The 497711-nt window shown below is 41.0% G+C and overlaps 21 protein-coding genes, 2 long non-coding RNA genes and 6 other non-coding genes across 40 annotated transcripts; 4 read left to right on the plus strand and 25 right to left on the minus strand.

The window, feature by feature from the left end:
• Nucleotides 1–52459: 52459 nt before the first annotated feature.
• On the minus strand, nt 52460–66632 carry dmrta2 (DMRT-like family A2). The gene is made up of 5 exons (XM_051077074.1): nt 65066–66632; nt 64785–64854; nt 64597–64694; nt 54701–55189; nt 52460–54270 (listed from the first exon to the last, which is right to left on the minus strand). The coding sequence occupies exons 4-5, from the start codon at nt 55158–55160 to the stop codon at nt 53360–53362; spliced, it is 1371 nt and encodes a 456-aa protein (XP_050933031.1). The 5' UTR covers nt 55161–55189; nt 64597–64694; nt 64785–64854; nt 65066–66632; the 3' UTR covers nt 52460–53359.
• Nucleotides 66633–66823: 191 nt separating this feature from the next.
• Nucleotides 66824–124871, minus strand: faf1 (Fas (TNFRSF6) associated factor 1). The gene is made up of 19 exons (XM_018673345.2): nt 124547–124871; nt 121634–121702; nt 119384–119430; nt 116672–116937; nt 116449–116540; nt 115739–115830; nt 108998–109103; nt 103938–104024; nt 95122–95217; nt 94834–94957; nt 94653–94716; nt 94431–94512; nt 88455–88609; nt 83748–83884; nt 83528–83616; nt 79607–79687; nt 78825–78902; nt 74961–75176; nt 66824–67883 (listed from the first exon to the last, which is right to left on the minus strand). Exons 1-19 carry the CDS (start codon nt 124604–124606, stop codon nt 67800–67802), a joined length of 2025 nt encoding a protein of 674 aa, XP_018528861.1. The 5' UTR covers nt 124607–124871; the 3' UTR covers nt 66824–67799.
• Nucleotides 124872–126218: 1347 nt separating this feature from the next.
• Nucleotides 126219–134326, plus strand: cdkn2c (cyclin-dependent kinase inhibitor 2C (p18, inhibits CDK4)). 2 transcript variants are annotated; one of them, XM_018673342.2, is made up of 5 exons: nt 126219–126672; nt 126960–127045; nt 127853–127985; nt 129212–129569; nt 132547–134326. In XM_018673342.2, the coding sequence occupies exons 3-5, from the start codon at nt 127854–127856 to the stop codon at nt 132549–132551; spliced, it is 495 nt and encodes a 164-aa protein (XP_018528858.1). In that variant the 5' UTR covers nt 126219–126672; nt 126960–127045; nt 127853; the 3' UTR covers nt 132552–134326. The 2 variants fall into 2 exon arrangements, with proteins under 2 accessions (XP_018528858.1, XP_018528860.1); XM_018673344.2 differs by lacking the exons at nt 126219–126672; nt 126960–127045 and having other exon boundaries at nt 127656–127985.
• Nucleotides 134327–135244: 918 nt separating this feature from the next.
• rnf11b (ring finger protein 11b) lies at nt 135245–151521 on the minus strand. The gene is made up of 3 exons (XM_018673341.2): nt 150928–151521; nt 139294–139463; nt 135245–138537 (listed from the first exon to the last, which is right to left on the minus strand). The coding sequence occupies exons 1-3, from the start codon at nt 151048–151050 to the stop codon at nt 138366–138368; spliced, it is 465 nt and encodes a 154-aa protein (XP_018528857.1). The 5' UTR covers nt 151051–151521; the 3' UTR covers nt 135245–138365.
• Nucleotides 151522–152040: 519 nt separating this feature from the next.
• On the minus strand, nt 152041–176757 carry ttc39a (tetratricopeptide repeat domain 39A). Of its 2 annotated transcripts, XM_018673338.2 has the most exons (21): nt 176469–176757; nt 175147–175197; nt 174897–174947; nt 174393–174446; nt 167521–167625; nt 161687–161818; nt 160921–160961; nt 160583–160650; nt 160392–160456; nt 160134–160233; nt 159520–159585; nt 158567–158675; nt 158315–158382; nt 158157–158216; nt 157411–157572; nt 156646–156737; nt 156113–156233; nt 155076–155187; nt 154709–154823; nt 154354–154470; nt 152041–154137 (listed from the first exon to the last, which is right to left on the minus strand). In XM_018673338.2, the coding sequence occupies exons 1-21, from the start codon at nt 176519–176521 to the stop codon at nt 154023–154025; spliced, it is 1857 nt and encodes a 618-aa protein (XP_018528854.1). In that variant the 5' UTR covers nt 176522–176757; the 3' UTR covers nt 152041–154022. The 2 variants fall into 2 exon arrangements, with proteins under 2 accessions (XP_018528854.1, XP_018528855.1); XM_018673339.2 differs by lacking the exons at nt 174393–174446; nt 174897–174947; nt 175147–175197; nt 176469–176757 and adding an exon at nt 171380–171735.
• Nucleotides 176758–177863: 1106 nt separating this feature from the next.
• On the minus strand, nt 177864–202327 carry eps15 (epidermal growth factor receptor pathway substrate 15). Its single transcript, XM_018673337.2, is given in 28 exon segments — nt 177864–180562; nt 184335–184540; nt 184692–184827; nt 185444–185514; nt 185646–185715; nt 186116–186202; nt 186204–186308; nt 186310–186396; nt 186398–186516; nt 186670–186714; nt 187011–187173; nt 187550–187624; nt 187886–188290; nt 188403–188600; nt 188783–188944; nt 190559–190631; nt 193605–193687; nt 194816–194972; nt 195789–195934; nt 196214–196444; nt 196848–196907; nt 197396–197521; nt 197972–198034; nt 198196–198291; nt 198400–198447; nt 198543–198632; nt 199405–199446; nt 202213–202327. Coding segments are annotated over 28 exon segments (3339 nt in total). The 5' UTR covers nt 202267–202327; the 3' UTR covers nt 177864–180421.
• A 735-nt stretch (nt 202328–203062) lies between these two features.
• calr (calreticulin) lies at nt 203063–208771 on the minus strand. The gene is made up of 9 exons (XM_018673336.2): nt 208489–208771; nt 207766–207867; nt 206965–207168; nt 206733–206827; nt 206315–206524; nt 206081–206194; nt 205445–205588; nt 204974–205066; nt 203063–204825 (listed from the first exon to the last, which is right to left on the minus strand). Exons 1-9 carry the CDS (start codon nt 208580–208582, stop codon nt 204601–204603), a joined length of 1281 nt encoding a protein of 426 aa, XP_018528852.1. The 5' UTR covers nt 208583–208771; the 3' UTR covers nt 203063–204600.
• Nucleotides 208772–209793: 1022 nt separating this feature from the next.
• On the minus strand, nt 209794–215279 carry tor3a (torsin family 3, member A). 2 transcript variants are annotated; one of them, XM_051077238.1, is made up of 7 exons: nt 214760–215279; nt 214460–214582; nt 213003–213268; nt 212162–212221; nt 212046–212125; nt 211405–211529; nt 209794–211133 (listed from the first exon to the last, which is right to left on the minus strand). In XM_051077238.1, the coding sequence occupies exons 1-7, from the start codon at nt 214923–214925 to the stop codon at nt 210886–210888; spliced, it is 1068 nt and encodes a 355-aa protein (XP_050933195.1). In that variant the 5' UTR covers nt 214926–215279; the 3' UTR covers nt 209794–210885. The 2 variants fall into 2 exon arrangements, with proteins under 2 accessions (XP_050933195.1, XP_018528851.1); XM_018673335.2 differs by having other exon boundaries at nt 212046–212221; nt 214760–215260.
• Nucleotides 215280–215972: 693 nt separating this feature from the next.
• On the minus strand, nt 215973–216047 carry LOC127143509 (small nucleolar RNA SNORD47). The gene has a single exon (XR_007814986.1). It is a non-coding gene; the product is annotated as a small nucleolar RNA SNORD47 (small nucleolar RNA).
• A 1110-nt stretch (nt 216048–217157) lies between these two features.
• Nucleotides 217158–217238, minus strand: LOC127143511 (small nucleolar RNA snR60/Z15/Z230/Z193/J17). The gene has a single exon (XR_007814988.1). It is a non-coding gene; the product is annotated as a small nucleolar RNA snR60/Z15/Z230/Z193/J17 (small nucleolar RNA).
• A 161-nt stretch (nt 217239–217399) lies between these two features.
• On the minus strand, nt 217400–217480 carry LOC127143512 (small nucleolar RNA snR60/Z15/Z230/Z193/J17). The gene has a single exon (XR_007814989.1). It is a non-coding gene; the product is annotated as a small nucleolar RNA snR60/Z15/Z230/Z193/J17 (small nucleolar RNA).
• A 162-nt stretch (nt 217481–217642) lies between these two features.
• Nucleotides 217643–217725, minus strand: LOC127143517 (small nucleolar RNA SNORD79). Its single transcript, XR_007814994.1, has one exon. It is a non-coding gene; the product is annotated as a small nucleolar RNA SNORD79 (small nucleolar RNA).
• Nucleotides 217726–218303: 578 nt separating this feature from the next.
• Nucleotides 218304–218372, minus strand: LOC127143514 (small nucleolar RNA SNORD75). The gene has a single exon (XR_007814991.1). It is a non-coding gene; the product is annotated as a small nucleolar RNA SNORD75 (small nucleolar RNA).
• Nucleotides 218373–218769: 397 nt separating this feature from the next.
• Nucleotides 218770–218851, minus strand: LOC127143510 (small nucleolar RNA SNORD74). Its single transcript, XR_007814987.1, has one exon. It is a non-coding gene; the product is annotated as a small nucleolar RNA SNORD74 (small nucleolar RNA).
• A 1412-nt stretch (nt 218852–220263) lies between these two features.
• Nucleotides 220264–254132, minus strand: osbpl9 (oxysterol binding protein-like 9). 5 transcript variants are annotated; one of them, XM_018673329.2, is made up of 24 exons: nt 253986–254132; nt 252273–252323; nt 247932–248010; nt 239191–239267; nt 235097–235192; nt 234447–234494; nt 233179–233208; nt 233037–233087; nt 232456–232494; nt 228920–229013; nt 227911–228015; nt 226705–226864; nt 226316–226428; nt 226073–226191; nt 225828–225913; nt 225524–225704; nt 224891–224975; nt 224496–224606; nt 224339–224402; nt 224082–224222; nt 223891–223969; nt 223542–223633; nt 223306–223441; nt 220264–222491 (listed from the first exon to the last, which is right to left on the minus strand). In XM_018673329.2, the coding sequence occupies exons 1-24, from the start codon at nt 254094–254096 to the stop codon at nt 222417–222419; spliced, it is 2223 nt and encodes a 740-aa protein (XP_018528845.1). In that variant the 5' UTR covers nt 254097–254132; the 3' UTR covers nt 220264–222416. The 5 variants fall into 5 exon arrangements, with proteins under 5 accessions (XP_018528845.1, XP_018528846.1, XP_018528850.1 ...); XM_018673330.2 differs by lacking the exon at nt 232456–232494; XM_018673334.2 differs by lacking the exons at nt 239191–239267; nt 247932–248010; nt 252273–252323; nt 253986–254132 and adding an exon at nt 237656–238522.
• Nucleotides 254133–255269: 1137 nt separating this feature from the next.
• abl2 (c-abl oncogene 2, non-receptor tyrosine kinase) lies at nt 255270–281156 on the minus strand. Of its 5 annotated transcripts, XM_051076959.1 has the most exons (12): nt 268581–269728; nt 268477–268515; nt 268155–268319; nt 265115–265410; nt 264692–264964; nt 264311–264395; nt 263972–264149; nt 263667–263851; nt 263413–263565; nt 262974–263063; nt 262650–262832; nt 255270–260426 (listed from the first exon to the last, which is right to left on the minus strand). In XM_051076959.1, the coding sequence occupies exons 1-12, from the start codon at nt 268690–268692 to the stop codon at nt 258589–258591; spliced, it is 3597 nt and encodes a 1198-aa protein (XP_050932916.1). In that variant the 5' UTR covers nt 268693–269728; the 3' UTR covers nt 255270–258588. The 5 variants fall into 5 exon arrangements, with proteins under 5 accessions (XP_050932916.1, XP_018528839.1, XP_018528838.1 ...); XM_018673323.2 differs by lacking the exons at nt 268477–268515; nt 268581–269728 and adding an exon at nt 280449–281156 and having other exon boundaries at nt 268155–268316; XM_018673322.2 differs by lacking the exons at nt 268477–268515; nt 268581–269728 and adding an exon at nt 280449–281156.
• A 529-nt stretch (nt 281157–281685) lies between these two features.
• On the minus strand, nt 281686–289450 carry soat1 (sterol O-acyltransferase 1). The gene is made up of 16 exons (XM_018673321.2): nt 289286–289450; nt 288623–288774; nt 287437–287495; nt 286531–286679; nt 286290–286349; nt 286039–286146; nt 285565–285850; nt 285401–285479; nt 285168–285252; nt 285006–285051; nt 284773–284902; nt 284576–284673; nt 284379–284477; nt 284033–284168; nt 283762–283907; nt 281686–283597 (listed from the first exon to the last, which is right to left on the minus strand). Exons 2-16 carry the CDS (start codon nt 288771–288773, stop codon nt 283520–283522), a joined length of 1710 nt encoding a protein of 569 aa, XP_018528837.1. The 5' UTR covers nt 288774; nt 289286–289450; the 3' UTR covers nt 281686–283519.
• A 739-nt stretch (nt 289451–290189) lies between these two features.
• Nucleotides 290190–293292, minus strand: LOC127143496 (collagen alpha-3(V) chain). The gene is made up of 6 exons (XM_051077389.1): nt 293115–293292; nt 292854–292989; nt 292671–292777; nt 292159–292239; nt 291855–292067; nt 290190–291693 (listed from the first exon to the last, which is right to left on the minus strand). Exons 3-6 carry the CDS (start codon nt 292764–292766, stop codon nt 291541–291543), a joined length of 543 nt encoding a protein of 180 aa, XP_050933346.1. The 5' UTR covers nt 292767–292777; nt 292854–292989; nt 293115–293292; the 3' UTR covers nt 290190–291540.
• Nucleotides 293293–293422: 130 nt separating this feature from the next.
• LOC127143464 (collagen alpha-1(I) chain) lies at nt 293423–295004 on the minus strand. The gene is made up of 10 exons (XM_051077240.1): nt 294921–295004; nt 294784–294837; nt 294617–294670; nt 294422–294475; nt 294280–294333; nt 294078–294131; nt 293901–293954; nt 293770–293823; nt 293670–293687; nt 293423–293509 (listed from the first exon to the last, which is right to left on the minus strand). The coding sequence occupies exons 1-10, from the start codon at nt 295002–295004 to the stop codon at nt 293423–293425; spliced, it is 567 nt and encodes a 188-aa protein (XP_050933197.1).
• On the minus strand, nt 294968–298077 carry LOC127143465 (collagen alpha-1(I) chain). Its single transcript, XM_051077241.1, has 12 exons — nt 298060–298077; nt 297933–297986; nt 297613–297720; nt 297274–297327; nt 296995–297102; nt 296751–296801; nt 296381–296434; nt 296222–296275; nt 296051–296104; nt 295801–295908; nt 295560–295613; nt 294968–295269 (listed from the first exon to the last, which is right to left on the minus strand). The coding sequence occupies exons 1-12, from the start codon at nt 298075–298077 to the stop codon at nt 295060–295062; spliced, it is 927 nt and encodes a 308-aa protein (XP_050933198.1). The 3' UTR covers nt 294968–295059.
• A 23-nt stretch (nt 298078–298100) lies between these two features.
• On the minus strand, nt 298101–301297 carry LOC127143497 (collagen alpha-1(X) chain). Its single transcript, XM_051077390.1, has 8 exons — nt 301242–301297; nt 300946–300999; nt 300765–300818; nt 300536–300580; nt 300327–300371; nt 299372–299479; nt 298309–298362; nt 298101–298190 (listed from the first exon to the last, which is right to left on the minus strand). Exons 2-8 carry the CDS (start codon nt 300976–300978, stop codon nt 298128–298130), a joined length of 402 nt encoding a protein of 133 aa, XP_050933347.1. The 5' UTR covers nt 300979–300999; nt 301242–301297; the 3' UTR covers nt 298101–298127.
• Nucleotides 301298–301364: 67 nt separating this feature from the next.
• Nucleotides 301365–303555, minus strand: LOC127143466 (pulmonary surfactant-associated protein D). Its single transcript, XM_051077242.1, has 9 exons — nt 303496–303555; nt 303308–303415; nt 303154–303207; nt 302982–303035; nt 302646–302690; nt 302502–302555; nt 302182–302226; nt 301859–301912; nt 301365–301430 (listed from the first exon to the last, which is right to left on the minus strand). The coding sequence occupies exons 3-9, from the start codon at nt 303190–303192 to the stop codon at nt 301365–301367; spliced, it is 357 nt and encodes a 118-aa protein (XP_050933199.1). The 5' UTR covers nt 303193–303207; nt 303308–303415; nt 303496–303555.
• A 252-nt stretch (nt 303556–303807) lies between these two features.
• On the minus strand, nt 303808–304781 carry LOC127143506 (uncharacterized). The gene is made up of 5 exons (XR_007814982.1): nt 304736–304781; nt 304443–304620; nt 304281–304334; nt 303977–304186; nt 303808–303845 (listed from the first exon to the last, which is right to left on the minus strand). It is a non-coding gene; the product is annotated as an uncharacterized LOC127143506 (long non-coding RNA).
• A 90-nt stretch (nt 304782–304871) lies between these two features.
• Nucleotides 304872–305299, minus strand: LOC127143479 (uncharacterized). Its single transcript, XR_007814929.1, has 3 exons — nt 305245–305299; nt 305109–305153; nt 304872–304926 (listed from the first exon to the last, which is right to left on the minus strand). It is a non-coding gene; the product is annotated as an uncharacterized LOC127143479 (long non-coding RNA).
• Nucleotides 305300–306450: 1151 nt separating this feature from the next.
• Nucleotides 306451–315164, minus strand: si:dkey-21p1.3 (collagen alpha-1(XV) chain). Its single transcript, XM_018673320.2, has 9 exons — nt 315025–315164; nt 313837–314032; nt 311408–311509; nt 309530–310765; nt 308713–308766; nt 307594–307713; nt 307046–307084; nt 306684–306737; nt 306451–306549 (listed from the first exon to the last, which is right to left on the minus strand). Exons 1-9 carry the CDS (start codon nt 315162–315164, stop codon nt 306451–306453), a joined length of 2040 nt encoding a protein of 679 aa, XP_018528836.2.
• Nucleotides 315165–317818: 2654 nt separating this feature from the next.
• Nucleotides 317819–412887, minus strand: LOC108881362 (voltage-dependent R-type calcium channel subunit alpha-1E). Its single transcript, XM_051077268.1, is given in 49 exon segments — nt 317819–320653; nt 320792–320973; nt 321664–321742; nt 321744–321812; nt 322132–322260; nt 322486–322657; nt 322862–322968; nt 323259–323359; nt 323498–323605; nt 323967–324072; nt 326208–326304; nt 326900–327027; nt 327268–327427; nt 328282–328373; nt 328536–328721; nt 328815–328895; nt 328977–329087; nt 329919–330083; nt 330196–330397; nt 331192–331329; nt 331694–331854; nt 333256–333352; nt 333557–333568; nt 333795–333901; nt 334463–334522; nt 335088–335217; nt 335422–335533; nt 336068–336312; nt 337021–337938; nt 340911–341002; nt 341215–341282; nt 342314–342431; nt 342618–342687; nt 343348–343479; nt 343818–343930; nt 344162–344274; nt 344462–344671; nt 344824–344919; nt 347509–347562; nt 347832–347947; nt 349254–349357; nt 352684–352874; nt 355085–355243; nt 355688–355791; nt 371791–371930; nt 372202–372307; nt 379531–379797; nt 401642–402204; nt 412779–412887. Coding segments are annotated over 48 exon segments (7572 nt in total). The 5' UTR covers nt 402172–402204; nt 412779–412887; the 3' UTR covers nt 317819–320119.
• A 909-nt stretch (nt 412888–413796) lies between these two features.
• On the plus strand, nt 413797–446674 carry cep350 (centrosomal protein 350). The gene is given in 41 exon segments (XM_018673317.2): nt 413797–414158; nt 416442–416518; nt 416670–416713; nt 416889–416997; nt 417105–417267; nt 417961–418604; nt 418762–418875; nt 419714–419842; nt 421346–421465; nt 422748–423490; nt 423651–423769; nt 424569–425599; nt 425899–426040; nt 426292–426461; nt 426607–426793; nt 428633–428823; nt 429019–429182; nt 429728–429838; nt 429951–430091; nt 430276–430415; nt 430686–430793; nt 431166–431383; nt 431519–431742; nt 431886–432164; nt 432269–432418; nt 432561–432721; nt 434452–434574; nt 436257–436498; nt 436648–436844; nt 437186–437339; nt 437924–438084; nt 438246–438379; nt 438480–438541; nt 438649–438995; nt 438997–439330; nt 439333–439466; nt 439468–440535; nt 440996–441541; nt 442035–442181; nt 442461–442583; nt 442881–446674. Coding segments are annotated over 40 exon segments (9606 nt in total). The 5' UTR covers nt 413797–414158; nt 416442–416454; the 3' UTR covers nt 443049–446674.
• A 1410-nt stretch (nt 446675–448084) lies between these two features.
• Nucleotides 448085–474483, plus strand: qsox1 (quiescin Q6 sulfhydryl oxidase 1). Its single transcript, XM_018673316.2, is given in 15 exon segments — nt 448085–448508; nt 449432–449532; nt 451027–451075; nt 451411–451513; nt 452583–452673; nt 452962–453107; nt 456520–456654; nt 456747–456861; nt 456863–456877; nt 463379–463501; nt 465196–465334; nt 466744–466920; nt 471973–471995; nt 471997–472135; nt 472426–474483. Coding segments are annotated over 15 exon segments (2460 nt in total). The 5' UTR covers nt 448085–448228; the 3' UTR covers nt 473250–474483.
• A 9133-nt stretch (nt 474484–483616) lies between these two features.
• lhx4 (LIM homeobox 4) lies at nt 483617–494514 on the plus strand. The gene is made up of 6 exons (XM_018673315.2): nt 483617–483756; nt 487730–487901; nt 489685–489887; nt 490388–490542; nt 491071–491242; nt 492098–494514. Exons 1-6 carry the CDS (start codon nt 483678–483680, stop codon nt 492487–492489), a joined length of 1173 nt encoding a protein of 390 aa, XP_018528831.1. The 5' UTR covers nt 483617–483677; the 3' UTR covers nt 492490–494514.
• Nucleotides 494515–497711: the final 3197 nt, after the last annotated feature.

Below are 497711 nucleotides of genomic sequence, written 5' to 3' on the forward strand. Positions count from 1 at the left end.
CTCATCAGTGTGATGCTATATTGAGATGCTCGGCTATGGCCGACCACAGTGGGATCCACATGCAGAATGCATGGAAGCAGACCAATATGAGAAAAGGACTGGAACTCTATCTTCTGATCAATACCCTGTTTGTGATAACAAATGCCTAAATAGATATCCTCTTCTAAATTTTTCTGTACACAGGCCTCAGCTGTACATAGCAGAAGAGAGCAACTTGGTCTTGGCCTTGCTCTCAACTCAAGCACCGAGGAGGAGCTGCAGCAGCGGGGGGGCTTACCAAGCTTTAAGCTGGGAAAGAGTGTTAGTGTCAATGCAGAGAAAGCACTCATACTGTGGCCTATCCTGCTGTAAAGCATCAGAGAAAAGGTCAGGTAAAGTTCAAGATTTATGTTATTATTTATTTTAAGTGTTTAGTGATCTCTGACTTTACATCACTCTGATATATTGTGATGTTTAGGTGAGAAAGATCTGTGAAATAACAGTTTCATAATGTGTGAATAACCATGATGTAAGATGTTCATTACAGTATAGGTTATTTACTTAGCTGCTGTTCTTACTAATGTGTCAATTAGTGCTGTTACATGGTCAGTTTGTTTTAACTGTTACCCTTGTCTTGCAATATTACATTTGGAGAAATTCTCAGTGTTATTATATTATTTACTGAGACATATTCATGCCTTAACTATTGAAATTGAACTCATGATGCTGAATTAAACATACTGTGCCTTAAAGCTCCGTCATTCTGCTTGTTATTTACAGTGACAGTTACCTCTAAAGATAAGTAGGAGCAGAGAGCTGAAAAGGATATCTAAAGGAAATGCTACTTTCTAGTGGTGAATCAGTTCACACACACATTATATCAACAAACTATTATATCGCTAATTTTAAACATTAAGTTGCAGTTTGTTGGCCCATTGTAGTTTAAGGTACTAAGAATTAGGATTTGAAGGCTAGAATACCAGTGTTAAAGACAAGTGCTCTGATATTCCTGACCATCCTGACTTAACCTCCTCGTTTGCGTTCTCAAAACGGTAACGTCAAATTAACTAAGCTGTTTTGTACATTATGCAGCAGAGACAAACAGGACAGGACTTCATCCGCTGATGGCTGGACCAGCAGATGGTGTGTAAATAATGTACGAGGTCTCGTGGGAACATCCAAGTCTGACTCAGTTTGGTTTGATGCACTAACCTGTTCTCCCTCACAAAACATGACCCCTGTGACGGTAAAGATCGAGCTATAGTGTTCATTTTACTTAAGGACTGATTTATAGGATAGCATAATTTCCAAAGGAATAGTAAATATTTAGTGCCCAAAGTTTTTTTTTTTTTTTTTTACCCTGCACACTCACACAAACACTGAGAACAACTCACATCTATTGTTATTTACCTCTGTTAATTTTGCATGCAGGGAGCATTTCTGTTTTAGTCTTTCTAACACTGTTTTTATTTGTATTTCAGCTTTCCATTGTTTGTGTTGTTTTATTTACATGAAAACACTTGGTAGAAAAATTCCCTTTTCACTTGCCTGGCTCCAAAGTGAAGTCAGGGAACAGACTCACAGTTGCACAACAGCACTCCTGCTGCCTTGAGCTGGTGGGGATTCAATGTCTTTCTCAAGGGCACTTCATCTGGGTAGATTCTTGTCATTACGAGGGCATTCTTGAGTCACAGCATGGTTTCCCAATAAAGCAAACTGCTGGGACAGATCCTGGAAGTAGTAATGACATCCTCAACTCCATCCTACCCATGTTCTCACTCTTTCCCCTCCCCAGTAACTAGACACCGCTGGCTCACTACAGACCATAGCTTCAGTAACAGGGGCTCTCATTTTTGACTGTATGTTTTGGCCGTGGCAAAGGCTCATGTGGATGTGAAGACCTTGAAGTTGGCAAGCCCAGCATCCTTTCAACAGCCTCAGCGGCGACAATGACAGCAAGCTTCTGCTGCTTAGATGTCTGTTGGAGCAAAAATTACAACAGATTCCATTTCAGTAATGATGATTGCAGTTGCTGGCTGTGTGCAAATACAAAGGTATTGTTTATGGGGAGTTGGTTGATTGTTCTGGCGAAGGCAGTGTTGTTTTTGCCGTAACGATGATGGCTGTGATAATGGTGGCGATGGCAGTGGCTGCAAAGATTAGATGATGACACATTGGCCACTTTTCTGAGGCAAGGGGAGCCATATTGTCTTCAGCAGAGACGGTGATTGGCAAACAGGCTAAAATTACACTTGATAGCAGGCTTACTGACTGTAAAGTAGACAGAAGAGTATAAAGAGCAAGAGTGCAATAAGAAGGAACAACCGGGTACAATTGATATTTTGATTTATGTATATTTTCCTGAAAACAGGGTGCACAGAAAATAGCGTGTCTATGTTGGCTCAAGTCGCTGCTCTTTTCCGATCTTTGGCTTGAAGTGCCTCCTCGTAGCAATTAATGAACAATTCATATCATAATTAATACTAGTTTTATTGCTGTTGCTGCTGCTGGTACTGTTGTTTTTCCTATAATGTGAAGCTGTGTACCTGTGAAGCTCCCTTTCACTGTCTCCTTTCATTTCTTTCTGCGACTGAGTTCAGGGAGAACTCTGTTCTACAACATTTTTCTTTGTGTACACACTGTACGATGTACTCCATCATTGTGCAGGTGATTCACTCAGCAGTCATAATCAGTTTGCATATTTATTTAAAACTGAGGTGATGTCGTGCTGTACTATCTATTAACTATTCTCAATCAGGTGATTGTGTACACTACAGTAAAAAGTACTTGAGTAACAGTCGAACTCAGTTCCTGTGAAGCAGTTCCTGTGTATTCATGGGATATTGTGTAGAGGGCAGTCTCAAAGGAGATCACTGTTCACTTCCTCTTTTGTTCCATTTCCCGACCCAGTGGCTAACTTTGGTTTCTTTTAATTCCAAAACATTACCTTTCTCCAATCAAATCATTTTTGTGTAAGCCAAACCAAATCTTAACCCCACGATTTTGTGCTTTTTTTATATGTCTGGAGAGCACTTATGTCATTTCATTTGGCAGACTTGCTGGAAAATCCTGAATTCAACTGGCATTGCCTACTTCTGTGGAGGAGTTCACTGAGGTAGTTGTCGGCAGAGACAAAGCACCACTAGAAAATGAGATTCACCCTGAGATGCTTGAGGATGTGGACTGTTGAGTTATCTTGGCTTTTGCAAGTCAAGGATAGTGCCCATTTACTGGCAGACATAAGTTTTTCGCTCCCGTTAAAAAAAAAAAAAAAAAATCAATAATTCGAGGACCAGATTCAGTAAGAACAATGTGGATTCCATCGTGATTGTGAGCTGGTGGATGAGCAGCTCTTTTCCCTTCCAAAAAAACAGGAGGGGTCACAGGAATTTGTCTATCCAATCCAAATGTACTTTTTGTGTCTACTGGAAATTACATTTATACACTCATAATCTGCAAGAGAAAATATGTTTTAAAAGAAACTAACACTGCCTGGATTATGTTTTTAACATAATAAGGAAATATTTTAAAAGAATGTGTCTGCATCTTGTAAAAAGGTCAACCAGCATGTTTCCAAAGCTAGTTTGACCCACATGTGGCATGAAAGGCACAGAGGTACGGTGGGAACTTGGTGTGTTGGGGCAACTGCTCTAAGCTAGACCTTGCATAACCAAAGGAAGAGCTGTGTCTGTATTCTTTTAAAGAGGCTTTTTGTAAGTTTTCTCTGTTGCCAAATGTGGTTTCTTGCCGGGAGCGGGTGGCGGTGATGGTTGCTTGTCAAGAGCTTCAGTCATTGTTGTGTTTACAAAGAAGAGCTTAGGGTATGCCCTCTGAGCTACGCTACTTCTTCAGTGCAGTCTAGATGCTACAGTCGCTGTTGGAAAGTGACGAGACAGGCCAGCTGAGACGGGGCAAGCTGGTTAGCATGGTAACTTCAGTAGAAGACAAGAATTGATAGAACTAGAGGCAAAACATTGATGTTGCTTTCCACCGCTGGAGAAAGTCATTGGTGGGTAAAGGAAAGTTTGATGCTAAATGTGTAACATTTCTTCTAGACTGGTTAGTAAATGGTAACGTTGGTTGTGTAGTAATAGCAAAGCTCACAAAAAGCTCCTTTAAGTCAAGCATGTTCTCATGATTGATACTACCGCACCTTGTCATTAAGTCGGTTTGTGATTTTTAATGAAATCATTTCTTGAGCTTCTCTTTTGTATTTTAAATTGAGGCATCGCCCCTCACAATGTCTGTGCACAATATCTGCCCCAATATGTATGCAGTATACATGTATTGCCACTCATGATTAGACATGCCTGTGGTCGCTCTGTCTCTGACTCTTTCACCAGCGTCTGCCTGGATGTTTGGTTTTGGCAGTGGCAATGGTGCGCACTTCTATGGCAAGCGCAGTGGTGTTATTTGTTGCTACGCCGCTGATGGCTGTGATGATGGTGGCGGTGACAGTGAGAGCAGTATTGGCTAGCAGACGCAGCAGGCACCAGATCCCCTCCTGTTTGTTCAGAGACACACACAGCAAAGCTTTACTGTGTTCAACCCAAGGCTGCAAACCCCCAGTAAAACCAAAACACTGGCACTGGTTAGAACACATATTGTTTTCATGCCATTTTCCAAATTCATGCCCGTCTGCCTGAGTGTTTGTCCATGCATCTGTCTTACTGTCAGACTGTGTGTCTATTTATTTGTCTGTCTCATTGAGTGTCATTATTCCCTGCTTATGTATTTGAAAGCTTTTGTAAATACACAATGGCTCTGATTGGCTCGTTTGCTGTTATTACAAAGATATGTATATAGATAAAGACTACAAACTCTCTTTGTATGTACATGTATACATGTATGCTGGTGCATGTGTCGACATTTTTCATGCCTTCCTGAATGTGTATGCAGGCTTGTGCGAGCCCACATATGTGAGAGTGGGTGATTTCAGCTCTGCAAGCCCAGCACCCAACCATCTGTCACAAAGGGGCCACCGTGTTCTGAAGCCAATCATCTCCTTCCAACAGCTTCTAGGATCCTCGCTCTGCTTTCCAATGATGGTCCGGCACGCCAAATACACATTCACACACAAACAATGACAACGTCTGCCACATGCTCCTATCAGCAGACACACACACTCATGCACACACAAACTTGACAATCACACAGACGCTTGCCTTGAAAACTGTTAAGGCCCTTTCCCTCATTGGAGAAAATCTGGCTTTCATCACAGTCCCAGATAATCGCTTGTTTGCTAGTTCAGAGTCTCTCTGATTGGTTACTGCCATCAGCCGAATAGTTTTGAAGCAGAGCTAACAGATTACATGTATTTCATGCTAAGTAATCTATACACTGTATTTATCAACATCAAAAATCTGGCTGCTGATACATCTAAAGCTCATTAATTAACACATAATCTCTCACTCTTGTAATCTGTGTCACGTAATGGCCAAACACTATCTTTGGACAGAGACACAAGTTAGCTTGTTTCCACCTGCTTCCAGTCTTTATGCTAAGCTAATGTAACCAGCTGCTGGTTGGAGCTTCATATTTAAACAGACAACAATGACAATGACTTCTCATCTAACTCTGGGTGTTATTTCCATAGCATCATTTTTATCAGTTAGCATTGTACTCACTAGAGTTAGTGCTGAACACTGCAAGTCTATTGAGTGTCAAAAAGTAAAAGTTTTTTTCGGGGGAGTTTTTCCTTCTCTCAATTAAGAATATATGAATAGAGGATGGTGTGTGGTGCACAGATTGTAATGCCCTTAGAAACAAACTGGTGACTTTGGGCAATAGCTTCGACTTGCTGAGATCTTGAAACACAGCTGCATCTCAAAAAATTGTCACAACAGGCCAACAAACATTAGCGGTCAAAGTTACCAATTCTGAGGTTAGCAAAACTTATTTTGGAACTTTGACCTAACATATTTGCCCCTAATTGTATGCACTCACAATTTCCCTGTACAATGGCAAGTGAGTACAACATTTTTATAATCCAAGGAACCGAATGCTGGAGTTACCATACAAAAATGAAACCCAAGTTGTAATAAACCATAGTTTTCTTTTAAAATAGTAATGCACTTACTCTTATTCTCCACAACCAATTATACTCTTACCATTGGATTACATATTTAGAAGCTTGTTTTTATATTTCAGTTATGAGCTTAGCTTCAGTTTCTACTGAATATACGTCTCATGAGGATAAGAAATATTCACCTCTTTTATTTTATCTTACAGTTCACTTGAGAGTATCCAGAGTTCAGTATATACCAGACTGTCAAAACAAACAGCCACAGAATGGAACAGCAGCAGCTTGTGATATGGATAGAGCTGACCAGAAATGGCAGCAGCTGACAAAAACTGCTGGAGGAAAGGAAAACCACCTACAACCTCAGATGAAACAAAATGTTGACAGTGCCTCTCATGTATTCACACAATACATATACAGTACAAGAGCTCACTCTTTTATCTAGAATTCAAGTAAACATTAAGTGAGCTCAGATCCACCATAGATTTTATATTTGCTCAACACGTTTTATGTCAAGCTATTTTTATTGCCATGCATGCAACGTTGGCTCTGCTTACAAATCACTTCAGAGACAGAATTGTGCGGGTGGTACGTTATTTTGTCAACATCCTTGCTGGTATCTCATTGGGGAAAATTATGTGTTGGGAGTGTTTGAAATAATTTGTGAATTGCTTTCTTGAGCCAGGATCCACCATCAGCTCCTCACAAATCATTTCAGAACTTAAATCATGATAGTCAGCCCATTCATCAAAAATTTATGCTGATCACTTGGTTAGCAGGAGCAAAGCTGTTCATGTTCTTGTAAGGCCTTCGCCTTCATGAAGACCTCATCCACTCACTTACATAGCCTTCAACTTTCAGTGTTGCCAGTCCTCACCTCATATTCTTCAACATTTTCCCCCCGTTGTAAGCACAGCATTCTCTTAAATAATGTATCCCTTTCTCCTCAGAGCATTAAGCTGTTTAGAAAGATGTGTGTGTTACATGCTGTGCCTCTGAGGTCTTACATATCTTAATCTGACTTCTTTAAGACTGACCTGCCCATGCTGTCAAATCCTTGACTCATTGTCTTCATACAGGTGGTGAAGAAACAGAAAGCTGTATACATCCACAAGTGACTACATGCCAGTTTTTTCACAGTTACAAAGTGTTGCATTCTTTCACAAAACCAGAAAAATGACTGCAAAGACAGAAAAGGGCTGAGTGTTCCTATAGCTTCTCCATAGCAAGTGAAGTAATAACAGGCAGCATCCTAGCCTAAGCTGATCACACTTAAGGAGAAAACCAGCAAAGGGAAAGCACTAAATTCACCACAGTGAATCACTGTGGCGCACAGGTAAGGGACGAAGGTGGATGAAAATTCTACTCCCTGCAGTATTTCCTTTGAGGAGAAATAAACAGTCCTCTACCATGTACATATTTCTTTCAAGGGAGAACTGCCTGTCCACTCTCCACTCCCCTTGGCGGTTTTTTTCCCAAGGAGAGCAGGCAGGGTTACTCCTGTCACTGTTTCTATTTAAGGGACGCTGAATAGTCCAGGATGGGACACAGAATAGGGGTGACATGACAGTGTGATCCAGGTAACTCTCACAGATCATAAATTTGATCCCTACAGTACAGTAGCTGATGTGTCCTTTCATATCGTCCTTAAGTGTGAAATGTAAAACATCATTGCAAATTCCTCTGGGTAAGTGTCCGCTAAATGCCTTAGATGTACTGTAAAGGAAAAAAAAAAAAACTACTGAAAATTAAAGGTAATATGTACTAAGAGTCGGTGCATGTACACTGCTATTTCCACAAATATAATTCAGCAGATAACATCATGGTAGGGGTCATTTATAAAAACTAAAAAAGTGGTTCATTAGTTTGAAAATTTGACCGGGGCTCAAATCACAGACCACTGTGACTTTGACAGACAGCTGAGTCAGCGGAGTTACAGTAAGACAAACTGCTGAAGTTGCTCGTGTTTCATGAATAACAGAAGCTGTGCTGAGGCTGAAGTTAGTATAGATATGTGACAGAAGGACATAATTCAAGGAGCGCATGTTGTTAAGTGGTTGGAAATGTCGTTATGACTACTCAGGCCAAGATGCATTTTTGAAAGCATCAGCAAACAATTTTTGCAAGAGTCTCCCTCCTCAAGACATGATCTAATAGTAAGAGAAGTGAGCCTGTTACATAATAAAAATGACCCCGCCCAGGAGTTCAGTAAAGAGTCTTGTCCTCAGAGATTGGAAACAGGTACTGCAGATGGCACAACTTTCTGATTGGATATTTTCATATCTTTAGACTTAAAGCATTTTGGAGATTGTTAGCAAAGGAGTAAGTGAATGTAGGTTTTCAGTCCATTTACAGGTGTGAAGCGCTTCAAAATGTCTGAAAGCCCTGGCATTGCTCTAAACTGACAGATATATGAAAATGTAAAATGGGAAGGAAAATGAGCAATGACATTAATCCTTAACAGGAAATTGGTGTACATATTAGTGATTAGTGATTGGTAGTGATATGTAACTCCTGTTGGGGAGATCACCTTAATAATGTGTAGCTTGTGACAGTGAGGCACTATTATTGCTCAACCTTGAAGTGAGTTTGTGATTTAAGAGCATCATTTTCCTTGTGTGTGATGCAACCTGGTTTCATAATCTGTAAAAATGTAATCTGAGCCAAACCTTGTTCGCCTGCTTTGAAAACCACTGTTGTTTGTTAAGAGTTCTTAACTTGGTAGGAAATATGACCAAACATATGGAAACCACACATAAGTTAAGTGAAAAGCAATAACTTCTTTATAAACTTCAGTGTTCTTTGGCAACTGATGTGGCCCGACACCGCAGACTGTGGCCTTCTGAGCAACAATAGAGGAAAAAGTTCTGTGGTCATCCTTCACTCTGTTCTCAACAAGCAGAAAATTGGGGTAGGGTGCATTTTCCTCACATGGTTTATGCCCACTGCTCTGCTTAAAGGACAAAAAAAGATGTGACTAAATACAAAACCAATTGGAGTGGTCACAGCGCTCCAATCTGCAGGGCATGCTCACTGAATGATGAGCATCAACATCCCAAGAGTTTTGAAGGTCCAGACACTTTGTAATCTACAGAGGCATACTAAATCTAAGGCAGTGAACTCTGGTAGAACCCTCTCATCTTATATAGTGACATTGTATAAAGTTTACAAATCACTTTTGCTGCGATGTACAATTTTTTATCTTAGCATTTTACATTTACATTGGAAAAAGAAAAATTTAAGGAGATAGGATTAGCTAAATTAGCAGATTTCTTTACTAATAGAAATTCCTGAAACCCTACAAATTCTAAAACAATCACAGAAAACTGAGTCCAAGTAACCAATAGGAGTCATTAGTGCAGCAACAAAGACATGATCTCTCACCCGATTCCCACTCACAGCCACTGCCATGATATTTAATGGGGTTTTCCAGCCAGCAATGCCTGACCAATATTTCAATATCAGCTTTCAGTGGGACCTTTCCATGATGACATGAATGTACTGTATTTTTTTTTTTTTACAGTATTTTTACTGTATTTCTTAACTATCAACATAATTTTCTTTAGAGCTTCAAGCATTGTTGGGTTTACTGTTCCATTCATTGAGGTTAGAATATGCCCTCTGAATAGCGCTACTTCGTCCTCTCATGTTGGACTGAGGACAGACTGGATGCTACAGTGACTCTCTGTCGCCTCTTGAGGTATAAAGTGGTATTACAAGACAGGACAGGACAGGAGGATAGGATGTTGAGGATAGCACTCCTCAAAAATATCTATAATGTCAAATTATCATTTTTTAAAAATGCTTTTCTAATTGGCATTTGTGTAGCAAGGTATTTGGTTCTGTGAATGCTTTTCAAATGTTATTTGTCCTAGTATGTCATTGTGTTGGAACTATAGATTGCTATTTATATCTACCCATTTTCTATGTATGTTTGTAAATATGTTGTAAGCATCTTTTAAATTCTGATTTCACCCTGTAAAAGTATTTGTTTATGAATGATCTGGACATCTGTGAGTAAAAATAACAGTGTAATATAGTTTCCCCCACTGGCAGATTTGACAATTAGTGGTTATTTCTTTTCACTGGGAGAGGTCTAGCTTGTCCACTCCTTTTACAGCAGGTCAATTAGAATCCAACTGAGTAGTGCACTTCACTGATGGAGCACACTAAAATCTTTGACCCTCCTGATTGCACTGTGTGTCCACTAACAGTATAATGGGCTAAGAGTGCTGAACTACTCATCTACTATAAGTGCCAGCCATTAAAAGTTAGAGGGACCATATCTAAGTCAATATGATCTATGAGAGACTTAATAGCCACTCAAAATTTAGATTCATTCACAGCATGGCTCTTGGGTAGATGTAGTGGTAATTGATTTTTACAAATTGTAGTGCGGCAAAAATGTGCAGGATTTACTGTAGGTATCATTTTGCTTGGATATTGTAATCTATCAAATGTGAGCTGTTCAGGTTTTTCATGAACGCTGTATACATCCTACAAGATCAGCAAAATGCTGCAGACATTACAGCACATACTGTGGATATATAGAAGCACAGACGGTATGCAGGTGTAATTTGTTTTATGTAAAAACCCAGTGGAAAACAGCAGACTTTTAAGAAAAACAGCTCTTCTTCTGCATTGTCAATACATATCTACTCAGCAACAAAGTTCCTCCTCCCCAACAGATGAAATGGACGTGTTGCCATTTTCAGGAGTCAGCTCTTCTGTCTGCTCTCAGCATGGTCAAATTCCTTTAACACATTCGCAAAGACAAGGCTTCCTCAGCAATCCGCTTGGATAGCAGACCAGCTCAGCTCCTGCCCTCCAAGTTGTGCCGCTATATTGAACCGGTATCTGATTCACTGACCTTCTCGCTGCCTCATGCCTTGCTAATGTAATCTAGTGCTGCTGCTGTTGCTGCTGGCTCATGTCTCTATGCCTGCATCTCTCTCTCTCTCTCTCTCTCTCTCTCTCTCTCTCACACACACACTGTTGTGCACACACACTTGCCGACGTTCAGCTGTTCTCAGATTGTGTTTGTGTATCTGCCTTTTTGGTTTGTCGCTTTAACCTTAAACTTCTTACCACCACTTGGGCTGGCTGTTATTGGAATATTTTCTAGTAGAAACTAGGGCTAAAATTTGTAATTGATTGATTGATAGACAGAGTAATGATCAACAGTTTTGGTATAATGTGCCATTGTAAACTACAGCTACTCCCTGAAGAACAGGACCTTTATGTTGATGCCCATCTGAGCATAAACTAGTTCCTAACAATATTTTCAATGAGAGTACTTACTGCTTTTCTGCATTTTATACAATTGTAAACTGAATATCTCATTCACTCTGGACTGTCAGCTGGATACAACAAAATATTTATAGGCATCACACCTTGGAATCTAGAGAACTGTGGTGGGCATTTTTCAGCAATGCAGTGGCATTACAATACCACAGATTTGTACTGATACAAACAAGGATAGCATTTTCAATACCTATCCTTTACAATAGTTGTTTGTTTTGACTGTGAAAATGGAAATTATATACAAATTAGGTTAATGTAATTTGCATGTACATACACTAACCTGGTCTGCTTTTGTTGTTTGATACTTGCTTAGGTTTCTTTTCTCCTCTTACTCTGTTTCTTAATGATAAACAAAAGATTTACAGAGAGGTCTCCAGTGTTTGAGAAAATCCTACTTGAAATAAGACGTCCCATCTGCTTTATATTTAAGTGGGTGACCAGCTGGTTTGTGGTTTTAATGCTGAATCTCTCACTCTCCTGCTCTCTCGCTCTCTCTCTCACTTGCTCTCATTCCTGATTCATTGTGCTATCCGGGGAACATGTATCACCATTTTGCCTCCAGCTATCCAGCCGCCCAATCTATAAGTCAGGCTAGGGTACGTACTTGGTCCCAAAAAGCAGAGCTCCAAACCATGGAGGCCAGAAAGCATTTGCTGCTGCCCAACCACAAAGCATCAAGCCCAGTCTCTCAGCAGCTCTGGCTGACTTCCCTGGAGAGCAATGCTGGATGTGGACTTTGTAGGAATGAGGGAAGTGAATGAGTGGGGTCAAAATAACAGGAAATGGAAGATAGGGGATGAGGGTTTAAGTAGGTAAGGAGGAAGAAAAACACAATTGAGAGAAAATGGTCATATGGCCAAACAAAAATTCCCCTTTTTCCTCCAGACATACCAGAGCATCCATGCGGTCGAAGAGGAGAGAACACACAGAAACAGTGTTTGTGTGTTTGTTCAAAAACACGCATACAGACATACCCTCATACAGAATATATAGATGCGCGCACACACACACTCACACACACACACCTAAGCAGGTGGAATTTTGCATGCATGGCTGTGCTTCCCTTAGCTGTGGCCACGGTTGCTAGGCTACGGGTGATTCCAGCCTTTGGAGGGGACCTGACATTAGGGAGAGCAAACTGACCACAGGGGCTTTTAATCTGCTGTGAAGCAGCAGCTGGAGCACGCACATGCGCACACGCATGCACACACACGTGCCGGTGGTACTGTATTTCAGCATTTACTCTCCCTGACAGTAAACACATTTAATATGTACTACTACCCATAATTCTTTACATCTATACCTCCTCCCTTCTCCTTCCTTCACACTCATATACACTGTTAGCTAACAACTAGCATCCTCCTTGGACTAGCAGCCAGACTGTAATAGGACACACCATTTTCTTTAGACTCAATTGGGAAGAGTCTGTTGGGACAACAGCGTTTACAGTACCTTGTTAGTGTGTGTGCATGTGTATGAGGGTAAATCTGAGTCTGTAGGTGTGGTGATACTCTATATTTTTCCTTATCGTCAACCAGCCTCATTCTTTGAGTGTATAGCATAGAGTACACAACACTCGACTGAACTGCTCTGGTGCTGTATCAATCTCCTTACAGATCTTAAAGTGAATCTAATTAAAATGGATGAAATGTCATAAAAGTTGCAGGGCTCTATTCTGCTCCTGCTCCAGACAAGACACACCTCTTTGGTAATCTCTTTAACGTATTCTTGCTCAAACTCCTAAATTTGTTGCAATTACCATGTATTTGACCATTTTCTCTATGCCTACATTATCTAAAAATCTCTTAAATGAACCTGTAATGCTATCTGATTTAATTGCCAGTGCAGATGATTCTCCTTTATGAGCAATAACCCATTCACCCCAGGGGTATATCAATCCTAATGCATCTATTAAAGTCTGCCTATGACATTATTATGATTAGTCACTTTGTTTTTCCTGGACGGGAACAGTACAAAATCTGAATATGAATAGAGAAATATTGACATGATTATCTACTGTCACCGCACATTAATCACCACTAATCTCCATGACTGTGATATTAAATGTATTCATGTGTCCTTTTTGGACGTTCTCACCTTGTTTTTGAGAAACAGATGGTATCAAGCCCCATTAAATAATTATTCCTGAGAGGATGTCACAGTTGTTTCTTTGATGCAAAAGCCTAATCTACATAAACTGATGTCATTTGGCTTTCATGTCTGGGGATTTGCTGTAACAAAACAATTGAACAGGGACAGTCAGTGTGTTGGCTGTGGCCCACCTTCGGAGACTCCACCCAGTGTTGGAGAACCGGGATCGTGTGGTTACAATATGTTTCACATTTCTACCTAAATGACAGTTTATCTTCTTTAACTACAACCATTTAATAATCACAAATCTGGACAACTACTCTCCAAAAATCCCATATTGCCCTTTCACCTGCCACAGAATAGCTGGACTAACAACCCCACCAAGTGGTCAGGTGTGTCATATCCGTATCCAGACATCTGCCTCCGTGCCTCATTTACTCTCAAAATAAATCTGCAACAAATATTAGTGATTAATAATGTGGATAAAGCCCAGGAAACTAGGAAGCAGACCGAATCAGTTATTGTTATTCATCAGTCTATAATAGGCACTGATGGATAGCTAACCAGCAGAAAGTTTTGGTACTAAATCCGACATCTAGGCTTACATTTTGAGCAGAGTCATATCATCTCATATCAGTTTACTCTTACTAAAGTCTTTAGTGCCACAAAATAGTAGAAAGGCATGGTGCGCAGTATGGTGGAGTTAAAAACTAAACTCCCTCTACACCTGGCAGATCTCTTACAAAGTTTGTGAACTAGCCTAAAAGTATTATACCTACAATATGCATGACAGAGACATCATATTTCCAGTCCCTGGGGAAAGGAAGAACATTTTCACCACTATCACATTCCCATTTTAATCTCTCACATCTCCTCCTACAAAGAGTAATAGGGTTTGATGTGTTCTCATGAATTATTCATTCAGGTGGTTATTCTGCTCACTTATATTTTTGTGATTTACTTTAGATGCTCATCTTACAAGGGATCTGCACTCCCAGCAGACTGAGGCACAGCCTTGCTCTCTACAGGTGATTTACTGTACCAGTGCAAAATTGATGGATCTGTCTGTCTGTGCCATCATGAAGGCAAAGGGAAATTATTGGTTGTCCTGAATTACAGAATATTGAATGACATTATACTCAAATGTGGACAAATGTACATGTGTAGAAATAGTGTAAATTGGTGACACGGATCATTGCATTACCCAGAATTTCTATTGCAAAAGGTGTCTTAAACATTAGATATTTAAGGCTGCAGACAGCTATTACAATGTAAGGGGTTGTCTTGGGATTATCTCTGGTTCATCAGGGATACACCAGAGGTTAAAAATGTCTCAAAAGCTTCAAAAAGTTGAAATCAAATGAGAACATTTAATTTGGAAATCTCACAGCTGCACTCTTGTGAGCTTAACACCACATCTGGCTGACATTAACCTCACCAATTGCATACTGAGCTCTACACACCAAACCAGGGGCATCTTAAAGACTCCCTCAAGCACCTTAACACATAACTGTTTATGAGCTGGCACACAGGTGCACTTAAAAATAGTATTTCAGTTCCATAAAACTGGGGGACACACAAGAGACTCATATTTAAAAAGAGCGGTCAAAATCAAAATAGCCGTGGATAACTTAGCCCACTTTTAGCATGAAACTAAATTCTGGAGTAACTAATAGCATCTTTTCACTGGAATAGTCACTGCCTGGCAAACATCCACAGTTCCAGTTTGTCATGCAGGTTTTTTTTTTTTAATCTTTATTGTTGTTGCTATTGGAAAGATGCTGTCTCCAAGCCCAAATCGAAACAATTCTGACATAATCAGCAGTTATTTTTGCAGACTCTGGGAAATCTTGCTTCACTACCACAGAAAAAATAAACAGCTGTATTCACTGGCAGAATAGTACTCCCTGTGACAAGTAAACCGATCTTTATGTTAAAAACTTTACCTTAAACACATGTACTGTATAGTACAGAGTAGGTATGCTCTGCTTTGGGAGTGAGCAATGCCATTCCCAATGATTTATAGAGAGAATATATGTGGCTCACAGTTGAATTAGTAAAGAATAAAAACATTTACGTATTTATTAATAGAAAACTAGGCTGTTTTAGAGGACTCATTTTGACTCATTTCACTTTCAGTCCTTTATTGCTTTTTCATACGCAGAACTATCAGAAGTGTTCATAAATTAGTATAGTGTTATCAGCCACTGTCTCTTCTCTCAAGAGGCACAGTGATTGATTGATCCATTATTATCCTCAATGTGGAATCAAAATGTAAAAAAAGGAAAAAATATGCTTTCAATATTTTTCATAAAACTTGATTGCATTTTATCAAGAAGTTGTGTAGTTATATTCATGGCTGCTCACAGGCCTGGACACACATGCGAACACAAGATTTACAAAAATGTAAAACGATAAATTAATAAAATTTAAATTATACCTACAATGACAGATGACATCATGTACCACAGCACCACACACTGTGGCTTTACATAGGAAATGTATATGAATACTACTGTAAAAAGATTTACTTTGTGCCATATAGTTACTGTGTATAGCATATACAAGATAACTTAGTTACTCCATACAGAAGAGATTACTCTGTGTATTAAGTACAGTGGTTCTCACATCACAGAAATAAGCCCATGTTAACTGCCACTGTCTATTCACACTACACACAATTTGTCAGATGATACAATTGTCGAACTGTGGCTAATGTTAGCACTAATGTGAAATTGTAATGACAGAAGTTCTCCTGTCCTCTGCAGCTCACCACTGCTTCAGCACCTTCAACAGTGCTACTCCACTCAGCGTCTCAATGCATGTAACAGACTGTCAAAGAGCAATCATACCAACCACTGAGCACCAGACTACAACAAGATGACGTGACAGTGTAAACAGCAGTTTATGAAGAGACTGTCACATAGAAGGGATGAGTGGATAACAGAAATGATGTTCATCATAAGTATCGCAAGCTGTGCAAACAGACCGAAGAGAAAACGCTGCCAGTATGATAAGTGTGCAGTCACCAAAACTGTATCACACTGCACAGAGTGAGCACAGGTTTTACCCTCCTCCTTGACCCTCTCTGTGAGTGTGTGTACATACTCAAGAGACAATCAGAATTAAGGTGTAGTATGAGTCTGGGATACAGTTGTAGACTCTTTGCATAACAGGTAATGTTATGCTAATTTTGTCCCTCACCATATAGAGTTGATGTTGATGTAGATGACCAACGAAGCAGCTAACTTTTCTTTACGCAGACAGAACTGCATTATCTCCATAGACAGCTAAACCTTAGAGTATAGTAATATGTACAAAAATACCTCAGCTTACGGACACTGTGTATGACCAGAAACACACCATAACCATAATGTGATCATGTATTGATTAGCATTGTATTGATTAGATGTGTGTGTCACATCTCCCTGTGATATTGCTCAAATCCCAGTATGCAGGCTGCTGTGGACAAGAGATGCTGCAGGTTATTGACCCTCCTCCCTGTGGGTTCAGTCCACATCCTCTAGCACGATCTCTTCTGCTGGTTCCTCCATCTGAATGAGACCAGCATCTTCATGACCTTAACGCAGCCAGAGAGATGAAACAGTTTGTGTTTGTTTTGTGACCATATGGCCCCATTAGTGGGGTAACGACCCCACAGTCCCTCCAGGACATACACTTGTTTCTGAATTTCTGTGTCTGTGCGTGTGTCTGTCTGTCCGTCTGTCCGTCTGTGTATGTGTAATGACCTTGGAGACTCTCCAGGAGACTTAACACTGCCCCCAGTGCCCACTTACACAGATGAAGCTTCTACATGCACCATTTGGACTTCTTGGATTGTGAAGATCTCACCACATGCGCATAGGCACACGCACACACACTTTCACACAGTTCTGCACAAAGCATCATGCTGGTCATTTTCTCTCTGTGCACTCACATACAGTATACTTGTACAAACACAAAGAATTGTAAAGTCTGACAAAGGTCAAAATGAAAAGGATTTTTCCAGCATGCTAATAACAATAATAATAATAATAATAATAACGATCTGTGAGGCCAGGTCAGCAGAAAACAAACCATCAGTTGTGGAGATATTACTGCCTGTCCAACAAATCATTCTGAGCTGTAAACATAGAGGCAGAGCTCGACCTGCCACTAGCACTTCATGCTGTTGTTACCCATCAGTCAAGCTCATTTATCCTTAGATAAGCTTAGAAAAAAGTTGTCCTACATTTGCATCACATGACTGTGTGTATATAGTGTATTCACCCAAGGTTCAACCTATGCTACAATAAATGCAGAAATCACATGAAATGTAAGAAAATGAATAGTACTGGTTCACTCCTGATGGGTGCAATTGCTAGTTACCTTTCAGAGGAACTTCAAGTCAGGTGTAGATTATTAGAAATTCTGAGAATAATTTTTCCAGCTCTGTTGTCTTGTCTCCTATCATATCGTCTGTTCAGTTACCATCAACTGTATATATCAGTTGGTTTTCTCATAGTGTCTTTTATTGCCTTTCTAAACAGCTGAAAATGTTCCTGATGAGCATAAAGGTTCACTCTTGACCTTTGAAATAGTAACGTAATAATAATGACAGAAAAAAAATCTTAACCTAAGATCTGTTTTCTAGCTTTGTCTTGTATTTATTTCTTATTTAATTCAGCACATTCATCTATTACCCTGCATTAAAATATCAACAACATGACATCACATGCATCTCAGCCTCTGCTATGCTGAGGACAACAGTCTACACTCCTACAACAGTCTATCCTGATAGCTCCCATATCAGTGTTGTTGCTTGAAAGGCTTCCAGCACCACTGAGAGCAATGCCCCCTGAGCGAGGAAGTAATTGAGAGCCATCTTGGACTGTACTGCGGCTGTATTGAGTTTAATGGGATTCACCAGCACACCATCAGTATAAATTCTGTTGTAAGTACATTTCACAAGGCTGACATCCACATGTATTCTCTTCAACTGTGACTGAAAAGTTCAACTTCCTCCTAAGGGGGAAATTCCAGCTATCTTGTCAGTGAAAACAGCGGGACAGGAGCAACCGCTGAAGGTTGATTGCCAGCAACAGGTGCTGTCGTCGGTCGCTGAAGTTACGATGTCACCGTGTAGAGGCAAAGAAAAGCGCCCCCTGCTGATCAACGAGGAAAAATCATGCCGTGATACTGTCCTCTCTGTTTGAATGACAAGCTCTCCCACAGGAGCACATTGTGGGAACACCACAGCAATATCTAATTATCACCAAGACTGTCGCAAAATTAATTAACAATGAATTTGTGAGTTATCACTTTGATGAATGCATTTAAATAAAAAGAAGTTCAACAGACCACCAGACAAAAACACATCCTGTGATTTCATGACAGCTGTCAGCAGCAAAAAGGCCTCTGTTGTTGTCTTTATACCTCAGGGGCACCAAGTAATACTTCACAGGGCAATTCACGTGTTTGCTCACTTCATTAATTTCATTTTGTCCATTTTTCATTCAGTAAAATTCTACATTAAATTGGAAGTGTTTCGCTCTGTGCTTTGGAGGTAAATAGTTGACCAGCTGGTCTGCGTTTTTGATGTTCATTTCCTCTTTCATACCAGTCTCTATCTTTCTCCATCTCTATCTTTCTCTCTCTCTCTCTCTCCATCAAACCCTTCTGGGTACCAATTAGGGCTCAAAGCTGCTGCAGTGTGTGTGCATAGGTGTGTGTGTGTGTGTTTTTTTTTGCGTGCGTCTCGCTGCATGTGTGATACCGCCAGCTCAGACAACAAGCTATAGGCTACCTGTCAACAGGCACTTCAATGCTCACCATCTGCTCACAGTGCAAAAATGCTCTTCATTTACCCACTGCTCACAACAAACACTACGCTGTACAGGAAAAAAAGGGGGAAAAAAAGCATGGTGCTGCTTTAAAAAATAAAAAAATGTTATAGTTGCGTGGTGATACTCAGTGAGGTTGAGAAGAATCTTTTGTAAGACCATAATCACCATCACTGTGTGCCTGCATGTGTGCGTACGTGTGTGAGGTAGGGAGGGAGGCAGAGGTTTATGTGCATAGTGAGGGTGCTTTCTTTCATATCATTGTATGGTTGTGTGCTGCAGCTGTGTGCAATGGTACTGCTAAACAATAGCTTGTTATATATTGCCTTCTGATATCCTCATGCTAAATTGTTAATTTATTGGCAACAGCACACATTAACCAACAGTGACACCTTGAAAACATGTGTGTAAATGTGCTAGGGTTGGCTCAACAGCTAATTTGCACCTGCAGTCCAAAAACGTGTTGTAATCAATGATCAATACTCCTCCAAAGGAAATTTTGATCTCATGTCAATGTGAGGTTTTTAATTAGAAATTGACCAAATTGACAAGAACCTGTGAAACAAATTCAATCTGCCTGGAGTGTTATTGTTGGAAGGTCACGGTGTGTGTGTGTGTGTGTGTGTGTGTGTGTGTGTGTGTGTGTGTGTACATTTTACCTTTTTGTGTATCAGCTGAATTTAGAATAGTTTATGATGGAAAAATGAAGCAAAAGCAAAATATGACAAAATATGCACCATACAAAACTGAACTATATTCCCCTTGAGCAAAAATGTAAAAAATGCTGAAAATGTTTCTCCTCATTCTACTTTTCTCCCTCACATACACACACACACTTTCTCCCTCCCTTCCTCTCTTTCTGTATAATGTCATGCAGACATACATTGCCGCCAGCCCTTCAGGCCATGGGGATTCAATACAGCCTATATTTATAGAGGGGGCGATCTGTTCAAACATATGTTCCCCTTAACAAAGTCATCAATGTCAAACCCTGCTCTCTAGGGCTCCGCTAATGCCACATTTAGCTTTGCATGCATAACATTAAAAGGCAGCTGGACACAAAGTCTTGGAGTTGGAGTGAAAGCTAATAAGCTACGCTGTTGACCTTCCCAGGTCCTAATAATTACTTCAATTATAGGTGAAGTATACTTTGGAGAATGTCTGTTTGTGTTGATGTGGTGAACTGGGACAGAACGCAGCCCAAAGATTGAAACAACTATTAGCCTGGACAAAATATTATTACCCCAGGGCGCACTACATGGTTTCATTTTGATGTTGGTATGCTGTGTATACACATGCACAGAAAACTTGTGTGTTCATTTTAAGATTCTGTGTTTGTTATCGCTTCAGTACATCACAGTTTGCTGAGGTTAAACAAGGTAAATATCTGACAAATAAACTAATATCAAATGTAGTCCAGCACAAAGAGCAATGACAACAGAAAAATGTCAGTTCTGGGTCTTGAAACATGGTGTTCAAGGATGTGCCATTGTCGACTTTGCAATAAAGTAAAATATATATGATTTTTAGCATAGACTTTAGAGTTGGTTTATGGCAAAACCAACTGTCAGTGCCCTGAAATGACCTGGAAGGAGGAGAAACTTACTGCTCTGTGAGAAGAACAGCCTTGAGACGAAGGCTCTGCTCAAGGCAGAGGAGTTGGAGAAACTCTTAATCCTTATGGAAAAACTGGAAAACTCTCTTAAGTCCCAAAAGGTGCAGAGGAAATTTCCCAGATGGCTCAGCAGAAGGGGTAGATTGCTGAAAAGAGCAGGATCAAGGCTGCCCTGAGCCACACTGAACAGCAGATGAGCAGAGAGGCCTTCCACAGTAGTGCTAGGAGGAAGGGTTTCTCCTCAGGGCCGTATCTGGCACGAAAGGGTCCCACTCTGGTCTGGCAACACCTTCAGCGGGTCAAACTCGTCCACAGAGAGACATGAGAGAGGTGGGAAACTCTGCTGAGCCAGTGGACATACGAGTCACGTGATACCCTCCAGTACCAGATAAACTGTTAACCACGCAAAGGTGGATGCAGAGGTTGAAGACAAAGAGAGGAAGAAAAAAAAAGAGAGAGAAAAGTAGATCCAGATCTAATGATGTAGAAATGGAAATAAGACATGAGTCACAGTTGCAGAGAAAACAGAGGTAGACAGAGACAGATAAACAGATGGAGACAGACTCATTAAAAAAAGGTAGACATGCACAGAGTGTGTGGGACCCCCTCTGCACACACTTCCTAATGGAACACCTGACAGTGTCTCCTTTTTTTCAGATGTTTTTATTGGACGACACCAGGAAGCCGCACATGCTGGGCAGAATCATCACAGTCCTGTCACGGCCCTGACAAGGAATCATACGGAGAAGGTGCAAAGGAGGATGATGGTGTCCAAGTCCAACTGTGATTCAAACTGTTCCTTAAATGTCTAGCAGCAAAGAAACTGAGCATGTTACCACCTGCCCCCATCTGTAATCCACCACCCAGAATGATAAAATTCTTCCAAAACCTTTTACAAGTCATCTGAACTACACAAATACCCACATTTTTGTGCCATAACATTAACAAAATGATACTTCCGGGACATTAAATATCTTTAAATACTTACTTGTAAGTGGCACTGTGGGAGTCTGAGGATTATGCTAAGTGCTGCAGAAGTGCATCACCCATAGGGTTGGATTTTAACTTAAACTAAGATGAAGATATTTTATGAAGTCATGTTTATTCTTTCCATTTGTATAACAGGTTGCTTTTCATATCATGCAATGACAGGTGAAGTTGATGGGAAAATCTCTACTCAGGTGCACAGTTTTTACCAGCACGTACCTTATTTCCTGCTAATAGCACTCTCACTCTCTCGTCTCTTATAGTTCAAGCACTTAAGTGAAATTATTTACATATTCCCATGGGAGGACTCCTCTGTTAAAGAGCTGATGCTTTCATTCTGTCTATCCATTTCTCCTTTTTTGGTCCGTTGCTCCATTTTCCCCCACATTAATATGACTCCTCTCGATATTGTATGAAAAAGTATGAAGTAAATCATTCCTGCACACTTTGCAGTCAGCACCTGCAGTTTCCACAGCAGAGTACAGCTGTGTAGAGCAAGCACAGGCAGCGACTGAACAAGCTGCCACTTTAAAAAAAAAGAAGAAAAAAAAAGAAGAAGCAGATTTAAAGGAAGTTTTTGGCAATGGAGTTTCTATTACATCCTCTTTTATCTTTCTCTGAGGCCACACAGAGAATTAATATAAAACCTCACAGCTCTGAAAGCTCTGTATATCAATATGACATCCACAGCCCACAGGCCTTGCTCAAACTCATGTAACGGCACCCCAACACCTGATGACCAGATTTTCTCCAAGGACTCTAGCTCAGAATCTTACTCTTTCTTCTGATCCTCAGTTCAGCTATCTGAGGCAGGATCACGCTGTGTGTGTGTGTGTGTGGGGGGGGTCCACTTTCTGCCTCACGTGCCTCGCTATGCATTATGTACGCATCTCTCTGTGGATAATGTGCACCCAAAAAAAAAAAAGCCCCCTGCCTGACCTTGTTATTGGAAACCCTCTCACAATGAATAATGACAGACATCAGGGTGCCAAATGTCCCGTGCAGGACACCGTAGGCATTTCTCAGTTAACAGGAGGGGAACAACATCTGTTTGGCTGCTGAATGCAACGCTGATTCATCAGTCTCAAAAAAAAAAACAAAAAAAACCCCACACCTAATCTTCAAGTCACAGTCAGCCATTTCAGAACTGCACTGAGAGGTGAGTTTAATACAATGTCAATCAAATGCCATAAACACTACCACTAATGGCTAATCCAATTATAAACAGTCATAAATAACTGAAAAGGTATGATGGTAAATGACAGGGGGAAAAGATCTTGTTGCAATCACGCTGCTCGATTGATGACTATACCTTTAATCATGATTTGGCTCTGAAGCAGGGAGCTGGTCTATAACTACTCTGAAGGACACTCAGCCTGATGCAAATTCCCCATGAGGGGAGAAAATTGCAGACATTTCATTTTAATGCCTTAACATTCATCAAACTTAAAACTTGCTCAAAGTTCGCAGTGGTGCTGAGAGTAGAGGTGGAGAGGGTGCATGTGACCCTCAGCAGATGAACGGAAGCAAGACGCTGGTGCTGCCTCCGTGGTTTCATTGCCAACCCCTTTTTGTCATCTTGAAGGGGCCTCAAGGATTAATATCAGCCTCTTTAGCCTGTAACCTCCTTTGCCCCCTTTCATATTGTTTACCCTGTCATCTGACAGGTCAGGTCATATCACATGTGTTGGAGAGAGGAGCTAAGTCGACTGTACAGTCTGCATGTTAACAGACTCCGTACCCTGACACCTCCTCAGTGGAAGTCGTTTTCACAAGCCTCATTTTGAATGAAGGCGTTTAATACAAGTCAAAAGTGCGAGAGGATTTCATTTCGTATTCCTGAATAAATCTGCGGGGGAAGGATTGTGGAGGGAGGAACTGACATATGAATGGAGAGGAGAAAATGTATGCCTTGAGGAAGTAGACTGGAGAGAGAGAGAGAGTGAGAACAGAGAAGGAGACAGAGGAATGGAGGGATATGAGGTTGCAAATAAGCATAAGTCATTCGGAGTAGCCTTCCCTGTTTCAAAGGAACAATCTCCTCCATCTGACAGGTAATGATAGTACTGCTTTCAGCATAGTTTCCCTCTCCCCAGAAACACCCTTACTTTCTACTTTTTTCTTGTGTCTAACCAAGGTTTGCTACAATGGAAACCAATAAAGCTTTTGTGTGAGGTCAGACAACAATGTAGCTACTAAATAAGGGAAAGAAAAGGAACTTTTCAAGTTATCGACCTGCCAGACTCTAAAAACAATGAAAAAGGATCCACCAGCAACTAATAAGACAGGAAGCCAGATTTACTAACAACATGGTGCCATTCAAATGTGCACAATTCCAGAGGCATTTCTGGTCACATTTAGGCCCTGCTGATTTTTAGATAAGTTCAAGTTCTTAAGCCTGGTTTTTAGAGGTGGAGAATTTGCAAATATGCAAAACTGACTGTTGCAAATTATGTGACTTTAGTAAACCTCATGGAATATATAATTAACCTCTGTTAATATGTCTCTTATTTCCGTACCCTGTGGATTTTTTTTCCTTTCTGTAAAAAAAATACATTTTAAATTACATTTAAATGCAGTGTTTCTCACCAAAATAGACCGTGTATATCCTTGAAGGCTGACAACTGTACTGAGTGCATAATCTTCATCAGCCAATTGGTAAAAATTATTTAACCAATATTATTGTTTACATCCACGTTTGCTAGTTTGCAGTCTTCTTCTTCACTGACCTTGCAGGGGCATGAGTACAATGGTTGGTGTATTACTGCCACCATCAGTGGATCAGTGGGATAGCATGAAATCAATGGCAGGATGGAAACCACACCATTTCACCACTAGTGGTGAAAATAGAGAAATGCGCCTCGCCAAAACAGTTACTAAGATGGCACACAAACTCTTCATTTGCTCAGTAAATATTGGCAGAATACATCCAACCTAGGCCTTAAAACAGGTGCAAAAGCCTTAGTAAATGAATCCTCCTTAGATTCAACTGATACTTGCACAAGTAGCCTATGTTCCTTGGTCCACTTACAAACAACACAGCTGTGTACCAGCACGGGCAGGTACAACAGGGAGTTCCCATCTATTTTCTCCAACAGCCAGGAGACTCTGTCCGAGCTATGTCCTAGTTGGAATCCAGACGAGATAAAGCAAATATCCACAATGACTATGGATAACAGAAATTTCACCACAGATAACTATAAATCTGTCATTATGAAATCAATGGAAAAGATAATGGTTCAAAACTACAACCCAGCAACAGGAAACACGTTTTTCAATTTACCAACAACCAAGGTCACAGTGTGGAAGATGCAGTTGTCACGCTTGTGCATCTCATCTGCAAGCACCTCAACAGACGTAAAATTTATGCCAAAGCTCTTTTCCTAGACTTTTCATCTTCATCTCATTTAATACAATTTAGCCTGATTTAGCCATGTCAAAAGTGCTTCAGACACAGTTCAGTTCGAACCTTATTTACGGGTACAACTCCATTCTCACAAACAGAACACATTTAAGATAACTCCAATCACAACTAATTTTGGAGCACCTCAGGGATGTATTGGCTTATCTCTGTCATTTATATTGTACACTGCTGATTGCACCACCAGTATGCCCAACCAGTTTCTTTTACAAATCTGATGTGATGTTGACTTCAGACTCTATGAGTGTAATCAACCAATTAACTAACTGAATGGTGTGACAAAAGTACTGGCAGATTCCTCATATAGAATTTATTTGTAAGAAGATACAGCAATGCATTTATTTTCTTCATACGTTGAGATCTTTTGGAGCCAGTAGCCAGATCATTCCTCTGCTCTTTAAATTGGTGATTCAGAGTATCATGCTGTATTGCAGTACAGCCTGGTTCAGCAGCCTGTCTGTGAAACTTAAAACTTAACTATGTAATCAAGTCTGAATGTGTTCAAGGACAACTGGCCAACCTTTGAAACACTCTTTTCAAGCAGCACATAACAAGAGTATGCTCAGACTTGCAAGAAGAATCTCTTGTATGTCTTAAATGAAGAACCTCTGCCCTCTAACAGGCAATCTCGAGTAAAATATAACAAGCCGAAGAAGAGCTGCTTGGTGTACTTAGTGTGTTGCTGATTCAAAACTAGGCTTAAGAAAGTGTCAACCTCATCAACAGAACTGCCTTAGAATGGCAGTATCACAATCATAAATGAAGTCTTGATAGGTTGTTGGAGCGACATCTAAACAGTGCTGGCTGCAGTTGGATAAGTGCTTGGGCAGTAAAAAGTACATTTGTGAGACAGAAATTTGGAGCTAGTGGGATTCAGGTTCCCACTCCTGATGCTTAACTATTATGGCTAATTAGGGATGGCATGTTTGGCAGCTTGATGATGCCATCATTTAAACATCTACATATCTACAAGCTCTTTACTGTATCCACGATGTGTCACATCACTCATTGGAGCTCACAATAAAAGAAAAAATAAACAAGCACTGAAATTTGGTCAAGATCTTCTAAAAGTGTCTGGTGTGTCTGTACCCCAATTTACCTTAATCGCTTTGCTACAGCGCCAAGTTACTTGGCTTAACAACTATGGCTCTTTTTGCTCAAAACACAAAGATGTGGCTCAGCTAATGAGTTTATCTCAGCCTCTGGAGGTAGCTCTACTTCTGAGAAATATTTTTATGAAAGGCTACTGCTGCCTCATTTAATCCCAGCAAACACTTTGACAACAGATAGATGTGGAGAACAAGATCAGCACCAAATTGGAAATCCTGTACAACTCCATTGTTTTTTTTCCCTCATTTCTCTTTTTGTCTCCATCTCTTTCAATCAGAAAGTCATGATGCTCTGTCTCTCTTCTCTCTGTCTCCCTCCATCTCTGCTTCTGTCTGTCCACCCCACCCCACCCCACCCCCAAGCCCCAGGCCAAGATGCCTCTGTCCAGGGAACAGGCTGTTTATGAGCATCCCCACTGGAAACCCACTGATAAATGTCACTGTCTGCAGCGAAATTAAACATTTAGTGAGAGTCCTTGGAAAGGGCTCAGGGAGAACAGTAAACCAGCATATCCTCGGGTTCTCTGCTTTCTTGTTGTCTTTTCATGTTTTTTAATTAAGACAGGGTTTAACAGAGCATCAGCGTCCACCAGTGCTGGCTTGCATTTCCTCGTCCTCCTCCTGAGTTTTGCCGTGTTCAAGGAGAGTGCAAGGAAGAGACCGGCTGGAGAGGGACTACGAGCCAACTGCTTCCTACTTTTGAACAAAACTCATTAACGGCGCTGTGTTAGTTTTTTCAGTTTTGTGCTTTTTTTCCCCACACACACACACTCTCACACACACACACACACACACACACACACACACACTCATCCCGGAAATGGCTTTTGTTGAGTATCTCTCACCCACGCCCTTTCATTTACTGCATTTGCATCACAAAGAATAAAACACATTATCATTGGCGGCTCCTTTCCCGTTGTCTACAGATTTGAGTGTTAGACTAATGGTGTAGGAATGCTCCTTGCTCTGAGCTGCAGATGCATCCCAGCACCCACAGCAGCCATTTAATGGCTCAGTCTGCGCCTGGCTTTTATGGCCACGAATCTTAAAGAGGCCCTTTTCCAGAATTACTGCACATTGAGGTGTGGCAGAGAGGCAGGATGAGAGCTCTCGGGCGTTTTAGGGGGACAGGTGTTTTATGTTCTTTGTGTGTGTGTGTGTGTGTGTGTGAGGGTGCACACGCGCAAGTTTGTCGAGGGGTGTGTACTCGTGTCCGCCTGTTTGTGTGTGTCTCTTGCGTGGTCTGTTGAAGGCCTGACAGAGGTAATCACTCAGTGAGATGGAGGGACGAAGCAGCTTTAAACGCAGACTCTGTTTTAGGCTTCACTGCATAACCAAATAACGCTCTGTGTGTCGCAGAGGCTAATAAGGCGTATTCCTTTTCCGAGCAGCTCAAGGGGAAAATAGCCTTCCTGCTTTGAAAAAAATAAAAAAAATACTTTTATGAGATACAGACTTTTTTTTTTCTTCTTCTAAGCTGACAAATAAATTGCATGCAATTTTAATGGTTTTTTCTTCCTTTGCGTGCTGTTGGGAGTGGAAATGACACATTTCACTGCCCCTGCAATGTCTTCATATGGGTATTTATCAGCCCCAGTGACTCCTGGCTGTGTTAATAATCCCATAGCACTAGTGTAATGGATTCAGCCAAACCCCTGCTTTATCCCAGGTATCCTCCCTTTCTCTCACTAAATCCACAGATTATTACAGAAAATACTTTTTCTCTCTTATACTTGTTCTGTCAAATTAGCTCTTTTAGCATCCCGGCCCTTTGGAGGAATTACAGGACTTATTTGGTTTTTGCTGAATGCAGGATAATCACCGGTTCACTGTGGGGTTTTAGACTTGGGGTTTTAGAAACGAAGCTCAATCTATCTCCCTTCTTCTCTTGTTCTGTCTATCTCACTGAGCTTAAAGACTCACATTTTTACAGATAGATCGTACGACTAAAGGCTATACAGTTAAATTGTTCAACTTCTCATGGCTAAAAAAAGGATGTCTTTATGAGTTCACGGTTTCTGCATGTATATTGCTGTAAATTATTTAGTAAGGAACCTTACTGTTATATGCATGACGTAGTAGTATGATGAGCAGCAGTATATAATGTCTGGAACACAGAGATGGAAATTATGAAGAGTGTGTGTGTGTGTGTTAAACAATCCATATTGGACCAACAAAAGTTAAGAGCATCTTGATGTTATTAAAGACCAGTTATATAAACTCACTTTACTATATTGTTTCATTTATTGTGCTATTTTATTTTTTTCTTTCTGATGTTGTCCCTTTACTGGTCTAACCTGCTTGTTACAGTTTTTTTCTATTATATTTACTTACTATATTTTATATACAACACTTTACAAACTTTTTACATTGTCATATTGTTATGTTTACTTACTTTTTCTCCAGATACTGTAAATAGGGCAATCTGTCTGTCTGCTGTTTGTCTGTCCATATATCTTTCTACTCACTTTCAAACTTGCTCATTCTTTTCCGGCCCCTTTCTATCTTTTCCTCCCCTATCTATCCATCAATGCATTCATTTATCTCCGTATAGCCAGTTCTGATGACTAGCATCCAGCACAATGCCTTGCTCAGGCAGGCAAGGTCTATGGATGCGTGATGGAGTGCTCTGCTCAGCAACCTGGCAGCGACGTGAACAAATTGATTTTCTGACAGATTAAAAAAGATTAAACCAGCCATAAAAACAAGCAGGAAAGTGCTTAATGGACCATATGTGCACAATAAGCTTTCATATGTATTCTTTTCCCGCTTCTCCTCAGGCCATCCATCTTCTTTACACTGACAGGTCACAGGCCATGCTAACGTGACTGTCATGACAGCTGGACTATGTCCTTCATGATATTTTGTTAAAGATTTTTTTAAAAACGGGCATATTCTCTAATACCAACACTGCATAAAGTTGCATGTGAATGCATATATCATGTTCCTTATACACCCAGTGAGTTCAGGTGTATTAATGTACCAGGTTTAAATGAATCAATCTGACCAGTCAACAGCATATTTAACACTGCTGGGCCTGTAAAGCACAACCAAGCTGCTATGCCAGTTCTTTCATAAACAAGGTTCTACTCTTATTTACAGTGTATAGGCTATAGGTAGTCAGTAAATTTTAACAAACAAATCTTTTACACCAACTCTTCAAACTGAACCGACTATACTTAGTACACCAGTCATTGGAGCTTTTAGCAGTGGAGCTCCACTTACTGGTGACTGAGAGCACCACTGTCAGCTCAGCTATGATGCACATTATGTTATTTCCTCGTTAAGAGTGTATTAACAAAGACTGCTGTTTGGGCCACAGAAACACTGGCACAAATGGTTGCTGAGCCATTAACTACATAGTGTGTGTGTGGTGTTTAGGCCTAGTTTTGTAAAGAGCTGAATGCAACAGCTGGCTCTGGCAGCAGACTGAACATACTGTACTACTGAACTGAAAACCGTCTGAATAAGCAGTGATAGCAGTGATGCATTCACTTACTGTGGTATGTACTGAACAATATGATACAGCAGAAAAGTAATTTGGATTTTACATTCCAAAGCAGACCTCCAAGGACCACTCCGAGAGACCTTTTGAGTCTGGTAGACTATATTGGTTTAACAACAATTACTGGCTAATGTTATGTTCACAAATTGATCATATCTGAAAAATCTGATAAACCCTTGATACATTTTCTAGAATCGACAACAAAAAGAGCTCTGATTGCATAGACTCTGTCATAGTTTTCATGTCCAAAACCATGCACTGCTAGCAAGCAAAAATGCTGAAGATCCACTTAGCATGACATATTGTTAATCATAAGTTTATACACAGAAGCAAAATTATAAAAATACTTTTTCACCCCAGTTCTCCCTGACAAAAAAGATGCCATCCTCTTTGAAATTTAATATCACTTGTTCCAATGGCCTCTTTAAAAGGTCTCTAACATACAAGTCACACTGTTACTGCAGTCCAGTTAATTAATCTGCAACTCACCAACAACGTCAGGAGTAAACAAACTGAATAAATAAATAAAGCAACAGTAAACAAGAATGCAAATCACCAGAATGCAAATCTGAACTGATGAAAAACATATTAATGTCTCATATGGATCTATCTAACAGATAGAACAGATCACTAATAACTATTGCTGCTTTTTCCCCAAACATATCCAAATTTAGATGTTGGTTAGTTGTTATTGCAGTTAGTATCAGTTATTTGTTTGAAGTGAATGAGACAGCACTTCCTGTCAGTGCTTCAAAATAAGAGCTGTCCAGTGTTCTGCTGGCATAATGTTTTTCCATGTGAAGCAGTGGCAAAGAAGTACTCAGTTTAACAGCAGCTTCATATATGAACATGTGTTTTTACAGCTTTGATTGCACGGCAAAAGACAGGGATTAGAAAACTTTAAAGCTGCTATCTGTTGCATGAAAGTTTATGAATAGAGAGTCTTGCTCTTGTGTTCAGGCCAAATAGATATTAATATAGTTGAGGTACTAAGTGACTATTTGATGATATTTTAGGATGTGATAATCACTGACATAAAAATACACCAAACAACAGTTCAACTCAAATCAACTTAAACTCCTTTGATGAAGTTTAACAAAGTAGCCAAGTTGTGGCTGGGTTCAATTCCTGTCAGCAAAGATGAGCTAATTTTAATATTTGGCTCTGGCTCTGATTATGACCTGTGTCTGAAGATCTAATTAACCAGTAATTAGCCGGGCCCCTGAGTCTGAATCCTTCATGAATGAGTTCACATTAAGTTTACGCAAGTCAAAGGGATTCTGGAGTTCAGCTTGAATACGCTCATATTTGGGGTCAGAAGAGAAATTAAAGAATAACATATCCTTTTCAAACAAATGTCTTTAAATTCCCAAGTTTCCTTGGCACTACTGGTCAAATGCATTAGACAGAAAGACAGCACATGATTAAGCCAAAGCTTTGGAAATTTATGTTTCATATTCAGCAATCTCTTCAACCTCTGAGCTTATTTGGACTCAAAGACAGAACGGACACAAATATCAGCAGGAAGTGTTAAACTTCACAATTTATGCACTATTATCAGTGGCTGTTTAATCTCTGGATTTACTCTGAAACACACTGGATAAACAGCTCCTCTTGGCTATTTACTGTAATTGGGCCATCAAACATCAGCGCTACAACAACACAGCAGACACATGAAGCAGTGTCTTTGACAAAGTAAACTGAGCAGTACAATGTGTGACTGTTGGCTTCTAAGCTGAGGCTTATGAGCACTTTGGGAGAAAGTGCCTCCTCCTGTGTTGTGTATCAAGTGATTTTCCAGTAAATGCACAAAGATGAACAAAATGAAGAAGCTTTGGGAACATGGGATTTCTGTCAAACCACTGCACCTTTATAAGCAAAAGCCAAGACAACATCTGCACTCAGTCAATAAACACCAATGCTGCACTATGCTAACACTTCAGCACACAGTATATAGTTGAGTGACAGCAACCAGCTCCTCAAAAGTGTAAACTTAAAAACATGTAGCAGCTCTACACATAATCTGCAATAAAACATCTTCTCAATTATAAGTTATCTGGAGCTTACAGTGCACTCCATCTGAAGTCTTTTGAGCATGAAACACTCACCCACAGCAGACTTGAAAAGATGACCTGAAGTTGGACTTCACCACGTTGATAAAGAGGAGCTGGGGGGGGGGGGGGAGTTTCAGAGGGATGTTTTACTGTACCATTTGAAAATGGTGTGTACATACACTGTCAGTTATAATTTGTCAACATAGTACCAGCAACTGTATTTAATTAGGGTTTTAGGCTACCCTGTCTTAGAGACAGTAAAATGATGAGCATGTGTCAGACTTATTTTGTCTCTATCTGTAGATTTTACAAGACTACATGAGAATGTCTAGTCAAAGATGTTTTGTTGCTTTTTTAGGTGTAATGCATATTTTATGTTCTTGTATTTTATGTTGAAACAGTTATGAAGGAAGTCATAGCTGTAGCAAACAAAATGTAGACCCAAATGCAGATTCACAGTCAGAGCAGTAGAGTTATAGGTCAGTGAAAACTTACAGTTCATCAAGGGGTCTTCTGTCAGAACAGGCAAACAAATCCAAAGTGAGACTGAAGCAGGCAGCAGGTCATGAACAAGATTAACTGATAACAATTTTCAAAACAAAGTTCCAGATTTAAAGTACTAAAAAAACAAGCAGCACAGCCAACTTTGGCTCCAAACACAGGAAACTGGGACTTTGCATGTCCTGGGTTAATAACCAATTGAGAGCAGGTGTGCAGGCAAGTGTTTGATCAGGTGACAGAGGAGGAGGGAAAACAGTGAGGGCAACTAGTGGAGAGGTGAGGTATAACAGGAACCGGAAAGCTGCAAGACATGTTGAGACTGAGACAGGGAAGTGAGGCTGAAGAGGGGATGGTATAAGGTGGCATAACTTGTGCCACCATACTGTCTCTGAAATTATTTAATGACTGGTAGAACAGATAGTATCCTGTGTTGTAAGGCTGCAGTTTGTACTAATGGCCAATGCAAGGACCTCTAGTGAACAGGATTTGGGCATTTGTAATTGATCAAATGGGAGGGATCCTCCTGATGTTATGTGAATGAAAATGGATTTTTCAAAAATATTCCTCAATATGTATCTTTGTTTTATGACTGAAATGTAATTTGTTATTCTTCTTTTTTTCAAAACATCACAACTACAAACTTTATCTTTAGTCCACCCTGCCTTCAGTGGGTGGGTCATTCTGTTGAAATGAGCTATGGATTACATCCCAATCTACAAAAGCTTCCACAAAGAATGAGATAGGCGTGTATCTACCTATTCAGATCCTACCACATCGGCTTAGAGCAGCACTGCTGACTAGATAGGAGGCAAAAAAAAGATTAGAGGACCTGAATTTAGGGTACAGACTGGGCCTGTAGCCACAGGATGATCTTTCAGCCAGTCTTCCTCTTTGAAATTTTGGCTTTCACAGTCTTTTGCCTTTTCTACCCCCCCACTATGTCTCACTCTCCCTCTCTCTCTCTCCATCCTTCTTTCTCTACTCTCTGGGACCTTCTTCCTGACACAAGCCCCAGCAGCTGCAGCCGTCCGAGCAGCCCGGCCCGCTTCTCGATTCAGTCGCATCTCCACAGATGCCTCCCTGGAACGCTGCAAACGGCTATTACATAAAAGCTGAGTGACTTACAGGCAAATCCTCTCTACCCCAAAACTGCCAGAGCATACTGCCAAACCACAGAGAGAGAGAGTGAGGGAGAGAGAGAGAGAATGAGAGAGAGAGTGTGGTGTATTTTTGGGCGTTGAGAACTGCAGAATGTCAGCATTTAATCCCTCCCCAGCTCCCCATTTTTTCCTTTTACTTCTTTCTTTCTTTTTCACTCTTCAGTCCTCAATCCCCCCTCCACACCCACAGTAACTCCCAGTTACACACACACACACACACACACACACACACACAAACAAACAGAGGAGCACATATACTTATGCAACCTAAACACACATCTTTGTTCCTTGTTGTTGCCTTTACACAATGCTGGAAAAAGCTCTCGAACTGCTTCATCCCTTCACTTGAACTAAGGATGTAAACACATCATAAAAGGTATGTGCTCTTGTATGTGTGTGTGTGGTGTGTGTGTGTGTGCACGCTTATGTGTAGTGGCGATTGGCCTGTTTTGAAATCTGGCTTCCCCACAGACACCAAATCTGTGTTTGTTGCTTCGGCTTCTGTGTTTCTCTGGATCTCTCTCCAATTCTCACCAGTTCTGGGGAAACAGCTGAAAGTGCCGCATTTAAGTATGAAGTTGTGTTTGAGCTGCTTTAGATGTGTGTGTGTGTGTGTGTGTGTGTGTTTCCTGTGGAGTTATACTGGAAAAAGAACACAAAAATTCACAAGGATGAAAATATCAGTGACAACACATGCACTTGTTTAAACACAGAAAAATACATTTAGAGCAAGGCCAGTGAAGCGCACACACACATGCACATACTGTATGTACACACACACATACACACACATAAAAACACCTAACCACAGAGGAGTACACACTGATGCACACAAATGCATATTCACACAAACCCATGTAGACATAAACTTCACTGCCACACACACACACACACATTTATTTTGTATATACATCTACTATGTGCACAAAAAGTAGCCTGAGAGAGCGCGTTCACACACACACACCCACACTGTGTCAGTGATCCCACAGCATCTCTGGCTGGGCTACAGTGTCATCACAGTGTGTGAGCGCCACACTCTGTCACTCTGCTTTGCTGGCAACCAGCCTATCAGAACGCAGCAGCCCACACTTCCTTGTGTGATGGAATTGAGCCTGTTTCTCTCTCTCTCCCTCCCTCTCTCTCTTTTTCTAACTTTCCAGCAGTTGTTGTCAGGAATAGTCACACCTTTTTTTTTTCTTCTTCTTCTTTTTTCTTTTTTTTTTTTTTTTTTTTACAGAAGATGCTAATATTCCTAAACACCTTGGTGGCTATTGACTCAGATGGATTAAAAGTCATTAGAACATGTGGGCTTTTGTGTGTTGAGCTCATTTCTGGCAGCCACACATCAAAACAATGTAATAGGATTTTGTGACAGTGAAATGCAAATTTTAAATCTTTTCCCTTTGAAGTGTTAATTAGTAGAGGTAAATAGAATCCATATCACCTACAGTACATGAAGCTATACAATTATAAACATTCAGCCATGCTCTGCCATTCAGTCTGGTATTTCAGCACTACCATCAAATGACTATTTGATAAGGAATTCCTGACCTTTAATGCATTGAAACCAAATTTGTGGTTAATAGACTTAACCCGTGAATCAGTCATCTGGGTCAAAGAAAATCCGCTGGTTGCAGGTTTGTCCTGTTTGGACAAAGGATGAACAGTCTCCTTGAACAGGTCATTTACCAGCCCACCTACGGTAAGGCACTCTAGATAATAACATCAGCTGCAGTGCCTAAAATATAAAACACAATTTGTCTCTGATGATTTCATTAATTTCTCATCGCTGGAGATTAAATTGAATTAGGTTCCTGGACTCCAGATAAAAACAGGTGCTGGTTTTTACGCTAAGTGGTCCCCAAAGGTAACAATGCCATTACCGGCTAATTCTGTTGGGACAAAATGGTGTTTGCCTTCATCCTGGCTTGGCCCATAAGACCAAAATAAAAAAAAATTTAAAAAAACGCTGATGTCCCAGTCCTTCATTCTTAAATTCTATCACTCCCAGGCGCCTCCAGCTTGTCTGGGAACTTCATCAAAGACAATTAACAGTGTAGTTGTGAAGACACTGAGAGATCATTTTCTTGTCACTGCATTAGCGATTCCTGCTGGTTGGTCAGGGCACCCGTACAAAGAGAGGTGGAATCTGGAGGAGGAGCTCCATCTGTACTTGTACTGCACCTTCAGTAAAGCCTTCAGTGTTGAGTAAAGACAGGCAGACATGTATGACACGTATCAGATGAGACATGCGGCTGCACCACCAGTAGGCACTGGTGGAGACAAGGACCAGAATGTATGGCTGTTCCAAGCCTTCCTTCAAGGAATCCTGAGCAAATCAGAAACACATGGTTTACATAATCTGGTCATCTAGGGCCACCTCTTTTTATCTGAAATGTAAGCTGCCTTTCAAACATCGTTAAAACCCACCTATTCCAGGTTTAATCATCTGACAGAATTCAAAAATTTGATTGGATAATCATTTCAACCATCATGTTACATCTCAAATCAACCATTTGAGATGTAACATATGGATGCATTTTGGTTTGGATGCCATAGAAATAGAAATTTCATGAATAAAGGTAAGGATATTTGTCTCTTAAAAAGCAGTCTGCAGGGACATTACATGACACCAAAACTGAAGTCCCTGCATGTTGCTCAGTGAGACAGCAGAGGCACCTTGATTTAACAAAACATCAATTTTAAAATGTGTTTCATGACTAGATCATATGAGTAATTCACATGTATTATGCCACATTTCTCTGACTAGAAATTATACACTTTTTAAATATTTACCTATGATGATGATCCTCCTATAAAACCACAGGAATAATTACATAAATACTGATAATGGATGTAATCTGTTTTTTTTTTATTCCAACTGGGGGAAAACAAGACTAATTAAGAAAAAGACACAGTACAAATCGCCATCAATTGGTTGCCAGCAGTCAAAGATAGGTTACAATACAAAGAGGCCCATAGCAACGTGTGTAAGTTGCACTCTAAACAATTCATACTATACTATACTGTATACACAGGCACACATTCAGATGCATTTATTGACACACACATACACGCACACACAAAAACAGTTACCGGCATACATTCCCAAACACACAAACACCAACGCTCTCTTTGTCAAACACACACACACACACACACGCACGCACCAGGCGTTCAGCAGTCATGCCTTTCTGTAGGATTCTCCTCTGGGTGCTGCGTCCAAGGTGAGTGCACTGGCTGGCAGCTCCTGAGGAGTTGGTAGGAAGAGATAGCTGAGCGAAGCTATTAAAATACGGGCAGGAATTTCCCTTATCTCTCCCACCGAGGCAGCTCGCGCCGCTTTGTGCTATTATGGAGATAAAATGCACAGAGGCTTGGAATGAAGGAGGGAAGGAGGGAGGACGAGGAGGGGAGGGCGAGGGTTGGGAAGGGAAGGCGTAAGAACGTCAGATTTATGGAGCTAGGGAAGCTTAAGGTTATTAAATCGGAAGATTACTCGACTGCGAAATTGTTGAAGTTTTTACGAGAAGTTGAGGGATTTAGGCCGGTATTAAACAGCAAAGCATTAGGAGGCCAGCAATATACATTATTCACAATTTATTTTTACCCCTTTTCTTCTTTTCTGTTCACCCTTTTCTTTATTCCTCCCAGTCTTTCTTGTCCCTCTTTTCATCAAGCTCACAGACAATATCGAACTCCTCCTAAATTCTTATTCAGAGGAGCATCTGCACCTCCCATTTCTCCCCTCTCTCCCTCTGAGGCAGCAGTGTGTAGACAAAGGAGGAAGAGAGAGGAAAAAAGAACAAGATTCAAAGAGAAAGAAAGAGATAGAGCAAAATCAGAGAAGGAGGGAGACAAAGATGCTTCGACTGAGAGGATAGGCTTGTCATCCTGCGTTTCGGAAATTGACACCACTCACGGTGTGAGGCTACACATACTTCTATCAAGGACATTCATCACTGCCAACTTTTTAGAGATGGAGAGCGAGGGAGAGGTGACGATCAAAGCAGTGGATGGAAAAAAAGCCTGATATTTTACATAAGAATTTGAATAGCATTAGTTGAACCTCACCTACACCTACATGTTTGCGGAGTCTAAGGAGTCTCTAATGCATTGCACAACACAAGCAAATTGCTTTCATGGTGATGTGAACATTAACTGTTGTGACATTAGGTGTATCAGGGGCAGATAAATAGCAATGCTTCTCCAGCAATTTGTTGCGGTTGCTGTGAAGGGCAGCAACCAGAGAGTTTTTATTCTATTGGAGAATGTCAAATATTCATCAAAGATCAACAAAAGGGACGCCCACTCCTTCAAATATGTTTTTACACTTGTACAACATAATACATCTTAATACGTCCAGCTATGTTTGTTGTTTACTGTTGACTCTTAAATGATAGCAGGGTCAGAAATATTAACCAGAGTCCTTGGTTTACAAAACAAAATCATTTTTACTGAAGGGATCATCTATATTTTTAGGGATGTTGAATGATGAACTACAGGGTTCCCCCCCCCCAAAAAAAATGGATGCACTGAGTTTTGCATCAGGACTCTGCACAGTGTGCACACTATGTGTTTGTGAGGGAGTGTTTCCCTTCAGTTTTTCCTGAAAAGAAAAAAAGCATTTGTCTTTTACAGAGGGGCAGTTACAACAGGGTGTCTTTCATTTAACATATGCCACAGCACACATCAAACAAGTGTGAAAAATTCATCTCATCTCTGCCCCCACACACATACAAACACACACACTTGCCACAGCCCTACAGCCTACCCTCTCCACCCATCCTCTGCACGCACTTAAAAGGGATGTGTCACTTCACATCCTCAACAACAGTTTTACACACACACACACACACATACACCTTGCCTCCACCTTGGCTGGTGGAGTCACACACACAAATCCTCACTTCTTCCATGTTGTCTATCATTATGTGCTCGGCTTCAAATTTTTACCATGCCTCTCTCTCTTCCTGCTCGTCTCATTCAGGTCAGGCTTGTTGTCTCACAATAAACAGAAAAAAAAAACAGTTTCTCAGAAAGGAACATCAGGAGGGGAAAAGTGAACTAGAAAAAGTATTTCCTGAAGAAAATGCAGTAAGAATGCTGAGAGCTGAAGGAATTGCCGAAGTAATGCTGAAAATTGTAGAAAAAACAGCTAAATGCAGAGGCAAAACTTGGAAGCCGAAAGCTGGAAACAATAGCTGAAGCATTAATTTCAATGGCAAATTTTCAACAACAATTCAATGTAAGGTAATAATAATAATAATAATAAATAAAGATGTGAAGAACAAACATACATAACAATGATTGTATATAGGCTAACAATTGTTGTTGTACTAGGTTACACCATCTGTATGTTTCGATTCAGTGTTCAATAAAGGGTCTGGTTATTTTTACTGATCAGGTTGTAAAATTTCAGTGGGCTTTGCTTTTACTATACAATGGCTTTTCTTTTTCAAGATCTGGGTATGCCTTTACGAAATGACCAGCCCCCAGCATAAGAAATACTCCAACACAAACTTCACACAAGAACAAAAAACAGACAACTTGATCTCATGAAGCTTGTTGGGCCTAACGTGAATCGAACTTCACTACAAACCTGTCCCAATCCACTCCAGATGTCCTGAAACATGCTCCTAAACAACTTAGACATATTTGGACCTGACCCTAAGCCCTAACTACTCACACTAATAAAACATTTCTTTCACAACTCAAACTCTTTGGATACCATGTACATTTCCATATACTAATACATACACATAAACATCCCTGGAAGAGCATCCTCCCTCTTGCCGTGTCTCTCCTCACATTCCTGATTTTTTTTTTTTCCTATGGAAATGATATGATTTCCATATACATTTAAAGCAAAATTCTATCCATTTTAAATGGAAGACGGCAGAGAGATTTCCTGAGCGATTATCTAAGGGCTTTGCATGTGTGAAAAAGTCTGAGTGTGTGTGTGTGTGTGTGTTGTTGATTCTGATAGGTTGGTAAACACACAGCTGGTTGTGCTCTTTGATACACCAGGAGGCCTTGAAGATATTTCACACTACTTCTATACTTGTATTCTGCAGCAAACTTTCTCATCCTCATCTTCTCCTCACCTAATTTGCACAATTTCCCTCCATCCTTCAGTGACTGCAGTGACTTGGGGAGAATCTACACACCCCCAACTGTGATCTGAGGGATGAGGAACATTTTTATAAGCCGGCCTGCTAAGTTATTTGTCTGCATTTATGGGTATTTTTGCGCTTGTTCATGTATGAGTGTATATCCTGGTGAAATTCTTTCATGGATGTTTTGTATATATGAGTACATGTACGTGCACACATGTTCCTTCTCGTTTCCTGTGCTCATTTGCTTGTGTGGTGAGACTGATGTAATTTTCGCCAAATACTGGTGAGACGGCAGCATAATACAGCTAAATATGGCTGGCTACGTCTTGTCATTTATGGAGGACTCCCCCACTGTTTGTTGACACTCAGAAAGAGAGCCAGCCATCTCCCGCTTCACTAGATAATTCTCCTCTGTGGCGTAGCGGAGAGAAACTTCATTAACCCCACTGCCACACAGCCCAGTCCTAGAGATGTGCATGTGTAATGTGGCTGAAAGCAGCCTTTTAACGCTGTAAACACTAACTTGCTAAACGTCAGGATGTATTACACACTCCAGCTAAATCGTGAAGAGCTGGTCTACCAGCTTGTGTTTCATGGGCTGTGAATAAGTGCAAAATTTATGTAATAAATATTATATGAATACAGATGTGTAGTTTCAGCAACAATGCACTCACATTACACGGTGCCATGAAACATTTGTATGTTGAATTTATGTTGACCTGACACTGCATCCAGCGCCTAGGTGAACGTTAAGGCCATATCCATAGTTTCTTGTATACCTGGGACTGTCTTTCTCTTCTCCGCTTGAGTCTGTCTCTAAACCTGTTTTGGGCCACTTGTGGGCAGCAGAATCAAGCTGCAAAGGGTGGCTTCTTTACACACACAGCATTAGCATTCAATGTTAGCATTCATTTGGAGTCGCATTTCTCACCTTGTGAATATAAATTTAGTATTAGCTGAGTAATAGCTCTGTTTTGGGCACCACCAACTCCTATCACTATGATTGACCCCTTTCACATTACATTTAGAGATTAGAGTTATTGTCAGTGCAAAAATCTTGAATATAGCAGCTTTAAATGGGCTATATGTAAGTATTAGTAGTTTTAAAAATTAAAAAAAAAAATTAAGGAAAATCTCAACAGAATGTGACTAAAAAATAGTTTTGACATTATGTCAAAGACCAAATAGATTGTCTATAGATTGTGCTGTAGAGATATCTTGTGACGTTAGCGTGGTCACAGCTAGCCCCGTCCCATCTCGTACCACTTTGCACCTCAAGAGGCAAGAGTGAGTCACTGCAGTGTCCAGTCTCCCCTGAGTCCAAGCTCAAGAATTTCCTGTACACGTGACGCCATGTTGCAAAAACTTGTGCTTGTCTTAGAGATAAAGTATGTGTTGTAATTAAAACGTCTTACACAAAAATAGATATGTGCACGTGTAGTTCCTAATTTAGCAGTTTTCCTTCCGGCTGTTAGTGGCTAAATAAAGCCTCCAGGGGCAAGTTGAGCCACTCCATCCTGCATCCATCCAGTCGTCCCACTCCTGGAAGCCCACAGAGATGCCTTCTCCTAGGACACTACTCCCACTCTGCCTGCAGGCTGGAGCACATATGGAAGTGGTGTACCTGGAATATTCAGGAAAAAGAACAAAGATGAGGAGAAGTTCAAATCAGAGTTAGTATACAAAATGATGTATTTTGTGTTTGTGAGCACTCTGGTAATTATTGGAAGATGTATACAGTCGTTTAAAGTTAAATAATGACTTTAGGAGGACACACAGTCAGGAACTGCCATCAGTGATGGCACCCAGTGTAAACTCTGAGCTGGGCAGCTGTCTGCATGTCGTTTATTTCCTCCATTATCTGCCTCCAGCACACTCACGCGTACCAGCCAACAGCCTCCTTCTGTTCCTTTATCACGCACACTGATATTCACACATAGGAGTGCAAAGGGAGTAAATGAGCACACATACATACACACACACACACACACACACATACACCCACACAAATGCACACAGAGAAGATGAAAGGTACAGCGAGAGAGAAGGGGGAAAAAAAATAAGAGAGACAGTGGAGATTGCAGCTTAACCTCTTGGCTTCACTGTAAAGCAGCACTCACTCTCTGGAGCCTTGCTGATAGCCATCTGTCTGGCAAGGAGAGACAGCTTCACCTTCCACAACACATCAGCACACTCACAAACACTCATCCCACAAACACGAGGGCAGGCACTCACACGCAGCCAGAACTCACACTCAAAAGTGATACATAGACAATGTAAAAAAAAAAAAAAAAAAAAGATAGAGAGAGATTTTGAGTGTGACTTTGTTGCTGTGGTTTTCATTTATCCAACAGAGATGAAAGCTTAGGTGATTCTTTATCTGCTAAATGAATCCTGTGACCCCTTAAATTCAAACTGCATGTCCCCGAGTTTCAACATAAAGCTTTTCTTCATTCATAAAAAGTTTTCTTATTATATATGCAGTGTGTGCACCCACTGCAATGATTAACGTCTACTTGAAGTGAGCCTGGGACATTCATTGACAAAGAATGAGCTATAACTTGGAAATCCTGAAGAGAATCCAAAACACTTTAGATTTTGGCTATAAATCTGGAGCTTAGTCAATAGCCCTCTTTTTCGGTGATGGCCGAGGTAAAGAAAACTTTTGCCGTAACCACATCCACACACACACACCCCTTCTCCCCCTCCTCTATTCCTCCTCTCCACATCCCGCCATCTTTTAGCCCCACTCTTAAAACATAAATTCCTTGAAATCCTTCCCACTTCTCTACCTCGCCTCCCCTCCGCAGCCTGCTCTCCGCACCTCAGTGTCCTCTCCACCCCTCGATCCATCTCTGTCCCCCTGATCAATAATCAATCTGCAGGGGCCGAGGCCAGGGGCCCCGCACCATCTGTCTCCATCGGCAAACCCGAGAGAGAGAGAGAGAGAGAGAGGGCAGAACGTGCAAGAGAGGGGGGGAGAAAGCGAGGGAAGAGGGAGGAGATAGAGTTCAATCTATCTCCATCCGTGGTCAGGTGCACTCTGCCGGTATAGATCATAATTTGGAGAGGTGTAATTGCTGGTCAGAGACTGGGGGTGGACGCTAGAGTCGGGAGGGGGGAGGAGGGGAGGAAGGGTGGTGTCAATAATGTTTCTACAGTCCAGTCCTCCCCTCTGCTCCACCTCCCCACTCTTCTGCCTGACCCAGTTTCCCTCTTCTTCTCCTCTTCATCTCTTCCTCTCTGTCTCTGTCCTCTTCTCACTTCTCCTTCCAGCTTCACTTTTCTCAACTCAATTTACAAAGATCCACAGACCAAAACAACATTACTCTTCTTCTGCTCTGTCTGTCTATTTATATGTATGTAGCTCTGTGTAGCGTGTGTGTGTGCGCGTGTGCATGATGTTTGTTTTCCACCCTAATCCTGGAGGACAAGCAGCAACAACGCCTACCCTCAGCGTCTGTGCTGCACTTGACATCCGTTTGAGCATTTAATGCGTCAGAGGAGGATGTCGCCACTTTGATAATGGTCTACCTAGTAACACCTGCCTCGGAAAAATAACTCTTGGCTCGGTAAATGAATTGTCAAAGACACTTCACAATGTTGCATCAAGCTCGCCAAGACCCTGAGGAGATTTAACGCCCTAATTTGATCACACTATTACCTACAAATACGAGCCATGTGATAGCAGCTGTGAAAGAAGCCTCTCCAGCCGTACAGTGTGCTCTGCTCATCATGTTTGTTTAAACCCAGCGTAAAACTGTTTTGTCTTTTCTTTGATCCCTGTGGTAATTATGAGGAGAAAAAAAATCCATACATTTCATTTCATTTTTGCCAATTTGGCAGAAAGCAAGTTACCTCATTTGTAACTCAAGGATATTTTCACTGAGCCAGAAGCAGGTTTTTCTGTGATAAATGTCATGACTCATATACGCTAACAAGACCAAGAGGCTGCAGCAATGCTAGCAGTTCTGTAATGCTGCAAAGCAACATATTAACATGCTCACAATGACAGTGCTAAAATTAGATGGTTAAGAAGGTGTAACATTTACCATGTTCAGCATCTTTAGCATGTTAGCATGCTATCATTCGCTCATTAGCAGTACAGCTGAATCTTATGAGAATGTCATCTTTTCTGGAGGTTTTAGGTCATAAATCAAAGTATTAGACAAAGTTATTACAGTTCATTGAGAGGGACGTGAATGTTTGTTACAAAATCAACGGCAATCTATCCAGTAGTTATGGAGACATTTCATTAGATTTCATTTAATTAGAAACCTTTGTAGTTCACGTTTTCGCCCACTTGAGGGATGTATCCACCACATAATGCATCCTACAGCACTGCAATCAGTTAATTAGTAACTGACAGTGACAAATAGTAAACTTGCTTTAAAAGCCTCACCTGCGGTCCTGATTATCCAGATGAACCATTTAGAGTGTGTGTCACAATTCGATTTTCCTTGAGGTGCATAATCATGTGTCAAAAACTGGGGTCTCAGATATAAATCAATGTAAATCCCCAGTGCAAGCCTCAAGGTTCAGTTGGGTCCTCCAGGTCTGACACTAAGTGGGTGTTGCAGGTAAAAAGTAATGCATGCTATCACTTCTTAGTCCCCTCTGAGCTGCACAACATGAATTCTTTCACCTGCTGGAGAGCGAACTCTCTCCTCCTGCTTCACCAAGCTGTGTTAACAATGCTTTTAACCCATCCCATCTCCCATCCTCAATTAAAACACCAGTAAGAAAGAATGTGCTAATTTGAGACTCAGTGACTCATCAGTGTGTGTGTGTGTGTGTGTATGTGTGTGTGTGGCTCATTTTGCAGAGAGGACATTTACAGTCTTTTTCCATTTCACTCCTGCATGCTATCATCAGTTAAAACTAGGGCTGCTGCACGACACAAATACAGGGACTATTTAAGTGTGTGTGTGTCTGTGTGTGTGTGTGTGTCTGTGTGTGCATGTGAGCAAGAGCGAGAAGAGTCAGCCCATCACTTGAGAGACAACATTCTTACTCTTTGTCACAGCTCAGCCAAGAAGGGTGTGTCATAAGAGACAAACACATATTCTCAACACTTGCACACACACACACACACAGATGCGTGGGCATCGGCTGAGCTCCTGTGAGTCAGAGTAACTGGTCTGTGAAGGATAACCCAAAGGGGAAACAAAGAGCCAATGAAACTTTAATGAGCTGGTCACGTATCAGCTGAAGCCTGCTGCAGCTGCACCTCTGCACTGCTCTCTGTCTGCAACACAAACTTCTCTCCACAGTCAAACCGATAAGGAAAGCTCTAAACCTCTCAACCAAGATCACTGAAAGAAAACACACCCAAAGATGAAAACATATTTAACTTTCAGCACTTCAACTTCTGCGCTTGTCTTCCTAACAGCTCTCAAGAGGCCTAGCATTTGTTGTGCAAAGCCAAGGACATCTGAATGACAATGCACACTTTAGAAAATAGTTTAATCACAGACAAGGTGCTATTCTAAGTATGCAGAGCTGGACAAAGTAGCTTGGAAACAATTTTACATAATTAGCTTTAACCTTCTTACTAATACTTAGATTGGTGGCTGACAAATCAGTGCCAGAAAGTGTCTTCAACTGCATTAAACTATGTGTATTTTATGCTAATACATTTATTATATGCTCTATGTATCTGCATTTAACAGTTAAATGGTGCTGTTGTAGTATGCCAAACTCTACTGTATCTAACTGGGATTTCATGCAGCTTTAAAAAGGCTTAACATGCACATATAGTATTTGACCTGTAGGTCACACTGTATAGCTAACCAAACCATTCATCCCCTTCCCCTCCATATGTAATATACATACAGTGTACTATATGTGATATGCTAATAAATTCTGAACACACATTAAAATGATGCCAGCATCTCCCAAAGCCCCCATTCTCGCTGTTCCTCATCAATGCTTTCTGCTGAAACGTACGATTTGCAATATGCAGTTAATGAGTTGTTGAAGGCTGAGAATGAATCCCATTCTAGCCGTAATTGTGTAAGGTTTCCCGAGGGGGTGAGCGTGTGTGCGCATGAAAGTTTTTGCATGTGTGCCTCAGCATGTATGTGTCTCTCTCTTTCTCTTTCTGTGTATCCATGCCTGGCACCTGACTGTGTGTGTGTTCCTATCTGTGTGTGCATGTAAGTGTAGGTGTCAGTGTGTGTGTGCTTGTCAGTGGAAACAGAGGCGTCTTTAATCTTCATTTGATGACTCTCACTCAGAGCAGGGGGCCTGAAAACATGGACAGAAAGAAAGAAAGAAAGAAAGAAAGAAAGAAAGAAAGAAAGAACAGATAACACATTCAGGGGGCCAGAGTGAGAGACGTACAGAGAGAAGAGGAAGAGGAGTGGAAAAGCTCTCCACGATTGTGAGGATGAAGATGTTGAGGAGGAGATCTCACCAGGAACAGAGCCAGGAGAGGGAAGAGCTCTTTTCACACAGACCTACTTCTGTCAGTCAGTCGGATGTCGCCGAAAATTTAGCGAGGAGCTGCTGAGACGCACACATGCTCCACTAATACTTGGCAAACAACAACAAATATAAGAAGAAAGAAAAACATTCAAATTGTGAGCTTTGCGTGTAGGAGTGGGGGATCAGACAATTCCTGGAGAAAGTCTCTAAATTTAGTGTTTTACATTTTAACAATGACGTACTGTGTGACAGTTTTGCTTGTGTGTGTGTGTGTGTGTGTGTGTGTGTGTGTGTGTGTGTGTGTTTTGAGGTTTATATGACAGTGAAGGGTTGGGAGCTCATCATGCTTGACAAGAAAGACATGCTACATCTCCTGTAGGATTTTATGCACACACACACACACACACACACACACACACACACACACACACACACAAAGCAAAACATATGTACGCACAACATGCAAACAGAAATTATAGACAACCAAATGCACACACACACACACACACACACACACACTTTCACATTCCAGCACACCTTATCTGCCCCAGCAGTGTTGACTGACACTCTCCACTTGAGGAGATTAAGTGTGCTCATGCTGTGTCGGCACAGCTTGACGTCCATTTATCCTTAAAACTCATATGAAGCGTCTCTGTGAGCTCCACGCAAACACTGTATACGCACTCCCCACCATGTGCACATACACACACACACACACACACACCAGTTTTCACTGTACACACCTGCTACTTTATTTTCACCATTGTCACTGGAGAAAATAAAACTGGTGTAGCTGTGGTTTTGCTTTTCCTCCCACTTGGATCAGATGTTTACATGGTCACTTGTGTGCTGAGTTGATTTTGAGGCCACTGGGACTGTGAAACTAGGTGAAAAAAAACCAAACCCTGTTGTAGATTTTCACATTTCTTTTGCTCTTAAAAGCATTTTGTAGGTATGTGTTTTTCATCCAGCATCAGCTTTATGCTGTTTAATTGACTCACAGAAGAGAGGAAGCCTGTGGCGTTTGCGGTTCCAACAGCAGCAGATTTAACCAACACACTATAAATACACACAGGCCATCTGGGTACTTGCAGGGTACAGATAACTCGCTGGCAACTGCTGCTGCTCTCTCTTTATGCCTGTTAACGTTAGTATATTATTAATTTTACCCATTTTACACTGTGATGAAGTGATGATAGGGCTGAGGTAGGCCATAAGACAGGATCATATGGGACAAATTGGACATGTAAGGGCCGAGTTATTGTTATTATTACATATAACAACTTCTGTTTTGTACTAATAGGCTACAGGTTGGGTTGATGCAGCTGAGTCCTTGCCCACTTTTATGTGTTCTGGCATCAGAGGACCAAATGTTGCCCAGGTGGCATTCCCACCGGGTCATAGAGGCCAACTTTCTGGGGTCCACTGTCTGTCATTTGATTTTTAGTGACTTGCTAATTTGTTTGGGAATTTCCACAACTCTAGTACAATATCAGCTGGGTCTGGCTTTATTATGTAATCTTGCTGCCCTGTGTTGTGAAGGGATCTGTGTCAAGATGTCTCTTAAATCTTAATAATTCTAGTTTACATCAAGCTCAGAAATGAACTCATATTATCCCTGGGGCCAGGTTGGTAAGATTACAGGTTGGTGTCTGGATCTACAGGAAAAATATAATGAAGCTGCCGTCTATAGTGTACTGTACCTAACGGGAACGTGGAGGCAACTTGGGCACAACAGCAAAGTTTTCCCCAAGGCCCCAAAACAAGTTAATCCAAGCATAGAACTGGCCAATATATGGCCATCATGCTTCACTGGGATTAAGACATGCTAACTTGGGCCAATTTGAGCTAAGCATGAGCTCCAGTGAGCAGAAATTGTGTTGTGTGTTATGCTGAACATATTTTGCCACCTAGGATTTCTTTACATTTGCCAACTGCGTTCTCATTTACCTTCAAAACTGTGGTCAGGTTTCCCTCCTCCTCTGCCTCATTGACACATCACATGATGTAGAGTGACGTTGCGTCATGTCAGTTCCAGACTCTGAGGGCAAAACATAAAATGTGTTTAGCTTAAAACATTTACATGAGTTTTTACTTTGACTTGGTGTGTCATGACTCGTGTTCCTCCAGATTATAAGTAGTGCTGATTAGATAACCTGTGTCATCCATTCACACCAAAACTAAAACACAGTTTTTTCCTAAGTACTTGTTTTGGTGTGATAGGAAAGAAAATCTGAATGAAATATATTTGAAAGAACGAGGTAGAGGGGGCAGATATGTGATGGTTAAAAAGTGGGTTGGGGGTAGGGAGGTAGTAAAGGGCACTCCCAGGGCAGGATGATGAAGTTACCCTTCAAAGCACCGATGGGAATGAGATTCCTGAATCAATACCATCCAAGGGTATTTTGCTATTAACGTATAAAAAGAGAAGCCCGTGTTCGATATTCCTCACCTGACTGCTCAGACACAAGAACCCTCACATACACACACACACACACACTTTTTCCTGTGCTTTCATCTCCCTTTTCTCTCTTGGTCACACTTCCTCACACTTCTCTTTGACAGTGGGACGCACACTTATCAATACTGTTCACTGGGAGTGAAGTGCAAAGATGGAGACTGCCCAGGACCCCACACCTCCAGGAGGCCCCAAAAGCTTCAGATTAATTAGCAAGTTTGCTTGTGTGCATATATTAACAAAGTCATCTGTTTGGAATATGTGCTATTTAGCAGCTGCAGTGATAGGGGTCTTAAAAAAGGCCTCAAGTTTTGATTTCTACTGTTGTGAAGAGAGACCTCACAGTTAACAGACCCTCTTCTTATCAGTTTATCCTGAGTCCACAGGGTGCATGTTGCCAAGAGAAATCCATGATCTATCAAAATACCATGTGATGTCAACCATGTTATTCATTTATAGTCACAGACCTACAATTTGGGCTCAAATTTATCTCACAGTGGTGGATTATGGTTTAACCTGTGGAATAAAACTAAAGTATTCATGTGTTTTCTTAAGATATGGATCAGTGGCTGTTAGTGTAGATACAAACAAGGTTTCTTGTGGATATACTTTTTTTTTTTAATTGAGACAACTCTATTGTTGTTGAATCAGCACAGCTGTAAAACATTTGTGTGCGTGCTGTAGCCCCAAAAGACTTCATCTTTTTATTATGTTCATTTATTTGTCTGTTTCACTGTGACTTTACTGAGCTGTAAGAGTCAAGACTCTAAATTCAGTCCAGAATGTGCTCAATTGTTTTAGTCTCAATGTTGGTTTGTTTTGCTGTTATCTATTTGTTATTCTGACAGTAAACCAAACAGCAGCTCCGAAAATGAAAATGGGTTTTATGTATGGAGTAATAACCTAAATGGATTTCTCTCTCTTTCTCTCTCTCTCACTGTCTCTCTCTCTCTTTCTCTGCACCGCTCTAGGAGCCTGTGGCTATTTATCTGCCTGTGTCTAATTATTCATTAGTGAACACAGAGAAAGGAGCATGGAAAACATACTGTAGTTGTGCATTCACTGTAGCAGACAAGCATTCCTCTACAAACTGATGCTCCTGCATACTCATTTCCATATTTCTCAGACTCTGTGACTTCATTTTCAGCTGAATTTTACACACTGTGGCCACGGAGGTCAAAGATCAAACATCTGTAATAATACTCTATGCTATGGATACAGTATGTCTAAAACACAGAATGCAAACAAGGGTGTTTACCTTTTGGTGTTGCTGTCTGCTGCTGAAAACCTAGTGTTGACCACACACACACACACATGCAAGTCAGGGGTAACTGAGCAGAAGAGACAACACTGTTGAATCTGTGTAATTAGGCTGCAACAAGGCTAATCTTGTTCAGGTTTGGCAGAGGGGCTGTGACGCTCTCACTCAGTGCTTTGCACACAAGTGGCCAGCAGAGGACACTGTAGGCACTGCAGCATGCAAAACAAAACACAAGGCAGCACCTGAAGCGTGTTACCTATACATACAACAATAAAATGTAGCACTGTTTATCAGGCTTTTGTCAAAATGTATTTTAGTACAAAAAGAAAACACATGAAAATAGCTGGTACAGTACATGATGTATTTTAAATTAAGTAAATGTCAGATGTTGCTTTAGATTAGGAATTCAGATTGTGTTTAATGCGTCAGACTTTGCAAGAACTGGCCATTAATCTATGTATCATGTGCACTGGGTCTTATAAATGTGTGTCATGTATTATATTTTACAGCAGTACTGTGGATGGCATTTGTTAGACAAGACTGTCATCTAGTGGTGCTGTCTGTGTTACACACAACATCCTGAATATGCACAGGAGACAGTATGTGCTCTGTGAAATCATGACAGGGGTCTTTGGATGTCTAGGGAGTACTTGACCCCTCCAGTCCGATGACCCCTCAAAAGATACAAAGAAACCAGGGAATCACCTGCAGTTCTCCGTAATGTACAATTGTATTTTAGTGCTCCTGCTGTATATTACATCACAGACAGATTTTATAAATACATGAGGGAAACCCATGAATTTAAGGGATGTAATATTAAAAACAAGCCTCGTGTGACTTAAGTGCTCACACAGATATTGTTGCAAGAGTCGTATTTGATAAAAACAGAGCCCACAAGAAAATGTAGGCAGAGAAAAAATATTCTCTGTGTGAATGTGTGTTCACTATGTAGATCTTCTGCATGTGGTTAAATTTAAATTGACAGGATGGCAGGTATTAATATAAATGATGATATTTTGTAAAAGCTATGAGTGAAACGTTTAATTATTATTCACTGATTTAATTAATAATCTGTTAGGTGTACTCAGTCTTCAACTTCCCTGTTTCTACAGTTGAACACCTGGTTCAATAAAGGGCTACAGACTTTAATGTTGGCCTTGTTCTTATCTGCTTCTACCGCTCAACCAATCACCATTAAACATCTATCTGGCTCTGGGCTGTTTAGTAAAACTGAATGGTACTGACACGGGTTGACCGGAAGGTGGAGCCATTGATCTATAAATGCTCAGCTCTCTATGGCGGCAGTGAAATCCCTGAGTGGGTGGAGAAAGTGTCGACAGAGGTTCAGCCTCTGTGTACCAGTGTAACCAGCGGCAAAGTCCAGTCCAGTCGGAAATCAGTCTTTACAGAATAATGTTATTTTAAAATGTGACTTTGGTGGGGGGGGGACTCATTCAGGATTTAGCTTTAATTCTCTCAAAAAATGCTCATTTTCTTCTCCACCATAACCCTGCAAAGTCTGAATATTTGCAGTCCGCGCAGTTTTTCCACATTTTATAATCAATAATATTTACGATCGTTTTAAACGAAAAATAAGTCTGATTTTGAATTCCTTCACCAATCTCATTTTCTTACACGGATGTGAAAATCGACTTCACACCCTTTTACTTAGGTGTTATTTGATTTGAAGCAGTGTAATCAGCTACTTTATAAACATGCTGGTTTATCTGGAGTTCATCTAATAACTGTATCTAAAGAAAAACAAAATGGATGTACAGACTAATAAAAGCTTTTGGATGTCCATCAGCTGGAGCAGGCCTGTGGCTGGTTATAAAAGCTCCAGATAAAAACGAAATATTTTATTACTCCTTCTCAGCTATGCCTGTCACGGTTTTCTGTGTGTTTACTATAACGTCAGGCATGTTACTGAAGAGAAAGAAGGAGACAAAAAGCATATTGTCCCTTTGTGTCTGTCCAGTCTTAAAAAGACATTGGGGAAAAAAAAAAAAACATCAGCTCCATTCCGGAGCCAAATCCCACGTGCACAGATCTTTTATGAAAGGGTTTAGTGCCAAAACAAACACACTTTATGAAATGTGTGTAATGTGGCGCCTCGCTGCAGGTTCATATCGCGCGCGTGTATGTGTGTGTGTGTGTGAACTAGTTTAATTATACGATATTACAAAAAAAGTCTAAATATATCAGTATGTTTTGTATAAATAGCCTCTTTACTTTATTTAGATTTTGAGAATGCAGATTCTATCTATCTATCTATCTATCTATCTATCTATCTATCTATCTATCTATCTATCTATCTGTTCTCTTTTATCATCTCCTCTATCAAACGCATGGTACCATCTCCATGCTCCGTCAGTGAACACCTGCAGCAGCAGCAGGCCTCACGGGGCTGGATTTACTGTCAAAGGAGATTCTAGTGTTTTGTCCAGGAAGTGTTCAGGTGCAAAAACAGAGCTTTAAATATCTGACACACGTGGAAGGAGTTCATCAATGCGGTTACAGCACGCCTCCAGTTTTTGAAATGCCCTTTACAAATGAACAGTCGTACACGTGAATTGTATTTTCTTATTCCAGCTCCAACAGTAAATAATTCTACTTTTCCACTTTCTTTAAAATAACATTTATTTCCAGCATATTCATACAATGTGACAGCACAGCTTGTAACATTTGAAGAGGAAACTGACTTGATCCAGCACTTTGTCACAAAATATTTGAGCTGACTAACAGATAAATGAAAAGTCAAATATAGCATAGCATTTCATATTACCAAATGCAATATATAATACAGGCAGTTGGAAACGAACTAAAAAAAAAGAGGATAAGTGAAATAATACATAAGAAAAAAAGGGATGGCATTTACACATAATTAGTTCAACTTTTACAACAGGAAATAGGGTTAACATCCGTAAGCTACATGTTTTAATAACTTAATTTTTGCCCCGGTTATTATTCGATGTGTGTGAGAGAGAAATGGATATTTAAAGTTTGATTTTGGAAATTATATTTTAACCCCAGTTTCATCAACCAGCTGAAAAATGCTGTGGGCTTTTTTTTTTTAATTAAAAAAACAGTCATAACTCTCTAATAAATCATTTCTCCGTAACTTTATTTTAACTGGCATAAATCAGCGATTAAAAAAAAACATGTCATTTTAGTCTTTTGTGCAGCTGGGTTTACTTTTCTCCTCCCCGGCTTGGTCGTGATTTATTTTGGATTCTATAAATATCTTTTCAGTTTCGCTTTATTTTATTGGTGGAATAATCAGGTTTATAAATTGGGAATGTCATCCAAACTTTTGTAGTCTAACATATAAAATTATTTTTGAAAATTACACATAAGTGAGTTTAGTTTTCCCCCCTCTCAGACCATTTGCCTACAAGCCAGATAATCCTATTATGTACAGTAGCCTGTAGCCAAAACACATCACAGATTTTCGCCAGAACATTCAACACTTGTGGCTAGAAATAACAACGGAATGTGTCTCTGTGGTCGGTCCACCGCGCCTCACTGTTTGTCCGGCGTGTTGTTGACCAAAGGCCCGTACAGGCCGCTGGCGTAGCTTTGCTCTTTGTGTAACATTGTCCTGTCCCTTATCAGGTCGCTAAAGGCGTAGTCCATCGGGGGTCTGAAGCCCAGGGTGGGCATCAACCCGGTGGTGGAGTAGGGCGTCATGAAAGCCAGTCCCCGGCTGTGCGCGGAGTAGGCCAGCCGCAGCGGGTTCAGTCCCAGGTGGGTGCCCAGAGGGTAGGTGCTCGGGTCGGCGCCGAAGTGCGGGGCGTTCGGCTGGAGGGGAGAAAACGCAGAGCGGTTGCTCAGCGTCATGGCTCCCGGTAACATGGGCCTCGTCGGGGCGGTGGTGGAAGACCCGGAGGACGGCGGCTGCTGTTGTTGTTGTTGCTGCTGCTGCTGCGCGTTTTGGAGCATCCTCTCCGCCGTCCACGTCTCCTCTGGACCGGCCTTGTTGGGGCCCTGAGCGCCGCTGTTGTTGAGGATCTGCTCGATAGCCTGCACCACGTCTTTGCCGCAGCCCTGCAGGACGAGCTCCAGGACGCTTCGCTTGTGGCTGGGGAACACTCGGGTCAGGATGTCGATGGCGTTCATGTGCCGGGAGGCCGCGGAGGAGGGGGAGGGCTCCTGCTCGTCTTTGTCGGTCTCGGAACCGGAATCGGAACCGAGAGAGCTGACGGATCCAGGAGTGTCCTCTCCGTCTTTAAGAGGCTTGGAGACGGGCGAGCTGATGAAAGACTCGCTGTCTCCGTTCTCTGACCCCGAGCCTCCGTGCCGGCCGTCTGGGGAGGAGATGCCCGGGGCCGAGTCACTCTCGGTGGACGCCGGTTTTCCCACAGACTGCTGAGGGGTGGCGGACGCGGAGAGCTGGTTCTTTGGAAACAACTCGTACTTCTGGATACTTGAATCTGTTGACACAGGCAGAACATCACAGTTTAGGCCCATACGATTTTTAAAACGACATGTGAATGTTACATCAAGCTAAAAACTGAATCACAGAGGCGTTTAAAGAGTCAGAAGTTAACACGTGTCTGTTAAACACAGACAAAGGGACCCTGACTGTGGTAAGAACAGCTGTCACGATGTAAAATATTATATAGATGCACCAAATTTTAATATTAATAAGCCACGACAACCAAAAACCACTGTTCTGATCAGCCTACAGACAGGTGTGACGCTTGGCAACCACACTACAATGTCACCATGATGTGCACTCTTAAAATCTTCAGAATGATACATGACATTAAGGCCTTTAATATCGACGTAGCTCTGTGACTTAACTGCTTTTGACTCTTTGACTATTGAACCTCTTCACCCCTGTATTAATGTGTCCCTCACCTGAGTTGCTCTCGCTGCTCACGGAGCCGAACACCTCGTAATTCGGACGCGGGGGGATGATGCCGTTGGCTGCAGCCAGGGCGAGTCCCTCCGCCGTGCCGTAGAGCAGCTGCAGCTCCCGGGCTTCGTTCTCCTCCTGCGCCTGCTGCCGCCTCAGCGCCACCTGCGCCGCCATCACCCGCTGCCTCTCCGCGATCAAGGTGCACTTGGCGCACATACAGTCCTTCCAGCGGCAGTAGCGCTTGTGGCCCTTGAGCGCAGAGACCACGCCGTGATTCCTGCAGCGGGCGCACTTCGGGGTGCGCGGGTACTTGTCCGCGGCGCGCAGGAGGAGCGGAGGGCCGCGCAGCAGGTTGCCGGCCATGGACACCGGGATAGAGGCTGCTGCGGCAGCCGCAGCCGCCCCCGGGTGGACTTGAGATGCAGAGGAGACTGTGGGGAGCTCCGGTCTCAGATCCATGCCCGCTGATCCTCACTGGTGCGACTAAACTATACACAAGAAAACGAGGTTGCTCTGAACTGATGTGCGTTGGTTGAACTAATGTTGAGCCGATCACATCTGCTCAGCGGTTCTCAACATCTCTGGGCAACAGGTGAAGTCAAGGACTTGTCTGTCTATCACGCGAAGAAAGAGAAAGAAAATCTCTGATCGAAATTTTAACGGAAACTGTCCGAGAGTCTGTCAAAATAAGAGTGGACTCGGTCGACTTTAAATCCGAAAAGAGCAGGAGCCGAGAGGAGCGATCATTCCTCCCCCGATATAAAGTTAAAACTGTCCAGGAGGAGCTGGAGGTTGTTACTCGCCGCAGCCTGAGACACTAACTTCCTCCTGAGATTGTCAGTGGATACAGATCCCTCTCTCCCCTCTCTATTGTTGCTCCTACGTTTTCATTAGACAAATTTGACAACAATGTGGCGTCTGTCATTGGCCAAAGGGGGAAGGAGCAATCTGATTGGCTTGCCTCTTTTTTCAACTGTGTCCACCTGAGTTCTTTTTTTCCCCAAATATCAAGTGTTAAGAATCTGAAGGGAGTTCCCGGAAAGCTCAAATCGATGCAGTGTATTTCCAAAAAAGAATTTTTATAGATTTTAAACAAGAGCCCGTGTTATTCCACTTACTGGGGGTAAATAGGCTTTATCGTGGCATGGCGTGTAGCCAGAAAAAAAAGCCCTAAAATGAAGGAAAACTGTCATCCCTTCCAAGCTGCCTGCTTTCTGTATATTTCTTTGGTAATATTCTGTATCATTTGGCGACATGATTGTTAGGATGTGACACCGCCATCTTTGGCGTCCAGATGTGTTTATGCTATTAATTACAGACTCATTTAAGACTCATATTTTTCCCCCAAAAAAATAAAGCTGATGCGTGACTGTAATATCGTCAGCCTGGAAGGTAAGTATCATTTATTTTATTGATTCAAGAAGAGGCAAAATGTCAGAGAAAAAGTCTATATTTACAGCAGGTTATTGACTGCAGAGAGTAAAGCTATCGATGATGCTGAACGGTTAACTTGCACGGAGTGTTTAACCCTGTCCAAATGATTTACGATCTCGTCTCGCGGTCGCTTCACTACACGTGACGAAATCTATTTAATTTTTTTAATTGATGCAGCAGTTTAAACATTTGTTTCATTCAGTCCGTTGAAGAGAAAAATTGTAACGATACAACCCCACGCTTCGAAGTGATGTGTTCGTTGTATGGAGTCATGGATTAAATGCGCAGGAAAAACCACCAGGTTTTCTGTCTTTATTTTGTTTTTCTTTATCGTCATATAAAGCCTGAAACTGTGACATGAATATGCTTCAGAGCAAAATGATTTTTAACAACGATCACTCACTTCATATTTTTTGCTGCTGTAAAAAGAGTTGTTGCCCTGTATTTAATTTCTCTCACGGTGAGAAAACAACATTTAATAAATTGATTTGAACTGCTTCTGTGCAAAATTATAGCCGAAATTTATCATTAATTCAATTCATTACAGCGTTTTTAAATTTCATTTCGCATTCATTAGTTTTTGATTCCTCGAAATAATGTTTATTATTGCGATGGGTTAAATTGTTCACATTATTGCATATTATTTATTTTCAGATAAACATTTAGTTTTATTTATTCTCAGCTCAGCCTGTCTTCTTTATTTCCCATTAATGCACACAGCATAAATAAATATACAGAATCTTTTAATTAAATAGTCCAGGCCGATAACTCATGGATAAGTCATGGAATGTGACGCAGAAAATACATAATAATAATAATAATAATAATAATAATAATAATAATGTGTGGCAGAAATCAGATACGCAGAGCCGAATTAATTAAAATTAAGCTGTCAGCATTAATCGCCAGTAACACAATATATAAATAAAATGTATAATAATTGTATTTAAAATGTTGGAAAGGTTCGTGTACAAGTAAAACCAGAAGAAAGGGTTTCTTTCTGCCTGAACTCCGATGTCTTATCTTCACTCTTAATTCAACATCCATCTAACTTTATCAGGGTGAAAAAAAAAACAGGATTTAAGAATATTTTTCCACAATCTTGTTTAAAAAAAAAAAAAACTATGACGAACGTTTTGCACTGAGCAGTGACTCGTCCTCCCATCGCCCCCCATTAACTGACTGACGGTAATACTGTAATGCTTCCTGAGATTTAAGAGGTCCACGGCGCACAGAGCTATAAAAGGGCAACGCGCGCAAACCACCTGCTCCCTCACCTGCTCACTCAGGAGATGACTCGCGCAGCTATTTGAATTCAGATTAAAAAGTTATAGATGTTTTTCAAATCAAAAAAAAAGTGCCAGTCCCTTAGAGGACGACGACAACAACAACACCCTTAGTGAACAACAACTACTACTACTACCAGACTATACTTGAGGCTTGCTAAAGAAAGAAATGGCTGCTCGATGTGCAGCAGTGTGTGTGTGTGTGTGTGTGTGTGTGCAGCCCCTGCCTCTCTCTCCCCTCCCAGGCTCATTGTTTACTTTCTGAATCACTGTAAGCAAATGCCATCTGTTTCCCTCGCCGCTGTCATCTGCACCTTAATTACCTAGCCAACAGGCTAATAGAGACGATATTAAAACTACATCTTTTTGACATTCAAAGTAATTATCTGCATGGGCGACGATCTCGCTCGGATGAAAATTGCCTGCGTCCTGCACGGTAAAGTGATAGTTGCAAACTGCGGAGGAGGCCCGGCGCTCACTGGAGAGATTAGAGGCGTATACAGGCAATACTGTCACCTGCAGCATGAGTGCTTAAAAAAAGACAGTCCTGGGCTTCTCATTAGTTTGGTTGCTTCGTGTGTTGTTGTATTGGACAATAGGCTTCAAAGGCGGAAAGAGAACAGTTTAAGACAATTCAAGTTCCCCAGTCGTCTCCTCTCATTACGCACAATTTCCACTCCTGATAAGAGCTGATTTTAAGTGACAATTACTTGGATTTGACGCGTGTTTATTGAGCTATATTTGTCCACAGAGAGCGGATAAGGCTCCTGTGCTATTTAATGTTATCACGAGTGAATTAATTCTGAAGGTCCACTTGGACTCTGGTTAATTTATCAGTGATTTCATCCAAGGCGCGCAAATTTCTCTGGTTCCGGGGTTAAGTATTTATCACTTTTAGTTTGGCCAAGCCTAACGGAAAGTTCATTTTTTTCTCCAAAGATATGCATTATGATAGGGATTAAGTTCACTATTATTCGTCCTGGCCCAATTAAAAATGCCCCCCGCGCAATTAAAAGTGACTGTGAGCACTTAGAAAATCCAACATTCTTTTAACCACTTCATTAGGCCTATGCATCAAAAAAAACCACGCGATGCTTTCATTTCTTTCAGGAAGGCTACAGACGAGTGGGTTTTTAACACCCTTTTAAGATCACAACAAAGGCCATGCTTGACCCAACATATGTAGCAGCATGTTTCCGCTGCCCCTGCACCCCGGTGCGGCTTTCTAGCCGGCCTCTCCCACTGCCGCTGCCCCGCCTGCGGACTCGGCAGGGCCCGGATCCCCTCCCCGCGCTCTCCCGCTGCAACAGCGCGGCTCTGTCACACAGAGGCAGAGGTTAGAGTAGCAGTTAGACAAGAGGGCCGCGGAGAAAAGAAACGCACGTTTTCTCTCTCTCTCTCTCTCTCTCTCTCTCTCCACACATAAGTATTTACACGCTTGACGGGCACACACCGAGTAGGGCCCGGGCTTATAGACAAGAGGCTGTTAACCTGCCACTTCACACCAGCTCCACTGCGCCGGGGAAATGGATCAGGCTTAATGCATTCCTTTAAAGGCAGAGTCAGGGGAGCAGTGAGGGCTGGAGACACATTAAACACATTGTTGGACGAGTTTATAACCTGCTTTTTAAGGCTGACATATAACAGTAGCATGTACATTTAAAATATAGATTTGTTTAATATTGATGGCCTAATGAGAACTTCATGGGCTAAAGCTTTGCAAAAATAAAAAAATAAAAAACATATTTGGTGATGACTGATGATATGAGGTCTGTAAATAATCATTATAGACGTTAAAACTAATCCTGAGGGTGAAAATAACAGTGGTGGAACAACTATTCAAAGTACAAAGAAAGAAAGAAAGAGAGAGAGAGAGAGAGAGAGAGAGAGAGAGAGAGAGAGTCCACTCTACTACAAATAAATGTCCTACATTTTAAATATTGCTATTGTAAAATTAACGAAGCAAAATGTACTTAAAAGTATCAAGAAACAGCATTTTCATTATGGATTTGCTTGACACTGAACTAAACTTTATATACTGTTGGCTGAGCCTGATTTTCAATAATCCGTCATCTTATATAAAGTTCAGTAAAGTAACAGATGTTGAACACAAATGAAGTGGAGCTGTAGCATAAAAAGGAATCACTCAGGTCAAGTGCTTCAGTAAATATTCTTAATTACATTCCACCACTGGAGAATAAAGTCAAAAGGCACTCTAGCTAAAGTGTGACTCGTTGGTCTCCTAAAGGTCCCAAAGACAAACATTATGAGGCTAATTTCAGCAGGGTCGGCTGAGGAGGGCCATGTGCTGAAGAGGCAGAGAGGATCTCTCGAGCATCACTCTTCACCCGCTAGAATAACACTTATTTGTAAATGGGGGATAACCCTGCCATGGCGTATGAATATTTCAAAGAGCTGAAGGGTCCCTTCTCTGCCAGAGCTGTTGGCCAGGGCTCAGGCAATCTCTCTCTCTCTCTCTCTCTCTCTCTCTCTCACACACACACACACACAGACGAGACAGAGACAGAGAGAGAGAGAGAGAGAGAGAGAGAGAGAGAGAGAGAGAGAGAGAGAGAGAGAGAGAGAGAGAGAGAGAGAGAGTACCGTTTTTGTGCCCCCGAGGTAGGTTGGCAGGGATTATCTTTGTTTAATGAATGGGCTACAAGTATTCATCAACACGGCGAGATTATTGGGCTCTCTCGCTCTCCCTTCTGCAAGGCCTATAGTGGCATATAACTCCAGTGTGTGTGTGTGTGTGAGAGAGAGAGAGAGAGAGAGAGAGAGAGAAAGAGAAAAAAAAGACAGAGACAGACCTACACACTGCAGCCAATTAAAATGCACTCTCCCCTGCTCTATCCCTCCACATCTGCCTCCTTTTCTCCACCAACGAATGGCGCAGAAAAGAAGGAAGCTCATGAATAGGGCGCTCATTGAGATCACAGATGGAGTATGGCTTTCTTTTTGCTAGAAATTTGAGAAACACCATTGTCCCCAATCAAAACTCAATGTGTTCGCCTACAATGGTGCCGGCTTTGAGCTCCGCCGCTTCAATTGGCCTTGTTTTTGAAACTTGAAGTGTTCGGCACAAAGACTTGGCCCTCCTAGATGTCACCACCGCCTCGCTTCAGTAGGCCCGTGTGTGTGTGTGTGTGTGTGTGTGTGTGTGTGTGTACGTGCTCAGAAAGAGAGAGAGAGAGAGAGAGAGAGAGGGAAAAAACACAATTAATATGAAGCTGTAATTACTCCCCTTCACGCCACTGCACCCATTCAGGACCCCACTGGCCCATTTATTGCTTTATCCCATGTGGCTGATAATCCGAATACCACAGGTTTTTATAAGGCCTCTATGGCGTTTTAAGGAGACAGATCTGGAGGAACATGACTATAAATAAACTGAGCAACGAGCCGACAGAGGCCCAGGGCTGCAGCGATAACAGTTTTAGACAAGAGAACTTAAACCAATTCACTGATAGATTAGGACTTTTTCTCTGCCTCTTTTGTTTTAATCGGTAGTCTGATTAATAGTTCCGGACTTTTTCGACGCAATCATTTTCAGTAACCTGGTCACAGCCGTGCGGGTATTTTACTGTAATTTTCTGTCAACTTTGTAGTTCACCCATTAATTAAAGTTAATAAGCTTTGATTAATATGTTAACTTATATTAAATTAGCCTTTACCAATATATTAACAAAATAAATATTTGCTGTTTTCACATTCAGAATTGAAAAATGAAAATAATTCTCACCAAACAATTGATACATTGTTAAATAGGTCAATAGGCGAATCGATTTTTATTTTTATTTATTTATTTATTTATTTTGGCTTATTTTATGGCTACTAGAGAATTTAGCTTTTACCTCATATCAGTTTTATTGTTACATTTTGCCTCTCAAACTTTATTTTCCTGGAGCTTATGTAAAACTGCCTGGGCCACATTTAAACACATCTTGAATGAGAACAGGTGCCCGCAGACATGCGCTTATCCTCCATCACTGCTGTATGAAAAGCGCCCCCTGGTTCACTCAGCACCAGTTTCGTTATTTTAGAATTACTGAATGAATTCCACAACTGAATATAACCAATAAACCTTCTTCACGATGAATATCTCATTCAGCATCGCAAATGAACGGTGCTGATAGTTGGTATATAAATGCCTTTACCCACACACTCTCCACTGTAAACAGATATTCTCATTTATGTGGGGGAAAAAAACGTTTTTTTGTTTTTGTCCTGCTTTTTAAATAATAATAATAATAATAATAATATGTGGCGATTTTCATATAAATTTGTTGAAAAATACAAATACATTGAGGCAGAATTTTGGCGTAACCTACGAAAACGTGATTTTAGGTTTGTGGCTTCACTAAAACGACGTTTCATGGATTCAGGGGAAACGTGGCAGCACGTGGTCAAAGTTGTCAGACTGACCGTGGGGTGAGTTATTTTTTCTTTGCTTTGCTGGTTTGTTTGAAGGAACGACAACACCGGCAGCAGACAGCACGAGGGAGAACCCACAGCTCTGCTCGGCATATAACGTTGAGCACGTCTCTTATTAAAAGAGTTAACCCAATAAAAGCGGGTAATCTGTGCTGACCCTCAGAGCTCATGTCAGACAGCACAAAGACACAAGGTGAAACTCGGCTCTGCTCAAACGGACAGAGGCCTGTTCTGGGGGTTAAATGTGAAAAGAAAAAAAAAATTTTAGTAATTAGAAAGTAATTAGAACAGAATTACTAGGTTGATTTAATCAATTTATATTTTTTATGTGCTGTTTTTCCTCCAATTTATTTGTTGATTGATTGATTAAATTAGAAATATATATTTTTGCAGTTTTATCAAACAGCCCCTGAGTGATAGGAATTTAATTTGGCACTGCACCCAGGCTTGTTTAGAGGAAACGTGCTCTACTGAAATAAGTGTACATGTGAAAGCTCTGAAAAAGAATCCAGGCCTCCACATTTTAGCCTTTTAAGAATTTAGACTTAGATTAAAAAAAAAATCTGATTGGTTACATGGCTGCAGGGAAAATGTGTTTTGTTTTTTTCAAGATACAAACCAAAGTCTTTCCATGTCTATTGTGTCACTAACAAACAGTACTGTGAACAGAGAGAGACAGAGAGGGAGAGAGATGACCCTCCTTTTGTGCCCATCCAACAGTTTAAGCTGCATAGATTCTGTTTCTTTGGGCAGGGCCGGCGTCTCTGAGAAAGTAAACTCGGGGGTGACCCTCCAGGTTAGGCCAGTCTGGGATAGGAGCGGGGATCCTGTGATTCGGGGAGCCGCTGTGCTCTGAGATCTCAGTGGGTCCCCACTTCAAAAGGAGGGAGGAGAAGATCACTTGTGTCAGGAATTTTGTTCCCTCGCCAGTGGGCTGCATTCTTGACCCCGGCGGAGCTGGTTAAACATCATGGACGCTTTTCCTCTTTTGTCGTCAAGAGAATCAAGACAGCAACCTGATGTTGCCACCACTGAATCTGTGGCAGGGAAGCCGTCAGAGTAAGCTCATTACCACGCAAACACTTTCTCAGCCTCCACCCTCCCCACCCCCCAACCCTGTGGCAGATTTAAGGGGTGACACTCAGGAGGCAGACACTGATTAAGACATCCAACTAAAGTTTGACTGTCAGAGAACAGCTGATATTAAACACACTGACGTCTTCTTCAATATAGAGTCAAAAAATTATTTGTTTTGTTTTTTTAGCTGTAACTGACAAGTATTTTCATAATAGATTAATTAGCCTCATCAATTATTTTCACGATTAACTGTTTTATCTATAAAATGTTTTTCAAAAAGTGAAAAAAATGCCACTGACAGTCTCTCCAAGCCCACGGTTCTGTCTTTAATGTGCTTATTTTGTCTAAATGAGAATCCAAAAACTAAAGATATTCAATTTAGTGTCATACACAACAAAAAAAAGGAGTGAATCCTCACATTCGAGGAGCTGAAAAATGACGGAAACCATTCGCAGATTCTCAAAATAGTCACTGGTTGACTCTCGGTAGATCAACTAATCAACGAACTAATCATTGCAGCTAAATGTCTAAGGTGGGTAGTGGTGAACATATTTGAGAGGAGGTTTCATGCACTCCAATCTCTAAAACAATCATGGAAGAGTCTGTGGGACACTTTCAAATCAGTTTCACTCACATGACTCACTTCTTTATGTCAAGGGGCCTACAGAGGTTCTTATCTTTCCAAAAATAAATCAGGTTGTTTCCATCATGAGAAAAGAAATTAGAAAAAATATTTTATACTTTATATTTTAGTTAATTTCTTTGTTTGAATTCCATTAGTAAATAAAGTGTTAATTGGTCTTGTTAACTGAATTTGACTATTCACAAAACTCTTATTCAACTTGTCAAACTTCCTCCCTCACACAGTTAAAAACCTGATGACTTTTCCCCAGTGAAACAAAAACAACTAATGACAAGTTTGGTCAGGTATAAGAGAGGAATATCATTATGTCTCATTGGCATTTCCGACCCTATCACCATCAACAGCTGCAGTCGTACAAAGGGACGTGCCTGTGCACATTAAATTCAAAAAGCTTGCCTGATAGAAACTGTAATCTCACACTTGAGAGGAGCTGCACTATGCGCGCCATTCCCCCCGAGGAAAACGCACTTTGACAGTCGAGCAGAGATGCACCTGTCCGCGCGCAGTTTTTCACGCTTGCTGAGCTCTCGGCCCTGCCCCGACCTCACCCTCGCCCTGAGCTGCACGTGTCTGCGCGGCCAACCCCATGATATCCAAGTAACACAAATGTCATCCATAGACATTTAACATTTGACCCTCAGGGCTTCGACAAAGTTCAACATGAATGGAACAATTAGTACTCAACTGGTTTTACCTCTCTCACTGGTCAAATTCAAGGACTCACTGATTTTCAAGGTCAACTCTGGTCAAATTAAGGGACCACTTACTAACATTCATCAAGTGAAGACATCAAGGCCAAATAACGCCAACTTAGAGGCATAAACGCTGCATTTAAAGTTAGGATGGAGTTGAACTTGGTAAAAAAGTTCTTTCTCGACGAATCGTATGAAGCTTTTAGCACAAGTTCAGGCAGGATTATTTATGTAATGTCCCCATGAGTTCACCAGGTTACTCAGTGTTTGCAGACTTGCCAAAACTGTGGCTGAAATTTTACTGAGGGGCATTTGAGTTGCGTTACCTGTTACGTCTTCTTGCTGTGAGTGCAGTTTCATCCCTCCGTCGCTCCACAGAGTCAAAGTCACGTCTATGGTTTACCACAGGTGATCTCTCAAAAGGCTGCAATTTCCCACAATACACAGGTGTCATGGACTGAGTCAATGGCAAAGAACTTTAAAATATTTTTTTAAAAATCAGCATTTTGCTTACTTGTGGTGTCTTTCTTAGGACTGTCACAGCCTCATATGAATTTTAAGGTCTTTTCAAGGCTCATGGAAACCTACATTTCATCAAGAAATAAAGGTTTAGGTTTGATACAGCAGATGGTTTCTCTTCACTTTTCATATAAACATATCTGAAATCTAGTAACAAATATCAATAGCTTAGATTTTAGTCACAAGCTGATCTGTTAAACATTACTAGCTGAATAGTTTTGACTTAACAGGGACACAAAAAGTCAGAGGATTTGTCCTGTGGTGTTTCTTCCTCACCCTCTGTCTTTCATAGTGCCTTCAGCAACATCTCCTGTCTGGTCCAACCTGGGGAAGTGTGGCTGGCTGAGCGCGTTAGGTCGACTCATTCCTTGCGTGAGAAACAAGACAGCCACGGAGAAACTGACAGACGCACACTCACTCTCTAGGATGTTTGTGTAATACACTCGCTGTGTGTATCACACAAGTGGTGCAAAAGTTTTTAAAGCACAAGTCTAACTCTCATTACCAGAGCTGACAAGCTAACATGATTCTGGATGATCTTAAATAGCATTTCAAGACTTCGATGAACACAACAGGACTGTCTGGCAATACTCGAAGTTAAGATTTATGAGATAACTGTCTACAAGGGTTTAACCTGTTTCTCCACAGTTCAGTTTTGCGGTCAGGAAAAATGTTCTACGCACTAATACAAGTTTATAAGCACTGAATTATATTATAGTTTTACAGTGATTTTGCAAAGTCACACTGATTAGTTTGAATGTAACAGCGGCTTATGCTCTATTCCAATATTTACCTGAAAATCCTTTATACTTTGTGACATTAACTTTGTTCTGTAAGTTGCTATTTTTGATTGTTAGAAAACTTTCCTCTACATAGCCTTGATTTTGTTAATTAGGAGCTTCATTGATTAGAAATAACTGGCCTCAGAGGAAACCAAAAATATGTAATTATTCTAAGGTTAACACTTTGATTACCTGTGTGACAGTTCCCAGCATTAAGGCACATTTTCCCTGTACAATCTAGCAAACACTTAGGAAAACAGGAGAAATTTCCACTAAAGCCTAAACCCTGACTGTCTTATCGTTAACACTTAAGGTGTAAATGTTTGTGTGCCCACTGTCACCTGTTAAAAAAAAGAAGAAAAAAAAAGACATAAATATTATCTATGAAAGAGCATTTTCTTACCACTGAGGTCCTATCCGAGGGAATTCTTATTCCACCTCTCTGTATATGGGTCAGCTGTGATCTGCCTCCTTCCTGTTTATTGATGAGGGAGTAGCTGTTTATGGTGCTTCACTCTGCTGGGGTTCTCAAACTTTGCCTGTAGCTGACAGAAGAGCCCTGCTACAGATGGAGGGCTAAGCCTGCGTGATCTCTCCTCGCTGAAGGCAGGAAATTAGCTGCGGTGGGACTGATATTACCAGGTGGCATGCGGGACGAGAATATTAAAACATTTGTTAAGGAAACTATGCAAAAGGTCCGCCAGCGGCAAGAGAGATGTGGTTATGCATATCTAAAGTCTTGATATTTGTAAAAACTGAAACTGGACAGCAGGGAGAAAGATGGGCACCGTGCTCAGGTTACCTCAACTGTACTCAGACTGTGATGTGTGAACCTCTTGTTTCATCATCCACAGCTCAGACAAACGCTGGACATAGTGATCTTTATGATCTCTGGCAGCCGGTGTCACTTTGGTGTCTCTCCAGTTTAAAGCAAACAACTCCCAAAGTTTATTTTTAAAAAAAACCTATATAGACCAAAAAAATCTAAAATATGTTGTTTTTTTTTTCACTTTGCAAGATTTTCCAGTGGAACCCATAAACTGACCTTAATGCCACAGAGGGGTGTAATGATATAGATACTGATTTAAAAGTTTGGACCCCCATAATAGAGATATATATGGCCTTCATAATAAATCTTTACACAACTTGGGAATCTAAGCAAACTAGATGGCATGTTTAAATCATCTGAAAAGAGAAAAGACTTTTGTGTGCGTGCCGTTACGTATTTCAACAGATTTCTGGTCAAGACAAATTGATGTTCATATTCATATATTTTATATAATGTATATCAAACTAAAACTAATACAGCATCAAACTTAAAAAGGATCAAGAGAAAAAGAAAAAAGAAAAAAAACCCTGAAAACTGAGCGATCCATTGGCTTGTGGAGCAGTGGATGTTAAAACCAGGGGGAGCGGAGACTGAGGGGGCATAGAAGAAGCTGTGGGGTGTCCCGTCGCATCCCGTTTCCTGCAGCTGACAACGGATGGAGCGGTGTTCGGGGGTGGGGGGCAAAGGTAGGGCAGGGAAGGAGGGGTGGGAAGTGGAGTTGAGGGAAGGTTAAGGGGTGGAGATGAGACAGCCCAGACTTCTGTAGGGCAACATCTCTTCTTGCTGTTTTTCATTTTTTCATTTTTTTTTTAGCATTTTTTAAATTTCAAACACAAAAAAACATGTTCTAAAAAAAGCAGCCTTGGTGTGTTGAATGTGGAAACAAGGGGGGACCAAGTCTTTGTTTTTTTTCTCCTGTGACAAAGATTTGTCTGCTCAGTCTCTCAATGCTGCTATCGTACTGTGTTTGCATTTGTGTTGTGAGAGAAAACCATGACAGCAGTTGGGAACATGAATCTGTGAAGTGTGTGAGCCGAGCTGAGAGAGAGAGTTTAGGTGAGGTGAATGTTTGGCTGTGTGCTTGTGATACTGTCTTTGCTCCTCTGTGCAACACGTGTACACTAGGCATTCATGTATCACGACCAGGCCGAGGGCAGAGAAGCTTACTTGCACTTTTGTGTCACTGGATGTGCATGCCAGTGTATTCATGTACATCTGAGAGTGAGAGGACTGTGTACTGGTGTGTGTGTGTATATGTGTGTGCGTGTGCGTGTGTGTGTACTGTAGGCCCAGACTGAAGGGTGGTATGGGGGGCCCATGCTCGGTGACTAGTGTGTGTCCAGCCAGTTCAGTCAGTAAGTCAATCAGTCGGTCCTCTCAGCTGTCAGAGGGCTGGTTCCTATTCTTTAGCCTCCAGGAAGAGCGTCTCCTGTGGAAACAACTTGGCCTCCAGCAGAGTTGACCCTGGATCCAACTGGGTGATCTGAGAAGAGAGAAGGTGGGAGGAAGTATAGGGAGAACATTAGACTGTCACTGACCAAGTGGTTAACCAGGCATTTATTTATTTCTAATTAACTGATGTATTGTTGATATTATCATAATGAAGAATATCCATCACAATATCCCAGATCGCACAATGTCATCGTCAACTTGCTTGTTGAGTCCAGCCAACACTCCGACAAACAAATATATGAAATTTACAATGATATTAAACAGAGACAAGAGCAATATTCTCACATTTTTGCTTGATAAAGGTCTTGAACAATGAATTAATTTTTACATTCGACAATATCCTGCCAATTGACTAATCAATTAAATCTACAAATTAGCATTTCAGACCATTTAATGCATTGTTCCCCTCTGTTTTAGCAATGTATCTGAGCTGCCATTTATGACACCCAGAATAGATTTTAACTCTCAGCAAAGCAGATAGATTTGAAAACCAGTCCAGCAGCCAGACATGTTTTAAAGTCAGTTTAAACCATATTATCTAAACTATTTCAGATCTATTCATATTAGTGTTAACATGGCTGTGCAATCCAGGCTTTACTTCAGTGAATGTGTGTGTGTTTGTCAGGGAGTGTGTATGGTGTGTATTATTCTAGCATCGTGTTTTAAAAAAACGTCTCGGCAGTAATCTGAGCAGCTAGAGCTTTGTTTCCCTAAGAGGACCGTCAGGTTTGTTTTCTTGAAAAGGCTCCAATCCAGAACAAACTGATGAAGGTTACAGGACAGGAAAGAGAGTGTGTGTTAGAAAAGCTCTGAGGTGTGTGTGTGTGTGTGTGAAAGTCAGATCAGCAGGGATTGGAGGAACTGTGTGTGTTTTTGATGGCTGATGACTAATTTCAGCTGTGACAAAGGTCAAACACAGGAACATAGCTGATTGTGTAGAGGAGAGAAACATTTATCTGTTCAATACTCGCCACAACAGCTTTTGTCTAAAAGCAGAGGAATAATTCAGTACCACCCACAACGGAGCTGATCGAGTTAGTCGACATGAAGAGGTCTGACCTGTGAGTGAGTGTGTGTGTGTTTTTTTTTTTTTTTTTTTTTAAACAGGACAATCCGACTCTCTCTGACACCCACCCACCACCCCTGTGGGCCTCTTAGCTTATGTGAGCTAATCACCGGAGGGGTTGTGTTACATCGGGCCAATCTAACACCTGGGCTGAATGGGTGAGGTGGTGTGACACCGAGATGTGTCCAGGGCTTATCTGATGACTGCTGCGTCAGCCCCTCTGATTAGGGCTCCCATTCTAACCTCACGGTGGGATAATTAACCAGCTCGCTGTACCTGCTGTAGAAGGTCGGAGGCCAAACCGAGCACGGTAAAGGTCAACCTCACAATAAGAAGAGTGATAGGTCCGAGACAGACTATTGCAGGGAGAGAAACGTGAACATGAACCACCAGCTTCACCTACACTCTGTAGAATATTAGTCTTACTAGTAACATCAAGTACTTCAAAAAGTGCAAATCCTGCTCTATACACAAATCAAAAACATGAACATATCACTACAATTAAAGAAGGGCTGTTTAACTTTGAATTTGGTCATTTTTATTCTGTAACCTCTAAAGAAAAATGAAAGAAATCTTTCAGTCCTCTGTACTTTGAACAATAGCTACATGGTAATAATAAACACTGAGTCTGTTAGCTCCAGAAAAACTGTTATTCTGGAGACTGAAAACTGTGTTATGAGTAATCACTCAAAATAATTCAAACAATCTACACATTTAGACTTGTGTTAACTACAAAATCTGTCAAACTAGAGGGTGCTCAATGACTCTGAGAAAAGGGTGAGAAAATTCAAAAAAAAAAAAAACCCAAAACAAAACAAGAAGGCAAGTAAATTAGGGAAAGGTGAGGAAGACATATCAGCATCAGACAACCAATCCATCTCCCAAGGGTGTTTGGAAATGTCACACCATGTGCACGTCGGCGGTCTTTGACTCCATGTCTTTCATCTCCTTGTCCTCATTTCAACGTGTCATTTAGACTCTTGACTTCTCAGCAGGGTCCTGAAGAGCCCCAGTGCGGGCAGGGAGGGGCTGCCACATCAACCTTATGCCCATCACCTAGTCGACTGCCTCATAGCACAGCAGGGAGCGCGACGCCATGAAGAGAGGTAAAACAGTGTGTGCGTTTTTATGAGTGTATGTGTGTGTGTGTGTGTGTGTTTGCCGCAAACATATTCCATCCCAATGGCTGGGGAAAAAAACGACCAACAGGGCTGCTGCGTTCCTTTTCCCACCTCAGGAGCAGCGCGTCGCAAATGGCTGCCATGCTAATGAACCCGACAGGCTGTTATGACACCACAGCATCAGGTAGGAGTAAATGAGGCTTTGGGGTGGAGCAGGTGTGTGTATGTGCGTGTGTGTGTATGTGTGCGCGCACAGTCATGTGTCTGTGGACTACATATAAGCGTGTGTGGTTGTGTGGTTAGTGAAACCAGGATGAGAGTTTGTGCTCGTGGTGCACCAGGGAGAGACAACAGGGGGAGAGCAGCATCTGACTCTGAAAAAGAAAGTAGGGAAACAAGATGCCACACTGACACAGGAGACGGGCGCCATCGGTGATTGTTTACATTGTTATCCAATTAACAGACCATAAGCATGGAGGCATCTGTCAACAAACAAAGCTGTTGTTTTTCCTCTGCTCTGTCTAAGCCATATTCTCTCCTCCTGTGCCTACACAGCCATGCATACATACATACATACATACATAAGACAGACACAATCTAGCTCTCTGCTTGCAGTTTGTTTTTAACCTTGAGTCAATATAATTTTCATCAGCCAATTTAGATCAAATCAATTGGCTGAATTAGGGAACTGTCTGACTAATTTAAAAGATGAAATTAATTTCTAAAGATTTTCATCTGACTAAACAGCATTTGTGGAAAAGAAAAGGTTTTCCAGTTGTTAATTAAAAATACATAAATTAACAAAATAAAAACTCAACTGAACTCTGCCTGAGGAAAAATCTAAAGAGATAATACAATAACTGGGAGCTCAGCATTGAAAAGCCTAATTTTAAAACTGGAACCAAACAAAAAGACAGATGGTGCTTCTCGGCAATCTTTGATATTTTATCTTTCTTTCCTTATGAAAAATTGTATGACATAAAATAATCAGCTAATATCAACCCCATGTATTTGGCATTACTAAACAGCAGATTTCTCCACGGTTAAAACCACATAATTAGCACTTAATGTGAAGTTTAAAATAAATACCACAATTGTAAGTCACTTGATTCAAATGAATAAAACACACTGATAACAGAGGAGGCGACACTAAGCAACGCTCCGGCCGTGAAAGAAAAGAAAGGGAAAATAAACACAGGCCCTCGAGATGTCCGTTTCCAATATAATCAAACGTGCAGCTGAAATAACGCATTTTTAATGAAGCCATTACAGGCCCTACTATGTTAATTAAAACCAAATAACTTGTCTGTTTTAAACTAGTGTTGTCAAGTGTTTATTTGGCCAATTACAAAAGCAGTGGGAGATCATTATCTGCTGCCAGGAGCGTTGACAGCACGTAGTGCCGGGGCGCGAACAGAAAAGAACAGACCAGAATACGGTACTTCAAAGGGGAGAAATGCACTGCACAGAGTAGAAGGGGTGGGGGGTGGGCAGAAAAATGGGGACTGGAGAAGAGGAGTAAATGAGAGAGCAAGTGAAGTGAGAGAAAATAAAGACAGACTAGTTTATGCTTTAAAAAATATATTTAAAAGGGTGTTTTTTAAGGGAAAAAAGGATTTGGGGGAATAAATGAGAATGCACAGGGGGAAGGATACAAAGACTGAAGAGCAAAACAAGAGTATAATTGCGAGGGATGGGGGCTGTGTAGTCAGGGAAGAACAGAGGCAGGAGAAGGAAAGAGGAGGGAAAAAGGAGACAGAAGGAGGGAAAGCTGGAAGGAAGAGGAGAAGGAGAGGACTGAAGGTGAGGAGGGGGCTGGGATCCTCAGGGTAAAAGTCAAAGATGCAGCTTTTAACATTAAAGATTCCCTCTGGACACATTTTAAGGCATTTAATGATACTCTGCTTCAATTAATAATTTGTGTCTCATTTGGTTTTTACTCAAAATAGTTCAATAACTCAACAAAATCACATCTGCTCATTCTCCCTCACTGATGGGTAAATATTTTTCAATTAAAAACTTTAAGTACCAGACACAAGATGTCTCCTACTTCAATGAGAAGTCCACCCCCAGAGTGTGTGCAGGGGAGGTTTCACATTGCCACTCCTTGTGTAAGCTTCAAGAATGAACTCTGCACATACATCAAGTAACAATTAGCAAAGCACAGAGCAGGAAGACTTTAGGAGATCTGGGAGATACTGGCCTGCCTAAAATAAAGCCACACATCATGTCCTGCCTCAGAGTTACACAGCAGCTCTATGAAGCAGCAGGTTTGAGTGACGTAGAGAATTTTATGAGAACAGTCCTCAGGAACCTCTGAGTGAAACTACTTTTAAAATAAACCACCTTCCTTCTTCCTGAGAACAAAACTCTTTCAGATAGTGGGAGAGGAAAAGCAAAACACGCCAGTATAACAGATGTAAAATCTATTTCAGCTTCTTCTGTGCCACTGTTTATTTTTGCTGCATCTCAGGTTTTGTCTAAGAATCATCTGGGCACAGTCGCTCACAGAGCTGGAAGAAGGATTAAGAGGAGGTGAAATAGAGTACAGTATCAGTGTGAGAAAAATAATACACCAGTTTGACAGCACTTTGGTGTCTACAAGCGGCCGGGCAGGAAGAGCTGACTGTCGATTATTATACCGGCAGTCTAAACATGTTCACCGTGAGCTGAGGGAAGAAGACCTCAGGCCTTTCAGCAGCGGTTTGCTGCTCAACAAGTATCAAAGGAAAAGGAGGAAATTCTTGAATGAAAAGCTGAAAACTGAAACACTAAAAGTCCCCCCCTCCCCTCCTCTTCTGCCTCCTCCCCCTCAAACTCGACAGTCATAGAAACGGAGAAAGGGTTAGTTCCCTGAGCACGGCTAAGCCTAGTACAAATGATGCCAGTGTAAGGCCTGCTGTAGTGCTGAAGAGATAAGCCACTGATACCAAATGTTGAGGAAAAGACTGAGTCCAAAAATTGGAGACTAATAGACACTTATTGGCTACGCTACAGGAAGGTGGTGAAAGCATGAATCAAAGACATCTGAGCTGGTTCTGACGTTTTATCTCAAAGCATCAAAAGCTGATTAACAAATGAGAAGGAACTTGTGTGTCCAGATTTACAGATTCACAATATAGCCCTTTTCTCCTGGTCAATGACGTTGTTAAGGCCAAAATATTTGATAAAACTTCACCTGATGTTCTCAAGTTGGATTGCGTAGATCCGCTAATTTGTGTTACAGCTGAACGAATGGAAATGAAATAAAGCAGTCAGACAAGGATGGAAATATCAAAAGAAAGAGTGACACTGCACAAAGCCGCAGAAAACTCGAAAAGGGAAAGAAGGTTTCAACAGTTGTGCAGTATTACAAATGCAATAGTGGTCTATCCTCTATCCTCTGATCCTGGCAGAGCAACAGTGAGAGCGTCTGGACGGGTTGGAGGCTTTCTATGCTCCCTCTCATTTAATTACAACACAGAGCTGGAGGATTAGACAGGGGCCTGTGTTCACAGCCTCATACTGGCACGACCACTGAGCTGCTTCCCTCCTCTCTTTTCCCAAATCTCTTGCCTTTCTGTTTTCTGGAATTATCTCCCATCTTCTTCTTTTTAATATCTTCTCCACTTGTCTTCTCTATCCTTTTCTCTTTCAGACTGTTTCTCTGATTAAATCTTTTCTTTGTTTAAGCTTTTGTCTTCTCTGTTCTCTTTTCCACTAGTTCTGCAGTCACCATCCTCTCCTCGCTTCCCTACCCCTCTAATCCTCCCATCCTGTTTTTGCCGGAATTTCATCTGCGATGCAGACACATCTTTATCTCTGTCTCAAACACATGTTTACTCTTGATTATAAAGAGACAACTGTGAATCCTTTAAGTGACAAAGTTGTGAGCGGGGCATGTGTTTGCTTGAAAATATTTGTGCATGTGTTGAAGTGTGTGATTGTGACGAAATGAAGAGTGTGAGCTACGCGTTAATGTGTGTGTTAGTTTGAGGTGTTTGTGCCCCAGCGGTCTCTGCAGACTATGATGGCACACTGCCTGGGCAAGCCTACACACACACACACACACACACACACACACACACACACACACACACCTCTATACAATCATCACCACCCACCCCTCCACATGCACTGTTCTCTTGATTAATGGAAATCCCATTTTTGTTTCCAGCAGCATGGCTAATTAAACTGGTAGTTAAAACAGTGCTCATTAGCTTGCTACCACAGAGCGCGGCGACCAAGCCCTCTAATGACTGGTTGTAGCTGACTGTGTGCTGCCGGGCGTCAGCAAAAGAGCCATAGAGAATACTACTGTTAGTGCTGACAACTGTATCCTAACACAGTCATTGTGTATTGTATTCACAACGGACTGATACTAATTAATATTCACTGAATAACACGTGTGCACAGGTGGATGGATAAACAGTCGGCTTAACTTGCTCCATCACAGGTACAAGTAAACAAAGTCAGTGACGCACCGGTGCCGCTGCAGCATGCAGACGCCACAAACAATATTGATAAAAGCAAGAAAAACTAAATCATCAGTCAGCCACAACAGATTGTCTTAACTATTGTCCCTGCTGCTCTCCACTCACAGCTGCCACCTGAGTTTCAGCCCGGGCCCAAACGGAAAAGCCAATTACAGCTGTGGATCTCTCCAGCAGAGATGTTAGCTGTGGCCATGAACACTTCATAACCTGCTGATACTCTTCTGCTCTAAGGATGAATTTAGCGTTTGTTTGTGTGGGCAGGGAGCTGTTATGAAGCAGAGCATGAAAACTGCTATCAGACAACAGGATAATTCTTTACTCCTCCACTTGAGCATTTAACAGATTACATTTGCTGGTCTTTACAGCCTTACAACAAAAGAGGACAATTTTAAGGCATGTGTGTGTGTATGTGTGTGTGTATGTGTGTGTTAGGATATACCACTCACATTTCTACGAGGGAAGGTGGTTAGGAGCTTAAACTCTTCAAAGGGGTATCCCTTGGAGGCCACAAAGTCGAAGAGGACCTGGAGCTTACAGCTGCCCAGGAAACGCCTTTCCAGAAACTCGCCACTTGGCGTGCGGATTCGCAGTTTGCTGATTTGCTCCCCAGACTCCTCCACGGGCTCTGGCGGTAGGGCCTGCTCCAATGACAAGCGGATTGCCTGAAAGAAGTGGTGGGAGATACACAGTATTGACAATTTTGGAGACACTTCATAATCACTAGATAGTTGGCTGGATATCTGTTGAGCTAATAGGCTACCTGTTTATAGATGGATTCCCTAAAAACAGAGGTAATCGGCAGAAATCCCACTGTGTACGTGTTAATAAAGTTATAAATATCCTCTGAGGATTCCTCTGACTGACAAAATATGACAGTGTTTCTTCACCTCATATACTCTATCCACTGTGCACTATTACACAAATATTAATCAAAGATAAAAAATTCCTGAAATGAAGGACTAATGTACAGAATGACTACTTACTCTATACATTGCATCAGTGTTGACTGAAGGCAGAGATGTTTACATACAGGTGCCAGTGAGGAGCAGCTGTCATCACTGGTGCTGCAGTTCTTTTGTTCAAGTCTATTAGCATAACAAAGTTACTTATCTTTTTTTTTCTTTTACAGTTAGTTCACAGTAGACTCAGTATGAATGATAGTGTGATAGGTAGCCAAATATAGTAAGTTAATAATTGGATTAATTCAGTGACGATCTAAAATTAGCAAAATTAGTGAGGACAATGTCCTTCCAGATTAACACGTTTTTCCTGATTTAGCTTGTTTGTTTCCTCATTTGAAACACCACTGGAATACAGACACAATAATGAAACTAAATGGATAAGTGCAGGAGTGTAAGGACGCCAGGGCACTTCTACAGAGTCCTCACCAATAATTATAAAAATGTAACCCTGTAGCTCTGTTTATAGAAAATTTCAACCAAAAACTTAACAGTAACACTGGCAGATATGAAGATGATGACACACCATCTAAACTAGTATGAAAGACAAGCATAGAAGTTGCTCCCAGAGTCTGACTGCAGCATTGTTGCCTCACATCAATTACAGAATGTTTTTGTCCTGAGAATGTTATTAAATTAGTTGTCCTGTGTCTCACCCTGTTCCCTAAAGCCTGGTGTAGCACATATGGTTACCATGTAGCATTTCAATACATTAAAAACAGCCAAGTGTACTCCTCTTTCATGCTGTGTTACTGTTGCTCAGCCACCCTGTTAGCGGAATCTGAAACTGAGCCTGTTGATTACCTCAGAGTCTCCCACACATAGTTTAAAGTCTTTTATCATAAGAGTCAATATCTTATTTTAAAGACACTACATTTGGTAATACTGTCTACAACACAGAGTCAAGGTGGCGTATCTAGTACAAAGACAAACCATCAACTGTCATCTTGCACAGCAGAGCTAATCAACCCTCCTGTGTTCTAAAAACCGCGCTTCAGCCGCTCCCTCGAGCCTTCCTCCTCTTTCTGCTCCTGCCCCTCACCTCCTCCACCCCCCCAGCTTGTTGTTCCTGTTTGGCCAGCCGGGGAGCATATGCTGTGACAACACGCCCCGGCTTTATTTACACACCATAATGCAATTATATTTCATAAGAGTGTACAACAGTAGCTCATTAGCAGCTTCTGGTGTTGGGTGGGCAGGGTAGGGCGCGTGCCGCTCCGCCATCAGCTCCCTCAGGTATAAGAACTGATGCTGACTGAGTTAAAGGGGCCCCCGGGGACAAACTAACACACACACACACACACACACACACACACACACACAGAAAAATAACTGATTGGAGTGTGTGTGTGTGTGTGCTCAGTGGTGGACATATAAATGCAGACAGTCAACCACAGACACAAGCATAAACACCTGCACAAGTCAGAGGTAGTGTCCCTAAAGAAACCACCGGACACATGTCTGATTGAGCCTCAGGGCCTCGCTGCTCCACACAAACAATCAGAAGCATCTTTCTATCCATTTATCTGCCTCTACAGCTCCAGTCTGCTGACCACAGAGAGCAAACAGATGATGAGTAGTGGTGGTGATGGGAAGGGCTGACAGCCACACAACTGTATGCTAAGACCCCCTGAAAGAGGTAAATAGTAATGTCAACCCACACAGGCACATAGAACACATACCCCCCACACACCCACCCCGAGAAAGCATTCCCTCTAGCATTGTCCTCTCTCTGGTGGCAACTGATGTTTTTGTTGTGTCTGCACTTTGTCATATACACTACTGGGTTACTGCCTCACAAGACTCAACTGAAAGCTGTAAACAACAAAAAGGAAAAACAGCTACATTGACCTTTTCAGCTTTGGAGTTAGAGTCTAGGAACACTGCAATGTTTGGATACGAAAACATTTGTTACTGTTGGCAGCAAATGTATCTATCTGGCAGTGAAGGTTGAGCTGCACCTGCAATCTGTCCACAGTAACTCCTTGTGGACACACATCAGCAACAAGAATGAAAGTAGTAAGGGAGGAATGGTTAAAGAAGCAGTAGCCTCAGTGAACTGCGTAGATAAAGAGCTGCATTTGTATGGAACACATAATGATAGCCAGAGTCAAGCATAAAGATTCCTCCAGTTTTTCAGTTTTCTGTATAGATTATAATATTTGTATTTTGACATAAACATTGACAAAAACAATAAACAACTAATTAAAGAATTTAATTGGTAAGATAAATAACCGATAAGTTGAAATTGTTAATTGTTCAATTTCTATGTATTTATATTTATATATTTATATTCAGTGTCTCCGTGGATCCAGGCTAATTAGAAATAAAAGTACAGCACACATGAGAAATACATGTGTTCACAAGGGAAGTTACACCCATGTCCCAGCTCAAGTCATGGTTAACAAGAGTTTAAAAAACTCAAGTTGCCATTGTAACATGTTTATGAATATCTAGCACAAGCACAGCACTAGCGTGTTAGCACAGGAGACACCATAGGAACCATGGTGCTTGGGCAGAGAAAATTAATTTAAGTAGGAAATACAAGGCCACGGTGGCCATTGTTGGTTAAAATACACAAACGTGCACACAGTTTGGTTAGTGGACTACAGTGATATAATTAAGAAGGCCAAGCCCGAGACTCTTTTGTTGTTGTCTGTTTAACTTCAGTGACAAATCACCTGAGCAAGCCTGGTTACCCTATACCTCTCAGTGCCCTGAGGCACTCTACTGTTGAGTAAACAACAATCAGCGCGGACTACACTGTATTACTATAGACTGTATTACAACATTGGTGCTTTCCTCACAGGCAATTATTGTTTTTCCTGCATGCGTGACAGTGTGTCTACCTGTGTATGTGTGTGTGTGTGTTCACATACAATTATTGCTTTTTAGTGAATATCTGTGTTTGCTTGGGTTGTGTGTGTTTGTGCACAAGCCTGTGTACATGAATTGCCTCAGTCTTTTGTTCAGTTAGATTTCAATATGGGGCTGTGTGCTGTACCAATGTAAAGCAGTTAAACAGAACAATAACTGTGTGTATGTAAGGTGATGTTGACGGGAACGGGCCTCACTGTAATTAGGATATTTCATTCTTCTAAAATGACTGTTGTATGCATGTTCATCCACGCTACACACGCTTCACGGACCGGCAGGCTTCACCAAAACCACAATCTAATTGACTCATTATTGTGAAGTGAGAGGAAGACAGATAAAAAATGACAATACAGTACAATGTCACTGTGCGCTCTCAAAACATATCACTCTTTATCCTTGCACTGATGATGATGGAATATTAATTTGACAAATCTGCATAATGTGAGTATGATGTTTATATGGCCGTCTTCTCACCTCCTTCTCCTCCTCCTGTTCCTTTCTCATCTGTTCCAGGCGAACTTGCTCGGCCTCTTCTCTCTCTTGGGCTTCTCTCTAAAAATAACAGAAAGTAATTGAATCAAATGAGATGTTACAGCAGCGCTAAAATCAAAGCAAGTGACATGCAATGAAGACTGCATTACCCACAGGTTGTCACTTCACTTTGATGACTCATTTGGTCATTATATCAGTGAGCAACCTGAATTTCTGGGCACTGAAGTGTTTTATTCTAGTCCAATCTAAACAATGCAACTTAAGTGAAGTATACTTACCTGCTCACTTGCTGATTCAAACTGACTCTCCATTTTGATTGTGTCGGGACAACCATGATGTAATGCTAAAATACGCTGCTTTTTAGGTGCACTGAATAAAGGTTACTGTATTTCAACAATACGTTTTTGGCATTCAGTGGCATTAAATCCAAAAGCATTATAAAAGCAGGCAACCACTCTTATGCAGAGCTGGATGCTTAAATATGGTGACAGGCTTATTAAGAAAACAGTAAGAAAACAGAGGTGATGCTCATTTAAAATAAACGCACATAGGATTATGGTAAAAGTGGTACTTAGCTTTTGCTTTTTTGACTAAACCCTAAATATAGACAATGTACATGTACTGTCTAATATACCCCAACTATGTTTCAGTCTTTTGGTTTAACTTTAAAAACATCATCAGGAGCTGCTAGAGATGTTAGGAAATAAAACTAATAATGAACACCAGTGATATAAGAAGACAGTTTGTTTTATTTTTCTAAATACCTTCTTACGGTCAGCCTCTAAAGACACGCGGTAGGCCTCGTCCTGCTCTCTCTTCACCATCTCTCTTGCCTCGCGTTCATCCTAGATGGAGGGAGGGAAAAAAGAAAGTGGGGCCCATTAACTAACAAGATAATAAAGGATACACAGGGACAAAAACATCTAAGCAGAGGTGGCGGGTGTGGGAGCCAAAAAAGAACCGAGCAAAGGAAAATGCAGCATGTCAAGTGTGGTTACGTACAAACACCAGGTATGAAAGAGTAGCACCAGAGGGGAATTCATTGTGATGGGCCTGTCATTTACCAGACCCTGAGCCTCTTTTATGTTTCCTCATCTCAGTTTCACCGTCCCTTTCTCTTTCATTCACTCTGGCTCTCTCTTCCTGTTTGTACAGAGGGAAGGGGACAGGCGGCCTTTCTCTCTCTACCTGCTGTGGCTACAAAGTGTTTTATAAAGACTGGGGACCAAATACGAGTGCCCATTGTGTTAGCAGTGCACAGCCATTAGTTTTCTATTTTCTGAGGGCTCATGCTGTGTGCCAGCCCGGATATGGCAAAGTAAGCTTATTGTGATGATCAGAGGACTACTGTGCAGCTAAGCAGTGGCTGAGCAAAAGGACAGTGTGTATTGTTGCATTCAATCAGAAAATGCAAAGGATACATTTGTGCTTTTGGCCCCGCATAATAGACGGACATTGAAAGGAAACTGTAAAAGAATGGTAGACGGGGACAAAAGCATCAAAAGTGGCAACCTTCAATAGACTAGCCCTGAGTCACGCAAACAGGTTGCACAGTAGTTCATGTTTGATACTCATTTTGTACCGTTGAAAAATGTTTTCAAATGCACCATCTGCTTTGAATGCCCTATGTGCACCAGCGGCATGAAGCGAAATGTTAATCGACCGTGTATCTGCTCAAACACAGTGTGCAATTTTAAAGACCTTATCTTTGGAGGAAAAAAGAAACAGATTTTCCATGTCTATATCTTGGCTACTGATCAAGTTGGCGAGGCATGTGTTGTCTTCTAGTGGTAATGATGCGAGGTCAGAAGTCAGAAACACAAGCTGTCGCACATTTAATGTAGGCACTAACGGGCTTAGAGCTATTTCAACTGGGGCAAATTTTATGTACATATATATGTGTGTGTGTGTGTGTGTGTGTGTGTGTGTGTGTGTGTGTGTGTGTATGTATATATGTGTGTGTGTATAATTAATGTCCAGAATTAAATCAGTGTTCCTTTCTTAAAACTATTCTGTTTCTCATATACAGTAATTTGCTCAAACCAGCTATTCCCAGAAATGAAGAGTGGTTAGTTTCTGGCAGATCTTCACATGAAATGCATGTCTAATGATGTGAGAACGGCCCATGATGCTGACAGATGCAGACCACAAAATCAGCAGTGAGTAGTCAGTCGGTTACTAAGTACTAAGCTAAAACACAGACAACCATAGGAATGACTGGCGAGTCAGTAAGGTTTGGTTGAAGTCACAATGCGGCTGTCCAGCTGCTCCGTTTCCAGACAGACACAAAAGTCACTGTCAAAGTGGAATGTCTGGTTTGGGTGGGTGTCTGTGTTCATGTCTGAGTTTGCCTTTGGAGAGGGAGAGAGAAGAAAAAGGGAAGGGAACTTGGGAAGAAGGAAATTCACCAATGCCTGAGAGCTGCTTCAGTGAGGATGGGATTAGTGCAGAGTCAAGCTTGAGTTCAAACTGGAGATGAAATAGGTCCTGTCAGATACAGGAGATACTAAAATCCTGTGGTAATTGGTACTAATCATGAATAATCACATCATGAACATTATGCTTTCATCACTTATACTCTCTACGTTGTCTTTTTGAGACATTTTTGCGAGCTTTTTCTTTCTGGCCAGGTGACGCCTGGGTAATTATCACACTTTAATACCATTTCAGAACAGCTTTACTGTGCTCCTATGCCAAATCTGATTTCTCATCTCTCTAACAGATCTCAAGCCAATTGTTGCAACCATTATAAACGGAGTGATACTACTGTAAAGCACATTGTGATTGCTTTGTCTTTAAAAGCGCTAAACAAATAAACTTTACTTACTTACTTACTAATACACTGACAAAATATGATTATTCTGTGCAGAGGCCATTAAAAGAAAAACAAAAATCTGTCGGATGCTTAAGCACAAAAAACAAGTTAGCTGACAATCATTTTTCAACTACAGTAGGTTAATATACATTGCAAGGTAGAGAACCAAATCAGTCCAGTGTGAAGAGAGCTGGGTATTGAATGTCAGCACTTCTGGTATCAAGTGAAATGTGTCCATAGCAGACTTCAGAACTGTCATATAGTGTAAGCTGGCATAAAATGCTAGAATTCAGTCCCTTATTTAAATCTAAATGTTGCCAGTTTTAGACTGTTTAACTTAGGCAACGTTCTCACATGGCAGCTGGTCTTTAGACAACATCAAACATTTGACAACTTATTTGTTAAATGGAAAAAAAGAGACGTTGTAGAAAAACTAGCTTATATCTGAGGTATCAGAAAAGTATCGGTTTGATATCTGTACCAAAAATCAGGTATTGTTTTGGAACCAGTTAAAAAAAAAGCCTTAAGTATGAACCTACAGTCACCTTCATGTTTCACAGTGCGATCTGACACATGCACATACTCTGAATGCCTCTAGTCATTGATGATTATTTGAAGTGTGACAGGAGTAATAAATCCAAAACAATGCTAGAGAATTGTTGCAATAATAACAACACAGAGAGAATAGCTGTCACTTAACAGTCACCCACTTGAGTCTAACCCTCAGGGTGTGTGTGTGACAAGATTCCTTACTTAACCAGCGTTCCCATAACTGAAATGCTATGACTCTCACATTAGCATTGTTAGAGAGGCTGTTCAGTTGACTGATTTTAAAACTCTTAATATGGTGTGACATCTGTCATTTATAGATACAGTAGTCAAAAAAGGAGGCACAACAATGTCAGAGACAGTGTGGGAATACAAGAGACTATGACAAAGGATTTCATAACTGACACACTGTACAGACCAAAACATTGGTATGTGTGATATAAGGGAGGGAAGAATAGTTTTATTAATGATCACAAATCTAACTTAACTATGTAAATCTTTATGTTCCTGATTAAATTTAAAACCTGATTCTTTGTATAGACTATATATTATATGCTGTGGCAAATTCCTAAATCTCATATCTCTCACCCATAATTTATTAAACTGAAAGAGAATAAAAGAGAGCTTGGGAGGATTATGTGAAAACAGATATCAGACCTGCCTGGACAAAAACGCATGGTGTGTCATTCATTCTCTTGTTTGATGTCACTGAGTAAACATATCAGTGAGTGGTTAAGAGGGTCAGGTGAAAGTCTTTAACAGTGAGGGGAACCCTCCCTGTCATACTGTCCCAGATTCCTGTCTATGACATGAAAGGCCATTACCACTCTTCCCTCATTTTATTGTATGGAGCGTATCCCTCAGTGGTGTTTGTCCACTTTCTATTGGAGTAAAAGAGGCAGTCGACAGACACAGAGCAGTGCAGTGTTACCTACACAGTGCAGTGAATAGGAGACACGTCCTGTACCTATTCAAAGAACCAAAACTGTAGCCGGCACAGTGAACTACAACTAAATGGGAATGAGGTTGAAATGGTTGAGTATTCTCTGCTTGTCAAGTGTGCCACAGTTTAACAATGCAATCTGATCTGTCCCAACATGTCGTGAATTTATCTCTTAACTCTGACTCAACTAAGGTCACTGAATGTAGCTACAGTCATAAAGTTAGAGGGTTTGAGTTGTTACTAGAGGTCTTCATGTGTCCAAAACAAAACATATTCCTTCTAAGAGACTCAATTTCAGAGATTTAATCCAATCTAAAGCATGACATCACGTTTGGCTGCAGTTCAGTTACAGGCTGCCTGATCGTGTTCGAACTTTACCTCATCTTTGATGTCCTCTTGTTGTTGTGCCGTAAAGATCTCCATTGCTCCCATTAACCTCATCATCAGCTCGTCCACTGTCGTATTGCCTGAAGGATAAAAAAACACTCACGCAATCGTAATCTACAGTATTCAATTTAATCCTTTTCACACTAATTACAGGTAATTACATCTATAAATATTATGGTTAGTCATACTATTAATAGTAAGTAAGAATTACCTTGAATAACATTTAGAACTTCGTTGGACGTGCGTTTGCCCATGACTATAAGGAGCAGGGGGAACTGGTCTGTCTTGTATGTCCGTATAGTTTGTGTCACCACACTGCCAAAGTGCCTCGTACACATGGTGAGTAGTCTGGAAGACAAAGAAGTAAATCCAATTATTTAAAAAAAAAAAAAATTCTACTGAATTCACTTGATCGTCTTTCTTGGAAGTGACCAAATATTTCAAAATTCAATATTTAATTTTAAAAAAATAAATATATATACACATATGTGTCCACACATGCAATAACACACCCAAACATCTTTACAACATATGGAAATGAGGGTGTGTACTCCAGCTTCTCAGACTGCAGAAAAGAGAAATACACTCAACTCGTGGCATTAAGGACTTTAAAACCAATTCTGCATTTTCTTATTCCATCAGAGTGACATGCTATCTCAATTGGAACCATAGATGAATTAGTATTCCTCACCAGACATCCAGAATTGATAGGGCAAGAGAGGATTTCTTATTCCATTACAAAGACAGAACTTTTTAAATTAACATTTCAGAGAGGGAAAAGGGTAGCAGGCAGCCGGGGCCCCGCCAAGCTCCCTGTAAATGTCATAATATTAATGAATTGCTATAGACTGAATGCAAATATAGATTAGCTTTTTCTCCCGCCTTTTAATAAGATCTACTTTAATAACTGGCTGGTAAAATAGAGAAGTAATGGAATGGATGAAGGGACAGCAGGTCAGAGGAAGAAGATAGACAGAAGGGATGCTGTCTGAGAGGGGGTGTAACTCCTTAAAACATGAAGCTAAAGCTGCAGGAGCTACTTGCAGACTTTTCAAACTGTGAAATTGAGTATTTGAGCTCACTGTGGTACTTTATAAAGTAACAATCATACCAGTACACACTAAAAAATATAATGGTGGACTGAGAGATTGGTGAAAAATGGGAGAGCTAATTTCAAAGTAGAACAGAATTTAAGATGATGTTGGAATATGAGTCAAACAAAACTCAAAAAAGTTGAACTTTGGGTGACCCATGTCTTGCAATGAAAAAGTTGGGTACCCTAAATCCTACTGATCATTCTGTCCTGACATTTGTCCCTGTACAGACCTCAACCCAGGCAGACCATAACAATAGCCCACAGGGAAACTCTAACCTGTAATGAAAGGCCAGGGAACAATGGACACTAACTTGAAGGGTAACCCAATCTTAAATCTCCCGTTAAGCACAAGCCAACCCGCTTTGGTTTCTATCTCAAGACTAAGGAAGTCAGTCCACCACAGTAAAAATCATCACCACAACATAAAAAGTACTCAGTCTGGAAACTCAGCTGGGAACTACTAGGCATCCACTGTCACTCAGAATGAGAGAAATGTTGTAATCAGGATATGAAACACTTATGAATCCACCTATGAAACAAATATGGGCACGATATGGAGGGCAGGAGGAAGTCAAGCTACTCCAGGAGCTGGGGTGAACAGTTCATCATGGTCTCATCCAGCCATAACATAACATGGTAAAGAATGTAGCCTTGTCTATACCAGACCTGTGGCCTTTAAAAACCGTCAGAGGAAACACCTGCTTGGAACTTGCAATTAATGTGAGTTTAAGACTCTGCTTCGATGGTTAATGTGATTGACAGCTTCTAATTTGTCACCCATCCCATCTCCATCACTCACTCAACATACATCATCCAGACAGCTAAAATAGTTAATGTTTCCCCGGACTGTCACGTCACATTTCTTCACATCAAGGCAGTGCGTGAAGATGTGAGTAGACTGGTTAGACATGACAGCTGCTTGACTGAGCAGCTGATGAGTTCAGCTAGTACAGTAACACTGCAGGGAGTATTTTTACCAGCCACCTGTATGGGAGTTAAGTATGGGAACCGGATGCTCTGATAGCTCACTGTGTCATACACACTTTGTTTCACAGCGAACATGGACATGTTTTGATTTGAAAATGACATTTTGTTCCCTCTATAAACCAGTTATGTTTTCAGTTGGGAGGATGTCAGGAGGAGAAGTCAAGTGTACAGAATGGGTTGGCACGAAGGTTTGTCCCTTCTCTTAGAGGCCAGTTTACACTTAAAGGTCATTAAGAATAACATGAATACCTGCACTGCAGGGCTACTGTACAGGTGTTAATTTTACTGTCACGCCTTTGTATACTGTTGACTGTTAAAATCCATACAAAAGAATCAGCAGAAAAATAAAGACACTTCAGTGCCCATACAGATTTGTTGCATGGAATAGCGTGGAATAAAATGTGTAATAGATTTGAGGAAGTACGACACACTGATAAAATGATCTACTTTCAGTGCGTTTATCTACCAATTGTTTCAATATTTGCCATGTGCAACACCAGTACAGTGCCTGTACCATATATCAGATTCATTTCCCATGGGTGACAATTACACTGGCATCCAATCAGCAAAACTGCATTTATGCATAATTAATCATTTAACTGGGAGGCCTGTGAGAATACCGAGAGCAAAGCAACAGGCACATTCCAATATCAGCAGGTTCATCAAACACACACAGTTAGGATACCTTTCCAACAGCCTGTGATTGATGCCAATCACCAGTCACTTTGGATCAACCAGAGAGCGTGAGAATGCAGGGAAGCAGTGTATGTGTGAGCGAGCGAGCGTGCACATGTGCATGCATGCGTTAGCAGCAAAGCTGTGACTAGCTGTGTGTGATGAAAAGCTCCAGATGTTGCCCGCCTTTTAATGTGCAATAAAAAGGCTCAGCTGGGGCAAAAAGCAAAAGAAGGCCAATGGGAGAGAAAGGAGAGTGGAATGAAGGAAGGAGGGAATTCCCTTAAAAGAAATAATGGAGGGGTGAGGTCAAGGTGTGATAAATGGCTCCTACCAGAGGGCAGGCTTAACTCTGGAGGTTCTGTGGAGAGGGAGAAAGTTGAGGTAGTGGGATAAAAGGGGGGGGGGGGGTGTTATAAAGGAAAATTGGGAAATAGATGAGGAGAATGAAAAGATGTAGCAGAAAAATGAGAGGAAGTAGGAGAGAACTGAGCTTGCCAGGGGCACAGTGTAATGAGCAAACCCACCTCTCAACCCACAGAGAATCTGAAAGTCTGTAACACATCTTTACATTTCATTTCCCATATTTTCAACAAAATTTACAATCCATCCTAGTAGCAGGACCTGTGTAATAAACACATGTTGCACAGACCTGTCAGCTACCAAATCAGACTGGTGGAGCTACACTCAGACCTTTGAGCATAAATGGAGAGATAGAGATGTTTGGACTCCAAGGGAGTCCTTCATCTCCCACTGACCCTCTATTCAGACAGCTTAGTCAAGATAGCCCAATCAGGGGCCTCACCATGCAAACACAACGCCTTTTGTTAGCATGCAACCTCCAAGTTTCAAAAAGAGAATGAAGTTGAAGAGAGAATGAGAAGACTGAGATACAGGGTGTGAGCAGTGGAGTAAGAGTTGAATGCCAGCAATTAAGGACACGTTAACGTGAGTAGATGTGAAAATGCTGTTTATGTGTCAAATGGGCTTCTGTCCACACTAGCAATTTTACATTATTTGCTAAAAGCTTCCTGTACACTTAAATTGCAAAACAAAGATCTCATTTTCAGTCTTTGAAGTCAGAAATTTTCTGACTTTAAAACAGAAAAAACAATGCCAAGTGTACGCAGCAGCATGGGGCAAGGTACTATTGAATACTACATTAACCTTCTCTAAGAGAGCTGTTAAAACCAACGACACTGGGACAAGACGGTAACATGTTCCAGGCAGCTTCCCTAACGGGGTATTCTGGGCAAAACCCTCTGCATACAACTGAGCTGCTCTTCTACTGAAATACATTTAATATCCTCTTTATGAGATACACCTCAGTATTTATGCAAACAGTCTACTCCTGCAGACAATAAGTCACATATAAATAAAACATAAGGATTAAGCATGCAGTCAGGGCTTAGCGGTTCAGTTATTGCTCTACTAAACTTTACAGCTGGGAAAATGCAATACTAAACAGGATGATTCTGGCGCCAGGATCTCTGAGAGGGCCAGAGAATTAATTCAATGTTTAAAGGGCAATTCAATTTTTTAAACAACCTGGGTCTTTTGGTTTTGACCATAATTCCAACTGATTATCAAAATAGTTCTCTCACTTGCTTCATTATGAGACTCAGAGAGCAGAGAATACCTCAAGACTCAGCTTTACAACAGAGCAGAATACAGGTGTTATTGCAATTTGAGATATGATCAATCATTTAAATGTTCATCTATGTTTTTACAACTTTACTAAACAAGTTTAAAACCTTTCTGATCGCTCCTATAGCAATATTTCACAGACTATAGCTTAAAATTGTATCTAGTGTTTGTATTGTCAGCAAAATGGAAAACTACCTGGTACTACAGTTGTAGTATTAATACTGACAATACTACAAGGCAGTCTAATATGAGAGCACCAATTACATCTTTAAAATATTACCTTTTTACTGTACTATTATCTGTATATTATACATGTGCTCCTATGACTGTGTTCCCCTCATGTAGTACTGAACCAAGCTGTGTTTTAATTTATACCACTGCTGCAATACTGAGAAACACACGTCAGGGAACAAAATACAACATGACATAAAGGCAGCTGGAGGGAAAAACAATAAATAAGAAGAATAAAGATTTTAAAACAAACAAACCCAAAAACCCCAAAAATTCCTCTACCTGGCTTTGTTAGCTTCTTTAGTGACGTCCCAGGCCCATGTGATGAAGTTCTGGCTCAGGTAAGAGACAATAGAGTCAGCACACATCATTTGAGAGCAGAAGACATTGCTGAGGACACTGTCGTCATTGTGGAGGTAGATGGCCAGCAGCTTTCTCTGTGGAGAGGAACAGAACAAAATAAACAAAAAGTTGTGAGTGTGAACATACCAGCAACTTTCTCTGGACATTTTTCATACCTGAAAGTGATTTCATTTGGAGGTGATTTAGTGTTCAAGCAAATAATAAAATAAATGGTATAGTTGGCTGTTAACAGATGGGTGCACAGTTTTTTCCCAAGCTTGTTGAAAAACAACTTTTTTAGCTCTATCTCCCAGGAACTACAGATTACAAGTCTGATGACTAGCTAAAAACACAAACATCCCCAGAAAATGATGAATCATTCAAAAATCTTTGCTTGAACTGAAAACATGCATTCCTCTCAGATGCGTCTTGATCTGTAGTGCGAGATCTTGCAGCCTCGTGTCGGTGCGTGTCTCATCACCAGAGAGATATTACATTATATGTAAAATGAAACGGGAAACCACCGGGTGCAGAGCCAGCATGACTTCTACAGACCACAGCAAGGCCGCAACTGGCAAAAAAGCAAATACCAAGCAAAATCAAATGCAGAGCGGTGTAAATAAAACTTCTCTTGGAGGCGACGAAGATATGGAGAAAACAAAACAGACAAATCACTCTATTTATTTTACACCAAATGCCAGCAGCCTGTTCAGGTTAGTAGCGGCAGGGCCAGACAATATTGACGAAGCTCCAAATCCAAGGATATTGACACCATCATATAAGCCTGGCAGATTCTCCCTACTGACAATCTAATTAAAAAGCAAACACACCCACAAACATTAAAGGTTCCAGGGGACAATGTTGGAAATAATGCTCTCTAAATTACATGTCACTTCTCTCGCTATAAAAGAACAAATAAAAAAAACTCTCTTAGTCTCTGCCTAGTTCATTTTTTAACCATGGCTGTGATGGGGGAGTGAAGGGGTCTGTTTCTCAGGGGCAGTAATCTAGGCTACGTACGCCAAAAAGCAAAAAATCTACACAGGGCGTAAAACGTGAAGGGAAGTGAAAAGAAGAAGTTGTGCTATACTGTGGCCTGTGTAGAATAGGAATGGGAGAGCACTGCTGTGTTTGCTCAGCGATTAGTGCTTTAGAATAATCTCCAGGGCTACTAGAGAGAAGGAGCCGGGGACTCATTCATTGGCCCGATTCAACGGCCTGAAAAGATTAAACACTCATGCTGAGAAGACAAGCAAATTCAGTCTTGAGAGAGGAATGAGTGTGAGGGGAGGGAGAGTTTTAACATGAAAAAAAAAACAAACCTGATATATACTCAAATGCTGACGTCCCGACACACATGCACATATACACAAACTTAACCGTGTGGGACCCACAAGTGAAGGACTCACTCTCACACACATGCATGCTCAATTAGAGCAAGTGTAAAGACTAATCAAAGTGGGCATTTTGGCCAACTGAACTCCTTCATCTTAGTTAAACTGTCCATACCCCTCCATTCCCTCTCCACTTTCAAGTCGGATCTTTTGTGTTGCCTGTCTTAGCAGGGAGGAGCAAATCCCTCAGTTCAGCTAAATTACTAGGTCCAACCTGCACTAGATAGTGACCCCATAGCCTTTCCTCACACCTGTTCACGTAAATATGAGCTCGCTTTGTGTGTGTGTGTGTGTGTGTGTGTGTGTAAAAGAATAAAGATCACACAGCAGATCAGTGTGTACACTGAGTGACTGTATAATCAATGCTGCTTCTACACTGTAAAGAGAGACGCCTTACAATAGTATGAGTCACCACCACAATTTTTTTAATTATAATTTTTTCAAGCCAGACTCATAAATATTATTAATGAAAATAATAACTGCTATTAAATTTTCCTTACCCAGAGGAGATGAGGAGATACTTAAGTAAAAATTTCCTGCTGAGACAGCAGAGTTGTAATAACACTTTTTCCTTTCTTCAAGTATGACTTAAAACGGCAACATTAACAGATAAAGCATGCAAAATGTTACTTGTATATGTCGTATGGGATGATCCACGACAAGCCATACAATTAATGAAAAATACTGCAGAACACTGAGGCCGTTAACCCCCTGTACTTTCAACTGTATTGTTCAGGGAAATTCTCTCTTTAAACAGAGGCTTTGTCCTGTGGTACATTTTTCAATATTATAATAAACTTAATCTATACAGTTACCAATAGTTAATTATAATAAGAAATGATTTCTCCAATAATCTGATGAAGTCATAAGCCTTTTAAAAGCTATTTTATTTTTTCAAATTTGGACTATTAACTTTGAACTGTGATGATACCATCATCAATCATAAATATTCTCCATGGCCAAAAATGAAAAATATATTCATTTTTCTATGATACCCCCCGCCCAAAACAAACAAACAAAAAAACATTTCTGTGCACTGCTGGTGGATTAATGCAGCAGAAAAGATGTATTTGAGGCTGCATCTGAAATCACTCCAGACTTCGTACCCAGTGTACTTTATTTACTTTTGCCGACTTATTTAAGCATTTAAATCCGAGCTGTAAAATATGTAAATTATAGTTCCTTCAACATTTTTTTAAAACAGGATAAAAAAAAATACTGTGTCCATAGCACAAACACTACTTATTGCTAAAAATCCCACAATGCAACCAAACTAATCCCTCCCCACCAGCCTTCAACTACAAAGTGTCACTCCACGTGAAGTCACTCTCAGAGCTGTGAAGGGGACTCTGCATTAAATGGAAAGCTGACATCAATATAAACAAAATCCCAGATGATATCCATTCTCATACCACAATACTTAAAGTACAACTGATACATCCAGGGCCTATGGTACCTTTTGTTAAGTTGTGCCATCTTTGCTATACCTGTGCACCAGCAGGAATATGAAGCACTGGTACAAACAGATGAATTTTGTTTAATATATACTGTATGTGACACTTTTTTTTAAGTCTCTTTGGGGGACTTTGAAGAGTAACTCTACGGGGTGAGTGATATTTTTTTCAGTTATTAGTTTAATCAATGGTCCATTTTCAGGGGATGACATTTGTGCCGCATCAGGAAGGTGCTTTTAATCACATGTAGAGTGTGTAAAAAGGCCCCAACAACACCACTGAATAAGATACAGACAAACACAATAAGGTCCAGAGTGAAGGAGGGACAGAGAGGTCCAGATAGTGACTGTTGTACAGATGGCAGGCTCAGTCTGGAAAAGCAAATACTTCAAAATGAAGAGCTCAAATGACTGATCCAATGACCCTGCACACAAAGTGGGAAAACACATTTAAATCGATGACCAGCCACACATGATGTTGTTCACACGCTGCTGAAAACACATTAACTCTTTATGACAGAAACAACATCCCATTTTAGACTTTTTCCAAGGTGTGATTAAACTAATCAAATCACATGTCAGCTTTGAATTACATGCTTAAAGCTAAGTAGGTATCTTATGCTACCCTCATGATCATCTACTTATAGTTGGTAAGGTAAGATACATTCACACCTTACTGTAATTTTCTGTATTTTTACTTCCACTCTGCATTGATTTAACTCCTAGTCCATTTATTTATGCATGAGAACAATCATTTCAGGCGTCAATAACTTATGAGAATGTTGCTTGTGATTTACAGCCATAGATCTGACAGATATACGTACATCGATATGCCGTTTGCCATTCTGATTTACCGCTGCTCTTTTCTCTTGACTCTGCGAAGCTATTGCTGGGTTTTAAAGCGGATACTTGGCAGTGATAAATCCCTGAACTCCCCTCTCAACAAGGCTATGAATTTTGATGTGTCTTTGTGTGTGGCAGACAGGAGAGAGGAGTCGAGAGCGGAGGAGAGTGGGGTTAGAGTGATTAACCACTGCGTTGATGGGGATTTAGTGAGGATCGTGGTTAGTGATGGGTGGCCTATCTCTCTGTACGCTCTGACTAACCACTGATCCCCAAGAGGGTTCAGCTCAGCTCAGCTCAGCTCTGCAGCCCAAAGCATTTTCATTAAGGATGGATTGAGTCAATCTCAACAGCTCCCCCCCAAACACACACCTTCAGAAACACTTCATCAAATGTAGTGTTTTGCTTAGTGATTACCCTCTCCCAGGCTTTGAGAGAGTGAGACTGATTCCTCTGTTTATAAACCCAGAGAGTAGTCCCCCTTCAGTCAAATCTGCCCTGTTCCAATATCCCCTTAATGAAGTAGGCTTTTTCTACGATGAGGACACAAAAACAAGATTCCTTTTCAAATGGAAGCAAAGAGCAAAGTATGGGATGGCTAGATAGATGCAAGGAGGGACAGTGTAATCGCGCACATATGCTACTGTGTAATGAAACCATCAAAAGCAGCATGTTTTGGCCTGTCGTCTCGGAAGCTCGCGACAAAAACAGGACAAACACGGAACAGATCAAATAGCTTCTGTTTTCATGCAAAATTCTCTGCACATATTCAGCTTCCCTAAAGCCACTATAACCACAGCACAGTTGGCAGGCTAAATCAAGCTCACCCAGAATAAAACAAAATACAGTGAAAATGAATACTATTTCGCCCTCTGCGCTGTGTAGAGCTCAGCGGTACAGTACAAAGTGTGTGAACACCAGGGAGACATCGGCCATATTGCACTGGCTTAGGAGAGGAGATCAGCTGGGAAGCAGGCGAGACGCCAAAGCTTCTCTTTAGGTTTTTTTTTCTCCCATCTTTGTTTATTTCACACTGTCTACATCCCTTACCCTTATCCTGCAACCTCTCCCACTTTTATTTCTCTCTTTCTTCTCACTCAGTATCTTCCTCCAACTTCTTCTTTTTGCACCCTATTCTCCTTTCAGGCCATGTTATCTGTATTGTGCCCTTACTGTCATCCATCCATCCATCCCACCCTCCCTCCCTCTCTCTCTCTCTCTCTCTCTCTGCGCCTGGTGATCTGAACCCCCCTAACATCTTGCTGTGTCCTCACAGTCTAATAAGGCTGTAATCCACACAAGCTGTCAGTTGATACAAGCATCCTTAAAAGGACAAAAGCCGAAAAACAAGGAGAGGGGGGGGGGTGGACAGCTAAAAATAAAGCCTCAGCTGTCAGGGTGGAAATTTGATGAGGGTTTTGATGAAATGATATCAATGTGGCTATAAAGCCATCTCCACACAGTGAGACACAGGGGGTAGACAAATTACAGTAAACAACGTATGAAAAAGGATTTCTACTTTGAATCAACTAAACCATCAGTGCCAACATACCACAACTGAAACTCATTACAACTTCTACTTGTTTTAGAGGAAGTTCATTTAAGGTTGCACAAAAAGCATCAATTAATCCACTGTTAGTATCAATCATGTGTCTGTTGGTTAAATTTGCTTCATGCCTCTTTGCCTGTTTGGCATATGGTGCTGTGATTTTTCAGACTCCAAAAATCACTGACAAGGTACCACAATCTTATTTATAGTTGTGTCTGTGTTTATGCAGAGCTTTTGCTAAATTAACATAATGGACTAGATAACATATTGATCTCACTGGTCCCCAGGACAAATAAGAACCACTCTACAATGTATTGCAGCCTGGAAAATGGCAGATGATGAGTACAGAGAAATTTGTTGACCATTGCATTTTAAATTCCCACCATCTCAGTAATGAAAAAGAAGATATGAGAAATGTAGTATCTCCCTTGATAGATAGAGAATGAATAATATCCTGCTCAGTCTGTGTTCCCTTTCCCTGTTGTCTTAAGCAAAAGAAAACTGCTAAAAAAAAAAGCAATGGCTAGACTACACAAGGCAGGAATGACATCAGTGTTTAAGGACAAGCCAACACTGGTAAAACCAGTACCTCGTATCTTACACATGGTCAAAATTAAAACTGTTTGAAATATAAATAAATATTTCTGAGGCCCTAAACAGTCAAATAGCTTACTTACATCTCTGGCTTTGCCATAGAAGGCCTCTTGAGACGCTGCCTCCAAAGACCCAATGAAGAACATTGGGTGGGTTTCTCCATACCTACAAATACAGTTATAGCAAGGGACACACAAACAACAGTCAAACACAAACGGCACATAAAATCATTGTTACATTCTTCAGCTTTGTCTGATTTCAAAGACCTTAGAATCAATATGAGAAGTATCTGACCCATGGCTCACCTTGAAGAAAATTCGGCAGTAAAGTGCAGTAAGGCATCAGCTTCGTTTTCACTATTCTCTGGCACTGTAAGGACACAAAATATATAACACTGTCAAGTTCTGGACGTGTTTCTAGAATTTCATACTATAGCTGGCATTACATTTAAATCTGACACTGTTTAAGCTGCTCTGCTGTACATACTCATAGGTGATTTCCGACAGCTCGAGGAGCCCATTCCAAACATCTCTGAATCGTCCACACCAAACTCTGACGCATCTTCAAAATCATCACCCTCGCTGTCGCTGATCATATGGACATCTGCGCACTGAAAACATAAATTATTCATTAATATCCAGACTTATTTCAACAGAAGTAATTAACAGAAGCATTTCGTTACCATGTTTTATGAATCAGCGTGTATACACAGAGAGCCCAGGGGGAAAAGTAATGCACGACACAGATCCTGAGAGAAAGAGTGTGTGTATATACCTCTTCTGTGGGCTCCTGGGCATTGGCTGGTGAGGACCTCCGACAAACACTGAGGTGATGGCAAGGATAGCTGATTCCAGAAACAGCTAGCGTCATCTAAAAACAGGAAGCACAATAAGAGTGTTATTAAGCCCAAATGCGAGTGGCCTAATATTAGCCTCCTCGAAGCTGACATCAAGTTAAACTGTGTGCTTTCTGTTTGTTGAGGGAGTGATTGATTTTTAATGTCACCCGTGACCCGTAGCAAAGACTGAACTCTAATCGGACAAAGAAAAACTCACAGCTCATTCTCAAGTCTTCTATTTCACAGTATCACCCCCAACACTTAAGTTTGCATATTTAGGACTGGGCTGCTGCAGCAGCACAGCCTGTACCATGAAATACTTTATGACTTTTGAACAAAGGCTTGCTCATCTCTCTAATAAGGGGGGACCTTGATGAGGTACCTGCACACCTGCAGTAGCAGTTGGTGTGACAGTGGTTTGTAGTAAGAGAACACCTGACTTAATGAGCTCCCCAAATCCATAACCAAGACTGAAAATGTCAGCGTTCAGCAGGGACTCATTACAGCTTGTGTCTCCTAGCTCAGACCCACAGGGACATCAACAATAGAGGAAAGGCTGTTGCAGGATGTAGAGTGAAACTAAAGATACCTCACATTTAAAAAGTGCTGTGCCAGATTTTAGATTGATTCCTATCATGCAACAGTGGGAAACCACTTTATAACACCACTTTCACAACACAATGACAACTTTGTGAGCAGTAAAAGCAGAACTGGTAAATATATAACCATGACTTATAGCCTGAATACACTGATACTTGTCACGGTAATGCAACAATATATTCATTCACGTTCTGATTGTTAAAAGCAAAGCAGAAAGCTCAGATGCAAATACTTTTCTGGGAGAGTGAACTTCTTAACAACAGGAGAGAGGCAGGGAAGGCAGGCAGGGTGCGATAAGAGGCAGAGAAGCTGCTCGTCCCCCTGCAGAGGTCCTGTGATCTGCTCTATTGTCAGGTGCTACGACACACAAAGAGCAGCTGGACGTGGATGAATCAGGAGACGATTACATGCAACGCCAATTGAGTTTGAAAAGGGCTACGCAGACCGCAGGGAGTTTCTCTCTCTCTCTGTCTCTCTTAATATGGAGTGGTTCCTCATGCTGGCCTCAGCTTCTATAGCAGGAGAGAACAGTGTAACCACTAGACCTTGTCAGCAACGTGGACTTACTTGTAAGTGCTGCAGTCTCCCTGGCACTGATAGGAACCAAAATATCGGACAACATACCTTATCTATTATATTCCATCTTGTCATAAGACCTTATCTTTTCAGTGTTTTCATGTAAGTTTAGTGGCAGCCAAAGACCTAGATATTTGCATAAAAAACATTTGCACAATAGTGGCTAAGCTGAATGCAACTACTCCTGTTGGATAGAACGATATGTACCATGAGATATCTACCATCTGAGATTCTATTATACTGTTTATACCATGGTATCTATCCCTTTAATAACTGTGTGTGTATTACACCACTATGGACAATGTTGCAAATCAATCAGCAGGACTGCTTTATGATTATATTGAATGTTTATGATTTTTGCATCAACAGTTTCTTAATCGATTTCCCAGAAAAAATATATACATGTCATACTATAAAATTCTATATACTGCAATAGAGGAATCCTATCCTAGATTGCATTCCTTAGCCATTAATATATACAGTAAAGCTCAGATTTGAAACTCCCTGGGAGAGGAACACACATTTTACAATTTATTGCAGCCTGAAAAAGTTCACTGGAAATATACTGAAACTGGTTATAATACTGACCACAGTGTCTTAAATTCCCACCAGTTCAGTAACCAAGGAGAAGAGATATAAGAAAAGCAGTATCTCCCCTGAAAGTTCAAGAATGAATAATATCCTGATGAGTGTTCCTCTTCCATGTTGTCTTAAGCAAAGAAAACTCCCCAGAAAAGCAGTGGCTAGACTGACATGCTTGAAATTACACAAACCAAGAATGACATCACCACTAAAGGGACAGGCCAACGGCACCTCACATCTTACTCATTGTAGAGGCATCAAAGGTCTTGGAAATAAAAACAGAAAAAGAAAAATATGGCTTTTGTTTCCCACTGAATTAAAACCTTTCCTATGAGTCTGCCTTGAGCAGTTAAGTACCACCAAAGACAGTGAGGTTCACACACAGAAACAGATAGTGTTTCTTGTGTTATTACCAATTAGTAGCAACTGTGCACTTGACCATGAGAATTATGTAAGTGTCGCAGCAAAGGCAGCTCAGTATCCCAGGAACACCTACGAAGAACACTTAACTAAATTGCTTTCTCTCTGCTCGTGTAACTTAACTCTAACTAATTTAGTCCTCTGGTCCTGTGTTATTCATATCTCCCCAGAAAATTAGTAAAGTAATGGAACAAAAACACCATTCTGCCAACAGCAAAAATAAAAAAAAGTTAGAGGTAGTTATTTGACAATGACAAAAAACCAACAGTGACTTAAATAAAAGCTACGGTCATTTAAAACATGATGGGTTCCAGGCCTGTAGGTTGAATTAGCACTGAGAGAAAAAGTTGTAAGTATGAGCCGGACAAAGACATACATAGTCTGAGCCTTAAACATGTGAAGGAATGGCCCCCATGTAAATTCTGCCTATTCCCAAATCGAGTGGCAATCAAACGTGAGAATCTTAACGGCAGCGGCAGAGAGGATCCCTATAAACTCTTTAACCCCACTACGCACAATGACAGGCTTTTATCTGAGGGCCTAATAAGTGTATAAATAAAGTTGATCACTTCCCTCGTCAAAGACAGCCTGGAGGGTTTGGGCTGACATGGATTCAAGGAGGGGAGGTGAAAAGGGGAAAAAAAAAAAAAGAGTTGAGTGGCTCTCAATCCTCTTCCTCACTTTGACCCGATGGCTTCTCCCGATGTTGAGGTACACGAGTGCAGCTTGGCGGCTCAGCGGTAAAACGTGGAAACAAGGCTGAAGCGCCGCAGGGCACGGGGGTTGGGGGAATGAGGTTAACTCCCCCAAATGACCCTCTCCCACATCTCCACACAAAGGAACTGGCTCTTCTTTTTTGGATTCTTTTAATTAACACTTGCATTGAGGCTCTAAGCATTCAGGGGCCGATACAGGGGAAAGAATTTTCTCTCTCCCTTAACCCCCCTCCCTCCTTTGCCTCTACCCTTCAACCCTTTCTTCCCTTCTCCCTTCCCTTCTTTTTCTCCCTTTCTCTCTTTTCATTCTTTCTGTGTTTCATTTTTTTTCTTTTCTAGTGTAGGCAGTGTTTGGATTAGGTGTCTGGCTGTGAGTGTGAGATAATTACTACTGACAGCTGCACTGACGGCAATCACAACCACAGTACAACCTTACTCTGCTTTCTCTTTGATGGAGCAAGGGAAGAACAATGAGAGAAGAGTGGGAGAGGAGGAAAAAAGAAGACAGTGCAGGGAAAAGAGATGAATAGAGCACGACGTATGGGTGAGAAATAGTGCAAAAATGAGACAAATTAAGACTTGATAGTGAGAATGATGACAAAAAAAAGAAGACGGGCTAAGCACATCCCACCCTGAACACCTGTTGGTTTTCTTTTTCAGGCTGCTTTGAGGCTTCCTGCAGATATGACTCTCATGATTAATACCTGGGGTCTTGAACAGTGTGTGCCAGCTAAGGAAATGTACATACACACACACATACACACATCCAAATGCAAATACAGTGCTAGAAGCTAAGGAAGGCATAAATAAGTGACGGTTGGATCAGTGTGATGCTAAACAGTGGGAGTTGTGGTGTTATCTCCTCCATCTAACATGGTGCTGAGCCTCTGTGCTCATACGCAGTGGGGAGGGGATATAAAAGGTGACTGAGCTAATGAGGAAAAACATCCTTCTCCTCAAGTAAAGGCAAACACCTTAGCGAGATGGGAGCTTCACAGAACAGCATAAAAAACTGTTAGAAAATGAGAGAGACAGACTAACTCAGTGCTGAACGTCACCTGAAGGCAGCCAGTCATACAAGGGGGGGGCCTCTGCCTGAGCTTACCGCTGAGCCCTGTTGCTACGGAAACCACCCCCTCAATAAACCCTCAGTTCCATCAGCCCCTATCAGGTAGAGAAGGATTCCATTAATGCCGGCTGGGAAATGGAGGGAGGTGCTGGCCTACGAGGCAAGGCACATCTCCGAGGCTCCACAGCATTAATACATTAGCAAACACCATGAAACACTGCATAAATGTCAGCAATTACTGGCTAGAAGGAAGGGTGGGTGGGTGTTGGTGGTGGTGGTGGGTGAGGAGATGAGGGGATGTAATAAGGATGTCCCACTGGCTGTCAATCACTCCGACAGGTGTGGAGGATGGACCGCCAATCACAACAGCTCCAATGAGATGAGGCCTGTTTGGAAACTCTCCATGCTGCGTTGTTTAGACTGAAGGAGTAGAAGAAGAGAAGAAGACATTGGAGGCAGGGGAAGGAGCTCAATCAGCGTATTTCAAACAGCACAGGAAGTGAACGTCCCGCCGGCCCCACAAACCAACAGTTGCCAAGACCTCTGTCATCATCTTCAGCACTGCTCAGAACAGCTTTGCCAAAGCCACAAGAATCAGGGGGAATTTGAAGGCAGAGCTAGATCATGGTATTTGAAAATAATGCCAGAGTATTTGTTTTAATCTACTTGGAGCAAAATGAATTCCATCAAGTTTTAACTATAGCAAAGTCCAATGAGTGTACTTTTCTCTGACGGAGGACTTTTCCAGTACCATCAAGACTGTTGTGATGCTGTAAACCCCGACAAAAATTAAAAGAAATGCCAAAATAAACACATACCAAAAAAAAGACAGTGTGCTTCCCCACATGATCCTCTACTTGGCTACTCTGGTAAATAGTACAAACTGTCTTCTAATTAATCTGTGAGGAACATTGGAATTACAGCACCTAAAAACAAGCACAAGAAAAATTCTAATTGCTGACAAATGAGACAGGTGTCCTTTGATAAGTCAGGTCTGCACTAGGCACCAGCATATTAAGAAAGGAAGAAAAGGAAAAAAATCAAACTGGTCTGCTCATAAGAGAAAGGTGTTCACATTAGCAGCCACAATGAGGCTCACAAGATTAAAACAATGTGTTGAAACAGAGATAAAGTATTGTTGTAATTAATGATTTCACTGTTGTGATTTATCTACTCCACAAAGAACAAAGAAAGAAATATCAAATTACAACTTGACCCAGGTCAGCACCATCTCCCTGCTAGAAATGAGCAACACCTTCCCGCTGCTGCTGCTTCAGCTACACTTTGTGCCACTTCTTTTTACATTCAGCTACCTTGGTCCAACACCACATACAATAACACAGTGCTCTGAATAAACTGATGTGTTGTTCACTGCTACTTGAGCATTATCCATCCCGATCCAATTTCAACTCTCCATAAAGCCTTGAATAATTCAGAGCACAATAAACAATGAAACACACTGAGTGGACTGTATCAGGGAAGGTGACGCAACACATAACTACTAGTTTCTCCCGAAAGGTGAGAATGTCTTTCTAACAAACTAATTTAAAAATCTATGAATCAAACAAAGCTCTAACAATACATGACATAATTACACTGAAAATACAACAACTCAAATAACTTTCTCAGGGCACAGCAACAAATGAGAGAATTGTGCCTACAGAAAAAATGACTAGAAGCTATACTGTCACAGTAAAGTTTTGTGGAGAAAATCTTTCTAACTAATACAATACCAGGGTTTCTGCACTAATATCAACATTACCGATTTAATTTAATTGATTTCTTTGGAAAAAAAAATATGTATTTTTCCAGTGAAATTCCCAAAAAACTGAATAGTATTACCGAAACAAAGTATTGAGATTTGATACCCAGCCATAAACACAGTGTGTAGAGTAAGAAAGGCACATTTGCAAAGACGCAATACAAATAAACACATACACACAACACACATAAATGTAAATGCAAGCAGGCAAACACAGTTATATCACACACTTATAAGCAAAGCAGAGTTAAGTAGTAATCGATTCCACTGCAAGCGGGCTAGTGTGCACAGCTAAACGTAATCTGGGGCCTCTGGCTGCCATGTTTATTGGCCCAAACCCCGGGAGATGAGACTGGGCTAATGAGCTAGACACTAACACTGGCTCCCTACCCGCCTGCTAGGCCAGCCAAGCCCTGGGCTTTCTCTGTTAATACCTTCAGACGTTTCAATAAGAGAGTGGTGGCTAGAGCAGAGGCCATTATTACACTTCTATCTCTGTGCTTTTTAATATCTCCTCATCCAGGAAACGCAGACACTGCAGATGTGTGTTAGCCAGGTGCCGACCGGGCCTATGATGCCACAATGAGCTGCAACCTATTCATGATCCCTGGGCATAACATCCATAGCTATCTATGGGGACAGGCTGAGGTTTACTGATATCAGATCACAAAAAGAAAAAAGAAAAAAACAGAATGGTTGTATTTATCCTTACTAATCTTAAAATTAAGTTGAGATGTAGGATGCTTGAGATGAAATTCATTAAAAAACATACATTATTAAGTAATGCATCAAAATGCCTTCACGCCACTTATAAACCAAATATAAAATCTGTGAATCTATTTTACAAATGTTTATTTTTATTTATTTATTTTTTTTTGTGGGCAACATATACACTCACCAACCACTTTATTAGGAACACCAAACTAATATTGAGCAGGGCCTCTCCTTGCTCTCAAACTGAAAAAGATTGCATCACATCAGTTCTGCAGATTCATCCTGCCAATCTCCTGCTCCACCACATCCCAAAGGTGTTCTACTGGATTCAGATGTGGTGACTGGGGAGGCCACTGAAGTAACTGAACTCTGTCATGTTCTTGAAACTAGTTTGAGACTACTTTTGCTTTGTGACATAGTGCATCATCATGCTGGAAGTAGACATTAGAAGATGGCCATAAGGGAATGCATGTGGTCAGCAACAATAATCAGGTAGGTGTGTTTGTGTTTGTTGTGAACATTAACTGAAGCTTCTGCTCTGCATGTGCTTGATTTTATGCACTTCACTGCTGCAACATGATTGGCTGGTTGAATTATTACATGAATAAGCTGGTATGCATGTGTTCCTAATAAAGCATTTGGTGAGTATATAACTTTTTAAAATATTAATTCCTTAAATTATTTCGGAAATTCAAAGTGGAATGATTTTATCAATATTTTAAGGCTTAATGTTTCCATTCATCAGTGTCACATTAGGACAAATAAGTCCAAAGGTATTCAGTTAAGGGAAACTCGTGTAATCAAATATTCACAAAAAGTCATTAATTTGATAATTCCTTCCCTTTGTATTCTCACAGAAGAATCAAAAATTAATTCGGTTTACTGCATCTGGACAAAGCAGCAGACACATTTTTTTTCCCAATTCTGTGGTTAGCTCTCCCCCTCTGTTAGTGTTAACAGGAAAGTCATAAATTGCAAGCTCCATGTTGTGGTTGCAAGCTTTAAAAGTAATTTGTTTGTTGCCATAACACATGAGCATGTTCACTCAAAACTGAGGTCACGCATTGTGCAACATGCCCACAATGTGCAGTGCAGATTTGAACAAAGATTTCTGTTGCAATCCCAGGCTGTTTACTGATCACATAACTGGATGCCTACAAGGTTAATGCTAACAATGATAAATCTGCATCGTAGCAGTATGGTTTGTTGGTGGTTACTGGGTTTACAATTGCCTGCTGTGAGATGTAATGGGACAAAATAAAGCAAACAATGTCCATAGTGAAAAGATGTAGAACCTTTTATCCTTTGCCCTTTCAAGTGCATTAATGGTACAATATAGTTGCTTTCTCTTTTTCAGCTTTGCTGTAAGTCATAAAAAACAGGTACAGTTAGTGTTCATTCATTTTGAGTTTTTGGAAAATGATTCATGGCTGACACACAGAATAGACTGTAGAAAATGGGCCATCATTATTAACCACAAATGTGCACTGACAATTAAAAACATAAACTCTGTAATATGGTTGCTACAGTAGAGCCACTTGCGACATTGGACACATATGACAACACTTGGGGGGGAAAAAAGAAACAAAGTCAATACCAATACTCCAAACCAAACAGTAATCACGTAGATCTAAAAGGAAAACGTTAGCCAGGGGTTAACACAAGAATGTGTGCACAACAGCTCCTCAATGTAGCATGATAAACCATCCCATACAATTAGCATGGGAACACATATGCTGTCAAAGAAGGGGTGAGACAAAAGGGGTCAGAGGTTCCTCAAGGTTCTGTATGAGGGCTGCTTCTGATCAGCTTGACTGTGCGTGAGGTGAATGGCTGGGAAGAGCGACCCTGGGACGAGAGAGGTCAGTAGGACTCAATGATGTGAGCTTTAATGTCCACAGATAGAGGACACAGGACGGGAACCGTCTTTGACATCTTAATTAGCTTCAACATCTTACTCTCAAGCTTCTGACAGATGGTTCTGGCATGAATTACAGAGACACAGACACAGGGTGGGGAACAGTTTCCACTGCACTTTGAAATTATTATTAAATTAATAATCTCTAAATCATGGACTTTAATCTGTGCTTGGCTTCTAAATATCTTAAAGACCACAGTCTTGGATCCAAGAACCGGAGAGGGCAACATACAGGCATAAATTTAGAGCAGACAACAAAGTGAAGACAGGTGGGATTTTTCCAGTAGAAATGTCATAGTAAGTCTGGGTAACAGGTCTTAATTGTTGTTTGTTTGTTTGTTTGTGTGTGTGTGTGTGTGTGTGTGTGTGTGTGTGTGTGTGTGTGTGCCTCTTACCGAGTCATCAGACGCTGACGCAGGCCATCCCTCCCACTGTTGATGCCGGACTGGGATGTTCGTCAAGTCTGAAATGTTCCTCTTTACCTGCAAACACAGGAGAATTTAAGATTATTACAATATATTCTAAATATAAAAATCTGAATTTGCACAATATAAGTGAGGAAGTGTTTAAAAAAAAAACACCACAAATAGCTCAACTATGACTCTCATTTAGGAATTTTACAATTCTCTTTACAATCCTGTCTGTAAAAGTAATGCTCTTAGAATCATAATAATTGGAAAATATTATTTTTAAATCATAGTAGTCTCCATTCAGCAGAATAAGGAAAAAGGATGGAGGCAAAGAACTAAGAAGGAGATGAGTCTAAAGGAGGGAGGAGGAGAGAAAAATAAAAAAGACAGCCAGTGTTATCTGCATTCTTCAGATACCACAGCTAATGCCCAGCAACAACAGCCCCACGCTCTGAAATGAACAGTATTTCTCTTCTCCCATTCATGCGCGGACGCTGTATCTGCATCACTTAATAACATTCCGTGCTTTTAAACAGTTAGCAGCCAGCAGCGCCTGTCCCACTGAGCGCCGTGTTACACCGTCCAGTGGGTTGTTGGTTTAAAGCCCTAACGCCAGCCTGATGTGCGCCAGCCGAAGCTGATCAAAGCCCCGTCGGTGTCTGAGAGCTGGCGGCCGTGGATTCTGCTGCATTTGTTCGGCAGGATTCTGCCCTTCAGGCCTGCCGGGCTGGACACTGATGCTGAGAAAACTGTCTATTGTGGAGCAAAGATCCCTCCACACACGGGTCAAATCCTGTCTTTGTAAAAAGCACTGAGGAGCGATGGATCCTTGAGCATATGCAGGGCTGCTGATCACGGAGGTGGAAACTTAAAGAACGCTACAAACACAAAGTCAAAGTCAATGTCAGGCAAAGCAGGAAAGCAGCTGCAAAACACTGAACTATGAAGACTGCGGGGGCAGACTTTGTTTGGACCATAACACTCTAATATTCTAACAATTTGCATCTGTATATGTGCTTGTGTGGGTGTCTAAGAGTACAGACACACAAAGGGCTGTTTGAAGAAATGATTATATTTAAATCTTAATTTATCCCTTTCTCATGGCAACAGTACATATGATATCCAAGTTATTTATTTCCCAAAGAAATTATATTTTATATCTGCTGAGCCTGGCACAGCAAAGCAATCTGCAGTACAAACAAGCTGAGAAAAAAAATAAAAGAACAATAATAAATGAGTGGCACAGTCCATCCTTCGTCTTTCTATCGTAAATCCCACACCACACTGCTCGGTGCCTATCCTTATGAAGAGAAGCTCTGGCCAGGATAGCAGGCTGGGGTCAGAGCGGGTGGCCAGTGTTATTACAGAGTGTAATATCTATGTTTGACCAGCCGGACTACAGGGATTTGACTGACCGGCTGGCCGGCCGATGAATAGAGGGGAAAAGGGAGGAAAGGAAAGGCATAAACACTAGTAATGAAGAGGCTGCAGTCAGAGGTTAAAGCAGCATCAGAGAAACAACAAACTAACGCCCACCACAGAGAGAGCTGAGGTGAGAGGTGGAGGAGGAGAAGGAGGAGGAGGAGAGTGGGGATGGACGGTAAAAGGCACCCGGCAGAGGACAACCTGATCTCACCACAGAAAGAAAACATGGCTACACAGCAGGCCTGCCCACCTGAAACTATACCACCAGAATCTGCAGCTAGGAATTTGCACTGGTCTTATCTGACCAGTATGAAAAAGGATGGTGCCGTTAAGAGAATATGATGCAACCATATAAAAGAAAAACAAAGTCAGAATATATAGCATGTGAACCACAGGGTGACAAGATGCCTTGCCCTAGCTTCTCCAGGTAGCTGAAGTTTTTGCTGTAGTCCCCAGCTATAAAGCAAAGCATGTGTTGGCCACAGCAGCAATCACAGAGGTAGCAATACTGTCTAATGCTGCCCTCTGTCTGCCAACACAGCCATCTCACTGACAAGTTAGGCTGCAACAAATTAAAACAATTGTATTGAATCCTTCACTCCGAGTAACAAATTTTACATAGTCAGTTCCTCTTTACAATTACTAGCTGAAACTCATTTGACCTAAAACAACAGAGTACTGCTGAAATGTCAATATATGATACTGGGCTGTGGATTTTAATAAGAGGAACTTGATACTGATGATGTAAGACTGTAGCGGTTCAACATATCCATCGACCTGACTTGTAGATAAAGAAGCTAAAATGTAAGGGAAATGACTTTAACAGAGCAGAAGAGGATTTAAATCAAAGTCTAAATAACAAATACAGCACCACTGATTTGAGTGCTGCTGTTCATGTTGAGATGAAGCAGGCGTGTATGAGCCAGTTATACACAACATTAGCTAGACTGGCTGTGGTGCTGAGCTGCTGGGCAATACGCCTCACGGCAAAATTAATGATCCAATCATTGTAAATGCCAATTGCCTGTAATCCCTGGCTGGAATCAAATCAAAGAGAAGAGAAAGGTTTCCGTTAAACAGTCACAAGCTCTCTCTCTCTCTCTCTCTCGCTCTCTTTCTTCATCTCCCCTAGGCACCAGATGCCTTATTTTCATTCTTTTTCGATCCAGCCTTCTTTTTCTCAGCTCTGTAGCTCTGTCTGCATTTGGTTCCTATATGTCTCCCAGCTGCGGAGCAGGGATGGGGCCCAGGCCCAGTCCTGGGGGGGGCAGTAGAGGAGGGAAATCCCCAGGACAACTGGTCTGGTCACGGACAGCTCAGGACCCAGCAGCCATCCCTATTCTACCCTCTACTTCCCTGGCAAACATTTGCTCTCCAGCTTAGCTCAGAAGCTAGCCAGCAACTTACCCCCACACTCTTGTCTGGCAATGCCAATCAGAGTCTACACAGCCCTGTGCTCTAGAGATGGAGAAGAAAGAAGGTAGAGATGGGACACTGGGAGAGAGAGATGGAGAATGGACGGATAGAAAGGGAGGGGCAAGGGCAGTTCCCTGAGAGCCACAAGGCAAAGCCAGAGCCTTTGGCAAAGACAAACAAGAAGACAGGACTCTATCCCTATTGATATGCACAAGCAGGGACCATCGGCTAGTCTTCATCTAAGACAAAAGGGAGAATGGAGAGAGAAAGGTGCTCTGTAGTGGAGTCCATATGTGTCTGTGAGTGGACACAGTATGAGGAGAAAAGGGAGTCAGGCAGGCTGAATATGGTGTTACTTCTTTGTTGCATTCTTAAGTCTTATGATGACAGAAATACACTACTCCTGTTTGTGTCTTATTGCTGTTTTTATCTCAGATTTATCTCAGAAGTTATTCCAAAGTGACATGACCCACGAGCTGACTGCCTTTAATGATGATACTTGCACCTGTAGCTCTACAAACTGGCTACTGAACCATTTGAATCTATAGTCTATACACATGGTTTAATTATATATTATTTCACAACACATTACAGAAATAAAGACAGGAAGAAGCCTGTCCCCTAGCTAAAGAGTAAATATATAAAGAGCATGGTCAACATGGGGCAAATCCAGATCTATGCAGGTTAAAGTTTTGGGCCTCATTTTCACCACAGGGGGTCTTGAGATGCCTAAAGACAAGCATGCGTAAGGAAAAGACCGCGACATGGAGGCCTGTTTAAGCCCACATTGTCCCTTCTCTATCCCCTATGGCCTCTTACAGCACCCCCACCAAGCCAGCAGTCCTTTGCCTCCTTTCTGTGTCCATGGTTCCCCCCTCCCACACCACAGGGACCCCTCCCCAGTGTTTGTAATCCCAGCAGAAACACTTAAGGTTCACAGTGGGTGCTCATCAAAACCATCTGCCTGAGAGGAGAGTGAGAGAGAAAGAAGGAGACAGCAGAGGGAGGAGAAAAAGGAGAGAGTGAGCGAGAAGAGGGAGAAAAACCAAGGAGGGAAACTGCCTCCTCCAGTTCAGATGTTGGTCGTACTAATCTGTTCAATTAGCACCATTACAAGCCCTGCTAGTAGCCTGATTATTATTAGTGTAATCTTCACCTACACTGAGGAGCCAAGCCAGAGCCACAGTGGTTGCAATGAGCAAAAGAGCAGGAACATCTTTCACTGCTGCTTAAGAGTAAATTAACTCAATGTATAACAGGAAATCAAAATTACGCACAGCCACCACAGGGATGAAAACAACCCAAGACTAATATTTCACAATCCCATATACAATATATATTGAAAATAACGACTACTTCATTTACATGTGAGGTAAAAAAAGAGTGGCTCTTCTGTATCCTAGCTGATCAGTCTTCAGGGAGCTTGTTTCCTCTCACCTGTGACAGCAAGCTACCCACTGTGAATAATAAATGATGCCTGCTCAGGTCTCCCTCTGCATGGTGGGGGGGCAGTTAAAGCAGGACAGCACAGGCCAGTTAAACCCATATGTGAGTGTATAGGGGAGTGCTGATATGAACTGATGTGAGCCCAAACATCCACACTTGATCTACATAGGCAAGCCAATATACACATATATTTTCATGCTATTTAGCCTTTAATCTATTTGCAGCTGTGATTGCAATAACCAATGGACAGAGGGGTGTACAGCCCTCACACAGGGTCCAGTATGAGTAACTATAAATATTTCATAGGCTGCCAAATCTACTGTTTAGTTTCAGATGAAGAAAATGAATGGACTCTGTCTCTTTCCATTGCTCCCGCATGCCTAGATCAAACAATGTTCAGTCATTTAAACTGGCTCCTAGACTGCTGAGACTGCTGAGAGAGAGGGAGAAAGACGCAGTGTGGGGGGGGAGTAGGGAGAAAAAGAGGGGGTTGTACCAGACCGCAGCTGTGAGAGTAATTATGTGCTCGGAAATGTGATCATTTGTGATGAATAATGAATCGATGGCTGAGATAGACTAGCAATGTTTGGCAAATGGAATGAAAGCTGTATTATGGGAAACCAGAATCAGGTACAATAATATTATGTATGTGAGAGTCTGTGGGTGAGTTACTGAGAGCTTTTGTGTGCGTTTGTGCGTATGAATTGACTTTGTGATGCCCTGTATGGTCTGTGTCTGCATGCATGCCAGTACCATACCTCCTGTATGGTTCTGGAGCCAGGGAAGTTGAGGCTGTAGTCTCTCTGGGCCTCGCGGTGGCTGATGACCAGCAGGAAGTTCTGATTTAACGACTCTTGGAGCGCACTAAGTGAGGAGAAAGGGAAAAAGTTTAAATCGTAAGAAACCGAGATGAGCACAGTAAGATAACTGAAAAACAAGAAAGAGGACATGTTAAAGAGGGGAGGCCAAAGTAATGACGCAACATGAAGAAAAGAAAGGGGGTGAGAGGGGAGAAAAACAAACATTATCACTACAAGCGACTGAGTCAAGTAAAGGGCAAGCTGAAACTTGTCAACTAGTGGCAGCCTGCTGGCCCACAGGGAGGTGGGTGCCTCCTCAGGGGGCTAGCCGCCCACTTCACTGGTTGTGTCTTAACAAGCCTGGCCGGAGCTGCGCTCAGCACAGCAGGCGACCACAGCTATGACCACCTGCACAGTAACAGCATGGTGTCCTCCACTCTGTCTTATTGCTAATAAACGAAGACCTTACTGTGACATACGATACGGTACGATACAGTAGCGCCAACTGACCACATCTGCCAGGGTTTGATGGGGTTGTTGACCTTTACCAGCGACTACACTGTTACTTTGTCAGTCAGATTTCTGGCTTTCAAAACCTGTTTGTTATGGGAAACAGTACCAAGTCCATATCAGTTTATAGTTGTTTAAAGAGAGTGGACAACGCTGCAAATGAGGGGCCAGCTCTTCAACTATTTACAATCTCAAGCCAAAAAAAGCAAATAACACAGAGACATTATTGTGCATAGTGATACACTACCTTTTCAGCAGATGCTGCTGGATTTAGCTACTTCACAGTCTCTGTCTGTCCTCTGTAACTGATGTCGTAATAATGATTGTATAGTCATTACAGGCAGATCAATTATAATTCATATCCATTCATATATATTGCAGGCTATTAAAAGCTATGACAGAGACCTGTTGATGAACGTATGACTGGTGACTATGTAATCCTCCTAAACTATCTCAATCTGCATCATTTTTAACATGATGAAAGAGTGTTGCGAAGTTGAAATCATTAAAACAATCAATCAAAAATGATTAGAAGACTGATTCTGTTACAAATGTGTCGATAAAACCAATAACTCAAACGTGACATAATTTCTCACTTCAAACTGAATGAATAAATGGATCATTAAACAATATATAAATCACTCTATTCAATCATAACAACCTGTTAAAAATGGTGATAATTACTATTTTTTTCAATTAAAGTATGAGCAACTCTGCACACACATGCAACACTGGAGGGCCAAAAAAGACAGATCAGCCACTGGTCTGAGATGTCAATGGTCTCTCAGTGGATGTATGTACTGCTTTCACTGCGAGTGACCCGACACCAGAGACACGACATGTCGAAGAGGCCTAAAAGAGCAGAGAGTTCCTGGACTTTTACATCAGTAACAGAGACGCTGTCTGTGAACGATGCTAACGTAGACACTTTGTGTGCTTCACGTAGAGAGGAGGAGACGGGGGAATCAACTTTTGGAAGCTTCATTTACAATAAGCTGCGAGGTTAAGTAGCGTTTTGAGCAAACGCTGGGTCTGTGAGGCTGAATATCAATGGGAGGCTTAAGGGCCGAAGCAGCCACTTAATCAGGGCTCAGAACCCAAGGAGAGGAGGAAGAGTTGAGAGAAAAAGAGGGATGGGGGAATTAATATGTAGCGCACACATTAATTATGCAATCACACCCTTAATCTGTGCAGATCTGGACGAGCTTATGTTAACAGAAGCTCAAATTTACTGTAATGACAGCATATTTACATTGACTAAAACTACGAAATCAATATGTAAATGTAATGTTTGTTGTAGCTAACTGGGGAAGATTGGAAATGTGTGGAGTGGGAAGGATGGATGCATATGTAATGGGGCTGAGCAGAAGGATGAGAGAGACGTGTGTACATGTGTGTGTGAGAGCAAGAGAAAGAGAGTGAGAGAGAGAGGAGAAATGGAAGGGGTAGGGACACATAAATAAGGATCTAGCTAATATCATGATTATGTTTGGACACAGTCCCGAGCTACTGCTGGCAGGCAGCTAGACTCCTAAATAGACAGAGATAGAGGGTAAACTGAGTGGAAGTGTTACTCTGTCCTTCCAAGCAAAGAAGGAACATCTTATCAGTCATTTATGGCAGACTGATGAGCCATTTGGTGTGTGTGTGGGTGGAGTTCTGTTCAAGATTTACTTTGAAAAATCTGATCACTTATTGTGCTGTATAGTACAAATTTAGCAACTCAAAATATCAAATGCATGCAGGAGGTAGGGGGGGGGGGGCACTGCCATTCATAGTGAGTCATTTCCTCATCATTTCCCATCTGTCTGTAGAGGCATGCTGGTTCATATATAAACAAAACACCCATGTTTCAAGTCTAATATCCCTCTGTCTGGACTGCTCTCACCACTCATGTTGTCAAAGCTGCTGTCTTCTGATAAAAGCAGGCCCCTCAAGCAGCACAGGGTTGAAATGTGGATGTCTTTGTGTTTGCTTCTGCCTTGAGAGGTCTCTTTCTCACTCAACACACACACTCTGTGACATCCAGGTCGGCCTGCAACATCTCTGGAGGTACTTGACGTGGCATAAGGGTGCCGGGAGGAAAATGTCATTTAACTTTATGGACAGAGAAAATGGAGCGTTTTGCAGGGGAGAAGAGCAGGCTAAACAGATTGGTTTCATTCTGAGGTAAGCCCATCGCCTAAGCTGTGAGTCCCCGCGGCACAGAGCAGACTCTAGACCTTATTAAACTAGCACTGCCAGACACAGAGATGCACACATGCGCACGCACACACACACACACAATGACATGTGCCTGTAAAACACAAATACCCATACACACACACACACTGTCAAATACACATTCTTCCCAACCTCTCACACACTCATGTATACTCCCCACCATGATGTGTGTTTCAACTGGATAGAGATACACTTGAAACACTTAAGAACATACTGACCAGTAGAGCATATGCTGACTGATCGTCTTGCATCTAATCCCCTACAGAGGAGGTCATGAAACACACACAGGGTCTTCTTACCTCCTCCACATTTTGCATCCACAGCAAAGCAGGAGGACGCGAAACCGTTCTGGCTCTGCTCGGTTTTGGTCTGCCATCTTGTCCCAAAGTTAATCAGCATGCTAACCGCTAGATACCTATCATCAGGGTTGCTTTAGCTAACCAGTTAGCTATCTCCCTGAAGCATCTGTGTGTCTGCTACTGGATAGCTGACATACAGAGGGAGATGTGGGAGGGGGGGGCAGGAGACCCCAGTAAAAACACACAAAACCTAATGAATCATTTTTGCAATTTGAGATTTCTTTGAGAGTTCAAATTAAAATAACCTTACATTGGCAAACATGCTTGCCGAGAGCTGAAGCGGAGAATAAATGAGGAAGGAAACAGGTTCCATTGAAATATTCATCAGGCCTTCATCATTTATGCAGGAGATTAGCTCCTCCTCACCACCCTCTTGTATTCACAGTCAGTCATCAACATAGCCACAGAGAAAAATCTTCTTTAGACCGGGCTTTAACACTGCAGTACTAACGGCACATCACATCGCTAGCTAAATAACTACCTGAGATGGATTGGTGCTCAAAGTAAAACCTCCCAAAGCCTCAAGATTTATTTCTAATCAAACAAGAAAACTAAGAGGAGTTTACTCAGCGGGATCATAATGACAGTGCAGCACTATTTAATCAGTCGGTTTGGTTTAGGTGTGTGTACTACAAAGAGCCAAACTCTACAAAGTAATTGCCAGGGATATTACCATTTATGGGACATTTGCATTTTTACTCAGCAACAATTCGAAGCAAATAAACATTGTGAAATTAAATTTAGGTGAATAACTGTCTTTTCAGACTACAACTACAAACTAGCGAATTCAGTTTAGGAGACAGCAATAGTTTCATTGACCTCATTCAAAATTTATAATATATATTATCTGAGAATGTTGGTTAAATTCTCAAACAATAGCATTGGTTAGCACATGATTTTTTTTACTGAGAACATATTAAGTAAATACATTTTGCTACTGTCTTAGATGTTAATTTTGGTTTCATAACACAGAATTATAGTCATGGTCATGGCATTTCATCCCTAAATACTCAACTACACTATAACCTGTGCACTGTTAAATATGTAGATTAATTATAAATAGTCTTAAAGCAACACTATGTCTCTGTGAGAATCATGTAAGGCAAGCTGTCTACTAATATCAACTCTAGGAGTGACGCAAGTTTTGAATTAATAAATTCAAACAAGCAAAACAAGTCTGGTGTAAAGTTTTTTACACACTTTGTTTTTTGTTGTTGTTGTTTCTAACAGGAAGAGACAACAGATCAAGACAATGAGCATAAAGACTCAACTTTGAGCAACAGCAGGAGTGTGAAAGGTTAAAAACCTGTAAAAAAGAAATAACTGCGGTTTGTAGGAGGCAACCTATTACTGTGATTACTATTGTGGCTGTAATATTAAGCAAGATAATTTGGTTCATCAATAACTGTGCAGACGTAGGTAGTGGTAGCAGATCATCATAGCACATTAGTACCTTGAGTTGCTATGGCGGTGATAATGTGTTCTTCCCTACCTGCAAACTTAAGGCTAAGGCCTTTATTGGCACTGAGCTCTGTCTACTGCAACAAATTTGCACACACTGCACGGTAAATTGCATGTACTGTGGATGTACGGTGTGACCACAGTTTATTTTTACAGCAAGCTAACAGCTTGTCTGGTCCCGCTACAGGGGACTGCCCCTCCCCCCTTATATTCTGTGATCTGTCACCTATCCTCTCCCACTATGACAGCAGGGTCACCATACACACACACATTTATACACAAATGCATGTGCATACACACTGGAGGCCACCCACTCCATTCAGCCCCAACTGTCCTCCACCAAAATAGCTGACACAGAATAATGAGCTCCTGACACCCAAAATGATATCGATAACACTTGGAGAAATGGCAACGGTGCTGCTAAAAAGACACAGCAGTAAGTGGGGAAGTGAGAAGACAAGGAAAAGACGAGGGGAGGCAGAGAAGAGAGAGCAAGGGGGGGAAGACCAGGGAGATGAGGGCCATTAGCTGCCAATACAATATAACTATCACTTAGCCTAACTAGCAGACAAAGCGGCAAACGGCCAAATGACTTCTTTTGTAAGTGTGCCTGGGACATGTGGACGCTTGTTTGGCTGCTAACGTGAGAAAATGTGGGGAGAGCTACAGTGCAATTTTTATTTCAAATCTATTGTCAACAAATATATATATATATACATACATACATACATATATGACAGCTGACCATTAATACAGTAAAGAAGACCTTTGAGATTTTCTTAAAAAATATATTTTTTAAAGGTCAATGATACCCATAATGCTTTGCTTGAGAAGTAAACCTGAGGTTCTAGTTATCTAGTTAGTTTGTTCTTCTCTTTAATGCAGTTGAACTGGATTTGAAACATCATCTCTCAAAAGTCTCATGGAACATTATTTTCAATAATATTTATTAATATTAAGAGTACATAATTCAGCTGTTTAACAGCATTGCTTGTGATTTTTTTTAAAATGTTTTTTATCTGTTAATTTGACCTTTTTTTTTTGTTCATAGATATTATTGGCATCAGAGTGAGGCTGATTAATGATGAAAGGCTTCTAAAAATATGAGCCAATACTTTAATAATTACAGTACGAGGGGCATGGTGCAGCCTCATCTTCCTCATTTGGCCTCAAATGTCTGTAATCCACACATACAGTGACACCCAGCGCAAGGACACATCCAGACACACACACACACACACACACACACACACACACACACACACACACACACACACACAGGCACAACAACCTCAAGATCCCCAACCATACATACACTGCAAGACCATATGTGCACATATATTTATTTTTACTAATCCTAAGCCTGTATAATCAAATCAAAAATAAAAAGGTTCCTGGTCACCTGACAATAAGAAGGTGAAATGAAGAGAAAGATATGACTTCTGTGGACGATGTTTATCTGACACTGACGAAAGGACAATCACATGCTCAGCTGCCACCTACGATTGTATTACTGCTATGACTTGAAACAGAGCTGCCTGACATTTTACAAGGAGAGGCTGCTAATACTGCCACGTATTCACCGAGATGAACAGAACAACCTCTGGATGGTGAACACTGGCTTAATTAAGCTTTCTCAGCAAATCTCTATTGTCACTGGGTACGATCACTTAATGAGACAGACTTGTAGGTTTTGGAAAAAGGAACCAATAATGATATGAAGTGTGGATATCATATACACAAACTCTCTGGGAAATAAGATGCAAAACACATTCCAGCAGGTAACAATGTCAGGCTTTAAGATACAAAAATGGGAAAGAAAATTATTATTTACACAACACACAGATTGTGGTGATAGACATTCTCCTCAAAATGTCACAATGGATGCAAGAAAATGAATGTGCAGCGGCAGGTCAAATGTCCCTTAATATACCAATGAAAATGGCATTTACTGGCTGGATTCAGTAGGCAACTGCTCCATAACTGGATACAGATCGCCACCTGGTGTTCACTATTGCATACTACGCTCACACCAGTACCAGCAGTATCTCACAGTGTGTGTATGTACACCAGGATCGAGAGCAGATGAGGATTTATTATGAGATTGCACATAAAGAGAAAAATAAGAGAGTGCTGAACTGAATACCTGTTTTTGCTGGTGCTGGCAGTAGGAGCGATGTCTGGGGTCAGGACATACAGGCTGTTGTTCTTGGGCAGGTGTAAACTTCTCAGAACAGTCTGGTTACACACACAGATGCACACAAACACACACACACACACACACACACCACACACACACACACACACACACACACACACATACAACTTAAAAACTTCTAGTGGATACTTGTCCAGCTCTAAATACATAAGCATCTCCTAATAATTATTTGATGAGAGCTTCTCACTCTGCGTTTCTTAATTTTCCTGAGGGAGTCATCCAAAAGGGATCGATAAAGTCTAGTCTAAGTCTAAGTCTTGGTTAGAATTGGAAATATTGTTTCCAGGAACATCAAATAGCTTTACTGACTGCGGGACAGGCACCAGGCCTGGGTGTGAGACAGCTTGGTAAATACACTCATGCTTTTATAGGATGTTTTGGAACAGTGTTAAAAGTAATTCATGTATGCTATGTTCAGATGGTACAAAGAATGTGATCTATATCTGAAAAATGGAAATAAACTATAATAATCACATTTATTTAGATTAAGACACAGAGCACTGTGGGAAAAACAAAATAAAGAAAAGATAACTACAGGTTTAGCACATATAATCAGTGCTGTTTTTCTTTCCTTGATGGTCCATTGTCTTCTTTCATTTTCATGTTTGTGACAATATTTCTAAGGTCTATTAACTCACACTATCAGATACATCTCCACTCTTCCATCCCTTCAGCTGCATTTTGGACACTGGAACCCCCAGCTCTGTCTCGAGGATTTGTTTGATTTCTCCTGTAAATTAGATTTATGCAGGCCAATGCAAAGGAAACATTTTATTTAACATCTATGCACAAAAAGAAGTATATTATGATGAGTATTATACACAGTATGTCTACCAGCATGTATGTGTGTGTGGGGCTCACCAACTGTGCTGCCTTCTTCCAGTACCAGCTCTACAGAGCGCTGCCGGTACTCCACCCTGAAGTTGAGCATCCGGGGCTGGCGCTCAACAATGTGTCGGGTGGTGGGGTTGATGGGGCAAAAAGCTGAAGTCGAGGACGATGGGGGAGAGGAGGACGAAGACGAAGAGGAGGGAGGAGGAACTGCACCTCCTGCTGCTGCGTCAGCTGCTTCTGATTGGCTAGGAGGTCCATACATGTTGGCCTGGCTCGCCTCGCTGGTAAAGTTACTGCACAGAAGTGAAAGGGTTAGCGATGGTGTTCATGCGATGTCTTAAAAGTTTCAGGGTGCCTCACTGAAGATTATTAAGGACAGAAAGAAGTGGACAGTTAGAAGAAGCACCCAAAACATAAAAGATGCTCAAGACAGAAACATTATTATTTTCTCTTTGCTGCTTGCTCAGTGTATGGCCCGTGTCTCACACAACACAGTAAATAATGTCTTTTTTCTCTCAGCCATGAACAAAGTGTGCCCTTTGTTCCTTGAAGTTGTAAGCAGCAACTGTCTTGCAAGAAGTGGGTGCCAGACTCAGGCTTTTTTTTAACAAAGGCTGTATTTTATTTGGCCCACCACATTAGAGCCACTGTCCTGAGGCGTAGGTCGACTGTCAACAGCCACAAAACCTCGACATACAAACTGGGCCAGCAGGGTGGGAAATTAACCCAACCAAATGGTAGCACATTGTAACTGTCTCCTCTACCAGCCACTTCAGTAACAAACACAAGTTAAACAGTCAACCAATATTAAGGGGATTCAATTCTTTCCTAAAATTATAATTGGACAAGTAGAAAAGTTTCTGAAACAAAGAAAAAAAGAGCCAATATTTAATAATTACATATTGAAGCAATTATATTATCATTATATTGACCAGATCTGAGATAATGAAAAACATAAAATGCAAATATGCAAAAACATATTAATCCCTCCTTGTGACACAAAAGCATCTAAACAAACACATGAAAAAAGAAGTAAGGCATACCATGAGTGCATGTAAATATATTTAATGGACATGGTATTATATTGCAAATGGATATTGAGATAGCATTCAGCACAAAATAAAACTACCACCAAGGTGAACCAGACTGAGAACTACAACCATGTCACAAATGTATTGTGAGAAGATAGGGAAAAGGCACAACATTCAAATGAGACAGCTGAAGTAGCAGCAGGTATAAAGGAAAAACATGAATGATCTTGCCAAGAGGATTCTTACAATTCTTGAAAGCATGTGAGGGGAAAAAAAAACTAGTTTAAAGCAAGAGCTCTCACAAACAAGTAAAAGGGATCCTGAGTGCACTTTCACCTAAACTTGGCACAGTAACACTGAAGGCCGTTAAATTGTCCGTTGTTGCTGTTTGTGGGCCTAGTTCCATGCTGCCCTACATCTAGATGGCACTGTTCTCCTGTGCAGTCCAGGAGGTGTCCTAAAGCAGACAAAACTGCTGAGCCCTTCGCCCACGGACAAACTGTCTATATCAGAGAGTTCAACAGAGGATTCAACTTTTTTTAAAGTCCTATCAGATAATAATTTGTGTTGGCCTGAAGGATATTGGTTACTGATCAACAAGGCAAGCCTCTTCTAATATTCAACCTTCCTGCTAAAGAGGACCCAGGGGAGGAGGGAAATGCATTTTAGACAAGAGCACTGGCGTAGCCTCCAACTGGCCCCAGCTCAGGTCACGTCATCAGAGTCTGTTTACTGGGCAACGCCAGCCTACTCATACCAGTGCCAGCCACTTAGTAAATGTGTTGGCTGCTGGTCACACTGCCAGCCAGCCTCCATTCATAGCAATGTGTGCCCTTGAGAAAGACCAGCAATATTCTCATGGCCCAAGGGCCTGAACCAAACTAAAGCACATGCATGCATGCGCACACATACACACAAGTGTGTACACAAAATAAAGCGGTTTAACAGAACGTCTCCAGTTTGAGTGGGTTCAGATCAGCTCGCTGCATTCATGAGTGTCAACTAACCGTTGAAGGAAAGTGGAGGGCACAAAGCCTCTCAAAGAAACCTTTTCTATTCAGAAACTGTGTACAACTCCACACTTGGCAGAAAGTTCCCTTGCAGTTGCAGTGTCTTTATATTGTTCCTCTATTAAAACAGCAGCACAGAAACTATAGCAGGAGCAATAACCCCCAACCAAGTAGCATCTAAGCTAGTGTTATTTGCTGACTATGCATAAATTAACATGCATTAACATGTTCCTACTAAACAACACTTACTTTGAAGCTTAACATCAAAATGTAATTTCATTATGGAAGCAGGTGATACACAAAATGTTTTCTAATCAGTCCTGTCCTATTCAAGTGGTGTCCAAACTGCACCCACTATTAAATACATGTAAGTGTAAGTTGGGTACAAGTTAATGGAAACATTAAAATAGACACTGAACCTGTAAGTTCACATTGCTCTGTACTCACTGAGGTGAAGGGTGCAACTTCCTGCGAATACAATCAGACTTTGGTTTCACATTTCCTGAATTCTTTGAAAGTTGCTTTACATGCTGATTAAGTTTGCAAATGATGCACACCAGTGTCTCTCATACCTTCTCTCATACTTTTTTTTCTGATCATTTGACAACAGAAAGAACAACAGTGAACTAAATACTCATAATAATCAGATAATCAAATAATATGCATGATCTCTTAAGACATGGCAACATGATCATTACCTTTGAAGAATCCCATTCTCCTGTGGAATCACTCCATTGATGGCTGCCTGTAATAAAAATAGAAATATTAATAATTATACAACACATTACTGTATAACAACATTTTTTGTTTGTTTGTTTGTTTTAGTTGCTGCATTCCATCAATATCCAACTCTTTGCTACTGGCATTAGTTGACTCTGTTCTAGAAAGTTCAAACTATCCCATCTTTAATTATGAAAAATGTCAAAACAGTAATAATTACTGTTTTGTGTCAAAGAAACTGAGAGCTCAACTGATCATAGCATAATTTGTTAATAAGGATATTTTGATGACAACTAAGAGAATAAAAAGCGTATGTACAAAAAGATCTCTATAAACTGCATGTTTACATTACGAAGCAACATAATATGTATTTGTATATAAAGGTATAAAGATAAATGCTAATGAGTTGTTCATGTCCTATGACCAAGACAGGAATTACAACATGTTTTAAATTTACTACATAATTTGTCAATAAGAACTATGCTATTTTATCAGGTACATTTCACCCTAATCAATAAGCAATCAAAAAATACTTAAACAAATAACTTCAAAATTTGTCTTTTTTTCACCCAGTTGACAGTGCCTTACCCCCAGTCCAAACCTAATCTGCCTCTGTTATATTTTTTTTGTTTACTTAGCAATAGGGACATCTAAATTGTGGCTGATTACCTGCTAATGTGACTGGTTAGACAAACTAGCTAGCTTTACCAGTAATATTTTGGTTGATTCTGTAACATTGTGTTTGTCAGACTGAAAAAGACTGTGTATGATATTTGCTGGCTTCAGACTAAACCTGTCGAAATGCAACAGAAAAGGATGGAATATTTAAATAGGTTAGCTGATCAGAACAAACAGAGCTCAAAGGACAAACATGACAGTGACCACTGTCAGCTTTACACTGAGCTTTTGTTTGAATGGACAATTGATTCTCTCGAACACTCACTGTTCTACACTGAATAACAAGCAAAGTAAATGTGTGCTGCTTTAGTCATGCACTGGATTGAAGAAATATGTAATGGCAAAAAACAAATGTGAGGGTCTAACTAACATTCACTGGCACTGAAAAAACAAGCAAATTGATGTTTATACTGTATCCAATGAAATACTGAACAAATACCATCAACACGATAATGCTACTTGTCATTCTGCAAAAATTTTTCAAGGATTCAAGAAACATAATTTTGCAATGAAATTTATAACAATCACATCAGCCCCACTAAACATCTTAGGGCTGACTTCCAACGCAGCATCTAGTCATTATCTTTAGCCACTTATGTGCAACACTCACTTCTGCAGGGTCAGTTTACCAGGAAATCACATATCTTTTGGTTGAATGCCACAAACTGTGGTGATGGTGATTATCAGGACAAAACTTAGTCCAGTAAAATACTGAACAAGAGTGTGGTAACTGAGGATTCCACATTTCTATTTAGTTGTGTCTTGTTTCTTTTCTAATGTTTGTTTTGATCTAAGAATGTCATTGTGTGTCTCAATTCACTTGCACAATCCTGATCAGTGCAGTGCATTTAGCCTAAACATAGACCACACAGATAGGCAGTGGATTATACTGCAAGAATGGTTTAAGAAGTTCTTTAGATGTTTTGTAAGTTTTATTTTGCATATTTTTATAAAAGCAGTATTTCACGCAGTAAATGTGATAATACCACCAATAAACAGCAAACACATGCACAAACAAGAAGATGTGTTTTTGTCAATCTTTACAAAAACTACCAGCTACTGCAGAGGAACTGCAAGTCATCAGATTTACAGGTGCAGTGAGTCCAGGCCCCACTGTCTGTCCTGCCACTGCTTGGACTACTGCTGCTGCTGTGGCTGCTGCTGCTGCTGCCTGCTTTGAACTCCTGCCAGCATCAGTCTAAATATAGACTGACCCTCCTCCAGTATGCACTTCGTGGTAAAGAGCTCCTAGTTTTTCAGACTCATCAGGACTTAATACAAACCTGGCAGAAGTCATTCTTTCTCACAGTGTCTCTTAAACCAACATTCACCCAACCACACATTTCAGAACACACTCACTCCAGACAGTCTGGTCCAGATTCTTAACAAAACATGCTGGGTAAAATGAAGAAATAATTTGGCCATTACAAAATCACACAGTGTGTGTTATTGGATGTTAACTGCCCTCTTGAACTTGCACTCCAAATGGACTAAGCCTGTCTGTCAGAGAGCAAAAGTCTACAGATAATGCCTACAGATAATGAACTTACCACTAAATCCCAGTTATTAAGCTCTAACAGAGTGATTGCCTCTGCAATGTTGTCAATTCCAGTGCAAGCCTGCGAGAGGAAAAAACACAAAGGAAAAGGAATTACAAGAGAAATGTGCTGTATGAGATACTGCTGCAGTTTGTTATATAAAACAATGTAATCTGCCTCTATGTAAAAAAAATAAATTTGCAACACAACACAGGAAGAAGAATGAAAACAATTGGATTTTAACTACTATGCTACTACCCATAACAACAACATTTAAGGTGGTGGCAGCCCTCAAAAGGATGACAGCCACTGAGTGTTGTTTTAATCAAAAGAAAGCAACCAATTTTCTCAGATTTCTGCTTTGACTTGAGTTGTTAGGAGAGAGGGAAATTCATGTTATTTTTGAGGTTTATGAAAAGACATCACAGAAACAAGCAGATCATGTACAAAATGATATCTCTTGCAAATCAGACTCAACAAAGAATGTTCATCATAGTATAAAAAAATTACAAAACTAAAAATTGAGCCAGGATACATAAATTCCAACTGTAGCATCAGTGATGTCTTAGAGTAAGCTCTTTGTAATCTTTAAGTGTAAAACAGAGTAGAGGATCCAAAGCCAAAGGCATCATGTCCTTTGTTGAACCGATCCTTCCGTCACAGAATCAAAACATATGATCTCAGGTACCAAAACACTCTGTGACAAAGTGACAGTGTGCATGATAATAAACTGGATCTGTGACACCAGCAGTGTTAAAAAGCTGTTATCCCTCGTGCAGGTGCGAGAACGTCCAGAACCAAATAAACTTTCAGGGAAAGAGTTTAAATCTTGCTCAGAGCAACTGAGCACCGTCCTCTGCTATGTGGTTCCTACTTTGTGGAAATACTACCTATTTGTACCTGTGCCAAAGACAAGAACATCTAAATGCTTGAACGATTTTAGAGCAGTAACCCTTACTTCTTTAATCATGAAATCATTTGAGGAGCTGAGCAAATGGCCCAATTAGACAATTCGTAGTTTGGTTAGGGCGCAGGTTTAGGAGTTGATGATGCAACTGTTTTGCTAATATTATAAGTTGTATTGTGGACAGTTTGTAGGAAGAACACAGAGTGTCTTGCTCCTGTTCCACTAGTTTTACTGAATTCTAAATACCAGCAGAGAGGCAGGCATATCCTGAGGTATGCGGATGATATGGTTGACCTAGGTTTACTTTAAGGGCAGGGAACAAGACTATTAACTGGCTAAAGATGACCATATTAGCTCTTGTAACAGATATTCAGTAAATCTTAACACCAGGAGCAGATGCAATGTTACACTTCTGTCAAACACAATTAAAGGTCAAAAGACAGACACATCAGACAACTTCAAGTATTTAAGCACCATTAACGATCTGTAAAAAGGACAGACACAGACTTAACTTCATGCAAAGAATAAATGTTTAAATTCAAAATAATACAATTGTTATGTTTTACAAGTCTATAGAATCTGTGCTCTTGATGTCCTTAATCTGTTTGTTTAGAAGTTTACAACACCTTGTAAATCAGAGTAGTAAAACCCAGCTGCTGTTTGTTTATAAACACACAGTGATGAATGTTCCTTCTATTTTGTATATACATGCATGTCTATCTATTCCAATACATGTACTGTATATAGTTTTGTTGGTCAGTAGTCTTAAGTTTGCGTTTGTTTCTGTTTGTCTTTGGCTTATTAGCTAATGGTGTCTGCCGGCATATGTTTTTGTATGTTCTATATATTTACATAGTGCATGTTTCTGTTGTTTATTAATAACTGCTACAAAGTCACAAAATAAAACTTGGATGGCTTAAGGAAAAATGTATCAATTGGGTGGCTCACTTGAAAGTTTAAAAGTTTAAAGGGCACGTACAGCTACAGCTATGATTTTTTAAATTATTTTATTTTTTACAAGAAATCACTGTTTGTTTAGTTTTAATTGAGTTTCAGTTACATGCACATAATCTGTAATCACATGACACTTCAGGACACCTTAGATATTTGATTTCATGTGTCTGAAACACAATTTCATGAAGATACAACAGTCACTGCAAAGGCAGAGCACAGGATTAACTCAACCATTAGGTAATGATAAGTATCTTGATGTTTGAGCACTGAAGCACTGTATGGGACCCATATATATATATATATATATATATATACATACATATGTAGGACAAAACTTTAAAAGTGTAGTGCCTCGTCTCCAATGAGGTGTAAACAGACAGACTGAAACTGATTAAGTTTGAGCCCAAATAACTGGCTTTGCAAAGTAGAGGTGTCAATGGCCTAATCAGACAACACATCTATCTTGGCCTGATCTCATCTGAAAGAGTGACACAACCACTCGTTCCCCTTTCATCCAATGCAACTATGCAGGACGATAAAATCACGGCCAGTTTGTAGGGAAGCATTCTTGGTAACCTGTATTTTCTCGCTATCGTAATACACTTTCCAGCGTGAAAACTGGGCTAAAAATCTGGACACCCAGTTTCTGACGAGGATTAGAAAACCTGACACAACAACTGACGATGTGTAAACATGTTGACAGTTAACGTGAGTGCCGTAGCTCTCCTTTTAGCCAACTATATCACCGTTATCTGTCAGGCAAGCACACTTGAAACCAGCGGAAAAACACCGATTATTCCACTGTTTAGATGGACAGCTTTGGACTGCGGTTATCTAGTTAGCGAGCTCTCGGCTAATAACTGCCTCGAGACTCAGTTAGCAAGCTGTCAGTTTGTTAGCTCGGTGGGCTAGCCACAGAGAGCTCAGCTCAGCTCAGGTCTGCTGTTTACGACGGCGGTCAGGTCGTGTGAACTGTTGTTGACACCAACCCAGGGTACTTCAACAACAGCAGGCAGATTGCTAACTACTTAATACAATATTTAGCACATACAAAAGAGACACACCTGAAAGTCGGCCAGAATCATTTCTCTATCCATGTTGCTATCGCCGCTTTCGGAGGCCATGGCAATGACTGGCTAAAAGCAATTCTTCTTCCACTGGCTCTCGTCGCTTTCTCGCCTCACAGAGGGACACTGACTATAAATGAAACACTTTGCTTAGACGTGGCGACGAGTGAGAAGTTGGCAAATTGTAAATATTAAACTTTGTCGGGATTTAACAGCTTCAGACGGATAAAAATCTGTAAAGTAACGTTACACTGTGCAGTTATCTCATATCATTATTGTCAGCTAGTCCATCGCTTTACGGCTGCCGTAAAGCGGCAGCAGATGTTGTAAAAAGTCGTGACGTGTATGGCACTCGGTTGACTTCCCTACAGCGCTATAAACACTATAAAAACATGCTAAGCTTAAACACATTGTTTCACTTAGTGCTTGAATACCTCGCGCCTCTTCAGTTTGAATATTCAAGTTTTCTTAGATATTGTGCTCAGAAATGTGAACTCCTGGTTTAGTATTTAATCTTCTGTAAAATAGTTTCTACATGCTTCCAGCACAAGGTCCTAGACTTAAAGTGATTTTGTCCCAAAGGAGTTCATAAGACTCTGTGGGTCAGAGTGGATCATATAATCAAAGTTAGAAAAATCCTTCTGCTATCCTCTGGTTCATTAAATGAAACTATTAAGCCTCACCATATTTGCCCCTGACTCTGCTGCAGCAGGCCACAAGACAGAGGACAGTCTCATGTAAACGCAGAAAAATCCAGGGTGTGAGCACAAAAGCAGATACAATATAACTATTAATAAAGGATTCTGATTCTGATTATTGCAATGGCGTCTGCTGTTTGTTTGTTTGTTTGTTTGTTTGTTTGTTTGTTTTGGGGTGGGGGGGTGGGGGGTTAACAAACTCTCCACCCAGTTAGGGAAGAGATTGTCAAGCTTGTGCTTATGATGATAGGCATCACAGCAGAGAGAGAGAGAGAGAGAGATTAGCGGGGTCCATGGTCTTTAAAAGACTGGGATGAGGGTGCATGCTATAGCCTATACATCTGCAATAAACCGATATAAATCTCATCATGTCTTTTGGGGGGCTGACTGTTTTCACCCCTTTAAGACAGACACAAGAGGCCTACGGGTAATCTGAAGTGTAAAAAAAAAGATACATTTCCCCTTGGTACAGACGACAAGATAATGCTCTAAACTTTCAGGCGATAGAGCAAGACAAAATACCTTTTCACGCAATTATGAAAGCATATAGTGACATAATGCGCGTTTGTGTGTGCCTGCACAAAACCCAGTAGGTGCAAAAAACAGCCTTCCCAGAAAAAAAAAACCAGCGTATTTACGCACAACCATGTTGCTTATCAACCTACTGACTCATCACCTGGGAGCTCCAGGTATGTAACCCGATTTGACCTTATTCTTCACCTTTCCGCATTGTCATAAGGTACATCACGCAAAATCTGCTTAATTAAAGTGTGTGTGATTGCTGTATAAATCATGTAAAGCGTCGGTGCAGAATTTAACGCGTGATTTTTCCACGAGTATACAGTGCATACACCTGACAGCGTCAAAACCCAAATACCAAACAGAGACTGGTGTCTGTCACTAGAGGGCAGTAGGCAATGGAGAATGAAAACCGTAAGATGGCACTCACATACCCGGCGATGACACTGTGAAAAAAAAAATCCCCTCTTGCTCTTTCACTGGAAATCATGAACTAAATATAGATTAAGTTGTACACGGTGATTATATCGATGAGCTACAATTTCACTGCGTCCTCAGGAATAAAATCTCTGTATCGCTGGAATGACCCTTTATCACTGTTGCGGTGTAACAGCATCATGGTTTCTTTTCCAAACCCTCGCGCCCCGCCTATTTAATTTTATCCAATCACGATATCTCATCTTTTGGGTAAGTATTTCAAATTATTGATACAGCTAAACTGTGGGGGCAAACACTCTGTTTCTTACTGCTCAATCTGTTTTTTTTAAACGAACCATCCGGGATGTCAGTGAGGACATTTCAAACAGGACCTTTCCTCTGTTTGGACATTTAGCCCAGACCAAACTTTGCAAGAAATTCAATCGGACATCTCTGTGACAGTGCTTTCATGGCGGATCATCCAATTCGGTAAGAGCATATGTTAGAAAATGGAAGAAACTCGTGATCTGTGGGATCGATCGGATCTCCTCTCTCGATCTCTCCCCCTGTCTTTCAATGCTGATATTATTACTTGGTGACCGAATGCAGAAACGCACTTTTTAAATTTTGGCAAATTATTTTGAAAATGAGCGGGAAGTGACTGTGAATGACATCACACCTTATGATAATATGCGCAGATATAACCATCTATTCGCTCATTTGTTTATTTACTCACGTATTGTGCTGCTGGTGTTATTCTTGCGTTGTTTTTTCAGCGTTCGACTCGGTAGGAGAAAAGGATGGCACCTATTGAACTACTGCACGGAGGAAGGCTTGTGTTGTGGTTTTAATCTCATTTAGAGTAAGTTTGATGTTATTGTTGTTGTTTGTTCGTTTCTTTTTTGCTTGTTTTGTCAGTATGTTTTACAAATATAAGTCCTACAAATTTAAGCTCAGGTTAGTAAAATTATTATAGCTGCAGGTATGTTATATCCTATGTATAGAAAAATATTTAGACCTATTGTAAATATGTATTGCCTCTCTGGGTTTCATATAAATAGACATCTGGGAAAAGGTACATAAATATATACAACTATCTACTCAGTGCGTTCGATTAAATTCAGCATCTGTCCCTGATCAACCGCTAAACATGACCACAAGACAGTAAAGGCTGCGTGATAAAGCTCTAACACGTGGGAGAAAAAATAAATTGTTGTTTTTGTTTCCACATAGGCCATTTATGACCTTCAGTGACACCTGCAATGTTAAAAACAGATATGGTGTAAAATGCATTTCTGCACATTCTTGGATGGAGCTGGGTAAAAATTAGAGTAAAGTAAAAGTAATCCATGTAATGATATATGATGCTTATAAGCATCTATGATGCTTATAAGCATCATATATCATTTTTTAGTCTGTTCAAACACATATATCAAACCCCAAAAATCATTTGCACTGGGTCAATTTAATGTATTTTATAAAACATTTGAAATAATTTTTTACAGTACCAGAATAAGAACAGTGTAGGTCAAGCCCATGTGTGATGTAAGTTTGGGAGGGAGGTGCCTGTAAGATATACTTGACCACCACCTACCATTTTGGATTATAGGATTTTTCCACACAGCCTGATAAAAACGCTTGCTTCTGTCTCTGTATATTTTTTTACAAGAATGGATGACAAGTCACTTACTGACAAGCTCTGCAATGCCTCTGCCAGTGGAAAGTTATCTGAGGTATTGGCTTTGCTGCAAAATGGAGCAGATGTCAATGGATTTAATACATACAAGAGAACTGCACTGCAGGTTGGTACAGACCTCCTTCAGATTCGTTTTCGTCGAAGTGAATTTAGCAAAATGTTGGTTTTCATGAAGCTGGTTCATGGTAATTTAATTGTAGACTGCAGTGGGACAAGCAGCCTGTTTGACTTCCTCATTTTATTGTGCTGCTGCACAGGATAAAGGCTTCATCATATTTTTTCTTCAGATATTCAGTAGGCTTTGTTCATTTTTATATGAGACTAAATCGTCTAAATAGATGTTAAAAGTTTTCAAATGAAGAAATCTATAGACAGGTTACAGAGAGGAGATTAGATTGTGTAGCATATCTGATCTAAATACCTTACCTAATAGCTAAATAGCTTACCTAAAGATGTTTTGAAATCTATAGTTTTGCTGTAATTAATTATTTCATATCATGTTATCATAGATATTTAGATTAATATGTATAAATCTGTGTTTTTTTAATGGAATAATAAGGTGTTCTTTTTTACCACTACCACTTTCATAATAAAAGTGGTTCCAGAGTAGATTTTACACTTAATCCTGAGAAAGTTACCTAGATGTAATAAAGAATGAGCCCATTTTGATATTATAGTGATAAAGGAAATGCATGCAGCTAAAGCAAAATTACATTTGGGGGCTGTTGGTGGAGTGTGAGAAAGGAACAACAAAATGGTGGTGATGAAGGAAATGGTGACTGCTGAGGCCAAGTTTGAGTTGCACAATATACCTGCTCCTGCTAGGATGTTTTTTACAGGCTGCACTGTAGTCTTATACAGGCACAAGTCAGTAAAACTAATTCTAATGTTACCATTACTACTACCATTACTACTATACTAATACTATACTACTACTACTAACAATAATAATAATAACACTAATATTAATAATGATAGTATTAATAATAATAATGGTATCTTAAGCTTATCACTGCAGTGGTGTCGTTTTAGTCTCGTCAAATAAACCAGATTTAGTATGAAGTACATTTAACATGCAGCGCTAATTTAGTTTAACTGTTTAAAAAGCTACATCATCCTTTGGTGTATTTTTAATATAAGTTAAACTGTTAATAAACCATCATTATCATAGTACTAATCCATTAATGTTGATACTCTGGTAGCCTGGTGATGCATAATAGCCTAAAGTTCAGAGCCCTTACCTACTAGGCCGTACTCCGTAATTGTCTATATGTTTAGACAAATAGTTACAATCAAATACTCTGTTTTTTTTTTTCATCTTTCTTCGTGTAGGTGGTGATGTTGGGGAGCACCCTCGTGGCCGAGGCTCTTCTTGACGCGGGTGCCAACCCCAACTTACGCGACCCGACCTGCGGTCTCACCGTGACCCACGACGCCGCGCGCGAAGGATTTGTGGATACTGTGCGCGTGCTGATAAGCCACGGGGCTGACGTAAACCTCGTGGATAAGCAGGGTAACATGCCGCTGCACCTGGCCGCCAGGGAAGGCCACCTGCAGGTGGTCCAGGTCCTAATTGGACCCACGGCGGACCCTCAGAGGGCCAACGGCCAGGGATATACCGCCGAGCAGCTCGCGCTCCACTTCGGGAGGATGGACATTGCCAGATATATCGACGACCATTTGAACTCCCGTGAGTAGCCTATATTCTAGACTGTAAGATTTATTTTTTCAAAAATGTCATGTCATAGCATCCTTAAAAGATGCTAAATTGCTGATTCATAACCTATGAGGCCTATTCAGCAGAAATAGAGCCGTGTATTGCGCATGCTGTTAAGATAATAAATGTTTATGAATAAAGAATGTGAATGTTACTCCACGACAACAAAAACAAAATGCCGCAGGAAAAAAATGTATACACTGTATGAGAGCGTTTATTTGTTGCTGACACAAACCTCTTTTAATCGGCTCTTATGAAGACAAAGAAAAACTGTTATTTGTTGCTAGTTGTAAAACAAAACGATTATAATCCGAGATTATTATTATTATTTTTACTCAATATTCATGGCCACGGACAATTGGATGGGCCAGGAAGTAGCCACTCCATCATACGACTGAGAATTCTGGTAGTTGTAGTAAAAGCAGTAAAGGCTGAATATGAGTTTAAATCAAAAACCTAATGAAGAAAACAGCTCAGTATCGTGTGTAACAAAGAACAGGCTCTGATGAATTTAAAGTAACAATAACTTTATTAAGTTTACATAGCCTACTTTAAACCTGAAGCGGCAGCAGATAGCTACAGTCTGAGCATTAAACGCATTATCATGATTTCTATGTTTGGGTTGTTTCCTTACAGACATACTCTCAAGGCAAATTTGAAAATATTATTGTTTATCCCGTAATAAATAAATATGGTTTGGGTTGGTTTGGTTTTAAACTAAACTTAATAATGAGCTTTTAATGCCTTGTAATATCTCCTACTATGATGCCCACCGACTTTTCAGTTTGACTTTACTACTGTAATATCACACTGTGTTGTCTGAGAGCCTTATTTATGTTAGCCGTGGTCTTATGATGAAAAGGTATCATTACATGAAATGAATCATTTCTACCGTCAATTTGAACGTGTGGTTATGGCCACGCTTTCATGTTTCCATTTCTGTTTAATAAAGATTTAGCGTTTTGATTACGCTGGTTTCGAAAAATAGTCACAGCAAGTCGCACATACTCTCTCTCTCTCACACACACAGTCTGCAGCAAAAGGCCTCCGATTGCTGCCAAACGAAAGTGAAAGTCACTTCTCAACTCAGATCTGCATCTTTCTGTCTCTGTATAACCATTAAAACGGCAAAGACTGGTTTAAAGTTATGGCCAGTACAGTTTAAAATGGTCACGTGGGATTCCTGCAAAACTTCAGGGAATTAATATTTATTCAATGACCTACTGTAAGTGACAAAATCAAGTGTGTGTATGTGTATGTGTATGTGTATGTGTGAGAGAGAGAGACTGTTAGTAGTTATCTGCAGTTAGGCTGCAGCTGCAGACCCGTTTGTTATCATTGATATTACAGTGATTTTGAGCATACATTTACTTTACCCAGATGAAAAACGTGACCCCCCTCCTGTCACCTGTCAGGATTTTTTTTCCTTTTTAATATTGGCTTCCAATGTGACCATACGGCTTATGAAAGTAATGGAGAACATGAATGAACATGCAACAAAATACACACGTCAATGAAAGTAAAAAAACAAGTTCATCAACAACTTTATATTTTGCACACCCACTACACCTATTTAGTTACAACCTGACCATTTTAAATCTATCTTAGTATTTTAATTAGGATTAAATCAATCTCAATGAAAGAATATTTTTACTGCTCTGTTTGAATCGGATGGTGTTTGATAAAGTGTGTTCATTTAACGCTCTAATTAGCTAAATCTTTTTGTAAGCCAATTTCGTCGATTAAGGCTTAAAATGTCGACTTATACGGTTCAGCTCTGGGTCTACATGATTCTTACAAATGCATTCATATTAATTGGCGCACATCAGACAGACAGAGTTATATATATATATATATATATATATATATATATATATATATATATATATATAAAACTCTGTCTGATTCAGGTATTTGAGCGTGTGCTCACGCGCATCTTCCCCCGTCACACCAGTGTGTGAGGAGCCTTATTGTCAGTGCACTGCTTACAAATATAGGAAGCACTGTAGCATGATATTAAGGCACAATGATAACACACTCAGCATCAACAAAGAGAGTGAAGGTCTTTTCAACGGGCTCATGGGTAACTGCTACGGAGCCCGCTGTAGGCCGTGGTTTCATTTTCAGTTTTAACAAATCTGTCACCACTGTCACCCACACTTACTGTTGTGGTTGGAACAATTTTCATCACCCTCTCCAGCTGCATATAAAAAATAAACGATAAGTTCTAATCTCGCGGCTTTATTCCTCCTCCCTCCCGTGTCTGTGACCTGACGTTTTCTACTACACAACCACCAGAAACCTTCACAGCTTTGCCCAGGTGACACCTAGAGACTTTAGACTCTAGTCTAAATGTTTTTTACGAACCAAATGCGGCGGTTAAATCATTATCAGGTCCTTGTGTGATTTCTGGAGTGTGCAGGCCTCTAATCGAGGCTGGGCGAAGAGGTGGGCAGGGTTGTTTTTTTTTCTTTTTCTTTTTTTTCTTGTATTTGATTAACAAGGGGGAAAAAAACAAAAAGAAGCAGGAGGAGTCAACCCATATATGGGCTTCAGCCCGGGTGTCTCAACTGTATATAGAGTTTGGATTGGTTGGACAGTGTGAGGAGGAGGAGGACATAACAGGACCTGAGCCACTAAGCAACAGGCTGGTCCAACCCCTAACACGTTAAAAATTAAATCGAAAGAATTTCTATTCTTGGTTTCATGCTGAAGGTGGGGATGTATGGAGCTTCATTTCTTGCTAAAGGCTCATCAGGTTTATTTTTTCCTTTGACCCCATGGATCTGTGTGTAATAGTCAAATATACATACCATTATAATCTTTATTTTTCATATTGTATGCCTTTATAATTGCACTTATATGCAACATATGCATTGTTGCCTCTCAGTGTTTATATTTGCGAAGGATAAATATGTGAATCAAACTCATTCATGTTTTTCTTTCATAGGCTAGAGGAGGAGGAAGAGGAGGATGAAGATACAGACTTTTCAAACTCTCGATTGGCTGAAATCCTTTTATGCTTCTGCTATTTTGCTTATGCCTTTTTAATATACTAATACTTTAACATTTCATTTGGTTTTATATTTTCTCAAGTGGCCTAATAATGAGACAGTTTGCTCACTGTTATTTACACACTTATCTACATGTTAATGCTGTTTGGAGAGAACAGGGGAGACCAAGCACACATTAATCAGTGATTTGGAGTAGTAAAAATACAGTATCCAACACAGTGATAGTATGGTTAACATACACCCTTTGGCCACTTAATTTGGCACACTGATACACTGTAGTACAGTTCAGCACCAAAGCTGTATGTACATATTCTACTTTTACAAAGCAATGGTCAGTTTTTGTTCTAACTTTCCGGGAAGCAAGTGAGTGACGCTTTATTTATATATGGCACGGTAAGAGAGTGCATCACACATGCATTAAAAATATAAACAAATAACCTAAGAATAAATTACAATATAAAACAAAGCACAGTGAGCGACAGAACAAATTAAAACAAACAAAAACATAAGACAGGGATGTAGGCTTGCCTGTACAGATGATTTTAAACAGTCCAAAGATTCAGCAAATAAATAGATTGGGGAAGATGATCGCGGAAGAGGTGAAGTGGAATAAGGAAGAAGGAGATCAGAAATGTAACTGGGGGCAAGGTCATGCAGTGTCTTATGTGTAATCAACTGGATCTTTTGAATTTTACAGGAAGCCAGTGAAAGGATGTAAGAAGAGGAGTTATGTAAGTGTGAAAAATGTTAATTCAGAAGTTTATTGTTGAGGCCATAGTGGTGGACTGGACTGCATTATACTGAAATGTGTGTCTAATTGTCTTCCCTACTGGCCAAACCTTGGACACAGCTCTCAGTATAATGTCTGAGAGATCTGGGTCAACACCTCTGCATACTGCAACCTTACTAATAAACACAGTTGTATTAACACTGCGAATAACAATTGAACATTTGTTATCTTTGTAAAGATAGATTCTATTGCTGAGCTGCTGATTGCATTAGATTTTACAGGTGTACCTAATAAAGTGGCCACTGAGTGTATATTCTATCAGTATTTGACAGCCACCTAAATATATTATCTTGTTTCTTCACAAAGCTCTGTAAACTCATAATGTGATGAGTATAGAGTACAGATAAAGCCACAGAGACTACATGTACACTCAAATAGAGATACTCTGTTTTAAAAGCAGAGAGGTTTAGGAAGTCTCACTACTGCTGCTACATGTCATTAAGAGTCACAACTGGTACCATTTGGGAACACTGAGTGTCAAAATGAATGAGATGATGTAGAGACTTCAGAGGAGGCCTGACTTATGTACAAAATAAGACACTGTTTCCCCTATAAGCTGTGTTTTAATTTGTTCTATTCATTTACAATGAGGAAATGCGTACAATCATATACTGTGAGAGTGGCTCTGCCATTTAGTTACTAGTTACACCTATACAATGTGAGATAAAATACAACAGCACTACAGTAAGTGTGAAGTTTACAAAGTGTTTCACACATTATTTCAATTCATACCGTACTTTGTAAGGATGCTGCATTTGAGAGGTGTCTGGTCATCCCTAATGAGAAACCCGAGAAGGACAAAATAATAAATAATAATATCATATAAATGTAATAAATAAACTCTCCCGTTGCGCTCTCTCTCTTTTTCTCTGCTGCTTGATTAATGTGAATGTAAAAACTGTGACATAATAAAAGATTACAATTAATCCCTGCTTGTTCCTATTTTTATTAGTGTGTCCAGTATAGCTTATTTGAACAATATGTGGATGAAAAAAAATCACAATGACTTTCCCTAAATATTTACAATCATGCATTTGAGAGAATGAAACATAAACTAATTAGGATCATTTTATCACCAAGTATTTCATTTATATTCCAGGCTACACCAGCACTGTGCAGTCAAAAGGCAAAGCTGTCTCAGGCCATAGTGTAATAAAATAATACAAACTTTTGTCTCCAAACATGTTAGATCAGATATTTCTGTATTTTGTTGTTCTGACATGCAGCTCATATACTCTTAGAGAATGCTTATTTCAGTTTTACAAAATCAAGTGCTTATACACTTGGTCTTTATGAGCTCTTGGTGGAGAAGAGCAGAAGGAAGATGGTGATGAAGAGTGACATTTAAAGAGGATTCTAATTTTTAAACTATATAAATAACTTCAGTTACGTTTAGAAGTATTTATATAATCAAAAGGCTGATTTGGTGCAGAGGTGAGGCAGGTATTTTTGCCTACAATGCCAATGCAGTATCTGCCTTTTGTAAATATCATAGTACCATCTGAAATTTAACCCAGGCCAACAGTAATTAAGAGATTAATTAACAGGTTAAATAATGAAGTCCTTGCAGAAAACAAAAAATAGGTCAAGTTGTCAGAAAAGCATTAGCAATCAGGCTAACTACCATTAACTACTGCTGTCATGAGATGATAAATTATTATATTTAATAAATTGATGCCATATTAACATGTTCTCAATAAAAATGTCATGGATGTCATATTTAATTCCATAAATATTAGTCGTGGATGCCATGGCTATGGTACAAAAATAAAACAAAAACAGAGAAAAAAATGAAATCTTTATTCTTCTCTTTCTTGTGTCCAAACAGGAAATAAATCACACAATTATGTTCTGTTGCAATGTCTATTTATTACTTGCCTGTAGTACATAGCATATGCATATTTATGCTTACAAAAGCATCCATACACAAACATACAACACACATACCCCATTCATATATGAGCAAACCTTGTTATTCAATCTTGTACTTAAAGAAAAAAAAGAAAGAAAAGGGGAAAAAAAAAGAAAATCCAACCTAAAAGAGAGCTCACTTATCATTGCTTGATATTTTAAATAAATAAGGCTGGCCCACGATTGGGCAACATTTTGTGCAGCTGTTTCATTGTTTTGCTGACAAACAGTGTGTCATTTTCCGGGGTGTGATCACATTTTTTCTCACTAAGAGCTGTTCGCACATGACAGGAAATCTTTTTTGGTAAAACAGGTCAAACATCTCACAAGTTCTCTTCCCACAGAGGGTCGATGAAGCAGCTCCACAAAGTGTCCCACTGATAAATGTACATGTAGCTTTGGGAGAGAGCCAGTCTTCACTGGGATCAGGATATGTAAGTATTTATTCTTTTCTTTTTTTTCTGATTCCTTAAATATTTCTTGAGGAACGATGGCAGATACAAACACACATACACAATGACATGACAGGGTTTAACTTTGTTTATCCCCACAATCCCATCATGCATTGCTAGTCCCACACTGCCTTGATTAGGTCCAGACAGAGATCAAAACCTTGCCCTCTCAGCAGAAAGGCATTTGTATCCAAAGATGTCATCTGCTGTACCGCAGGACTGTTGCTGAGTGTGGATGAAAGCGGTGGGAATCAGCTATGCAATCCTACAGGAGGCCTCAGGAAGAGAGCCAGGTGATGTGACAGAAATCCGATCCAAACACCACAGTACACTTACAGTTTATTAGTTTAGTGACAATGTAGGACAATTTTCTTGACACACCTTTTATACTCTTCACCACACATACAACGACTGCCAGCTCGGCAGCAGCATTTTCAGTCTGAACTGTTTGTATATCACCCACCCCCCCTCCTGTTTTCTTGAAGTTAACCAGACTCTGCTCCACATTTTAGCAGCTGATACTCACATGTAACCTAAGGCCATGAGGCTCCACCTTACTGATGGCGGACAATTTACAACATAAAGAGTTGAGTCGATTTAAGTACTGTGCAAAAACTAAGGTGCTGACCCCCACCCCCCACCACTTCACACAGACACACACACACACACACACACCATGGTCTCTCTCGAACATAAACACAAAGGCCATAAAGGCTTGTACAAACACACACACACATCACTAAAAGGCATGTTATCAAACTGTGTTGGATCTGTATCATGCCGCTAAGCAGGGGGAGCTCAAATGATTGAACATTTCCTGCATAATTCAAAGTCTCACCAACTCACCTACACGCCAGAGTCGGCAGGGAGAAGGAAAATAAAAATCAAACATTTGTATTTCTTTGTGCTTTCATCAACTTGGGTGACCTAGGTGATAGACATTTTCAAATGTGGCAAGCAGATTGTTTAGTTCGAGGCCTTAGGTTGATGAGAAGGAAATGAAGACCAGAAAAATTTAAAGAAATATAACCTTCAGTCAGTTCACTGTGTAACTGCTGATTCTGACCACATCCGGTAAACATCTTCAGTTGTGCACTCTCCATGGTCACTGTACTGATGGTGACAGGTGACACCTTTAACCGTTTCCCCAGTGAGTGTTTGCTCTAGGACTGGTTTTATGAATGTGTTTTTCACAGAACAGGATGAAGCGATACTTTATATATACGTGCAAACACATTAAATTATGTTTTGTATGCTTTTAATTTTGTCCTTCACTTGCCCTTAAAATTACATGATTCGGACAGTAATGGGGCACCAACCTTAGAATTAGTTCAGTAGTTTGGTTAATGTCACCAGTAATAAATTATGCACCCACTCCTGATTCACAGAGACAGTGGCTTTGATTACAAATCATTGCAATGATAATGAAAATATAGGTCAAACAAATCACATACTTCACTTTGACATAATTACTAAATGCATATGGTCAACTCTTGTCACAAGTCTGATTAAGAAGTGCAAATATCTCTGATTTGTATTAATGGTTTGTTAACTGGTCTACTTGTGCTTTGGCCAATAATCTGAGATCTCACTGTGACTGAAAGTCACAAGAGGTCAAAAGCTCAACAGCAACAGTCTATCAGCTATGCATCACATTAATGACTAAAGCACATACTGTATTTTCCTTTGCCATGTCTGTGTTGTTAGTAAACACTGGTTCAACTGAGCCCTTATGCTGACTGACAAAACAAACACAGAACAGATTTCACAAAGCCACGAGACAATCGGTCAGTCCACTGACCAATCGTATTTCTTCTCATGAGAGATCTGTACAGACGGACGACTGGAGGCCCAGCTGCTGTGGACAAGTGGAGGCCTGTGGTATGTCTGCAGAATACATCTGATGGTCATAGTATTTGATGTCCATATCTAGCAGTCTTTAAATCACATGTCTTCATCTGTAGCGATTTCTGCAGCAGATATGTCTCTGCAACAGGCGCCTGGCAGGTCGTGCAGTGTCTTGTCTTGCAGTCTGACATTATGTTAATCAGGCTTCAGCAGTCCAAGAAATGCAATCTGCAGCCTGATGGCGGCAGTCAGCTGTCCCTCCTCCTGCACTCTGTCACAGTCCATTTCAGTGATAGGGAGTAATAAAGGAAGTGTGTGACTGGGTACGCCTGTGTGAGTATTCACGTGTATAAAAGCGGATCTTGGAAAGGTTTCTTAATCATACCACTTAACTGTCTTCCATTCCCCATGACTTCCCTTTACACATGTTTTATCACACTCCCCCACTGTCAGCTCTCATCCTTTACTCCTCTCCTTGATCCAGCTCATTCTTGCTCCTCCTTAAAACCAAAACCCTGTTCATTCCTCCAGTTCTTTCCCAGATGCAATCCTGTCCAGCAGGCCAACTGAGGAGCTTGTCCTTGCGCACAAACACACATACATGCACGCAAACATGAGAGATCACCATAACTGTTTTACATAGTCACTGCTCTGATATCACCACCTTACTAATCCATGATACTGTATGTGTATGTGTGCGCTCAGTCTGGTCCACAGGTGTCTGTGGGCACATGTGTGTGTGTGTGTGTGTGTGTCAGTTGGTCTCATAGGAGGAAAGCAGCGCGGCATCCACAGGCTCCATGCAGGAGGGGCAGGTGAAGGATCTCATCAGCCAGTCATCTATACAGTCCATGTGGTAGATGTGCATGCAGGGCAGGAACCGAATGGGGTCTCCATACACAAAGTCCATCATACAGATGACACACCTGCAGAGGAGAACACAGAATATTTCAAATCAACTCAGAGCACTATACTTTGAGAAGGACTAGATATGAACAGCACACAAATGCCAAAAATAATCAAAGAAAAATAAAAAATCTTTTCACTTAATGCTGTATGTCTTTAATCCACTTGCAGTGCATTGTTCATTTTAAAATATAAAGACAGCATTAGTCCACCAGCACATCGGTGAGTTTAACCTCTTCAAAGTCATTCAGTGATGGGAAAAAATAGAAATCTTCTGACATGTAATAAACATGCATCATACAATGTAGTGAATATATGCAAACATTATTTATACAATACTACTCTAAAATGCCACAATATGTCATTACAATTGTCATAAAAATATCCAGTATGTACAACTCTCTCCGTACTACAGGAGTGCATGCACACTGATAATGTCAAAGGAAGTTCTCATATGTATATGACAACATCAAGTTTTGTGGAAGTTTAAGTTGTTAAATTCGTAGGTGGTTACATTTCCTCACCACTCAACAAAGAGCAAATGTGCTTTGAATGAAATAGTTTCAGAAACTATGTGAAGGGTTAAGTTCTGATCTTGTTTTCAGACTGTGAATTGAGATAATTCTACCTAAAGCGTTCTAAAGGCCTACGAAAAAACCCCTGCTTAAACACAGAGCAGTGAAGTGGAGCAGTATCTCTCCTCATTGTGTTACACTGTTGCTCTAAAAAAAGACAACTTCCTCTGCTGAGCCTGACCACCAACGGTTCCTACTCACTCTCTGATCTTCTTCTCAGAGCCATCCCGCCCCAGGTCATACACGCCCTTCGGGAGATGCTGGATGAGCCCGATACGCTGGGCAATGCGAACCTGCTCTTCCTCCGTCAGCTGAGTGGCCAGTCGGGCCTGGCTGGGGGTGGGGTGGTAGACAGGCACATGGATCTGTTCCTAAAGAAAGAGAGAGCAAGGAGAACATATTTTTAAGAAAAAGTTAGACTAAACAATTGTCTTGTGAATCTAGGCCTGAGAGGGGAGGATTTACAGAGACACACAGTGCAGCACAGAAAAAAAAAACATGATTACTCATCACTTGATGCAATCACTTCACTAGCAAACTTATCTCTGTTTATCCAGACCATTTGCTGCTCTGACACCACAGTTCCAGGACAGTATATCAAGTGTACACTTTTGAATAATAAGTGGAGGTCAGGTTTGTGGCAGAAAATATGTTTAGGGGAATTTGATGATATGCTACAATAACACTAATATTCTGGTTTCATAAGACCTGTTTACCAAATCTCTTGCCTTACTTTTACAAAAGCAGAAGATGTTGTTCTTGTTATCACTTTCGGTGGAAGTCAAGCCGGGTCTAGCAAATGAGCCACAAGCTTATGAAACTTTCTTTTGGCTTTCTATGGCACAAACATGCACTGTCAACTGGGATATAAGTGTTTATTTTAATACTTAAAGTGATTGAATAATGTCACCACCTGACAATACAATACTGCCAGGCATTACTGTGTAAATCCCACAGCCTGAAGGGTGGATTTCACCACACAATTAAGTCACTGTTAAGAGTTACACAATCCAACACATATACTTTGTTTTCATAAGCCATTATCCCTCTGAAAAAGGAGGTCTGCAGGCCTGAAATGCTCACAGTAACTAGATGGTGTAATAAATGATTAATTACGTTAACAACATTCCTGGCTATGTTGTAGGATTATGATCTCAGGCAGTAGGTGGTAGTGTTTCCCCACACCTTGTTCCAACAGTCCGGTGCAGCGGTGAGGTATGCGGTCTCTTCTACCTGATGTGGCTGAAAACAAGTCAAACCAGGCTGAGGCCAAGTCAGATAATGTATGACACTGTTGGTGTCATACAGATTAGATCACCACAGCACAAAAGTGTACACTTAGAAATGTTTTGCACGATAATCTCTCTGTCAAAGTACCTTGTGGGTGCTGACATGCCACTATCAACATAAGGGTGAAGTCACTACAACACAAACATCTCAGTAATCTTTCAACTTTCCTGTGAATCTCCTCAAAAACAAGTGTTTTATACAGTCCAGCCTAAAAATTCCACCATTCAAAGTGTGGAAAGTTGATGCTGGGCTGTACCAAACTTCAAAGCAGCTTCAAAGTCTCCCCGTCTGTCTACGCTTTGATCACCAGGAATCCACCTCTGGTTTGAACCAAGAGTCTGTCTATGCTTTGGTCACCAGGAATCCACCTTTGGTTTGAAGCAACGAAAACTCAATGTGAAAAGTGACAAGGGCGAATGTCTTTCATTATGTCTGTCACAAAACCACAGAAGTAGAAGTTTAAACTGTGATGAAAGTAACATCAAATCAAAGTGAGTAACATGGTTTCAGTATCAGACTGTGATGAATCAAACAAACAAAACAAAAAAGTCACAATACTATCACATGTCAAAACTATACCGGAACCTGTAAATCTGTATAATATTGTATATTACACTATTCAAAGTATTTTGCCATGTGAAACGTTACTGGTAATATCAGCATCATACGTACATGGCAAACTGACATAATAAAAATAGAGCTCAAACAGAATTACCAAGTATTTTAAATATCGTGTAATTGTAATTTTTTTGGAGCAAGAACAGCAAATATTTACTAATTCCAGAAGAAGAGCTCCTTTGATTGATCTACTTGGTTTCATCTGTTTTACAGTAGCGCCATCCCACTTTAAATCTTTGTATTAGGTGAATAAGATTTATTCTAAATATTAACCTACAGTATAGCAAACAGTGTACATAAATACAGGGAAAAACAGCAGCACATAATCTTTGGTTCTTTGTCTTGTGTAATATCATACTCCTCAATAAATACAACTTTCTATTCACTCAGCCTCTAACACTTTGTGGTCTACGACTAGGTCTCAGCCTCATCCACTTCCTTCCTGCTGTTTCTCCCTCTATCCTCATACATTCTTATACACTTCCTACAGTGGTGGTGTGCGCACTTGTCTCTTTTCCTCATCCCCGAGCCCATGCCTCAGTCCGCTGACACACTTCGCGCACTCGTTCTGCGTGCCAACCCTTCATGTCAGGCAAGTGAAAGGATCCATCAGCCAGGTCATGGATTAGGCTAAGTCCACCGTAATGCCGTTAAGTGAGCTCTTTCATTAACCACCTGTGTATCCTCACTCTGGGGACAGCACTAAAGCACCACACACTTGAACGAAGCTGGAGATCAGACTGGCGTTAGCAGGAGAGACACCTAAATGAACCTCCTAATAAAGATTTAGCAGATAATTTTCTGTTTACTAGCAGCCCTGTCTGATCTGTCTGCACAAAATAGGAGTTACTGAACTGTAGTGTTAGGCTTAGCGGTAGACATCAAACTCACATCACTCTCCATTTCCTTCTTCCTTTTGGCTAAATGGTAGTAGGCTGGGCTTAAGAGGTAATTCAGAAACAAGTGACATGCATATGAGGAAGGATTATAGTTTTGTGCCTAGCTTGACAGGTATTATGTAAGTCTGAATACTTGAAAAACTTGTGTAAAAATATGTATTGTGTTTAGTACTATGAGAGCATACAAACTAAACCACAGTTGACATGCCTGAGTAAAAAAACGTTTTTATGCATTTTTTAGACAATTTCATTTTCAATCTGCATTCCACTGATTTTACACATCAAAGTCAGTTTATCATGAGGAGCCCTACCACGGAGAAAACAACTGTATGTCCTCTGGGTCTGGAGGAGATTTCCTAAGTCTGAAAAAATAACCCTGATGATGTCAGTAGGGTCATCACTTTTAATTTTTAACACATTGTTTGTGTTACAAACTAGATGTGAGTGTTGTCTGACATGAAGGATGCTACTGAGTTGCATTATGGGAAAAGTAGGATACAGCTTTGCAGTATAGCTCATACTAGGGACTAAAAGTCAGGATACCTAAGCTTCAGCAGCACAAATTTTTCTGTCTATTGCAAGGCCCCTTCTTTATGGAAATGTAATACTAATTTACTGGAGTAAAGTGGAGGAAGACATGTAGTCTGTTTAATTTATCAACTATAAATGCAGAAATTTCTGTCTGTCTGTATTTTGATTTTCTCCACAACCATTCATCTGATCCACTTCAAACTTCACCAGTGTATTGCTGATGACCAAAGGAAGTGCAGTATTGACTTTGTTTTTGTTTTTTTTTTTTGGACAAGTGGTTCTTGAGAGAGCTTCAAACATTGCTTTTCTACATGTTACTTGACATGAAGAAAAAGGCAGAACTACCCTTCAAGGGTATTGCTGCATCTGGACAATTTACAGCATGCACATGGCCAGGATTTTAAGATAGGCAGAACTCAACTGCAATGGCATTTTCAACACCATCACCCAGACGCGGAGCAAAGCAGCTGACTCCGGCAGTGTATCGCTCAGTTGTTTGGATGCTGCTCTAAAGAAAGCTGCAAGCTAGATTAATGCTGGCCAAGCAATCAGCCCCTACTGTACCTACCCTACATTTTGAACAAGCACTGCTCTCATAAAATTTAAGCCACAATGTCCAGCACCTGACAGAGCATCCAATATCTCTATTCAGAGGTTGTTTTACCATTACTTTTGTAATGGTGAATATGACTATGTTATCTTTCCAAATAAATAATGAAAGCTAAAAGATGAAGTTAAGGGAGACAACACTGGTATAGTCAGGCGGACAATGTGTCCTCAGTGTCCCTTTATTGGCGTGATAATCATAGAAATAGCCTCATTTTAAGTCTTAAAAAGCCATCTTTTGAAGTTGAATGGTTTTCATGGGGAAAATGCAGAGCAACAATGACCAAGTTAGCTAGCAATCAGCCTCTCAGCACCACAACATTTTAAGCCATGAGTCAGCATAACTTTAGTAGTTGAGGCAGTCTGCTCTCTCCTGACAGCCGTTCCTTTTACCCATGTCAAAAAGAGACGGCAGCAGGAATAAAAGCTACAGGCAGGGCCTCAGAGGGGGGCAGCAGCTGTGTGTTAGGATGGTGGTCAACTGTGCAGTGGTCAGCAATGTAATTGTTGTCATATGCCTCTCCCTTCTCTCATAGATGGCATGTCAGCTGGGCTGTGACAAATGTTCATTATGTGACCTCAGACTGACCACAAGGACAACAGTCAGAGAGATGGAGAATAAGACAGTGAAAGAAGGTGAGGGTGAAAGGGCGACTAAAGTGGGGGTGAGTGGGAGGTGGAGGGTGCAGGGCGGTGGCTGGCTGAGCCAAAGTACAGACCTTGGTTTCCTCTGCCAAGCATGCTGTAGGCTGCTGAGCCAGCCACAGCAGCAGCAGAAACTGTCAGACTGCCAGGCCAGGGCTGCTAATGGTGAGCAGGAAGGGAGGAGAAGATTACAGCCAGGAGTGAGACACACACAGAGAAAATGGAAGAAAGATAAATAGTGTGGGGAGGCATTCACCCTCTGTCTTCCATCATCCATTGCTAATAGAAAGAAATTCAGAAGAAAGAGGAGTGGGAAAATGAAAGACGGAGGCACTCTCCGCCCACAAGTTCAATAAGCTTTAGCGTCATGAGCTCACACACATATGATAGGAGATAACAACAACACTCATCAGCCTGGATTCTCCCCAGAGCCAGATGTGCGTTATTTATTTTGCGTACATATGTGGCCTTGTGAAGGAAGGGAAAATGGGTTGGACCCACACAAGCCCCTTTCACTCCCAACATTACCAGTTCAATTACCTAGGCACAGCATTTTTGGTATTCACACACAAATCTCCTAAAATGACATATCCAGTATTATTCCTGTATTAAATGATAATGGTGAGCTTTTATACTCAAGGGAGAACAGCAACAAGCTAGAAAATGACAACAGAGTTAGGGTCCTAAATACTCACACCAAGTGCCTAATTTATTAATTTTTAAGCTTGTTTTACAGTTAAATGACTGGGCCGCCAACATGGTGAAGCATGGTGGCTAGGTTTCACAACAAGAGAAAAATATCACACCCTGCATAGAAACTCATACCACACCCACAACGCTGACCACAATTTAAGCTAATCACAGCCTCTGTTCCCTATGAATGAGGAAACTTCTCACATGTAACTGATACTTTTTGGGCCAACAGGAGATTTGTATTTGATACTACAAAAAGGACAAATTTCAGTGGAATATCACCAGGGGTATAACATAAATGCCTTCAAAAGAAAAAATAGAGCATTTCATATTGACACTTTCTCCAGTGCTTTTCAGAGATTCAGGTCACCTTGGTGTATGTAAAACTGTTGCATACTTTGCATCCTCAGAATACTACTATTTTATTCCCACCTGAACCCTGATGTAAAATTCATAAAATTAGCCCTGAGTTTGCAGACTAGTGAAACAGGAAAACAATTTCAGCCACAGCTCTTGTCTGTGCCGACTTGACGCCGACATACCAGAGCAGCCAGAGCATTTAAGGTCTAATGTGTATGTGGTAAAGGGGCTGCAGACAGGCAGCATGATGACTGGGCATAATTCCTCTCTTGAACCCATGCTGTAAGAGCAGCACAGTGACATTACAAAAATGCATTTTTGTGATGTCAAATGTCATTTTTGTAATGTCTTGTCAAACCTCAACCATACCCAGTGCAGGAAATACCTACTTGCCAAATGAGGCTGTATCCTGTGTGCAAACTAAGCAGTGTCAATGTGCACTTAAGGGGAAGCAACACCAGAAACATGAAGCGTTTGCAGGCTCTGAAATCTTAGCTCTCTGTCTAGGGAGCGGTCTTTGGGCACGACCTGTGGACACCTGCACACAATATGGGCAGGCATGCACACAGGCAACAAAGACAATGATGGGAGGAGGAGAAGGATGCACATTAGCATCACAGGATGTGTTGGTTGATGTGATAACAGGACAAGCTGATGGTATGACGATATCGGTGTGTATATTCTTTACTTCATCAGCCTGATAACGCAGGAAGTTGGGGTATTGTGTACACAATTTTATAAACTCTGGTATTAGACATAACACATGACGAAGCGCACACAAAGCCTTTCCTGTAGCCACATAAAAACTACGGATGATGAACATAATGTGAAAATGGAAAAGGTCAAACTTTGGGGGAAACAAAGCAGCATCAGCCACTAAAACAAGTCTGCCAGTCTGTATGACATCGTAGAAAACCTTACCAGCCTTTCACTTAATTATGTCACTGTAACATAATGACCAAAACCATCCTGACCCTTCTGATCATATGAAGCAAGGATGACAACTGTCAGTCGGCGAAAGATAGGAACTTAACAGTGAGAAGCAGTCGTGAGGGGAACAAAAGAACAAAGTGGTGGTTATTTAAGCCCTGGCCCTTGTGGTGCTCTCAGGAACAGCAACCTCTGTCAGGTTGTATGTCAGCCAAAGCCCACAGACTATGTCACTGACCTGAAGTACAATGGCTTGTTTGTCAGCCCCCCCTTTAATATCTCTGTTACCATATTAGGACAAGACTGTTGGTACTCTACCTCAAAGGGCTCTCTGATGCAGTATATCACTGCCTTACAAGGCTAAAACCCAACACCATATCTGATTTAAGTGACTTCGTCACACCTGTGGTGAGGTCAGAAGCACTTTTGTTGAACTCATCTGTCAGACACATTACTGTTATCTCAACACAATGAGGAGGAGAGCACTGTCTTTTCCTGCATTCCCAGCAACTACAAGAGTGACCATTTGGCTTAAAGAACCCACAGATGTTCTGCCTGTTTTATTTCTTTTTACAGATGTTGCTACAAATGTACATTCCTTGTTTCAGTCTACACTCGTAGATGCATTGAAAGAAGCCCGCAGCTGAAACTGTAGCCACAACTGCGCAGAAAACCATTAGTTTGTAATTTCTTTTTCTGTCTTCATCTCCTATGCCCCTATGCTCTTCTTCATCTCTGCTCCAGGTTTGACAGGTAATTAGGAACCACCTCCAAAGTAAACTTACTTCCCCATTTCCTTTGAGCAATGCTGGCTGAGCTAGAAGCAAACCGCTGACTGCAAGCCCTCTCAACTTGACAGCAATGCAGCTGGTTGACAGACTCTGTGCTCTTCAGCTGTTTGTGTATCTGCTGGTACACCCCCTCCCCACACACACACCCCACCACCTCCAACCCCCCACGAGCCTACTACACCTTCTCCGAGGAGATCTGGCCCTGTCTTGAACCAGAGCAGCAGGTGCTTCTTTGACATATTTCAGATCATTTTTTACCCTCTAGGCTTCATGTTCACACAAATGTGACAGGAGCCGTGAAGAGGACTGAAAATGGATGTGTTCTAAAGAAGATCAAGTTGAGCTACATGCAAACACACACACTGTGAATCTTTTAAAGTCTGCAAGGTGTCCCAGCCAATAAACTTTGGTTATAAGGGTAGCTGACAGCAGCATAAAGGCCTTTGTGTCCAACTGAATGTGATCAATGAAAACTCCTGCCACTGCTCCCATCTCTGAGGCTTAACAGGGAGACAGGGGCATTACAGGCCATATCAGGGGGGCAGATGCGCGCGCGCACACACACACACACACACACACACACACACACACACACACACACACACACACACACAAACAGTCTCCCTCTCAAATGCAAACACACAGGGGTGCCTTATCTCCCGTAGCCCAGTCCCACATCGATGAGTCAGCACTCGTCTCACCAGCTGCTTTCCAAATCACCACGTTGACACACAGCGCGCTGTGAGCAACACATAACACACACGTCTGCACACAAAACACACAGGCACAGGCTCACCCACTGCAGCCTTCACAATGTCAGGACCAAAAAAACAAAACTCCCTTTGCTTTGCAGCCTCCCCAAATGATATGAAACAAACACTCACACACATTCACTCACTTTGAAATCATTTTGACAAGACATTAAATGGTCCACTAGCCTAAGTGGTTGGCTCAGTGGACTGATCTCATCCACTCAGCTTTCAACATCAAACCACCTACCCTTCCACCATCCTATGTCTGGACTGCAATATTCTGATAGTAAGCTAATTTAAGCTATTTTCTGATCAGCGTTCTTGCTGTGTACATGTAACAGTATGAAGAGTATTCCAGTTTCTGTCGTGCTAAAGGGGGATTTTAGACGTGCACTATGCAAAATGAACGAGAGTTTTAAGGCATGTTGCAACAAACACAGGAGAATTATTGATGCACACATCTATCATCTTTTGTCAGGCTAGCTGTAGACAATGGCTACCACATTAATTACAATTACATTATATATTAAAAACACATGATTTTGCATTAAGTACCTCGTTTTAAAGCCTGTTTTATTGCACGCATCATGATAATGATACAAATGTAGAATGCATAGCAGAGAATTTAAAGTGTCCCCCTGATGCCTATAGCCACTTACAGCAACGAAGACAGTTCTGAGGTGTTGTTCCAACCCTACTCTCCTGTATGACTCACATAGATTACTTTTAATATGAGTAAAAGAGGCCTTTGACTAAATTATGAAGATCTTAATCAAAATACCGTCTTAGAGTAACGCAGCATTTAAATTGAAACTGTTAAACTGTAGTCTAACAGTTTGAGTTTGAGTGGACAGTGTCCATATACTGTCCTTTCTTTCTTCAGCCTATGACTTAAGTTGGCTTTGATCCCTGCAGATGCCAGTCCATGCTCTGCCTCTTCTCAACAGTACTTAAGCAGCATGAATCTATCTCCAGATGCTGGAATTCACTCTCCTCTGATTCACCACTGACCGTGGATTTCCAGGAAACACGGTCTGATTGGTTTCAATGTGACAGACAGACTCAATGATGGGCAGACATTTATAAGCCTCAGGGCGAGTGTCTGAAGAGTGGCATGCAGATAAATTGCTTTACGTGGGTTGTACATGTGTTTCAACGGTACTCATAGTTTCCAGATTGGATACAAGTTTATGACCTCCTAAACTACTGTTACCAGACAGTGCTTTTATATCTCCATTTTTAGGTGTTAAAATTAGGTGTTGAAACTAAATGTGGCATGTTCTGACAAGTAATTTAGAGTTTGTGACTCAAAGAAGCGTTCCACAATGCACCATCTCATACAGTTAGTCAGTGATGTGATTAGCTGTACGTTCCTCCTATGGGCCTGGGGCACATGTTGCCAGTGCACAAGTCACATAATTTACAGCTACTAATGATTGTGATACAAAGACGAGTCAATTCCAGGCAACTTGTGAAGTAATTCACCTTCCTGGATGCTCAACAATTGACCTTATTGTTGTTTCTTTCAACTCAGAAGTTTTCACTGGAAACACAACAGACACCCACTATTATCATATGTTTGAATCATGACATGTATATAAAATACAGTAGACCCAAGAATTCATCACTGCAAATATATTTTTTATCAAACAAATGACATTCAGTTTATAATTCTGTGACTTTATTTGTGACTGTATTTCCAAAGTCATGGATTGCTTTTCAAATACCCATTCACTCTCATTTGTTACCAGACAACTAGACATAAGTAATGTTTGCTTCCTGTCCCGTCTGTTTTTTTTTCTTGGCTGTTAAAACAATACCACGGTTGGTTCTAAACCACCGCCCTTCATCTGTATTCATTTTCTGTGCTCAGACTGTCTTTGTTTTGGATTTCACTGTTTTGATTTCCGGCATCATTTTTTTCACCATGACCCTCTGGTATGAAGGACAGATATTGGCATTTGCACCCAGGGCCGTACTCAACAGCTTTTACGAATGTGGAAAACTCAATTTCAATTTAAGTATAGAGGAGCCTTTAGTCCTTCTTCTAACACACACAGTGCTTCCAAAGTGTGTAAAGCCGAACTGCAAGCACACAAAAAATGTGTGCTGTGTTCTCAGACTGGGTTCAGATGGTGAAGGTGCTGATTACTTTGGTCACCAGGGAGAAAAGCGCTGGCAGTTCTGAAAGAGTCCTTTATAAGTAGGTTTTAACTAGTTAGTTAGCCCTCTTGTGAAACTGTCGGTTTAAAAAACTGCAAACAGACTTTCTCAATACTACTGAAAGCTTAGTCAGAGCTGCAAAGAAACTAAGCAATATTTGTGTCATTTATTACACCATCTCTTCTTTGTGAGACGAGAGCTGGCTGCTTTGGCCTAATTACACACAGCTGTATGCCAGACATGACATACTTGTAGCAACCTGGACATAATTCATGTCAAAGACTCCTTGCTCTGTTCAGATCTAATCTTTGAGTGACAATCCACTGACAAATACTCTGAATAAGAAATTGAAACAGTCTTGTCTCTATGATGTTTCTGGGAAGTTTTATGTTTTCATGAACTTATCCAGTATCTGTCTGCAAAGGGGAAACCAATCATCTGTATATAACATTAAAAAAAATCTATCTTGACAGCCATTTCTCTTCATATCTATCTCATAAAATCTTGCATTTTAAAATCTAGTTACGCAATTATCAATCTCAAATTGTGCTTTTCAAATGGTAGACAACAAGCATCTTTACCCTTTATGTTTCCATCTTTGCTGCATTTGGTTACAGTATATTAAGTATGTAGCTCTCTGTAATAAGAGCTCTCATGCTGTACTGGCCTGGGATCACCTTCAGTTTCCCATTCGCTTAAAAACACTGATCTTAAATCTACAGATAAGACCTTAGCTTGACCTAGTAACAGACAAACTCTCTACTAAGGCCTTACATAACACATGCCAGCTGCCACGTAACATAGAAAAACACATAAGAGGAGGGTAACACCATACATTATATTTACAGTTCCAACATGGTCTGGTCTGCTTGTGGATGGTCTAATTAAGGAAATAAGGACACCAGACAAACAAAGTTGTAGCCCTGGAGGAGCTCAGTGAGGGAAGCAGCTGAGAAAGCTCTGAGAGTCAGTGTACAAAACTCCCTTGTTATTGGAGAACTGGGGTCTGTTTCGTGTCCATTCAAATTACAGTTAATGCTGCTGAAGTGAACTACAGGACATAATAGATGGTATGTGTGTCTTAGTGCATCTCCACTGAATGAGACCAAAAATTACATGGCTCTGTGTGTTTGAATGAAGACTACGGCGAGTTATGATATAGTGCTGCTATCATATCAGTGAAGGATGAATCATAATATGACTTAAGGGAAATGGTAGACACAGTCTGGATCTTCGGATATAACAAAGAGGATTAGTGTCAAAGCCATGAAGGGACAGGGTCAATGGGCTGGACTGCTGGCCAAGGGTGATGCTGGATCTGTAAACAGCTGAATCTGTAAACAGCTGATCTACACTCACATATTGTTGGTCTAACACCAGCTTTTTGGTTGTTGTCACTGCCAAAAATGCATATATGTGTCCTGTATATTGGACCAGACGTGCCACACATTGAGTGACATCATCCAAACTTAAGGTTTTTAATGACTCTGGTTAACCTTATGAAGAAAACACAATGGATGTTTCATATATTGATCTAAAGTAGTTGGTCAAAGTTACCTGATAGGGGGGCGGTGGCTCCTGGTCAGGGTCAGCACCGTCTCCGTAGCTGGCCCGGTCTGACTGAGATTCATGTAGCAAAGAAATATCATCCGAGGTCGGAGATTTCAGACAGTTTCCCATCTCCTTCCTCTTCGGTCAAACTCTTCCTCCTCTCTCTATCTTTGTGATTTTGCCTTACTAACAGCGGATTTCACGGGCCACTTTCGCAGGCAATGTCAGTTGACGATAAGGCGTCGAGGAGGCGCTTTTTCCATACACAGCTGATGAATCTCCTCTCCCAGACGACGGGAGGGCTGCTCGGTTCAACAACAACAAAACATCCCTCAGCTAGCAGCTAGCCACACAAAGAGCTAGCCTGCTAACATACGCTAGCACTCGCAGGGGAGCATCTAGCATTCGCTTAGCTAAAAAAAAAAAAAAATTAAATCACGACTGAAACAACCTCACAGAATTTTTACATACGCCGAGGCAACGAAGAACATAAGCGTTAACATCCGTAATTTAAAATGACAAAGCTAGCCGCTGTTTTCCTGACTGAAACCTCCCCGGCTGTCAGGGACTTTCCAGTTTGCAGCTGCCCACCGACGACAAAAGGTGGTGATGTAGCAACACGAAGCACCGCCCCGTCAGACAACTACCCAATGAGGTTCCACCTACGCGCAGGAATCTCAAACCCACAGCCAATCAGATTCGTGATCACATTGTCCTTCGCTAAAAACATAAACACAAGGCAAAAACCGTCAAATGAGTCTTTGTAATTGCATGTCAGGGCAGTTTTACCTTTAACAGCGCTGGCCTCAAAACATTACTTGATCACCCACTCTTTTACTGTTTTCTTGATGGTCAATTTTAAGTCCCTTTTGTGTATTTGCAATTTCATATAAATTCTTTACTGTTCTAATACCCCTTGTCTTTTTATCCCGGGCTGCCATTGCTTTGCATATCAATAAGATGAGATGACTTTACTGTATCTAATTAGGTCACATGTATGAGAACAACGGGTACAAGCACTGCCTCTTATGTTCAGTAAATAATATCACTTGAACTGTAAACACTGTACATCCTACTTCTGTTTGAGGTGCACAAATGTCAAAAAAAGACAACACAAAATAGGATGTGTTTTTTAGTTGCTTATCATCATTTCTTCTTAAATTACAGTAGAAACATTCAGTATGTACAGGAATGTCATTCTGCTCAGTGGTAGCCGTGCCCAGTATAATATGCTGATTGTCAACATCACAATGCCACTAAATTTGGTTAGAGTTTTTCTTTCAGCTACATAAGTAAAACAAAGGGGAAAAAACAAGCTTGATTAATTATTATGAAATAAGATATGATTTGTTATTGGAATATTACAGAGAGTGACTGCTGTTAAATCAGTAATAAGAATACATTTCCCCCACCATTAAAAATATTGAAACTGACTCCTAGTCATCATCTTGAATCCCAAACCTTGCTCTAATCATGAATAAATCAGCAGTGCTCTAATTCCAACACTTGAGACACCATCTGAGCTTCTAGGTTTTGGACACCGTTGCTGGGACACAGCCCTTCAAATCACCTGACCACAATTAGAGGTGACCCCTTTCTGTCTTATCATTTCAATCATTACAAGTATTTGTTCATGTACAGATTATTATTTTACACAGGATTGTGGTTACGATGGTCAAGTCTTTCTAATAGGTGGTTGTAGTCAAGCATGGCTGATACATGAGCAGCAGAGGATGTTCACAAAGCAGGAAGACTGTGGTGGTTGCCATTCAGAGCTTCTTCACCCACTAAAGATGCAACAGGCAGACAAGCACGCAGTCCTTTGCTGCTTGGCGTGAATGGCCTGTTTGTTCAAGCTCAAGTACTGTTGGAGCCCGTCCCACACACCAGGAGGAGAAAAGGAGGGAGTCTGCCTTTCTAAAAGACACATTCATCTGTCCTCTTAAAACGGGACAATTTGTGTAAAAGGTGCCATTTACAATGTATAAATGTAAAGAACAACTCTCACTGCAAGTCTGATAGGCTTTTTTTTTGACTATGGAGAGTTTGCATGGTGGGCTGATTTACAAAGCTTTGTGCAAGAGCCATTACACATAAATATAAATACAACAGGACTGTGGATTTGATCAGTTTGTCAGGAGGAGGCTGAAAGAAAATAGTCCACGCGAATATGTTTTTGTCTTTCAGTGTTTCAGCAGGTTTCAAGGAAAGGAAGAAAACTTGAAATAAACAATATGATGTTCTCTCGCTCTGAGAAACACTATGAACCTAGTATAGTGTCGAAAATAGTGGACCCAGCATTCAGAATCTAATTTGGTCATAGTGGTGAACAAAAATCTGAGCAAAGGTGAAATCGGTCAACAAAAATTTATCAGATGTTTCAGTACAAACAGTCTCATAGTTCTCATGGAATATGTGGTGAGTTGCATGATAGGATATATAACAGGTGTCAAACACATAATGATGTGTCATCTCTACTCATTTTTATCAATAATCAGTAACATTAAATTAAAAGAAGTGGGAGTACTTTGTGACAACCAAAGCCAAATGGTGCTGCTGGCCGAGTGGAGTTAGTGTTGGTAATTTATAGTGGACTGTTTGGTTCTCTGGCTCCATGAGGTCCAACCCCAGTGCCCTAAACTGGGCACATTTTTATCCTGGGGTAGTAGTGGAGGCCCTCTGCGGTATGTACTATATAAATGTTGTCTTGTTTTCTACCCTAGTGCGCCCCTTATGGGTGGCCAAGGTGCTAGACAAATAAGCCTGCTAGAAGCAATGTTTCTTAAATATAGGCACATTTTCTGAACTGGTCTCTATTTCAAATCACATGAGGAAATGAATTTCATCATAATATATCTTTGGAGGAGGGCGTGGTACACCCGCCTAAGCCTGTCAGGGCCACATAGAGCTGCAGTTGCCCATGAAAGTGGCACACACAAGAAAAATAAGCATCTCTCTTCCTCTGTCCACTTGATGAAAAAAAAAAAAACACAAACCACCCGCCTGAATGGGCGGGGCGGGGCAGGGCGGGGCTGAGCGTTGCATTGTGGGACTGCAGAAACAGAGAGCTGTCTCTGCTCTAGTGTGCCCTCCTCTGTCTGCTACGGGCTGGAGGGAACATGGATGCCGTTCTCCCCAGTGCCCTTGGCCTTGTGCAGAGCAGCCTGAATACGGAAGTGAGTCCGTGATTCCATTGAGTAGTTTTTGTAATTTTGCCTGAAAAAGAGCGAGAGGAGTCATTTACAATCACATCGATATTAAATTTCAACCTTAATCAAGTTCTTATTTCACACATGGCGCTGTAATAAACTCATAAACCACAAAGATGGTTTACAACAGAAAACACTTCTTGTAAAAGTAACTGAAAACCACAAACACATGTGGGTGTGACACACAGACTCTCTGACTTATGTTGTGTTTAAAAAAACTCACTTTGCTGCTTCTAGGAGTTTGATAGCTTCATCTTTTCTGCCTTGCTCCAGACACAGCAGACCGTGCTCCAGCAGGGCATTAGGAACCAGGTAGTGGTCATACTTGATCTGAGTCTCACTGGAGATAATGTCAAAACACAGTGGTTACAGTGTTCATGGAGGTAAAGTCAGTATGAACAATTTGACTCTTGTACTGTGTGTTTTTCAAAACAGAACTGCCTTTATTCATCGGAGGATGCACAACAAATACAATTGGGCTAATTGGTGATGACACGTTGCATGAAAACAGAGCATATCTGTTTCTTGGGTTGGATTATGTCTGTACATGTCTGTGTGTGTAACTGAGAGAGGCTTACTTGCAGAGGACGAGGGTAAAGTAGTGTTCGGCCTCCTCTTGGTGCCCCAGGTGTTTGAGGCACAGTCCCTTCAGTAGGCTCAGCAGACACTGATCATCTGTGGAAAACTCCGTCCCTGACAAACACAAAAGGACAGTTAAGAAGCTAACAAGCAGCTCTCCAACCTGCACAAAACTGGTACATCAGCACTGGACAAACATCCCCAATAACTATATCTACAAACAATACAATTCTCTGAGATGTTTGGATTAAATATAGCATCAGTATAGCATCTAAAATAAATACAGCCTACCTTAATATCAAAAGAAGAGAAAATGAGAATTCAAATCCAAAGATCTTTGAGAATGTGCTAAATAATTTTGCATACTTGCGCTGCTCTCAAGTTTAGCCTGTGCTTCATCCAATGTTTTCAGCATGCCCTCCGTCAGGTCTCTGTGTTTGCCGATGACTGTATAGCCGTTCCATATGTACATCATCTCCTAGACAACACACAAATACACACACATCACACAAAACCAACAGTGACTGAATTTGTATTGATACACATGAACATGAAATGCGTTTTACCTCAGCCCTTTATGGCTTGACTCTAAAAGTGGTTACCCTTGTAACACTAGTTCTATGAGCACAGATTAAGATCTCTCCAAACTGCACAGTTCAGCCGATCAAGACAGAGCTACCAACCCCTGCAAGTACATATTGTATAAATGCCCACAGTGCCATAACCCAGTTGCCATGATGTCAGCAACACAAATGGTGGCAGAATGACAAGGTTAGAGGGCTCTACCTCGAGTCTCAGCACATGGTCTCAGGGATCAAGTGTCCTACCCAGAGAAAAAGGTTCTCTGAGTCACTCACTTTCTGAGTCAGTCCAGCTGGATGATAGACTTGTGAAATGAAGCCAACAAACATAACCAATAAGCATTGTTCTCTGTTAGCCCTCTGACGCTTTTGCTACAGGATGAATCAGAACAGAGTTATTCATCATAACCCTGATTCAGCAAGCACAGGGTTACCTCTGCAAACTAATCACACAGCTGCTTTTATTCAAGATTCAAGATTCAAGAAATCTTTGTTGTCATTATGCATACACGTAACAAAATTTTGTTTGGTAGCTCACGGCTGATTTTATGGACAGGTTAGACTACAACAGGTATTTATACAGCCTAAACCACAAGGGGTTAGTGGGTCCAACCTAATTGGCCATTTCAGCACCTGGTCAGCACCACCCCATTGGGTTAATGGGGGAGGCCTACAGAGGTTCTTATAGGCCAAAGTGTGTGTGAAAGAAAACTACAGAATTTCTGTGACATTTTAAATCAGATACTTAGAAGAAAGAATGCAACATAATGTAAAAACTGTAAAAATCCAGTCATGCTGAAACAGGCCTTATCCAGTACTGACCAGTGGAGGAGCAGGAAGAGGAATTGGGTTTTCTGCGAGGTAGCGTCGGGCTTTTCTGATAGCAAACTTCTCAGTGGGTAAAGACTTGCCAGCTATTTTCTGCTTCAGCGCTGGGACCTGCCTGAAATATAAAACAATATCTGATTAAATTCAGACACATGAATGTCAGTAATAAAGAGACAATATGTGACACACTATTTTTGTGGATGACATACCTCACAGACAGTTTAAACATGCCAAAGGTCTGATCAAATTTTGAATTACTAGAGTATTTGTGCAGCTGGTGTGCAGCCCGTTTATCTCTGTGTCAGCAAAAAATGTAGAATCAAAAACTACTATTACATTATTCCTCTGTTTAATATAAATTACATTCCTCCTTCTTATATGACTTCATATTCCCTCTAAAAGACATTCTCTCCCAGAAAAAGTGATCATGCTATTATAGATATACAGTAACTGTCACACTGAATCATCTCTGTTTCACTGTGGTTGCTGTGAGTAGTTTCGGTAACGTCCAAGCTCTTAGCTCGTACCTGAACAGAGTGAGCTCAGTCTCCCCGAAGGTTAGGCAATCATCCTTAGTCAGCATGCTGAGGTAGGCTGCTTTCATATACGCATAGGTGGCCTGAGGGACGGGAAAAAGTGGTTACTACTGCAATCCCATTTTTCCTTTCATAATGAGATGAGGAGAGAGAGAGAGAGAAATAAAAGCTATGATTGTGTGGAGTTCAAGGAGTCAGACCAGGGCACCAGAACTCAAATACACTCTTGGTCTTGAGTTTGGTTTCATGACATTAAAAGCCATTAAAAGCTGCTGACTGCGCTTTCTGTGTTTCTAAAGAGCATAAAGTGTACTTAATTTTCTTTTTCATTTTCATCATCATCAAACATTTAATAGAATCTTCTTGGTGCTCTGTTGCTGCCAGGTGAGAGAGAGAGAGAGCGGGGGACTGACTTGCAAAATAAGGTGCCAGGCTGGAATTGAACTAGGGAGCAATTTCTGCACAAGCTATGGATCATAACCATTAAGTCACCAACACAACTAAACTGGTGGTGATTTTATGCTAGAACGATTACATATTATGTTTTCCTATGAGCTGAGAGAGGTCTGTGACATTTCTGTCGATGAAAACTACTTAGAAAACGACTTCAAAATAAGGCTGATGAGGTTATTTTGATGAAAAGTTATTTGACACTAATGGTCATTTAACAACAGATGGACTTGCCTAATTTCACATTTGAAATTTACAAATTAGCCTGAACATATTCAAATCCCAGGCTACGACTATGATGCTCACCTTGGACCACGAGTTCTCCTTGCTGAGCAGGTCCGCGTAGAAGTAAGCCATCTTCCAGTGCCTCTTGTACGTGAAACACCACATCAGCTCCCAGTAGCACATGTGGTGGAACTGCTTCCACTGCTGCTGAGCCTCACAGCACTCCTCGAAACGCTTGATAGCCTGGAAGCATACACACAAACCCTGAATACCTCTCCTTCTTACACACATTCAAACTCACTCAATACAAATCATGTTTGAGTGAGTCATTGATTCAAGCAAATAGATGGGCAACCTGAATTCAGAGTTTACAGACCAACATGTCTTCATTTCATGCTAAAATTTTGTCTACTGCTGATGCCATGTTTTAGAAATAAATGCAAACATATAGTATGAGTAAGCAGCAATTACTTCTCTTCAATTTGGTAATTACATTATAAGACCATCTAACTACAACAAGTTACAGAATTAAACCACTGCTAAGTAAGTGAAGTCATCCACACAAAATTAATTACTTTTAATATACATATGCAATCAAGTAGAAAGGTTGTGGTAGCAAAAGTGTTTCTATTAAGTGTGAATTATGTGTGAACAATTATGAAGACCAAATTCAGGCTGACAGACACATGGACACATAAGACACTTAGAAACATCAAGAAAACTGTAATGCTATGATGCTTAATAATTAAAAGTTTACACATGAAAAGTGCAGCGGTATGTTTGTATGTATGTATGTATGTATGCTCTGCTTTTTCATGCATACTCACAGCATCCAGGTTGCCTTTGATCTCTTCTATTCGACCAGCGAAGAACAAGAAGATGGATCCCTGTGAGAGAGGAAATCAGCAGTGAGTAAAGAAATGTGACACTTGAAACGTGAAAATAAAAATTAAGTCAATAAATAAAGTGTTTAATTCTGGCAAACCTTGGGGTATTTTTTGAGATATGGCTGCAGCAGTTTCTCAGCATCTTCAACGTCTCCCTCTCCGGTGCCTGTGAGAGAAATACAATACCAAAACAACTGAGTTGCTTGTCTGTCTTTGTGGTTGGCTGCAGCCGCATGCATGCTACAAATGTGTGTGTGTGTGTGTGTGTGTGTGTGTGTGTGTGTGTGTGTGTGTGTGTGTGTTTATGTGTGTGTGTGTGTGTGTGTGTGTGTGTGTGTGTGGTTGCTTACCTAGTATGAAGCTCATGAAGGTATGGTAACAGAGAAGCAGCATGTTACAAAGGAAGGACCTGAATGTGCTTTCTGCAGAGCCCTCCTGAAGCTGCTGGAGACCAAACTCCTGCACAAACACACACATACACACACACACACAATCACACACACAGTCACAGGCGTAGACAGCTTGAATTAAATCTTGTTTCAAGGAAGATCTTTTGGTAAATTAGCAGTAAAAGCAACACAAAGAGTGCATCCTAATGCATTTGGCAGAATTTTTCTGTGTTTTTTGAGTGTGTGCTGGAGGTTGTGTGGCGTCTGCTTGTCTACCAGAGTACATTTAGCCATTCAGTCTGAACAGAAAAAGGTCACAGGTAGGCCTGCGTGCAAAATGTGGAAGTGCCTTATGTAAGATAAGCAGGATGGTGTTAAGATCATATTAGCAGACCTCTAGAGACCGTATGATGTGTAGTTTTTGCAACCAGAAGATAAGGCAGTTACAGAATAATATCCAAAGTAATATCAGGATTATTTTGTATGGTGATTACAGCAGCTTAAATTACTCTTTTAGCACAACAGATACTGGGAAGTTATGATCCAGAGAGATTGTACAGTCATTAGTCATTATGATCAAAGCAAATTTTCAGTCATTCACACATAAAGCTCTACAGCTGTAAAAGTTTCATGTCACGCTTTTACTAAAAGTGTCAGGTTGTCCATTGTCAACTCAGTAGTGAATATAGGAGTTTGACCATAAATCACAGGGAGGTTTCCTGTGAATCAAGGAGCTACTGAGAGTGAAATCACAGAAACAGTTTATGAATGATCCACAAAGTTTTCAGAAAGGATGTGGTGCTTCACACAGAGCAGAACAATCCACCCTCATATTCAACATTCATAACGAGAGCTGCTACATCCTCAGTCCTACTGCCGGCTGTAACTGGCTCCCGCTCATCAGCAGAACTTACCTTATTGCCAGAGAAACCAACAAACTCGAGCAGCTTGAGCGTCCGCGTGGGCAACATGGAAATCATCTGCAGGAAGTAGACAAGCAGTGTAATGGATGAAAGGCAGTATGGTGGTAGGATTACAGGATCCTTTCTTTAAAATTACATCACGAGTGGGTTCTAAGGAAATGATCTTGAATTTCCTGAACATACTGTACAAAGGCTTCCACTGCAAATAATTCTGCAGGTGAACAATCACAGGAAGATGTGCAAATGTCTAGTAACCCTAGATAATTACTTGTTCATTACCTTTTCACTATACTTGTTTCTTAATGACTATCCTGCACTTATACTTAAAAGCTGATGGTAACATTTTTTAATCTTTTGCAATAAAAATATGTATAGAAATATGTATATTTTTGATAGTTTAGATGCTCATGAATAAACAATTAAGCAGAAGAGGCTGATGAAAGTGGTTGTAATCAAACATTCATCAATCAGTGCAACATGAGGAGCATTAAGCTAAAAACACACTGATTAATAAGCAAGTGGTTTTCATTATTGTTCACTTTGAGTTAGGCTTAAGTCCATTAATCCCTCAATGCTACAAGTAATGCATTATGCTTTCTACTTACTAGATTAAAGGCTCCTACACCTAATTTAACACCACCCTCAAAATGGCCATGGTTGTCGCCATGAGTGTATCCAGCAGACTGCAGGACTGTGTGAAGCTCTCTGTAAGGTGAAGATAATTAGAGAAGGTTAAGAGCGAGAGAATGCAGGGTTTTACAAATTAATGAGGAACATGGAAAAAACATGTAAGATCTAATAGGAAACTGGGAATAATTAACACAATCTTGACAAGGCCAAACAAGGACATTCAGGACACGCACTTGTACGTCTGATAGCTGTTCCTCACTTTGATTCCCCCTTTAATGAAACTGATCATATTTTCATCCTGCATGGGGAAGAGGCAAGAGACCAGGAGAGATATGAAAAGGGGGGGAAAGCTGAGTGAGTTTATATCAAAGTGAGTTTCAATATAACATAAATTTATCAATGGCAGCTCACTCTTGCTTCTGACCTGTAGGAAGGTGAGTGCTGCCCTCTGCAGGAGACACTCGGCGTAGCAGACTTCAGCATGGAGTTCCTCTGAGGTAAAAATGATTACGCTACAGTTATCCTATCAGTCTGACAGAGCCTGAAAGCTCAGGAGAGCCCAGGTGCTGCAGCGTAATGCCCAAACACACATACAGATATAAACATACATACATACACATGCACATATAGTACTTTAACAAGAGTGCACATACACTCAACTGAAAGATTCAAATTAGTTGTCACTGCTTTTAACACATTTTACACATGTTCACATAGACTCTCATGTAAAGCATCATCCTGTCAGTTCAGGGCTTCACTGACCTTCTGTGAAGTTTTTGGAGAAGCTCGACTTCTTGCGGTGTCTGCAAGCACAAAACACAAAACTGCCATCAGTCATCAATCATTCTGTGTTCCACCGAAAAAATTCATAGATTGTTTTTCAGCAGTGTTGCACTGTCCTGCATTTCTATGCTTATCTTGTTTCCTATGCAAATCAGTGACTCAGCCGCTTTCCAGTAAAGACAAGATGCTGAGCTGCTGCAGGATGAAGTTACCACAAGGTGCTGACAGTGCACTAAATTTTCTAGTCACAACATAAAAAAAAAAGGACTGCAGCTCTGACTTCAGATCAGTCGCAGCCTGAAGGAGAGTGTGTGTTTATCAGGTTGGGCTAATTAGATCTACTGTTAGTCCAGTTCTGAGTCATGACAGAGACTCTCACAGTGTCTCAGGACAAACTGCGACAGGCAGTTGTGACATTCTTTAGGTCAGTGAGTCGGGATGATCTCAGCATGTTCTCTGGTTTGGGTCAGATGTTACATATACGTTCAAAAGATACAGTATCATGTGCTGTGTGTCTGAGTCAGAAGGATGAATGCTGATCAAACTCCCCTTCTTCACCTTTTATAACCTAAAAGAAAATGTAGTTTTCTAAAATCAAACTTTGTGTTTAAGGCTGATTGGCTTTTAGGTGACAAAATTCACTTCTGCAGCTGATTAGAGGAACTTCAAAACAAAATCCCCTGTCACAGTTTATCGGCTTGTTATCTATGTATTATTTCTTCATGGTGTTGTAAAGAAGTCTCACCTCTGACAGATAGCCTGGGCCTCCTTCATGGTGTTTCCTGCAGCCAGGATGTGTTGAGGGTCAAAGGTCATCATGGCCTGCATCTCTAGGATAGTGGCGTAGGTCAGAGCGTGGTACATGCTGTCTTTGGTTCTGTAAAAAAAAGAACAAAAAAGGCCATGCACAATATTGGTTTTCGGTTATGCCACACTGTCCTGAAAAATGAAAGAGGATGTAATATTAATGATGTTAAACCTCACACAGTGTTGATTCAGATAGGTGATGCCCTCTTCCAGGAGGAAGAAGAAGGCCTTTTATTTAACTAAGAGAAATGTTAAAGATTGACACTGTTGTCACTTAGCCAGGCCGTACAGATGAGATGTGGAACAGCGTGGCCTCAGAACATGAAAAAAGCTGTAGTCTGATAATCATTTCTTGCTAACGACAGTGAGGTGACTGAATACTTGGAAATACAAAACTGCATAGAAAAAAAAAAAACAACTGAGGTCTATTTATACCTGTGGTTACCAGTGTGTCACATCACACCCTATGTTTAACAAGAACAGCAGGTTTTAAAGTGATAAAGTAAAAGTGTTTGATGTCACACACATTTTTTCCAGTAGATGTACTTGTGGTTCCTGTTGTTCCAGTTCTTAAGTAATTATTAGCACTAATTCTTAAACATAAACAATAAAAACATTGATGTTTATATGCTGCCCTCCTGCAGTCATAGTTAATGGTTTAAATAGCTTTAGACATTTTATGTATTCTATATTTACTGTAAACACACTCATGAAGACATGAGAGGATCATTTCGGTCTAACATACAGGCGGAGGTGTGTAGACAGGAATGCTGTTGGTCTGCATGACTGACATATCTTTGTTGTTCACTACAGATTGACTCATGTGACTTGCCTCTTTGTTGTTGTTCTGAGCTCAAACCAGTCATCTTTCATGGACACATAAACTATTTTCCAATCCAAGGACACGAAGTGCAAAGACAGGCCATCGACTCTTAATTGTGCTCAACTTTACTTTTATCATAAGATGTATTTAGACTTAATGGATTTCTTTTTCTCTATAATGTATCCATATCCAGAAATAAAAGCGGTGTTATAAATGTGACTTTTAGCCTGTTAAAGTCATGAAATTGCAGCAATACATCCGGGTTCCTGGTAGCAGACAGACAGAGTTTACTGAGCTTCAGGTCCCCGCCTAAAATAATTAATGTAATTAATTCTAATTCAGTGACCAACTGGTAAACAAGAACCAACTTGGCAACAACCAGGAAGCAACAGCCGACTGTCAGAGGAGGCGGAGGTGCAGAGAGATTTGCCTGCCTTACATTTCCATTGCGTCAGGTTTACTTATGTAAGACGACAGACCAAACTCACTCAAGCTGAGAAACCTTTTCAGACGGAGCTGTGAGGTAAATTGAGTTGCTCATAGTTGTGTTTAAAGTGGTTGGGAATTCCAAATATTTTGCAGCAGCACGCAGATATTTTTCAGTCAGCATCATTTCAGGGATACAAAGACCTTCATCCTGAAGCTGGATCTCCCACATATTTGCATCTCAGTGCTCTGTGATGCCAGGGAGGAGCTGTGTTGTGCTTTCTGTAAAAATGCACACGCCTTGTATTCAGTTCTGCACGTGTTAGTAACAACAAGGAAGTGCAGCAATGACCAGAGCGTTGCTACATGCAAAGCAATTATTTCTGTCAAAATAAGTCATTGTTCCCTAAAGGTTTTGATTGTAATAAGAGGTGACACAGTGCGAAAGCTAAAGAAGTTAGCAGCTAGGTTTTGAGACATAGCATGTCACGAGTCACAAAATATTCACATGAGCACAGCCTAAAGAGGAACAACGTTACATTATCTTAGCAAGAAACCGCTCCATCAGTTTCTGTATTAAATGTCATACAGCTACACATTTACTGTACACCTCCTGCACTCACTCCCTGCTACAGCTGCAGGGACTCAGGGCAAGAGAGCTTTATGGGAAAATAAGACTGCAGTGTTTTGGCTGTACTTGGTCTGGTGGCATGTTTGAACAGAGAGCTGGCAAATAAAACTAAGCCTGCTGTTGGAAACATGAGGGATTTAAGGGCTGATCAAGAAAAAAAAAAAAAAACTCTGATAAACACTTGACTGGTTACTTAGCAAGCATGTTTCTACAATGTTGTGAATGAGTCTGCAGTGGTTCTTTGACTATGACTCAGAGGAGGAGAAACATATAGCCTGAGTCTCAAATACCTGAATCCTGTAATATATCACCTTAAAGAGTTTACAGGTTTATATAACATGGTATGATTTGATCACTGACGTTGACATTGATGCACAGACAGTAGCTCAGACTACAGAACCTCTGGTCAACAATATCAAAATAAGCTGGTATCTTATTGAACTGTCGTGTGATCCATCTGTAAGACCTGAGCTTATATATATATATATATATATATATATATATATATACATTGAAAGCAACTTGTGGTTCAGTCAAGTCTGAGTCTTGCTCAAGAACACAAATCTACCAACCTTACCCTAAATGGCTGACAAGTCACTGCCTGAGCTAAAGCTGCCGATCAGCTTCCTCTCCCCAAGTTAACGTCCCTCAGTATCTATTCTGATATATGTAGTTCACATCAGGAATATTGTCCACATTAGTAATGAGTAATGCTTAAGTTTTTCGGTGAAAAACAGACAATTCAATTCAGTGTTCAATTCCCAATCCCACACCTACCAATGAGAAATGTGTGTGCTGTGTGTCTCTTCCCACAGTCACAAAACATGACACCATGTGGATTTTAACTTTTTTAAATTGGTCATTAGTGTGAGAGCTTTAACCCTGTAGTGACTGACCCTGTTTTCCTGTTGTCCTGTTTTCCATGCTCCAGCTCCTTTGGCCAATTTAAAAAAGTTAAAATCCACATGGTGACTGTGGGAAGAGACACACAGCACACACATTTCTCATTAGTAGGTGTGTGGGTGTGTTTGTTTTATTATATTTGTGGGGTCTGAGAACCAGGAGCCCATTATACTTGTGGGATCCAGCTGAGTTTTAGAGTCAAGGTTACAATTAGGTTTAGCTTAACGTTAGGACTAGGCATTCAGTTATGATGGTTAAGAGTTAAGGGTTAAGTTTAGGGGGAAAGCACTGCTACAGAATGCATTATGTCTATGATGGGACCCCACAAAGATAGGTGTACAAGGATATGTGTATGTGTTTGTGTGTCTGTGTGTTGCAGAGATTGTCCCACTTGACTGCGTCAGCATCTAGCTTTAGGTAGGGGAGAGGAAACACAGACTGGAGAAGGAGAGAGCCAGAGAGCACACATGGACTAAAGCAGAGGACAGATGAACACTTAGGAGGACAGGGAAAGCCTCAGCTGGTGCTTCACATCCTCAGGGCTGCTCGTTTCCCACAGATTAGTCTCTCAATGTTTCACTCTCTCGCTCTTTCCCTCTCTCTCTCGATGCAGCAGATGTTTACACACCTTACATAATATTGTACATTAGAAAGTTTGATGCCTCTGGCCATCAGCTTCCTCACAAAACCCATTTTTTGAGCAGCAAACAGGAGAATTCGGAGGAGGGTTGTGGGTGTTATCAGGTTTTGTACAAACCAAACAAAATAAAGCCACATCTCAATTAGATTAGAGTGCTGCATTCAAATGTAAAGCGACACTTTGACTGCATCCATACTGTCGACTGAATTCTTTTGTTAAAACTGGGGAGAGTCTGAACTGAAGGACTCAACGTTTGTTCAGAAACTTGCACTGAATATAATTAATTTAACTCTTGAACTACTTTCACAAACCTAAATAAGACATTCAACTGATAAAACACTACAATAACGTACCTGGCCAGATATCCTGGACAGAATTACCTAACACCTGGTTTTAATCTGCACTGATTTCTGACACTGTTCCATTGTATGTGTCAAATCCAACCACCTGGGCTCAAAACAGCTACAAACATGTACATATTTGCACCTAGTGTTTGTTCAGGTGCACTTCAGAGACTGAAAGAGGAAGACATAGCCCACAGAGAGCTGTGGTTGGAATATGGAGACAGAAATCAGGCCCTGCTGGCCTAACAGACGGCTAAGGATCAGGTGGCAGCAGCTAGAGGTAGTGCCAAGGTGGATTAAGGCAGATTTTCCTTCAGGTCGGAATATTTCACAAATCCTGATTTAAATACTGAAGCATATTATGTTTATGACACCAGGATAGTCACTGAGCAACAAAATATTTATGTAATGTTGCAACAAAAGTCTGCATAATTAAGCCTGAGCTAAGAAATCAAACAAATTACGCCGATCAGCTCTTTTTTGATACAGAGGTAAAAACACCAGAGTGACAACAACACCAAGCTATCAGTGTGTCTCCATCTAGCCTTAGTACAACATCACAAAAAGAAAGTACAGGCTGACAGGAAGCGGTTCTCATGTCTCATCATAAGCCAGTTCTGAAAAGAAGAAACTGGGGCTAAGGAGTGGCCCACAGCCCCAGAGAGAAGAGACAGTGGGTGGAGGACAATAGCCATGGTGTGATAAAGGTTGTGATAATAGTTGAGAGAATGAACAGTGAACAATAGAGTAACTTGATGACACAGTGGAATACAAAACTAGAGGTAATGGTGTGAGTCTGGAGAGGGAGTTTGTGTTTGTGAATCAAAGCTGCGTGTCAATCAAGTAAAACTTATGGCAATAAAACATTAAAGTTCACTCCTCAGTCACCTGTATCGTACTTCTGTCTCTGGCCCATTACTGGATATTTAAACCTTAAACTTATTGCTTGTGTACTTCCTTTGGCAGAAACATTATTTTAAAGCGTCAAAATATACTGGTCATTGTGATTCTCAAAACTTTACAATGACAACTCAGTTTTTCATTTTCACTGAGCAAATACACTGATCTAATTTCTTTTAGGAGGGCAGCAATTTGCCTGCAAACATTAAAGGATTACTCCGGTATTTTTGAACCTGGGCTGTATTCTCCCACAATTTTGCCAGGTGCCTCCTAGATTGCATTACAGCAGCTGTTCACAATGGCCAGGTGCACTGTTCTAGCTCAAAATGGCAAAACGGTCCTTGTCAATCATTTACACCCCCCCCCAAAAAAAGGGAATATAAGGCACAGATACAAAAATACTGGAGTTATCGATTTAATATTTAACCTTGTAAAGGTATATTAAATCAAATGAGGTAATACAGTAAAGACTGCTGCTTACTCATCATCATAACAGAGGCAACAAAATAATACACATCTCTGCCACCCAATCCGAACTGACTTTCAACTGCAGAGTGAGATGAGGCTGTACCAGCAGGCACTGAGCTCAAGTCAACATCAGCGTGCTAACATGCTCACAACAACAATGCTAGCATGCTGATGTTTAGCAGGTATAATGTTTATTATCATAGTTTAGCATGTTAGCATGCTAACATTTGCTAATTAGCACTAAACCAAAATGATATCATCCAAAGGCCTTTTTCCAAAGCAGACATGAACACACAGAGGGAAAAACTTGCTAATGATATTAACAACGACTGCTTTATTCAGGTGTTCCAGTGAACCATGACAGCGTGGCAGTGAGCCAGCATGAACAATACTAGGACCCTGAAACTGAAGCAGCTAAATGGAACTCGCTACTATTCATTTTATTATTTGTGTGTGTGTGTAACTGCAACTGAGAGCCCAGAGCACTAAAAATACAGTTGCTTGCATGCATAAAGTCAGCTGTTTGTCTCTCATCCATTATACTTGTCCATGAAAGCACAAAGCCAGGTGGATCTGAGCTCCGCTACAGGTGAGAACAGCAACTATATTAGAATAGCTGGCTCAAATTACATCTTACCTGCATCTGAGCTGGGTCTGCGCCTCCTCAAAGTCATTTCTGAGAAACAGGTCCAAGGCGGCCATACAGTCTTCCAGTGCCAGGGACAGGTCTGACCGCGAGCACCTGAATAACAAAAACAAACACACAATGTGGATGAGGAGGGTGAAAGCTGGTCAGGCTGGGAGTCTAATGAATTTTTAGTTTAGTGAGAATTTTCTATCTCTACATAAAAATCACTCTGAGCAAATGATACACAAATGAGTTGATCTGTTTTATTATAACTGATAAACTGTATGTACAAAAACACATGTAAATCAAATCATATTTTCATAGACTGGGAATCCAAACAGTCTCTAAAAACACATTTAAGTGGACTTTCTTTTAATCTGCAAAGACTCAGGAGGATCCACATAATATCCACGTCATCTCACTCTGTTCTGCCAATCCCCGAGTTTCCCTTTCTCTATCTGTCTCTCTCTACTGCAGTGACCCTGTTCTAATTTACAGCAACAAAAGCAGCCTCCAAACACGGACCTACAACAGAGAAAGTGGAATCTTCATATTGTCTCTGTTCAGTTTCTGCATTTATCCTCTACTAAATCCTTTCCAACCTGTCTATTACTTCTCACTAGAAACGGAAACAGAAACACAGGCAGTGCGAGCCAGACAAGCAAATTGGCTCAAGAGAGTGCTTTGCTGTTCGTGTTGTTGCTGTTTGCATTACACTGCACATTACAGAAGGAATTAGCATAAATTACAGTACTTGCACAACTATCCTCTTTTATTTCAGCTAACTTGGGGACCAGTTTTTAACAGGATTATTCATTAAAGATGAAGAACAGATGCTGCTGCCACAAATTATTTGTGTATCCTCCTCTAAATGCAACATACTGTTGTGAGCTGTCTTTGTGGAAGCCCCTGATAATCGTTGATGAAGTTGCTGAGTATTCTGACTTCATGGTGCACATGACCTGCACGTGACGACTGTCAAGTCATGACTGAGAATCATGCACAGTTCCCTCATCACAAGGCTCCCTCCTCATTAGCTTCTTTTATTATATAGAGGTCCCGCTATATTGCCATTAAGAAGATCCCTCATTATGCCGGCTTTGCTTGATTACACCTAACCAAACAAAGCTGGTATAATGCCTCCCCAGTGTGTGATTTTAAGTATCACGCCGGTGTTACGGAATCAGAGGCGTGACATGTAACATATTAGTGCTGGTGTCTGTTCTGCCATGCTGTCTCTCCATGTTACACAGGCGCTGACCTGGCTCTGGACTATCCCCACTGTTCCCCTCTGCATTTCTGTATTTGCACCCTTTATACACAACGGTGAGACAGAATAAAGCCGTAATACTCTTGGCTCAAACAAGACTGTGTAAAAGGGGCTTTTGATTTCACTCACTGTGCTGATGATGGATCTGCTTAGATGTGTGTGGAAACCCACAGCATGTGACAAACATTCACCATAATGAGTGAAACAAATGCATTAAACTGTAAATCTGAAACACTAACGGCTGACAAGAGTGCTAGACTAATGTTCATCAACATCAAGATGATTCATTTCTTTTATATGGATAATGACTTGTTTATCATGTTGAGTGCTACTTTTTTTTTTAACAAATATAGTTATTTGGTATTTATGTTCATTTTTATGATATAATGCTTGAATAGTGGCACATTTCTGAGTTGTTCATTTCTTATTATTGATGTGTTTGTGTGAAGTAGGAACCTGGCTCCTATTTTGTTTCATCTTAAAATCCAGTTTGGTTTTCCAGGCCACCATATTGATCATACGAACATGACAGCTGTGCCCCATTTACATTCAGCGACTGGAGAGCAGTCAGTCAGTATTACCTCTTTAACACAGAGTATAAGATGCCAGCTGCAAACATTAGACAGACGCAGAAGAATAGAAGAGAAGAAGCTGAGCAAACACAACTAAAGCTAATGTGTGTAGCAGCAGTGACTAATAGACAGCATTCAATTTACATTCCTGCCCTTTAGAAACATAGACAAACTACAAAATCATCTCTCTCTCTCTCTCTCTCTCTCTCTCTCTCTCTCACACACACACACCACCACCACAATAAAGTAGCACACACACTGGTGCAGCACTGCCTAATGACATGCGGGTGACTGCTGTGTTCACCATATGACCAGCTGCGAGCTGAGCTTCCTGATAACAGCACACAAAGTCACTGCTGTCAGAGCAGCATGCATGTTCAGTGTCCAGAATTTAAAAGTTAATAATAGCATTAATGTTAACACTTGTAATAATAAAGTTAATTTAAATGTACTGTTCTACAATTGAGTGCCTTCAGACAGTAAAAGAATGAGACATAAAAGGATCAGTAATATGAGCATTAATAATGTCAGGAGGAAATTAAAGCAAGGTAACACACTGTATATATTTTTATCACTGTGTATCTGTTTTTTATGTCATTGATTTCAAGGATAATGCTGTAGAGTCACATGTCTTCCCCCAGTGGCCAATGACTAAACCCAACCAGAGCTTTCTCTGCTGTGTCGTAATAGTTTTCTCTCTGTGAGGGTGCAGTGACTGTCCACTGTCACTTTTACTCAAAACAACAAACTACATAGAAACAAGAAACAGCCAGATGTGGTTAAGCACAGTTTTTAGTGTCAGTTCTGTCTTTGGACATGCAAACCAAACTTATCATTGCATTGACTATATTCATTCCCTGGATCCTGGAACCTATAACTGAACTAAAAACCAATCTTGACTCTAACCTTAACCAAAACCACCAAGTGTAACCACAACCTGAAAAACAAGTCTTCACCTTATATTCATTTTTTGTTATTCAGTCCTCATCAATTGATTACAGTCTAATCACCTGTTACACAAAGAGTACAAGCACAACCTAATAAATATTAAATGTCAATAACCGTCAAGGGAGAGGCATGTGTGCCTGTTACATAATGGCTTCTAATGCTTAATAGTTTTGTGTTACAGGTCAAACTTCTTGGTGTTCAAATTATTTGGATGATTCATGGACAAATAATCAAATTAGTAAACTAACAGCAGTGACTACAGTATTCTGACAGTGTTACTGATGAATGGCTTCATCGTTTCCTTACAGCTATAAACAAACTCAACTGGTCCTGGCTGACTGGAAAACAACATTTTGGCAGGTTTGCATCTTAAAGACAACCTGAAGAGAAAATCTGATCAGATTTCAGTCAGTGAACAAAGATTATCACCCAGCACAGAACATTGTCCTTTAAACAGAGGGAGAAATTGACAATTGTATGAAGGAAAGAAAAGGCATGACGACCAGGACAATGAGGAGAGTCTGTTAGCTTCAGGATGTGCATACCACACATTGTCTCCATAATTTAATTGAATTTGAAGACAGCAAGTCTGAAATTCTGGGTTTATTTCTCTAGAGAGCAAGTTGCACAGTGACGATCATTATCAGGCAAATGCACACACGCACACACACACACACACACACACACACACACACACAAATAAAACCACTTAGTACACAACGACTATTCATAAACACAACCCTGCATGTGCTCATGCAAACCAACACGTAAGCTCACACACACACCGGTTCAAGAGTGACGAAGCATTAGTCAACTCTGGGCCACAGAGCTTTCACCATATTTATTCCAGCTGGTATAAGATGTTCTGAGGCCTCTTTGCGATCGGGCAGTGACACAAAAGAGCTGAGCTGCTCCTATAATAAACCAAGCGAGTTTGTCCACATGCCTGAGTGTCACAGCTTGAACTCACACACACATTTCCCTTTACATCATGGGAACAAAACTGAACAGAACATCTCACCAAATGTATGACAAAACACACGCCATCCCAACACGCAGCAGTGATGAAGTATCTTACCCGTTTGACAGAGTCTCTTCCTCTCCTGACATTTTCATCTGGCAAAATGTGTGTGTGTGTATGTGTGTGTGAAAGAGGGACAGAGGAGAAGACAGATAGAGAAAATTGCAGAAGTGAATGTGAGCCTGGGGCCTTTACAGCAGAGCAGTGTAATGGTCTGTGTCTCTTTCTGTAGCAGCAGCAACAAGAGCAGAAGCAGCGGTAGAAGGGCAGGCGGGTGAGAGAGAGAGAGAGATAGAGAGAGAGAGAGAGAGAGAGAGAGAGAGAGAAGGAAGAAATAGAGACAGAGAGAGGGAGAAGAATGAAGAAGAGAGGGAGGGGGTGAGAGGAGGAGGAGGAAAGGCGCAGCAGCAACAGCAGCCCTTAATAAGATTGGGATGACTATCACACATGAAGAGAAGATACACAGGCTATCTGTGCTGCTCCCCCCCCCCACACACACACACACAAGCCTGTCCCACCTCTTCCGATCATCATCCTTATGCTACACACTGCAGTCTCTGCTCCAATTGGCTAATGCTAAATCGGGGGCGGAGCTCAATGCTCACAACTCATGGCCTGAGGATTTTCATATAAGATATGAAACTACCAAAAAATACAAAGCTAGGAAGAGGAAGAGAATGACAGCTAAAAGAAGAGATATGTAACAATTAAAAGACCTTCTTTCATTCCAGACACAAACACCATCACATCCTTTCTTCTGCTATAGGTGACTGAGAGAAACTGAGATTTAAAAGATGGAAAAACGAGAGTGCTGGTGCGTTGTGAGCCCGTCCGGTCTGCTGCAGTGGCAGAGACTGAACACTGCAGCGACTGGAGAGTCCAGAAATAGAAGACACAGATGCAGCACGGCAGCTTCACACTGTGGATACACACGAACTAATGTGAAATCATAAATGAAATGTGGCCACAGTGCCAGGTGTTATGGTGTTTGATCACCATAAAGAGCAGCTCACCACTCATCTATTCGATGGTGTGTGTGCGAGTGCGTGTATGTATGTGTGTGTGTGTGTGAGGGAGAGAGATGTACAGCACTTGAACGCTTTAGTTCAGAGAGAACTGACTTGACCTTCTTACTGATGAAAAAGGCCCATTATCGAGTGTCAGAAAAGTGTTTAATCCTTTTGTTTAATCCTTTTGAAAAGCGCTAAGAAGGATAAATGCCCTCTGATTAGAACAAAGCATTCATCAACAATGAGAACAGTTTTAGTATTCAATCAGTCTATTTGAGACTTGTTTTGTGTGATGTAAGTGTTAAGAAAGCTTATTTATTTACCTCTGTCTGGTAACTGCATTAGGGCTGCGACAAATTACTATTTTCTTGATTGACCAGTTAATCGGTTTTGTCTATAAAATGTCAGATAATAGTAAGAAATGCCTGTAAAGTCCAAGTTGATGTCTACAGCTCTGCTGTCTATATTCAGCACTGTTTTACAACATTCATCTTAACCACAAAAATTATTTCTCTCCATCAAACCAGAGTAGAATACTAAAGCAGATATATACAACCACACATGCACACTCCATTAGCAACACTGCTAAGAAAGCATAAAGATCATACTCATGTGACTGTGACTAAGTGCTCATCACATTTGACATATTTTTTCCCCCCATAAAAACACAATCACAAGAGCACAGCACTTTGGCCTAGCACAGATACACGAGACTAAATAGATCTGTCTCTATAGACTGTAACAACAACAACAACAAAATAACATGGAATTGTTGTTTACATCTCTCATGTGTGTGCTGTGAGGAGCACAGAGAGTCATGGGTTTAAGGTGGAGATAACTAGATTTGATACGCTGCTGTCCTCATGGTGGAGAATTGGATCTGTGTCCTAATCTCATACTCCAGAATAAGTAATTGTACCAATCCAGTGATTATAGGACATGGTGGGACTTATCATATAAAGCAACAGGTCTTTTTGCTGTAAATTAACTTTAAACTATTTTCCTGCAAAATATAACCTGTTGGTACACATGGGAAAACTTAAAGGTGCTATATGTAAGTTTTTGCTATTGCCACATAGCCAACATTTCAACAGCATTAACATCTGTTTACTTACTAGTCTAGAGGAAATGTTGTGAGTCCTGCATCAAATTCATTCCTTTACTCGCTGAGAGCAGTCTCCAACTCTTGTTTTGCTACTATCACTATCATTTTTTTTTCTACTGAAATTAGCATGCTAACCAGCTAGCCCCAGCCAGTCCCATCTTGTAATACCACTTTGCAATAATCTGTCTGTCAATAGCTTTCAGTCTGCCCTCAGTCCAGTCAAGTTATTCTAACCTCTCGTCTTGTAAGGGCAATAATGATTAAAACTCTTGGTAAGTAGACAGCTATTGATACTAACAATAATTATGTAGCGTTAGCAAAAACTTACATATGGCAATTTTAAGTAAATGAGGAAGCAGGCACATACTGTCAAGTTATTTCCAAAATATTGTAATTTTTTTTAAATTAACAGCTTAAAATTAATATATTTAAGATTCATAGATGTACAGTAAATGTGCAACATGTACGTCAGCAACTTTAACTCTGTTTAGTTTTTCCTGATCATCCACGCTCTTTTCCTTCCTAATAAATGCTTTACATGCCTCGAAACACAATGCAGGATTAGACTATTGCATATGCAACAGGTTTGTATTCACACTCACCCAGTCATGACTTGACAGAGAGAGTTGAGAGATGATGTTTCTCTCAGGTTCTGCCTGTCTGAATTATTAACAAGGTGAACACCAGGAAGAAGCTGCACTAATGCCGGTGACCTTCTTGTGAACTTTACCTCAATGTGTCACTGATATATCAAGAGAAATCCTCCAGGTTACAATCTGTTCACACCGGCTCACAGATAGGTGAGTAGCATTACATAACAGCAAAGACGCAAAAGTACCATGACAACTTTTCAAGAAGAGTTTTTGCAAATGAGACATTGACGGGTTTTTCAGAACATTTCTGTTGTGATCCAAACCTGCTTTATGATCAGTCAGAGTTCACTCCACAGTCTTACCCATTAGATGGATTTGTCGATTGCAGACCATCTTTGTTGTCTGGCAGCTGTAACCTGAAACAGAGGAACAAAATCAAGGCTGTTTAGAGAAAAGAGGACAATCTCTGGGGACGAAAACCAGCTGAAAGAAGAGCTTTTGTTTGAGGAACATGATCATGAGAGCCATAGAAACACAGACAGTGATATATGTGGACATTCCCAGGCAACTTATTTTTTTGGCAGTGATTTACTGAGGATCTTTCTTCAGATATTAACTCGAAAAAGTTTTGGGAAAATGTCTGTGAACTCAGTTGGGTATGGGAACAGTTCGTAGGAAAGTTTTGGTGGTTTATTTAAAAAATATGTATCACTTGCAAACAGAAGGTTTACAGAAGGTAAACTTTCCTTTAAAAAATGGAGTCAACATTTAAACTGTCACCCAGAATATGCATTTATCTTATTTTATTTGTCTAATTTATTTACTTAAATGTACAGCTGTCTGGTTGTTTATTTAAAAACCCTTACCTGAAGTCTGTGATGATGGGATCCAGGTCTGGACTGTTTATGACTGACAACCTGAAAAGAAATAAAAGTCAGTCAGTGTATGACTCAGCATGTCTGGAGTTAAAAATGATGAACTCAGAAGCTTCAAATGTATTATTATATTCTTATCGAATGTGTTATTAGCACTGTGAGCAGCAAAGGGTTTGTTGTTTTTCTTTGTGACACTGTTCCCAACTGTAAAAATAAACGTGTGGGCACAATCTGACCATACCGGCTCGGGGAGTCTGGGCTGTCAGGGACGTCTTGTGCCTTCTGGGCATCCCTGTGAAGAGGTCAAAGGTCAGTTTAGCTAAGACATAAGAATGGATCTCATGACGGTGAGAGGAAGTCTCATCTGACGGTGCGGGGAGGACTCAAGAGTCTAGCACAGATCCTTTGCAGAGCATAGATGACAAAAAAACGGTATGTTTGAATAAGAAAAACAGAATATGAGAAAAAATAACTGCATGGAAAATAACAATTATTATAACTTTTATGTAACTGGACAGTCTCATTGAGATCAAGACCCTGAAATAAAAAGAGACAAGACTCAAAACAAAATGCCTCCAGTCACACACAGACATATACAAACAGCATCAGAACCACAGACATCTCTAGAAATGTTCACATTAAACATTTATACGTGCCCACTGGGATGAGATGTTCGGTTTATACGGTGCAAAGTAATGGAAGGCAGTCTTCTCTTACTTAATTAATTTGTCAAACTGAATAGTGAATGGAAAAGGTGCTGACGACCAGACGTCAAAAGGAAGCAAATGTCAGCACAAGCACAAAACTAAGTGGAGCCCCCTCCCTGTGGCTGCAAGTTTAAGATGTTTAATTAAGAGAGAGAAATACAGAAACTGGATGTTTAGAATTTGTAATTTTGCTGTGTGTTATTTTTAGACCATTTTGAACATTTGATCCACAACAGCTTTAAACCACAAAACCCTCCACTTTATTCAATTCAAAAATCTTTTCTCTATGTAAATAAAATAAAAATAAAAACATTACATAAATATCTTGCTTTTATTCAGGAGCTCGTTTTGTCACACTGTCACTTCACTGTAATACTGCTTCACCACATGATGACTGTAATGTTGTCTAACAGGCTGCAGATTGGCAACAACATTGTCCTGAACCTCATCTGCAGTATTTTTTCTGTTGTCTCACGGTGATTTAAAAAAAAAAAAACAAACAGTGAATTTGCTTGTCAAGCACAACTTTTTTTCTCTGTCTGAAAGAGAAGTGGCAGCTGTTGTTATAATGGGATAACAGGAATGACTCATCTGATCTCTCTGCTGCACAGACACACAGGGATAAACTTCACAGATCAGGTTTTAGACACTGAACCTGCTCAGAGGACAAAGTGTGAGTGGTCTACAGAGGATCTGGGGTCCCGGACACGTTGGGCTTTACACTTCAAATCTGACAAGGAAGCCCATCACGGTGCCCATGAAGAGCGATTACATTCTCGCTGCTGGAAAGCAGACAAGTATCGACAGGGCCAGGACTTGCACTGATTTCTAGAAGCTTTCCCCCCCTCCTACTCACTTTTTGCTGTCATTTTTCTTCACGCTTCGTCTCCAGCTGCTGATAAAACTCATTCCACAGCGGTGGGATCCGGTGAAACAGCAGAATATCCCGGACAGAGCAGGTTCACACAGCGGGCATGGATGGACAGACAGACAGACAGAGACAGACAGGACAGGACAAGAGAGGAGAGGAGGAGGAGAGCAGCTCACACTGAGATCACACCGACACAAATAAAGGAAGAGCTGCTGCTGTGCGTCTTCCTCTTTCCTGGCGTGGAAAGGTGTGTTGCCCTCATCACCATCATAATGACTTTCTTATTTAAATGCACGGGAATGTAGTCGCTGCAGGTCCTGGCTTCATGGTCCTAGCCCCCTCCATGTTCTGACAAGTTACAGACTTGGTACAGTCTTTGTTACATGTGCCTTAAAAAATACAAACAAGTAAATAAATACACAGAGCACATATGTAAAAAAAAAAAAAAAAGAGCTCCCAAAATTATTATTATAATAATTACATCTAGGCAAACTCCATTCACTGATGAAGATCATGTGATATGTCTGAAAGCTCCACAACAGCTACTGAATGCACACTGTTTTAAGATATTGTGTCAGCTGCTGCTTCCAAGGTCAAGGGTCACTTGGGGGAGGGATATAATTTACACAAGGACAGCTGACTTTTATTTCACTAAAATTCAACTAGGATCCTTTTTTAATTAGTTTTTTTTCCCCTTATCAATGTTATTAACTGATAAAAATATGAAGTGGAGGAGAGCTTTTTATCAGCCTCTGTAAAGGCACATGAACAGAGAACCACTGCTCTAAATGATGTAATAATCCCAGTGTGCTGGTAACACTAAAGGAAAATAACTAAATATCTTAATAAAACAATACAATACTCTGACAAGGGCTAAGTATTGCACCTCCAATGTGGGGCAGTTACAAAAGACGAATAACAACAAAAACAAAATCATCAAAATTGCAGCTGTAGAGTTTTAATTTTAGTCTTCAAGTACCAGTGAAGCACCAAAACCTGTGCATCCTACATTTCCCATAATGCAACTCAACTAGAACCCCCCCCCCACCCGTATATGTCAATATCTTTCAAACACCATGCCCACAGTTTGTAACACAAACTTTCTGATTAAAAACAAAACAAACACAAGCTAAAGTGACATTAAGAAAAAACAGGGTGAACAGTTCTCTCTGTGATGAGTAAACTGAAGCTGATGTGTAAAATTGGTGGAGTCCCACTGAGAAAATTTGAGGGCAGAAGAGTTGTTAATATAGTATTTCCATAATGTGGTATCACTACTTTGAAGTAAAGGGTTTGAATACTTGAAGACAAAAGTATCAATGTAAAAAAATAAAGACAATAAACAAACAAACAAACAAAAAAAAGCACAAACTGCAAAACTACACGTTTAATATTTATTCTGTTTCAATTAAATGCATTACATATTCTGGCCAAACCTCCCAATAATGATTTTTATTACACGTTAGAAAATACAAAATAAAATACAATTAGCTTGAGTTTTAAAAAGCTTTTATGGGTAAGCCTAGAAACATAAGTGGTTCTTAATTTGTAAAATTCAAGGAGTCTGTACAAATGACAGTAACGTGTCTGGTGGCCTTTAAATGTGAGAGGATGAGACCATTAATTGTAGTACGCCAGGAGACTCAGCTGTGAAGGTGAAGAACAGACAGACGACTCTGGTTCTCCTGTATTTACAACAAACGTGGACTGCAGTACATGAGAGGCTGCTCTCAGTAGGAAATTCTGCATCAACCACAGACAGTAAACTGGTTTAACACGAGAACAGGAAACTACATGAACAATGCTCGGTCTAAACGAAAACAGAAAAAAAAAAAAAATAAAGTCAGAACAGGAAGAGGTGTCCGAAGTGTTGTGCACTGTTTGGTCAGAAATTAGCAAAGAAAATGAAAAACGAAGGCCTCGCACGCTCGATCGAGCCTTCCCTTGTCAGAAACCTTCTGTCACAGTTTAGCACTCAGTGTTAAGTAACCTTCTGGGAGAAACACCTAACAAGAGGAGGAAGAAGTAGAAGAATCACTGGCCAGCCGCCTGCTGTGTGGGTGTTAACCTGCTCGAGGACGCAGTGCAACAGGAGCCTTCATCCTCTCAACACCTGCAGCCTTTTTGCAAGTGAAATACCCACAGAGCCTGAAGTGCTCCACCAAAAACGCAGAGACACTCTTTGGCTTTTACTTACTACCACTACTACTGCTTGTGTGTAAGACTTTGAAATGAAGTTAGCCTCTCAGAGAGGAAGCGTCTCATGGTAAACTAAGAACAAGTCCGTACAAATGCTAAAAGAAAAAGAAACACAGACATTGGTACACTTGAAAACTGGACCTGGTGTGAAATTTGTGACATTGGAGAATATTTTTAATCCACTTCTTTAATCACAAAGAAAAAAAAAAGTCACCCAGGCAGCTTCCATGCTGCCGGGGGCTTCTGCTGTGTGCCTGACTCTGACCTCCCAGTGAAGGGCAATCGAGGTTACCTGTGTGGATCAATCAGGGTTAACAATGCTATTAACACTATTCATTTAATGTGTGAGTAAAGAGATCAGGTAAAGTGGGTTTACTATCTGTTCAACACACATACATTCACCTATGACAACTCAGGATCGATTTTTAAACTCATGTATTTCTGTTAATGTCTAACCTCTGCAATTTTGCAGCCACATTTCAACAAAAAAATAACATTCTTCCATCTTATAAAACATGTCAGACACTGCCCAGAACTGAGAGGTTCACATTAATGAAAAGATTCAGGTGGCAAAATTACAATTTTAAAGCTAGAACGATGAGTGTTGGACTGAACAGTTATATTCTTGTGCAATCTGTTGTAGTGTGCCTTGAAAATTAATATGTAGTTGAGATGGATGTAGTTTAACTCTCTAATAAAATAAACTCTCTATTACACAGGGCAGATGCGGGACAAAGCTCTGCACTACTTTAAGAATTTGAAGTATGGTAAAGCTGAATGTGGCAGCTACGATGGATTTGTTCCATTTTAATAAAAGTCTGCTCATGCATTTCACACATCAGAGGGCAGGAGGTAACTTCCAGTTAAACATGTAGAAATGAAGAATTCTATCACCCTGTCCTGAAACAGAAAAGGAGGAATCACACAGGCCATCGTGCAGGACTGGAAATGAACACGGTCACTCTATTTGAAAAGGAGGACGTTGAAGATTTGTGCCTAGATTTTGTTGCAGCACCTCCAAAACCCCACACTTCACGGCTGAGTTTCAGAGTGTTAACAGTGTGCTGGGAGAAAACATGTTTTGGCATGTCTATCATAAAATAATAAAATGTCTAAGAATGAATTTAGGGAGCTAGAAAAAGAGAGAGAGAGCGGAGATTTAATAACGTGTAGTGAGTTTGGTTAGTGGATAAAGATGAGACTGTTTGACAAGGCCATTTCAATCTAGGTTTAAATAAATTACATTCTGGAGAGTTAATGTAGCCCGGTGTTGAAATCAACAGAGCACGACGATCTTAACACTCGACAATCTCTAAATCCGTATTCACTGCATTTCAGTTAGACAATCCATCCGCTCCATCCTGTTCCTCTCCTCTCCCCTCCTCGCCAAACAAAAACCACAGAGACTGATGGGATGGAAAAACATGATACTGCAAAAATGCCAGTGAACAGCGAACACAGTCTCAGTGGGTGGGTGGACGTGGGTGAGGTGGGGGTGAGGGTTGCTGAAAGATTCAGAGATGGGTTTATTCTAAGAAAGTCTCTTCATGGGGTCAGCAGGTGTTGCTGAGTCAGTCCTATACAGTCCCCATCTTTTGCTTTGGTGCTTTCTGGGCTGGGCCTGGCTGTGCTGTGGCCGGGCTGGGCCGGGTAGGGCCGGGCCAGCGGGGGAGGGAAGAGGGGGGAGGGGAGGGGACGAGGGGGGTCTGTGGGTTGGTGTGCGGAGGTCGACAAGCTCCTCAGGAGAGTTCAGACTTGCTGAGAGCGATAGCCAGCTCCAGGTCCTCTTGCTCCTGCTGGGTGAGCCTGGCAAGCCGCTCCTTTTCCTCTCGCTCGCTCTCGCGCTTTGCCCACTCTATCATGTCTTCCTCTGTTGGATACTGCTCCGTGAACACAGAGAAAACACACACACACACACACACACACACACACACACACACACACACACACACACACACACGTACACACAACACACACAAGGGGAGGGAGAGACCACAGATGCGAAGAAAGGAGACACACAAACACATGTACGAAGTTAACAAATTCTTAAAGATGAAAACTTGCTATGAGAGACAGAAATACCTGGACAATAGAATAAACACTATCAACACACAGCATTATGAGCTCTATGAGGAAACTGCTGATTGCAAGGATATTGCATTACATATCTTATGTGTTGCTGTTTTTGTGTTTATCCCTGTAACATCAACTATTACACAAAAATCAAGAAGGATTTTTAAACAATGATGTTGAGTGCAACCACCACTTTTTTTGAGGGAGATATCAATTTATGAAAAATCATATAAGAGTAATGTGTATATATCAGTCAGTGTTTGTTCTTATAAACATAAATAAACATCTTCTATAATAATCTCTTTGGATATGTACTGAGCAGGACATTTCACAGTTGAAAATTAACTTGTCAGAGCTCTCTAATGGACAAACTGTGAAATGGTGACACATTTCTAAAATACAGAAACATATCTTTGCCATTCCTGTCCTGCAATTTTCTTGTTAATTTGTTTTCAGCTTACATGGTACATATCTAAGTCCCTGACTGGGACACCCGCCTCACAATTCCTGCCTGAACTGACATTTATGATAAAGGCATTGACAACAGAGCTCTTCTTCTCAAAGTGAACAGTTTGATTTGTCATTGCAGGACAAGCACTGGTGTAACTAACAACACGCGCCATCAGTCAGCACAGTGAGCCAGCCGTCCCTTACAACGGACAAACCTGAATGTCATGCAAAACCTGTGTTTGATGAAAAATGTCTGCCTCACTTTGTGGTCTACAAATCCTAAATGTCATGTTTCAGTCCCCCTACCGAAGAAAAAGTCATTTAAATCAATTTTCCTGGCTCAAAGACGGCCACGAAAAGACTGACAGGCTTTTCACCTCAGACAAGTGTCAATACAGAGGTCATGTGATTTAGGATAAAAGCCGGGACTGACATGGGACAAAAACTGGTATCTCCACTGATGATAAATGGGAACCCTGTGACCAAAATCACATCATGTTAAAGGTTCATGACATCGACAGAAGGGAACTCACAGGACACTGGTTAATCAGGTTAATTATTAACAATGAATGACAGGCAAGAGACATCACAGCTCATCTAGTGTGTATTCACCCATGCAAAGGAAAGAAGGCAATGATGACGATGCTCACTAGCAGGTATTTTAGAGCTGGTGATTTCAGGGGTGCAGAGGACAGAACATGCATCAAAGAAACGTGACGGATTTAGCGGAGAACATGCATTTATCACTGCTGCTTTTAAATACGAATGAAATCAGACATTAATGAAGCACTTAGCGAGAGAAATTATGATTTTTATTCCTGAATTTTAGAAAGAAAACCTTTCACGTTTGTTATCTGGTCATTTTTTATCTTTAACTCCTTTACTTAAATTAAATATTAAATTTAAACAGATTTGACAGGATCCAATCAAGACACTGTTCAGGTGTTTTTGTAACTTTTAGCCTATTTAGTGAAAATTCTCTATATTTATATTACGGCCAAACATTTTCAAAAGCACACATTGTGGCTTGGGAGCATGTTTCCTACTTCCCATGTGTCCATGTGATTCACAAATGGAAAACAGAATGAAAACATAAATATCAACTTGCATAGACATGAAAGTTGTTTGAGATGAATCTATCACAATTCATATCATAATGTATCTACCTTTATCAGTGCCAAGGTTGTAGAAATTACAGAACTGAAAAAAAAGATAGACTTCTTGAAAGGTGGGAAATAATCTCCAATTTAAAGCAGACTGTGGAAGATGGTCAGCGATAATCTAAAGTACGGTCATGATTTATGATAAATGAACTGAAAATGCAAAAACTTTGGTCCTTTCAAGCTCACGCATTTGCAGAAAGTGATGTCATGGATGCACATAGAAGCCAGAGATGATGCCCTTGATTCAACTCTTTATTTAACTTCTTTGACAGAGGGAAGACACAGAGAGTGAGTGAAAAAGAGAGAGCGGGGGAGAGAGAGAGAGAGAGAGAGAGAGAGAGAGAGAGAGAGAGAAAGAGAAAGAGAAAGAAAGAGAGAGAGAGAGAGAGAGAGAGAGAGAGAATACAAGTGATCTGTTTCTCCACAACACACTGACCAGACAAGGGCTGAATGAACTGGCAAATTAAATGATGAATGGATGAACAGATGGATGCATGAAGGAATGCATGGATAAATAAATAGCGGCATGTGTAAAGGGGGGGGGGGGGGCTGATTTGAGTGAGTGGCAGAGGCAGTGGTATGAGTGAATGAAAGCCAGCCGGTCAAACACACAGTTAGTGCGCACAGGTCGGGGTTCAATGGGGGACATGCGGGTGCAATCATGTGACCGGAGAATCAACACTGTCTTTTAATTATAGTCATCCATCCCACACTCCCAGCGTGACAGAACATTTCTATGCAGTATTACAAAGGGGAGAGCGGAGAGGATTTTAATTCAGTGACCTATTTGTTCCTGACATACTGGTTTGGCCCATGTTTTCGAACCAACAACACAACAAAAAGAGTTAACTGTTATTTCCTTTCTCCTTGCTGATAATTACAATAAATACGCTGTTACTTGTGAGAGGAGTTAATTAGATGCAGCATTTCCCAGATAAAGGAATCTGAAGACTAGTTTAGTCGCTAGAGATTTTTTGCTGACCATATTTTGTCAATGAGTTTGCAACACAATAACAACTTCATGAAACTTGGATCTCTCTTTTGTTGCAGCAGGCACTATGCTGCTTCTTGTCAGTCAAGATCAGCTGATGTAACACGTCACAGCTGTGCCCACCGGTCACTTGGTCAGACCCAGAATAACCAGTTTACACCGGCGGCAGGTTAAAATGTACCTGAGCTGCAACTTCAGCGTTAAAAGATGCATTAAATGTCTTGTGGAAAAAAAACACCTTCCAATAGGGTGATATTTTTGGAATAACACTTTTTTTTTTTTTTTTGCAAACACACACCTTCATGTGCACGGGATGTTGTGTCAGTGTGCTGAGTTGGGATGGTGAATAAAAACCAAATACAAGCAGCCTCTCGTCTCTCCATTCACTGCCAACTATTACGAGGGACTTGGTATCATAAATATAAACGTGTGTAATTAACTTATACCAGAACTTGTGTCTGTAACTATAAATATGTTACAGAGTTAATATATTTATGTATCTATAATTGCTCTAATGACATTCCTGTACATTTACTCATAAAGACAGTGCAACCTCAATCATAGGGCTTAAATTAAGTGCAATCTGAATATAAATCAGTAACAAAAAAGAATTTCAAATATAAAGAATTTTTACATGGCAAAGAAATATAGCATTCGTAATAAAGAGCTAAAATATACACCAGCAGCAGACAGAGTGCAAGAAAAGCAAACTCAAAAATAGAAGAGTCATCAAATAAACATACATGTAGCATCAAGTCAACTGTGCTACTATATGACATAAGTGGATTAGCTCATGTCTTTGGGATTTTTTACTGGCAGTGGATGGAGGGATTTTTAAAGCTGGCCTGATTTGCTTGGTGGTTGCTTACTGGACAACTAGGTGTGATTTATTAGCAGGAGAAAAAAAAAGGGAAGAGCGGATGTCTACTGAGAGTCAGGTGGAGGTGAGGGAGAGGACGAGAGGGAGGTGCTCACTTTGTCGAAGCTGGCAAATCGGTCAGCTTCCCGTACGTTGTGGCGAGGAGGGGAGGAAGGGGCGAAGGGGTCGGCTAAAGGATCCTTGGCAGGCAGGGAGGGCGAGGAGGAAGAGGAGGAGAAGTCTCCCGAAGGCTGTGGGAGGAAGTGCCCTCGTCGGTGGAAGGAGTCAGAGGACTCTGTCCTGGAGATGGACGATTTCTTACCTGGACAGGTGAAGCACAGACAGGCAGATGTACATGGACAGGTTTTATTTCAAATAACAAACACACGCTGTTACTGGGCCCCCAAATGACTGACACCAACACAGCCTATTTGACCACAGTTCAAGAGAAAACTTGCAGAGAAAGCACTGACCTGGAGGTGGAGGAGGTGGTCTGGTTGGCGTACCCGTTTTTGGGGGCAGGGCAGGGGGGATGTCGGGGCTGGTAGACTGACTGTCTTCCTGGAACAGGTTCTTATTGTTGATGCCGAACTGGTCAGCACCATTTGACTGAAACAGAAGGTTCACATCAAATCAAAAACAGAAAAAAATGACACAAAGATTTGCCACAGCAGATTGGAGGTAGAATTACAGCTGTTGTGGGCATGTTGTGTTGCTCGTTGAGTATTCATTGGGGCCCGCCCCCCAGTCTGAGAGACACAGCCATACAGTAGATTCTGTATACATTTACAGGGAGCTTTCGGAGCTCAGAAATATAACTGATATAATCTGATATTACTGCATAAAGAGTTAACATATGCAACGTTTTTCAGAACATCCCCGTCACACTCTTATGTTGCATTTCCAGTCATTTAAAATATCACACATGACATATTGTTGCACATTGTCAGAATGAATGATGCGTTTCGAGAAAAAATTCCACCAAGGGGAAAATCATGTACAAGCCCTCCAGCTGTTTCCTCCAAAAAACCACAACACTCTCACCAACTCACTGAGAGTCTTCCAGCTTGAGTCAATTCATGTTTTGGTTTTATGGCAGAAGTGAGTTCACTGTTCGACTTAACTGACGGTTGTTATTTATGTGTTTTACTCCATACTGAGAGTCATTTCAGCTCTGTGTATGTGTAGCAAAGGACACCATCAACTCTACTGATTTGAGAATTACCTTAGCCAAGGCACTGAAATCTGCAAAGCCTCCTCCATATGATTCATTACCAAACACGGCAGCAAACGGATCTGAAACACATGAGCAGACACTGTAAAATCTGTACGTTGTATAAGGTCATTTGTTCCCTTTTTTATATCTTATTTTGAAATGCTGCAGTGGCCTCTAGCCCCAGAGGATGGCGCCATGCCACAAGCCATACCTGGATCTGAGCTGGCGCTAACTGTAGTACCACCTGGAGCGAAGGGGTCATTGGTTGCTGCAACGTCCTTCTAAAAACACAACATAAAAAATACCTGTACACCATGCAAAAATAAAACCAACACTGCTGGTGCTTCTTTACTCTTGTTAAAGTAACAGTTAATAAAAATTGCAGAAATACCTCTGAAAATTTAATACCTCTGAAAAATTTTAATACCTCTGAAAAATGTATAACTCACTGATTTAAAGCTTTACAAGTATATTTGCATAATACTAAGGAGTTTGGATGATGAAAAATTATTATTTTGTCCAACAGGTCACAATTAAAAATACAGGCATATTAACTTCCATGTTTATAACAAACTTTTATAAAGCATCATAAAACATGGCATCGTCTTAATCCTTACAATAATGCCCAATACCTTTGTGTGTGAGCACATTGTGACTGAGACTCACAGGAGAACTACTCACCACTGCCATATCAGAGCTGGCTGGTGAGCAGCTGAAGGGATCTGTCCCTCCATCCTGAGAACTGAAAGGATCTGCTTCAGCCATGGCAGTTGGCTTTGCCTCCAAACGGGTCAGACTCAGCCACACCGCTTCCTGCGGAGCTGAATGGATCCGTGCCTGCTAAGGCCGGATTGTTAGGTTTGGAGGTGAAAGGGATCGGAACCGGCTTCTGGTGCAGCCGCCGTGTCATTGAGCTTGGCTGCAAACAGGTCTGGTTCTGGCATGCCAGCAGTGGTACCGAAACGGGTCAGCTGAGGCAGAGAAAGGGTCTTCTGAGGAAAAGGGGGCGCTGGAGGTCTGTGTGAAGAAAGAGTCTGCAGCAAAGGGATCTGTCCCTTTAAACGGATCTCCTCCAAATGGATCTGATTAAACCAAACAGCAACAGACACAGACATTTGATAACGCAGCGTACACCTGACAAATAAACATCAAATAGTCGATAATAATGTATTTTATATGAGTTTCATTAATTTGTTCATCATGTTCAAGTAGAGGTATGACTTAAGAGAATTTACCTGCAACATCTGCTTTTCCAAATGGATCATCTTTGAATGGATCATCTACAAAGGAAAAACCATCTTCAGTCTGACAGTATTGACATTTTCAAGGCTTTGGGCACCAAGCATTGGTTTTAGTTGAAGATTCAATATCAAAGGAGAAAAAAAATGTGTGAAATAGTAAGTAATATCATTTAGAGCATCTAAAACCCTGTAAACTGTATAATAATCAGGACTGGATAGGCAAAATAAATCAGTCTGAAAGAGCAGGTCTTCTCCAAACAGGTGGAACTTAGCATTAAGCTTGACACTTAATTATTAAGCTGCTAACTAAAGTTATTATGTTTGCAGGGACTTACGGTCAGTAAAAGGGTCTGAATGGAAGAAGTCCATCTCAGGCAGGGAGGGAGGGCTGGTCTGTGGCGGCACAGAGCGAGGGCCGACTTGAGGTGGTAACGAGGAGGTGGTGGTTTCTGTGGACTCTGCTGGCTCCTGTTTGCTCTCTTGCTCTGGTGATGCAACCTGTTTGAACAGTGACAGGGCTCTAATGACTAGCTTGCATGTGAACACTGTGTCCATGCTTTGAATTTCAATTAATGCATTTTTGAGGCATTTATACCTGCATTTAGATCTGTCAACACATCATGCAAGACACATTTGACTCTTTTTATTTTATCTTTTCTGCTGAGTCAGTGTCACAGTCTGTAGATGCAATAATGGAAAAGATGGCTAACAACTCAAGCCTGTGTCTTGTATAAACACCTTGACCAAGGAATACCGTGTCAATAAACTTGCTTTTGTCAATAACATTAGCTTGGCTGAATAACAATACACAGAAACTGAAGAATTTAGGAAATCAGGAATAGACAGGGACACGGCATTAACTCAGGGTCTTTACCTTTGGTGGGCTCTCTTTAGAGGATTCCTCTATATCATCTGCAACTTCAGAGGAGACTTCAGGACTACTGTGTTCCTGGAGACATGGGAAGACAACAAGAACAAATGAAAATGTATATATTATATTTTACATATAGTATAATTCTTGTTTACTTATGATACTGTGACTACTGCTGTTCCTGCATGCTTGCTGGATGCTGGAAAAAAAAAACTTAGTTTTGTGGAACTGTGATGTTTTCAATGTTTCAATGTGAAATAAAAAAAAACTGTTGTAGTAGGAACTGATGCTGTTTCCATTCATAAAAGGACTGACAATTAATTCAAGTGTATTTATTACCATAACAGTGTTGTCCCGTTGCTTGGAGAGGGTTGACAGACTATTGTACATATCAGAAGAGGCTAGACTAGTATACAGATCATCCAAGGCATCAGGCTTTGGCTTTTCTTCCTCTTGTGTATTTGGACTCTCATCCTCCTTCTCTTCTTCCTCTCCTTTCTCATTTTGATCTGAATGTTCTTTCTGAAGATTGCAAACAGCAGCTGGTTCTTCCTCCTTCAGCTCTTTAGGCTGGTCATCCTGGAAGAGGTCCTGTTGAAAGGGGTCCCCCTGGTGCAGCTCTGCAATAGGACCTGCTGATCCATTGACCATGACAGGAGAGCTGTCCTCCAGGGCTCTCTTCCAGCTGAGCTGGGCTGTCACTGACCTTTCCTCCACCTGGAGGTCGTTCAGTTTCTGTTGAACCTACGAGAGCAGAGAGATGGAAGGGTTCAGAGGAAAAGAAAAAAAACATTGGTAATACTTTTTGTGGAGATTAAAATATTTATGATTGTGACAAAGATGCACACAAACCAACCTGTGAAACTTGTGTGAAGGAGTCTCGCACAGACTCTTGCAGAGGTGTGAGCTGCTCCTGAGCAGATTGGACTTTCTCCTGCAGCCTCCTGCTCTCCTCCTGCAGAGCAAGGAGCTCTTCTCTGGCCTGAACCAGCTCCTCCTCATACTGACATATCCTCTGTTCCTGCTCCTCGTGCTCCGACTGCAGCGATGAGATCTGTGATAGACGTAACCGTGATGAGTAAGCTGGTAGTTATATCACTCAGAATGGAGTCATATGACTGGAGTATGTTTTCAGTTAAAACTACTGATGTCCTCTGCCAGTTATCGGGCATTTCTTTCATCATCAGTATTGACCTGAGTGAGCCTGCTGTGAGAAGAAACCCCCACAGCACCTACCAGTTGTGTCTCCTGACTGGTTTGTTGGCGAATATGATTCAGCTGCTCCTCCAGGGAGCCCTTCTGTTGGTCCAGCTCCTCCAAGGCCTCCTGGACCTTCTGACGCTGAGCCTGGAGCCGCTGCAGCTCCTCGCTCTCCTTCGCCACCTCATCTTGTAAGTCCTGCAGAGATAAAAGCAAGAGGGAGGGAGGTAAGTAAGCAAATGTTTTTGTGTCTTTCCACAGACAAACCAAACAAACAGAAACAGAGAGCAGGGGTGAAAAAAACAAAATTAAAAGGATATGGCTGCATTGATTACCCTTTTTTTATAAATAGTAGACTATTCAGGTAGTCCAGTGGTTTCTTTGGTCTAATCCTGTCTGGGGTTTATGTTTATTCAAAGGCCTTTTCTGTAGCACCTCCTTGGCTTTGGAATAGACTGCCTGATGTCATCAGACAAGTCTGTTGATGCTTTAAAGGAGCACCTTAAGAGCCAGTCTCTGGCTTTTAATTTTGTTTAACCTGTTTTTATTTTTTATTTGATTCCTTGGGTTTAAAACTGTGTTTGAACTTGTCTCTATTTTAATCTTTTTTTTTTATCTCCACAACATCTGTTATACACATTTCTGTCTTTATCCTTGTATGTGTATACATGTGGCTATCTTTGTGAAGCACTTTTGGTTTGCTTTTTCAAGTACCATATAGACGAAATAAACTTGACACATGAAGTGACTCATCAGTTTGATAGCTAAATAAAGTCAGTGAGATTCCTTTCAGCACCAGCTGAGTAGTGGTTTGCAGCTCAAAGTGCAGCTGCCAGAGCAGGCTAATATCAGAAATTCTTCCATTCCAAAAAAAAAAAAAAATTTTTTGCATGCATTATTCCTCTTTTCAAGCATTTGTAAAAATGCAGCTAAAAAGTTGCATTTAAGCGCAAGTCTTTAAACGGGAAAAATGACATCCCTGATGAAAATTTGACTTATAAAACCAAAGTTCTTTTTACCCTCAAGTGATGGATGTAAATGCTTGTGCTTCTGCAACAGCAAAAAAAAAATAAATAAATAAAAAAAAAATAATAATAATAAAAAAAAATCTCAACCTTTGGGAAATACTGCAGACAAATGCATAGAATAGAGCTCGAGCAGGTACTGTGGGAAATCACAACTACCAAAGCATGCATTACCTAATGACCAGGAATAAACTTAAAATAACACAGTACAACATAAATGGCCACAACTGCTCAAGGCTACCCTGCAGCATAGCTAAGAAATTCAGCTATATCAGTGTGAGACTCCCTTGAGACCCTCACTCACACACTGACAACAGACTGAATTCCCAAAAGCGGAGCAGACTAGCCCTTTAAGCCATTAGCTCCCAAAATAGATCCCATTTCTCAGGCTTTGAGGAGGCAGACACGCCTACACAAGGACACCAGCCTCTCCGTCTCTGAAAAATGGTAACTGTGTTTCTGAACAAGCGTCTTACACTGCTGGCCAAATGTATTATTGATTTCCTCCTCCAGTATATTCATCACAACTAAAGTGAGCAACTCCTTTAGCAACTATGGCACCCCTTACCATCTGTTTTGTCTGACCTGGTTTTTTTTATCCAAGCAGCAGAAAGCAGCTATGTTCCTTTGAAAGGATCACAAAAATAAGAAAGCAGAAAAGCAGTTTCTCTCTTTAACATCTACATAACCATGTTACCAAATCTGTCTGCCCCCCCAAAAAACTTGTTTGCTGAGTCCACTGCACTGGGAACAGACACAAACTCAAACAAAGACAATGGCACCTTACCTGCACTTCACTGCTACGCTGTCTGATGGCCTCCTCCTTTTCCTTGATCTCCTCTTCCACAGAGCTCTTCTCCCTGGGGGTCCAGCACAACAGACAGGAGTATTTAGCCACCAAGGACAGAGATGGTAGACCTGGTACTGCCAGCCCACCCAGCCCCAGCCAGCTCTCCAATGAGTCTTCTTCACCCTGCCCTTGAACCACCACCTCCTCTCCCTGAACAACCATGATGTCCTGAACTCACAACTCCACTGAATGGAAAGCCGCTTGAGCGCCTGCAGCTATAGCAGGTGTATGAGTGAGAGAGACACGATAATGAAGAGAGTAACTGTGTGTGAGATTTCAGGGCTGCAGATGTACAGCGCTGTGAGCGTGATGAGGATGAGTGCTGGAAAAAGTGAGCATGTGCTTGCTCAGTCAAATGTGTGGGAGATGAAGAGTGAGAAGCCAGATGGCTGCCTTGAGGATGGAGAGAGGAAGAGAGGGCGGAGGGAAGAGTGATGAGTCAAAATACAACATGGATGATTTGTGTTGCCAGTATGCTCGTCCTCTCTACTTCACTATTTCATCCGCACAGCCAGAGAGAGAGAAGAATGGGGGGATGGGGATATGGGATGCATAATTACTTAAGGATAACTGACAACAACGGTTACTCAGAAACACTTGAAATGTTTGACCAGTTGACCAGTTGTAATGACTGATAAACAGAAAATGATGAACAAAAAACTTCAATATGGAGATGGGGGGATTTTACACCAGATATGAATGCCCAGCATTGGATTGTCTTTGATTTCACTCATATACATATCCAATATCAACTAATATTTTCAGCTCTGTGTTCTACAGCATTATTACATCAATGAAAATGGTGCATTATATATGTATAGTAAATGTACAACAACATAAAATGTAAAGACGCAGCACCACTGAAATTGTGGAAAGCCATTACAAATATATATCCTGACTATATATCCTTTGATTTAAATGTGATTTTCAGAGAAACTGAACACGTGTGAAAAAAATACTGCTAAGTACTGGTATTTCAATGTATTCAATTTTTAAAGTGGGATTCTTATTCTGTTTGAACAACCCACTGTCTACATTGTGTTCTCACATAGCTCATATGCACTGCAGTCTGTAAGGGTGTGATGTTAATCTTTTGTTTGGGATGGCCTAATGCCAGGATTTACATAATACATATTTTGTATTTAAAAACAGTATCTGTACACTCAAAATAAAAAGGTAAAATTTTAGTATGCTTGCATTCATTTAATAAAAACTATAAGTAACACTCTCATTATTCCTCTTAAGTTTCATTTTTATGTGACCAAGTTAAAAAGCAAAACAAAAAAGTTCTTCTTAAAAATTACTTATCCTGTGCCATCCATTTCAACACTGACTAAAAATAACAGCACAACTTTCAAACATCTATTTTACCTCTCTCTCTCTCTCTCTCTCTCTCTCTCTCCTCTCCATCAAAGTGCATAAATCCTTTGGTAACAGCACATTCTCCTTGAACAAACCTACAGTCAAACCAAGCTGAGTGTCACTCCATAGCTCCTCTTACCCATCCTCATCCTCACCAACCTCCTCATCTTGAGCAGGAGGTTGCTGCCACAGTTTGAAGCAGTCACAAACACACATCATCCTTCCTCTTGATCTGCCGCCTGTCTGAATCTCTGCTGTGTAACTGTCAGCAGTTTCTACTTCTATCCGTCTTTCATGCCTCTGCTTCCTTTTTCAAACAGCTGTCATTTAGTGTGCGTGTGTATGTATCGAAAGGTAGGGGGTGGAGTGGAAGCCAACTTTCTCACTTCTCACTATTAGCGTTCATGAATAGGGAAGATAAATTCTGGTAACTTATGAAAATTAAATTCATAACGACTGATACAGATAACCACCCCTTAGTGAAACTGAGATTATAAATAAAAAAAGTATGCAAAAGGCTATTTCCATCTACTATTAAAGAAGAGGAGGAAAAGCCTGAATGAAACATGAGGAACGGTCATAAAGGACAAAAATCTGTTCCTGAAGTATTTTGGTGTTAAAAATACAGTGGGGGAAAAAGCAGGTGCTTTCTGTCTTTCTTACTGTTTCCGTAAAAATACATATTGTACATGAGTTAAATAAACAGACGTGGTGAAATTAATTTACTTTTAAAAAATATTTTGTGAGACGTTTTAGGCTAAGAAAAGACAAGTGGAGGTGAATACATGAAGTGTCTTGTATATTGTTTATTCTCTCTGTCACTCTCCCTTCTCCACCTCACTGTCAAACAGCAGCTACATAACTCAGCTTTGTGGCCATCTGCTACATTTGACACCCTGCAGCAAAAACACAAATGTTTTTTCATTCAGTTTCACAGAGGCTGTGGGTTTGAGTGTTCAAAGAGACTCTGAGAGCAATATAATCAGTAATTCTTTCACCTAGTGTGGTTAACAAGTACCAACCTGGGACAACGTTGTGTATAAATCTCAGTGTTTCCTGATATATAGAATTTATCTAGGCAGCCCGAAAAAAAAAAAAAAAGGTCTTGAAAATCAACATTTATGCAGACGTTCAATGTGAACGTAATGTTTGTTTCAGCTGACTCTCAGATGTCATAGCTTTCCAACAGCTCATCAGCAACCTCCTCTCAACACAACAGTACACAAGCACAGCCTGCCATAAGAAACACTGCCTCCTGCTGGTCAGTACAGGACACAGAAATACTGTACAGTCACTCTAACAGCAGACTTAGAGGGGGGAGTTTTAATACCAAGAACTGAAGCGAAACACTGTTTTTTTTATAAACCCTTACCAAGAATAGATTCACAAATGCTGGGCCTCACAGTAAAAATACATATTCTTTTGTTTGACAACATTTGATGGACACTGCAGTCAAAAAACTGGCTTACATATGTTATCATCCATCAAACAGGATGATCAACATGTGATAACCAATGAGTGGAAACTCTAAACAAGTAGAGACCATCTTTAGACTCCCTCTTGTCACCATCAGTGTCACCATCATAATGTGCACCAATATGCTGTAAGAACAGAGAGTTACCTTTGTAGTTCAACAATCTCATTACTGAGAGAGTCCAGTTCCTTGATGGCTGAGAAGTCAGCTGCCAGGTTGGCCGCATTGTTCTGGAGAGGAAACAAAGCAGAGGACAATAAACAAGGTGTATTAAACTCTCGTACTCTTGGCTAAGGATTACCTCTCATCACATATGGAAAGTATAGACTCATTTTGTAACACCAGAGAACAGTAAAATTACTCATATTGATGAAAACATCCTGGATACTTGGGACATATTACAGTGTAATATAAACAGTCACAGCACAAACAAGAGAGCTATTACTGACAACTTTACAAAAACTACACGTGAAGCCACTAATGGAGACACGACTGACAGGGATGGGAAGTATAGTGGCTCAAGGGTAGTGATATTGGGTGGATACTAATCTCTCTCCATTTTATACAGATGAGATGTGGTGCTGTCGGCGCACTCCAGAATACTTCAAACAGCAGCCTCTGCTCTTGTCAGCTTCCCTCATAAGCATAACTATGAAGATGGTTAATAATTATGAATTCAGGGACAAATACATTTAGACAAATTAGACACAAAATTGGAAAAAAGAAAAGAAAAGATGACAAAGAGCGGCAGTCAGTTAAAAGTAATGATGTGCACCCAGGTCGGTAAACTAACACACACTCACTCAGAATTGTCCCACTGCACATGTGAAGTGAACAAAACGTAAAAAATTTAAAAAGTGACACAAAAGGCAAAATAGCAAAAGTGCTGCATAAAGAGGACACACAGCCGCAAGCTAGAAAAACAATCCAAAACACACAACAGGAGAAAGAAGGAAAAATGTAAGTCAAAAACAAAAGAAAGTGATTTTTACTTATGTTAAAAGACATAAATAATTTAAGTCAGTAGTGATAACATACTCAAATAGTAGTTACACAATAAACACAAGGCAAAAAGCTGATTTTTCTGCTTAAACAAAGGTATAAGCTATTGTATAAACAAACAATATCAGACTGCAGTTCAATACATGCAGTAATTCATACTTTAACTCATACTGTGTCTCACTATGATCATTCTGGTTACCACTGCTGTCACTACTACAGCTAGTCTTTTGTTCTAATTAACATCTCGTTATTAGGGATGCATCCTTTCTGAGCCATGCTTCCTTTTTATTACAAAAAACCCCCCATTTTCTGTATCAACAGGCACATCATCATGTTTAACGTCCGGATCGACTCACCTGTTTGATGTTTTGTCTGTCAGATGGAGGGATCATCTCTTGGGAGAGGCTCTGCGGAGGGTCCAGGCCTTTTGTCAGCTTCTGGTTGATTAGATGAAGTGCCAGGGCAAACTGCTCTCGTGTCAGTTTCCCGATGTCTCCAATGTCACACAGCTCCCTGAGAACAAACAGACACAGGTTATGTAAGAGAAATAACGATTTACACCTCAGGCGGAGACTGTTTTTGATATTCTGGCTGATCATCATGTTCAGCAGTTATAGAAGCCAATACACGGCGCAGTCACAACAGGACGGAAGCTCATCAGCCGTGAGAAGACAAAAATCAATCTGATGTGATATTCTACTGATTGGATGTGAAAACACACACTGCAGTGCTATGAAAACTGCTGTTACTATCTATTTATTATTTAGTACTGTGTGTTTGTTCATTCACTGCACTATATTATCTTTAAAAGAATAGTCACAGACTTTGGGGCATCCTGTTGGTCTAGAGAATTAAGGCAATGACCATATACCATATACCTTTTGTTGCAATTATGCTTTTTGTTTTTTCTTCATCAACATTGTGAATTTTCCACTCCAGGTCCTTGTGAAGTCAAATTTTCTTTCCTGTTTTTATTAAATGTGGAAATTTAAAACACAGCTAATAATTTAATAGATAATTTATCATTTTATGCCAACAAATGTGTCAGTGTTGTCGTTCTTTTTCTCCATTGTGCTCTGTTGCTGTTATCTCTGCCTACTCTGACCACACAAAATCTATTCCATGTCTGTCCATCCAGAAAGAGGGATCCCTCTTCTGTTGCTTTTCCTGAGGTCTTGTCCCTTTTTTCCTCATGAAACAGTTTCTTGGGGAACCATACTGAAAATCTAAGGATGAAGGGTTTGAGTGCCTTTGAGGCAAAGCAGTGATTTTGGACTACATACATAAAGAGATTATAAGAAGTGTAAAAACTTTGCCATTGTTTCTTACCAGATGCGTGCGAGTGTGGCAGAGGACAGCCCGGTCTTGAGGAAGATATCTCTGACTTCAGGTCCAGACACCAGCCCATCCAGGTCACTGTCTGTCTTGTTGAAGAGTTCATCGTACTTGGCTTTGTCTGCTGGCGACACCACCCACTGCACAGACAACAGAACAGACTATTAACTATCACTGTATTTACCTCACAACTACAGGTTGGGTTTAATACAACCTGCGATAGTGACATAATACTAACTCCAACTCAAAACTCACTTACCTTCATGCTCCCTCTTGTCTTGCTCTTTTGAAAAACACACTGAACTAGCCAGTTTGAAATCATTTTAAATGTTTGTTGATGGAACTATGTGGCAGTAAAATACAACATCCAAAAGCTTTTCAGGTACTGCATGCACAGGAGAGACGGGTCCTGTACTCACAGAGGCGGCTGCTGGTGCTGGGACAGGAGCTGGGGCGGGTTTAGGGGGGTGGGGCATGGTCTTAGAGCCAGCATGGGAGGAGCGACTGTCTTTGACGGAGGGGGGCGAGGGTAACAGGGGCATCGCGGGAGGCACCGAGGGTTTTTTCCTCTTGGAGGGTGGAACCAGGGGAGGTGGTAGGGACATGGGAACAGGCTCCCCCTCCAAAGCTCTGTACACCAAATACATGGCCTGGGAAAGGGCAATAAAAAACATCAATGATAAAAGACAGTTACCAATAAACAATCCCGTAGTTACTGAGTCTTCCACTTGTCTTGAATTTGTTCCATTCAGATCTATGGAAACAATTTTCACAGCCCGTAACAGCTTCCAAGATGGTACTTATAATTCAAGCACACAAATACATACACATAGACACAAAAAAGAAGAAAATGAAGAAACTTTCAGATCTATTGCAGAGCAAAAAAGACCAGGGAGATCACCTTCTTGCACTAGAAAACCTTGATACTATTTAGATGTTTGGAAGATCAATGCTGTAATACTCTGAGGGACATCAGTACATTAGTATAATAAAGACATAAGCTGAAACTAACTGCAGACTTTTAATGTAATCTCTGAGGTTTCTTCATCTTACCACAGAAAATTCATCTTTGTCCAACATGCCATCTCTGTTGAGGTCACTGAGCTCCCACACCTTCAACACACAGACACGTTATTGTTAGGCATGCATCTTTTCAAAACTATGATATACCCAGCAATGTGTGTCCCTGAAAGCCCTGACTCACTACCAATTCTCACTTCCTCTCTGATTCTATTTTCTACCCAACTGATTTTTGATTTCACATCCTTTTTTTTTTACTTCCTGCATTGTGTTTTTTCTTTTGTTGACTCTTACATATGAAAAAAATATTGTGTAATTGTGTGTACAAAATCTCAAGTAAGAGTCAGTCTATATATATATATATATATATATATATATATACACACACACACACACACACACTTTTTGTTTTGATATGGGATGTTTCAATGAGCTACATGGGTTTCTACTTTGAGACACCTGCACAAATTGGTTACTATTCACTTCTATTATTCTTAAAAGTTACAGGATTTCTCCTTATAATTTTACCACTTTGTCAAAAGATTCAAATAACATAGAAGTGTCCTGTTAGAGGACCGTACCCTGCCAAGGATGTCCACTGGCAGTTTGGAGTTAAGCAGGACAGGCTTAACCTTGTCTCCTGTTAGCATCCCTCCCACTGGACCAAGACTGTCAAAGATGGTGTCAAATTTCATTTTCTCCTCAGGCTGGAAGAAACAAACAAAACAAAACAGATGTACAATGATTAGAGGCTGAGGATTCAAACCCAATGCATCCCTGATCCAGTTACTATAAAAAATAAATTCTATGAAAAGAAATAAATGGTTATATTTGTTGAAGAACGATGCAGTAACTTGGTTCCACAAAGTTCAGCAAGCAACAAAGAAATTCAGGCCACAAAATAAATACTTACACCTCTTTTACTGTGTGTGCCGGTGTTTCACATAGCACACTTGCCTTTAAAACTGAATAGGCATTTTTAGTTCATGTTCATGAACAAACAGTATATAGTATTTATAATGATAATATATAACTATAATCAAGGAAGGCAACCTTTCTCCTTTCTGTTACTCTTTTATGAGGAAGACAAAGATAACAATGCAAATAACAAATAAACATAGATCATTATGATACACTAAGGCAAAAAGATAACATACTTTGACAACCCAGGGTATGTCAACAGCCACTCCTCCTGCTAACAGCGGGCTGCTTGTGTCATTCTGGAGATGAACAAACCTCAGTTAAACAATGTCCAATGATATTTCAATGTATAATTCACAGTACATAATAATATGTTGAAGCATTATGGCAACTTCACATGAGCAGCAGCAGCATTTGCAGCATGGAAATAGCCTGTGTTGAAGAGTATAAGTGGACTTACAAATTTGGGGGGAGGAACAGCCACATTAAGGCTCTTGAGTGCCACCTCCAGGCCATTTTGAGCACAGGCTACCAACCTCAATGCTATAAAGAATTGCTGAGGGGAACAGAGGTACAGCATGTGATGTAAACCTGGTGATCACGTAGACCTGATGCACATAAAAAAGCAAATCTCTTATGATGTTACTCCACAAAGCATTTGTACCTGTTTGTTAAGGGAACCTTTACGTTCAGAGTCAGCCAAATCCCAGATCTATGGAGACACACACACAGAGTACACACTCATTATGATCAACATAAACAGCAAAGAAAGGTGTTGCTGCTGTGATAATGGGAGCCTTTATTCACCTTCCCCAGGATCAGGTCAGCCAAGCCCGACCTCTTCAGGAACAGAGCTGCATCGGCCGCGGCCACACGCCCACTGCCAGTCGGATCAACCTTCACACAAACAGAGACATCAACACACACACCCCAAACATACAGTCATTAGAACTTAGTCTATCTCAGAACAGCTAACAGAGACACCTTTTCTATAAATGCTGTAAATCAAAATAATGACTACAGAACAGTGGTTGGATTGGATAAACCTCTAAATGCATTCTTGAACTAAAGTGAGAGAGAAGCAAATAAGGAACAAATGATAACTGTGAGAATTGCCCTGTGAGATAGGGAAATCTCTCAGTGACTTGAATCAATACTGATAATAAACCAAAGCTATTTCCTCAGCAGTCTATTAGCTTGGTATGGGATCTGTTAGTACTCTTTCATGAGGCTCACAGCAAGCTCCCCTGACACACTGGGCAAAGGGAAGCATTATTAATTCATAGATACTTCCTCTACTGGACACAGAGACTGAAACTGATAGCAGGGGAGAGAGAGCATTGCTCACTGCAACACTACGTTTTATTAATGCAGATAAAGCTGATTTTATACTTTAAAGGGTTAGTGCACCCAAATTAGAAAGCTTTTTGTTTTCTGTTTGTATGTTTTTTAGAACGTCAGACATCTTTAATCCAGAGCAATTTAAAGCACAACAACACAATGAGAGTCAAATCATCTTAAAATGACTAGATCAAACAACAACTATTCAATGATATACTGTACACATGTTTTAAGCAATAAGAAACACAAGCTATCCTCTAAAAAAATACCACGGTCTGAGGTACATAAATCATCACCGTTTTGTGTTTGGGTAGATATATTTGCATACCTGTCGATAGTATTTGTCATAGATAGGATTTCCACTGGAGAGCTGTTGAGGAAGACAAGAATCCTTCATTAAAAACAATTTGACTGAACAGCTGATTTCCACCACATTGATACACTCCTTGTACAACTATGACCACAGTTACTGCTGCTCAAATCCTCTCTTTTAGGTTAGTGCATTAAACATACCAAATCCCTAAAGTTACCTTAAAATAATCCAACACAGAATAAACTAATACTTAAAAAGCGTTCTCTGTTCTGCAAATTCAGTGTTCAAGCTCAAATGATCAACAAGTGTTTGCTGGCTGCAGTAAGCGTGTCACCCACTGAGCCAAGGCAGCTGTCAAAAACAAACAAACAAAAAAAATTACAGATGGAAGAGTCAGACACACAGACTACAACCAATATGTTAGCATTCAGAAGTATTTTTCATAATCATGTCCATAGAGATTTCTGTCCTGACAGCTGACTGTTTGTCAATGATCAAAATACATCTGTTGATACATCTCACAAGACCTGTTTTACCATTAAGGAAGACACAGCGTCTTAGTTTTTCCCAAAACATATACAGCTTACACAGGCTGACCTACAGCACAGGTAGGATGAGGCAGTATGACGAATCCACACATGACAGCATAGTAACAATGTCAGATCAGGGCTGAGATGATCAGTCTACTATTTTTTAATTCATTGATGAATTGTTAAGTCTTTCAAATGTCACAAAAAACACAATTTCCGAGAACTGTAGGAAGTGCTGAATGTCTGTTTTGATGAAGCAACAGTCAGATCCCTAAATATATTCAGCTTACAATGATATAATACAGTAAACTAGTATGAGTCAGGATGACACAGAGGGTTTCTGCTGAACTGCACACAGAGGGAGAAATGACTTGTGAGCTGTCGGACTTCAAGATACAGGCAGCACTTCCCAAAGCTACCGATGGTCATCTTTAGACAGTTACAGCAGGGCGTCACTCCACAGAGGACAGCTAATTTGGCCTTCTGTCATATCCTCCCTGTACACCCCCCCTTCCCTCTGCTAATACGATTGTTCACTGCTGGGCTCAACAGGAAAAGAATCAGCATTTCCCCTTTTCATATAGCTGTGACTGACAATCGGCTGTCGTGCTTTTAAACGGACAGGTGCAGCAAAGGAGGAAAGGAGTTGATGGTAATTGTTTGAACTATGAATCAACTGGGGAGTGGCTATTCAACCAGCAGATAAAGCTGCCTTTGAATTTCTCCAGAGACATGCAAATATACTGTCAACTGTAAAATCAAAACAAGAAGAGTGTAAACTTCTGTAAGAACGTCAAGTCTTGTCACAGAGTTAGAAGACACACAAAAACATAGGCTGTGATCAGCTGAAGTTATTTGTCAGCTTTGTCAACTGCCAATTTACAGTTAGATAACTGTCCGCACACACTTATCTCTCTCTGGCCAATGCAACTTTTTTTTTCTGTGACACACAATAGTGTGCCTGGAACTGTTGGCGGCTGCAACACTGTGGTCATTGTACTGGTGACTCTTTAATTGAGCACTGAAAAAACACCCCTCAATCATCCCCCAGCTAGCCCATACAAAACTGCAGCAGAAAGCAAGATACATTACAGTACAAAAAATGATAGGCCAGTCTAGTCTCCTCTAGAAATTTCAAGACCCTAATCCACCTATGGCAATAAAACACATTAATGCCACAAGCAACACCAAAGCACTGGCAGCAGCACCTAAAACAAGCACTACTACATGACAGACAAGTGAACTCTCACAACATAGAGATATCCAAGCATGTTTTTTAAACTCATCTGACAGAGATAAAGATGTCAAAGCTGCTGGTAGCAGACAACTCGTGTCTGTTGTTAGAGGCAACAGTGGCTCAGGTAACAGGTCTGGCACTGTAACCTACTTATTAGACCTGGCTGCTACCTGCTACATAACTTATTCACAACACAACAAACACGTCCCTACACAAATAGTGTTTAATGTTGCTAGCAGCATCTTCTCACAGCAAAGATGGCTAGTGGCTACTCAAGTTCACTTCCTCTTACTGGTTGCAAAACAACTGTTAACACTACTCAGAGTTCAGTTCAGTTTTCAGTTAATATCACTGACACCAAATAACCACAGCAGCTAACAGGCTAACAGTTAACGCTGTCCACTTCACAAAGGTCATACACTAACCCGGTCAGTGGAGCCTGATTACTTCTAATAATAGTCATAAACAGGTTGGTTATTCAGTCTAACCATATAGCAAGCTACATAAGCAGCGAGAAAATCCCCAACGTAGGTTACAACGTTTAACGGTTGTAACTTGCTTCACTCATTATTGACGGAAAACAATGTTAGCAGAGGTTGAACTAGCAGAAATATGACAGTAAAGCCACAACAGAGCCACACATGAGTGTCTTGTATTAACATCTCCTAAACCAGGACCGACTAGCCTGCAGCAAAACGAGGCGGCACAAAATGTGATTATGTACACTCCCGCACCGAAACGAAGCCAAGTAACGCTACAAGGTTTGTCTTAAGTTTGATAAAGCGGCTCTTTAACAGCCCAATACTGCACACAAACTAGCGGTTAGCTAGCACGCTAGCTAGCTAGCTACGCCCTTACGCAGTCCCCAAAGAGATTAGGCAGAAACTTTTCCCAGTCATAGCAGGACTAAACTTCCCAAAAAGAGGGACGAGGGTCGATGTAAGCTCGCCTTTCCGCCTGCACGGTTTCACTAACACTGTTGAAATGTCTCCGAGCAGAGCAGACAGAGGTCAGAAAAGTTGCAGTCGTTAGATTTGAGTTGTAGGACAGTGTTACCTGAGTAAGAGACAGAGTGGCAGCCATAGTGTTTCTGTTTCCCACTGCTTTCATGCTGCGCTGCTGCCAGACACAGACAGAGGCCGCTGAAAAACCTGGCACTGGACTTAGACCTCAGCGACCGGGATCAGTCCAAACCTGGGACTGGGGCATGGGAGTGTACACTTTACTCGTTCAAAAGTCGGCCAAAACAAACCTTAAAAAGTAAAGTAATGCCAGGAACCAAAGATTGAGGAAGTACTTAGATGATAAACAACAATCAGGGCCTGAACAAGGATTTCAGAGACACTGGGGTCATGAGTCAAAGTCTCCCTGGTGCTCCCTACATCCATTTTATGTAATTATTCATATTTCTCATATTTTATGTAGCATTCATTTATATTTCTGTAAGTTTTATTTCACAACATGAAGATGAAAATGTTGTTGCAAGGCCCACTCCACACTTCCAGATATAAAAAATCTGGTAAAATAATACATTTGATTAAATTTAAATATAATGAGTCTCACGTAACCTACCTGATATGAATATCATACTTGCACTATGCTTTTTCTTAGTCATTGTTATTATTTGACTTATTTTTGTACATGTTTTTGTGCATGTTTAATTCATGTAGTTCTTCTTTCTTGCCACCCTGGTGGAGAGAGGGGGTTTGTTTTGTGTACTGTCGGTCGTTGAAGTCTTTTCACTTCAACCTTCTTTAAGGAAAATTTAACAAAAAGAAAGAGAAAACATCATGAGTTATTTAAAAAGTGGACTTAGTCTTGATAACCTTCATGTCATCAATGCCACATGTGGCCTACGACAACGATGGGAAAATGTTCCTTTACAAGTAAAAGTCCTGCATTCAAGTAAAAGTACATAAGCATGTTTATTCCTGTATTATTGTTGTTCTGTTATTATAACTATTAGTTGGTCAAGGTGGAGCTAATTTTAACTACATTATACAGATGGATTGTTTAGTCTATACATAATTTCATCAGGTGGTCATGTTTTGTATGTGAAATCTGAATTTGCAGAGTAACTGGTGACTGCAGCAAAGTACATTTCCCACTGAAATGTAGAAGAGTACAAGCAAATGAAAACACAGTAAAATAGTAAATACAAAACACAGATAAATACCACCAAAGAAACAAACAAAATGCCCCACAGGTCTATCCATACAGAGTTAAGCAATCAAAATATCATGTTACTTTTATATAATATATAAGACTACATAATAAAATAAATACATTAAAGACATGGAATTGAGAAGTACATCTGCTCATTTTCCTCCAGTTGTTTTTATTGGACAGAGTGCCCGTCCTTGTTTTTTTTTAACACACCCACATGAAAATCTTCCCACTTCAGTTACTACCATTAGTACAAAATGTATCTTTTACAAAAGGATAATTTTTCAGACTGTTTGGGACAGTGTGTTGGGGTTCAGCAGTGCAGAGATATTGGCATCAGAAATGAGGAAACAGGTTGTGCACACCAACAATAAGTAAACCTAAAGTGAACGCGTACCAAAAGAAACTTAAGCTTTCCTGCTACTGGAGTGCTCTTAATGTACATGTGAGCTTGAGAACAGTTTATTGACACACAAGACTACAGTATGTGCATTGAAGTGAAAAAGTGTTAACTTTACAGTACAAAACTATGTAAGGGATCTGATCTTTAAGCACCCCATGTTACCATCCTATGGACGACAGCTTTTTTTGAACAGGTTGTCAAACATATAGTGTTAGTCCTTACGCACTCTTGTACCCGATGCCATTCACCCTTGTTTGAATCAGAGGTTTAAGTAAGAGCAGGCATAATAACCTGCGTAATGACGTGTAACCCTGTTTGATCCTTTCAGATCAACATGGAGGTAACAAAAGATGAACAAAAACAAACAAACAAACAAACAAACAAACAAAAAGTGACACAGATTAATAAGACGAACAAAACACATGAGGTAAGCAAAACATTTACATGGTATCAATCACATACCAAACATAGCTTTTCATGTCACCACAACAGTATACTTCATTAAAACCCAGATGTTTTGCAACAACAGAAATGACTGTTTATAGATTTCTGTTGGGAACGCCTGTGAAACAATTTAGTTTTACAATTTCCCGCCTTGACATTCGTTATGACATCTTCATTTTTTTCTATTACTATTCCTCATTTAATAACAATAACAATAGTAGTAGCATGTGGAAACAGGAAACAGAACAGTGATTGCCCTTTTCCCTCCTATTCCCTTGCTTTGTAAACAAACAAATGAAAAACCCCATCCCACCCAACCCCACCCCAGGGTGTCAGTCATGAGGGTCTATTATCTCAGTCACCAGCCGTGTTCCAATGGCTTATTGACTCAGGCAGTCAGGTTCCTTTTCTAAGCAGTCCCTGCACCAAGTTTATAACTCATCCTTGAGTTTAGAATCTGTGCCTTCATCATCCTCCTCTTCCTCCTCCTCCTGCTCTTCCCCTTCCTCTTCCTCTTCGTCTTCCTCCTCCTCATCCTTCTCCTCCTCCTCCTCCTCCTCTTCCTCCTTTGCCTCATCTCTCCTCTGCTTGTCCTCCTCCTCACGCTTCTTTCTCTCCTCTTCCTCTTGGCCTTCCTTCATCTTCTTCTCTGCGTCCTGGAGTGCATTGAAAAAGCAAATTAAAAGCATAATAATAAATAAAAAAATCTTAATGATTCAAACTTAATTTACTGCTACAATCACCAAGGATTATGATTAAAGATATAAGAGCAGGACACATGACTACATGCAGTTTTGGGCTTACCTTAGTTTTACCCCACGTGTCATTGCCTACTTCTTCTGCCAGATTTGGGTCATTGGTGATCAGGAAGTTGTCAAAGATGGTACCGGACTTAACCTAATTTAAAAAAAAAAAAAAAATCAAAAGCAGTGTGTATTTTACTATCAGGTACTTCATGAAAACAATTTTTTTTTAAAAAAGAGCTATATTTCCATAGAATCTCAACTTCCCTTCATATTGAACTGAAAAGAAACAATTTGCCCTGACTGGAAAAAAAAGACAGCTGTGGGCAAACTAGAAACAAACTCAAACACAAGACTTTGCAGTGGTACCAACAACAACAAGACATAGGAATGTGTACAAGTAAAACACTCCTATTCCTGGCTAGACTTTAATTAAACTAAAACTCAATAACTATATTGTTGTTCTGAATTTCAGCAAATTGATTATTTTATTAAGCAGCAAATAACAGAGTCCACTTCTGCATCTTCTTACCTGCCACAAGTCGAGTCCAATCACACCAATGCTATTGTATTTATAGATCTCAGAATCGGCTGTGTACTCCGGGTTGTCAATCTCAGGGTGGATCCACTTGCCCTTATAGGCAGGATTGGTGATTTCTCTGGGCTTCCACTCACCCTGTGAACGGCAGACAGATACAGAAAGCCAAACCAGGGGTTACGGTTGATGTCCGAGGAATCACAAAAGCAGATATGTCTGCTGATCAAGAAGTTTCTCTGTCATGGCAGCTGCTGGACAGACTGTGGGCTAAGAGGTTAATCAGGCAATGAGCCAATAATATATAAAAGGGCATAAAACAGCAAAATTGGGATATGAAGAATGCATAGAAAAAAGATTTCTCGTTGTATTTTATGATGTGAAAAATGAAATGCAGACTGTGTCACTCCATCATCACTAACAGGTGTAGTGTTGCATAAATCTAATTGAGTATTGTTACACTGCATGAATCTTTGAGAGCACTATATATTAGGACAAACAGTTTATTTTCAGAATTAAATAAATGTAGACTACAACTGGTAGCAAATGAAGAGTTATTTAAGATACAGCAGTAGTGTAACCTAAATACTGGAAGGTATGTATGAAGTGTTCTAAATATCATTTGGTGTTCACCTTGTAATCAGGGTTGGTGACCATAGGTGGCTCCCATTCTCCGTCCATCTCGTCATCCCAGTCATCGGGCTTCTTAGCATCAGGATCTGGGATGTTCTCAGGCTTGTCCCAGTCCTACACAAAAAAAGAGGGGGAAACATGATTCACTGAGGCGATAAAGATACAAGTGTGGGAGAAGAATAAAATATAACCAAAAGGACGACCAGATTCTTTGGATGGCTCAAACGGACTGACCTCTGGTTTCTTATCGTCGGGGTCTGGAATCTTCTCCCTGTCATCCCAGTCCTCTGGCTTTTTGGCTTCAGGATCCTTGATTTTTTTGGGGGGCAGGAAGTCCCAGTCATCCTCCAGATTGCCCGACTCAACCTTCTTATTGTCGATCTTGACCTCGTACGTGTTGTCGGGGTTGACAATCAGCGTGTACAAGTGGGTGTACTCATCATCCTGCATGGTGGAAAGGAAAAGTTGGCAGCTACTGTGATTGTGTTTAACTCACGAATGATTTCCATATCATGTGGTTGTAATGCAATTCACCTTCCACTTTCAACATGTCCTTGGTGATTTGGTTTTACGGTGTGACGGACACATTTTTTCATGCAGTGGGAATTAGAAAAATCAGTTTGAAAACAAGAACCATTTATTGATGTCTCACCTTGCATCTGATGTCCTTGTTGATCAAATGATTCTTGCCTTTGTAGTTGAAGATAACATGAACCTTCTTTGTACCAGGGCCACAAATATCAGGACCTGAACATGCACACAAAAAAAGATGTGAAAATGTGTAATCCAGTTCTTCAGTTAAGAACAGAAATAGACGGCTGTATTGTTTTTAATGAAGAATATTCATAAGACATAGAGTCCTTTGACCAGCAGAGAGAACTGACCAAACATGATGTTGTATACAGAGTCTCCGTGCATGTCCTCCTGGCTGAGGTCAGAGGGGAACAGTTTAATATAACCTCCACCACAGTCGATGCTCTGCTCATGTTTCACAGTGAACTGGATGACTAGGGGCTGGCCCTGGTTGCTGAAGTCATCAAAACGTGCCGACAGGGCGTAGAAGCGGGCGTCCTGGCTGGATTGCAGACCTGCAGCAGAAAAGGACAGCGTTACTGCGATGCATCTGCACGAACAGAGCTGAACAACACAGAGACAGACTGTTGTGGTGATGTCATATGGAGACAAATACTGGAGCTGCTCCACAGACAGTGAATAATGGAACAACTCTGAGACACTCTGACTGCACCCCCGGTGGCTTCACTGGGATATGGGCATATTTTCAGAATCACAGCTAGAAGCCTTACACGCTGAACAAATGCATTTAGGTGGAATATCAGCATATAACGGCATGTGATCCCACACAGATTTGGTCACTAGTTTCATGTCCCAACTCAAGTGCCAAAAAAATGTCCATCAGTGTTTTTTGTACATGTGCATTTTGGTTTTAGTCAAAACTCACTGGAATAACATCATGTAACTTCTGTTTAAGGATGGGTCTCGCTTTCCCTATGTGTTGTTCCTCTAGCAAATTTTGTATTAAAAGCATAAGAATTAAGAGGAATGGCAGGCATCATTTCATTGTGCAGTGTCAGTCAGCTCTAAACATGACTCATCCTTAACAGGTTGCAAACAAACAAAAGACTGCTGGACACCCAAGATGTATAAAGGGCAACCTTTCCACTCACCTTTGTCTTTCTCTGCATCTCCATAGAACTTCCCGGCTGTCAGGACAAACTTGCCGTAGTCTGACTTGTGCTTGGACTCCACCCAGCGACTTGTCCAGGCATCTGCACAAACAAGTTTAGGGTTCACAATTAAAAGAAGACTCACAAGCTGCTAACCCATGACCATATGATGCAACGGTGCAGGTGCAGAGGGAATGAATGTATTACGCTGCCGTGGCATGCGTTATGTGGCTGTCTTCACAATCTACACTGTGTTTGCAATGAGACCGGTGACAAAAGAAGAGGACAGCTAGGTGATGAAAGATGGGGAACACTGAATGACCAGGGGAGAGAGAGATGTGCAGTAGAGTGGAGGGGGGTGGAGGGGAACAGAGAGGGTGTGATGATGGCTGGAGGAGGAGGAGGAGGACAAGGAGAGGAGGGGGGGGTGGAAGGAAAGGAGGGGAGAGAGGGGTCAAAGATGAATGGCAGTCATGCAGTCAGTGCAGACTAAATTCATCTCCAGCTGTGCAGTAAACAGACAATGCATCGTGGACATGGAGGTAAAAATCATAAGATCATGTCAAAAATTCATTCATTAAGTCGACGGCCCAATAGAAGAAAGGAGACTACCCGTCTGTTCAGCTACTCAGTAGTGTAATATATGATATAGTTGCAGTTCCGACAAATAACAACAAATACAGTTAAACGATGAAGGTGTAATTTAGTGTAAAAGGACCTCACCCCCGTCTTCAAATTGCTCTCGGAAATACACAGTGGACTCGGCCAGGGCAGACGCGGCCGCCACGGCCACCAAAAGAAGCGACAGGGCTGTCATGGTGACGAGCTGAAGCAGCCTGTCGAATAAAAAAAAGAACTAACGAACAATAGACACAAATGAGTCTCTATAATGTGCCTGCACGATGCAGCAGCAGATATTTGTCGGTCCGGTCTGTCATACAGTGTTGGTACAGTGAGAAGCACCGAGACGCCGCCGCCGCTCGCCTTTAGGCTCGGAACAGATGTCTGAATCTGATTGGACGTCGGCCCTGGACCTCAATAAGGAAGCGTTACAACACTCAGCCAATCAGAGGAGAGGAAATCTGGACGAATATTCGCCGTGGCCAATGAGAGCAGACCACGCGTTTGCTTGATACACGCCCAAAGAAGGGCGATGTGCCGTGGGTGAATCATATGAAGGTAGAAAAAAAAATCACAATAAACACGAATAAATAACATGAACCATTGTTATATATGAGTATGAATTTATGAATTTAAATGTGTATAGAGCCAGCGACGCTGGAGTTAGTCTAAGACCAGGCAGTCAAGGGAAAAGTTAAGTCTTCCTAACCAGTCCACATCAGACGTTTTCTCAAATCTGAGGATTACATTCACCCAAAGAAGCTGTTTCAAATTTGTGAAACCTTCTCTGTCAAAATACAAAAAAGAGTAATGTCAGTGTTTCATCATGACATCAGACCAGATCTAGATCAAAAAACACTATATCAGGTCTTGAAATAAAAATAAATAAATACATGAAGAAAGAATAAAGAAGATATATATATTAAGCTTCTCTGGGTTACTGTAGTACAGATTTGACAAGTATATCAAACCACATCAGACCGGGTCTGTTTTGTTCATTGACTGAAATGATGCAAAATGCCTATAACAATTTCCCAGCACCCAAGTTGGAATGTGTAAATGTTCTTATTTTCTTATTCTTGCATTGGAAATTTATTTTAAAGTTTTAAAGTTATTCCAATTACTATCAAAAAAAGAAAGATTTACATTTGAAAAGCTGAAAAAAGTGATTTTTTGGTATTTTGGCTTAAAAAAACAACAAAAAAACATAACTCAGACAAGACACTGATTATTAACAGTGTAGCCCACTATTGTTCAGCTTGATTTATGTAGGAGTTCTGTATCAGCCCTGGCATGAGGCGCTCCCATTAATTAAGACAAAGAAAGATCGTAGGCACCATGCAGAACAATATGTTGTTTGACAAACAAATCTCCTCAAATTATTGCATTAAATGAAAACAGCTGGTGTTGGTTTACTGTGGGCGTTTATTTTCTTAAAACGGTATCTGAGATCGTTTCTTTCTCTCTCACATTCTTCCTGTAATGTGAACCTTGAAGCTTTGGAGAAAAAAAAAAACTCTTAAGTAGAACAACTCAGACCTGTGTGAGTGTATGACAGAGATAAAGCAAGTCAATGAATAAACTATGCCCTCAAGTAACAAAGTAAAATTCTGTATATTACGCCGTGATGATGATAATAATAAAACATTTATCAGGCTCATACAAACCACCTTAAAATCACTGAGATCAAAAATAAATTATTAAAAGTATTATTCCAAAACACATTTGCAGAAAAGCTGATTCAGTGCTTTTGACACCTGGTCTCACACACGTTTTCCAGCGACAATTTCAAGTAACATTTCCATCACTGTTGTTAGCTGCTACACATTCCACACTGTTCACACCACAATGCCATTTACTGTTCATTACAAGTGGCTTACAGTACCACCAAGTGTGCATTTAAACTACTCTACAAAATAAGGTACAGCAACATGTTCAAATATGGCACAAATGATGTCAATAAATAATCAGTGCTAATCTAAGCACAATGTCTGACATGCAAATATGCACACATGAAATACGAGCATAAAATAAAAATTTTATGGCCACAGTGAAATAACATAAATAATGTGATGTGATAAAATGTCAGTGTTCCTCTATGACACGCACTGCACAACCGGTAATACCATCTCCTTTATTCTTCATCTTTACACTGTGAGGATTCAGACCAGGTGGGTGAAGAAGAGCAGCCACACCGCACACGATGACTGTCTGGTATGAACGCGTTCCCCCTGCAACACTACGGATGTCAGCAGGGTGAGCCGCACCGCTTTCCCCTCTCAACGTTGGACCTGCCCTGCTGTCTGGCACTTCTCTGAGGGACCTTGACAGACACATGTTGTATCTGCGGGGGGTGGGGAGAGGAGAGTACGTAGAGCAGAGCAGAGAGGACACATCTCCTCTGTGGCTCTGTATGCAGATGGGCTGGTGAAGCGATCTTGCACCTCCTCCAGGTCTCTCTCTCTCTCTTTCTCTCTCTCTCTATGTCCGTCTCTCCTCCTAGGGGAGAAAGAAGTTGATCCTCTGGGGTATGGACTTGCATCCCTGGGCCGAGAACAGTCTCTCCTCTTTAGGGACATACAGCATCGCCTTGGCCACCTCATCCAGTGTAGCTTCGTCTGTCTCCAGACCTCGGGCTGCGTAGGCGTCCCGCGCGCAGAGCTTGACGTGGCGGTACTCCAGAGGCAGGAAGGGCACGAAGAAGTCGATCAAGTGGCCTGACATCAGCTCGCTCTGTGCAAATCCACCTGGGAGAGAGTGCAAAATCCAAGTTCAAACAATCAATGCTATTATATTAAGGTAGAAAAGACTTGCTTTAATGTGAAAGAATAGCTTGTACAGCTGATCCAGCCAAGAATCAATATCTGCTCGGTGGAGCTTTCAGCTAATTGTTTTGGACAGTCAGAGCAGTCACCCCTGTGACCCATGTAAAATAGGCATGAGGCTCACACAATAAGACAAGATAATTGTTCACTTCACTTCCTGCCCAGGGTGAAATGGCAGAGAGCTGCTGCGTACCTTGAGACTCCATAGTTTCGGTTCGTAGTCGATGCTCCAGGTCTTCCATGCCGATGTCCTCTCGATTCTGACCAGAGTGCCAGAAGTCCAGTGCAACATCGTTGATTGTTGCCCCACCAATATTACTGCAGAGGAGAAGCAGGACAGTTTGTTATTGATTTTGTTAAATACAGATTGTTCTTGGAGAAATGATCACCGATTAAGGTTGGCAGAAAATTAAACTTGTTCTTAGTGTACATAAGCCTCATACTTGAACAGTAACAGTTTGAACAATGTACTTAAATAAATAATAATATTAATAATAATAATGATGGAAATTCAACACGATTGTTTAACATGTGATTTTGTATTTGTTACGACAGAGATTTAGTGACCCCAGGCCTCTCCTACATCATATCACAGCAGTGAAAAATGTATTTCTGTGTTTGACTGAACAGATTATCTGTCAGCAGGAACTGGATATGAGTAATTGAAAACATGAAAAATCCATAAAGAGGGCTAATGGAGACAGAGGAAGAAACATCCTTCATCATAGATGAGCTGTCACAATATCTGGGCCACAGGTGCAATACACTCTGAGTGGTAGCTAAATTTCTGACCCAGCTTCAAAAAATAGGACGTGCCTGCAATAAATGACTGACCTGAGGAAGAGGAAGATGGCTCTGCGGTAGCTGACCCCGTCGACGTTGTCATAGTGGTCCATGTAGGGCTTGATGGCATCGATGAGGCCTGGGTGAAGCTTCTCGGCCTCATCGAAGATGAACAGAGTCTGAGGGCAACGCAGCACCATGTCCCGGATCGCCTCCCGCAGCTGGCCCTGGACACAACGAGGGAGACCAAACTACAGCCTCAAAAATCACTAAAATCTCTAAATACACAAAGAAAATGAAGACATTGTGCATTTTTGACTTTTGTTCAAAACGTGCATGTATTTGCACTCTGCTACTTCTTGATCAGCCAACATGTATTTACTCTGTTTTCCCTGCAACACACTTGTGTGTTTTAAACTTTTAAGCCAGGTTAAAGGCAGTTTTCCCATGTACTTTATTCATGAGGAAAAAAGGTCATTTTAAGGAATTTGCTATTCTTATTTTTATTATTGATCTTTATTAAAGTATGTAATATCTTGTTGTGAAGTGTTATTTTATAAGGGAGACCTTGTTAAGACACATAGTCACAGCAAATATGTTCAGAATTCAGAGTCCACATTTACAAATTCTGCAGATTCTGATAGTATCAGTTTAAAGGTTATCCTGCGTACTATACTCTGCTGAATCTGGATTTGTTACTGTGTCAATATAATTTTGAAATCTAATGCTGCAATTGCGTAAAAATTTGTTTAGATGGAACCGTGTTGGCATCTGTGCCCTGGTTGGACAAACGCCAGGTTCCAAAAAGCCATGAATGTCAGTGCACGTAGGATCAATGTCTGATCTGAAGCATCTGTCCAAACTGTGATTCCTTATCTTCCATACGCTGAATTACAAAACACAGACTAAACGTCTGACTAAACAAGGGGGGGAGCCCCAAGAACACGTCCAACATGTTCCTGGCACAGAACGGCCGACTCTGTGCCAACTAGGTTCTGCGTGTCATACCTTGTACGTGTCCACCAGTCTGGCATGTGGGAAGTGGAAGGGGGCGATGAACAGGCGGACACACTCGCTCTTCACCCCGTCGCGATATAGGTTATCAGCGATGATCCGGGCCACGAAGTTCTTGCCCGTGCCAGACCATCCGTGGAAGGAGAGGGTGAGTGGCTTGTTGGACTCTGGGTTGTTGATAAAACCCTGAATGGCTTTCAGGACCACAGACTGAGCCAGGTGCTGCCCATGGAGCTTGGTCTGAAGGTCCCTCGCCAGACCTGCAGCATGCACAGAAGAGAGTGAAAGCTTCTCAGTGACAATGATGTACATGTATGAATGTGTTCCTTCAAAATATGTGATGCGCCACCTAATACTTTAAGTCACCTATTTCATATACCTGGTGTCATTTGCATAACCTTGTAAGCCTTATAATTTCTGCATTAGGCTTTACACTGTTTGTTGCTACAAATTATATTTACCAGTAACTGCGGCAAAACCCTAATTGAATTGAAGCCACTGATAGCCAATATTCTAAGACAATATTCAATATCTTGTTGTCACAAAGCAACAACCAAAGATATTTAATTATACGGCTAATGAACAGCTAATAACTGGCAGTAAACTCTCTGACATCTCATGGGTGCAACTACCACAACTCCGCTAAAGAGCCAAGCACCCTGAAACCCTTCTCCAAGAGTACTTTGGGTTGACTTAGCCCGAGTCTGAGTTAGCTAATTTCCAATTTCTTCGCTTTCCTCATCATTTTGTTCTTCTCGGGAAGGACAAGTCTCTCAAATAAAATGAAAGCTATTCAACAGTTGGAGAAAACCTGAATTACACATAAATATCAGTTTGATCGTGGTGCAAAATATCATTAAGATATCCGCCCTAATCTATGGTTTTAACTTACTGTGCAGACATGGCATGCATTCACACCAAAAAGAACATTTTATGTAAATGTTCAGTGCTATTAAACATTGCACATCTGCTGTCCTGTCTAATGTATGCAGTCTGTTTGAAGTTTCAGGGTCAGAGGTAAGACAATTAAAGCAACTTTAATTATTGATGTCCTTGTTATGAAAACTGGCTTATGTTTGACTGATCACAGATGACAAACTGTAAATCTATAACTACAATAAAACAGGGCAACAGGAAAAAGCTACAGTACATGAAGTCCAGTCCTATATAATCAAAGCTGATAATAACCATGTTCTGTGTTAAACTGACAATACAACAGGTAAAGAAATAAGAGGGATAATATTTCAAAAATCATATGACTCTCTATAATAGCTGTCAGTGTGTGGAGTGTTGACTATCTCACAACACTGACACTGAATAAAAAACAAAAAAATCCATATGATTAAATGAAGTCATTCACAGTCAATGTCCAGACACAGTGCCCGTATGTGCTGGCTCAGCACACTCAACACACATGTACTGGACCGTACCACCAGGCAGGGGACCGATACCTGTGATGTTGTTGGTTATCCTGCAGTCTCCAGATTCACAGCACTGGCCCAGGCTACAGTACCACTGATGCAGCAGGCTAATGTAGTCCTGAGGAAAACCTGCCCACAGGTCCCTGGTAGGAACTGCTCACATCGACGACAACAACACAATAAAACAGTGCTGTAACCACTTAGTATATCAACACTATGAGTCAAGCTAGTCAACATGGAGGCTAGTGTTTGGACAGGCTACAAACTGTGACTAGCATTATATAATAGCTTGAGACATAACATAAAAAACATTTTTGCTCAGTCTCCTACCTTGTTGTGTAGCATCGTCCTGGTTGGGCTGGCACTCCCCCTCCCAAATATTGCAATAAATGTAATTAAAATAGTAAGTGGAAACATTGGAGATGCTGTCGAATTGGAAGAAGTCGGCTTTCGCGGACAGAGCCCCGAGCAGAGGCAGCAACCACCGCACAAACATCGGGGAATGAGCAGGTCCGAGGCGGTCAAGACGAGACAGAGAGACGAGTCCCGGTCATCACTCGCCCCATTTATGAGGGACCCGGTCGTCTACTGCGGGCGGCCTGCGCTATATAGGAAGCGAAGGAGGAGGGCGCTTGTTTCACCGTTGCGTGCGGCGCTTGCGGGCGGTCACTTAGCTCCGCCCGCCTTCGAAGGACCCGATAGCATTCACTTTGGGGAATAAATTAAACTATATATCCTCTTATTTAAAGTAAATTAAATTGAACTATTCGTTCGTTTTAACTGAATGTAGGTTAAGCTATGCAACATACCTGAGAAGGTACAAAGGAATTGAAAACAAAGACACCAACGGCTAGGGTAGGCGCCTGTACCGCGATCGAATGAACTACAAAAAAATGTCAAGGCGATAACTGCGTCATTTCCGGTGTTGTCTCAGCACCATAGAAACGGAACGTGCGGGCCAAAAAGCAATTTACAAACCAGTACAGTATTACATGTCAATGACTGATATCAAAAGCCCTTTATTTACATAGCTGATCATTGACAGATGATTTGGCAATGATTTAAAAAAAAAAAAAAAAACAAAAAAAACCTGCACGTTTTATTGGTACACACTGTACTTTGAACAAGAACACAGTCAATCATAATATTTTAGTATTTATTGCCACAATATTGCAAGATACAAACACAACTGACCGAGTACTTGAAGTTTTGACAGGTGCACAAGGTCAGGTCAACATTCAAAATGAGAAATACAGTGCATTTCCTTTCATATAACCAAGGGGCGGGGGGGGGGGACCACATGGATATTCAAGTTGTCTTAATACAGTTGGAACACCAGTCTCCATCTGACATCAGCATGTATTGGATTTCAGTATAAAGACAGCTGACTCATTATCCAGACAGACTGGCTTCAGCAGACTAAGGTTTTCTCCTCAGGGCCAAGGGACTTCACAGCTGCATTCCTGAGGGAACACACAGATTTATCATTCAAAGAAAGCAGGACAAATCGTAACAACATGAAACAGATGTTTCATGACCACACAACCTCAGACAAAAATGGAACGGTAAGGGTTATAATCAATAGAAATCATTTGGCAGAATCTTTTCATCACAGGAAGAGGTCAAGTTAACCTTTTGAGTTTATGGCAGCCACTGAAATCAAAAGCTTCACGGCTGACCAATAGAAAACAGTGCAAGCAGCACTTAAATTTAGACGTAGGAGTTTGAACTGCTTACCAAGGTCAGTTGGAGAGATGCAGCTCTTTCCTGAAGAGGAGATGAAATAACCTTATTACAAGTCAGTGACTGGTTGATTAAGATTTAATTCACAGGGTTACTCAGTAACAGATACTGTCCACATTAATGTTCAGGTCAGACATTTGTTGAGACATCACTGAACCCATCAAAGTACTTTTGTATCTCATCCTTGCATTCTCACCTCAGTTGATCGTCTTTGCTGTTTCAAACTGGACAGTGAACGATGAGAAGCCTGAAGAAAACAGAAAGCATAAGTCGAATATGCACACCAAACATCAGGATGAAAATATCTACACTGACCAGGTCAGCTAGAGCTAATATAACAGACTCCATGGTTTAAGGTCAGTCTTTACTTCATCATCACACAGGTCAGACTACAGGGATCACATGAGGTTCACTACAACAGCAACCAAGACCCCAACTAATGTATGTGTGCAGGTCTGTCAGACCCAGATGACGGCAGAGTTCAACTAAAGACAAAATGGAGCTGGTGTCAGTTGTGGTATTGATATTAATATTTTACAAATCTTGTGTTTATTTTTAATGATTGATCACCAACTCCACTGGTCATCTGGGTCTGAGGAGCAAGAGACTGCTGTTCATTTTCACTCACCTTGTTTGTGCGACATCTGTTGTAGTACATGCAACGGTTCACAATCCCATTTCCTCTGCAAAGTTAGAAAAGTTTCATGTAAGTTAATTAAATTTTTTAAAAGTGTAGTTCTCTTCCTAGTAATAATCCAGATCAGAATAAAATGACTTCTTTCCTCAACTGGATCAGAGACCTGATTCATGTTCATCATATCTGAATGATTTTAGCTGCAGTGTTGATTCTGAATGTGACACTTACCAACATGGCTGCAATTGATTCAGTCAGCAAAGGTTACACGTCTGGAGAGGAGGAGGAGAGGGAGAGATGTTATTACAGTTACTGTATTTTAAATACTTCAGGGCTAAAGGACAATTACAGGTGACACATCAGCTAGGAGCGAAAGACAATAGATATTCTTCACTGTTAATCTGCTGAACTATGCACTCATCATTGTGTCAAGTGTCAGTAAACGATCACTTTACTTCAGCCTTTAAACTCACCTTCACTGTCTTGTGTAGGCAGACTCTTGTTTCTGAAAATGAATAGAGGGAAAAAGAAAAAAAAAAAAGAAAATTTAAAAAATGACTCCATAAACCAAGAGGCCTCATAGGTGATGGAGGCCGACACGTCAGCTAGGAGCGAAAGACAATAGATAATCTTCATTGTTAATCTGCTGAACTATGCACTCATCACTGTATCAGACCGGTGATATTTCAACAGGTCAAGTCTTAAAAGCGTCAACTCACCTGTAACCAATCCAAGAACATTCAAACCAGATCCATGAGTAAGAGGATCACCTGCGAGCAAGACACCAGATGTAAATAAAAGCCAACAAACTAAACTGGTGGGTATTTCTTAATCTGCACTGCATCAGGAAAAAAGTAATCTTTCACTCTTTTTCAGAGAGATTCCCATTGTTTTAAAACAAAAATCATCATTGACAGCTTGTTCCAGAGACACGAAGTCAAATAAATGTGGTTCATTACCTGTTTGGACGTCGTCAGAGAGTCAATTCAGTCAACATGACCACACCTGCAGGAACACAACATAAATGAGCAATCAAAAACAATAAACTTAAGGACTGCAGGCATCAACTTTGTCAGTGCCTCAGATAATGTAATATGGTGGTTGCAAGTATCGTCATCCATCTTGTCGAGAGTAGCAAATAAATGTCATCACAGCAGCACAGGGATCATGTGAGGGATTAAAAAAGACAGACTGGTGCTTCTCTGAGGTGTATAATGTGCTTGTACTGTCCATGTCTTTGCTGCATTTTGGGTTTTGAAATGTTCCAGGGTCAGTAAAACAAACCTGGATACAAACACCAGTGCTCAAACACAGGAAACACCTCAGGGAAGCATAAAGTCATCTCAACAGCAATTCTGAGCAAAAGTGAGCCTTACCTCTTCTTCCTCTTCATCTCCACTTCTTTCATGTCTTTCAACTTCCCTGAAACCTGTGGATACACAGCTTTAATTAATATAATGGTAAGAACAAGAGCAGAGTGTGCAGCTTGACTAGAGAAGTCTCAGCGTAAAATGACTCAGAAATCACTTCTGTCCACTACTCTTATCATCTAAATCATCACCGACTTCCAGTTAAAATAAAGAGTTAAATGAAAAGAACAAAATTTACCATTGTAGGGTCAGATTGCTTCCAAAACTTGAACACATCCATTTGGACCTGAGAAAGGAAAAGCACTTTAGTTACAAAGTGCCCCAGCACACCATTTACAAATGATTATAAGTGGTAGTTTCAGAAATCATTTCTGTCCACGACTCTCTGCATGAAACAGTTTTTGCAAACGCAAATCAGAAATTTACAATTTAATACTAAGTACAGACACTTGTTTAAAAAGACTCGGTTCTGTTTTAACTTTCATTTGAAACGTATTAAATCTCGCCCAGTGCTGAGGCCCTGCAGCAGCGCAGCTTGGGTTAAAAAAAAATAAGCCTAGAAAACAGCACTAGAATGAACGCGGAGCCTCTGTCCCATGCAATCAGAAATGTTGGCATTTCTTCACATGTACTCAGATGTCCCTACCAACATTTATTTCATCATACAGCCACGGGGCAGAGGCTGCACTGAGCTGTGAGGCTGATTAACATCTCAACATGCGAGCTACAACACGTGGCTGAGGCCTGCTGCTAGTGCTAACTCCTCTAGCATCAGTTTCCCATTTTACCGCGAGATAAAGTATTTAACCGAAACAACAGCACAGGTCCTGCACAGTAACTGTGAACATTACAAGTGTCTTGATATACTAGGAGCTGAATATTAACAGAAAACCACAGGTGTAAGATAACAGACTGAGTTAGTAAGACAGAAAGACATTTACCTCGCAGAGAGCCGGAGAGTGAGGCAGGAGAAAGGGTGCAGGGCGGTTTTATAGGACATGTCGCACAGGCTGATGGGAAAAATAGTCACACAACTAGCGCCCCCGCTGGGCCAATCCATTGTGTAAATGAATAGTAGTTGATTTTGGAGAACGTTGTTTGCCAGGCTGTATTGCGGTACACTGACTGGTGTTTCTATTATTTTGTCCACCCCATTTACATCAATAGGTACAGGGTAAATAACAGACACAACTCCCTGTAGGACACAGTTCAACAGCACCACAAACTACAGCTTTCAAAATAACCATGAATCCACACTTCTTTAACACAGTTTCAACGCAGTGAACATTATAACCTTTATGAAGCGAGGATTTATTGTAGGAGAGCTGTACTAGACTGCATTAGTTTTAGCTAGGTGTTCCTGATGACTGACAAGAGTCTAAATCTTCTGGGAAATCAACTGTCAAAATGTTCATGGTTATATAAGAATAAGATGCCTATTGGAACATGATTACATTTCAAACTGGTTGCAATGTCACAAATCAGTACACACTTCACACAATTCAAATTTTAGGTGTGCACATATTAATTTTCCACTTTCACCAGATGACTTTGTTTTCTTGTGTCAAACCCTTTCTTCATTTGCATCATTCTGCACAGTGAAAATCAAACATTCAAAAGACAAAACAACACATTTTTAAATATCTGACATATCTGACATCACATTAATGCCAAATGATCTGATCTCAAAGGGGCCCAAAGCCTACAGGTTCACTGTGTCAGTTGTTTTTTATTTTTATTTTTGGTAATTAACTGAAACTTGTTGGGGTTTGTGCCACCGCAACACAACTCCAAATACTTCCTGGGTTATAATGTAATCTTCAGTCTTACACGGTGATCCTGTGTCAAAATCTGGTGTTAAATCCCCTGGAGACCCACACAGTTGTTTTCAAATGCTGTGTGGATTAGACCTGTAGTCCAGCCGTAGTTGTGTGGCGCTCTGCTGGGAATAAAATGACACGAACTGACATGAACTCTAATAAAGACACAACAACTGTGCTTCCTCTCAGAGCCTGACTTGGAGTGTTCTGAGTGATGTGGCTTAAGACGATGCTCTTTGAAAAAAGCATGACAAAACCTCACAGGAATAAACTCATGGAGATTTAATATTATGCATCAATAAACAGGAGGATCTGATACAATCAATGGTTATGATCAGAAGGAAATAAAAAATACATTTGTTTTGATTGCTCTCTATCAGGCGATAACTGAGTGATACTGAAATGTATGGCAAGGCCTCGATTCAATATAATTTACAAAGACAAAACATGGAGGAAAAAAAAACATTAAGCTTCAAATTTAGCCTGGACTCTGAATTTCATTTGGCTTGTGACTAAAGGCATTTTTGTCTGCTTTAGAGGAGGATTACAGTCAACAGCAGCAAACACAGGCATTTATATTTTCAACTAATATGTCACTGGATGCACAAACAGCACCAGGAATATGTCTTTATAGCTCTCTTCACCGGATTAATTGAATTTAAAGACTCAAAAGGTTCCTTCGATTTATTTGAATCGATCAGCTTTCATAATGTAACAGCCAAATATTTAAGAGACGATCAAACCTTACCCACACAAAGATAACAAGGGGGGAGCTGTTATGAGCTTGCTACAGCACTGAGAGATATTCTTAGGCATTTTCAGGTGAAAACTGTTTTTTTATTTCTGTATCTCATCCATGACTAAACTTAGATCCAACCTATGTAGCTGTAAATAAGAGAATGAATGGTGGTTTGAAAAAGCAGAGGTGTACAGTGGGATAAATATTGCCCTCTATGCTAGTTCTCATCTTGAAAAACATAGGACAAAAACAAAAAATTAAGATCACAAGAAAACTGAACTGGTAGAACGCAGCCTGGACTCTAGCAGCACTATGAAACAGCAGCAGTGTTTCAAAAGTCTACTCTGGTTCCTCATTTCCACCCTCCTCGCCCTCTGACGACTCGAGAGTAGATGTCGATGGCGATCCACTCTGACATCACAGTGGGGTTTTTGGAGAGGACGGGTGATGTGCAGAATAAAAAGGGGAGATTTCACAGAATCAATCCTAGCTTTGCATCCTCCTCGCAGACCAGCAATCCAGAAAGACAAAAATATGTAAACAATCATTTGTTCATAAATGCCTTAAGGTAACAAAGAAACATGTTTAGAAGATTGTTTGTTCTCTGTCCAGATCAAAGTCCCTTTAGCCTTTTCTCATTAACCTTTTTTTTGGCATAATGGACACCCAAATTTGTCCACTGACAGGCAACGTAAATTATTTCTATATTGCATATATTCCATAAATCTATGCTGTGGGTTACGCAGGGATTTGCTTCTGGATGACACTTGAGACACAGAACAGTGTGAAGGACCAAGTAGGTGGCGAGTTAACTTTTAAAATGGGAACAAAACATCAAAAGGGTAAATGGAATGATTCCTAAAGATGTAAAGCCATCAAGTTCATTTCCTCAAATATTTTACACTATTGCCAGAAAGAAAAAAATAAACAAAAAGAGCATTGAAAATAAAAAAGAATATATATTTATATATCCATCATATGTATATCATATCTATATATAAACAACAGTTATAACTAGTTGCAGGCAAGCAGAGAATTTCTCCCCGCCCCTTTAAGATTCATCCGTTCCACCGTTATAAGGCTGTCAGACTCTCGGAGGGGGCAGCAGCTTTTTTTTTTTTTTCCTCAGTCACCAGATTCCCTGAGATGTAGAGCGCTGTTTTATTTGTCAAGGTTTATTTGATTTGAACACCATCAATCACACACCCCCCTCCCCTCCCTCCCAAAATAAAAACAAAAAAATAACAAAAAAACAAAAACCCATATGTATGGGGGAAATGAGTGCTGCTCTGGCTTGTCTTGTGGAGCTGATGATGGGCATGGTGAAGCTGACCGACAGAGTCGAGAGATAAGATGAGACGTGTTGACACTCCCGCCTCCTCTCTGCGCTGCTGAGTCTCATGTTGGTGGGTATCGGTGGCGGTGGAAGTGGGATTGCCCAAATAAGGAGAGGAGCTTTACTAATTTTCATGTTACATCTTTGATGCTTTTCCATTTGATTTCATTCATTTCCATATTGTTGTTTTACAGTCAAATGCAAAGCTGTGTACATATTCAATCATCAGTCATTCCAAGGCTTGGATAAGAAGTGGTTTTGCAAAAGAGTTCTTATGAAGACTCTGCTGTGTGTGCATCTCTTTATGCATACGTATGTGTGTGTATCAGAATGTGTGTAGTCTTCTCAGTGCCTCTGTGAGACTAATCTCTTTAATAGAGGCTCATCGTAGACCCAGCACTCCCCGTCCTCGTGGAATAGCTGCAGAAACACACAAGCAATAACAATTATTACTACGCTCAGTTATCTGAAACAACTATATCAGAAATGATCCCAAAATAAGACGACAATATCATCTGACATTTCTAACACTGATCTCTGTCTACCTGTGAAACAGAGGTGCTGAATTGGTGTATACTTCAAGCAGGCAAAAAGCTTTTCACCATTATTTTCCTATTATTTGAAACATTATTGACCAATAAACTAAATACAATGTTAACTTAAAAATAATTCAAATTTTGACATTTTGCTCATGCAGTGTTTCCCACAGATTGAATATTTACTAGTGGCTGTGGGTGGTGCAGTGTGTGCCCGATGTCCACGCAGAGACTCACACAGTTTAGAGGGGGATAGTAACCTAGGTTATTTTCTGCAGCTACAATTTATAGGTGATGTCCCCTAAACGCCTCATGTGCAGATTATCAGAAGACACTAGCTAGGCAGCTGCACACAGAGAAGCCTCAAGTCCCCATTCAGTTATTACAGCACATGTAACCCAGACAACAGTGAGGCTAAAAATTAGTTTGAAATGAGTGCAATAGGGCAGGCTAACGTAAAATTTACCTAATTTAAAACCTGGCTGAGCCACTCAAGTGAACCTATGCATGAGAAATGCTGTCATGTTTATCATTGTGTTGTATTCACATTCAGTCATTTGACATTCAGATTGCAAATTCAGTTTTTTAAGGGAAAACAAACGTGTTAATTTCACAATATTTTAGGAGTGGGTGGTCTGTTATCTCACAGAGTTTATATTCTTTCAGTGAGCTGAAAAACAAAAGGCCGACAGACTCACCCTAGTCTCCCACTGCTGCTCGTTCTCCTTCCTCTCTCTCGCTTCGGCTCTCTGTTTCTCCTCCAACCGGTGCTTGGCTTCTGTTGCTGCATCAATGTCTTTCAGCTTCAGGTTCAGCGTCACATCTCTCCACAATCTGATGGATACATGAACACACCGTTTGTTTCTTAATGAAGCATTTTGTATCTGCATCTTTTGCAAAGCTGCCAAGGTTAACAGCCAGTTTCATTTCTCACCTTCGAGACTCGTATTCAAGCTGGTCTTCCAGCTTTCTCACTTTCTTCTTAATGATGCCCATCCTCTTAGTGTCTATGAACACTGTGTTCTCCTAGAAACAGACAAAACAATACATATTTGTTCATATTTTAATGTGTTTATTTACTGCAAAAGCCTTTCCTTTAGTAGTGATTTCCCACCGGAAAGAAAGTCTGCATTTACTTTTTGGTCAATTAATAAATGATGGCTAGTTTGCCCCTGAGTGATTGTTGTCCAATCTGATGCATACCCTCCACCACGCTGAAGAACGAAATCTAATTAAATCAAATAAATAAAGAAAGAAAGAAAAGAAACAAATAAAGGACTCACCCCAGTTGCCCACTTGGCATACATTACTCCATTCCACTCCCCTTCAATGGAGCAGAAAGACTTTTTATCATTAGGTGCACTGCAAGAGAAACAGAAAAGAATTATTGTATATTTCATTGAACAGGTCAGGATCTTTAATCCACAATCTTTGAACTATAATCTAAATTACTGTGCACCAATTTTCCTCTTACAAAATCTCAGCGGTGATCCTGTGCTTCTTTCCTCCATAGAAAGGTTTGGTGTGGAACACGATGTTGGCGCTGTAGCCCGACTTGGAGCAGGATATGTTGCACTCCCCACCGAGCTCCACCCATGGCACGGTCAGAATCGACCTGGGACAGACAGGCTCAGGTCAGTGAGGCAAAAAGTAAAGATGACACAGTAACTGAGGGATGATATAAGACAAACACAGGGAAGCAATAACGCGCACACACACACACACACACACCTGCCATATCCATTAGGGAAGGTGAGGATGTAATGTTCATCATGCTCCAAACATGACACACAACCTAAAATAACAAGAATATAATTATTAGAACTCCACAGAGCTGTAACAGAACATGTCATAATGTATATATTTAAGACGTAGTCTTCTTGCGTACCTTGGCCAATGTTGTGGACACCTATGGACATGCCTAAGAACTTAGACTTAGTCCAGATGTGGGCATTGAACTGGATCTTCTTATTTAAACACTCTGCGTAGAATGCAGAAACTACAGAGAGAAAAGAAGAAAAAATGGCAACATCTCAGTGTCAGTCCAGCAAACAAGCAATGAGTGAGTATATATAAAAATCTGTCAAAAAAGTAATTTATGTGTTCCTGATTTACACATAATCATTATCTTATATTTTGCTTTACAAGTTTTCTGACCTCTAAATTGTAATGAAAAATTATCTAAAAAAAATGTGTTCAGCTGGCTTTTCTTGATCCTACATGTCAAAGGGTTTTGGCAGTGCTGTGTAATCACTCAGAAAAAAAAGAAGGTTCAACGCTTACTGGGTGGGTGGTGAGAGACCTGCTCCGCCACAAAACACACACTGTTGGGTGAAGACCAGGGAACTGGACCATCTGATACCGTCTCCTGAAGGACAGTAGAAAGGAATGGATTGATAAAAGATTAAACCAAGCTTACTGTTACAGATGTACAAAATATAGGACCAAACAATATTAAAACTAAAAGGTGTGGCCTGTTTACATTAGAAATGTACATAAAAAGGAAACCAGTTCTAAAACATATATACAAGTTTGTTCAATTTAGTGTTTGCATAAGTGACTATTCTTGCAATTCAAGTTGAGTTTATTTGCACAATCAAATATCACATGCAGCGTGTCAATGGTCCTTACAGGCACATAAGAGATTCTTAATCAAAGTGACAGCTTCAATGTGGAACGTTTACATATGAACTGGTATCAATTTCCTTTTCTAACACGCTGCAGTAAATCAGGCATGAAATACATAAGACCTTTACCCAAGTTTTGTATAAATGTTGTATTACATGTAACATTAACAAAAAAATAAAATGCTGTGCCATGGTTTTGTAACAGGCACAGAAGCATATTAACGTAACGCTAAGTAGCCAATAATCAACTAAGACCGACGACATTGACTGCAGAGGCATGTGGTCTCACCGTGTGTGGGGAGGGCTCCTCTGCCTCGCTGGGCAGATCCCAGTGGCAGTAGAAAACTTCTCCCAGGATTGGATTGTAAGGTTTCTTGGCAACTGAGCCTTTCCGTCCTGCATGGAAGGCTGACAGGTACCACTTTACCACGTGAACCATGCGCTCCCGGGGCTCCGGCTGCTCAGCGATACTAGTGGAAGACAGATGAAAGGCTCTTACAGTCTCAGTTCTCAATCTTTAATTTATTTGAAAATCTGGGGGTTGAAACAACAGCTTCCAGCAGAGTAGAGGAGTTGCTGAAATGGTTACGTACCTTACAAATAAATCAGGATGTGCAAAGAAGTCTGCATACATTTCTAACAAAGATCTCCTCTCTAGGATGAAGGTAGGCAGGACCACCTGTGAAATATAATGAAGGAGAGAAACTGTAGCTGCGTGGGTAGATCAAAAGAAACAGCTTGCACAGATGATGTTAGTAAGTAAAAGGAGGATGGACTGCACTGCAGTGGGAGAAAGGCGGACAGAACAAAGAAAGACATCCCGACTGGAGCTCTTTACCTTCGTGAGGTCCATGCCCAAGCGAACTTGAGAGAGCAGATGCATGATGACGCTCTTGTGCTCCTCCACAGACTCGCCCTCGCCTTCATCGTCACGATCGTCATGGCTGTCAAACTGATCTGAAGACAACAGCAGATGACAAGTCACACATGGCTGTAATATTAAGTTCCCTGAATTTTCATGTGTAAAACATGACTTTATCTTTTAAAACTTTGTGTGTCTTGTGAGCTTTTCCCTTTTTACCTGCATCTGTGGTACCATTGGACATGGACGAGTTGAGGGATTCGGTGGTGTCTGGCCGTTTCAACCCTGTTTCTTCATTAGTGAGGGGTGTGGCGGCAGCAGGGCCTGAGGGACTGAAGGCAAGAGGAGGAAACAGAGGGAGCAGAAAGGAGGCAGGAAGCAAGAGAGATAAGGAGATAAAGAATAAGTAGGATTTCACAGGCAACTGTGTTGCAAACTTCTCTGACTAATACTGCCTATGCAGCTTGTTTTTTTTATTTGCTCTATGCAGCGTTTTCCCACCTGAGCTGCTAAATGTTATAATTACAGTGTCGCTATCAAACTCTGAAGCTATAGATTCACTCTGTGTGGTGTTGGCTGCATGGAGGTGGGGGTGATACTATACTCACTCTATGCAATGTTTGGGGGAAGTGCTGCTCTGGTAAAACTCATCAGCGTCGTAGAACTCATCCTCGCTGGAGGAATAGCTGAAGTCTGGCACTGAGTGCGAGGGGAGGGGAATGTGAGCTGGGGAAGCGACGCCGCTGCTGGGGCCTGATGGGCCACTCCCTGACAGAGGTGGGGGGAAAAAAAACATGTGTGTCATGTCAGTGTTCTCTTGCCCTGTTTTCCTCTTACTGCAGTGAATCCAATAAATAAGGCTTATTTATTTATACAGCATACAGGTCAAGATGATCAAATCAACATTATGTTCTTTAACTAGAACACTCATTTCTGAGCCCAGTCCAACAGACCATGTACAGTAACCTGTCTTTAACACAATGATGGCTTCCTCTGCAGAGCATATTGACAGTGCTCTCAAGCGTGCAGCCTGCCTCTTTACTGCACAGCGCAGCGTTTTAATACTGCTGCCTCAGCACAGAAGACAAACAGGCAGGAGCCTCTGATGTCTCTTGCTGTTGTACTTGGCTTTTTAATTTACTTTATGTTCATGGACACAGCACTCTGGGTTGCAGAAGCACAGTGACAATGAATGTAGTATTACTACTGCTGATCTAACTCACTTCTTTGTCCAAAGTAACCTCTTTCATGTTGAAACTGCGGTTTTGTTTTTTAATGAGAAATGCAGCCCAATTCTGCACAAATCATACAGACGTCCAATTTTACACAAGACGCAAGACACAAGACAAAATGTGATATTTAAAGCCCATTAATAGGCTCGGAAACAGACATTAACAAAACAATCCCACCTCTATCTGCTGATTAAGATTACGTGAAATAACTAAAAGCTCCAGAGAAAGTACTAAATGGACCTTGAGGTGATTTTCTTTTTTCTCGTCAGTTGCCAAGGACAATAATAAACTTATCTTTTAAGCAAGTATGGATGAGAAATCTGTGAGGTATGCAGTAGAAAATGGAAATCTGAACACCCACAAATCCATGACCACTGACAAAACGCCATCTGCTAATGAAGATCATGCAAAATGACTGATAGCACCAGACCAGATAATAAATGTGGCTCCTAATATATATATTTTTTATCACATATCAGAGGAAGTCATAAGTTACTATGAATTATCAGTATAACAAGTATTAATTTTTCCTGTAGTGTCAGTAGAATAGCTGGCGTGGAGTGGAGTGAAATGAACTTTCACCTGTGCTGTTGGGAGTCGGGGTCTGCAGACTGCCCATCACTGTGACGACGGGACCAACAGGTAATGTGGAGGGTCGTTGGTCTGATTTACACACCTGAGAAGCGTCTTTAGTAAAAAGAGAGAGACAACCAGTTAGCACAAAGCACATTAAAACCAGCACCACATCCCACGTGTCAAGAGGCTGAGAAAATGATCCGAGACGCTACAGACAGAGGCTTCAGCTGTGAGGGGGATTACACAGTCTATTAAGAGACCAAAATTAGAATGGCCTACTTTGCAGGGTTCATTTTCACTGCATTTGCAAAAAGTCTAGTCATCTGACCAAAAAAGACAATTTTTTTTGGCTTTTACTAAATTTAGTCAATTACTTACTGACTAAAGTGACTTAAAACATGATTATATTGAAGGACAGGAATCTGCTTCAGCACAAAAGAACATTAATACATTCATTTTCTGGGGCAAATTAGTTTGAAAAATTAAATATAATCACATAAATACATGTAATAATTATAATGGATATCATGTAACTGGACCCTGCTGTACATCTTCAACAACCAGGAAATTATCTTGTATCAATTTACCTTCAAACACTGAAAGGACATTTAGTACCTTTATCAAAACTCTGGGTGATATTGATATTGTCAAAGTAGAACTTGTATCAGGTTGCATCCCACTGTCTTTAATACCACAGTGAAATATTAGAATTTCAAATGTTGCTGATGGACAGAATATTGACTTATAAAGTCTCTGTTGATAAAATTGCAAAAAAAAGAAAAAAAGCATTTGTCTGCAAGCTCTGTAGACAATTCTGTGACAACATTTACTGTGTTGCACAGACTGGAAACATCAAGTGGAAACATCAGCTGGAGGAGATTAAGATGTGAACGACAGGGGGAGCTGTTGTCACCTTTGAGTACGTTACAAAATGTTAACCTCACTAGGTGATGCTGGGTCTGTGAAGTCTATGAGACACATGAACCCACATTTCTAAATGGCAGATGTCTAGTACCTGTTGGTAGTGTGGTCTGTGTTGGCATCGTGGTGTTGACTACAGGAGTATCCAGAGGGGGCTGGTAGATCCCATCCACTGGGTTTATGGTGCTCTGGAAGAAACAAATAAAAACAACACTGCCATCAACAACAAAGACAATTTGCCTCAACGTGACATCAGACACAGCACACTCATACCACTGCCTGCTTACTGATCTGAAAGGCTGTTTAACAGACAAAAATACTTCACGACCTGCACAGTTTTGCTTCAGTCTTGGCCAATAAATACAGTCACATTATTCACTTAGTCATTTTGAGCTTCTTGATACAATGCCACTAGTCTATCTTAACAATACCTAAAACCAAATGTGCCCACATGCTAACCACGATGGAACACCATTTCCTTTCATGTTTGAGCCAGATATCAATGTAAGCTCTTACCCTTGTTTGGGCACCAACTTCACAGCTTGTGTATTGGTTACAGATCAGTTTAATGCTACACCTACATGACAACAAGTGAAATAATATATGGGCCACCCACTCCAGGCAGATCAATTTCCTTTCACTCCATTTCCTGGAAAGAGCTGAATTACCAGGTTTCATTAGTATAATCAATATGAAACCAACGACAAAGACTGAAATCCAAACGCCAGCAGAACCTTTACGCAATAACTAACAGTGCCTCTTGAACTCTGAGCAACCTTCCAGTCTAAAAAAGAGTTAATTAACTCCACAGGGCCGCAGACTATATGTGTAACATGTTTAAACTCTGGCTCTTGATTTCCCTGTGGTAAAAATCAGTGGGGACATTCTTATCTGCAGTGGCCTGCCCTCGTCAGTGCCACCTTACCATGTGTCCAATGTATTTGAATACAGGCACAAACACAGTCGAACGCGCGCACGCATACAAAACAGCCTGCTGGCTTGGTGTAATGGGGTCACTGCCACCAATGTCCCAACTGACAGTAACACCGACAACAACATGAACAAATAAAGTAAAACCATATCGACTCTTATTCCCCCAACAACTTACCCTCTGGGCCTTTGGTTGCACTGAAATTAGATCTAGTCAATATGATGTGTTATCCTATTACTCAAACCTGACCTGCAGCTGGTGATTTGTACAGACTTTTTATCTATGCAAGTTTTGATTAAGTCATTTGAAATCAACAGGAGCAGGCAAGATGAGTCACTCAAATGTCAGTGCCCTGACATTAGGCTGTGAGGATGAGGATACAGTAGCAGGGGTAAATACCAAGGTTGGACTGGAGTACCAGAAAGTGGACAACAGGCCTCCACAACCCTGGGATATGACTCTAAGCAGGTTGAATGAAAGCTATTGGCCACAGTGAAAAAAGAGCTGTGGTTGTTTTTCCCCTAAATACTACTTTCTCAGATCTTTTTTTGGTCATTGTTTATTGTGTCCAGACAGGGTCACTTGAAAGAAAATTGTGTTCAGAGGTAGAAAATGCCATGCAGAGATGCTTGGTCTGACATCTCAGCTGCATTTACCCTTCTGTTCACACTTCTCTCTTCTCTTTAAGCTTCCTGCCTCTATTCCGTCCTTTTTACCTCCCATCTGCCGCTGCCCAAAACTTGCCTTGTCCACGTGCCTCCGTGAAAGTAAGGCGAGGGCTACTAATTATAGCCAGTTACAGAAATATTGGCCTGTCATGGTGGGACCAGCCCGTGGCTTTGCAAGGCGGAGATAAAGCAGAAGCAGATGGAGGAAGGAAAGAGTTACAACTAAAAGTGGCATTAAGCACTGTGCCATGATCAATATATTTTTTTCAGTGAATGTAATTTTAATGCAGCAGGTAGCTCAAGCAGCAGAGCAAACCTAAGCCAATCACGGCACATAAATTATTTTGACAGATAAATACTGAACAGGCTTCTAGTGTGCTCGGTTAAATGATTCCTGCACTTTATAGCAATTCCCCTGGCAGCGCAGCCCTTGACAAGGTCAATCAAACATGCTGCTGGCGTTTCAAGTATTTTAAACAAAGATCTACAGTGTATTTGTCATTTGCTCCACATACTAAGCACACAGGCAACGTGACAGACATTTAGATGATCTTAAGCTGCGACGGTATCTTTGACACAAAGCTTGCGGCATATAAAAACATGTGCAGTTAGATGTGTAGACAGAGCTTATGTTGTGCTATTAATACCACATAAGACTGTACTTAATGACTGTGAGATTAAGCCAGCAATAAGAGCAGTGCAGTCCTGTGAGCTGTATGGCCCTTGTGGGATTCCTGCGTCAAGGACCACACAAGAGCTTGTCCATGTATTAGTCCATCACCTACAAACCCTTCACAGTGAGTTACCTACCATTTTCCAAAGCACAAAGAAAAGTTTTAGACTGGTTTTTTACCTTCCAAGAAGCTTCTAGCTTCTGTTTATTGTAAGGTGGTCTAAATGTGTGTTTAATTTGCCCCTCAGTCCACATTTTTCTGTCTCTCCCATTTTCCAGTCCATATCCTTTCATCTTTCCTTTCTACCCCACCACATACACAACCTTATGATATGTAATACATCACAAGTTCAGTAAATATACAGACCCTTTTCCATTTTTTTAAAATGAAACTGGCATTTGATTGCATGGAAATAGAGTTTTAAGCCAAGACTGTTTGGGGAGAAAAATTTCCTTTGAGAATTGGCAGCAGAAAGTATAGCATTTACGAGCTATTCTGTCTGGAAAATAAACCAGAAAGATGAGCAACACGCAAACATGGACATGAGTGAGAGGGTTATTTGACTTTGGTTGTTTATTCCATTTAAAAGTTTATCGTTTGGCAGCCCACTCTCAAACTCAGAGGTCAGAGTTTCCTTAAACTAAGAGAGTCCCATCTCACAACTGCATTCTGACAAAACTGCAATGTTACTTGAAATGAAGAAGAATACATGTTGTTTTCAAAAAGCAAAGGCTGCTAAAAACCTCTCGTAAATGCTTTGGAAAACAGTTGACAGTAACATGAAGTACACATGTTGTGGATGAAACATGCAAAACCCCTGGTACGGCGTTTGACATGAACACATGATACCTGCAGATCTGGTAAAGTGCTCTATGGATGGCTTTCCAGCTATTAGTGCTCAGCAGTTCAATAAGCAGGCAGTGTGGACACAATAAATCAATGGTGAATTAGTTGACTCTAATTAGTGGGTGAAGTGAAGTGAAGTGCAACATTCTCTCACATACAGGCAGGCAAACGACAATGGACCCAAACATATGCTGCATTTTCTGCCCCAAAGTTTGCACACACACACATACACATTTTGCATCTTGAAGAAGAAAAGAATAGTTCCCAACCACCGCAAAAAGAATTTAAATCTCAGATGAAATCAGGAAATTATTAACTTAATTAAGAGGATAGAAGTGGCAGACATGAGGGAAAGAGCTTGAGATAGAATTTATCTCCAAATTAGACGGCATGCACTAAAGAGATCTGATTTATCTGGTTTTCTACAGCGGAGAGTGAATTAAGCCAGAAAAGAAAGTTAGCAGTTTGTTTGATTTCGATTTTTGTCATGGACAGAGAATGTCAAACTTACTATAAGTCCGTTTGCGTGTTGCTGTTCGTTACTTTGGTCCTTAAAATTTTGAGAAGACAATGTTAGGCTACTTGTGTAGGAAGGTTCAAGAGTCATTTCATCAAGCATCCTGAGCATGTGCCGTGTAGAGAGCAATGAGATGAATCCCTCTCGTCACATGGAGCTTCATAATATTCACCAACTTGCCACACGCAGTAATCCTTTCATCACATGATAAAATCCCCTGTCACTTCTTTCAGTATCAATAAGCACAGGATTGCTCCATCATGCCAATCTGTAAAGTAATCTACATGTTTCTTAGAATCTTATTCAGGAGTAAAAAGGTTCTGTGTTTTTTTTAAAAAGCTACACGTCTCACCTAACAACCACATGAAGCAGAAAGTATTGCTCCACTTCCTCTCAAAAGAGCTGAATGGAACATGTGATGAAATGAATACTGGGCTACACCCTCATCAACCACCGGCCCAGATAGCAACTGTAAGCAGGGAACTATCCCAGAGACACACACACAGTAACACACAGTGAAATGGCAGGCCATACTACAGAGAGGTCAATCAAACACATGCGCATATTGTGTTTACCTTGGCAATTTGCAGCAGTACAATACAGTGCTTGATGGACTCTACCATACTCTGAAAGAGAAAAACAGAAAGGAATTCATTAAATAAGAACTCACAGCCAAAGTGAAAGACAGGAAGGAAAAGGTGTTAAGTTCTTACTTACACAAGTAGTCTCTTTCAGATTTTCAATTTTCTGTGAAAAAGAAAAGAGGGCTGTAAAATCTGACAGCAATCTAAAAAAACAAATACAAGCTTCAAAGGCAGAGGTGCTGATCCAGCCAGTTTAACAGCAAATAGAGCACACCTAGAGGAAAACATCAAAGTCCTAATCTCCAAATGGACAGAAACAGCATTTTTTGTTCTTTGCAAATCTCCCAAAGTGAAGATACTGGTCACCACAAGTCAAAGTGAAAAAAAAAAAAAAAAAATGGTAATCTCACAGAGGAAGTGAATCACATACCCACTAGTAAAAACACAAGAGGCTACTAATACACCCTGATACTCAACTGCTTCCTCAAGCAAAATGAAATACTTTATTAATTTTAAAGGTGCTATGTTTAAGTTTGAATGCAATTGCTACATAGTCAAAGTTAGCATTAACAGCTGTTTGCTTACCAGTCCAGAGGAAAAATTGTGAGTTTAGCATCAAACTTTATTCCTTTGCGTGTCTCGAGCTGTCTCCAGTGATGGAAAGCAACACCGATGTTAACTCTAGTTTTGGTTCTCTGTCTGTCACTTTTCTTCTACTGAGGTTAGCATGTTAACCAGTTAGCTCAGGCCTGTCCCCATCTCTTAATACCACTTTGCAACAGTGACTCATTGTAACGTCCAGTCTGCCCTGAGTCCAACATGAGAGGATGAAGAACTAGTTCTGCCCAGGGGGTGTATTCTAACCTGTCTTGTAAACACAACTATGGTTGAAGCTCTTGGTAAGTAAACAGCTGTTAATGCTAACGTTCACGTTGTAGTTACAGCAAGTTACAGTTACAGTTACACCCTTCATCTTCACTCAAGAAAATAATCAGCATTTTCATCTGTGATTTAAAAAAAAATCATTAGTTGCAGGCATCCAGTCTGTAAAGTCTGATCAGAAGTATGTACGTCAGTTGAGGACTGAAAAAGTTTCAGTGGGTCTGTCTCAAATATGGTATCTGTAGGCTACCACATATATAATGTATTGAAGAGAAGTAGGTCATAATGTACGGTCAGTTTGTTAACCTTAACAAAACCTTTACACAAAATATTGTGATGGCTTAAAACTGACCAACAACAGATATCAAATGTCTGTATCACACTGACATCTATCATTTTTTCTTTCCCAGCTCTATGTGTCAGCCTGTTTCCCCTGCTGTTAGCCTCAGCTCTAAAGACAGCGAGAACATGGACCAGAGAGCCGAGGCACAAGGACAGAGCAGCTCTGCTGGTACTCACTCTGCGTGATTCATCTTCTTTGCAGTCCTTGATCTTCTCATCAAACAGCTGTGTGAGAGTGACAGAAAACACGAGATGAAAAGGGAAGAGAGAGAGAGAGAGAGAGAGAGAGAGATGGAATATGAGCTAAGATGCATCCACAGTGAAATAAGTATTTAAATGATCAGAAGGTGAATCTGAACAGATGATGTGGCTTGAGATAATGTGGTGAGCTCTTCCCAACAACAACAGGAGGACACTCTCAGATTTTCTGCTTGAGACCATACGCTGCTGCTTTTTTTAAATGTGGTTTTCTGCTTTATTACCATACTACCACAAATCTTATTTTTGAATAACTTCTGCTTTGTTGAAGAGGAGCGTGAGATCAGCAAGGAAATAAGAAGAGACTTAATAAGAGGAAGGTCACAACAAAGACTTGATGCCATGTCATTTATATTACAAAGGTAAATTTTAGTTTGCAATTTGGAATGTGGAATTATTTCAAATGGACCATATTACCACTTGATCTTTAGCCAAACATTTCAAACTAAGTGGCAGATTAAATATATATATATATATATATATATATATATATATATATATATATATTTAAACAGCTTAATGAAGCTGTGAATGCTTACAGATGAAATAAGGAGTGATAGGTGTCCTACCTTTAACTGGTCAATCAGAATCTGTAGGTAGGCATCAGCTTCAGCTAGCTTCTTATCAAAGTCTTGAACACTTGGAACAAATCCTGTCTCAGCCTCCTGAGGATGAAGAAACAAACACAGCTGAGCATCAGTGCAGCCCTAACCAGATCCACGTCAAACGCCATGCTGGTATTTGCGCATTCAAAGTAAATTACACAGATGCTACCAATATTCCAAGCCATGTATTCAAGTATTATCCATTCATTAAAAAAAGGCTTTGAGTCTGTCACCTCCTGGCCAGGTAGGCTTTGTAAACTGTTACACAAAATGGTGGACAGAAACATCAACAGTTCAGGAGAATCTTCCGGCAATGTACTGTACTGGGGCAGATATGAATAGTATTGTTTAAATGCTAGCTACATGAAAGGCCAGCAGGTCTGTCTGCCTGACTGACTGACTGGAGGCCAGTGAATTTCAGGCATCAATGAAACTAAATCAGGAAACTGAAGGCTGAAGAGAATTTAGTTACTGATTAGAGAATTATGTGTGTAAATGGGTTGAGGTGCACTCAAATTCATTTTTTGTTAAATTGCTCCCCTTAATAGCCCTATCAGAAACACAGACTCCACACATGTGCACAGAGAAACTCGAGCACAGACAATTTCATTACATAATATCCATTAAAAGGTAATTACTAGACTATTGGCAGAATAGACGTGACTGGGCATCTGTCTCTATCTGTCTGTCTCACCCCAGCACCCAGAACAATCCGGTTGGCTGTGACACAAAACCAAAAGTAGGAAAATGGGCAGGTAAACGCGTGCACAAAAAAGATTTCCTTTGAAAAAAAAAATATGTAAAAATCAGTCCATTCTTAATGCAAGTATGGTAATAGTGAGCACACTCAGCACGGGTAACAATGCAATACGTCAAGTGAGACAAATCAGTCAGATGACTAACACTGTGTGTCAGTGCAATTTACAGCTACACAGCAGTTAGTCTGACATGGAAAAACACAGAACACCTCTTCGATAAAAAAATAAATAAAAATAAAAAAAATCTGAAAGTAATATTAAAACTGAAAGTGACTGTTGGAAATCTTGTTAGTAAATCAGGTTCTTATCAAACCGTATTGGCTGCTACCGCTGCTTTGGATTTGCTGAACCACATAGTCCTGTTGTGGCCTGTGTCTGAGGGGGCTCGTCTTCCTGCTAAAGTCGATCTCAAAGGAACGTGAAGGAAAGCCATTAACAGCCAAACTCTGTTGGCAGCTGTCTCAGCCTGAGATCTGCTAAAGTTTAAACTGTAACAACATGCTAGCGTTACAGAGAACAAAGTCTGAGTTAGCCATTAAGCCTGCAGTTAACTGGCTAAACTTCCTCAAAGGATCAAAGGTGCGGTTACTGTTAGCATGACTGAAAATTATAGCTGGCCAAATAAGGGCCTGAGCAAAAATCTAAATTGAAAACAACGTTAATTCAGATGTGAATGTGGATACGCTGTAACAATGTGTCTGTGTGCCCATTGTTGGATTAGCACAGTCACTCCAGTGCCAGCAGCATGTCCTGTCTGGTTACTTACTCATATTACACTGGAAAAAACACTCCACTTCATCAGGAAAACAGCCGTTATCTTTCTAGTAAGGCATTACATCATGATCATTTTAACTGGAAACTGAACAAAAGCATGCTAAATACAGAGCAACACAACAACATCTAGAGGCACACAGGAAATACACACCTAAACAACATGACATCAGTCCTCTTCACTTCATAGTGATACAGTGAACTATACAGTGAACTCCCATCTGCAAACCCACTGCAATATTACGGTACATATAGAATAAGAAACAAACACTGTATAATATAAACGAACTGTGTGCAACAGCAATAAAATCACTGTGAAAACACTAAATCACAGGGCTTATATATTAGTCTGCACTTACTTGCAGGTGATATACGTTACTGTATTGCATTATTGGCCTAAACACATGCCAAGACAAACTAAATTAAACCAGGAAAATGAAGGCAACAAGGTGAAACCAAAACAAGACTGGAAAAATGGAAAATGGAATAGTCCCCGTTATTATGAACCAAGCAGTAAATCATGTTTTGTCAACACACATAATGGAGGGGAAGTGTTTTTTACAGACAGAGCAGATAAGTTTGGAAACAGAGAGTCAGAGGCAGGTGGTTGGTTTATAAACAGTCACTGTACCACCACGTCATAGTGCTCACCTCTTCACTGTTCCTGAAATATTCCCAGACGTCTGCACCTCCACCCCCACTCATTCCCACCACACAGACCGCTGTGGATCCATGCGTATGTGCATGACTGTGACATGGTGGGAATAATTTAAAGCACCCTGTAAACTCTCACACATAAACATTCACAAACCCATCCACCCAACCAGCCCAGACTCTACAAACAACCCTGCTCTTGCACCCTCCCCCTTTCTATTTGTCTTTCCACACAGTGTGACCCACTTTAAAATGCTGCTGCCCCGGCAGCGCACTGCAGCCGTTTAAGTTCTTTCTGCTATGGTGCAGTGGCGTTTGTGTTTGTGTGTGTTTTACTTACTGGGCGCCGCGCTCCAATGGACATGCTGTGTTAAACCCAGCACATCTCTCCCATCAGGCCATTTAGCCTGACACAAGATCCTTTTCTCTTTCTCTGCCTCCGTTATTCTGTTTCTCTGTCCCTACAGCAACAAAACACCAGCTCTGGTGAAGTTAGCGTTCTTTCTCCCTCCTCCCTCCTCCTCCTCCTCCTCCACACAGAAACTGAAAACAATCTCCTCCTCTTGCTCTCCACTGCAGTCTGCCGATTTAACCCAGAGCAGCCTTCAGACTGTGTTCGCCGGGCAGCCAGTCTGGCTACAATATATCCTTCAGCAGCAGTTATCAGCTGAGCGTTTGGTATGAGGCAGACAGAGCTGAGTTAATCCAGGACCCTCCCCTGGCAGGAAAGTCACACTTCCTCTCATGCAGGCAGACAAGAAATCACACAAAGCAACTGCAAATGCTGGCTGGAACACGCACTAAGAACTACACCGATTGGCTGAGACAGCTGAGGCAGATGTTTGGTTGATCAAACAAGCAGGTCTCGGATTGGCTACTGCGGGGTCACATGATACTACGACAGCAGCTCGCTGGAGTGTGTGTGAGTATGTGAGTATGTGTGTGTGTGTGTGCAGTGAGCAAGCAGGTACACGTAGCACATCAGAAGGATTTGCCACAGAGGGAGGGAAGGCAGAAAAAGGAAGGAAGGAGGGAGGGAGGGAGGAGAGCAAATGAAAAGGCTGGTCATGAGGGTGAAAAGGAGGAGGAGATGGGTGGGAAGAACTGCACATACATGATGGTAGGGAGCAAGGAGAAAGGTTTGGTTTAGGGGAGGAGAGGAGGGAACAAGGTTGGGCAGGGAGATAACTGGAGGGCAGGGGGAGCAGGATAGAGAACTGGCTGAGACACTCAGTGTCAACACTCAACAAAAAAACAGACACAAACATTAGTGGGACAAAAAAAAAAAACACACTGCCAGCAGGTCAGAGGTTAAACAGTCCATAAAACTAAAAAGTCTCCATACCAGTCTAAACAAGCCATCATTGAGTTGTGACAACATGATTGTCACCATCATTTCTATTTACACTGACAAGACTCATCACTGATTCATCTGCTCTGTTCAGCAAAAAACAAATCAGTTCAAGCATAAATACAGACATAACGCTTAACAGTGCTGATAACACATGAAATGCAAAGTCCTTCCATTGTTATATGTGTGTTGTGATGTAGCACGGCATATGCAAATGCATGTAATTTGAGGTTCAATAAAAATCCCCCAATGTAAGCTTTGCTAGCTAGATAACATATTTATCTTCACTTCAGGGTTTCACCAATGTTCTTTTTTGCTACACAGTATCTGTATCCGTATACTCTTCAGGTATTTCAAAGAATAGCGTGTTTGTTTAGGAAAATGGATGTTGAAAATGGAATTACAAATGCTGATAACTGAGCCCCAAAGCAAAACGACTTTTTCTGGTAAATATACTGGGCGGATTAGACACACAGACATATACAAATACATATGCTAATGCAAATATGTGCATGGTTACATACCCGGAGCTGGAGGGTGTGGCGGAGAATAGTTCCCTCTAAGGCGTGGATCCACTTCTCCCGCTCGTCTGCATCTCGAGCTGAGGGCAGAGGCACACAGACACACCCAATGAACCACGTTTTCCATAAAGACACCATCAGTAGCCATTACATTTGTGTTACATGCTAATGACACCACAACACAACAGTGAGATGACATGAGCAGTGGTGACACGGTCATAGAAACTGTGCGTTCATCTAAATGAGATAGTTTGCTTAAACTGTTTAAAATGTTTCTAATCATACAGTACAGTGTATGCAGTTTCACAAATTAGACAATTACCATAAGATTTATTTGTATTGTCCATTTTATATATTAGAAAGGCAACCAATGTGCTTTACAGCTGAGGTAAACAACACAGTTTAAAAACATGAAGGAGAAAACAACAAAATCAAATAAGACGATAAAAAGAAAGTGATTTAGATAAGTATATAATAACATCATGACTGCAAATCAAATGTAGAAAGATGTCTAGAGATTCCATGAGGCAGATTTAAGTGTGCCCTTAAATGGCTTTAAAGGAGCAGTTTGGCATTCTGGGAAATATATTTATTGCTAATTTCTTGCTGAGAGTTAACTGAGAAGACAACACTCTAATATCTGTGCATTAAACATGGCACTACACAGAGCAACTGGTTAGCTTAGCCTGGTTAAAAGGTATAAAAATGGGTAATAAAACCTGCCCATAACGCGTATATGTTGCTTGATTAAACCATACAAAAATCTAGGTGTAAAAATGACACACTGTCATTTTATGGTGTTTATGTGCCAAACTATTTCTTGGCAAGGTGCAGTCAAATCCTGAAGTGTTCACCAGTTGCTTGACAACCTCTTGTTGCGGTAAGGTACTGTGCCTGGTCACGAAACAGTCCAGCACATTACCCTTAACAGAGAAAGGCCAGCTGTTGCGCCCTGCTTTTAGCCACTATGCTGAACTAAGCTAATAACTTCATAGCTGCAGCATCATAATCATTATACAGAAATGATAATGGTCAATCTTCACATCTAATGCTCAGCAAGAAAGTTAAATGGTGATATGCCCAAAATGTTAGCGTAACGAGTAAGTTCTAGTTCAGGCCGCGCCTAAACACAAGCTTGAAATTTGGCAGCTCTTTAGCTGTGCTACTGTACTAAACAAATCTAAATAATGTTTTATATGATGGGTTTAAGAAAACACTTAAATCAGAGGATAGTTAGATAGGGCAATATCTAATTATTAGGAGTGCTGACAATAATTGTTTCTACGATGCATCGCGATGCAGGCAATTCTAAATCGATGCAGTGACACAACATAGTCAATTATAGCCTCCCGATGTTGCTTGTAGATTTTCAGGCCTTGGCTGAACAATAAAAGTTCTCAAGTTCAAAATTACTTCCTGTTAGCGACGCACAAGACATAGCTGCATTAGCCATTTTCACCCTGAGAAGCTAACGCCTGCCACTGTAAAGGAAATAGCAGACCCAGCCCAGCCAAAAATTGACATGACGTGATAACGTCACGATCACGTGATTCCTAGACTTAGGTCACGGCGGAGTCTTATGTGATGATAAAGGCCCATTACATTAGCGAGGACTGGTAGATATTTCACGTGCGGCAAACGAGAGCTGTTTAAGAGTCTCTTACGGGTGTTCATCTGGTGGAGCTACTGTCTCATGTATGTCATGCTTGTGATGTTCTCTACATTCAGTGTCCTTTCCTAGAGCAAAAGACAGTTTCTAGAGACTGAAGATAGACTGCATGAGTATTAGTTTTGTTTTTGAGGATGGAACAATTTCACATACAGATATAGCTAAGCTGGACTTATACCATTTATTGATTTTGGTTTATAATGTAAAGACATTCATGTTGACATTGACTGCTAAATTATTTCTATATAATAAAAAAGGGAGTTCATATTTATCTGACTGTTTTTATTCATTGATGAAAAAAGTTGCCACCTGCAATAATATAGAAAATTGGGGTTGTAGCGCATCATGATATTGAATTGAATTAAATCATTGACAGGATAATCGTAATCGAATCGTGTGAGATACACAGATACACAGCCCCACTAATTATGTTAGACAATGGATTTGGTTTATGTCAGGCAGTATCTGATCAAATACATAAACACTCAGAATCAGAGAAAGCACTCACATTTTTGGTGGGTGAAAGAAGTACTCAGCATATTAAACTTTGATATTCAGCTCTATGTATGATACTGATGGGTGAAAAATCAATACTTCTATGATCACTGTGAACATGACATGTAAAAGCTCCTTCAGAGAGTACTGGTTCTTGTCTGGTTCTTCACATAAAGCCTTGCAATCGGACTGTGAAACTGAGCAGGGTGAGGCTGCACCCTTAGCGCAAAGACACAGAACAAACACACCACCAGTGACATTAAACAGTGACCCGTTACAGGCCCTGACATGTGCAACACAGACTGCAAGATGCATGTGCACACCTTCTGATGCCAATGGCATACAGAGATACAATATCTTGTCCTCTGCCACGACGTGAACTGGATTAAACTGGACTTCACCTGGTCAGGTTGTATTTCCATGTATTAAAGGTTTTCAGTTCTTGTATGATGAGTAGCTTTACTTCTGCTTTACTGTGCATGTGGACAGTGGCCAACACAGTCAGAAAAACTATAACTCTAAAAGCTGTGAAACTAGAACTTAATAAGTTATATACCATTGAATTAGCTGGCAAACTATATCCTGTGTAAGAGTCATTTTTCATTGAGCTGGAAACAAGACATTTCAGCAGATGAATGGCTATGCTAGCACTGAGGCTGAGCGGTGCTACAGCAGAAAAGCTTTTAAGGACATTAAAAGGAAGCCGAGGCTCAGGCCAATCCACTCAGACAGCGCCTCAATGCCCTCTCACTTTCCCCTCAGCCAAACAGACTCTCTAGAGGAACAGATTACTGTGGCTAATGTTGTTTAGCTCTATTTATGACAGAGGAAAGACAGTAACAGGGCCATTCAACAAAAACAAATACTCTGACTGTATGAACTATGTCACAAGTCCCATCTTTGTCCAAGTTTGTGGCTCACATCTACCCCTGAAATTTACTTTCCCAGGTAGGTGTGAGCAGTTAGTCAATAAGCCAGTCACATGAGGGGACACATGGCAAGTCATGACAGCAGCTGTCATCTGACATGCACTTCTATTGTTAATCTGTGGCAACATATTCGAATAACCAGCAAGTTATTTGTCCTTTAACTTTTACTTAAGTTTTACAACTATCTGATCACAGTAGTACAGTAGCTATCCTGATATCCAGTGAATGCTATTCAGAGGTTAGCAGTTAGGATATGAAGACTTATAATCATAAAGTGCCCAGATAACAAAAAAATACCTGGAGGAATTGAGGAATTTCCAGTGGTTGAAAATATGTAGAATACTGTATGTGTCTTTCATTCATTTTCTTTACTGGGAGATAAGAAATTAGGAGATTTTTCTGGTTTCTGAGTTAACAGTGAAAATACTTTCGAGTCCCTTACAGTGAGAAGGGCTTTAAAGGGCTTGTTCTGTGCTGTTTTGCAGCAATTATGACATTTTAATAGAGGAACAAAAGGGACAAAAGTCCAAAAGTCACCAAGTTAAAAATTTCCCCTATGACTCTGCAGAAACCTGACATTAACACCACACTCTGCATTTTATGATGCTTTTTCAATGCTGTAAGCCAAGCATTGTCATAACAGAGTAGGCTCTGATGCTGCTCTGCTTGAGGAAAGCAGAGAAGCACAGCAAGGCTATTAGAAAAACAAATACATACAGGAGATACTGTACTTCACACCAATAAACTCTAACCAATCCACCTATACACACGTTCTTTATGATTACAGACAAACCCTGACAGATGTTAGATGAAGACTCACACACTACAGAGCATAAATAACCCTATATTTTCCAAACTGAAATGCCTGATGAATGAAACAGTTTCCACTTACAGAGCCAATTCAGGGCCAGTCAGGGTGCAGTTCAGTAACCTGACATCCACATTATCATGATCACCTTGTATCCAACATGGGGAACTGATACTAGACAAAAATATTTGATACATATTCTCCTTTCACCATCACTGGCAAAACAAACTTGCTATGAAGGATATGATGAGGGAGGAAAACTGACTAAACCTTAAATGTTAAAACCATCAGACAATGATCTGTGGCACGTACTGACAGTATAGAAGTAAACAAAACCATCACACAGAGAACATTTGAAAGGTAATATACAGCTATTTAGTACTCCAAAAGAAATATAAGATATTATTTTACTTTAAAATGTGACATACCTTAAGCAAAGCTCCTACTACATGTCCACATTTTTGGAACCAGGATTACAAAGGTCTTACTGAATTGCCATGACCCATTCGCTCCTCTTCTCTTAAGCCTACAGAAGTCTGTAAAAACCTGAATTCTCTCACACTATTTGTTGTAGCTGTTTGTCAATGCATTTTTCCCTCCTGAATGTACCCAGCATGTTTGCCACTCAGGGGGGAAGTGACTAACTTCCACGTATAGTGATATCACACAGTATGCGTGTCCTCTATTCTCTTTTTCACTGTCATACACCTCTCATGTTTTCAGTAACCATTTTGGCCTTTATTACATAGGATAAACTAAAGTAAGGAGCTGGCAGGAAATGAGAGGAGTTAGATTGGACATCCAAGGTCGCTGATTGGACTTGAACCAAGGATACTGCAATTATGTTGCATCCCTTTGCTATTTCATTTTCATTTATTTTGTAACTGCATTCTGCAATAGAACAGTATTATGAATATAAGCTGCTGCCAGCAGTAGGACAATGTATTGGTAATATATTGGCATAATGCTGGCATCAGCTTATATCCACATGAAAGGTAATCTTAATTTTAGCCCAATATAATTTTTAGCTGATACTCAGCCAACTGCAAAGCAAGCAATTCTGTGATCAATTCTTGTAAGAACATGTCACTTCTTACAGCAAAATTAGAATAAAGAGAAAGCTGAATAAAAGCACCATGGCCTTCTTTTTAATGAACTTAATATGGACATACCTGAAAACATTTGCCTGTTTTTCACCTGTTGTTACATCTTTGATTCTTCTGTAACTGTTTCTTTGATAGGCAATTATCCCAGCAACCATCCTCTGCCTCTGCTTCACTACTGCCTGGTTTTATCTACTTGCAGAAACTCCTCTGTCTGGCAGATTGTATGAGATATCAGTGTGAATATAGGAACTACATGTACATAAACTAAGCTACTGGAGGTATCTAAACTGCAAAAAAAAATGCCTTAATAGACAAGTGAACCAAGACAGATGGTCCTAATATCTATGCCCAGCATGTACAGTTACCATACACATGTACACTGATACCAGGTGCAGACAAACACATAAATAAACACATAAAGCTGAACGCCACCAGTGGTGTTTCCCAACCACAAGATTTTCTTCCCATCTCTGTTGTCAGAGTATCCATCTCAGAGATTTCCCTTTACAATGCTTAGCCTCACCATAATACCGCTCCTCCTTTCTCCAAAAGGCCTCCGTCAATTATTCATCCCTCCCCTCTTTTTCCTGTTCCTGCCATCTTCAGACAAGCTGATGAAATATTTCAGTACATGCTCCAGTGGGAGGACGGAGGTTCTGACGCTCTGGGTTGTTGCTACCTGTCAATACTGTGACATTTCAACTACCCAAATGTGTTGCACTAATTTCACAATGAAGATAATATGACGTCAGTGAAGTAATGCTGTATTGGTAGAAAAAACTAAACATCTGTTCAAAACTTAATAGCTTAGTGTGGCAAAAATGTAAAATGAACGCATCATATTGTTTTGGATTGACTAAGTCACGTGTGATCTGCACTTGGGAACATCTTTTTAAACACAGGTCCAGATTGCAGCCTGGAAAGAACAGTGATTTTAAGGTGAGGAAGGACCCTGCAGAGAGGAGACAAGGTAAAGAGCACGATGGGGTCTCTCATCCTGGACCGACGCCCCGGGCAGGCTGGGCAGCCTGACAGAGAGGGAGGAGGAGAAGACAGATTGATAGCTACTGTATATAAGAGGGGGGTGAGAGCAAAGAGGAGGGAAAGAGGAAAAGGGAAAGCTAAAGGGCTCTCAGGCAACTCTGATGCACCGCCGGGGGAGAGAGGCTGATGAATAATGGATGCTTCTCTAAATAGAAAGACAGTACAGATCTGCACTCCAGGCTAGCGCAGTGGCCGGCCCAGCTCAGAACTACGCTTCAACCCGTGAGCTGGACTGTCCCATAAGAGCAGGTATCACGGCAAATGATCTTTTTTTTTAACACAATAACAAGAAAAATACTTTGATAATGAGCTGTGCATCAGCAGAGAAATTAAAACTCCAGTAAATTCTATCAGTTTATCCCTAGTGCCTTTCTTTACCCCTCTTAATCTTGGCAGTGATGCTCTAGCAATCACACAGTCCATACCTTACCCACGCACCAGCCTGTACATAACTGCACACAAGCGTATGTATATTTATATATATATATGCCGCTGTGAATCCTGGGAGACTGACTGCATAACGTGCTCAAACCAAGATCATTTTACAGCAAGAGAGAAATCTCCTCTTGCCCAACATCCCCTGCGTCTCTTGATACCCAGAATCTCATGTTCAGCACACATTTCGTGCTAATTTTCTGCCTGTTTGTCTAGTGGGGATACATGAAATGATACAGTGCTCTTCCGGGTATCTTGAGAGAAGATTTGTCTTACAGTGACATTTCACTGGTTTCTCTCCAACAAAAAGCTAATCATTGGGGTTGCAATGTTAGGTACTGGTTCAGAGCATCCTGTGCAAAGACATGCTGTTTTCAAAGGTAATGAGTCCCACACTGCTGATTTAACTGATCTAAAAATAGTCACTGGTATAAAACATTTTAAATTTAATATACTGCATTGTTGTTTTTACTGTGTGCGTTGTATCTCCTTTGTTGTCTATGTTGCCTTTTATGCAAGCCCCTGCGAGAAATTAATTCCCCTCTTTGACTGCATTAATTAAATTTGGGTTTACTAAATTAGAATAGCATTTGCATACATTCGCTGATGTCCTCCTGCTCTCTCACTGATGTAGAAGTCTCTCAGACTCAGGTAATTCAGGTAATATTCAACCACAAGAGAACACACAAAAAACCTGAACAAATGTACCTTTAACTAACTCAGGGACTAACACTGATGCCAAAATCTCAGATTAACTGTGGCACAGACAGTTCCAGAGTAAATTAAGATCATGACATTTGAGCTACTTTTCACTGATGATCGCATCACTACAAAAATATGCATATAATTATCACCTGCCTGAGGAAAAGAAACAGACCCCCCAAAAAAGATTACATCATTGTTTAGCTATATCAACAAAGCCAGTAAAAACCAGGACACCAGTAACAACAAACATCCTTTTCTAAATAACACACCTAGTCTGTGCAAACATTTCACTGATATGGGACACTGCACACACTCTTCCCCCTTAAATAATTCTTCACACCCGACAGCCACTACTTCACACCGCTGTGAACTGTCCTTGAACCTCAATAACAAGCCAATTCGCCTGAGTGTTACAGAACGTGCTGCTCCACCCTGACTGTGCATCCCAGAAGGCAAACAAACAACGCCTCCTCTCGATCCTTTCGCCCCTGGACTGGCATGCATGCGGACCACGAGACGTGCACGGTTTTCTCCTTACCCTTGCGTTTGTAGAACCACAGCATACAGCTTCGGAACACAGACATGGGAGAGGGCATGGAGGAGGTGTGAGGGGTGGGGGGCCCATGGACTGTGTCTGGTGACCCTCGAGAAGGAAGGGTGAAGGGAGGGGTGCTGGTAGTGAAAGTGTGAGGGCTTTTGGTGTTGTCAAAATGGACACAAATGCACAAATGGGAGGACAGAGATGACGGAAAAGGTGGAGGAGGTTAGTTAAAGACCTGGTGGAGTGATAGAGTAAAAAAAAGGATGTCTGCGGTGTACTGGACTGGACAGCTCCCTGTCAAAAAGGAGGGAAGGCTTGGCAGGACGGGAGGGGGGAGCGATGCTGTAGCTGGGAGCCAATCCTGTCCCTATGGAGTGACTGGTTGTCAGAGAGCGAGCAGTAGCAGCGGCAGCGGTGTACCGAAGGGCGAAGAGCAGCAGCAACCAGAAGAGACCTGAGCTCAGTTTCCAGCTCAGCAGTATTCCCTTATTATTCCCAGAGGCTCAGCTGCACACAAGCAGCAATCTTCCTCCTCAGCCACAGTCGGGAGGGCCGAAGGAAAAAAAAAAAAAAAAAAGCCTTACTTGCTTGTTGTTCCAGAGGAATCTGTCTAGCTTGCAGTGGAACAAATCTTGTTTATCTATAGAAATAAATGTCAGTCCAACTTCACAGAGCTTGGAGTTTTTCCACAGGAAGAGAGAAAATGCTCAGATGCACACTGCATGCTTTGACATTGTGTAGATGCCTGTGTGCATGTGTTTCCTGGCATTAGAGCAGACCAATCCAAGTCTTTAAAAATGCAGGGAGGGAAAGAGGAGTGAGAGGGAGAGAGAGAGGGAGAGAGAGAGAGAGAGAGAGAGAGAGAGAGAGAGAGAGAGAGAGAGAGAGAGAGAGAGAATGAGCAGCGGGGACGGATGCGGAGAGATCACAGAGAGAGAAAGCCAGTGATGGTAACACAGAGGAGAGGGGGAGAGGGGCAAAGAGAGCAAAATTAAAGTGGGGTACATCTCACCTTGGAAATGGAAAGTCTTCTGGTCCACAGTGATGGTGAATGTACTGTCGTCCTCGTCATCAATGCCGATCACAGCTCCCTGGGCAAACAGAGGGAGAATAAGAGAGGGGGGGGGGAGCGAGAGAGAGAGCAGGCAGTCAGACAGCGGGACACGTCATACTCTACTTTCCATTTCTATCCTCAAGCCCTCCACATGTTCCTGCAGCCCCCTGATTGAGTCTCTTGTGTAAATTACCCTTGGTCCATCTCAGCACCTCACTGCCTCTCCTTCAAAAGCTCCATCTCCTTTTCCCTTATCTCGCTCTCTCACAATCACTCTGTACTTCTTTCTCTCTCACACACAGACTCTCACACACACACACGAGTGCAGCCTTTTGGAACATGGCTGAGAAGAAGGGACAGGAGGAGGATGAGGAGGAGGAGGGATTTGGGAGAGCGAAGGAGGAGAAAGGCAGGGAGGGGTGGAGAGAAACACACACCGGGGACCAGCAGCTAGCAGCCAACTGCAGAGAAATGGCCTGCTGGCTAGCTGGGGCATTAGCTCCTAGCAACAGAAACAGGGCGTGTGACTCAGAGCTTCCTTGTACACCAAACCTACAAATAATAAACAACAAATGACAACTACTACCTGGGGTGGATAAAATAAGATAAAAAGCTATAAAATGCTCTGCAGTCCAGTAAAACAGCTCTCCACAAATACTGCTTTCCACTCACATTATGTTAGGAGATTTTCTTTAGGTTTTGACATAGACAGTTGCACCACATGACACAACAATAACAAGAAAGGTGGGTTCTCTGCAACTCTTCACAAAGTCCACAGAGCACAATTAGTTACTTCAAAGAACTCAAAGGAGGTCTGGGTTGTACAGTGTAATATCACACAGTCCAATTGGGATATTCTCAGGGATTACCCTGTACTTTGTTTTTTTCTAAACTTTGTAATATCTTGCAAGAAAGCCCCTATCATCAGAGACAAGTTGGTCCACAGTTAGGTGAGGGGAAATAAATGGATGACTAAAAGACGACTAATGCATAGTGGAGTCGACAAGTCTGAGATCACTTGTCAAGATACATCTATTTGGTATTTGTTTTGAATGTAATACTATTATTTACATTACAAATGATATCATCTCAATAATTTGAGTGACAGCATGCAGCACACACTCAAGTTGGCTTTGACTCCACAACTTTACGCACAACCCGATGACCCATGTTATCGCAACAAGATTAAACAATGTCTCAACAAGCTTCTTGTGATGTACAGGGTTGAGGTCAGCTGACTGTAGAGGCAAGTCAGGACTCCTTGGTCTTCTTTGGTCTTCAAGCAATTCTTGCAAAGCTTTGAGGTGTGTTTGGGGTCATTATCCCACTGCAGTGTGAACTCTTCTCCACAAAGACGCAAACCAGTGTTTGGCATGTCTCTGAAGAATGCAGCGGTATTTCTCCTTGGTCAGGGTGTAGTCAATTTGGTGTAGAGTAAGCAAAACACCCCCAGACCTGAATATTCCCACCACCACAGGTATCACTCTCTTTTGTTGGTCTCCTTATATACACTCTTCTGTTACTAACCTGGATTCATCAGTACATAAAACTCACTGTGAAATGCTGGTATCTCTTAGCCCACCCCAGGTGTTTGGCCTTGTTTCCCCTCCTGAGAAGTGGTTTAGAAACTGCCACTCATCCTCTGAGACCACTTCAAGACAGCCTTCCTTTGACAGTACTTTTGCTGATTGGAGTCTTGTGTTCTTTATTTAGCCAATTCTGTATCTGTGATGAAGTCGCTTTTCTATCTCTTCAGGATCTAAGCTTGATGTATTGATCTTCTGATAAAGTGGTCACTTTTGCTCTGCCTGATGGTGCTTTGAACACAACTGATCCAGCAAAGCATTTTAGAGCTCCATGCTCTGCCCTCTTAGAAACCTTTAGTCTAGCCATGATTTCACTCTGTTCTGAAGCCATTTTTCTGAATGCATGCTTCAATGGAGGAGATACAACTCTAGGAAATCTGAACATTTGAACAAAGGGATTAAGTTGGTCAATGCCTCAAATATGCGTAAATTTCATTTCTGATGTGGAAAAAGTGCAAAATCTTAAATATGTCTTTGCTATTTAATGATTCCATTTTTTTGTGAAAGCGTTCAGTGAGATTTTCCATGTGGTCCCAGACTTTTGGACTCCTCTGTAAATGCAGGTCATAATATAAAAATTAACTATTGTTGTTACTTTACTGATTCTCAACAATATATATACAAAGTGACATCTCAAGGACTGAGTAACACAATAATGAACAAAAAAAATCACTGTGAATGAACATGTCTTTGATACAATGTATTGTAGTAGACTGTCCTTTTTTTTTTTTACAAGCTTATTATTTTTGTCCAAAAGTTGAATAACTGGACTTGATGAAAAACCTTAGCGATCTGGACTTAGTAAGTAACCCAACAAAAACTAGCAAAACACAGCATTAAAGGTAATGGCTACACTTTTATTTCAAACAAGAGGCATAATAAATAATAAATAATAATAAATAATTGTAACAAACTGAAACTGACACAGTTTGACACAATATATGATACGGGTATCAGGGTTTTTTTTTTGTTTGTTTGTTTGTTTTTTTTAAAGATGAAAGAAAACAGACTATGGGAAGGTTATTTTTTCCAAAGGCAAGAAGAGTGTTTAGAGGTTTAGCAATTTATTAATTTCTTGATCTGTGTTGATGTTTTCAGATTAGTGTCTTTTCTTCTGCTGCTGATCAGTGTCAAAAATCCAAACATCCAGATTCTATTGTAAAACAACAAAAAGTGCATGGGAAGTGAATACATTAAACAGCCACCACCATGGATAAGATTTAATTGACAGCGATTCATTTTTCAGCTGCACAATGTATATCATCTGTTTACTGTATTAAAATAAACTGTGTCACATTGATCCAGCCCTAACTGAAACCTCTGACTATGTGTCCATAAATAATGCTGGATCCTCTTTTCAGGTAGTTTCAGGAGATACTTCCTCCATTCACTGAGCTCAAGAAGCTCCACAATGCCTTTTGTCTCAAAATAGGTTTTGAAGTATAAAATGCTTGTGTTAATAGAGATTTTACCTCTTTGATTTTATAAGTGACCATCTGACAACTAACACGAGAGACACCCCATATGTGGCTGACAGGGTTCGGCCTGGCAGGTTCAGGTTCTGGCATGTGAATGCAGCTGGAGGTCTAAAATTTAACAGTGTGTAAGGTTGGGAATTTGGAAAAGGACAACAAGAAGATCTACTTCCCCTTTCAGAAAAAGTTGAGGACGGGCTAAACAGTCAAGTAAGCAGTAAAGACCTGTGTACTGAGATTTCTTTTTTTAAAGACACAGAGACAACTTAAAAAAGTATCCAACATGAGGCTGTGCAGCAGCTGATGGATGTAAACAGCTGTTTTAAGCTTTCATTGCTCACAAAATCTCAGACCTATTTACTATCATCGTTTTACACGTCAGCAAGCTACATCATGTTAACATGTACAGTAACTACACAGGAGAGGGACAGACAGGCTATTATATGTTCTGATTTTTGCACACAGCTATGATATATCCACTACCAGGTGTTATCTACTAGTTGAAAGGAACAAAACAGTCTCTCAGATCCTCAAAGCAGACCTGACTGCAGCCACACACAACTGCCATATTAAGGAAAGAGAAACAAATGATATCCTGAGTGTTTTATAATAAGTCAACTTAAGCTAATGTATGTAATCCTAGCCTTTAGGCCCAGCCCTCTGCTAGCTCTTCTATGGACAAATACAACACCCTATATTCTCAAGAGATGAGAGCTCTTTCTTTCAGTAATAATGTAGGACCAGTCCCTTGAAAACCTAAATACATTAGGAATATTACCATCCTCTCCTTACATAAGGTAGTAAAGCAGATACTGTAGCAGGGCACCTGCTGCCATCTAGTGGACATTATTCAGTAATGAAAACTCATTGTAAGGGCAAACGCCTTCACTGGAGAAGCCAAACCAATGTAGTATCAGAGCTGTGGATATGGCTGCAGGAAACCTGTTCGACTAGGCCAACACATCAGGCAGTATTTATAGTTATTAACAAGTCTGCGCCATTCTGCGCACAGTACAACAGGCTATTTATGGTACAGCAGGATCTCATTGACAAAGCAAATCTTGTCAGAAAATCCTACATAGGGTACACAACACTCAACACAGCCCATGTAAGCCAACGATGAGCATGTGGGAGCTCTTCAAAGTACCTAGTAAAGCAGGCAAGCAATAAGCATGCAGAGTATGCATATCGTTTATCAAAGTTAACTGTCAGGACGGCTTTGATCCTGAGTATCTTACCCTGAGTCGCACACAGCCTCTTCTGGATCCTCGCATCATCTTGTCCTTTGACTGTAAACCAACAACAGAAGAAATGAGGGATTAACACAGTCAGTATACAGCTTAAACCTGTGCTAGAGGGTGCAACAAGAAATTATTTTAACTAGCCTTTTACATTGAAGATATTTCGACATGTCACAGTAGAAAAAAAACACAGGTGTTACTGATAGAATTAATGACAGCTGAATTCCAGTTTATCTGCTTCAGTTTCAGGGTGCTGGTGTCATGCATGCTGTCTCACTGTCCATTACTGGTTACTAGGATACTTGAATAGAACAGAGCCATCCTTAATGTTATTAGTGACACCTGCGCTTTTTCTACTGTGATAAGTACATAGAGATCATAACAGACCAGCTCCATAGTACATACAAGGCAATATCAATAAGAAATTGGGTCCAACTATAATCTAAGTGTCTCTGCTCTTATTAAGAGTTAAGAAAAAAGAAAAAAAGACTCCCTCCCCCACTCAGGTTATCTATTTGAATGTCGCAGTGTTTTTTAAGTCATATCACTTAAACTCAAGACAACAATTTAATTTACTGTTACTGTGTGCTTTATGATGTGATGTCATTGTAATTCACTGGCATTATTTTATATGTGAGATTAGAGCAAAAACTAACTAGAGAATATTCAGCTACCCATGTTTAGTTTAGTAACTATGGTCTTCCATAAGAATGTTTGCCCATCTTTTGGCATATTTAACTGTGTATTGATAACTTGAAACCAGCAGATGCCTGGCGTTTTTGTTTGGAAAATAACTCAATTCATCAGTTATCAAAATTAGTTTCAGCTCAAAATCATATTTGAAATGAAACTGTTACGAGTCTCCCATTTGTTCTTCTTTGCCTTGATAATCTACATTTCACTCTTTGAGCAGCTTTGCCCTGAAATGTACAGTAACTGCAGTTTTAGTCTCACAACTCACCAGGCAACATATCATCACTTTCATGCATGTATCTTAACGTCAGTCAGAGTTCGGGCTATTGTCTAATACAGTTTATATCCTTTAAAGACAACAGAGTTACTGAAGAACTGCTACTACTGCCAAAGCAAACAAGATAATGCTCAATTAATCCTCTGACAACTAGTTGTCAACTTTAGTTGTTTTTTTGTGACAACTTGTTTCCCTAACAGTAACATTTAGAATTTCTTGCCCCTTATACTCTAAACATTACTAATCAGAGTAACGTTACACTGAACCAAACATTTAAGTGACGAGCAGCCACTGTCTCCTCCCGCGGTGTCTTGTTAGCTATCTGGCTAACAACCCTGCGAATGTCCGGCTCTTCTTTAACCACCGGGGACAAATGTCGCCTCGCCTACATAAATAATTATGCATCTCTTTCACTCAACGTTGTTAACTATTCACATTAATGCTTCGACGTGTTTGTGTATTTCTTATTTTAGCTCTGCAAAGCTAGTTGACATTAGCGGAAGTGTGGAGAAAAAGGTGCGACTTGATTCGTCGGTTGGTGTAAGAGGACCGCTGCTATTGGTCAACGGTCGGAATCTGTCACCAGGGGGACTCGCCTCTTTATGCCAGCTGAGACTCCCAACTCCTGACAAACACAAGGCCCTTCTCCCACTCGGATTTGACAACCAGCGGCAACTTATACCCCCGTAACCCCTTGAGCTGTTCAGTTCAACGTTTACAAACCGCGGGAATAAACGTACCGTATAGTATGACAGCAAGCCGGCATTGTAGTCTAGCACAAACCAGCGATACTGCCAACCTTTCATGACGTTAGTCCACTTGCTTAGCGGCCCCTCCATGATGGACGCCATCTTTACAATAGACTCCGGTTGGGGAGGAGTCGGATATGGTGTGGGCCGGCGTCACAGCCAGGATGCTGCTGATGAAGAGGATGGTTGTGATGATCATGCGCCCCATGTTAATCTATGTATGTATTCACTGGTAGATCATTCAGGTTCTTTACTTGAGTAAAAGTAGCATTACCCCAATAAAATCTAAGTGAAATTCTTCAATTCATAAAAATAGGGGCAACAAGTAATACGCTTCATGTATAACTTGTTTGGATTTAATCTATAGTAATGCATTCATATTTTATTAACTGATGTACAGCACGTTTTGCATGTAAATTCTAATCTGGAAAGTGACTTGTGTACCTACAGCTACTACTGCTGTGAATAAAATGTGGTGGATTTAAGGAATAACAAGTTTATATTTTTTAAATACTAAAGTTTACAGTATTCCCTCTGAAATATGTTGGGTAGAAGTGGCCAGTGTAGCCTCAAAAAAAAAAAAAAAAAAAGGAGTTAGTTACTCTCTGCCACTACATGTATGAACAATAGTCAACCACCCCTCTGATTATTATTATTATCAGGTATTTTCAAAATTGATTTAATTTTTTTTATTTGGAAACAGATTTGGTAATTGATTAATTATTTAAATGGTTCAATTCTAAATTGAATTTGCTTTTGAACCATTGGCAGACATCTGACATACTGAATGAAGAAAATAATGGACTATAATCAGCAAATTTATTGTTTAAAAAAAGTCAATTACAGCTCTAACAGCTAAAATGTAAAATACTTGTTTCTGTACTTAAACATCACCACTGAAACCTGTTCCACTGCATCCACTGAAAAAGATCTGGATGCCTTTTAAATCACGATAGATCTTGTAAATCATCTGTGTTTCAGAGTGAGATATTTGGTCTCTTTGATGGATGTTCATTAGAATTACAGTCAAGTTCGAAGTTGATTTTAAAATATATATTAAAAATATATATATAAAAATATTTGATTTACAGAGAGCGCTCATTAATTTGAGGAGTTGTAAGCTTTGTGTTAACTCACACATACTGATGCTAAATTTGTGAGGCCAAAGAGGACTAATGTGCCTTTGCTCTGGAGTCAGAAACACTCATTTTAATCATTAATATTTACCCAAAATTAACAAAACTGTTTAAGGCAGCTCAACAACCAACATCGAAACAGTATTCATCAATATCTTTATTATTTACAATAGGCTTAACACTGATAAGCAGAACTTCACAGTAATATAACGTGAGCTTTAAATAAAAAAAAAAACAAAACACAAAATATATATTTTGTACAATAAAAAAGTTAATGTTAACATCTCTGCCATTTTTCATCCCTGTTTAGATTCACATATTCCATTATGGTGTGTCTGTGTGTGTATATGTGTGTGTGTGTGTTGGTTTACATTGCACTCATACAACTGAAGAAGTGGCCTTTGGTATAATGATGTGTCCACACGTTCTCCAGAGCTGCTCTCCAAAACAGGGAGATGGGGGGCAACATACAGAATAAATGCAGGCAACATAAATAAAGACAATGCAGAAGACTGATAATGAGAATGCGTAGAAATGTGATCAGTTCAAATATGAAACTGCATTTGTTCAGATATCAGATTTTGGGGGGGGGGGACACTGGTAATTAATTCATTGACACTGTAATAATTGAATCTTTAAGTTTATTTCTTTAAAAACAAAACAAAACAAAAAAAACAAAAAAAACATCCAGGCTGGAAACGTGTCTGATTCTGGAAGGTCACATTTTTTTCGTTCACTGTTTGATAAGGCTTTTTTTGGGAAACCTGTTCCACAGAGATGCTCTGACTAAAAATCAATAGAAAGTTAACAGGCAAACAGGCCAAACTAGTGCTTGGCAAATATGTTTTTAAAAAAATGTTTCAAACAAAGCTTGTGTGTTCATATTATGAGACAACCTCGCAGGCTCATGTGTCATTTGTTCAAGAGGAAACCTAAACAGGTGTGGCTGCACTAACAGTGTTAATGGCCACTAATATATGACCTATGTAGCTGAGTATCTAAATACAAAATCTAAACAGACAAAGTGCACCGTTCGGTTTCAAGTTAGCGCCTGACTCTCCAAATGACAGAAATCCATAATGTAGTGATAACCTACCACGATCTCATGGCACAGATATGATAACACATGAATGTTTTAATGATGGACTTAAACAACTCTGTACTGTGATTTCTTTCAGTGATACTGTAGTGTGACTGTACAGAATTTATTTGTTCACAAAAAGGCACCAAGAATCAAGAAAAAAAAAATCAACAAATGAAAACAAAACATGAAATGATGATATGAAATGCACTACAAAACACGTTGACAAGAAGTTTTACTTGGCAAATCCATCGAGTGTAGTTAAGGGACGTGTTGAAAGTGTTATGGACCTGCAGTGTTTACAGGTGAGATTTTGTAATATTCAGATGCAATGTGGCAATGAACCAATATGTCTTATCCAGGCCTTATCCAGTGTAAGTTAAGATGCGAGCCAAAGCAAACAAAGAAAATAAAAATATCTGTGAGCTGCGTGTGCGCTGTACACAGTTTTGTTTGTGCTCAAAAAAACAGAGCAGTTGTTTCTGGACTTAATTATTTAGTGTGATCAAAATTAGAACTATGGGCCAATAAATTGGATTAAAATAAATATAAAGAAATGGCACCTTAAGAGATTAAAGAGTCATGCAGATGAACATTCGACAGGGTTCAGAACTGAAGAATAATACATTCATAAAGCAGATATTCAGATCTGGGTGGATGGGCCTCAGTCTTGCAATACATCTCTACAGTCAAAAACATTGCTCTTTATGCTGTGACCATACATACATCTTTTGTTTCCTGGATATGAAATAAATCAAATATTTACATTACTCTTTTCTCAAAATAGGTCTGTGCTTTTAATAAAAAAAAGAGAATAATTTAAAATTCAAGTTCATACATAGACATTCTAAAAAGCATTTTTCTTTGAACCAAATACAATGTACAAATCGCTCATGTGCTGAAGACATACTGCAGTTTGTTTGCTGAGAGATCAGTACTGTGTGACGATTAGTGTTAAAGTAGGTCTCTGCATTTTCGTAGTGTTCATACATTTGAAGAATTTGAGGCACTGAGGCCACGGACAAGGCTACAGGGAATCCAGCACTGTCCATACTCGGAAGGACACTTATAGAAACACTGTCCCAGTTCACCTGCTCATGTGCTACCCTGTGCTCTCCCCTCTCCCCGCTCCACTCTCTTAACACTCCATCACACGAGGAAGAAAAATGTAGTGTGCAAGGATAACTGGACATAAATATTGAAATGCTTTAGGGGATAGACTGGGGAGATTTTCCCCATTTCTGTGGCACTGTGTTAAAGTGTGAACATCAGTCACGTCACTGAAGCGAAGACAAATGCTGTGCATATGATAAAGATGCCCCACATTCATTCATTTATGGTTCAGTATTGTGGGGAATAAACAAAATAGATCAATATAAACCTTTTCTTGCATTTTTTTTTGTTTTGTTTTGTTTTTTTTTTGGATTTGATAAGCCTGTATTTGGTATTAGTGAAACGTGAACTTAACGTTTCATTGAGCTTATTTACACGCTTGTCAAATGAACACAAGTTTCAATGCTGAAAGTGATCCCTTCAATAACTTTCAATGGTCTCACCTTGTGGGAATGTCACTGACAAAATAGCTGATTATTCTAAAAAAAAAACAAAAAAAAAAACAACACTCTAATCAAATACCAAAAAAAGCAGTTTTGGGTAAAGTTATTCTTCTTTCACAATTGTCCAACTACTGAAAAATACTGACTGTCAGTTGCAACCTATGAAATAAAAACAAAATAATAATAAAAAAAAAAAACATCTGCACACAAAATAAAAGTGTGAAATTGAGACCCCAAATGGCTTTAAAAAATGGCTTATGGTCACTAGATTTCCCAGACATTGAGCACAAAACCTCACGCTTCACATATCTGTGAAACATTGCTAGAGCTTCAGTCAGGGAAAACAGTTGTCTAGTATTCTCAGTAAGGCCGGGCACAGACACCATCATTCTCGCTCAGTAATGTGACAGACTTGACAGATAAGCAGAGTGAGCATTACCTACTCTCTGGGGCTGGCTACACACAGCTGATACGCTCGACATTCATTTGACAAAGAGGCCGTTGTCATCACGGCCCAGGTGGAGAGTTGTGGTGAAAAAAACGTTTCATGGTGCGACTTGAACCACATTTAGTTTGGTATAAACATTTCTCAATATGTACAGGTCAGAGCAAAGTTAGTATCCACACTGGCATTTTATGAAACAGTTGATTGTAAACAATAAAAAAGATTAACGTTTTGTAGTGATTTCTCTGAGGTACTTTAGAGATTCATCTCATTTCGTCCCCAAAAAGCTGTCGATAGAACCAGAAACATAAAAAAAAGGGAATATAAGCGATCTGTCGGGTAGTTAAGGGTGACGCTTGGTGTCGTCACACAGTGGCTACCTCTGCACTACGTCACTAATCTCTTTAATACAGCTGTGCAGGTTGTCCAGTACAGTGTTGGGCCCCACGCCGCTCAGTCCTCCTCCTGAAGACGAGGCCCTCAGTTCCTGCAGGCTGAGCTCCAGCTTCCCCACTGCCTCTCGGAAGGCAAATTTGTTCCTCGTCTGAGGGATGCAGTCCACGTAACCTGAGCAGTAGTCTAGCAGCTGGTGGCCGGCGTCCAGCACCTGGCTGCTGGACGGGCTTTCGGAACTGGCGTGGAGGGCACTGCTCAGGCACTCAGCGCACTCCAGCAGGGCCTCGCGGCTCACCCGCTCCAGGGGCACCCTCTCCGCCTGCTGCCTGGTTCGCCGCAGAGCCACTTTGGATCCGGCAGACGCCGCCGTGTGCGAGGACGAGGCAGTGGTGGTGGCGGCTCCGTTGGCCATTTTGGTGGGAGTTGTGTTGGCGGTGGCAGAGGAAGAAGAGTTAAAGGAGGAGGAGGAGGAAGATGCAGGAGGCACTTGTGGTGGTGGCACTGACGGTCTGCCCGTCGTCGCTCCTCCTGACAATCGCCCTGACCTGTGACCCTTTAAAGTGTCTCCGTTAACCTCCACTGGCGCGCCTCCCACCTGGTCCTCTCCGTCGCCGCTGTAGGAGTGTTGCAGGCCGCGCAGAGTGGGAGGCGGCGGAGGAGCGCACTTGGGTTTTACAAGTCTTGGCCTGTCCCGGTCTGCTTGGTGCTCGGACAGCAGTTTGAAGCGGTTCCCCTGAGAGTCTAACCCGACTAGGTGCACGTCAGCTGGGCTGTGCTTCAGTGTGGGGGAGATCAGGACTGGAACTTTGTGGTTGTGAGTTGGTGCACCTGCTGCAACTGAGGAAGCACTTGAACTAGAAGTCTTAGAGGGAGAGGACCAACTCTGCTGCCTGTCCAGTCCGCCCCCACCCTCCTCTCTGCCCTCCCTGACCCGAGAGAGACTGTCCGATTCCCCCGCCACCTCCCCCCCGACCCCTGGCGCCCTCACCCCTACAGCAGTGCCCCGGGGTAGTAGCTTGGCTTTGGGCCTTTCCCTGATCTGTGCGGTCCCCTCATCCATCCTCCTCAGCAGAGTTTCTGAGGGCCGTGCAGCCCCGTTCTCTGGCTGGGAGGTGGTGGAGGCAGTCCTCTCTAGAGGGGGTTTAGCACTGCGGTTCCTGGGTAAAGTTAGAGCCATGCGCTCCAAGTCTGGAAGCCCAGCTGACATAGAGGAGGTAGAATTTGACCTAGGGAAGGGTTTCGGCCCTCCAACTATACTTCCACCCTCCTCTGAGGAGCTTGTCTTTCCTGTCCGCAGCCCCAGGGTCTTTTTGATGAGTCTAGGGGTAAAAAAGCCAGCCAGACTGCCCCAACTGCTGCCGCTCGTCACCTGCGAACCGAGGCCTCCGCCAGAGGGTTTCTGTCCGAAAGCAGCCCCACAGCAGCGTGACTGGGCTTGGGTGGGTTCCCCGTGGGAGTGGGAGGGAGAAGCAGAGAAGCCCCCCAAACTGTCCGACTGGGGCAAAGGAGGAGGAGCGCTGAAATCAGCAGTGGGTTCATACTTCTTGTGAGGCTGCGTCTCCATCTCCCGGAAAGAACTACTCCTCTTGGGGGGCGTTGGGAGGTTCTGTTGGAGCTGAGAGGATGAGGAAGAGGAGGATGATTTCTTCTTTATGAAGGAGCTAAAGAAGCCAGTCTTGCGGTCTCGTGTAAATGTGCCCATATCCTGTGCATCCTCTAAAAGGCTGCTGGGAGATTTATCTCGTGGCTGCTGTTTTCTGGGCAGAGCTGGGGAGCTGCCTGATCGGCCGTCGCCTCCCAGTAAAGTAGAGGCCCAGCCTAAAAAGAGAAGAGAGGAATGGATTGAAACAATAAAATAAAGCTGGGCTGAAGTCAACAGAAAAAACATCCATCTTTGTACAAAGGTTGCTTAATATCTCGCAAAAAAAGAAAAAAAAAAACAGGTAATGGCAGATACTATTGTGAATTCTTCTAGTTCTCTTGCCTGTACATTTACATCCCTCATTGGATCAAACAGCTGCATACTGTTGTAATAAGATGGACTATTCCCTCTCTCTCTAAAAGCTGTTCTTTCCTCCTTGGGGACTCATAAGTAAGGAAAAAGCATTTCAGGAAAGGGGATGGAAAGTTTTGAGGCCATGCCAGTCACGCACGTGCACACACTCATTCAATGATTTACAAGTTGCTCTTGTAAAATATGGGATGATGAATACACCTCTGGGACTTGATGATAAAACCAGCCAAACAGAAACTGCCCAACCCTTGATACTAGGGAGGCTGTTGCACAGGAAAATAGATTTTTACAAGCCTGCTAGCCTTTAAACAAATAGAGAATGGTGCACAAATTTCACAATGTGAACCACACAATGAAATGGGGTTAACAAAGTAAAGGCACATACAGTAGCAACCAATACACTCCCAACATCTCTTACACTCTCTTCATCAGTAACATGCATTTAAAGATAAATGTACACACACAAGAAATATTTATAATGCATTGTAGTGATGGCTGCATTTACATAGCACTTTTATCCAAAGAGCTTCTCATTCATACACACTGGTGTGAAGGGCCTTAGTTTGACCATTGGGCATGTGGAAAGCAGGAGCTGGGGACTGGACGGCCAACCCTGTGATTAAGGCACAACCCGCTCTATCTCCTGAGCCACAGCCGCCCCATTACACATAAATATAATAAAAAATATAGGCTGTGGTTTTGATCTCTCCCTACTTAGTGCATTTTTATGCACAATTTAGGACCGTTTTTTCGTGTCTTGTGACAACTCTTGTGCTTTGTGCTTTTGTTAAATGTTCTGTATGTATCACTTTTACTGGATTTATAAGTTTATGAAAGCTATTGTTCCCTTTATTGATGAATACTTGTGTTTATGGACAAAAAAATACAAGATGAACGGAATGGTCAAAGTGACAAAAAAATAGATCAAGACAAAGACAAAGGACAGACTGTCGTCTTTACCTAAACACACAAATCCTGGGAGCCCTCAAAACACACAAATGAACAAAATTTTATTTACAACATTAAACAAATAAATAGGAAATAACTTAAGACAAGACAAAGAACAGACAATATAATGTAAATTTAATATTAGATTTAGCAAATATTAATACAAGGTCTTGATTCCCTATGTTAACACACGTCACAGACAGCAGACACTTTTCAATGGTTCAGCTGAACATGGAGATGACTCATTATTACTTGGAAGTATCTGAGGTTGACTTGGAGCGGGCACATGGATCAACATAACAGCATTTAAAACCACATTTAAAATGCTGGAGGAAGATGAAATAACTTAATGCTAAAATGTTTTTTTACATGCAGTACTTTGAACTAGTGTAGCCTCTCAGTAAAGACTAAAATAGGATAAATTAAGTTTAGAAGAGTCAAGAGGTTGGCTAGAATGACAGATGTTGACTCTACAAGAATCAATTGTCTCATGTTCCTTAGGGATAATAGAGGAAAAGCAATTGAACACAGTGGTAGTCTCGCATTATATCTAAGAGGAAAAAGTATTTATTATGGTATTATCTCTTAGTACTATATGATGTTGGCAAAGTCAGTATTTTGAGATCTTTTAATTGTTGCAGAAGGATTATTTTCGATTTTATGAAATCTTTATTTTGTGATTATTTATATTTAAAGGTTCTATCATAGTTGTGTTACTTTTATCTTTGACATATTTTAATTGGTGTTTGATGACATGGACATACGCACTTCGGTTTCATGGGTGAATAATGAGAACCTTGAACCTAAGAAATCACCTAAATTCTTAAGTGCTGAAATGGTGCTGTGATTTTGGGCCAACATATATGGACTCTTTCAGACTGTGCTTGCAGAACTGCTTTGAGTCAGCACTGGTCAACTGACTGGCAGTCAGTTAAGGAAAATGACTGCTCTTCTCTTCAGACGGCAGGCTTGGCGGCGCTGCAGATAACTCCCTGATTCGACGTCCTCCGGCGTACCTGCAGAATCATAATGGGGTGCAACCGACTGCTTGGTAGAAAGGTAAGGACGCCTGGCTGTACCTGAGTGGCTGTGCGTGCTGTGGTCAGAGCGCCCATCCAGTCCACCCTCGATGTTTTCCTTGTTTTCTGTGTGCTTGTGGAGTGTGCGGGATTTGGAAGGCAACAGGGGCATGTCATGACTGAAAGAGTGCAGTGGTCCACAGTGACCTGAGGAGGCTGTCTTACAGAGCTCCTCTGCCACCTCTGTAAAGTACAAAGAAGAAAATACTCGGTTGAGAAGCAGCCAGTACCCACATCCAACACAATGTACATGCTGTACATTTGCTTAACAAATACACCAAAATAAATAAGTGTTAACTGAGAATAAGCTACATGCTACTTTACCTTCAGAGATGCTGGAGTCATGGAACATTGTTTCGAAGGCTTGGTGGATCTCTGCAAATGAAGGCCTGTCTAATGGGCTCCACTGCCAGCCTAGTAGAATGACAAAAGGGCAGATTACTACAAGGAAGTGCTGTAATTGATGACTACATATGACTTAAAATGGGTTTTAAAATAATCCACTTGAAATTTAACAGTTCTTTCACAGATCTTGTGAAATAAATAAGAGTATACACAACATATTGTGCTGTCTGAAATCAGGATGATGAGCTTTCAGTCAGTATGAAAGGAGATGCAGTGAAGTGTGACATGATAAAGGTCTGACAGAAATGTAAGAAAGATAAATGGACAAACCCAGCTGTCAACCTCTATTCATGTCTTCATTGTGCGGTGCAAGCACATGGTAAATAAATAAAAAGTAGTCCAGACGGCATCGACTCACATGCTCTCATGAGTTCGTAGACTTTGGGCGGACATCCCTCAGGCTGTTCCATACGGTAGCCTTTCTCCAGGAGGTCATAGACCTGAGACAGATCGATGCCAGGGTATGGAGACATGCCATATGTGGCAATTTCCCACAGCAGCACCCCAAACGCTGTAAGGCAAAAAGTTTCATAGGATCACACATTAGGACAATGGTAATGAGGTACAAAAGAGGAAACAGTTAGTATGACTGTTTGAACAGGTATTGCTCACCCCAGACATCAGACTTGATGGAGAAGGTGTTGTATGCAAGGCTCTCAGGTGCAGTCCATTTAATGGGGAATTTGGCCCCAGCGTGGGCAGTGTAGGTGTCGCCAGTCATCAACCTGCTCAAGCCAAAGTCTGCGACTTTCACAACGTGATTCTCCCCGACCAGGCAGTTCCTCGCTGCGAGATCCCTGAGGGATGAGGTGAGGTAGACAGAGAGAAAGAAAATGAGAAGAGTCTTTCACACATGTTGACAAATGCAAGGAGAAGTGTGCATATAAACACTGAAATACTTAAGACTATCCCCTTACCTGTGTATGAAGTTTTTCTTTTCCAGGTATTCCATGGCAGAAGAGATCTGTGTGGCCATATAGAGCAGCACCACAGCATTCACCTCCTCTTTGTCACACTCTCTCAAGTAGTCCAGTAGGTTGCCGTGTGGCATGTACTCAGTTACAATGTAAAATGGAGGCTCCAATGTACACACACCTATGTAGAAGAAAGATTGTGTGAGTGCATCTGCCAAAGCCAGCAATAGGCAAGAATGTCTTGATACAAAAACTGGTGGAAATATGAGATTAGAATATTAGAATTCGTACATAAAATGAAAAAATAAAAAACAATAAACAATCAGTGCTATTAATACTGACCTAGTAGCTGAACGAGGTTTGGGTGTTTAACCTCCTTCATGACGGCTGCCTCTTTAAGAAATTCTTCAACTTCCATGGTGTCCTCCTGTTGTTGTAGAAATGGACAGAAACACAAGAAGAAAAGAAAGATGCATTTTAAAAAGACACACATTTAGTAACAGCTGGAAAAATTCATACATACAAAAAACCATACAGCATCTTAAGAGATAATCACATGTAATACCAAAGTCCACCTGCAGGTGGTGATCTATAACCACTGTTTTGCCCATGCCTATTCATTTAAAGCTACAAAGGTGCTCCATCAAAAACAGGATTTTTTAAAGTTCATCTTCCTACATTAAAGTTCAGAGAAATCAATGATATAAAAAAGGGACTACAGACCTTGAGCGTTTTGACAGCCACTGTGAGGTTGTACTTCTTCCACACTCCCACATACACCTCTCCATACTGGCCTCCTCCGAGCTTGTGCTTCATGGTGATGTCTGTGCGCTCCATCTCCCACTTGTCATGGATGGGTGACACGCCATACACTGTGGGCTTGTTGCATTTGGGTGCTGGGTAGTGCAGTGTGGTGACCAGGCCGTCGGCTACAGTGGAGTGGTGGTGGACCAGCTCGGCCAGGGTGGCGAAACGGCTCTCAGACGTCACATACACCTGATGGGGGAGAGGGGGTGATGCGGACAAAGACAGAAGAAGAAAAGACAGAGGATGAACTCTTGTGAAGTCCTGAATAACGCAACAATTTAGCCATAACTGTGCAGCTATGCTAAACTCCAAGCAATCCTTAACTGGTCATGTGCCTACCTTTCCATCAGAGGCTGTGTTAATCCGGTAGTGGTAGACTCTCCCCTCATAACGCAGAGATATGGACAGCTGTCCGGGGCTGCTCTCACTTTCCCGGACCAGAAAGCTCCCGTTGATGAGGGACGAGAGCAGGTACTCTGCGGCGCTGCGAGACACGGGCCCATGGTACCAGCTATGCTTCTCCAGGCTGTTGACGGGTGTGATGTAGTTGGAGGGCACCCAGCCCTGGCCGTTCTTGGAGCGCACTTCACTCCACTCTCCATTCTGGTTGTAGCCCAGCACGCGCAGCTTCTCACCTGGACACAGGAGGGGAAGCATTGCGAGATTAGATCAAATGGTGGCAGAATGGCCTGGTGGTTACAAAGACTTGGTCATATGCTCACAGCTTTGATCCCAGTCTGCCTACTGCCAAAGTGGCTTTTAGCTAGAGTCTAGACAGTTAATCTGTACTTGAATAATTTGTAAGGCAAAAGATAAATGCCTCAAAGTTGAATAAGAAAATAAAACATGAAAATTAAATGTCTGATTCTGATTAAAGGATTTAATTCATTCCATTTCTTTTCAAATCCCTTAAAGAGACACAACACAGACCAAAACTTCCTCATTAGGCTACCATTCTGGTCATAACGCCTCAGTATCAGGTCTCATAGAAGTAAGAGGAGTCATGGATACGACCCGCCTCTCGCTGAAACTACATCAAAAGCTATGGAACAATGATAGGGTTGGGTGAGCTGCATATCTGTCATGGAAGGCTCGGCAAAACCGGGCATGTAGCGACTTGGTCTGATCTGTCTGTCTCTGACGTCAGCAAGGGAGACATGAGGGAGCGGAGAGGCTGATGTGTTGGAGACGGGAGGAGGGAGGGATCCATCAGTACAACAAACAACACTGAATAGAGGAGTGATAAGTCCTGCAAGTCAGGCAGAGGACTAGACACGGGGAAAAAGGGGGAGAAAGAAAGGACAGAGAGAAGTGGCGGGCTGGGAGTAATGGTTTGGCAGAGAGCAGACGTACAGCTTGCCAGTGGAGAGATCTCTGCAGAGATCACACACATCTTTTACACTGCCTTCTCTTCCTGTCTACGTCTTCCTGGAAGTAGAAATAAAAAGCAGAAATATTCTATTCCCAGCACAAAGTAATCCAATGTCAGTGTATTTACAGGTATTTGACTGGGTGATGCCAGATGATGCTGTGTTGCTACAGAGTTGAGCCTGGTTCAAGTTCTTTGCCAGACCACCCTGCAATTTTTATTTTATTTTATTCTCTTAATTTAGCCCCCGGCGTTGGCAACCCCACTGCGATGCCAGACTGGCCTTGTTGAAATGAATGAGTGGCCTGCGTTTTTCCACAACAAGGCTATAGTTGATCTGAATGAGGCCTTAGGCTATCATGAGTCAGTCGTATAATACTTTAAACTGTGAGAAATAGCAGCTACAAGGGTTGTGTAATAGGCTAACACTGAGCAGTCCAATACAGCAGAGTAAACATTTAACGAACACAGCTAAGTCCATGTCAGTAAGAGAACCGTGGCCCACCAACATGTAACCACTGACCAGAGCTGCAGGTCGAGCTCTTAGAACTAAACACGCCATGCCAGCAATCCACAAAGCTACATTAAACAGAGATGGTTATCCGCATGCCAGCCCACCAATCCACCAGTCTCCTCTGTGTCTGTCTTCTGTGTCTCTAAGTTTTGTGGGAGTGGAAACACTGACAGCCTCCCTCTCTCTCTCTCTCTCACTGTGTGCCTGAAGCTGGGCCCTGGTCTGGCCTGGCCTAGCCTGGTTTGGCCTGGCACTGAGAGGAGACAATGATTAGCCCCAGACGCGAGCCCACTAAGTCCCCTCTCTGTGATCAGCCTCCGCCCGCTGCACTCATCCACCTGTTATTATTACAGTTGAACAAATTCCATATTAAACGCAGCATTAGAGGCATGCTGGGGTGTTTCCACGAGACGCGGCAGAGAGCGGCAACAGATAGGAAAAGTGCAGTGAAGCCTGGGAGTGCACATGTGCTCGCATGTGGGCAGGAATCTCAGATTCACTCCATGAGTCAGGGTCTAAACATCATTTCCATCCCAGGCAGCTGCCGTGGAAGCCTTAAAACGATGGATAATTAACACACACTGCCACGTTTAATGCTTTAGATCGGTTGGGGACACAGGCCTGGCTGTCTCTGGATAATATTATGAGGATATTTTAAGCTCATTACTCAGGGGAGAGCTTGTTGACCAGTTAGTGAGAGAGGAGGATTTTGTGTGACAGAAAGAGGAATAAAGATCAGGAAAATAGTGACCAATTTTTTCATAGTATAGGCATTTTTGTCACACTGTCCGCACAGGTCTCAGATAACATTCCCCTGTTACAAGGTTTAATATAATTTTTCAAGCTCCAACCTCTGTACTAGTGGATAATGAGGCATTTGGCTCACAGGTGGTGTAAAAGAATTCAATTATAGTTTGAAACAGGACGTGGTGTGTGTGTGGGTGGAGGACAAAGAAAGTCATAGCTCGGGGCTTGATACCTGCTGATGTCACAAAAAGGTGAAGTTACAGTTACAATTAGGTAAGCTCTACTGACTCACAACATAGCTATGGCATAACTACACCTAACCAATCAAAAAAATATTTCTAGTAATTGCTGACCTGCCAATCACTGGCCTTGCCTCAAAGAATTTACCAATGACTTGTTGCTACTCATCAGGAAATCAGTCCGTTGTGTTGCTACAGATGTCAACAGTGTTGCTTAAGAAGGCGTGGTTGAGATCAATGACATGAAAAGATCTCTCCTGGGGTTACGTCACATTGCCAAGCAACAAACTTTAGGGATGGTGCATGGAAACAGTGGACTTTAAGACAAGTCTTTCAAGTCTTGTGTCATCACATGACATAACAAAATCTTTTTTGTGAAATCAGAATTTGTTGCAGTGAGGCAGCTGATAGGTAAATGACATAATCAATAATGAAGATATGTGGCCAATACAATTATTCTACTGTTGTCTCTCTCTTTTTTTAAAATCACAGTCCCATGTCACTGTTTACCTTTGGTGATGCTGAGCGTGTTGTCTCCGCTGGCGACAAAGTCATAAAGTGCAACGAAGAGGTTAGGGTCGCTCTCGGCTGCCCCCAGTAGGTTCTCCTTGGAGCTCCAGCGCACGGCCTCTGTCAGCGCTGCCGAATCCAGGCCGAACGGCCGGTGGAGAGCTTCTGGAGGGAGAGGAGGAGGCAAGGGTCAGGGAGAGAGAAGATAAACTTTGAGACTTGTAAACAAGCAACACTGTTCACACAAGGTCAAGGGTGAAAGAATCATAGCTACTAAAAACCCCCTAAACTGATATCAGCAAGGTGTTCTATTAAGAACTACCTGAGTTGCAGGGCAGCATGGTGTCAAGACTGATGCACTCTATAAAGAAATGGTACAGATTTAATTCTCCATAATCCTAAGAGTCCATTTTGCAGGTGGTCTACCTGTCTGTCCACGCTTAGTCCCTTGCTTGAACCCAGTGCGGCGATGATGGCCATTCAAAGCTGCCCACTCTTCTTCAAAACTGCTGCTTGCCTGCAGGCACCTCAGAGGCATTACTCTACCCTGTCCTCTCTCTGAAGAGCACTGTTATCACTGACTGCACACGCAAACCTGCTGTGTCTAGCCTGAGCTAGGTAAGATCTGAGGTGGGAGTGTTTTTGTAATGTGTGTATATACAGAGAGTGAGAGGGGAGGGGCTACAACACCACTGGGATAGGAAAGATTCTCTCTCTACACAGGATGCAGCGATTGCCATAGCTACCTAACACACGCCCACAGACACACAATTATGAACTAGAACATGCGTAGCCAACACGTACTACACTCAACAGCTGCTGCCAAAGTCACTGCATGTCTGGACAGCTGCTGAGCGAGTGGGAGGAGGAGGGAGGTGAAATGGAGGGACGGAGAATGGAGAACAAGTACTGAAGAACAAGCAATTTTAAAGCTGTGATACAGAATGGTTTTCCTTCCTTGATTTATTTTAGACAACTAGAGTAACTTCAAACATAAACATTGTAATCCAAAACAAGTCTCGCAACAAATCCTACATCTAAAAAGGATTTAGTTTTTGTTGAGACTGTGTCAGAAAGGTGTTGATTTAACTCTGTGGTTGTTTTGAGGTTTGTGGTATAATCGCATAGGATTGCATTATACTGAGTGGTGTTTACATTTTGTCCATGTGAGTGCATTAAAAACCACAGGGGAATCTATACATACAAAACAGAGGTGATCTGGATGTATTATTTTTTACAAGTGATTGCATGACTTGTATGGGTACATCCCAGAATAAAAGGAGGCTTGGCAGTGAACGGCATTAGCACAGACTATTATTTCTGTATTATGGTGTGGTTTTCAATCCTGTGTTCTCATTTTTATTTTAGTTAAAATGCTACTAAATAGTGTGTGGTGAAGTTTAAGATTAACAAAAACATCACATGGGTATGACTTGAGATTTTAACAGAAAAAGACAACATAAGGTACTGATGAGGACAACAAAAGGTTTTTCAGTTTTTAACATCAACACGCTGCCACCTACACACTCAGGAAAATATTTCAAGAAGAAACTAGTTGACTCATAACTGTTTGTTCCCCCTGTAGCAGTTCTCTTTGTTGTCAAACCAGACAAATTTACTGCCAACATGGCCAGGTTTTGGCAAAGGTGGCTAAGAATACTTGCATGTTTAACAGAGGTGTAAATATATATTGCATTCTATTGATAAAATTAAAGGAAAAGCTAAATTGAATTAAATGTAATACAGATAGAATATATAAATATATAGATAGATTTTTTTTCATGCCACAATTGCAGTAATGCAGTCTTTACCAACAGAAAAAGACAGAATTTAAGACAATATAACAATTTATTCAGTCTCATGTCAGAATTTAGATACACGTCTAGTAATGGAGAGCCAACAAACTAACAAAGAGCAATTTAACATAACATAAATTAGCTCAGAGGTTAACATTACTCTCAGATTTGGGATTTAATTTTGAGAATTGAGAACAAAAACTTGATAAATGTTAAATGCCAGGTGACTTTTTATCATGAGGTCATAATGAGGAAGTCTGTAAGAAAATATACAGGTTAAACCATGTTAAACACTTCATTTTTCCTTAGACTACTTCAGGCTGGAACATGCAAATTCAAAGAACTGAGTGAAAGCAGTGTGCCACTGCTCTAATCTTGCAAAGTTGGCAGAAATTCATTAAGAAATTAAGCATTTTCCATTGTTAGTCCACACCATGTGGCAGGCACATGCCATACACACAAATGAGAGCAGAGAGTTTCCAAGCTGTGTGATCTTCACAGTGGAGCAGCATTACATAGAACTAAATAGCTTCTTATCTGACAAACGATGTAGCTCTATAATATGTATTCTGTCCACAACATCTACACAAATGGCTTGCCCACCTTTGTTCTGGACCAGCATGCACTGTAGCGCAGCACTGGCCGTGACTTGGCTCAGCCACAGTTCCCAGTACATCTTCGGCTGAGCCCTGGCTCTGGTCAGCTACCAGTCCCAGTATCCAAAGAAACAGTGTGGTTTTCTCGGTCCGCTGACTCCAAGCAATCGTTTTAAAGCTCAACTGAGTCTATTCAGATTCAGACGATGGAGACTGAAAAGCACAAGTGTACATTCTCCAGGCAAAGATTAAGAAGCACAAGCTAGTTCTCTAAATCCATCTCCTTCACTGTGGAGTACAAATGCCAAATGAGAGGCGATCAGAGAGAGAGGGAGACCCCCCAGACAAAGTATTTACCCACGCCGTCCTTGAATCAAACCACCTAAACTTCTGAAGTTACAGTAGTGACTAGCAGACTCCTGCTGGGAACTCCCGACTAGCTTTGATGTGGCCTAGGAGAGTCAAGATTTCCAAGGTCCATCTGGAGAACAGAGACATCCATGACTGATGTACGCTGTGGTTGAACGCACTGTAAGGGATGGCAGAACATGGCAGAGACATAGAGTGAGGTAGGCATGTGGTTAACGGGGGTACATGTATATACAAAGGTTGGGGAGGTGGGGGCAGGGAATATGGTATGGAGGAAAGTTGAGCTGAATGTGACGTGTGTGTGTGTGTGTGTGTGTGTGTGTGTGTGTATGTGTGTGTGTGTGTGTGCGCATACGTATGTGTGATGTGGGAGTGTGTGAGGCCTGGGCCAGTGTTGTGGCCAACAGCAGATGGCTGGTCTTGTTCCCCTGGGGGGAAGAGAGGTCCTATTGACCCCCACTTTTCTTCTGTGTGTATGTGTGTGTAAATGTGCATGACTGCAACTGCCGCAGCCAGGCTGAGCCAACTGTCAGTGCTGCTCCTCTTACATAGCTACATATCACATCAGTCTTCTCAGGAATGTTTTTAATGAAATAGTGATATTATGCTATACACATGTGTCAGAGGTCTCCATTTGAGTAATCCCATTCCAGTCATCACAGACAAACAGCAAGACGCAAAAAGAAACTCAACTGCTGATTGGTTGAGTACTCCAAGGCTCAAATCAAGTAACCTAATTACATCAAATTGTCTTCATAGCATGAGCCAGTTTCATTAGGCTGATCATATTTCTTAAATCATTTTTAAATCTTTCTTAAATCCTACCAGCAGCAAGATGCTGTTCTGCTTGGCCAAGCTCAAACCTCATGCACTCAAACATTTGATTGAGGGAGCAGTTGCCCTGTGTGGGGTATGTCGTGTGCCCGTCCCGGTGCCTCAGAGTATGCGGGTGCTGTCAAGTGTAACACATGTGCCTTGTGAAGAAACTACGGCTTTGTGTTTAGTGGAGCTGAGAGGGTATTTGCAAGTCTGAGGGGGCACGCCAAGCCTGCATCCCTCTCTCCCTCCCCCTCTCTAAGACAGCTGGGACAGAGGTGACCCTGGACCCTGAGCACACATAACATGTAGACACACATATACTACATCACATGTACACTATTGCCTTGGCTGTCCCCGGGACCCCCGCTGCTTCCCCTGCAGCTGCTTGTTTTTGCGTCTCTGTGTGTCTAAAAAGCTTTCACTTTACTAACAAGCCACCTTGTGCCAAAGTATTAAAACAACACAATAACACACCCCTAATCAAAAACAATACAGTTCGTATCTGAAGCCCATGACCAGCGAGGTAAGGGCGTATTTTTAGCTGCTGGAGAACAAAACATAGCAACATGACATCCAGAAATAACAGAGCACATGGTGGTGATGGTGGTGCGGAGATAGACGGCTGGCTGTCTGCAGGAAGCCCGAACAAAAACCTGAGACAATGCCACGGATGAGACCCACGTACACAAGACATTACATAAGCCGACAGGACAGGCCAGATCAGATCCTGTGGCCGACTCAAACAGAAAAAGGTAAGGCAGATTTCAAAGTTTGGGAAATGTGAGGATTGAAGACGAGTCAGTTTTATCAAAATAGCCCCAGGTTAATCTATGTCAGATGGTTTTAAAATCTCTACAGAATAAGACACATTTCAACACTAAAAAAATAACATCTTGACCTTAAAAAACAGGAGAGAGGTTTTAGGAAGAGCAACAAACACATGTACAGAGAAGATAGTGGTGGAATTTCAATTAATTTTAGTGCAGAAATTGAGCTACAACTATTAATTTATTAGTCAGTTAAAGACAATTAATCAACTTCTTGGATAAGCAAAAGATGATCAGCAGGATGATGGTTACAGGTTCTCAGATGTTCTACATCTCTCTGTTTTATATCTTGGAAAACTGGATATTTTGGGGTTCTGGACTGCTGGTCAACACAACAAAAGACACTTGAAGATGTCCAGTGGTGTTCCAGGCTACTGAGATGGACATTTTCTATTGTTTCGGATCTTTTGTAAAACAGACAATGCAAAACAAATCTACAGATTAAACATCAAAATAATTATTGGTTGCAGCCTTACATAGTATACAACTAGGAAAAATAAAGCAGCAACACTACTAAGTGCAGGATACGGGACAGGAGAGGAAGAGCAGCAAGGTAATGTGTCTTGAAGCAGAACTATAATATACTAAAGAGCACTGTCACAAGGCTGTCAGTCAAGCAAATGCAACCAATACTTTTGCTAAAGTTTTTAAAGCTGAATACTAAACATATTCAAAATTACCACTAATCCATGGTAGCAGAAGGATCATTTTGTTGTCCTTATTTGTGAGAGGGATTTTTATATTGTATATGTTGGATGAATGGATTTATCAATCAAAATGAATCAACAGTGGGAAAAAATACTAATTTAATTGTATGTATAATTACATGCTTTTATTCGAACATGTCACTGACTCAATTTCTAAGCAATCTATCTACAGTTTGAGAAACAGTCCATAGAGAAGCCTCAGCTGTAGGGGAGAGACGAGAGTCAGTTGTTGTTCAAGAGGACTGGACAAAGGACAATAGCTTCATTAATGCCACATCACAAGTGTGTGTGTGTGTGTTTGTGTGTGTGTGTGTGTGTGTGTGTGTGTGTGTGTCTACTGGCTTGGGAAAATATTCTCTTGTTTCTGAGGGCTGGAAATTTATTGTGTGAAACACAGCATAACCCTCCTGCTTACTGATATCAGTCTGAAGCCTTATTTCTGTATATATATATATACACACTCAATAACCACCTACATGTATACACTTGTCTTGGGCCCACAGTTCACTCATGTCCACGCCGGCAGATTCTCACGTCTACCTCAATCAGACCCCCACCTTTAACAAATCCTGGTGTTGCAAACCCTTCTGAGTAAGTAATTACACACACACATGTAGGCCAATGCGGGGAACGCCAGTGAATGTTCTCTATTCAGCTCTGTCCATACAGCCATCATGTCTGCTGTCTACATGGAAATACGCCAATTAGGGAGTGGACAAACACCAGTCTGGGCCTTAGAGCCAGTGGATCATCATGAAATGGAGAAGAATGGAGCTCTAACCCACAGCTCACCCTGCCCTGCCCTGCCCCTCTCAGGGCTTGTTATGGGTTAATAATGGCCTTTAAGTGCTTCCCTCTAGGTGTGCTGGCAAAAAAGCTAAGTGCTCCTTTATGTGACAGCAGAGAGGATTAGCGGCAAATGATGACTTGAAACTAATTCCTCGTCCACACTGAAGTTGTGTGTTTCACACACTGGGCAAATGTGGCCTGGCAAGCCAAGACCAGTTATATATTTTAATAGACTAATTAACTTCGAATACATACAAAGTACAGAGTAACCCTGAAGCCATTCAGGCTCTCTGACCTGTTTGGTGCAGAGTACAGCGTGTCCATGCTTAAAAATATCATTCAGTTCTTGTAATGTAAAAAAGCAAAAACATGCTTTTGGATTGTTAACAAGTATTTCTACTTCAGCCTTGCTCAATCCCCAAGTCCAACAGAAAGTGTGTTTTTCTCTCCAGTAGAAGCAATAAATTCACACAAAAGTACACAGAATGGAAATATTAGGCTGACATAACAACAGGAGATGTCAGAACACTGTCCTCACTGCAGATCTGCCCGCTCTTGTCAAATACATCATGCAATGTGCTCTATGTGGATGATGTAAAATGTCTGGCTGAGGTGTGTGTTTATGTGGCCAACTCCCCACAGGTAAAGAGGAGTGTTCACCACAGCAAATCTTTCCAAAGCCTGAAAAAGGACACTCTCCTTGTTACCACCTCCGCGTTTTTCTTCTCTCTTTTTTTCTTCCCTCAATGAGGGTTTACCAAACCCACTTATATTGATGTCTGAACAGCTAATCTGTATGTGGTGTAGTTAAGCTGTGCTAGGGTGTAGGTTTAAGCTGCTTTACAGTGACTCAGTTTAGAGAACAGACTGGAGCCGAAAGAAAGATTTTACTTCTGCTGTGCTCTTAGTCAGATAGCTGGGGCCACAGTGGGCTGCAAAACCATACCAGTGGAGAATTTTCAGTATATTCACAGTATATGGTTTCTCTACTCATTTATCACACATGCTCTCAAATTCAAACTGGATTAACTGCATTATTTACCCAATGTGTAAATAACATGACAGCAGAGCAGCAGGGTGGTGGAGCTATTAATTATTTGAAACAAATAAATAGAGGCAGAAATGTAACCAGCAATCCTGATTCAAACAAATCACGAGAAGTCACAAATCAAACAACCTCTGTCACTTCTCAGAATAATCACATAAATCACATGGGATATTTGATGAGAGTAGTGCCACGAGGCGCCCCCAGATTAAGGGTTTTTGACCGATCGGTCAGCTGGTGGGCGATTGGATTGAAGGAGTAGAATGTGCTGGATAATCCTCGGAAAGAGCCGCAATACATTACAACTTCACTGACAAGGACGGGAAGAAAGAGAGCGAGGGTGCGTGGATGTGTGTGTATGCATGTGTGAGTGCTTACAGTAAGAGTGTGTGTGTGTGTGTGTGTGTGTGTGTGTGTGTGTGTGCGCGTGCACATTTCCAGCCAAGTCTCCAGCCTGCAACCCAGAAGATAAGCAGCAGTGATAATGCCAGCAACAGAGGACTGATCCTGGAAACGAATCAATGCTTAGCAGGCTTGGCACAGGGACTGCCCCGCTTTCCTACCCCATATCTAATTTTTTTCCCCACCGCACCATCACAGCTTAAGAGTGAAAACTCCTGATTTAACCAGGAGCCACTACAACAATTTGGCTAGACCTCTCCGCAAAAAGTTGAAAACATTTGGTGTTTTTAAGCCGACAGATGCAAGGGATGGTTTCACCATCTGCACAGCCAATCGCTCACTGTTCAGATTAATCCTCACTCTTTAATGATATAAGCTGCACAAGAGTTGAGGCCAAGGAACAAAAACTAGGACTGTGGTTTTGGGAACTACACAAGGTTGACTGGTAGCAGATGCAAAGGCTCAAGGCTGCATCTGAGCGTTTGGGAACGGGAACACACAGTCACACCAACACAAAAACTTCAGGAAAAACGATGTCAAACTTTCAGAAAACCTCCAGAAATTTTTGCTTCAGTTTCTTAAAATATAATTACATACAAATTATATAAATCTCTCAATTGTGTTTTGTGTGCTGTAACATCAGTTTGTGGCACATTTGGTTGTGAAACATTAGAAATAAATTGATATTTTACAGATTTATAATGTCATTAACTCAATCCTAAATGTCAGCCTCAATCCTAAATCTATTAAGATAGATTTAGGGTTGAGGCTCATCACATCAGCCATGGCTAAACACAGTAGAGGCAGGCAAAGCTGGTCAACTACAGGGACTAATAGCAGAGGCTAAAGGATAGAGAGGCTTGGCAGTCAGTCGTAGCACAGGGCTGTCTTAGGTTGAGGATGAAGGCACCGAGAGACATAAATGATTAAACACACAACCATTACAGAGTCCACAATGGTACATGCAGTCTTCAGAGGTAAGACCATGTGTGATTGTGTTAAAACACTCTATGCTTTTACAACTACATTCATCAAACCAACCTTATCGGCACCTCTGAGACAATCAGTCAGAGTCATCAGTTTTGCCCTAATTTCTAGCCACTTCTACCCAGAGGAGGTGTGGCCATGGCTCCTCCTAGTGGATAATGGCAGTTACTAGTACTGACAAACTAGTTTTTAATCAACAGATCATTTCTCCAGGATATTATCTTTTAAAGCCTTTTAAAATCTCACCCACGGCCACTGAAGCATCTGAAACTTGATTTTCCCCAGATACTGCAGTAGCTGCTGTGTGACTTATCCTGGTTGTTGGGGTTTTAGCACATAGAGTCCATAGAAAAGTGGATTTGTCTCTAATCTAATTTCACCCGTGATGCAAATCAGCTTAGGTCCTTAGATCCTGGATCCAGGCATCTCTTTTCTCCTCTGGGCAGCTTTAACAGTGCCGCACTTTAGGTACAGCTGGCTCTACATTCACTATCAGTCCTGCTGCCAAAAAATTTCCGAATCCACTCATCTGCCCCAATTTCTATTATCTGTTTAGAGTAAAAATAGATTAGCCTATTGCTTTGTTGATTTTATAAAAAGAACCTTAGGAAGTACCGTTACTGCATATTCACACTGTCAATACACCAATCAGGCTAATCCACCCGGATTTTTTACAAGCAAAATATAGGTTTCATTTAAGAACGGCAAAATATAAGACGTTAAAGTGACAAGTCTAGAAAAGAAATAAGCTGCAAAAACTGGTAAACCTTGCAGTAAAAATATCATTACTGGGGCCATTTTCTCAGCAGATTCGCCCCTCTGTGTCAGTTCAATAGCAAAGGACTCTCCTCACTGCAGTGTCTGTATCAGATGAACTCACTGCGGAGATGGAAATCTCTGAACTCCTGACAGGGCTAAAGGGGTGGAACCGTCAATATGTTGCAGCCACTGATTCACCAATACTGCACTTCAACTGATATGCACAGAGGTGGCTGTCTGGATGGCTCCTTTTTGAATCAGCAGCCTGGTCTGGTTTGCACCCTGTCTGTCCTTGTTTAGCTCAGCTGGCCTGTCTGTCTGGTGGGGTCTTATTGAGTGACAGCGATGCTAAATTTGTGATGAGCTGAGGACAACTGCTGCACACCTGAGAGAAGGGAGCAGGAGCTGACTCGCCTTGTTTTAAATGGAGAAAGAAAAAAACCTAGCCCAAAACAACAACCTACAGAAATTGAAAAACTCACCTCTATGGAGGAGACGTAAAGGAAGAGGGGAAGTAGAGGCCGCTGGGGCAAACATATCAAAAGCCAGTTTACACCAATGCCCTCAAGCCGCTTTGTTTGCCAACCCACCCTCTAAAATGACTCAGTGGTTTTAGGTATACTGACAGAAACTCTGGTGGAAGCATGTGCACATACGATACCCACCAACACTCCCTGGAAAGTCAGGCAGCAACACACAGGCATGAGTTCAACAGACAAACACGCATTCCTGACAGACTGGCACCTTTCAATTACATCCCAAAAGTGCATCATTTAGACTCTGAAATATGCTGGTCTGTTATAAAGCAGCCCTGAAGCTGGATTAATAAAACCACTTCAACAATGTGGTTCTCTGCTAGCTTTCAGTAGAAATTTTTTTGGAATTACACTGCCTCTGAAAACGCAATCACTAATAGATACAAAAACACACAGAGACATTAAATCAGAGCTGCAACACCTCATCCCACAGATTGACTCAAAACTGTACAATGCATCATCTGTTCTGGGACTTCCTTTTTCTGCTGTGACACTTCAACTTCCCTGAATGGGACAAATAAATTGTATCTTAACTTCCTGTATAAGACCTGGTCACATGATGTTATTGCCAAATAGACAGAAATCAAATCAAGCCATCTCATAAACTCAGTCAAGGCTATAGCTGAACAGATTAATCAAACGACAGAAAATTGGTTAATTTGATTTAGTCATTCATCACATAAACAACTACGGTTACATGATTATAAATTCATGGAGCTGCTTGCTTATTTGTTATGGACATTTGTGATTTACTGACATCTTACTAACTAAAAGATGAAGTAGTTTATGGAAAATAACAGATTGACAAATAAAAAAACAACGCAAATGAACAATGACTTCCTGACAATCAAAACAACCTCCAAAAAAAAAAAAAAGATTTTCACCCACAAAGACGTGTAAGATAATGCTGCATCATTATCACATAAATAGACTTCCAGAAAAAAAGGCACTTTGATAGTGAGTGGAGGACTGAGTGCACAGTCCCAAGCTTCCTCCCTTAAGAGTCTTTGTTCTATTATTGTGTGCTTTGAAGAGTAGAAGTCTTTCTGCAGAGTGGCTGTGTGACTGCATCCTGGCTGCTATAAAAAGGCCACTCCTGCCCCGACATCGGAGAAAACGGCACGGTGCCGACAGCGAGTGGTGCTGCACTTAGTAGGTCCGTCTGTCTGTGTATGTACTTCAAACTGGGGAGGGTTACTTTTCAGATGTGACAGCCAGGAATTGAAAATGCTTTCCATTCTCAAAAGCTCGCACCTTCCGCGTGTCCTTGCTCTCTGCAATGGTGTGAGGAAGCTGGGTCTGGGACATCAGCGGAAACTAGGCAAGATATGCCAGTAAGTTTTACATCTATGCAGTACATGTGAAGTGACCGTCCACTGGAGGACAGAGACAAGTGAAAGACAAAAGCTAACTGCAAGTACATCAAACATACCACCAGGTTTACTCTCAGGGAGTACAATCAGTTTAATTATTAAGAAAAGGCAGCCCTGTATGAATAAACTGTATTATAATGACGATGATATTATGAATGCCACCTAGTAGGCATCCTGTCAACTTCATCACATATAAGCCCAGATCAGCCTCTGAGAGACCCGGCCTAAGGGGAGATAGCTGGGAGGAAAGAGGCAGGCCATTAGGACATGGAGGAGTTAACACTGGGCTGTTTCTCCTTCACTCAAAGAGGCAAGATACTGGAGATCTGCGCATAGATCTCGGTGACTCACAGTGCAGATAATACTATCAATGCATGGCTATTGCTCTGAGGCAAGAACATGGATGATGGTGGGGTGACTGCCACCACCACTGTCTCGTCTGCGTCATTTTTTTCCCATAGACCACCACAATCCACAGTACTGCTGCAATACACAAGTTACCTAATGAATTCACTGATCGTGCGAGAGGCTAGACTATAGGATATTAAATCATAATCACACAAGAGTAGCTTTAAACTTTGATGTTTGCACGAGTGTAATCACATAATAACAGCTGCTGACTTAAATAATTCACGTAGATTTCCCACTGGATCAAGCTGTGCAGTCAGCTGGCTGACTCAGTGCGTTGTAACAGTAGAAATGATCAGACAGAGGATGTAAGTGAGCATGTGAAAACCACTAGGTATTGTAATGTGAGCCTGTGGTGGCTGCTATAGTGACTTAATGGAGTGGAATTGCTACTCAGCCTCCGGGGGCAAGAATCACTGTTTACCAAACCAAGTAGTAACGAACCCTGGAAAAAACATAACTATCTAACCTACAGCCGTGACCTTTTTAAGCAGAGCCCAAAAAGACTCTTCCTCGTCTCCAAAAACATGGTCTCTCCTTTTGAAATGTTTAGGTCACATGCAGCGCATACATATCCCCCCCATAATATTGATATACTGACGTCAAATATGAGCAAGTGAGTTAATCATTTTCTGAATAAAGTACCTCCCGTTTGCACACACAGCCAATGGACAAATTAACACACGCACAAAGTAAAATGGATGAGACATGGAAACCTAATGTTGGTTGGCGTTGGCATGGCTATTTCCGCTAACGCGTCGTTGTCAAACTAGCATTCACTCGGCTAGCAGCCGCTAATCAGCAGCAAACACACATCAAAGTAAAACCGGGCTCCTTCATGGTCACCCACACCCTTGTTAATAATGTATTTCTCCCGTTACCTGAATGCTGCGTGAATATATTGATCCCTGGATCGGGCACGTTGACTGCAGCAGTCCTGCCCGGTGGTGTCCCGGTGCTACTGCCGGGTTCTCGGGGTCTCCTCCCGGCGCCGCTCCCCCGGTTCCCCTTCCCTTGGTGTGGTTGGGACGCGTGGGGCTGTGGTGGCTGGAGTCCGGTCGATGTGCCATCACCGACGCGGCCTACCTGTTGTCCCATTCCGGTAGTTTGGCGTAAGGACGTTTGGGACGAAGCGAGCAAACCCCCCCTGCGCACCTCTGGCTCACATTCCCCCAAGCTGGAGCGGCCTGGCCCGAATAGTCTTCCCAAATCCCCTCCCCGCTCTTCTTCACCGAGCTAACGTTAACTAGCCCGTATTAGCTCGTTTGGCTAGCCCGTTAGCTAACGTTAGCAGCTACCAGTGAAACCCACCCACCCTGCCTTTAACAATAAAATCGCAACCCCGGCGTGTGACAGCGATTGTCTCTAACCCGGCGATCCAGATGGTATCCGAGCGGAAATTAACGGTCACCGACGAGCGAGATTCGGTCAAATCTGGCGCTTTTCACAATCGTCTTGCCGTTGTCCGGCCACTGCGCGCCCCCTCTGACGCCGCCATCTTTACCGCAGAACAGAAGATGTGTTGCACAAGGCGGGGGGTTCGCCGCGATCCCCTGTCACCGTGATCCTCCTCCTCCCCAACACCGACACTGACCGGGTCCCAACTATCTCCGAGCACCGGTTCCAGCGGGCAGGGGGAGCCCATGTGGCCTCTCTGATCCCAGAGTCCTGAGGAAAAATGTAGAATAACTCAAGATATTACTATAAGCTATTGTTTTGACAAGCAAATGCAGTGTGGTGATATAAACTAATGACTGCTTCAAAGGGCTTGATTTAAATTCTCTGTATAAAAGTAGAACTACTTACTACTACTACTACTACTTAGAACTACTACAACTTAACAGAAATGGATGGGTCTTATAAAAAGTATAACCACTCTACAGATGCCATATGTATGGCAAACGGACTCTTGAGGGCAAAACATGCCCTAATAAACAAAATCCTATTGATTTATATTTTCATACACATTTCGCAGATCTCAATAAACTGTATCAACTTTTATAAGGCTACCGAAGTGCAGAAACGGTATTTACGTATTTGAGTTGGTTCAAATCCATTTCAGTACTATACAGCCCTTAGTATATACAACACATGCATATAAGATGAAGAGGCAAAAAGGAACATACTTCATTTTTTATTCTTAATAGTTCTCATACTTTGATGTGTCTTTGAGGAATGTATCAGACATTTGTCAAACATCCAATAATAGAACAACATACTGATTCATTAAATTGTCACCTGACACATTAAGCTATTCAAGGCTAAAAAAAATCTGATCACAATGAACACAAATATCACAATAAGCAGGCAAAACTCTGCTCAAAAAAATAAATAGCTCATCCAAATAAACAGCATTTCTGCAGCTTGGCTCCTTTCATTACTATAAATATTATCCTTATTAACAAAATCTCAAAGGCATAAAGCGAGATTAAAACTTCTGCCAAATATGGAGTTCTCAAGAGCTAAATTTTAGCACTAAGTACCACAGGGCATTCCAATATTTCTACTATTATCTGTACATGTTAAAAAAATAAGTTGCTGGTACTTGTGTTGTTTGTTAATATTAATTTTGTAAAGGACTCTGGGGAAGCCTCTCTTGCCAAAACGAGCAGAGGAAGGATCAAAAATAAAAGCCTTTAATACAGTGCCACCTTGTGGTCATACAGATTTTTTAAGAAGTGCTGAGTTTCCCGTTGCTGGTTTTTACTTTGTAATGTGCATCTTGTTATTCACAAGCATAAATACAGTCTCCCTGCATTGAAATATGTCAGAATGGGCAACATTAACTGTGCAATGATTGATCTGTGATTCCCTCCAACTAATACAAATGTGTAAACACATTATTTTATGACCATAAGAACTAAAAGTGCACTGAACATATAAATTCATTCTTCCATTAGTCTGACATGAAAATTACTGTTCAGTAAAATGTATACTTGTATGATTTAAACAATAAAACACTATCTCATTTAACATATTATTGTTTCTGACAAAGCAAACTGTAGCCCTTAGTGGTTATCAAGTATCATCACCATCTCACTGTTACAATATTCTAGCAGCCAGCTGCAACAGTTTTACATTCGTAGGCATTCTGTAGTACAATCACTGTACATAACTCACATAACATTGTTTATGAACAAAATAGAACATTATTAGGTTCACAATAACCTTTTTCTGTGATGCTAGATATAAGTTTGAACCAGTTAATTCAATAGTCAAGAATAAATTAAGCAGTCACAGAGAGTATTAATTCCACACAGCATTAGTCATCTACATCAGCATCTCAAATGCCACCTTCATTTTCCTCTTTTGAGAAGTCAACTGAAGATTTAATTCAGAGACGAGAGTTTGTCATAGATTTATGCAAAACACCAAACAGCAACTGTTTTTCAAAATAAATCTTATTGGCAGTGAATATGAATAACATTAAATGTTTTACTGAGCAGCATACTGAATGTGCTTTATATAATAGAGTAGTAATTGCAAACTTTGTTAAATATTAATAATTACTGCATATCTCAATATTATTTGTACTTGTAATGTTTATATTCAGCTGCCATGTCATCATTATTGCCATTATTCTGTTGGCACAGGGAGTGGTTTCACAGTTGATCAAGGCAAAAGTAATGTGAATACATCTGAAAATAAATAGTACATAAAAATAAAAATGTTCACACATGGTTTTATGTGAACTTGTAATTTTGTTGTGGGGTTGCCTTCGAAAACATAAAAGAAATAAGTAAGGCATCAATGTGGCTTAGCTGTTAGAGTAAAGAACATTTTGGCATATACTGATTGGACCTCTTTCCTACATTCATACACAGACTCAGTCATGACCACAGTGCAATAAAATGAAGAAAAATATTAGAGAACAAAAGTTATGAAAGTAACAGAAAGGCTGGTCAAATTTATACTGATCAGTGATAGTCCTCAGCAGTAGTCCAGACACAGGTCACAGCCTATCAGAGTCCACCATCAAACCTCTCTGACAGCTCCAGGAGCGAGGCTTTAGTAAATCTAGGAAGGAGGGCTGAAACAAAAACAACACTGAATGAAGCTGAAGTTACGTCTACGCTTAAGACAAATAAACCAAAACTTTCAGATGAATTACACCATATACAAAGAGAAAAATACATCACATGTTCAGTGGACAACATATTAATATGCTGGATAAGGCAATGCTGAAGGCGTTACCTCCTTCAAGGGGCAGTAGCGCTGGGCATACCACTCATGGGAGTATAGACAGATAATGACTCCCTGACCCAAGAAGAGGGAAGTCCACATGATTATGTTCCAGATGGGACCTTTCCTTTGGTCGTGCAGAATGAAGTTGAACATCACTGTGAGAGACAGGACAGTGCTGTTGTTAGGTTCAAGCTAAATTTTCAAGCTTACAATTATTGTGGGTCACATATCTCTATGTTCTTAATGCACTTTTAATAGCACAGAGGTGTGTGTTTCTTACTTCCAAAACACATAAAAAGGCAGAAGAGTACAGGATAGAAGAAGCCAAAGCAGATTGCAAGAATGTACTCATGGACCACGGCGGACACGGTGAACACAAACAGCATGGCCACTGGTCTGAAACGCTTCTGAGACATCTGGAATGACAACAGCAGAGAGATAAGACAAGTCCAAATATTAGAGGTACACACAGTTGAATGTGATCCATGCATTTTTTTACATTAGCAATAACTGGAAAATGTGTTCATGATTAGAAAACAACAAATAAAAACGCCACAATGAAGATAAGAAACATGCGTGCTGTTTTGGTGGGTTTTAAAAAACTGTATCAACAGAAAAACACTCACCCACAGGAAGTCCCGGTACACATAGTAGTACAGCCAGTCATGGACCACTACATTCCAAGTGCGATAATAATTGGCATAAGAGGTTGAATTCCACCAGTCCTGTGATGCACAATCAAATTGAAATGAGTTAAATATAAAATTCAAACACTTAATCTAAATTTTGTTTGCAAATGAGAGTGAAAGCAAAAGAACAGCACCTTGTAAAACATCCTATCAGCAAAACGAAGCATCTCAGCAAATGCATTGAGCCAGCAGTGGAGGAAGGCAAAGAATCCCAGGAAGAGAACCAACACTCCTGCAAAGAAAGAAAGAAAATTTGTCATGAAGGTGGCTGTTAAAACAGTACTGCAACTCTCATCTCATGGCATGAAAACAAATTAGTGACTGATCTTACCTGGCAGGATGGAGTTAAAGACACAGAGGACCATGGCCTTCAGGTCAAACAGCTGCAGACTGATGCTGCGAAACTGAGGGATGCACAGCCGCACAAACACGTAATAGGCATAAAACAGACAGCCCAGTACCTGAGGGGAGGAAATGAGTGGAACTGTCAGGGAAAAATGGACTAATGTTGTTTGCTTCAAATCTTAAGCAAGATCAGCTGTGAAATATAAAAGAGGTTGGTACCTGAAGTAATTTTGTGGCCACGTAGCCCCATCTGATCACTGGGTTCCTGTGTTTTGTAAGAAAACAGGGTTTGATCACACATGCCCTATTTTATGCAAGACAGTACTGTTCTGTGTTCAGCTCTCAAAAGGACATAAAGTCTCAGAGAGACAGTCTGTTTACCTGGGATACTTGTCTCTGTAGATGAGTGTGGGTGCAAACAGGAAGTAGAGATACTGAGAAACCTGAGGGACCACTGGGCTGGGAGCTGTAGATGACAGGAGAGACTGCTTATCAACATAAGAAAAAAGGGAACAGAGCAGCTGTGAGAGAGAAGAGAAAAAAGTGTATTTAGACACAGAGGGAAAAAAAAAGAAGAAACAAAGACTCTTGTTTGTAGTAGGCAAGTTCCATACTGGTCTTATCTTTGGCCCAGGTCAGAACTCTTGGTACATTCTCCCTAATGAAGGAGTGTGCTTTCATCATTAGACGCACCTGGAATCAGACAAATAATAAGAACTGACAAAGCAGCCATTACAACTTTTACCACAGATTTGAAGAAGCCACACTGGTCAAATACCTGTTCCAGGATGATGATGAAGCAGGAAGCAGGTGGCAAACTGTTGATCACAACAACATATGTAGGAAGGAATCCCAGACCCAGAGCTTGGTAGAGCAGGAATACAGAACCAAACAAGAAACTGTACAACTTGGGGTGACTATAAGACCCAGACTGGGTCTGTGACCACAGGTGGAACAGGGTGTAGGGAACCAGCAACACAGACAGGAACATGCAGATCCATGTGCACACCACCAGAGGGGACTGTCCGAATGCATAGACCAGCAGGTCAAAGTCCAACACTAGTCTGAGGAAAAAGGAGGAAAAGAAGACATGAGAAACCTTAAGGCTCTGCTCATGACAGACTATCTTAGCAAATTCAAAAGTGATATCAATTCAACAGACAAGATGGTTATTTTTCAAGTTTACTGACTCAACAGACATGGGCGCAAAAATCAAAAATCAAAAACATCATGCGTAGCAGTCTTATATTACCTGCCTTCATCAATGAAATCTACCACCAGTGTACTGAGGATAAAGAGAATGAGGAGAGCAATAAACATGTGGTAGATGGTCCTGATGTGGTTCACCTCAAACAGCTCACTGCAAGAAACATGAACCATAGAAAATGAGCACATCTGCACTGAAGTAGACACACAATCTTCTGTAACAAATATATATTTTGATGTACTTCATTCTTGTGTAAGCAAAATGTATGTGATTTTAACATCAAAGTGTCAACTTACTCTAAGAGGGACCTGCGACTGACAAACTGCTTCCCCTGGCCATGAGGAGGCCGAAAATGCCTAAAAGAGAACAGAGTGAAATCAGTGACCAGTGACTTTATTATTTTTGTATGAGGAACATTATGTGTACCATGACCATGGAAGAAAACAGTTTGTCCTCATGTGCTGTAATCCCTCATTTACTTAATTCAATGCAACTTAAAGCAACATTTGATTTGACAGAGAAGCTGATTGGCAATACCTGAGCTTGTTCCTCTCCTTGTCTGACAGTGGGGGTGAAAAAACAGCAGGGACTGGTGCAGGCTCCAGGCTGGTCGACTCCTCAATAAGACTGTCCATGAAGTCATTGACGTGACTATCAAACTGACGCATCAGGTCACTCTTCAGGAACTGAGCGACAAAAAAGGGACACAGAAAAGGTTATCATTCACAGTCTGCAAATACTTGGAACTAATGTGGAATATTTTGTATTTCTGTGGCAGTAATGATGTTCTTTCTGAATATGCAAATCTAGAGTTGCGTTGCAAAGATTCATTGTTTCAATTACACTGAAACTGCTTTTCATTTTTCAAAACTGCTCAAGGAAGAATAATTTTCTCAAGTGTCCTTGAGCAACCCACTGAACCACCTATCACCAGCAGTTTCTCTAGGTAGGAGCATTAGCTAAACAGCTAAAATGTAAATGTAGTAATGAATAAAACATTGTCTTACAAAAACATGGTTGCAGTATTTATTGGCATCAGTCATTTTGAATGAAGACAACAATACACATTTTCACACCAAATTCATAAAGCCCTTGTAATGAAGAGTATATCTATAGTGCTGTTGACTGCATTGTAAATGTGTGTGTTTATAAACAGTCAACACCAAGCTAGAGTTCTTTCATGCCAGTAGCAGCTCTTTTATGATCACACTGTAACTGTCAGTTAACACTGTATCAAACATACAATAGGTGTGACAGGCTGTTTGCGTTGCTTGCACCAAGGTGTGATATGTGTTAACTACAAGGAAGTCTGTAGGTTTTTTTTTTAATCATGTTTCACATGCAGAAAACACAATAAATATTATTTCAAAATATGAATTCACTTGAACTCACTTGAAACCCAAAACCTCTCCTTTATTAAATATAGCTTGCTGACTTACTAACCTCTGCTTTCCTTTTTAGTTGTAGCTTTTTACTGATCACATGTTCCACTTCAATTTTTCCTGAAATTGGAAAGAAAACATAAATTAATAATTGTTAACATATTGTTCTGTAATCTTTCAATATCAAAATACAGCTCTATGCACACACCCAAATTAACAACAGAGCCAGCTGAGTTGCCAGGTTACCATGTCTCCACAGAACTTTGACCTGGTAAATGTAAATAACAATTCACACCATGTCAAATATTTATACAGATAACCTACCTATCATCTGTCATTTGAAAAGCAATCCCTCTGATGTTATTGCTCACATAGAATTAAAGTGTGTTTTTAATAACACATGAAATGTTAAATGATGACTTGAACAAGGGAGCTATTAGTTGATGACTGTAAGTTTTAGTCACTGTATTGTAAAAGTGCAACTGTCTAGGACATAGCAGAAGTCATTACATCAGTTTTACATCCAATGTTGCAAAATCCAAAAGAAGACACACCTACATATGCCACTGTGTAGAAAGCACAATGTCTGATAAATGCCTGACTGGTGTCTGACAAGCTCAGCAAATCTTAATGCTTGTGATTAAGGTTACAATAGGTTATTACTCTTGACAGCCATCTGATGATGAACAAGTTCATTCAGTTACTAAGGTACACACATACAGCGACAAGCAACAGTAGAACTCCACCCATCTGGAAAGAAGATGTAAACAAACTGTGTAGCAAAGAAAAAAAAAAACAGACTGAACTTCACACTGTAACAAAGCCAAAGAGTCAATAAATTACACTTTACCAGCATTATTTCCTCATTCTTTATCTTCCCAAACATTTGGTGCTACAGCGTTCAGTATTTGTCTTCTGACGATACAGAGAATTTATGTTGTCCCAAGTCCAGTGTTTTACAGTAATCATTTTCCATCAGTTCATCACTTCTCATCTGTGTGGTGGCGTAGTAAGCAGTCTCTACCCTGGTAAACCACACTAACTGTGCCACAGGTCAAAAAATTGCTTAAGAGGAACACATCATCACATGACATGGGTTCAGTGACTAACACATACATGGAAATTTACTGAAATTTAAAAAAGGTAGGGAGGGGACGAGTGCAACATTTCCTCTCAAATTTCACTGTAATAAACGATCAGTGTCCTCTTCCTTGACCCTGCTGATGAGGAAGTTGACATTTTCTTACCATTGCTGGTAATGTGGTTGTCTCCGCTGCCTTGCCGACGTTCCCCCGGACTACGTCCCTCATCCAAAGAGCTATCTAGGTCAGGGAAGGTGGGCATCTTGGGGATGGCTCGGCAGCGGGAGCGGAGGACACTGTCATCCCCGCTCTCCATCCTGTGGAGAGGGATTCAATTTAAAGTAAAGAAATAAGAGTCAGTGTCAATATTGCCAAGTATTATGTCTTACGGACATGTAACGAAGCAAACACATCAGTGCTCAACACCACCTGACATGGATAAGAAATGCTAGGGATTTGGACTGACAGACAAAGCATAACCTGTTGACTATCAAATCAGCTTCACATGACAGAAACACAGCAGGCAGACAGCTAACACTTCAGTTAGCTCCCGTCAGCTAATATAAAGAGTCAGTCTGACAGGAAGTGATTATAAATGAGCTCACTAGACAAACAAACAGCTAAATGTTTGACTGATAGTGTAACACTAACATTATGCTCACGGTAATACTTCTGCCCGGTGACACTCACTGATGTTAGCACCGGACAGGAGCTAGTCAAATTAGCCAGCCTGTTGACGTCTATCGTTAGCTGCGGAGCAGGTTGACAGAAACGTTTGTCTGAAGGAAATGTAATTTAAAAAAAATAAAAACTTCCTGTATTACTTACTCGCTTTTACCGCCGGGTGCTCTCTCGTTCAGCTGTCCTCCGACGTTACCGAGTCGAAACTCAGATGTGTGACTCCTTCAGTCACAACAATCTGTGCGGCTGCTCACCTTCCCCATTGTATAAACACGGAGGAGATGATGAGCAGGGCGGCTGCTTCTGATTGGCCCAAAGTCTCTCCTCCTTTCGACGTCATCGGCGCCCACAACGGTGACCATCGCTGTCACCAGACTAAATCATATGTAAGATTTATGACCAAAAAAAAAAAAAAACTTGCTACTGCGCAAAACAGATTAAATAAACCCTATTTATATGTAACTGTGCTGAAGAATGAAATCAAATTCTAATTATACCCCAAGAGGTTAATTTACTGCCATTTACTTGGGCTAGTTAACTTGCTGGGCAATGATAGGACCCAGTGTTGGCTGTGTTCATGATTCTATAGAGGATCTCCAGACTGAATTAATTTCGTGTCTCTCTCTGGTTGTTGTGTTTCTCTTTCTGGTAGTTTTGCATCTATTTGTGGTTGTTGTGCTTCTTGTTTTGGTTTTGCTTCTCCTTGGAGATTGTTTTGCATGCCCATTGTCGTCCTGTTGTGTATTTTAATATTTCTTCCAAACAAGAAATATTAAGACTTCACACAGAGGCTTTAGCTGAAGTAATAAAACTGTTTAAACTATACCAAGACGGGCCTCAAGATCAGATAATGGAGCAGCCCACACCTCAGTGATCTTATAATGTCAGTTGGTATTTTTCTTGAGAACTCTATATGCCATGAAAAGGTGTTTTAAATAAAGTTGAAATGGAAAGCCTCATAACAGAAACTGAAGGCCTTTATGTGAGTAAGATGAACAATGTGCACACACAGGAAATGACTATAATCCTATAAATGGACTGACAGTGTGAGTGTCTTTTCTTTATTTAGTACATTTATGTTATCACATTACACACAGCTAATATGAGAATGACTATCTCATATCCAGTCCTCACAACAGGTTCATAAATGCAACACAAGCACATTTATTTTAATGAAGATAATCCAACCAAGTTAAGTTGTTTTTGACTGTAGTGCCCCCAAAAAGTGAAAACATACTTTTGAATGAGACAGTGTGCCTTCTAAGTCAAGCATGATGAGTTGTAAATCATAAATTGAACTGGTCTTATGAGTCAAGTGTAGCAAATACAGTTTACTGCAAAAGCACAAGGATGCATTTATAAAAATCATGAACAACTGCATTATCTACTATAATGTAACGTTTCCAGCTGATGGCATATGTAACCACAGAACTAGCTTCTGGACTGTGCTGTTGTATATGATTAAAGGGCACAAGAGGATCATGGTTGAATTTGTGAGAGAGGGGGTGTCAACATGCATTTAATAAAAGGCAGTCACATCTCATCGTACTTCCATGATTCGGTATAGTCTGTTGGAAAAGACCCCATGACTTAGGTCATTTCAGCTTCCTGGCTGCAGGCTTTTTCTGATGTGATCACGCACAATCAAAATAACATGTTAAATATTCCCATGGTAGCACAATTTGCACTGTCACCCAACTATAAAAAATCAAGCCGTGGACATCCCTGAACTTGGAGACTTGGGAATTGCCAGTCCAAACAAACTTGGGGATTTACTGTTCTGGCACCAGGCCTGAAAGTCACAGATGGGCTGAGATAAATGGAGCTCTACAAGTGATACTCTTTCATTTCCTGCTGTGTGTGACAAAACTCATCTCCTCCAAGCAAAAACATAAAACACTGAACAACTGCTATACTGTATATTCTGGATAACTGTGTTTTCCATGGGCATATTACAGGTTCATCAGTGGTAAAACTGAACCTGACTGGTATGAGATCACAACCTACACATTATGTAGTTACATTTAAAAAAAAATCAAGTTGCTGCTTAATAACAGATTCAGTACAAATAAATCATGGCTCAGTCTCATTCCACGTTCACTGTGATCATTTTATTTTGACAGTGCTGCACATCATTCCCCTGTGTGGAGGATGAGACACTGAACACACTTGAAATTCCAAGTCCATTTCATTTGAACATTTGGTGCCACGCAAACATTGAAGGAACAGAATTTAATAAATATATATAAAATACAGTACAGCATTGAGTAACAAAATGTTCATGTAAAATATATAGACACCACACATCCCTGCTTTCTATATGAAAATTATATTTACAGAGTTTAATTACACACAGGCGCACACACAAACACAGTCACACATGCACACACGTGACTCGTCGGTCACAAGAAACAGAGGGGTCCCAGGACCATGGTGGTGTCAGGGCTGAGGGGAGATAATCCCCTCATCTCTACACCAAGATCTCTGACAGGAAGCAGCTCCATATCTCCTCGATGAAGCTCCGTGCTCCCCCGAACCCTCACAACCACCTCCACCTGCAAAGTAATCCAGGCAGAAGAAGAGACATGAGGAGGTCATATTTAGTTTCTTCTTCCTGATTTTATAATACTAATAATACTGAGCATTTTCATTAAAGAAGGCCACTAAACTAACAAAAAAAAGTGTTTTTAACAATAATAGAATATTTTAGTCTTACCTCACAGCCTTTTCTGGACACTGTGATGAGGTGTGGATCAATTTCTTTGCCAGAGTCCCCCAGGAAGTGGATTGTCCTGTTGATTGAATTAGTCATGGAAGTAGCAGCACTGGAGTGGTTTGCTGCACAGCTGACAGTCATGTGCTGGAAAGATGTGTGGCTGTGTAACCGCAGAAACCTCAGCTGGACAACATCCACACCAGCATATTCAAACTATTAGAGAAAGAAATGATTAAATTTAAGCCGGAAGAAATAACTCACTGATAAATGCTCCTCATTCAATCCATAAGTGAATTTGTCTTACCTTTTTTCCACCACGTTGCTGACTAAACCACTGGAGAGGCCTCCTTGATTCCTGATTCTCTGGTTCCCACATAAACTTAATCTACACAATCGAACATCATTTTTCTTTTTAAAGCCATTCTTTGCAAAACCATTTGTGTAATCACATCAATCAAAAACAGGGAATAGTTATGCTCTTCCTTCCTAGGACTTATTTCAATAGTCCCAAAAGCTCACACTTCCTTTGGTAGACAGCGGTTTACTCTATTTGAAGTCTGCTGAAAAATCAATTAAAATTGCAGACACTGGTTGCTGTGGGACATGGAGGCAAATCCCACCTGACTTGTAATGCTACAGGGCATATTCTGTAAGAGCACTGTGATGTAAAAAGACCACATCATGTTGTTGCTGCAGCTGGAAACAAGAGAATGAATGTTTTCTGTGTTCTTATAACTGTGCTATGACCTACTACAAAAATGAACCCTTTCCTCCCACAGCATGTAACCCGCCTGTTGTAGGTGAAAATGATTGTACCTGTGACTTTAAAGGGTCAATGCAGGTTGTTCCTCCCGCTGTGAAGTTGCAGAACACCTTCAGAGCATCATAGGGACAGCCTTGGTTTGGGTCCATGTAAAAGTAACCTGAAAGATAATCAGCTCCAGCGTAATTTATAGTGATTTAATGATTTACAACATATGAGCCTATTCAGACTCTCACCATCATTCAGATGTGGGTGTATGAGTCCCAGCTCGTGGCAGGTGGTCGCAGGGTCATCTTTGGTTCCCAGGGGCCAATTAAAGGACTCCTCTGCCTCATCTCCTTGAGGCAGTCTCCTCCTCACTGCCCTGAGCCTCTACAGGGGAATTCATCATTCATTCATTCAGACAACAACCAAGAATGATACAACTCCTAGAATATAAAGCACAAGTAAGATGGGGACATTGTGTAAATAAATATGAGAAGAAAGCTTGTACCAACTTTTTGTTGTCCCTCCCTTTGCTTCAGGAGGGTGGGTGTTTGTCTTGATCTTGGCACTTTTCTCAGTTTATATCTTGCACTGGTTCTGGTTTTGGGCCTCAGCTCATTTATTTGACCTGGTCTCGGCTCAAGTTTTGATCGTCGTCTTTGTGTGGGCCTCCGTTTGCCCGGTGCACCCTGGTTTTCCCTGTGAAAGAAATGACTTTCGACTTTAAGAGCATGGCACAAAGCTACTGGCCATTAAGCTGCATTCACTGGACATCAAGCTTCAAATGTATCTTAAAACTTGTTGCAGTTAAGTTTGCTGATTAAGTGGAACCAAAATGTCTTACTGGAGGTCCACGCTTTCCTTTCACTCCCTTTTGTCCTCTCCTTCCATGGAAACCTTTTGCTCCCTGTAAAGGTCCAAACACAGTCATTTTGTCTTGCAGTTTTGATAAAAACAAATATATAAAATTCTCAATCTTTGACTTCAATCTTCAGGTTAACGAAGATCCACACACCTGAAACATCAAAAATGAACAAAAACAGAAAAAACAATAAACAGTCTCTCACCTTTTTTCCATGCTTGCCCTGCATAAAAGAGCGTTAGAAATTAATTGAGTGAAATATTTCAGTTAACTGTTTTAAATAGCAGAATATCAAAGAAACATACCGGGAGTCCACGGGGGCCTTTTCGCCCGGGTGGACCACGAGGACCAGTGTCCCCCTGCGAAAATCAGACAACTGATTAATAACTACCGATATAAAAACTGTGTTATAAAAAAATAGTAAAACAGAACTTACCTGCTTTCCTTTACGACCTATTTGACCCTTCAGTCCCTGCAAACCAGGATTCCCCTGAAATAAAAATTAGAAATGTGATCAACATGAAATCTTGCGTTTGTATTTAAATCGTTTTATATTTAATATCATGTCGACCAACTGGTAATTTGTCCAGGGTGTACCCTGCCTCTCACCAACCTTTAGCCCTGGTGGCCCAATTGGTCCCAGGATCCCTGTGTCACCTGGGAGACCCTGTATAGATATATTTTAAAAAAGAGAATGAGTTACAAACTGTTCCCTCAACAGTTCTCAGACCATGCAATGATAATTTTTGTGTGAACTGTGATCTGTTAAAGGAACCCCATTCATTGTGAGGTGACACTGTATGTCTGAGTTTTACCTTTGTACCAGGACGTCCAGATTCACCCTTCTCTCCTCTCAGTCCTGGAATACCCTGTATCAATACAATGTTCACATGAACAGGCATTATGCCATGTTTCTTAGTGACCTTTATATCATAATATTAAAGTGAACTTGTATACCTTCGGCCCAATTGGTCCAGGAGGTCCATGCGCTCCTTTTGGTCCAGTTTTACCCTGAGAGATGTAATACAACATCAGTGAGACACATTTCCAATCACAATGAATTACATAAAACAGTGTGAGAAGCAGTGTATTTTAGGTGAACATGGATATGATCATGATATTCACTTGACATTTAAATAAATGATATTGTACCTTAAACCCTCCTGCTCCGGTGTTTCCCCTGATCCCAGGAGGCCCGGGTTTACCCTACAATTTTAAATGCATGTAATACCAAAAATGTATCTGTAAACCACAGTAGAATGTACATGTTATGGTATAAAGAGATATAAAGATGTTATCCATATCTTTATTTAGCTTACCGTCTTACCAGGCCGGCCAGGTGTCCCAGGAGCTCCTATGAAACCATCATCACCCTTTGGAGTGAGAACATCAGAGATTTAACTGAATAACAAAGTTGAGCAACAGTAAAAATTGCAGCATATTAAATTTTTATTACCGGATCTCCTTCATTACCCTCAACCCCAAGTAACCCATCCAAACCACTCAGGCCCTGAGAAAATGATAACAAAAAAGAAAACATTAATCATCAATACATTCCTCTCTTTAACTTTAACTAAAATACAAACTACAAGTAATCAGTTTATGTCACAATGTAAACTGAATTTTTTAAAATTTAACGTCAATTTCATTCTAAAATTTGAAATGAGCAGTGGTTTCACGTAGCAGTAATGATTTATATATAAACATATAAATGCATGTATTTTACAGTATCTGTCAAAAGGGATACTTGCAGGTTTTCCAGGTCGTCCAGCTGGTCCTGGTTTTCCCGGTGGGCCTTCAGGTCCCTAGAAACCAGACTTGATTAGAAGAACTGGATGTGACTTTGACAGGCCCTGGTAGAGTTTACATTGAATAATTAAATTGTATCTATAAATTTAAATATTGTTTCCATTTTTATTTTTTTTTTAGAAGTCAATGACAGAGAACAGGATAGCTTACATTATGTAAAAAATGACTGTAAATTACTGTACAGAGTGTCCATAGTTTTACCTGTTGCCTCAGAGTTTAATTCATTTAGGGTTTTATAATATTTGTATATTTGTGGAATCTGCATCAGAACAATCAAAAAACTCACTTTTCTTCCAGGAGCACCCTTGTTCCCTTTCCTTCCAGGCTGGGCTCTTTTTCCCTTTAAAAGACAGTGACAGGAAATAAAGGTCATAATTCAGCTGCTTATAAGCATCAAATATTTGCAATTAAATGAGTGTGTGCTGCACCAGTCATGTGAAAACTCAGTGTCTTCATTATGACAACGTTAGTTTAGTTCAGCCTCTGCTTTAGATTTTTATCTGAGCTGAGCACTAGCTTCCTTTTACCTTTGGCCCCTGGATTCCTTTAGTTCCTGGAAGTCCAGGAGGACCAGCAGGTCCAGGTCGACCTTTGGCACCTGGAGAGCCAATGAACCCCACCTTCCCCGGTGTGCCCTAAAAAATCAAGTCATATACTTTGAATCATACTACAGGCAAAGTAAAGATTTATGAACTAGTTTAGTAACACTGAAAGATTTAATTACAAAGGCAGAGAAATGCAAACCCAATCACTGAGGATTCAAGTAAGCTATCTTACCACTGTGCCTCGTGCCCCAGGTTCTCCTTTTCCACCTTTTTGTCCTCTTTCACCCTGGGAAATACAGAGGGTCATAATACGTCACTGTGGTTGCATCTTAATACACTCCGTTAAATATGCCTGACCACATTAATGATGCCCACAGGGCTGCAACACATAATGAAATCCCACCATGTCTCCTTTGATGCCCAGAAGACCAAGTTTGCCCTTCTCACCATGACTTCCCTTAATTGCGCAAACACACAGCAGAGACAACATTAAATCAGTAAAGCCCAATAAATGGACAGATGAAACTCACATCAGTGAGAATGACTGAATGGTACATTTCACCTTCGGCCCGGGGATTCCAGTTTTGCCATCAGCACCTTTGTTGCCAGGCAAACCCTGAAAAAAACACAGGGAATTTATATTGTGTAACCTGTAAGTTTTGGTTTTGGAATATTAAACATTTAAACCATAATAAAAAACATTCATGGTCAAAGTCATACCTGTGGTCAAGTTACATTTGTTTTGTATAGCACAAATCACAGTAAGAACCTTGTAGGGCTTCATGTAAAAAACTCTGCCCATGACAGCATGGCCTTTATAACCCATCAGATTCAAGCCATTTTATACTGCCATTAAACTTTGTGTGTGTATTTTTTGAGAATTGTAACAGTAATCACAGTAAATACAGAACTGTCATGTGGACTCAACGTACTGGTGTTGATGGTCCAATCGGTCCAGGGGGACCTATACTACCCGGCGGGCCCTGAAATGAGAGGAAATAAACCTACAGTGATTATTTCCAGCTGTGGATATTCAAACATATTCATACATTTAGACATTTCTGATACTGAATATTATATAAACATCACATGATGCTTCTCATGACAAAGCGGTTGGTATAAGTTGACCAAATTTCAACATCATTTACAATCAAAGACTCCACCAGTGTTACTAACAGTTTGTCCTGGGAGCCCCCTCAGGCCTTTGACTCCTGCTGGCCCGGTGTTGCCTCCCGGTCCGAATGGTCCAGGCAGGCCTGATGTACCCCTGGTACCTGGCTCACCCTGTGAGAGCATCTGCACTGTCACCATCATGGTCGTCACCATCATCAGAACTTTTGTACAAGAACTTCGGCATTAATATGACATTAACCAATGACATTAATGACAATGAAACGTCTGCAGTAACGTCCTTTATCACTGTTTCCACCAGTTTTGAACTCATAGATAACTGACCTTGAACCCTGGAACCCCCTGTTTTCCTGTGTCTCCTGGTGCACCCCTGTATCCCTGAAAAAGAGAGCAGACAAAAAGGAAAAGGCAGAGGGAACACAATGTCTTATTTTCACACATCAAAAATACTCAGCACACCCCAGAGAATCTCAGAAGTTTGTATTAATATTTTAAAGATTAGTGGCTGTAAAAGGCTGCCTGAATTTTGGATTCTAAGGATTTTTGAGATGTTTTCAGAACAGAAGACTAGAAGATTTAACGAGGTCAATAGCAATGCCCTGAGTAAATAACCTTTTAAAAATAAATCGCAAAGGTATTTCAAGCAATTTAATTTTTACTCACCTGTTTCCCTGGTGGCCCCTTTGTTCCCGGTGCCCCTTGATTACCTCTGTTGCCTTCAATTCCCTTTGGTCCTTTCTGTCCAGGAGGTCCAGTGTTTCCCTTATCACCCTGTAATGTAAGTAAAATAATTTTCTTTCTTTCTTTTTAAAAATATGTGGCATATGTTCCATCTACATGCAGTACATATGTGTAGCTCTATGCTGCGATTTCAAATTCTTCTGAAGTTGTAACAACCTCAAAGGGTGGGCAGAAGAGCCACTTTTATCTGCCACTCTGTTTAAAAAATAAAATGACACATTTACAAACTGACATTTACTCACAGATATGCCTTTTTGTCCAGCTGGGCCCTCAGGTCCCCTCAGTCCAACTGGACCCTAAACACAAAAGCAACATTGCTATGTTGTTTGTGCTGTCAAACCCTCAGACTGCATAGGCCTCTAATCTGACATTTGAGTGACTCCGCATTAAGTTTGATGCAAAAGATAAAAATCAAATCTGTGAGCAACACAGTCTAATCAATCTACCTCCTCACCATCGAGACCAGCAACTCCCTCCTGCCCCAAAGGCCCTGTTGATCCCTGAAGATTTAACACATAGAGACAAACAGAAAAAGACTGAGCTAATGAATCACTCCAAGCCTAAACTACTGGTGCATTTAAACAGACAAAATAGTGCTCAGTAGGAGAAATACTTAACCTTATCTCCTTTGACACCAGCTGGTCCAGTTGGGCCTTGGGCTCCATCTTTACCCTAAATGTAGAGAGAATAAAGCAACGATTGCCCAAAACAGATTGATAAACTTCATTTGCTTACTCTACTACCTACTCTCAAAGTGTGCTGAAGGAAGACAGGAAGTATTTCAATTTGTATTTCACTGCATGCAAAGGTGTTGTGTTTATTTCATTCATGTGATCTTAAACATATAAAAACACAAGGTGTTATACAAACTTCAACCAAATATGTTCAAAGCAGTTTTTCTTATCATGGTCAATTATAAAATATTGAATTCAAGGTTCTACAGCTCTGTTTATTCATTCTTCTGAAGTACAGTTTGTCATCAGAGGCAAATCTATCAAAAATTGACAATTAATATAGACAAAATTAGCAATATGTCCTCTAAGACAGATTTTGAGATATAGTGATGAAAAGGACAGTCCAGTTGCCTACAAAACCACAGGAGTCAAATATCCCCCCAAAATCTTAACGATGTCTAGTTGATTCCAATAATGTCCCTGGCAAGCCAGATGTCAAAGCAGATGTATGGCCCCTATCATGAAAGTCATCTAAGTCTTGTGATGTAGCATGACATTTTGACTCGTTGAACAAAAATGTGCCTGAACCAGTGCTAGAACATGCTGATTCATTGGCATGGTCTGCTGCAACAGATGACTGTTATATAGCCATCACTGTTGTTATCGGTGTCTGTGCACCCACTGCACCCTAGGGTATTTGGACTTGATGTAAGCTGCATAGGTGGAGTTAGTTGGAGAAAATCAGCACCCAATCATTTTGGTCCAGTATATCTTTGATTTTTGTTTGCTTTCATTCTTTAGCCTACATCCTGACCTTGAATTCCTCTGCTGGCTACCTTGACAGGCAGGTGGTGAGCATGAGCACTGTATGAAATCACAAAATTAGGCTACAGTGAAATGTGGCACTTCTGGCAACCAACATCACATAACTGCTCAAAATCAAACTTTAATCACTGTTCAGAAACTTAAGATCAAACTTAACAACAAAAACATAAAAACAGACTTACTGGATAACCTGTAACTCCAAGAGGGCCTACTGGACCTTGTGGACCCTGGTCACCTGGAAACCCACGAGGCCCAATATCACCCCATGGTCCAATGTTCCCCCGAATACCCTGGAAGGAAAAAAAGTATTCCTTAAAACAGAAAAACATGATAAAAAAAAAAAAAACTTTTGTATATTAAGGCAAGTTGAAGATCAAGTCAGCTTATTTGTATCAGTTTGTTCAGTGGGTTTTACAGATATATGTTAACAACTGTTTGGTTGTGAAGATTCAAAGACAAACCTAGGCGCTTCTGGGAAGACAAAGAAAAAATGCACAAAAACCTTAATGTAAAGGGGAAATATCATGTAGACATAAGCTGAGTTTGTGCAGACATTACACAAAGCTGAGTGTCATCTGCATATAAGTGGAATGAAGTGTAGCTAAAGCTACAGAAAGACTATTAGCAGCAGCATAAAGCAGTCAGTCAATGGTCAACTCAATACAGTAAGTGGTCCATAAAGTTATTTTGTTGCAATCATCCACTCAGGACCAACAATAAGCTGAAGGTGCAAAGGCATTAAATGGTGCATCTTGAAAAAGACTATTTGTTCATGAGGACAGCTCGATTTCTGTCTCTCTCTGAGAGGATGTTTTGAAACCAAGAACTACAGTTATGCAATATCTGTTGATTTTTTTTTCATTTTATTCTGAAATACGCTGACTTAAAGGGAAGCATATCCATTTTCCATTAAGAAACTTCAAATTGTACACAACCTATGACTAATGCATATCTGTAAGACAGGTGAGTAGGAGAAAGACTCTCTAAATTATTCACCCACTTTTTTCATTAAGTATCCTGTAAGTCATTGTACAGCAGTATTTCGGTGATATACAGAAGTAGACTAAGTGAGTGTTGAAGTTAAGGATTTAGTGGATGTATGTGTTTGGAAGGGATGAATCTGTGAAATCATCTTACAGGAGGTCCTCTGTGTCCCTTTGGTCCAGTCATGCCCATCTCACCCTGAAAGACAACAAAACTCTTAGTAGTAAAGAGCTCAGATGTCTAACCACTTGATAGACACTGTAATGATAAAATAATGTTATAAAGTTGCAGTTATACTGTAACTGTACTATATTAAGTTAAACTGTACCAGTGACATTGATAACAGAAAATAATTCACTTACTGGGGGGCCTTGTTTTCCTTTTGGTCCTTCTTCTCCTTTCTTACCCTTAACAAAAAGGTCAACACAACATTAAAGTGAAATGTAAAATGTATATCGTGAATGGGCAACCAAGTATTTAAAAAATGTAAGAAGTATGACAGAGTGATGCAACGTGACATGCTGACTGGTGAACACACACAGATTAATGTGTAAACACTGACTAAACATCAGGCTTTGAAATTACTCATACCTTTAGTCCTTCACCCCCAGGAAGTCCACTGGGGCCTTGTTTACCTTTAACCCCCTGTAGGAAACCAACAGTCCTTTAGTTTCAGCATCATTATGACAAAATATCTCAAACACTGTATTTTGTTATGTAAGTATGTTTTGTAGCATCCTAAGAAGTCATGTGGTGATAGTGTGTAACTTACTCTCTGTCCTGGTTTTCCTAGTGTCCCCTTCATTCCTCTACTCCCAGCCTCACCCTGTTGATTAACACACAAATGTATATTAATTAACATCTCTCATCCACACCACATACTGGTGTAATTTAGAATACTAAGTGACATACAAGAGTGTGGCTGTACTACCAACACTCATGTGAACAAATGAATAACTGCCTCTTAACTACTCCTACTCAGTCTAAATAGAAAAGTGATCACCTTTTGTCTAATCAAATAAGATTAGGAAAAAATTTACAATGAGACAAAGACGATAAATGACTCACACTCTTCCCAACAGGCCCTTGGAGGCCAGGAACTCCTGTCTTTCCAGGTAATCCCTGTGAAAGATATTTACCAGAGCATTACATGTCCATTTGTGAGAAAATGTACTTGTTAATTATAAAGCGTTAAAAACTCACTTTTGGTCCTCGAAGTCCAGTGTCCCCATTCATTCCATTTGCACCAACAGGGCCCTAATGGAAACATTATATTACTAGATCTCATATCTGTCTGTATCCTGGTTACTCCTTTAAAGTAATTTCTAAGAAATATACACCATTAGCTTAACAGAGAAAACATCAATTTAAATATTTAAGTTATATACAATTTGTATTGCATATTCCATAAATACCAATCACATGGGAAAAAACGTAATTTAAGTCAAGTCAAGTCAATTTTATTTATACAGCGCCAATTCGTGACAGAAGTTATCTCGAGGCATAGTCTCTTCATGGATATGGAAAAATCAGTGTACATAACATTTAGTGGAGAGTCCTTTGTAGCCTGTGGAGGCCAAGGCCACATTTGTATAAACATGGGGTTTAGGACCCTGATGAAATGATGGGTGTCTGGGCAAAGTTAGAAATATGAGTGTTTATTTTTTGTTAGTGCTGTGCCTTACCGGGGCTCCACGAGCTCCATCCTGTCCCCTGTTTCCCAAATGACCTTGAAATCCCTAAGACACGACACAGATAATGTGACAATGTTTTTTTTGCAATGTTTTTTTTAGTGGGTGTTTCTCTTGTGGATGGAGTGGGTGAAATATATGACTGATTAAATTCTCTTAAACTATAGCAGAGTGAAAGGACATGTGACATCCATCGGACAATGCTTAAACTTAGAAAAAGAGTATTGTTATGGTTTTAGTTTTAGCTGGTGCTATTCAAGGGGTAGATATCTCATAGTTTTCTCTGATGTGTAGTATGAATGCTTAGATGTGATCACCTTCAGGCCTTTAGGTCCAGTCACCCCTGGGACTCCAAGCCTTCCCTACACAACAGTTTACAAACAGAGAGCCTTATTAACATTCATATTAGAAAGTTATTAGTTTCTCATAAATTGACATGTCGACTTGTTACCGAGTCAGAATTCTACAAATATACTGCTAAACATATATTCATCATCTTCAAGTCTGTGTTAAACTGTTAAATTAAATAAAAGTTGTTAAATTACAAATTGTTAAAAAAAATAAATAGTGAATATATTTTTGGACTGAACACCACAGTCACATAAAAACAGAATAAGAAGTGTAACCACATAGGAACCTTAATACCAGGTTCTCCTTCGTGTCCTCTCTCTCCAGATTTTCCCATCTCTCCCTGCAAACAAAAAACACAACATCATTAGTATGGCTTTAGCACAATCAGTAGAATTTAGAATAAACCTATACTCTGCTCACTCATACTCACAATAGGACCAGGCAGCCCCGAAAATCCTGCTCGACCCTCTCGACCCTTCAACAGGAAAATTACATAATCACAACTGATTAGGATTCAATATTGGATGGAAATCACACTTTTGGCATGTTGGACCTTCTTTCTTATAAGTTTCTGGTTCCAAGTTAGAGTTATATAGAAAAATTAATTCCCTCTCTCTCACATCAACAACAATGACAAATTAATGTGGTGAGAGCACTGTATACATTCTACACATGCAATTAACTTAAAGAAAAATCATAGTCTTTAATTATTTTTTGTCTTATTCCACATTACTTTATCTATTCAGCATCCGTTTTGTGTACCCACTTTGTCACCTCGAGGCCCAGGAGTTCCTTGAATACCAGTTGGCCCACGATCTCCCTGTGCAAAAAAACACATGCACATACAAAACTGCACAAAATATACCATTCAATGGAAAAAAAAAAAAAAAAAAAAAAAAACATTCAAGAGATGATTCCAACAACTCTCTCAAACCCACCTTTGGTCCATCTTTTCCCTGCTTTCCTTGCTCCCCCATGATGCCATCAAAGCCCTACAATAATGGAGACACATACAAAACAAAACTTGACAATTAAAGTTGCTGTAACATCTTCAGTGAACATGTTTTTGTTCATTGAGTTTATTTCACTCACACTGGGTCCAGGAAATCCCGGTGGCCCTGTTGGTCCTCCAAGTCCCTCAAACCCTGATGGGCCTCGACGCCCCTTTAATCCCTGTTGACCTGGAGGCCCTGGAGGCCCCTGTATGCAAAGACAATATTCTGATCAATGAACAGATCAGCAATCAAAAGAACACACTGACAAGGAAGGATCAAACTCACCAGGTCTCCTTTAAACCCTGTATCACCCTTGTCACCTCGCTTAGCTTTAGCCCCCTGGTGGAGAGAGGTGCGCACACACACACACACACACACACACACACACACACCACACACACACACACACATTCACACAAGCAAACAGAAAACATTTGCATATTTAGCTCAATGGTTAGTAAGCAAAAGGACTGTTACAGTATGATGGCATGGCACCCTTAAGATGATTAAATATCGGCAGATATTATATGTTTATAGATCGTAAATATTTTAGCTGAGATCAATATTGAAATTGCTTTAAGTAATCTTACGGGATCACCTGAGGGTCCAGGCTTTCCTGGATTCCCATTGGCTCCCTGTAATGAGAAAGAGCAACCATGAACTCAGATTTCAACAAACTAATTACTGCATGTCTAGGTTTATATCTTCTCTGTTTTCTCTGGTAATAAATGTTGCCTCTGTACACGCTTCTGCCTCGTTCTCTTACATTTAGTCCAGGTGATCCAGGTTCTCCTATTTCCCCTTCATCTCCTGGATCACCCTGGTGAAACACACAGAAGGCAGATGACAGCGACATCCAAAAATGTATAATTGCAATCTAATACAGCATTACAATTTTTAATCCCCCCTTTTTTTCTTGAAGTGTACTCACAGGGTCCCCCTTAGGACCCAGAGGCCCATCTGGTCCTGGGTTTCCCTGAGAGAAAAAAACATAATGAAGTTTTTTTGTTTGTTTGTTTGTTTTTTTTAAATTCCACAGGTATTGTCATTAAAAAATGGTCTGATTATACCTGAGGGCCACGGACACCAGGAAATCCAATTGTTCCATGAGGACCTGGCTCTCCCTGAAGCAAAGCACGTACGTACACGGTTAGACAATTATTTTAAGTAAGTAAATGTCATAGGCTTATTGGTCTCTGTGAGAGAGAGTACATCTGTAAGTGTCTTGTCACCTGTGGTCCAGCTGGTCCTCTGGCACCAAGTTCACCTTGATGACCCTGAAAGCATAAAATATTTTACAAATATCTTTTTATCATTTGGATTGGATGGAATGTGATTAACTAGTTGTTTACTTACTGGAGGTCCTTTAACTCCTAAGACACCTTTCAATCCTCTGGGTCCCATTTTGCCCTGAGGAGAAGACAAATTAATGCATGCCCCTCTTAGTAGTTCATTGTTAAATCCAAAATAATTATTCAATCTAGTATGATATCTCTGTGGCAGTGTACTGTGTTATGTAACTTACAGGAGGGCCTGGTGGTCCACTAAAGCCTGGAGCTCCAATTTCTCCCTGGAAACAATAAAAAGTAGCAATGTCTGTGATGATGATGTAGAATATTTACATAACTATTGCTATTATTTAAATAGCTGTGTGGCACTGACCACAGTCCCTGGTGGTCCTGGAAAACCAGGAGGACCCCTGGCTCCGGGCAATCCCTGTAAACACAGCCATGAATCATTTTAAAGACCGATTCAGAAACCATCAATATAAACCCAAATATTCATTTTCAGCATTGGAAAAAGTTCTCATTCTTTTCGAAATTGGACCGTAAAATTGTTTAATAATTATAGAACCACCAAAGAGGCCATCATTAAATAACAGACTCATCTGGACTTACTATGTAGCCGGGAGGCCCAACAAGGCCTCTGACTCCTTTATTTCCCTGTGAGACAGAAATTACAATCAAATATTTTAGCCCTCTACTCCTTAAAAAGCCTTGTGTTGTGTGGTGTGTGTTGGATCCTGAATCCAACCTTGTCTCCTTTTTGTCCTCTGTCTCCCTGAGGTCCAGCCTCTCCATGATAACCCTAAAGGCAGACAAGAAGGGGATTCGATCAGCACATATAAAACATGTGAAAAAACATCTGCAACAATACTGAGACATTTAGATAGAGAGATAGATAGTCACACATATATACTTGAGACTCCATAATTCAAATCCCCATAACATTAGAAGTCCAGGCCACTCTTACCCACTCACCCAGCTCCCCTTTACTGCCCTTCTCTCCTCTGTAGCCTTGTGGACCCTAAAGGGACAAGCACAAAGTGAATTATTAAGCTGCAACTTATGAGTACACACATCTTTTACATGTCTACCTGTGAGTGACCTACCTGTTCTCCAGGTAAGCCTGGAGGACCTGGGTCAGCATCCTCTCCTGGGGTCCCGTCTCTTCCTGGTCGGCCCTGGGGACCTGGGATACCCTGTGGTCCAGGACTGCCCTGTAGTACAACACACAATGTAATGCAGTTTGCCTGGTGTCATAGGAACTGTCACTGCAGAAAAACAGATAATAATTTGTAAATATCTTTTTCTCTTCTGATCACAAGTCAGTGATATTGAGTTGTACTGTAAAGTATCAAGTTCCACTGCATTCTGTTTGTTGTACTGTTAGTGTGTAATATAAAACTTGTTAATTCTTCATTTAGGGGTATTATTTTCTTGTTTTCAAACACCTTGTTGTGCACAGTACCATTGTAAATCCCCACAGTACCTTTAAGCACAACCTAGTGTATTCCAGCAGTGCTCCATCAACTATCTCAATTACTAAATTACACCCTGGCAACAACCATGTAAACCCAGCAGCCACCTGAAAAATCCTTGACACCATCCAGGTCACCGTAGCAGTTACCTAAAACACTACCTTAGTACACCCTATCAGCTATGTTGCAACACTTAGCAACCACATGTAACACCATAGCAGCTACCTAGCAACATTATAGCAACCACCTTGACGGCAGTGCACAGACATTATTCTATGTGGTTCCACATAAATTAGTTAGTGTAGTTAGTTAGTCAGAGACATAGGGGGTAGGAGTTACTATAAAGATGGAGTGTATGTCACAGGGAGAGCAGAGGCTGTTAAAATGTGTTGCCTTTCTAAATGTCTAACACTTGAAGAGGTGTGGCTAAAATGATCCTAAAGTGAAAGAAGTCAGCATATATGCTTACAAACAAAGACTCAATGTCGACTCTGATCAGATCCAACTAAAATAGAGATACCCACAATTTTCCCTTGAACTCCTTTTGGTCCTTGCTTCCCAGTGATTCCAGGTGGCCCCTAGAATACAAAATCAGCCACTGGAGTTGTTTCACAATCAATTTATATTTGGTTCTGTCATGGTATGATAATGTTTAAATCTGCATATCTGTTTAAAAATGGCCTTTTACAAGTAACACTATTTGTCTACTCACAATTGGTCCATCATCTCCAGGAGGTCCAGGAGGCCCCGGAGGCCCTTTAAGTTTCTGAGGATGAAAAACCACAACATGTCTTCATCGTATACATGTACCATATACATATTCATTAAACAGACTTTTGCTCCTGGTATTCTTTTACAATGACTGTAGATAAAGTAATAATGTATGAGTTGAATGTTGATTATGGTTGGTTGAAATACATCAGCTGTGAAGGATTTTCACTAACTGGATTTCAACTGACTTGTCTCAGTGACACATGACAACAAAACACTGCTCATTAACAAAATGTCACCAAAAATTTGGTTGCTTCAGGAAAAAAAATTCAAGTGTATTAATTCTTTAAAACAAACACCTACTGGCCAGGAAGACACCAACTTTTTGTAGATCTTATTTTTCTGCAAAGAAACAACACAAACAAACTCAGAAAGAAAATAATAAAATTTCAGAACAAGAGCAATAAGAAAACATATAAATGTGTCATAAAATATGTATCTAAATTGGCAAATCTAAACTAAATTGCAAGAATAATGTACACCTTCATCTGTTTTGTAAGATATTAAATGACAATTAGATACATAAAAGCCCAACAATACCACTAACAATAGTAATACCACTAATGTTAATTCACTTGTAATACTAATACTACTAATATTGCATACTTGATGTCATGTTTTGCAAAGACTAAAGAAACCAATAGACAAACACTCTCAATATTTATGAGAAAACAAGGCAAACATTAGCAAAGACTTTGAAACTGTATGTATTCAGTCAACTGAAGTGGTAAGTAAACTGACATAATATTTGTTATTTTATCATCCATATTCATTCTCTCAGCATAAACTCACACAAATGTGCAGCACAGAGTGAGTCTGGTTAATGGTGTAGGGCCACAGCAAGAGTTTACCTTGAACGTCTCCCACTCCTCCTCAGAGGTTTTAAATACAACAATGGCAGGCATCCCAGGAGGACCAATGGGGCCCCTGTATCCTGTCCGCCCAGTCCTGCCCATAACGCCTTGATAGCCCTGAGAGGACAGGAGATAATATACCTGTTAGTGTGTGTGGAAAACAGAGCTTCGATCACACTGTATACAGTCTTGATCACTACTGCCCAAAATAAGAATCTCCACAGGAATCTAACAAAACCTGACATATAAACTGCCTATCAGGCTCTTGGGGCTGTTGCTGTGTTATTTAACAAAGCTTAGGTTTATAGAGCCATAGCTGTGAAATAACTTCACGTATCACCAAAATTTAATGCATCGAGATGTAATTGTGTGGTAGAGGTGTTGATAATTAGCTGACAAGGTGAAGAGCCCTGGTTTAAATTCAGTAAGGCAGGCAGGTGAGACACAAGGACAATAAGTCAATTCATAACTTATACGGGCTTGTATATTTCGTTGATTAGATCAGTATTAACTGATGTTTGTGAGAAATACAAGTGACACTTATATACAGATGACAAAGATAATGTGGAAGATGATGTAGACGACCTCTCGCTGTGCAACACATGGCAGATATCTGGTTCAGCTGTAGTCTAGCTCAAATTTAACTCTGGTTTGGTACCAGTTAAACTGACCTTGTAGCCTCTTGTGGCTAACCTGTTAGCAAACAGCTACCTCACCAACAACTGCAAATTTGCCCATCTAGCAGACACAGAACAACATGACTAAATACTATTTGGTTATGTAAATGTAATTTTGATTTTTTTTTTCACCTACATCTTATCTGTAATTTTAACCAATCAATAATAAAAATGACTGGACTTGTATGCTTTCTTTACCAGCTATTGCCTTTTTCACTGTGATCTGAGCTTGTCTTCTGCCCACTGAATTATACATGGGGTTGATGAGAGCAGTGGGACTCACATGGCACACACACACATGGCCTTAGAGTTAGTTGGGCAATATGTTTGGCACAATCTGTTTATTAGCAAGACTTTCATATCACACTGAGCCATTCAATTAATATTAATACCAAACAATTAAAATAAATTCTTGATGGAGATGTAATTTGATACATACTTTGTCTCCTTTAGGTCCTGGTGGTCCTGTTAGCCCAGGTGGACCCTGCAATCCCTAAAGAAAGAGTGAGGTAGAACAAATAAATCTGGGTAATTATTAAAATATAATGTACAGTCATCTGTTATGATTTATCAAAAAATGAAAATAATCAAAACATTTCAGAACTTTAACAGCACTGCTTTAACATGATCTCCCAGACAGGATTATTATAATTGAATTCTGGTGAATTAAGCTTTTGTTTTTGTTTTGTTTTCTTTTGCATTAATGGGTAAGATTTATATATAAAATACACACTATAAAAACACTGTATACAATCTTTACTCTGCTGAGATACCAGAAGTTGGATCTCATAGTTCAGGATTAGAGTACCACAGTTTAGCCAGAGGAGGGAGATGATGCATTTCATTGAAGAGTCCAAACCCTCCATTTTACTACCACAGATGGTACAAAACACACACACACACACACACACACACACACACACACACACACACACACACACACACACACACACACACACACACACACACTTGCATGGCTTTTCTAGGTGCCAGAATTGACATAGGCATATGTTGCCATCTCAGACATCAAAGCAGCACCGTGCAAACTCAATTTCATCCAAGGTCACGCCAGAAAATGTGATGAGAATATCACACAAATGTGGTCAAAATTTCCCATGTGGTTTGGTTATGCATTTACAACACTCTGTTCTCAACACCACCGTGAATAAATCTAAGTGTACCGAGACTTATAATGTGACATCCAGGTTTGATTATTGGTCATGAACATTAACTCCTAAATGTAAACAATGTCTTACCATTTGACCTCTGATCCCAGGTCTTAGTCCTGCCCCATGACGTCTGTCTGTGTATGTGGGCAGCTGATTGGCTACAGCCTGCTGTAGAGATTCAGTCTCTGATTGGACTACAGAGTCTTCACTGCTGAACTGAGAGGTCCAATCAAATGAAGACAGACTATATTCCTCAGAGATGTCAGTGTCATTATCATAATTTTCTTTTTCCATCTCTGCGCCCCTTTCCACATCCTCCACCACCTCTAAATCTATCTCGTCTTTATCTGTTTCTCTGCCACTCCCCTCCTCTCCACCAGGAAGTTCCATCTCAACTATGATGTCCCTGTTACTTAATGCTTCTCTGCTTTGTGGTGTGGGCGTTAAAACAGTCAGGTTTGGGGATAGGTCTTTCTGAGGTGCAGCAGAGTCCTCTGTCACTGCTCGCTCCAGAGATGTGTCTTCTTCTGCTTCTCCAAAGACTTTAAGGGACGATCTACCATCTACTGAAACTGGAGGTATAACCACTGCTGGTGATGCCTGATGTCCTGCCTCCCTTACTCCTCCCTCAGAAGAAGGGTACACGCTTGAGGAAACAAACCCTGATTCTGTGGTGGAGCCTGAGATGAGAGCAGATGTGGTAGCAAACTCAGAAATCTGTGGCCCATTAGAGAGAGTTTTTTCTGTACTTGCAGTTTCTGCATCTCCCCTTGTGGATTCTGATGTAACACCTGGAGCTGTGGGGTTCTCAGGTTGAATGTTTGGACTTGAAATGGCTGTCTCAACGCTTTCCAAGACAGATTTGCCACCACTTGTGGAGTCCTCCTCAGCTGCGTCAGACGGATGATGAACTTGTCCTGGTGTGTGGACAGAATCAGTCCTGGCTGTAATACTCCCTTCTGTTCCTTGTAGTTCCTTCACTGTCCCTGCTACGTCAGAGTGTGAATTAGAAATCTGCTCACGTCCAGTCAGAGAGAGAGGCTGCGGTTCCTTAGCTCCACCGTGAAGTGTTTCCTTACTCACAGTCTTTAGTTTGTCTTTTCCTCTGTTGGATGAGCCTGTAGTCTGGGTGTCCATGCCAGTCTGGGTTTTCACGACAGCTTTGGTGTCTACATCCTCTGTGTCTGTAGAGGTATGTGACCTCAGAAGGGAAGCGCTGTTCAGTGGATCCAGTCTTGGAGTTGTGTCTTCAGAGGAATTTCCAGGTCTGGGTGACACTCCACCGCCAGGCTGAGTGGTCACCTCATCCATAGCTCCGACCTCCTAGGAAAGATTTAAATCAGAAGAAATATTACATCATACCTTAAACAGAGAGCTAAGAGCAGGATATGCTAAGTAAATTCTGTATTGTTTTATAATCCAAGCACATTATAGAATAGCTCTAAAACAAGAATGATTAATCCATTCTAAGACATGAAGTAAATTCATAAACAACAGCAACAATTTAAACAAACTACACACAAAATGAAGACAATACCCCCAATATCTAAAGTAGAAATTACAGTTCAATATTCTGCTGTCTTTGGATGATATGGAAAGAGTATGTTCTGAAATGCAAACACTCCCTTAGCAAAATGCCTCTAGTGGAATCACACACAAGTACCACATGTAGTTAATGTCCAAAACAAATCCAATTTCTATGATGCTAAACCTCTCTGAGACACTGTGTGGCTTCCACAGACAGACAGGAATGGTGCTAACACATACACCTTAACCAGCAACTGGGGCTGTGGATAAATATTGTGACATTAGATGGAAAATGTCTGGTTGTAAAGTTTATAATGTCAGGAAAAAAGACCAATAAAATAGATTATATTATAGATTAGATTATATTATAAGGACATTGAGTGAAAACCTACACTTTATATCCATGTTTTATACGTGACAGTAGTGTGTTGTTTGTACCTGTGTGTCTGTCAGAGCTGAGCATGTGCTGCTGTAATCATGACAGTGCTGTTCAGCTGCTGTGGGATCTCCCAAGACAAAGATCATCTGCTGGATGGTGCCCTGAACACACCACAAATGCACACATACAAAGGGCAGAAGATGATCAGAGGTTCATTCCAACGCTTAGCTTATAGCTTCAGTGAATTTTCATTTTTTCAGCAGTTACTGTTTCTGTCTGCTACAGTGTCTTTTTTTGATATTACCACTAGGGGGCACCAAAGTCAGAAATATTCAGATCTTACACAGGTAATGTGAAGGTTGCAGAACAGTTATGCAACATTACACTGAACTTTTAGAACTATAAAACTGTGATTCATACATCTATCTATCTTACTGTGCTGTGGATCATAAACTAATGCCATTTTTGTTCCTTTTCATCCAGAGAAAGTGGAGAAAAAGAGAGAACTGAAGAAATGTTGGGAATTCTGGCACAATTTTCTTTTTTCAGTTTTACATATGGATGTGTAAAAGGAATACTCTTGACTGACTGACTAACCTTACAACCAAATAACTCAATGATTCACTTGACAAGCTCTTTGGTCATAGTTAAATTGTGCAAAAAGATTTCAGTGACTGTGCCTCAGTGGAAATGAGGAGAAATGCAGACATTATAGAGGACATATAAATCAGTTAGAACAAAAAACAGTGAACATGTGACACTGAGTATGCTTGAATAAGTGTAACCACCATGTGTAAATACCATCATCACTGCTTTAAGAGACTGTCAGGCCTCGCACTGCGTTCACATCTGACTATAACTAGTCAATGCTTAATGCAAATGTGACAAAGTGGGTGACATTTTCTCCAAGTCATTTTACAAGGTTGAAAAGAAAGTCTTTCCCTGTGCCTCTCATCCTCTCACATGTACGTGCAAGAACCACGGAAAACCAGAAATGCAGAAATATTTGAGCTACCGGTGATACACCATGTAAAAAAAACCACATGAGGACACTAGTGCAAAGCCAACAGCAGTGCCTGCATTTACAGAAAACCACTTCAGCCCCATGAACTACCGAGGGAGAAAGGCTGGTTGCACATAATAGAGTGAGGTGATTTCTAGTGATATGTCTTAATTGTATTCAGCCTTTTTACTCCATAGAATAAATTCTGAGGAGTAAGAAGATAGGACTCAAAATGTCAAAAAGATAATACTTCAAAGCTATCCAGATGTCACCAAATGCTCTTGAGTAATATACATAAAACTGAAACATGGTGTGAAACTCCTCAGGGAGGCTGCAGAGAACCTTTTTTTGCTGATAATGAAACAGTCTTTTCAGAGTCCTATCTATTCTTAATCTATATAGACACCAACACTCAACATTTTAACGGAGACAAATGATACAGACAGACTTACACAGCTCAGCAGCAGCACCACCATCACCACAACAGCACCCTGCATAGCTTCTGATGAAAGACAACCTCCAGTCTCCTCTGACTGTCACGTTAGTGTCTTTAAGTCAGAGCTCCAGCCTGCCTCACACACTCCTCCAGGGGCTGCGCTAGAAAGACACACACACACCCCTCCCTGGAGGACTGAGCCCAGCGCTGGCTGACCACACGTTTACAGCCCAGAGAGACGATGGAATCAACAGGCAAACACACGTATCGTGACAGCAGGTAAACTCACACACACACATATTATATACTGTACATATATCCCTCTGCTTCCTGTGTCATCACAGTGCCACACAGATGAGCATCCACCACTTAGTCCTCAGCAAGTGGCCATGCCTGAGAGTGTGAACAACAACAGACACTGTGGTGTGCTGACTACTGGGGCCTGTTACTATACAGCAGGTGCAAGGCCTTAGCTTCCCATCTGGTCCAGACTGTCAGAGTAGATTTGTGTCAGATGGACAAGAAAGGTGAGACCTGGGATGAGAAATGAGATTTTACTGACCCCTCTTTTTTTGGCAACAGTTTCCTCCCCATTGAATCCAAACACAAGACCTACATTTACAGATTTGTCAGCATAGGGTTAGAAGTAAGATCCCTCTAAAAGGTTTACATTTGTCAGACAACAGGTCAGTTTAATTATACTGGAATCCCTATTTTTTTCCCCATAAATCCTCAGAAAGGACTTAATTATATTGTTGATGGAGGATCCCTAGATACCAAATATTTTAAGAGGTTAACCTCCTACTATAGCAGATGTCATGCTTAATAACAAATGAATCAAATGTGGTTTGTTTCCCACCATATGACTGCGTTCTGCTCAATTTGCCATTGAACTTCACATTGAGCCCTCCCTCCCTCCTCCACCTCTGTTGTCCAGGGCCAGGAGGGGAGGACTGTGGCCCAGGTGAGGAATGTCACACGAGGATCAGAAGAGCGAGGGGCTGCTGCCTGAGGAGGGCTGTGTCGGCCGGGTGAGGTCGGGGGCTTACGGTAAAGGGTGTGTGGTGAGGACGTGAAGCTCCTCCCAGCAGCGTCAGGCCCAGTGTGTCGATCTGCTGCCCCAAGCCATGTCGCCAGGGGGTGCTCTCCTGCAGACAGCAGTCCAGGTACAGCTTCAGTCTGGACAGGGAGATGGACAGGGAGAGGCTGTGCCACAGTCCATCCCACAGAGTAGCGGCAGGAAACCTGTCAGACAGACGAGGAGAGTTTTACTGTCACATAAAGCAAAAGATGACTGATGATTTGATGTTTTAGATATTGACAATGTTTCTGTTATGGCTTTGCTTGAGCTTAAAGCAGCTATGTGTATGATTTGAACATTGAAAACACTTGAAACTGCACCAGTTTTCACTGTTGTTTCATTTGCTACAAACAAAAACATGCACCATCAGAATAACTTGGTTGTAATAATTACACACAAATAGTAACTTTAAAACCAGCTGGAGCACCACTTTCAAGCTTCATTGGGAAGGTTGAGCTGGAGCAACTAAAATCTAAAAGATGTTTCTGATCAATATGACTCAAAGGCTGAGGATGTTTGATTTCCCTACATTATTTGGTATCTTTGAGGAAACATAATTTGTTCCAGACATCAGTGTACTTCCTACTGGTCACCAACAGGGGTTGATAACGCTACGTTTATAACGGTAAATAAAACAATGCTCCTTTAAAGCCCCTGAAAACTTGGTCCCAAGTATTCAGTATCTTTTGTAAGTTTTAATAATAATGAATGACTAGGCAATAACCAAAGTTCAAATGTTTGGGAAAAAACATTTTTAGATATTACTTATCAAGAGTTTAACACTCAAAAATTCAGACTATGTGGTCATGGTTCAGATTTGATCATCATTCATCAAATTTTGATTCAAATGTAGCAGAATCCTTATAGCTTTTCTCCAGCTGAGCCAAACCAGCATGAAAAGCACAGGTGTACCAGTACAGACAGGAATCTCTCAATTGAAATGATCAAAACTGTTTCAAATTCAGAAAATATTTTTTTATTTTTTATTGTACGACCCCACTGCACTTAGTAGGAAGCTAATAGGGAAAATAGGTTTTCAGGGGCTTTAAAGACAGAATCAAAAGGTGAACAATGTCCCTATAGCCCATACGTTATGTTTGCCTGTGGTTGTGTCAGTGTGTATACTGCGTGTGTGTGTGTTGTCATGTTTTCTCACTCATAGTGTTGCTCCCAAACACTGACGACAGTGAGGAGCTGCGGCCCCACCTTCAGCTGGAAAAGCTCCTCCCCCTCCTGCCCTAAAATAACCAATAGCGTCCTCTCCTCGGACCAGCGCTGACCCAGACGCAGACGCATCAGCACACTCAGCTCATCTGGAAACCTGTCATGTAAACGTTAGCACATTCACAAATGAATGTACACATACAAAAGAGTCTCCCACACTCACTCATACATGTGTCACAAGGACACACGTCCATTTTTACTGAATTATTCACTGGACATGGACAGCTGTGAGATGTGGGTGTGCAGGACAGTATGGATTTTAAACTCCATGGCTGTGGTGTCACAGACTGTTCTTGCAGAGAGCCGCTTCGCATGTGAATGTAAACTGTATCACAAAGCTGACAGATTCAGACGGCATTAGCACTCTGTGCGTTAACATTCAAGGTCAAGTTTAACACCAAAGCCTTGAGCTAAATCCTTTGAACCTACACATCATGGAAAGAAAATCCACCCTAGATAAACAAGTTCACCGCGGTCACATGTGACCTTGCCAACTCTCTGAAAAAGAAAAGTAACCCTTCCTGTAAACATGGGTTAAACTGGTCATTTACTGTGTCTGTAGTGGCACAGGAGTCAGCATTGAATTTATTGTATAATATGTATAAAAAATTCAACTCATTGAGCCTATTTTGCAAAATCAATAGAATTAGTGTGTAAAACTGGACTGTGATTCATTGTGAACTGGTCTAGGTAAAGTATTTTCTGTACTTTCTGAACTCACTATTTTTAACCTGGGCCGTCTTAGTTCCTTCAATCCACTCTTTAGCCTAACTGTTAATACTTACAGCAGTCCAAACACTGTAGCTGTTGATAGAACAAGTGTGGCATATTGTCCAATCTGATATGCTGGACATCCTCGGCCATCTTCTGCAGCTGAGACATTGTAATGAGTGGCTGACTGCATGTCCAAAAGCTGCAAAAGATCCACTTCTGCAAGGACAAGACACAGATTATAGATTATCAGTCTGGTATCTGAAAGTATATTTCTAACAAGATTGATGCTGTGCTTAAATAGGTTAAAGCTGGTATGTTGACTAATAAACAGACATTAGATACAGTGAATCAACAAACAGTAACATTTCTCATTACAGAGAGCAGACTAGCTTAAAAACATACTGGACCAGATGATGCTCTCCTCTAGTATGATCAGTGTTATTCCTAAAGCAAACCGGAAAGCTGTGGAGAAACTTTGCATGCTCAACTTCAGAGCATCAAAATATCAGATTGTTTTCAGCAGGATTGTAACATTTACCATTAAAGCTGCTGCTTTTGGTGGGTGTGTCATGCCTCATATCGACAGGTTAAAGGTTTAATGTTTGACATTTAAAAACTGTACATATTCAGATTGTACAGTGACAAAAACCAAATACAACACACTTGATATCAACATGACGCCACATGCTGACTAATCAATTAGCAAATAATTTATACACTTAGATATAATTATTAATAATACATGGTTACTGCTGTAAATCAACATAACAGACAACAACATCCAAAACACGATGTCTGACTCATCCACTGCATAGAATACTGGAAATTGACATTGCTGATTCAAGTGGATGAGTGATGTTCTCAGTAAGAGGCGACAACTTGTGCTCATGTGGTGAAATCAGTCACGATGAGGCAGACTTACCTCAACTGTTCCCCTGTGTATCACTGCTTTTAAACTGCTGTGAGAACTCTGGATTCACAAATCCATCCATCAGAAATGTAAGTCTTAGCAGCTTACCTTTTCCTGTGGTCCTCCCATGATCCCTTGCTTTAGGATGGAGGTAACACTGCTGTGGAGTGCCCACTCCCTGGGAAAGCCCGTCTGGTCTCACCAAACACAAACAAGCTTGAACCCAGAGCACAGAGAGTAAAGATGAACTCTGCATCATGTCCTCAGGAAGAACTGATGCTGAAGGAACATCTCGGCCGCTGTTACACATGGACCAGAGGGTTGGGCCTAACTGGCATCAGTGTTTTCACACAAACGCAGTAGGCTTACGTTCTGATCTCTCAACAACAAACTAGATATCTCACCTACGTCTCTGCTCCACTTCCAGTCCAACGAATCTTTCACACTCTGCTATTTTGGGAATATGTGGGCTCAACAACGTCTATGAAATTTCACAATATCATCAACTGTTGTGCATATGAAGAATCGGCCTGTTTTATTTATACACTCACAGACTCAGGTTCCTATCTGGCTCAGTGCTGATTAATAGTATGGATTATATAGAAGATATTTCCAGGTAAAAATCTGCCCAATCATTGACATGTTCTTTATTCCCATTAAGATTTTTGCCAAGCTTTCAATTGATATCCTATCTATTGTACTTTTTTCTTCCTTTCATGATGTCTTTCATATATTTTGGGGCTGCATCTTTAACTTTTATTTGAGACCAGACAATAGGGAAGTTCTGGGAAATTACTGGAAAAGATGACTGGTGATATGCAAATGTCCCAAGCTGGACTTGAGTAGGGATGCTGCCATAAAACGGTCAATGTCCTGGACACCCCTGGACTTAATGCTTTCCTTCCTGTATTTTTTTAAATTCATACTAATTTGGAGAAATGTCTGCACACAGCAAAAATATGTTGGTACCCATGATGTAAGGGCCATTGTATCTTTGAGGTTGCCATCGAAAAGACAGAACAAACTCTGAAAAAAACAGCCATCCTAAATGTAGCGCAATTCTTAAGCATTCAAATGCAGTAATATGACCCAGTACAGAAAAGACAAGTGATCTCTCTTTAATGGTCCTTTGAACAGATATGTAAACACTTCTTTTGTTAACGTCATAGACAGGCATCATGATTGAAATAAAATATAAATAAATTAAACATGGATTTATTTTGTACAGTTTATACTACATATTTGCCAGAAAGCTTCTCTATCTAGGAAATCCAGGCTTGATAGGGAACTCTTTGAGCGAGTGTCCCCAGGCACAGATTAGGCTGTTCTGTACAGATGGACATCAAGTTCAAGTCCTAGGCTGCACTGTACATGATAAGCACGGTCCTATAGACTACAGGCTGAAGCCTTAACCTAACCTGTATGCTGTAGAGATCGAGCCTCGTAGTCAACATGCTTCAAAAGGAGGTTTCTCTGCTAAAAATAACATCTTTTTAGTCCAGGACTTTCTGTTTAGGGCTCCAGCAGGTTGGTGCGATCTCCTCTGACCTGTGGGTCCTCAGTCCAGATGCGCCCTGTGTTCACATTTCAGAAAACATGTCAAACTCAACAGTTATAACAACACAACAGCACATGATATAAATATACATCTTATTTAGGGGCAACAACAAATGTTTGAAAGTGTTCAAAGATACTAACAGTGAATGCTGGGAATGAGAAAGCATGAACATTTCTCTGCCTGATGTTTCATAATTACTCTTTTGGTGAAATAAATCTCATTAAACATAATGGATACACTAAAGTAACAGTCAGGCAGCTCTAAGACACATCTTTCACACATCTCCCATTATCATCATCACCATGGTCATGCATGTGGAAATTTACTATAACTCTGGAACACGGAAAATAGCGTGATGCTTGTTTCTACCGACCAAAACAAGAGACTTGAGTGTGACGGAAACAATGTGGCAGTTAACAGAGACACAAACCATACTGTGCCTGTGATTCCTCGTTTGTAAAAGGATCTGTGTCGTTGAAATCGTTTGCATCACATGTGTAAAGGACATTTAATATCTCATCACTTTCGTCATCACGCCAAAGAAGGCAACACATCCTGAAGAAGACATGTCCTCCGGCTCTATGTACAGGAAGAAAATGGCTTTAGTCGCCTCTCCAACACAACGTCGACAGTGGTTATCCAGCACAGAAATGTGGAGAGTGGACACCCATTTAGGCTGTCTGTCCTACAGATGGTTATACCTCAGGCCAAAGCCATTATAGTCCATGGACAGAGCAGATGTGGACCTCAGGACCTGTGTGAAATCTCCACCGGTGTGGTCCTCGGGACAGTCTTGTTGTTGGATATCATGCTGAGTGACGGGTAAGGTTAAGAGACTTGTCTGGTCCTTCTGGTTTTTACAAGTATTTGTTTTAGGTCCAAGATCTGAAGAACATCTTAAGGTTTGAGAAGATGATATATTACAAAACTGATGGTCCAGTATCCTGAGACAAAACATGTCTTATTCTGTAATCTCTTCAAGATCTATTTCACACCACAGAGGCAGCATAAACATGTACTGTGCTGCAGATAGATGTTACACTCTGTTTTCACATAAGGGCAGAAAAATAATGAACTTAGCTCACTTAAAGGTTCCTGTATTGAGTGCTCATTGATTAGTGACTGTATAATGCCCATGAACCGTGTGGATATTGTTTTTGTAAACATGAACTGTTGGGAATGGCTGGTTGCCAGTTATAAACTGGCAAAATCTAAGCTGAATCGACCCTCGTTTCATTGCTACTCTCACAACAACGCACAGTAAAGACTAACGGCAACCTTCTAAAATGACCTGAACGTGGGAACCAAAAGCTTAAATACATTCATCGCATTACATTTTTACATGCTACCTCTATGTTCACCTACACGAAATGCACTTAAATCAGTTTCTTGGATTCAAGCAATTGGGACACCTTGGATCAACGTCTCACCATATCTTTGTTCAAATAACAATCAAACACTAACTTGTGTGGGAAGGCTTGGCAACATGAGCGGTTGCCTGCAGTGAGCTACTTATGGTACCGTCAGTCTCTGCTATTCTTTTGATTTGGCAAAATTTTCTCTACTGAGAGCACACACATACACACACAAACACACACTCATGTTCACACACATAGCTTCCCTCCAGCTACACACGAGCAAGGACACGTTGCAGACAGACACCCAGGTATCCAGACAAACAGCAGTGGTGTACAGTCCTGCCTGTTATGCTACTGGTGCTGAAAGCACAAGGTCTCAGAGCCACAGAGGAGCTACAGCCTTGTGATGCCATGTAGAGCTGCTCTGAGGTGCCCAGTCACTCTGTGCACCCGCTTCCTCTCTGATGTTTTTTTTTTTTTTTTTTTTTTAGCAGCGGTCGTCCTCGTCTGTGTCACTTAGCAGCTCGCTGGCTCCAGCTGGATTGGTCTGGCCCAAGTGCTTCCGGAAATGCCCGTTAGGAACCTGCCAGGAGTGTCTGAGCTGAGGGGCGGAGCTTATGGCGTTGGCCCGTCCCAGGCTGGTTGCCATGGCAGTCTCAAAGGTAAGGGTCTCCTGCTTCTCGCCTGCCTCGCCGCCACTGAGGTCCTCATGGAACGGGAGGTAGGGCTCTGAGATGTAGCGGTGAGGAGATGGGTGGCTCGGTCCCGAGACTTGACCCCCGGACGACCCGCCCTCCTTATCGGCCCTCCACGAGGAATCTGTGGAGCTGCCAGGGCCGTCCTGTGGCTGGGGCTGTCCCTCAGAGGAGGTTGCTGGTGTGGGAGAGGTGTGGGCTCGACAAATCAAAGGGGAATAGGATATATAAGGCCTTGGGCGAGAAGGTGTCTGGGGCAGCTGGCGTCGATTACGAGGAGTGCCGGACTCTGAGGCTGAGTGGGCGGGGCTGCCTGATGTGTTCACCTGCAAAAAAAAAAAAAAAAAAGTGAGGAGATCATTGTTATATGGTCCTTCACTGTATTTGAAGGCCCAAAACAGTCCCTGATGTAACAGTAAGAATGCAAACCACAGGTACATCATTTTACCCTCTTGTACTCGCACCTGTCTCTGTAAGGTGGTTGTGGGTCCTTCGCTAGGTGAACGGGACCGTCTCCTTTCACATGAGGGGTCCCGGCTTCGCTCCTCAGAGTTGCAGCGGGACACGTCAGGAGACAGCAGGTGGCGCCGTTCCTTAGATCGTCCTCTCTCATGACTACTTGTTTCTCTGTGGTTGATTCTCGGGCCTAAGAGTCGTGTAGATCTCAGTTATGTAAAAACATTTTTGAAGACAGTAAAACCACCCCAGTTTTAGAGTAGAAGTAAATAAAAATATCTCCTTTTGTATATCCTTGTTTAAAACATTATTTTAAAATCCCACTATATCCAAATCATCCAGTTTAAAGGATCGGTCAGTAACTTTTCCACCATATACATGACAGGTACAATGGTATAATCAGTCATCAGTTCAAACTGACATTCTAATAATTAGCAATGGATGGATGGATGGATTATTAATTAGACAAAGATTTAATTCATCATACCTCTACATTGTTCTATTGTTGGCCCATCTCAATGCCCAAATTAAACACACTCATAGCTGGACACATCACTTCACAATATAAGCCCATTTTTGTTTCATTTACTGAATGATTTCAGTTTCCATATCCAGCTGTTCACACCCAGTCAAACAGGTAACTATGAAAAATATAATTTCAGTTCACAATATTGTGTCATTTGGTTGCTAGTTTTGTAGTTTTCACTCAATCTATAAGGTCACTGTGGCTAAAATTAATGATTTTTTTAATACACAATAGCCTAAGGTTTGCAAAAGATACATTTCAGTTCCTGTATTTATTATTTATCTGTATTTTTTAACTCTATTGCTATGAATATGAATCAGGCAGTAGGAGGTGTTGTGATATGTGTTGGGTGACCTCTGTAGCTCCTCTGTCGGGGTCTGTATGTGTCGTCAGGACTGACTCTCTCCAGAGAGTGTTGTTCCTGCCAGAGGCCAGTTCACACACTGATCTCCGATGGTGGAGAAGGAGCGCTTCATCAGCTTACTGTCTGCTGACATCCCAGGCTACATGCATGTAAAAACAACCGGAGGAAGAATCACTTAAGCGCCTGTGAATGACACCTAATCTGCAAACACCCGCTCTCTCTTACACATGTGCACAAACACACAAACATACATAAAGGAATATCTCATTACATGCTGAGCGAACTCTACAAACAGTGACTATAATGTCTGCAAACAAATAGTGTCAATGCAGTGCAGTCAAGCAGCAAATACACCTAGTGTACGAACTAAATTTTAATTGTTTATTGATTTTTAAGGCACTTTCTAAAGCAACCTTTGTTAAGGGATGAAAATAGGTTTGAATAAAGCTTACTACTACCTGTGGATCAACAGCAAGCCTGGGCATGGAGGACGCTCTGATAGATGCTGTCCGCTGAGGTGATTTAATAGCTGTTGGGTCCTGCCTCGCCTGCTGCATCACTTGGTTATACTCAGCTACGTCTGGCACCTGCACAAACACCAAAGAGGGGAGGGCTGAGTGGGTCTTATTCACATTTCCTACACTCAGGAATCAAACTGGGGACACTACAGATATAAATCTACCGCAGAATAATAATAATAATAATGATGAAAACAAATGTTTTAATACAGAGTTTTGGTTGATATTATTTCATCTTTGCAGATGAAGATGATGCAGAGCTGACCTTTGCCATCACTGGACAACATTTCTTACCAATGTGTGTAAATGGTGGTGGTGGTGTTGATGTGGATGGTGGTAGGGGTGGTAGGGTGAGCGGTAGTCGTCGTCCCCCTCCTCCTCCTTCTCCTCCCTGGAGCGAGACAGCGGCTGCAGGAACATCTCTTGGGGAGAGATGGGGCTGAGCGCCACGAAACCTCCTCTCGTGCTGGAGGGACACATGCAAATACACAACTGCAGCATTAACCTACATACAGTTGTCAATTATTTTTGATGATGAAAAGGGAATACAAGGGAAATTAAAGTGATTCCAGAGACAAGACAACATGATTTATTTTGTTTCTCTACCACCATAAGTAACTGCAAACCAGCATAAATAACCATGTGAAGAGAGGAAAATTTGAATATTTACAGAGCAGATCCAGCGCTATGTCTAAGGAATGACAGGGATTTGGCATTGCATAGGATTTCTTGAGGCAGAGACGAGGCATCCATTCGCTGGAACATGGGAGCATGTTTCTGTGGGGGGAGGAAGACACAGGGGAGAGCAATAAATTAAAACAGCATAAAACATCATAAAAATTAAATAAATTAAAACATTACCAGGAATCTTTGTGTTTGGCAGAGCAAAGCATATTGAAGTCTCAGCCTTTAAATCAATTTAAATGACTAAATAATGGCCCAGATGAAAAGGCAAGACTACATCAGTGTATGATGGATAGCTTCTTAGACATAAAGTCTACCCCAAATTGCTCATAATACACTTAGAAAATGAAAATAAGGGAAGCAAGAATAAGAAAACAAGGTACCTGTTCCTCTAGTTGCTGTCGGAGCTTCTTAGCTTTGCTCTGCTTATAGTAGTCCATGATCATCATGGCAGCATAGATCTTCCCTATGGTCATGTCACTGGCTGAGAGGGAGAAAGCAGAAACAATCAAACCACAGACAAGTCATCAAATGAAATGCTATTTTGCTACTATGATAGCACAGATGTTCCTTTTTCTTTTCTTTGACACATGAATTATTGCAGACGTAATGTTGAAGTCACCTTTGTGAATTGGAACCAGCAGGTCCAGAGTTTTCTGAGAGAGATGAGGCCAGATGACACTGATCTCCTTCTGCAGGTCAAGGTCCATCTGATTTCTATCCTCGCCACCTGGAAATACACAGGAGAGATAAACACAGAGAAACAAAAAACACACACGCACATTTTGAGTGCAGTTTAAGTTCATTTAACCCTCGTGTTGTCCTCTGGGTCAAAGTGACCCAGTGGCTGACAATGTGCCTTCGTGTGTGTGTGTGTGTGTGTGTGTGTGTGTGTGTGTGTGTGTGTGTGTGTGTGTGTGTGTGTGTGTGTGTGTAGTAGGATTTGCTGTTGTGCATGACATTCATGATTCTGAAGCGGTTATCTTTTGTTTTTGAATAATAGTAAGAAGAAAAAAGTATACGGAATACGAAGGGCAACGGGATGGTTAATTCTAAGTGTGTGTCTGTAAGGTTTTGTTATTTGGTCTAACCTCTAGCTATCTTGATTTCCAGAGCAGTGCGGATGAGGGCCATGAGGGTGGAGGTGAAGTGGACGGACATGTCATCGTCCACAGGCATGTTCATCAGGACTAGTCTCTGATGGCGGCAGAGAAAGAATCAAAGTCAGTCACAACTCAGGACAACTACAAACAATGATAAAAATCAACTGTGGTAGTAGGAGGCCAAGAACTGCTGTGGTGGCTCATAACATTTTTTAGATGCATTATCCCACAATCAAGAAATTAAATTACAATTTTCACAGATTTTACATTTTGATCAAGGTCAGATTCAGGTAGAGACGTCATTGTTACTAAATTATAAATAACACTTCATTGAGTTTTGTTTTCTGAAGAAAATGACCAACTAGAACTTCATGAGTGAATCTGCCTCTCATTAATCTGTTACAGAGATAATAATATAATTAAATTATGATTTCAAAGCGACTAGCTTGAAAAAAATATGAGCGACCATGACCTTTCAGGGCGTCAGTACGTTTCCATTTAAACCACAATTTCAAATACTTCAGTTTGCAACTTGTTTCATTTAAATTGAACTACACCAAAAGATACAGAAGGACAGAGAGGACAGGGCTGTAATTATTTCCTGTGTCTTGTTTTTAGACACATGACAATTATGTCAATTATGGTTTTTGTGATCTTTAAATAACTATCAAAACAATCTATATGTGTCCTCTCCTGTCCTCTTGTAAATAAAGAATTGTACAGAATCTGGTGCTTATCTAGTTTTATTTTTTTTTAAAGAAAGGATAAACTCACACAACACACTGTGCAGTAAGAGAATAGCGTTCATCTGCGATGGAGCATGCTTGCAGGCTCACCAGACTCACTCATACGTACGGTCGAACGACACACGCACTTACACATATGTTACGTTAACACACACAGATGTAACACTGGGCTGTGGCAGGAGGCACATGCAGACAAGGAATATGTGAGAAACAGAGAAGTAAGTATGAAAGACATGAGAACATTTGACAGCAGACTTCTACAAGTGACAAGATTTAGCATGTAGATGTTTAACAACTTTCTCATTAAAGTCCTTTAACTGGCTCAGAAAAATAAACTCCACCGAGACTCTTTGATCGGATAACAGCAAACAGATAATGACGTCTTATTTCTCTGCCAAGATGCAAAGCAAAACAGGCAAATCATTACTGTAGCGCTATATATCTGCAGATGAAAAATACTGGAACTTAAAGCTGTTTCAACAAGCAATACTACATCATATTATCCACAGAAAAAAAATGCTTTGCCTTTCCAACGTATAACACACAAAATAAGCTATAAAATGCTTCTCCTTGTTGATTAACATATGAAGGCAGTGCCTGTTATTCTCCAGTGTTTAGTCTACCTTATATGCCACCTTGGAGGGGCATTTCTTGCCCAGGCCTAGAGGTGGCGACATGTTGGTCAACATCTCATACATGTCTGTGTAATGGATACGACCACTGGGGGCGCCAGGTAGCCATGAGGATGGAGATGAAAAAGAAGGAATAGAGAGAGGAGGGAGGGAGGGAGAAGAAGAGGAGGGAAGGGTGGGGGTGTAGGTGGTGGAGAAATTGAGTAACGGTGGAGGGCGTTCCCAAGGGATGGAGGAGGAAAAAAAAGCACAGGAGTCGGGGTGAGGGGTAAAAGAGGGGAACAAGAATGGAGGAGATACAAGAGAAAGGATTATTCCAAGGCAGCACACGGGAGGAGAGAGTAAAAGTAGGACAAATAAAACAGGTTGTATTCTTTCTATGCCATCAGGGCATAGAAATCAGGGAAAGGAGTAAAACCTCAGACAGGATGAGCAAAGGAATGACAGCCTCACTGGATCTGGTACTAATAGCAAATACTTACGTCATGTCGTCTTGTATGTGTGCAAGAGAGTCCTACAACGTCTTAAACCAGATCCAAAAGGTAGAAAGAGACCGGCTTCCCTCAAATTCTGCCACAATTGCGTTCTTTAAGAGCTAAAAAAAGCTCTGATTTAAAAGAAAGGTTTTTTTTTTTTTACTCATGAGGGACATCCTGTGCCTTAGTACCCTGAGACTGGAGTGTCGTCATTCTTTGACCTGAGTAACACACCCCTAAAGGTCAAGCAGGGCGGTGACAGTCAGGGAAGGGAAGGAAAGGAGGGATAGGAGGGATAGTAAGGTAGGATCCCACAAGAAAAGAGGCAGAGAGGGTGGGCGGGTGTGTGGGGTTGTTGACATGGGAGAACCAAACCTTGCATGCCACCCTGTGGGGGCAGTTCTTCCCAAAGCCCAGGGGAGGTGAGATAGTGCGTACAACTTTGTACATCTCCTTATAGTGGATCCTACCACTGGAAAGAACATACACGTCTTTAGTTGTGTGTCATTACAGCCTTGGAGTCCACAAGAAGGGTGAAATGCTTTAAATGGAGTCAGTCCTCTGGCGTGTTGGTATCAAAGCAGAACTTTTAAGGCATCTTACAACATTAAATCAAACTTTTTTTTAACCTGTGGCAAACAGGTATAAAAAATTCACATGAAAATTATATAATTAGAAAACTTGTGTTAGTTACTTTTCTGTATGCTGGTGAAATTGTTTGGTTGTGGTTATCCGTAGCTTTACTCACAATATTTCAGTAGCGGTTTATTCAGATGCTAGTGAGACGCCCCAAAAAACTCCAATATTATACACAGTGTGTGTTTGTTCCACCAATCAACCAATCACCATAAATCAAAAGACAGATGATAAATACAGTTGTGTTTAAGAGTTTTCCATGCTTGATGAGTACTCCTATTTAAATTGAACCAGTGGGACAGTTATTTGTACTTTACTAAACCCACTGGAGGAATATTCTACTGATATCACATTCATAACACATGCACTGACCAAATAACATGTTGATGTCAATAAAAAGTGTGTGTACAGGCTGACTGCGAAACACTGACCAAGCAGCACGATCATACTCCCCCCAGATCCGGACAAACTCATCCAGGTGGTGTGGACCCAGGATGGATGAGTCTCTGGTCAGATACTCAAAGTTATCCATGATCACAGCCACAAACAGGTTCAGCATCTGAACAGGAGACAAAGAGCAGAGGAAGGAGAAGCCTTGATATTTACTTAAATAAAGGTGGGCGGTGCTCAAAATATAAAGAATGACTTATCGTATCAGTAAAAAATAATATGAGACTTGAACTTACAAAATATGGATTATATAGAGTGTAGTATTTCCAGATTTTTAACACCAGTTGAAAACATGAACGTGCTTACACACAAGTTAGAAGTATCCTTGCTTCCAGTTTCTTTGTCTTACCAGGAAGGAACTGAAGAAGATGAAGGAGACAAAGTAGAAATAGGCAAAGTCTGAGCCACAGCCCCCCTCCTGGTCGGACGTAAGAGAAGGATCCGTCTCACACTGCTGCCTCCCCAGACACGACAACATGATCTCCTGCCATGACTCCCCTGTGGCACTCCTGGACACACACACACACACACATTACACAACATGAGGGGAGGGAGTTTGTTAGGACTCGAGTCATCCAGCTCACAGTTTATTCACAGTTACGTCTGCCATTTGGAGGGTGCAATCAAAGCATCGAGGCTGTCATCTCCCACTCAGAGACAGCTTTTAGATGCTCTGAAGCTGAGATGTGGTTGTGTAGTCTAATACACACAATTACAGTATGCAGTAGTTCTGAGCCTTTAATTTCTTTTAACATCAGTGTTGATGTTCTATACAGTTGCTTTTTTATTGAAGCTTTACTGCAAATATAATGCACCTGGCAAGTTAATCTGCTGTGTGTAAATGCACAAATTTGAGATACGCAGAACTGAAAGGGTATGATCTTTATCATGTTTAAATGTACAGATTTTTTCTTTATGTGAATGTGAAGCAATAAACACATTATAAACACTTTGGACTAGATAGTCTTTTCATTATCTATCCTTTCTGCTTTTCATCACCAGATGTAAAGCTCTCAAAGAATCTATTTCCTAAGGAGTTAAGTGCTCCACTGCAGCATCTATCACCTCTTGACACTGACTACCCCCTTGGGTATTTAGAGAGCAAAGCCTTACTAATGTACACCAGCAACATCATTCAGACTACATTAAAGAAATGTGTTATTTAGTGCACCAAACATAGCAAATCAAGACTGGTTTGAATCACAGCTGGGTCTCACTTTAACACACAAACACTACCTGCTCTAGAGTACTGAAGCTAAGCCACTGGATTAAGCACAGTACTGAGTGACAGAGGGTTGAGTCTAAGATTGGATCTTGGCTCCCAGGATTGTATCTGCCTTGACAAAGTCTGCATATGTCCTACCTGAACAGCAGCATCAGAGCACCAGAGAAGGTCTTGAAGTTGTTGTGCTGGTTAATGTGAGTCTCCTCGTTCAGCTTTATGTTCCCAAACACCTGATGCACACATATATATACATATAGAAAAAAACATGCAAAATCTGTATGGTATAACATGAATGCTGAAACAAATATACTTATGATGCTGCGGACGCTAGATAAAAAAATGTGTCAGAGAGATATAGACTGATCAAGTGTGTTGTCTTGCCTGCCTCTGACCTGCATGCCAATGATGGCGTAGATGAAGAAGAGCATGGCGATCAGCAGGCAGACATAAGGCAAGGCCTTGAAGGACTGCACGAAGGTCCACAGAAGAATCCGGATGGTGTAACCCTGTCTTAGCAGCTTGATCAGACGAGCAGCTCGGAACAGTTTCAGGAAACTCATGTTGAATGTATCAACAAACTGGCAAAAGGGATATAGTATTAATGTCCACAAAATAATCTATTATTTGTCACGCTCTCTCTCTTTTAGTGTTTGAGTCTTTTTTCTGATTACCTGCAGGTCTACCACGATCTCAGTGATGCTGCCCAAGACAGTGATGAAGTCGAAAATGTTCCATGTGTCTCGAAAATAGTTCTGTTGGAAAAACAGGAAACACAATTTGAGTTATTTCTAAGGGAGGTCTTGAAAGGTTGCATGTTGCCCTTTTTCTCTCACCAGAAAGCCGAAGGCCATGATCTTGAGGACACACTCAACAGAGAAGAGAACAGTAAAAGCTGTGTTCAGGTGCTTCAGCGCAGCATCATACGCCGTTGGGGCAGAGTAATACTGAAAATAGAGAGGAGGCAGAGGTTAAACTTACAAGAAATCTTGTGTTATGAGTGAGATTTTAAAAAAAAGGTGGAATATTCTTTAATCAATTCACTGCAGCAACAGACAACCTCATGATACCAGTCTGATATCAGTGTGAACTTCAGCCCTAGACCCTGCAGATCTACAGGTTGATGGAAGATTCCTCCAGACCCATAAATAGTGCCTCAGTCTCTGCACCTCTCATCTGTCGCACTATAAAAGGAGTCATTTCTCTAGGGGCGGCAGCCACAGTTAATAAGGTCATGCTAAATAGCAGCCCCTGGACATTATAGATCAATATTTAATACAGGCTGAGTCACCCTGCGTCTGTCTGTCTGTCTATCTGTCTGTCTGTCTGAGATGGTGACCAGCGCAGCCCCAAAGAAAAGGCCAGTTCAGGAAAAAAAATAGTGGTGAGAGAGCAGTGGAAAAAAAACTAAAACATCAGCAGATCCAAATGCAAACATCACAGTGTGTTGAGGTGGTGCGGTGCTACCTAAAAAGGACACATCAGTTTCTACACATTCCTGCTTCTAGCCAGGAGTGACACATCTGGGCTTATTTTAAAACCAAAGTGTTAACAGTCGCAAGTTCATAACAGAATATGTTGCTGAGAAGCAACAAGAGGTGTGTTTTTCCTATTAGCAGACAAGGATACGTCATATTTGGAGAGTGAGGGCAGAGAGAGAAGAGGAGATAATCAGCTGCTGTCCTCTCATTTATCACTCATCTAATGTTCTGATCTTATTAGAGCTGAATCATTTTTGTCACCTTGATTTCTTCTCGTCATTGCTTCATTGTTCTTACCTTCATCATCAGTACAATAGTGTTGAGAGCGATCATGGCCAGGACGGTGTACTCAAAAGAGGGTGACACCACAAAATGCCACAGACGGTACTGGAATGTGTGGCGGTTTTGTGGCATGTAACGTGTCAGGGGCTTGGCGCTGATGGCAAAGTCGATGCACGCCCTCTGAAATGCAGGGGACATGAAACAGTTGAAAAAAAAAAAAAAAACACAGCAGGCAGCCCACTATCCTCTATTTCTTTGGCGAACAGATATTTTTTTGTCGATATTCGCTCACCTCATTCTTCTCCAGACTGCACTCCTCCATCATCTTATCTCCCTGTTCCTGGAAGGTGATGATGATGAGAGCCACAAAGATGTTGACGAAGAAGAAAGGGAAGACGACGAAGTAGATGACGTAGAAGATCGACATCTCCATTCGGTTGCCGTGGCTTGGCCCCCTGTCCTCCTCGGTCACATCCACTGAGTGCTGCAGGACTCTGAGAGAACAAAGACACAGTGTTAACATTAAGGCTAATATTAAGAATTTTATTGTAACTAACAACATGAAAGTGGAATGCATTATACTGGTCTTTAAAACACAGCTACAGCTTACCAATAAATTAGTATACACACTCTTAATCTTAACCTGTTAGTTTCAGTTTCTACTGTCTTTTACATTTTTTTTTAAAGTTTTAATGTCTTCTTAATGTCATGTATTTCTATGCCTCTGTGAAGCACTTTGAGTTGCCTTGTGTCTGAATGCTGCTATATAAATAAACTTGCCTTGCTTTGTAACGCCCACTGAAAATATATCAGACTCATTCATTCTCCGTATTGTACTTTCCGGAAGAAGACAAAAGTATAATTTAATTAAAGCGAATACTTTGTTACATTGGCAGAAAGTGTCCAGAAGTATTAAAGCAAAGTAGGGGAGGGGCTCAAAAGTCAATTTGCTATTTGGAAGAGGAAGTAATTTTAATTTATTTCCACAGCAACAGTTAATCAACAAGGGTTGGACCAGTACAAACCCACAAGCATGGTCAGTGGAATATTGGTGTAACATTATTGTGGGACGGTGAATGGCAAAATCTTTGTTTAATTAATCACATCTATTACATTTCCTTCATCAAAGGTCAGATTTGACCATTACCAAAGAGCAAGGCAGATGTTAAAAGTTTATCATGCTCATAAAAACTAATGCGCCCTCTGAGATTGGAAAATGAAACTTGGTGAATTTCCTCGTGCAGCACGAGCGTTAGCGCTCGTCCACTGATTCCCGTCAGACACTCACTGAGGCCATCCCTCTCCGGTGGAAACGGTGAAGAGGGTGAGCAGAGCCCAGATGACGTTGTCGTAGTGAAACTCGTGCCTCTTCCAGTCTCTTCTCTTCACCTCTTTCTTGTCTTTCCCGTAGTCAATATAGTAACCCCTGGAACAGCAGAAAACAGAGGTGTACTAGAAAATAAAGACACGATAAGAAGTGGGAAATTTAAGACGAGTTTGTAACATTTTAAAAAGGGTTTGTTAACTTTAGTGTCAAGTTTTAGGAGGATAAGGAGCCACAGAACAAATGCAGTTGAAACAATTGACCCAAAAAGGAATAAATGAATTAAATGATAAAAGAAAGAAGGATGGAAATAAGTAGGGAAACAACAGGAAAGAAAAGAGAGGAAGTAAGAAATATATAAATTAAACATATTATTGCATGAAAGAAAGATAGATGTAAATAAAAAAGAGGCAATAAAGGAAGAAACAAAGTAGAAAAGAAGTGAAAGAAGTCAAAGGAGTATTACTGGCAGTCCTTCTCTGTGTCCTTTGAACTGTCTGTGCAGTAGAAGAACTTCCCCTTAAAGAGCTGCACGGCGATGACGGCAAAGATGAACATAAAGAGTTTGTAGACAATCAGGATGTTGAAGACGTTTTTCAGAGATGTCACCACGCAGTCAAAAACCGCCTGGAAGGGAAACGCATGAGACTGAGGTGCAGGGATTCAGATACTATGGGGACCAACAAGAAAACAAAAGTCATACCAAAAAGAGAACAGGACAGAAAGTTGTGGAATCATTGAGTAGGGACTGTTTTGCTTTAGTACCAGTTTTTGTACGACTCAGTCATTTAATGCATGAAAATATCTAAAGAAATCATATTATCCTATTCCCTCCACCAGTATTTGCTTATGGTTTGTCTTCCAATTTCCTGATGTCACAGCTCATAAATAAAAATCGTTTACCAACACTTGATTTTCACTGGCATGAAAAAATACTGGTGGCTGCTTGAACGATTATAAATTACTGATAAATGTGGTAAGCTTTGAATGCTCATCAGTAATATGAAAAATATGTAGTATTGCAGTTTATTGGTGAAAACATGTAAAAACCATTAACAGCTTTTTAGCTAAAGTTAATGTTTTTCTCACAGATCTTTACGTAAATCTTTAAGTAAATGAAATTAGATAAGTGTATTAGTTGCAGTCCCATGATGAGTACCTTATCAGGCTGCCTAATTCCCACCTTCACTTAAGACTCTCCTCTTTTACTGACAGTTTTTCTTTATTCTCTTTGGGGCTGCTGTCAGCAAATAACCTCCCTTTCCTTTTTCTGTCTCCTCTCTGCCCCAGTTTATAATTTCTATGATTTGTTCTTCATTGTGGATCATATTTTGTTTTGTTCATTTTCTGGCATTATCCTTCTGTATTTTGATATGTTTGACTATTTTAGTTTCTGTGATTCACTAACTTTTTCCCGCTCTTCTCCTTTCCTCCTTGTTTTCTCCCTATAGAGAGACTACGTATGAGGTTTGGGGATCCCAGCCCTGACAACATGTCTTCATGCCCTGATGATCACAGTCTGTCTCCTCATGGTTTATCACCTCGTCTGTCTACTTGTACTGTCTCTGCTCTAAGGTCTGCAAATCACACTTATGAGAAATGAGTTAGTGCGTGTGTGTCAACGCTGAAACGAGAAAAACCTCTAATGTGTAAAGGTGTACACTTGTAAGCCTGCCATTCAATAAAACTAAAAACTTAAAAAAAAAAATATACATGATTAGAAAAGAGAGAAAATGATGGAAAGATTGATTTGGGTGCTATACAAAAACAAACATACAAATATGTGGCAGGGCATCAAACATCTGTCGACTTTTTAGTAACATGTAGCCACGATGGGCGTCAAAATCTAACCGAATTTGCCTTTTCAACTTTTAACCAAAATTTATGTACAGTACACCGGACATCTTCTATCATCTGTATTGATAATGTTTTGATCCCTTGGTCTAGTTTGTATCTTTTTATATATTAGCTCATAATGGCACATGTATGGACACACAACCAAGCGATCAAAGACTGAGCATCTCTGACCTTGAGTTTAGGAAGCCTCTTGATGGTCTTCAGCGGTCTGAGGACACGCAGCACTCTCAGAGATTTGATGGTTTTAATGTCCCGTCCTTTGTTATTTCTGTAAAGCAAAACAGAGACGCGTGAGCATCACACATTGTAGCATTTTAAGACACTCCTTTGATTTGCTTCACTGCTTTTCCACCTTCTTAATCCATCTTTGAAATTAGTTTAATCTAATGTATTCCATCTTAATTACACCCTGATTTTTACACGTTCAAAGATGCTAATATCTCTAAGAGAGGTAGACTATGGTGGCTTTTACCCCATCACATTGCTGCTGGTCATTCCCACAGGGGCACCATCCACAGACGGAGGACAAACAGGAGAGAGGGACACGTATATTAACAGTTACAAACAAAATGAAAGAGATGACTTTCACTGTGCCAAAACACGTCAAATGAAACACTCATTTACAGTGCAAAAGCCAAATTACAGTTGATTTATAGACACTCCGATGTTTAGACATATGATAAGTGGTTGAAATAAATCATGTGACTGACGTGAGGGCGAAGGCCACCAACGCTCCCACCACGACGATGAAGTCCAGGATGTTCCACAGGTCTCTGAAGTAGGAGCCATCATGGAGGATCAGACCCTGATCAATCATCTGAGGGCAAGACAAAAATAATGTCCTTTTCCAGGATAGTTTCCAAGCATGGAGTCAACTTTGAATTCATATCAGTATAGACAGAAAGTCAGTGGGTGTGACAAAGAAGCAGTGATTCCTAACCTGGGGATCAGGACCCCCATAAGGCCTCAGAAAATAAATAATGATGAGATGATTAACAGCAGAGGAAAGTAGAAGATAGATACAATACAGATAGATAGATAGATAATATACAACTTTTATATTTTTTGGAACTATAAATTATTCAATTAAAACCAGTTAAACTGGAGGACATACAGCATGCAATCAGGTCGAAGGCTTGGAACTACATATTTCTTCATGTGTAAAAATGATCTGTTTTTTGTTCCATTACTGAACAAATTAAACTAATCTTCATCGTTCTTTAAATGTGTTAAAGAAGCAAACAGAAATGCACAAAAAAGTTCAGTTTCTGTGGCTCTATAGCTTGGAACTCAAAAAAGGTGTATTTATATGTTTTACCACCTTTTATTGAAACCAGTCACCACAAAGTGAACACGTCACTTTTACACAGTAACTCACCTTTATAATCATTTCAAATGTGAAGACTCCAGTGAACACATAATCAAAATAACGCAGAACCTGCAACATGTGAGACATATCGGAAAATCAAATAAGATGTGGATACAACACAAAAACACAGAAATTCTTCATCTTCTAAATCCCTCTACTTGTTGCTTTCATGAAGTCTGATTTTACCTCAGACTCTCAGCTTGTGCTTTAGTAAGAAACGGTACCATTGAACGATGGTAATACAACACTAGATAATTAGCCTCCTTCCTCCCATAAACAACCAGGCTCAGTGTGCCTCAGACTTCATTTGCCTCACTCATCAGTGATTTAATTGCCTCCCATTAAGTCACATTAGTGGCCTTTTGCAAAACAATTTAGGATTTTTTTTAATGCTTTCTTTTTTTTTTTCTTTATATTTCTTTCGCAGCTTGCTTAGCATACATAAAGGGAGCTATGAGACCCAAGGCGCAGATAAAAAGTGATTGAAATTATGTCTCAGGAGTGAACAGAGTGATTCAGGCAGTGGTCGTCACTGAAACAGCAGAAATATTCTGGCTTCTATTAACATATTAATGTTGCAGCTGTCCCTGTGTCAGACAGATGATTTACTAAATAGATGAATGTGAACACAAACCTTATTCCAGTCAGAGGAGGTAGCCACAGGGTCCTCAGCAGCTAGTGCTATACTACTAGCAGCTATAACCAGCAGGATGGACATTTCAAAGTACCTGAGGTTCACCACGTAGTGACATGCTCGACGCACCCTGAGGGAGAGCAGATGGCTGGGTGAAGATGTGATCCGAAGGTCAGATACAACGTGCAGTAAGAGTAAGACTGCGCAGGCTTTAGCTGGCTCAAACTTAATGGCAGCACAAGTAAACAACATGTGTGTGGAGCAATAAATCCTAACTAAAAAGACTAAACTGAGACTAAGCTTCCTGCAAGAAGTGTGAGTGGTAGCAACTCACGGGTTGTCAGGTTTGAAGATGAACATGCTGTTTGGAGTCACAGTGTTGACAGGATTTGTCTCCTCTGCCTCCTCCTTCTCTGACTTGCAGGTTTCAGGGTCCTTACTGTTGACTAGAAAAGGTCAGGAGAAGAAGGTGAAGTTCTATCATATATTTCCCACTGGAGAGACAGTGAGAGGACAGCACAAGGGAGATGGTTTCACTGTGGAAAACATCCAGTGAGAATTGATTGAGTCTAGCAGCTGTGAGCCGAATCAGCGTCTCAAAATGCCTCAACTCTGGAGGCTGCAATTTAAACTAGGTGTAATTGAGGTGAAAGGAACATGATTCTGCAACTGCGTGGAATATTTCTCATCTCAGATTTATTCAGAACCAAAAATTGCTCAAGAGTGTAGGGAGAAATCAAATTTCTAGAGCAGTCGCCGTGCTTTTTCCAGATTGAGAATCAAACGCGGCTGACAGCTAAGCAAGCGGTGAGCTCACCCAATGACATGTGGGAAGGGCTCACATCGATGAGCACTTGTGGATCATCTATTCCACTTTCTTTAAACCCAAGTAAGTGTAAAAGAGTAGAGTACTAATGTTACTAATGTTACCAGCTACAGTATGAAAAAAGTCCCCTAATCAGCAACAACTGCTCCAATACCTGTGATCGTAGAGAGCTCCAGACACGACTGTACATTGGGCACCTCGATGATCACACTGGAGCTGAGCTGAGATTTGTCCTGGTCCGGCTCTGTTTCTTTCTCCTCTTTGTTGTCCTCCGGGATGGTGGGTGGAGAAGGGTCTGACTGCTGAAGAAGCTCTCCCTGCTTCTGAGGACACTGGTCACCGGTGTGGCTCTGGTTTTCTGGAGGGTTCGTCTCCCCTCCTTCGCTCTGGTCAACCTGTCTGTAGATGGCAGAGAGAGAGAGAGAGAGAGAGAGGGACATTACAGGATCAGACCAGGAGGGTGGTGATTTATCAAGAGTATAGCTGGTGCTACTAGGTGGTGAATCTATAGGCCTATAAGTCGGAGAGGCCAGCCAGAGCTATACTCTTAAAGGACAAGTTCAGTTATTGGACTGTGGAGTAAAGTCACAGCAGCAATGCTTAGCTTAAACATGCAGCCAATATGGTGCAAGGGAAGGGTGTGTGTTAAGAGCAACATCATTTATAGGATCCAGACATTTCCATATGTATAATTCACAGCACAGCACAGACGTTGGTGTCTAGGAGCTTAAGATAAGATAAGATAAATAAGTGCAGTGTCCCCATGCTTGAGGCTGGCCAGGGACTTTGTTTCATGTCACCTCCCCTTTCCCCTTATTTCCTGTCATCACGCTCCCACTGCTATCATATAGAGAAATAAAAGTCTGAAAAATGAAGCACACAAAAAGTGACAACTGTCTGATGTTTAGTTACATAACAGGGCAGGTCACTGAAAATCACTGGCATTTAAAGCAGAAATGTGACATCCTGGGATTAATCTGACCCAGGACTTTCGCTGCATTCGCCTTTCCTTCTCTTCCCCAAATAATTTCTGTCTCTCTTGACTTTAATGTGACCTGTTTATCAAACATGAAACATGCTGCCAAACAAACCTTTCCGCTGTCTCACCTGCTCTCCTCGGATTTTGACAGCTCCTCCTCCTCTTTGGTCTCTGCTTCCCTCTCCTCTGCACTCCCTGGGTTTCTCTTCCTCTCTCTGCTGACCGAGCGACTTGCCAAGCGGCTTCCGTTCCCGGGAGACGACCCCTGACTCCTGGCACCGCTCTGATGGTCACAGTGATGCGGCGACCTCCTGCCCCTGATCCCACCACCAAGACCTCCCATCTCAGGAGTCAGTGTGTCAACATTATCTGGCGGTCTGAACTTCTTCACTGCCCTGTGTTGGCGATCACCGTTCAATCTGGGGCTCCGGCGCTCACTGATGGTGTTGTGACTCTGACTGACACCTAGTTTTCTACACTCGGAGATGGGTTCCGATTCAGGAGGCTCTGGTATGGTCATACACACAGACGCATCAGGAAGAGACATGTCCGTGGGATCCAGTGACTCTGGCACTGACATCGGAGGTTCAGGTATGTCACCAGAGAGGGCAGCGCTCAGAGGAATATCCATAGAACATGAAGCCTGGCTCTTGGCTGGGGAGGCTAAGGGGTCCGTCAGGCACTTTACACTCCCGGACGGCGTGTGCTGCATGGCCTTGCGGTGAAGCGACAGCGGACGTCCGTGCTGGCCCTGGGCTGAAGCAGGAGGCCCGTCCTTCTCCTCACTCGGGGTGCTGAACAGGATCTCCCGGCTTGACATCTGGCGGTGTCTCCGCAGCTGGCTGGTCCTCTGCTCCCACACGGACATGGTCATCCTCTTTCTCCTCTCTCTCCTGGACATGAAAGAGTTAGAGGGGTTGAGTGGTGGGGGTGGGCGGCCCTCCCTGACGCTGCCCTGCGCCTCCTCCAGGGAGCAGGAGTAGGTAGGCCGGCTGCGGTGGATGGCTCTTTTCCTGTACAGGTAGGGCCGCCTCCTACGGCTTCCCCTGAGAAGAGAAAGAGAAGACAAAATGTCAATATGTAGGAGCAGTTTATTATATACAGTGCCACATCTCACATACAGTAGATTTACATTTGGTTTCAGTTATTTTCATTTTAGCTTGTATTGTTATTTATTGATCCAGGTTTGAAATGATTTTGTTTGCATGCTGTGTATTCACCAAATGCAAATTTGAGTCAAAACACAAACAGAAGTTCCAAATGAGCGTTCATGGACTTTCTAGGTTTCTTTTTTTCTTTAATGCAACACAAAGTGAGTCAGTTTTATGTAAATTAGCAATAAAAAACATTTGTACCAAAAAATTAATATCACAGTACATAGCAAGTGCTTTGGTCTGATGTTTGAGTGGTTTATCAAAAACAAAGAGCAATTTCATTTCAACATGAAGCAATTTACTGGATCAATGACGATGTTTAGGTGATAAATTAACCAAGCCAGGTGTTGTTGTGTGACTTGAATGACAAAAAGAGTAAGATGCAGAATGAAATCAGTGGAATAGATATCAAAAAAACAAAACAAAACAAAAAAAACAAAAAAACAAAAGTGGAAACAAATAAGGTTGGAAGAGTTTGGAGATACAGGACAGAGCACGGACAGAATACTAAACAGGATGAGTCTGGGACATTTACCCATTTAAGAAAATCAGGCAGGCGTTAGTGAGAGATTCAGAGAGCTGAACAGACAGTGTTACTTACTGGAGCGTGGACTCTTGTGTGGTCCGTGTTATCAATGAGCGATTGGTTGAAAACAAGACATTAGTGCTTTTGTGAGCAGGGACAAAACAGGCCAGGAGACACACAGCAAATGATCCTCAAAGATAAAAAGCCGGCCTTTCACAAAAAGACCAAAGTAATGACAACAAATATGTAGACTGTTAATGGCATTTACCAGCTGTTCTGAATTTGTTATTCATTGCTTTAGGGTAAAGCTGCTCTTTTAGAAGACTAGACGCACAGATGAATTATTAATTTCATATTTGACTGCTACATCATTCGCTCCGTTTGCAGCAGAATTATTTCTATTGCACACATCCCTTCTTTAAATGCTTCTAATGAATATAGGATTAAATTGGAGGTTTAAAAACTGGCTGAACTCTTGATGCTTTGGTGTGTGTCTCCGTCGGAGCCAAGCGGCACATTGACAAACAAGATGGTGGCAGTATTAGAAACAATTAAACAACATTCATAAACATCAACAGTAAGCGCAACATTTATAAGAAGACATTTTAAGTAGATGTTAGACAGTCTGAGCTACAGCATGGGCACAGGTAGAGAACACAGAGATGGGCTCCATCAGCAAACACAGGGAAAGAGTACATATTGAAATACCCTTTGAACAATAACCACCACATTGGGATGCAGCTCTGAACACCACCGCCACCTCAGAGCACTCACACATTTGCATTCTTTTAGGACATGCTATTGGAGCTAAATGAGGAAATTCGTGTGCGGAGCTTCAAAATATTAGGTTGAAATATTCAGAATACTCAAGACCATTTGGGTGAGGAAATTACAGACTTCACAGTGGAAGAAAAACTGTACACACACTGAAAACACTATCCAAATATTACAATAGTCCCAGTGTTATTTGTTGTATTGTAGCATTCTCAGTGAGTGTGGATGTGTGTAATTTTCGTTTTTCTTCCTTTGATCATGCTGACCAGACACATGCGTTCCCAAGGTGAAATTATCATCAGCCTCCAACATGCTGCATCTCTCTCTTTTCTTTTCTTTTTTTATTGAGCAAATGCTGTCATGCAAGTTTCTTCAAGGTCAGCGGGGGCAGGTACTGCCGGGGTTTCACAGCTGACATCAGAGTTGAGACCAGAAACCCTTAAAGTTCAGAGTGTCCTCTCTGAATACAGATGCCTGCCTGGACGACCCCGTGGTATTCCACTCCTCTCTATGGGCTCTGACAAGGGCCTGACCCTCAGCTGGCTCAACTGACACTAACGCACATTTCTAGTTTTCCTTCTGGTTTGCTCTAATTTCATTTCTGTTGGGTACGTTTTATGAAAATGGCAAGGCCTCAAGACAGAAAGAAAGAAAGAAAGAAAGAAGGACAGAAAGCAAGAGGGGAGAAGGTACATGTAATGTTATATTAATAAAATGTTATCTTGTCAAATCTTCCACATGCCCATGCAACAAACTGCTTGTTTCTCAATACACAGCGTGCATACTGAGCCAGAGGTCCCCACTCTTGTGCATGCACATGCACGTCCACTACCTATGACAAGGCACTGTGCAATCAAAAAAAAAAGGAAAACAATCTATTCTGAAAAAACAGGAAACCTGGGCATTGAGAAAACAAGGTCACATTACTTTTATGAATCAAACTGTCCACAAGTGAGAGCACTTCATTAGAACAAAGCCTGCACACACTTTATTTCACACATTCTCCTAGCCATGACATCCGCTTCGCTGAGTACAGAAGTACATTACTGTAATGGACAACGCCATGTTAATTTGGACACCCTGTCTCCATGACAACAACATAAGCACCTCCCACCCTGGTGTGGAACCAGTAACCATGGAGACATAGTCTTCAATTTGGAGAAAATTACAGTGCTGGGAGCAGGCGATAGTTAGATAGTAGACCTTTCAGTAAAGACGTATCAATAAGTCTCTAGTGGGACAGCACCAAATACTGATTGTCTAAACAGGCTCCAAGTGACATTTATCACAAGCCAACACTTACACAGCAGCGTAACTCGAGGCTCTGTATTGATGACCCTCTAGAACTGCTCTGTATTATTAGTAAGCCAAATCTACTACACCAAATGCTAGACTCGCCATTTGCTGGAGGCTAAGGCAACTTGTGCAAAGTGTTGGCACTGTGGGTTAGTCCTATATAGACACTCCCTGGAGGAAGGAAGGGAGAGGAAGAGGGTGGGGGACAGAGGGAGGAGAGGAGCGGAGAGGAGGTCAGGCAGGGAGAGCAGTTGCACACAGCACTTACTCTGAAGACATGAAGGAGGACAACGGTCCGACCTCCTTCGCCTTCTGAAGAGCGTGCTTCTGGTTGAACGCCGCCTCTGCTTCCTCTTCATCCTGATCAAAAGAGGAAAAGGCGGCTGAACAACTGTAGCATCTGCGAGTTTAAATAATTAAACAGGATTAAAGTGAAAAGGAGGAAAGAACAGGAACTGGACATGACAGAGTGGAGAGATTATTAAGGAGCAGATTCTTACAGGAATAAAAGCAGATAAGATCAGCCTTGTTCTTTCACTTATATCTTTTTTGGTATTCACTTTTTTTATTACCTTGGTAAGTTCTTGTGCATTGGCAAGATTATCCACAGCAATGGCTAAGAAGACATTAAGCAGAGTGTCTGGTCACACCTGTGTTAAGGACTGACACTGACATTGTGTTAGGAGATAATTGTACTAGTACTGGAAATTCCACTGATGATCAACAACCCAGTCTGAACCTCTGCACCTCAGCTGGTCTGTATGATGCCATCCAAATATAAAATCAGTTCACAGGCAGCCAGATTTAGCTCACCACCTCACACAAGCAGACTGTAAGCTATGCAACCTGTTCAGTGTGAAAGGGCTGGTGAAGTGAGCAAGCCAAGAGACCCAGATACTTTTCTCTGGAGTTGGCAGATAAAACCTGGGCTAAAAGATAACAGAGAGATGGGATTAAATTCAAGTATCCAGCAACATGACAACTACAGGATACACACACAGGCAGGTTTTTGCTAAAATGTTAACTAGAAATTCTGATCAGATGGTGAATAATATAGATCTTGCGTCAGTTTTTCTAGTGATTTTGTTTTACAGTTCGATATTTCTACATCTTGTCATAATCCAAATAGCTGTTAGCTATATCGTGTATAATCTCTAAGAGAAAGTGGTTAGGGTTGTTGCTCTTTTCTAGGAAACTCTGATAGATAGCAACATCTGCTTATGAACTTTTTTTTTTTTTTTTTTACTTTCCTTCTACATAATTTCCTCATTTTCAAAAAATGTGAAAATAATGAGTGGGTAGTTTATAACTGCAGCAAATAACACTTTCCCCATATCATTATGACATACATATAAATTAATGTAATCCTTTCTTTGAAGTATCCTTTTAATTTACAGCTAAATACCAGCTTTTTTTTAGGACAGTGTAAGGATAGTCCTTATGGGAACTTCAGTCTTAAATACTTGGAAAATATGGGAATATGGGAAACGTTTGTAATAATAATGTAGTAATAAAGTAATAGTTTTCTGACCATAAAAACCCTTGTGATAAATCAGCATTAGGAGTATTAAAACAAGTGTTAAGTAAAAGTTGCAAAAACATTTACTAAATACTTGATACTAGATAATCTAACTGTGGCATTTTGAAGGAAAGAAGAGTGATGAAGGATACAGTTTCCAAACAATGTGAGCACAATAAAGTAGATGGAGGACCACATGCCGGACTTCACTCCTCCTTGAGATCGAATACCATTGTACATGACCTCGTTCCAGTCCTCTCCGGTCAGGATCTGAGAAAACACACCCACAACCACACAGAATATCGTCCACAAAACTATTCTGAGCATCACTGTTGAGCTTACACATTTGCTAACATGTTGTTACACAAAAAATGAAAATGTCTGGCACATTGTGATTCACTGTAATGAAGGTGTGTGGAGCCGAGAGCAGTAAATTCTCAGGGTTTATTTCCAGACCTGAAAGACGGTCATGATGGCTGCAGGGAAGGTGTCAAAGTTTGTTGGGGTGTAGTCTTCAAAGATGAACCTGTGAAAAAGATGGGACACGTACGTACAGTATGGTCTTTAAAAAGCAGAGCTGAGTCAAGTATTTATTTTATTTTTTCAGTCAGAGAAAAATCAATCCTCCTCTCCTCCGACTAGCTGGCTGATAGAGCTGGATTTTTGTGTGTGTGTGTGTGTGTGTGTGTGTGTGTCTGTATTCTCGAGGCCAGTTCATACACAAGGCCATGGTTGTCTAACCCAGCCAGCCTTTATTGAAGTGACAGGTCACAGGAAACGGCCTTCGACTTGACGGAAAACCAAGCAACAATAGCTGGGTGTGTGACAAAGGCACAAGGGTCTTAAATCTCTACCGAGCTCACGCTGTCTCTCGGTATAATGAAAACAACTGTGAACCACAAGACAATCTATTCTCTTCTCAACTGTGTGTACTCAATAAAGAGGAATTTACTGAACCACGGCATCTACTACTACTGTGTATTTACTGGAACCATAGGAAATGTCTTCCGAGCTGAGTTGGGAGAGAAAAACAATCGCTATTTTCAGCCAGATTGATTAGATTCGTTCCTCTGCCTGGCTAGCTCCTTGCTTCACTCAGTTTCTTTATGAACTCATAAGTTGTGATGCACAGAGCTACAGCATAAGCATTAGTATTTTACTCAGATGATTGACTTTTTGTTGTTACCTGCCACCGAAGAGCTGCATGCCGAGGAGCGCGAAGACAACGATGAAGAGGAAGAGGAGGAAAATTAGGGAGATGATGGACTTCATGGAGTTCATCAGAGAGACAACCAGGTTTCTCAGAGACGCCCAGTACCTATAATCACAAAATGCAATGTTAGTGGAAAAAAGATACCGATAGTGTCATCTGCGATCTATACTTTGAACCCCAGCACTAGAAGTAAAAGTGGGGGACTTCTTGTGTCTCACTTTTTTCTTATGAGCATTATGAATGTCGTGGGTGTGTAGTTATACAGTATATTTAGGATCCTGCTAGTCTTTGGTGCACTTGGTTGTTTGCTTGGTAAATATTTCTGAGTGGATAAATAGCCAGTATCCTTTCTGGTTTTTGAAACTAAAACTGCTTTCTGTCAACACTGAAATGTTCCTAGTAAACATTTCAACAGATGGCAAAGAGTGAGCAAAGAGACTGACTTGGTGATCTTGAAGATCCTCAGCAGACGGAGAGCACGCAGGACACTGATGCCAAAGGAAGTGCCAGGCCTGAAGAAACCCCACAGCACTTCAAAGATGCTGCCAACAATGACCTAAAGAGATGTATACATTCAGAACGACAGCTTTAATCACAACACACAATAACAAACCAATATCGGTTTATCTGTTATTGTGACAAGGTGACAGAGAGGAGAGAAAGAAAGCGAGACAACAATGATGTAACAGAGACTGACAGAGGAGGCTGACGCTGCATAAATTCACAACACAAGCAGTTGAATTTTGGGAGAAAAAATATATATAGAGGAGGGAGACGGAGTACTGACGCTGCAGTCGAAGCAGTTAAAGGAGGAGTGGAAGTAGAGGCGTGGTCCCAAGCTGTACATCTTCAGGAACATCTCAGTCAGAAACAGAGCGAGGAATAGGAACTCTGCATAGTCTGGAACAGAAACAAAAACGGGAATTAACATTTTCATACATACATAGACGACTGCAATTACTTGATAAAGCAATGATTTTTCAGAGTCATTTGACAGCTGTTAACAGACGTAACAAAAAAGAAGGCGTAACAGCTGTCTGAGCACTTTTTATATTTCAGGCTGCAATTTAAATTAAAAGTGACTCACAGAGGAAGTTGGACAGCCAGAGGGGCTGGTTATGGTGAACAATGGCCACACAGAGCGTGTTGAGGGCCACTAGGCCGAGCACAGTCCAGTAGAAGGTGTGTGTCTTCACCACGCGGCGGATGGAGATGCGCAGGAGACGCTCTTTCCGGCGAAAATAGGCTGTAGGACCTCGCTTGGCACTCCTGATACTTGCTCTGGGCATAGGGATGCCTTTTGGGGGGAGGGGAGGGAGGGAACAGAAGCTGTGGTCTAACAGCACTTGTACAACATGTTCCCACATCTTGAACTGTACTACAAACACCGTCAAATACGCACTTAAACTTTATGCACATATTTATGAGCCTGTCCAGACTCGCACTCACCCACAGAGGCGATGTCACCATATTGTTCCTCCCCTGGTTGCCCTCGACGCCCCACATCCATGCCTCTCCTCTTGATGGTGGTGGCTCTCTTCAACACTGCGGACAAAGCACGATGAACATAAAAAGTCCCAGAACATGCTGCTCACACGGTATCATTAACACATTCTGTGAAGTTAGAGGGGACATACTGTGAGGGCAGTGACACAAGGCCAAATTTTGGGCAACATGACTGAGTGACACTGTTCAAATGCTTAGCATTTTTGCCTTAATCAATCACTGAATAGATTTTGGTGGTTGTATGTCAACACGGCCCCAAAAGCTGCACTTTGTATGACCACCCTTACATTTTAAAGACAATCATAGGTAGACTCAGGCAAAATGCAAGTGTGGAATCTGATAATGCAGTGAAAAGATAATGACAGCAATGAAGACCCTCTTCATGACAAGCTCATGCCTGTGACGTTTTAGCTGAAAGGGAGAGTTGAGCTCATTAATGCTGCAGTTGAATGAGATAAAAATGATCATTTGATGTTAGTGTAATGATCCAAACAGCTTAATGCAAACCCTCTACTGCTATTTTTACTCACGATCTGTATCATGGCAAACCATGCTCTGAGGCGATTTGACGGTCCATGCATCTCTTTATATTTGAGCCGTGTACAAGTACTGCCATACAGCTGTCAGGGGACACGCCGTGCAGTGCGCACATGCCGAGGTGAGTGTGATGAGTGTGTTTTGACCTTTTCGCTGACGGATGTGTTTATGATTACCTTTCAACCTATCCCACTCACGCCTTCCTGCTACCTTGTGATTTCTGAATCTCCTTGCAGTCAATATTTGCTGGAGGACTTTTTTAATAAGCCACTGATCAAACACACTAACACACACACACACACACACACACACACACACAGATACACAAAAATATTGCTGCCACACACACACACAAGTGTTTGCTAAAGGCAGGAACACTGAGTCCTGTCAACACACACACACACACACACATACACACACAAATTACATATACAACAAGCACATGCATGCTACTGCCTTTTCAGACCAGAGGTTGCTACGGCAACCGCAGTGCGCCACCTCTCTTTTTAGTCAAAGCTATCAGGGCTTCTGCATTTATTTCCATCACAACAGCTGGAGCCACTGTCTGTATTTACTACATATTTCCATCATCTAATTAATTTTTACCTTGTACACGTGTCTTTGCATTTCAAGTGACAGAAACATATTGAACTGGAAACATACCTAAACAAGGATTTGCTGTCCTTTTTCTATGCTCAAGTGTTTGTATGTGTGCAACTGAGTGGCAGTGTGTTTGTGTGACAAATGGGGTGTGAAGTTGGTGAGGGAGAAAGCAGAACAGAGGACGGTTCTCACCATAGGCACCACCTGTACTCCACTCTGGGAGCCTCCTGAGAGCTGCCAATCAATCAACATTTAATAAAAGCCCTGCTGGTTTAGCGAGGAGGAAAGGTCACAGTAGAGTTGAGAGGGTCAGAGCAGGTACTTAGCTGTCTGTGAGGCAGCGAATCTAGTGGCAGGGTTAGCGCTATCAGTGCTAATGCTCTCTACGTGGCATTGAGAGTTGTAGAGTTTAAGTGCACTATGTCAGCAACAAACTCTGGGCAGCTGAAATCCTAAATTGATATATTGTACTGAGTATTTTGCAATAGGAATTAAGCAGTTTGTTTTCAATCTTTTCCTGCTCAGTAGTGAAATTTTAAGAGGCCAAGAGTCTACAACCATGCTAATGGCTCTGTTAGGTTTTACTTATAAGCATAACGATGCTTTGGGCTAAATGCTAACATCAGCACGCTAACATGCTCACAATGACAACAGGATTTATGACGTCCATTTCAGTTTAGCCTGTTAACATTTGCTAAATTAGTAGATTAGTTTGCAGGTATTTGGTCATAAACCAGTGTATTATTGTATAATTCTGACCTGATGATGGAGCTAAAGTCAGGAGATTATCAAAGTTGTGACTATACATAGGAATAGAGGTGCTTTGAGATGCTTTTGAGCTACATGCTAATATCAGCATGCTAATACAGTCACAATGACAACGCTAACCCTAATGTTCATCACCTTTATTTTGTGTGCTAGCATGCTAACTCTAGCTTCTTGTTTCTGAACACAGAGTGCAACTGAGGCTGACAGAAATGGCATTACTTTGGTCATAAAATGAAAATTTGACTTGATGGTGGTGTTAGATGAAAAGTCACCATGAAGTTATTAGGATTCATTCTGCTAGTGACTGTTCAAAATTTCATAGTAATTCATCCAATAGACACAAATGTGAACCTCCTGGTGGCACAAAAGGAAAATCAGGATCTCCAAAGTCATTGGGACACATCCGCTGGGAACCATAAATGTACAAAATTTAATCGACTGACTGACCAACTGACATTACCATCCCATGTCACTAGCATGGCTCAAAATGATCAACCAGATGGAAATGCAATTCAGCATCACTGAAAAGAGTTTTTCTTCCTAGTTCTGTCGACCATAAAATCACAGACAAATAAGCAACACATACTGTAACAGCATAAGCCTGAATAGCCTTTAAAAAGCACATTTGCCAGCTTAAAATTGAGACAGAATGTAAAGCAATGTGAGGGTAGCAAAAAGACAATGTGCACAATGAAACCAGGAAAGACAAAAGTTTCTTACCATCGAGGGCAGAAGGTCCTGAATTCTTATTCTCCTCAGCAAGCATCACCTCCTCTGGGAAGCAAAAAGTCAAAGTTTGATCAGAAATGAGCAGCAGATGACAGGCTCAGACGGAAAGAGATATACTGCATCTTTAGTAACTATATCTGTAGCTCAATTGTGGCACAACAAACAGCTGACAGACAGCAGGTTGCATCAGATAGTCCTATGTTCCACAATTGACAGGATTAGTCTTAAATCTTTAAGAGAAATATCGATTTCCCTTTTCTCATCAAGAGCCAAATTACTAGGTCTCCCTAAGCCGTGACTGGGACTAAAGCCACCTGCTCTGTCGATCCAAGCCCGGTAGCCGTTGAGCTCTCTCTCAATCTGCTGTTGGCGTCTCAGTTTCATGAAGGCCCTTCGGTTTTCCACCCTCTCTCTCTCTTTGGCAAACTCCCTGCAGAAACAAAACCAAACCACAGAATCATTTATTTACTCTTTGAGGGTACAGGGATTTATGGTCGGGGATAAATAATTCCTCTTGGAGACAATCACCGGGGGAAAAGCTATTGTTGTCTGCAACCAAACTCCTCTCATTGTTCACTGAACCACAAGAAGAGAGGAGGGGAGAGGAGAGAGGAGAGGAGAGCAAAGAGGGTCTTTCCTCTTTCGCCGTAGAGATAATGACAATGGATCCCCCATTAACCTTTTTGTAAAACTAATTAACTTGTGTAGACTTTGACGCCATGTGCTAAAACAACACAGTTTGGCTTGGCAACAGCTTCTGTGCCATCCACTCTACCACTAAGTGAAAACGCCACTTACAGTGTGTTGTCTGGCTTACAGACTAGCTTGCCAGATCCCAATTTGACAGGAGTATAAAACCAGCTGACTGTATAACCTGTCGCCCATTTCCCAGGATGCCTCCTTTGAAGTGATGTGGCCTATTGGTGTAGCCCTTGAAAGGCCTGAAGATCGAGGTTAAAGTTGTGCCCACTCTACAAAAGATTCAGATATCTACACAGAAACCAAAACAAATGGTGAAACCAGTCCAGTTTGGTTGAACCTGCTCTTAAGCCTCTTTACCATGAAGTTAAGAGCACAAGGATAAGCAGTCCTCTATCAGGTCATACAGTCAAAAATTTAAAGTGCACCAACCATAAGTTGCCATAAAATGGCCAAAAAAATGCTTTAATGCCTCAGGCAGTGGTATACAACATGTACAGGCTACTAAAAAAGACAGACAGAAAGTGATCAGAGTGTCTTTAGTGCACTGTGCTTTATTGCCTTTACCATGGTGGTGTCTGAGGTTGTTTTATAATTCTTTATATACAGCCAAGTCAGTGAATAAAGTAATGCATACAAGGGGAGAGTTATATATTGTGTTTTCATGTTTGATGGGCTGCTAGCTAAACAGGTGTTTATGCTTTGGTTCCTTTAATTGTATTCTACAGTAGTTTAGTGATGCAGTGACTGATGACCACCTTGATTGAAATGTCTGGTGAATATGATGTGACAGCATGATTTATACTTCATAAACTGACAAGGACCGCCTGAATGCACCATTTAACCACTGACCATAGTGCAGTGGATTGCAATGGAAAATGAGTGCCACCAAGGATTTGCTATAGGCTGTATTTCTGAGACACAAATAGGCAGCCCTTAACTGGGACACAGTTTAAGTCTGTCTGGCAATCAGAGGCTGAGACTTTGTTGAGTTTAAACTGAACTTGGATTGAACTTCAACTTAAGAGTGAACCTACCCAGAGAGGACTCCCAGCACCAGGTTCAGGACAAAAAAAGAGCCGATGATGATGAGAGGGATGAAGTAGAGCCAGTTCCAGCTGGGGCCCAAGGCATCGTCGGTCTGAAACATCAAAAACTCAAGTTTTAAACTCAGTAAAATCAAGTCAGGCTGGAGCAGACTCGACTCATGCTGCCACTGGGATACAAGACAGAAATACACAAGTGTAGGTGTTTCGGTGGCTGCTGAAGGTTCGCAGAGGGAGTGTGGAGGAGAGTTGGAGGTATCCTGTGAACAGCTACTGTATATGGCCAATAGATAACCAGTGTATTGCATCTCTACTTTAAAGCACCTGGGCCAGAGGAAGTACACATGATGAGTGTTTTCCCAGGATTCTTACGTGCATTTAAACAAGTTTATGCCAGCAAAAAAAGTGCTATTTTAATACATGTACTGTAGGTGTGCACGTTAGTGTATTTAATGCTGATTAAACTGACTACAGTAAATATTATCACACCGAGTCTGTATGATCAGCAGTCCTATTACAGCAGCACAGTAGCAGTATTTTGTCTTCTCTTTCCTCCATCTCCCCTCGTTCATCGGTAATACAATCATTCTGGGAAATCATGTGCCTTCATCCATCTCAATAAAGACTAAAAGAGCAGGCAGCTGACCACAAATTACACCCTGGCACAGCAGTTTGTGAGTTTGAGCAAGTGTGGATGATTGTTGCTTTACTAAGATGATCTGAGATAAAATAAAAAACAAACTAGAACAAAGAACAAGGCTAATGTGTTTCTACCTCCAATTCTGTGACTATTTTTTGGTTTTCACCCACTGTATCTTGGTTAATGACAACCATTATTTCTGGACACAAGAATAACAAATACAAGTTTAGAATAATGAAAAATAAATCTATTTCCATATTCTTCTTTTTTTGCTCTGAAACTGGCCCCAACTAATGAAAGTCTTTAGACTGTTACCTGTAGAAAGTCCATCACTCTGACTTCATAAAAAACCTGTATAACTAAGCTTTCAACTTTTTCCTTCTTATCTGGTAACTACACCAAAACATCATGCTTTAAAAATGTTCTGTTCATACATTCTGTATTTTTGGCCTTGAAGAAGTGTTAGAACAGTTTTTATCTCATCATCTCTTTTCTTGCTCGAGCTTGATCAAAACCTCTGCAGAGTATCTTTGGACCTGGAAAAGTGTTTCTTTTTTCCAAATTGGTCATAAAAGCTTTTGGAAACATCTCTGTCATATTTGAGGCTATACCAGCACCAAAGTTTGTTTTTTTCATATTTTTCTGTCAATTTATTTCTTGCCAAAAAATAAATGACAGTGTCCAGTCTCGTCCAATTTTTATGATGGTTAGCAACAACCCTCAGATAGGCTGTAGCATGATGACTAACTACTAAGGGGCCCAAAGTGTGCCAACAAAACACTGCCCACTACCAGCTTGGACTGTTGACACGAGGCAGGCTGGGTCAATAGATTAATGCTGTTGATGCCAAATTCTGACCCTACCATCTGTGTGCCCCAAATCCAGATTCATCAGACCAGGCTAGAGTTTTCTGGTCTTCAACAGTCCAGGTTTGGTGAACCTGTGCCCACTGCAGCCTCCGATTTCTGTTCTTGTCTGACAGGAGTGGTACCAACATGTTTCTCTGCTGTTGTCATCCATCCACCTCAAGGTTTGACATGTCATGCATTCTGAGATGCTGTTCTGGTCACCACAGGTAAAAAGGAGTGGTTATCTGAGTTACCATAGCCTTTCTGTCAGCTCCAACCACTCTGACCTTTCTCCTCTGACCTCTCTCATCAACAAGGTGTTTCTGTCCACAGAACTGCCGCTCAGAGGGTGTTCGGACCAATCTGAGTAAATTCTAAAGACTCTTGTGTGTGAAAATCAAGAGATCAGAAGGTTCAGAAATCTATTTTTCCACATTCTGATGTTTTATGTAAACACTGACTGAAGCTTCTGACCTCTTGACTGACATATGATTGGCTGATGTGCAGGTTTTCCTATTAAAGTGTATTTAGACTTCAAATATCAAATGTGTGCAGGCCCACAAAACCAGAATCTTTTTTTTTTTTTTTTGCAATATGGTAATCTGGTGGCTTGTTATAATGACATGATTTTTTACAGTGTTCCTGTCTGAACAGGATCTTGTAATTCAGTTATGCTACAAGCAGAGGTGAACATGATTGGACTTGATTTGTTGGATGGTCATACAGGCAACAGCTACATCAAATTAGCAAATGGTGCCACTGCCTGCCTTTCTGTCTACATACTGTCTGAGTGCGTCTGCCTGTCTGCTCCTCTCTCTGACAAATACGCTCACGAAGCACGATGCAGCATCTCATCCCTGTCTGACAGTTTCTCTACAACAGAAAATGACATTGTTACTGTTTTCAATGCTCATTACTTGAACACACGTCTCTGAGATGCGACATGATGCACAGTGTTTCCCTGTTTACTTTTGTATAACTTTGCAGGGTTTCAAAACTTTTCCTCAAAATTATGCATGGTAAATCAAGAAAAGTCTCTTTAAGGCTTTCAGTTTCCTTGACCTGTGTCAGTTCGTCTTGTCAGTCAGTCCCAGAGTGCAACAGCACTTCTAGCTCAGCTTGCTTTTATTCTGAATCAATTTTGGAGCAATCAGTCACTTCTCTGAGAGACAGACCAGGAGGATTTGATGATGTCAGTCAAGCAGGATGAGAAAACTACACGTCCTTGGTCACATTTAACATAAATTATTCAATATATCACATGAAGAAATGGAAGAATAAATATCCTTTTAGAGACATGGTTCGGGAAGATATTGATATAAGAAGAGAGGGACGTTTTCTGCTGAATTTGCCTTTGAAGATGCACTGCTGATAAAGAAAATACATCTACATATAAATTAGATTTGCATTTAAAGCAAAAAATTATAAATACATTTTCAATCTACTTATCACACTCATATTCATACATGGCAGACATTTGAAGAGTCATTACTTCTAGATAACATTTCTAAGAGATACTGAAATGTGGCATATTTCAGAGCTAGTAGGTGGGCAGTCTAATCTTTATTCAGGCCTGGCAGCAAATCGCTTGAGGTTATACATTTCTCAGGGTTGAAGGAATAAAAATGGCAAGCTGAGAGGAAAACAGGAATTGATGTAGCACTCTGCAGTTTCAACACAAAAATCACTACCCAGTATCCTCCCTCCCCATGTTCTCCATCCACAGGAAAACAGCCTGAGAGACGAGGATTGCAGGGGTTGCAGACATCCACTCAGCACCCATCACTGTGCTGGAGACACAGCCGCTTCTGTTCATTAGGGTTAATGGAGTCTAAATTGTAACAAAACACTGCTGCACCTCAATAATTTGCAGCAATCCAGAAAAAAAAATTATGAGTGGCACACGTGCATGTGCATGTGTGAGCTGTCTTACATTGTAGAGTACAGTGGTCCATCCCTCCATGGTGATGCACTGGAAGACAGTGAGAACAGCAAATAGGATGTTGTCGAACTGGGTGATGCCGTCGTTAGGGCCGATCCAGACGTTGTCGCAGGTGTATTTGGCTGGACACTGACGCACGCCACAGGGGAACTCAAACTCAGAGGAGTCCACCGTCTCGTTTTCTGAAGAGAGAGGGGAGTAAATAGAAAACACAGTCTGTTACAAGTCAAACAGAGACCAAAGTTCAATACAACAAACTAGCCATGTTCAATTCATTACAATGTTCCCTGCATCAAAAAGCTACTACCGTAGGTGAGGTGATCACTGTTTTTTAAAAGCCATTGTGCATTTAACAATTTTCACACAGAATCTGAGAGTATAAATCAGACATGTCAAACTTGAAGCCCGTGGGCCAGATCTGGTCCACCACTTTACTTAAAGTGACCCGCAAGAGCTTTCAAAGACTATGATTATCATATAATACAATCCTATGCCGCTTTACATAAGTACAGTGAATGCATCTTGATTTTGTTACCTGTACAATGAAAGCATCTAGTCACTGGATGGCAGTGTCTCAATAACAGCCATTTCCTACCGCAGTTTTTCAGCCAGTGATAGGGTTTGTCTGAATGTACGTGAGCAGGAGTGCCTTGACCAGAGACAAACAGAGTCCAGGAACTGGCAGAAAATCTGTCTGAAGAAGTGCGCAGTTATCTAGCTTTTTCAATAGCTGTTGACGAAAGCACTGACAATACTGATACAGCGCATTTAGCCATTTTTTAAGAGGCGTGATGGCAGACTTGTCTGTCAGTGAGGAACTTTTGGATGTGACCGCCATGCATGGGATGACAAGGGAAATGAACATCTTCAGTGAGGTGGAGAAGTCTCTAAGTAAAATGAAATTACCCTGGGAGAAGTTGGTGGGGCTTATTACCGATGGCGAGCCTACCATGTGTGGTGGGAGAACTGGCTTGGTTCGACGGGTAAAAGAGAAAAAAAGCAACTGCCACACAACCCCGATAACTTACCTTTCAAAGCCAGTTATTGATTAAGTTATTATTAAAACTAATTGATTGCAGAGGCAATTGTGTAATATGAAAGAGTAGATACATTCAACAGTTTTACAGTTAAAACTGGCCCTTTGAGGTCAACCACAATGCTGATGTGGCCCGGGATGAAATTGAGTTTGACATCCCTGGTATAAATCATTCGTTCTAATGTCTTCTGGTCTTCTAGCTCAAGTTAATAAAGTTTAAACCAATTTATCTACCCAGTGAGCAATGACGTCCTTCACTGTTGTGCTACAATTCCCTTGTGTGACAGTGAATTCTTACCTTCAAAGATGCCTTATTGGCCAAATCTTCAATTAAATCAGACGTCAGAATGTAAAGTGAGAACGATTTAAAGACTAGACTATGAAAAAAACCTGTCCATTAAACAATGGAAGAGTGGAGGAGCTGTATAAACAGTGATGTGACCATCCGCTGAGAGAAAATACTCACTTCAGTCTGTCTGTGTTATCTAACTGTCCATTCAGCTTCAGTGTGATGGGAACAGCTTGGAGGTTAATGACAGCTGTGAATGTACAATGAGCCATTGTGGTGGACGGCATTTGTTGGTTTTAATTATACAGGACAACACTGCCGCTTTGGTTTGATCAATTCTCCAGGTGCAGCCCGGCGTGCCATTGTGCATACGAATGTGAGTATGCGTTAGTGATTAGGACAACAGAGCTGCTATCTAAAAAGCTACGTAAATGTACACGACATAAAGCCACATGTACACATGTGATGTGAGCAATAGCAACAGCGACAGAAAGAACTCAGTCCTGACCCTTTGCTTTCATGCTCTGTGACTCTGAAAATAGTTCTAAAATGAGTCTTTTATCAGTTCATATTTATGCATTATTCACAACCATTTGAGCTCCTTTCTACAAATTGCTCTCTTTTGTTTCACCCATGCCATCAGTGTGTGGTAGAGATGTTGAGACAATTTCCTGTTTTCTATTGCAATTCAAATTAGATCTTGGCCTAAGATGAATAAAAATATCTGAATAACACTAATAACAGGATGTCATATTGGAAACCATCACGAATGAAGTAGTGTGAATCCCTTGTGTGCATCAGTGTGTGCATGTGTGTCTAAATATGCTCAACAGACTCATCATTACAAATATTATGTCTTCATTTCCACACCTGTGAAACACTGGATGGGAATGTCTGTGTGCATGTAGCTGTGTTGTAATGTAGTGTACATATGTAGACTACAGAAAGCTTTTCCTGTAGTCAGACAGACATAAAAAAGCACCACTCTGCAAATACTGCATGTCATATGCTTGTAGGTGCTTTGTGTGCCTCTATACTATAGAGATAAACTATGAGTGTGTCTGTACCGAGTATTCCAGGCTGTGGTTTGCAGGTTTTGTGCAGTTTGCCGCTGTAAAACTCCAGGCCAATGATGGCGAACATGAGGATTGCAAAAAACAGGAGCAGGCCGATCTGCAGCAGAGGGACCATGGCCTTCATTATAGACTTCAAGACTATCTGCAGACCTGGAAGTAAAGCACACAGGGACCAGCAGAATTAATGCTAAAACACACCTCTGACAAACCTGTGATACACTCTGTTCATGACAGAGGTGAAGGCTGTATCTGACACTTGAACTGAACTTGAGAAAGTCTAGTTGAAATGTCAGTAATAAAATAATTGGTGGTTAGTGTAAGGTCATCTTATCTTCAGTATATGTGTATCTCTGGACAGAAATGCTACTAATATTTAATGTAATGTTTTTCAATTTTGTGTGTGTGCATCACAAACGACATTCAATTCAGTTTTATTGTACTGATGCGGCGGCGGAAATCTCACAGGCCGACATCTAAACCTGGCCAAAGAAAAACAAAACTATCTGCATGATTATACACCATTAAGGGAAAGTGAGAACATTACATACACTACTGCCATAAAAAGCAACTGATATTGTATTTGTGGTTACTTACTGGGGATGCCTGACACCAGTTTGAGGGGTCGAAGCACTCGCACGGCCCTCAGAGTCCTCAGGTCCACTGAGATGTTCATATGTGCCCCTGCTGCAGCCAGGATCCTACAGAGGTAAACACGTATAAATGTCCATATGCAAACCCACACAAACAGAACACAGAGAGACGGAGCACAATTGTCAGCATCTTGCAGATTCATATATTGTAAATGCCACAATTTTACAGTTTCTAAGCTGTGTGAAAAAGGGGGACTCACACACACATAAACACACTAAGGCCATCACACACAGTGTTGGAGGATGGCTGCGGTGCTTAGATATGGAGCGTGAGGAAGTGTAAGGGTCTCCAGCAGCAGGCAGAGAAAACAGAGAAAACAAAACGAAGATGCTTTTGGGGCTTTTGGCTGTTTCCCTGTGTGTGTGGGAGGATGGCTGTGACAACCGTTATTTAGGAGGAGAACAAAGAAAGCAGCTCCATCAAGGGAAGGCAGGACACCCCTTAGGCTGGAGAGACACGAAGCTCACGGACAAACACATGCATGGACACAAACACACACACACACACACACACACACACACACACCCACATGTCACAAAGACATCGATCCTTTATCTGCTACACAAAGCAAGAGTCCTTCAGAAGTTCCATTTTTATTTTGTCTTGTTTTGTCTCCTCTACCAACCTCCCACCCCAACCACCCACCCTGTAAATACACCTCTGCGGCTTCAGACTGATGAGGAAAAGAGGAGCAGTGTCTAGTGATCCCCACCCCCCCTTGCTTCCTCATTAGTCTGCCCTCCTGCTTCGCTCCTCTCTTTTTTTATACCTTCATACGTTGCTCTTCATCCCTAAACCTCTCTCTCCACTCGTCTCCTCCTTCACCTGTTTTTCAACCCCCTTCCCAATTATACTTGCACCTCTGACTCTTTCTCTGTTTTTCCATTTTCCACTGACCTTAACACACATTTATTCCCTTTTCACCTGGATGCCTGCTGAGTGAAAGGCAGACATGGACAGAGGAGTGAGGTAAAAACGAAAGAAAAAAATAGCAAAAAGGAGGTTTGGGGAAATGTTTTTGCCAAACAGAGAATGGCACTGCATTTTATTTCACAACTCTGTAGTTTCACAAGATTTAACTTCTCACTACTCTACAAGTGCAACTTTTACAGTCCTGAGTGAGAGTGCACTGCTTTTCTGCCCAGGTGAAACCAACAAATGCTGAATAATTACACTGATTTAATTTACTCTGATCATGAGACAACAATATATAATAGAAGAATTTCTGAGGTAATTGATGTGTGGATTGTGTAAAGGGGTTGCAGCTCTGTAAACATGTGATGTATGTACACTTCAGTGTGAAAGAGCCATCTTTAGGTGCAGTAATTTGCTCTACAATGATTGCATACTTGATCGTCACACAGCTCAGGAAAAAAAGAAAAAACAGCAACACAGACGCAATTACATTTCTGTGACAGGGTGGTGAGAATTAGTCCTGTCTATAGTGTTAGGAGACACAAAGCGTCACCTGATTTAATTAAGAGAAAAAAAGAGAGAGGGAGAAAGAAAGAGAGAGAGAATGAGGAGGGAGAAGGACTAAAATAGCTCATCATCATCCACACAAATATAGAAATGGAATTATCCTCATGAGTCTCGCACCTCAAACTATTCCCCTTTGGATTTTTTTCTCCCCCTTTTCACCCCAGTCCCAACAACTCTGCTTCTTCCCACCTCATCTTTCCTTTTTCCCTCCTTTTCCTCCAATCACTCCCTCCACTGCCTCCTGCCACCTCTGTCATTTCATCCCCCACTTCCTCCATCTCTCCATCTTTTTTAGACCATTAGTCAGTCCTGGCTGCTCTTTAGTTGTTATGGAGACTATGGGATGGAGGGTCTAAAAATGGCTTCCTCATTAAGTCTGCTGTTATTCAGTGGACGTCCTGGGCCCCGTTTTCCAATAATGACCGCTTGTAGAGGTTAAGAGTGATTTCAGAGAGAAGGATGCTCTGAAAGTCCAACCAAAGTTACAAAACCCATCCCTTTTTTGCAGTCAGTCACACGGTTAATATCATTTTGAAATTTGTTTGTTTGTAGGCTTGTTTAAGCTGAAGTGTAATAAAAGAGACTCTAAGAGTTCGTGCTTACAGATAAAAAAAAGAGATACTACAGCTAAAAAGGTATCGTTTGCCGCTGTTTCCTACTCTGTGTTTTGAGCTGCAGTCTGAAGGTCAGCATCACTGTCACGCTAATAGTACAGTGCCAATAACTGCTAAAGCTAAAGGAAGTAAAGAAGCTGTGTGTAAAGGATGTACCTTTGAATACACATAGACGGGGGTGACTTCATAAAAAAGGATTAAATGTAAATCTCTCTGTTAGCTGCTGTTCTTTGTTCTTTAAACACAGCACAGGTGTGTAATTTTATTAAAATACATATGCAACCTAATTTAGATAAAGATAAAATTCTTATGTGTCGTGTAAATGTGCATATACTTTACCAAAAGTGTAGCACATTTGTTAAGAGCAGTCCATGTAGTGTTGAAAAAGATGCCACATTCATATGACAGTAAACTGACTTGTATAAATACAATACAAGGCTTAAACTGAACAAACAACATAACAAACCACATTTTACTATACATCACACTGTAAACATTACATTACATTGTGGAAATATAACCTAATTTACAGTGTGAGCTGCCATCTTGCTGAATTTTTATTATTTTCTATTGTCTCCTCAGGAGTACCCTGGTCTGGTTTGATTGCCAATCTACAATATGACAAGCCAGGCTCTCTGCTCGCTTCCCCTCTTCTCTTCCAGTTAGTTTGAGTCTCTCTTACACAAAAATACATTTTAATATTTACTTACTACCTACATAATTTTTTACAGGCTGTAGTAGTCAGGATATTTCAAAGAAAAGAGAAATAACTAGTTAACATACATAGTCTACAGCAAAGAAAATAGAAATATATCAAAACTAAACAGATTGGGAAAAGGAGGCTTCTTAGTCAGATTAGATTAAAAACACCATTGGAAGGAAAGGAAATAACTCTTTGCACCAACAAATGAAGTCAAAATAAAATCATATAAAGATGCTGCTGAAACATCCAGTGACCTACAGCTCCCTCTGTCACAGCATTTTACAATCATCGCTGTGACAGCTACGCTGCACGCTGCTGCCGTCTGGACATTGGCACTCCTCTACATGACGGAGACGAGGAGGGTGAAGGTTGGCTACAGAAACTGGCAGAAATAAATCAGCCGAGGGAAGCACAACACATGGCCGATTTGGCGCAAAAGAACAATTTGGCAGACAATTTGCTCACTCCCTGTAGTTTCCCTTCTCCCTATTGCAGGACTATTCATTTATCTGTTTGTTGTTTGCGTTAGGTTTGGCCTATTTTATAATTTAAATGGAATCACTCATGTGGTATTAAAAAGCATTTTACCCACAGAGAGCATCATGATGACATTAGAAACTGAAAGATGAAATGACATGAACAGAGATGATGAAGACTATTCCTTCTGGCAGGTTTTTTTTTTTTTTTTACATTATAACCTGTAGCTTTCCATGAGTGTAGGAGGAAGCTGTTAATGTAAGATCAATTTAAAAGGAGTTAGAATACAGTTAAAAGTTAAGAAGCTTAAAAAGATGGATTTTATAGTCAACTTAACTCTGAGTCGCCTTAAAGAAACAGTGCCCTGGTCTCACACACTAGAGTCTGTTTAGAATCTATCCAGATGAGCTGGTCAACAGGGATGGATTGATTGATCCCTGGTGGTCACTTTATGGACACATTACTTAATCCCACATTTCTGACAGGTGCCTGTTGCATCTACAAGTTAATAAAGTCACTTTTAGTCACTAGGAGCTGTCACACATCTTTGTTCACCCTGCATGTATCTGCAGGGGCAATGCGAGACACAAACACACTGCAGTGAACTGAGCTGATGCCCTGGTCGGAGTTGTCAGCCATGATAAGTGAATAACTGTGACATACCCTGCAGAACTGACAGCTTCCTGCTGTGTGACAAATCTGTCGTGACAACCGTCACGCCGTGATACTGATAACGTTGTGACTTATGCTCCATGTCACTGTCAAGCTGCCAACTAATATGACATGAGCACACCTGACTATTGTAATAATATTAATTGTACAGCACGTGTTATTTACGCCGCTGGTTCACAGCTCTGGAGTCACACGATCATTCTGATGTATCACAAGAAATATCTACTCCTTTTTTTTTGTTCTCTGATCTCTTTACTTTTTTCCTGTGAAATAAATATACATCATGTACTTTTCAGTTTCTCAGACACTGGGACAAATCAAACTTGAAAATGAAAATGCAGACTCACACAACTTATACTTATACCTTTATCTTTCTTACTGGTGCATAGAGTTTGATAACATTATGTTATTCCCAGCATAGCTCCACCCAACTTCAAACTGATTAAAGGTATAATTAACTAGGGTGACTGAAAAATACTTGTGTGGGTGTGGAGTTAACTTAAAGTGTCCCAGTGAACAAACATGCACAGTGCTACTGTCTCATCTACCGGAACTGTCTCATCTAAATTAAATGCAGCTGTTATCAATACCATTAATTAAACCTGTGCTGTTTCTAGAATGACATGGCAAAAAGTTTACTCTGTGATCTCTAGGTCTTAAGTTCAGCTGGAGGATGAGGAAGAGTCCAACCCTTGTTCCTGGAAAGCTGTGACTTCTGGGAGGTTTTCCACCCAGCACAGAATAATGCACCATACATTATATAGTCATAAATGTTTCAGTGCATAGGTATCCAGCAGCATGGTTTGCAGCAGATTGCATCGGGGGGAGATAGTCCAGCAGCATGGGCACCACGAGGAAACACACAGTGAGATGATAAAGCTGGAAGTCAACTCATAAGCGCATAGGCTGGAGCTTTTTTTGTCCTGAACTGTCTATCCAGCTGGTGGTGTTGTTTTTTTGTTTTTTTTTACAACATTGTTTTTGTTTTTTCTGATAATAAATGTGAATACAATTTGAATCTGCCAGTCACAGGCTCTCACGAATTTCCAGGTAAAACACATGTAAATATGAATTCCTTCTGCAGTTTATAAATTTGAAAGGGAATTTTTGCCCCCGGGGCAGCAACTTTTCTATGCCTGACAACAACAGCAGTAGTAAGACTAACACAGTGTACCTGTCCACTGCATTAAATTTAGACAGAATTGCTCAAGTGACTCATGACCTTATCAAAAAACAGATCCATGATAGTTTTAATAATAGATGTGATATTTGTTGTACAGTGTGAGTGAGTGTTGATTGGGTTTGTTTAGGCACTTAGGCACACACAAACAAATAATCTTGCTAAGCAGTGAGTGGTCCATTTGTCCTTCAAAGTTTTGCACCTTGCAGTCAGTAACACAGCGTTCACACCTGTCCTGCTTATCTTTAGAAGGAGGGAAACAGTCCAACAGCATTTACCTATGGGGATTAAAAATAGAAAAAAAAAAATCATACGTCTCTCTTCTTTATGAAGACCTGTGATTCTGCAGCACGATCAATTAAAATAACTGCTGTGGTGGCCCACAGTGCGGTGGGTGGTGTGTGTGAGTGTGTGTACAGCGGATTGTCTTGACAGAATAAGGAATTGTGTGGAGCAACTCCTACAGTGCTGCTCTGGTTGGTTTAGTTGATATAAGCCTCTCTGCCTCCCACAGTGTGCTCTCTCATTTTAACTCCCCCCTCATCTGTCCTTTTTACTCTCTCCCTCTCCCTCTCACACTCTCTCTCTCAAACACACTCACACAAACACATACACACACAGTAAACCCCCCTATATTCACAAACAAGATCCTGAAGTTGTTATGCAAGATCAAATGTTACTGCTCTTTATATCAACAGCCTGAGATACTGGCCTGGCTCTATGTGAATCAATTATCAGTTGAGTATCAGCCCTGCATATTGGTTTATGTGTCAGTTAGCTAAATGTTTGCTCTTTGGCAAGAATGAATAATTGATTTGAGTAAATGATTTATTAGCCATCTGTTGGAAGAGAGAGAAAGAGTGAGCGAGAGAGGGAGAGACATAGAGAGACAAGGAGAGAGAGAGAGAGAGAGATAATAGTTTGGTACAGTGCAGTGATGACTTGTTGGCACATCAACTCTTTCTAGGTCACAAAAGTTCACATACAGCATGAAAAACCAATGACTGAAAATCAGAATGTTGTATAATGTTATAACCAAAACGCCTCCACACAGTATTTGTATTAATAAACACTAACAATGGCAGGGAGAGAACACTCCTGAATTAAAAAGTTTAAGATTTAAGAGAATGTAAAATCCATTAATGATTTACATACGTTACAAATTAATCCCTTAACAATAGATTTTGCCCCTTTTGTTTGCCCTTAAGCGGCTTTAAGATTGTTAAAGTCGTCTTCTTTTGAAACTTTATGTTTACACTGTGAAATATTAAAACCCAAGATTCCATGTGTGTTTCATGGCTGCATCTTTATATCAAAATGACATATCCCAGATGCCCTGTGCATAATCTCCAGTATCTCAGCCTGACATATTCTGTATCTTTGCAAGGTTAAATTCAAAATAAAACTCTGAGGATTTTTTTTTTCCACATGTTGTTTTTCTGTGTGACACCAATTTAAAAAACATTTACATGTCATTTTTACATGATACATTTCATCATCATTTATATACGTTCAAGTAATTCTTTTTTGGTATATAAATGAAGGTGAATAGATTTTGGCTTGGGGCTCTGTTTTGTCTCTTGTGGACAATCAAAGCCAAATGCAACACACTGCTCGCTGGCAAAGGTACAACTCTGACAGAAACTGCTGCTCAAGGAGCTGCTTCAGCACTGACGAACACGGTGTCCTCAGAAAACCCTGTGCAGCATTTAATGTCTGTCGCTTATGATCATTAGCTTTTTACAAACCTCAGCACTAGTTGAAAACACTTGCATGTATACAATACTGCCTCATAAATCAGACTGAGGACTGGCTACTGAATATATACATAATTCTGCTGATTGTTGACCTATGGTTGATTGACAGGAAAATCCTTTGATGATGTAATTTCCACCCCAGCCAGAATCCTGAAGAGCTCAAAGGGGGTTTTCTATATATACTCAGCTATACTATCTCAGTGGCTGTTCAGTGCCACTTTAACCCAGTAAAGGGTGTAAAAGTAAAACTTGAGGCGACTGACATTTTATTGTTTTACTAAATTAATTTTTTTTTTAAACTGTGCTCTACTAGTCTAAATGAAAATCCAGAACAGATTAAATCTTTTCATTGTCTGCCGCTAATAATTCAGCATACTGGACCATAAAGCACTAAACTCTGGAGCTATTTCCAACTACCTGCAGTCTCCTGAATTTCTCTCTTTGGTACACTTAACATCCCGCCCCTCTGGACACTCATCCATTCAATCTAGCTGCTTGTCAGAGGCACTCACTCCACCACATCTCAGTACTCCTGGCCTGGAACCAGTCAAAGACAGAGGTGACACAGGTTTTAGCTTAGCATCAGAAAAGTCCAAAAGTGATTTCTCCAAAGTTGCTCTGCTTAAGACTCCCTTACGGACAGTGTAATTAAATAACTATGGCTGTAACAGAGGAAGAAACACTGATGGTTTATGCTTCTTCTCATCATTATTATCCTTCTTATTCTGTTAAAAAACAAAGACTCGTTGCCATATAATTCCTACATCTCTAAGTGTTTCTAAATCAGCATCAATAAAAACTAAGCACCAATAAAAATTAATTGTTTTAAATGAAAAACATTTCTATTCAAATCATATATTTTTTTTTTTACCCTTGTTTGGTAGCTTATGGAGGTTATGGTCATGGTAATGAAGGATCTCATTAAATGATACTACTACTACTTGGACAATAAAAATAGAAATCAAATAAATAATCAAAACAATTCATTACTCTATTGGCTTCTGTTGTAAACGGACTCACATTGCTGACTTGTTTTAGCTCTTATTTTAACTGAATGAGGCACAGTAGCTGTTTGCACTTCTCTCAACATATAACATTCATTTGGATTTACATGAGACTTGTATTTACGTTGTCATCTACAGCAGATTGATGAAAACCATGCCAAAGGAAAAGTTCAGCATTTTGGGAAATACACTTGGTCAGCAGGGGGGTGGGGTTTTGTGCCACTATTTTATTTTATTTTATTTTTTTTATTTTTTGCCTGACCTGACTGACTGTTTTATGGTATAATATTTCTAGAAAATACGCTGACACATATAATGCTAAGTCAGTTCTTTTGAATCCATTGCAGCACATGTATGTCAGACTCTCTCTACGAACTGAACAAGATCTTTACCACTCATGCTCAGTGTGTAGAGTACAGCCTGCCGAGTGCAGACATCTGCTGCGCCTCCACGTCTGTCTCTCTCTCTGAAACATGCAATTTCATTCTGAACTCCATCTGAGAAAACTCAACAGCAGTTTAAACTGTGGGAAGACTGTGTTCCTCTCATGTTTTGTCAGGCGAGTCTTTTACCACAGCCCGTTCAGGAGCAAATATCAGACTGAAAACTGATGTGCTGCATGTGTAAATTAAATCCTCACAAAAGGGTCTGTCGGCCTGAAATTCACTTCATGAAGAGAAACTGCCAGTTCATAATTGAGCTGAATTCTTGTGAGTCTCAGCTCACACCTCCCTTTCAAGTAACTTTCACTGGAAACTGAAGTGAATTTAATTTGACTTGAGTTCCAGCTAACATCAGGACGGCTTTCATCTCAGTGTGGCACCTCATCTTCCCTGATCAGATACCGGACTAAACTGCATAAAGGCCCTCGACACAGTCTTTGTTTCACGGCCCACTCAGCCTCTTCATAAGGATGGCATGAGAGAGGAGGGGGGGTGGGGGACAGAAAGTGGGCTTGTTCCACTGTCAATTTCCTTCACACCATCGTCATTATTCACTGACTTAATACAGGATCACAGTTAAAACAACACTTTTACCCTGAGGATTTCATTTGAATGTCACTAACCACACACTCCTTTTCACACACAATTTCTTCATCTTATTCAAGTGCACTTTCATGTTTTGCTTTCTTTGATTTGTCAAACAGAGGCTTGTTGAAAAGAGAAAGAAAAGTGTTGCCAACACTGTTTCCTTTTTTTTTTTTGGTCATACACACACACACACACCACACACACACACACACACACAAAGAGCAGTGTGTAACTACCTCCCATCAAACTATAAGGAAAGACTCTGACAAATCTGTCGTGGTCTGGTCTAATTGTAGAGACATTGACCAGAGAAGCAGCAGGACAGGGAACCAGTGACAGCCTGACCTGGGGCAGGGTCCTCAGTCACCACGGTAACAGCTCAGGGGGACATATCCACCCCTGCCGTGTCTGAACTCATCAATCGATCAGACAACAGATGGAAAATAAGATTGGAGAGAACAGGTCTGTCTGTGTATCTGTATATGTGTGTGTGTGTGTGTGTGTTACAGTTTGATATAGTCAGTTCTTACAGGTGTACGACTGCCAAACAAACAGAAGGTGCTGTTGGCTAAAAGACATGCAGTAGTGGCACATTTGGTTCATACACATGAATGCACACACAAACACGCACACACATGCACCAGACAGGTTGCAGTTTCAGCTTTCGGTGAGTCAGGTGCACTGACAGTATATTCACACCCCGACAACTTCTCTGGGATAATAATATCACGCAAATGGTGAAGCTCAACTTTAGCAACACTGACAGAAGAAAAGGGAAAGCAATAAAGGAAGGGAAAAATAATGGACAGGACAGGAGAAGGGATGGAGGTGAAGGATGGATTCAATTTAAAAATCTAAATGAAAATACAAACACTTGAAATCCCTGCATGTGTCCTGCTGCCTGATATAAAAGGTTGTGTGATCGATGAGAGGCTCTCATGTTAGCTCTCCCCCTGGCTAGCAGTGGTAATAGAGTAGAAATAGTCCAGTTCTGACACTCAGAGAGGAATAAGGACTGATGGGTGCAGCAAAAAGAGACACCATCTCTGTTTATTAACACTGGAGGCTTAAAAGGTCTGAGAGAGACAACTCCACCGCTGTCTTATTTTAGCCACACGGAAAGGTGTGAACCAAACGTAACATATCCCCAACTTTAGGATTAGATTAGATTTTCATGATATACTGAAAAACAATATATTATGAAAACCCTTCTAATTTTTGCAGTTTCATCAAATAGATAGTAAGTGTGAGTTTCTCTGTGTTAAAAAATTTGGCATCCTTGTGTTCTAGTGGTTTAAAATGCTAATCATGTAATTATAGTATCCCTGGTTTGAGTCTAGCTGGGGACCTTTATTGCATGTTATCTCTCTTTACTTATACTGCAGACTGTCAAATGAAAAGCCTTAAACAAGAAGCATTTCTCATAGGATTTTTGAATTAAAATGTCTTCACAGGATCTGGAAGTTTAACATGTTAAAATGAATATTAACATTTCCATTTTATTTTGCCAAAAAAAAAAAAAAAAAAAAGGAAAAAGAAAAGAAAAGAAAAAAAAGGGCAGTGTAGTGAGAAGAGAGTGAGAAGAGAGAGATATATTTTCATATCTCACATACATCATAAATACAGGGTCATGACTCAGTGCCAACATGAAAAACAAATATCTTTACGTCGTTTTATTTTGTTGACGTCATGACAAACAAAACAAACAAATCTCTCAATATTCTCCAAGCCACGAAGATTTGGTAACTTCATGTATCTGTTATATCAGAGCCTTAATGTGTGTTCTCCAGCCTTACTCTCATTAACTCCCTCTGAGCTAACTCCATCTCTCCCATCCCCCCCTGAGCGTCTGGCACATAGTGATGACACAAACCCTTGGTGGGCGTCACCCTCTGCCAACTGTTGCCAGTCTAATGGAGGGCTTGCCAGCGAATGAGACTGCCAAAGTGCCAATTAATACGTACGATTACGCATAGAGGCATCCTTCTTATTTCCTCCAGCTCTCTCTCTTCTCTCTCTTTGTCTTTGCTCCTACTTTCTTTCCCTCCTGTTGTGTTTTTCCTAGTTTCAGCTTCCCCGTTCTTCCCTGACTCTCCCGCACAACATACCTTTTTAGGAGCAGTAACTGACTGAGGAGGCACGCGTGTCCTGAGAAAACCTGCAGCCCCTCTATTCCAATTTCAATCAGACCAGTCCTCAGTTACACGATAACAGCCTTTAAGGAAACAGCAAGTGCCATCTGGTTTTTCATACCTCCTTCCCACTCACTCTCTCTGTGTAATACAGGCCATCTTGAAACACCAAGGCAGCTTGCTGAGGTAATCATGGCCTCCAGCGTTGACACTGTTAGCAAATGCTTTCCATAATTACACATGTTCACACATAATGTTGAGTGAGTCAGGGGTATCCACTGAGGAGAGGTTCACCAGCTTTGTAGTCTGAGCTAACAGTCGTGTGTTATGCATCCATAGGCAAAATTTTTTACAATACAGTTAAATTAGGGTTCCCGTCTGTATGACTCAAACTGTATATAAAGCTTCAATCAAAGACAGCTCAGTACAGTCATCTGAGCCTTTCATACAAAATGTCAACAAAAACTCAACATTACAGGCTTCACAAAGGATAGAGATTACTGCAGGGCAACGCTAGTGAATTGCATCAGGCTGCAGGGGTGAAATTAAAGTTGTAAGTCATTGTAGTTCAAGTTAAAGAAGCTGGATAGTGAGCACATGTACATCGGACTGCAAAAGAAAAGGAGAAGTTGAGGACTAATGAGATCTTCATCAGGCAAATATCCATGTGAACATAAAGCAGATAATACAATATATGCAGACAAAAAATGAGGACTGAACCTACAATTAGGATATCACTTGATACATATGTGGAGGGTTTTTGTCTTAGCTGTATTCTGCTTTTTGTTTGCACTGATGTTTACCTGACAAGTTTTTTATTTTTGGCTACTGCATACAGAGCCCGAAGGGACATGTTGCAACTGTGTGTGTAATCAGAAGCCTTCAGTGTCTGGAGCTGCACCAGGTAAATAATCCCCAGCCACCACTGCATAAACCCAGTTTGAAATTATGTCCAAAAAGTTTAATTCACAATTTTCTAATGTGAATTTAAAAGTTTTCTTGGCACACTTGATCTCTTTGGGTCTAACAAAGAACTCAAAACGTAGTATTTTCAAAATACATCAAGTATTTTTTATTGATTTAAAAAATGTGTGTGCAGGCTCTGTGCTAGACTTACTTATCAAATGCTTGACAACACCTGGAGTTGCTTTATGCTGTTTTGTGCTTGATATTTTTCATATTATTGAATATCTGTCCATTCTGGAGGAGGGCTCTTTGCTTTGTTTCAAATTAAATGCTTTATTTGGGGTTTTTTCCTTACCCCACAATGACACCTTGTCTGGATACAGGATGACAAACATTGTGCACGCTGACACAAGTTAGTGACTCTGTACTACTGTCTATACATAAAATCCAGACAACTGCAACCCCTGATTTGAGTCCGCCCATTGTCATTTCTCTTCTTTCATTTGTATTAAAGGCTTACAAACTATTATGTCTCCATTAGCATTTTTTAATCTACTTGTTGCTACTTAAGTTCAGTCCTTGGGTTTAATTTCTCTTTCACACATATGCTCCCCTTGATAAAAAGCAGACTGACTCTTTGCAGAGTTACATGGAAGAATGTATAAAATTCAACAGAAAAAGTCATTTTTACAGCACTCATCAAAACATAGTATGTGATTTACATGATTTACAAAGCAAAATAAAAATATAGGGGCTCTGGCTGTATATGAATTGGAAGAATGATTGAAGAGCGATAATAGAAGAACAATAGAAAAACACATTTTTGGTGCATTGTTGCTGATTACTGTTATACCTTAGCTTGCTGAATTGAACTTTTGCATGCACTGTGTGTGTGTGAGGAGGTTGTGGGGGGTCTGCAGTGTATTTGTAACACAGTCTGTGACCCTTCCTGTCTGCAGAGGCCTCCTAATTACTAACTGATAGACAGCACTGGTGACTCATCTAATATTATCAGCAGATCTCATAAGCTTCATTCACTCTCTAATAAGGCTGCAAACCTTGAGTGAGGCCTATAGGTGAGTGAATGTGTCTGTGTGAGTGTGAGAGGGAGGGACGGAGGGAGGGAGGAGAGAGAGAGAGAGAGAGAAAGAGAGAGAGAGGGAGAGACAGAGCGAGAACATTTTCATTAATTTATCTTTGCTGTGGCCAGAATGATAATTTAGAGAGGGATCTATCTGCAGCTCACTCCATCATGCTGAATATTAATAAAATGAAACCTGGAGGGCTATTTCATACAGATCGAGCATGTCTCCTCCCTAGGTCACAGTCAGTAGCTAAAATTTGACCCACAGCTCATGAGAAAAGAATAAATGCCTTTGTTGTTTTCTGTTTTTTGGATGCATTTAATCATCTTACTACCACATAACTGTTCAGTAAAAGCCTGGAGATAATTTCTAACATGAGAATCTGCCATTTGAAAAATATTTTGGACAAACTGTTGCTGAAAATTATATGCAAATGAACTTAGTTTAGGGGTGAGTCAAATGACTTCAGCCCGAGCAGACACTGACCTCTATACCAGAAGAAATCCAACACATCAATAAGTACTGCCGCCTGATCCATACAAAGAGCTCACTGAAAGTCTGATTACAGCATCTGTCACCTCTGGAGTCTGCGATCTCATCCTCTCTGTCCCTGCTCAGGCAGGTGAGATTAGAACAATCCAATTAGCATGTGTCTGTCTCACTGTGTTTTAATTAAGCTTCTAATTTTGGTCGTATAGTAACTTGCCCTGGGGCTGAGTGTCCTCACCACTGCCAAACATCAACTGATCAACATGCTAGAGAGGCAGGAGGATCTATATTTTTCTGTACCGTCTTCCACAGCATTTCTCTTTATGCCATCCTTCTCTCATACTCCTCTTTTTTCTCCTCCAACCTTGCATCCTTCCTCTCTGCAACAGTGAGTGGAGCATCGTTAAGAAGCCTGAGCTTGGCTCATCAATAATTGAACAGCCAGAATCATGTAGAATTCTCTAAGAACCTAGTCTGCCACCCTTTGTATTTCTGTGCTGTGAATTGATTAATATTTCATTTGTGTGTGTGTGTGTGTGTGTGTGTGTGACGACTGCATGTTTGTGTGTGTGTGCGTGTGAGGGAGAGAGGGAGAGAGAGAGAGAGAGAGAGAGAGAGAAAGGTGTCGAGGTTAATCTGCTGTCTCATCAAGCTCCTCCTTTGAAACCATAAATGTTTCCTTTGCTCTGATGGTGAAGCACCTACCTCTCCTGAGAAGGTGACTGGTGTGAAATGCCCTTTAATATAACAGCTTTCCCCCCGCAAGAACAGACTAACTGGTAAACGTGAGCCCCCCCTGGGCCTTTTACTGCAGTGTAATTGATGTACTGTAAGTACACAGAGAGAGATGATGGTTTATAAGCTTTAACCACCTCACAACTGTCTGCAGCTGCTCGTGGTATCACTTCAGCCCAACCTACATCTGTCTCTGTGTTCAGGTTGATCTACAGTGGGGTTAAGGTGGTAACAGGTTGAAGTTAAAGGTGCCCTGTGGAGTTTTCTTGTAAACAGACCAAAGTTATGTGTATGTATTCAGTCTTGTTTAGTACAACCTGACTGCAAAACCTGAATATACCTGATTTATTATCATAAAAGACAAATATTCACATCTGAGAAGCTGAAAGCTGTGATTTTTTTTTTTCATTTTACTTTAAATGACTTTAACGATTTACTGACTATCGAAATAATTGCCACATACTTTTCTGTCAATCCACTAATCACTCACCAAAACTCACTGAATGTACTCTTGAGCTCTAACAAACACTTCAAGTGGACTTCCTTCCTAAATAAACATTAGCTAATTTTTTTCAAGTATTTTAAATCCAGCATTGTTTACATCCATGTTAATTAGCTTGCAGTCTTCTCCCCTGCCTGTGCTGGCACACTGCAGCACAGTGCTGGCACATTACCACAACCCTTTGATCAGTGGAATAGTGTGACTCTATTGGTGAGACTGTGTGACACCACAGCTGTCAGTGACAGTTAACTATCAAGTGTTTATTATATAAGCAAAACAAGTGAATTTTGGACATAGCACCAAAGTTTTATTGCACTAGTTTGACAATTTCTTCCCAGTAGCTTTGATCTATTAAATGACATAAACACAGCGGAGATGTGTCTCTTCATTTACTCACCATAAATGTATTCAGACCAAACACAGCAGCTGATTACTTTCAACAGAACCTGTTACTCCAGTTCATACAAATGAGGACAAACAAGACGGATGGAAATTTTCTTAACAGCTTAACTGTTGTCATGGGCGAGAGGCGGGGATGTATGGATGGATGTTGTTTGGGCTTGGTATTCACAGATACTCATACAGTATATGTTTATGAATATGAAATCTGATATCACACACTGACCCTCATCTGGTTCTTTACAATGCAGGAAATGAGGCACAGATAAACACCTGACGTTCTTAAATAATTATTTACACCACCTCTGAAGACATGGAGACAGAATGTGTGGTTGTTTTAATAGGAGTGAGAGCCAACTACAACAAATGGTCTCCAGTGACAGTTTATGGTGTAAGGGGACTGATGTTAGACAAAAAGGACCTTCAGGAGAACAGGCTGTCAAGGTGAGGTGAAATAAACTGCTAACCATGACTACTGAAATATTTAAGACACATCTTTATATAATGATAATCAGAATTACTTTGAATTCGTCTCCATCACCAAAATCTCCAAACTACAAAAATCCATTAAACAAGCTCCTTCTGTGGCTTCTGCTCACACATCCTTGTTTGCTTATGATTTGGCAGTGTAAATTCAAAAACAAGAGGAAGATTTCCAGTGTGTTACAGAGCAACAAGCAACAAGCAACAACACAGTCATAACTGAGCAATCAAACCTTGCTAGAAATAACTGTGAACTCCATATAAAAAACCCATAAACAATTAAAAAGAGCCCAAAAACACTGTGTGTTTTGAATACAATAAATCTCACAGAATCACCATCCAATCAATTCATAATGTACACACACACACACACACACACACACAGTTTGACTCACCCACTGAGCACCACGATGAAGTCCATAACGTTCCATCCGTTCCTGAGGTAGGACCCTTTATGAAATACAAAGCCCAGGGCAATGATCTTTATCCCAGCCTCAAAACAGAACATCCCAATGAAGTAGGGCTCTGTCTTCTCCTGTTAGTACAAAGCAGCTAGTGAAATGATCAGTGATTATTCGCTCACATGAACTGCAATGGAAGCACTGTGTATGCAGGTGTGTGTGTGTGTGTGTGTGTCAAGACTGAAGTAAAGTTTTTTTAAGGGTCTATAGACTTCATCAGAGGCAGTTTAGATCTGTCAAAATTCAATTTGACAGAAGATTGTGAGGTGTGTGGGGGTGTGTGGGTGTGTGTGTGTGTGTGTGTGTGTGTGTGTGTGCAGATGTTTCCATGCATGAATATCTCACCAGTCTCTTGGACATGGGTGTTTTGTCCTCTCCAGGAAGGTGCTGTTCCAGAGCCAAGACGATACAGTTGGCAATGATGGTGGCGAGGATCATGTACTCGAATGGAGTGGAAGGCTGAAGTTAAGGAGCTCATAAAACTTTTAACTGGTTTAATCTAAAGAATAAAGCTACTGATTCTAGATCTGGTTCTGAAGACCAAAACCAAACATAGGTTCAGCCTCTCAGCACTACCTGCTATGTCTGTGGCTGTCAGGCCGTGCCTATTTAGTCCTACTGAACATTTAAATCTTATCAACAGGGAATTTGTCGGCAATACCCTTTAAGCAATGTGTTTAAGTAAAGTATGGCTTATTCACAGAGAAGCAGACAGACAAAGAAAGTTCTAAACAGGTTTCTAGGTCACAGTCAAACTCAAATGCGATGTGCTCTATTCATCAGAGCACAATAGTAGTTCAGGAAATCTGTGAGGTGTAATGAAAAGAGTTACAAATCATACTATGATATCTATAAAGCAAAGGGAGCATGTATTCTCTTGGGTAGATTAAGATTCAGATACAGTACAGGATTGGGAAAAAAAATAATTCAGTTAATTACAGTAAATCAAGCCCAGCAGCACCGCAATTACAGTGTCATGTAAGCAAAGACAGACAAGCTAACGTTAATTCCTCTGTGTGAAACAGAATTAACCTGGCATGTTATAAGCCCTGGGGCTGTAGACACAACCAGACACAGGCTGCACATTATCTGAGGTCAGCTGCAACAGACAGCGACACACAGACATGTAGGCTACACACACACACACACACAAACACACACATGAAGAAAAACACACTGGGGCAACAGAGGGTTTATCAAGGAGGGATGAGTGGGTGGGCCTGAGATGTGATCCCATAAACAGGGTCACTATTACTACAAGTCTTGCAACCTGTTCTATGGGACCTGTATTGGTTGTCAGTTCAACTCCTGCTGCTCTGGGGTTGAGCTAAGCCAGCTATGTGCTCTTTATCTAATGCTCTGCGTGGGCAGTCTCTCCCCTCTCTCCTGGTTATGTTGCAGGAGAGGTAGGAAGGAAGGGAGCTTAAATCTGCAGAGAGGAGACAGGGAGGGAGAGCGGAAGAGAGAAGGAGGCAGAGATAACAGGGAAGAATGAAACAGGAGCAAGTGATAAGGGCGATGAAAGGTGATCAGTGGAAGAGCGGATGATGGTTATATCGAGAGTCAGAACCTTGTGAGATAGGTGGGTGAGGAAGAGTCAATGAGACCAAATAAGACTGACACTGGACAGATCGATGTTGCGCTGGCAGCAGGGTTACTCAGGGACATGTGAGCAATGGGAGGCTAAATAAACAGAGCAAATACAATCTTACTCCCACCAGCCCACAGGGGTTCTAACTTAAACCTAGGCTGCGCCACAGATTGACTCAGTGGTTGCAAGTTAACTGCTGAGAGCTTTTGGAAAAACAAAATCGCAGCAGCCATCAGCAACCAGTGGATGATGACACAAAAACAATCTGTAAAAAGTGGCTTAATGACATAATGTCTGTCTCAAGCTGAGAGGCTGTTTTCAAGTTTGTTTTTCATCTTTTTGAAGAAGTCAAGTGTGTCTTTTGATTCAACCCTCTACAATAACGTCACTTCAGCCTCAGCGAGAGCTCTCAGCAGCAGCCAGCTGCCACACCCTACATTCCCTCAAACACACACAACAAACAGGACAGGGGAGGGGGGCAGAGAGGTGTGTGTGTGGGGGGGGGGCGAAGACAGAAAGAGAGAGGAGAGAGGTATCCACGGCAACAGGCTTCTCTTCCAGCCAAAAGTCAATGCTATAAGACTTACTGGGCAGCTGAACTATCTCTGTTACACGCACATGGACACGGACACACACACACACACACACACACACACACTGAGGCTACAGCTCGATGCTGTGCTAATTATAACCACTACATGACAGATCGTCAGAAGCAATAACCACTTAGTATCAGGCAAATAAATGTCATTTTTAACTGAACTATTGTCAAAGTCATTACTCAGAAAAATTATTTTTGACTTAGACTTGCAAGTCTAGTCATTTTTAAAGTAAGATTACAAGAAGTTATGGATCCTGTCATTGTGTATTGGAACAATGTTTACAGGCATTCAGTATTGTCCACAAAAAGTTACAGGTGTAATCCATTTGTTTTTATTTAAGAGACCCTGTGAGAACAAACCATAATGTAGACTAAATAAATATTTCCTTGCTCTGCCTACGAGTGCCTCTTTACAAGTACATCACATCACCCAAATACAATGAGCTCAACATGTTAAGAGCTCCACATTATTGGTTAGTGATAAGCCTTAGATACACACATCTTCATATCATCAACTGTTATTAATCACTGTGTATTAGCATATTTGCATAAGAGCCTCCTAACAACAGATGTTTCTCATCTGATACTATGTAACTGATGTTCCCCAACTTCCTCAGACATTTTAATAAATTCTCTCCGTGTAATACTCCTGTGACATTCAATATTGAGTTCACCCTCAGGTATGCACTCAACAAGTCCAGGATGTCAGCTGGTGTGTGACGTGGATCATGGATCGTCTACCAGCTTTAGCAGCGAGGCGTCTCGTGAGCAATCCTGTGAGTCACAGTGACGCTGGCGCTGTGCCTCGATTCCTCAAACATGCGTGTAAAAATAGACATGGAGACAGGGCGTGATGCCCTGTGCGTCTGTGAATACGCTTGAGCCTAGATTGGGTCCAAGCCCCTGTGATTATTATTACACTGAGGTTAAAATCAAAATGAATCGTGGGCATCTGAGCTGGGCTTATTGGAAATCTGTGAATTATCTGCAGCATGTGTGTTTAAGAGTGTGTGTCACCAGCAGAGAACAGCATTAAATATACAAACAGAGAGGAAAGCCAGGGGTGTGATCTCCATTTGGAGTAAAATTAGCATTTAAGCTCTGCTCTGCTTAAGCCTGAAGAATGAAAACACTTATACACTACAATTTAAATGTCTATTGAGAATTCAAACAGTGCTGTAATTAAAATGACTAAGAATAAAGGTGCTGTGAACTCAATGGATTTAAGTGATTGCTGCATCAGCAGGTCAATCTATCTTCAGTTTCAGATCACCAATACATCTCAGTGGCCAATCCTGAGGATAAATGCAGCCATAGTTTATACTGTGCATGGCCACTTATACTATTTTCATATCCCTCAGCTGCACTGACATTCAAAATGTGCTCTCATTAAAGAGGTAAAAAAGCGAGCAACAAGCGGAAAAACTGTTTTTATAATTGGAAATAAATGAGAGTAGGACCATAACTACACTGGGGACACAGGGGTCATTTCCTTGGTAATTTTCCATTTCCATTTTTCATGCAAGGATGCAATTTAGTTTGAGGGGATTAATGGTGTCTCTGAAGTTTAAGTTGACTCCAGAGGCATAGGCAGAGAATTCACCTAAAATGCTCACTTAATTAAATTACCAGCGTATGTATTTTAAATCCTGGTTAGTCCTCTGAGGGAGGCCTATGTGTCTGACAGCCAGTAAGCCCGCTCTACTCTCACATGGTTATTTCTGTGTGCCCTGATGAAACAAACTATAATAAAACCAACAATCAATTATTTAGAAGTGTACCTTCTCAATGGGAAACTTCCCACCGCAGGGGATCCCAGTGGGGATCAGACAGAAGGAGCAGCTGCCAGTCCTCACCAGGACTGCCACACTAAACTTAGGCCGTGTGCTTCATTATCCCTGCCTCTTCCCTGCCAGGCCTCCATCAGCTTCCATCGACTGCAACCTCAAGCAGGTACTAGAGACTGACAGTCGGACTCATACATGTGCACACCCATTTCTTCATCCCTGACTCCCTGTGAACTTGCACAAAGGGATATAGGAGAGAATATGTAGTCAAACTAATATAAAAACAAAGTGTAACATGCTCTCGTGAGCCCACACATGTCTTTCTGGCTCCAGTGTTAACACGCCCAACCACGGAAGCCTCTGGATAATTCCTGGATTGATCATCTCCTGTTAATTGAGCACTCAGAGAAAAAAAGAGCCTCTTGCAGCGAGGTGACAGCACCAAGTTGTGCTCCAAACACAAGACTGACCTTTACGAGATGTCCTGCAGAGACATCTGTGTGTATGCATGTGTGTTGTGCCCTTGTACTTACATCTCTGTAAGGACCGCTTTGCGTTTTAGACCCAGGAGAGAAGGGCCGCAACTAACGATTATTTCCATTATCGATCAATCTTGCAATTATTTTCTCGATTAATTGTTTTGTCTTCAAAATGGTAGTGGAAAATGTCAGTTACAGTTTCTCACAGTTGGGGGTGACATCTTCAGATATCTTATGTAACAACTAGTCCAAAGCGAAGATATTCAATTTATTACCGTATAAGACAAGTTAAAATCCTGACATTTGATAAGCTGAAACCAGGGAATGTTTACCATTTTCACTTAAAAAATTACTAAAATGATCATCTGACTATCAAAATAATTGCTGCTTAATTTTGTAAATGGATTGATAAACTGACTGATCATTGTGGCTCAGAGTTCGGACATCTTAGGAAAGTAAGGATGCTTCAGGTGGTCCTCACTTCTTTCAGGTCTATTTAGGGTTTAGACTTTTAGAACTAGTGACAGATATTAGGTTTATGCTAAATTTAGGGTAAAAGCTGAGATTAGAAAAGTGAAAAAAAAAAAAAAGGTTCACATGACCAAGTCTGCTCCTTTAATTAGTTTCCAAACCCATGGCAATAGATAGAAAACAAAAAATCCCACACATGGTCCATTACTTGTACTCACTTTATAAATGATCTCCTTGTCAAACCACAATGTGAACTCACTTAATAAAAGTGAGTGTAGGTAATGGACAGTGTACAGAATTCTTTGATTTCTTTCAAAGTCGAGAGCTTTTGATCCTATTGCATGTCTCTTGGTGCACAATAACTCTGACCTGGAAGCACATGTGAATTATGTACTCATGCTAAAGACGGCATCTGCTGGTGTCTGGTGGTCTCACAGAGACCACAAGACTCCAGAAAGTCACTGCTCCTGGCCAAGAAGTAGTCCAGAAAACAACCCCCTGTAAAAATCACAGCTTGATGTTTGTACAAATTAAACAGATGAGACAAAATGTTAATTATTTATTTTGGACAAAGCCATGCTAGCTGTTTCCCTTACTTATGCTAAGCTAAGCTAATTGGCTACTCGCTCTAACTTCATACTAATCAGATTTGAGAGTAGTGGTATTGTACCACTGTACCATAAGGGCAGTTTAGTTAAGCATAAGAGCTGCAGAATGCACTCTATCAATGAGGGTCCTCACAAGTATGTTTACATGTTTAAATGTCTTTATATGTACAGTACGCGTTGATATTTGTGCTTATTTGTGTATTTGCTGTGCATGAATCTTCACACTCTAAATACGATGAGCCACTCATCACAACCACAGCAAATACTGACCAGAACATAACATCACTCAGCTCAGCATCACTCCCTTCAAAACCATATTAGCAAACAATATAATATAGTATGACTCAGTGAGTAATGACTAGTTGTAATAGCACATGACACAGCGATCAGACATCATTACATATAATTCCTGTTAATGTCTGTTAATCAGATACAGTGGAGCTCATTAGATGTAATGAGACACTCCCTCCACAACAGCACATTAACCTGGAGGTTGTTCAGTCTGGCTGCTTTCCCTCTGGGCACTACAGCACACATGATATTTTGATTTGAAGCCAGTTGTATTTTTGCCATAGAGTATATGTGCCTGTAGGTGCTGTTATAGTATCATTATTGGTAATGACCTAACCACTGGAGCCCTGAAATATCTGTAATACCATAACCAGCACACACACACACTTCAAACCTTTTTCCTCAGCTGTTGATTGAAATTCATCTTGTTTCTATTTTTAGTCACCTCAATGGACGGGTAAACCCAGAGAAAACAACAATAGACAGCGATCAACAATAGAAGCATACTCATTCTATTTACTAGGTTTTTTTTTCTAAATCAGCAGTAGGGCCAGTCAGTCAGTCAGGAAGCTGTTGAATGGAGCAGAACAATAGGAGTGAAGAGGCCACACCTGGCCTGGACACCTGGTGAGCTGCACAGGAGCAGCACAAACACACCACCAATGGACATTTGCGTGTGGTCGCCCTCCTCAGCAACAAGCAGAGGAAACACAGTCTCTGCCTTTTCAGTAATAGAGGAGCTATAGTCATAAGGGTTGAAAGAGCTGCCAAATAATCATTAATATAACAGCACAGATGAAAACTAATATAGGTGTTATGCAAGATAGATGGGGCTTGGGCTTGTTAGGGCTACAACTCAGTGTATAACAGTAAAAAAAAATGGCTATCACAATTTCCCAAAGTCCAATGAAATAGCCTCAAATATCTTGTTTTGTCCTATCAGCACTCCAAAACCCAAAGATATCCATTTTACAGTGATATAAAACAGAGAAAAGCAGCAAATCCTCACAGCGGGGAAGAAGAGACAGTTGCTGACTAATATTCTGTCCATCAACTAAGTGATTAATCAACCAATCAAAGCAGCTCTGGCTGAGTTTGACATACCCACTGTACAGAACTCATCAGGAGAGACAGCGAGTATGACGGTAACAGCAGGTCTGCACAGCTCTTTGTTGACAGAAAATATTGACAGCCGTACACAGAGAAACTCCTCTCTGTTCCTCTAATCCACTTTCCACTGACAACTCCTCAGCCTTCTGCAGTAGGTTTTGTCTAGATAAAGCTATTTTTATAACCTATGTCAAACTGATATGTAATTTCATCCACTTGCGCATTATTGTTTTACTAAAATAATAAGGTCAAAAGGTCAGATTTAGTGTATGTTTATTTATTGTACTGTTCTATTTTATCATTTCCTAATTTCCTGTTGTGGTGTTACATTGGATTTTATTTTAGTTAATCAATCAATTAATGAACCAAAAAAGTAGTTTATCTCTCAAACGATTTTCAGACTGAACTCAGATCATGTGCCTGTGTGTGTGTGTGTGTGTGTGTGTGGTGGATGAATTCTGTCCTACATGTGCTGTCCATGGTGCTGAAATTTCCCACTGATTCTCTGTTGCACAGGGAAACTAAACGGGCAAAACACTGAAGAGAATTTGACTGTGAAACATATGCACGTGTTGAAATGTGAGAAACTGTATTCAGTTCGGGGGCCATGAGCAGATTATGAAATAAATTCTGTGTGTGTGTTTGTTAACCAACTGGAGCACAGCTCACCCACCTTCTGTATTTTACTCCTACATGACACCTCGCTTCATTTTCACCATGAAGCAGAAAAGGATATGGCCACTCAATGATTTTCTTTGCGTACTTCCTGACCACGTTGTCCTCGCCAAAGATGAAGAGGGACCTGTTGACGGTGAAGCAGTTCTCCCTGACCGGGATGGGGTTGTACAAGGCCATGGTGCGGGCACGCTGCGCTTTGGTCTGCTTGAAGGCTGGGGAGATGCCACCTGTGGACACGGCCGCCCCATCGCGGTTCCGGTTGCGCTCGGACCCTCCATCCCCTGAGCTCAACAAGCCCGGGACGTCGTCTCCAAACCGGGCCATTCTGTCCAAAGCAAATCCACACGGTGGAGAGTGGGGGAGAGACAGGGGTGAGACAGGAGAAGAGGAAAAGGAGGTTATAGTCTCCTAGAAAGCAGGGCGCGGTGCTGCGCTCGGTGTGACCGCGGCGGAGTGGCGAGATTCTGACCAGTTTTTTGTTTGTTTGATTGTTTGTTTGTTTTAGTCCATCGTCACTTCTATCCGCAAAAAAAACACCGCTTTTGCTGTCCTCAAACTTCAAAATCAGTTCATAAACATTTACGAATTTTTGTCCAGTCGGAAGAGCCCGGTCAAAGCAGCACGTCGATCCCTTATCGAGTGCGCTCTGCGTAAAATAAAAGACACAAATCCAACAGGTAATTCATTCAACGAATCCGTCGCCTTAAACGAGGCTGTGCAAACTGCTTCATCTCGCTGCGTTTTATCCATCAAAACACTAAAAAGAGAAAAGAGAAACGAGGCTGCAACAGGTCACGTCTTCAGCCACCCTCAGTCCCCTGAGCGAAAAGGAGAAGAGCAGGTTGATCCATGGATTTTTAAATAAACTAGCAACAGTCCACTGACTAATTCAGAGCACATCACTCCTGTCTCCTCTCTCTCTCTCTCTCCTCTCCTCTGTTGACCACCTATACCACAAGCTGCTCTATCCTAACTGCATGTGTAAGAGCACGACGAGGGGGGTGGGAGAACTTTGACATTTTCCACAACATTTTCCCCGAAACAAAGCGAACAAAAACTACGCGTCACACGCGCGCACGCTGGAAAACACAATCTATAATCCGTCTTGTCTGCAGTGGGATACTGAAGGACACACCATCTCCCTTTTCACCCCCCCCCCGCACTGTAATAGCAGGAGGAGAGAAGAACGACAGTGTCTCCCAATGCGACAAGATCAACACACCTCTCCTAACCTCTGTCCAACTCTACCCGAGCAGTTTAAGATGCACAGATCTAGTAAACAAACCGTGTGTTGACGGGAAACATGGAAAATGCACTGGATTAATTAAGCAACAATGTAATGAAAACAATAACTAGATGCAACTGCCTCCATCATGATGAGTGGGGATTTTGTAAACCAACTAACATTAGACATACAGCCTGTAAACCTGTTACTGTTACCAACACTGACTTTATGGTTTAACAGGTGTACTGTAGGATTATTACATCTCCTTCTTAGACTGCTCAGGTGTGTGTGTTTGGGGGGGGGGCGCTGTGATATTCGCTTTCTCTTGTGTTGCTCACCTTGCGTGGTCACGCCCCGGGGGCGAGAGCAAACTGAATGCTGGTCACGTAACAGATCTGGAGGGGAGTAAACACCTGTTGTGAAATACCCAGCGCCAGCGAGTCACTCAGGAGGACAGCAGCGAGCGTCGTTGGGCTAATTACAGGGTTCAGAACCTACTATTGCATGGCATGATAGTGGTGGTGGTGGTGGGGAGTCCTGCTGCTGCTGGCTGGAAGTGATCATATCTACTCTCATGAGGATGTGGGGTTTTTTACAGTGAAGGGAAGGGCTGTGGAAGGGGGCAGGAAGCAATGCATACTGTCAGATGTAGGCAACATGACTACAGAGGAAGCAATAAAAGGATAATTCCAGTAATAGTTTTTTCTTACTGTCAACAATTTCAATGAAGTGATTCTACAATGTGCAGTCAAAGCCTGATATATTCCTACACAGTGACCTACACAGTATGTCGCTGCATACAGTCAAGTACAATAATACAAACACAGACACACACATATACACATGCACACGGTCTGTTTTATCTGCTCTGTTATTTTCATCCTGAATCAGTTTGTTTTGTTTGCTTTAAGCTTAAATTTAAGGCCAAACCAGGGACCTATTGTACATAAATATATCTGTTGTATTGCTTCTGCCTATATGTAACAATGTTTATCATGTTTATATTTTAAACAATCAGTGAGCCTCAGCTTTGCATTAGGTGACATGTTTCTTCATTATCATAGACATGGGCACAGTAGAATTTTTTGCTGCTGTAAATACTCACTAGCAGAATAAATGTGTGTTAATGCACCACTGAAAATAGTCCCCAACAAATGCACTATTTACTCCTGTTGTGCCATTGTCTGGATGTTTTAGGAAATTACTGAGCCTTTAAAAAATGATTTTGTGGCCTGTTATTTTAAAGATTTAATTGTTCATTGGAAACAATGGACTTGGAAAAGTCAGATAGCATCAAGACAAAAACAAATGCATTGTTGGTTCTGGTCTTTTGATTTGTTGACAATGATAAAAATGTAAAAATGAGACCAGCCTTATCAGTTGAGCTCTACACAAAAAACCACCATCCCAAAAGATATGGAGCAGGATGTGTCACAATGCCTGAGTGAAAGCCTTAATTCTCAAAGAGCATCAAGCTGAGACAGACTCTCTGTGTAAAGCAAAAATCGCCAGCCACCATTATATGTATTATTTTAAACTGAGATAGTAAAGTGACAATGATGGAAACCAAAGACGAAGAAAAGAAGAACCGTGGGAGAGAGTTAACCACCACACTGACACTGATGGGTATTTAGTGATGGTGGTATGACGAAGGGAGTGATCAATGATGTGTGGCCTCTAACTCATTAGTGCTCAACACATTATGGGCATTAAAAATAGAACACATAACAGGCAGAAAGCTGACGTCTTCTAATTATACACAGTGAGAGGAGACATACAAATTTTCAGTCTCCTCTGGTTATAAGGCAAAGAAAAAAAACTTCTTTGGAAAAATCACATTTCACTTGCTTCCGTTATTTCAGCCTCAGCTATGTGTGATAGAAATGTTACTTTTTCCATTTCCTCGGTGCAGCGGTGTGAGCGAGTGATACCATTACATTGCTCTCTGCCAGGAGGAGATCGTGCAGCAGCAGTCACAGCTTTCTTGGCTGAGAGGTGAGGGGTGAATTATGGTAATTAGGTGTTAGCAACAGGGATGATTAGGGTGGAAGGATGATGGTTCTTTCCTGTAAAAAGGCAAAGAGAGGGCAGTTAGACTCTCTTTGGTGTACATGATGCTTTGAATCAGTAGTGTTTTTTTTTTCTAATTAAAAAAATACCTTTTTGAATCAAAGCACTAGTTATATCGCTGAAGGGCTGTAAACCCAACATGAGTGTGTTTGTTTAAGGACTCTGACCAGTCACTGCTGCTTTGATTGGAGCACAGTCAAAAAAAAAAAAAAAAAAGAAAGAAAAAAAGTTTGTTTACAATGAGACCACTAAGGTTTCTTGGTACCACTTTCCTATAAGGAACCCTATATAAGCTTTGGAGTTGTGAGCTAATAAATCTTAGCAATAATCATAGATCAATTGGAAGCCATTAGTAAGAGCAACTTTGTCTGACGCCTGGTTGTAAAAAAAAAATACTTCTGTCTGGTGGTTATTCTTTCTATTTGATAATAAATATTAGCCATCCTGTAATAAATGTTCATGGGTGTCTCATCTTCTAATAACCCATGCATTTCTAAAACACTGGAGAGACACTGGAGGAAAAAAGTGTCCACCCCCTTATGAAGAATGGGCTACAACAATGGCTCACTTGGCTCCAGCTTGAGAGAGCCCAGCCCAACTCCCCCATGTATACGGATGTTTATTTCTGACAGGTCTGCTGTTAAATGAAGTGATCCTTTTTTTGTATTTGTTCAAACATTTGATAAAATGTGAAAAATCATGAATAAAACAGCATTAGTAAATGAATCTATTTACCATTAATGAGTGATTAAGTTAGTTATAAAGTGTGCCTTATAAAAGCATAGAACCAGTTTGTTTTCAAAGGTGTGAAAATGTACTGATTACATTTGAAATTACATTACTCAAAAAGTTGGATACTAAAGCTACAATAAAAGGATCTGGTGATGTGTCAGTCTTTTGATTTGCTGCAAATCCATTTTAATCATGTTAAATTTTCAATACATAACAAGACTCCTACAGCTTATGAGTAGTACTTATAAAGGAGAAAGTTAATCTAATAAAAACTTTAAAAGACCAATAAGATTCAACAGAATAAACTCATATTTCAAAAAGGACCATGACAAGTGTGAGAAATCCAGAAAGAACTCAACTTTTTTTCTCAAAGCAGAGAAAGACAGTCTTCTTATAAGTTTATAGAAATCCTAACATATTCTGTAGCAAAAGCTGAAAATCCTATTAAACTTTTAGACTAGATTGTGGGCTGACTGTATTAAAAACAGCAGCTTAGATAGACAAATTCAAATAACAATAACCACAATAACAAAGTTATATTGCTGAAGAACTGGCATCTAATTGAACACTGAAGACATGGTGTAAGTTTTGGAAAATCTCCTGGCTGTAAGAGATGTCTAGCTTGCACAAATCTAGCGGAGGAATGGAGGGTTACCAAGGTTACCTGCTGTCATGACAGCAGGTTGACAGCCCCTGCTCTGGTAATGGGACTTAGTGCCACAGGACTGAAGTGTGAACAAAGATTTCAATTCAAAAATAGAGCATGTGAATGGAGATACCTGGCGGGCTTGATATGAAACCTGGTCATTATCATCGTCTTTGCTTAATAGTCTTGTAACTAAATTAGCTACATACCCTGAGGGGGAAAAAAATAATCACATTAAAAACCTGATGTGAATTCATGTGTTTAGTTGGTTGTTATATATGAACATTTAAACAGTTTTCAAACTCAGCTGTCAACATATTCCCACCGAGCTCCTGTGTGTTGAATTCGCATGGCTTTTCCCAGAGCTTGAACTTTTTACATGATGTAATGCTGTGGTAAACCCATTTCTGTTTACATAAACGTGTAAATAAATGACCACAAACCAGCTTTCCTTGTAGCCTACACCTTTGTATGTTTTAAGTTTAGGGGATTTTGGATTGGTTCAGTATGGTTTGGGGCTTGTTTGTATGATTTTTTGAAACATAGTCCAACGTAGATTTGGAGCAGAGAAATAAGAAGATGACACATTAATAAGGCATTGTGCAGCTCAGTGTTATGCGGTCTGCTAAAAATATCAGATTCAGAAACATTGTGACAACTTCAGTTTCATGACATGACATGTGCTAACTCAGCAGGGACCACACATACTCTGCAAAGAAGAAGTGCAAGACACATAACAAGAGAAGATTATTATAACTCAGTATGAGAAGAAATAAGGTCTCTAATGTGAGATAAAGCAATAACCACTCCTACAAAATGTGCAACAGTTTAAACTAAAGGTAAAACTATAAGATTTGAAGAAACAGTTCGCATCCTCAGTTATTGGGTGAAAAAGATTTTACACAGCTTTAATGATATATCAATTCTCAATGGAACTGATAATAAATGATGGACAGGTATTCACTCATACTCCTGACAATCTATGTAGGTGTTTCTAATTGTTATTCCTGTAGGAGCACTTTAGTTTGAAACCAAATCAGGAAGGTGAAATGTAATAGAGGGAGAAAAAAAAGGACAAATTAATCACTAACTAAATGACAAGTAGTGTAAGTGCTGGCAGCTAATGTAGTGAGTAATACAGAGAAGACACATTATTTATGTAGTGCTGTGAGACATAGTCAGACAGAGAGACGTCAGATAAGGAATCTGTGTGTCTGTCTGAGTTAGACGTGTCAACACATTTTCATCAGTGTGGAGAAGGCGCTTGTTGACAGCCATGGGAGGGGCTTTAATTGTGCAGGTATAAAAGAGCGGATCAAAACACACACTGAAGCAGTACAATCATAACATGTCAACATCCTCTAAGAGTTTCACACCTGTTTTAAAGTGCTTATTTTGTCATTTTCATTTCTTTTATCCCATTATACCTCTGCTGAAAATTGCACAATCATCCAAGTTTTTGTCTACATATAACCTAGTTCGGGAGGTTTGAACACACACACAAGAATCCTAGGTAGTATAGTGTATTCAGTGCTCCCCAATCCATAAATATGAATGCTTTGATAGTGTACAACAGTCTTATTCACTGGATTGTTCTAAACTCTGCATTCGAGGAGAAAAAAAATAGCTAGAAAGTTTTTGTGACTCATGACAGGCTAACCTAACATGAAACTGTTTTCTGGTTGTCACTGCCACAGTAGTTTTTATAGAAACAAGACATCATTGTAGTGATGATGTTGCCCAGCTTACACATACTGCTGAAGATGTGAGCGACAAAGTGGTCTTACCCATCTTTACTACAACAGTCCACATTTTGTGGGAACGTTAGGGGAGTCAGGTTTTAGGCAAACAGTATGTTTATTAAATCTTTTGTGCCTCACTCCAGGCAACAGCCTAGAAGCTCTAGTTTGAGTGTCATCTGAAGTGCAATGCTTCCTTTCTGCACATCTCTTTCAAGGTAGGATCAGAGAAATAGCAGGGGGCTAATTGGTTGATTGCAAATCGCCTGGATTTACTCACAAAGAAGAGTTTTACATTTCCACCTCTCAGGAGAAGGTGCGAGTCCAGCAGGTGTGGGGAAAAAGGAAGGTTGTGGCGGGAAAGAAAACCTTAAAAGCAGCTTAATGTAGTGGAGGCATTGCACCAAAAGAGTTTCAGGACTGTTTAGAAGACAGCGGCAATAAAAAAAGATATCTAACCGTTTTTTTTGTCAAACCAATCACCAGCCTGACTGAAGTAAAATTTAACATTGACATTCACTGGGCATTTAATGCAGCTGATTGCATGCTTCTGAATCTGCATTATACATGTCCTAAGAGTGAATGTGGCATAGCCATACAGAGCCAGCAACTCAATGAGAATCAAATTTGGCTTCAAGTTGAGGATTAATGACCACAGAGCCATAACTCCCTGTCTGCTCTTTGTTTGGTGTTCTAACACAGTCAGATATTGTGTTCATTTATTATGAGCTACTGATCTCTCCCTCTCAGTGCGGGTCTCTGAAGAATACTAGTTGATTAAATTTTTTTCTTCCTCACCTAGGCTTCTCTCATACCTGTATAAATTTGCACCTGCTCTTCAGAGGCAGAGATTTTATAACACAAAACCCAGAACAGACAGAGAAGTTATATACACTCATGTTTCCTTCTGGTATTTGGACAATGTTCACTAAAATACAAGTATGAGATCACAGGAGAAGTAGACACTGCTAATTACGCTGCTAAACTGCTCTCTAGCCACAAAATGAACCATAAATGAGCTGCAAGAGGTGTGAAACTGTAGCCTGTTCTCTGCTATCTTGCTGTTACATCCAAAAACATAATCTCATTCAGTTCCATGTTAAGCTGAATTTAATGAGATTTTTTTTTAAAAAACTTGGAAAGATAGCATTATGTTTTGGACCGAAATCAAGTCTGTTTTTTCTTGTATTATTTCATAGATGTGGCTGAAAGTAATCGTAGACTGATGGAAAATGGAGGACTGCATCAGCGCAAAAACAATCTGTTCACACAGTCTGTCAGCACAGCTGATGTAAGCTGCTGAATGTCTGACAGTCTAATTCATATGAGTGAAAACATAACCATAGTGACAAATTTTTGAAATAGATGGGACTATTTTCCTTGTCTGTGATGGAAATGCGTATGGTGCACAGTTGGGGACATGGATGAACGAATGTTTGAAGCCACTGCTACAACTGTATTCAAATAATGATAAAAAGTAATTCGCTTTTACTACTTAAAATGTATTATCGTGGATATTATTCACCTGTAACATCTACGTGACATATGGTGTCAAGAGTCATGATTTTCATTAATCACCTTGTATATTGTGTATATTGGGTGACGCTCAAACCTACAAAAACGCATATTAAACCCATCAAGTTGCCCAAAAATAACCGCTGTGCTGGGTCAGTGTGCCATCGCCCAGAGCCCAGATTTCAATGTGGCACAGAAAAGCTCGGGGGCAAACACAGAAGGACAGACAGACGACAAAGCCAGACCTATTGATGTGGCGAGATGAAGGGGGCCGGCAGATTGGACTATATTTAGCATCATTGAGATGGTAATGGTTGGAACATGAGAAGACGTTTTGTGTGTGTTTGTATGCATCTGGGTGTGTGTTAGCGATGAGCTGTACAAGCTCAACTACCATTTAAATTTCTGGGCTTTACATTGGGAAACTGTTTTTGATCAAAGAGAAGAATAATTACAAGTTGGGTTGGCTGAATCAATAGTCATCTCACTGTAATAACACTGCATGGAAATAGCAGCACTGTTGATTTCTTTCCTGGCCTTGATCAGCACCCGAAGGAAATATGATGAAACACATTTACCCTGCAGCACGATTTCTCTGTCTGTCTTTCTGTCTTACTCTCTCTCTCTCTCTCTCACCCTCCTCTATCTCTCCAGCTGTCTTACCTTCTCTCTCTCCCCCTCTCTCTACCCAACCCAGATTTCTGCTTTCCACTGTTGTCTTCCTCCCACTTGTTTCCTAGCAACTGAACTGACATGCCCCCTATTCTCAGCCCCATGAATCTGTCGCTGTAACCCTAGATTTTATGGAATAACCTATATAAATCATCATTCCCCACGGGTAAGCGGAGTTATGGTTGTTGTCTGCAGATGAATTACTCTGTCCACAAGCATGTTGTTAACCTGGTTTCTGCCATATTGCAAGTTTAGAGTGGTTAAAGCAACAGTTGGGTGGTGAAAGATCTGCTGCAGTCATCAACCAGATAGAAAAACATAACATAAACGCTGACATTTATATGACTGTCTGACATGTCCCATTAATTTAAGCAACTTAATTTAAAAAGATGAAGGAGGATGCTTTGGGATTTTATGACATTAGGTGGAGATGACCGTTTTCAGTAAATTTCCACAGCATGCACTGAATCCACTGTGGTGAAGAGGATCAGCCTTGCACTGACCTGATGTCTTTGAGAAATCATACAGGCTTTACACAGGTTTTGAGGCCCAAGAAAGATTAGCAGAAAATAAAAACACTGCACTGCAGTCTTTGGCAGCACACTGCCCATGTTAAGGTGAGCATATTAGTATTCAACATGATGATAACTGTGGGGTGGAAAAACACATAAAAACAGCATTTAGATCATGAGAAAATTAAATTCTTCAAAAAGAAAAGCTCAACTAATGACAGTTCATAAAAGCCCAATCCATGATTTTAAATCATTTAAAATTACAGTTATATACTACATAATTGAAGTTCTATTTAACGAACATGCCTCAGGTTTGGCTTTTAGACTACTGTATTTACAAATAATTCTAATATATATATATATAAAAAAAACATTTTACAGTGATAACTTGGATTTGGATTGTCTAATATTTGTCCTGTCTAGAGAAAAGCAGATTTTTAAGTTATTTTTATTTATTTACACTTGCATCAAAACTTGTATTCAGTAATATGCCAAAATTAGCTTTGTATGTTGTCTAATTCTAATTCATGTGTGCACTAACATTACTGTCACATTTTGATCTAAACCTATCTCATTCTGCATAATCCTGTTAAAAATCATGAGTGGTGGGCAGTAAGATTACTGAGAGATTATCTCCACCTAGTGAGTAATAGAGGTACTACATTATTTAATGGGAATTCAATGTCCTATTTAGATCATTTTACAGAATCTCCCGAATTCACTTATATATCAACAAAATCAATGACAAATAAGGAGTTAGTAGAATAGGGAAACATCTAACAATTGATCCTGCTGTAGAACTATCTTAGCTTAGTGGTTATCTAAATATGTTTAGATGACTCGGTCATGACTTTAATTCCCTGTATATTTAAAATGGAGTGAAAATGAAACACAAAATCCTGTGATGCCACAAACTTGCATTGCCTCTCCATGGAAAATAAAAGACTTTCTGATCACTAATTTTCATTTAATATTTCAATACCAAGGCAAGTTTTTTATAGCTGTGGAAATGTGAAAGCATTTTTATTTTATTTAGCAACCTAAATTCATGAATTCATGTAGAGGCCCAGAGAGTAGCTTGAGAAGAATGGGAAAAATCTTTTAAGTTTGAAGAATAAGCTCCATAAAATGTAGTTTGCTTGTACAGTGGCAATAACACATTTAGGTGGTTTGGAGAATTCTATTAAACGAAATGAATGCCCCAGGGTTTAGAGACATTTCTTAGTCCAAACATTTCAAAAACATGGTGCAAAACCAAAAAGAAAGAAAGCATGAAATCCAGATGATGGAATTCATCATAACATAGTGAAAAGGAGGCAGGTGGTGGGTTAATAAAAAAAAATCCATGAATAAAGAATTTGCAGAGACTGCTTGGTGCTGCAGCCATTTACTTTTAAAATTAAACCATCCATTAGCTCATATATCTCTCTTGCTCAAAATTAGAGTGAATGAGAAGAGTGTTAATAATCAACCTGGCAGCCCAACAGATCAATACTGTCAACAGGTGGCTATAAATTTTTCCACAGAGGTGTGTGAGGGCTGGCTAATCATAAGCAGGTGTTTGGTAGGGCTGGTGGATGACTGGTTACCCCTGAGGCCTGGGACAAGCCAGGTAGTATGCAGTATACAATGAATGAAACAGGGAAAGGAAAGGAAAGTAGAGAATAAGATGTGAGAGTCAGGTGAAAAGGTTTGGAACCTCTGGATTTACCCCATATCCGATATCTTGACCTCTTAAACCCTCTGATAAATCCAAAAACTGGGCTAAATATGAGATATATTTTCATATTTATAATTTTTAGATTATGTTTATATTTTCCTCTTTTTCTCAGTGAAAGGCTGGATCAGTGCTCAAACCTGGCATAGGGACACTGGAAATAAGCCCTAAATTTTTCTAAGAACAATAAAACCTTATCACAAATCCCCAAATCCAAGGTCACCAGTGAAATAATTTTGTGTGTGCTTGTGACTTTATTCAGATTCTCACGGCAGCTGCAGATTGGATATGCTTGATTTTTCGCTCCACATGACAGTATTTCCCCAAATCATTACCTAATGGCTTCTTAAGTGGCAGCTGCTCTGATCTGGAAAACATACTGTGCAGACAAGCTCGACTGAAGCTGCAGTGAATCACAAAGAGCGCGTGGGTTATGAATGCCCTCTGGTGGTCTTAACAACGCTAATTTAACGCATACAGGATCAAATCAAACTTTGGCTTGAGATTAAAAAGATGGAAGAGTGATTCATTAGTTCTTCACATGTTTGCAGTCTCAGCCACCGCTTCGCTTTAGTCGGGTTTTAACATGCCAGGAAGGGGTGGGGTGGTGGTGGAGGGAGGCAGTGTGAGGATGACTGAGCTATATTAAACCTAAAAAGTATCTGAAGTGACACTCTCCTGTTCTCATTGTGCCTCTGTCTGAATAATTCTCAAGAAAACCCCACTCTGATTATTCCTCTTCTCCTGTGAATCCCACTGGCTGGATTCTAACGCCTCTTTCAACATATTTACCCATTCGTTTCAAACGACACCACAACCACAGACAAATGATTACTTCACAGGATGAACACCATCCATTTGTCTCATGAATGCATGCATGAGCTATGTCTGCTGTGACGTGAGCAGTCTCAGCAGCTCCACTAGAGTCACAGACATGACCTCAAGTCTCAGTTGCGCTATGTTGATATTGATGAGACTCACTTGCTTACCCAGCATCCTTCTCCCCATTTGTCAGATCTACTCCCTCCTGAGCAACATAAGTCACACAGCTGCGAGAATCGCACTTCTGGTTTTGCAGAAATGATGTGATGAATATCTCCACAACACTACAGCGTGTCTCTGCTTATTTCCTGCAATATTAGCTCAAACAGAGCTAATGTGCAGATGCAATGCTGCCACATCCGACCCAACCCATCACTGAATTGTAATCGCAAAACAGGGGCCAAAAAAAGGTAACTTAGATATAGCTAAGGCTCCCTGCTAAGCTCATTTGGCTTGAAAGCATCAGTGGCTGAAAGAAATCCTGTTGCACTACAAAGGTATTATTTGCTCCAATAAGCTAACAGCATTGAACTCTCAGAGCACAACACAATCATCTTTGATATTTAAATCTGAAGCTTTGAATAAACGGAGGGGGAGTGAATTCAAGGTGTGTGACAGGGGCACACATTCATCCTGCACAGAGTGTCAGGACTTTAATGTCCAGAGAAGCACATGGCAGCAGTAATTTCAGCATATATGCACACAGCACACAGTACACACAGTACACACATACACACACACACACACACACACACACACACACACAGTACATAAAGTGTTAAAGCTTTGCTCTGAAATGGTGAAACCAGCCTGAGACAGCTCACAGGCATAATCGGCCATTATCTCCTTGGATATATTAAAACCAAATCCTGCCATGAAAATATTAATTATAATGGCTTTGCCGAAGCAACCATTAAATTTTAAGAATTATTTTTTATATAGCAATAAATGTTTCTGGAATAGATGATTTGATTGGATTGCTCGATTACAATTTGACATTTTACAACCTGACAATCAACAGGAACGTTCAAGACCTGATCCACCTCCTTCCTCATGTCAGCTAAAAGCCTGTTCCTATTTTAAAAAGGTGGGGCTGAATGTGTCACTTCTCTAGCCAAACATCATTACAGAGGAGTGTTTTATTTATTTGCATGCAAGCACACACGCTGGTGGTTCAGGCTGACAGGTCATATTGCTTCCTGTGCTAAATGGTTTCATATCACAGGGCAGTGTTGGAGGTCAACCTAAAGAGCCTTTTTTTTCCCCACAGCAGAACCTGTACAGAAAATAAGCTGCTCAGGAAGAGCTCTAAAATGTAAAGTGCAAGCAAGTTGAGTAAAAATCAGTACCTACACACTAATTTATATAATGTGTTTATCTGTGTAGTTTACTGAAAGTGTTTTATTTTAAGATAAAGGCTGATAGAAGATGTGTCTCTAATAACTTATGGACTTCTTAATCAGTATTCAGTCACCTCTGTGGTGAGGAACTTAGATCTCACTTTATGGCCCTTAAGCTGCTTTCTGTTTTTTATTTTCCAGAGGCAGAGACAACACAGCAGACCTTTTAACACGCACATCCTTCAAGAATAAAGACATAAACTGACAAAGACATAAACTGACAATTTCATTGGAAATTTCCATCCAGCAGAGAGCCTGAAACATTATTTAAGGATATTGCTCATAGCCAGTGTGTTATCAGCACATCAGTGGTCTTTAATTATTAAACACATAATAAATGTTGATTTACGTAAGTGCCTGCAAACCATATGCATTTGGTCTCTATGTCTATTTGGACTCAAAGCTGCACAGGATGCTGCGCGTGTGTGTGTGTGTGTGTGAACATGCAATAGTGAATGGGAGCACGTGCTGCCGTCATGTGGCGCTGCATGGGAGGACCAGAAGCCATATTTCATAGAGAGTTTCCTCAGGAGACGTAGCTGGTGTCAGCACAGTGGGGTGTGAGCTCAGAGAGATGCATGGTAGTAACATTTAAGGATGTAACACTGAAAGAATGGGGAAGAGGGGAATGAGGACACCCAGATGAGCTTCGGTGGAGAGGGACAATATAGGCCATCTGATGGTGTTGCACTAAAAACTTACGTCACCGTAGAATTAAATCACAAAATTGCAATATTAGTCTGTTGGTCCATCGCTTTGGTCCAGACTTAGACATCTAGGATTGGGAGATTGTTATGAAATTTGGTATAGACATCAGTGGTGCCCAGATGATGAATTGTTATAATTTTGATTACCTCTTTGCATGCTAACACACTAAACTAAAATGGTGAACACAGTAAATATTATACCTGATAAACATCAGCATGTTAACACTGTAATTACAAGCATGCAGCATGCTGACTTTAGCATTTAGTTCCAAGCACTGCTGTGCATAATTATAGCCTCACAGAGCTGCTAGCATGGATGTAGACTTTTGATCTTGATTTTTGGATAATTTTTTGATGTTTCCACCTTTCATGGAGACAACAGAGATCGACAGGAACTTGGGGAGAAAGTTAACGTGCTGCAAAGATCTCTAGTTGGAATCAAACCAGGCATTACACAGTATGTGTCACTTAAAGAATTTTTTAAAGTAGTTTCATCACTCTTTGCAGTGTCTTTCATCATCAAAACCAAAAAGCACTATGCAAGAATAACAATGCAATAATTAGAGTAATAAAATATTAATTTAATTTATTAAAGGCTTTATATAAACCATTCATTCACACATAAGAGGGCAAAATGAGGGCACGCACACAAAATCAGTCAAAAAAAAGTTCATACCACTTCACTCTGTCGCTGTCTCTTTCCTCTTTGTTGCACCGCTAAACTCTCTCCCATCCCTTCACTGCCTTCATTTTACACCCCAGAGCAACATTTAGTCAAACTTGAACACCATCATCTACTGACAGATCACACATCTCAGAAATTCATGATCTCTCTCCATCTCTGTGATGGTCATCAGCACTGTCAGCTTGTAACATTTTGCAAGACAGAGAGAGGGAGAGAAAGGGAGATAGAGAGAGAGAGAGCAAAGAAGGACCAAAACATGGAGGGTGAGAGAGAGAATGAATGCAGCAGTATGTCAATTTATCACTTAATGAGAAGCTCTCCACCCTAAGCGCAGCAAAAACAAATACGTCCTTGTCATAAAACAAATATGTCAGCTTGAATTAAATGAAAACATCATCACAGTGCGCGAGTGAACAAACATCTCTGCAATTTTCCCTCGATACACATTCTCTCTCAATGGCGCCGCCTTCGCCATTCGGCATATTGTTTGACAGACACATGGTTTTGTGGTGTGGAAAATGGCTTTTCAGCGTGTCATCATTAATAATTCACTTATGACAAACAGCTCTGACATTTACACTGCGCTGGGTGTCTGTCTTGACACTGACAGGAAGACAATAATGAAGGAGAAGAGGGCCGATACGGAGAGAGAGACAGATTCTCTCTCAGCTGTGTAGTGATGAAATTAGAAAGGGTCAGGCCTTATAAAGTGTCAAACCTTCAGTAGTCAAACACCGATGGAAGAAGCTGTGATGACCTTTATAGAAATCTTAAGTGAGTTACAGTGGCTCTCTGAACAATGAGCGAGAGTAAAACATAACTGAATGTGGCATAACATTAACCCAGGAGTGCAGTTGAGCCCCTTAAAAACATCCAGTGAAAACAGTATCAATGAGCAAAAAGGTTTCCATGACATTTAGACTGCATGCCATGTTGTCCAATTATGCCCCTGTTTGAAGCATCAATCACAAGCTCACTTGGTTTCCAAGAGACAAATGTGAATAAAAATGTGTGAATGAGTTGCTAGCGGACTGACTAAGTGACGGACTTTGTAAATCCCTGCGTCTTCCTGACTCGCAGCTCAACAGGTTGAGAACAAACCGACATGTGAGGTCCTCTGAGGGCAGCAGAGTGCAGACGCTTTTTCAGAGCTAATGGTTTGTGGGCAGGCAAACAGAGAGAGAAGCAGACAGATTGAAACCAGAGGTGGTGTTAGTGTTTCCCTGACTAAATTACTGCTTCTCTACCCTGTAGAGCGGCTTCACCAAACACTGGAGTTTTATCAAAGATATAGACAGACATAAAAGCAACAAATTGCATATATCAAATTGTGCACATTTTTTTCTCTCTGAAAATAATAAAAGCACGAGAAGACACAAAGTTATAGTTTTTCTACTGGATAAGAACATTTCTTCCTGAAAAAAAGATGAAAGAAAGATAACAGATAACAGGATACTGGTAGAATTCAACTTTGTGTTGAAGTTAGTGCTGTTAACTGTGTTTCTGGGGATTGTCAACATGGTTTGAACATGTTGGATCACTTTCACTCTAATATTAATGTGTATCTTGCAGATCAATGCTGAAAATCAGCAAATATCTCAGTAGGTTTATGACAATATCTGTCTAATAAGACAAACATGAGCCTACAGGTATGCTAGCAGCTCTCTGACACTGTACTCTGAAATTAGTGCGTACAAACCTTACTTTTAGTCTGTTAGCATGCTAAAATTAGCTAATTTGCACAAGGGAATGTAATTAGTTTTGCAGGTAACTGGTCATAAACCAAAGTATTGTGCAAATGAATCCCTTGACTTGATGATGGCACAGAAAGAAAAGGCAAAAAAAGCACCAAAATTATTGCAGAGTAATCTTGAGAAGGACATGAATGTGTACCGAATTTCAACAGCATGAGATCACTGCATTCAGCAAGATTCATCCTCTAAGGACCTTGAATGTCTCTGCAAAATTTCAATGCAAGTCTAATAGCTTACAGTTTGGACCAAAGTAATACAGACTGAAATACAGACCAACAGACTGACATTATTATTCAAAACAAGTCGTTTGTTTGTGGCGTTGCTGCACTCAGAATGATTCATGCAGACTTCAACTAAAACAAAAACTCTGAGCCAAAAAGCAAAGAATCTCCCTGTTCTTTGCACTGGTGGATAAATAATGAGGCTTGCGCTTGGTGTGTAACGAATCAAAACACTGCCACTACTGTAAACAGGCAATTTTCCAACTGCAGCTGTGAGCAATGATGTTGGGCCAATGTTTTATGGACAGCCAGAGGCACAGCCAGTGTGTTCCAATCAGGTTGTGATCAGAAGAAATGAGGATCACACACACTGTGTCCAAGTCTGTACCCACCCCTGCTGAGAAAAAGACCAACAGAAACCAACACAGCCCTGCAAAGATAACCACTGATAACACAAAGCACACAGCCGATATATGTGCATGCACAAGCACGCACGCGCGCACACACACACAGTGCATACAGCAGTGATGTTGAGCCAGTGTCCTCATCTTTCATCTGTAACCACTGAGGCCTGCAGCATTTCCAGAATACATCACCTATAAAGCATTACATGAATTGTTGATCTGACATGCCTCACTATGTCTTCAGCGTGCACACATTTATATATGTGCATGTGTGTGTTGCTTTCATGGGAGCCAGGGAACCATGAAAACATATAGACAGTTATGTCAAGTCATGAAAAAATGAGAAATTCCTATGATGAGTGGAGTGCAGAGTAGTCACGTAGTCACTCTGGGGACAAATGTTATTCAACTCAAAACATTTCATATTTCCTCTAAAAACCTAAATGCAGCTCTGATGTGAAGCAGACAAATCCAAATACAGGAATGACTCCTGCTTTAACTGGTTAAAAAAATAACAAATATTCATATTAATTAATATAATATAATGATTTCTTTGGAAAAGATCCATATTGTAAATGGTGTAATGATGGTCCTGTAGGTGGTTGCACCTCACATCTGGTTTGTTTGTGAAGAGGAGAAAACGCTCTTAATAATGACATAAAAATGCTTTAGTAATTACTGTCCAGTCCTATTGTCCAGGGACTGTGAAGCGCTGCTATTGTACTGTCACTGAGCTCAGCCACTTTGAGGAGTGTGTGAAAACCTCAGACTGAGTAGTTATTCAGAGCAAAAGAAAGGACCCAGAAGAATACAAATCAAAGCAAGTCAAGGACTTAATTGAAAACTCCACCTTAGGCCTACTCAAAGAATACATACAAACAATTTCACAAAAGGACTACGAGTTATTCCCAGAATACATCATAAATTATCCGTTGGTAGACTGTCATTCAAAGTGCTGTCACTTGGAAACTGGCCTTGAGCTTATGTTAAATAGTCTTGCCACTTTTTCAGAAGTCTGCTCTGCTCAGCTTCTAAGTTCAGCTTAATGAGTCATGGATTTAGCATATGGTGCCATTAGCCTAGCAACTCTTAACTGCCATGAATCCCTGGCTTGCAACATTTTAATTAACTACTACTACCACACAGCCAGCAGCTCTTCTTTTACTGCGTCCCACCTTACTTTGGTGAGACCATTCTGAAAATTAGATTTCTGTCCCACAACACCTGACATGACTGCTGAGCTGAAGAATCTGCTCTGATTCTCAGGTTATGTCTTCATCAGTAGTTGAAAGTAACTTGGTACATTTTCTCATTGACAAAGTACAATGTTGAGATACTTGTGTGTTACTTGAGTGTTTCCAATTAAGCCCTTCTTTATACATCTTTTTACTCAACTACATTAATCTGACGACCATAGTTACTAGTCACTTTTTTAGATAAAGATTTCTACATAAGAAATATATGATGTTTAAAAAACTACAATGTGTTATTAAGGATTAAACCAGTGGTTCCCAATTTATTTGACTTGTGATCCCATACAAAAAGGTGTCTGGTTGGGCCCCTTATTGGATTTCAGATTTCTAAGAGTTGCTAGCAGTTCTACATAACAGTGATTTTTCCTCTAAACTTGTGTTCTTTGAAGACTTATTCAAGGTCCAAAGAGGTAAGATTATTAAATATTTTTGGGGGGAAAAGCCAAGGTAATGGGAAATAGGAAATATTGTAAAATCCACAGCACCTCATTTAAAAAGCTAATCAAGACACCAAGGTTTTAAAAGACACCAAATACTGTTATGTCCAGCAGAATTTTAATGAAATGTGTCTAAACGAAACACCAAAAACATTTCCAACTGATTCTGTTGGTGCAAACATAAATATCAAAGTGTATTGGGTTTGGATATTTTACACATGGTAAACTTTCTCTCTTCCTCTTTATGCCAGAAATGGAAACAAACATAATTTAAACCCAAAACACACACAGCACCAAGGTCAAACAGAGACCAAAACATTTTAGTGTTCCCCTCTAATTGTGACCACACTCCTGTTGCAGTTGAAATGCCGGATTGATTCAGCCTGATTACTGTCATTAGGGCCACATTTACGCCAACTCTAAGTACTGTTATTTCATCAGGCACTTCCGAAAGGATGTCTTTATCCAGACCGCCATGTGTCAAATGCTACACATGTACACACACAGATTCACACACACACGTGCATCTGAAAATATAGACACAAACATACAAAACACTGCCCCCACCCCCCCGGCTAAAAGCAGAACAAGATGCCAGAATTAGAGACTTTAATTGCTTCATTTACAAAGCAGTGTTTGCTGTTTCAACATATCTTTCAAGTAGAACTCTGTATGCAACATGCAAATCTTTCAGAAGATTGCCACTGGAGGATCATACTACAAGACTAAAGAGAAACTCAAGAAGCTGCATTTCTCATTATCATCCTCAATACAGAGGGTTCAGAGGGAGAAGATGCTAATGATTTTGTTTGGGGTCTAAAATGTGCAGTCTGACCTCAGAATGGCACCAATTAATGGAAAAACAAACACAAAAAGGCTCTTCCTCTGGAGAGCATCAATATGCTCATTAAATGAATACCATCAGATTACAGTACTGTATTGAATTATACTGTATCTTAGGTGCAAGAGATTCAGCATTGGACACAGGGCCACTAAAGTCGAAAGCATTCATCCTCTGTGGAAAATGAATATGCACAGTAAAGTTTACATGATACACTGATTAAGTTGGACATGGATCCTCTTGTGACTGTGAAAGTATTTTTCATGGCATTAGACAGCTGTGAGACATGAATATCCACAGAAAGTGTCATGGCAATCTGGCCATTATTTTTCAAGACATCTCATTATGGAAAAAAGTATGCAAATTTTGACCTGATAGTTCTCTGGGGATGACAAATACCCATCTCAAAGTTGGAAATCTGGCCTGCAAATGTTGTGATATCTTTCTACAGCCCAACAAAAACCAGGGGACAAACACAGTTATGGGCCCTGTGTTATATCCATGCTTGGGCTCTGCTAATAGCTGGCCATAACCTCACATAAGCTTTCTTTTTCATACAATATTGCTCCCATTTCATTTGAATTCAAGCTAATTTTCTTCAAAAAACAAAAGCAGGTGCACACTCTGGCTCAGGTGCAACATCTCATTTTCCATCCTTCTGTCAGGTGGCTGTGGGTTTGCCACTAAGTGGCCCTGAGAGGTGGATGTTCAGGGTTGTAATGCATCCTGACTCACTCTGATCATTGTTCTCTTGGCAGCACAAGTGTAGATCTGTCATGTGGCATTGTAATAATTATATTAGGCAGGGCACAGAATAAATATCTAGTTCAAGAGTATCTCTTCAGTTCTGGTGATCCAGTTATCGACCACATCAACTATTGCTTTGTGGACCTAAATATCAAATGCAAACTAAAGCAGGAAACGTTCTCATTCATAATTTAATCCACATTTTGTCTTTTCCACTGTACGTCATCCATCTCCTCTCCACCTCCCATCTACCCTCTCACTTTCTCTTGGCGTCACGCTCCCCAAGCCTCTGTCTCTTTAGCTACAGACATAGCTCAGCATGGGATGTGGCATCCTGAACCTGTGGTGAGGAAGGGGGAGGGGGGGCACAGGGGGTGCCAACACCACTACAGGTGAAGCCCCAGCTTCAGCAGGGAAAACAGAGGGGGGCATCACTGCTATAATCAGCTAGAAATTCCACATCAGCAGCAGGGCAGGAAACCAGTAAATACAGGGATTCTCACACTCACATGCCTACTTGTGGTATGAGCATGTGAATGAGTATACACACACACAAACTCACACACACTTATTAATACACTATATACAAATATTGACTGAATGAGCATTAGACAAGAGCTTCAACTGTTATCTATGAGTCATCACTGACCTGAAAATAAAACATCCTACTAAATGTCCTCAGTATATTTTGAATATTGTCTAAACTCACTATATATCAGTGACTGAGATAATGTCACAACTTTTATAGCAATCACTGAGACTGAGACACTGTTTTATCCTTCCACGGAAGCATGCAACACAAGGCTCTGTGCTCTGTCCAAAGGCAATGAAATTCACCTACCAGCACCAATTAAAAAAAGAAAACAAAAACATTTGCCTTTTTATAGGCTTATGTGTCAGACTACTTCTTGGCTAGGAGCTAAGAACTTCCTGGAATCTCGCTCACAGCCAGTAGTAGTAGTAGTTTCGACACATTGTTTTTTGTACAGATTAAAGAAATAAGATGAAACATGTTAATTAGTGAGCTTTAGAGATGCTGGCAGACAGTTTTTGTTATTGTTAGACAGAGCCAGACTAGCCGATTCCCCCATTTCCAGTCTTCATGCTAAGTTAAGTGCCTGCTGGCTGTACACAGACACAGAGAATCTATCTCATCTGATCTTTTCCAACAAGCTTATTTCCCAAAATGAAAAACTATTCCCTATTCTTCATACCCACAAAACACTGCTGTGAACATGGACATACCCATGCTTTGAATTTTTGGTTTTACAAATCAAATTGCTGTCAACACATACTGCATATCGTTGTGAGTTTGACATTACTAATGAGAAAATGTGTGAACATGTTTTTATGTTTTTTGCATTTTCTTTTCTCATCGTACCCTGAAGGATCAAATCTGAAGGCAGGTGTTAACACTAGTTTTGACTGTACCTTTACTGAGAATGAATCTATACTTTTAATTGAATGCTGAAAGTAGTATCACAGTAAATATAAATATATAGCATATAATATATATAAATACTGTATGTTGCCCGTCCCTAGCTGAATATAATCCTTGGACTTAACAAATGAAGAGGCAGTCAGCATGTGGCCACAAGAGAAGAATTGCCTGTTTGTTGAAATAAAATTTGATCCACTGTACAACTGACATCTCATCTCTTATAGGGAGTGAGTGATGAATAGACACTAGACTAGAAAAAGCAGGACTTACAGAAGCAGGATCTACAGTACATTAGATCTTTTTCTGCATACATGCATTGTGCATACACATAAATTAATTTTGCTCTAAAAAAAACTCTAGAAATGCTCAACATTTATGACTGTTTCAAATTATTTCAATAAAAAGCAGATGTTGTTATCATATTGACAAATGTTCAACATATTATTGTATGCAGCTGAATAGCTGTGCTGTTTCTCCACACTATGAGTACGTGTAAATCTGGGAAAAACAACCCTAAAGAAAACTTTGATGATATGTAGAGTATATTTAGGATAAAGCCCTGGTAATTAAGAGGGTAAAAGAAAGAGAGCACAAGCCAGGGTTCTTATTTATATTAGCATCATACTCACTCCCACTCCTTGCGTCGTGCCTGTGGTGTGCTGTGTATCTTATGAGCCTGGTGCGCTTTGACAATGTCCCTCTGCTCGATCAGGCCTCCCCGACGTCTCTTGATCACATTGGGGCTGACCACCAAATCTCCATCCACCCCCAGCATCCCCCCTCCGATGTCAAAAGTTGAGGCCACATCAAGAGAGAGGCCCAGGCGGCTTGGGTGAAGAGGGGGAGCATGGACTGACATGTGCGGGAGGTAGAGGGTGTCGTAGCTGGTTGAGAGACTTTGCGGCTCCAGGAGAGAGTGGGACTCAGAATACAGGCTGGACTCTCTGACAAGTCCTGCACGGTGCTTCTGCCAACTCTCACAGTCCGCTGGGGACGGGTGGAGGACATGGTGCCTGGGGGTGCTGCTGTCACACATAGCCCCCATACCCAGACCACCCACTGGACAATCTGGCCCTCCTGGGGCTCTAGGTAGCCCCAAAGCATTATGGTCCCCTGTCAGAGACTGAGAGCTGACCGAACAGGAGCCCAGTTCCAGCATGGCGGGAAGGCCAACCGGGATCTCAGCATAGTGCTGCAGAAAAAATTAAAATTAATATTAATGTACAAAGCTTAACTGACATCAAATATTCACAAAATAGTTCACTTGTCTTTCACTTTCATAGAGGCTGTACAGACTAGGGATGTAAATAACTATTAATAAATAATCTGAATAGGAATAGATAATGTGCTTAAATACAAACAGCATTTGAACTGGAGACGTAACAGCACATACACACATACGTACACACATATCTGATGAGCTGAAAGTTATGGACTGTCTCAAAAGTGCATACAAAAAGGCTAAAATAGATTTTGAGATTGTTGTAAATCGCTTCTGATTTTTTTTTTTTTCACTATGAACTCTTCAGGCCACCTTCACTTTCATCTCAGCCTCTTCCTATTATCTGCACAAATTCTGGTTAAAACAATTCAAGTCATGCAATATGGCCCATAACCACAATGAATTACATAATTAAAAATAATGCTTTTTTTTTTTGATTATTTAGGTGCATTGTTAAAATATTGAGAGGCAAATGTAATATTGTATATTTTGTGGCCAGCTAAATTTTAACTTGAGGGGTATAAATGGCAGTAGAAAACAACAGGACTCAGGAAAATGAGGGCGTATAGGCCACTGTTTAATTTCTAATAACTTACAGTATAAACCCTCACTCACTCTAATCTGTATACAGACTCAGAAATAGATTTGTTTGGGTTAACAGATACAGATGCAGATAGCAGCACTGCATTAACACCCCATGGTGTGGAGTTGATGTAGTCTAATGTACATCGTTCCCACTCACAGATGCAGACACTCAAACAGTCTCTGCTTGGGTGTTAGATTTTAGTTACATCGGTCAAAAACCTGAAGAGTGTCAGCTTCTGTGTAACTATGCATTTATTCAGCTAACCCTCTGAGGCAGTACACCAATGGCCCGATCTCATTCTCCTCAGTCAGTTTAAAATATGACCAGTCCCTTGAGCTTCAGAACTGATTAGATCAGCTGTTACACAGCCCTCAACACAAATAATCATATAATACTGCCAGTGCTTTGCTTAATGGTGCAATTAGAAAGAGGGAAGAGCGACAGTAGGAGTAATTTTGTCAACTCATCTTCCAATTTTATTTGGTAGGGACACTGAGGACTAGTTTTCGGGTTTGTGATAAGCAAGACATATGAACAGTACATGTCATTGCCTGACATGTTCCAAAAGCCTCTATTGCTGCTGCTCCTGCCCAAGCTTTATAAAGCCCTCAACATTTTAGTTCGCCGAACAATAGATTCCTGTTTTTACAGTCCCTCAGAGAGTGAAAGTCTTAAGTTGTGCAGAGAAAATATTAAGCGGTAAAAAAGAAAGATATGTGGTTTTACAGAGCAAATAAGATGAAAGGATGAACGCTGTTCTGCTTCTTAAAAATCCATCAGACTGCATAAGCACCCTAAGAGCCATTAATTAGACTGCTGTCAATAAGTGGACACTCTGCTATGAATGAGGCACTAATGATCAGAGAGACACTTGAGTTGATGGTGATGATGGTTTCACTGCACCTCCTTGAGGTCTCCACCAACACCTCTAGAAATCAAACTTTTTGCACAAATGGAATGAATGAGTGATTTGCTAATATCTTGGGTGTACTGAATATGATGAATCCCCGGAAATAACCAGAAGCCTCCGGGTGAGAAGCAGCAGAATAAAAGCTGATAAAATAAACTGTTTTGGGGGGGACTTTGTTTTAGGAGGACACCATTAAATCTGGTGCAATTTGATTTATTAAATTCATGAGGCAGAAAGTGGCATTTTTTTCCAGGATAAAACAAATGAAACAAATGAGCAAATGTAGCTTGCAAAATAGATAAATAAATAAATAAATACTGCAAATTAATCATCAACATTAATCTTTTCCTGTGGCAAGGATGACTGACTCAACTCATTAGAGCTAATGGAAGTGAGCCAACTGTTAACATTGCTGGTGCGACAGTTGAACTATGAAGTTGAACTGTGATTTACCAAGTCCCACAACAAAATCTCCCATGTACCTTGTTGTATTTGGCACCTTTACTGTATTTTGCCTGCTCATTTCATTTAATTGTTTTAGGCAAAAAATTCTAAAAAACCAACTGTGTGCTAGTTAGCAGCTCAGCACTAAACAGCTATCCAAGTTAGCAGCTAGCAGGGGGGCTAGTTAGCAGCTAAGGAGCCAGATATTTCTCTCAGGAGTTGGTGGAGACAGAAACAGCTAAACAAAGAGTGAGTATTGGACCTACATTTGTCAGGTTACCAAAAACAAAACAAATGAACCCCAATGTCAGCCGCATGTGTAAATAAGCCACTGTTAGCTAGTAGGCTACATTCACCACCACACCTTTAACAGGTGACAAAATGTCAAAGTTGGATTTACAGCTTGTTGTGCTGCCCCTGAAGTGGCCAAAAAAGAATGAATGCAAGTTCAAGTGAGAAAAATTCAAAAAGAAAAGCATTTACTCACAAAATTTATGATTCTCTATCAGTGCAGTCAAACATTATAATCAGTAGACATATTAAGCAAAATCCATCATCATTGCCAGAGAAGCTCTCAGTTCCAAATCTAATCTTGCAGGGGAAAAAAAACTTTAAGACTTTTTCTCAGCTATTTTCTGTGGTAATTTCATTGCTCATATGCATAACGAGAGACACTTAAACAATGAGACAGCACAGGTACAACAGGTAACGTGTTCAGTACTTAGATTAGTGCCACATTGCTGCAGGAATACCACTCCTGACTATCTCTCTGACATCTCTATTAAAATGCATAACACAGAGGAATTGATGAATTGAAGAATTAAGGAATTGATACAGAGGAAAGAAATTTACTGAGGCAGCTGAGTTTTGGGGAAAGAAAAAGAGGAATAAAATCAAATTACTGCATTTTTAGGGCCCTTACTGATTGAAATAATAATCATAAACTATAAATCAGCTCTGAAAATTAGCTTTTGCAGTTGCTTTTTTTAATGCAAACAATCAGTGATGTTTCTATAGTTTCTGAGTGACTGCGTCCATTACCTCTGACACCTTAAATTTCTCTCTGGGGGGTTAGTTAATGATGTATAATGACAACGCTGTGGCACTGGTTCCCAGAGAGCAATGGGACCATAGGTGAAGTGCCTTTAATTGTGGCTCTTTAATGAATAAGAGCTGAACCTCCAACAGAGACAGAAACCCCCTGGTGCTGCCAAGTCCGGCCCTCTCCGCCAGCTTCACCGAGTGTTCAAAATGATGTGCACAGAGTGACACTCATTCAGAGAAGGCCAATGGAATAAATGGATATGAACATATAGATTTGTCCATACAATTGCCCATTGTGTTGGTGCTGGCAGGAAAAGCTCTGTCTAAGAGATGGCAGGAGAAGTTGAATTGATCCGATGCTTTTCAAATCCATTTTGCAAATTACATTTTCAAACTGGCTGCATGGGAATGCCAACACAATTAGCTGATATACTGGGATATAAGTTAGATCAGGGAGCATGAGCCACATGGCAAAGTAAATACAACAAGGACAAAATAAATTGACCCAGAAAGATGCTATATGCATGATCACAAGAGATAAAATAGGTCCAAACATTTAAACTCAAAAACCTATTTTCAACAATTGAGAGGTGGAAGAGGTTTGTGTTTTGATAGTTAGTAAAGGGTTGAAGGACTAACAGCCCTCTTCCAGAAGATGAAAGTTACAAAAATAGACTTAGACACTGATGTTGGCAAGAAAGCATATATGGCAGTAAACGCTGATTTTATACTACCACTAGTTTACTGTTTAAGTTAGTCCAGTTCTTATCAGCAAACAAGGAGCGTGGTTTGCTCATCCATAGTGTGTTTATGTGAACACCATTTAGACTGTGTTTATCTGACCATACCATATGTAACCTACAGTGTATTCAGTATTGAGGCACTCTTGTTTATGGTCACCTACCATCTGCCATTGAAATCAGTACAGTGACACTAATGCTCTTAATGTGATGACTTTTGTCTTTACAGTCAATATTCAGTTTGGGTCACATTTAAAGGAATACACTTATTCGCTCTTACTGAGCGTTAGATGAGAAGACTGATACCACTGTCTTATCTGTATGGTAAATACAATGCTAGAGCCAGCAGCCTGTTACCTTCGCTTGGCACAAAGACTGGAAACAAGGGGAAACATCATTATCACTGCTTATGCCATCAGACAAAGATACAGGTTTACATTTTGTGAAACTTTTTTGTCTAATTCCATTCGCTCATTATTAGGTCCATTATTACTGAGCCATACTACCAGGCCAACAACAAACCTCAACCACAAAGCTGTAAAAAAACACCCACGCTGCAATGCACAGACTAAAACATCAAACCACAGCCGCCTGCCTCTTCACAATAATAATAAATACACAGCCAAGAAGTGGTTTGATTCTCCCAATTAGCTCTTAAGAGGTTGGTTGTTGATTATCCTCAGTCACTGAGCTTTCAGACTGCCATTACCTCAAATCACAAACATCTAATGAGTCACTCAAAGCTGTGTGGTGACGTCTCAGTCACTTATGGCCAGGTTAAAAGAAGCTGAAAGAAGGTGAGTCTTGACAAAAACTGAATCACAATAGTAGGAGGGCTGAATTGTTTTAATGCTCTCTGTTGGACGGCCAGATATCTGCAAGGTTTACTAATGAGGAGTGAAGGAGAGGTTCAGACAGGCGAGGAGCCTTCCCACACCTGCTGCTCCACCCCCCACCCCCACTCCCCACCAACAGCCCACACGACTGCCTGATTACACGTTATATTTCACCCCATCCTTCCCTCAACCTGGATGTCAGCCTGGTGAGTGGCCAAACGCGTGTCAGGAAGTGTTATGTCACCTGAACCTACTCTAATGGGCGATGTGTTTGAACAGGAAATCAGCCGTAAAGACTTTCAGCCAGCTGAAAATAACCATCTTGTTTGCTGCAGGAGATTGTTAAGAAAGTTTGAGGACAGCTTTTTGGGTGCAAATGGTGAAATCACTAAAATACATTTCATTGGAACAGGCTTGATAATGGTTAAAATGATTGTGTTATTGTAAATGTGCTCCTTCACCACACAGGCAGAATATGGTAAGTTAAAACACATCTTATAAAGAGGGGTTTTCATCAACTCACCAAGACCTTTAGGAGTTATAATCACAAAGCAGTGGAAACAGGCAGCACCATGCACACATATGACTCAACTATATTTTAGTATTTCTTCAGTCATTTTTGCCAGCACTATTGTTTATTTTTTTATCAGCTTGTTACACCATGCTGCTTATCTTATAGCTCTGTTTGCCTTGTACAAACAGGATAATGAAGACCAGTCAAGAATAAGGAACACTGACCTTATAAATACTGTAGTAGCCGGAAACAAGCAGTATATGAATGTATTAATATCCTCTCAATAAGAAGTCTAATTTTCTGTAGCACAGCTAGCCTCTAAATTTGAGCACTGACTCACTGCACTGCATATTACTGGTCTGCATTATACAGAGTGCATTAGGCAGTGCCAACATCTGCATATAAAATTTACAACTTTATGTTACACACTGTGGAGTATTTGAGTGGGCAAACAGAAGTAGCACATATACAAGTGTATATAGTGTGATACAATAAATGCAATAAATTATGTCTTATCTTAATTATCCTCCAACAATCAAACACAATAACATTTGGCTATGGTCCTCTTCTCCTCTCCTTATCCCGATGAGTATTTACGAAAGTAAATACTCATTGACATACTTTTTTAATCAAATGTACACATGTATATATACAGAATATATAGATACATTCAGATTTCACTTTTTTATTTCATGCTTTGGTTTCCTTTTTATTTCCATTTCCTTTTTATTTTGTGTCATTTTGTATGTTTGCTATCATTTTGCATGTCCTGAACACACCCCACACACATATTTCCACATTTTTCATTGTTGTGCTGTACTTTACTTTGTATTCATTTATTCCAATTTATTTTTATTCCACAATTCTTTGCTGTATCCTGCTACTATGATATCTATCAATAACAACCCAGTCTCTCTGCAGGGTTCATTAAAGTTTCATATTATCATTATGTTACTGTTGTGCTATAGACACTGAACAGCCTCAGTTTGAATGGCTCAATCAGTTGGGTGACAGACATTTGTCAGTAAACACAGAGTAACTCTGCTACTGAGTTTATTTCTTACTGTCATCTCTCACATTTTGCTGTGTTGTGGACATGTATACTGAGTGGATCTAATAAGGAACATTATCAAACAATATGGTATAATTTTGAATTCATTCATTCACACTCTTGAGTCTTAACTGACTCTTCATTTTTCTGCTTTGTGCTAATTTTCTTCAGTAATTCATGAGACGGTCTGGGTTTTCTTTAACTGCAGCCAGGTGTGACATGTAAACTTCAGATGATGAAAAGACGTTTCTCAAAGGGACCCTACTGCTGCGATGACCTTCCAGGAGGGACCATTACACAACACCACAGACATGTCAGATCAGTAATGATCAACACTGCTAATAGGATCACCACACTGCTGTAGTCCAGTCATTGGAAGATGAAGTAGCCTCATGGGAAAGGGCTAGAAAGTGAGGATCTGTCATATGAAGAATTTCCTCCTGATTTTAAGACACTGTAATTTGATACCTTAGAAACTTATTTGAGAATGTAGATGTGTACAAGTAATAAAACAAAATGACAGAAGTGGAAATATTTTGTACCCTGTACAAAGCAGCGTAAGGCCACCATCAAAAAAGAACAAATCATTCCAGGAGTTTGTTGTTGTTTAGGCCTTGAAGTCGGGGTAGAAATATTAGACTTTTTTCCAGTGCTTTGATGGAACAAGGAGGTGAAAATGTACTATACATATGTCATGATGTTTAGATGTTTGGTGAGGCCAGGGAAGACATCTGACTTCAGCCTGAGGTCCATGAAATTGCACAGTAGAGCTTTATGCTAAGCAACACCCTCAGGCATTAATCTCTGAAACCATTATCTCAGTTTCCAGAGTTTGCCTTTCTTTTCTCTTGACTCTGTCAAGTTGTTTATAAATGTAATGATGTCAGTGGAGATTGGAATCAGAAACAGGAGTGTATCAGGTGTCTTTGCATTAATTTGCGGTGTGAGACATGCCACACATACTGTATCTACCATTCACTATAATGACAAGACACATGACTCATATATAAACTGTGCTACACTACAGTATTTACACACTACACCTGGTGCACATGTGCCCATGTTTAAGAGATTATTGCAACATAAGCAGGTGCTGTGTATAAAAACATGCTTCACTGCACATTTGGATTGATTAGATTTTTGTTGCTTTTATGATTCTTATTTGAAAAGACAATCTCAGTTCTGTGCAGGGTAAATTGAATAATATATTGATATAAATAACAAATAACTAAATTTAATAGGATCATACCTCAGAAGTAATTGAATTCTGTGGAAGAGCATGAAATCGTAAAAAAAAAAAAAAAAGGCTTTTTGTACATAATGTCTGTACAATTACATTAAAGTATTCCATTCTTACATGTATGATATTAGGAAGAATCTCTTGCACATACACATTATTGCTCTGCACTCAGTTTACATCGGGGGAAAAAAATTAAATAAAGCCACTGACATTTCCATTTTATCCAAATTTATCCAGAAGGCAGGGGGGAATCATGGACCCATTCTATACTAAAAATATAAATGGATGAACACTGGTTTTACCTTCCCTGATATAATAATAAAAGATATTTTATTTTTTATAGATAATATATTTTAGTAGATATATATGTATACCTACATAAATCTTGGTTGTTGCTCAGCTAACTGTGAAAAACAGCAGCTTTCAATTATCTGTTGCCTTCATTAGTCAGATCCTCTGTCAGGCTCAACAGGAAGCCACTACAGCACCGTGCCCAGTGTGATGAAATGAAATCACTATAATGAAATCTTAACTTGTACACAGATTTATTGCCTGAAACGTACATTCCTCTCTGCTGAACAGGATACAACAGAAAGGTTTAACTTTTCCCGATGTTCTGTAGTAGATGATTAGCCTGTCCTCTTAATGTCCATAATGGAGGAGTCTGCTTTCCTTTGCCATTGTCCTTTGACACAAGTGCATAATTGAATTCATTTAGAAGAATTCAATTTGCTTGACTTCTTAACTTGTACAAATGGGCAGATTGTTGTCGGTGCTACTTTGTGATCGCCTAAGATTCAGCTGCATTATTTAATCCTGGGTGACGAACAACATCAACGGAGCACAGATAAGCTGAAGAACAGTACAAAAAGTATGAGTGGTTGGCACAACCAACACAAAACTGGACAGCTTAATAGCCCAGCTACAGCCATGAAGTCTGTCTGTCAAAGTAGCATTGAGCAAGACCTTAGAGTAAGGCCTGCTCACTTGTTCTAACAGCAGCGAGTGATTGGCAAAAAAGAGTACATGAAATAAATGCTTTTGTTCGTACTGTCTGACTCAGATCTGGTCATTTCAAATAGAAAAACTATCTGACTTTGTTAAGATACAGAATCAACATCTAAAAGCTGATAGGTGAAAACAAAAATGCATCAAGGTCTGAACAAACTAACTGGTTACAGATCTCTTTAAACCAGTGACAGTCTGTAGGTAGAGTTTGACAGTATGTGTCTAATTTCTAAGCACTTCTTTTTTTTATCAGTCACTAAGGTTCCACTTCAACCACTGATTGCATATCAGGCATTTTATACTGAAGGACTCTAGGCTCTGATGTTATTAATTCCCTTAAAGATTTGTTTCCCTTTGGTGCATTAGAGTGTGGATGTTCCCATGCCAAGATTTTAAAATAAAGACTGACAGCATGAGAGGCTAGAAAAGATGCGATTGATCATCTTTGTACACGATGAATCAGAAATATTCTGTATCTGACTGTAACTGTGGTAGGTGGTCTAGCAAGCACACAGCTTGTTTTCCATAAGAATCGGTTCAAGAGGCTCAGTCAGCCAGGTTCAGCTTTGTGCTGAGCAGAAGCAGTAATTTATACACCATGAAAACCAATTTACACCCCTTCCAAGGAGAGTGGTGTTATTCAACCAGGACAATCAGAGCACTTGACAAGAAAAGATTAACAAAAGACAACCACAGGAAAATATAGCCAAACTAGATTGGGGGTGGTAAGTGACAAGTGTTAATGCGAAGAAATAATTAGCAAGACACTCCAGAGAAGCAAGGATTGATCCAAGCAATGGTCCATTTGCCCTTATGCAAAACAAAACGGTAATTTGATCCATTTTAGCACAAAGCTGAGCACCCACGGAACAGTAACTGGATATTGTGGGCGATTGCGGGACAGCAATTTTAAGCCTCCACTTCAGGAAAAGGAGAGATGTAAAGTGATGAAGTCGACTGGCAACACAGTGTTTGCCTCCAGCATCCTGTCATCTATAACACAGACACTGATTGTTCAAACTGCCTCTTCCTTTATTGTCAAACTCCCATGACTTGAGAAATCAAGCTGTTGTGCTGGTTCTGATGGATTAGTTATCTAAATGCATCACTACAGGACTTAGCGCGGGTTCATTTTTCAAGATAACAAAACAAACACATAAAGTCCACTTGTTAATATCCCAGTTCATCGAAATACAAGAGCAGAGATAAACAGCCAAGTTCATCGACAGATGATACAAGCAAACCCTGACATTTCAGTATCTAAAACCCCATCGATAACTTGTCAGACACACACTTCCTTTCTATTCACTGCAGCAAATGTAGTCTTGATTTTCTCATCTTAATTAATTCCACCCTCCCTAAGGTAATGACCATGCCTTCCCCCAACATCTGAGACTGAACAGGGGGAGATTTCCTCCTCCAACACTTGGAATTTTTTATCATTATCTGGTCTAAGCCCATTTAGTAATTAGAAGAACCTAATTCAAGCCTGCCTCCATGTGGCCCTTATACACAGACACCTGCTCTGCCACTCACTCTGCAACACTCACATGAATATGAAGATTTGGATCTTCTTGTACCAGTAAGACTCTAATGACTCACTCTCCTGTCCTCTCATTTTGTTGCACTGGTAAAAGCCAAAGCAGAGAGAGTGAGAGATTGGTGCTCTGTCCTAGTCGTGGTACATTGCTAATTTGGTCCTGTTTTTGTAGGCTAACTGAGTATGCAACAAGCTAAGGTGAGTGGACTTGAAATACAACCTCCTGCCAGAACCAAACATTTAGGAGAGGAAACATACATCTGCCCACCACAGTCTCCCAAACAGAGTAAAAAGTAACATACAAATTGAGAATTGTAACATTAAAAATGTGTTTCTAAATCAGTAAAGCTGCAGGATGTTATGTTCCAAGTCACACAAAAGCCTCACAACCCTGCACTTGTCTGTCTCATTGATCAGCATTATCAAGGAAGGCTGAAAGAAGACTCCTCATTCTGGCTTTCTGCACCCTGTTCCTCTGGGTGGCACACAAACATAACCTCTGCCAAAAGGCTTCAGCTGTCGGATAAGCGATTAAGATCAATACAATCGAGAAACTGATGAGTGTTTTTTTTTTTTTTTTCCTTTTAAACTAACACCTGTTTGAAAATACGCATGATGTGGGATTCCTTACCTAAAAAGAGAGAGTTCCTTTCCATTTCGATCACCTTTCCACAGAAAATGAAAATGTGGCAGCAGACTCGACCACGTCCGCCGTACTATCCCCCTGCCAGCACTGGGAGAGAGAGAGAGAGAGAGAGAGAGAGAGAGAGAGAGAGAGAGAGAGAGAGAGAGAGAGAGAGAGAGAGAGAGAGAGCGCGGAGTGTGCCAGGTTATTACCCAGAGGGAATCGGGGCAATTGAAGCAGTTGCCAGTTAACACCACCTTTTATTGAAAACACCTAAGAAATACAATGGCAGTAAAAGCTGCTGCTGTGTGACATCATGATTGAATCTCGCGTAACTATTTGTTTAGTCCCGCGTGTGTAAATATGGAGCTAAAACCTGCACTCATGAGCAGTGCAGTATACAGGTAACCCACTTGTTGCCTTCCGCATGGTCAAACAAGCAGCCATAACCTGGAAACCTCAATCTCCTCATGTCATACAGCTGCATTCATTTATATGATCCATGAACACATGCACTTCTATTTGTTACCATAGGGACCTATAAAAGAGAATCCTAACTCGACCCACAACAAAAATCAGTCAAGTAAAAAAAGAACAATCAGTGTCTGGTGATGAAAAATAACTTAAATTAACTGGGTTCGGAGTTAGTAGGCAAAGGTAATGTTATTAATGTGAGTGATGCGATGCAGCACAGCGTGGTTGTGTGTGTGCGTCTATGATCAACGTGTGTCTCTGCGTGTGATACGCACCCGGACCGCTGGGTGTCAGTAAACGCACGTAAACTGTGTTGTCTGCTCCAGCCACTGACATTTGAACGTTGATGTAAGTAATGTAATATCATTTCATATCATGATCAAAAAACGAATTAAATGTATAATAATAATATTAATAATACTACTACTACTAATAATAAATTATTTTGAGTGTGTATCACGTGACAGTCTATGGTGTGCGTTTGAGTACGGGGGTGGGGCTTTCCCAACGTTTGACGTGGTACAACTCTCGCGATATTTCGGTCTCTCAGTTACCCACCGTCTTGGATACTCCAGTTTCACCGTTGAGAAACATCAACATAGTAACCCGGGAAAGGCGATCACAGACGCGGGTAGCGGCATTTCTTTCTTGGAATCTCACAGCTGACCTGGATATTTGGTTGCTCGGACCATCGCCGAGACGACAACAATGGGTGCATGTCGCTAGAAAAAGTTGCTAGCTTAGTTGGCACAACTGCGAGCTAACATTGGTTTGCTAACGTTAGCTGGCTAACGCTAACGTTAGCAAACAGACAGCTGAACGAAACTGAAGTCTGAGAAGTTAGGGTCGTCTTATCATGAGGACGTGAGCATGAATGTGGACATCTAGACACCTCGGATCATTTCACTTAAGGTACGTGTTATGTCCCTTCAAGGCGGTGTTTAGCTAAGTTAACATAAACTCTGCTTCGAGTTGGCGGCTCCGACTATTCCCTGGACCGAAGACATTTCGAAATAAGTCATGTTGAAGTCAGATATTCGAATTAACTGGGTACATGATCTTTGAATGTACAACGATTGCATTAGAAAATCCGACATGGTTGCTAAAATGTTGAGGTTGTTTAAATGATATTAAGTTTTTGAAAGACAGTAATACGCTGGTACTTAGTTCACACCCTAAAGTAGATTAACGATGGATTGTGTTGTGAGTATTTCCTGGACAGAATGTTTCCAGTCGTAGCCCACAACACAGGTCATTTCTATTTGACGTGGAAACCTAGGTGGCCATTACTTGCTGTTTCGTGAGGTGTTGTTGTAATGTAATTCATTCAGTAATAGCAATGCCAACGATAGAAGAGTCCTTGTACAGGTCCCGGTGTACCATTAGTGCGAGCCCATCTTTTTTTAGGCTATTGGTGTATTTCAAAATAATGTCAAAAATATTAAGTCACTGATGGAAGTTTAACTTTTCAGTGATCTATCCGGGGGCAACACGGTGAAGTTAACAAACACGACATACTACGACAAAGTTAAGGTTAAAGTCAATCCAACCAATGTAAAGTCAAAGATGGAACATTGTTTCTTCATCGCCCGGCTTGCTGGTGGTGTTCAGCAGACTTTTGAGTAGTGGTGACTTCGGTGGTCGGAGGCTATAATGCAACAGTCGATGTTCCCACATGAGTGTTTTTGTAATGTAGTGTCCACTCATAAGTGGCAGCACCGAGCAATTGCCGCTGAGTAGCGCTGCAGCCGGCGACTTAAGAGGAAATTATGTGCCATCTTGGATTTCACACGGGTTGTATTTGCAGTAATGGAAATCATCCGCACTCCATCGGTAAAAATGTTTTTTGTCACTTAACGCGCGCCCGACATCGTGTTTTCTTCACCTGATAAGTCGCTGATGGGTTCGCCACCTACGCGACGATTTTGAATTATCAAAATTTTTAATTATTAAACTTTATGAAGACTAAATGCTTGAACTGGGTGGGTTCACTGTGACAGCAACACAGCACTGGTGTTACAGAGTTCTACAGTACTGAATCAAGACTGCTGAGTAACAGCGGCAGGAAATTTGTCTCAAACGCCATTTAGTAACGTAGAATTAGCTTTGAACAGAGGAGTCTCGTATAATGCTGGCGTGTGCACTTTTCAGTTCAAGTCACAACGGGATTCAGACCCATCTGGATTCAAATAACAGGAAAGAGACAGGCTGCTGTCTGTTATAAACAACAGCCTGTAAGTAAACACAGTTAAATCCGCGCTGTCTGCATTGTTGATTAGAGCATATAACCATCGCTACATGGCCATATTGTAATAGAGAGGGCTGTTGCAAAGAAATTCCGATTATACTTAAACATTAGTTTTCTTCCTGTGTGCTCTCTCAGCCTGACGCGATTGCCTCAAGGTTATGTCACGTGATTGTTATGAGTAAGATGTTTGACTTCTGAAGAACTACTTATGACTCAAGGAGTGTTGAATATGAGAACATCCATGTTGAGCTAGGCTAGAGTTACTTACAAATCCATGCTATAACTAATAAAGTGGCAAAGTTGTCAACAAATTGACACAGTGTTGTTGTTTCAGGAAGAGTGTTCCCTAATAAGGACATAACTGTTGAACATAATTTTGTAATTTACTTGATGAGAATAATATCTACGTAGGACCAGACTTCCGTTTTCTGGCTTTACAGGTGTTTAAAGTAAACATCACATGATTGACACGTGGCACACTTTAGTTCTGCTTACCTTGTTTCGTGGAAATCTTTTAAAGAATGTGCTGCTGTAGAACCTGTTTTAAATGGCAGGGTGACATTAATCTGCTGCCAACAGGCTGTCATAACAGTGACAGATGTTATACAAGGAATTAACTAGGTTCTTTAGGTACCATTGTGTATTTTAATTTGTTCACATGCTTGGCATGAATTGAAGCTTATCAATTTGTTTATTGTCTTTAAGATGTGTTTCTGTTCAAGTCAATTTCTTGATTTACAACACTTAATACTTTTTATTTCTGTTTGTTGTTCCTTGTTTTGGATTCACTTAACATTTTTGGTCTTATCTGACTTATTGCTGAGATGCCACTGCCTTTGTCTGTAGTGTACGTGGTATACAGTGTACAGTAGTACAAGAATATATCATTTTTATGACTTTCACTCAGCATTTGTTTCCATCATTTGCCTGTCTAATCTTGGCTTCAGGTGACTGGGAGAGATGAGGAGCAGCAGGAGGACTGAGGTGTCTGCTCAGCAGCTTACCGATCACAATATTGGCACAGGTGTGTTTAAAAAAAATTGCAGTTCAGTTGTAGCAGTGCTTATTCTCAGTTGGTGTGTGTTCTCATTTTATTTGAAATACTTGGGTTCTTTACCTAGCAAGAGGTTTTCTCTCGCATGTTGTAATGGTTTTTTTCTCTTCCTTTTTGTCAGAGCTAAGAACTGCATGGAAAAGTTTGGCTCAGTCCAAAGCTGCTGTAAGTAGTACACCCAACAGTCTTGTGCTGATGGCCTTGTTTGTCAGCCTTTCAGAAAGAATTGCCAGTTCATAGTAGTGATAAAATACGGTCTGCAATTTGTAATCACGATGACTCCGACTCCTTTTCATGCTCACATAACCTAAGGAGTCTGATGAGTATTTTCTCTGCCTAGTTGCGGCATATAGAAAACCGTCTAGAGGCAGTTCCAGGGACAGGGGTTCTCCTGGACTCAGTGATGGACCCCCCCAAGGATAAGGTGTCCAGGACTGTGCGCTGCAGAGGTGAGTTATTCCAAAATGTAAAGCTGTCTTTTGCAAAATGGAATTATGTTTCGTTAAATTCTGTGTTATATCTGCAGCTGTTTTTATATTCCCCTCTCTATCGTCAGATTGGCAACAAGCTGATGACAATCAAGGGTCTTCGAAGCGCAAAGGGTATAGTCAGCAGAGTCCAGAAAAGAGCAGCTCACGCAGCCCACTGAGAAATACTACCCAGGATAGCAATATCTGCAGGAATAGTGTGGAGTTCAGGGAACCACTGGCTTCGTACAGGTACAGATACTGCACTAAATTGCATTCATGACACATCTGCTCTCTGGGTAGATAACTGTATTTGGATATGAGGAGGCGGTCATATCCAGGGCTGGATATCTGTGGTCAATGACCAAATAGCAGTGGCAGTATTCTCTTTATCCATATGTTACATAAAAAATACAAAGCCCTTGTTGAACAACACACCAAAACAATGTAATTCATATTACTATTTTAAATGAAGTGAAAATGATACTAGTCTTGTCATTGTGGTATTCGTGTGTGTGTGTGTGTTCTGTAGAGTGACAGCTGAATAAGACAGTGTTTATTGCCCACCTGGCCTGTGATATTTTCATTGTAGTTATGGCATCAGTTCCTTGTTTAACATGATGCATCAGATGAGCTCTTTCACCTAAATGTCACCTAAATAACAGTCAGTCCCCAGTGCTCTTTGATGTTCAAGACCTCTACTCAGAACCCGTATGTTCTTGACATCTCTGAATTGCTTGTAGCTGAATAGTACTTCAGTAGCTCAAGGCTCTAGTGTTCTCTCCAGTTTTGTCACTCAGTGTAACACAGTTACTGGATTTAAAATGTGAACATGTTGAATATTTTGCTTCTATACCATTTGACCATCCATAAATGTGTTCCTCTGTAAATTAAGAGTAAATCTTGATCCTCCTCCTGATCCCATGTAATCTGGTTTGTGTCCAGAGAGGCCACCCCTCCACCACATCCATCCTCTCAGCTGGAGTCCTACAGCCTGCACTCAGTGCCAGGGTCTTCATACCCATCCTCAGATCCTCTGCTAAGCCAGCTGGTGTACCAGAGGGACACCAGGGACAAGCAGACGGACAGGGACCTGGACAGCACACACTCCTCTGCTCTGGGGAGCACCGAGGTCCGCTACCTCAATGACCAGCCGGCCCTGGACACCCTGAGGACTATTGGAAACCAGTCACATCTCACAGGAACCCCTGCAAGGGAGGGAGCTGAGGAGGGAAGCACTCCCAAAGCACAACTTGACATGGATGGCAGAGAGTCAAGCCCATGTCTAGCTCCAGCCCTAGGCCCCACACGCCGAGGGGAGAGCACTCCCTCCACTAGCCCTGGCTCAGCTTCCCAGCGCTTGGAGAACCTAAGGCGTCACCAGCCTGATGATAAACTGGAGAAGCTCAAAGAGCGAATTCGAAGGCAGAGACAACATCTGGAGGAGGCTGCAGAGAGAGAGAAGCTGCTTGGTTTTCTGGAACAGCCCATTATGACAGCTGTGGAGAGTAACAACACTGGTACCAGCAACATGCCCACAGCCAAAATACGGAAAGTAGCAGCTGCGCCACCTGCACCTATTTACAAAGGTATCTGAACTGTGAGATTTGTCCCACATTTTAAACCATCACATGTGTTTGAAATGATGATAAGCAAGATGATAAATAAGTGTTTTTGGGAATACAGGTTTGTGCTGTTTAGTAGGAAACAGGATGCAGCTTGAATATTCAATCCTTTTATTCTTAGGTTTCAACAGTACTGAGACAAAGATCCGGACACCTGACGGGAAAGTGTGGAAGGAGGAGGAGTTTCATAACCTCAGCAGAGAAATATACAGAGACCTGTCACGGCAGTTTGCTGGTATGCACAGAACACATTTTTTTCCTCATTGCTGTAATTCCTTCCCTTGTAGAACTGTCTAACCTGGACGTGGAACAGTGATTCTAAACTACATTATAAGAGGAAAATGGTAGTAATTGGTGATCTTGGACATGCTTGAGTCCTTTCCTGGGCTTCCATCTAGGTTACAATACCCTGTGGCATTGAGTCTAGAGTTGTCTGGACAGACTGCATTGAATTTAGAAGTTAATGATTGCACCTGAATGAACCATTCTGGTATTCTGACCTCCATCTACAAGGAAAATCTTTGGATAAGGGGAAATCCATTTGGTTGGACTGCTCAAAATAAATTATATACAGTGTGGACTGGTGCATGATCCAGCTAATATTCTGGTCTTTTGCCAAATATGCTGGTCATTACTGACATACACAGACACAAGTAGGTTGAGTATAGAGACAACAGTGTTGTTTTGCTAGCCAGGTGTCACAGTAAATAGCCAAATAAAGTAATACAGAGTTAAATAAATTACTTTTGTATGGGATCATTTCATTTTCTTAAGAGTATCAATTTTTTACTGTTACTTGCCAAATTAAAAGTAATGTTCCCAGGCCAGTGGTTACAATGGCGGGGCTGGTGATCTTGAAGAGATATAACTTATTGTCATCCCCTCCATATTATGTCGTCTATTTTCTATAAAGATTTTGTATAAACACGATCTATGGCCATAGGCTTGTTTATATTATACTGGTGCGCAGGACTTTGATTTTCAACTGACATCTCTTACTTTGAGTAAGAGCTTTTTACAGCTTGTGTTGCTTTGTGGCTTATTCTCTGCATGTATCCTTTTTCTTTGCACAGAGAGCACCAGATCCAGACATCAGCAGCAGAGGGAACAGAGGGCAGACAGGTCCAAAGAGAGGAGACCTCCCAAACCAGTCAGGAAAGTCCACAGAGCTGCCCCTGTGTCTGACCTAAATGCAAAACCAGGTATAATAATCCTCTTTTATGTGTGAGGGCCAGCCCGCCCTCTGATCTATTTTTAATTAGTGGCAGTAGGAAAGCTAAGCATGTGGAACAGTCTGGCAGGATTTCATGACGGGTCAGAGAACACTCTCCAAAACCAAGAACCTCAGAGGCTTGACCATCTCTATGATTATGAGGTTTTTCTCAGCTGGCTTGTTGCTATAATGTCTGTGCCCTTTCAATAAGTCAGCTTTATTCTATATTAATCATCTACCTTCATTTATACATTGACTATAGAATATATAATTTGGTGTGATTTTACCCTCCACACATGCTCTTAGTCTTTTGGTGAATATATACACAATGAGTGTATAAACAGTTTCATAATTTGCTAACTATGTTCACATACTATGAATTTAATCCAAATGCCTCAAACAGGCAGCAAAGGTCAGTGTTGGGGCTACACTATTTGGTGTGTTCTTTCCATGTACTCAGTTCTCCCATACCAGGCCTGTGTGTGTTCCAGTACATGAACTAGAGCCATTGCTGGCTTTTGAGGATCTGTTAAGACACTAATCCCTGATGAAATGTCCAGTATGTATGACATGCAGTTTGTGATCAGCAAGACACCCACGCAGAGGACTCACAGCCACATACTGTGGTAACCTGGGCAGAGCATACCTCTGACAGCTGAGTAAACACCCCTCTGCCCATTCACAAAGATTCTTCCAAAGGGACACGTGTAAACATGATTTGTAGCTATCTTGACCTTCCTGTCTCTGTAGACCTGGACCACAAACAAAAGATATTTGTTTGCTATATAACGATGTTGGTATGACATGGTCATTCCAGTGAATGATTCACCCTCAATGCAAAAGCTGTTGAAATTTACAGTACAAAGGAGATAAAATCTAGATATCCTGAAAATTCGATCTCCTGCGCTCTAGCTCTGTTTCACTCTGTCCATAGTGTTTTTCCAACTTTTGTGTTGCCTCTCAAATCTGGCTGGCCTCTGTTTCATGCTGGCACAGTACTATAAATAGCCCTCTGAAATCTGTGGCCAGGTTCAGTTGGCTCATCCACCCAGTACAAACAGCTGCTTGGTTAGTGAATGTACAGCTTCGTTACCAGGAACTGCTCTTCAGTATAATACAGTCGTGGCAGAAGGTGCTCTATAAATTATTTCAAGAAAAGAAGAATTGCTGTTTTTGAAATGTAATTATTTTCCAGTACTCTGGGTACCACAAATAAAATTCTCACACTCCTTGTACTGGGATGGTAGCATAAACCAGAGAAACAGAGATTGACAGGAAAGCTGTGTGGAAGACATGTAAATGTATCTGCCAGATTGTTACTAGGGGCAAGGAGGAAAATATGCACAGCAACTTCAGTAACTTGAAAAAGTAAACAGAGTCAGGGCGTCTTGTTCTTTTTCATATTACTTTGACTCAACTGACCATTTAAATTGGCACTACAAATGCTCCTCACTGACAACATCAGCTGTATTAATTAACTGTTTCTTTGCAGTGATAAGCCCTGCATCGTGGCGGGACGGCCAGAAGCTGGTAAAGATGGTACTGGGTCCAGGTCCCAGGCTGCCCAGGGAGGAGCAGACATCCCATCCAGCTGACGGACTGAGCAGAACAGGTGAGACCTGGAGATCTAAGCACTTACCCATATGTACACGCCACTGCACCCATGATACCAACTGCCACCTCAGCTTACCTATAACCCATTTATCTCTGCAGTAACCATTTGTCCAGTGGTCTTGCACTTTTTTACACCAGAGTGTCAGTCACAAAGAAAGAAAGTAAAAGGGACACAGACAGAAAAGGTGATAAGCTTTCTGCTAGGCTTAAAGAAACTCAAAACATCTCCACTTGATGTCAAAATGTCCTCTTCATTATTTATGTCCAGTGGTGTGTAGGATGAGACATAATCACTGAGGTGTAAATTAGGTTTTACACCCTCCCCCCTTTTTTTCAGACATCTTGTGTCCTGGTTTTATCTGTTTTCCCATGTTGGTATTGAACTTTAACGTTAAACATAAATTTCTGTACTGGTTGCTGTTAACTGTTAAGGATTTTCTCAATGTAATTGAAAGATTTTATAAAATAAATGATCCTAAGGATTTTTTTCCTTTAGACAGCAAGACTGATAACAGTGCCAGCCAAAGGAATATCAATAAATAAAGAGTCTATGGCTGCTGCTCTTTTCTACACACACTATCTATACCCACCTCTGCCTTTGCTAGCTGCATCTGTACTGGGCACCACTGACCGGAAGGAATAGAGATTGACAGGCTGTTCTGGTTGGATGCACAATTAGACGTGGCCTGATTTTTTGATGCCCCCAGTGCATGCAGCATGTACTCTGGGGAACGGCAGAGTGGGGCAGGGAGAAGCGATGAGGCTCACTGCAGCCATGTTCTAAAAAAACACTGTCTGGATTAGATACTGTAAAATCTAGATGGGAATTTTCAATTTGGCCCAGATTAGAGTTACCATGGCAAGCCTGCCCCCCAAGCCTTATTTACTATGTGCATTCTGTCTGGGTCTTGTGCTTTAGTTTTGGATGTCTTTTTTTTTTTTTTTTTTTAATCTGTTGCAGTCACACATTGGAGAAAATCAAAAAAAACAATTTTTTTTCAAGATGTGATAAACATATTTCTTACAGTAACTGATCATATATCACAGAATTTTAGAGTTAAAGTGTAAAATTCAGTCACACACTATACTTATGATTAAATATGAATTGTGATGGCAAAGTCAAAATGTTTTGTGTTTTATCACCATAGTTTGCACTTAGACTTAAGACTTTGTCTAGCACCGAAGCATGCTCTTTGTTATGTATGTATGTTTGTTTCCATTATCAAGTTTATTACTAGTTACCAGCTGTAACATCTTCCTTTTCTATAATTGTCCATTAGCTTCCCATCACCGCTCCAGTTCCGATCCACGCTCAGATTCAAAGCGACGATCTCGCCCTAACAGCACAGAGAGGCCTTGCGGTGGTTTTCAGGGGCAATCTAAAAACCGCTCCACAACAACACCTGCCCTCTTGTCTGCAGCTCAGGACAAGGTGCCAGTGGGTGCAAGCACAGACCTGTTGTCAGCAGACATTCAGGGGATACTTGATGACCTCCAACTGGAGTGTAAAGTAGCCGAGAGGGAGGAGAGGGCCCGGCAAAGGTCCCGGGGTGGGAGCAATGGTAGGAGAGGGAGAGGGGGATCTGGGTCACGAACAAGGACTCCAGTGTCTGCTTGGGGACCCACTGTGGCAACAGGTAGCTCCTCAAGAGGATGCCGCAGTGCCAGCCCCACTGCACGCAAACCAGAAGATGCCAATATGGCCGGCACGGGGCACAAAAAGCGACACTATGATGCGGATACTGTTCGGCAGTACATTGCCCGGCAACAGGAGGAGAGAAAGAAGCGTCAGGCAGAGGAGAAGAGGGCACTGAGGGAGGAGACAGAGAGGAGAAACCAGAGACTGCAAGAGCTCTACAAGAAGCAAAGAGACGTTGCTAAAACAGTGGTCCTTCCCAGCGAGGCACCTGTGGCCCCTGTACAAAGGCGACTACAGGAGACCTACAACAAACTGCTGCTGGAGGAGGCGCGGCTGGGAGAGGAGGCCACACAGACGTACCCTGCTGCTCCTTCTAGTCAAACGGTATTGTGCATACACATGAAACATGGTCACCGTATTAATATATGAGAACTGTGTTGGGTAGAATGTAGTAAGTAGCAGTAAAATAAGTTACTGAATTTATCACATTTGAAAGAAAAAAAAAATACATGGATTTTTAACATGTTAACATGTTCTTCCACAGAGACCGATGTACCAGCCCTCTGGAGAGTCAGATAAAGAGAACAAAAGACTAGATGCACCACAGAGTCCCTCCAGCAGTGATAGGTCTTTAAACGATCAGCCACCTCCTCCATTATCCAGGTACACACAAACACACACTTCCTCACAAAACTGCCTGCTTTGCTCGCTAACTCCCAAATAACAATCTCCTTGCTCTCAGATTTATTCACACAGATAAAAAACAAACCATAAGTACACATATTCTTGCTACCTCTCAGTAATAATGCTGGCGTGGAATCACCTGACTGTATCAAACAGAGAAAGTGTTTGTTCTCAGATGCTCGTTTCTTATGAACTCCTCTTGGAAGTGCCCCAGGAGCCTTTTTTCTCTGCATTTTAGTACATGATTAAACAACAACACTGTAGGGCACTTTTACTGTCACTGCTTTAGTGTTAGATGCTTGAAAGAACAGCTTAAATAACTGAAATAAAGATGAGTGCGTATAAAGATATTCCTTGAGAAACACTTCATCATTTTCCTCTTTGTAAATACAGAGACTACAATTGCTCTGATTTATTGTTTTCCATGTAGTTTAAGTGTAGGCGTAGAATCATAAGTGTTTTATGATTCTACAAACGTAGACAGGACCATTGTATTCTGTAATAGTTATGTATTAAGCCGGTGAATAAATCTGTACAAAACTATGGCTACAAGAGATGTTATATTGCAGTACAGTTGTATTCGCAGGGGAATATCTAATATGCAAAGATTATGGGTATTAAAAATAAAAGTTCTTTTTTTTTGCTCACCTGAGTAGGAAGTATGATGAAAATATTTATTTAAAATATTTATTTAGTCTTTAGTTTGATCATTGATTTATGCTGTTCACATTTCTCTCTTTTAACCTCTCCTTATTCTTTGTTGCTCTCTCTGTGGCAGGAATGATCTGGATGTTGGAGTTGCCTCTTTGCTTCAGCCTGACCGTCTGAGCCCTGCTGTTCGGCCTGCAACCGGTCCCAGTGGCAGTATGCTAGCTCCTTTTAGTGACCATCTTCTCTCTCAGCTTCTCAGGCTGGAGACAGCAGCGGCTGGCGGCGACCTCAAGCACACCCATCAGCCAGCCACAGCGCCCTCTAGCAGGTCGCACTCCAAGATGTCTCGCATCGAGGCCCTGAAGGCCACGGCTGCATCACTGTCCAATCGTATAGAGAGTGAGGCGCGGAAGCTTGCAGGGGAAGGGATCAACTACGGTACAGCAACTTCAATGGACATGGACACTATTGTGGCTCCTCAGCCGACTCTGGCTAATCTTGATGGTGGATGCTGGACAGAAACAGCTGCCACGGAAAATAATGATGTGTCATTAAGGATCCAGAGGATTTTGACTAGCACAAGTCATAGTTCATATAATAGCACAGCTCTTCCAGGAGTAGGCAATCTGCATGCCTTCAGGGGACAGAAAGAGAGGAAGGGTACACACACCAGTTTTACCAATCCACAAATTTCTGGTGACGTAACAGGGCCTATTCTCAATAGTTACACACCAGAGAGGAAGAAACTAGTCAATGGCTTGGAGAAGGTTGAAAGAATGGATAAAGTGGCACAGAGGAGAAGCTATGACCCGGAGGAGAATCGGACAGATCTCCATGACTCAAGTGGTGGTTCCATCAGTGAGGGTCCCTTACTGAGTGAGGGGAGTTTTTCAGAGGATGAGATAAGCCCTCCTCACCCCTCCAGCAATCGTGTGTCTAGACCAGCAGATCGTCTGGAGGCAGTGGACTACTGTGCCGCTCAAAGAAGGGACTACCAGCGGCTGACTGAGTTCCAGAGAGAGGCAGCAAGGTGCTCGGCCCTCAGCTCCCCATTTGCTCAGCAGGACAGCAGTAAAGCAGCCTGGGAAGAGCTGAACAAAGGAAGCCCTTTAAGCGTAATCAACATTTTCACCAAGAACCTTCATGGCCATGTTAAAGGTGAGTTTATATCTGAGTGTCTTTCCATTCAGGGAAAATACGTCAGAGTTGAGTTTTCTGTACTGTTTCAGTATGTGGATGATGAGACCAAATTTGTGTCTTGTCTGACAAAATCTTCAGTGTCAGTGGCTTTTTGAACAATTTAGGAGGGAATTTAAAATGTAACTGGAAGAGCGACACAGAATGTTAGTCAGTGAAACTGTAGTGGTCATACTAGCAATGTGTACAACATACTGACAGTCACTTTAGATGATGTTGTAAATATGTCTCATCTGTTTTTTTTCCACCTTGTTCCGTAGCGAGTGAGAGGAACTCTCCCTCTTCCCATTCCTTGCACTCTGGAAATGGCCTCGGAGACGCAGGAGCCTATGAAGATGACTTTGTGTCATCACATAGCAGCAGAGCTACTGGTCATTTAAAGAGAGGTTCCAATTCACCCAGGTATAAGAAAAAAAGGACATATATTTTAAAGTGACCACTAGGTGGCATTCATATCACACCGATTGAAAGCTTGTGACTCAGACAGCAATCTTTCTTTGCCTTTGTGAGTTCACAGACTTTTCCTTGCAGGATAGCAATTATGAACATGATACTATACTGTGTCTGCTATGTTTATTTCATGTGTTGTATCAAAGATCCTGTATTTGATTAAAAAGTGATTTGATCATACTCTTCTCTCCCCTCTCTGTCAGCGTGAACAGTCACTTTGAGGAGCTGATGAGGAGGTCTCCCTATGAGAAAAGTACAGGGGGATTCAATTCCCACCATTCATCCTTTCACTCATCTATACACTCACCACATCTTTCCTCTGGTTCAGCATCTTGCTCCTCACCCCTCTCTAAGCACTCTGCCAGAAAAAGAGGTGAGAATCAAAATCTTAACATAATTTCCTGTCAGGAGTCAGATTTTTTAAAAATAAATTAATATAAAGAAAATTATCTTTGTATGTTCATATACTATACAAATCCCTCTGCTGCACAATATAACAATATAACTTTCCTCTGCAGGCACAGCATCAGACCAGAGTGATGCCACCCTGGTGGAAGAGCAGAGGAGCTCCTGCTCACCTGCCTCAGAGGCATTGTCCTCTGACTCCAGGAAGAGGGGCTCAGACAAAAGCTCTGCCCATAGCCAGGCAAAGAGTGTCCACTCCAGTGACACTTTAGGAGAAACCTCAGGGCATTCTCACCAAAGGTAATGATCCTCGGGACACTACATCAAAGAGGAAGGGTAGGGAAGGTTGTTATTTTTGGCTTAGTGGAATGATGGAAAATTTGAAAAAAAAAAAAAAAAATCCCTACCTGCAAGTGCTTTTCATTTGAGAGCATCTGTACTGTACTCTCTACTATCAAACAGGAATTGTATGCCCAGTGATATCAGAGAAGAGGGTGAATGGTGAGTGAGTGGTGTTCCCACAAGTTTAAATTCCCCACACATCCACTTGTCTCTGGTATTTCCTTCTTTCAGTTTTTCAGTTACCGTCAGCATGACACTTCTTTGTAGGAATAGTTGGCTTACTCTGGCAAATTTTTCATGCTGTCCTGGACATGATGGTCTTTATAGCTGTTTCTCTTACAGGTGTTATCATGTTATTGTGATTGTATTTCTTTATCTTCTGATGCTAATTCATCACATTTTGTGATGAATTAAACCTTTAGTTTTCACTTGATACAGTTGAATATGTTTAACATAATATTGAAATTAACCTGTAAAGCCACAACAGCCACTCTGTTTCTTTTCCCAAGTATTTCCAAACTAAGCTAAAATGGAATTTTAAAATCTTGAGTGCACTCAGGGATGAATGGAATCTTTTCACTGTTGGATTGTCTCAGTTGTTGCTGTTCCACTCTCAAAAACATCCACTTGGTGTATACACTGTAATTACCCAAAGGTTAATTTATCTAGGCATGACCAATTACTAAACTACATTAAGAGCCCAAGTTGAGGCTGCCAGTCTAAACAGTCTGTGGCTTGCTGTTCTGCTGAGGACCTGAGGGTTTAAGCAGCCTTGCAGTGCCCAGCAACAGGAGGGGGCTGCAATTCGACCCAAGACAGAAAACAGTGGTTATTTTGTTTTGGGGGCCGGCGGGGTGGTTGGCCGGGTCAGCCAGCCTCACCGCAGCTTGGGCCTGCTGCCATAGGAAAGGAGGAGAGTTTTTTTCTTTCCTTCTTTTAATCTCAGTGCCCAGTAGTAACATTTGAGCCATCTAATGGTACCCTGAAGCCCAGGTGGCAGATTCCTGCCATTCTTTGAAGCCCTGTGTGTCTTAAAAGAAAGACATTCAGACAGGATTGTGATCTTAGCACCATTTACATAGAATGTTGTGGTTGTACTTTGGTGGTGACTTAAAATAACTAAAAAAAATGAAACTTAAAAATACTTATGGACAGCATATGTGCCACTATAGGTGTCACTGATGTCCGTAGGCCTTGGGCAGATTGGAGGCATATCTGTGTATGTGAACATAACAGCTAACTATTTTAACATTTGTTTCAGGCTAATATTGTTTCACATATAAATACATAAAATTATTATTATACATTACTTGAGCCTGATTGTTATCGTTTTTGGAAGAAAGCTGCCACTGTCTACTATCCTTAATGGGGAAGTAGAGTGTATCCTGATCTCTTTAGACATCATCTTGGCCTGCGATCACCTCTGAGCAGCACAATATAGCCATTCATAGTCTGGGCCTCTCACAGCAGGGTTTTGCTGTCTCAGTCAGTCTAAGGGTTTGCAGGGCCAGGACCCCCCGCTTTCTTTGTCATTTAGTCTACCTGCTCCACTGTTCAAAACAGTCAGTCCACTCTGTAGAGTTGGCAGCATGCCACTAATCTGTGCATAATTTAAAGATCTGTTTTAAATCTGTGTTGTTTTAAAAACATCTTGAAACTTATTAGATTTACCAGACCTCCCTAAACCTGTGAACTGAAACCCATCAACCTGAAAAATAAGCGCATACCCACTTTGTTTTTTGTGTTTACAAACACAGCAATAATCAACATTTTTTTACTTTTTAATTGAATTTCTAGTTTGGGGCTAGAGGGTAAGAAGTCCTCAGCGGCCAAGCCCAGACGCACTTCTCCTTCTGGATCTCCAGACCCTGGTTCCTCCCCAGGAGCAGACCCTTCCAGTGAGCCTGTAAGAGGTGGTTCTCTGGGGGTAAATAACGTGAATACAGGTACCGCAGCTCGCAGTGGTAGAGCAGAAACCAGGACCACAGGTAAATATGACTCAAATCAATACAATAACAGATGTATGACACAGAAGTTTACTGTGAAAAGAATTGGATGCTACTGGTTAAAATGTGAAAGAAAAGGTGTTATTTGTGTATTGTGTTATTCTCAAGTTGCTACACTCCACCAACAAACTTGTTTATTCATTTCTCTCACCCTCTCCTCCCTTCTCTTTCTCGCAGGTGAACTACAGTATTCACCTGCTGTCCTACAGCAGCGTATGGCAGCAGAGCTCCAGTACCTGGAGTCCGTTGAAGAGTCAGTCCGACAGCTGGGCGACGTGGAGAGGCTGATGGGTGTGTCCATGGCTCAGCAGGAGAGTGCGTCATTGGCCCAAATGCTCAAGGTGCTGATAGTTTTAATGATGTGTAATTGTAGTAATAACTTCAACTGGACAATGTGTAAAGTGCAGTAATATTCAGAAGTTGAGTGGTCAAACAATTAAATTTGAACTGGACCGAGCCACATAATTGTCTTTCTTACTGATGCCACAGTCAAAAAAAGATATAGTTCAATGTTTTGATGACTGCAGGACAACACATGCTCTAAATGTGCTTATATGTATGAATGTGGAATAAGGCACAATGTAGACTGCATAATTTAAAACAAACAGGGCCACACTGCATTTGTCACTGGCATCAATTTACTTTTGGACTCTACATTATCTGTCTGTCATATAATTAATCTTATCAATGTAAATCTACTTAAGTAATTTACTCTGATTTTGTTCATCAAGGACTTAACTAAATTGTTGTTGCTGCATAACATTTACATGATAAACACTTTTAAGAGCTTTTTTGGCCTCTTTAAATTTCAGTGACTTACTGCCTCACTGTAATGATTCTGTATTGATGTACTTATTGAGTTGCTTCATGAACTTTGACACTGCAGGCCAAGCAGCAGCGGCATGAGCGTGACCTCTATGAGCTGAAGATCAAGGCTGAGAGAGAAGCCCTGGAGACAAAGCTACAGCTGGAGCAAAACCGCCAGAGAGTGGCCAGGGTACATCCACGCAGATCACACACTGTTAACCGGTTGCTTTGCTCTCAAAAACAATATACATAGGCACTTTTATTTTTCTGTGTGCATGATGTGTGTTTATGGTTTTGTCCAGGCTCATATAGAACTGCAGGAGAGTTTGGCAGCGACTCAAAAAGAGACTTTGGAAGGCATCCAGGAGGCGACTACCAAGATGATGAGTCAACAGGCTGAGGCAGCACGGTACACAGCCGACGCTGCCCGACACATCAAGGAGGTTAGCAATCACTGCCTTCCCCTCTGCTTGGAAAACAGCCTGTGTCTTCATTTGGTAACAAAAGCTGATTGATTGTTGAGTTACAGTAAAGAAACAACAATAAACGCAAAGGAGGAAAGTGTAATATCCAGTGTAAGACTCACCAAATCAGAACATTTGATCTGTGTATATTCCCGTCCGTCAGATGACAGACTTGGCGCGGTCGCAGATGGCAGGAGCCTTGGTCGTCCCCCCTGTCGCCGCCGACTCCTCCATGTCGGACCAGCAGGAAGAAGAGGAGAGCTCCTATACAAGACAGCAACAGGATAAAGCTGACTCTGACAGGTAAAGTAAAAACAGACCTTGTTTGAAAAAGAGTTTTGAACAATACATACTGTTCTTCCTTGTGTGGTTTTTAACACCTCTAGGCCCATCAGATACACAGCTTGTATTCTTAAATTTGATGACACTTTCAATTGCAGATTGTCGTAAATCATATTACTAGCTGGAAACGATGCACAAGCACCTACAAAGAGGCCTCCCTTAAGCACCTTACCACTGAGAGTTAGTGTTTGATCTAAATATATCAAGTGTCCTCTGTGTGCTCTCTCACAGCTTCCCGAGTGAGGTGTCAAGCAGGAGGACCAGGCCAGACGAACCTCTGTCTTCGCTGAACAGCCTCAGTCACTCTGACTCTCTGTCCTTCAGAAGACCCAACATCAGGTACCAGTCAGGCCTGTCATGCAGCACTAGTTTCACTGTTTCAGAATCAGTTTTATTGGCCATGTACTGTATGCTGATACACACAAGGAGTTAGTTTCTGGTCGTTGGTGTCTCTCTAGCAGAAATATATGTAAAAGGAAAAAAAAACAAAATAAAGTAAATATATAATACACAAGCTATGTACAGTGTAGACATACAGTGCATGGACAATATGGACAGTACACAAAATACAGAAAGTGTACATGTTTACAGGTCAGACAGCATTTTTACATAATAAGACAGGCAATGTACACTGTGCAGTAGGGATACATTTATATTCAGGGGAGAGAAAACAAAAGAGATATCAAATCTGTCGTCGTCTTCTTTTCTTAGCGGGGCAGATTCCAGCAGCCACCATAGCCCGTCACACGTCTCTTCAGACCACAAAGAGCGGACGAAAAAAGAAGCGGTAGAGGGGAAATGGAGGAAGGGGGGAGCTGAGGGGAGGACGGAGAGGGAAGCAGGCAGCAGCTCCATCGAGGAGGAGGTTCCTACAGCAGCAAATGACTCCCTCTGCAGTGACAGCATCCCCTCTGTATTGGATGAGAAAGGTACTGGATGGCAAGAGTTTAAAAAGTTGACATGTGCTTTCTCATGTGTACAGACTCCAGTATTTCCCACCGCTACAACCAGAGAAATTGAGAAAACTTGTGTTCACTGAGCTTATATTATTTCTGGCCCTCCAGGAGACAGTACATCAGTGGCAACAGAATACTCTCTCAAGTTTGATGAGTCCATGACAGAGGACGAGATAGAGGAGCGATCATTCCGCTCCCTGCTGCCATCTGAGGCGCACCGCCGTGGAACTATGGAGAAAAAGTCTCGCCACCACGAGGAATCAGAGGATGATGGTGCCAGTCACAACACAACATTAGCTCTCAGGGGCACACAATATCTTGAAGGTGAAAAGGCAGTTTAGTCATATAAACATTTGACCACTGACAGTATGATTTTCCCCTCAAATTTGTGATTGTCTCTTTTTCTTCCCCACCTATTTTCCTTCTTACCCCATGTAATCTATTTTCCCATTAACTTATCCCTGTTCTCCTGCAGTCTCAAGATGCAAACATGGCCTTCTCTGGTGGACAGGATAGCTTTTCCCAGTTCACCATGGACATGGTGCGTCAGTACATGAAGGACGAGGAGGTGAGACTACAGCACCAGAGCTCTCTGCTGCGTCTTCGCCAGAAGGCTCTCAAAGAGAAGACGAGAACTGAGCTGGCCTGGCTGGAGCACCAGAAAAAGAGGCTGAGGGACAAGGGAGAGGATGACAAAATGCCACCAATCAGGAAGAAGCAGAGGGGCCTTCTGATGAAACTACAGCAGGAGCAGGTATTTGGGGGTGTAAATGTAAAGGCCATGAAGTGACAGTTGAGTTTTGGGGTATTCTTTGATCTTATAACTCACTCTCTCTCCCACTATACTCACCCTCCCAGGCTGAGATCAAGCGACTCCAGGAAGCAAACAAAGCAGCGAGGAAGGAAAGGCAGCTGTTACTGAAGCAGCAGGAGGAGATTGAGCGGATGAGAAACTCTACACTCAGACTGAAGGAGCGTCTCAAGTGTGCTGGGGGGGAAGCACCACCCGTAAGTAGCGCAGTCACTAACCACCTTCAGAGACTATACAGGGGAGGTTTCATTCCAGTGTTGTTTGTTATATAGAAGTAGAATCTTATTTAAATAAAGTTAGAAAACAAACATTTAGTGTGTCCATTTTTCCATCCTCCAGGAGACTCCTGTGTCAGAAACACCCATGTCAGAGCCAGCCTCCCCCGGCATGAGACATGCCGATGATAACCGCAGCCCCTCTCCCTCGCTTTCCATCTCTGGAAGTGAGACAAGCAGCATCATGCAGAAGCTGAAGAAGATGCGCACTCACATGGATGAGAAGTAAAGACTTTCATTTCATTTTTCATATATACATTTGGTTATTGAGAACTTTCCCAACAAAATATCACAAGGTGTGCTTCCTTATCTTTTTTTATATTACTGTTGGTGTGTCTTGCTGCCATTCATTCCAGTTGTGGTTTATTTCTTCTTCTCTTTTTATTTTATAAAAAAAATTATAGGAATAACCTGATCATGTTTTTGCTCATCTTTTAAGTTTTGATTTATTTTTGGCCCCTGATCAGATTATGCACTGAAACAGACTTTGACCTGTTTTTAACAAGGTTAAATTAAAGTTAGTAAAGCAGTTTATTTATGTTTCATTGCTGAAAGTTCTGCTTCAAGTGCTGCATTCTGCGTTTTGCAACAGCACAGTTTGCTTATTCATTCTACCATGATAAGAGAAAACATTCATCATCACATTTTATACAAAGGGTCTTCACATTAACTAACAACTAACCTAATGGAAACTGACAATAATATCAGTGCATGCCATGTTTGTCTGCTGTGTAAAGTACTGTGAATGTGTGGATGTGTGGATGTGAAGATAAGCATGCTCCATGCTCCTCTCCCTCTAGACTAGTTTAGTATCCACACATTCTGCTATAACGCTCCTCTGTACCTTTTTAAACCTAGAACAGTACTTTAGAGGAAGATCTGCACTCAGATGCTATCTGATGCTCTCTCAAACAAATGTTGGAGAGTAAAAATGAAAGTCTTACATAAATGTAACACTATGTAAGCTTGACGCAAGCTTGATGCATGATTATTTTCCAGATAAGACCCAACACAAGCTGTGCCCTCCATCACTTTTATTATATCAACTTCCTCTTGTATGTGCTTGGAGCTCCTGTACGTCCTCTGAGGTTTTAGACTTGGCTAACGGCTCCGGTCAGGTGATTTTAGAGCCTCTCATGACCGGGTAGCTCCAACAAATAGATTAATTGTTCTGGGGTTTAAGATTTATAAGTTGGTCATAAATCGCAGACCAATCTTCAAAACCATTGTAGCACTTAAGCAATTTTTAGGTTTAGAAAAACAAATTTGATTTGTCTGTTAAATTTCATGCATTGTGAAATCCAAAACCACCACAATTAGCTGCAAAGTAAAGTGATTAAGAGGATCTAACACAAACATCAAACTTTGTGTCTGATCATGTGTTTTATTAGCTTGCTTGCCATGATCGTTTTTAATAAACTAGTGTCTCTTCTCTTCCCTCTGTTGTTCTCTGTCACCATTGTGGTGTTGGTGATCATAGCTAAAGCTCACTATGTATTTAGCTCGACATAACACACTAACAAAGTTGTAATCTCTGTATCTAAAGCTCTAACTGTTACCTTGCACTTTGATTTGCCTAAGAATTCGGGTTACTGGTTCTTATCATTTAAGCACCTCCATAAGCAGGTGCAGCAGCGATCACCCCCCACCCCCTTGATGCCCACACGCTATTTTAAACGTTCATGTTCTCCCAAAGCAATCATTTAAAAGACACTATTTTCTAACAGAAGCCTGACAGACTGACACCGTGGGTGCAATAAAACCACATTTGCTCATATGGCTCTTCTCTCTCCCTTTCTCTCTACTTGTCTTTTCCCTTTGTTTCTCATGTGTTTTTTTTTTTAATGTCCCCCCTCCCCCCTTACAATCTGTGTGCGTGCGTGTGTTGTATGTGTCCGTACCCATGTTTGTGTGACTCTTTTGACTTTTGTCTGTTGCGTGCTTGTGTGTTGTAGACACTGCTCTCCTGTCCACTACTTCTTCTCTGTGTTCACGGCCCAGCACTGGGCCTCCCTCAGTGTCTGTCTTCCCAACCTCCACCCTAAATTCCAGCTCTTTATCTACAACCAGTTGGTCAGGTACTGTACAGTGATCTCTACCTCTTACCCCCCTCCCCAGCACCTCCACCTAGCTCTGCCCTGCCTCACCTCCACCCCATGGAACATGCTTGTGTTCATCCACTGGCACGGGGGGACCCTGTGGGGGTGGGGTGGCGAATGATGAGTGATTGGTTTGTTTGGGTTTTCTGTGAGGTTTTAAGAGGGTTTTTTTTTTTTTTTACTTCCAGGATGGAATTTGTGGGGGAAGGAATTTGAGTGAAAGCTTGAAAAGTGCCCAAGGAAAGCTGCTTTACTGAAATAAGCTAACCTTATGACAACTTCACTTGAAATTTATAATATTTTTATGCTTGTTTTTAATATTTTTGTTGCCAGTGAGGTAAATGACACAATGTCACCACTGTCATAAATCCTACTGGTTGAGTTTAAAAAAATGAAAAATTTTGATAATTGGAGATGAAAAAGAGAGTCAAAGGTTATGTTTATTTAACAGGAGCCTTCCTTGTTGGATGGTAATCTCAGACTCAAATCTGGGATTTCACTCATTTCTCTGGTGTTTATTTTGAGACTCTTCCCCTCTTTTGTGTCTTGCCTCCTGGAATGAATGATAAATGAGTTGCAGTGCAACTCCCCTCTCCCCTCGTGGCAGCTGGCTGGTCTGATCCAGACCAGTTATTGATATAAAGTGTTTTCAGATTAAACCACACTATGACTTGGAAGTAACAGACTTTTGCTTCGAGCAGAGCGGGGATAGAGTGGTCTATCGCTTTGATTAGTCCAGTAAATCTTAACTAGCCCTCTTTATTAGGTAACTGTTGCATAGGATGGGATAATAAATACAGATGGCTGTTGGCTGTAATACAGTTTGGGAATGCACTAAAAGAAACCCCACCCCCCGTATCTGGCCTGTCATCAGTATACATTAGGTCAAGAGAAAGGCCTCTAAATTAGATTAAGGCTAAATAATACTGCACTGTAATGGCACCCATAGCTGTGGGAGACCCCATTACACAACAGCTATACCTGACTGCACTTTGTTTTGATAGGCATCTACAGAGATGTGTATGTCTAAGGCCCAGTGAAAGCTGAATTTTAGAATTACAAATGTGCTTTAGTCTCATTACCTTCATTGGTAATGGGAGTACAGTAAGTGGAAGAGGTAATACTAGACACTCATACAGATGCTTAGATTTTTTTCTATCTCCTATAACTGCTAAATATGTTTGAGTTGTGTGTGTGTGTGAGTGTGTGACTGCACCCAATCAACGCTGAACTCCTGGGTTCCAGTCTGATGCATGAATCTGACATCTTCACTATTATTTTCCTTCTCTTCTCCTGAGTGACATGTCATCATTTTGTTTTGTTTTTTTAATTTGATGGGTGCTTCTACACTTCAATATTTGAATGATTATTCTAGGCATGGATCAGGTGTGTATGTGTGTGTTTTACCTCTCTGAGTGTTGGACAGATGTTTGAGGTGAGTTTGCTGTGAGTTAACTGGATGTCCAGGTGATTTGGGTCTGCTTGCTTCTGCGAGGGGGCGTTAACCATCCCTTATGCTAAATGTCTTTGTCCTACTTCTCTCCTCTTCCTCATCACTTATCTTCTTCCTGTCTCTCTCTTCATCCTCATTTCTCCTCACCATCATCTACAATCTCCATTCTCCCCCACCCCCCCATCACCTTTACCATCCCTTTCCTCAGGTTCCTGACCAAACGGGAGCAGCAGCTGATGCATAGACGTCGTCATGCTGAGGAGCTGCTTCAGTGGAAACAGCGTCTGGACCAAGAGGAGGCGGAGGTCCGCAGGATGGAGAAAGAGGCGCTGGCTGTCTGGGACCAGCAGACGTCTCGCGACAAAGATCGTGACGAGTCAAAGAATCAGAAAAACGAGATCTCTGACATTAGCCATCGAAGCTCAGAGCCCAGAACTGACAGTGAGAAAGGTGAGGCAACAGGATTCTTTAATTTTCAAGTGTATGGCAAGCTGCCTTGAGGTTTAAAGAAATCGTCTTGAAACGCAGTGTAGTTTGGGAATAATGCCAAAAGAAATCCGGACAAATAAAAATGACTTCATGTGTTTTCATTTTTTCAGAGTATGTGAGTGAGGGCGACTATTCCTCAGTGACACCTGAGTCCAGCATACACACAGAAGGATTGGGGTCCCAGCAACCCAGAAGCCCCTCCTCAAAACCTGCGTCAGTTCCTGAAACACCTTTGGCCTCCGTGCAGAGCAGCCCTGCGAATTACACCCAAGACTTCACTTCAGCTTCACCATCACCTAGCAGACAAGTACGCGTAAACGTGGTTAACTTTCCCTGTTGTATTTCATTTTCTCTTTGGTGGCGACAGAGTTAATTTTGAGCCTAAACATAAGCCCCAAAGTCTAAAACTGACCTCACATATCGAGGAGAGTGAGGTTTGCTATTGTGAGCAGGTTTCAATCAACTCCCACTGAAGAATTCTGTTTAGATGCCGTTGGGGTTATTCGTAGTCTTTCACTGAACTGTTGAAAACACACAAAGCTTTATATTGTGTGAGGGACATGCAAGGGGGTAACTACTCATCTGACTGTAATGTCATATGCTGAAGTAATATTCCATTTTCTCCTGCCTCCTCCTCCTCCTGTTTAGTCTGCCCAGTCTTCTGCATTCAAAGGCAGCCACAGCCCTGCTGCCTCTCCTTCAGATGGCAGCAGCAAAACCAAGATGCAGCTTCGCTCCACCTCCTGGCCCGCCAACCAGGCCCGCACTCAGCCAACTGACTCCCCTATGGCCACGCAGACTGGTGAGTAACCCAATGACTCAACACACACACACACACACACACACACACTGAACATAGAATATTTTTGGAGTGTTTAACAGTTTCTGATAATTCTCAGAGAAGATGGGTGGGGGTGGGGGGTGGAGAGAGTGGATGTAATGCAGCTATACTGCTGGCACCATGTAGTCAGGGATAATGATGCTGCCAGGAATACATTATGCAAGCACTTCCCTGATACTGAACCTGCTTAGCTGTGTGATAGGAGGAGAGAACACTTTGCATTGCACTTAGTTATCGCACAAGCAAAGACAGTTCTGCTGGCCTAGTATTGTAGCTCCTTGTATTTCAATTATTTTCAGACCACTGTTAAAACCTTTAATCCTTGTAATACTGTTTGTTCATTGTGTACAAGCAAAAACAGCATGCACAAACACCAACTTTACACATTCTTGGTAAAGAAAATGTACAGTAATCCCCAAAGAACCTGGTTGGAACAGAGTTCAAGTGGGCACATGGATCACAGAGTTGGATTACCAGTTGCTAATCAGACGTCTGGCAGTGGTTTCACATTCTAACCGTGACTTATCATCTAAATTTTCCTCCAGAACCCATTTCAGACCAGAGTGACATAGAGAGTCGTATCAAGGCCCTGAAGGAAGAACTCAGAAAACGAAAGTTTATGGCCTACCAGCTGAAGAAAGAGCAGAAGAAGAGAAACAAGGAGCGCCTGAAAGCAAAGGAGGCCAGCCTGCTGAAGCAGCTGGAGGTAAATGTTTTAAAGGTGGTTGTTGTTGTTTTGTTGTTTTCTTAAATGTTTAAACTACATTTTCTGTTTGCACATGTGTGTGTGTTTGTATGTATGTATTTATCCATGTGTAAATATAAGATCAGTCATTTTTAACTGTAATCCTTCTTTTTTACCCCCAGACCTATAACAACTTCATAGAGAAAACTAAGGCAGAACTGAACAAGGAGCCAGACTCAACACCTGATACAGAGACCCAGATCAAGGATTCCACATCAGTCGCAGAGCAGTCCAGTATCATACCACCTTCTCACAGGTACCAGCATCAGCTCATCATCTTTTACTGTGACATGAACTTAAAAAGATTGGTGCTCAGTTTTCTAAAAAAAAATAAATAAATAATCCTTCTCTCTTAGGTCTGAAAGCAGCCAAGTCTCTAACTTGGAAAGGACACAAACTGATGCTTCATTAAACCACAGTAAGTGATTCATACCCATCAAAAATAATATCAACATTACGTGTTGCATTTATTGAATTTGGATTCTGACAGAACAATAATAATGTGACCCTCTCCCTCTATGTTAGATGCCCCTCCTCAAGTTGATAATAGTAGATCCACCTCGGTGCCCTATGAATTATCTGATGACGACCCACCAACTGTCACTCCAACCCCAGTATATGGCAGTCCAGAGCATCCAACCTTAGGACTGAGAAGCCGTCAGTCCACTGTTGATATTTTAAGACCTTCCTCCAAGGAAGGCAAGACACAAATTATTGAGTCTGGGGATGAGAACATAGTGTCTGATCAAAGATCTGAAATTCAGGAAGAGCTTGAGGTGGAAGTAAGCTCCAGGTTGGAGGATCAACACTCTGAACGTCTCCTCAAACTAGAAAAAGAAGACAGACCAGACTCGCAGGAGAAGCTGCCTACAGTCTAAACATGCCTCTTCTTCAGTGAGTGAAGAACATCGATATTCTCCATCTGAACCAAAGGAAACATCCGAAGCAGAGGATGCTGTAAAACCCACAGCTAAGTCACATTCACCACATCCAAGCTACAGCTCTTCATCCAGTGATCCCTCCTGCCTCCCTGACTCAGTCGGCCTCTCCTCAAAGAAGGAGGCACCTATTAAAGATGCTGAAGCCTCCTCTCCCTTGGCAGATGGCTATCATGATGACTTTGAGTCATCAGCTGATTCATCACCCAGGGAGGACCATCACAGTCCCAAGCCCGAGTCTCAAACCTTAGTTTCCTCGACTGAAATCAAGGTTCACAAAAGGACTGCCCTAGCAGAGCTACTCCATATGACAGCCAAGATGAGGAGGTAGAGGAGGAGATATCTGAGGAACTGAGTCATCATTCTGGCACAAGTGAACCTAGCCACCAATCTGAGAGACTGCTTCGATCTCCACATGCAGACAGAAGACTCCAAACATGATAATAAGAGCATTAATTCCAGCCACTCACCACCCATCTCTCCATTGCAGACCTCCCTCTCTCCTGCTGTAGATGAAATGCCTAGTTTTAACATTGGAGATCGGGTTCTTGTTGGCAGTGTTCAGCCTGGTACTCTGAGATTCAAAGGTCCAACCAGCTTCGCTAATGGCTTCTGGGCTGGTGTGGAGTTAGATAAGTCAGAAGGGAGCAACAACGGCACTTACGATGGAGTGGTATACTTTATGTGTGACGACTGCCACGGTATCTTTGCCCCTCCAGACAAAATCACACACCTCCCAGACAAGTTTGAGATCTTCACAGACACCACGGAAGACGAGGACTCGTTCTTTGACGATCTGTCAGATAAAGGCGGGGAAAAAAGTAAAACAGATGAGAATAAAAACAGACAGAATCAAGGAAATCTTAAGAATAAAAATGAAGAGACATCTCATGAGGACTTTGGATCTGGAGATAAAAAGATTACAGATGATTCTCCTCACAAGAACCAGACCTCACTGAAGGCCAGATCCCACATCAATTCACAGCATCACAAAGAATCAGAGCATCCCATTTCGAATGGCAACAGTCGGGACATAATGTTGGAGCTTGACAATGCACCAACCACTCTCCTCATCTCTGACATGGACAAGTTTGGCCTAGGGAAGCAGAATCAGAAGGAGGTCACGACCCTTGTTGAGAGAGAAGACATAGACTCACAGCACCAGTTTACTCCTGCTGATCTCACCACAGACATCAGGGATGTAAAGGCAGAAGAGAAGGTCACAGATTCACTGGACACATTTGCAGACAAGCTCTTCAGCAACTTTGTGAAAGACACTGTGAAGCAGTTTGCTGAAATTAAAAAGGCTAAAGAGAAGAAGATAGAGGCTGCCAATCAGATGAATGGGGATCTTTTTGGTGAAAATATTGAAGAAGAGGAGTGGATCTCTTCAGTGGAACAAAAAGATGGTCTGCCTTTCTTCTTACCTGTAGAAAAAGAGGAGCTGTCTTCTCCAGAGCTGTGTAACCGACCGGTGAGTGTATATCCCTGATTCTTCAGTACCATGTTAATAAAAGGTTTTACTAGGAAATAACAACATTTTGTCTCCATGTGTTTGGTAATTTCAATTTGAACAGAAATGTCAACCAGGAAAATTGTGATAAAACTGGACTGTAATGTGAGTTAACAGTGGAATTTTGATGACAAACAGTATTTGTTGATTTGACCTGGAGGACTCTTGTTCTTGGGATGTGTTCAGCCAAAGTCCAACTTTATGTTGACAGACTTTATTGAATTTTGGTGTTCATTGCTGAAAACCTTTTTTGTGTCTGAAACAGCAGTGAGAAACAATACTGTTTAAGTCTAGATCAGAAGTGTAAAACCGTGATTTACAATGGGTCACGGTGCAGTTATATATTCAGGTTTATTGAATGTTTTAATCTAAGCTTGGAAGTGAGCGTGATTCATTTTATCCTGTATTTCTTTGATACCAGGAGAGTCCAGTGTTGGGAGCCAGCGGTCAAGAGGAGCTCGCCAAGCGACTGGCAGAGCTGGAACTGAGCCGCGAACTGCTGGATGAGTTAGGTGACGATCAGGACTGGTTTGATGAGGACTTTGGTCTCAGTTCCCGTAGGGAACAGCAGAGGCTTAAACAAAAGCAGAGAGAGGAAGAGGAAGAGGCAAGGCTAGGGGGAGGAGTGCTGGGAAAGTCTGGCTCATCAGCCGGAGCTGCTATGGGGGGGCTGGTCTCATCATCAGGTGGAGAACAGCAGGTAAAGACTCCGCCTAGACCCGAGCTTCCTCTTCCCCTGCCTCCTAAACTACCTGAGCAGCCCGCCATGGTGGTGCCCCACTCAGCTGCAGAGGTGGAGAAGATGGTCCACGCTGCCACTCAGGAGATCTGGGAGAGCTGTGGGCTGGGGAAGGGGGGAACAGTGACTCTTACACGCCTGCCAAAACCCAAACCTTCACAAGAGTATTTGGGTGAAGAGGCCAACAGCCAAGACCAGGAGGCCCTCTCCATCCGCAGCTACAGAAAGGTGAAACTTGCAAAACATTTTTTAAAAAGTTACAAAAACAACCATACACACATTCTAGATGTATGTTTCTTGTTTATTATAAAACTGCAGTTTGCACAACTGAATAACAGGAAGACACACCTGGCTTAATTTTTATTCAGCTACCAATCATGCTTGTGAAAATCAGCACACAACCATCCTGCTTCAGTAGCATTAAGCTAAAGGCAGCTGGGCAGTACAGTTATGAAGACAGCACTTAATCTAAATGGGTCCACTGAGGTTAAATGCCAGGCAAATTCCCATTATTCAGCAGATTCCTCCCGGATGTGCATCTTGATGTTTTACATTAGGACTACACAGCTATTTCAGTTGCCTTTGGTCAGCTGCAAGACATCCCTGTGCTTATCTCACTGAAAAATCTCAGACTCCTTCAGACTGTCAGTGTTCAGGCTCAGGTTTATTTCATATGACATGTTTTAGCACTCATCTCTCATTGTTCTTTGTTGTTCCCCAGGGTGTGTATGACCTGACATGGGAGATGCTTCAGGAGATCTATGCTGAAGACCCCAATGCTGATCAGCCTCAGTGGGTCAAACCACGGCGAATCAAGGCCTCCTTGTTCCACAGAGTTAAGTCACCTGGAAACGTCACCAAAATCCAGGTACAGTACCTCCAGGACAATCACCTGTCTGATTAGTACATACAACAGCCAGACACCCAACCCCGCCCTATATTTTACTATATGATTTTTTTTATTACTGCTAAGTAACTAGCAGTGTAAACTGACTTCACAATTTGGCTTTGTTCTTCCCCACAATGGATATCAGTAGATTTTATCAAGTGCAGTTTTACAGTTCTTTACAGTCGCCCAAATTCAAATGCAGTGTTATGTCTTTTACACATGTGATGACTTATGTTGTTTTCTCACATTGTTGACCAGGAGTTCATCACAGCAGAAGTGCTGAAACTGTACGGCCTCACAAAGGATCACAACCAGAAGACCGACTGGCAGAGGATGCTCAAATTTGGTAGAAAGAAGCGGGACAGAGTCGATCACATACTGGTAAGGTCCCAAAATTTAACATTTGGGTTATTTTGTACATGATTTCAAAGAGCTGCAGTTTCGTGGGTTTAACGTTCTCCATCACCAGGACAGAACACTTAATATAAAGTTCAACACATGTATGACAGTGTGATGTGTAGATCTTATTTTATTCTGTTTAAAAATTTCTCTGAACAAATTCTAGCTGAAAAACTGATTTAATGTCAGAACAAGAGGATGTTACAGGAGGTGATGATAGAAATGCAGTATGAACAACTGTAACTGTGGTTTAAGAGGTGAATGATGTTTGTCTCCCAGGTGCAGGAACTCCACGAGGAGGAGGCCCAGTGGGTCAACTACGACGAGGACGAGCTGTTCGTCAAGATGCAGCTGGCAGACAGCATCTTTGACGCGTTGCTCAAGGACACTGCAAACGTGCTGACGCTAATCTATGACAAGAGGGCCAAAAAAGACGGTCCCTCCTGACAGCTTCCCTGCTTAGATTTTAAACTACAACCTCTAGCTCAATCCCAGTCTGCCCTCACTCCAGTGAGCTCCAGCCAACCTACCGCCGCTTGGTCTTCCACCAGCTGACGTGCCAGCAGCGACCCTCAGATGCCTTTGATCCCTGCATTACCTCTCGGCTAAACTACTCCTACTTGTTTCTGTGACATTACTTTGCTGAATTTGCTTCAGCTAACTGTAGTGGTTACACAATTTGTTTTTACACACAAAACGCCTCTTGAGCAATCCTTAAACCTTAACCCCATCTCGTCTCAGTTCTCACCTCCTGGACTGGTCCTTTTCTAAATAACCAGTTGGAGAATGAGCAGATGTTTTGATAGGATGGTCTGTGCCATTTGTTAGCATTTAAAATCAGTTAATGCTGCTAAGTTAATTGTTCCACAGGGGACTAAAATATAAAACCCACCTGGAACAAAAGTAGGTTGTTATATATTGTTTTGAATCCTAAATATATATTTAGATTCAAAAATTCTAATAGCAGATAAAATATATAGTGAAGTCTGTAAGTGATTTGACAGTGACACTTTTTTTATTGTTTTGACTTTGTAATCCAGCACATTGAATTACACAGCAACTATGAGGTTGAATTGGCAACTTTTATTTTTAATTTCAGGTTGTTTTTTGCATCAGTATTGTTTGAAGTGTAGCCTTTTATACATACTTCCCCATTTTAGGGAACTGTAAGCTTGCCTTAAATCAAAACTGTTTTCAGGGACTTTTTACTGTTCAGCCTGGACTTCAGTGAGTGAGATGTTTCAGTTGGACTGAGGTCAGGTGACATCTGCAACTTAGTCAAAAACATTTGACTGTGTAGCCCTAAAAGCTGCTTGTCCATTTTGGCTATATGTTTAACATCACTGTCCTGCTGCATAACCTTTAATTTGGGGAACGATGTATGAAAAAAAATCCCAACACTGTTCACCTAATAAGGAGATGAACTCCTTTAAAGTTCAGTCAGCACTCTAACTTCATAATCACTGCTGAATCTCAAACCCAGTGTGCTGGAGGACAGCTAAGACGATAAAAATGTGTCACTCATATAGTACTTTCAGACCACACTGTGTCTGAACTTCACTGAGTTCAGATATTGTAAGAAACATTTTTCCTCCTTAATTATATTATTTATTGTGAGAAAATGTTTAATTAAAGGAGAAAGGAACATTGGGAATTGTAAATGATCTTGTCGACATATAGATAAAAGAAACTTTTAACATTGTGTAAAGAAAATTTAATGGAATTGTAAAAGCACAAACAGAAATGTGAATGTGAATACGGCAATACATTATGTAGGAGGTTTAAAGAACGCTGTCGAAATCAGAAAAAAACACATGGGGAAATCTGTTTTAATATTTAAAGGTTGTACTGTTAAGAATTAAACTGTATGATTTTGTTGTGGCCACAACTTTCAGTTTGGTCAATACAATCGTTGTGTACCACTTCCATACTATATGTTCATATTTTGAAACATACACTATGTACCAGTGTGAACAGGTTGAACACAAATCTCACCTACTCTAGGGAAATAGTCATCCAGTGATTTGTTGTTTATTATTTTTGTGTTGTTATTGAAACTGTAGCCACCCATTAACAGTGTTTTAATTTTTTTGTTCTCACTGCCACTAGCTCCTCAGTTTTTTTTTTCTTTTTTGTTTCTTTTTTTGTTTGCATTTGCCACATTGTGGGACATAAGTGTCCATCGGTGTCACTCTAGGAAATTCAGTGTGCATGTTGTCATTTTTAAGATTTAATCTGTTTGTGTGAGCACACTACAAACTCAAAACATACTTTAGTATGCAGTATGGAAGTGGGATGCTAAAAATCACATTATAGGACAGTTCTGAAATGCTGAATTTGAGCCTTACTTATTCTACAGTCCATTTACTTTCTGTGTACTGAGAAGACACCCGTAGCTGTCTTGTTTCGTCATCAATTATCCTGAAACAAGTTTCTGTAACTGAACATTGTTGAGGCCCCCCCCCCCCCCCAAAAAAAAAAAAACATTGTGTAGCAGCGTGGCTCAGTGCTCCACTTGCAGCTGTGAAACATCTGGCTTTCACAGCAATCAACAAGTTGAGACCAGCCATCAGAATGTAGCCAGACAGCAGAGGTCGTCTTTCTCGATGTTCGGTTTAAGTGCCTCTTTAAGTTGGTCGTAACAAACTTTGTTGATGTGTCTGTATCCTTTGGACCTATTTTCTTTGAATGTCTCTTTTCAACTGCTGTATACTACCATTTTGTAAATGATCCTTGAATGACTGCTCTTCCTTCTAACCGGTTTACCAATACTTCATTTCCTGCCTTATCAGTCTCTCTGTATCAAAGGATAGAGTAGCAGAGGAAGTTTTTTTTATATCTTCTCATTTTCCTGTGCCTCGGCTCTGAGGAAGTGTTTGTGATGCTAACAGAACAGCTGACTCACTCTAAAGGTTACCTGCCCCTTGTCCATGTCAAACCCACACATCTGTGTATATAGACACAGTTTAGTCATTTTATTGATAAACTGTATCAGGAACTAGTTTGTGGACACTCCACACACACACACACACACACACACACACACACACCACACACACACACACACACACAATGGCGCCAGCCTACAGGCTGCACAGAGTGAGTCACTGAGCTGATGAGACTGAGCACGTAGGACTGTATCCAAGGGCTTATTCTGGTCCTCACCATCAGCGCTGCTTTGATCCTACAAACTGTGTACAAATGCTTTGTGGCATGTGTGACAGAGCTCGTTCATTCTTACTGACTGTTTGGAGCTAAAGTGACCTTAAACTGAGTTCTTAATGGGGTTTTTTCTTTCTACTGTCATTGTTTTAACTGTCGGTAAGGTGTATGTTCAAACTGTAAATTATATAATGTAGAAAAAGACCAAAAACATTTGATACCAATTTCTCCATGCTGTATGACTTGTATGTCTGGTCTGTAGGCATATGTAACTGTAATGGTGACTTGATCAGTATCTTAGAAATATTTTCTGCAAGGCTTTATTGCAACCCCTCTAGGATTGTCCTTTGAATTGATTGTATGTTGGAGGAAGTTAAGTTCTCCTCTGTAACTATGCAGTACTTGGTCTTATGCATTGTTTTATATGTATGGACCAAACAGCTTAGACTTCTGCTTTTAGTCCGTAGATTAAATAAATCATCAAGAAGCTTGAAACCTTTCGGTGTAGGATGGAGCTGCTTCTCTTCACGAGGAGACGGAGCAGCTTTACCTTTAAAGAAAGTGCGTAGTTTGATCCTGTTAACCGAATTAAAGCATAGGCACAAAAGATTTGATTATCAAATTTACCCAGTCAAGCTCGATTTCCCTCTTCATCTTTTGAAATGTTTATTAATATTTATAATAATGTGCTGTGAGTGTGCGCTAAGTGCACTTGAAGACTTGTACAATTCTTTTATGGGTGTAAATATACTGTCTATCCAATCTGACCCGCTGTTACCGTAACCTGAACAATTGTTGTAAAATAAACACTGTTTACTTTGCAAATATGTACATAGTATATATTTGTTAACTAAATGAATTTTGAAATTGTAAATAAAGCTTTCATTGTTCCTAAAGGAATATACTGTTCAGTGATGTGTACTGGTTTTAATCCAGAGTCTGCAGAAGTAATTACCAGACAGTGTTGTTGCAGTGCTGACAGTGGGCCAGGGAAATCTCCTCTCCACTGATGTTTAGGTACATGACCAAAATCAGATGTTGAGGTTTCTCAGCTGGTTTCCTCTCAACTGTAACAGCAGTGTGATTTGTTTGAATGTGGGTGAAGCCAGGACAGTGTTACACTCTGTCAGGTCACATTAAAGGCACCAGACACAGTGTATCCAAATGTGTGAAACAGAAAACATTAGAGTGCACATTCAAAATGCAGGATAGGAGCCCAGAACTGTAGCTACTGCGCTACAGAGGAACCAAGGACACGTCCTCTGTTACATAACAGTTTGAGTTTTTGTTTTCTGGATGTCAGAAAATTTGACCATTTTAGGCAAAAATAGAGAAATAAAACTGATAAGTTAAATAAAATGTGACATATATTTCTAAATCTCAGATCCTTTAAATGAAGCACACTTGCAACTAAATTGTGTTTGACAGCCTTATGTTTTTCAAGAAAGATCAACTTAGAAACAAAACGACTTATTTTCCATATACAAGGGAAAATGTTCACTTATATGAGGTAACCTGTAATTTATATTGCCAGGAGAGAAAAAAGTCACAGATTTTTGGTCATTATTTTCAATGCCATGAAAGCTTTTATTTTGAAAAAATAAAAAATAACGAACTCACGGACCACTCACTATCTTATATCTGCGCTTTCAGTGGCCCACAAAACAAAACCAAAAAAGTGATGGTGCTTTCTTTATTTAACTTTCTATCTCATGGAAGTGGAAACTGACAACTTGAACTTGAACACTCACAAAAAAGTCAACTCTCTAGCTCTTTCCTTTATCTGTCAAACGCGTCTCACTGTTGTCTACGTGAATTAAATTTTCCAAGTTGTTAAGAAGATATAACTTAGCTCCATCTGCTCAGGAAGACCATGACCCGGGAAAATGCTAGTGAGTTGATTTTGAGTGAGGATATTTTTTGTATGTGAGTCAAAATAAAAGCTAATTAGTTTCAACTAATTACAATGACATAAGAGTTAAGTATAAGCTGTTCACAAAGTAACTATGAAGAAGCTAATGAGTGGACTTTTGTCAATTCTATTAGTTTCTGAGGTCAAAAATGAAATTTTACGTTTAAGTCAAGAGAACATAAATAGTCATTCATAATTATTTCCTGAATAAAAGTCGTGTAATGGTTAAAAAAAACAAACTACCTGCTGCCTGCTTCTCATCCTGGCACGTCACTTTAAGTCGCCCTCATTTTATGCACGCAAATTAAAAGAGAGAAAAGAACCATAGCGGAGAAGATGTCTTACTTTGGTGTGAACGGTGTATTGTTTTCGGGAACTCGCCAAGGGGAGGACCTGTGACGCCTGCTGGCCAAATAAAGGGAGGGAGAAAAAGTTGTGTCAAGTTTTGAGACATTGAGGTGGAAACTTGCTGCGTTCAGACCGACGGTGAACAGCACCACCACCTCCACCACCACCTCCGCTACCAGCAGCAACAGGAGCTCGGACGGGGAAGATGGCGCGACGCTACGGCTGTGCCACGTCTCGGTTTAGTATATATACCCGAGAAATAGCAACATTTGCAGTCTGGTTATGTTTTTGTCTGCTTTTTGCCTCCACTGCGGAGGCCGGACTGTACACCTCTTCTGACCAGATCATCATGTTAACTCCGCAAAGCGTAGAGTCGGTTTTGGTCAACTCTTCGGCGGCGATAGTTGTGGAGTTTTACGCTTCGTGGTGCGGACATTGCATCGCCTTCTCTCCGATTTACAAAAGTCTGGCAAGAGACATGAAAGGTTGGTACGAGGCCTGCGGCAATTCACACAGCTGCAGCTTGTTACAATGACAAAAAAACTTGTAATTTTAATCCAGTATAATGACTCATAAACTTTACATTCTATTCCTCATTGTGTGTCAACAATTTTCAGTTTTGCACCATTGACCTTGTTTTATATCACATTATAAGCCATTAAAAAGCCTCACAGTTCAACATGTAAGGACTAACAGCACTTTCATTCACTTGTCTCTAGCTGTAATGTTGCCTATTATCATCTACATGCAGACAGCGAGAGCACCAAGCACTTGTTTGTACCTGTTAATTAGAGCATATGATGTAATGAAAGTGTTTTATTCTGCTCAGCACCATGGCTCCACATCACATCCTCTGAGTCTTGTTTTGAGCCAAAAAGAAATATCACAGAACCATGAGAATCAATATAATCAGGATGACAGTCGAGGGCAAAGTTTCTGGTGATGGCAGAGGGCCTGACACAGTCATGGGGTATTTCAGTCTCACACACACACACAGTCAACAATGGAAACTGACAGCTTGGCATGCTGTCAAATGCCTTGAATTGGAGCTAGGAGAGGGATCCAGCTAAAACTCTGTGGGACTATAGGAGAAATTAGGCACACATGCAGATGATAACTGTGATATTATGTCAGTTAACTTGTTGAAGAGGAGTCCATAGGCCTGTTAGAGACACTACATGTGATCAGTTGTTTACCTTAACATGGAAATATTTGCTAGTTCATTCAATATACAGTATTTTCTCCTTTAAGAATACAGGTGTACAGCCTTCTTCTGTAATGCTGACTTGCATATTAGGACAACACAGGACCCCCTTCAGTGTTAGCAGACTGTACAGGGTGCAGTGAATGGTAAACTAAATATTTACTGTGGCTCTCTCTCTCCCTGTATTTGATATCTGATCTTCAGAGTGGAAGCCAGCAGTGGACCTGGCAGCAATAGACTGCGCTGCCGCTGAGAACAGGGTGGTCTGCACCAGCTACAGCATCACAGGGTATCCCACATTAAAGGTATCGCACAGTGTGTATGAGCTGCCTGCATATAGGTACACGTGCTGTGTCAAATCACATCAGATAATCTTATCGGCATTAATGGTGATGTTACCTTATTGCCAAAGCTCAGTTACACATCATCCAACATGAGACTTTAACAAGAGAGCAACATGATAGAAACTCAAAGATTCCCAGTCACACTCTAATTAGTGGCCGTATGCGCTACACCTGTGGAGGCGGAGCTTCTGTCACCAGGCTGTGCACAGGTGTATTGCATATAGCCACTAATTAGAGTGTGACCCTGTATTCGCTCCTTGTTGAAGTCTTGTATGCTCTGAAGGTCTGATAGACCAAGAACCACCTTTTTATTGAGAGCTGGTCAGGTGAAGCAGTGGTTGTCTTGCAAACAGGAAACATAAAATGGCAAAAAAAAAAAAAAAAAGCAGCTTGATAATGAAAATAACCATTAATTGCAGCCGTTCAAGAAAATAACAATATCACTCTTTCAGTTTAAAATTGCTGTAATCATAGTCTTTACAGTCTAAAAATATTAGTTATTAGGCTTGTTCTTGCTAAGTGTCAACAGGCTCAGCTGTGGAGCCACAAAAATGTAGTTTTGTTTTTGGTGTGAGGATTTTTGTCAAAGCCTTTTTGGCTTTTGCTTGATGAAAGAAGGGAGGAACATTGAGGCACTGTTGAAAGAAAACTTTGAAAAGCCTTTATTCTTGTAATTAAACAAGACATTGGTTCGGTTGAACAGGATTTTTTGAAAAATGGCATACTGTATGTAAATTGTACAAAAACAACCTTCCTCCATTCAATGACGTCAAGATCCACTTTGCAAAACAGCTTTTTTTTGGGTCAACCGGGGATTACGCTTCTTTTATTAGTAGTCATTTTCTTTCAGTGTGTTGGTTTACTACTGCATCTGCCACAATCTCATCCAGTTTTGAAACTCTGGATGAGATTGTGGCAGATACAGTAGTGTGTTCTCGGTAGAGATAACTTTTGCATGATCAGCAGACAAACTGCAGAAACTCTCAAGCTTCAAACATCTGTGTTCGTAGCTTATCTGATTAGTCAGCAGTTGTGTGTGTGTGTGTGTGTGTGTGTGTGTGTTTTAAGGCCTCCGCTCTCTGTCATGTCTTCTCCTCTGTCATCCAGTGAGAGCTAATGAAACAAAGAGCTCCTTCTGTTTGAACTCACAATGGAGCTTTAACATCTGCGACTCATTTTAACCAGGAAGGTCAAGGCAGGCAGAGGGGAGGGCTGTGCCCCCACCGAACATTACACAACATCACTTTGCTTCTCTCATGGTTGTGTGAGGCCCCATCTAAACTGATCTCACTTCTCTCTCTCTCTCTCTCTCTCTCTCTCTCTCTCTCTCTCTCTCTCTCTCTCTCTCTCTCTCTCTCTCTCTCTCTCTCTCTCTCTCTTCCTTCCTCTCTCTCTCTCTGTCTGTCTCTGAGCTTCCTTCTTAACTCAAACCGTCTCTCTTCTTTCACTTCACAGTTTTTCCATGCCTACTCCAAGGCTGATTCTGCAGGACGGACTTTGAGAGGTACACGGAAGCAACTCACAGAGCCTTCAGATTGTTTGTTCAGTGACAGACTCCACCTTAAACTCTTTCATAGGGAACGTGCAGTTTCAACAAGCGTCATGTCAGAGCAGGAACATGCACACTGACACATGTCCTTATCAGGCATGTGGTTTATCATGAAAACTGACATTTCATCTTTGACCTAAGTCACCTCTAGTGTCTAATTGTGCACCATTCATTTCACACTTGTTCCAATATTGAGAGTAGTTTGTATTTGTGCAGGCTCAGGCAGACAGAAGTGAGTCACAATTCAACAAGGGAACAAACGGTAAAATAAAATGCCCTTTCACCTCCAGATTTTCCCCGTGACGTTCGAGGTCTCCGTCACAAGATCATAGACAAACTAGAAACCCATCAGGAGCCCTGGCCCCCTGCCTGCCCCCCACTGGAGCCTGCCAGGTAAACACAGACATAATCCCTTGTGTTTTGATCAGTCTGTCATGAAGCTATGTTGAATTAATGTTACCAAACTATGTCATTGTATATTTAGCAATTTGTAAGTAGGATTTTCACACTGGAAGAAGAAGTGAACTTACTATCAATTTAGTCATAGTTTTTAAACAGGTAGTTGGATAAAGTAATGAGCTGAGCTACAGTTTGCCTGTGTTCCTATAATCCCACAGTTGTGTGGACTCTGAGTACATGTTACATCTTGTCGTCTTTGTTATATTCTTGTGCTTCTTTGGCTACATAACCCCAAATTCCCACCATGTTGCATCATTTCATCTGATCTCATCTTTGGCTGCTGCAGGAATCTGCTCTGTTAGTTATTTGTGACAAAGTCATCTGTATAATTAGAAGACCACGAGAATTATGCAATGATTGCTCAAATTACGCAACTGATATGTTAGTTAGTCTGAAAGTGTGTGTCTAATGGAAGTTAAAGTTCTTTATTAGAGCCTGAGGGACCAACATGTTTCCACTAGGAAGAATCTTCATATGGTCACCTCTGTGGGACCACCCTGCCTTGCCCACACATGTAACCAGAGACATGCACTGCATTCATACAGTTTACAGTGATGGTGATGCAGGAAAAGGAAGAAGGAAGTCAATAAAGGGAAATTAGCATTGCTCCTTTTTAGAATCATGAAGTTTTCTTTTTATAATGAAAACAAGTTGACAGGAGCTCATGTTTCACACCACAGGCTCCTAATTGAAACTTCTCCTTTTAATTCCTCAACTAAACAAACAATGTTAATGAGGAAATGACACACATGAAGGCTGATAACCAGCTAGTGAACAACTGAGGAGAGAGCCACAGTGACTCGAAAAAATATATCCATTAATGTCTGCACTTCCTTAATTCTTAAGATCTCTACTAGGTCAAAAGCTGAACCCTTAAAGCTTTTATTGGTGTTTTTTTTTTTGTTTTTTGTTTTTTTGGAGTTCCTAAAGTCTTAAACAAAGTTGCATCCTGGATTCCAGTTATGTGATTAATGTGGTTTTTTTTCTGCTCCACTCTCTCCAGCCAAGCAGAAATTGACAGCTTCTTTGAGACAAACAATGTTCGCCACCTGGCCCTGATCTTTGAGGAAGCTAAATCCTACATCGGCCGAGAGGTAACCGTTTGTTTCCATCAGCCTGAGCTGTGTGTTTCAGACTTCCCTAGAATAACTGAATACACTTACTGTAACAAAACTCAGCTGTGACTGACCTCGCAGTGATATCCAGAGGGAAAACTACTTGTTGAATTCTACTGGTTTAGTATTTGATTGGAAGAAAACACTCATGCTTGCGGCGTTTGATGGCAAATGACTGGACATTACTAACATACATAACATTTACAATGTCACTATGTTGAAATATAACATGACAAATCATCTGTGTGTGTTCGCTGTGTTTCTCAGACAACCCTGGACCTTTTACAGTTTGAGAACATTGCAGTAAGAAGGGTCCTGAACACTGAGGAAGGTCTGGTGACCAAACTGGGAGTGACGGAATTCCCATCCTGCTACCTTTATTACCCCGGAGGCAGCTTCACCAGACTCAAAGTGTGAGTATGTGTGCATCTGTGTTTTCAGCCTCATATGAAAAACACTTGGTTTATATTTTCATCCTGAAAACAACTAAACAACTGCCCACAATTTACCTGTTAAAGGTATTTTTTTTTTTTTTTTTTTAAGGACATAGCAAAAAATTAGAAAAACATGCATCACTTTAGTCTCTAATTCTTAAGTAGCACAGTCGTCACCACTCCCTGAGAGCTTTTATATTTGCTTAAACCAACACTAGGTGTCTGATAGATCTTCCCCTGCTGAAGGATGTGGTGTGTTTATACTGCATGTATCAGCTGGTACAAGTATCACTTGTTTATTTAGACAAAATACAAGAGCTACTTTGCACTGTGTAATCAGCCATTTCTCAAACTGGTCCCTTCTCACAAACTCTTTAAGTCACCCCGGCTGGGGGGGTCAGGGCAGTCTACATTAATAGGCAGGGTGTAAGATAATGGGTAAACTGTGTCAAGCACTCTTGCTTGTTCAGCCTTTTATTTATATTACATACTACTTCCTGTAAATGAATAACATCCCCAACACAATTAGCATGTGGTATAAAACAGATGGCGTGTTCCTCTTCAACTGATTAAAATTAGTTTGGGACAAAATGATGGTTCCTTTTATTGTAAGGGACCTACACACTAATGGTCCAGTCTCGCAGGTGTTTTCACTTTTGCCACTTTGACTGATTAGACCTCATCTGAGGACTGTGCAGGTGTGTACAAACTGTGCTGGCTTGACATCTGTCTGACCCTCCTGTTAGTTTTGTTGCACCTGTTAGGGTGGAGGGAGGTTATGTCTTTTTCATTGCTTCTGGTTCTAGAGGTGTGATGTCACATTATTTCAGCGTAGGTCTCTACAACATCAAGCTGAACAGAGGCCTAATCAGCTGGAAAGTGAAAACACCTGTGTGTGTGTGTGTGTGTGTGTGTGTGTGCGTGCATGTGCACGTGCAGGACTTTTAACATTACAGCTGTTGACATTATGTGTTTTTAAACACAACTGTGAAAATGAATGTTTTAGGATGACATAGCAAAAGGTTAGACTAAGTGCATGCCCAAAATAAGATTTGCAATTGGCAAGACAGAATTTTCCCTTGTTTTTTGGCACGTTGAGAGCTATGGGAGAATGAAGTCATCAGCACTGATGCAGACTTGCTGTCTGAAGGTTTTATTGTTCACTTCCTTTCCTCACCAGCTGGTTTGGAACAGCTCTTAAATTGACAAACCTACTATGTAAACTTACAAATAGAGCAGGCCAGGCTGAGGATCTATAATCATAGTAACCACAGTTAAACAGTAACAAGTATCTCCCCCCTACAGGATGGAACAGCACATTCATCTTCACTAAACAACATCAAGTATTGGCTATAGTTATCTGTTGTGTAGATGATGGTAAACTAGTACAAAATGTGAACAAAAAAACAATGTTGTTACTGTTGTGTGTTTTTCCATCCGACATGGTCTGGAAGCATCAGTTGACACACAATTGTTCATTGTCCAAAGTGCAACATGCTGCATTTGCAAATTCCACACAAAGCTCTGACTGCTGTCCTTTCAACATTATTATTAACCTAAAGAAAGGACAACACATGAGTTTAACAAATAATATTTTTCCACCCTAATTAGAAATATTTAAAGTAGAACAGTTTTAGTTTATATTATATATATATCATTTATTTGTGGAACTGATATACTTAAAGGTGAGTGGGCGGATGTGATTAGGAGGTGTGAGGGGAACGTGAGATGGTTTGTATGTGTTTTTTTTGTAAGTTCTGCACCAGATACATGTTGATATTTTTGTGTGTATCCTAAGAACATCTCCAACTTTTTACTGTAGTTTTCATTTAGCTTGATGTGAGACACACAAACACCAAGTTTACTCCCCTTCGGTTTCTTATTATTCCACATGCAACAACTTTGCTTTCTCCTGAAAAGCTTTGACGCGTGCTCATTATCTGAACCCTATTCATGAGAATACTTTTAAACATCTGGCCTCTTAATGGGATCAGAGCATCAAAATCGCTCCCATTATTCACTATCATAAAGCGGCGCTGATCATTCCTCACCCTGCAAATTCATCTGCTGTTTCTGCCTCTTTGTTTGGCTGTTTCAATAACTTGGCATGCAAAGAGGACTCTTTTTAGTTGACAAATGCAAAAAGGAAATGATTTATTGCCGATTTATTTATTCACCCTCCATCTCTCCCCTTCCAACCCCCCTCATCTCCATCACTGTACAGAGGGGAGGTTTTTTAATTTCTTGCATGAAAACAATGCCATTGCTTTTCTGGCTTCACCTGCCAAACAAGCCCCAGCCGCACACGGCGACAGATGGCCTCCCATCATCACTGAATGTCTGATTGATCCTGGGAGAGCAGAGTGTGCAGCGTGTGCGTGTGTGTGTGAGAAAGCGGGAGAGCTTGCAAGGGGGCGTCGCACATCCGTCATGCATGTAATGCGTGCTGGTCCCAGGTGAATGCATTCCCTCCCAGCCCTCCCTGATGCCTGCCTGCCTGCCCGCCGGCCCTGGGGATTGCTGGATGAATGGCTCTCCCTTCACATCTGTACACTCCCACCAGGCACGCAGGTGTAATTGAGTCCCGGGTTGGTGTGAGTGAGCGTGTGCCCAGAGTATCCATCCTCCTTATTACCATCCTGTTGCAGTTTTACGATTTCTCTCTCTCTCTCTCTCTCTCTCTCTCTCTCTCTCCTCTCTCTCTCCTCTCTCTCTCTCTCTCTCTCTCTCTCTCTCTCTCTCTCTCTCTCTCTCTCTCTCTCTCACAAGGGGAGAAAGCAAATGAGAGGAGGATGTGAGGAGTAGAGAGAGTGAGCGAGAGAGAACATTAATAGCTGTGGTTCCAGTTCCAGGGTTATCACATGGCTAAATGATCAGCAATCTCTCTCTCTCTCTCTCTCTCTCTCTCTCTCTCTCTCTCTTCTCTCTCTTACTTCCACACTACCCTGGCACCATCTGCTCAGTATTTAAAATGCATTCCTGTAAGTGTGTAAAATATATGGCCACAAAAAATACAGGTCATAAAACATTTTTTATGACCATGGACTGCTGAAACAAAAGGTTGAAAATAAAAAATAAAAAACACACAGTGCATTTAGTTTGAGGTCCTTTGCAGGATTGGAGCCACGTTCTTCTCACAAAGCTCTACAGACGTAGTCACATACACACTACTGTATATTGTCACATTGAAACCATTTCCCCAAACAGTTGCCACAAAATTAGAGGCACCCTGTTGTCTGAAATATTACGTCATGGTGTGACATTCAAACTTTCCTCAGCTGAAACTAAGGCACCTGGAGAGCAGAAACAAAGTATATCTACATACTTTTTGCCATATAGTGTATGTTGAGTGACCTAACAAGTCAGTCTCACCTGTGCCTCTCTCCCACAGCAAGACAGAGGCGCGTGCTTTCTACTCCTATGCCCTCCAAAGGCTGCCGGGGGTGGTGCGATCAGGAAAGCCTCCACCGGACAACATGGATGTCATCACCAACAGCACAGAGGACCCCTGGAGACCCTTCAACAGGTTAGAACCAGACACACCACACTGACCTGTCTGTCTGCTGATTGTTTCCTTGTATATACAGTATATGTAATTGTGTGTGATCATGTGTCCAGGTCCAGGGTGTACATGGCGGACCTGGAGTCAACGCTGCACTACTCCCTACGTGTGGAGGTGGCTACTCACACTGTCCTCAAAGGCGAAGTCCTGATTTCACTCAAGAAGTACATAGGCTGTCCTGGCTAAGGTAAAATTACCAGTGAGCGCGCCTGCATGCACACATACAGTACGCAGACACAAGACACACAAAATGTGTAAACCAAATGAATTTAAGGCTATGATTACATGAACAGGGAGAAATCAGCAGTCTAGTGAGAAATCAAATCTACAGTGCAGACATCAAACATTAACAATTTATTCTATTCTCATTTGGAGGCACTCTGGTGCATAATAAGCAGGTGGTTTTCATTTCTTCCTCTTTTTACTCTTCACTGTCTCATATTAGAAACATAGTCTGAGCTGCCCATGTCACCAGAGGATGTTGTTTACTGTGGCAATCAAGTAAGACAACAGTTTTTGGATGCATAGGAACCTAAAGTGAAAAAAAATCTAAACCACTCTGCACAAAAAAAACCCCAATTGTTAAGAAAATTTGTTGAGCCAATTTGTTGAGCCATGACGTGATGCACTTGTGTTTAGATTATAAGCCTCCAGAGCGTTGTGTCATTAATGGAGAACACTCACAGCCAACAGAAATGTGTAGTTACAGCAGGTCACCACTAGATGGAGAGTGAGACAGCAGAATATTTGCTCTCACTATAGTTTTGAGTTGATGCTCTGCCAGTATGTATCCTAAGGTTTCTTCTTAACATGTAGTTTTGTTCCTTTAGTATCCATTAGATCATTCTGCAAATTTACCCAATTAATTGTTTTGCCGAGTGCACTGTTGTTTTTAACTATACACACACATACACACACATTTAGATACATTTCTAAAAGCTGAAGTGGATGCCATTGACTAGAGCAGCAGCACAAAGACTCTCTTGGGTATTGTTGACCCTCTTGATGTTTGGCTCCCAGGGGGATTGAAGCGTGGCTGCCATCCACTTGCCGCCCACAGGCTTTACACAGATGCGTTTAGATTACTAGCAAACCTCTCTGGGATACCCCAACCACTTCTCCTCCTCCTGCTCGTGCGGTATCCCTGCTTTCGGTTTCACACAAGCATTTCTGTAAATATTTGTGTCTGTGCCAAACCTCTGTGGTTCACCAAAACATTCTCCTCTCCCTCTGGATTTTCCATCTCTCTTGCTTCAACCATCCTCTTTTCAATATCATCCTCCTTTATTTTATTTCTTATTTCTTTTCTGCCCTCTTTCTCCACACCCTAGTTTCCACCTACAAAGATGCAATTGATTTTTACATTTTCCAGGAGTCCATGTTTGTTTGATCATTGACCCATCATCATCATCTATCTTTCCCTCTTTTTCTCACTTTTCTCGTTGGTGATAACACGCTCCCTCGCTCCCTCTTTCCCTCCTCCCTCACTGAAGTGTGCCACCCAGGCAAACATGTTGTGATGATGAGGCTTGACCTGCTAGCCCTGTCCCTATTGGCTACACACCAGGCTGTCTCACTGTCCTAGTCTGCCACCAATCTTTCTGATTATATCTCACTCTCTAGGGAGGCGTTGTAGCAAGCTAGTGAGTATCCATGTATGAGTGTGCGCATGGAGGGGCGTGTGTGTGTGTGGCATGCCACTGTGGCCTCCCATTAGCTTCAGTTTGTTTAGTCAATAGCAGCAGGTCCCAGTGGTATTTTTAGCCTGCCACCACCCCCTTACCAGAATGGACCAGCAGGGCTTTGTGTAGTTGAGGTGGAAGCCGTCATTTTATTGCAGCTGACTGTGACTTGTGACAGTTCTTAATGACTTTTGACTGAACACACTCACCACAAAGAAGCTGAATCCTTTCAGTCAGTCAGCTTGTTAGGAGCAGTTAATGTAAAACAAGCAAGTAGTTCGTGAAACAGCGTGGCAAAAAATTTAAGGAGCTTTGGGATGAGACTGGCTGATACTTAGTAGCAGGAAATGCTTGAGTCCAGTTTTGTACGTGTAACTTTTATTTAGCTTTTATATGATGCAATTTATTGACTGGATGATAGAAAATTAAATGTATTTTTAGGTTAGGATCCGTAACTTTACCTCGTTTCTCATCTATATTCAAATGAGATTGATGATGATGATTGGTTACAGGAATTACCTTACTGTTAAACCGTTCCATCTTCTTGATTACTAACACAGTATGTAAAAATCTGACACCTGAACTCACCACATGAGTCATGTGATTAGATTAGAGTGAAAGTGACTCACAGTGTCCTGACCAGTGTGGGTGTCATCGCTTCACACTGGTGACACATTGGCTCAATCATGACACACTTTTTAATATTCAAACGGAACAATTAGTGGAAAGTGTATTTGCATGCATTAGGGTGTGTGTTTACTTCGGGTGCAGCTGCAGCTTACAACTCATTTTAATTAGTGATGAATCTTACAACTATTGTCTTCATTAATCATTTTACCATTGAAAAGTCCAAATATAAATTCCAAAAGATGCCTTTCAATTTCTTGGTGTCCAATGAGCTGTCTTAAAATAGCTTTTTATGTTTAACAGTCCCAAAGATATTCAGTTTACCATCATGAAAGACAGGAAAAAACCTTTTGAAAATTAGATAAAAATCAAAATAGTCGCTTGTTAATTTTCTGTCAGTTGGCTAATTGACCAGTTGTCTGATTGTTTTAGCTCTACATGTGTATTTAGTGCATCTTGAGGACAAGTCTGTGTAAATAAATATTTAATCATCCCTCTTGTTTATTCATCTTCTTACCCTGGCCTCAAAAATTACACTCTGCTCTGTCCAAGAATTATAATTCCATCATTTATTTGTTTCTTTTCACAATCATCCCTTGCGTCTCCATCCAAACACGTAAACATGAGGGCTTTTTTCACCCGGTCATAATGTTACTAGATTTACTGTCTTGTCAGGCTGAAGCCGGATTTATGAATCCTCTACATGTATATGAGGATTAAAAAAGTGGATCTTGGGAAGCATGAGAGCATTACAGCGAGGTTTTAAGGATTACACCTCTATCCTGCTTTTCTTGAAAGAAGCCCTTCAGCTCAGAGGGGACAGGGGGGCAGGGGAATAAAACAAAGAATTAAGACTGGGGGGGGGGGGGGGCTTTGGGGGACACAGGCTTCACCCTTCTCATGCTAGGGCTCAGGACATGATGTACAATAATGCCTTACATAACAAAGATGCTTAAAATCATCGGCCTAATTATGGATCATATTACTGCTTTAATAAGCACTTCTTAAAGAACTAGTTGACTCATTTGGCTGTTTTCAGCTGTAGCAGTTTCCCCTCAGGGACAGTGGAAAATAAGTAAATGTGTGCTGATAAGGATGAGGTTTTCCTGGTTTCTATACAGTGGCACGTGTTTCCCCCTGCCTAATGCCTCCCTGGGTGGAATGACATTGGCTTATTACCAAGGGGGCTTCACCCCTGTCTTCTACCCTGGGGCCTGGCCTGGTCTGCCCTGCTGCAGCCAACAGATGCCTCTCTCTCTGGACCCTCACCACAAGCTCCTTGTGGTTTCTCAAGTGCTGCTGATACTAATCGGATCAGGGATGACATATTGCCGGGGTGAAGGGGATTGTCATGGTCCAACTGGGATGGGGGCAGAAAGGGTACAGGGTTGGATGAGGGGATGCATGTGTATCTCGTGTGTGTGTGTGTGTGTGTGTGTGTGTGTGTGTGTGTGTGTGTGTCAAGATAGAAGAAAAAACAGAAGTAGGTATACAGTAGAGGGAGGTGTAGTGGTGGTAAAAAGTACATTTTTTGCAGTTTGAACAGAAAATAAATTCTAGTTAATTTGTAATTACTGGAGTTCAATTATATATATATATATATATATATATGCTTATAATTGGTAATTTTGTTGGCTGTGTCAGCTGATTCAAATATTTTTTTGTTTAATTTAAACAACTATTGTTGAACTATGTTCATCACAGATGGAGATTTTTAAAAAAATTGCATTATTAGTGCCTTTCATGATTTATTGCTAAACACTCTATAGTTTCAGTGTCAGTTTTTAGAGACGGGAGCAAATAATTTTATTATTATTTTATTTTAAATTGTAAATACCACGCAACAAGTATTTTTAGCATTACATTTTCTTCCATTATGTTGTCTTTCTGAAATGTCTTACTGCTGCATGAAAAGATTCGGTACTGTCAAGGCAACATAATGACAGTGTAGCACTGTTAATGGAGCATAGCTTTGAAATTCAGTTTGGACATGTTTAACATTTTTTAAACAACTACCTGATCTAGATAAGGTGAATGATGTATTACATGTCACAGATGGCCAGGGAGGTTGGGTGGAAAAAAAAAAGAGAATTCAACGTAAGAGGAAACAGATGGTGATGAAGGTCAACATAATGTGTCCATGATAATACATTTGTAAAAGTTGAACCCATTTTGCGTTTTTAGGTGATCACCAGACCCGGAGAGCTCATGAATAGTGTTGCTTTGGTGATTCTGACCTAAGTCCATTAGCGGGAAGACACCTGCGTTTTCTCTTCTGGTTAAATTCATATGGCTCTTTAATGAGCTTTTCTGACTGGTTGGTACTCAGACCCCAGATCCAAACCTAAACCTATTATATCACTCTCCAAGCAGTGAGCAGCAGACATCACAAGCCTTTGTCTGCTCTATACATCCCACCTTTAGCATTGTGTATGTGTGTGTGTTAAATGGTCCCACTATGTGTGTGTGTGTGTGTTGGTGGCAAAGTGGTTTTCATCTCTTTCTTATTAGTAATGACCAGTACGATTGTGGTTGGTTATGATTTTGGTTATGTAATAGCAGCTGCTCATTGTCACTGTCCTGCAAAAACCATATATCTCCAAAACATCAACTTTTCATGATTTCATAAGATAAAGTTTTTTACTAGTAGTAGAAATGTATCTGAACAGTGAGGTTAAACTGATTCTACACAGTCATACATGTGTCTGTCAGTGGAGAGAAAAATACCAGGCTGAATGGTAGAAGGTGCTGCAAGGGGTCAAGAATGCTCTGGTGAAGGGGTGAGGACACAGGACAGAGCTGTACTGTGCTAAGCTTGGACAGGGAGTTATGAGGAAATCACTGGGGGTCTGGCTAAGTGGTCAGGGTGTAACACACAGATCCTGTTAGAGCACGATGAATGGACAACTGAGCCATGGACTGAAAGGCCTGTGTGTATGTGTCTCAGTGTATGCAGGTGGGTTTAGTTGGAACAGATGGCAGAGGCCAAATTGAAAAGACTGAATCGTGCAGTTCAAAACAGGTTCACATGTTAGATGATGCTAGCTCTTTCTGTCTTTTGCTCTGTCTGTTTTTCTCAGATTCACCTCAACTGTGTGGGATTTCAAAGTTGTCATTTACCTCATTCTGTCTTAAAAAGGAGCAAAAGGTTGTCAAGTTACCATGGAAGTAGTCCTGTTGTTTAAGTTTTGGAAAAAGCTTGATCCCTTTATTGTGTCTATTTCTTGGAAACAGAACCATTATCATAAACCGTTCCGCAGAGAGGCTTACTGTAAGAATAGGAAGCACATTTAGCTGAAATTTATTGAAGCGCTCCTCTCTTACTGTCAGCACACTCGACATCAGCTGTGTCTTTTGTAAGTGTCGTATGTGTAAAGACACGTTTGTTACCGTCTGTCTTTACCATGTCATCACTGGTCTCAAACACACATCAGCTGGATTTCCTCTGCAAGTTACAGTATCATGTTTCCTCCCAGCTGTGGTTGTTACCGCGGTAACAGTGGTCTGAAAAGAAGTAAACACTCAACAGCACAAAGCCTGAGCTAAGTGGTTGTTATTGGCTTAGGAAATGGATCTTAATGAAGGAAAAAGCTTAAGCTCAACTGTTGTCACATTTAGTAAGATTCTTTAAAGGTGCTGAGAGAGAAAACCACTCAAACCACAGGTTTTGTGTAGCATGCACAACATTTCCAAGGATGAGCTGGCAACCAATAATTAGGCATTGTGTGTGTGTGTAGTAAGATTAAGATGTTAGTTTAAATCGCAAAGTGAGCAATTTAAACGGCTAGAGTCTCAATATTAGCACCTGGAACAAAACATGGTCAAAGCTTTACTGTAATAGATTAAAGTAACAAGACAAATGTTGTTTAATTTTACAATTTAGACATGCTAGTAACAAGTTCAAAGTTCTTGGCAACCATAAAATGTTAATGACAAATGTGTAAAACCAAAAACAGCATTTATATTTTATTATCACTGAAGAGTTGTTACTGTACGAATTCATCTCGCGTGCACAGGATTTCTGGTCACTTTTCAGTAAACTATACTCAGACAGCTAAAATGATTAGCTGATTAATGAATTTACTCAATCAACAGATTTAAGGCTTCAACAATTTTAATAATCCATTTATCATTTCAGCATTTTTAAGTAAAAATTCCAAATATTTACAGGATCAACCTTCTCTAATGTGACTATGCTGTTTTTTTCCTGTCGTCTACAATAGTATGTTGAGTGCTTCCGGGTTTTGGATTGCTGAATGAAGATATTACTATGGGCTATGGGAAAAGTGATTAGCATTTTTTTTTTTTTTTTTTTGCACATTTTATAGACCACAGGACTAATCTGATATAAAACTAACTGGACAAATTTATGTCTGCAGTACTTTCCAGGCCGTCCTATGGTGATCAACTTGTTGAAGTCTGTAAACTCTTGGCTGCAGAACCAGACAACAAATGAGATTTCCTACGAGGCGTTTAAAGAGATACTGGATAACTCAGCACAGGTAAGTCAAGTCAGAGCCAAACATTATGCATCATTGTTCCAATGAACTTGTGGCTTCTTGTTTGTTCTTGTCTTAATCATTCATAGTAAAGTTTTTGTTTGTTTTGTTTTGTTGTTTTTTTTTTTTTTGGTCTGTCTTCCCTCTTTGGTATTCACTGGTTTCAGAAGTGCTCTGTCCATTAGATACTCCTTTGAGGAAGTACCTGAATGCAAATGGAGAAAGTGAACAGACTTTTGTGAGCCTGAAGCATCTAAAAGGAAAGAAAGGGAGACAAGAGAGTACCAGACAGATAAGCAGTTGCAGGGAGAGCAGAGTCCAGGCCATCGCAGAATGCACCCAGACTGATGTGAGGACGTCTGTCTGAGAATAGCCTCGTCGTTCCGCTGAGCTACAAGGTCACTTGTCAGTCTGGCCACTTCATCAGTTCAAAACCGCCTCAGAGGCACCAAAGTGAAGCCTCTACTGTCAAAGAAATGTCAACATGGGATCTTGAAAATGTCTTTAAAACACACAGCGCGAGTACATAAAAACATATTTTGTCAAAAGATGGATATCTAGATATTTCAATATGTACTTTGTCCTTGTCTCTGTGCCAGCACATACAGCTGAAAATCTATGTGCTGTTGTCTTTGGAATGAAGCCTGCATGCCTCCAGTATACGGCCCCTTGCAAATTGAAAGAGTCACTTACTTACATCATTAGCTTTTAGCAGGCAAATCAATGGATCAATGAATCAATGGGAAGGTATGAATAGACTTCGCCTCAGAGGAAATGGACTCTGTGTACACAGATGCACACACACACCAAATCTTAACTATTGACATGTGAGTAACCCTGTCAATCACGGCAGCAATGGCAGCGCAGTGCGGCAAGAGAAACGACTTTATGTCAGAGAAAATATGTAGTTGGATTCAACTGAGGCTCACGGTTAGAGATCTGGATAGCTTCTGTTCATTAGCAGAGGGCTGAGCCATTAACCTGAGATTGACTTCTCATTGATCAAGAAAACTACAGTGAAGAGCTTTCATTAAGTTGAACAGGTTGGGAGATGGTGGGGAGGCTCTACTTTCTAAGGAGGCCTTTGGAATTTTGTCTTAAAGGATAAAGCCAGTGTTTTTCTATATTTTACTGTGGACAAATCCCATGAAAAAATGAAAGCCAACAACGTATTGGTCTGTCTCAGTACTTTCAAACATTGTCTGATCTGCAGTTGGCCCTAGAGCCCGTGCATTCCCTCAGAAAACATATTAAAAATGAATGGAAACATACACTTTTGTGGTTATCAGAGGGTAAGGTACGTGGAAAGATTGTGAGTATCGCACTTAATCTGAATAGAATAGAAATACGATTGGATTAAAATATGTAGCTAACTTAGCTTGCTAAAAATAATGAATAAATGATTGAAATGGTAATGGTTTAATAGTGGAAATAATTAGCTAAAAGTAATGGGCAAACCAACATTAACAGTGACAATACAATGTACTGCTATAGGCTAAAACACACAATGACAGTGTTTTTAATGTAAGTCTATAATACATTAGGATGAATTCCTTGTTTGTTTTGGTCTTTGTTTGGGATTTGTTGACAATAAGAAAAATATGGAGTATCACCAGTCCCTTTTTAAGCTTGTTTCTTTGTTTCCTCCCATTCATCTGTAATTAGTTTGTCTGTTTTGTTTTTTCTTACTTTCTCAGTCTCCAGACTCTGCTTTGCCTGAAGGAGTGAAGTGGGTGGGCTGTCAGGGAACAAAACCCTACCTCAGACGTTACCCTTGTGGGGTGTGGACTCTCTTCCATGTTCTCACTGTCCAGGCCAAGAATGCTGGAGGCTCAGGTACACGCACCACACACACACACACACACAGAGTTTGTTTTGTTGTGAATGAAAAGGGCCATTGAGAGGTCAGGGAGACAGGGGTGAACTGAGGATGAGGGCTTTGTGAGGCTTTGTAAACAAATTAGCCCAAGAATGTTTAGTGGGCCACTTTTTTCTGTCTGACCTGATTTAACATCACACACAGAAAAGACTGAAACACACACACACAGACATGCATCCTGATCATGCTTTGACCAGAATTCTTTGCGTTTTTCTCCTGTGTTTTGTCATTTGGTCAATGCTAAAATTGAGCCTAATTGCGACTGTGTGAAAAGGGATTATATTAGATTAGTGGAATGTGAGTGGTTAATAAAACAGGCAGATGACCAGAGGCTCCTCTCCTGGCAGGGATGTTAATCTCGCTTCAACGGACATACACATACATACACACACACACACACAGATTAATCCTGAGGTTTATGTGTTGTCATGTGACCTGCAGATGGACTGGCCAAAAGGAGTGTCCATCTGGCCCCCCACAGACCACCATCTTAATGGGTGGATATACACACACATACAGTACAGTACTGACCAAAACTCAATTCATCCATATGCACACAGGTGTAAAAGCAAACACCCAAAAACGAGCTCATCATGATTTTCACACACAGACACACACACACACTCACTCCCACTCCCAGACACACTTCCACTATCCGCACGGTTCATCTGAAGGTCCTGCTAAGCCGAGAACAAAAGCAAACAGCTCTAGGAAAATATGTTTGTGGACTGTTGAAGTCCTGAGACAACAGTCTGGCCACCATTCACACAGAGGGTTAACTGTATTTAATCTCCAGATTGGGTTATCCCATTGGCATAGATTATTCATCTCAATATGGGGTTAACCCAGCTCTCTATGACTCCTGGCCCACATAACCGTGGGAATCCAGGAAGCTGTGGACCCACCCTTCCATTAGCAAGCTCTTGGGCTGTGTGTACAGGTTTACAGTACATTTTAATGTGCAGGAGCGACAAGCTTTACAAGGGCAGGTGATAGTGCTTTACGTAAGAGACTATGTTTGATTGTTGCAGTGAGGTAATCTGTAAGTTTGCCTGTTTACATTTATTCTTGTGTGTTTCTGGACAGAAATCATCAGCTTGCAAAAGCTGTTTGTTTGGAGTGAAAAGTGACTGCCTGTAGCAATAACCACAGTACTTTTTTATTGCATATTATCCCAGATGTTGCCACCTAAATCAGGGATTTTGTGTATATTTGAGGTGTTTATTCATTGCTCTAAAGTAGTTTAAAGTACAAAATCAGCACCGGGAACAAAATGTGTTCTTACACACACTATATAGTTATCATTTTAATCAGATTGGCTTGTTTGAACCAATAACTGTTCCGCTGTCTTGTTATTCCCCTCCAGATCCTCAGGAGGTGCTGGGCGCGATGAGACACTACATCCACAGCTTCTTCGGCTGCAGGTCATGTGCTGAGCACTTTGAGAACATGGCGAGTGAAAGTATGGTGGAGGTGAGCACATTGTCAGCAGCTGTCCTGTGGCTGTGGTCCAGACACAATCGTGTCAACAACAGACTTGCAGGTAAGGGTCGGCACAATAATCACTGCATAGTTTGACAAAATCTTTTTGCAGTAAAATAGAGGTGATTCTTCTAAATATTTCATTTTTATTTATAAATTTTAATTATAAAAAGTACTGATTGGAGTCTGCTGAAATCATGTTGACAAGCTACGGTGCTTTTGGGAGAATGTCCATTTTGAAAGATGAAATTTTTCTAAGTCGCTGTGAAACATGGACGAGGCACAGTTCTGTTATGGGGTTGCTTTGCTCTGTCTGGCACAGGGTTGGGGTTAGGAAGATTATCAAGGCAATCGCAGATCATGACCCAGAACATGCATCTAAAAGCAGCCAAGAACTGATGAGAAGAAAACATTTGAACATTCTGATGTGACATGCTGTGATCTTAATCCTATTGAAGAACTCCTTTTTCCACACTCCTCTCCTCTGTGTCTACTCATCTATTCCATGGGATCATAAGCCTTACCTTACTCAGTTTTGTGGGGAAGATTTTAACTTCCAGTTTCCCTTCATGGTCAGTTAGTCCTCGTAATACGACTAAGATGGTGATAGGAGGAGGAAGGATGGATCCTCAGATCAGACACCAGCTGTCACCCCGTCTTAGCCACCCAAGTATCATCTGCTTCTACCTCACCCATTTTCTCCTGCCCCCCCCCCCCCCCCGCCATCTTCATCCTTCTTTAAAACTGAGGTTTTCCATTCAGGTCATGTGTTTTAAACTCAGTATAATGACTCAATTAGTAACTCTTAGTTGGCCATACACAGAAACAGGAATCTTCACATCTTTGATTCCGTGTGAGATTACTTTCCCTGCATTCCTAATTTTTCTTATGTCTGTTCTCGCTCTGTATAGAGGTTTCCAAAGTTTTGTCTCGTCTTTGACCATGCTGTGTCAGCATATTACACTTCCTCATGTCAGTCTTGAGAGTGCTAAACAGCCCCTGAGCGTCCCTCCTCCCTCGTCTGTGTTCATATGATTTTATTAGGCACAGTGCTGTCATTAACAGCCCACTTTGTTAAATCACTATCTTTTGTTTGTGTTGACTGCCCCCCTCTTCTATCTCAGGGACAGCTTGTGTCCTGATCAGCAGGGACCAGAAGGACACCCATGCCTGCGTGTGTCTGCTCCCCAGACGCTTAAACACTATTCAGCCACCCACCCCCCCCCCCATCCATCCGTCTTCCCTCTTTTCCTCTATTCCTGTGTGTGTGTGTGTGTGTGTGTGTGTGTGTCTCTCTCTCTCTCTCTCTCTCTCTCTCTCCTCCCTCCCTCTCTCTCCCTCCCCTCCACTCACTATCCCCTGGGACTCATAGCCTCCACTTGACAAGCAATAGCACATCCTCACAGGATGGGTCCCTCAGGAGCCACCCCTCTTTGCTCACACACACACACACACACACACACACACACACATACACAAACACACACAATTCCCAAGGTATTGTGTGGCAGCAGGTGGCAAACACCATGACACAAGCCACACACGCGCTCCCCCCAACCCATCCCCCCCCCCTTCTCCCACCACACACATGCAGCCTTTCTAAGCATGGGTCAAGTTGTGGCGTGCGGCAGGGGGAGTTAGCCATGGCAGAGGGTGAGCTGGGGTCCACAGGGGATAAGTCGGGTGAATCAGGAGGAGAGAGAGAGAGAGAGAGAGAGAGAGAGAGAGGGAGGAGCTGAGGGTTTGGCTGTGTTTGTAGCAATGAGTGGCAGCGTCTCCCTGAGGAGAGCACAGTCCATCCATTCAACCCCTCCTCTCCCTTTTGCCTAAAGTGGAGCTCTTTAGCAGGCCTCCCCGCCTCTCCTTTCAGGAGCAGCCATGCATGAAAGAGCAGCTATTTGTAAACCGGCCGAACAATTAATTTAGCTGGCAACAAAGAGGCCCTAGGGCCCTCAGCCTCCTTGCAGCGGCAGAATTAAGACTGGTGGCAGCTCAGTCCTGTTGCTGCTTGTCAACAGGCTGAGACTGATTCACATTTCTACAGACAGAGCAGCACTGCTGCAGCAGGCCTGCTGTGTGTTCATGTGTAGTGCTGCCTGCAGGTTTTTGGATTTTTTTATGGAGAACAGACACAACATCTTGGTATTAAGGTTGTGAATTGTTTAAATTGAAATTTCACATACTATGTATATAGATATTTGTTTTCTATAAAGTACATTTTTCTTTTTTTACAAAAATATCTAGTGCTCTTAAATCCTAGATTTTGTCTAAACAAATTATTAAATAACATCAGCCAATATTTTATTCTTTATTCTTTCAAAATTACTCAGGATTGTGTTGGGTTTAGATGGTTACTGTTAATGGAGATGAACACCTACAACTACAGTATGGTAAATAAGATTTTCATGTTCACTATCAAAATGGGTATCTGTTGCTTTATGTTCTGTTGTGTTAGGATTTGAAATAAGTTACCTTTTGAAAAGAAGATATTGCATCATTAAAAATATTTTTTGTGAGCTTGCAAACTGCAGTGTGCAGACAGCCTTTCCTTTTCCTTTGTACGCTGTTTTTGTCCTGCAACTACAACTGAGGTTGGATGTGAACATTGTCAACCTTCTCTGCTTTAAATAAGTTACCTTTGCATTTTAAAATAACAAGTAACCACCACAATAGTAAAAAACTTGTATTCTGGCATGTTTATTTTTGTATGTTTGACTTATACAAGTTTAGTGGTCATAGAGATATTTACTGTTCTGGTCTGCTGGTAGTCTGATGTCACCCCGTGATCTGGACTCCAGCGTCTTTGCTATATTTTCATCAAGGAGCACAACAGAAATTAATCCAGGACCAATTTGTAATTATGTGCGATCCAAAGTCTTACTAAAGGTAAACAATATTGTGATCTAACCAGAAATTTAGTGACAGTTTCCAGCACTTGACAGTTTTAGATTAAATGGAATAGTTTTATCTTCATTATTTAAATGAACATAAAATGTCTGACATCAGCTGCACTCTGCAGCAGCCATGATGGCTCCGTGTGCAGTACGGTGTAGGTGATCCTCACTTACAGAATTAGTGCTGAGGAAGCCAGTTTGACATGCTGAACAATACATATTGATACCTGATGAATATGTATGTGTGGCGGTGATGACATCTCCATGACAGGCCATTGTGGCAATCTCAATATGGCTGGTATGGCTAAAGTCACCCTGGCTGCAAACATGGCAAGCTGATTAGAATAAGGGAAGAGATGTGAGGCATCTGGGGTGGGTGTGTGTGTGCTCTCACCTGCTGAAATGTATAAAAGCCCCCCCCACACACACACACTCACCCACACCCACAGGCAGCAGCCCATCTAGGACCCAGTAAAATTGATGTATCCTTTATGTAAAGTACTGTATGCAGAGTACATACACACATGCATATGACTGAGATTAATCTTGAGCAGGGGAGAGAAGGAGGAGGGAGCGGAGAGCAGGGATGGAGGTGGTGGAGGATGTAAATTGACAGTGCTGTAAAGTGACAGACCTGCTGCTGCTCTGCTTTTTTTTTTTCCCTCTCTCTCTTTTTTTCATGCACAAAACACACACACACACACACACACAATGGCCTGTTGGTGACAACAAGCAATTTATTACTAGATGCTGCCCTGTGTGTGTGTCCCTGTGGGCATTTGTGCAGTGTGTCCATCTAAGCTTGTGTGTGTGAGCCTGTAAATGTATTTTTTTTGTGTGCGTATTTCTCTGCCTGTCTGTTTGCATGGGTACAGGGTGTGTGTGTGTGTGTGTGTGTGAGAGAGAGAGAGAGAGAGAGTATGAGTGTGTGAGAGAGGGAGAGAGTGATGTGGGGTGTTGGTGGTGGGCAGGGGCTACATAAAAGAAAACATGTTAAAGGAGAAAGTTTCTAATTCATTAGAAGGGCAGATGCCCTCTGAGGTTTCTGTTGCTCTCATGTTCAATTTAGAGATTGGACTTTGCTTTCAAAGGGGTGTGAAGGGACAAGACAGGTGGTCCAGAGCACCGAGGTCTGCTGCTTGAAAACAGGGATTTTGTGTGTGTGTGTGTGTGTGTGTGTGTGTGTGTGTGTGTGTGTGTGTGGTGTGTGTGTGCATGTGTGCATGCATATGTGTGTGTACACTTGTAGGGAAGCTGTCCACTTTGGCCACATCTATTATCTCACCACCCCTCCCACTGGGACATCCCAGAAGCCCATTGATCATTATTAGACCCTGTCATACACACACACACACGTGCACACACAAAAATATCAATCCCTAGATTACATGCACACAAACACAGATGATTTACATATACACACTTAAACACATACATACACATATGCATATAGGCACTTACGTTTTTACGAGCACTGTGACAAGATCAAAAGGGTTCAACACAGATTGCATCCACTCCTCAAAGCACTTACATCCACAAGTCAATGCACCAGCGAGGAGAATAAAAGAAACAACAATAGGTGAAGCAGATGACTGGAAGTTTACAGTCGTGTGGCTGAATCTGGATTTAGCCAGCATTTTCTGACCTTGTCCAATATAAGTTATTGAAGTATTTATTTGTTTGTTACTGTGAGGAAAAACTTTGATAAAGCTGTGGTCGTGAAATAGTCCCGTTTTAGGTAAGACTAGTATAAATTGTATGCAGCATTTTAAGGTTGTTCTGGACAAAGCGCCGTGTGAACTCACTGCAACTCGCTTTGTGCAGTATACAGTACATTTTAGGATGTTTAATGTATAGCAATGCATTGTATTGTTTGAATTTGTGAATAAGAATGGAAATATTTTACTCAGTGTAGTTGAATAGAGGTACAGTGTCACAAAATGGAAATAATCAAATAATGTACTTGGGTTTTTTTTTTTTTTTTTTTTTTAAAAGATGATTTACAGAAAAAGACATGAGTCAGTGATACATGTCAGTTTCTATGGCTTTCACAATACAGGATTTTTAACTGTTGACCTCTCAGCGAACATTTCATGTCACAATGCATCCTTTTTCTTCTCCTGTATCACTGTTTGGTTGATTTTTCTCCCAGTGCTGAAGCAGTCACAACCCTGCTGCGCAATACAGTATTTCCATTTCCTCTGTGTTTATCTCTCCAGGTGATTTGAGTGAAGACCCAAAGCTTCCCAAAGGTGCAGTGGCCTTTACCAGAAATGTGTTCAGCCTGCCATACGGTGAAGGACAACGGGGATCACAAGTGGGACCACACCCAGGTTCTCTCTTTCCTCCTGTCTTACTATTCCTCCGACAACATCCTCACAGGTATGTCATGGTTTCATTTCTGAGAAGCTCATACCTCATAAATTCTACAAAAATGTGTCTCCCCATACAGTTTAGAGCTCACAAACTAGATCATGATTCCTTTTCAGACATGTTTTTATTGAGCAGCTTGTGCCACTGTTTAATGGTGGGGACAGTAATTTTCTTCCACTATAAGATTATTACATTCTCTCAGATGACCTGAGGATGTTTAGTAAATCATCTGAATCCAGGTTGGAGGTGATAACTTTAGGAATAATATATCTGTATGTTTCTTTTACTTTCCCTGTCAGACTACCTTGACAATGAAACCCTGATCCTGGTAAAACAGAGGGAAAAACACACCAGGCGGCAGCAAGCTTTAGAAGCTCAGAAACATTTAGAAAGGAGAGTCAGAGAGGCTGCAGACTTCATGATGCATCCTCCACCATCGCAACCGACTACGCAAGAGGAGGAGGAAGAGGAGGAAGAGGGAGAGGAGCCACAGGATGAAACAGTGGCAGATGAGGAGGAGGAAGGTGTGGAGGGAGCAGCAGCAGTGGCGGCAGCAGCAGCTGAGATGGGTGGTGAGGCATCTGAGCCGAGTTCCTGGGCCAAACGTGACATGGGGGTCGGTCGAAGCCAGCGGCAGGCTCGCAGACGGCCGAGCATCGTGGGCATGAGGATGCGAGATGCGCAGGAGGACATTGTGGATCTCGACTCATTTGTCAACCAGCACTACAAAGCCAAGGCGCTGCAGTTGGCCGCCTCCAGCCGGATCAAACAACGCACCCTGCAGAGGAAGGAGGAGCAGGAGCCTGGGCCCATGTTCGGGCTCGGCATGGAGCTGGATGCGGGGCTCGGGATGGTGGGCCTGCAGCCCATGGAAGCAGACTTTGAGCTGGGCCCGGGGCGCCAGAGGAAGCGGCTGCAAAAGCGAGAACTGACAGGCCAGTATTTTGGTGAGGAGTCGAGCCACAGAGGAGGCTGGGTGTCCATGTTGAGCATTGGATTCTCCAAAGTGGACATCAGCCTGTGTGTCATTCTTTATTTCCTGTCCTCCATGTGTCTCCTCACCATGTACCTGTTCTTCAAAAACCGCCTCAGGCTACGGGCGGCTAAAATATCCCTCCCCTGAACCAAAGAGTATCCAAACTTGACCTGAGTTAGAGCAATGATTAACATTCATTAGGTTCATCTGGGCTGAGGTAGGGGTTAGCATAAGGGGATGTGTCAAGATTAGCGCCATCTTAGGTGGTTCACTTAATTGTTACCTACAGTGAAAGTAGGGGATAGATTGTTCTATTCCAAATTCTGTGGATGTGTTACGTCTAACTGGAGAGGAGGAGAAGGGAAAATTAGCGGATTACCGTCGAAATCTTTGAAAATCAGGGCAGTTATGTAACCATGTACTTAATCTGGCCTCCAGAGCTTTTCCGGCAACACCTCAACTGTGGAAAGTCTGTTCATAAAGACATATTTCTGTTTGGGGTCTGTGCTTCAGTTAAGGATAAACAATTGTTTTTGACTCTGACCACTGATGAAGGATGAAATTAAACACAGTATGAGATTGAGTTTTTTGTTTGTTTTAAACTAATGCAACTAATTGATTGGTTTTCTTTGTTTTGTTTTTTGTTTTTTTGGTGGGGGGGGTTATACTAAGGAATCTAAGGAATTTATTTTTGTTGCGAAGTTGTGAAGCCCTCCTACACTACTTCCCTGTGAACTATGACCAAAAAAAATGTAGTTTAATTTGTATATATTTACATGTAAATACTATTTGAATGAAATGAACTACATACTCAAATACGTGATTCTTACGTGATTTCAAAAACAGTTTTTGAAGAGTTCTGAGCAGTTTTTCCCTCCAATCTGTCCCTGGGATTTTTTTTTCTTTTTCTTTTTTGTGCATATATGTGTGATTTGTCAAAAACTGCAAAGGCAAAAGAAGACAGTCCAAGTCCCTAAAGTTTTTGTGAGTCCTTTAAAAACTGTTGTGAGACTGCAGCTTATTGTTGAATACTGTGACTGGACCACCAGGTCCACTGTAATTTTCTCGAGAGAAGAGCCGATCAGCCCTTTTGTTCCTCAACTCTTTTGAGTCGGCCTACATTAACACTGAGTGTCATGTCACGTCTCTGAATATTACATCACACTGCTGAGCCCACAAAAACAGCCACTCCGGTTGTTGTTTATTTGAAGTGTTGTGGAGCATCGCATATGTTCACACTGGACGAGGTTTTGGAATAAGCAGGATTTGGTTTTGGCTGATGTCTACCATGTAAAGCTTCTGCTGGTCATCTCAAAAACACTGTTTTTCTGTTGGCTTCTTTGCTTCTGTCTGAAATCAATAAAATTATTTTTGATAAGGACTCACTGCTTTTTCAGAACTAGTCATTGAAAACTTAAATAAAGTAAGGTATGAGGTATGTTAAATTCCCTGTTACAAAGAAGGGTTACACCTCTATGGCATCTGTATTGTCTCAGGACTTTCACATATTTTTACCTTGCAGAGTTGAGATTAGTAAGTTCCTGTTTGTTTTGTTTTGTTTTGACCAAAACTGCCAGGACATGAGGTGAGGAAGGAGCAGGGTGCTGCATGGTTAATGGGAGGGGTGGGGGGTGGGGGGTTAAAGCATCTAAGGTTGAAGGGAAAAAGCCTGTTGCCATCTGTTGTGCAGCGCAAGCTAAATCCTAACAATTTCATTGGGATTATGGCAAGTGAGTAATCCAGCTTTCCTTTAGGACGAGTGGGGAGAGATTACCCTTGAGGATTAGCTCCCTGCAGATAATAAACTTTATTAAAATGCAATCGGCTTTCGTGGCGCTTCTTCCCTCCTCACACACTTGGAGGTGGACTGCAGCAGTGGGGGGATGAAAGAGGGAGAAAAGTGTGTTTTAGGGATGAATGGAGGGATGGATGGATGGAGGACGGGGGTTTGATGTCCTCCGGATTACAACAGGCCCATCTGAAGGACAACCTGCTTGATCTTGAGCTTTGTGTTTCCTAGAACACTGGCTTGAATTCCCCTGACTCCTGCCCCTTTACCCTCCACCCCCAGCCTGCTTCTCTGTCTCTGTCTCTCTCTCACACACACACACACACACACACACATACAGTGTGTATATATATATATATATAATCCCAAACCTCACTCCATATCTTTATCTAAACCACGTTTTCAACATCAGCAGAATGATGGGTTTTGATGGTGGAATAGTTGAGTTGAGACAGTCGACTCCTCTAACAATGCACACACACACACACCCACAATAGGTTGATTAATAGCCCTACATTAAAGCAGAGGAGCATCAAGGCTGAGCAGCTGTGGTTGTGTGACTTAATCAAACTCTCAGATACTTTGAATTAGACCCTCAATGACACGTTATGATTGCCAAAATGGATTGAGAAAAGCACAGTTTGTCACTGGGAAGCTTCTGCATGTTATTTATTCCTTTTTTCAAATTATCCAATATATCACAAGTCAAAATTTAATATCAGGGTGGGCTGTTTTTTGGGGTTTTCTTTTTAGTTGGGGACACACTAAAGGAGGAATTATGGGCCCTTCTCAAACTTTTTTGTGTGTTTGCTAACTCTTTATTTTGTTATTTGAGACAGGGATGGAGATAATCCAAAATGCTTATGAACATTAATATTTGTCTTTTGGTTCAAGTACTTTTCTCCCACACATCTGATCTGTTAGTCTTTTTAAATGTTTACCTGTGTTTGTTATTGGATTGGAGTCAGCAGTGCTTTGTCCTCCTTGCTCCACAGAAGCCTTTTATCAGGTGCCTTGAGCCTTGGTGAGATGCAAGTGTTTTGCAGGTTCTGACTAACGATGGTTAATGAGGAAGTTGGCAGCAATGTAATATCCGTCTGCAGCTTTGCCAAGGCCGAGGTGTGTGGTTCACACTGAGGACAGAGGCCTCAAATCTAAATCAAGACACATTCAGAGCTGTTTGTGCCTTAATGTGTCTGAATTCCAAAGCAGAAATAGCTTTATTTTTATTAAGTTTACACACACATGGAATTTAATTTCAGGGCAGTTCCTGCAGATCACATGGAATGTAGAACAACAGAAAACTAGTTAAGATGTTATCTGTGAAACTAAAGGTAAAACAAAAATCAACATAAAGTGGTTTAGTAAGGTCTTGGAGCACTCCCCTGTCCTCAATGGCCTTTTAATTTCTTATTGGATATTGATGGTGATTACATATTCTACAATGAACTATAAATGAGAGTTTGACCAGCAATACTGTAAAAATGAATGAGTACATTAACAAAAAAGAGCTGCCTTTCATGCCGGGAAGAAACAAAGTAGAACAAAGAAAAAAAAAACAGTGACCACAGTAATTAATCTGGTGAAAATTTAGTGAAAATACACAGTGTCCCATAAAGCAAAAGAAAAAGTACAGTAAAATATATTAACAGTAAAAAAAATAAAAATAAAGTAGCAGACTTAGAAAACTACATCACAAATCAACAATCACAGATTAGCTGTTTCCCAATTTCCCGTCTTGTGCTAAGCTAAGCTAACCGCCCCCAGGCTATAGCCTCATACCTAACAGACAGACATGACAGTGGTAACCTAGCAACAGTGCACCAAGTGAAAACAACTTAACAGTTTCAGTTTCAATATCAGAAGTCCCTGGACTCTACTGGAGGGATGAACATCAGTCTTCAAAGCATATCACATCCTTTGGTGTCTTGAGGATGATGATGGAGAGCTCTGTCTAACATGTTACTACAAAATCTCTCACGTGTTCAGCTGTAACGGCCGTGGCACAAGATTCATGTCATTTTCATGCTCATTGAAGCATTCAGTGACTCAGAGTGTCCTGGTTAATGTGGATCCCCATTACTTGGTACCTTGTCAACATGGGCTCTTAGGGTAGATACATATTTAAATATAGAGTATAATCAACAAAAGTTATACTACATGCAGTTAACATTTACACCCTACCTGATGAGATTACATCATTACATTACGAGAATACAACATACAAGCATCAAATACAATAATAAACACAACAAACGAATGAAACAGTTTATCTCAAAGTATCAGCACGTCTACACTGCAAAGAAACTTTAAGAGCCCTGTGCCCTGTGGAAGCATCTGTACATTAACATAAAGACGATTAAAGGTTTGTTTTAGTTGTCTGCATTGTTGCAGTTCACAGTCTTATAGTTGGAGTTTCTATTACAAGTCATTCTTTTGTCAGTGCCTGTCTGCAAGGTTAAGAATGAACTGATGAAGATCAAGTGATGTGAAAGCTCCAGAACAGTGAATAAATGGACCTTAAGGGATTGTTTTGTCTCCTCGCTAAGCTTGTGTTTCCCTCTTGCTTAGCTGCCTGCAGCGAGACACACAGATATGGTCCAATTTGTTATCACTCCTCCAGGTGCAATATCTTCTCCTGCTCAAAACATCCTGATTACTTTCTTCAAAACTTTTTTGTGCATGTGTTGATCGTTGGTCGAAACAAATGCTGTGCACTTAGATGCCGCTGTGTTATGAAAGCACAGACTGAAGGGTAAAAACCTCACCTTGCTGCCCTGTTGTTGTCTTCCATAAATTAGACAATGTAGGGTTTTATAGTCGCTCCTCTCCTGTATGCTCTCTGGCTGGATGTTTATTACCCCTCTGGTATTGATATTAAAATGCAGGAGGGGCTTGATGCATTTTTCTGTCATCTCTCTTTCTGACTTTAATAATACTATAAAGCTTCCTGCTGTGGACAGAGGGAGAATGAAGGAGGTGGGGTGGGGTATTGAGGGTAAGAGGGGGGTGAATAAATTATGAAAAAGAGGTTAATATATGGTATTGGTATATATCACATCCAAACTAAGCCAGATCCCCTTTCGGTTTTAAACATTCAGCCTTTTAGAGGCAGGTGTCAAGTAGGGTCAGCTCCATCTCATTTTACTGCTGCGGTCCCTCCCCCTTTCGTGTTGGACGCTCAGCGGCTGATCTCCCAAACGTCTCATCTCATCATCAGCGTGTCGGGCTGCTGTTTGTACCAGGGGGGAAGAGGAGGAGACTGCAACTTTACCACACTGCCAGTCAGACACTGATCGACAAAAACAAAACCAAGTGAGACCATCAGATACACTCTGTTGCACTTGTGGGACTGCTGTATTGATCTGTGTATCTTTGATTTTAGCAAAACTTGAACTCCTCGCAGTTCATCTGTGCCCAGTGAGAGAGTATAGCTCAGAAGCGTGAACAGGAAGGAGGGGAAGCCCAGACAATCAATAACCCCGTACTATCAACTGCGTTTAGGCCTTGATAATATGCTGGACTGCACTATTTTAATTTCAGCACAACCCTGACCTTCCCTTCTTCTGTTGTGTTTCTGTTGTGTTTCTGTTTCTGGTGTGTTTTGGCCTCAGCATCTCCTCCACAGTTACAGGAAGTGTTTGGGTAATGAAGCTGGAGAAGATCCAGCTCTTGTCAGTGTCAGTCATGTCGTTTTAATTCACTCAGCTGACACGGCTCCTGTCACTGAACTGGGAAGATTCACTCCTCACTTTACGTGGAAATCCTGCGGCGATGTAAGAGGCTTTGATAAGTTTTTATTTAATGCCATTTATCTATGATAAAAGGGGAGCTCGGGTCATCTGATTTTAGTCCTTATCTTAAATGTAAACAGCAAAATACATGTTTTAACACAGTTTATTTCTCTTTTATTTCATAACAAAATATTAGATAGCTGGCATACATAAATAGTTTTTATGTATGTATGATTGTAACCTTTACTCTGAGAACTGTAGTATAAGCTGAATTAGCTGGACAAACTTCTAACATTAACCGAGAGGCCAAGAGGTGCTTAGAAGAAGCTTGTCTGCATATGTATAATTTTGCTTAAGGGTTGATTCACTTATCAAATTATTACATTTTCAGAGATTTGTGTGTCATATATGAACACCATCATAACATCTAGAACTAGTGGCTAAAACACAAAGCATCACCAGTTATCAGTACACACTTTTCATTAAGGCTTTTGGTCCTGGATGTTACTCGGTCGTTTATTAATCTGCTTTCCAGGCTCATCAAGGTCAATTTCATGAGGGTCTGGAGTGTATCCCGGCATGCACTGCTAGCACCCTGAGCAGGTGCCGGTGAATGACAGATAATTTACCTGAATTAAGTCTTTGCTTGTCCAGTTTATTGCAGCTATAAATTATTAGTGATAATAATAATAATAATAATAATAATAATAATAATAATAATAATAATGGACATTTTCTACACTGTAATGTTTGTGCAGCCTTTATAGGCCCTGCCAGTGTGTCTTGAAAATAATCAAACCGTGTCTCAGGTTAAAAACTGTAAATCTAAATTTAAGTCTTTTATCGGGGCCTCTTGGCTGAGCCGTGGCACCGGTTATTTGAGTCAAATGAGCCTATTACCGCCTGGTCTTAGCTCGACAGGGTCAGGTTCAATCAGGGAATTGGAAAATATCATTTCTGACGGGAATGGATTTCGTTTGTTCAACCAGTCTCTTCTACTAATTACCCAAATGGACAGGAGCTGTCAGGAGACAATAACTATTCCCTAATAGAATTTGCCCCCCAAGTGCAATTTAATTTTCTCCTCCGTGCTCTCTCCGAAGGTTTTTTCCCCCCACTCTCGTTTTCTGCCTCCTCTCTCTCCCTCTCTCACTCTCTGTCTGTTCCTCTCCTGCTTTCGGACCAAATGGTTTAGGGACACGGTGCCACCGCTACACCTATAATGTTGTGTTTTGTCAAGTGGATGCCGGGATGGAGGGGGAGAGAGAAACGTGGACCTGACTGCTGCTGGTTTTCTCCGCAAGCTCGTGGCTCATCCTGCTGAGACCAACCTCAGCGGCATGGAGGAAGAAGAAGAGGAGGAGGAGGCGGTGGAGGAGGAGGAGGAAGAAGAAGAAGAAGGAGAGGGAGAGAGAGGAGACAGTCAACCTCAAAATCACCGGCGAGCTGCGGTGATTAGGTAGGTCTGCACGATGTGATGTTATACATTCATCTTTCACAGACAGAGGGAATTCACAGCTTTCTGAAACATGCATCTTCCCTGAAACATAATGCATTTCGTTTTTATTTGTCACTGCAGCTACAGAGAATTCAAAGTGTTTTCCAGCCATTTGCACACAAAATGAATGTGGGGTTAACGTCAGTCTATAGTGTTGACACCATGAGGTGCAGTTGCCCTTGTGTCTATCTGACATTTAACTTTGTTTGTGTGCCTGTGATTCTATATGTAAAACTGGAAACAATGTGCAGAAAGATGAATGCATGAACCCTGTATTTACACATAAAGAAATAATAAATCCAATCAGTTCAAGTTTGATGTTTTGGTTCATTGTAATACAGGCCTGCTGCATGAACTGCAGTGTAATGCAGGGTGACACACACACACACACACACACACACACACACACACCTGTATTATTAACTCCACATCAGCCTACTCACCTCGCGTGGACAGACGTCTCTCTGCGTGTTTCTAACTCCTCAGGCTCAGTAAGATGGATCTGTGAATCGCACATGTCAATGAAGTCGTCCACTGAAATATTAGATCTAATTAGAGGTGGCTGGGTCAACGGCGGTGGCAAAGGAGTCGCCCTCTGCTTGAGTTATTGCCCCGAGCTGCTTCCTCTGCAGCAACCCCCCACCCCCCCTTTACAGTGGCACCTCAGACAAAGATCAGTGTCATCTCGCCTCTCTCAGACTGTGCATCATTAGAATTATTTGATCGTTCATTTTTTCCCCCTCCTTCTCTTGCTTTTCTTGTCTTGTGTTGAAGTGTTTTGTTTAATAATCAAAAATAATGTGACATAATTCGTGCAGATTTCATTTCTACGCTCAGATCTGTTGCCTTGGATTCCATTATACCAATGTTAAAATATATATTTTTGCAGCATAAATATTTCTTGAAAATATCCTGCTTTTTGCCATTCATTCTGTCATTTCTTTGCCATCTCATTCAACGATGAAAAACCGGCACCACATCATTTTAGTGTCCCACTAAACCAGATGTGCGCGCTCACATCATTTCTCTTTCTGCAATTTTTTTGCATCCGTCAATTATTCTAATTGTGTTGCCCCTTTGCTGACAAGTTAAGAGCATTTTTATCTGCGCTGTTGTTTCCAGGGCAGCTAAAGGGTCTCGATACCAACAATCTGAGTAATTGAATAGTTGGATAAATTGAATGATCTTGAGGGGAAAAGTGTATAATGGAAATAAAGTAAGACCAGATGATTCCCTCGCCACACGAGCAGGGCATGGATGGATGGATGGATGGATGGATGGATGGATGGATGGAGGGGGCACCTGGCCTGGAGACGTGCAGCTTTGAATCGGCTGGATAAAAAAAAAAATTCCTGTAATATCCCAGCCTCGTTTTTTTTCTTCTTTTTTTTAATCAGCTTGATTGTGCGATTTCATTTTGCTAAATTACATTTGAAACATTAACCACACAGGCGAACGGCTTATGGGATTGTGGGTCCATACCGTATATAAATGCTGTGCGACAATAGGAATAACCAGTCCGTAGTTTGGAATCGACAACACGGGGAAACGATACGAGGGCAAATCAGCTTAATGTAGCAGATAAAATGTGGGTTTATTTGAACTGGACACGCAAAATCTTATTCAATTTCCCAAAACAGAATCTCTGAGTTGTCAGCCACATTCATTTTCCTAATTTTCAAGGAAAAAAAATCTGATTGCTGAAGATAATTTTTATTCGTTAATTAAATTAAACATTTTATTTTATCACTACTTGGTGGAAACTTTTCGTCAACACAATTGTTTAAATTCAATTTACTGACGTTTAGCAGAAACTCTAAAAAACCTATTTATTATTATATATATTATATTATATCATAATAGTGGTGGTGGTAGTGTGGGGTTGAATTGATGCAATGATAATTAGAACATTTTAACAGCTAAAAACAGACATTAATTAAATTATTATGATAACTTGGAATTATCTTAAATTTGTTTTTAAAAAAAACAAACAAACATTTTTTTTTTGCTTAAATTGGAATTAGTGGTTCTCCTGTCCGTGTATCCAGATGTGTGTGAGCAGATGTGAAGTGTGTCTCGTGACCTGTGAGACCTTTCACCTGCACGCGCGCACCGTACTGCTGAAACGGAAACAAACCTTGCATGGGTTTCGAAGCGGACCTGCGGCGGGGAAAAGCGCCCACTGTGTGTGTGTGTGTGAGTGAGTGTGTGTGAGTGTGTTTTCTCTTTCCACGCTTGAAGTAAATTGAAAGCGAAGATTGAGTTCATCTAGCTTGAACTAGCAGCCCTCCGGGGGGAATATCTTATCCGGGAGAGCAGAGTCTCAGACGATGGGGTTTGAAATGAACAGTGTCAGGAGAGCTGCGCCCAGACTCCTAATCCTCTACCTGTCACTGAGAGGGAACCGGCTGCACTGGGACGCTGCCTCACACTTCCCGGAGCCCAAAAAAAAAAAAAAAAAAGTACATGAAGCAGCTCATACAGGTGAAGGTGACCAATGTGTCCTATCACATCTCTTCTGTTGTGTAGTTTCACTTTTGCTCCTGTAGCTGTTTGGGACAACTCATGCTGGCATCTTTTCCTCACTAAACAGACATTGAAACTGATATCACAGGGCTGTTTTCAAGGGAGAAGGTGTGAATGAATATTATTAGTTTTCTTTTTCTTTTACCTTTTAAATTTACTACGTGCACACCTTGGATAGCCTGCTAGTCCACTGAGACATGTATTCAATTCAGTAGAGTAGCTCAGTCTCACCATCCCACCTGCTGATCATCCATTAAACTCTCATTTAGAGTCACATTGTGTCTGGTGTGTGTGAGAGAGGAGCATCAGTGATGTCTGCTCATCTGCCTTATTGTTCATTTCTAAGAAGAAAAATAAAAGTGAAATGAAACAGTTCCTTATTTTCCTGGTCTCGTGGAACCCCCCCTGTTCCTCTCCAGAGGGACCCCTGCTGGCCTTTTTTTGGGGGGGGGTCGCCACTGCAGTGAGCTATTTATGGTCTCCACAGGAACCAGGTCCCGCCTCTCCGGAGACATTTTCATATAGACCGTGTTGGACGGCAGCTCTCCTCCTCTCCTCTCGCTCCTTACACCTACGGAGGATGCCGGAGGGGGCTGGTGTGTGTGTGTGTGTGTGTGTGTGTGTGTGGGAAGGGGGTGGTGGCCTCCTCTTCCTGCCTGCGCTCCTATTGGCCCCCCTCGGTGAGCCTCTGTCGCGGTGACGTCAGGCCCCGCCGCCCCTGCAGCGCTGAATGGACCGAGCAGCCTGTCTGATCCACTCCAAAACAGCTCGGCACGGCGCGGCACGGACATCATCCCGGGAATAGAGAAATAATAAAACAGGGGGGGGGACAGAGGCTTGACGGGGACAGCGAGGGAGACCAGCCTGCAGAGCGGAGAAAGGAAAGGCCTCCACATCACCCTCCACCTCCTCCTCCTCATCATCATCATACTTTTTTTTTTTTATTTCTCCACAAGAACAGGACGGGGGAGTGCGCCCACCGTGTTGCGGGTGTATGTGCGTGCATTTGTCTCCCGGTTTGGATCACGATGATGCAAAGTGCGGCGGTCCTACCGACAGAGAGTCCTGTAAAGAGTTTACCGGAGATTCTCGGAGTGCCACTGCAACGTAAGACATCATTCTTATTCTCCTTAACCCATCCCATTTCTTTCGATTGAAACGATTAAATCTGGAAACCGGCTGGCGAGTGTGCAGGCTGCGCTGCTGCAGGGAGAAAGGTTTAGTGAACTCGGCCGAGGATGAGGAGACTGAAGCTCTTAGATCGTCACGTACATGCAGGCCGTTGATGTGTCATGCTCCTGTGCAAAAAAAAAAGAAAAAAAAGAGAGAGAAAAAAAAGACGATACTTGAGGATAGATTAAACTTGTCTCATGACCACAAATCCCGCACGTCCTGTTAATCTTTGCAGCTTCACGGGGCTGTGGGCTGTATCCTGCAACGTTAGTGTATCCTAATGATGTGTATCCTTCTCATTCTTAAAATCAGGTATTTAAACAACAATATCTAATTGTCTAGTCCAAACTTTGCTGCATCCTCTGTCAGGTTGTTGGTCTTACACAGTGAGCTTCCCAGGCAGCTGTTAATGTGTAAACGAGCCTGCGTGGTCAAGAGATCAGACGCAGTTGTCATCACCCATCAGAGAAATACTCACTGACTTTGACTGACACTCATCACCGAGTCAAAGAAATGTCTGACACACTTTATTATTTCATTTCTCTTTTTTGTTTCTGAGGCGAGGCCCAGGCATTAGTTTGTCTTTGTTATGTTTCACAATTACAAGCAGAATATTCCATTACTTATAGAGAATAAGACCGGATATAATATTTATCGCATTTTTTTTTCTTTCTTAACCTTGCAGCATCAAAGGCGAGAATTACCTTACATCTGTTCGTCCCCGGCGTGTTAATCTGTGCCAGCCCCCTCCCCTTTTTTTAAAATAATCTGATCGTGCAGCCAAGATAGAGGTGCAATGGGGATACATTTCTGACCTAATTATTTATAGGCGAGTTAGAAAAATGTACAGATGGAGTCTAATAGGCTATACCTGCTTCAAAATAAAAGCCATGACAAAATGGGATAATACCATTTTAGATAATTACTAGACTGCTTTTTGGTTTAAAAACACTGATAATGAAATCGTTCCTTCCTGTAGCTCAGATATTTAAGGTAAATTCTGACATATTTTGTCTCCAAATAAGCAAATAATACAAATTGATATTAGGCCTGTTTTCTTTGATTCACATTTTTTAAATCCACATGTTTATTACAACGCAGCTGAAAACAAAAAATGTAGGTTAAATAAAATAACCATATGATGTGATATGTGTCCTTTTTAGAATCCCAGCCTGTTCAGCCAAGTGTTTAAACCCTGACCAAAGGAAAAGAGCCTATATATGTGGCCGGCTTATGCTCTTTAATTTTATAAATCGAATCAGATTAAAAGATTGGATAAAGATCCTGCCACTCAGCTCCCTGCGGTGCCAGCATTCATCCTCGACTTAAACCTGGATTATTCCAGGAATATATTTAAAAAAAAAAAGAGCGAGAGAGAATTTATCTTAACATTTTTTATATCGTGGACAAAGTGCTCTGCTGACTCAGGGCAATTACACCCAAACCTTAACCTGCAGGCTATTAGTCTGGGATATAAAGTGTTTACTTCACGTTTAATTAACACAAATCATTTGACAATTGAAAATAGGAAAGGCTGCCAAAATGCACTTCCTGTTCTGGAAAAAAAAGAAGAAGGAAAAAAAAACCTGTTAAAGCAGTTTGGTTGTTGGACATTTCTGAGGATGTTTCACTTCCTGTGTGAAATGACGGAGGTGATGAGACTGAGTGGAGAGTGGTGGCAACAGATACTAAGATATGAAGAAGACCTCCTGAATACACGAGCTTTACTTTCTCTCTCTCTCTCTCTCTCTCTCTCTCTCACACACACACACACACACACACACACACTAGAGTTGGATGGTGGAGACTCTGTCGTTGCCAAGAATCGTGCTGCTTTCCTTTCAGCACCACTTCTCTCTGCAAAACGTCCCCCCACCCCCTCACCCCCTCTCGTTCAGCTTCATCCACCACTTTATGTCCAAATACTTAAAATACCTCATTAAATTAAAAGAAAGCCCAGTCACAGTCACATTCAGATCCTCCAAATTATTTCTCCACTTGCCTCTTCTATCATCCACGGACCACTTCACTCACTGTTAAGGTGAAGCAGAGACAGTGTTGCTCTGTATTTAATGTCCGCATTATTTTTCATTCTAATTCTTATTTAGAAAAACAGAAGCTGATCAAAAATATGAATAATTTTCATTGAGCTAATTGGCACATTTACACGTACTTCCTTTTATTCGCAAATGCCCTAAATTATTATCAATTTCATGCAAAACAATATCTAAAAATACTACACATAGCCTATATTTTATAAGAGTTGAACATGCATTTTAAAAGCCTATAAAACGTTGGCGTCCACGTTGTGTGCACGCTGCCTCGACCTCCATGTTGCATAACCTGAGGGCTTTGTTTTGCAGACTGTATACTCTGATGAGATTAAGCATAAGGCTTCTTGAGCTTGATTGTCAGATGATTTCACGGCCGGGATGTTTTTTTTTTTTCTTCTCTCGACAGTAAACAGTTTCGCAGCCGCAGCTCGCGACCTGCGTTTCTCTGTGTGTTTTCTAAACTGGTGTTTTCTGACGTTCAGCCGTGGCCGCTCTTCCTCGGTATTGATTTTTCATTATCGGATATCATGTGGATGTTTGACTGAGAGAAGCCGCGAAAGAAACAATTTGTAAAAATGGAAGATAAAAGGCGAAAGAGATCGTCAGTGTTGCTGGTTTTTAGATGATGTGTGTAGTTTTTTTTTTTTTTTTTTTTACACCAATCACGTATTGGTTCTTTGCTAAATATGATGGAAATGACACATTTAATTATGTCAAAAAAAAAAAACAACCTTCAGTGTGGATAAAATAAAGCTGATGCTATACAGGGCCAACACATCTCCTCTGCAGCTATAGAAATAAATAAGTGATGGAATTTACTACTTCTTCTTCTTCTTTTTTTTGTTTTTTAATTAAAGGCCAGGCTTTGAGGGAGAGTATATGTGCATTTTGTTCTGGATGAATTACTGTCTCTTCTCTTCTTAATTTAATTTCACTTTTCGAAACTGTAGATAAAAGATGCTCCACGGATTTGATAATATTATCCCAATATACTGTATGGTTCCTGTTTCTGCACGTGCATGTGTGATCTGCGTTTTTAAAAGCAAGAGGGGAAAAAAAGACATTTAATCTGCGTCTTGACCCTGATTTACATCCAGCAGCCGCCTCACCTGATGTAACACTGACTGCCACCACATCTGCTGTGGAATCATTAAGAGATGAATTGAGATGAAGCTTCTGCAGAAAAGAACTGATGAATAAAATTAAGAAAAAAATCAATATGATTGTCAGAAAAGTCTCTGTGCTCCGTATGGCATCATCTCAGAGTTCAGCACCTTGGACAGTGACGGACACGTTCACAAAGCGCCTTTAATACAAACGTGTACTCACACTTGTTTTTCTTTCTTCTTTTTCCCTTTTTTTTTTTTTTTTTTTTTTTTTTTTTTTTTTTTTTGCATGATATTCATATGTTTTTACTGCTTAACAAAAAAATGCCTTTTTTAAAATAATGAAAAAATAAAAATAAGAAAACGCAGTGAAAAACGTGGATCAAAAAATAAAAACAATTAATAGAACTGTGGTAAAATGTATCACAGTATTTTGAAATCCTTCACCACGATCATGTATCTCTACATTTAATTATAAATATAATATACAGATGATATACTATGATTTGTCCAGTGAAGGTGCAGTGTAGAGATAAAGTTTTCTAACTTTCATTGTGGCTGATCTGAGATATTGAAAACCCTCCTGTTTATAATTTCACCATCTTTAAACCGTGTCCGAAACTGTTTCTATTCTACTGGTTGACAAAAATAATGCGTGTATCTATATGAATATTGGGGGTTTACCTGGCTCATGGCCTCTCTGCTCGCTGAGTGTGACCCTGTGCTGTTGTCTTATCGCCCTCGCAGAGATCCCTCAGTGTGCGGGCTGTAGTCAGCACATCCTGGACAAGTTCATCCTGAAGGTGCTGGACAGACACTGGCACTCCAAGTGCCTCAAGTGCGCCGACTGTCAGACTCCGCTGGCGGACAAATGTTTCTCCCGGGCAGGAGGCGTCTACTGCAAGGAGGATTTCTTCAAGTCAGTATACGCTTCTCTCTCTCTACTTTCACATTGTTTGTGTGTTGTATATATTTCACCTCTCCTTTAAAAACCTCAGCTCATTTCCTCTCCTGAACTGTGGGAGCAAATAATGGCAACATTTAACTCGATAAAAACCAAACATGGAGGCCGAGGAGAGACAAAGTAACATTTTGGTCTGGCGAGAGAGTAAAAGTCACTGTTTTTGACGGAAATATGTCAAAAATGTATTTAATAATTCATCTATATCAAATATTTACAAAACAATAGCTACTGGCTTCGAGTGTATTTGGTTAAAAACATGCTAGCAACAGTAAATTTTTTTTTAGCTAAGTTAGCTACTTGTTCCGAAATTGCTATTAACACACTTCGCTAAATCCAGTGTTGCTCCTTCATATCTTATTGTCTGTGAATTTTTACGCTTGATATAATGTGTTTTTGGAAAGTCATGTCGTGTTTTAAAGAAACTAAGGTGATTTCCGTTGTTTCAAACTGGGACTTTGACGCAGTAAAATGTTTTATCAGCTTTAGCTAATTTCTGCATCAAAGCACCAACACAGCTGCTAAATTAATGATGTTATGGTAGAAAATATTTTGGATTTATTCTTTTTTGTCTAATTGTTGTGATTGTCTGCTGCTTAGTTACAAATTGATTCCTTCCTAATTATTTAGCCCAGTTTAAGGTATCATGCTGGACCATGCTAATTTATTTCAAAATTATTATAATGTATAATTTTTGTTTATAATATTCATAATTTGTCTTCATATATCCCATAATTCACATTTTAGTGGCTGTTTTCTCTTGCTGTCATAATGAGAGAAAGAAACATTTCAAAACAAAAGCTCAAAAAACCCTTTTCTGTTTCTACCATTTTGCTTTTGCCCCTTTTTCTTTCTTTCTTTCTTTCAACGATTGGATTTCTGAGGCATTACAGAAGAAAATTGAGTTTGACTTTTATCCAAAACAGGATCAGCAGATCGGGGCTTTTTACTAAATCATGTTTGAAAGGTTTTAATGCTCAAAGCTTGAATGAGACCTACAGAGCTCTGGAGTCTCACTGAGAGTTAACTGTGTTATATCGGACCCAGGGGACAGCAGAGAGAGGTGGGGGGGCGTTTGCATGTTCAAAGCGTGGTGGTGAGGGGACACATGGGACCGGAGAACACACACACACACACATGCACACACTTATACACATAAGCAGACACACAGATTCACTGGTGCATGCTTCCCAGTAGTGATTTGGAGGCTTCACCTTGCTCTTTTTTTTATTTCTGTGGGTTGGCTGTGTGATTTAAAGCCTCTCCTGAGTCAGTGTTTTATTGGTCCTCCTCCGGGTGTGTTTACTGTGATCACCCCTCCTCCTACCTCTTCCGCTTCTTCTTCTTCCTCTTCCTCCTCCTCCTCTTTAGCTCTCAGTACTTCATCTGCAAGCACATAAACATGCAAACACCCACACACACATATACACACACTCAGTGCATTGATCCTCTCCATCCATCAACCTGCGGACAGGTCTATCGTTAACAGAAATGCATTCCAGTGCTGATTTTTCCCTCCACAACAGCTGGAGCTTCTATTAATACAGACACTTTGCCATCATTCTTGGCTGCAGTTGAAGAAATACCTGTCCAGCATGTGAAATTTTAATCTCGGTTGCTCTCAGTGTCTCCATCAGCCTGTAAAGTGGTTATAAATAGGAGAGGGACGTCAGTTGTCCCATGATGGTGTTTTGCATCAGATTTCCTAATGGCAGCTCTCCTCTTCATGTCTTCCCTTCAGGCGTTTTGGAACAAAATGTGCATCATGCCAACAGGGGATCCCTCCAACACAGGTTGTGCGGAAGGCGCAGGACTTTGTGTATCACCTGCACTGTTTCGCCTGCATCATGTGCAGTCGGCAGCTGGCCACCGGAGACGAGTTTTACCTCATGGAAGATGGGAGGCTGGTGTGCAAGGTGGATTATGAGACTGCAAAACAAAACGGTAGGTCTGCAGGGATCCCAAATATAAACCAAAGAAGTCACTGTTCAGCCTGACTTGACTTGACTGTGTCTTGACTGAAGTGTATCAGATAGATGTAGAATCACTGTAGAGGACATGACAGATAAAGCCACAGAGTATGCACTGCAGTGAAATCACTGCTGACTGTGGATCTATGTTGTTTATTGTCTGGGTGTGTGTGCTGTCTCTCTCCCTCTCTCTCTTCTGAGGTTTCCATGCATCTCTGATTGATTATGTAAAGTTAAACAATGCTCTTCCACAGTGCGGCTCCCAATAACTCCGTCCTTCTGGCACTGAGTAGATTTATGTTCCTCTGCTGTGGGAGTGGGACAGATGCACAAGGACAATAATACACTTCCATACACGACCATTCACTTCATTTAACACACATACACTCCAGGCAAATGCCGAGGGGCACTGCCTGTTAAGGCGACGTAACGAATGTAAGGAGAAGTCACTCACCCTTGTAATGGTGATTTCAGATGATTCAGAGGCGGGGACCAAGCGACCAAGGACCACCATCACTGCGAAGCAGCTGGAGACCCTCAAAAGTGCCTACAAAAACTCGCCGAAGCCAGCACGCCACGTCAGAGAGCAGCTGTCTTCGGAGACTGGGCTGGACATGAGAGTAGTGCAGGTAGCCAGACTACTGCAGGTTTTCATATTCCTGCAAGAACATCTGAATGCAGCAGCTCAGTTGCTCACCACAGGAAAAATACAACATTATATCCCCCTGATAGGGGCACCTTTAAAGTAGCTACCATTTTAATAATTAAACTTTGAAAAAAGCATTTTAGCCCCATATGACCAATTCAGTCTGATTATTAGGCTGTTTCATATGTAAATATGAATTATGTAAAACAAGTGTTTGGACCTTTGGGGCTTCTAGATTTTGAAAAAAACAACGAGCTAAAAAGATTTTATTTAAAAGATGATTCAAATATATGATAGAAACATGTCTTAAAGGTGTTTTTTTCAGTTGATTTAATCAGAGTAGGTTATGTTGAGAATCATCCAGACATGATCGACATGTGTCATGTATTCCACAGGTTTTGTAACTGAAAATGGTTCCAGATAATGATTACTATTAGTTGGAGTGGTATTTGTTTTGAATTATTACAGTGTCTGTCTCTCAGTTAATGATAATTGCTGTTATCTCTGTCAGGTTTGGTTCCAGAACCGACGAGCAAAGGAAAAGCGTCTGAAGAAGGACGCAGGCCGGCATCGCTGGACTCAGTTTTATAAAAGTGTCAAACGTAGCCGAGGAGGAGCTAAAGTGGAGAAGGAGAGCTCGGCCGACGACGCAGGACTCAGTGACAGCGAACTGAGCTTCAGAGGTACCTACAGTGTGGATGACTTCAGCCCTGTACATTTCTATTATTGCTTACGAGAGAGATTCCTGAAAGGGAATTGTCAGTCATGCTGTCGTTCTAATGGGATTAAGGAAGCCCACAAGCTGCTAAATGACAAGAGCGCAACAGCAATTGAATGCATCTTTGTGGCATTTCATTTGTTTCCTTTTGCGTCGCTAAATGCAGGGTGTCGTACTCAGGCAAATCCAAAATGGCATTCTCATTTCACATTCACGTCACACCTCCCCGCGGCTGCTGACGCATCTCTCTGCCTCCGTTTGTGGCCATGATGGAGCTTATTGGAGAAGAGACAGGGTCCTTAGTGGGAGGCAAACGACATTTTAGACGTCCCCATGTTATTTAATGTTCGCAAACCCCGTTTTGGGTAGTCATAAAAGTCTTCAAGCCACTTTTAAAAAGAAGGCCATTTTTATGAGAAATGAAAACATGGTGACAGAAACTCTATAAAGCATGTGAGGCTTTTAGTCAATTAGAGAGAGAGCGCTCTGGGGCTTTGTTGTTATTGAAGCCACCCATGGGAGGGATTGAGATGGAAACAAATATTTTGTGCTGCAGTAATTGCACACATTTAGACCTCCTTTGTTAGAGAGGAACGTAAAGCAGATCCTTTCTCACCAACAAATACTTATTGAATACCTCATTGTACCTCACTGTACCTCCATGAAATCCACATAACATTGCAACAATAAATCTCACTCATAAAAGCACTTAACTGTATTGAAATATAACAACTATATAATGTTCACGCAGCTGATAGCACTGTTGATGTGTCAAAGTTTTTACACCCCTCATGCTAAGTGATGGTGTCCCCTTCCACAGATGACCAGGTGCTGTCAGATCTCGGCCACGCCAACGGGCTTTACGGGAGCGTCGGCGACGTGACCAACAGCGCGGTGCTGAACGGCGGTTTCTCTGTCGATGCATCGGGCCAGCCCTACCACGACATCCGAGCAGGAAGTCCCTACGGTCTCCCTCAGTCGCCCTCCTCCATCACCTCTGTGCCCGGCCACACCCCTCTCCTCAACAACCTGGGCTTCAGCATGGACAGTCTGGTGGCCGCACAGGGGGGGCCAGGCGGCGTGGGGCAGGCTCTGAGGGCCATGGCGGGGGGCCCCACCTCAGACCTCTCTACGGGCAGCAGTACGGGATACCCTGACTTCCCCACCAGCCCCGCCTCATGGCTGGACGAGATGGACCATTCCCAGTTTTGAGTCTCAAAAACACAGCGGAAGATCGCTGTGGGGATACGACAAAACAGACTCACAAGGCTTTTTACATTTCTTTCTATCATCCTCCAAGACTGGTATGGTTTGTGATGTTGGGTAAAGAGCGGAAGGAAGAGCAGAAGGAAGAGAAGAAGTGTGTGTCCCTCAGCAGTCGTGAGGTAACATCCTGGTCGAGATGTGTAGTCCGGAGAAAAGCAGTGAAGAACACCTCCACAGCACTGAATGTTCAGTCTCAACACTGTATCATACAACTTTTGTTATCACCTGACTTCATTTTGTTCTTTTACTCTCTGAAAATGAGACTGGATTTCCAATATGTCGATGGATTACACTCACAGGGGCGGTAACATTGTCTCGTCCTCTCCCAAAAATAAACCATCCCTGTCTAACAGCTACAACAATAGGGCTACAATCTAGATGAAAGTCCCTATGAGACCCAGGAGGCACCTGCATGCTTCTGAATTCATGAGTAGAAATGAGTAGGACTGCTGTCTGGCCATATCAAAGCCTTTACATTGGCAATGCACTTTACTCTCCTCTTCTTTTTCTACACATGTGGACAGGAATGCAGAGGAAAAAGAGAGAAAAAGGAGGAGAGACATATGCACAAGGCAAAAACACAGTGTTTCATTGGGAGAGAAATTTACAAGAACAGTGGCACAAGTGTGAATTTTGAACCATGCTGATGTTTTTTTAATGTATTGCTGAAGCTTACAAGTTATTAGGAAGTAGATGGTCCGTCCGTCCGTTCGTCTGTCTGTCCGTAGAAGTCGATGTCTCCTCTGTTTGACTGAGGGCGAACATTGTTTGCTACACAGCAGGTCTCTCTTCTATATTTATAGGTGCTTGACTTGTTCTTGTCTGTGTAAAAGCTGTCTGAGAGCGGACATCTGTCAGTATTAAATTATCTGTTTCCAGACTCACCAGGAATCAAAGCTTTTGTGTTGGAGGACAGTCAAGACGTTTCGGGTTTGGAGAAATTCTAGTGATATATCACACATTTAAATTAATTAATTTACTCTCTTGAATGCACAGATGTATGACGAGGAGATATACATTTATAAGACATGCAGAATCCTTTGCAGATATTGTTGAGCAAATACAAAACATATATTTGACATTCAAAAATGCCGATAAGTATTAGCAGGAACATTGATAAAAATTCTCTATGTGTTAGCTCTTCTGTTCTGTCAATCTGACCCAAGCTTCTCTTGGTAATCTACTCAGTCAAGCAGAGCTCTAGCTTTGTCTGCTATCATCCTACTTACTGACCCCAGATGTGTTGTCAGCCTGTTCCTCCCACTGCCTGGCCTCCATGTCAGAGGGATTACCACAGAGCCACCCCCTCCCCACACACAGAGCTGATACTCGACCGAAGCATCAAGCATTGGCATGTCTACTGGGCTGATACGTTTCTTACAGCTCAGGCCGCATCTTAAAGTCCCACAACAATGCAGGACATCAGAGACAGCTTTGCAAAAAGTAGACCCCCTGTTTCTGATTTTCCTGAAATGCAAATTTTCTTTGAGCTGTAAGAGGAAACAGGGTTGATCTGTCCTGTTGACCACATCAAAAACAGTGGATATCTTAATCCGAGGGATGGTTTGCTTAAAAACACATCAACAGAATCTTATCTTCACTTCTGTTTCTATTTGTATACTGAAGAAAAGAAATCAAAATCGTACCTATTTGGTCACCTTTTCTCGAAAAATTGCCAAGTCCTTTTTCTACCAGAGCATCCTATTTAAAAGCCAGAAAGAAAATCAACAAACATTTTGAAAACTGTAGATTACAGCCCACAGTTTACAGTGTAATTATTTACTGAAAACATGGTATCAATAAAATACTTATGCTCCCCGTGTAACTACACTGGGATTAACCTGAACGCACAGGGGAAGAAGACAAGAGGATAGGGAGTAAAGGGGTAACAACTTTATGTTTAAAAGGGACTTAAATTACATTAATTGCCTATTTTCCAGTTCCTGAGTATCTGTTTTGATAATTATGGAGTACAGTAATACAGTACAGACTAAGCCTCTTGGTCTCCTGTTTGTACTCTGATTATTTAATATGTACCAGCTAATTTAAAAAAAAAGATAATTGATAGTATAATTCACATCTCCTTACTCCTGTATTCTCCTGTCAATACTAGTAGATAACCAGTAAGTGTTTCATTGGTTCCTCGTATGTATGAAGTATTTACAGTGTAAACTGCAGGCTGGAATTTACAGTGTTGAATGAAAATCCTGTACAAAAACATTACCACTACAGTTTTGTTCAGTCTGTGTTGCCTCAGAAGTTTGCATCTTAATTGTTGTAAATTTTGTACAGTTTGAAAACCGTGTTGATCGTCTTGTTTCATGAGCGCTATTTATTATTGCCATGTGTCTTTGAAAAAGATGTAAAAGAGAGCACTGAATTTATTCATTTATGCCTTCTGTGTAATGGTATGAACTGTGTACAGTCAAATCTATATGAGGAAAATAAAGCTGAATTGTCTTTGGGTTACCCTCGGGTGCTTTTCTCTTTAATACACCAGGCCTGCTGTGATGAATGTGAGAGTTGAGATTTTCAGCTGAACATTGTTTTCGATATATCAAAAGAAAAATATCTGTTTTAGGTCTTTTTATTATTTTTGCCTTATCTAAACGCTCTTAGAATGAGTTAACCCGCAAATTCATTTACCCATTGAGAGCATTTACCACACACTTAGGCCTCTATTCAATTGTGGAGATCCATTTAGTACCACCAACAGACAGTGGTCAGTCAGTTAACAGTGATTGATGCTGCTTTCCTCTCTCGCTCTGGGGTGGGGGGGTGACAAGAAAGATGCATGAAGAGAGAGAAGAAAGAGAGAGAAAAAGGGGAGGGAAAAAATAAAAGTGGAAAAACAGATGCCTCGCTGGCTGTTTGTCTGATCCTCTCAGTGCTAAAGAGACACAGCAGCAAATCTATCCTTAATCCTTGTGCTGTTAACTAATTGTGGAGTGCTTTGTGAAATATGGGCAAATATGCTTTGTGGTGAGGCAAAGAGGGAATATGGCCCATATGCAGGCAGTTAGCTTGTATGCCAATACATGGGTAATAAAGGGCTGTAGCCAGGATTTTTAACCACTGAGGTCAAGAAGGACAATTCCACAACATAACCACACACACCTAGAAAATGTTTCAGGGCCGCTCCTTGCTCACTTTTTTGTTGTTGTTGTTGTAATTTTTAGATACATTTTCATTTATTATTGTTTTTAGTATTACTGTAATTGTCAAAATAACAACATAATATTGAGATTAACTGACATAATAAGCATCTAAAGTCATGCTAGTAGCTTTGTGAGGCACACTGGTGCTTTGAGCTAAATGCTAACAGCATGCTAATACGATGACAACGCTTGCATGCTGATGTTTAGCAGGTTCACCATCTTAGTTTAGCGTGTTATCACGCTAAGAATTTGCTAATTTGCACTTTGTAACACAGCTGAGGAAACAATTGGACATTAAAATTTTGCCTTTGTAACGGCAGTAGATGAAAATTTAAGAGGTCACCACAATGATTACAGTTCATATGAACAGTCCTGAAGGTACCAAATTACATAGCAATTCACATCCAAATATTTCAGTGTGAACCAAAGTGGTGGACTGACCAAACAACTACAGGCTTGTGTAAATGTCTGCTCAACCTTTGTTCTTAGTCGCTGCAATGTTAAAACCTCACAGGTTACAGCGGATTTATTCCCTTTAACTACAGTGTTGGCTAACTATGTATAGAATTATAATGAAATTACACCACAGTGTACATCTGTATGAATCTCATTTGTATGCAGGAACGTGCAGCATTTGTCTGAGAGCAGGCCAACCTAACCCAAACTTAAGTGTTATCGATTCCTTTGTGTTTTAGCTATTCCTGTTGCATTATAAAAACAAAAAGCAAAGAGTCAGCCTGGTGGGAGTTTGCACGTTTGCATAAAACACCACAAATTGAGCTGATTTTTATTTAAGCATTGATTGGCTGGGCTATGGGCATTAATGGATAGGCTCTAATAGTACTGCCTTACAAAGATAAAGAGCCACACAGACAGTTAGGATAATTTACACGCCACTTACAGCACTAGTATACAAATAAATCTGTGGAAACTCCACCACTGTTGCTTTTGCGAAGATGACAAACACAAGCACAAATGCCATTATCATCGATCGCAGGGGCTTTTATTACAAACTTCCTGAAGGAAACAGTTTTTTTTTTCATCTCAAGTGAAAGGGAATAAATTAACATGCAAAATAGATAGGATTTGTTTTGGCCTGAAAGTCAATCTTGCAGCATCAAGACAGGGCATTTTTCTCCCCAAACGACTCCATGCTGCCTGCAGTGAACAATGATCTGCAGGATGACAGAGTGAGTCTTAAAGAGGAGCTGGAGTCAAACAGAGGCCTCTCAATGACACCCTCAAGGTTGTGAGCTCAATGCTGTTTTAATGTGTAACTGGGCCTTTTCCACTCAATACTCATCCTGCTGCACATATCAGATACATGACAGTTAACCAAAGGAGGAGGGTTCATGACCCTGAAGAAACCATGACAAACACTGTAGTGATGATAATGTGTTTGCTGTAATGAAGGCCTCGGTCTCCATTGTAGTTCTCTTGTGGTTTCAGTGTGTATATATGATGCAAGTAGTTGTGCCAGCTAGACTTTTTACTGTTTGCTGGCTTATCTGAAGTCTTGAAACTCAGGTCTCCAGTGTCAGTGGAGAGCAAAACCACTTGTTCATCTCCATAAACTATAACACTGAGACACACATGTGTGCACACACACAGTCTTGGACACCAGTGAATGATATTAACCTTTCAGAAGCAGGGGGATTTCTGCTTACTGTTGGGTTCCCAGCCACGCTGTGGGGGCGGTGCTGCAGCGTAAAGAAGAAGATGGAGGAGTGTGTGTGTGTGTGTGTGTGTGTGTGTGTGTGTGTGTGGAGAGGGGAGGGAGGGTAAAGGGTTGCATTAAGAGCTGACCAAAGCAACGACACGGTATTGCTTTTACAGGAGAGAGAAAGGAGAGGAGAGGTATAAGAAGAGAAAGCGAGTGTGCAGGACTAAGGTGAGAAAAAGATGGAATGAATGCTGGAGAAGGAGCGATGAAAGTGGTGATGAGGAGAGATATCTAGAAGAATTATTGTATGAGGCACACACACATCCACACACACCTCACAGGTGCTG

The sequence above is a fragment of the Lates calcarifer genome, linkage group LG17, assembly GCF_001640805.2.
Source record: "Lates calcarifer isolate ASB-BC8 linkage group LG17, TLL_Latcal_v3, whole genome shotgun sequence".
Lineage (NCBI taxonomy): Eukaryota > Metazoa > Chordata > Actinopteri > Centropomidae > Lates > Lates calcarifer.

What these genes read in the sequence shown, in the direction of transcription:
- dmrta2 (XM_051077074.1), bottom strand. Translation starts at nt 55,160, where the DNA reads ATGGATCTGAGACCGGAGCTCCCCACAGTCTCCTCTGCATCTCAAGTC. An exon ending in GAGCAGCGAGAGCAACTCAG is followed by an intron (nt 54,271 to 54,700) that starts GTGAGGGACACA and finishes CTGTGTCAACAG; the next exon opens with ATTCAAGTATCCAGAAGTAC.
- faf1 (XM_018673345.2), bottom strand. Translation starts at nt 124,606, where the DNA reads ATGGCCTCCGAAAGCGGCGATAGCAACATGGATAGAGAAATGATTCTG. An exon ending in TGATTCTGGCCGACTTTCAG is followed by an intron (nt 121,703 to 124,546) that starts GTGTGTCTCTTT and finishes TTCCTCTCGCAG; the next exon opens with GCTTGCACTGGAATTGACAA. An exon ending in ACTGCCGAATTTTCTTCAAG is followed by an intron (nt 94,513 to 94,652) that starts GTGAGCCATGGG and finishes CTGTATTTGTAG; the next exon opens with GTATGGAGAAACCCACCCAA.
- cdkn2c (XM_018673342.2), top strand. Translation starts at nt 127,854, where the DNA reads ATGGATGACAAGTCACTTACTGACAAGCTCTGCAATGCCTCTGCCAGT. An exon ending in ACAAGAGAACTGCACTGCAG is followed by an intron (nt 127,986 to 129,211) that starts GTTGGTACAGAC and finishes TTCTTCGTGTAG; the next exon opens with GTGGTGATGTTGGGGAGCAC.
- rnf11b (XM_018673341.2), bottom strand. Translation starts at nt 151,050, where the DNA reads ATGGGAAACTGTCTGAAATCTCCGACCTCGGATGATATTTCTTTGCTA. An exon ending in AGCCACCGCCCCCCTATCAG is followed by an intron (nt 139,464 to 150,927) that starts GTAACTTTGACC and finishes CTCTTTCTTTAG; the next exon opens with GAACAGATCCATGTGCCTGT. An exon ending in TCTGAGAAGAAGATCAGAGA is followed by an intron (nt 138,538 to 139,293) that starts GTGAGTAGGAAC and finishes TCTCCTCTGCAG; the next exon opens with GTGTGTCATCTGTATGATGG.
- ttc39a (XM_018673338.2), bottom strand. Translation starts at nt 176,521, where the DNA reads ATGAGTTTTATCAGCAGCTGGAGACGAAGCGTGAAGAAAAATGACAGC. An exon ending in TCGACAAATCCATCTAATGG is followed by an intron (nt 167,626 to 174,392) that starts GTAAGACTGTGG and finishes TTTGTTATTCAG; the next exon opens with GTGCTCGCGGTCAGACCTGT. An exon ending in CTCCAAAAACTTCACAGAAG is followed by an intron (nt 160,651 to 160,920) that starts GTCAGTGAAGCC and finishes TTTTTACCTCAG; the next exon opens with AGGAACTCCATGCTGAAGTC.
- calr (XM_018673336.2), bottom strand. Translation starts at nt 208,582, where the DNA reads ATGACAGCCCTGTCGCTTCTTTTGGTGGCCGTGGCGGCCGCGTCTGCC. An exon ending in CCGACGATAAGAAACCAGAG is followed by an intron (nt 206,195 to 206,314) that starts GTCAGTCCGTTT and finishes TTTTTTGTGTAG; the next exon opens with GACTGGGACAAGCCTGAGAA. An exon ending in TCACCAACCCTGATTACAAG is followed by an intron (nt 205,589 to 206,080) that starts GTGAACACCAAA and finishes TGCCGTTCACAG; the next exon opens with GGTGAGTGGAAGCCCAGAGA.
- tor3a (XM_018673335.2), bottom strand. Translation starts at nt 214,925, where the DNA reads ATGTTTGTGCGGTGGTTGCTGCCTCTGCTCGGGGCTCTGTCCGCGAAA. An exon ending in GATAACCAACAACATCACAG is followed by an intron (nt 213,269 to 214,459) that starts GTATCGGTCCCC and finishes TGCATGCTGCAG; the next exon opens with GTCTGGCGAGGGACCTTCAG. An exon ending in GCCATCTTCCTCTTCCTCAG is followed by an intron (nt 211,530 to 212,045) that starts GTCAGTCATTTA and finishes TCTCCTCTGCAG; the next exon opens with TAATATTGGTGGGGCAACAA.
- osbpl9 (XM_018673329.2), bottom strand. Translation starts at nt 254,096, where the DNA reads ATGGCGTCCATCATGGAGGGGCCGCTAAGCAAGTGGACTAACGTCATG. An exon ending in AACACGCAAACGGACTTATA is followed by an intron (nt 229,014 to 232,455) that starts GTAAGTTTGACA and finishes TGTTTCTTCCAG; the next exon opens with AGCACCATAAACCCAGTGGA. An exon ending in CAATGGTACCACAGATGCAG is followed by an intron (nt 226,192 to 226,315) that starts GTAAAAAGGGAA and finishes TGTTGTCTTCAG; the next exon opens with ATCAGTTTGACAGCCATGAC.
- abl2 (XM_018673322.2), bottom strand. Translation starts at nt 280,665, where the DNA reads ATGGGACAACAGGTAGGCCGCGTCGGTGATGGCACATCGACCGGACTC. An exon ending in AAACCTCGTTCAGCTACTAG is followed by an intron (nt 264,150 to 264,310) that starts GTCAGTATTAAT and finishes TCTTCTACATAG; the next exon opens with GTGTGTGTACATTGGAGCCT. An exon ending in CAGCACGCACAGCCACTCAG is followed by an intron (nt 260,427 to 262,649) that starts GTACAGCCAGGC and finishes TTCTCTTTTTAG; the next exon opens with GCTGGGCCTCTACTTTACTG.
- soat1 (XM_018673321.2), bottom strand. Translation starts at nt 288,773, where the DNA reads ATGGAGAGCGGGGATGACAGTGTCCTCCGCTCCCGCTGCCGAGCCATC. An exon ending in AACTAAAAAGGAAAGCAGAG is followed by an intron (nt 286,680 to 287,436) that starts GTTAGTAAGTCA and finishes TTTGTCGCTCAG; the next exon opens with TTCCTGAAGAGTGACCTGAT. An exon ending in TCATCATCATCCTGGAACAG is followed by an intron (nt 285,480 to 285,564) that starts GTATTTGACCAG and finishes GTCTGATTCCAG; the next exon opens with GTGCGTCTAATGATGAAAGC.
- LOC127143496 (XM_051077389.1), bottom strand. Translation starts at nt 292,766, where the DNA reads ATGGACCCAAACCAAGGCTGTCCCTATGATGCTCTGAAGGTGTTCTGC. An exon ending in AGCAACGTGGTGGAAAAAAG is followed by an intron (nt 292,068 to 292,158) that starts GTAAGACAAATT and finishes TTTCTCTAATAG; the next exon opens with TTTGAATATGCTGGTGTGGA. An exon ending in TGTCCAGAAAAGGCTGTGAG is followed by an intron (nt 291,694 to 291,854) that starts GTAAGACTAAAA and finishes ATTACTTTGCAG; the next exon opens with GTGGAGGTGGTTGTGAGGGT.
- LOC127143464 (XM_051077240.1), bottom strand. Translation starts at nt 295,004, where the DNA reads ATGTTTTCTTTTTTGTTATCATTTTCTCAGGGCCTGAGTGGTTTGGAT. An exon ending in AGGGTAATGAAGGAGATCCG is followed by an intron (nt 294,838 to 294,920) that starts GTAATAAAAATT and finishes CTCACTCCAAAG; the next exon opens with GGTGATGATGGTTTCATAGG. An exon ending in CTGGACGTCCTGGTACAAAG is followed by an intron (nt 294,132 to 294,279) that starts GTAAAACTCAGA and finishes ATATCTATACAG; the next exon opens with GGTCTCCCAGGTGACACAGG.
- LOC127143465 (XM_051077241.1), bottom strand. An exon ending in AGGGGCCACCAGGGAAACAG is followed by an intron (nt 297,328 to 297,612) that starts GTGAGTAAAAAT and finishes TCTCTTTTTCAG; the next exon opens with GGATACAGGGGTGCACCAGG. An exon ending in AGGGGGTTCCAGGGTTCAAG is followed by an intron (nt 297,103 to 297,273) that starts GTCAGTTATCTA and finishes ATGCTCTCACAG; the next exon opens with GGTGAGCCAGGTACCAGGGG.
- LOC127143497 (XM_051077390.1), bottom strand. Translation starts at nt 300,978, where the DNA reads ATGAAGGGGACACTAGGAAAACCAGGACAGAGA. An exon ending in AAGGAAAACAAGGCCCCCCA is followed by an intron (nt 300,372 to 300,535) that starts GTAAGTGAATTA and finishes GTTGTCTTTCAG; the next exon opens with GGTGAGATGGGCATGACTGG. An exon ending in TTGGAGTTACAGGTTATCCA is followed by an intron (nt 298,363 to 299,371) that starts GTAAGTCTGTTT and finishes CTCTACATTTAG; the next exon opens with GGTAAAGATGGAGCCCAAGG.
- LOC127143466 (XM_051077242.1), bottom strand. Translation starts at nt 303,192, where the DNA reads ATGGGGGAGCAAGGAAAGCAGGGAAAAGATGGACCAAAG. An exon ending in CTGGACCTAAAGGCCTGAAG is followed by an intron (nt 301,913 to 302,181) that starts GTGATCACATCT and finishes GTCGTGTCTTAG; the next exon opens with GGATTTCAAGGTCATTTGGG. An exon ending in ATGGAGCTCGTGGAGCCCCG is followed by an intron (nt 301,431 to 301,858) that starts GTAAGGCACAGC and finishes TGTTTCCATTAG; the next exon opens with GGCCCTGTTGGTGCAAATGG.
- si:dkey-21p1.3 (XM_018673320.2), bottom strand. Translation starts at nt 315,164, where the DNA reads ATGCGTCTGCGTCTGGGTCAGCGCTGGTCCGAGGAGAGGACGCTATTG. An exon ending in CTCACCACACACCCTTTACC is followed by an intron (nt 311,510 to 313,836) that starts GTAAGCCCCCGA and finishes TGGTGTGTTCAG; the next exon opens with GGCACCATCCAGCAGATGAT. An exon ending in CAGGACCTAAAGGAGACAAA is followed by an intron (nt 307,714 to 308,712) that starts GTATGTATCAAA and finishes CTGTCCTCTCAG; the next exon opens with GGCTATCAAGGCGTTATGGG.
- lhx4 (XM_018673315.2), top strand. Translation starts at nt 483,678, where the DNA reads ATGATGCAAAGTGCGGCGGTCCTACCGACAGAGAGTCCTGTAAAGAGT. An exon ending in TGGACATGAGAGTAGTGCAG is followed by an intron (nt 490,543 to 491,070) that starts GTAGCCAGACTA and finishes TATCTCTGTCAG; the next exon opens with GTTTGGTTCCAGAACCGACG. An exon ending in CAGCGAACTGAGCTTCAGAG is followed by an intron (nt 491,243 to 492,097) that starts GTACCTACAGTG and finishes CCCCTTCCACAG; the next exon opens with ATGACCAGGTGCTGTCAGAT.